This window comes from Pleurodeles waltl, chromosome 8 (assembly GCF_031143425.1).
Source record: "Pleurodeles waltl isolate 20211129_DDA chromosome 8, aPleWal1.hap1.20221129, whole genome shotgun sequence".
Classification (NCBI taxonomy): Eukaryota; Metazoa; Chordata; class Amphibia; order Caudata; family Salamandridae; genus Pleurodeles; species Pleurodeles waltl.
The window spans coordinates 1232226689-1232803404 of NC_090447.1; the positions used below are offsets into that span (position 1 = coordinate 1232226689).

Here is a 576716-nt window from a genome sequence, read left to right on the forward strand (position 1 = left end):
TAATAAGTACTGGACAAGGGCAAAGTAGATGGTTAAAAGATTCATATTTGTATTTACCGAGTCTGCAGTTTTCAATTTTCCTAAGAGACCATCATCTGAGATGAAATTTTTTATTTGAAGGGCCCATTAACCTGGCAAACAAGATTTGTTTTAAGCAGCCTTTATGAAGTGTACTTGACAAATAGGATTGTGGTCTTAGGGAGTCCAGTTGTGCACTGGAATTTGATAACTCCACAGCTTGCAGAATTCTCAAGTTTTTAAGCTTATCCATGCTGCTTGTCTTAGATAATGTTTTGGGTAGTTTTTTCAGGATGTGCTTGAGCAAGGGGCATGAAAGCTGTGGGTCGTTTAATACAGTTCGGTCAATTTGAAGGGTGTTGATTGAGTGCTGTAGATATTGAGACCATATATTCCCACTTTGGGTGAAATGGGCAGAAGGGCGGTATGCTCTTGTGGCATATAAGCTTTGTAAACGAACTATCCATTTGGCTTCAGAGACAAGGTTAACTCTTCTTGTTACAGGGCATGCTTTGTTTTTAAGATACCTTCACAGCTCAGCCAGTCCCGATGTGGCCATCAGCGAGTACACCTTCAGCCATTCTCCCTCTCTCTGTTCACACTTAACCAGTGACCAGACCATCTGCTTATGCTGTTTTTTGAGGGCTTGTAGTCTTGTGGCCAATTCTGCTTTAACTGTGGTTCTATGTGGAGCCTATTTACCCTCCATTTAAGGGGATTAATTGCTTTACGTAAAGCATTAGCAGAGTCAAAGTGAAAGTCTGAGTTATTACCAAATTCAGTGACCATTCCCAGTTAGCAAAGAGAGTTTCACCACTTAGGGTCTTTAAATGAAAGCCTCTCGTCCACTCCCAGACTTTAAGTTTGCGGATTAACTGGGCTCCATTTGATCCTTGTGATTAAATTGCATCGTTCTTTACCTGTAGAATCAGCCATTATCCTAAGGTTTTTACTGTTGGAACTGACTTTGAAGGAAGTGATGAATGCAAAGTGGTCACTGTCTGAGTGAGTCACAATGTCGAAACTTGCTGCCGCATCCAGGATCCTGTCTGTGGTGACCACATAGTCCAAGATATCTGTTCTCTTAAAAGATTTTTGGAAATTCAGCGCCAGCAATTTACTTTCAATTATATGCTGGCTGGAGCTCAGGCTGCGCTCTTGAAAGCCAGTGGCTCATAAACTGTCAGTTTCACTTTCCACAAGCAGGTTAGACAGGTCAGTACCCAGAGATCGCTGATTGAAATTGCCACAGATGATGACTGTTAGAAATGAGGTCTCTGGCTGGCAGTCAGTTTGCACTCTGTCCAAGCAGGGACCCTCATTCTAGTCACGGCAATGGAGATACACTCTTAAGATAACCCCTGCTCACCCCTTTGGTAGCTCGGCATTAGCAGTCAGGCTTATCTCAAAGGCAATGTGTAAAGCATTTGTACCAACACACACAGTAGTATTACAAAGTGGACACCACACCAGTTTAGACAAATAGCCAATATTTATCTAAATTAAACAAGACCAAAACAACAAAAATCCAACATACACAAGTAAAGTTATGATTTTTAAAAATAATAGAGTCTTACTCCATAAAAAATAATGGAAATGTGGTTGTCACACAAAGTACCTGGTGTGCATCAAAAACAAAGCCGCACGGGGAAGCGTGTATCGGAAAAGTCAGCGATGCGTCGATTCCTTAATCGAAAGTGAGGCCGTGTGTCATTTCTTCTCCGGTCAGGTAGGTAATACATTGTTTTTCTCCACTGCAAGAGAGCGATGCATCAATTTCCGGATAGGACACCTTGGATCTGCGCAGGTTCACATTGATTTTGACACCCAGTAATGATGTGTGAGAAATCCGGATGCATGGGGATGGAAAAATGCATTGTGTGGGGTTTGCATTGTTTTCAGCAGCCACAAGCAAGTGTTGTGTTGTTTCTCCAGCTGTGATGCAGGTAATGCGTTGATTTTCTTGGCTCGATACAGGTCTTTCATCAATTTCAGCCACGAGGCAGGTGGTGCATCAAATATTTCCCCACACGGCTCCTAAGCCTATGGGCTTCCACCTCAGTTCTACCAGCTTCTCTCTTTTGAGGGCCCAGGGACTGGATAGGGCACCACTTGGCAGGGCAGGAGTCTCAGCAGAGAGTCCAAATGCTGACAGGAAACATTTTGGATGACTCTGACACTTCAAAACAGGAGGCAGGCTCAGTTCAAGCCCTTAGAGACACTTCACATGCAGGAATATACCACAAAGTCCGGTCTTTGTTCCCTTTCAGGCAGAATCAGCAAATGCAAGCCAACCCCGCAAAGCACAGTCACTGGCAAAGGGGCAGTACTTATCCTTCATCTCTTCTCCTTGGCAGAGATTCCTCCTAATTCCAGAAGTAATTTAAAAATCTGTAGTTTTGGGTCCACTACTTATACCCTTATCTGCCATTGAAGTAGGCAAACTTCAAAGGAAAGTCTCTGTTGTTCCCAAGATCCTGCCTTGCTCAGGCCTGGCTCCTGACACACACCAGGGGGTTGGAGACTGCATTGTCTGAGGGCACGCACAGTCCATTCAGGTGTAAGTGACCACTCCTCTCTCCACTCTAGCCCAGATGGCCCATCAGGATATGCAGGCTACACCCTAACTCCCTTTGTGTCACTGTCTAGTAGAGATTCACAACCAGCCCAACTGTCAGTCTGACCTAGACAGGGAAAGCACAAGCAGGCAGAGTCACATAATATTTTAAGCAAGAAAATGCCCTCTTTCTAAAAGTGGCATTTTCAAAATGACAATTTAAAAAACAACTTTACCAAAAATCGCATTTTTAAATTGTAAGTTCAGGGATACCAAACTCCCCATCTCCATCTGCTCCCAAAGGGAAACTGCACTTAAAAGTTGATTGTAGGCAGATCCTATGAGAGAGATAGGCCTTGCAACAGTGAAAAACGAATTTGGCAGTATTTCACTGTTAGGACATGTAAAGCACTTTGGTACATGTTCCATACACTGCACCCTGCCCATGGGGCTAACTAGGGCCTACCTTAGAGGTGCCTTACATGTATAAAAAAGGACGGGTTGGGCCTGGCAAGTGGGTACAATTTGCTGTTTAAAACTGCACACATAGACACTACAGTGGCAGGTCTGAGCCATGTTTACAGAGCTACTCATGTGGGTGGCACAATCAGTGCTGCAGGCCCACTAGTAGCATTTAATTTACATGCCCTGGGCATCTCTAGTGCACTTTACTATGGACTTACTAGTAAATCAAATATGCCAATCAGGGAAAAGCCAATTACACATACAGTGTACACAGGGAGCATTTGCACTTTAGCACTGATCAGGAGTGGTAAAGTGCCCAGAGTAACAACACCACCAAAAACAGAGTCCAGCACACAGTCAAAACACAGAAAGCAGAGGCAAAAAAGATAGGGGAGACCAGACCAAGGATGCCAGGTCAAACAATTACTTCTTGCATTGTCTTTTCATACAGGATGGATTTGAGTAGGTCTCAGAGCTGAGTCAGCTTTACATCGGACCTGCTCCGAAACATCTAAAGTGTACATTAAAAAGCAGAATCTTCACATGCTGACTATTTAGCAAGGCACACATAAATTGCCAGTCCATTGGACGGTCTCTCAAATATGTTGTTATTTATGGCTGGCTGAAGGAATTAATGGTAGCCTAGGATTGTGATGGAGCTGGTTGCCCAGGTTTCTTGGAAACAGAGCAGGTCAGCAGACTGAATGAAATACAATGTGGTTGAAGACTTTAGTAACTTTGCTGGCCTGCTATGTTCCATGTTATGAGGCTTATGTTCAAATTTCTCTTGAACACAGACTGGGGAGAATAGCTGTCTGGGTTAGGAATATTTCTTGTATTATTCTGAAGCGTTGTAGATAGCCAGCCCCAGTTATATCTTTATTTTGAATTTTCAGTTTGATTTAGCGCTATTCTTCTTATTAGGCCGCCTTGGTTGCCAAAGGAGCACGATATCCTCAATAAATTGTGCGTCAAAGTGAGTTGTGAATTTCTGGCCCCCTATGGATACTGTGTGGCTGGATCACGGGCTTTAAATGCTTTTCTTCTACTTTTAGAGGATGCAGATATTTTGGGGCCACAGGTTCTTTAATTTATGACCCCCGTTCCTCAAACAATGCCTTTTTAGATAGAGGCCCTCATTATGACCTCGACGGTCTTTTCGCAAGTCTGCTGAGGTACCGCCGTGCTGAAGACCGCCAGTGGTGGCGGTCTTCCGCACCGCATATTATGACCACTGGCAGCCCTCCGTCCTTTTCCGTACGGAAAGCCGCCAGCAGCCATACTGGCGGTCGGCGGGAAAGTGGAGGCTGCTCAACCTCCACCGCCACGTCAACAGAGCACTGCCCACAGAATCACGTCCCATGATTCGGTGTGGCGGTGTTCTGGTGACAGTGTGCTGGTGGCCTAGCTGCCCCCATGGATCCTGTCCCCTCCCGGAGGGCCAACGGACAAGGTAAGTTGATCGTCCGTTAGGGGAGGGGGGTGATGTGTGTTGTGTGCGTGCATGGGGGTATGCGTGTGAGTGTGTAAAGGGGGTGTGTGAGTGTGTGTATGCATGCCGGGGGGGGTGCTGTGTGTATGGGAAATGTGTGCGGGTTGGTCGGTGTGCATGTCTGTTTGTATGTGTTGTCGTGATGTATGCGTGCGTGTAGGGGTGCATGTATATGCATGTTGGGGTAAGGGTGGGGAGGGGGGTTGTGCCACCTTTGGGAGGTGGCAGGGGGTTTGGGGGGAGGACTCGTGGGGGGTAGTGGGGTGGGGGAGACCCCTATCAGTGCCAGGGAAGGAATTCCCTGGCATTGATAGTGCGTACCGCCATGGATCTCATGGCGGTTCCCAATCACCCGAAATCCATGGCGGTATGCAGGGTCCTGATACCATTGGCGATCTAGTGACGGCCGCAGGGCTGGAGACCGAAATCTCCCACCCAGCGGTCATCACCGCCATGGCGGTCGGAATGGTGAAGTGGCGGATGACCGCGGCGGTCATAATTCCATTTTTTTTCCGCCGGCCTGTTTGCAGTCTTACCGCTGCTTTACCACCGACTGCCAGAGTCGTAATGAGGGCCAGAATCTCTGCAACTAGTGTGGAGGATTAAAATGTTACAACTGTTGATTCAGAACCGTTTGGGTTATATGTCAATGTTCTAAATATGACTGCCAAAATATCTTCTGTAGATATTCTTGCTAGGTGCGGGACGGTTTTGCGCGATCTCAGCAAGTTAGATCGATTTAGTGTATTGTGTTGATCCTCTGAAGGATATAGGGGTGTAAGGAACAGTTTTTATGGTGCTCGTTTAATTCTGTGCTCATTGGTGGAGCTATTACGACTCATGGGGCTGGCCTTGTACTTATCCCCAAGTTTCCCATCCCAGTGCTGGGGATACACAAGTTTGAGAGATGGTCACGTTCTCGGGGTATGGAATTTTAAATGACGTTGATAGTCTTTGTGGGATTTGTACTGGCTCTTGTCGAACATTTATTATTTTTTGGTTGAACCTTTGCTGGACATGAGACTAGAAGGGAGTATCTTGAGTGCCTTTTGGATCTGGCAGATTCCCAGAGTAGTCTGATGACGAACAGGGCAGTGGATGTTATTCCTCAGGCCGAATTGCATTGCACCCACTCGTCGTTTTCCTTAGAGGTGGAATTCCATGGAAGATAGGTTAAACATTGGGTGGCGTTTCATTTGATGAGTTTGTCCAAGTTTGGGCCTCCAGCCTTTGTGGTACTGTTTTTGCTGTTTTCTGACTTTGTTTGAGCCTTTTTCACCCTTTTCCTGGATCTTTTTGATAGTGATCTACTCTACAGGTTAGCCTCCTGCGGTGGTTCAATATAATTGTCACTGACAGTAGTTGTTGTGCTCCGTGGTTCACTGATAATTGCAGAGGTCATAGTGGATGAAGTAGCCAGGCAGGCCAGCTGGGCAGCTGCTGGTAGATTTGCACTTGATTGGTCTTCAATAGCAGTAGGGGTGATAGTGGCTGAAGTAGCTAAAGTAGCTGGGTTACCCCACTGAGTAGCTGTATTTTGATTTGAGCTCAGGTGTCCATCAGGGGTCACATAGTCCACAGTCACTGGGTTGCAGAGTTGAGTGGATGGATTTAACATATCACAGCTAGTACTTTTTGAGCGGGACACCAATGTTCTTGCTGGGCCCTTACTAAGTGCTGGAGCTACTATTTCAAAAGTAGGTGGAAATGGATTCTCATAGCCCAGTAGGTTGAGTTTCACCCCAGGAACCACAGGGCTGTTTTGCCTGGGGAAGATTGTGGGCTAGTTATATTTAGGCCCAAGTTGATTGTTCTGGCAGCCGGGATTTGCGGTGGGCATTGTATGTCTGTATTGATTGGCCCTTGAAATGTCTGTTTCCAGTCTGTTACCATCGTTGCTAAGACCTCTGGAAGGGTGCTTCATTTTTTTACTGTTGGATGACAGGAGCACGGGCTTGCCCTTTACTGGCTTTATTGTCAATTTGCACACCTGTGTCCTGGGCATCTAATTTGCACTACAACCTGGTTATAGATGCAGCTAGAGTACATATTAGGTCCATTTGAAATTTCAGTTCGTCTGACTGCCATGTCAAGGGAATTATGGTGGAGGCCAAGGAGGAATTAGTAGAGGCCAGTAAATTCCCCTTGTCTATGTTAGTGAGAAGAAGGGAATGACCTGAGCCCACACTACTGGCTTATATTTTTGTGTGTTTAAAGTTTGAAGTTCTGGGCCGGGGGGACCAATCCTCTTGCAATGTAGAGATTTGAATGTATTTGACAGAATTTGTCTTTGGAGTGGCTGCACTTTGTTGAAATCTAGTGCCCAGATATCTGCTATTATCAGAGGCTTCAGACTAGTCTTGCATGCTCCTCTCCAGGCATGTGGCTTCCTCTACAGAGCTCAATGATAAAAACTACACCCTGTTGTTCTCAAGAGTCCCTGAAGTTCCTTAGGCTAGTACCTTTGCTTGATTCTTTAAAGAAGTGATGGGCATGCAAACATACGGCTTAGAGATGCTGGAGAAAGTTGATTTCTAAGGGTGTTAGTGACATCCTGTAGATTGTATTGAGCCTTTGCGATAGGAGACAACCGTTTCCCTATTGTTGGTCTTGGGTCAAGTGATGCACTTAAAATGCTGTCAGATGACAGTTCAATGATGGAGTTGTTCCTGCACGTGGCAGGACTAGAAGAGATCCGTCCATGTGGCCCAGCATGGTTAGACACTATGGGTGAAACTGGGATTGGGTGGTCTGAATGTGCAGTGGGCACATGAACTGATGAATCCGGGGGTTCTGGAAATTCGTTTTGGGAACACTTGCCCTTGCACAAGACATATTCAATTGATTTTGCCTTACAGGGCAGGTGCAGGTGATTGTTGCCAGTGTTGCTTGGACTTCGGTGCAAAGCTGTCAGAGTAGGTCTTACAGTGAGCTTAAACCTCTTCAGGCAGTTCCCCGACCGCACTCCTTTTATGATGGCCTGCCTGCACACTACCGTATGAGAGCTTGAAGAAAATTAAGCAGTTGAAGTAGTTTGGAGGAGCTGGGTGGGTGCTACCAGTGAGGGTGGGACTGGGACTAAAACTATCATTTTTTGAGGTTTGCTTGACGCTGACCCCTTCTTTTTTACTATGGCACTTAAGCGTCTATAGAAGAAAAGCTTATGCAATAGTTTCTTACCTGATAAAAATGGGTTGTAAGGTCTGGCTTGTTTCCTGTGTGTGAATCGAGGCCCTGTGTCTCGGTGTAGGTTTGCAGATGACATCCAGTTGACATCAAATTGATCTCCCCTGGAGTTTTCTCATGCCTGATTTTGAACTTCTTCCTTCTGTTTGAACTTTCTTTTCTTTTGAACTTTCATTGGACTTTCGTTAGAATTGGCTAGGTCTTTAAGCCTAATGCTTGGAGTGGGTTTCGAACCTGCTGTAAGGATCTTGCTGAGCAATGCTGGACAGGGCTTGACAAGGAGGCTAGAGGGTTAGAAGAAAGTGCAGTCAGGAGAGGCAGGTGAGGCGGAGCTCACAGAGCATTGCAAGCCTCAGCGGGAATCCTAGCCCACCTGCTTCCACTCCAGAGCAGCTCTACCCTAGGCAGCGAGACTAGCACTGCCGCCACGCAGGCCTCAACCAATACCTGGACCAACACCACAGTGCATTTCACCTGGCCTCCAAAGGCCCTTGGATTGCCAACTTCACCCACTCAGGTTCACTTGTAGTATCACAGGAATGAGGAGTGGGAGAATGCAAGAGGTGGCATCCTGGATGGAGTTCATGAAAAACCAGGAGAAACTGCATAGCTGAACAGCTCAATCAATCAATCAAAAAAAATTATAGAGGTTGCTACTCACCCGTGAGGGTCTCAAGGCACTTGTGAGGGGATAAGGGGGGGCTACTGTTCGAACAACCATGTCTTGAGGTTTTTTCTGAAGAGTAGGAGGTCTTTGGTTTTGCGGAGGTTGGTGGGGAGGGAGTTCCAGGTTGTGGGGGCGAGGTAAGAGAAGGCCCTGCCTCCTGTGGTGGTTTGTTGGATGTCGGGGACTGTAGCTAGTGCGAGTTCGGCTGATCGGAGGTTGCGGGTGGGAGTGTGGAAGTTCACTCTTTAGTTGAGGTAGGTCGGGCCAGTGTTGTGGAGGGATTTGTGTGCGTGGATGAGGATCTTGAAAGTGATTCTCTTGTCTATGGGGAGCCAGTGAAGGGATTTGAATTGTGGTGAGATTCGTTTGTGGCGGGGGAGGCCAAGGACGAGGCATGCGGCTGTGTTCTGGATTCTCTGGAGTTTGCGTTTGAGTTTGAGTGTGGTGCCGGCGTAGAGGGTGTTACCGTAGTGTAGTCTGCTGCTGATGAGTGCATGGGTGACTGTCTTCCTGGTCTCTGGGGGAATCCATTTGATGGATTTTTTTAGAGTGCGGTGTGTGTGGAAGCAGGAGGATGTTAGTGCATTGATTTGCTGTATCATGGAGAGGGAGGGGTCCAGGATGATGCTGAGGTTGCGTGTGTGGTTTGTGGGGGTGGGTGCGGGGCCTAGGGCGGTGGGCTACCAGGAGTCGTCCAATATGGTTTTGTTGGGGCCGAAGATGATGATCTCAGTTTTGTTGGAGTTAAGCTTGAGGTGGTTAGTTGTCATCTAGTTGGCGCTGTCATGGAGAGCAGCGTGTAGGTTGGTTTTGGCAGTGGTGGGGTTGCGGGTGAGGGAGAGGATGAGTTGGGTGTCGTCTGCATAGGACAGGATAGTGATTCCGTGTGGTCGGAGGATGTTGGCTATCATGTAAATGTTGAAGAGTGTGGGGCTGAGGGAGGACCCTTGGGGGACTCCGCAGATGATCTTGGTAGCGGTGGAGTGGAAGGGTGGAAGGCGGACTCTTTGGGTCCGGTCAGTGAGGAAGGAGGTGAGCCAGTCTAAGGATTTGTCTTTGTGGTGAATTCCTGTGTTGTGGAGGCGTGTGCGGAGTGTGTGGTGGCAGACAGTGTCAAAGGCTGCAGAGAGGTCTAGGAGGATAAGTGTGACGGTCTCGCCTTTGTCGACTTTGGTCCTGAATCGTCAGTGCATGCGATGAGGGCGGTTTCCGTGCTGTGGTTCTTGCGGAACCTGGATTGAGATGGGTCAAGAGTGCTGTTCTCTTCGAGAAAGTGGGATAGGCGGGCGTTGACTAGTTTCTCGGCAACCTTGGTGGGGAAAGGGAGGAGGGAGATGGGGCGATAGTTGGAGAGGACCTCCGGGTTGGCTTTGTTTTTTTTTAGGAGAGCGGTGATTTCTGCGTGCTTCCAGGGGTCTGGGTAGGTGGTGGAGTCAAAAGAGGAGTTGATTATGTCGCCTCGTATGGGGGCGATGGTTGGGCTGGCTTTGTTGTAGATGCGATGAGGACAGGGGTCGGAGGGGGATCCGGAGTGGATGGAGTTCATGTTTTTTTTGGTTTCTTTGTGTGTGGTGGGGGCCCAGGTGGTGAGTGTGGTGGGGGGGTCATGAGAGGGGGTTGAATTGGGTGAGTGAGGGGTGTGTGTGGTGGGTGTGTGTGGAATGAAGCTGTTGTGGATGTCCAGGATTTTGTGGTGGAAGTGGTTGGAGAGGGCATCACATAGGGGCTGTGTGTGTGGGGGGTCTATGTTGCTGGCTTTGGGTTTGGCTAGCTCTTTAATGATGGTGAAGAGTTCTTTGCTGTTTTGGGATTTGCTGTCAAGGCGTGTCTTGTAGTGATCTCTTTTGGTGGTGCGTATGAGTTGGTGATGTGTGCGAATGGTAGTTTTGAGGGTGGAGAAGTTGGTTGTAGAGGTTTCTTGTTGCCATATTTTCTCCGCTTGGCGGCATTTGCTCTTGGAGTCTTGGAGTTCGGGGGTGAACCAGGGGGCGTTCTTGATGTTGCGGGTGGCAATGTGTTTTCTGAGGGGGGCTAGTGTGTCTGTGCAGGTAGTGATCCATTTAGAGAGGTTGTGTGCTCCTGCGTAGGGGTCGTTGGTGTGGGGGGATGTGAGCCAGTTGGGAGTTCAGGCGTTCTGTGGGGATCTTGTCCCACATGCGGTAGGGTGTGGTGTGTTGATGGTGGTGTGTGGGGGGTTTGGTGAAGGAGAAGTGGACGCAGGTGTGGTCAGTCCAGTGGAGTTCGGAGGTGTGGGTGTAGGCTATGTGTTGGCTTGAGGTGAAAACTGCGTCGAGCGTGTGTCCTGCTGAGTGGGTGGGTGCGGTGACCATTTGTTTGAGTCTGAGGTTGGTGAGGTTGTCTATGAGGGAGTTTGAGTTGTGGTCTTGAAGGTTCTCCAAGTGAAAGTTGAAATCACTGAGGAGCATGTAGTCTGTGGAGGTGAGGGCATGCGAGCTGATGGTGTCGGCGATGGTGTCGCATAAGGCGGGCTGTGGTCCTGGTGGTCTGTAGATTAGTGTACCTCTGAGGGTGGAGTTGTGTCAAAGCCCAGCTCACCTGAGTTCTTGTTCAGTTCTGATGGAGGTTGAAGACAATCCGACCCCACCCTGAAACTGCTTGTTCCAGCACACTAGTTTTTAAAACAGTGCACTAAGAACAGAAGCTCAAGGGAAGGGGGGAAGTGGATAAAATAAAAAAAAGAGAGACAACAGCGTTCTTGCGTTTCCACTGTTGAAGTGCTGCACAAATCTGCGGCCCTTTCTGACTTCTGTAGAAACTGGTGCCTAATGAAACATAAACAAAGAACAGATAAGTGAAACCTATTCCTAAATGGGTTCCTGACTATCCCTTTATTTATTAGAAATTCTCTTCTAAAAGTACCTCTTGGATCCTGGTCTCTAGTTTCCAGGTTTGGAATGTGTTACTGCTCTGGGATGTGTTTTCTATTACTGTAAAGCTTCTAAAACATTAAACAAATACCGTTATCAGAATTACCAATATCAAACATTCAACATAATATAACTAAAGCCTAAATTCCCAATAGCTGACTCACTTTTCCCATATTTCCAGAATCTTTTATAAAACAAATACTGTACTTTTACATCAAAATACAGCATGTAATTTGTGCAAGTCCTTGATTTACTGTTTGCCTTGCTGTCAATGGTTTCCACTGTTCGATTCCAAAAAGTTCCATGAAAAAAAACAATGTCCACGTCACAAAGTTTCGCAAAATACTCCTGCAACAAAGAGCCTGAATCACAATGCTCGTGGAAGGCACTTCGCCTCAAACTGTCTATACACGAATCCAGAAATTGCCGTCAAAGCTCCCTCAGGTAATAAAAAGTTTTGCACTTACTTGTTGCTGGCAAGAGATACTGATCAGTCTAACCTTGTCTTCTTTCTCTTTTGCAGGTTACTCATAGGAGAGAGGCTGAAGCAAGGAGGAACCGGAAACCGGAAGAAGGAAGAGCCAGCAGCTGCGCCCATTGAAGGCAATGAAAGTCTGTAAAGAGCAGGAGTGCCAGCGCCGAGGGATCTGTTCTCAGGTAAGCGGGAGGTAGACGAGCACAAGCACTGGGTGAGGCTCGGGGGATGCCTTTTATAGACAGGGCTGGGTGTGGTTCGAAGAGCTGGGTGTGGTTTGAAGGGCTGGGTGTGGTCCTCACATGCTGCACATGTTCTTGGAAGGTGTGCAGAGCTGGGTGTGGTTTGAAGAGCTGGGTGTGGTCCTCACATGCTGCACATGTTCTTGAAAGGTGTGCAGAGTTTCAGTTATTATGCAAATGAGTTGGATTAACACATGGCCTAGAGAGGAGTGTTTTAAAGAAGCCTTGGTAAAAGCAAGGCCCAATGTGTAAACAAAACAGCACATTAAACAACATACACAGAAGCCTAGGGGGGGGGGAAGGTGAGATAACAAGAAAGGCTTTCAATAGTAAGTTTAAAAGGGAGCTATTACAGAACCCACTAGTGCAGTGAGAGGGGACATGCTCTTTGCTGTGTACAAACCCTAACAGTTGCCCCCCTCAAAGGCCCTCCTACAGGACGGGGTTTTCCTGGATTTTTTAAATAAAACCGTCTAATCAGCTGTGGGGCATGTACATATGATGCTGGTTCCCATGAATTCTCAGATTCATCATATCCTTTCCATTCTACTAAATAAAACAGACGTCCACTAATTCTTTTTGAGTCTTTTATGCTTTTCACTTCATATTCCAGATTTCCCTTAATTGGTATGGGTGGAGGTGGTGGTTCAGGTCGGGTTTTTGAGTTGTACGGCTTAAGCAAGGACACATGGAATGTAGTATGTACTGGATATTCTTTTGGTAAATCTAATTTTACTGTTACCGGGTTTACTATGGCAGTTATACTAAAGGGTCCAATGAAACGTGGTTGCAGCTTTCGGGATCCCTCTATGTTTAGGTTCTTTGTGGAGAGCCATACCTTGTCACCAATTTTATACATTGGGGCCTCAGACCTGTGTTTGTCTGCTTGTCTTTTCATGCTTTCCTTGTACTTTAATAAATGTTTCCTGGCTTTGTCTTGTATGTCACCTAACCTCGTTAGTCTATCCGTTACTGTAGGCAACAGGGAATCTTCTAACAAAATGGGTATAGCTCTTGGATGATACCCCTGCAAGAAATAGAATGGTGAGCAAAGTAGAGCTGAATGCTCAGTATTATTATAAACAAACTCTGCTACGGGAAGAGCTTCCAACCATTCACTAGAATAATCAGCCAATAAACAACGTAGCGTTTGAAGTAAGGTTTGGTTCAGTCGTTCAGTCTGTCCATCTGTCTCTGGGTGGAAAGCAGTGGATAAGGCCACATCTATTTTCAGTTTTTCACATAATTTTTTCCAAAATCTGGAGTTGAACTGGCTCCCTCGGTCTGACACCACTTTGCTTGGCAAACCATGTAAACGCACAATTTCCCTTATAAAAATATCAGCAAATTCTGCTGCCGTGGGTAATTTCCGTAATGGTACAAAATGTGCCATTTTAGATAAAAAATCCACTATAACCAACACTGTTGTGAAGGATTTTACAGGTGGTAAACCTACAATAAAGTCTACGCTCACAGTGTGCCAAGGTTGTTTGGGTGTTGGCATTGGTATTAACAAGCCGTCAAGAGCCTTATGAGAAGATTTATGTCTTGCACAAATTGGACAGGTAGTGACAAATTGCTTAATGTCCTTTCTTATAGTGTCCCACCAAAAGTGTTTTTGCACATTTTCCAGGGTTTTTACCCAACCAGGATGACCTGCCAACGGTGAGGCGTGATGCCAAATTATCACCTGTGTTTGTAATTCAGAGGTGGGCACTAACAGCATGTTGTCGTGATACAATAAACCTCGTTGTATTGTGTTATGGGAATCCTTTAACCAATCCTGAGGTGCTATTTGCATGTGTGCATTATATAGATCTGTGATGAAATCCTTCTGTTGTACTGGTGCCAACAACTTTTGGGGAGGAATAATGGGTTCTCCTATTTTATCTTGTTTCATGTCTGAGGTATGTCCGTATCTAGATAACACATCAGATTGAATTTGTTGTGCACCTGGTCTATAGGTTATAACAAAGTCAAATGTGCTAAAAAAAATTAACCAGCGCATCTGACGTGGTGTTAGTGCTTTAAGTGATCAAAAAAACTGTAGGTTCTTATGGTCAGAAAAGATTGTAACTGGGTACTTGGCTCCCATTAAATGGTGCCTCCATTCTGAAAAGGCTACTTTGATAGCTAGTAGTTCCCTTTCAGCCACAGTGTAATTTTGTTCAGCTGGCAATAATTTTTCTGAATAGAAGGCTATAGGATGTAACTGGCCATCTACTGCATCTCGTTGAGAGAGAACTCCTCCTAAAGCTACTTGTGAAGCATCCGCTTCAACAAAAAAGGGCAAGTCAGGATCAGGATGTTTCAGAATTGGGGCTGAAGTGAACTTTTGTTTTAGGAGTTGAAAGGCGTGTGCCGCCTCATCAGTCCAAAGAAATCGTTGCCCTTTCCGCAACAAGGTAGTTATTGGGGCCGCAATGTCTGCAAAATGTGCAATAAACCTCCTATAAAAATTGGCGAAACCCAGAAATTTCTGAATATCTTTTACAGAGGATGGTTCTGGCCAATCAGCAATAGCACTGATTTTCTTTACATCCATAGTTATTCCTTGAGGTGACAGGCAGTATCCTAAAAAGTCCACCTTGTTGACATTAAAAGTACACTTTTCTAACTTAGCAAAAAGATGATTTTCTTTTAACTTTGATAATACTGCACGAACATGTTGGGTATGTTCTTCTGAGTTCTTAGAGTAAATGAGGATGTCGTCTATGTATACTATGACACAAACGTCCAGGAATTCGTGTAGGACCTCATTTATAAAGAACTGAAAGGCCGCAGGGGCATTACATAACCCAAAGGGCATTACTGTGTACTCAAATAAACCAAACTTTGTCTTGAAAGCTGTCTTCCACTCATCCCCCTCTTTTACTCGGACCAGGTGGTAAGCTCCCCGCAGATCTAGTTTAGTGTATACAGTAGAATGTCTTAATTGATCCAACAACACAGGTATTAGAGGAAGAGGATATTTATTCTTTATTGTAGCCTTATTTAGTCCTCTATAATCGATACACGCGCGCAGGGATTTATCCGGCTTCGGGATAAAAAAGAGTGGAGATGACACCGGAGATGTGGAATGACGGATGAACCCAGACTGTAGTAGGTCATCTAGGTAGGTTCTTAAGAATTTGGTTTCTTCGTCAGTCAAAGCATATACTCTGTTATTAGGTAAAGGGGCCCCTGGGATAAGATCTATACGGCAGTCATAAGACCGATGTGGGGGCAGCACACTAGCCTTTACTGGATCAAAGACGTCTTTAAAGTCAGAATATTCAGGAGGGAGACTTGGTTCATCTTGTGTAACACTAGCACAGTGTAATACTGTGCTCTGTTCTGTACCTGCTTCTTGATAGCAATTGGTTCTACAGAAAGAGGAATCCAAAGTAACAGTTCTATTCACCCAATCAATTTTTGGGTTATGAGTTGTTAACCAGGGTACCCCGAGAATCAAACCAAAATTAGGAGTATCTATCAGATCAAAGCTAATTACCTCTGTGTGCCCGTTCTGACAGACCATAACAAGTGGACTTGTTTGTTTTGTGATTAATCCAGAGGTCAATTCTGACCCATCCCCTGCACATACTGCTTCTGGACAAGGCTTTAGGCACATAGGAAGTCCTAAGATTTCAGCTAACTTATTATCCACAAAATTTCCTGTCGCGCCTGAGTCCAGTAGGACAGGGAGAGAATGCCTCACTTGGGTAGTAACAATTAAAACGACCTGAATTATGAAATGTCTAGGTATGTGCGGTACCCTGAAGGCTGCAGCATTAGAGGTTTGATTAAGAGGTTTTCTCGAACAAGTAACCTCTCCCCTTGTCGAGCTTAATCGTTTCCCGATTCAGTTGAGGAGGTGGAGGAAACAGCACCCTTTCGTGGAGTTTTAGGCTTTACTGGACATTCTCTGGCAAAGTGACCTGCCCTGCCACAATATAAACATAATTGAAATTTTCTCCTTCTTTCTTTTTCCTCTGATGTGAGTGGACCTCTGAGTGTCCCTATTTGCATAGGCTCAGGTTCAGGGAGTTTATTATCTGTGTCTTTCTTCTCGTGTCTAATAAAAGTTAACCGTGATTCCAGTTTGTATTTATCTCCCTTTCTTTCTCCTAGTCTATGTTCTAATTTCACAACTAAATCTACAAAGTCCAAATAGTCTTTTGGCAAATCAACGATATAAGCCAGCGCGTCTTTTAACTCGTCTCTCAAACCTTTATAAAAAAGGGAGACACGCTTTTCTTCTGGCCACTGTGTCTCGGTGAGTAAACGATTAAAACTAGTGAGATAGGTCAATAAATCCTTGTTACCTTGTTTAAGATTTAAAAGCTCATTATCACTTGCCTGCATGAAAGTGTGTTTTGCAAAAAGGCTGGTCATGGTCCGTTTAAATTGATTCCAATTATGGAGGATGGGATCATCTCTATCCAAGAAAGGAATTGACCAATTGGCTGCTGTGCCACCCAAATAAGACAAGACGAATGCCACTTTCGTATCATCAGTAGGGAACTGTTGTGGCTTACAAATGAAGTGTAATTGACATTGATTGATAAAAACATGGAATTTGTTACTATCTCCATGAAAACGTTCAGGTGCTGCTAAGGGCACAACATTAGGAACATTAACAGTAACCTCAACTGGGGGAGGCAAAGTTGTATGTTTTGATGGCGCCCCTGTCTCTGAGGAGGTTTTAAACAAAGGAGTAAAAGCTGTGTTCCACTGAGATCCCCTAAATTTATACCTGCTTAAATCCTGTTTTAAAGAGGTATTCTCCATCTTTAATCTCTCTATTTCCTCTTGCATATGTTGCAAGATGCCAGACACTGATTCATTATGAGCCAAGTCCTCATTTAGGGCCTGCGCCATATCCGTGACGTCAATGCCCTCTATTTCTTCCCCGGTATTCATCGTCCACCAGAACTGACATTTTTTAAGGCTTGTGCTTCTGTCAAAGCCCAGCTCACCTGAGTTCTTGTTCAGTTCTGATGGAGGTTGAAGACAATCCGACCCCACCCTGAAACTGCTTGTTCCAGCACGCTAGTTTTTAAAACAGTGCACTAAGAACAGAAGCTCAAGGGAAGGGGGGAAGTGGATAAAATAAAAAAAAGAGAGACAACACCGTTCTTGCGTTTCCACTGTTGAAGTGCTGCACAAATCTGCGGCCCTTTCTGACTTCTGTAGAAACTGGTGCCTAATGAAACATAAACAAAGAACAGATAAGTGAAACCTATTCCCAAATGGGTTCCTGACTATCCCTTTATTTATTAGAAATTCTCTTCTAAAAGTACCTCTTGGATCCTGGTCTCTAGTTTCCAGGTTTGGAATGTGTTACTGCTCTGGGATGTGTTTTCTATTACTGTAAAGCTTCTAAAACATTAAACAAATACCGTTATCAGAATTACCAATATCAAACATTCAACATAATATAACTAAAGCCTAAATTCCCAATAGCTGACTCACTTTTCCCATATTTCCAGAATCTTTTATAAAACAAATACTGTACTTTTACATCAAAATACAGCATGTAATTTGTGCAAGTCCTTGATTTACTGTTTGCCTTGCTGTCAATGGTTTCCACTGTTCGATTCCCAAAAGTTCCATGAAAAAAAACAATGTTCACTTCACAAAGTTCCGCAAAATACTCCTGCAACAAAGAGCCTGAATCACAATGCTCGTGGAAGGCACTTCGCCTCAAACTGTCTATACACGAATCCAGAAATTGCCGTCAAAGCTCCCTCAGGTAATAAAAAGTTTTGCACTTACTTGTTGCTGGCAAGAGATACTGATCAGTCTAACCTTGTCTTCTTTCTCTTTTGCAGGTTACTCATAGGAGAGAGGCTGAAGCAAGGAGGAACCGGAAACCGGAAGAAGGAAGAGCCAGCAGCTGCGCCCATTGAAGGCAATGAAAGTCTGTAAAGAGCAGGAGTGCCAGCGCCGAGGGATCTGTTCTCAGGTAAGCGGGAGGTAGACGAGCACAAGCACTGGGTGAGGCTCGGGGGATGCCTTTTATAGACAGGGCTGGGTGTGGTTCGAAGAGCTGGGTGTGGTTTGAAGGGCTGGGTGTGGTCCTCACATGCTGCACATGTTCTTGGAAGGTGTGCAGAGCTGGGTGTGGTTTGAAGAGCTGGGTGTGGTCCTCACATGCTGCACATGTTCTTGAAAGGTGTGCAGAGTTTCAGTTATTATGCAAATGAGTTGGATTAACACATGGCCTAGAGAGGAGTGTTTTAAAGAAGCCTTGGTAAAAGCAAGGCCCAATGTGTAAACAAAACAGCACATTAAACAACATACACAGAAGCCTAGGGGGGGGGAAGGTGAGATAACAAGAAAGGCTTTCAATAGTAAGTTTAAAAGGGAGCTATTACAGAACCCACTAGTGCAGTGAGAGGGGACATGCTCTTTGCTGTGTACAAACCCTAACAAGTTGTTGTTAATGTGGATTAGGAAGTGCATGTGTTCTGTGTTGTCGATAGTGTCTTGGGAGCTGGTGGTGACTTTGATGGTGTCCCTGTGTAGGATGGCGATGCCACCACCTGGCCTGTTGAGGCGGTCTTTGCGTTGGAGTTTGTATCCCTTGGGGTGGCGATGGCTATATCGGGTTCCGAGGAGGGGTTGGTCCAGGTTTCCTGAGGAAGGCGATGTCAGGTGAGTGTGATGTGATGAGGTCCCAGAGTTCCATGGCATGTTTGTGAAAGGAGCAGGTGTCGAGGAGCAGGCAGTTGAGGTGGTTGTGGTGGGTGGTGTTGGTGTGGTGCATGAGGGTGTTGTTGCGGGGTGTGTTCTGGTTGTGGGGTGGTGTGCGGCGGGGCTGGTTGCTGGGGTGGGGGCAGAGCAGGTGAGTATTGCATTGGGGGTGTTTGTTTTTGGGGGGGTCACTATGGTTAGTGTGTGGTGTGAGGGATGAGGAGTAGGAGAAATGACAGGTGTAGCAGGTGAAGGGGCCATGAGTGTGTGTGGGGCTGGAAAGGGTGCAGGTGGGGCGAGGGCCTGGGTTGAGTGAGTGGAGGGTGAGTAGATTTGTCTGAGGAGGCCTGGCACTGGGCGCGGACTTGGCGCGGATGGGCGCAGATGTGCTTGCCTTTGACACGCCTTCGGCGCGCAAGCGGCGCGTCCGTGCAGCAGCTGCCATAAATGGGGAGGAGGGAGGGAGTGGCAGCTGGGAGGAGGGAGGGCTGGGCGAATGGGAAGGTTGGGGGGGTAGGGGCGCAGGGATTAGCAGCGGCAGGAAAACCGGATGGAGAGGAGGTGGGGGAGGGGCCGTGGGGATGCAGCGGCAGGGGTTAAGGAAAAGAGAACGGACGGAGAGGAGGTGGAGGGTGGGGGGCGGGGCCGCAGGGACGCAGCGGCACAGGTTAAGGAAAAGAAAACGGATGGAGAGGAGGTGGGGGAGGGGGAGGGCGGAGGGACCGCGGGGACGCAGCCACAGGGGTTTTAGAAAAGAAAATGGATGGAGGCTGCGAAAGATACAACGGCAAAGTGGAGGCGGTGCAGGGTGGCGGCACGGCGGCGCGAGGAGCGACCTGCCTGCTGGAAGCTGGAACAGCTGTGGGGCAATGCCCCATATGGGCCCTTGCCCCCAGGGATCAGAACTCAATTCTCCACAGTCCCCTTATATGTTGAGGGTGGAAGCACTCTGAACTTCAACGCTGCTCTTCTTCTAACGTGACCTTCAAAGCCAAACAGCCAACCAGCAAAAAACAAAGAGCCCTCTCCCAAGAGCTGTGAAGAACCGTCTACCACCTGCCAACCTGCGGTGTTCTGCATTCCTCACTCGGTGTCTTCACATCTCCTCACAATGTCTCCTCTCTCCTGCTCCCTCCCTGTTCTCAGTGCCTGGGGACAGGGCTAGTGGCTTACGTCTGCGGCTCGAGCAAGGATTCGGGCTCCTTGGTTGCCTCATTTGCCAGTTTGGCAACTCTGCATGCTGTCTGACTTTCAGCTGTCAGCACCGTGATACGTCACATCTGCTTCCAGCGATGTCATATTCACAAACAAGATTAGGCCACCATACCTTTCTAAGACTTTGATGAGCACGCCTATACTTTCTGCTCAGGCCTTTAACTCTGGAGCGGGCCTTTAATGGCCAGTGTAGCCCGCTTTTGCATGCTATAAGACTATGAAAGAGACCCTTGTAGGTAACTGAGAGGTACAGGCTGCAGCCCAGGAAGGGTTTGCACAAAGCAGCTTCAGCAACAGGGTCATCTAAAGGAATATAAATAGCCATCAATTTCTCATCATGTGTGCAAATTAGAGGGTTGTTGTATCTTGATTTAGGTATTATGCATTCTCTCTCCCTAGATTCCCTGATACCTGATGATCAGCCAATGTGTCTGTGCTGTCACAGAATGTTTATGTATGCCTGGGAGATCATTTGGTGAGAGTGGGCTGAGCAGCAGGATGCTGCTCCTGCTAGGGCATTTATTTAGCATCTTTAACCTGTAACTAAGACTTAGGGCCTGATTACAACTTTGGAGGAGGTGTTAATCCGTCCCAAAAGTGACAGATATACCACCAGCCGTATTACGAGTCCATTATATCCTATGGAACTCGTAATACAGCTGGTGGTATATCTGTCACATTTGGGACGGATTAACACCTCCTCCAAAGTTGTAATCAGGCCCTTAATTCTTCAAATAAACTTCATCATAAAACCTATGTTTCCTGCCTCTTGAGGATGTATTTGATAGCAACAATGGCGGCGAGTGGAATCTAACCTACAAGTGAAGGGAGTGAGGCATGGTATGAGATGGAATACAGATAAAGCTGAAAAAAAACTAAAAGCAATGAGATGAGATGAAGATAACTGAACCTACAAGACAAAGTAAGAGAAGAGAGAGTTAAGCTTGTATAATAGAGAAACGGCCTGAAAGCCCCACAAGTGTGTTTTCTATCAGACAGGCTGTAATCAACAGAAGTTGGAGGGTGTGTGATCTGTTTAAATTCAAGGCATGCTGTTCAATCTATTGGTGTGCAGCTTGATTGTAGTGCATTTGCTCATGTTTGCTGGATGTTCCTCCAGAGAATTTACAGGCAGCAAGTGAGGATCGTACCAGCAGTGAATGTCATGGCGGTGGATGGGTTGGTATATTTGAAAGACCTGTTTTAGTGTGTGCCTCTCGCACTGAGATACATTTTGGAGGCCTGAATTTGTCCTCACCTCAGGTGGAACAGTGAAGGGGCCAGAGCATTTGGATTTAACTGTGTTGGAAGCAACCAGATGTGTGTCCTGTGTTTTTATTTAAAACACACACTCAATCAGCATGTGTAATGTGCCCTGAGGTGAGAGCGAGCAGTTGTACTATGTTATTATTCAAAATATACCAGATCATGTGTCTGAACTGGAGTGTCAGACCACTATTAGGTACCTTGCTACTATCAACGCAAGCAGGGGACCTAACCATGGGTTCAGCTTGACTGTACAGCCAGGAAGCAGGATTGCAAGCCGAACACTCATGCTGACGTCAAGCTGAGAGGAGGGGTGCTTACTTCAGTGTGACTTTCGTGTAAGACGCCTGTGACTTTGTGATGCCATCACACCAATGTGAGAGTGTCCTGTTTAAACAGGACACTGGCCATAGTATTTCATTACTTTATGTTAGCAGGAAGACAAGCTGTGTGCATGCTTGCAGAGCTGCTGGGTTCCCTGGTTGCAGTGACAGACGCGCCATAATTTTCAGCACTGTCATGACCTGCTTGAATTTGGCAGTGCACTCGTCGGAGTCTAGTATTTTCATATGTGTTCCACATCATTATGGAATCTCACTCATATTTGGGGATTCTTGCTGTGGTTAGTTGAACAAACTTTCAGAGGCAGAAAGAGAGTTTTCTTGTGACTCTTATACCAGTATTGGGTAAGCCTGTGCCTACAGTTAGTAAACTATTTTAATATCTGTTTGCAATAACCCTAAAGTTCGGCCCTATAGAGGGCCGAACTCACAGCCTTAGCTTTGTAAATCTGGAGTGCAGGGCATATTGGCTTAGTATATGAAAGATTAAAATCCTTTAATAAAACCCCTGCAGTTTGCTTTAGTTTTAACACCTGCTTTGCAACATATGACTTCCAAGACATTTTCTATGTTAATCTTAAGCCCAGGTAACTGAATGTGTTCACCTTTTCAAGTGGAGTACCTTTGAGCATAAACTTTCCTTTGAAGGATCTGTGAGGATTGAGCATCATTAATTTAGTTTTGGAAGCGTTGATTTAAAGATGCCGTGTGGAACAAAATTCCTCAAAGCACATAAGGAATTTTCGTAATCCGCTTGGGGTCTTAGATATCAAAAGTATATCATCAGCAAATAGTACCAGAATTTTGTGTGCTTAATGATGGTGTGTCAGCCTCCACTCTGAGTAAAGAGGAAACAATATAATTAATAATATATAAAGAAAACAAAGTGGGGGCAGGGACACACCCTTGACGTGCTCCCCTTGACACCTGGATTCTGTCAGTGAGCTGCCCCTTGTCATCCCACCTAACACGTGCATAGTTATCCTTGTGAAGCCGTATTAGTAATGCAAGAATATGCTAGGGGATTGCCACCAGAGAAAGAACTTCCCACAGCTTATTATAAGGCACTAGATCAAACGCGGATTTCAAGTCCACAGAGGCAACATTGGGGATAGTGGAATCCACCTCTAAACACCTCAGGGAGGTCTACGAAACATCATTTGCAGCACTAATAATATTTGGTCGGGCCAGAACTTTATTCCACTGCAGGTGACGTTTGTCATTAGTCAAACGAATTCCCTCGGGTGCTGTAGCTGGGGCATTAATTATAAACATATGGTTGCACTAAGCAGACATATGGACTGAGAGTGGGTTATGATCGGTCTCAGATCTCTCAATGAGCGTCATATCGACAACTAGAGCCCACAATCTTATGTCAACTAGGCAATAATCAACTCTGCTAGTGTGGTTGACTTTGTTATGGTATGAGAGCCCTTTGTGTCAGATTTGGCCCTGCAATTGAGTGCCTTGAGCCCAAATTCAATAGTCAAAGACTTTGCCTGAACAGCAAATTGCGACCACCTTTTGATGGGTCGAATGTCTAAGGCAGGAATAGACCATGCCCGATCCTCCTCATGAGCAAACCCAAGATCATCCCAATTGAGAGGTTCAAATGTGACATTGAAATCACCTGCCACAATGATTTTATAATGCCAGGGACAATTCTGCAGAAATGTCTCCAGGACACAAAGGTTTCGGAAGCCCAGCCCCCTGACCCCTCTAACGTAGATGTGAAAAATGATCACAACTGCGTTTGCCCCAAATTACAGTCGAAGACCTAATAAGTCAGGGTAATTAATAGAAAGCTGATATATGCATCAATTTAGTGATGTTCAGGCCCAAATAGTTAAGCCACCAGAAGGTCTAAAAAGTGGATCAATTGACCATGTCTACTGAAGGAGACATAGGTCATGTTCCTCAATAAAAGAAGTAAAGGTTGGGGGGTGGAGGACTGATCTCAAACCAGCCACGTTTCAAGAGACATATCGCACCCCAACACTTTGGGGAACAGCCCTAAAACAGATGTGATATTCACAGGATTGGCTACCGGATTTTGATTAGGCAGGTGGAATTGGTGGGGAGGAGGTGCATTCCTATCACAATTGCCCTGTAGGTCCTGGGTTGGCTGATGGAGTCTATCTAGGGGAGCTGACCTGACCATAGATGTAATGTTCTTACACTTAGCTGCCTTGACAGGTGTGATTCATGATGAAATGAGAGTACGATGTTATCACAGTTGAGCAATTGGTCCTGAGTAGACTGATGGGGCCTGTAAAAAATAGGAGTGTGAGTGCTTGTGGCGTCAAATGTTAGAAGAAGCAACCAGACAAGAGACAATTGTTTTGTGTGAGTCAGAGGTTAGTTCAACAAGAGTTTTGGGTGATTTTCTAAGTCAATCGTTATGATTCAGAACAGATAAGTTACCTGCTCAATAGTGGGTAAGCAGAGCCCCATGGTACGAGGGAAGCATAGAGTATTTGAACTGAATGCAAGATGGGCCCATGAACACTTGTCCTTGCATCTAAGGCAATCAAATTATCCACCAGGCTCCCATCTCTAAATGTCAGCTTTATCATATCATAAGGTATTTCAGGATCGGGTATTCTAACTACTCCAATTATATCTTCACATTTTACAGAATAGAAACCTCTCACATGGCAAATCCAACGGATCGTATTGTTTCTGACAGAATCTTCCCCTTACCTTTGGGCCAATGAATGTAATTTAGGGACATTACCCATAAGAAAATCGTCATTTGAAGGTTTTGAAATTTGACAACAGAGCCTTGATACCCTGCCTACACCTTAGCTGTTATGTGGGGAAGGATGATAAGAGTTCTCAATCTAGTCACCTGCTGGAGGTTGGCCAGCGCAAGATGCTGAGCCAACGGCAGCAGGACAGGAAACACAGATATGACTATTATTGCAACAGGTCACAGGCAATTTGGGCAACTTCACCGGGGGTAGCGGAAGAGTGTGCATAGGACTACAAATACGATTCATGATGGACATGGCATCTAAAGGGATTAACTGCTCGACTATTGAGATTAAATAATTTATCATAGATTGAAGCAATGACACTGCGCTCTTTAGATCTTGTATATATGAGACGTACTGAGCATTGGGTTGAGCTGGGTTCACGTTATTGTCAACTATCCCACCCACCATGGTACTTAAGTCAGGATTGTCGTGTGGGTCTGCAATATTGATTAGGGGGCTGAAGCGGTTAGTAAATTGAAGAGCGTCACTAACAGCGAGTGATGGCTCATTTGCTGATATTAAGGGAACGTGGGTGATGACATTTCTGCTCTCACCCTGCCCTGTAGTAGCTGAAACCTGTAGACCACATTTTTTAAACATATCTGGAATTTTCTTGTGACACACCCCCTGTAGGAAAGTACCATCTTGCCTGGCATGTTACCCCCATTTTTCACTGTATATATGTTGTTTTAGTTGTATGTGTCACTGGGACCCTGGTAACCCAGGGCCCCAGTGCTCATAAGTGTGCCTGTATGTGTTACCTGTGTAGTGACTAACTGTCTCACTGAGGCTCTGCTAATCAGAACCTCAGTGGTTATGCTCTCTCATTTCTTTCCAAAATTGTCACTGACAGGCTAGTGACCATTTTTACCAATTTACATTGGCTTACTGGAACACCCTTATAATCCCCTAGTATATGGTACTGAGGTACCCAGGGTATTGGGGTTCCAGGAGATCCCTATGGGCTGCAGCATTTCTTTTGCCACCCATAGGGAGCTCTGACAATTCTTACACAGGCCTGCCACTGCAGCCTGAGTGAAATAACGTCCACGTTATTTCACAGCCATTTTACACTGCACTTAAGTAACTTATAAGTCACCTATATGTCTAACCTTTACCTGGTAAAGGTTAGGTGCAAAGTTACTTAGTGTGAGGGCACCCTGGCACTAGCCAAGGTGCCCCCACATTGTTCAGAGCCAATTCACTGAACTTTGTGAGTGCGGGGACACCATTACACGCGTGCACTACATATAGGTCACTACCTATATGTAGCTTCACCATGGTAACTCCGAATATGGCCATGTAACATGTCTATGATCATGGAATTGCCCCCTCTATGCCATCCTGGCATTGTTGGTACAATTCCATGATCCCAGTGGTCTGTAGCACAGACCCTGGTACTGCCAGACTGCCCTTCCTGGGGTTTCTCTGCAGCTGCTGCTGCTGCCAACCCCTCAGACAGGCATCTGCCCTCCTGGGGTCCAGCCATGCCTGGCCCAGGATGGCAGAACAAAGAACTTCCTCTGAGAGAGGGTGTAACACCCTCTCCCTTTGGAAAATGGTGTGAAGGCAGGGGAGGAGTAGCCTCCCCCAGCCTCTGGAAATGCTTTGTTGGGCACAGAGGTGCCCAATTCTGCATAAGCCAGTTTACACCGGTTCAGGGACCCCTTAGCCCCTGCTCTGGCGCGAAACTGGACAAAGGAAAGGGGAGTGACCACTCCCCTGACCTGCACCTCCCCTGGGAGGTGTCCAGAGCCCCTCCAGTGTGCTCCAGACCTCTGCCATCTTGGAAACAGAGGTGCTGCTGGCACACTGGACTGCTCTGAGTGGCCAGTGCCACCAGGTGACGTCAGAGACTCCTTGTGATAGGCTCCTTCAGGTGTTAGTAGCCTTTCCTCTCTCCTAGGTAGCCAAACCCTCTTTTCTGGCTATTTAGGGTCTCTGCCTCTGGGGAAACTTTAGATAACGAATGCATGAGCTCAGCCGAGTTCCTCTGCATCTCCCTCTTCACCTTCTGATAAGGAATCGACCGCTGACCGCGCTGGAAGCCTGCAAACCTGCAACATAGTAGCAAAGACGACTACTGCAACTCTGTAACGCTGATCCTGCCGCCTTCTCGACTGTTTTCCTGCTTGTGCATGCTGTGGGGGTAGTCTGCCTCCTCTCTGCACCAGAAGCTCCGAAGAAATCTCCCGTGGGTCGACGGAATCTTCCCCCTGCAACCGCAGGCACCAAAAAGCTGCATCTCCGGTCCCTTGGGTCTCCTCTCAGCACGACGAGCGAGGTCCCTCGAATCCAGCGACACCGTCCAAGTGACCCCCACAGTCCAGTGACTCTTCAGCCCAAGTTTGGTGGAGGTAAGTCCTTGCCTCACCTCGCTGGGCTGCATTGCTGGGAACCGCGACTTTGCAAGCTTCTCCGGCCCCTGTGCACTTCCGGCGGAAATCCTCTGTGCACAGCCAAGCCTGGGTCCACGGCACTCTAACCTGCATTGCACGACTTTCTAAGTTGGTCTCCGGCGACGTGGGACTCCTTTGTGCAACTTCGGCGAGCACCGTTTCACGCATCCTCGTAGTGCCTGTTTCTGGCACTTTTCCGGGTGCTACCTGCTTCAGTGAGGGCTCTTTTTCTTGCTCGACATCCCCTCTCTCTGCAGGTCCAATTTGCGACCTCCTGGTCCCTCCTGGGCCCCAGCAGCGTCCAAAAACGCCAAACGCACGATTTGCGTGTAGCAAGGCTTGTTGGCGTCCATCCGGCGGGAAAACACTTCTGCACGACTCTCCAAGGCGTGGGGGATATATCCTCCAAAGGGGAAGTCTCTAGCCCTTGTCGTTCCTGCAGTATTCACAGTTCTTCAGCCTAGTAAGAGCTTCTTTGCACCAACCGCTGGCATTTCTTGGGCATCTGCCCATCTCCGAGCTGCTTGTGACTTTTGGACTTGGTCCCCTTGTTCCACAGGTACCTTCAGACAGGAATCCATCGTTGTTGCATTGCTGATTTGTGTTTTCCTTGCATTCTCCCTCTAACACGACTATTTTGTCCTTAGGGGAACTTTGGTGCACTTTGCACTCACTTTTCAGGGTCTTGGGGAGGGTTATTTTTCTAACTCTCACTATTTTCTAATAGTCCCAGCGACCCTCTACAAGGTCACATAGGTTTGGGGTCCATTCGTGGTTCGCATTCCACTTCTAGAGTATATGGTTTGTGTTGCCCCTATCCCTATGTTTCCCCATTGCATCCTATTGTAACTATACATTGTTTGCACTGTTTTCTAAGACTATACTGCATATTTTTGCTATTGTGTATATATATCTTGTGTATATTTCCTATCCTCTCACTGAGGGTACACTCTAAGATACTTTGGCATATTGTCATAAAAATAAAGTACCTTTATTTTTAGTATAACTGTGTATTGTGTTTTCTTATGATATTGTGCATATGACACTAAGTGGTACTGTAGTAGCTTCACACGTCTCCTAGTTCAGCCTAAGCTGCTCTGCTAAGCTACCATTATCTATCAGCCTAAGCTGCTAGACACCCTATACACTAATAAGGGATAACTGGGCCTGGTGCAAGGTGCAAGTACCCCTTGGTACTCACTACAAGCCAGTCCAGCCTCCTACATTGGTTGTGCAGTGGTGGGATAAGTGCTTTGAGACTACTTACCACTCTTGTCATTGTACTTTTCATAAGAGAAAAATATACAAAACAAGGTCAGTGTATATACACATAGCCAAAAAGTTTTGCATTTCCTCTTTTCACTCTTTTCTAAGTGCTGAAAAGTACTTCTAAAACTTTCAAAAAGTTCTTAAAAGTTTAAAAAGTTTTTTTCTGTCTTTCCAAAAAGTTCTGAAAACTTTTTTCCCTTTGTCTATCACTTTAACTCTCTCTAAAAAATGTCTGGCACAGGCCAAAAAGTTGAACTGTCCAAACTTGCATATGATCACCTTAGCTGGAAAGGAGCAAGGAGTCTCTGCATAGAGAGAGGTTTGAGTGTAGGGAAGAATCCTTCCTTAGAACTGTTAATTAATATGCTTAGAGTACAGGATAAGGCCATAAGTGCCCAATCTGTAGAAAAAGTAGCTAATGGTTCTCAATCTGATCCAGGGACTCCCCCAGGAAAAGGTTCAGGAAAGAAACTTCTCAGCCTGCCCATTACTAGACAGTCTAGCATAGTTGGTACAGAGGTTGAATCACATCATACTGATGATGTGCTCTCACATTATACTGGTAGCCAAGCTGTTAGGGTGCCCTCTGTAAGGGACAGGTCTCCTTCTGTTCATTCCCATCATACCTCTGTATCTAGAAATGTCCCTCCCACCCACCCTGATGACAGATTGTTGGAAAGGGAGCTCAATAGATTGAGAGTGGAGCAAACCAGACTGAAGCTCAAGAAGCAACAGCTGGATTTGGATAGACAGTCTTTAGAAATAGAGAGGGAAAGACAGAAAATGGGTTTAGATACCCATGGTGGCAGCAGCAGTATTCCCCATAGTCATCCTGCAAAAGAGCATGATTCCAGGAATCTGCATAAGATAGTTCCCCCTTACAAGGAGGGGGATGACATTAACAAGTGGTTTGCTGCACTTGAGAGGGCCTGTGCTGTACAGGATGTCCCTCAAAAGCAGTGGGCTGCTATCCTATGGCTATCATTTACTGGAAAAGGTAGGGATAGGCTCCTTACTGTAAAAGAAAATGATGCTAACAATTTCCAAGTTCTGAAGAATGCACTCCTGGATGGTTATGGCTTAACCACTGAACAGTACAGGATCAAGTTCAGAGATACCAAAAAGGAGTCTTCACAAGACTGGGTTGATTTCATTGACCAGGCAGTGAAGGCCTTGGAGGGGTGGTTACATGGCAGTAAAGTTACTGATTATGACAGCCTGTATAACTTAATCCTGAGAGAGCATATTCTTAATAATTGTGTGTCTGATTTGTTGCACCAGTACTTGGTGGACTCTGATCTGACCTCTCCCCAAGAATTGGGAAAGAAGGCAGACAAATGGGTCAGAACAAGAGTGAACAGAAAAGTTCATACAGGGGGTGACAAAGATGGCAACAAAAAGAAGGATGGTAAGTCTTCTGACAAGGGTGGGGACAAATCTAAAAATGAGTCTTCATCAGGCCCACAAAAACACTCTGGTGGGGGTGGTGGGCCCAAATCCTCCTTTAATCAGAACAAGGAAAAGAAACCATGGTGCTATTTATGTAAGATAAAAGGCCATTGGACAACAGATCCCAGTTGTCCAAAGAAAGGCACCACAGCTCCTACCACTACAACCCCTACTGCTACACCTAGTGTCCCTACTAATAGCAGTGGTGGTGGGAGCAAACCTACTAATAGCCAATCCAAGGGAGTAGCTGGGCTCACTTTTGGTAATTTAGTTGGGGTTGGTCTGATTAGGGAGACCACAGAGGCTACTTTAGTCTCTGAAGGGGCTATTGACTTAGCCACTTTGGTTGCTTGCCCCCATAACTTGGAGAAGTACAAGCAACTAACCCTAATAAATGGTGTTGAGGTCCAGGCCTACAGGGACACAGGTGCCAGTGTCACAATGGTGATTGAGAAACTGGTGCACCCTGAACAACACATACTTGGACACCAGTACCAAGTAACCGATGCTCACAACATAACACAAAGCCACCCCATGGCTGTTGTAAATCTCAACTGGGGGGGGGTATCTGGTCCAAAGAAAGTTGTGGTAGCTTCAGATTTACCTGTAGACTGTCTATTAGGGAACGATTTGGAGACATCAGCTTGGTCAGATGTGGAGTTGGAGGCCCATGCAGCAATGCTGGGCATCCCAGGGCATATTTTTGCTTTGACAAGGGCTCAGGCCAAAAAGCAAAAAGGACAGGGAAGCTTGGATCCTGGAACAATGGACCAAGTGCTCCCTAAAGCTAGGGCTAGTAGAAGCAAACCACTTCCTACTATCCTTCCCTCTACAGTGGATTCTACTTCTGAGGAAGAAGAATTCCCTCCCTGTGCAGAACCTACACCAGAGGAGCTGGAAGCAGACACTGCTGAGCTTTTGGGTGAAGGGGGGCCTGCCAGAGAGGAGCTGAGTGTGGCACAGCAAACCTGTCCCACATTAGAGGGTCTCAGACAGCAAGCTGTCAAACAGGCTAATGGGGATGTCAGTGACTCACACAGAGTTTACTGGGAGGACAACCTCTTGTACACTGAGCAAAGGGATCCTAAACCTGGAGCTGCCAGGAGATTAGTGATTCCTCAGGAGTACAGAAAGTTCCTCCTAACACTGGCACATGACATTCCCTTAGCTGGGCACCTGGGTCAAATGAAAACTTGGGACAGATTGGTACCACTGTTTCATTGGCCTAGGATGTCTGAGGACACAAAAGAATTTTGTAAGTCCTGTGAAACCTGTCAAGCCAGTGGCAAGACAGGTGGCACTCCAAAGGCACCCCTTATCCCACTGCCTGTGGTTGGGGTTCCCTTTGAAAGGGTAGGGGTTGACATAGTTGGCCCCCTTGACCCTCCTACTGCTTCAGGCAATAGGTTTATCTTGGTGGTAGTGGACCATGCCACAAGATATCCTGAAGCTATTCCTTTAAGGACCACTACAGCTCCTGCAGTGGCAAAGGCCCTCCTGGGAATATTTTCCAGGGTGGGCTTCCCAAAGGAAGTAGTATCAGACAGAGGAAGCAATTTCATGTCTGCATACTTAAAGGCCATGTGGAAGGAGTGTGGTGTAACTTACAAGTTCACAACACCCTATCATCCACAAACAAATGGACTGGTGGAGAGATTTAATAAAACTCTCAAAGGCATGATTATGGGACTCCCTGAAAAACTCCGCAGGAGATGGGATATCCTTCTACCATGCCTCCTTTTTGCCTACAGGGAGGTACCCCAGAAAGGAGTGGGCTTCAGCCCCTTTGAACTTCTTTTTGGACACCCTGTTAGGGGTCCACTCACACTTGTAAAGGAGGGTTGGGAACAACCTTTAAAAGCTCCTAAGCAGGATATTGTGGATTATGTACTTGGCCTCAGATCAAGGATGGCTGAGTACATGAAAAAGGCCAGTAAAAACCTTCAGGCCAGCCAAGAGCTCCAGAAGCAATGGCATGATCAGAAGGCTGTTTTGGTTCAGTACCAACCAGGGCAGAAAGTGTGGGTCTTGGAGCCTGTGGCCCCAAGAGCACTCCAAGATAAATGGAGTGGTCCACACACAATTGTTGAAAAGAAGGGTGAAGTCACCTACTTGGTTGACTTAGGCACTGCCAGGAGTCCCCTTAGGGTGCTCCATGTCAACCGCCTGAAACCCTACTATGACAGGGCTGATCTCACCCTGCTCATGGCAACAGATGAGGGACAGGAAGAAGACAGTGATCCTCTACCTGATCTCTTCTCTTCCACAGAACAAGATGCTCTTGTGGAAGGGGTAGTTTTGGCTGATTGTCTTACTGCTGAGCAGAAAGATAATTGCATAAATCTCCTAGGACAATTTTCAGAACTCTTCTCCATTGTGCCAGGCACCACTTCTTGGTGTGAGCACACTATAGATACTGGAGACAGTTTACCTGTCAAAAGTAAGATCTATAGGCAGCCTGACCATGTCAGGGACTGCATAAAGCAAGAAGTTCAGAAGATGTTGGAACTAGGAGTGGTTGAGCACTCTGACAGTCCATGGGCTTCTCCTGTGGTACTGGTACCAAAACCCAATTCTAAAGATGGAAAGAAGGAAATGAGGTTTTGTGTAGACTATAGAGGTCTCAACCTGGTAACCAAAACAGATGCTCACCCTATACCCAGGGCAGATGAGCTAATAGATACACTGGCATCTGCCAAGTATCTAAGCACTTTTGATTTGACTGCAGGGTATTGGCAGATCAAAATGTCAGAAGATGCTAAACCTAAGACTGCATTTTCTACCATTGGAGGACATTACCAGTTTACTGTAATGCCTTTTGGTTTGAAAAATGCACCTGCCACTTTTCAGAGGTTGGTGAACACAGTCCTGCAAGGGCTGGAAGCTTTCAGTGCAGCATATTTGGATGATATAGCTGTCTTTAGCTCCAGCTGGGATGATCACCTGGTCCACCTTTGGAAAGTTTTGGAGGCCCTGCAAAAGGCAGGCCTCACTATCAAGGCTTCAAAGTGCCAGATAGGGCAGGGTAAGGTGGTTTATCTGGGACACCTTGTTGGTGGGGAACAGATTGCACCACTTCAGGGGAAAATCCAAACTATTATTGATTGGATTCCCCCTACCACTCAGACTCAGGTGAGAGCCTTCCTAGGCCTCACTGGGTATTACAGGAGGTTCATTAAGAACTATGGCTCCATTGCAGCCCCTCTTAATGACCTCACATCCAAGAAAATGCCTAAAAAGGTATTATGGACAGCAAACTGTCAGAAAGCTTTTGAGGAGCTGAAGCAGGCCATGTGCTCTGCACCTGTCCTGAAAAGCCCTTGTTACTCTAAAAAATTCTATGTCCAAACTGATGCATCTGAATTAGGAGTAGGGGCAGTCCTATCACAACTTAATTCTGAGGGCCAGGATCAACCTGTTGCTTTTATTAGTAGAAGGTTGACCCCTAGAGAAAAGCGTTGGTCTGCCATTGAGAGGGAGGCCTTTGCTGTGGTCTGGGCTCTGAAGAAGTTGAGGCCATACCTGTTTGGCACTCACTTCATTGTTCAGACAGACCACAAACCTCTACTTTGGCTAAAACAAATGAAAGGTGAAAATCCTAAATTGTTGAGGTGGTCCATATCCCTACAGGGAATGGACTATACAGTGGAACATAGACCTGGGAGTAGCCACTCCAATGCAGATGGACTCTCCAGATATTTCCACTTAGACAATGAAGACTCATCAGGTAATGGCTAGTCTTATTGTCCTTCGTTTGGGGGGGGGTTGTGTAGGAAAGTACCATCTTGCCTGGCATGTTACCCCCATTTTTCACTGTATATATGTTGTTTTAGTTGTATGTGTCACTGGGACCCTGGTAACCCAGGGCCCCAGTGCTCATAAGTGTGCCTGTATGTGTTACCTGTGTAGTGACTAACTGTCTCACTGAGGCTCTGCTAATCAGAACCTCAGTGGTTATGCTCTCTCATTTCTTTCCAAAATTGTCACTGACAGGCTAGTGACCATTTTTTTTTACCAATTTACATTGGCTTACTGGAACACCCTTATAATCCCCTAGTATATGGTACTGAGGTACCCAGGGTATTGGGGTTCCAGGAGATCCCTATGGGCTGCAGCATTTCTTTTGCCACCCATAGGGAGCTCTGACAATTCTTACACAGGCCTGCCACTGCAGCCTGAGTGAAATAACGTCCACGTTATTTCACAGCCATTTTACACTGCACTTAAGTAACTTATAAGTCACCTATATGTCTAACCTTTACCTGGTAAAGGTTAGGTGCAAAGTTACTTAGTGTGAGGGCACCCTGGCACTAGCCAAGGTGCCCCCACATTGTTCAGAGCCAATTCACTGAACTTTGTGAGTGCGGGGACACCATTATACGCGTGCACTACATATAGGTCACTACCTATATGTAGCTTCACCATGGTAACTCCGAATATGGCCATGTAACATGTCTATGATCATGGAATTGCCCCCTCTATGCCATCCTGGCATTGTTGGTACAATTCCATGATCCCAGTGGTCTGTAGCACAGACCCTGGTACTGCCAGACTGCCCTTCCTGGGGTTTCTCTGCAGCTGCTGCTGCTGCCAACCCCTCAGACAGGCATCTGCCCTCCTGGGGTCCAGCCAGGCCTGGCCCAGGATGGCAGAACAAAGAACTTCCTCTGAGAGAGGGTGTAACACCCTCTCCCTTTGGAAAATGGTGTGAAGGCAGGGGAGGAGTAGCCTCCCCCAGCCTCTGGAAATGCTTTGTTGGGCACAGAGGTGCCCAATTCTGCATAAGCCAGTCTACACCGGTTCAGGGACCCCTTAGCCCCTGCTCTGGCGCGAAACTGGACAAAGGAAAGGGGAGTGACCACTCCCCTGACCTGCACTTCCCCTGGGAGGTGTCCAGAGCCCCTCCAGTGTGCTCCAGACCTCTGCCATCTTGGAAACAGAGGTGCTGCTGGCACACTGGACTGCTCTGAGTGGCCAGTGCCACCAGGTGACGTCAGAGACTCCTTGTGATAGGCTCCTTCAGGTGTTAGTAGCCTTTCCTCTCTCCTAGGTAGCCAAACCCTCTTTTCTGGCTATTTAGGGTCTCTGCCTCTGGGGAAACTTTAGATAACGAATGCATGAGCTCAGCCGAGTTCCTCTGCATCTCCCTCTTCACCTTCTGATAAGGAATCGACCGCTGACCGCGCTGGAAGCCTGCAAACCTGCAACATAGTAGCAAAGACGACTACTGCAACTCTGTAACGCTGATCCTGCCGCCTTCTCGACTGTTTTCCTGCTTGTGCATGCTGTGGGGGTAGTCTGCCTCCTCTCTGCACCAGAAGCTCCGAAGAAATCTCCCGTGGGTCGACGGAATCTTCCCCCTGCAACCGCAGGCACCAAAAAGCTGCATCTCCGGTCCCTTGGGTCTCCTCTCAGCACGACGAGCGAGGTCCCTCGAATCCAGCGACACTGTCCAAGTGACCCCCACAGTCCAGTGACTCTTCAGCCCAAGTTTGGTGGAGGTAAGTCCTTGCCTCACCTCGCTGGGCTGCATTGCTGGGAACCGCGACTTTGCAAGCTTCTCCGGCCCCTGTGCACTTCCGGCGGAAATCCTCTGTGCACAGCCAAGCCTGGGTCCACGGCACTCTAACCTGCATTGCACGACTTTCTAAGTTGGTCTCCGGCGACGTGGGACTCCTTTGTGCAACTTCGGCGAGCACCGTTTCACGCATCCTTGTAGTGCCTGTTTCTGGCACTTCTCCGGGTGCTACCTGCTTCAGTGAGGGCTCTTTTTCTTGCTCGACGTCCCTTCTCTCTGCAGGTCCAATTTGCGACCTCCTGGTCCCTCCTGGGCCCCAGCAGCGTCCAAAAACGCCAAACGCACGATTTGCGTGTAGCAAGGCTTGTTGGCGTCCATCCGGCGGGAAAACACTTCTGCACGACTCTCCAAGGCGTGGGGGATCCATCCTCCAAAGGGGAAGTCTCTAGCCCTTGTCGTTCCTGCAGTATTCACAGTTCTTCAGCCTAGTAAGAGCTTCTTTGCACCAACCGCTGGCATTTCTTGGGCATCTGCCCATCTCCGAGCTGCTTGTGACTTTTGGACTTGGTCCCCTTGTTCCACAGGTACCTTCAGACAGGAATCCATCGTTGTTGCATTGCTGATTTGTGTTTTCCTTGCATTCTCCCTCTAACACGACTATTTTGTCCTTAGGGGAACTTTGGTGCACTTTGCACTCACTTTTCAGGGTCTTGGGGAGGGTTATTTTTCTAACTCTCACTATTTTCTAATAGTCCCAGCGACCCTCTACAAGGTCACATAGGTTTGGGGTCCATTCGTGGTTCGCATTCCACTTCTAGAGTATATGGTTTGTGTTGCCCCTATCCCTATGTTTCCCCATTGCATCCTATTGTAACTATACATTGTTTGCACTGTTTTCTAAGACTATACTGCATATTTTTGCTATTGTGTATATATATCTTGTGTATATTTCCTATCCTCTCACTGAGGGTACACTCTAAGATACTTTGGCATATTGTCATAAAAATAAAGTACCTTTATTTTTAGTATAACTGTGTATTGTGTTTTCTTATGATATTGTGCATATGACACTAAGTGGTACTGTAGTAGCTTCACACGTCTCCTAGTTCAGCCTAAGCTGCTCTGCTAAGCTACCATTATCTATCAGCCTAAGCTGCTAGACACCCTATACACTAATAAGGGATAACTGGGCCTGGTGCAAGGTGCAAGTACCCCTTGGTACTCACTACAAGCCAGTCCAGCCTCCTACACCCCCTTCCTAACTTCCTAACCATCCAACAGATTATCAAATCTATCCATAACACAATTGCTAGTTGCATGCTTTTGCCTTTTCCGTTTTGTTTTTTAACACCACACCTACCCTACCCTCAATTGCGTTTCTTTTGCCCATCAAAAATACTTTGATCAATGAATAAGTACCAAATAGTCAGTTAGATCAATAGAGCAGCCTGCAGGAGGTGACAACAGTAAAGTAAAACACCAGCAAGGCCTACTTGATAGTAAATGTTAGGGGGGTGGCCCAGCCCAGTCTCCTTCGGGCTCTGATGGGCATGGGTGGGCTTGCCCTTGCACCAGGCTTTGCCCGGGTGCGTCCCGTGCTGCGGAGAACTCCCTAGCACTTTATAGCGCTCGTTTGTGTGGCAAGTCGGAGTAGCGTTGGCAGAAAATGGCCACCTCCTGGTGCCAAAGAGCAGTCTGGGATATGCAGTCCCCATCCTGGCTTTAGCTCGTTCCGCGCTGCCCAGAGCTCCCTAACGCTTTAAATCGCTCGTTGGTGTAGCAAGTGGGAGCAGCTGTTAAAGAAAATGGCCGCCTCCCGGGGCCAAATAGCAGTCTGGGATATGTAGTCCCCCTTCTGATTTAACGCGTACCACACTGCAGAGAGGTTCCTAAGGCTTTATAGCGCTCGTTGGTGTGGCAAGTTGGAGCAGCTGTTAAAGAAAATGGCTGCATCCTGGGGCTGAAGAGCATTCTGGGATATGTAGTCCCCCTCCTGGCTTTAGAGAGTCAATTATTTGTAGTATCCTGTTGTTCGGGAGGAGCAAGGATTAAAAGACACCCTTTGCATACTGGGGTTGAAAAATACCCATTTTGTTATTACAGTGAGGGTTGAAAGATACCCATTTCATTATTACAGCAAGGGTTGAAAGATACACATTTTGTTAATACAGTGAGGGTTGAAAGAGACCCATTTTCAAATTTATGTGCTATCTAGGTGTTCAGGATGAGCGAGGGTTGAAAGACACCCTTTGCCTACTGGGATTGAAAGATACCCAGTTAGTTATTACAGTAAGGGTTGAAAGAGACACACTTCCAAATATATGTAGTGTCCTGATGTTCAGGATGAGCGAGGTTTGGAAGACACCCTTTGCCTTCTGTTTGTGTGAGGGTTAAAATGTTGGAGTAAGGGTTGTAAGATACTAATTTTGCTGTGTGGAAGATGCCCTGTGTTAGGGATGAGTGCTAATTGGAGAGATTCAAGATTAATTTCTTATTTCCTTATATATTTCATTAATTGTAGTGTGTTTGTGATTTCCAAAGTGAAAAGATTTTCTTTCTTTCATTTCCTGAATTATTTTATTATTTCTATCTTATATCTACCCGCGTGTATTTTCTATTATTTTCTGCCGTGGAAATGTCTTGTATCTTGATTAAGATATTATGCATTCTCTCTCTTTAGTTTCCCCCAATTTGGCCCAATACAGAGGTATCGTATGCACCAACCACTCAGGGTCCTTGTTTTCTCTAGGCTGAAATCTGGACCTTTTTTGTTGCAGCATGATCTATAATATATGCTATATTTAAGTGGGCGGAAGGAGTGGCTCTGATCTTGTATTAATGCCATGGTTTGCCCAATTTTAATTTAGTGAGCAAAGGACGTTACCTGGCTCCATCCTTAGTGTCATTATAGAATCCAATAAAATGTGTTGTAAAAATACTGTTAGTAGTTACGTGAACCTATTGGCAAGGGTGCCGTATACTTTAAACAACAAATCCATGTTTATATCCTAACGCGCCTGAATGGGCTAGTATTCAGATTTACACCTAATTATTAAAATACGGTGGGCTTAAATAATATGAAAATGCAGCAGTGTTCTGCTCTATAAATAGATGGTTATTTAGCAGTAATGTGCACTCCTGTGTATGCTCTACAAGTAGATGGACATGATCAGCAATAAATATGTATTCCGGCAAGCACTTCAAGTATTTCTACTATTCACTAGGCTGTACCAAATAAGTAGTGTATTTACTGACACCATGTCTCATTACAAGTGGCTGGTGCAGAAGTGCCTGTGCCACTCTCAAATGAATTGTTTGCTCTAATGCAATATTGCTTGATGCCAAACCGGCCAATGATACCGTAGCACGGTGAAAAATATTCAGGGCTGATTTTAGTGTGGGGTGATTACACTCAGCAGAGAGTCAGTGGGAGGCTTGTTAAAGTCAGTGTTGTGGCAGAATTACATGATATGAGCAATCGACATAGTACTTTAAGGCCCTCATTATAAATGTACCAGTGATATGGGTCATAATTAATGCACTCGATAAAAACCGCATGGGATTTATATTGAGCGATAATTTTGGTTATTTAGAGTTTTGCTCCTGAAATGAGGCATAACGTGGATTTTAGTGCTTACAATACCAAACCCCTGCTTGATATTCCGTTGAAAAATATCGCCTTGTTCCACATGCTGAAATGTATCCAGGGAATGCAGGTTTAATGTACCCACTATGTGCCCGTTGCCATAAAAAACCCAAAGCTCAATATTAAGCTATGTCAGGAAACTGATGTTACCATGTATCTTTATTTTATCTGACCACTCATAATCAGAATTTTATGGCAAGACCGAAGGCTCCTATTATGTTAGTTTCTTTTCTTTATTTTAAACAGCAGCTGCAGTCAAGAAGAAAAAACTACAGATCTCATAAGGCGAACGACAGTAGCGAATGGGAAACAAAGAGTAGTTCAACATAATGCACCAATCACTGTCGAGCAGTCCCAATAATACCTATCTTGACTGAGAACAGCCCTCTTTTCTTGCTGCTCGCAGTCAAGATAAGTATTATTTTTTCTCTGCATTTATAAGTAATTAAATACTAACGTGGTGTTTTAAACGTGTTTTGTGCGCTTTGCACATTGCATGTTCATGCTTTTCAGTTGGCTTGTAGCCGCATTTCAGCCTCGTGCCCCCCCGGTCGCACGCTTTGCTTTTATCCTGCCGTTTTCCACTCAACGTGCGGTCGCCATATTTTACCGGTTGTTGAGGAGAAACGAGTTACCAATAGTTCTGCTGCGCACTATTACCTCTATTTTCCCTCGTTTTTGGAATATTTGCAGCATCCGGCATACTGCTTTGCTCCGTAGCTCCTTGTCTCCTTCTGGTGTGTTTTTCCCCGCCCCTAGGTGGAGCCTGGCCTTTCTCCTCACTTCTGTGAGGAGATTAACCCTTTCGTTACCTTTCCTGGCTTTCAGACTTCCCACACAGTATTGTGTTACCACCATGGACAGCTCCCCTGTATCCCAGCTCATTCATGAGGAGGAGGAAGAAGTCCTCAAAGATAATTTTAATGATTTTATTGAATTGTCAGTTGAGCAAGCTGTTTCAGCTTCAAGGGAAAAATGATCTAAGAATTTAGAAAATTCTGTTATCAAGTTGGTCTCAAAAACCATGCTGGCCCAGTCTGCGGGGGATAACAGAAAGCGTCCTGGCCCTTCAGAAAATTCTAAAACGATGCTGTTGGGAGGTAAGAATGTCCCACAAAGGTCAGAGGACGTGGCTCTTTAAAGGCCTCCTTTAAAGGAGGGGTTACTATTATCTAGACCCTCAAAAAAATGCATGGCCAAATCGAAACATATCTCTTCCCCTATTATTAGTTCTAAGATATTGGACACAGACGACGAGATGCATGACCGTCACTCGGATTCGGATAATTCTGATAAGGACAATGGAGATATTTTCTCCCCTCCTCCTCACAAAAAAAGCCAAATCTGGGAATCAAGAACTTTCAGGGTCATGCAAAATAATGGATGCACAAGGGGTTCCAATGTTTGATCCGAATGACATTCAACATCCGCACTCTACCGAGTGGTTTCCCGCTGACCATGTGGCAGAATATGTAACATCTAGGTTACGTACTCCTTTGGACAAACAGGTACGGGCGAAACTTAAGTCTGAATGTCCCCGTCCAGCCCTACCTTCAAAGATAACTACAACACCTACCATTGACTCGTCCCTAATAACTTTCTTTATGAAATTTGGCAAAGACCCTCTCAAAGGAGTCGATAAAGCTTGGTCTACCTGCCAAGACAAACTTTTGGACATTGTGGGGCCTTTAACCCGTATTTTTGCATGGCTAAATCAGCCTGGTTGGAACATGTCACGCTTGATCTTATGGAGCTATCTTTGTGGGCTCAGTGTGCCTTATGTTTACTTGGAAATGCGAATTCAGCCACTTACCCATGAACGCAGGAAGGGACTCCTGCTCAAGCTTGACCCCAAGTTTGTTAACCTAGCTGGCTCAGACCCTGGTATTAAGGCTGACGGTTTACTTTTTGGCGGCTCTTTCATTAAAGAGCTGAGTAAATACTTTGCAACATTTGCCTCTCTGGATAAGGCACAACAGTCTTTAAAAAAGATGTTTTCAGCACAGGTTTTCGCCAGGGTCCGCAGAGGCAGGAACCACTTTGCCGGCCGTACCTATCCCAACCAAGGTTCCTGCGGTTTCTACAATAATAACTCATACCAGGTGTACAGACCGCAATTCTATCCCCAAAGGAACAGGAGCTTCAGAAACAAAGGAATTCACAGTTCCAGGTTCTCTGCACAATCCAGTAAGTCAATTTTCTTATCTTCCTGTCGTAGGGGGTCGTATTTCTCTGTGCCTTCCAAAATGGCGAGATCTCACAGCAGATCCATGGGTCTTAAATACCGTTCAGGGTTATGTTATCGAGATCTACTCAGAGCCTTCTCAGTCAAATTTCTCCCATTCTCCTCAGTTATCTGTCCAAATAACAAACTTAGTCACTTTAGAAATTCAATCTCTTTGCAGAAACAGGCAATTGCCTCTTGTTCTCCAGACCCTTCGGGTTTCGTCAGCTCAGTCTTCCTAGTCCAGAAGAAGAACACAAAGATGCGTCCTGTTATTAATCTAAAACAATTCAACCAATTTGTCGTAAATTGCCACTTCAAGATGGAAACTATTCTGCATCTCAGGGATTCCTTGCTCCTAGGGGACTGGATGGTGAGATTAGATCTACAAGACGCGTATCTCACAGTTCCCATGCATCCAGATTCTCAGAAATTTCTTCAATTCTAATTGTCCAATCAGACATTTCACTTCACATCCCTACCTTTTGGCCTGTCGTCCACTCCATGGTGTTTCACAAAACTAATGAAACCGGTAGTGGCCTTTCTCAGAGCTCGAGGGATCAGACCAATCATTTACTTGGACGATATCCTAATCATGAATCAGAATCGTATGTCCCTTCTGTCCCACGTACATCTCACTTGCACTTTTCTCTCAGATCTCGGTTTTATTATCAACTACGAAAAGTCTTTCTTAGTTCCGGTTCAAAGAATCGAGTTTTTAGGTTTTCTAGTGGATTCTGTTTCAGCCACTCTTCTCCTTCCATCATCAAAGATAAAATCCATCAAATCAGAAATCCTTCTAATCTTATGCAGTTCTCTTCTATCCCTCAGACCGCTAGCAAGGATTGTAGGCCTCCTTTCTTCTTCGATTCAAGCCATTTTTCCAGGTCCGTTACATTATCGGGCACTGAAGAGACTGAAAATTTGTCACCTACAAAAAGGTCTCGCTTATTCAGATACCATTGTGCTAGACCAGGATTCTCGTTCGGAGCTCCAATGGTGGATAGACCGTTTACATGCCTGGAATGGTAGGACTATATTTGCATCAGCCCCAGATCTTGTATTAGAATCAGATGCAAGTCTGCTGGGTTGGGGAGCTTGTTGTGGTCCAATCTCGACTGGAGGCACATGGTCTCTAGTGGAGTCAAGGTTGCATCTCAACTGTTTAGAGATGCTTGTCGGCTCCTTTGCAATCAAAAGCCTGGCAAGAGACAGTTTGTTGTTCGGTACTCCTCAGAATGGACAACATTAACGCTGTTCGTTACATCAACTGTCTGGGAGGCACAAAATCCAAGCCGTTAGTGGAATTAGCTAAAGGGTTTTGGGAGTTTTGTCTTCAAAACAGAATCTCAGTTCAAGCAGAGTATCTGCCGGGCAATCTCAATTCGGTAGCAGATTGGCATTCTCGTCACTTCTAAGACTCCAGCGATTGGAAGCTCGACGCAGAAGTATTCAAGACCATACTCCACAAAGGGGGTCCTTTTAACATAAATCTTTTTGCGTCCCGTCTCAATACGCAACTTCCACAGTTTTCAGCTGGCACCTGGATCCATTAGCACTAGCCTTCGATGTGTTTTCTCAGGATTGGTAATCCTTCCTCAACTATGCCTTCCCTCCTTTCATCATAATTTCCAGAGTACTAGCTCAGGTCAGACGTCAACATGCCACTTTAGTTCTCATAGCTCCATTCTGGCATTCCCAGGTGTGGTTCCCCACTCTTCTGGAACTTTCAATAGACGCTCCTTTCCTAATTCCCTCATTTCCAGATCTCCTGATCAACCCCCTCGGCCTCCGCCACAGTCTGATACTTCAGAATGTCCTCTCCCTTTTGGCCTGGAAAATATCAGGGAATCTCAATATCTCCTACCTGTTTCGCAGAAGTTTCAAACTTCATCGATCTGGCCCGGGCTCCAGGAACGAAGAAAGCATATAGATAAGCTTGGTCTCTCTGGCATAGCTGGTGTGTGGGAAAACACGTTGATCCCTTTGCAACTGATATAACTTTGATTGTCAATTTCCTGGCGGCAGAAGCCAGTAAAGGTAAGTCGTTTCGTACTATCAACCAGTACAGATCTGCGATTTCATTTTCCCACTCTTACATCCAGGGAAAACCGGTTGGAGAACATCCGTTAGTTTGCTGTCTCTTAAAGGGAGTACATTTTTCGAATCCTCCGAAACCTAAATATAGTTCTCTGTGGGATGTAAATGCTGTATTAAACCTTTTTGTTTCCTGGCCAGACAATTCAGTGCTATCTTTAAAACAATTATCCGCTAAACTCATCATGCTTTTATGCCTTGTTTCTTTCAAACATTTATCTGATGTCAGAGCTTTAGATATCACAGCTCATCAATTTACACCATCAGGTGTTCTTTTTAATGTGTTTAGACATACTAAAATTAATCTTTCATCAGTTTTCTATCCCTTTTTTCCTGATCACCCTAAGTTATATGTAGGCCAATGTTTGAAAGTCTATGAACAACAGACAGCCGATTTGAGGAACACCTCTGCATCCCAACTCCTCATTTCCTTCAGAAAACCTTTTAATCCTGTGTCCTCTCCCACCTTGGCTCGTTGGGTCAATTGGATTATGTCCCTTGCTGGTATAGATACTTCCACCTTTGGTGCCCACTCAGCTGGAGGAGCTATGGCTTCCAAAGCTTTCTGGGCTGGTTCTCGCCTTGGGGACATTCTCAGATCGGCTGACTGGTCTAATGATACTGTTTTCAGAGTATTTTTATTGTAAGCCAATACAACATGCTTCATTAAATGTCATTTATGCACTTTAAAATAGCTTAATAGGAGCCTCGGGTCTTGCCATAAAATGTAGATTTTCCTAGTAATTTATGAAGGAAAGTCTTAATTTTATTAATGACACTGAGGCGAGTATTATCCCGCCTCTACAAATTCTGACGAATTTTGTTTTATTTCCCTCCCTACCCACATCTTCAACGACTCAACAGGCCTCTTCTTAGAGATCCTTTCTTCAATCCTCCACCTACAGGGATACCGACCTCACCTGCTCTCTGGAACACTCATCTTTCAGATCCACAGAGACTTCCGAAGTTGGTTTCTGGACTTTTATTCATTCTACAAGAGATTTTGGCCCTCATTACAACATTGGCGGTAAATCCCACTTACCGCCGTGCAGAAGACTGCCAACACACCGCCGTGGTCGCGGAATTCCGCCACAGCTATTATAACCCACAGTTCGGAATCCACCAAAATCTAGACACCCACACAAGTCCGCCACACCAAAGGTCATTGATAAACTGGCGATAACAAAACCGACACCGTCACGCCAACAGAAATACGCCCACACTATCACGACCCACGAATCCACACGGCGGTCTTTCAACCGAGGTATTCCATTGGCGGTACACACCGCCACGCTCAAAATACACACACATTTACAAAACACAGCCACATTGGACAGTTCCAAATACACACACCTGATACACATACACACACCACTCCCACACACCCAATACAATATAAAACACCCACCCACATCACCCACAAACCCTACGACAACAATTACGAACGAAAGCCAAAGAGAGACAGCACCAGCAAGAACACTAGCATCCACAGGGACACAACACCATCACCCACAGAACTTCCACGCACCTCACACAACACACCACTACATATCAGCACACTTATCACCCCACACCCCACCCCATACATCACCTACACCACCCCATGGCACAGCAAATACACCCCAGGTTCTCTGAGGAGGAGCTCAGGGTCATGGTGGAGGAAATCGTCCGGGTAGAGCCACAGCTATTCGGATCACAGGTGCAGCACACCTCCATTGCAAGGAAGATGGAGCTATGGCGAAGAATAGTGGAAAAGGTCAACACAGTGGGACAGCACCCAAGAAATCGGGAGGACATCAGGAAGAGGTGGAACGACCTACAGGGGAAGGTGCGTTCCGTGGTCTCAAGACACCACCTGGTGGTTCAGCGGACTGGCGGCGGACCCCCACCTCCTCCCCCACAACTAACAACATGGGAGGAGCAGGTCTTGGCGATTCTGCATCCTGAGGGCCTCGCAGGAGTAGGTGGAGGAATGGACTCTGGTAAGACAAATCTTAACTATGACATCCCCCACCCTACCTGCATGCCATCACATGCCCCCACCCTCACCCTCACCCCCAGCACTCCTACTCCTCACAAATGTCCCAACATCACAAACCACACATCCCAACACCAAGCCCTGCATGCAACAACAAACCATGGACACCCATCACTAAAGCATGACCACTGCACATACCCAAATACCCCCCTAAACCATCATCACACAAGCCCCCACACAGGAATGAAAGCACTGGGGTACACGGTCACTCACCCATTGCACACCATGACACACACAGATGTAATAACCATCCTTTTATACCCCTGCAGGACCCCTACCCAACGTCACTGGACAGGTGGGTCCACACATGTCCACACCACCAACAGAAGAGGCCCACAGTGATGACAGCACCTCTGTCCAATTGGATCTAGATGACCAGCCCGGCCCATCTGGGACCTCTGGACAGTCGGTTCCCCTTACCCAGTCACAGGCCACTACAGAGCTTCCCCCCTCTGGAAACACCAGCACAGCATCCACCCAGCGGGCCCATACCTCCGTCCCGAGGACACGTCAATCAGCTGTGTGTCCACCACTACAGGGAACCCAGGCTAACCCACCACCCCAACAACAACAGGGACCTGGGGGCAGTGGTAGTGGGCACACGGTCCAGTGACGGAGGCCCAGGACCACAGGGGAACTGGGAGGGCTGCTGTGCAACAGGGGGCGGACAGGCCCAGGGAACCCACTCTCCACGAGGCCCTCTCCTCCATCATGGGAGCCTACCACCACTCCCAGGAGACGATGGCAACGGTACTGGCCAAGTTTCAGGAGACCCAGCGCCTGCAGGAGGAACAGTATATGGGCTTCAGGGAAGAACTCAGAACCATCAACTCCACCCTGGGCACCATCGTAGGGGTGCTGAAGGAAGTCGTGAACACCAGGAGGGACACTGTGGCACTACAAGGGGCCCCTGACACTAGCCTGGACAATGAACTGCCCACCACCTCCACGGGCGCTAGTGGACAGGACGCCCCGCCACAGGACCACCACACCAGCACCCCACCCCCTGGAGAGGGAGAACCACCCCGCAAACGGTCCCTGAGATCCAGGAAGAAGACAGAGAATGATGCCAAGACCCCACCAAGAAATTATACCAGCCTGATTGTCATCCTACTGTCCCACTTTGTCACACTGTCCATACTTAAACTGCCCCAGCTCCACTTCCTATGCCCCTTTGAACAATGCACCTGTGAGACTAATAGACTGGACTCTGCCATGGACATTCCTCCACCATCACCCCTCACCATTTTACTACCCCCTCCAATATTGAGCACTTAAATAAACACCCTTAAAGCACAAAACAATCTGGAGTCTGTCTGCGATTTCAAAATAGTGTATTAGCAATTACAGTGGCAAAATGTTCATTCAAATGTAATGTCAACATACCTATGTCACACAGCTCTAGTCCATGAGGAATCAAAGCAGATGTCACACAGTGGGACCCACATCTGTGAAATCGTAATGGAAAGTGACAACTCAGTGACCATACACTGGGTGAAAACGACAGACAGTAGAGAGGCAGTAGTGTTTAAGTACATGTAGTAGGCAGGTCTGTACTCTTACCTGTGTCTCACTGGAAATATTGCTGGATCACTGAGTCCCTGTTGTTCATGTCTTCTTCCTCTGCTTCCTCGTCTTCACTGTCCACAGGCTCTACAGCTGCCACAACACCTCCATCTGGACCATCCTCCTGCAGAAAAGGCACCTGTCGTCGCAAAGCCAAGTTGTGAAGCATACAGCAGGCCACGATGATCTGGCACACCTTCTTTGGTGAGTAGAATAGGGATCCACCTGTCATGTGGAGGCACCGGAACCTGGCCTTCAGGAGGCCGAAGGTCCGTTCGATCACCCTCCTAGTTCGCCCATGGGCCTCATTGTAGCGTTCCTCTGCCCTTGTCCTGGGATTCCTCACTGGGGTCAATAGCCATGACAGGTTGGGGTAACCAGAGTCACCTGCAAACGGCGAGGGACAACTGTTAGACACACACTAACCTGGAGGGATATCCCCAGACCCAGACAACCATTCCCACTGAATAGCTTCCAGGTGCTCACCTAATAGCCACACACGGTGCCTCTGGAGTTGACCCATCACATAAGGGATGCTGCTATTCCGCAGGATGTAGGCGTCATGCACTGAGCCAGGGAACATGGCATTCACATGGGAGATGTACTGGTCTGCCAAACATACCATCTGTACAGTCATCGAATGATAACTCTTCCGGTTTCTGTACACCTGTTCACTCCTGTGGGGGGGACCAAAGCCACATGGGTCCCATCAATGGCACCTATGATGTTGGGGATATGGCCCAGGGCATAGAAATCACCTTTCACTGTAGGCAAATCCTCCACCTTAGGGAAAACGATGTAGCTCCGCATGTGTTTCAGAAGGGCAGACAACACTCTGGACAACACGTTGGAAAACATAGGCTGGGACATCCCTGATGCTATGGCCACTGTTGTTTGAAATGACCCACTTGCAAGGAAATGGAGCACTGACAGCACCTGCACTTGAGGGGTGATTCCTGTGGGATGGCGGATAGCTGACATCAGGTCTGGCTCCAACTTGGTACACAGTTCCTGGATTGTGGCACGGTCAAGCCTGTATGTGATAATCACATGTCTTTCCTCCATTGTCGACAGGTCCACCAACGGTCGGTACACCGGAGGATGCCGCCATCTCCTCACATGTCCCAGCGGACGGTGCCTATGAAGGACATCAGTGAGCACAGAGTCAAACAACTCAGAGGTACGTACCCACAGCTTACACAGAACACCTTTCATACTCAAAAAGTGGCCTGTTTGTGTGCTGAGTCTTGGCCTAGGTATGTGTGACGCAGTTGAAAATGAAGCCATGTGGGCCCCTGAAATGGCGGCTGCCTGACCTCTAAAGTGGGACAATGGGATGTGAGGTAACTGCGCTGGCATTGTACACCATCGCGTTAGGCGGTCGAAGACCGCGGCGCAATGCTGCATTGGTTAACATTGGACCCTATGGGTCCCATGAGCCAATGACGATGTACGCCGGCGGTGACGGTACGCACCGCCGAAGTGACTGCCATTTTCTATCTGTTCAATCACTCGATACCTGATCTTCGACAGGAGAGGACCTACACTGCAAGTGCTGCTGTGACCTCGGTCTGGAAGAGACAATGGCTCGAGTGTCTGGGGAAAGGGTCCCTGCCTTCACATCGGAGGAGTTGGAAAAACTCGTGGATGGGGTCCTCCCCCAGTACACGCTACTCTACGGTCCTTCAGACAAACAGGTAAGTACACTGGGAGCATGATGTATGGGCTATGCCTGTGTGGAGAGGGCTGGATGTAAGAAGGAAGGGGGGAGAGTGCGGCGTGCATTAAACGACGGTGAATGCATGTGCCACATGGCAAGGGTAGGGATTGGGGCCAATCACTTTGACGGTGCAGTTGGTAATTACTTTCTCTTCCCCCTGTACAATTCATGTACGTCAGCGCCCACCAGAAAAAATATATTTGGCATGCCATCGCCAAGGACGTCCGGACCCTGGGGGTCTACCACAGACGGAGCACCCACTGCCGGAAAAGATGGGAGGACATTCGCCGCTGGAGCAAGAAGACGGCGGAGGCTCAGCTGGGGATGGCCTCCCAACGTGGGAGGGGTGCCCGTCGCACCATGACCCCCCTGATGTTCAGGATCCTGGCAGTGGCCTACCCGGAGTTGGATGGGAGTTGGATGGGTGCTTGAGGGCATCACAGCAGACACAAGGGGGTGAGTACACTCTCATTCTGCTGACTTTGCGCGCAGTGGAGGAGTCTGGGTGGGGGAGGTGGGCTGTGGGTTTCCCTAGGCCAGGGCGAGTTCCATAGGCAAGGTCCCTCCATTAGGCAGGCCATGTGGCACCCCACCCCACCTCTGTAGAGTGCCAAGTACACCTAGTCATGCCCCTGTGTCACCTATGTGGGCAGATGTCATCCATAGCCTTGTAGGACATTTCCCAGGGATTGAAGAGTGGACCCCAAGTGCGCGGCGTAGTGCAGGGGGCTTCTGTGTCTGTCGTGTCCGCCAGCGGTAGCGGTAATGCATGCACTCAACATGTTTTTCTTCTGTCATCCCCCCCCCTTTTTGTGGTCTTCCTGTTCTTGTGTGCATTAGCATCATCAGGCGGAGGAGCAGTGGCACCGGAGCACCAGGGGGCTGCATCCCACATGGCCATGGAGGGCCACACTATGGACTCGGAGTTCACCAGTGGGACGGAGGGCTAGGGGAGCTCCACTGTGGGGACAGGAGCTGAGACCAGTGACACAGACTCGTCCTCTGATGGGAGCTCCCTTGTGGTGGAGGCCCCTTCTGTGCCCCCACACCTACAGGTACAGCCGCCACCCCCCATTCCAGCACCGCCCTCCCAGCAGCCCCTCAGCCTTCGCCCTGTGCCCGTTCACTCAGGAGGGTGGGCATCACCTTCGCCCCAGGCACCTCAGTCCCTGCCCCTGTCACCCCTGCTGCCCTCAGTGAGGAGGCCATTGACCTCCTCAGGTCCCTCACTGTTGGGCAGTCTACCATTTCGAATGCCATCCAGGGTGTCGAAAGGCAGTTGCAACAAACCAATGCATTCCTGGAGGGCATTCATTCTGGTCAGGCGGCCCTTCAGCGAGCTTTTCAGACTCTGGCCTCAGCACTGATGGCAGCCATTGTCCCTGTGTCTAGCCTCCACCCAGACCCAATCCCCTGTACCTCAGCCTATCCCAAGCACACCTACAGACCAGCATGCACACACGCCAACACACAAGGGAAGCTCAGGCAAACATAAGCACCACACATCCCACAGGCACTCACGCAAGCATCACACACATGCAGACAGACCAACATCCACTGCCTCCACTGTGTCCCCCTCCTCCTCGTCTCCCTCCGCCCTCCCTGTCTCGTCTACACTCACACCTGCATGCACTACCTCTACAGCCACTACGTCCCTCTCCAGCACACCCTCCACCACACCCCGCTCACGTGCAGTCACCACCCCCACTACCATTCACACGTCCCCTGTGTCCTCTCCCACTGTGTCTGTGACGCCACCTCCCAAGATACACAAACGCAGGCACACACCCACCCAACAGCCATCCACCTCACGACAGCCTCCAGCGCATGCACCTTCACCCAAAGTCAGCAAACGAACACCTCCTACAACCACCACCTATTCCTCCACTCCCAAACCCCCTCCAGCTACCCGTCCCAGTGTGTCAAAAAAACATTTCCTGTCCAACCTTGACCTCTTTCCTACACCTCCCCCACCCCGTCCGTCTCCTAGGTCCCGAACTAGCACCTCAGCCACAACATCTGCGGGACCAGTGGTGCCTGTAGTCACAGGAATCTGGAGTTTACCGGCCACCAGGGCAGCCAGTGTGGCACGGAGCCACAGCTCAGACAGTCCCCCACCTGTGAAGAATCAGAAGTTGGCCAGTGCCCGGCGGGAGAGGGGGAAGACTCCAGCCACCAAAGCCGCTCCCAGGGGTCCCGGTGGGAGTGTGGGGAGCTGTGACACCTTCCAAGGTGGGGAGGGGCCACAAGAAATCCGGCAAGTCTGGGAAGAGCAGCACGGCGGAGAAGACCGCCATCATCCCCGCTGGCCAGGAGACCACCGCCAGCACAAGGCCAGCTGCCCAGGAGGCCACCGCCAGCACCAGCCCAGCTGCCCAGGAGGCCAGCACCAGCCCAGCTGCCCAGGAGGCCACCACCAGCACAAGCCCCGCTGGGCCATGAAGGACCGCAAGCACAAGCCTCGCTGGGCCATGAAGGACCGCCAGCAAAATCCCCGCTGGGCCATGAAGGACCACCAGCAAAAGCCCCGCTGGGCCATGAAGGACCGCCAGCAAAAGCCTCGCTGGGCCATGAAGGACCGCCAGCAAAAGCCCCGCTGGGCCATGAAGGACCGCCAGCAGCTGAGTCCCTGCAATGGAGACCGCCGCCACAAGCACCGCTGAACAGGGCACCGCCGCCTCAAGCACCGCTGAACAGGGCACTGCCGTCTCAAGCACCGCTGAACAGGGCACCGCCGTCTCAAGCACCGCTGAACAGGGCACCGCCGCCTCAAGCACAGCTGAACAGGGCACCGCCGTCTCAAGCACCGCTGAACAGGGCACCGCCGTCTCAAGCACCGCTGAACAGGGCACCGCCGTCTCAAGCACCACTGGCCCATGAGCGGCAAGGGCACTGACGCTACTGAGTCCGTCACGGGGTGAATGAAGCACTCTGGCCACCATGCCCCCTCCAGAACCAGTGGAGAGATCCATCCACTACCTCTGTCCTTAGTAGGATGAAGCACTCTGGTCACCATGCCCCCTCCAGAACCAGGGGAGAGATCCATCCACTACCTCTGTCCTTAGCAGGATGAAGCACTCTGGGCACCATGCCCCCTCCAGAACCAGTGGAGAGATCCATACACTACCTCTGTCCTTAGCAGGATGAAGCACTCTGGGCACAAGGCCCCCTCCAGAACCAGTGGAGACTGTCATCCACTACCTCTGTCCTTAGCAGGATGAAGCACTCTGGGCACAAGGCCCCCTCCATAACCACTGGAGACTGTCATCCACTTGAGAGACTGTGGCTTTGCACTCCCCAGGATGGAACAGTGGGCAACCCACCCACTGTAGAGACTTGAGAGACTGTGGCTTTGCACTCCCGAGGATTGAACAGTGGGCAACCCACCCACTGTATAGACTTGAGAGACTGTGGCTTTGCACTCCCCAGGATGGAACAGTGGGCAACCCACCCACTGTAGAGACTTGAGAGACTGTGGCTTTGAACTCCCCAGGATGGAACAGTGGGCAACCCACCCACTGTAGAGACTTGAGAGACTGTGACTTTGCACTCCCCAGGATTGAACAGTGGGAAACCCACCCACTCTATAGACTTGAGAGACTGTGGCTTTGCACTCCCCAGGATGGAGCAGTGGGCAAACCACCCACGGTAGAGACTAGAGAGACTGTGGCTTTGCACTCCCCAGGATTGAAGAGTGAGAAACCCACCCACTGTACAGACTTGAGAGACTGTGGCTTTGCACTCCCCAGGATGGAACAGTGGGCAACCCACCCACTGTAGAGACTTGTGAGACTGTGGCTTTGCACTCCCGAGGATTGAACAGTGGGCAACCCACCCACTGTATAGACTTGAGAGACTGTGGCTTTGCACTCCCCAGGATGGAACAGTGGGCAACCCACCCACTGTAGAGACTTGAGAGACTGTGGCTTTGAACTCCCCAGGATGGAACAGTGGGCAACCCACCCACTGTAGAGACTTGAGAGACTGTGGCTTTGAACTCCCCAGGATGGAACAGTGGGCAACCCACCCACTGTAGAGACTTGAGAGACTGTGGCTTTGCACTCCCCAGGATTGAACAGTGGGCATGTGGCCCCCGCGTGGATGTGGCATCATGCACTCAAGCGGCTGAGATGCCCCCTCTTTCCCTCCCGCTGAGGTGCCTGTTTAGTTGCTCTCTGATGCCCCTGCAGTGTTCTCTCCGTCATGGTCGGGGATCTTGTGTGGGCCTCGCCCATACCGTGTGGTCCCAGTGTTCCACGGACTTAATTGGAGCACTACCTGGACTACTATGCTTGGTATATATTTTGAAAATGGTGTATATATATATTTCTGCCTACTTGATTTTAATATATTACAATGGTTACACTCATTTTCTATTGTCTTTGCATTCTTCAGGGGGACTTGGGGGGTGTAACTGTGATGTATTAATATGCATTAGTGTGTGTGTTGTAGTGGGTGGGGGTGTTGCGTGTTGCATGTGTGTGTCCCTGTTTTTTGCCTCCCCCCTCCTCTGTGTCGTAGGTGCAGTACTTACCGTGGTTTTCGCCGCCGGCGTTCGTGCTCCTGGGAGAGGAGCAGGAAGACTATCGCAGGTAGAATTTGGAGTTCCGGGTCCACGGTGTCCTCGTTCCTCGTGGGGTGTGTAGAGGTGAGCGTTTTTCCTTCAGAATTCCTGTTTCCACCGTTTTTTTTATCTGCGGTGAATCCGCCCCGGAAAAGGTGGCGGATTGGCCTGTCATAATAGTGTGGGCTGTACATTGTCCTCCGCCTGTCTGTTGGCAGTGATCGCCAAGCTGTTTGTTTGTACCGCCGTGGCGGTCGGAGTGTTAAAGTGGCTGTCTTTGTTGGCGGTTTCCGCCACGGTCGTAATTGCTAATTTTTTCCGCCGGCCTGTTGGCGGTCTTACTGCCGATTTATCACCATCCGCCAGGGTTGTAATTACCACCTTTATCTGTTTCCATGTTGATTTGTATTTGTTGTTCCATTATTCCATTATTTGTTACTTATTAATCTCGCACAAGAAAAGAGGGCTGTCCTCAGTCAGGATAGGTATTATTGGGACTGCTTGACAGTGATTGGTGCATTATGTTGAACTCCTCTTTGTTTCCCATTGGCTACTGTTGTTCGCCTTATGGGATCTGTAGTTTTTTCTTCTTGACTGCAGCTGCTGTTTAAAATAAAGAAAAGAAACTAGCATAATACTCGCCTCCATGTCTTTAATAAAATGAAGACTTTCCTTCATAAATTAATAGGAAAATCTACACTATAGTCAATATGATAGTTGTGGGGCCAGATCACAAAACATTTTTAATTGGTGTACTTACTTGTCCTTGATGTTCAGTAAGATGGCGGTTGGTTCTAACACCTTTTAGCACTCTATTATGAAAGCAGATTTTTGGAGGTAGTATTTATTTCAGGTGTTTTAGATAGTGTGAACATGACCTGTCAGGGTATCAGAGTGCTGTACATATAGCAGTCAAGTCACACATACAGGGAAACGTGCAAGAAGGAATAAGCAAGCGCAATTCAGAGTTAATATGGCAATCGGCCTGTAGATTCAAGGTCCGGAGGTGTCACAGAAAAATAGTCAAGCTGAGTGACTTTAGAGCTACAACTGAAGGAATCTATTAAAAAAAAGCATTTTTACTTCTTTCTTCAAGGAGGTAGTCGAGGGGTTTGTACTGGTTTCAAGAAGCAGTGTGTTCCATAGTGTTGGGGCTAGACCAGAGAAGGAGTGGTTGTAAGTTTTCTTTTTGTTTGACTTCTGGTTTCAACAGTAGAGAGTTACAGTATGTAGAAAGGTGAGTGGTGTCTCTGACTACTTCTCTTACTGACGGGGTTTGGATATTTTTTAGTCCGGAGTTTGTTTTTATGGCGCTTGTTTTTGAATAGTCACCTTATATTGGAACTGTGCTTAAGGTTTGGTTGTTAACACTGCTTTGATTTCATGTAAAGTTCCTTCATCTTTATTCTAATTTATTTTTTTGACTTAAACTGTATGCACGTCATGTAAATGTATACAACTTTTGAACTTTCATTTAACATTGACCCCAGTGTACATACTAAAAGGTTGATGGATTGGCTCTCTGCACTAGGCATTTATTTCATACATGCTAAATTTATATGATACCCTATTTGATGAATATGTTACACACCTCTTTAACATGCATGAAAGAGACAAATCCTCTTGTCCTCAGGGATCCCTGGCAGCACATGCTTAGGGACTGACCTGGGCTGTGACCATGGTACTGCATAACGCAGGAGCTTACCGGTGGGAGCCTAATCGCTTAGGCCGTAAGGTTTTTGCATCATGTTGCATTCTTATTTTCGCTTTGATCAATGCCAGTACTTGACAACTTTACATCTGTAACCTATGTCTTTGGGAGTACCTCGGTATATACTCCACTGGATGCTATCAGTCCGACTTTTCAGTGAGTAATCACTCAGGATTGGGGATAACATCCCTTTAAGGAGGATACCCTGCTGACACACCTACACCTTATAAGGTACTCAGCAACAATTTCTTAGATAATTACATGTCCTGCCTTGATAACCACACATATGCTGACACCCATAGTTTGCTGAAACACCCACCTACATACCAACATGAAACAAAACATTAACAATACTTAACAATGAACACCAACAGAATGCCCCATTTTATTCAAAAGAAAGTTACTCCACTATTTGCATACCAAATGGGTCGACATTGCATTTTTGCAGGAAACACATCTGTCACCTAAAGAATCCCAAAAGCCTAAATGGTGCTGGGTTGGAGCAGTCACTTATTATTAGCAATAGGTATTAGGAATAGGGGAATGTCTCCGGGAGCCACAATTATCATAAGATATGTGGGTAGTGATTCTGATCAATATATCTAACATCAAAAGGTACTCAAGAAATGGACAGACAGAGAGGGATGAATAACATTTGTTAAGGTAAAAATGGTAGACAGAACGCTGATTATCACATCAGTGTATGCACCAAATATACCAAAGCTTATTAGGCTGATGACAAATTTTGGCCGACATCCCACAATCAATAGAGTGACTGGAATGTTACCCTGACAAGATTCTGGATAGAAGTGGTCGTGCAGATGTCCACAGCAAAATTCCTAGGATACTCCTTATTCATCTTGTGAGTGATTGTAATTTAAGAGGTGTGGGACACTTCATGCATATCATTGAGAGAGCTTATACTTTCCATTCCTGCCCTCACAACTCTTTGTTGCAAACTGACTATTGAAATCCTAGAAGGTGGTCTAACAAACCCTTTGTCTGAATTCAGAGTTAGGGACCGACTGAAAGCCCCTGTCATCCCCTAGCTGCTTTACTAGTAAATTGTGTGTTAAGTATCACCAGACACAGCATCCAGGGGAAAACAAGGAACAGAGATAAGGGGGGAAATCAAGGACTGGAGCTCACTCCCCGAGACTTCTTCTGATTCAAGTAATTGCACTACTCGGTGGTGTGGTTAGATCTGACCAGCTGTATAACAGAGGACAGAGGGTCAGTATAGATACCAACAGGAATGAAACATTAAAATGATAAATGAAGCAAGGCTTACTGGTTTCAGCAGAAGATATGCTCTGATGAGCTCAGAGCTGACAATGAACCTGGCAAAGGCCCCAGGACACTGCTGGAAAAACACAGGTTAGATTTCACAAGATATAGGAGTTAAAAGACAGACAACCAAAAGGACCAAGGAAAGAAGGCACTAATAAAGAAACCGGGTAACTGAAAGGGGAAAAGATCAAACAGTGGGTGGGGGGCACCAAAATGGGTGCACACTATAACAATTGTCAGAAAGGCCAACGCACCAATTTAGCTTATTGCCAGGCACTGAGTTTTGGTCTCAGGAATTCTAAGTAAGTATCTACCCCTCTTGACTTAGAAAGAACCCTAACCCAGGTACTGGGTAAGCATGCTTCTCCTGGAGTTAGCACTCGGGTGCTTCCTCCTGTCTTAGCTTCTACAACCATTCTACAGTGCTTGAAGCCACTCCATACCTGTCATCTAACCTGTTTCCTGACATTGTTTTTTTGTGGAGTTAACATTAGACTTGGATTTGCTTGCTCCCCCTCTGAAGAGATTGAGTATAGGAATCTAAGCTTATTAGAAATCTAAGGGCAAATACTATCAGGACCTATTTAGATGAAAATGAAGGATATGTGACATCAGTCCGAACTTTATGGGCCGCAGGTAAAGCAAGTTGGAAAGGCCTCTTGATGAGAGACTGCCATCATCAAACACCAGCAGACACAGAAACAAGCAACCTTAGAATTCAAAGTTAAAAATATGAGTAGTAAATATGAGGCAACCTTTCCCACAAGAAAACAACTACTGATCTAAACTAATGAGCGACTGGATGCCATTTTACCAAAACTGTAGATTGGGCACTGATAATATTAAAACAAAGAAGATATGAACAGGGTGAAGATGTCATTAGAGCATTGGCAGTCTCACCTTGAACATATAATCACAGTTTACCATAGCTATTATAAGGGGCACAGAGAGACAGATTTACATACAGCTCACTCACTGAGATATTTTTCTAGAAAACCTTACATGAGTCTCATCACAGCGACAACCAACAGTAGAAAGACAGGTTCTTTCATTCTCTACATCTCCAGATACTATCCGTAGACAGAATGGCTGGAAGGGCCTTACTCAAAGGTGAAATTATGGAAAAGGAAATTGCAGATGTGATTTTTGCTATGCATTGTGAAAGTATCTTACAAAGATTAATTCCCAGGAGAGTTTTAAATACAGACACACATCTCATAGTACTAATATTGTACAGGGTGTTTAAGGAAGTGGAATTCTAGAGCTCACTAAGACCCCAGTCCAAAAAAAATACTATTACTTCACTTCTGAAGGAAGGCAAAGACCCATTGAATTGCATCAGTTACAGGCTGATAATGTCAATCAAAAATATTGGACACTCATTGATGAAGGTAATCTATCTATCTATCTATCTATCTATCTATCTATCTATCTATCTATCTATCTATCTATCTATCTATCTATCTATCTATCTATCTATCTATCTATCTAACTATCTATCTATCTATCTATCTATCTATCTATCTATCTATCTATCTATCTATCTATCTATCTATCTATCTATCTATCTATCTATCTGTCTGTCTGTCTGTCTGTCTGTCTGTCTGTCTGTCTATCTATCTATCTATCTATCTATCTATCTGTCTATCTATCTATCTATCTATCTATCTATCTATCTATCTATCTATTCACTCACACACACACACACATATATGTCAAATATATATTACCTAGTGGTGATTACCACTAGGTAGTTATAGTTAGGTCAGGCTACAGCAAAAACTGCACCTAAATCATCAGGAAGCTAGATCTTGGTCCACTGTTTGTACTTTTTGTGATTTGGTGTAAATCCGTTCAGTAGTTTTTGAGATACTAAGGGTATAAACATATAGGCCCTCATTACAACTTTGGCGGGCGGCGGAGGCCGCCCGCCAAAGTTGCGCATCGTGAATACCGCACCGCGGTCGGAAGACCGCAGCGGGTATTCAGAGTTTTCCCCTGGGCTGGCGGGCGGCCGCCGAAAGGCCGCCCGCCAGCCCAGGGGAAAACGACCTTCCCACCATGAAGCCGGCTCGTAATCGAGCCGGCGGAGTGGGAAGGTGCGACGGGTGCTACTGCACCCGTCGCGTATTTCACTGTCTGCTATGCAGACAGTGAAATACATTTTGGGGCCCTCTTACGGGGGCCCCTGCAGTGCCCATGCCGTTGGCATGGGCACTGCAGGGGCCCCCAGGGGCCCCGCGACTCCCCCTCCCGCCATCCGGTTCCCGGCGGGAGAACCGCCAGGAACTGGATGGCGGGAGGGGGAGTCGGAATCCCCAAGCCGGCGCAGCAAGCTGCGCCGGCTTGGAGGATTCCTTGGGGGCAGCGGGAAACTGGCGGGAGACCGCCGGTTTCCCTTCTCTGACCGCGGCTAAGCCGCCGCGGTCAGAATGCACCGCGGGGCACCGCCGGCCTGTCGGCGGTGCTCCCGCGTGCCGTGGCCCTGGCGGTTCTATACCGCCAGGGTCGTAATGAGGGCCATAGATATTTGGATGGTTGGGCTTGCGAGACTCTTGCGAGCATCCCGAAAGAGCTCAAAGTCACAAATGGAGCCCTGTGATTGGTCCAGAAGCCCATTTTTCCCATGAGCCTTCACACTTTTGCAGGAACGAGCAACAGCGAGTTCTCTGATTGGCTGGTTGTTGGAGTTTTAGAAATGAAATAGTTGCAATTGCTGTTTACTGTGAAAAAATTGCAAGGTGTTGTGGAAATTAATTAAAAAAAACTGTGCAAGGAGGCAGAAAGGCATCCTGTCCCCCTAGAGTTTGAGCAAAAACCTCTGAGGTGTTAGTACTGTGTTGAAAGTAAATTTATATTGTTTTAAAGAAAATTCGATCTTGCAGAATTGCAAATAGTAAAAAGGAGTAGGTGAGTTGTCAGAACACTCTACTAGGAAAAAGTAATATAGTGCACCTTATTATTGACAGAAGGTGTGAAAGACATATCACTGTGATGAATAGAATGTTAGTGTTTTTTTTAGAAAGCTTATAATCTCATCAGATTATGAAAAGTAGGAAGATGAAGGAGATTTTTTATACACTCTGGTATACACATTGTAGGAAGGAGTGTTAATGGAGATGGTGTTTAGCAGAACCAGATACTGACGCCCATCAGGTTGGGAAGAGTTCTGATCAGAGTTTAATCTCTCTCCACAACCTACTACTTACATCTGACATAAAATAGAGGTGCCTCAGCAGAGAGGCAAGTCTCTCTGCACCCCCTGCTACAGAAACCTGTCATATTAGAGAGAGATCTCAGTGGAGAGGGTAGACTCTTTATATACCCTAGTATGCACACCTGTTATCCAGGAGAGAGGACTGAAAGGAGAGGCCAATCCCTCACACTCACCCTACTGCTCACATCCATCATCTGAGAGAGAGGTCTGAAAGGAGAGGCCAGACCATGCACACACCCTACTGCGCATACCTGTCATTTGAAAGAGAGGTCTGAAGGGAGAGACCAGTCCATCCACACAAACTATAAGCACACCTGTTATCCAGGAGAGAGAACTGAAAGGAGAAGCCAGTCCCTCACACTCACCCTACTGCGCACATCCATCATCTGAGACAGTGGTCTCCAAACTTTTTAATGCCTCGCCCCCCATTTGCAAAATAAAAATCATTGGGTCCCCCTCAGAATTTTTCACAATTATTTTATAAAGATGACAATGTTTAAATATGTCTAGGCCTATTTAAACATTGCAGTTAAGTACAGTTACCGTTTTAAAAATGCAATAACATGCTTCTACTTAAAACAGAGGCCTGTTATCTGTATAATGCTTCTTTTTGGCCAGAGTCTGGCGCCCCCCCTGGGATCACTTGAGGCCCCCCTAGGGGGGCCCGCCCCCCAGTTTGAAGACCTCTGATCTGAGAGAGGTCTGAAAGGAGAGGCCAGACCATGCACACACCCTACTGTGCATACCTGTCATTTGAAAGAGAGGTCTGAAAGGAGAAACCAGACTACACGCTACAAATTCCTAGAAATTCACTGAAAAAAACAAAGGTTAAAGTAATGTCATAGTTAGATGTGATAAAAGGATCTATATAAAAAAAACTCAGAAACCACTGAAAAACAAAGGTTAAAGTAACATTATAGTTGGATGAATATGTCAGTGATAACATTAATGTGTTGAACTAAAAAAAAAAAACATAACTTCACCAGTTGTTGTTAGCAGCGCTAAGTATAACTTGCATGCCCGTCATGCAATGCTTTTAACTTCACATATGAAATCACTCATGAAATGTTATGTGACTAAATGTATGACATCACTGATGACATCAGTGATTACATCATCCAACAAGTGTGCTAGATAGTTTTATAGTTCACATAGTGGTGGGTAAGTACCATATTACTTGTCTACCTAATCTGAGTCCAGCTAATTGGTGTGAGTGTTTATAAAACACATCTGCTCCTAGTGCACCACAGGTGTGTAAAGGTATTGAACACACTAAAAATATTCGTATTTAAGAGAAACTCTGTGCGCAGCTGACAGTTGATGACTGGTGTTCATTATGTTCCACACAAGTTTTTTGGTTCTGCAGAAAACGTTTTCAACAGGAGTAAGATTCTCTGTAGCAGATACTAGCTTTTGTAGTAGCCATGATTTATTAGACAGAATCAAGTCAGCATGAACATTTCTAAATAACTAAGCCTGTGTGCACCTGCTACTGGTGTATATGCATGTGTGTGTTTTTCTTGAATAGATGGGCTATCTGTTATGTTTTCATGACAGTATAAGGGGTGCAGAGTGTAGTATGTTTAGCACCTTCAGATCTTAGTTATTGTTAGCAAATAGTGTTTTTAGAACTGTTGCACAGAGTGAACACTGTTCTTAGTAGATAATTTGTAATACTATGTGGTGTGTTTCTCATGAAAGTTTCACTGTTTGCGAACAGCGTAGTATAAAATAATCTTTCTCTATAGAGTAAGCCCTGTTTACCTTACCCACTTCTGCACAGATATCAACTTCATTTCTCAATGTAGGCTTGGTGAGTTTTAGGTGTCTGATAAAGATAACAGCTGTCAATAGTAGGTTATTTGTTTTGGAACTGAAATTCACTAGGTTTCGGAACTTGGCTTTCTCTGAACAGTTGTATAGCGGTTGAACACCACCCTCAATGAGGGCTTCCTATATATATGTGGTTGATTGTTAAATGTTACAGTGATAATATTAATGATGTCATAAAAGATGTCATGTGTGATGTAATATCTGAGGTAATTAGCAGTGCATGACTAGGGCACGAGCAATTAGTTACATTGGAGCATGGGTTATAGTTACTTGAAATATCTTTAATTATATAAACTGAATTTCTATGGCATTGTGTGTGTAAAATCTGAGCCTAACTATAACGTCTCTGCAACCTTTAGTTTTTTATTGAATTTCTAAGGTTTTTGTTTATTCTATTTCCTAACTATAACGTCTGTGTAACTTTTGTTTTTCCAGTAAATTTCTAGGTTTGTTTATATTAAATATGATGCCCATCACAATGCACAGTGGGGGGCCTAGGAGTTGTTGGCTGCAGGGCATGTCCTGGCATTGTGCTTCCCCCACTAAAGTTTGCTGCTCCTGACCTCCTCCTCCTTGCCATCCATTGTCCGAGTCCATGCCTCTTCTCCCCCATTACAGCCCTGTTTAGCCATTGTTTTGCCACTGCCCTTCCTGCCTGCCCCATCAATCTCCCCCCTACCCTCTGTTGTCTGAGTTCATGCACCAGCCCCCTCTCTCCTGCCCTGCATAGTCTGATGTGCTGTCAATGCCCTCCATTTAGCTTGATGTCCCTGCCCAGCCCTCCTTCCTTCTGTTGCCCAATTCTATGCCCCATCATTGCCCTCCTGCTTAGCCTCTGTGCTTAGATTGTTTTCCCAGCCTCTTTCCTCCTGCCCTCCTATGTCTGTGTGCATGCCCCTGTCCCCTCCTTTTTAGACCACCATGTTCCATGGACATACAACTGCCCATCCTATCTGCTCTGAGTGTTCTGTTTAACTGCCAACACCTCTCCCGCTGGCCTAGCATGATCAGGTGGCTGCTGCCTGTCCCTGTCACTTCCACCCTTCCTGTCTGAGTTCCATTCCCTATCCCCTCCCTTTCGTCCTCCATGGTCCATTTTGCTGCCACTCCCTGCTGCAGACCATGCTCTGCTGCAATTACTCTTCCTGCCTGCTCTGCATGGTCTGTTGTGAATCCGTTTCCACTGCCATCTCTTGTCTGCATTCTGCCCCTAACCCTCCCTTCTGTCCTCCATGGTCCTTTGTGTACGGATTTGCCCCTCTCCATTGCCCACCAAGGCTGTTATGCTACCACTAACCCTCCTGTTTGCCATGCATGGTCTTCTGTGCTGCCACAGTACCTCCCACCTAACCAGTGTGGTCAGCTTGCTGCCACTGTCCCCCTCCCATCTTCACTCCATTGTCTGTGTGTATGCTTCTAGTGCCCATGCCACCTGCCCTCCATTGTCAGTTTGCTCCAACTGCCCTGCCCCTTTGTCCCCTGCCCTCCGTTTTCCACGTACAGCCCCTAGTCACCTCCCTCCTGCCCTTCATGGTCTGTTATGCTGAAACTGTTCCTTCTGTCTGTCCAGTCTGGTCAGCTTGCTGCCCTTGCCCCTTTGCCCTCTGCTCTCTGTTGTCCATGTGCATGGCCGTTTGCTGTTGTGCAGCACTAATGTCCTGCTTGCCCTATGTGGTGTATTGTGCTGCTGCAACCTGTGACGCCTGCCCTGTAAGGTCAGTTTGGTGCACCTGCCTATCTCCCTTCTGCCCTCTGTTATCAGAATCCATGCCCCTACCCCATTCCTCCTGCCCTCGGGGATTCAATGTACCATTCTTGCTAACATTTTGAAGTTGGTAAGAGGGAGATTTTGTAAATATAGCATAGGGAATTTATTTTCCCCATTGACTTACATTGACAAAGAGGAGCTTTTAGGCAGGATACAGATAAAATAAAGCCTTTTTGGGCTTAAACACATCAGGAGTCTCCTGCCTGAATTGGGTCTGTTGGCATGTATGGTTGTACTGCCACTGCCTCTTCCTTCTACCCTCAATAGTCTGTTATATTGCCACCACTTCTCTTGCCTGTCCAACATGGTTGGTTTGTTGCCCCTGCCCCCCATTTCCCCTACCGTCCATTGGGCTGCCACTGTCCCTCCTACCTGCCCAGCAAAGCTAACTTATCCCCTCTGCACCCTCCTGCCTGCTGTCAATTATCCAAACCTGTCCCCCTGACATCTGCCTTTCCACAGTTTTCTAATAAACAACTAGATTGCTAACATTCTATATTTATTGTAAAAGTGTGACACACCTGATGTCATCTTGATGTATTCAAAACTGTAATACCTAAGGCAGTTCCTTTAAAAATTATAAAACTGAGAGGGTCTTATTCCCATAGAAATTATGGTTAGTGCTCTAAAAAACTAAAATAAGGTCATATTGTCTGTTTTCTCAAATAGTGACAAAGAACCTTAAAGTTATTTGCTATCTTAGGGGAGAGAATGTGGCATTATGGCCAGAGCTGCAGACTTTGCAACTGGGGAACCAGGTTCGAGTTTTGGAATCAGATCGACATCCTGTGATTCTGGGCAAATCACTTAATATTCCTATGCCTAAATCCAAAAAGAATGTGTCCTTATGTAATGTAACTGATGCTCATGTAGAGCACTTCAATACCTTTGGGTCAAGTCTGTGCTATATAAAACTGCAAAGAAAAAAACAATTAAATGTTTTGCACACTTCTATCAATGGGCAATTCTTGGGCTACATTTGTGTGATATTTGTCCAACATTTGGGTTCTTTATTCTCTCGTGACCATCTTTGGAGACTTATTTGTTTTGAAGCTCCCTAACATCCTCATTAAATGCAGAATCCTCAGTAGAAAATACTTTCAGTTTTTCAATTTAATTCCATCAAGATGGCATTTAAATGTGTGATACTTTTGGCATAATTTTAGAATGTTAGCACTTTGGTTGCTCATTAGAATATTGTAGTAAAGCTGCTGATTACCAGGAAGCTAACTTGTAGTCTGCTGCTGATGCTGAAAGTGCAAGTTTCAGTCTGCTTGTCAGAATGTTTTAATGAAATAGAAGAGGAAGATATTTGAGAACTCACTTAAAACGTGTCCTATTTTTTCTTTCTACAGCAGAACTATAATTTCTATAACAAAATGAACCACAACCATTTTGTTAATTTCTAAGTTAAATGTTTTAAATGTTATCAGCTTGATTCAATCAAGATAGCTTAAGGTGTGCCACACGTTTGTCATAAGTAAGACTGTTAATGCTCTAGTTGTTCTTTAGAACACTCTGGGAGGCTGCAGGTGAACACAAGGAAATCAACTGCTCCTTTTGGAAGTACAGAAAGCATGCCCTCATTTTAGCTTCTGGAGTACCTTCCATATGCCTTATATGAAAATAATGAAAAAACTAATTTCTCTCAAACATGATTCATGAAATCCCAGCAGAAGGTTAAAATCACCTTAGAACACACCACAATTCCCAAAATTAGTATGGTAACATCAACAAATGATTTATATTGTAACTAAAATTTGTTATCACCCTTTATATGTTCTTCTTTTGGTGACCCTCAAAACCTGCCATTCACTACATTGCATTTCAATAGGGACCATACCTCAGAGTCCTGTAAGTGCTGTCACAGCATGTTGCCCATGTAGTGGCCAGACAATAAAGGGGGGGATCTATTTGGGACTCTCATTTATGCCACTTGAATTTTGTTTAATTCATTTTCAGGACACAGGGACCAAGTCCTTAAATCTTATAATGACTTCCAAAACATATTGTTCAGGTTGACATCAACCAATCAGGATTGACTAGTCTCCTTTAAATTGGGAAATCCGAACATATCTGAACAGAATATTATTTTTCATTTGATATCTCAAAAAATACTGGACAGATTTACAACAAATAACAAAAAGTATGATCTGTGTACCAAGATCTAGCTTGCTGCCAAAAAAAGCAGTTTGGGCTGTAGTCATGTCTAAAAAACCTGTGGGAAAATACATGGGAACAATGTGTTTTGCGTGGGAACAATGCGTTTTGGGATCTGCCCTTTTTCTCTGCCCACTCTTGATGGATCACCTCAAAACTTTCAAGACAGCAGTTGAAGTGAGTGGCAAACTACTTTCCCCCGGGACATAGCTGTTTGATGTGGCTTGGCTGTGGCTCTTGTGGGGTAATTAGTAGTGCATGGCGGGGGCGCAAGTTATAGTTACCTTAGGCACAAGTTATAGTTACTTAAGACAACTCTAACTATAAATGGTGAATTTCTTTAGTTTGGTACATTTAAAATGTGAGCCTGGTTATAACTTCCCTGTAACCTTTGGTTGTTTTAAGTGAGAATATATATATATAGGGAACTGCGATGGGTACTTGCTTTATCCCCAGTTATGCAGGTTTATACCTTGGGTGGTGGAAGGAGCAAGTGGTCGGGAACATCGTTGATTATGAAGATCACGTAGTCCTCTGGGTGAGGTACATTGATGATATTTTCTGTATTTGGAAATGTAGTACAGACTCTGCGGTACAATTTGTGACTTTTTTTGAATGACGATTCCTTAAATTTGAAGTTTAGTGGTGAAATTCATTCCAATGAGATAGAATTTCTTCATGTAAAAATCAGTGTTTTGAATGGTAAATTGTAATGTGCCTTATTTAGGAAGGATACAGCTGGAAACAGCTTACTTCACGCTAAAAGTAATGATCCCAGGAACTTGGTTCAGAGTATCCCGTATGGAGAATTATTGTGTGCAAGGAGAAACTGCAGTTTGGATGCTGCTTTTGAGGAAGAAGTTACGGTTCTGATCAAACGTTTTAAAGAAAGAGGGTACTTGCCAAGTGCCCTTGAAAAAGCATTGACAAAAGTCAGACAAATGATTAGAGATGATTTACTGGTAACAAAATCAAGCAGTGATATGAAAAAGGATGAATCTATGAGATTCATCCCAACATTTCATAATAAGACAGGAGAAATAAAATGCATATTTACAAAGTTTTGGCCAGTGCTGAAAACTGAAGAGAATGTAGCTGAAGCACTAGAAGAGTACCCAAAATGTACTTTCAGAAGAAGTAGATCCCTGAAAGGTACATTAAGTAAATGTCTATTACCAAAGATAGAAACTAGTAAACCTATTAATGGTTTTTTCATCTGTCGCAAATGTAAGGCCTGTAAACATAGTGAGAACTGTAAGGAAATTATATTTCCAGGGGTCTCAAGATCTTTCTATAGTAGAGAACATGTGACATGTGACTCTGATTATTGTATCTATGCCTTGAAATGTCCCTGTAATAAAGTTTATGTAGGAAGTACCATCCATGTGGCTAAGAGAAGAATATTGGAGTATATGAGGGCCATTAAGAATGATGATAAATCATATCCAGTAGCAAGACATTTTAAACAATATCATGAGCAGAATATTAACAAATTAAAATGTGTTACTCTAGACAGGATTGTGTTAAATAAAAGAGGAGGAAATAAAATGCTGGAATTGAGAAAATTGGAATATAGTTTAATTATTGGTCTTAATACTATTCAGCCAGTAAGATTAAATAAGAATGAGGAATTAGCCATTCGTTTAATAAGTTAATAGCTGATTTTAGAGTGATATGAATAAAAGGTTGAAAAGCTAATAGTTGTTCTTGATACTGTACATGCTGTATATAATTGTAGTTTTATATTTTATATTTAATGTCTAACTGAATTTTCTATATAATATGCTTTTGTTTATGTTTTTTTAAGTGGATGTGAAAAATAAAAGTGATGGGCCTTGAGAAGCAAAGGAGCTGCCATATCTTGTATAACTCTCGGAGAGAGATGTAAAGTATTGGATAAAATATGATAGAACCTACTTAGGTTTTCGAGAGTTATATTTGATTATATATTACATATAAATTCATAGAATGTAGATAGGATTAATGATGTTGAAATAATCATAAGCAATTTAATGTGGTAGTTACACATTAATTTACACCTGCTGGGGATTAAATAGTGAAGGAATACACATAATGGCATAATGTAATTGAATTTTGGTAAAGTCAAATGTATGATACTTAAAAGGATGATTAGATTGTGAATATATGGGGGTGATCTGAATATGATTAATCAATACATTTTTGAATATATGTAAGGTATATATAAACCGTTTGATGAGGTGTAATCATGCTAACTTAAGAAGTTGCATTTGATGATTTAACATTTATATTAATATAAAGTTCTTAATGTGAAATAAAGTTGTGAAATATATGTAATATACATGCATAAAAACATGTTTAAAGATGGCCGCCACGATTACGTATGTAGAAGGTAGCTTGTGAGGCACATCATCTATGTTTATAGTTTTCTGCCTTCACGCATGTAAATATAAAGAAATGAAGGTATGGACAATGTAATACCCGTGAACAAGGGAACAACGGTTTCCGAAACGTGTTGGGTGGATGTTTATTTTGTGCGATAGCAAATAAAATAGAGTATATTCCATTACAATTGTGACTGAGGCGGTTTTTCTTGGATAAGAGGAACGGTGCATATATACATATTTAATATTTATTACACATATATATTGTACAAGGGTGGTTGTCGCTGCAAAGGTGTAGTTAGGAGGTAGGTCAGAATTTCTATAGGAAGGGAAATGTGTTTTTGCCAATGACTTTGTCACTGTTTGATAGATCTTCAAAATATTTTCAAAACAAAATCAACCACCTCAGCTCATTCCTGTAAAGTGTTGGGGTGGTCTGTCAAGTGGAGACCAAGCAAAGGGGGGATCCCTAAACACATTTGCCCCCATGCGTTTTCTCAAAGAAACTTAACACAATGCTAGTGCAAAAGTGGCTGAACAGAGTTACATCAAATTTGACAGAATGCTATATCTTTACTCAGAAAACATACTTAAGTCTGTTACATATAACTGGTCAATTGCAATTTTTTTTATTTTAAAATGGTATTTTTAAGATTCATGTGTAAGTCCACTTTAAACTTATTTTTCAGTGAATATATATATATGTGTATATAAATATATATGACTTACTGGCGATTGCCAGTAGGTAGTTATAATTAGGACCTAGTTTCTATAGAAAAAGTGTATTTTGACTTATCTATATCTTTGGCATTCTTTGACGAATCTTCATGAGATTTTCCCCCAAAAAGTGTCAAGTTGGGCTTTGTTGTTCATGGATTGTTTCAGGGTGATCCATCAAGTGGTGGCCGAGAAAAAGGGGTCTCAAAAACAATTTTGTGTAAATCTGTTCAGTAGTTTTGAAGATATGAAGGGAAAGCCAAATGTGTATATCTAGAAGAGCAAACACTTTGCAAATCCTCCCAATCTCCGCTATCTTGACCTGTATCCAAATTTCCCTCACTACCCACTTCTCAATTTAATTCTATCATCAATCGTCTATGCCAGCATAATCTTGCCAAAAAATGCCTAAACGCCATGTCCCGTGTATTAAGCCTCCAAAATGATCAAACCCCAAGCACTGCTCCTGCCACTCACCAGTGTTACTTGCATCTGTATTATATGCCGTGAGTACGTTGCATTCTTGTATCAGTACTGTAGTCAATTCTCAACTTGTCCCTAAATATGCTCTCTTGCATTAACATAAAAATAGGACTGGAGATCCCAACTCTCTCTAGGACCATTCTTGATCGTCCACGCTGCCTGTGTATCTTTCATCAATTTCCAGACTTATGTTCTGTTACCGCTGCCAAACTTTCAATTTCTAGAAAATTCTCCTGAAGTTCACAAATTACATTTTCATCCGTGTCACACGATATGAGCATGCTCCAGCTCCTAAATCTGCATCAAAATAGGACAACAATGCCCGATGTTTACAAACCAAAATCTCCCATTGACTGCCGCCCCGCCCAGGGCGAGCTCCTGCTGCCTCCTGAGGTGCCCACACCTTGGACAAAGCTGTTTGCTTTTGCTTGGTGGGAGCTCTGACAACTCCCACCAAGCAAAAGCAAACACTCTGGTTCTAGTGGGTAGGAGCTGTCAAAGTCCTCCCACCTGCAGGAAGCAGCGCTTTCATCTCTTTCCCTGCCAGCAGACATGCAGGCAGGGAAAGAGATGGAACAACTGCTCTTGCACTGAGTGAGCTGCATGTTTAGCAGCTCCCCGTGTGCAATAAGAATGTCAGCTCCTGCAGGAGGCAGGGAGCCGGCTGTAACTGCTGGGACCTTGAGGTTTCGCCCGCAGTCCCTATTGTGCACACTGGGTGCCCAGGGCACCCAGGTGACATGGCCGGGCCCGAGGGATTGGGTGCCTGGGGATGGGGTGCCGCATGGCCCCCCTCTCTTATTCAGTGAAGGACAGGCACTGGCGGATGGGTTCCCCAAGGCCGTTCTGGCCATGGTGCTCAACATAGCAGATGCCCCCACTGAAGCTCCAATTCTTTGTAGGAGAAATGATCCTATCTCCTGGACTTGGTGAAGGCAAAGCAAGTGTGTTTTCTCTGCAAATGATCTATTGGAGCACAATCTGTATGTGACTGTGACCAGTGGGTTCTTTGTTGTCCTGTCCTGGTGAGAGCACAGTCCATGGTTCTCCCTTTTAATTGCTAAGGGTGTCCAAATGTGGAAATTACTTGGATGTTTCCCTGTTTGGCTCCACCCACCTTAATATTATCTAAAGGTCTTCCTGCCTTTTGCCAGGATAATGGAGATCTTAGCAAGCAACCTCCCCATCGCATTACCAGCAGATTTTGGTGAGGAGTTCTTGATGCTGAGGAATATGAGAACATCTCCACCAAGCAAAGAAGCATTTCATACAGTAAAGAGGAAGTACCCTTGTTTCGTGGAGAATTACATCTTTGTAGTCTCATTGTCTTCTTTATGAAAGATTCATGTCATATTTTATTTCTGGATAAAAATGCACCTTGAACAATCATATTGCCAAAACTTGCACAAGGTCCCTGGTGACATTTCCTTGTGCTCCATTACATTGCTGTGGTGTAGAATACGTACCGGACATTTATCAAAGAAAGCAGAAAGAACTCCACTTGGGTAGACATTTTGTCCAAAACAGTAGACTCTTGTCGGATAAAATGGCAGGTGAGGTTCCTTTGTGGCCAAGACACTCACACAGCTACTGACACACCCACACAGACACTCACACACCAACTCACAGATGCACTCAGAGACTCATGTACTCACTCACAGACCCACTCAGGCACTCATTCACCAATAACAGACCTACTCAGGCTCATGCACCCCCTCACAGACTCACTCAGAGACTCATGCACTCACACACAGGCCCGCTCAGAAACTCATGCACTCACTCACTCACAAATGCACTCAGAGACTCGTGCACCCACTCACAGACCCACTTAGACACTCACACACCCAATCACAGACCCACTCAGAGACTCATGGACCCACTCACAGATCCACTCAGAGACTTACACACCCACTCACAGAGCCACTTAGACACTCATGCACCCACTCACAGACCCACTTAAACATTCACACGCACACTCACAGACCCACTCGGGCTCACACACCCACTCACACACCCACTCAGACACTCACGCCCGACTCACAGACCCACTTAGACACTCACGCACCCACTCACAGACTCATGCACCTGCTCACAGACCTACTCAAACACTCCCACTCCCACTGACAGACCCATTTAGACACTCACAGACCTCCTGAGACACTTATGCACTCTCTCAGACACTAACTGACAAAGGTTAGTGGATACAGTAAGGAAATAAAATTTAAAAACCCTAGAAATTCACTTACAAAACAAATGTTACTGGGATGTTATAGTTAGGAAATAAAATAAAAAACATAAAACTTCACTGAAAAAAACAAAGGCTACAGGGACAATATAGTTAGTCTCAAATTTCACTAGTGCAAACCAGTGAAATTCAGCAGTTATAATTACCTGAGCTACCTTACACCCCTGCAATGCACTGCTTATGACCTCACATATTATATCACTCATGACATGGTCAGTGACATCACTGATGAAAATCACTAATGACATCTGAAACTGTATAAAACATTTATTTGCCTTTACCTCTACCCTCCCTGAACCCTTTAAAACCTTTTATCTCCCTTTACCACTACTGGCCCGAACTGTTAACAAGAAATTTCCTTTTACCACTACCCACCACATGCCCAAAAAAAAACCTTATCACTCTTTACCACTACTACCTGAACCACAAAACCTTCCTTAAAACATTGACTACCCCATACCCTTACCCACCCTTGAACCCTAAAAGTCTTTTTACAACCCTTTCCACCCTGTATTTAATTGCATGCCTTAATAATAAAAACTCCTTTAAAATACTTACCATCCTGAACCTGTACCCATGTCATTACCCTTACTTCCTACCGTGTTTAAAATGACATAACAAGTAAACCATTTAAAAAATACTTACCTGTGTGGTAAAGTTAAAGGTTAGTGGTAAAGTAACAACAAAAAGGTGAGTAAGACTTACTTGACTAGAACAAACCTACCATCATAATGAAATGTAACCACATATACTGCAGAAGGATGCTTTCCTCCAGCCTGGAAGGAATCTATTGTGATTCCTCTTACTAAGAAATCGGGCGGTGAACCTAACGCTCTAAAAAATGTATGACCCATTTCTTTACTCCCTGCCATGGCTACAACTCTGGAGAAACACCTTAACATCAAATTAGCAGGTTTCCTTCAGGCCAGTGGGGGTCTGGACCCTTCTCAACATGGGTTCCGTAAAGATCATAGTACGGAATCCTCTCTGGTCTCCTCTGTGGATATAATTTGGCGAATAATAGATCAGGGTGAGGGTGCCATTCTTGTTTTTCTGGAACTCTCCGCAGCATTTGATACCACATCTCAGCATTTGTTGTTACAAAGTCTCTATCAAGCAGGTGTTAGAGATAAGGCCCTTGATATACTAAAATCTTTTTTGATGGATACATCGATCACGGTTAGTTGCGGGGATTAAAGGGCTTCCCCGATTCAACTTCCCTGTGGGGTTCCAAAAGGATCTTCACTTAGCCCCACCCTGTTTAATCTGTATGTCGTTCCATTAGCCAGGCTGGTTTGCTCATTTGGCTTCCGAGTGGTGTCCTGTGCAGATGACACCCATTTGATCATACCTGTCAACCAGAACTGGGAGGAGGTGGCAAATAGATTTCACACGTGTGTGAGTAAGATTAATAATTGGATGAGCAATAACTGGTTGAAATTGAATGGAGAGAAGATGGAAATTCTCCTCTTTGGCCTTGACACCAATATATGGAGTTCTCGCTGGTGGCCACAGTCTTGTAATGAATGTCCAGTTCTGAGTCTGTCAGCAAGAAACCTCTGAATTTTATTTGACAGGACCTCCTTTGAGCATCAAATCAACCGCACTGTCAAATGCTGCTACTGGTGTCTGAAAATGTTAAAGAAAATGTTCCCCTTTCTTTAGAAAGAACTCAAAATGTTGGTGACTTTATCACTAGTTATCTCTAAACTTGACTATTGCAACACGTTGATGCTTAACATCAAGAAGGTCTCTCTCAATAGACTACAGCTGATTTAGAATGCTGCGTCTCGCCTAGTTCTAGATCTTCCACGCTTTTCTTCGGCTGACAGTAGCCTAAGACAGTTGCATTGGTTACCGGTGTAAAAACAGATTACATTTAAGACACTTTGCCTCACTTACAAGGCTCTTCACGAGGATGCTGTAATTATATCAGCTCTGTCCTGCGGCTGTACCGGCCGGGTCGTCAGCTCAGATCCTCTGCTCTGGATCTCATATCAATCCCTCGCTGCCACAGGGCTAGATGGGGGGATAAAGCCTTCTCAGTGGTAGCGGCAAGACTCTGGAACTCACTTCCACTATCCAACAAGATGGAGGAAACGTATCTTCGTTTATGGAAGCAGCTTAAAAAGTGGTTATTTTCATACTAGGGTAGGCCCCCTCTCTCTTTTTCTCTATTTTGGCACTTTTTCTTTTTTAATAGAATAGACATCCGGCCTTTTTTTCTACTTCTGTAAGGCCTCCTCCGACTCACTGTTAGTCTTTAGCGCTTCAACACTACGGCCGGAATGCGCTCTATAAATGCTATACAATGCAGTACCCTAGAGCCAGAGTAGCTGTATCTCACATTTCAATTAATGTCAGGCTACTTCTCTGTGCACTTGCTAGAGGTTGAAAGTACAGGCATTTTGACAATCTCAAATATAAGCATCTACCACCATTGTATCCAAAACCCTAACCTCTCACAGTGTTCCCAACAATGCTAGTGATGATTTCACAGGTGGAGATATAGTGCGTATGAGAATGGATGGGTCTGAAAATCACCATTGGAAGTAGTCCATCTTTCACTATCTAAAGAATAAGAAGTTCACGTTTTTTGCAAAGAAATAAAATGTCACTTCATTTACCAAACAGACTCCAAAGGTATGTTTACTTATACAAACATTGTTGAAAACATGTTTTTAATCATGTTGCAGAACTTCAATATTCCTTTATTTAAGTTTTTGCTACTTCGCAAAGCTCAGATAGAAAAGAATATCTTATGGTGGATAATGTTGTTTTTGTCAAGCATTGCACGGTTTCATGAAAAGATAGCATTTAATTTTGTGTGTTGAAAACACAGTCATTCAATATTACCAACAACAGGAAAAACTGTGATATACTAAACAGTTCAATGAAACGACAACCAGCATTCCCTCATTCAGTTACAGTGAAGCTCTCACAACAGAAATTCCTCCATAATATTTGAACATCGGGATCTGTGACTACAAGACAAGACCTCTAAATAAATATAACATATTTTAACCTATGAAGTGGCAGTGGTATTGGTCTTGGAACTTCCTTAATACTAACATGTAAATTTAATTTTCTTGTACTCCACAGTGTTTTATGTCTTCAGTAAACTCCTGTTTCAGATTGCTTCACTTTGTACAAAGAGTAAAATAAACAGATTAACTGGTCTCTCATGACTATAGCAAATTATTTATGTATTTCCGTTCCTATATCTCACAGGGCTCACTAAGCATCCAGTTATCTGGATGGGCATTAATAAAAAACAAAACAGGGAATACTTCGAACAAGTGGAAAAGTGTTCTATATTTACATTCTTTTGTAACCGAAACTTCGAAAATTAATGTACAGAAACTTCAGAGTTTAGATACTTGCAACCAACGAAGGTTTTAAGAAAATCACCAAAACATCTCGGATAGAGAGTGTCTGGCAATTATGTGATCTAAGGAAATTTGTGGAAAACAAGTTACCTTACTTGGAACCTTTAAACTAACTGTACACATTCCCAAGCGTAAATATTACTCAAATGCGTAAGGCTTTTCGACAAAAATAGAGCAATGGGGAGTAGCATCTTAAATGTATGTGCCAACAAATGTTAGTTTTCCTATTGTATTGGCGTTGACTGTTTCCACATTTTGTTTAGCAATAATATATACAATAACTGCTCATTTACATATTTCTTATGTGCATATGTGTACACTTTCGTCCCTTTTTCCTCTTGTGAAATTGTGATTGTCATGATACTGTAAGTATTTTTGGAATGCACTGATTTTCTTAGAAATGTTCAAGTTAACAGCTGTTTGTGTTCCAGTAATAACTGGCTAAACATTTGTGCAAAGTGTGTAGACACCAGTTCGCCTCACGGAAAACAACGTCACATCTTCTCTCAATAAGTCAGGGAATGCGTAAGTATGTGTAGACTTTCTGCCAGAATCCAAGGCATCTGGCCGGCACTCGAACAGCATAGCAAACATGTTATTTCTAATTATCAAAAAAGGGACATGAACGCGTTATGTTTTCTTAAGCTTCATGGCAAAAACGGGAAGAAATGTTCCCTCTACTCATTAAATACTATATCCTTAAATGATTTATAGCAAAATAATAAAATTGGGTTCGGCATGGCTCCCTTGTGCTTGAAATAATTGAAGCACGGAAAAACTGTTTTTATTCTTTTGTAAAAGGAAATCAAATTAAAGGCGGCCTTGACAGGTTGGTAAGTGCTGCATAAAGATGTCACATTTACAAATTACTATGTCCAATGCAGTTTGTTTGAAATAAAAGACAAGGTGCATAGCCTTGAAAACATATCTTTAAATGTCCTAAAAATAATGCTGCTGCACATTCAACATTAAAAAAGTAATAATTGTTGAAAGTTTCAGATGTGAATTTACACATGAATTATTGTGAATTTGCATTTAGTCAATGGCGACGAAACTACACTAGACATGAGAGCAGACACTGTCGTGTTGTCACTGAAGAGGGCTATGCTAAGCCCGCTAAACATTCGTCATCCACGTATTCAAAAGATATAACATTCACTTTAGAGAGTTTCATCTTGTGTGCTGCTCCGTAGCTATAACTGAAGGAAGGTTCTATTTTCTGTTCCAGAAGATCAAACGGGTAGGTGTCAGCTTTGCTTCAAATATTTCTTAAGTACTGTACATCAGTAAAAATTGAGACTGTCTCTTAATTGATGAATGAAGATAAAAGAGCCGGCTAAGAATCCTTATTCATAATTAACAGCAATCGAAAGCAAATGTAACATGCAACACCTTTAGATACTTAAGTAGGAAGTCCCCTTCCAAATATATTCCATTTCATTTCTTTTCAAGCAGACAGGTTTGATAAGGTAGACCTTTGGGAAGAAATACTACAAACTTCTAAATTAGTAAAGGAACTCCCGGCTTCACTCGTGCATTCTGGGTAGGAGGAACTTGAAGAGATTATGTTTTTCAGTCTTTGAAGAGCAATGATTAATAGCAAGAGAAGGAAAGCCAAAAGGCTGAGAAAAATGGAGACATACACATAGACGTTTGAGAGGCGGCTGGATGAGGAGTTTGAATCCACTGATGTTGAAATAGATGTCGGGAATAGTTCCAAAAAAGTTCCATTTCCCATGGGTCCGATCGAGCCAGATGAGGGCCCAGGTTCTGCCATGTTTCATATGTAGATCAGGAACTGATGTTAACCAGTAACTCATCTACTTGAAGCTTTGAAACACATTCCTGCCAATCCTTTCCTTAGCCCAGGCGAAGTCTATTTCCACTCTGTAGTTAAAACAGAAAATGAAAAATAACATTAGAAACGTTATTTTAGTTCAGAGGAAAGTTCATCTTTTGAGGTAGTTAATAAAAAATGGGTCGTGTAACATGTCAGTTCAACTGAATTTTAATAGTTTTGATATTGCTTTTAAAAAGCCAACTCAGCAAAATACATCAATAAACAATACGTTTCTGGGAATAATACAAAAAATACCCTCTTCCACTACAATCAACAAAGAAATAATACACTACAAAAATAGAGTTGCAATGGCTAGTTGAACTGTGTCCTTACATACATTTCAGTCTCTCACGTACAGCTCTTGTGTTATGTTCATGCCATATGTTATAAAGATATCCTCTCTCATCAGAAGATACTGGACAGAAAAATCGCAAACCCGGGACACAGTTCTTATTAGATTAATATTCTAAAACATTTTAACACTTTTGAAAAAACTCATCATTGTAAAAATAAAATAATAGTATGTTAGTTGACAGTAGCGTGGTCTCCTCAATATGAAAGTGGAGTACACTAAAAAAACGGAACATTTCTAAGTACATACATTAAACTTTGCCTAATAGTCACATAAATAAATGCTCTGAGACAATGGTATAGGAACATCCCCCTATAGATGTTGTTACAGAAAAGCTGACAATGGAAGTTGCATGTTTCTTTTTGTCTTGTTCACTTTTTTGACCACTGCACCTTTCCTGTTCGTAAATTTTAAGAAAGCAAAGTTGCAGTGAGAATAGGAACAAGCAATGGCAAAGCCAAATAGTCCGAGACTTGGAAAGCTGTTGCAAAATTTAATTTTAGAGAAATTTTAATGCAAGCATATGCTTTAGAAAAAATGCATAAGAAAACATGATGCTGCCTAATGGTGACAGCCACGTGTTAAATAAAAAAAAGAAGAAAGTACATTTTAAGCATTGCACTTAATTTTAATAGAACAGTACGGGTGCTTCCTAGCAGGCCAGTGTACTTAGTGCAGGTAAAATATGTTTTAATTTTTTAAGTACATCGCAGGAAAATATGATTAATATTGGTGCATAGAAAAAGTGACTTTGCATTGCTGTAACCTAAAGAAGCAATCTAAACACACACAAAGACGAATAAAAAAAAAAAAGTGAATGCAATGAAAAAACTATTTTCAAAGCAAAGTGTTGTCCCTGAAGTGTACGCCTTTAGGTGAATGCGCAAGTACTCAAGGATTGCTGTGTGCAATTAAGGATAGCTCATGGTTTAAGTAGGTTGACCCACTGTCCCATGTGATATGATGTGGCAGTTCGAGGCAAAACAAGAATGACAACCAAAGAGATCAATGGATGAAGAGGGCTGACCTATAACCCCTTGATATATCTCCATATCTACGTCTGTCCATAGGCCAGACATAAAATTATCCAAAAGATCTAGGCAAGTTAGAATAAACAAATATTTTTTCTCTTTTGTGATTGCACCTGTGATCAGGCAGGTGAACCATGTAAGACATGTTTTCACATAAAAGTAAAACACACATCATTTGTAAGTGAAGTACAAACCTATTATCAAAGTTATATTAGTAATTCATCATGGCATCAGACTCCCATATGTGGAGGTATTCTATAAGAAAAGGCTCAAGTTTAAAGGATAAAGGACGTTGTTTGAATGAAAGAGACTGAGGCACATTCATCAGTATTTAAAATGTCAGATCTATCAAGTTCAAATTGATCGACAGAAAGGGAATGATGTGCCTTCAGCAAACAAAACAAGCAGTCTGTAATGATCCAATCAAGATACTTCATTGATTTGAATACTGCATGATGGCAAATGGTGATAAGTGAACTACTTTCCCTTATTACTTTGAGGTGGTTATTACAGAGTCCTAGGCCATTAAGAACAAGAAAGATGGATATTTTGTCAGAGGTGAGACAAACATTCAAATTTGAAGCTCAATAAATGCATGAAAAACATTTTAACAGGTCTGCCATGTAAAGAAGGTCACATTAAACTCTTTTGTTTGACTAGGTACGAAGGGATTTCAGAACAAGATTGGTCTTTATTGATTTTACATGGGAAATTTTCTCTCATGGAAGTTTTATCCAGAAGTGTGCGCTATATCCAGGGTTATAGGACTCCAAAGTATCTTCCTCTTTTTGAGCTTTTGAGTTAATATATGCCTAGGGTATTCAGAGAAACTATTTGGAAATTTGGAAAAATGTTTGGCATATTCTCAATTGTAATGATTTTTTGTCATGATATCAGTTGGGCACAAATCCAAACAACCATTGGCACTGCCAATAGGTTTGGCTTATAACTGAAAGTGCCACTTCAGTCACTGGTGAGTTAATTCACTCAGTAACTCATAATGTATGCACTCTGTCACTCGTCATTGCACTAATTCTCAATTCATACATTCACCCACTCATCCATTCAAATAAAACACACACAAACCCAATACAATATATAAAATAAATTGAGAAAAATGATTAAATGCTGCCTTCTATATATGGTGAGTTTATGCTTGCAATAGAAAGTTTGTAAAACACTAAAGGTAGCAGCTTGTAACCGTTTGAAATGAAATTGTAATTGTAATCCACCCTGACGGCCATTGGCTTTACATATATCTAGTAACTATGGTATTAGATATTATTTTGAACCAATTAGCCTTAATCAGTGGCATCAAGTCCTAACCAATTCCGACCATTTATGTGCAAGCAGGAGTTTGTCACAAAAAACCATCAGGCATTCATCCATACAATTAGACTTATGTACAAAATTATTCTAGGGGAAACAAAATAGAATACCTTTTATGGGGAAACAGCTAACAATGGATATCTCAGTGTAATAATAATCCACCCTTAAAGGACTACTGGTCTTTTACAAACGTTTTTTGAAATAAAAAGGTCATGCTTACTATTTTTGTTGTAACTTTCCAAAATAAACAGAACAGATATATGGCATCGGACATAACTTCTTCCATTGAACTAATAAGGTATATAATCTTCGTCACAGTAATCAACTTAAACCTACTGTATTGTGCATAGGTTTTCCCACACAGCAATCATAAGGCATACAGTGATAGATTTTCAAATATGTACACAATCATAGTTTGCAAACCAATGTACAATGTTAACAAGGATTCTCATAGTCCAAATTTTCTACTCCCAGGCTTTGTGGTACTCAACACTAAACCCCTTTGCTAGTTATGGAAATCTAGGAAATTCATTGTAAAGAAATACCCACCAACAGACTTTAACAGAGTGTAACAATAATCCACAACTAAAGGCCTATGTACTTAACATATGTTTTTTACAATAAATATGTCAAGTCTTCTACCTTTGAACCAAATGTTCAGATCAGCCTTGGTCAGCCTAGATCACTGGCCTGCCACCATAACCAACTCATGCCTACTGTATTGAGCATAGGATTCACCACGAGTCAAAATGGGTCATAAACACACTCTTTTTTCAGTGGAAGCACACACATTCAGCACAATCAAAAGCTTGTAGAATGAAAATCTACATGTGGGCGAACTTAAGTCCCTCTCCAAGAGTCGCTTATTAAGGCTGTTTTTCCAGGGACGACATACATTCAAGTGATAGCAATGCTGTCAAGACAGACCTAAAATTAGTGCTATCTGATAAAAAATTTGACAGGCACATCTATGCTAATCACAAGAGAACATGTGCAAAAACTTATGATAAGAGGTATAAATCATAGAAACATGGCAGTTTGTGTGCAAACAGAGATATGCTAACCATTTTTTTCCACAGGTGCACATTGTTCATTATATGGCTCCAGCTGAAAAGTCCAGTGCTCACAGTCTAATAGCAAAATAGACAGTATCAGGTCTTTTACCAACATCATGTTGTTGTCCGCAGACATGAAGTGCAAATAAACAAATGAATGAGTTAATTACTAAATAATTTAAAGCATTTATATCACACACAAACGGACAAACACTATTTATATCTCTTACAGCATGTGTGGGTCACATGGGGTAGCACTGCATCCCAAATTTGACTAGTGGTCTTCAAAACTGCATCCTTACTTTGCCCAGCTCTACTGGCTGTTTGCATCACAAACGGGTTTTGGATTGGCTGCAATGAATTTCAAATGCTACCATACAGATGCATTAAAACATCTAGGATTTATTAACTTCAATTTTATATACATTTTCATTTAACTCATTGCCATAATAAAACATGGCTGTTGGACCAACCTGCATGCTATGTTTTAATGACTAATGATCACTGTAGCACAACGTTCCATATGATTGCATTTCCGCTTTGTAAGAAGCTTTATGCTGGTCTCTCCTCCATTTTCACCATAGATGTCTATGGCCTCACTATCTCCATGGGGGACTCCCTCGCCTCCAAAAGGAATGCATATTCTGTAATTTCTTGGATGGTTTCTGGAAAGTAATGAATCCTTGCACTGCTTCTTTAGTTAATTAAGACCTGTTTTCTACTCAGATTCTGGGTTTCAACATTATTTCTGTTGTAGAACCCTACAGGGAACCTATTACTTGACCTCCATCTTAGTTCCACTGCCACATCTATTACGTTAGATATTTCTTAAGGCTGCAAGCAATATGTTTCTAGACAATTAACACCATCCATCAATACCATAATTATATGCACGCTTTGAAAGTAGCCACTTTCTTGACTCCAGATAAAAATGTATTCTAAACTGCTATTCTCATTGAAATGATTAACATTTAATCACAAGCTCCTAAAAATGTGCGGGCCACTATACTTACTGACCACCAATGAACAGCAAGATATAAATCTATTAATCTGGCCACCATAAATGTATCTGTGTGAAGCTCCCTCAAAAACAGTATAACATTTGGATATGATTATGAACTTAAGTCAATGAATGATCAAGTTATTAACACTGTGAAAACCTGTTACTGGCAATTAAAGACACTGGAAAGCATATTCCTGTTTGTTGAAGAGAACTTATACATCCCAGTGGTAAAGGGGCTTGAGGGAGGTGATTTTATAATTTAAAAAAAAACAATGCATTTAAAATAAATCACATGGAGGATTAACATGTATGCCTCATATGAAAAGCAAGTGCTTTAAACTTCAAAATAGAACATTTGTATGAAACAGCCACAGTTACAAATATTTAGTTTGAATTTCTGAAAGCTGCATTTATTTATTTATTTTTCACAACTGACCTAGTTCAAGAATGTGAAATAAAATTGTTCCTGGACTTCATGTAGGCATATGTTTCAGTAAAATGTATTAACATGAGTAAATGGCTGACGTGTGACCTTGCAAATGTTTCCAATTAAAAAATAAATATTGTAGAACTATGAATGGAGAACTTGTACATTATTGAGGTAATAAAGAAGCTTGAATACAAAATGCAAACCCCTGAAGCTAATAAATGGTGAGAACTAAACACAAAGTTATGCAAAGTAGTGAAGAAGAATGTTTATCTTTCTAACAGACAATAACAGCCTTTGGTAATATGAATAAGAATAGTTATTTAGTAGATTAGCTAATAGTGTTCTCATAGACAATATGTATCATGTTAAGTAGAAATTGAATCATATAATGTGATTGAAAGATGAACATGTTGCAAAAGTTTAACACTGCAATGTCTATAAACGTGTGTTCCACACTGCATTTACTCATTGGCACTCACCCTGACCGGAAGTCTGCTGACTTTCTCAAACCTTTCTTTAAGGGAAGTTCTGCTTTGATTGATTCTGATATTTGAACCTAAGCTTTGCTCATCACTTCTCCATAGAACTCTTTCTGTGATCTAACTAACACCTTTTCTTGATGCTCCATTCCCTTTTAACCACCCTTATTCTTTGAATAGGGACTCTTTCCTTTATAGAATGAGCTCTCTGAAGTGCTTATGAAATATTAATTATATACTCTGCTAATTGATTATTTAATTAAATGAATGCTGCCTAAATAAAGATGAAGGTATAAAGGAATTTAATAATAACGCTTTTGAACTCTCACCAAACTCTCATTATTGCTCAAGAAAGTGATGATTAATTAATTTATACACAGCTCCTGGCTAATCTTATTAATGTCAAAGATCCATGCTGCCTAGAGGCTGGGATGTGTTGCTAAGACTTTCTTGTAAACTGTTAATTGAGAGCCAGATGTCCCAGTGCTCCAGCAGGTTCTTCCAGATGAGGCTGGAGTATGACAACGCTATATATGCCTTCTATTCAAATAAACAACTTGTTTAGAATGAAGCAGTGCATCTTTGGACCAAGACCACTACAAAAGACCATATAACGGCAGTCCTTTGCAAATTATGCTGGTTACTAGTGAAACAGTGGATTTCTTTTAAATCTTTTGTGTTTATGGACAGGATCTTCTTGCCATCAAAGACCATTTGACATAGTATTAGTTAGAGGTTTCTTTGAACCTACATTGACATTTGGCACAGCTTACGCACACTGCAATTATCTAACATGCTTGCTTACACCTTTGGAGAAGAGCTTCCTAGATCATACAGATGACAGGAGAAAGGCGCTGAAGGAGAAGTTAGAAAAAGGCTTAGAGAAAAGGACTTACAGAAATGATTATGCTTATAGTGCAATTAAAACACAAGGGAAATTAGCTCTAGATGCGCAACATGTAGGAAAACTTCTGTTTTCTCCTTCTGGTATAGCGGGAGATATATTTGGAGCAATGATTCCTTCAGTGGGAGTTGTTCTGAATTCGATAAAGATTCGAAAGTTGTCTACTATTGTGGATTACATGCTGACAAAGTTTTCAGGTGCCATACTCCTGATAGATACTGAATTAGCTGCTAAAAGAGCTATGACTCTTCAGAATCGTCATGCTTGAGGTATTCTTTTAACGAAGGATGGCGGAGTTTGTAGAATGATTAATTCTAGGCATTGTTGTTCGTTCACTCCTAATAATAGTAAAGAAATTAGAGACTTCCTTACTAATCGGACGACTGAAAGTGCTGATTTGAAGGAATTAAAAGAACCAGGTATTTGGAAAAAGGTTGGCAAGGGTTTTGCTTCAGTGGGAAATTGGCTTAGCAACCTTAGAAAAGGGATTTTGTTGAAAATTATATTGGGGATGTTGATTATTGTGGTTTGCCTAATTGGAATATGGGGAATATGTAAATGCAAAAGGATTACATTGAAAAAGTCAAAGAAGGATCAGAGGAAAAGAGAAAAATGATTCCGGAGAAACTCAAAAAGGGAACAAAAATATAAAGGGATTGAAATGACAGAATTTTAGCTGAAGCAAAAATTTGTGAGTGATAGCTTAGTGTGATGACACATTTAGTCATCAGAGAAGGGATTGCTAGCGCAGGTGTTTTAGTAAAAATATTAATGAGTGTTCTTGTACTATGAGTAATTTATTTGTGTAGAAAATGTATTAACCTAGAGAAATAATGCACGCCTTTAAAAATGTGGTCACTTTGAGTGGCCGCTAATGTTCACGAAGTATACTTATTAATGATTTACTAATAGGAAATGTTGAGTATATGTTTGACTAATGTAGTAATATGTCATATTAAGAGTTATGCATCATGTATAAGCTTTATTAAATGTGGGCCTTAACTTAGCGGAGGTCCTGGCCTAGTTGCCCAGCCTCATGTCAAGTTGTATTTCTTGACGTTTAATAAATGGCTGTTCAGAGAATTAAACTGTGATTTTCATTTGTACTGCCTAAATGTGCTCGTAGCTAAAAGTCTTCCTCATGAGAACCGATTGCTAGAAGATGCTGTTCTTGCTAAAATTTAACATTGTGAGTGCAATGTGTGTAAGATTGACTTTCTCTGGAGGAGAACAATAGAGACACAGACTGGAGCAAAACTGCAACAATATTGTTATCTGACAAGCCGGATGATGAGGACATTACAGGAGGAGCCAATCTGCGACATGTGAACTGAGTAGTGGTAGAATTCATAGATTCAAAGTTTTAGTTTTATTGGACAAAGTGTGAACATGCGATCCCTTGACCAATAGGGACTTGGAACATAGTTTTAGGGAATTTAACTTAATGGGACTGCACTGAGAAGAAGCAGCCATTTAGCCCATTGCCCATTTTCTTGCTGGCCGAAAGGTCTATATTTTCTTGTGCGTCTTGACAGGAGACATGCTTAACTTTAATGCTTTAGGACTCTGCCTATTCTGAATTTTGATGCTGAATCCTGATGCCTTGCTGACTGAACTGATGTCCTGATGATGAAGACTATTTTAGCTTGCCGATTCAATTGAGGAAGGTATCCTTGTACCCATGTGTTTGTTATGCCTATTTGCCTTTTGTTTCTGGGTACCACCTGCACTGTTTTGATAGAGTCATAGTTAGATGTTTTCTAAATTTATGTTTACTAAATTGTTTTGCATAAAGCCCAACGTGCTGATGCTAATCTGGTTTTGGTTAAGGATTCTCACTAATGAAAGTCTGCTGATAGGGGATAACATTTGATGAATTTCTTTGCTGAATCGAAATGTATTTGATATCATTTGTGCAATTGTTCTTATTATTGATTTGCATTGTAACCTTAGAATGTGTAGTAGTTCAGGCTTTGATTAGATTGTGTTTCTTTCGCCGCTTTTGCCAGCCAATGTTGTTTCTGTATGTGTATCGTTTGATTTTGAGATTATCTTACGTGACATTAGCATTGTTAATATAGGGAAATAAATATTCTAACTTTTACTAAAGGTGTGATTATTCATGACTGAGGGGTCATGGTGTGTGACAATTACTGACTCCATTGATTATTAATGCTATTATCATTGATTGTTGATTATATTGATTAATTATGGACTATTGATATGCATGTACTGGAGTTATGGTGGGAACATCTTAATTGCAAGCCAAAAGGTTCATCGACCTATTTGCGTCCCCTTGTAAGTTTACTTAATAAGGTCTGACGCGCTAACACAGGATGGTGGGGGTCTTTGTACTAATGACTCTTGCCTTTATCATTCTGTTTCTTGCACTGTTCATTATCCTTATCATTGCAGACCATATAACTTATCACAGATAGCAGTTCTGTTCAAATAAAAGCTATTGAAACCTTACTGCATCTTCCTAATTGCCTGTGTTTGACTGAGACATATTGCTCATGTGAGAAAGGAGTAATCTCCGTTTCATCACAACACTCCCTGAGATGTCACACTCTTGAGTCCATGTGTAAAGGTTTCCACAAATCACCTTTTTCTGTTTGGGTTTCTGGTGAGTTGCTGCTTGTGAGCCGGAAGGTTTGGGACAACAGTTACGATTTGTTGTAGGATTGGCATTGTCGCCTACAAACATAACTACTGTCCTCCTTAAACCAGCAGTCTTGCCTAAAGCAAGCATCCAACTAGGACATGGTGCCAACAACAATGGTGTTTAGGCACTAATTTACGGATGCCCCGACTATCACTGTCTCACATACTTCAGATACCCACGTACCATTATACGGAGATGACCGTGGTCTTGGGGAAGATCCTTCTCAGCTGAACAGGGACTACCTAATTAGGCTGTAGGTTGTTTGAGCTCAAACTTATAAAAGAGATTTTCTACCCTTTTGGTGATCCATCTCTTTACCCATTTCACAACATGGCTAACGCCATAGAAATTCCTGAGAATGCTAGACAAGCACTAACTCTATACCTAGTAGCGCATGGCTTGTAGAAGAGGGCGGGGATGTTACATTCATAGTGGAAGCTAGTGAAGCTTACCAAACAGAAACATTTTATTCCTGGGTTCACTTTTCTAAGGAATACAACACTATATTCACATTCCACACATAGAGAATTGCAAATGTACCAATACGGTACCAAGCATCATGAAATACCGCTCACTTATCAGGAGCATCAGATCTGGTTCGAAGGTGCCCTACCACATGTAATACAACCCGTGAGATTAGGTCCCCTAGGTAATGATGGACCAACATGGCCTATGTTTGCCACATACACACCTCATCCAGGTATACAAAACATGCAGGCAGCAGACCTGCAAAATGTATACATTGAGCTAGTCACACTTTACAGATGACATTTTCAGTTCCTAATGCGAACTTTGAACACTTCATCAGCGCATCCAGCACCACCAGCACCTGCTGGATATCAATTGGCTACTGGGATTAATCTACAAACAGTATATACTATCATAGGTAAGGTACCCACAGAACAAGAGAAAATACTGTTCTGGATAGCCCAGAACACAAACCAGCTGGAAGCTGTATTTTTCCCATACGGGACCACAGGACAAAAATAGAATTCTCACAATGTGGTTTCCCTTTGGCATGGTTCCCTTGGTGGATGACTAGGGTACAGTCTTTGCTGCAATTTATACTACCACACATGGTACCCCGACACTTGCCAATTTACTGGGATTGTTAAAACAAATACAGAATGAGCACGGGGCTGCTCCAGCCCTGGATTTGGGGATGAAATTAGTGAATAACTTCATCACAGTCTCCTCAATCATACTCAGTAACATCAAAGGGGAAGCGGTAGCACTGGCTATACACCAGCGTCTCTGAGAGATTCCACATTTGGACCGGCAGAAAGAGCTACCGAAAATTATTTCTGATACCTATACAAGTATGGGACGGGATAGTAGGGGAGCCAAGCCGAAGAAGCTTGAATTACAGAATACCACCCCTAAGGAAGATACTAAACAAGCACAGGAGCTTGTTTAGTCAAGCTAAGAAGCTCTGGAATAAACAAAAACAATTTAAAGATAGACAAAATCAGAGAGCTGATTCTCCACACCCGGACAACTCCGACAGGAGATACACTCTCAGAAATAGAGAAAATCTAAAAGCTCCTGAAAGATATTCTGATTCAAGTCCCTCTTGTTCCTTTCAGGACGCACCGGATAGACGTAGCAAGAGAAGGGGTTGTCCTGATTGACGTCCTGAATACGTGAAACAGAAGAAAGACTCACCACAGTCTTCATACAAAAAAGAAGATAAGTCCCCACAACAAAAGCCACAGTTTAAAAATAAAAAGGTGGCAGCACTCTCAATTAAAAATGCCAGTACACTTGAGAACATTGCTGAAGAACAAGACGTGGGCAGTGACACTGTTATACAGCGCAGCAGAGGTCCCGATATGCTGCCAGAGTCTGAAATATCTTCTGGATGCGACAGCAACTAGCAATTCCTTTGTAGTTGAGACTACGGATGGGCGCGTACTCCCACCCGACAGGGTTTATGATTTAAATCTCCAAATTGAGGGAGACGTAGAGCGCACCATTGGTGTGATATTTTGGGGTGAACTTAGTTGTGATATCCTGTTGGTCGGAAGGAACTTGCCACCCGAGCACGTCCATAAACTCCCACATGGGGAGGATGTCATTTTGCCTTCTTTCTCTGGTCTTGTTCCGGAGGCGATAAAACAAGCCTATTCTGTCAATTGGCCTTTAACGCAGGCACCTGCCATGTATTACCTATCAGATCTACACCCGACCTCAGCCACAATATCCTGTTAAACACGAAGCAAAAGCTCCAGTGAGGGTGATCCTCACTCAGCTCGAGTACCAGGGAGTAATTGAGCCCTGTGTCTCTGCAATGAATAACCTGTTATTTCCAGTTGCAAAACCCAACCATTCTTATAGAATAGTCTTAGATTACAGACACTTTAACAGTTATACATGTACATACGCTAAACAAAATTCACATAGGACAGCACTAATTAACAATATAGTGCGTAAAAAATACAAAACAACATTGGATATTTCCAACAGGTTTTTCTGCCAGAACTTTTCACATGAAAGTCGGGACCTGAGTGCATTCAATCAATCAATCAAATAAATTTCTTAAGTGCACTACTCACCCAGTAGGGTCTCAAGGTGCTGGGGAGGAGGGGTTACTGCTCGAAAAGCCATGTTTTGAGGTGCTTTCTGAAGGTTAGGAGGTCCTGGGTCTGGCATAGGTTGGTGGGGAGGAAGTTCTAGGTTTTAGCGGCGAGGTGGGAGAAGGATCTGCTGCCGGAGGTGGTGCGTTGGATGCGGGGGACTGTAGCGAGGGTGAGGTCGGTGGGGCAGAGCTGTCGAGTTGGTATGTGGAAGTTGATCCGTTCGTTGAGGTAGGCCGGTCCGGTGTCTTGGAGGGCTTTGTGAGCGTGGACAAGGATTTTGAAAATGATCCTTTTGTTGATGGGCAGCCAGTGTAGGGATCTGAGATGGGTGGAGATGTGTTTGTGGCGAGGGAGGTTGAGGATGAGATGTGCGGCTGCGTTCTGGATTCGCTGGAGTTTTCTCTGAACCTTGGCTGTGGTCCCTAGTAGAGGGCGTTGGCGTAGTCCAGTCTGCTGCTTATGAGGGTGTGGGTGACTGTTCTTCTTGTTTCTAAAGGAATGCATTTGAAAGCCTTGCGTAGCATGCAAAGGGTGTTGAAGCAGGAGGATGATATGGCGTTGATTTGCTGAGTCATGGATAGAGATGAGTCCAGTATGATGCCTAGATTGCGTGCGTGGGTGGTGTTGGGGTAGTTCAAGGGTGGTGGGCCACCAAGAGTCGTTCCATGCTGTCTTGTTGGGACAAAAGATGATGATTTCTGTTTTGTCTGTGTTCAATTTGAGGTGGCTTGCTGTCATCCAGTTGGCGATGTCGAGGAGTCCGGCGTGCAGGTTATTCTTGGCGGTAGCTGGGTTCCTAGTGAAGGAGATGATGAGCTGGGTGTTGTCAGCATATGAAATCATGGTGAGGCCGAGGGGCGGAGGATGTTGGCGAGAGGAGCCATGTAGATGTTGAAAAGGGTAGGGCTGAGGGAGGATCCTTGGGGGACCCCACAGATGATCTTGGTGGCTGTAGACCGGAAAGGAGGGAGGCAAACTCTTTGGGTTCTTTTGGAGAGGAAGGAGGTGAGCCAGTCCAGGGCTTTGTGGGGAATTCTGGCATTGAAAAGGCACGTGCGGACGGTTTGGTGGCATACAGTGTCAAAAGCTGCAGAGAGGTCTAGGAGGATGAGGGCGACGGTTTCGCCCTTGTCCAATCTGGTCCTGATGTCGTCTGTGCAGGCGATGAGGGTGCTCTCGTTGCTGTGGTTTTTGCGGATTCCAGACTGGGAGACGTCGAGTATGTTGTTGTCTTCTAGGAAGCGAGACAGTTGTGCATTTACTATCTTCTCCACTACCTTTGCGGGGAAGGGGAGAAGAGAGATGGGTTTGTAGTTTGTGAGGTCTTCAGGGTCTGCTTTGGGTTTTTTGAGAAGAGCGTTGACTTCGGTGTGTTTTCAAATATTTGGGAAGGTTGCAGTGTCAAATGAACTGTTGATGATGGCCCGGAGCTGGGGAGCGATGATTTGGCTGGCCTTGTTGAAGATGTGGTGGGGGCAAGGGTCTGTTGGGGAGCCTGAGTGGATGGAGCTCATGGTTTTGCTTATTTCTTCACTGTTGGTGGGTGTGCAGGTGTTCAGTAGGTTGGTGCGGCAGGGTATTGTGGTGTTGGTTGTATCGGTGGTGGTGATGGTGAGTGCTGATGAGGTGAAGCTGTCGTGTATATCTGCGATTTTGCGGTTTAAGTAGCTGGAGAGGGAGTTGCAGAGGTCTAGGGAGTGGGGAGGGTCGATGGTGCAGGATTTGGGTTTGGTGAGTTCTTTGATGATGGCAAAACGTTTCTTGCTGTTGTGTGTGTTGTTGTCTATGCGTTCTTTGTAGAAGGACCGTTTGGTGGTCCGGATGAGTTGGTGGTGTTTGCACATGGCTGTTTTGAGGGCAAAGAAGTTGCTCATTGAGGGTTCTTGGCACCAGGCTTTCTTAATTTTTCGGCATTCTCGTTTGGAAGACTGAAGTTCTGTGGTGAACCAGGGGGCGGTCTTGATGGTGCAGGTGTTGTTGTTTGATTTTAAAGGGGCGAGGGAGTCTGCAAAAGTTTCTAGCCATCGTGTGAGGTTGAGGGCGGCGGTGTTGGGGTCATTAGTGTTGGGAGGTGGAGCTTGTGCGAGGTTGGAGATCAGGTGTTCTTTGGAGATCTTGTTCCACTTGCGGTAGGGTGTTGTTGGTGGTGGGTTTCAGGAAGGAGAAGTGGACGCAGTGGTGGTCAGTCCAGTGGAGTTCGGTGGTGTGAGTGAAGGTAATGTAGCTGCTGGAGGTGAAGATGCCTTCTAGCGTGTGTTCGGCTGAGTGGGTAGGTGAGGTGACCAGTTGCTTGAGGGCCGAGGTTTGCGAGGTTGTCCAGCACGGCCGTGGAGTTTCAGTCGAGGGTGCTGTCCAGGTGAAAGTTAAGGTCACCAAGGAGTATGTAATCTGTGGAGGTGAGGGTGTGGGAGCTGATAGTATCGGCGATGGTGTCACAGAATGGGGGCGGGGTCCTGGTGGTCTGTAGATGAGGGTTCCTCTTAGGGTGGTGTTGGCTTTAATGTGTACCTGAAAGTGTAGGTGTTCTGCATTGTCTAGGGTGTCGTTGGTGTTGGTGGAAGTTTTGATGGAGTTTCTGTGTATTATGGCAATACCTCCTCCTGGTTTGTTGGCGCGTTCTCTACAGGTGATTTTGTAACCTTCTGGGATGGCTAAGGCAATGTCGGGTTCTGATGAGGAGTTCATCCATGTTTCAGTTAGGAAGGCGATGTCGGGAGAGTTTGTGGTGAGCAGGTCCCAAAGCTCAATGGCATGCTTGTGGACAGAGCGGTTGTTAAGGAGGATGCAGTTGAGGTGATTGGGGGGTTTGGTGTTGTTGTGCATTCTCATTTGGCCCACAGAAATGCTTCTGCCGTTTGCCCCAAGGCAATAGGAACAGCCCAGGCCTGTTCTCAGCATGAGTAACATCAATATTGCATGATATTGATCCCGAGGCGTTGTCTTATGTGGATGACATCTCACAGATGAGGACCCCAACATTCATTTTACCAGGGTTGATCGGATCATTTTAGGATTTGCAGCCCTCGGCTACAGATTTAATTTTAGGAAAACAAAAATAGCCTTTCTCAGCGTATTGTTCTTGGGATACGAGCTATCAAACGAGGGGAAGAGCCTGGCCCGCACTTTCTAGAGAAATGTGATCAACTCCACCCACCTAACACTCTCAAGAAACTACAGTCTTTACTTGGTTTCTTTAATTTTGGCAGAACATACATTCCTGACTATGCACAATGTATCAAGCCACTCTATGACTTAATACGCCCTGATTTTTCTAGCAGACACTGGACAGTTGAATACACACGCATCCTTAGGGAATTGCAACAGGACATGCTAGAAGCAAAACACTTGCACACATGTGACAACAAACAAATTTGGTCATCAGAATAATTGCTGGTGCCATTGGGTTCACTTATGTCACCTTTAACGGAGGTTGCACAGTGCCCATAGCATATAAATCACATTTATACTCAAATGCAGAACAACATCTTGCACCCACAAACTTTTTTTTAATTGCAGCTCAGATGGCTGTCATTAAGGAGAGGCCACTTGCACAAGGGAAACGCATCCTTGTCGTTACCCCGGTGTCAGCCTTAGAGGCCATCACCAAAGCAAGCGTTCCTAACGCTAAAGCATTACATGCACGCTGGATTCAGTGGGCATCCTCCCTGACTGCCACCAATGTTGACTACATCTTTGATCCAAAACTTCAGACACAATAATTTTTCCAATACGAACAGGAGTACCCCGGTCCTCTAGTTATTTTGCCACTCGACAGATACCATAGTGTATTTTGCACTGATGGTTCAGCACAACCAGCTGTAGGTACGAAACATCAATACTCAGCCGCTTACGCAGCTGTGAGCGGAATGATGAAGGATGGAATCTTCCACCTTCACAATACCTACACATAGACCGTAGGGGACTGCACAGCTCAGCTGGCTGAACCAAAAGCCCTTATTTTACCAATAGAACACACAGAGCCATGATTCCTGACTTTAATTGTCTGTGAATCACACTATTGCGTCCAGTCTTACAATGATTATCGTAATCATTGGCGATTGAACAGGTTTAGAGATTCCAAAGGGAACACCATAAAACAGAACTCTGTGGGGGAGGGTGGCTGATCTCAAGGATTAGCTACCTTGTGTCCATGTAGTACATAAATTGGGCCACCATGTGTAGGGGTACACTTTATTGGCAACACTTTGGTTGATGAAGCAGCCAAATCTGCAGTAGCTACGGCTTCTGTGGCTGCAGTGACTCGTTCTCAGATGAGATTGGATAATGAAATTTTGACTGCCGTAAAAGCTTTGGCTGAAGGCAAGTCCCTTCCAAAAGCATACCCTAGAAAATACTCTTACCACATCAGTGCACAGAATGTTGCCTATGCAACAATTCCTGGGGTTGGAGATCGAGCGATCTCCAACCAAGACCAGAGATTAGATCTAATAAAAGCAGCACATTAGGGTGTCGGTTCAGCTCATGCTGGTATTTCAGCCACAGTAATACTCTGGTGGCCAGGTCTATACAAACAGACAAAACAGTTCATCCTTTGTTGTTACATTTGCCAGCAAATTAAGGGCTCAAACATCAAACGCCCACCGCAGACATCCCTCTTAGTATCCAGCAGGCCACTACAATTTGTGTACCTGGACCATTGCGGGCCACTCCAACCTGATGGTGCATACAAATACATCTTATTCGCTGTAGATTCTTGTTCTAGATTCCTTTGGGTACGGCCTCAGTGATCGGCTGAAGCTCGAACTGTTATAAAAGACTTGCTGATCTTTATCGGTATATATGCGGATGCAGCATTCCATTCGGACCAGGGCCCTGCATTTGCCTCTAAGGCATTCAAGGACACCATGAAGATGATGGGTGTTGAACTCCATTACTCCACATCATACCATCCCGAGGGAAATTCAGTCATGGAGAGACGGAACCATGATCTAAAGCAGTCCTTAGCAGCTAGAGTATTAGGCTCTGGCCGTAGTTGGCTCCATCACCTATACGAAGTCCAGAGAGCACTGAATAATCTGCCAAGATGGTCCTTGGGGGGATGCACTCCCTATGAGTTTTTTCTCTTTGGGATACCTATGTATCTTCCAGATCTTGATGGCCCTGGTTTAGTAGCAGCAGACACATCTTTTGACATAAATGAACATCTCACTGTTTTAAAGGAGCTTCAGCAATTTCATGATGATAAATCATCCGTCAGTGCTGCCACCTTAGGAATAAGGGATTTGCCAACAACTTCCACTGGCTTGATTCCTAAAGTTGGGGATCTGGTTCGTGAGAAGATCGCTGTGAAGAAGGAATTCAGTCCATCCTACAGAGAACCGGTCCCAGTCCTGGGAGTACAAGGTACCAGAACTGTTATCCTACCACCACCGCTATCTAGTTCCAAAGGAAACAGATTCAGTTCCATTGACGACATCAAATTACACCATGTGGCCGATCCTGCACAGTAGACTCAGAGGTCCCTTGGGTAGTTCCCGGTCCCCTCTCACTACCCAACAGGACATACCTCTTCAAGGTAGAAATAACAACACTACTTCGGACTACACAACAATGTCCAACGATGCTACAAATGCCTCCTCGACCATGGGGAGGGCGGAAAATTAGCTCTTGCTGATTCCAGTTAGCACTTCAATGACAACACCTGTCCAAGATTTCGCTGTTTTCTACACCAACACTACACAGAATGACAACACTGTCTACTATAAGCCTCCAAGAGAAGTGGATCCATCGACCGGTGATGCACCTGTTCCTGCATTTACAGAGACTGCTTCTGGTGACTTCATCGTCATTGATTACTTTTTTTCAGACTCTTCCACTCCAGTGATTGAAAATGTTTCAAAGACACATAAGCTGTACCAATGGCTTAAAAATAACTATGTAATATACCCATGGAACTATTTATGGTTCTGCTTGACATTTTTTGCATTGTTTTTATGGATTGGTTTCGTGACTGTTTTCCTTTTACTTATAAATGGTCATTACCTTCCTGAAGGCTCCTCAGTTGAGCTTGTAGATTAAGTCTTAACTCCTTATCATTCCTCACATAGGGTCTGAAGAGACTTGTCCCTTGTAAACATTTCAGCTCTACCAATTCCTGATGGGATTGTGTGGGACAACGTTCCATTTGATATATACGGGCTTACTGAGGTCATTCAAATTCCATATGTGTTAAATATTTCCAGGACAGATGTAATTACACCTGGTGTTGTACATGATGATTGGGATGCCCTGACAGTTGATTCTATTTTAACTGAAATGAAGGACTATTCAGTATTTGAAAGTGTTGATGTATAAAGACATACAATGAATTATGGTGAAATGTTCTGCTATAATAATTGGGGACATTACTACCTGCACCATGCCACTAGACACAGACCAATATTTAACTACGTACAGTGGGAACACTGTTCAACACCACCTCTGGGGAGCCCAAAACATTATTCAGATAAATTCACTTATTTTTCTGGGCATGACACAAAACATCCAGAGTCATACTATTTCAAGTTACCTCTTTCCAAAATTAGGAAAATTTTGCTAACTGATACAAAGCTGATTTATTCAGATTCCTTTGTTTCCCGTCTTGCAGTTGAAGGTTCTGAATACTGGAGGAACACTGTTGATTTAAAGAGTGTATAGGGAACACAAGATTGTCAAACACAGGGTAGGGAAACTTTATTTAGAGCATGCCTGGTTCCTGTGCAAATGATCTTTTTTAAATGACACCATTTAACAGACATCCTGCCTGGGGTTAGCAAAAATAAAAGAAATGAACACGCCCAGTATACCCACACCGGCAAAGTTTAATGATTGGTAATTCTTCCTGAATGTTACAGAGGAAGAGCTAGATGCAAGTATTCAGGCTGGTACCTATAACTCTTCACTTTCCAGACCCAGCTGGTGGTTAATTTTGGCCAATGGACACCAATGGATGTCAGGCATGTTTTGTGAATTCCTCAGGGGTTTTAAGATTAGCCGGCCTGGCCCTCGTTTTGTCTCAGGTTAACACACATGTATAGTTACAACATACAGTGTGGGTAAACTGTGCCAACAATGGGTACAGTCTAACACGTTAGCCACAGTCAAAGAACATCTTAACACTCTTTCTGAAGATGTAGACTTGCAGGACTTATGTTAGGTCTTAGGAAGCCATGCTCTAAAAGATTTGTCTATGCTATGTAAAATGAGATCTGGAAGCTTTCTCAGATAGAAGCTGCTGCGTGTTTAAGGCAAACAGATGTGGAAAACGTAGAAAATGCTTTAGCTGTTGTCGATAATGGCATGAACACTCTATCCATCAGGATTTATTCCTTGACAAACATAGTGGCATCTGCAATAGATAACATTCAGACAGACATGTCCCTTTTATATCATGGGCAAAGTCAGCTGCGTTACATCATGAGGTTAGGTTGGACATTACAGACTTTGAAAAATGGCCGAATTCCATGGAAGTACATTAACAATAGTGAATTGTTCACCGCCTTTAATTTATCCAGGTAACAGCAGACAATAGCTAAAAGGGAAGCAAGTTTTACCATGCTTCACATAGAGAAGTTAGAAAAGCTGCGTTCTACAGTTGTAGAAAGTCCTTCAAAATTATGGCTCCTATATGGCATCATAAATCTGCCCATTTCCACTCATTACGTGTTGTGGACAAGTTTCCCCCCCCACATGAGAGATAAGAGTATCAAACATGTGGCCTCACATTGATACTACTAATATAAATTATGACATGGTGAGCAGAATAAAGGCCCTACTGTTCCAAAAACAAGTTGCGTTCACATCAGATAGAGAGACATATGCTCTCCAGATTGCGAGAACATCAGCCGAGATACAATCCCTATTACATACCAACTTCCCCAAGCACTTTGGAGAGCTGGTATCCAGAATATTCAAAGCCTCAAGCAAAAGTGTGATTGTCCATTTCTTTAAGGCTATTGGATCTGGATTTGTGTCCATCTTCCAGACTGTCTTCGGAGCCATTCCGTCAAACATCCATTCACTCTTTTTAAGTGTGTTTGGTGGCTTTCCTATAATTTTGGCATTGATTGGCATAATACTGCTGCTACTTCTTCTGATTCGCAGTGGATGTGTCTTTCCAGCTACGCAAAGCAATTGAGCCACTGCAACCAGCTCAGCTGTGCTGTGAACGCATGGTTCAGGTCTTTGATGCTTCGTTGCTTGAGGAATTGGTGCTTGATTGGTCATTGTCACCCCAACCACTCCTATGGTGCATGCAACCAGTCTTTTGCTGTGTATGGTATCTTTTCAAACATTTGCCTACAGTGTGTCTTGCTGTTACGACAGTGCCTCCTGTGGACCAAGCACTGCTGATGTCCCTCATGAGTGATCATTCACGGTCATGGCCCTTGAGACTAAGGCTGATTTGCGAGGCCACTTATGAGCTGCCCTGGGTGAACGATCTGGCTCTTGTTGGCACTATGGAGGATGCCACTCCTGCAGGTGGACCTGCACAAGAAACTACTACACACTACTGCTCCATGGATCAGTCTGCCTATCCTGTGATCGATCTAACATCTGACGATGTGGCCTCTTTCCTGAGGTCCCTTCCATTAGATGGCTTTTAAGATGCTCTTCTACATCCTGACTATTGTTAGAAAATATGACGATTGGCTTATAATACCAAATTCAACATTTGCATTCCTTGCCCTTACTTTGCGCTGCTGTGCTTGTCATGGTCAACATTATGGCCCTCATTCTGACCCTGGCGGTCCTAAACCGCCAGGGCCACGGGCAACGGAAGCACCGCCAAGAGGCTGGCGGTGCTTCAGTGCCCATTCTGACCGCGGCGGTAAAGCCGCGGTCAGAAAAGGGGATCCGGCGGTTTCCCGCTGGATTTCCCCTGGGCCAGAGAATCCTCCATGGTGGCGCTGCTTGCAGCGCCGCCATGGGGATTCCGACCCCCTTCCCGCCATCCTGTTCCTCGCAGTAAAACCCGCCAGGAACAGGATGGCGGGAACGGGTGTCGTGGGGCCCCTGGGGGCCCCTGCAGTGCCCATGCCACTGGCATGGGCAGTGCAGGGGCCCCCTAACAGAGCCCCACAAAGATTTTTACTGTCTGCTATGCAGACAGTGAAAATCGCGACGGGTGCTACTGCACCCGTCGCACCCCTGCAACTCCGCCGGCTCCATTCGGAGCCGGCTTCCTCGTTGCAGGGGCTTTCCCGCTGGACCGGCGGGCGATCTTCTGGCGATCGCCCAACGGCCCAGCGGGAAAGTCCAAATGACCCCCGCGGTCTATTGACCGCGGTGCGGTCTTTCGGCGGTTTCCGCCCGCCGCCCGCCGGGCTCAGAATGAGCCCCTATGTCTCTACGTATGTTTTTTAACCATTTTGGGTCTTAACATGTTTTTAAATATGATTTTTACCTAGTTTTTATACTTTTAGCTTTTAGTCCAGAGCGCTTTTTAGTATTTTGGTTCATCCACCTTCGGTGGCGTCACAACTATGGCATCATACTTGTTACGGCAATGGGGAGGGTGTAGTGAAACCTAGTTTCTTTTAATGGGATTCAGGATTTAGCTTAGCCGTTGGCTTGCAGACTCATGCCCACTTCACTTAGTGACTTTTACCCTAGTTAGCTTGCTCTGTTTTAGTGCATTTATTTAACTAAATCTTTCAAGATGGCTGCCTTGTTTTCACTTAGGCCCATGTTTTAGTTTTACGTTTTCAGTGCCACTGTGCTAAGGTGTCAATATCATGAGACAGAGATAAACAAACTATAGGAGTTCACATTAGGTACTTTCCCTCTTCACGCCTTCAAGGGAATTGTTTATATAAATTACCGTCCCAAGCATGTCTTGTTCTCTATTTTATGGGAACAGACCTACGTCAAGGTTCCAAGCAGATCTGTATAAATACTCCTCACTTAAACAGCTAGTCAGAGAGATTCCAACCAGATGTCGTTGCTGCTATCGATGCTGCATGTCACCTTGACGCTGGCCCAGTCTTCGTGCCCCTACGGAGTCTATGCTAGAGACCTCATTCCAAGGTAACAAGGGTTGGGGGGGCTCTTCTCATGGACATGGCATTGGGACATTAGGTTTATCACACGTAGCTCTCTTTTAGGTTAGAGATTAGGTACATGACATTAGGGTATTAGGACATATTTCACATCTCATTTCATTCATGATATTGCAAGATGGTGGGAGTCTTTGTGTTAATGACTCTTTTCTTTACCATTCCATTTCTTAAACTGTTCATTATCCTAATCATTGCAGCCCAAACAACGTATCGCAAATTGCAGTTCTGTTGAAATAAAACCTATTGAAACCTTACTGCATCTTCTTCATTGTCTGAGTTTGATTGAGACATGTTGTTCATGTGAGAGAGGGGTAATTTCCGTTTAACCTCAACACTCCCTGAGATGTCACACTCTTGAGTCCATGCGTAAAGGCGGCCCGAAATCACCTTTTACTGTTTGGTTTTCAGGTGAGGTGCTGCTTGTGAGCCGGGAGGGTTGGGACAACAGTTGTGATTTGTTGTAGGAGTCGCCTACTGTTATCCTTAAACCAGCAGTCTTGCCTAGAGCAAGAGTCCAACTACGACACAGCCAGTCCCTACACCCAAACCCTTGTGGACAGTCATCCTACTGTGCATGGCATGAGGTTGGTAGCAAGGCCCGGTCTCTGAGCAGCCAACTCTATGCCATCCATGGCCTTCTTCCACACCAAAATATATAAAGTGACCATATTGGCTTTATCGAGGGGTGAGAATGTCAGTATATACAGTATAAAGCAGACCTATAATCTATCATCTATCTTTAAAAATCAAATGTATATTTCACTAATTCACATAAAGCAATGTTTGCAATTATTGCTATCTATAAAACTGTTTATAAAGTTTTGATAATAAACAGTTGTGACTCTTTTTATATAGCTTTTTGCATTGCATTTTGTGAATGAAAAGTGTCAAGATAAAGAGACATTGTTATTATTTTTTTAAATATACAAATGTTTGCCGGAGTTTCTTTAAACATTTTTCAACTCAACAAATGCAGTCATAAAAACAGATAGGTGTCTTTTAAAAATTATGGTAATTTTTCCTGGGCCTCCTGGGGTTATGGATTTAATGATCCAGAAGACTTACTGTTTTTTTCTAATATTGCTGGGGGTGGGTACAAAACTCCCAGCAGCCCCCTACAACAATAAACATTAAAATAATGTTTGGTAGTGCCCCTACCCCATCTAGGGACATCACCAAAAATGCAAGGCATTATGTGGCACTTCTTGAAGGGACAGTGAATAATAAATCTTGTAAGAGTCCCGTAAGCCTAATTTTAACAGATAAAGCCTTCTAATTGGCCCCGGGGACTTTTTTACCACAGGAAAATTTGCTCCCGTAGGAGTAGGACTCCTGCAGGAGAGTGCGCCCAGATTGGCTGCCAAGAACATAAAGAAAATGATGATGGCAGCCATTACAGGACTTGGGGACTTAGTCCCCTGCCTATGATGATTTAAAAATATATATATATAAGTAGGCAGAAAAGGCATCAGGGTTCCTGTGTGGAGGGTCCCAGAAGTGTACCAGAAATAAGATCGGAGCCCACCAGTTAAAAAAAAAAATATTTGGGGTGGTATGAGTGAATAGGCTTCCTACTGAACCCATTCTCAGGGACGATTGGTGTAAAAAAAGAGAGAGGGGACCTTGGGGCCACATTCCCAGGGCCAGCTCAATTATTCTGTCCTGGGGAGACCCCAGAACAGAGTAGTTTCCTTGCCTGCCTGGCAGGAGCATTTTAAATCTCAATCCAGGAGGGAGCAAACATGTCTTCCCTGCCTGCTGCAGCACTTAGTGGGATGGCGTGTTTGTTCCCAGCCAGCAGGAGTTTTAAACATAACCCTGCAAGATGGGAGCAGAATTCTGTTACCCTGCTTGCAGTCGTGTGGACAGGGAAACAGATATTGCTCTCGCCTGGAGGGAGCAAACATAAATAGCTGCTCCCTCTAGGAAGGAGGAGCAATGCCAGAACATGCACCATGCAGGAGCTGGCTGAGGTCGTGGGGCCTTGAGCCTCTCCCGCTGCCCATGATGTGCTGACTGGTGGGTGGCTGGGTCACTCACCTTTGGCCCAGGTAGCTGGGGTACCCGGGCCGGAGAAGGCTTGGGGAGGGGGCTGCACACAACTATCTCCCTAATAATGCAATTGGGCCCTGGGAGATGGGGTCTGAAGGGCCTTATGAGGGTTGAGGATGGCCGCCTTTTTGTCTCCCTCCCTTTTTTAATTGTATTTTACCCTAGATGCTGGGGTCCCTCTGGTCTATTGTAGCTCATAGAGGGGGGCTGTGCAGACCCCCCCCCTTTTAATTACATTTTGCCCCTAGTAATGAGGTCCCCTGGCCCTTTTGAGGCTTGGAGTGGGGTGCCACATGTCTTCGTCCTCTATAACTAAAATATGGTCCTGGATGATGGACTCCTCGGGGCCTCTTTGGGGTGGGGGTGGGGACCATGTGCCGCTCTCCCCAATCTTAAATTATTTGGTTACAGGGCTCTTTAGGGTTGCATGATTGCCATGATTCCTCTCCTCTGTTTTTAAAGCATGGTCCTGGGGGATGGTATCTCTGAGGCCCACTTGGACTGCGGGAGGGGCCCAAATGCTACCCTCTACCAATAATAATGTACTTGGTGCAGCAGGACCCACTCCCCTATTAATATATGCTTTTACCCGTTTGATGCGGTCCCCAGGGTAAATAGTTGCTTGGGTGTGGGCTGTATGCATTTGCTCTCCTTTTTAAAAACAAAGGACTCCTGTGTACCCCCACGGCAAATAGTTGCTTGGGTAGGGGGCTGTGGGACCCCTCCTCTGGCAGGCCGTACCATACAAATGACTCCTTTGGCCATGCATGGTGGGAAGTGGCTTTATGTACAGTAATAACATATTGGTTTACATTAAAAAAAGAGAAGAACCTTAGAGATTCACTGCAGAAACCACAGGTTAAAGTGACACTATAATTCGGTGATTATGCAAATTACAACATAACATTTTGACTTAAAAAAGAAACAAATTCACAAGTTACAGTTAGCAGAAAGATGTCATAAAAGATGTGATAGAGCATGTGATAAGTGATATAATATGTGAGATCATAAGCATTGCATGTGGGGGTGAAAGTTATAGATAAGTCAGCTAGATAGAACTGGTGACGCTTTATGGGCTTTTTGACCATAATGTTGGCACTGACATATTCACCTAACTATAAACCCATTTTAACTTTTGGTTTGTATATATATATATGTAGTTATAGTTAGGACCTAGTTCCCATAGAAAAATGTAATTTGACTTGCCTATATCTGGGGCACCGTTTGACGAATCTTCACAATTTTTTCCAAAATAGTGCCCTCTAGGGTCTTGTTGTGCATGGAAAGTTTTGGGATGATCTATCAAGTGAGAGCTGAGAAAATAGGGGGAGGGGGTCACAAAACGTGCATTTCCCATGCTAATTATCATAGACTCTTTAGACACGCCTGCAGCCCGAACTGCTCGGTGGAAATACACCATATTTGGCAGAAAGTTAGCATTTGGTCCGTAGATCACGCTTTTTGTTATTTGATGAAAATCCATTCAGTAGTTTTCGACATATTTAAAGAAAACCAAGGGGCATATTTACACTTGTTTTGCGCTGAATTTGCGTCATTTTTTCTTACGCAAATTCGATGCAAAACGAACTCCATATTTATACTTTGGCGCTAGACCAATCTAGCTTCAAATTTATGGAGTTAAAGTCATTTTTTGGTCGTGGAAACCTACTTTGCGTCAATGAGATGCAAAGTAAGTGTTCCTGTGCAAAAAATGACTCCATGGGCTTAGCCCCTTATTTATCCATCCCCCTGTGCTAAAATCATGCACGGGGAGGAGGGGTCAAATAATGGTGCAAAGCTTCCTTTGCACCATTATTTAATGTCTGGGTCAGGGCAGGCGTTAGGGGGCCTGTGGGCCTATTTCCATGGTAGAAAACCATGGAATAAGCCCACAGGTGCCCTCCCCAGGCCCCAGGGACCCACCCTCACCAGAGGGACAGCGGAGGATGGGGGACCCCATCCCAGGTAAGTATAGGTAAGTACAGGGAAGTATTTAGTTTTTTAAAGTGTCATTGGGGGCCCTGGAATGGGTCCCCCTACATGGCACTGGGTGCAATGGCCATGCCCAGAGGACCCTGGTCAACTGTACTGGCTATTGGGGTGGTGGCCATGAGTCCTGTCTTTTTTAAGACAGGAATCAAGTGGTATGGATGATTTTGCGTCAGAAAATGACGCTAGGCTGGTTAGAGTCATTTTCTTTTACTCTAACCTGCCTAATGTCATATTTTGGTGCGAAACCCCCTTCTTCCATACCGTCAGCCCCACCCAGCTAACGTAATTTTTTTTTTACGCTAGCCTACCCTTTGCACCGCCTTGCACAATTCCATAAATATGTTGCCCGGCTGGTGCTCAGAAATGTTGCAAGCCGGTGCTAAACTTTTTGGTGAAAAACTGTGTTAGTGCAGTTTTGCACCAAAAAGTGTAAATTAGGGCCCAAATGTATATATCTGGGTGTAGTCTAAGCACAGATCTCATTGTGAGATCTGATTGGCTGCCAGCACTTCAACCAGAAACTGATGGCAGCCATCGTGGGACCAGTATACATAATATTTCCCCATTGAAATGCATTGTAGTGAATGGCAGGTTTTGAGGGTCACAAAAAGGAGAACAGATAAAGGGGGATTTTAGGTACAGTATAAAACAATATAAATCATTTTTTTATGGTACCATACTGATCTTAGGAATTGTGGTGCGTTCTAAGATGATTTTACCCTGTCAAAAAGCCTTCTGCTGGGCTTTCATGAATCATGTTGGGAGATGATTCACATGATTTTCCCATAGATGTTCTAGAAGGTGATCCAGAAGTTAAAATGAGAGCATATTTCCTGTAAATTCATACTATCTTTCTCAGTCATATGAGAATGAAGTCTGTCACTCTCAGTAAAACATGTACTTCCAACAGGAGAAGCTTTTCGGGCAATTCCCCTGTGTTCTACTACAGCCTGCCACAGTATTCTAAAGTAACTAAAAGTCTTACTTATGACGAAAGTGGGGCACACCTCAAGCCATCTTGATTGAATCAAACTGGTAAAGCCTAAAACATTTAATTTAGGAAGGAACAGAACGGGGGCTTCATTTTGTCATAGAAATTATGGTTATTGCTGTAGAATGAAAAGTTAGGGCATGTTTTAAGTGAGTTCTCAAAAATCTCTCTCTTCTTTTTTCAATAACAAAATTCTGACATTCAGGCTGAAACATGCACTTTCAACACCAGGAGCAGACCTCCAATTAACTCCCTGGTGATCAGCAGCTTACAGTGTTCTAATGAGCAACTAGAGTGCTAACTTTCTGATTTCATGCCAAAAATGTGGCACATCTGAACACCATCTTGATGGAATGGAAGTGGAAAACCGAAAGTATTTTCTGCTGAGGAGACTGCAGTAAATAATGATATTAGGGAGCTTCATAACAAATAGGTCGACCAAGATGGCCATCAAGAAAAAAGAGGCCAAGTTTAGCACACATATCATCTAAATGTAGCCCGAATATAGTCCAATGAAGGAAGTGCAAAAAACACTTAATTTTGTTGCTTTTTTGGCAGTTTTATACGGCAGAGACTTGACCCTAAGATATTGGAGTGTTTTACATGAGCATCAGTAACATTGCTCAAGGACACATTAATTTTGGTGCATAAAGATAGCAAATAATTTGAAAGTGCTTTCTGGCCATTTGAGAACTCAAAGAATATGTCCTCATTTTAGTTTGTTAGAGCACTAACCATAGTTTCTTTGGGAATATGACCCTTTCATTTTTATAATTTCTAAAGGAACTGCTTTAGGTATTAACATTTTGATTACATCAAGATGACAGCAGGCATGCAAAGTTTTGTAATAAATATAGAATGTTAGCAATCTAGTTGTTCGTTAGAATATTGTGGGGAGCAGAGGTCAGGGTACACATTCTGTAGCACACATCAAAAGAAGAAAACATATCTCATGATTGTTTTTGTGCAGGAATGTGACCCTTCCTGCAAAAAAAGATCATCCCCGCAATGTTGCAAGGGTACCTGCTTTGGCACAAGGCAGCAATTTGTGCACCAGCGCAGGGGACAAGAACAGGAATGCACACTATCTTTTGTTTTGACGCAGGGCAGCACAGCAAAAAGGCTTGTGACGCTGCCCTCCACCAAAATTTTGTTGAGGGGGCCCTCAGTGATGTCATCAATGATGCCATTTGACATCTCATCCGTGATGTCATAAATAATGTCATAAATCATGTCATGAGTGATGTAATATGTGAGGTCATAAACAGTGAATGGCAGAAGCTCTTCTAAATATAACTGGTGAATTTCTGTGGTTTTCTGAGTTCAAAATGTTACGTTGGCACTGGAATCTTCATCTAACTATCACATCACCTTAACCTTTGTTTTTTTCAGTGAATTTCTAAGATTACTTTTTTAAAAATCAAATCTTATCACACTTAACAATAAAGTTTTTTCAAAATGTAAATTAAGATATGATTACAATTCCTAACTGTAACATCGCTTTAACCATTGTTTTTTTGCAGTGAATTTCCAGGTTTAAAAAAAAAAATAAAGTAATATTATATTACCATATGTAAAGCCAACGATCCACAAGTAGCAATCCCCCTGTCAGGGGTAGGGGGTCAGATGGCCCTCCTCTTAAAGCCACTATTGGCCCTAGTGACCCCATTCCTGGGGCCAATAACATTGATGTTTGGGGACAAGGGCACACTGCACTCTACCCTGAGCCCAAATGGGCCTTGTGGACCCATCCCCTGGGTGTCATATAGTAAATATAGGGGTAGGGGGGGTGCTTTGTGCATGTGGGGTGTAGCTCACATGCACAAACATGAACCCCAAACACCTTCTCACCCACTGGGAATTCCTCACCATGCACCATTCCTCACTATCTCCATCATGAACTCCATACACTCAGGAGCACCCACGTACCCTTGCCCCCACTATTTCTTCAACCTCAGAAACAAGTAAATCGTGATGAGTTTAGGAAGGTCCTGAATACCTCCATCACCGGAGGTCTGGAAGCATGCTTTAAGTGAGGCCCCTCCTGAAAAAAAACATCCACCTACCCAGCCAAATTGAAGCACTACTGGTCCATCTATCTGCTCCAATATCAACCAAAAGCCCTTGAGAAAGCAATCAACCGGCAACTCACCCAACACCTAGAAGACCACAACCTCCTTGATCCCCTCCAATGTGGAATTAGAGCTAACCACAGCACTGAGACAGCTGTGGTTGCAGCCACAGGCGACATCAGAGCCTTCCCAGACCGTGGGGAAACAGCAGCCTTCATACTCCTGGACCTGTCCACCGCATTTAAAACCATCTCCCACCACATCCTGATCAACAGACTTCACCAAATCAGGATTCACTGAAACACTCTCAAATGGATCACCTCGCACTTCATCAGCAGAATACAAAGGAATAGTATCCCACCATTCACTTTGGAGGCCAAGAAGATAATCTGTGCAGTCTCTCAAAGACCATCTTTCAGCCTAACACTCTTCAAAACCTACATAACGCCCCTGGCCGTCACCATCAGATCACATGGACTCAATATCATCTCTTACACTGACAACACACAGTTCATCCTTAAAAGTGGTTGCTTGTAGGAGTATGATGCATCATTTTTATTTCAGAATTTGTATGCATTAATTTTCAATAGAACATGCCATAAAACATGAACACATAGATTACTTTATAATTGTTGTCTGCATAATTTCTGAAAAAATAGTGTTTGTATTAGCAGTTCACCAATACTCAGGATTATAAATACCACTATGCCTAGACATAATTGGAGAATGTTGTTTAACTACAGCAAAGCAGCAATATAATGTAATGTAAATGTAATGTAATGTAATGTAAATTCGTACTTGTAAATATAGAGGATACATTTAACTAATTTACCTTTGTGCTGACAATTGTTTCACATAAATATTGAAGTATCGAAGTCTGTGGCATTATATAGTTTGATTGACCTTATAAGTTATTATGATAACAGTCAAATCACAATTCAAACTAAGTATAGAAACTAACCCCTAGTGTATTGAACATTCCCTGATGGTGCATTATTATTTTTGAATGAAGTGCACCCTGTGCCTTGTTCACCTCTGAGATAAGATAAGCAAAACCTAATTTGTCATTCTTATTCCACAAAGCATTCCAACGCAATGTTTCCATACCCTCAGATATGATGACCATACCTTGTAGCAAACGAACATAATGAGTTTCACTCCATACTGACTGGACAGTTTTGCTTCTAAAGATTTCAGCCTCAATAAGTGCACTGTCTATGCCACATCCACTGAGATAACATCCTGCATACTACAATTTTTGCCATGTGGAAAACGCCCATCATGGAATAAAGATCATCTAATTCTACTAGATTGCTCATACATATGTCAGTTACTGTACGGAAAACACCTTATCACAGAAAATTGGCAGGATAGGCTGGTCTTCAAGCTGACCATTCACATTTTGGATTTTATTTAGAGCTGTGTATACTGCTGCGTAGTTTGTGACTGGAGATGGTGTTACTGGTAAAAACCCAACCTTATTCAGTGGGATGGTATTCTGGGAGATCAGAGCATGATCTCCAGCACACGGAGGAACTGGCTATTCTTCATCCTTAGGTCCACACCAAATAAGCAGTATGATAACATAAGTTGAATCAACTTTGAGGATCCATGTCCTGAGGTACTTTGAGACTTTCTGGTATACTGAGACGTGTTGATGGCTTGTAGTGATTTTGCACGTTAGCAAGACAGTTGGGTTATAAGTTTGCAGCTTCATTTGTTTATGCCAACAGCTGATTCAGCTTGTTTTCCAGCAACTACTTAATTGGTACAGTATTGAAAAAGCACCATAGCAGTAGCATGTGTGCTGGATGTTCCTGACAAAGACGAGCTGTCTTCAAAAAAATTAATTTGTAACAGCTTTGCTTTGCTGATATTAAACAATCATGGTAAAAATGTTAAGACAACATCAGGCATTCTTGCTGACTCACATGATTTGCAGAGCTATGGGGCATCACAAGATGTGTTGTTAAGTCCAAACTCTAAATCTTTCAGGGTGTTTCTTAAAGTGATTCCTGCTGATTTTACTGCATCCTGTGATCTTATTTTGGCAGCAAGAACTTCAGAAGTCACATCAGCTGAGACCACTGTAAGTGGCTCATTCTTTTTGATAGACTGACAAAAACAATGTGTCATTGTACATTCTCACCAGAAAAATCTTAATTTCGTTATTATGGATCAATACAGCTTCATCAGTGTTGGCTATTATTTCTCTGATCTCACTGAGTGTGAACCCATAGCCAGCGCTCAAGAGTGGCTTTAAAACTTAATTTGCTTTTTCAAAGATTCCAAACTTAACTGAAGGCTGGTGGTTACGTTGCTGCTGGGAGCTCATTGTACATTCATACTTTTGAATGTATGCATGCATGCAGTTAGGGTGGGCATGCAAATCTGCTGCAAATATATTCACCTTGCTGTTTAGATCAGCTACTCGCCTAAAAACTTCAGCTTGGAAAAAACTAGCTGCAGATAAAAACATGTTTTCCCTCTGAGATTCACATAGTCTGTACTTTGCTCTTTTGTCAGTCTCTTTGACTCCTGTTCTGGCTACACCAAAGATAACACATTGAAAACCCTCTGCCTTCTGATCAGTTGCTGGAGGTGGACGAAGGGTAGCCATCAATCTTCTAAGTGGATGGGCATTGGGTTTGGTTGTCATTGCTTTCTCGGGAGACTCAGATTCTAGTTGTGATTCACTGGGGTTTGCTAATTTTTGATAATTTTTTTCCAGGCTTTTTTCCATTGTAGATTAATTGTAGCACTTATTATTACAATGATAAAATATTTGATCCTCTTCACCCATCAGTTTCAATCTTTTGTGAACTTCATCTTGCCATATTTCTGCAGCATTGCGTACTCTCTTCATTCCAGCCGCAGTTGATGTTAGCTACTCTTTTGGATTAGTTTGGCATATGACACACTTTTCTTTGTTGAAGGAGTTCTCAGAGTTTATAACTAGCAACACTCTGTTAGGATGTAAAGATCTGCTGCTACCACCTGCTTTGCTCATGGTTAAAAATTGGAATCAACGGAAAACTTGAAACAAAAGCAATATTAAAATAATAAATTACCAATGTGATGGCTAAAACACATCATTATAGAGCTGCCATTTTGGAAAATGACAGAAGGGGTTCTATGTGGAGTTATTTTCAGCCTCTATAACACTTCTTGACCCCCAAAATCTATGTTTTGACACCAAAATGAAGTATGTAGGTCTCATGGTTCCTGAAATATTACATCATCACTACAACACATCCACCATTTTTAAAAATGTCACCCAGAAAAATATTGGCCCAGATTAGCAATGTCCACCCAAGCTAAATTACTTTTCTAATGATACAAAAACACAAATAGTAAATCTCTGGACAGCAATTCTTTACAGAGGTATATTGAGGGGCCAGGACTAGGGAGGGTGAAGATATTCTGATTGATGCATGCCAAACTGACCAATCTACATTTTATGTTAGCTGCTATCTTAATTAGAAAAGATGGAAAGCTTTTGTGTTTGTATTTAATTTGGATAGGACTTTGTGAGAGCTGAATATTATTTGTAAAAAGGTAGTGTATTGTGTGGCAAAACAGCTCCTACTTCCATACTGTGTGCAAGGTACTCTATTGATGAAGTACCACACCAAGTACATACTGTTTTCCTTACCCTTTATTTCAACAGGATTTAGTGGGATAATTTCAATTTTTTGGATGTAGGAAAGCAAAATGATGTGTGAAATACATGACCTGCTAATGGAATGTTTGAAGGCACTATAGTGTTTACAGATTACACAGAAAGTCATGAGCCTAAACAATACAGCACTAGATTTAGCACATCCAGTCAGTAAGGGACGGCAGCAACCTGGCTGCTTAATTCATATGCCCAAGCATGCAACTACTCACTTAAAATGCCTTGTGAACAAGCGCAGGACATTCAGGAGTAATTTAAATCCAAGACAGGAGTAAGACTCAACTCCACATGAATAAGTTTTGTGAATCCCCTTTAGTTCAATACCCCTGAAGTCCATGCTTCTGACCGTCCTGTCTTTGTCCTTGGTAAGAATGCTGCTCATGATTGAACAATGTTGAATTAGGCTTAAAACAGGATGCGCTTCTCCATTGTACACTGATAGCCCCCAAATCCAATTACTCAGGCCCTGGACTGAATCAAGAATAGTTTGGATTAATGTTTTTTTTTCATAGTAGTCTGTTCAAAGAGAAGTTATCCTCTTTCATCAGGCAATGTTTCTTGATAGCCAGGCACCAGTCAGTGAGGGGAAGCAACTGTGAAAAATATGAAAGTGACAGGCTACCGTATGAAGCAAGATACTGAAGCTTAAGTTCTTCTGTTTGGTATTTAGTATTCTATAGATAGCCCTACATACATTTTGGGTAATTTAGTATGAAACCTGCTTTCAAAATCTATCTTTTGGCAGGCCTTGTTCAATATTTCTCCATGCACTGATACAAGTTCAGAGCAGAGATTTTCTAAGTGTTGCACTCCTGCAAGGTAGTTCTGGATTTTACCTTTAAGAAAAATACTATTTTTGTAGAAGTTGTTATATAAAGAATCAAGCCCTTCTTCAGAACATATTTTAGGGCAGTTTAACAAAACACGTTTTTCTTGCATTACAGTACCTAAAACCCATGAATCTCCTATCGGCCTTGTCCAATATTTTTTTTATTAAACATGAGCTTGTGTGTCGTTCACATTGTAACTCTTCCATTTCAACAATAGCAGCTGGTGACCTCTGAAAGTGGTGGGGTGTAATATCAGCCAGGAGTTCATCCATAAAAGTTTCCCTCAATCATACAGACTTCCTCTCACATTTGCTCTCCTCCCTCACTCACTCTAACTCACATGCTCTCATTTATACCCACTTCCACTCACTGGTACTCACACACAAATAAGCTCATACTCACTGGTTCTTATTTTCCCTTTCAAATGCATACACACTCACCCTTTCACACTGACTCACTTCCACACTGACTCACTTCCACTCTGTCTCATAATCTCACTCACATACTTTCACTCAATCCCATTCACTTTCAATTATACAAAAACACACTCACAAGGCCATATCTGCATAAACAGAGAAGCAACATTTTTAGGTTGGGCTTAGCAGCATAATACAGTGGATCACACACTAACGGTCAGTGTTTAGGCTGATCTGCACAGCTTTGAAACAAACCCTTTAATGGGAAGTTTTTTTTCTTGACAATCTATGCAGACAGGTAATATCCAGTGCTGACTCCCACAGCTGATGAACATTTTCATAGGTATTAATAACTTCCAAATAAGTATGAATGTTATATATCATTAGTAGAGTTTACTTCATAAATGTAGGGTGTATGGTATGCTAATGTTCTCAACACAGTGGAAATAGGACATGCGTCGTTGGTTCTCTGAGTAGAAGCCAATTAGGAATGATTAGATTGTTTCATCATATGTTAAACTATTGTTAGAGCAAAACTGTGTCCTATAATTATACTGCATAATCTCTTAGTCTTGCCTTGTGGAAAACATGCAGGCAGAAACTCCACCACCGCTCTTCTTGGAGTCGCCAGGTGAACTTTGGTTTAGTGGTGAGAGGAGAAAATATTTACTTCCTCATTTGTTAGGTTTTGAGGGCAAGGCTATCATGAAACACTTACCTGAAACATTTGAAGAGGAAGATAATGAGCTGGATGAATATCAAGAGATGGTAAGGAAACTCCAAACTAGATTTGATGTGCAACCAAGCTTGGTTGTAATTAGTCATAAATTCTGTAAAAGAACTGCGAACCTTCGGGAAGATGTGGACACATACATTATGATGCTTAGAAGGATGTTTGCTGATTGTCAATTTGAAACCTTTGCAGATCAGTTAGTAAGAGATCAATATATCTGCCACTGCAAAGATAAAGTGATAAAACAAAAGTTGTTGTCAATGGGCAATCCCACATTGGATGAAGCTATCAAGATGGCCTGGACTATTGAAACCTCCCAGTTGTCAGCCAAGGAACTGGAAGACAAAAACTCAGAACCTGTTGCCGTTGTTTAGGTGAGTGGAAGCAGAAATACTAAAGACTATAAACAAGGTGACAAATCCCATTCAGATGTCTAAGACAAATCTAACTTATTTTTTCACATTAGAATATATGTTTCTAGTGTGGAAATTGTGCACATATGAAAGGGGGCAAACAATGCCAGGCTAGATATGTAGCTTGTAGGTCATGTAACAGGCAAGGACATTTTGCAAAGGACAACAGTCCTCAGTCAACTGTTTCACTGATGCCTATATCCTGGAAGAAGAAGATGTTAGCATCGGCAAAGATTTAAGAGAAATGGTTGTAAAAGTGATATCGTGAAAACGGGTGACCCTCAAATGTGTGTAGACCCATATGTTGAGATCATGGTGGGTGGCAAAAGTTTGAGTTTGCTAGTAGATTCTTGGGCATACATCACCATTATTACTCAAGACCCATATGACAGTATATGGCCTACCAGACAATTGTTACTGCCTAACCTCAAAGTAGTGTCCTATGAGGGGCATAACATTGATTTGTGCGGGTATATTGAGGATATATTGTAATTCAAGGGAAGAAGAATAGTTGGGAACATTTATGTTGCCCACAGAGTTGAGCATTTGTGGGCGGTTCCATCAAGGATTGTTTGGCATGATTTTAAGACCAGGGTGAAAAAGCAGTTCCTAGTTGTTATAGACATTGTAGATCTAGAAAAGGTTATGAAAAAGTATCCACCTGTCTTTTCGGGGGAGCTGGGAAAGATCCAGAATTTCAAACACCAAATAATAGTGAAAGACAGAGCGAGACTGGTGAAGCATAAACGGAGAAATGTTCCTTTTAGAATACAACAGGATCTTGAGAAAGAATTAAACGCGTATGCAAGAGTAAACTCATTGATTCTTCACTGTGGTTGTCACCTTTGGTAGTGGCTTGTAAACCGAATGGGGAGCTGAGGGCTTGTGTGGACCTCCTGTGTCTTAACAAAAAGATCTGGGTAGATTTAACTCCATTGCCTAATATCAATGAGCGTTTAGCTGGGTTTGTAGAGCCCAAAGCTTTCTCAAAGTTAAATCTGGCTTCAGCGTACCATTAGCTTGAGTTGGAACTGAACTCAAAGAATTTGACAGCTTTTGTCTCCCCATTTGGTACATACCAGTACTATTTGGGTTGCCCTCTGCGACCTCGGTTTTCCAGAGGGTGATGACTAAGGGCCAGATGTACGAAGCTTTTTGCATGGCGCAAACAGCGCAAATGCGATGCTCATTCCCATTTTGCGAGTCTGTAACCTGGTTACCGACTCGCAAAATGGGAATGCGACTCGCAAATAGGAAGGGGTGTTCGCAGTTAGCACCCATTTCAAATGGGTGCTAACCCATTCGCAAAAGGGAAGGGGTCCCTATGGGACCCCTTCCCCTTTGTGAATGGCCCTGAAAATATTTTTTCAGAGCAGGCAGTGGTCCTATAGACCACTGCCTGCTCTGAAAAAAATGAAACACAGACGTTTCATTTTTTCGTTTGTGTTGCAACTCGTTTTCCTTGAAGGAAAACGGGCTGCAAGACAAAAAAAAACTGCTTTATTGAAAAGCAGTCACAGACATGGTGGTCTGCTGTCTCCAGCAGGCCACCATCCCTGTGAGTGTTGCGAATCGAAAGGGGGTCGCAAATTGCTATCCACCTCATTAATATTAATGAGGTGGGTCTTTGCAACCCCCTTGCGATTCGCAGATGGTGTCAGGGACACCATCCTGCATACGAGGTTTGCGATTCGCAATTTGCGAGTCGCTCAGACTCGCAATTTGCGAGTCGCAAACTCGGACTTTGCTACATCTGGCCCTAACATCCTAAAAGGCATTCAGAAGTTATGAATATTCCAAGATGATGTGTTACTATTTACTCCTGACAGACAAACACATGATGCTATTCTTGAGGCAGTACTAAAAGGAGTTCAGACAAATGGAGTTGTTTTAAGCAGAGATAAATGTGTGTTTCTCAGTAATGAAGTTGAGTATTGAGTCATTTAATTGCATTACACCCAAATCAAGTCTAGTTGACAGTATAATTCAGACTAAACAACCAGTAAACCACGCAGGGTTAAAATCATTTTTAAATTGCGTAAATTTTATTGACGCTTCAGACAAAATTTTGTTTCAAAATTGGGACTTTTGTCATCTATGTTAATGAAAGGTGCCACTTTTGGATGGAGTGATGAATGCCAAGAAGGTTTTGAGTGGGTGAAAGGACAATTGGGTTCACCGAAGATTTTGAAACATTGTGACCTTCAGTTACAGTGTGTTTTAATGGTTGATGTCAGCAATGTGGGGTTAGGAGCAGTTCTTAGCCAATATGATGGTGGGAATGTTAGACCAATTGGTTATGCTTCATGTGTGTTAATAGGTGCAGAAAAGCAGTACTCTGTCATTGAAAAAGGAATTGTTAGCTTGCCGGTGGGCAGTTATGAAATTTAGGAACTATGTTTGGGGAAAGAAGTTCACAATTCGGACAGATCACAAGCCATTCATTTTTATCCTGAATGGAAGAAATGTTAGGTGGTTTAATGCCACACATAGCCTGCCTAACATCGAAACTTACACTTTGATTTTGTCCTGGAATACATTCTACGCAACAAGAATGGTTATGCAGATTACCTGTCACATTCCTCTGAATGTGTAGAAGTAAACAGTGATGGTGGAGGTGATGATGATAAGGGATTGTATAGTGGCAGCAGTGGACTTAGCGGAAATGGATGCTTTGTTAGGACAAGAGTGGTGCAAGGCTGTCAAGGATGATTCATTCATGAATGTGGCCATAAAATATGTGGAGTCAGGTTGGCCTAGAGATAGAAATCTTGATTTGACTTGAAAACGTATGTAACAGTTGTTGAAGACCTGTCAGTAGAAGATGGGTTGTTGGTAGAGGCTGACCAGTTGGTGCCACCAGTTTCTTTGAGGAAATCCATTATAATCCGAGTTTATAAAGGTAATTTGGGAGATACTATGACAAGGCACGTGAGGTTGTCTTTTAGGTGGCCCTCCATGGACAGAGAGATTGACCAAGTAGTTAAGGAATCTGTCATATGTTCTAGCAGTGACAAAGCTATGAAGTTGCGTATGCCTTCATTGTGTCCCATAGACCTTTTTTTTGCTCCATGGGAAAAGGAGGGAATTGATATAGTGGGGCCATTTAATTCACTAGCCAGTTCCTTCAGGTTTTCATTAGAAATAATTGATTACTACACCAAGTTTCTGGAAGTGAAATTTGTAAATGAAGTTACAATAGGAGTGGTGGTGGAATTTCTTAAGGATGTATTTCTGAAAGGTTTTCCTGCCACATTGGTATCTGACAATGGTACTCAATTTGTGTCTGGTGAGGTGGAGTTTTATTTGCAAACAAGTGGTGTGAAACATTTAAAAGATCATTATATCATCATCAAACCAATGGATGAATCGAGAAGATGAACAAAGTAATAGGAGAATGCATTCAGTTGGCTGTTGCTAACAAGTGTGTGGTGGCAAATTTGGTTAAGGCCATTTTGTGGTTTTATGGCACTACTCCACATGCATCAGCTGGTGTCTCGCCGTTTGACTTGTTACTTTGGCGCAGAGCCAATACATGCTTCTGTCCAGGATGAATGAACAAATGGACTGATGAGAGTGTAAGAAAAAGTGTTGAAGAGGTTCAGAAGAAACAAAAGAAATATTTAAATAAGAAAAATATTGTTAAGATTTTCAAAGTTGAGTTGGTGAGTCAATACATGTAAAGAAACCTGTGCATGTGAAGAAAGGTGGGTCCAAGTTTGCTTCAACTGTCAATAATAGAAGTGAAAGGCAACTGTGTACAGACGGAGGGTAGTCAATGGTGGAATGTCAGTCAGGTAGTCAAGGTTAAGTCTGTGGAGGAAAGAACTGACAAGGTGGAAGAGTGTGAGAAAAATGTGGTAGAAAGCATGGAAGCAGTGAGAGTGAATGGAAAGTTAAGACAATGCAATAAGGTTAAGAATAAACCCCTGCATGTCAGAGTGTGATATAAGTTGTTCACAAGACAATTCGGGAGTTGCAACATCATCCTGTAATGGGGTGGTGTCCGCTATGGTTTTTTACTTCTGGTAAAATGTGCATATAATTTTCAAATGTTTTTATTACATAATTAATGTAGTCATTAGTTCTAGTGAAAGTTATAAATGCTATCTGTAAAATGTATACACATGAAAATGTATTTATTTAATAGGACTTGTAGGTTTATAGATGCTGTCTGTATTCTATTGTTTATGATTGTAAAATATTTTCTATTTATAAAAGGAGAAACCCATGTAGTGTCTTAAGGTAGAATATTGGGAACTGGTGGTTTTAAGTTCCCTTATGGAATGTTAGAAATGAATGTTGGCGTACGGTGCTGCATTGCATCATGACACCCTCTTGTGCGCCTCTAAACACCATTTTAATTCCCTGGGAACTTCTACCTGGTGGACACTTCTGGCCACCAAGCAGCTGTCAGTTGTCAGAAATGCTGACAGGCTGGGAAAGGTCACAAATCTGTCTACATTTTCAGAATGCATGTGGAAGAATGCCTTTCACGCACAAATGTTTTCGCTTGAAAAACGAGAATTATGTGAAGTAAAAACGGATTCCGTACTGACAAATACCATTTTACTTTTATATAAAGATTTCATATAGATCTACTTTTTAATATATTGTTTCTTGATTCTTTCAATGTGCCAATTTGGTATCAACCTGTACAAGAGTAAAAAATACATTTCACATTGAACAATGATGAAATAAAATGTCTAATTGCATGTTTTACGCATTATGAATTAAAGAAGCATTGGCAAAGCCAATACAGGCAATCCAAACAGGACCTCTAGAATGATGTAGCAATAGTTAACTGATTTGAACAGTATGATGATCTGTTTTAGTGTTATTTTGAAATAATGTCATGTTAACACACAGTAATATCCTAATCCAACGTTTCACATCATTAGTATCAGTTTAACATTACAATACATCAATCAGCAACTGAAAGGTGACCAGGTAACTTTTAAAAACGTCTGTTATTGTGTAAAACCATGTGGTGCATTTATTTAGTTCCATTTGTTCCATTTGAGGTGAAAAACATTGCTGGTGCAGAATTGCATAAGTCCACCATCCTGGTTATAAGCCACACTCATTGGTTTTGCCAGTGCTTGTTCACTAACACATGGTGGGAAGGGCACAAGGGGCACGTGACATCAGTGCATTCTCAGTACTGTCAGGTACAATAATTTAAACTCATTCATGCAGTCATAGCTTCAGAAGTAAAGAATAACACGTTCCCAAATCTTCCCTAGCAGCACACCAACAAGCAACGTTTAGGTGCTAAGGAAATATTAGCATACCTATCAAAACAGCACTGTAACCACAGGAGCCGTTTATGGTGTAACAGCACTGCGCTTTTTTTTGCAGTAAATGACAACCATATTAGGTTTGGACTTTTTCAACATAATTTGGTGTACAAGAAAGGAGTTTTTAATTTATCAGTGTACTCAAAAGACCAGAGCCATAATTCTTCCAATTTTAACCTATGCATTGCTAGTAACTGCATTCCAGCCTCTCTATTAAGATCCATGCTCTCTTCCACGAAGCCAAAACCCTATAAGTCTTCCATTTCAAGAGGCAGGGCCATGAAACACAGAATGTGTCGAAGGCAAATCTCCTTATGTGAGAGCTACCCTGCGTTATGACATTGATATGAAGGCCTACGTACAAAACATAATATCTCAGAGTCACTACTTTACATTTGCCATCAATTTAATGAATGAGAAATATTTAGAAATCTGTACTGCAACATGCCCTGTGACAGTCCCAAACTGTTAGAAATGGGGTCGTTGGTTGGCAGTCAGGTTACCCCCTGTCCAAGCAAGGACCCTCACTCTAGTCAGGGTAAGTCACACACAATCCAAATTATCCTGTGCCCACCCTCGGGTAGCTTGGCACTGAGCAGTCAGGCTTAACTTAGAAGGCAATGTGTAAAGTATTTGTGCAATAAATCATACAATAACACCATATAGCACCACAAAAATACACACAGTGTTTAGAAAAATATATAATATTTATCTGGATAAATGCAGGTCAAAACGATTAAAGATGCCATAAGTAAATGCTGAGATATCACTGAAAAGTGATATAAAGCGTCTTACGTCTTTTAAAAGCAAACAAAGGGCCAGATGTAGCAAAAATTAGTGAGTCGCAAATGGCCCGAATCGCAATTTGCGACCCCGCAAAATCGGAAATGGGATGCAAAAATCCCATTTCCAAAGCGCAAATTGCGACGTGAGCCATTACCGACTCACAAAATTTGCGACCCCATTGTGCTACCCGCAAATAGGTAGACACAATTTGCGAGTCGCAAACCATATGAAAAAGCCACTCGCAAATTGCGACTAGTCGCAAAAAGCCCATTTTGCACACCCAAATTACCACTAAGTCAGAGCAGGTGGTAACCATAACCAAAGTATAAAAGGAGACCCAGAAGGCATCTGGGTTACTCAAAATGGCTGAAATATATGTGATAGCAAGGAGGAGGAGAGTCCACGCCTCACAGCTGAGGAGGAGGAGGAGTCAGAGACAGGAGAGGAAATACAGAACCAGGCAGACACTTTTCCAACAAACTGAGGAGGAGATTTATGACAAATACAGACTCAGCAGTGCAGCAATTTTAGAATTAATTGATCTACTCAATCTGCAGCTTCAACGACAGACTGTGCGCGGCTGCACCATCCCCACACATGTGCAAGTGCTATGCTCACTGCACCTGTTGGCCTCGGGTAGCTATCAGGGGGTCATTGCAGTGGCAGGTGGGGTATCCCAAAGTGCACTCTCACGATTCTTCAGATGTTTCCTAGATGCCATACTCACACACATGTCCAGATACATATACCTACCCAGGAATGAGGCAGAAATCAACAGCACCAAGTTGGAATTCTACAGAATTGCCAACTTCCCACATGTAATAGGGTGTGTAGACGGGACACATATACAAATATGCCCTCCTGCAAATCTGGAATATCTGTTCCACAATCTGAAGTGTACCCACTCACTGAACATCCAGGTGGTATGTGACGCCCATTATGTCATCACTGACATGGTAGCCAAATTTCCAGGGAGTACACATGACTCGTACATTTTCAGGCACAGTGGGATACACCAACGCCTAGAACGTGGGGAGTTTGGAGATGGATATCTATTAGGTATTGCTGCAGACACCCTGAAGCCATACACACAGGTCACTGTAGAAACCATCCATGCCCTGCTAACATTGTTAAATTTTGCCACACAGGTGACAGTGCATATGCGCTACGACCATGGATACTTACCCCGTACCTAACACCGAGCAATGAGAATGAGAGGCGATATAACAGTGCACATAGACGGACCAGAAATGTCATAGAGAGGACCTTTGGACTGTTAAAGGCAAGATTCCGATGCCTCCACAGAAGTGGAAGTGCGCTCCAGAATGCCCCAATAACTGCTTTCAAGATAGTTGGCGCATGCGCTATACTGCACAACATTGCCACCAGACGTGGGCTACATCTCACCCCTGAAGACCCAGATTCGGAGGATGACAAGCAAGAGCTACCACATCGCCAGCCTGGGGATAGAAGCATTGCAAATCAAGGCAGACAGAGACGGGACCATATTGCAAACCATTACTTTGGAAGGTACCTGGTAACTGTTACCACACACACTAATGCACACACAAAGAGCCCAGTTGTGAAGTGGATCAAACAAAACATTTTAATAAGTTAACCTAATAACTATATAACTGAACTGTTGGTAAGGGGCTGCACATGTCCACCCTCAATGAGGACACATTAACTCCATGTGCCTCATGAGTCCTGCAGTGTTTGGGCCTAACACCTCCTCCTGGTACGCCCAGCATGGCTTGTGCAAGGTGGGTCAGCAGACCCCTGACGTGCACTGCCACTCGGGAAGACACGTGTGTCTGTGGCAGATGCGCTGCTGATGGTGGACCCCTTCTCACTGTCCTGAGGTGTCTCAGCCGTGCCCCTTGCCACCTGCCTGGCCTCCAGCATGTCCACAGCGTGGCTAATGAGGCCCAGTCCCCGAGCCACATCCCCTGCAAAGTGGCCCAGGTCCACCTGCAAGCTCATAGTACATTGTGACAGGCCTGTGGGGTTCACTGCAAGCCGGATAATGGATGCAGACATGTGGTCCAATCTCTGCACCAGTTGGCGCTCACGGCGCCTTGCACTTTGTCTCTCTGACACCAGTTCCATCACCAGTTGGTGTATGGATAGTGCTAGGTCACTGACATTGTCATTCAATCTTGTGAACTGTGTGTTCACTTCTGCCAGGCCATGTGTAAAATTGTGCTCCATCCTCTGCATTGCCCCAGAAATAATTCTCAACTGCCTTGTTTGCAGGCGCTGACCAGATAGGAGGGATGCCTCAACTGCAGACATGGATGCGTCACCTATATCCTCCTGGGACACTGTCTGGACATGGAGTCTGCGACTATGACGCAGTGGTGCTTCTGGCTCTTGCTGTCTCACACTGTGGCTGGGACCAGGTGTTGTGTCTCTTTCCTCCATGTCCACTTCTTCATCTGGAGGGAACTGTGGTGGTGTGGTGCTGGGCCCTGTAGTGGCTGCTGCAGCCTCCTGCCCTGCCTGTGGCCTGCTTTCTTCACCCTGGATGGTGTGGCTGGTGGGGGTGTCTTGTGGGAGACCTGTGGGACATAGGGAACACACTGTCAGTATCTAACATCTGTTGTATGCCTCCTAATAAACATTTGCCTATAAGCTGACTACTGTACTACATTGCCCATAATGCACCATTCTAGTGGTTACTAGTCTGGAATGGAGCTAGTCTGGTTGTGCATGCTGCTGTGTACTGGGTGAGTGCGGGTCTAGCATTTATAAGTGTACATGCATGTTTCATGGTTCTCACTTTTTGATGTTCCTTGCGCTGACGTGTCCAGTGCTCCCATTCCTGACACTGCCTCAGGCTCCAGGGTCTGTTCAACCAGTTCCTCCATGGCTGTGGGTGGTGGGATGGGTCTCCTCCTGTGCCCCTCATCTCCCTGAGGGGCTCTGCCACCCTCTCCTTTGTCCTGGAGCGCAGGTCATACCACAGTTTTTTAATTTCCTCGATGCTTATGTGGCTCACCCCTATGGCATTGATCCTCTCCTGGATGTCCTGCCAGATTCTCCTCTTTTCAGTGTCTGGGACACTCGGGGCTGCCTTTCCAAACAGCTGGTCATGGTGCTGGCAGCATTCCTCTGTCAGCACCTCAAGTTCCTTTTCAGAGAATTTCAATTTCCTCTTCCTGCCTGCACTGCCTGTGTCTTCCATTGTTGCAGCTGTTCCTCCAGGTAGTTGCTCAGCAGATAGAAAAGGGTGTGGTCCTCCCTCCTCCCAGGTGTACTTAATGTCTTCCTGGCTCTGATGTCATCAGCAAGAGCCAGGAAGTGTTTTTCCAACTGTTTTGCTGCACCTGCATGCAGTTTGCGGCACAGTCGCAATTTGCGATACCCGACTCGCAATTTGCGAGTTCGTTTTTAGCGAGGTCTGAGTTGGTAGAGGCAGAGGCCCTCTTTAAATACCCAAATGTGCCTTTGAAGTGGGGGAGAATTCAAAGAGTGGCTCAGAAGTGCACAAGGTCCCCTTTCAGTTCAATCCTGTCCGCCAGGGTCCCATAGGTGGCGTGGCAGTCCTTTGTGTGAGGCCAGGCTACAGTCCTATGACATGTAAGTGCCAGGCCCTCCCAGTCCAGGAAGACCCATTCAAAATGCAGATGTATGCAAGTGAGGCTCAGTATCCTGTGTTTGCGCTGTGTCTAAGTGAATGCACAAGGGAGCTGTCAACTAAACCCAGCCAGACGAGGGCAGCCCCAATGTTAGCCTATGAAGGGAGCAGGCCTCACAGCAGTGTAAAAACGAATTTAGGAGTTTTACACTACCAGGACATATAAACTACATAGGTACATGTCCTGCCTTTTGCCTACACAGCACCCTGCACTAGGGGTTACCCAGGGCACACCTAAGGGGTGACTTATTTGTAGAAAAAGAGGAGTTTTAGGCTTGGCAAGTACTTTTAAATTCTAAGTCGAATTGGCAGTGAAACTGCACACACAGGCCTTGCAATGGCAGGCCTGAGACAAGGTTAAGGAGCTACTTAAGTTGGTGGCACAACCAGTGCTGCAGGCTCACTAGTAGCATTTAATCTACAGGCCCTGGGCACATATAGTGCACTCTACTAGGTACTTATAAGTAAATTAAAAGGTCCAATTAGGTATGATACAATGTTACCATGTTTTAAGGCGGGAGCATATGCACTTTAGCACTGATTAGCAGTGGGAAAGTATGCAGAGTCCTAAACCCAGCAAAAATGAGGTCAGAAAAAGAGAAGGGGGAAGGCAAAAAGTCTGGGGATGACCCTGCAGAAAGGCCATTTCCAACACAAACTAAGATAAGCAGCCTATCAAAACTGTGCTGAAGGGGGCTCAGTCACAGAAGCTAATGGAAGAAGGAGGCTGAATCAAAGCCCCTCTTGGACATTGTGTGTTGCATTGACATAAGACCTGGCAGAGAGCTAATGCTTTCTGTAGCTCACTGCTGTTACAAGGGAGGTAAACCGGGGCTGTATGACCAGGGCCTGCTTTTAAGGGACCCACAGTGTCACTATTAAATGTGCTTATATAACACCTGCTTTTTTTACAGATTGTTATTCCTCAACTGTAAATGCACCTTCAGTCTGCTTAAATAGGTTTTAAGCAGGTGTATCATTAATTTCCAAGGAAACCATGAGAACGCGTCTTTTTGGTTAGGGAGTGCACTGTATCATGACGTAAGCAAATCCATGGAAATATGGTCCTAAATGTACGTGATGTACACGGCATTCCCACTGATGTAAGTTATTGTTATGTCATGTGTATGTATTTTATGGTTAAAAGCAAATACTGTGACCAGGAGCATATTCTTTTTTAGAAATATCACAATATTGATAATTACAAGATATCTTTCTAAATTCAAATGTTGGTAAGCAAATTGTACCCTGATAATCCTTTGTTCTGCCTATTTTCGGTGGGTAACTAGATGCGAAATATTTGTCAAATGTACATCAAACATCAGCGCGCTATTTTCTGAAAAGCATGAACGCTCTCGTTACAGTCACGCTTACGAAGAGTCGGTCATCTGGCTCTCCGATTTACAACGTGACACTGATATTAGTACATAGCAATGTACCAATTACTTGCTAAACAATCGCAAATGAAAATTCTTTCCATTTATCTCTTGTCTATTCACGGTGGCCTTCTTCAATTCCTCTGCCCTGGCACATTCTGCAAAAAAGCATCCACCAAACTATTTATTCAGATATAGCTATCCGAGTGCTGCAGTTGTGAGCCCGGGAGTAATTGCATATTCTTGAAGCCCTGTCTTCCGAAATAGATGACCCTGGGAAGGCTACGTGTATATTAAGTAGTCTCAGTAAAGCATGCATTCTCCACAAGAAATGTGAACACGGTTTCATTCTGGACTGCAAGAAGCAGTGCGCTAATATTTTCATCAAAAACACTGGCCACATCTTGGATACTGCAGTTTATTTACTCGGCTCCCCCATCAAGCACAATTGCTAATCAACTGCTGTGAGGCTTCAATGTACCTATTAATACAGAAATTAATACAGAAATCTGAGCTGCATCACAATGAACATCATAGTGGAATTTAATTTACTGAGTTTGACTCCAATGTATATCTAGATTTTTTTCGATCATTGTCAATCAAAGATTATGTATTTTATGCATTTATATTTCTGGATCTTCCTTACTTTAATTGACTTGCAGAACATTTAAATTAGTTACAAAACACATCTGTGTTTTTGTGATCGCATACGACATCCAATTTCCAAACCAATATATATGGCAGGGAGGGGGCGCATGGCTGAAGGCACTATGCAGTGGGGGTTTGCCACTCCATGAGGAAGTGGAGCACATGGCCTGTGCTCAACCCCTGCTGCTCATGGCCAAAGTACATGTGCAGCAGGGCTTGTCCACCCCGCGGTAGGTTGGGTGCATGCTCTGTGGCCAAACCCAGCTGTGGCCATGCACAGTAGAGGTTGGCTGTGCCACATAGGGTTGGGCGCAGGGAGTGGCTACATGCCATGCCCTATGGACAACCTGTGCTGCACACAGCTCACTGTTAGGGACAGGCATGGCAAATAACATAATTTATTTATTTATTTTGACCTATTTAAGTGGTTGTAAAAATAAGTGATTTTTAGTTTTTTTTTGTAACCATTCTTTTTTTGGGGAATAATCTAAAAATATTTGAAAAAAGGGAATCTGATCTTGGTAAGAAAGAGAAATCCCTTTTTATAAGTGGCCTGGCATGCTACTATCAGAATCTTACTAACAGTGGCACTCAGTTTACTGAAAGAGATATCTTTTCCGCAGTCCATATAAAAGATTCCAGCCCTGGCAAAGCAGGGATCACAGTCCACTAGTTGGTCTGCTAGATATGTGGTTGAGGTATGGTTCCATGGGCCACCAAGTGCTGGGTGGCAGTGCCAGATGTACTTCTTGCCCATTCCTTGGCTGAACTCCTTGTCACGGATCTTGCATGTGATCTAATTTGCAGACATCTTCTTCTTGCCTGGTGGAATTGAGAAAAACTCCCAAACAATATATGTGGGTAGGCTACTCTCTTCCTCCTGCTGATCTTCTGGGCATTGTGTTCAGAGTGGTCTACTCCTGGTGCCATTTTACAAATTAAGAGACAGACAGAGAAGTAAGTACAAGTTTTGCAATGTGAGACTCAAGTGATATCCAAATCACTAATGCGGTAAATGGGGCTGTAATTACTTCTGATTGGATAACTACAATCACCCCTACCAATCAGATGTGGTTTCTCTGGAAGCCATTTTTAGGTACCACATTACTGTGACACTTAACAAAGCAAAATGTTAATAAAACTGTAACATTTCTAAGTTATTTAGTCACGTTAAGAAACCCTAGGCTTAGCTTGAAAAAATGCCTATTCATAGTAACCTATTTTTTTTTTTTTTAAATGTCTGGGTTCTGCTGCACTATGGAGTGACCAAGAAAAGAAAGTAAAGGCCTTGTGTGAGTGACATGGCAGTATCTCTTTGGCTGTGTGAGTCTCACAGGTGACACCAAAACAAAAAATGAAAGCAGCCACCTGATTGGCCACTCAGGGAAACCTATTGAAAAAATAAGCCTAGAGCCTTCAGAAAAAATCCCAAAACAATGTCATAAACATTATTAGCACATTGGAGTTTTACAGATAAAGACTGCTGCCCAGAGAATCCAATGGAATCATGGGTTTCTGCACAAATTCCACAGCATCACGATTTGCTCCCTGCACTCTTGTGCCATTCACCAGGGATCCAAATCGTGGGACTTTCCAATGCTCTAATAAGCCTACAGACCTTTCCCTGCATGCATAGCCTGACTTCCAGTCGTTTGGACACTATTTGCAAACTACCATCCATTCCCAATCCATGCAGTGTTTTGTGGAAGCCATTCTGCTCATGCTTGGAACTCCATTACCTAGAATCCCCTGCTCACTGCTTCATCTCCACCCCTGCAGGCCAAGGATGGATGGAGGATTTCAGCTCACCTGTGTCTGGCTGCTGCTCGCCTGCTCACAACTGCTTCATGTGATTACTGTGACCCCTTTTAAGCCTCAGCAACTTTCAGTCTAGTGTTGGTCATTGTAGATGTGTTTCGGTGAGACTGACCCTTGTTTCCTGAAGTTTCTGAGCCATAGTTATTCCTTGTTCCTGTTCCTGAGCTGTAGTTATTCCTTCTTCCTGAGCTGTAGTTATTCCTTGTTCCTGCTCTTGAGCTGTAGCAATCCTTGTTCCTGTTCCTGAGCTATAGCAAATCCTTGTTCCTGAACTAGCACTCCCTGCAGTGCCACTTGACTCATGAGCCTCAGCTATTTCTTGTTCCTTGTACTTTTTCTACCTGCAGTGTTTCCTGGTTTCCTTGTCTCATTGATTCCTGCACCAGCACTCCCGTGCTCCCTTGAAGCCTCTCATTCTTTATTTTCCTTTTCCCAGTCCTTGCCTTTCTTTACATTTCTTTGTTCCAGTTTCTAGTTTGTTGTTTTCCTGCCGTCTTGTTTCTATTTTTCTTGTATGTTTGTTGCTTGCGTTCTACCAAGTGTGCCCTTTGCTTTCCCTTCTTTCCTGTTAAGCACTTCTCCTTGCTAGCTCCTTGTCTATCGTGGTTATATTTAGTTCTTCACCCTCGCTGTTACCGCCGTGCATGTTCCTATTTGATCACCAGGATCCGTGGGCTAAGCTGACAACCTAGGTGCTGTTTCTTGTCCACTGTGAGTATTGTCTTTCAGTTACTTGTATAACATCACCATAGGGGTCAGCTCCACAGACCCTGCCTTTGCATATATATTCAATAGGTGGGTATTAGCAGTCAGAATCTGTAACAGCAATTGTGGGTGAGGAACCTACTGAGCTTCAGGTTTACTGTATGGAGCTCCCAAGTGCCTTACCCCACATTCCCTTATATGTTTATACTGATATATATTCTATCCAAATATTGCTGCCTGTGCTAGCGTGAGGGGTACAAACCAATTGTGTAGATTGCTCCATTAAAAGAACACTGCTAATTGAAATCTCTGGGTGTGCAGCGTTATTCTCCTTTGTGAAATTATGTTTATATATATATATATCCCTTATGTTTATACTTACATATATACACATATATGTGCTCCACAAAGCCGAACCAGGCCAGTACTTCATGAGTATGACAGGATGTGGCCGCATTTGTTTGAATGAAAATGACAGCCAGGAAACAAAAATGGCAGATCAGACGTTGGCGATCTTGTCCAGACTCTGACTTATTCAATTGAAGTTTATGCAGCAGACCTATTTTACACCACTGCACCTGGAAAATTGATCAGTTTCCTCCCTGATGTGCCTTAGCTGTGGGTGAAGGGGTGTTCTTTCAAATGACGTGATCTTGTCCAGTAATGCAAAACTATTGGTCTGCCATATCTTATTCCCTCCACTTAAGGGTACTCCAAATAGCTATCAATTCATTCCTTAAGCTGCTACTGTTAGGAACAACGAAGTAAGCTGCCTTCCTGGGAAATGCAAAGACACTGATCAGGGTAGGTTTTCTAGCAGCTAAGTGAGACATGGCTAAGCATTGGCTCTCACCCATGGGCAGATGTACCATTATCGAAAAACCAATACAGCTCATAAGAGGGTGCCCCAATAATCATGGGAAAAGCTGGTATGTGTCAATGTCCTTTAATTTAGATGTATGAACAGTGTGTGGGGTATATTGAAATGACCATATTACTTGCTGCAATCAAATGATGCTTACTCAACTATGATAATGGAAATGGAGTAGTGATGTATATATATTCATGTCATATTGTTAGACTCTTACTATTGAAATGGCAATAAAAAAAAATAAAAAAAATCTGCTCTGGTGGTCTGTCAAAGTAAGCCTTTCAGGAGTTAGACTGAGCCTGATTGACAATTTTACCTAAATTCTTTGATGAAATATATTAGGAATTTGCACATTTCTAACTTTGCCAAGGTGTAGCATGGACCCAATAGAGAAAGTACTACATTGTGTTAGGGTGCCCGGAAGGCTATGTGTTGGCTCCAAACACCATTTAGTCTATTTATTAATAAAATACTCCAATAGTTGTCTGGGATCCAAGCAGGTGTTCTTGAATTGGGTGGAAAGCCTAAACCACTGTTGATCTTCACTGGTGATTCAGTCCTTTTTTTTAATTAAGAATGGGACTACAAAAGCCATTTTACTCCCATGAAGCATTTATCAAAATTAAGAGGATGGTGATTAATTTACCAAATGTATCATATGTAAAAATAAAAAGCAATCTCTACACTTTAAAATATCAGAATGGTGCCAGGCACAGTACATATATTTGTCACTTTGGGTGACTAGCATACCTCAAGAAATCCGCTTTCATCCTTTCACATAAAGCAGCTGTAATCCTAAAGTGCAGAACACCTTTGGAAGGCAGGCTGTCACACTGACTACTGAGACTTTAAGCAAACTGGCAACATCAGTCTCGTTATTTATCGCAGAAACCTGGGGTGACCAAAAATATCTGCAATCTTGCAGTAATAGAAAACGGTTTCTGCAAGGCTGTGGTTACTCTCCAGGATTTTTAACACGCATGAAGCATGTTGAAATGGAGGTAATATGATTCTAGAAGTGTCAATAATCTCTGAGACAATGCTCTCTGGGGATCACATCCAGAGTTGCAGGAAGTGGTCATGTTTCTCAGACTCCAAGATGCAAGCTTGCCTTAGGTCGGCATTAGATACTGTGATAGATGCCCACGTATTGCTAGTGAGGTGAAGAAGAGTGAAGTCACTGGGTTAAAGAGATCAGCGGTTTCAGGGCATTTCTGGGGCCAGATGGAAAGAGACAGACTATTCCAGAAGAACCGGAACATTCTGGAAAAGCCAGCACATTCTGGAAGGAGCTGGAAGGTTCTGGGCACAAACCTGGATGAATTTAAGCTCTAGTCACAGAACTAATCATTGCCAGGCCTAGTAGATGGGTTCTTTACTCAGGTTGCATAGTTTGAATTGTTTGCATTTCCTGCATCTTTTTTGTACTGATCTCTTTTGATTCCCTCAGGTGGTTGGGGCAGAGTAGAATAACCATTTAATTCACATATATGGAGGTTTGCTTGCTATCATTCTGGAATTCCTGCTCCAACTTCGAACTCTCCAACTCCTCAGGGCTCCGGCATCTCTTCTATCGGGGGAGGACATTTCTATTAGGTTTCTGAACTGTATTTGGTTGTTTAGGTAGTAGTCACAGCCTCTCCTTTTCTGTCCACTGGTAAACCATTCTACTGGGATTCACAAGACATTGTATTATCTTATGCACCAGTATACTTAGATTAATGGTACATTGTCATATAAGATTAGATTGGTTATGCATCCATCAATTGCAGCCCGAGGGTTCTTGTGGTACTCCTTTCACCAGCCATGCTCTTGAGGCCAGCAGGTCAAGACACAATGTTCCTTTTTTATACATCCCTTTCGTCTTTTCTATCTTTACAGTCACTTCAGGTTCTAGAATTACATTACAGGTCTTTTTTGACTGAAAGGGGAAGGAGTAGGGTTAGCATTGGAGTGCCTGGCTTGAAATCCTGTGAAATCCTGACACTCTGAGATTCTGTTTAAACGCCTCTAGTTTGGAATTCATCTCTGGTTAAGCCATGAGTTTGAACTTTACTCCTTTAGAGGGATTGTTAAGGATTTGTTGGCTCTATCAGGAATGGATAAAATGCCATTGCTTCAAAATGTTACAAAAATGCTAAAGGTTTAACATGTGGACATTTTTGGATATGTCTTGCAAATGCAATCAAAACTTTATTAATTGGATTGAAATTAAAGTATGAGGCGCAAGTTACACATACAGGATAGATTACAAGTGCAAGTAGTATTCTGATTAAAAATTATATCAATATGTTATTTTTAATAAGCAGACAGGAATGCCTAGATATAAGAATGGCATTTACCAACCAAACTGGATTACAATTGTATGACTCTCACATTAGCAGGAACACTGTGAATTGGCATCTATGGAAATTATTGTAAAACTGAACTAAACATTTTGTTATCATGCCCCCTGTATCTCAGACCTAGAAATGAGCAAAGCCATGTATATTTAATTGTAACATTTGTGGAATTAATGAAGCATTTGTTTTCCTCAGAACTACCCGTGCTTTCAGTTCTAAATTTGTTGGTGCCACCTGGATAATATGTACTAAATTTGTTCATAAACTGAAAAAACTGTTTCTTGTTATACGTCAGAAGTTGTTATCTTTGTACATTATCCTGTGCTTTTATTATTTTTGCAGTTGTTTTTTTTTTACTTAGAATTATTTCTGTTTACATGGGGACATTAGTATGGAGACTAATTATTACAGTATTCACATAATGGTTGTTATGTGAAAAACACCGATAATATATGAATGCATGAGTTTACTTTTCTTTGGAAGACTGATGTCCAAAACAAACAGCCTTGATTTGGATTGATTATGCAAAGAAATTCAAAGCTGAGATTGATGCTTCAGACAGAACAATTGGTCTTTTTTTATTAGATGTACAAATTATTAACAATGAGGGACATTTAATAATTTTCCTCTCTCAAATGTTTCCTGATTGCAAAATTATTTAGACAGTTACTTAGAAAGTGCTTCTTGGCATGACAGCTGCTTGTTCAGAAAGTAGAAATAATAATAATAATAATAAAAATTATAATAATAATAATAATAAGTTAATAAGTTAAGCGCATTGTCAATTTCAGCTTTGCAGAAAATAGAAAATGTAAAGTGTTATGTCAGTATCAATGTCATTGATGCCAAGAATGATTAACAATATATGAAGTTTGTGTTACCTGTATATCTTTTTTCTGGAAACGTCTGATACCTTATTTCAAGGTAATGCAGAGGTATCACATTCCTTGGGTGAATAACTATTGCAATGTTTCATTCAGACATAGGCACTGCTGGGGTTATTTACAAGGGGGCATCAGACACGAATAAAGTAATTGCAAGGCAATCTACATGCTGCTTCATGTGGCTGACAAAAAAAGTGTCGGCAAAAAAGGTCAAGATGGGGGTTAAGACCGGAACAGGAATACTCACTGTACCCTTAGCTGAACCCATGCCTTTTAATATCAGAACTGGCACATTAATTTAAGAGAGAAATAAGAGTTAATATATTTTTTCATAATTGAAAACTGATCTACATTAGAAAGCATGCTTAGTTTTAAAATCTACATCTTTGCTCATGTCTGCCAAGGTACTACAAGAAGAGGCTCTGTTCTGTTGTGTTATGATGTCTCTTTGGTTGCTAAGCACTGGACGTTTACGTTTACCCTGGAACTGGCAAAACATTCATTTTATGGACTACTCTCAATGCTCATATTAAATCAGATGTCTCCAACATCTGCACAAGCTAAGTCTTCTCATCATATATTCATCCGTCCTTTCTTGTAGCACTTGAACCATGGTTACTGATTTTGTTGTGGAATTTCTATTGTCTGAAGGATGTGTTATTATGATAAAATGGTCTCTTTCTAAGATGCCCAAATTCATAGCTGACATAGTAGATTCCATATGCACATCAAATATCACATTTTCATTTCTGGTACCTTTGTTCGTCATGGTGTACCATATAAGTTGACCACAGGTTGTTGCTTTCAAAACATCCCTGGCTTTGGAAGGATGTATGTTCTAGATTGGAAGTAGTGCACAATCTATCACCAGTTACCATCCTCAATCGCATAATCAGATGGAATGTTTAAATTGCAAATTAGAGCAATACATGTGATGTTTTGTGACAATCAGTCAATCTGACTGGAAACGTCCCTTCCATGTTGTTGAATATGATAACATGGTTGATCCTGCTACATGAATGTCTCCATTTTTCTGGCTAAATGCTTTACTGGCAAACGGTCTGTCTTGGAAACTAGAGAAATGCATATGCCAGAAAATATGTTTTTTATTAATTAATGTTTTTTATTTAGCTATGTATACAGTTTTACTAAGGTTAAAATGGAACAGGGGCACCAGATGGATCTGCAAGGAGGACAATAAACCATTAGAATGAAGCAGTATAAAAAAAACAGCAGGTTAGACATGATTCTACACAGCATGATGATTCAAAGAACCAAAAATTATGAGAAAAGTTTGGAGAAAGTCAAAGCAGTCTAGTCTATGTTCAAAACAAATGTACATAAGAAGTTCTTAACTTGTGGATAGGGCATATAAGCAATTGTAGTAATAAAGTACAACTTGGGAAAATGGAAAGAAACAATCAAATAGAGACGGAGAAGTGACAACTAATTAGCAAAGATTTCTTGTCTTTCAAAAGGTAGTGAGTACACAGTCAGTAGTGTTATGTTTCAGCAGAATGCACAAAGAAATACACATTCTTTCTAGAATAATTAGTAAATCGATGATTTATCATACTTCGAAAGGTAGGACAAAAACACTTAGGCCCTTATTACGAGTTTGGCAGTCCTAAGACTGCCACTTGTGGTGACAGTCTTACCTCTGTGGTCCCAGTGGTAAAGACCACAGCATTACGAGTTTGGTTGATGCCAAACCGTCAGAACGCCGCTAGTCCTGCCAGTGCGGTCGGACCGCCGCAGCCGGCGGTGAGCACCTCCAGGCTGGCGGCATACCGAAGACCTTTGGCTATAATAAGAGGCAGCAAACCGTCAGGCTTTTCACGGCGGTCGCCCCGCCATGAAAACCTTGGCAGTAACGTACCTGGCGGCAGGAATCCCCATTCCTGTCACCAGCACCCCCCCCCACACGTCCACTCACTTGCAGACACACCTCACGCACTTCCTGACACACACCCCACCCCACCCCACCGCACACATACATACAAACACCCCCACCCGACCGCACACATACATACAAACATCCCCTACCTGACTGCACGCATACATACAAACAACCCCATCTGACCGCACGCATACATAAAAAATCACCCCATCCAACTGCACGCATCCAGACATGCACCCCCTCCCCATTCATATACACACAGCCCCACTCCACATACAAACACACCCACTCACAAGCATGCACACACACCCCCTCCACATACGCATACAGACACACACACACGCACGCACGCACACCCATTCCAGCACACACACAAAAACATGCTCGCACACACGCATGTACACACCACACACATGCACCTACCACACACAACCACACACAGACACAGTCCACCTACCTGTCTGGGCCACACAGAAGCCCACGGCGAGGTGGTTATCCGGGGTTGGGTGGATGTCAGCGGGTCCACAACCAATGCCGCACCACCGTGCAAGGACGTCACGTAATATGGAAGGCAAAGTCCTTGCAGAGTGGTGGTGCTGGCAGTGGAATCGCCTCTCAACTGCAGTCAGTCAGGCTGACGGTGTCAGATTTCTGCCTGTTTATGGGTGGAAATCCGTTAGTGAGTCGTAATACAGTGGTCTTCGGATGGCCAACACTGGTGGTCTTTTGGTGCCTGCTTCGAAGGCCGGTTCTGGCAAAAGACCTCTAAAGTCAAAATGAGCACCTTAGTGTACATGGACAGGGAGTGCCTAGCCCCCCACACACTATCTAGCCCTGTGGTGATTAGTAATAGCAAGCGCAATGTGAAATGGGAAGTTCTCTTCAGATCAAAAGAGTCCACATGTGAAATATACAGAATTGTATCTGACAAACTCCGTCTTTGAGCACCAAGTGTTGACTCCTACTCAGATAATGACTGTGCATGAGAATCTTTTTAACAAGTTGGGCAATCCATTTGGGAAGGACTGAAAGAGTGGAAAGGGACCTCGGATAATGAGAACAAATGAGTGGTTCAATAAATCCTGTAAAAATGCTAAAAATGCTCTGGTAAATGGTCAAAAAAGCAAACAAACAACATTGATTGCTGTAGACAGATGGAAGCATACTAGGGCTATCAAAGCTAGCAAGGCCAGTGGGAGGCTGGCATATGGAATAATTTGTTAGATATGGTAAGGCTTAGGTAAAATAAGCGTTTTTGGCACTTTGTTCCAGGTAACGGGCGTAGAGATCCAGCTCATCCGGACTGCCATATTGTCCCTTAAGACTGGGTCAAACATTTTTCAGCTCTTTATGGTGATAAAAGCCCAGGTGATAGCAACATAGATCTTGCCAGCACCTTTTCCACACCCAATGGAAAAGAGGTACAGCCATTTACACTAGAGGAAACTACTGTTGCAATTCATGCACAGAAACATTTGTAAGCCCCAGGCCTTGACAGAATCCTCACTATTTTGTTGTTGTTGCGAACTCCAGTTCTGGGGCCGCTACCTAAACTCCTTCTCAAACACCTTGATAGCAGGAGCCCCAATCCCAAGCTCTTGAAAAGGAGCAGAAATAATCCTCATTTACAAGAAGGGAGATAAATCTAGCCCCAGGGGAATTATAGACCCATGAATCTAATTGATAATGTCCAAAAAGTGTAAAGCACACAAATTTTAACCAGATCATGGGACTGGATCTCTTACTGGTTACCCACTTAGAGGCAGGATTCAGACCTAATATTAGTACAATCAAGCAAATCATATGGTTTCTGTCTATTACGTGGAGGACGGTTGATATTGATAAGGGGCTGTTGTTTGTTGCCTTCGTGGACCTACGAGCTGCGTTTGAACATGTCCAGAGAGTTAAACTTTGGGAGGTCCTGCATAGGATTGGGGTCCCGGGGGGTTTATTGTCCCTAATATGGGCTTTGTATTCAGAAAATTTTGCAAGGGTTAGGTGGGGCCATAGAGGGGAGCTGACAGAGGACATCCTTATCAGGAGAGGCATTTGACAAGAGTGCATTTTGGCCCCTATGCTTTTTCCCCAGTACTGTACCTCCTAAATTGTGAAAATGATTCCCCTAAGGTGAAGGACCACAAAATACTGTGCCTACATTTCGCAGACGACACCTTGTTATTCTTGAAAACACTTTGGGGTTCATCCAGTCTTTCAGAAAATTTTGCCTTTTTGCAAAGAACATGGTTTAGAAATGAATAGTGACAAGACAAAATATTTGGCACCTGCAAAAAAATTAAGAAAAATATACTTTTTGAGAGTGAGGTATTGGACAGGGTTTGCATGTTCAATTCTTTGGGCACAAGAGTAGAGGATTCTCACAGATTAACAGTCCAGATTGAGAAAGTGCTATGACCTTAAAACAAAGAGCAGCGTCCATTTTATGATTTGCAAGTAGGGCATCCATTTCTGCCATCCCCAGGGAGATATATAAGATCCAAGCTGTTGGGGCTATCTTGGATGGGGGGAATCTGTGGGGGCATTGTGGCAGTTTTGAAAAAGCTGAAAATGCTTTTATAAAGGCATTCCTGAGACTCCCTGTTAGTGCTTCAATGCTTCCAATCTGACTTGAACAAAACCTTAGATCAGTCTCTGACACTGCTGTGTTGAACACTATCCAATATTGGATAAGACTTTGGTCTACTGAGGATTTAGAATCCTACAGGGATTGTTTCATAGTTATATTAGATGGACATTCTGCTGGCAAAATCCCCTACCTTGCCCGTATAAAAACTTGGTTATTTAAACTGGGTCTGAAGTACATTTGGTCATATCCCTCTGAGCTACCTTGAGATGCTCATGACAAACTAAAATGTCTTTTTTGAGTTTTGTTTTCGGTGCCAAAATCTCTGAAGCTACCTTAGGCAGTTTAGTGGATTACTTTCTGTTGTTTAAATGTGCACCAGATTTTGAGCAATATTTTAATATGGTTTCTAACCCCTTTGCACATGCACTTTATGTAAAATTTAGATTGAGGATGTTACCTCTGGCTTGTTGAACTTGTTCCTGGACTAAAAAGGGCGACACAACAAACCTGTGTCTGATGGGTTGCCAGACATTTGAAAATACAGAGCATGTTTTATTTTTGTGTAAGGCCTACAAAAAGCAACTCTCAGATTGGGTCAAACCCCTTTGCAGACTCCTTGGCTTTAGGGATTGTCATATAGATTTGAGAGTTTGTATAACAAATTTGAGAGATTCTATTGTGTTCTCAGTTGCAGGCTATTTGTTGGCAATATGGTACATCAGCTTAAAAACTCTTCAAAAGAAGTAAATGTCGTCATTGCATATTGGTGTCACTGTTAAGTTTTGAGGTACTTTATTAGGCCTCGGGATTTGGTCAGCTTCCTGCTTCATTTTTTAATTATTTAATTTCTACTTCTCATTCACCTTAATGGAATTAGAACTACAACAAGCTTTGTATTGTAATTTTAAAAATGAAATGTTATTTCATTTAGACACGTATCAATTTTTGAAAAATGTAATTGCTTGTTTTTATCAGATTTGTTATGAATGTTATATATTTGTACCTTTTATGGTTCAATTGAGCTCAAATAAAGGAATATGACAATGTAATTCCAATTTGAACTTCTTTAATTACTTTAAACTAATGTGCCAAATCTTATGGGAGGAAAAGATATTTTGTGCATTATTGAGAAGATTGAACCAATGGGAAGACAGCTACATGTAGTACACTTTTTAAATAGTAAAGCATCCAAACTACCCATCCATGATGGCAGTTTCAAGAGGGTATATAAGCGTTCATTAGGTGGGCTAGCTAATCTGTCAGCCAATGAGCTTATGTTTGTGTTAAATAGCATAGTACATACAGTCTTGGGGATTGCAGCTGGGGCACACGTACCAGATAAACACATTCATGATTTATTTACATTTTAAATTTTTACTTCAACTTCATTTCTCAACTCACTGCTGTCATCGTGGAGGAGAATAACAACATTCTTGAACCATCCATGTTGCAACGTTTCTGAGTTTAAAGTTTGATTTTGGAACAAGAGCAAAGTTGGAACTGAGAGGTAATATTTAACTTTTACCTTAACCATTCTTTTCAAGTAATTTGCTTCCATGTTTCTACCACTGTTGTTAGAAATTGGGATTCTGGTTGACAGAGGTATGCACCCTGATCAAGAAGGAACCACAATCCTAATCAGGGTAAGTCATCAACACACCCTAAGTTAACCTGTGCCTACCTCAGTAGCTTGGCACAGAGCAGGCAGGCCTCACTTAAAGGGCATATGTTAAGTATTTGTGCAACACTTTAAACAGTAAAATGGTGAAAAAACACACAAAAATATACCACCTGCTTGGCAAAATAGAGATTAATTTAATTAACAAAACAAGACCAAAATGACAAAAATCCAATAAATAGAAGTCGAGAAATGGATTTTAAAAATTAAAGTTAGTTGCAGTGTCAGTCAGTCAGTCAAAGTACTTTATTTCGATAAATAAATATCATAAAAAGGCATAAAAAAAGAAAAAAAGTTCAATCAAATATTACAGGCAATCAACAATTTATATTATCTACAATGTTCAAAAAAGGGGGGTCAGTAAAGTAAAACATCCTAAAAACATCATTTAACGTAAAACATTAATATTCTCCCAGATTCGCAGAAATTACATTTCCTATAAAAAGTTAATTAATCACTCAATTCATTACAATAAAATAATCGGATTGATGGCGAACTTCTTTTTCTTAACCCTAACAGCTCCCACTAAAAAACTAGCAACATGGAACATAATCCTAGGGGTCTGTAATAACTGTAAGAACAAGAGGGCAGGTTTGACCTGTATAAACCCCTCCTCCTTTAAAATTGGGAAAAAATATTTCTTTCTTAAGGCCGCGTAATGGTCACAGAATAACAGAAAATGCATTGTATTCTGGATCGAAAAATTATCACAATTACACGGCGTTCCTTTTTCCGGAGGAGACCAGGTTTGAAAATGGCCAAGAGTTAGATGGATCAGGTTAAACCGAAAGCGTGTGAGTAGAAACCGGTGAAAGGGTTGATTTACAATGGACAAATATAATTCAGGGCCCACATAAGTACTCAAAATGATACTGGCCCGCACCGATGGTTTCTCATATTCAACTTGTTCTCTTTCTAGACATAACAGATCTTTCATCATGCTTTTAATTAGTCCAATATCTTTAACAGTTATTGATTCCGGGGAATAAAAAAGATCCGCTCTCCCTAATCTAACAAAACAATTTTTGATATAAACTAGCCACGCTATTTTATTTACTTTATCCAGCTGCAGGCAATCTTTTAATATGGAGTGGTTGAGCGGAATTTCTTGATTCAGCCAGATCTTTAGCCAGGCTAGAACGGGGGCCAGTTTGATCAAGTCTGAAATGTAGCCCACACCCAATTCAGTATGGACAATGTGTGTGGAAGTAGACTGTGGGAGAGAGAGAACCGATCTTAGAAATGTATTTTCCGTGATCTGTATACTTTCCATAGAGCAATAGCCCCATATCACACTTCCATACGTTGCTATTGCAAGGCATTTTGCTTCATACATTTTTAGCAAACTAACAATTGGCCTCGCCCCGAGTTTGTTCATAAAACCCCGAAGAGCAGAGGACGACTTTGCAAGGGCAACATTTCAATTTTTTATCTGGGGGCCCCAGGAGCCTTTCTCATCGAAAGTGATCCCTAAGTATGGAAATATTGCTACTCTACACAATTCTTGCCTCCCACAAGTAAAAGTTTTGGGGAGTTTATTTTTATTACCCTTACCCATGATCATAATCTGGGACTTTTTAACGTTGATCTTTAAATCCAAGGAAGTCATAAAAACCTCAAAGGCGTCCAATAATCGTTGAAGACCAACACCAGTACGAGAAAGCAGGACAGCATCGTCCGCGTATAGGAGAACCGGAATACCGAGTTCTCCTATCCGTGGGGTGTCCTGGGTAGCATCTTCTAGTGTAGATTCCAAGGCATTTATATAAATAGTAAAAAGAAGGGGAGCCAGAATGCACCCCTGCCTGACTCCCCTTTCTGAGTTAAAGTGACTGGTGCATCGCCCCGCAGTAGTAACTCTAACAGAAGCTGTTAGGTCAGTATGTAAATCTACTAAGAGGTTAACAAGAGCCTTGTCCAGTCCCATGTCAAGTAAGATTTTCCATAATTTAGATCGATTTACAAGATCAAAGGCTGACGAGAGGTCCATGAACCCCAGATACATGGAACCCTCCTTTGCCTTCGTGTATTTCTCTATTAATAAATACAAATTCAAGCCTTGATCTATAGTACTCCTTTTAGGTCTAAAACCATACTGCACATCTGCTAGGACCCCTTTCTCTGTTAACCAATCGTTCAATTTATTTAAGATAACTCGACCTAAAATTTTCACTGAGGAATCAATCAATGAAATCGGCCTGTAACAAGATGGGTCTTGCCTATTACCCTTTTTAAACACTGGTATAATTATAGATTTCTTCCAGGAAGACGGAATTTTATCAAATGCAAGATTATTAAAAACCTTGCATAATACCTTAGACCAAAATTTTGGAAAACTTTTAAAAACGTCCCCAGGTACCCCATCTGGGCCCGGGGCTTTGTTTTTTGTGGTTAGGTCAATAGCCCTTTCAACATCTGCAACTGCAAAAATAACTGCATCCTTGTCAGGGGAGATTTCCCCAACTTCATCTGCTAAAATTCCACCAGGAGGACCAATATTAGAATATATCTGACTAAAGTGTTTTATCCAGCCCTCATCTGGGATGTTTGCCTCTAAAGGAGTATTAGTTTCATCAGAAAAAAAGGGCTGATTTATTATTTTCCAGAATAAACCACTGTTTTTTAGGGTTACTGGATCCAAGAGTTGAGCCAAGGCGTTATCTTTCAGAGTCCTTTTCCTCTCTAGAATAGTTTTTTTATACACTTTCCTAGCATTTACTATTTTTGATCGATCTTTAGGAATAGATTTTAGTGCCTTAAGTAGTACACCATGTGCTTTCGAGCATTCCTTATCAAACCATCTTTTGCCCTCTAGCGCCTTCTGGCTAGATTTAGCCTGGAGACTACGATTAATTTCTAAGCAAATCTGATCAAATGCTACTGTAACCTCCTTAGGGTCTGTATTTTCCGCTAGACATATAGAGATTTCATCCTCCACTTTGGATAAGGCCTCCTGAAAAAAAGTTTCAGGGACTATTTTTGTCCACTTCAACCTTCGATTCTGGTCTTTGACTTTAAGGTTCAAGCCCCCACTCTCTGCGACTAGTTTGAGAGAAATCAGTTCAGTGTTCTTCAATCAATCAATCAATCAATCAATCACATTTATAAAGCGCGCTACTCACCCATAAGGGTCTCAAGGCGCTGGGGGGGAGGGGGTCAGTGCTCGAAGAGCCAGGTCTTGAGCTGCCTTCTGAAGGGGAGGTGTTCGGGTATGGCGCGAAGGTGACTGGGCAGGGAGTTCCAGGTCTTCGCTGTCAGAAAAGAGAAGGATTTTCCTCCGGCGGTGGTTTTGCGGATGCGGGGAACGGCTGCCAAGGCCTGACCGGTGGAGCGCAGAGTGCGCGGAGGAGTGTAGAAGGAGACGCGGGAGTTGATGAGTTTGGGTCCGAGGTTGTAGAGGGCTTTGTGTGCGTGGGTGAGGAGTCTGAAGGTGATCCTCTTGTTGACCGGGAGCCAATGGAGTTTTCTCAGGTGTCCGGAGATGTGGTGGTGGCGAGGTATGTCCAGGATGAGTCGTGCTGCGGCGTTCTGGATCCGTTGAAGTTTCCTCTGCAGCTTGGTGGTGATGCCGGCGTACAGAGTGTTCCCGTAGTCCAGGCGGCTGGTGACGAGGGCGTGGGTGACGGTCTTCCTGGTGTCGATGGGGATCCAGCGGAAGATCTTGCGGAGCATGCGGAGGGTGTTGAAGCACGCTGAGGTCACCGAGTTGACCTGTCTGGTCATCGAGAGGGAGGAGTCCAGGATGAAGCCGAGGTTGCGTGCGTGGTTGGTCGGTTGGGGAGTGCTGCCTAGGGCGGGGGGCCACCAGGAGTCGTCCCATGCGGAGGTGGTAGGGCCGAGGATGAGGACCTCCGTTTTATCTGTGTTCAGTTTCAGTCGGCTGTCTGTCATCCAGGTCGCTACTTCCTTCATGCCGTCGTGCAGTCTGGTCCTTGCTGATGTGGGGTTGTTGGTGAGGGATAAGATGAGCTGGGTGTCGTCGGCGTAGGATATGATGTCGAGTCCGTGTTTGTCTGCGATGTTTGCCAGGGGGGTCATGTAGACGTTGAATAGGGTGGGGCTGAGGGAGGATCCTTGGGGTACGCCGCAGATGATCTCCGTGGCTGCGGATCTGAAGGGGGGGAGGCGGACTCTCTGGGTCCTTCCGGAGAGGAAGGAGATGACCCATTCCAGGGCCTTGCCTCTGATGCCGGCGCTGCAGAGGCGGTCTATCAGGGTGCGGTGGCAGACCGTGTCGAAGGCTGCAGAGAGATCCAGGAGAATGAGGGCCACGGTTTCACCCTTGTCGGTCAGGGCTCGGATGTTGTCCGTGGCTGCGATGAGGGCGGTTTCGGTGCTGTGGTTGGCCCTGAATCCGAACTGAGTGGAGTCGAGGGAGTCGGAGGTTTCCAGGGCGGCGGTGAGTTGAGCGTTGACGATTTTCTCAATCACTTTGGCGGGGAACGGTAGGAGGGAGATAGGCCGGAAGTTTTTGAGTTCGGTGGGGTCTGCTGTAGGTTTCTTTAAGAGGGCGTTGAGTTCTGCGTGTTTCCAGCTTTCAGGGAAGGTAGCAGTGGTGAGGGAGGCGTTGATGACGTCTCGGAGGTGGGGTGCGATGATGTTGTCGGCCTTGTTGTAAATGTGGTGAGGACAGGGGTCGGAGGGTGATCCCGAGTGGATCGAGTTCATGACGCGGGTGGTTTCCTCGGTGGTGGTAGGGTTCCAGGCGAGGATGGTGGAGATGTCGTTTGCGGCTTCCGGGGGCGGGTTCATGTTGGTGGTCGTGAAGCTGTTGTAGATGTCGGCGATCTTACGGTGGAAGAAGGTCGCGAGGGAGTCGCAGAGGTCCTGTGAGGGAGGGATGGGGTTGGTTTCTGCGTCCGGGTTGGAGAGCTCTTTCACGATGCCAAATAGTTCCTTGCTGTTGTGGGCGTTGTTGTCAAGTCTGTTCTGGTAGGCTGTTTTTCGTGCGGTGCGGAGGCGTTGGTGGTGTTGGCGGGTGGTGTCCTTGAGAGCTGTCAGGTTTTCCTCTGTCGGGTTGAGGCGCCATGTCTTCTCGCAGAGGCGGCATTCTTTCTTGGAGTTTTGGAGTTCGGTGGTGAACCAGGAGTTTTTCTTGTGGTTGTTGGTGTTGGTTTGGGTCTTCAGAGGGGCCAGGAGGTTGGCGCAGTCGGAGATCCAGTTGGTGAGGTTGTTGGCGGCCTCGTTGGGGTTGCTGGTGCTGGTGGGTTGGTTCAGGGAGAGCGTTGCTGCGAGTTGTTCTGTGGTGATTCGGTTCCAGTGTCTTTTTGGTGGTTGCCGGGTATGGTGATGCACAGTGGTTTTCTTGAAGCTGAAGTGGACGCAGCTGTGGTCCGACCATGTGAGTTCGGTGGTGTGGCTGAAGGTGATGTGTTTGCTTGAGGAGAAGATGGGGTCGAGCGTGTGTCCGGCGTAGTGGGTGGGGGTGTGGACCAGTTGTTTCAGTCCCAGGTTGGCGAGGTTGTCTAGAACGGCGGTGGTGTTGTTGTCGGTGTGGTTCTCTAGGTGAAAGATGAGGTCTCCTAGGAGGATGTAGTCGGTGGATGAGAGTGCGTGGGGGTTGACGAAGTCTGCGATGTCTTCGCTGAACTTGGTGCGGGGTCCTGGTGGTCTGTACATGAGGGTGCCTCTTAGGGTTGTCTTGGGGTCGATGTGGATCGCGAAGTGGAGGTGTTCGGCGTCAGGAAGTGAGTTGTCGGTGTGGGTCGAGATGCGATGGAGCTTTTGTGTGCGATGGCGATGCCTCCTCCGGTGCGGTTGAAGCGGTCTCTCCGGATGATTTTGTAGCCGTCGGGGATGGCTATGGCAATGTCGGGTGCCGAGGAGAGGTTCATCCAGGTCTCGGTGAGGAAGGCGATGTCTGGGTTCGTTGAGTTGATGAGGTTCCACAGTTCGATAGCGTGCCTGTGGACGGAGCGGGTGTTGACCAGGATGCATTCGAGGTTGCTTCCGGGGGCGTCGTTCTTGGTGGTGGCGGTGTGGGTCCGTAGGCAGGTGAAGCGGCAGTTGCTGCAGGTGAAGGGTCCGTGGGTTCGTTTGGGGGTGGCGCGGTAGCAGCCCGGCGCGCGGCCGGGGTTGAGGTTGGCGAGGGTGGCGGAGTCATAGGTCAAGCGGGGGTCGCGGGGGCCAGGGGTTCGGGCGCTGGGCGCGGTCCAGGCGCAGACGGGCGCAGACGGGCTTGCCTTAGGCGCGCCCGCTGCGCACGTCCGCTGCGCGGCCTCGCAGCAGCCGCCATTTAAGGGGTAGGTGGGGAGGCGGGGTCAGCTGGGAGGCGGGAGGTGGGCGGGCAGGGGAGCTGGAAGCGGGAAAAAAGAGCGTCAAAAAAGAGCGGCAAAAAACGGCGGGAAAAGCGCGGTAGGAGCGGCGGGAAAAAGCGGCAAGACGGCGAAAAGGGAACAAGAGCCTACTAAAATCTACTAAAAAGGAGGGGCTGAGAGGGGAGGACGGCGCACGGCACTCGGGGGCACACGCACGGGATACAAGGAGAGAAAAGGGAATTTCAGTCACTCGGGGGCACACGCACGGGATACAAGGAGAGAAAAGGGATTTTTAGTCAGCACCAGCACAAGCACAAGCACTCGGGGTGCACGGGCAAGAAGGGGGGAGCACACTCACAGGAGAGGAAGGCAGTCAGGGACTGGAGGCGCTGCGTGAGCAGGGGAGCGACCTACCCGAGGGTAGAACAGGATTATGATCACTAAAAACTGACACCTCAGTACAATAATTTAAAACACTATTTAACAAAAAAGAAGACAAATAAATATAATCTATAATAGTACCATTTCTTTGCCCTTAAACGTAGGGGACCTGCTATTCCCGTCTCCACAGCCAGACTCATATAAATTCCATTTAGCAAGGAAAAGCTCAAGATAATCCCCCTGCCTAGTATGTTCTGGATGAGCAGTTGAGGAAAAGGGAGGGCCTTCCTCATCCCTCCTAATACATGGTAGGGTACATGGATGTATGTTAAAGTCCCCTAGTAATATTAACTCAAAAGTATTAACATTTATACTATAGACTGACAAAAATGTATCCAAGTCATCCAGATTTTGACTGGTGCAATCATTAGCATGCGAATTATAAAAATTTATAAAAAGGATCTTACCCTTATCCTGGGTGGAAAGCTCAACAATTAGACAATTTACTGAGCCCGAGGGGCATTGAGTTAAGGTACCTTTCATATCCAGTTTGAAAAGACTTAATAGTCCCCCCTTAGGTCTTCCTGCCACACTGTTTGTAGCTGGAATGCAAAAATGACAAAAGCCATCTAAGGAAAAGCTATTCGTTTGATCCCAAGTCTCTTGTAAAGCAATGACGTCAAAAGATTTTAGAGTCCTTTCCCATTCGGCTATCCCAGACTTGCTCTTTAAACCAGCAATGTTCCATGTAGCAATCTTGATGGACGATGCTGAAGACTGGGAAGAATTTCCCAAGGCATTTGGCAGTCAATCATTTTCCTCCATAGAAGATAAGGCAGCATACCGATTGTGAAGAGGTAAAGTGTTAACGGTCTGCCTATAAGACAACTGATGACGACTTGGCTCCCCCCTAATTTGAGACCGGGACATAGTCACAAATACATTCGGGGTACAGACATCCATACCTCTTCCGTTCTCATTTGAACATTGCCCTTGCACATACGACGAGCGACATTGTGTATTGGTCCCATGATTATAAAAGAAGCCAAGAGGTCTAGCAGGAACCGCATTTTCTAGAGTTGGCAAAATTGCAGCTCTCAGAAGCACTGTTGCCACGTGTTGCGGGTGTTTAAAATTTATAATAATGCAGTCTCCACCACTATTTTTAGGGCCATTGCCAATCCAGCTAACTCTGTGGGTAAATAAAATGTCATTTGCAAGGGCACAAGGAAATCCACAGTTCTTATTCAGCCAAGCAAGCGTCTTGTTTTTAAGAGCAGGATACGTTTCTACCCCAGAACCATTCAGGCACAAGTCAACCTCTGGGACATTTGTTAGAACCACAGTATATGGTGCACATTCTGGCGGGAGATTAATAGAATTATGTTGCCTAGTTATACTTCTTCTATCAATGACTGTCCCTCTTATAGTGTCCTGAGTACTCCTTTGTATTGATCGTGGTTGACTAAATGTGTTTTGTACACTAGCCGACCCTACTGGCAACGTAGACAAGGATGAGGCGGTCGGCACACTTACAGTTGGTGGGGCCTGAACAGTAGCCCCCAAGCCTTCCACCCTATTACTGACTATAGAGTGTGTAACTGAGCCCACTGGGCGGTTATCCATAGAGCCTATTGAGTCTAAGTGGGTACTCAGTGGAACAGTGGACCGAGTCAAACAAGATTCTACAAGGCCTTCCAGTCTAGTAACCCTAAGAAGCACTAATTCTACCTTGGCCACCAGGGGACTGATCAGTACTTCCAGTTTAGATTCAAGAATTGTGACCAAAAGATCAATTTGACTTGAGTGCAGACTAGCCCCCTCAATAATATTGGTGGGCTCAGGGACATTTCCCCTATTGGTAGCTGTTGGGCCAGCTTTTTTTGGCTTCCGACCCCCTGCTTTCTTGACAGGCCCCTTCCTACAAGCACGTACCACTCTCCTAATGGGAGATTGAATAAGAGGAGACCTTGTTGGTAATGTCCAATCCTGTACTTGAATAGGTTCGGAACAACAAACCTGCTCTACCACAGAAACATCAATATTTAAATCGTTCTCATTGTTGGAAATAGTTGAGACACTCTGAGACAGTGATATAGAGGGTAAGCACTGCCTTATGGGAGATGTTTCTGGACTAACCCTACTTAATGATGATCTCCTATCTTCGTTAATTTTACTAACTACTTTAAAAAGATAGTTATCCAGGGTCCTTGAGTCATTATTTGTAGCCATTTTAGAGGACCTCAGTTTGGACATGATGGGAACAGCGGAGTCGTCGATTATCTGAGTTTGCACGTACTCCTTCCAGTTCACCCTACAAATGTAAGGCTCCTTCCAATACTATATTGTTTACACAATCTTCCCGTGAAACGCCCGCTAGTGTTCAGACAACACTGGATAGGGTCAGTGGTGTGTCAGTGGTGTGTCAGGGTCACAGGGTTCCGACACTGCGCAGGACTCGAGTCCGGCTCCCGTCTCCCCTTCCACAGTCTGCAGCTCTGACCTCGCCTCTTCCCGTGGTCTCACCTCGTGTCCGCTTCCCCCGGGGTCTCAGGAGCCGCTTGTGCCGGTTGTGCCGGAGCCGGAGCCTGGAGCCTGGCAGTAGAGGCACAAGCTGCGGCTCTCCGCGGCGGCGTGTGCTGCTCGTTGGCCGGCTAGGTGCTAGCGCTCCCCCCTGGCGCGCTTTAGTTGTCCCGTGTTTAGTAGCTCCTGAGATGTTCTTGCTCTTGATATCCCAACAGAAGCTGGAGGCGAGTCCCGAAGTTCCCAAAAAGACACTGCTGGCCGGGTCAGGAAGGACGATGGTTCTCCGTTCCAGTAAGTATTTCGCTTTTCTTTTGTGAGCTGGGGTCCTCAGAGAGCAAGTGAAAGGGGGGGGGCCCAGCCCAGCCTCTTCCGGGCAATGACGGGCAAGGACGGGCCCGCCCTTGGCCCGGGCTTTGCCCGGGCGCCGCCCGCACGCGTCCCGCGCGGCGGGAGCGCGAGTTAAATTTAAAGGGCTCCTGCCCTTTCACAGCAGCAGCAGCAGAGTGGTTCCCCCGGTCTCTGGAGGCAAAAGCGCTTCCCGCGACGGCGGGAGCGCGAGTTAAATTTAAAGGGCTCCTGCCCTTTCACAGCAGCAGCAGCAGAGTGGTTCCCCCGGTCTCTGGCGGCAAAAGCGCTTCCCGCGACGGCGGGAGCGCGAGTTAAATTTAAAGGGCTCCTGCCCTTTCACAGCAGCAGCAGCAGAGTGGTTCCCCCGGTCTCTGGCGGCAAAAGCGCTTCGCTTAGTTGCAGTGCTTAAAAGCATAAAGCGCCAACAGGGGATACCTGGTCGTGCTAGACTGGGTCAAATATGAAAAGTGAGGCTGGCCACGATGGAGCATAGGTCAGATATAGGGACCAGCCCCAGTCCTCTGAAACAGTATCTTGGTTTGGAGTCGCATCAACGTCGAGAACAAAATACAAGAAGCAAAGGCGGCAATGGGCTGCCGTCGATCCCGAAGATGTAGGCAATGCGTCGGCTCCGAACTGCTCAAAATTGGAGATGCTGCTGGAATGGAGGTGGTGCAACCTGAATTCGGCAATTCAGTGTTCCTGATCTTCGCAGCAACAACAATGTGTAAGCTTCGACGGCGACTCAGTATCCTCAATCCTCGCAGCAGCTGCGATGCATTGGTGTCCCGGGAGATGTGCTGGTCTTAAGTGTTGCAAGGGCCTCGGTGCATGGACTTTGGAATGGTGCAGCACTTTATTCCCACTTCCAAGGGCCCAGCACTCGATTGGCACAACTTGGCAGGGCAAGACTTGCAGCGAGCAAAGTCCAGGTGCTGGAGGTGATGATTTGGAAGTATTTGTCTCCCTGAGACTTCAGAAGAACATGAGGCAAGCCAGCAAGCCTTTGAAGTCACTCTGGTTCTGGGTTCAAGAGTTGTGGGTCCAGTCCTTCTCACCCAGGCAAGGAGGGCAGTAGGCCAGCACAGAAAGAAATCAGTTCCTCCAGAGCAGCAGTCCAGCAGAGTAGCAGTCCTTGTAGAACAGCAAAGCAGTCCTTCTTCCTGGCAGGCCAGATCTAGAAGTGTAATGGACTGGTTGTGTTTGAGGTCCAGTATTTATACTTTGGTGCCCTGGATCTGGACGGTAGGACAAGCTTCTAGACAGTGGCTTTGAAGTTCTGGTAATCCCCTTCCTCCTCTGCCCTGGCTCCAAGCTGGCTGAAGTGACAATACAGGGTCATTAGGCCTATTGTGTATGGACAGGCCACAGTCCATTCAGGTGTACGTGCAAGGCTATACCTAGCTCTGCCCTGCCCCCCTTAACAACAGTTTTTGGCTCATCGGAGCCCATCAAGTCACACCTAAGCTCCCATTGTGGGTGGCTGTCTAGAGGGAATGCACAAGCCCAGCTCTCATCCTACCCCAGATATGTATTGGAGACAGACTGCAGGCACACAAGGTTAAGAGGAGGAAGATACCAGCTTTCTAAAAGTGGCATTTTTAAACTTGTAATGATAAATTTGACTTTACCATTAAAGAGAGTTTATCATTACAAGTCCCTAGATACCAATCATGACATTTCAACCTCCTCTCATTTAGGAATTACAGCTTGATAAATGTAATAAGAAATCCCCAATCCTATGGGAGGGGTAGGTCTCACAATAGTGACAAACAAATTTGGGAGTTTTTCACTCCTAAGGCATGTAAAACTTAAAAGTACATGTCCTACCTTTTAATTACACAGCACTCTGTCCAAAGGACTGCCTCTAGACTACTTCAGGGGTGCCTTGCATATAACAAAAGGGGAGTTTAAAGCTTTGCAAGGGGTTTTAAATGCCACGTCGACATGGCAATGTGACACTGCATTCAGGCTGTAATGGCAGGCCTGGGATAAGTTTTGGAGGGCTACTTAAGTGAGTGGCACAATAAGTGCTGCAGGCCCACTGGTAGCATTTAATTTAGAGGCCCTTGGTATATGGCATACCACTCTATAATGGACCTACAAGTAAATTAACTATGCCTAATTGGTATAAAGCAATTAAGACACATTTTAAGGAGAGAATACAAGCACTTTAGCACTCAATACCAGTAGTAAAGTGCATAGAGTACTAAGGCCAGCAAAAGCAAAAATCTTTTACAAATAGGAAGAGGAAGGCAAAAGGTTTGGCTGTGACCTTGCAGAGAGGGCAATTTCCAACCATTGCAGTATTACCTATTTGTTCTTTATGAATCAGTAAACCAACACTGATCTATCATCCATGTCATTCCAGGTCTTCTTCACTGCAGTACCCTCCCAAAGTCTCTTTCCCTCATCTAACAACCATTCCGAACATCTGTTTACTACAACTTTAGGATTGGTGCGCCTTTGGGGACACTGCTTCTGAGGAATTGGGGTCTGACACATTGGAAGAAAACCAGACTTCTCTCTCATCCAAACATCCATACTAGTTGAGGACTGATATGCACTCATTATTATCAAAGATATATATGAAGTATACTCTGCACGTAGACAAATGTTGAGTTAATGTTCCTTTAAGACATTGATTTTTGAAGCAATGTAGTTTACATGGATAGACACAAAACTTGCCAAGCACCCTTTAAGGTGTCCTTCTCCTTAAAACATGGCTTCATATAAGACATTATGATTATCTAATACAGCATACTCTAAGTGCCATTTTTCCTAAACACCAATTACTTAATGGGGAGGAAGTACATTGCTTAAATTACAAGGGCCTAATTTAGAGTTTGGTGGGAGAAGTACAACCGATTAAGGTGATGGAGGACATTACCTCCACCACCCAATGGACTAATGCCAGCCAAATGTAGAGATGACTGCAAATCTAAACGATTAGTGGATGACCACCATCAGTTTTGACAGCAGTTCACCAAACAATTAGCTTTCTTTGTTTTTTAAAATCAAACTCTCAAAATTCGAGTTTGTTTTAAAAAGCACAAAATAACAAATAACCCAGGTTGTAGGGATCAATATGTTTTTTTGTCATGTTCCTCCTGGATAGGACAAAAGACAGTACAGTGTCCACCCTAAATAATAAGTGGTGTTTAATGTCATTTCCCTGGTGGCCTCTAGTTCACTGAGACTTTCAAGGAAGTATTCCATCACCCTTCAGTTGATGACATTGGCGTCTCTGCAGAAATACTAGTTGTGTCCCCTTGTATCTGAGGGAATGAGGAAATCTTATAGTGTCTAATGGCTGTGTGTATCCCCTAATATATAAGGTGTGAGCTGTGGAGTCAGTCTTTCATTTGGGAAATTGCACAGAAGCCCAAATGCTGCATAAGGCACATAAGGCAGTACCCCTTATCTGTGATGGTAGTGAATAGTGGAGAAGGCTCTTGAGGAAGAAAAGTGTGGGTGATAGTGAGTGATGGGGAAGGTGTGAAGATGCAAATCTAGGCCAGGCAGGACAGAAATGGCTAACTGCCCAAACGTTTAACTTCAAGAGGGTTATAAAGTTACCTAAAGGTGAGAACTGTATGTCCTGAAACGCAGTCACAGCCACCAGGACAGTTTGTCTACTGTCACAAGCTGGCTCGGGAGATGTCAAGGATGTGGTGGCAGTAGGGTTAAACACTTTGGGTCCACACAGAGTGGATGCATACCCATTTGTCTACCATCCAGCTCCAAGTAGTGCTCAGATGTCTGAGAGGAAAGGGCACAACATTCTATCCAATCCAAGCTGCCTCTGGTTCTGTAAAAGAAAGAAAGTAGTTGCCCACTATGATTTTGAGTTTCAAAGGGAAGATGACTGAATATTTGACACACGTCTCTATGTTTCCTCTTAATGCTGAAAAAGAAGCATGTTGGTGCTGGACAGCCAGAGTGTAATTTGGAATTTCAAACACTAGGTGCTTAAACAGGTGCGTCGATTAGAGGGTCTTGTCTTGTCTATCTCCTTATAATATATAATAGCCAAGCTATGAATTGTCTTTGGAGGAACCGGGCGGGAGGGGAGTCCGCATGAGATTAACTTGTTTAGGTGAGAAAAAAAGGTGTTAGGTTTTGAATCGGAGTGAATGTTTTAATCCATTGTCCAAAGATTTCCGCTGGGTTCTTTGCATGTTGGACCCCCTATGTACCTGTGTTTTTGGGTTCAGTGCTGGGAAGCCCCAATGCGGAGGCAGCTATGGACAATACAAGCTCTTTTTCTTTTCTTCCCCACTGCCCTTTCTGGGAGGCCAACCACCCTCAGATTATTCTGCCTTGAGCAGCCTCAGCATTCTCCCCCCGCCATCCAGAATTCTTGTTTGCTGCATTAAGCAATGGTGTTGGTGAGGATGATCTTGGGTGGTCGGTGATATCTTAAATTTTTTCTGTGTGTGTGAATTCTGCGCTCATTTCTTCTGGTATGTTGGTAGGAAGGAATCCAACCTCAGTCTCTATTGCATTTACCTTGGTCTGGGCTCCCACTGAGTAGAGCATAAACTCATCTTTGAGACTTTATAGGCTTTGGGGCAAGTGTTGTGTGTTGCAGGGCTCACAGACCGGGACAGAGGAATCAGAATCCCCCAGGCAGGAAGGCCCCAGGTGCTTAATGTTGGCTTACCCATATCCCCCCGGCACAAGACAGACATCACATGCAGAGCAGTTGTACTTTCACAACTGCCGGTCTGTAGCTCTGCTTGAATGAAGCTGGATTCAGCAGAGGAGAACTACTGATTACTGGGTGTCAGGTAACAGTGATATTAGATCACATCCACCATATTGGCCCTTTAGCCATACCCCCACCACCCTCCTACCATCATATGCAAGCCTTGCCAACTGTATTTTAGCTAAACCTAATCTGCCAAATATACTCTGTGTTTAACTACGGCTCTTAATAGGATTTAGGGCACTGTTGGTGTTTCTATATTGTGCAAAGAGTTCTTGGCTGAGGACTATACACTGTCTGTGGGACTCAGATACATCAAGGAAGACCCATAGCCATCAGCTGAAGCCCATATTTATTGCACATACAAGATATACGCTGAGCAAAGGCTGGGGCCTGCCTTCCGCGGAGTAGTACTCAGACATGCCAAACTTAAACTAAAGGCTTTAACCGTAGACCATCTTCACTGCAGTCAGTTAGAGTGCATGATCTACAGGCATGCATTGTTTTTGCCACACCAATTCTTACACGATTTGCTGCTTTTGGTGGCAGTCCCATGGCATTAAAAGTACCCTGATGTATACATAGTCCCGTGTGTTGTATGCGGTTATCTCAAAGAGAAGACAATTGTTGAGGGTGACTTCTTTACTCATCAGCGTTACACTCTTAATCCCTTCGCTGCCAGGCCTTTCCCCCTCAGGTGCCTGGGCTTTTTTTGGCTATTTGGGGCACTTCGCTCTTAGACCCTCATAACTTTTTGTCCACATAAGCTACCCACACCAAATTTGCGTCCTTTTTTTCCAACATCCTAGGGATTCCCCCAAGTCTCCCGATAAAAATGGTACCTCACTTGTGTGGGTAGGCCAAGTACCCACGAAAGGAAATGCCCCAAAACACAATGTGGACACATCAAAATTATCAAATGCAAAACTACATGTTTTTGCTGGGGGGTGGGCACCTGCGCCTTTGATCATGGGCTCAGCAGCCATATAGGGAAACCTACCAAACCCAAACATTTCTGAAAACTAGACACCCTAGGGAATCCAGGGAGGTGTGACTTGCGTTGATGCCCCAGTGTTTTCGTACCCAAAATACACAGCAAACCGCGAATTTTGCTAAAAAATCACATTTGTCCCACATTTCTGTGTGGGATCACCTCAGCAGGACATATTTCCTACCACCCAACGTTCCCTTCAGTCTCCCGGTAAAAATGATACCTCACTTGTGCAGGTGGGCCAAGTGCCTGTTACAGGGAAGAGCCAAAAACATGTTGAAATTGAGGGGGTCCAAAAGGGTAGTTTGAAAAAAAAAGTTTTTAGGCTGACAAGTGGGGCAGAATTTTTTGGATTCCTGCAGATTCCGGAAGGTTCCATCACAAAAATGTGGGAAAAATGTGTGATTACCAGCAAAGTTGGAGGTTTACAGGGCATTGTGGGTAAGAAAATGGTGCGGGTGCATGTGAAGCACACCACCCTGGACTCACCCAGATGTTTAGTTTTCACATGTGTCTATGTCTTGTAGATTTTTGTACATGGCAGCATCCCAATGTCCAAAAAGTGCAGCCCTCACCATTCCAAGTGGGACGATTTTGAAAGTTAGACAAGCTCTTATTGCCCAAATGTAAAACCAAAACACTCAAATGTCCTCTTGCTTGCCGTGGGATAAGATGTTTTAGTGTTTGGAAAAAGAGGTGAAAAGTTGTTACCCTCTGCAGTTGGGGTGAGGGCATAACCATGCCCATACTGTCTGGTAAACACCACCCCACTTTTTTTTTAATTCCCTGGCATCTAGTAGGCTTTCTGCCCCCCCTGGGGATTGGATCAGGGGTAGTTGCCTCATCTGCCACCGGAGGGCAGAACAACTTTGTCCCCATTTATTTGGGGTGGGGGTATAGCCGTAACCCCAGCCTCTTTTTTTGGTCTCTGGTGGACTTTCTTGTAAAAATAGGCCAATCTGCCCCCAATGGGGGCAGATATGGCCAACAGTAATATGCCCCCATGGGGAGCGACTCTTGCCCAAGGGGCTACCCCCCCAAACAAAACACATACCAAACCCTGGTGCCTAACTGGTTTCTGCACCCATGGGGGCAGATTGACCTAATAGAAATAGGCCGATCTTCCCCCAGGGGGGGCAGAAATGTCCTAAAATAAATGTACCCCCCAGGGAAGCGACCCTTGCCTATGGGGTCCCTCTCCTTGTGTGAAATTGGCGCAAAAAAAAACCTGGTGCGTAGTGGTCTCTGCCCCCCTTGGGGGCGGATCAGCATAAGAACAGTAGGCTGATCTGCCCCCAAGGGAAATGGTCTAAAATAAATTTGCCCCCCAGGGAAAGACCCTTGCCTAAGGGGTCACTCCCCTTGCCTGAAATTGACGCAAACAAATAAAAACTCTTGGTGTCTGGTGGTTTCTGACCCCTTGGGGATAGATTGGCCCAATAAAAATAGGCTGATCTGCCCCCAATGGGGGCAGAAATGGCCTAAAATAAAATTGCCCCCAGGAGAACGACCCTTGCCTAAGGGGTTGCTCCCCATCTGTAAAAATATAAAAAATTAAAAATTCCTGGTGCTTAGAGGTTTCTGCCCCCCTTAGTGTCAGATCGGCCTAATTTAAATAGGCCTATCTGCCCCCAAGGGGAGCAGAAATGGCCTAAAATAAATTTGCCCCCCCAGGGGAGCGACCCTTGCCTAAGAGGCCGCTCCCCTTACATGAAACTGAGCTAAAAAAAATCCCTGGTGTCTAGTTGTTTCTGTCCCCCTTGGGGTCAGATTCGCCTAATAAAAATAGGCCAATCGGCCCCCAAATGGCCTAAAGATAATTTTCCTCCCAGGGGAGCGACCTTGCCTAAGGGGTCGCTTCCCACCTGTAAAAAAGTAAAAGAAAAAAATTATATCCCTGCTGTCTAGAGGTTTCTGCCCCCCCCCCCGGGGGCAGATCGGCTTATTTAGATTAGTCTGATCTGCTCCCGGGGTGGGGGGGCTAGAAATGGCCTTAATATAATTTGCCCCCATTGCCTAAAGATTCGCTCCACTCATGACAATGACAAAAAAAAAACTCCCAGTGTCTAGTGGGCATTTCTGCTGCCCAATCGCGAAATGCTCAGAGAGGCATCAAAGGAAAGGCCTTTTCTTTAATGTCGCTCCCGCCCCAGGCAGCCTCTGATGAGGTCAGCACGCGATCGTGTGCTGACATCATTAGACGTCATGGGTGGTGGGTGGGATCAGGGGGGCGAGGGTGGAAGGGGAAGCAATTTCCCTTCCAACCCTGCCCAAGGGAGGGGGGTACTTGGCCATCGGGGCCCATAGCAGGACGTAACGGTTAAGTCCTAGGTACCCGAGCAGTGCAAACGAGGACGTAACCATTACGTCCTGGGCACCCAAGGGGTTAACGGGCAGTGTGCTTAATCAAATATTCTGGTGGGGGTGGGAATGAGAAATGTAAGTACTGGGAATCCTACTATCACTTTTCTACCCGATTGATCAATCAGCACCAGTATTTCCAGGGTCAATCTGATGTGCACATATACATTTTTGAAAGATTTCAAGCAGATGCTACAAAAGGATGAAAACTATTAATGATCTAGAAAAGTGACATTTAAATTTTGAGTGCAACAACCTTATGACTACTGAGTCATAATTACTAATTCAGTCATACACACAAGGTGTATTATGCTACATATTACCTCCATAGAGAGAAGGGATTTACTTTGACTTTTGAGTGCGTCATGATGAGCCCGTCGTCTCAGGAATCGAATCTGGAACACAAGTCGAGAAAGTAGGATACAATCACATTAAATATGTTCAAATGCCTTGAAATGTTAGGTGAGTTGTTTTCATTTGTAAAGTCATTGTACCATGGAATCTTGGAGTAAGTAGGCACAGTTTCTCCCTTGGGTTTGGGTATTCTGTCTTGGTGTAGGCAGAATTTCTCTTATGACTGGAGTAATCAGAGTAATTTCAGTAGTTCCAATCAATCAATCAATCAGAAATTTGTAAAGTGCACTACTCACCCGTGAGGGTCTCAAGGCGCTGAGGTTGGGGGAATAGAAGGGGCGGGTGCTGCTACTGCTCGAACAGCCAGGTCTTGAGAAGTTTCCTGAAGGTAAGGAGGTCTTTGGTCTGATGCAGGTGGGTTGAAAGAGTGTTACATGTCTTGGCAGTGAGGTGCGAGAATGATCTGCTGCCGGCTGCAGTTCTGCGGACGTATGGGACGGTTGCGAGGGTGAGGGCGGTGGAGTGGAGATGCTGGGTCGGGGTGTAGAAGGAAAGCAGTCTGTTGAGGTATTCTGGTCCGGTGTTGTACAGTGCTTGTGAGCGTGGTTGAGGAGTTTGAAGGTGATTCTCTTGTTGATTGGAAGCCAGTGCAGGTCTCTCAGATGGCCTGTGATGTGGCAGTGGCGGGGGATGTCCAGGATGAGGTGTGCAGAGGCGTTCTGGATGCGTTGCAGCCTCTTCTGGAGTTTGGCCGTGGTTCCTGTGTAGAGGGCATTGCCGTAGTCCAGTTTGCTGCTTACGAGGGCTTGGGTGACTGTTCTTCTGGTTTCGGTGGGGATTCATTTGTAGATCTTTGGGAGCATGCGGAGGGTGTTGAAGGAGGAGGAGGAGATCGCGTTGAATTGCTGGGTCATGGATAATGAGGAATCCAAGATGAATCCTAGGTTGCGTGCGTGGTCGGTGGGAGTCCATGTTACTCTTTGATACAGAAATACCAATAAAAACATGACCCTGCCCGCTCAAGTAATTAAAAGCAATTTGGGGGAAATAAATCCTATTGCAAGAGCAAATTTAGCAAGCATGAGTGGCTGTTTGCGCTGCTGTTTATATTTGTTGCATTTAGCTCTATTTTCTTAGCCCAAATACACCCTTGGGTCCATTTTGGATTAGGCTTAAGAAATTAGAGCTAACTGCTGAGAGTACGTTGTGGGAAATTCCTACCCTAAGTGCAAATGCAATGCGCACAAGCAGCTGCTCACAGTCACTATTCATATTCTGTTGCATTTAGTGCTATATCTTAATGCAAAATGCATCCTCGTGTCCATTGATTGAAAGAAAAACAATTGTGATTGGGAAGTGATGGTTCTTTACACCGGTTCTAAGTAAACTGTGTTATAAACACCAAAATTCCACTTCCCATACCTGTATTTCCCTGTATATTTTGTTTATTATAATACTGAGACTATACTTCAGCTAAATCGCGCAAACATACTTGCAGTGGCAATGAATTTTACATATCACTTATAATATCAGTATTGCTTAAATAAAATAACAATGTATTAGGAAAAGTTAAAGCCTCCTCAAAACAGTGTCTCATTCTGCATAACTAGAGTCTACTAAATCTTACTTGGGCAAAGAAACTCGTTTACAGAAAAACGTAACTGCCAAGTAAGATAACACAATTCTCATTTTCTCCGAAAGAAAGCAGACTTAGAGTTTAGGTAATTGAATGACTCATCATTTTTATTGTATTTAGGTGACAGTCACAGGACAGGCTGGAGCCTTGCTCTGAAAAAATCTTTTATATAGTAAGACCCATCCAAATGATACTTATAGCAAAGAAAGGATGCGGCAGCGTCATTAATTCACTGCCATTGTCAAAGGATTTAGTAAAAAGAGCAACTCATTTTGGCATTTAACCTATGCGGCCGAAGTTGGAAGTACTGGCCCGTACTTGCTGTCCTCGAATGAACCAAGTGAGTGAGTGAGACTGACTTCCTCCAGGATGGATCGGGGCAAAATGGCGCAATGTACAACACATTATTCACGTAGGTGGCTAATGATGCAGAGGTTCTGAATGAAATAGTCCAATTCATCTAAGGCATGCCTTGAAAGTTTTACCCACCTCAGGGTTCTTGGTGCTTACATTCTGAGAAACAGTTTATCACAGCAGCTTTTTCCTAAAATTAGACTAAAGTAAAAATACTTAAAAAAACTTGGGTATGCATTGCCAGCAACTTTCTTCACGTCAATATTCCACCCTTTTACTTTCAGATATAATCTCAGACCTAAGATGACTGAACTTCTACCTGGGAGAAACAGGCTAAAATATAAAAAAGTAATACAAGCCATTCATTATCAAGCTAGATAAATCGTAAACACTCGTACAGTAATGCTACTGGTTAATGAAAATAGATTACAGGATCAGATAGGTTGCTTAACTGGCACCTTACTCCAGGTCAGACTGGCAGTCCTTCTCTGATGTGGGAGTGTCAACACTGCGACCTTCACACAGAAGCAATCAATTGACTGGCTCATTGGAGCCCTCCAGATCCCCGTCCTTTAATGCTGAAGCGCAGACTCTGCCAGAGCCACATAAATGAAAACAAATGACTCCCAGTCTGCTAACATTGTTTTAATTTCAGAAGCTAGAAGATGCTGAGTACAAATTCTCCTTGTACATATGCTGAATCGATTGGGTGGTTGGGCACAGCCTGAGTACTCCAATGCGCCAGCTGCTGATCTATAAACGTGGACTCAGTAACATCAATTCTCATTAGATTGTTTAATAACATTTTATGACACATTTTCATGAGATTAGATGTGCCGCCTTTTTTTTATTGGCATCTTGCATTGTTGACCGTCCTTGTTTTAGTTTTCCGCATTTGCTTATTCCCATTCCTGATCATGTAGAAACCCTTTCACCCTCCAATGTACCTGGCTGTACCCACCCATCCCAGCTCTTTCTTTACTGTGTCAGAATGCGTCACCTTCTTGAAGCCCCAGTGCAGGACCCCAAAGCTGATTTGCCATGTTGCACCATGCCTCAAAAGGGACTAGTGCCTAAAGGAAGTGTCGTGCTCATCGATTTGGACTTGGTACACCCTTCATGTCTATGAACCCCCATTCTCTCTCAAGGGCAAATCCACTTGCCAGTGCTGAGTATGCTTCACTACGTCAGGCATATCTAATTCCCTTAGGTGGGTGCCTATTAAACCAGCTGTACGTCACTGATTGCTAAAACATTTAGGCCCATATTTATACTTTTTTAGCGCCGCATTTGCGTCGTTTTTTGACGCAAAATCTGCGCAAACGTACAAAATACGATTGTAATTGTAATACAATTGTATTTTGTAAGTTTGCGCCGATTTTGCGTACAATTGTATTTTGTACGTTTGCGCTGATTTTGCGTAAAAAAAAACAAGCAAATGCAGCGCTAAAAAAGTATAAATATGGTTAGATCCTGAACCATGGCAATCTATTGTTATTCAATTTATTAAATACATTCTCTATTCTGAATGACGTACCACGACATAGGTAATTGCTAATACTTTTACTAAACTGGCTGATTTTATGCCCAGCAATTAGCTCTAGTGTATTATTAGTTAAAGAGTAAGTGTCAGGGCTTACATTTTTGCTCTGAAACCCGTGGCCGGTGCTAAAGAATATTAGTGTGCCGATTACCAAGGCTCGTTAGTTTTGATTTCACCTCATGCCTTTTAAATCCATCACCAGACAATGCCTGCCTTTTTATGTTATTCTAGTTTGTTATCATCCCTTTTTCTCTCTTTATCATGGTTTTTCCAACATTCTCTTCTTCATTTTCCCCCCTTGTGTGTTTTCTTTCTTTTTCTTTGGCTCAAAATTTGATAAGAAAATAGGATTAAGGGTCGCCAAAAATGAGGGCTTGTGAACCACACTTCTAATCATTGGCTCGATTTAAGCACTGTGGTATTTACTTAGCACTACAAGTAGGGGGCGGCTCCTTCGCAATGGCAAAGGAGCATTTCCCCCCTGGCTAAGCCAGGAGCTGAGAGATAAAAGAATATTTCATTATCGTTTTATCTTTCAGCTGCTGCTGGCTCAGCCATCAGCAGTGAGGGGTGGGACTGGGCCACAGGAGGGTGGAGAGGGAAGTGGAATCTGTGCACTAAGTGTGCATGTGTTGTTTGGACGACTATCTCAGGCCTGCCAAATACACATGTGCACTTAGGTTTCTCCAACTTGGCCGTGCTACACAGCCGGGCTGGAGAAACTCGACAAACTCCCACACAGTGTCTGAGCAGCAGAACAAACCACTCATGCCAATCTGGGTGCTGCTTTCATGCTAGGTTTAGCATGAGAAAAGTGCCAGGATTGCTGAGGAGCCTATGGTGGTGTTGCAGTGATTGCTCTGACACCAGAAGAAGAGCAGAGGAGCAACGCAGCAGGCGACGGTGACGGGAACAGGTACTTTTTTTTATTTTTATGTATTTCTCCCCACCTGTTCCTCCTCCTGTCTGTCCCTCCTCTTCAGATTTGCGGCAGCTGCTCCTAACTACAAGTATTTGTTAGATTCTTTAGTCCTTGAATCACATAACATTAAATTTAGAAAAAAAGAAACTACACTAAAATGACCCCTAACTTGGGAAACCAATTCAATATGCTTTACTATGCACCTTGGGCCATATTTATACTTTTTTAGCACCACATTTGTGCCACTTTTTGATGCAAAAACAGCACAAACTTACAAAATACAATTGTATTTTGCAAGTTCGCACCGCTTTTGCATAAAAAATGACGCAAATGCGTGCTAAAAAAGTATAAATATGGCCCCTTGTGTTTTACGGTCTGCTTACAAGCATTGAACCAGAATGGTAAGCTAATTCTTCAACTTTGGGTTGACCATGACACACCCCTGGTTATGTCAAAGTTACTGAAAAAACCATATATCAGCAGCACCAAAATGGCCTATTACCGAGTTCTTCAGTTGTGCAGATTAAGACTGCATGGATTAAGTCAATGGTGTCCATCAGATGTTACCAAGTGAGTCGGTTTTCTTACTTGGTCCTAGCCAGAGTTTCAAATGGATATATTTTCGAAGGGGAGGTAACCATTATCAGAAGGTACCTGATGGCTGCTGAGTTGTGACGCTACTCCATTGTAAGAGTTTTTATGCTTTTTGAGAAGTGTTGGGCCTCTCCCTTACAAATTAAAATAACTGCAGAATCGCAGAACCTCACAGTACCTGTCTACTTAAGCACTAGTCCTAGCGGACTCCCTTAAGAGCCCTTCTTTTGAGCATCAAGGAGCCAGAAGGTTGATCTAAGCTGATCCACTCTTGCCCAGGTATCTTCATAAAAACGGAATCACCCAAGCACTGCAGAATGAGAGATGTTATGGCAACAGCTACTAGCAGAATCTGCCGTTGAAGGGGTATATGCAGGATGGCTGAAGCCACAGGCTATTCCCGACTTCAAAGGCGTATTTTACAGTTTCTATCAATCTATTGTGACTTGTTCCATTTGGGAATTTGGAGAAATTACTCGGAAGTATCTGCTCCTGTAAAATGCTTAGAAGTACACATGACGAAATAATTAAGTTTGATTACAGTAGATGGAAAAACTACACCACCAGCAAAACACAACATACATGGTTGCCTAGGGGAACAAATACTGTACCAAAGGTCCTGAATGCTAGAAAGCATTATTTAAGGCAATCACACCCTCGAAAGATGTTTCTGTAACAAAAGATGAAGCACTCTGTGTTACGGGGTGAGAGTTTGTCTAAACAGACGGAATCACTGCATTCTAATCTCCCCTGCAAAATATTGTTGTCGTGTTTCTGGTGAGCTGGTTCAAGGACCAACTATATTTATTCATAGATACAAGTGTAAAATTATTAATAGTGTTTCCATTGAGTGCATTCACCATAAGTTACTGACAAGCACCACTTAAAGCAGAAAGTAGTCCTAGCACACCGAGGGAAGGCGAGGCATTGACGGGGCTGCTCCTCTCAAGGTGAAAGAACTAATGTGCTTGTTTGCTGAGAATGGTTTCCACGCAGAAGGTGAAAGAGCCTGTGCCGTAGTTGACTGGTCAGCTTATGCATATTTAATTTCTGTTTTGCTGCCCGACTTTAATTGGTTTAGCTGGCAATAAAGTTCAATTGAGTAATAAAACTCAGAGCTGCAAAGAATGATATTTTTATTCAGTTTAATTTAGACTAGTTTATTTTATGGTTGCAAGTTAAACATGAAGGGCCATATTTACAAGGCCCAATGCACAGGGCGGCGCAGCAAGTGGCTTGATGCGCTGCCCTGCGCCATCAGGAAAGGGCAGAATTGCACCATATCCTCAAGATACGGCACATTTCTGTCCTCCCCCCTGAGCTGGCACACAAATTGCTTCCATGCACCAATTCCGGCATCCTTGCACCATGGTGCAAGGGTGCCTGTGTTGTGGGGGTGATTGTTTTGTGAAGGAGGTGGGTGGTTGTTTTTGTGCAGGAAGGACCACCTTCCACCTTCCTGCACAAAAACAATCAATTGAGGCGATTTCCTCTACAAAGAGGAAAAAACGGTCAGAAATAAAGATATTTCTTCTCGTTACGCCACTCTTACACCACCCTTGTGCTGGTGTAGGCTTTTGACGCATTCCCAGGTTTACAAAACCTTGTAAATCTAGGAATGTGTCAAAATCTAGGGATGTTTTGTGGGAACCCCCCCACAACACCCATTGAAATGCCTCCTTGATGCAAAGTAAGGCAATGCAGCGACTGCCTTACTCCATATTTACAAGGCCACATAAAGCCATGCAAAGTGGCCTTTGCGCAGCCTTGTAGATATGGGTGTGCAGCCGGCGCCTCCGGTGCCTCACCATATGTGACGCACCAGCGGTACAGGCCACTTGTAAATATGTGCTGAAGTGTTTTGGAGAGAAGAAAGTGGCCGTGGCACTACCTGTGCTTGTGAATTATTTAATGGACCAAGCACCACCTTTGTGACATGGAGTAGTGTGTGCGTTCTCACGCTTCCTATAACGAAGTGCAATAGGTCAAATGCTTGTTTCCATTCCCAGTGGCGACGGAAAAGCAAATCATTCATCAGACACATTTGAAACTTCAAAATGAAAGTATCAGTGTGTTTCCTGGCATGTGTCAATGCGGATGAGAAGAATGCTGGTGCCCGGTAGATTTAAAGAAGTGTGACAAAATGTAAAGAACTCTATAAACTGTGACATGGCAGTGGAGGGAAAGAAAGAGCGGAGGAAGCAACGCTTGTGTGTAATATCGAAATATAAAGAACCTTGGTATGCATTTCTCGGGGCACTGGATATGATGCTATGTGTTTGAAACAGCTAGATTTTTTAGGACGTACCAAAAAATAGAGAGCAACTGCTATGGCATGACTGACTGAAACTATCTACTTTTCATTATTAAATTCGTCAAAAATTATATTCTTGTTGAATTGCAAACCTTTCTACAAGCCTAAGCGGTACTTGGAAGCAAAATAAAACAAAATATGATCGTAAATTCGAAGGTTTGATTTATTTTACCCCAAAAGCGCATTTAGGGTTTGGGGAAGAGATACGAGTATTTCAAGGTGAGGCCCATGTCGGGGCATGTGAACACATACAAATATATTGATTTTGAGGTATTCACATACTTCCTGCAAGGAGTAATTCACCTTGGAAACCGATGCACATGAACTCCTGTGAAAGTCAGGACTTGGTGACTGATCTAGATGGGTGACTCCAGTAGTTAATATATAACAAAATAGGACCAACGTTTTGCTCAGAAGCCCAGGGCTTGCAATACTGAATGTCAGCTTGCTGACTACCAAACTGCGTTGTCTTAATTCCACCTTATGCCTCCTCGGTCCATCACGAGAGACTGCCTGGCAATGTCTCTCACTCTTGCAGGGTTCCTGCTTTCTCCTTTTGTCACAATTGTTCTGTCTTTCTCTGACCCCTTCATTCCACCTTGTGTGTTTTTCACTCTCTTACTCTGGGTCAAAATCTCATGAGGAAAAGTAAGTAAAAATGCGTGTTGCAACCACTGGCTCAAATCAAGTACAGGTACCCCCAGTCTCCCACGTTAATGGAAGCCTTTGTGTCTACCTCATGGCTATGGACCACTAGTTATCTTTACAATTCCCCACCTGTAAAGTGGTGATCTCTGGTTGAAAGTGCATCAGCTGATGCACGGATGAACTTTCATCACAGCTGAATGCCAGGCGGGCCTTCATGTTGATGCAGCTCACTCAGCATTCTCTTTTGCTTTTCAACCAATCATGCTGTTGCTGAAAAGAAAAAAAATATCCATGGCATGTAGGAGGTTCCTTCCGTGTGTATCAGGGACATTCTTACATTTTCTTGCTGAGGCAGCCATGCCTTGCATGGTGGTTTCAGGCAGGCAGGCAGGATTGGTGGCAGTGGCCCAGACTAAATAACGCAGTGCTACCTCCAGTCTATCCTCTTGTCCCTATAGCGGATGAGTTGCTGGATAAAGCGTTTCTACTGGTGGAACTGGCTGAGGTTTCACTGGCAGAATAGCAGTGGTTCGCCTGCCTCTAAGTAGATCAGGAGAACTGCAGGTTTGGTGTGGGTGAGAGCACGGACACGTTATGGTAGTGCTCCCTACTTTCTTAACCACATAGCCCCATAGATGCCTTTCAAAGCTGCTAAAGGAAAGGATGCACATCAATTTTTTAAAGGGTGGTTGGAAATAGGTTTCACCACTGGAAAATATTGTCTCTGTAGAGAAGAGAAAAAACATCGACAAGCCAATAGGTATGAATTTGTCGCAGACTTAAGAAGACAACACTACAGGCATATGTTGAGAACATACATTTAGACACTCGAGTCCATATAAAGGCATGCATGCTTTTCTTTTATTTATTTAAAGTAGTTTTAGAGCACACCATTACCAAAAGGTGTCCTGGCACACAATTAGGATAATTTGCCTAACCTGAAGCTGCACCCTAATATTAGTTTAAAGCTTGAAAAGCCAAGTGAACAGTTCTTTCCTGAAAACGAAATCATTGATAGAGACCCTGATGTCTAAGGACAGAGCATTCCAATCCATACAGACTTTATAACTGAAGGCACAACCACCTTATTGTGACTTCCTAATCTTCAGAACGAGCAAAAAGTGATGCTGAAGCAGATTGTAAGGAGCTCATAGGTCGGGATAAAAAAAACATTTGCCAAATGAAATCTCTGCCCTAAGCACAGTCGCAGCTCGCGCTGATGGAAAGTGGTGGGGCGGTGTGCGCACGTGCGTGGGAAGATAATTAAATTATGCGGTGCACAGTGCAAGATGGACATGATCCAGGATTACTTGCAAGTTAGTAAGGTAAAAAGTCTCTGGTGCAAAAGCCAGAATTTTCCTCAATACTTTAAGAGAGAAAAAACAGGAAGCTTACACTTCAGACACTTGTGATCTTAAAAAGCTCCTTATCAAATACAGTGCCCAAATTTCTCACCGTTTTAGCAGGCAAATGGTATTTAACTAAAACGCCCCACCAACCAAATGTTCACACATAAAGTGGGCCACCTACCACTAGCACTTGATTTTTTCCAGACAGTTTCCTTACAATCTGTCTGTCACTTCATTAAGGCAAAAATGGAAGGGCTGGAGGGTCGCTTTCTTCTTCCACTTGAGCCAGGGAATAAACTCTCCCCCATAGGTGTAACAAATACATAACATAATGAATGAAATCCTAGTGTCTACCAAGGCACCACCAATAAGTTAAAAAGTGTAGGTCTTCAGGAGAAGCCCCTTGGAACTCCACAAAAAAAGTGATAAGGTGGAGACCTAAAATGTGGCAAGCACACTTGCTTAAGAAAATACTCCATTCTTGAGCAATATTTCTGATCCCAAAGTTTTCCAGCCATTCCAACCATGAGGAGTGGCACACAGTGTTAAATGCCATAAAGAGGCCAAGTAAAATCAGTGCTGCTACATATCCCTGAGATAAAATAAGATATTAGTAATTAAGAAGAGGAACCAACCCCACATTTGTTCTGTGGAATGGCCAAATCCTGCCTGAAAAGAAGTTAGGAGAATATTGACCTTGATAAACCCTTAAGTTTGAGCATTAACTTTTTTTTCTGTCAACTTTGCCAAATAAAGGAGAACTGTAATTTGTTGATAGGTTGTTCGGTAAATGCTTCCTAAGAAGAGCTTCATGAGAATGAAGGGCCCCGTGGAGAGCAGAGACTCAGCCTAGTTTCCCCACAGGATCATTTGAGACACAGAAGGTGTCACAGGGAAGGGATTGGTGGAAGGGAAGCAGGGGAGTGAGCTAGGGGAGGGATATATAGCTAGATCAGGGGAGGGATCGACCTCTTCCATGCATAGCCGATCGTGCTGCAGGAAGTTGCCACCCGCCCACACTACATAGGCTGTATGAGTTGGGGAGGAGTTCCTGGGGGTGCTTGTTTGGGTTTGGGTGCAGGTTTGCCAGTTTAGGGCGGGTTGCTGAAAGCAGGCAGTAGATGGGGAGGTTGGAGAGTCAGATTCGGGCCTGGCCACCCTACCAAGGAGGGAAGAAGAAGCAGGTGAAGGATGACAGCATGGGGGATGTCTGAATGAGGCAGGGGATAAAAAGAGAAGGTGGATAGTAGGTGAATGAAAGTGGAGGTTGGGTGAAGAAAGCAAAGGTGGGGGAATGAAGTGGAAACTGAAAGATGGGGGGGCGTTTAAAAAAGGGGCGGTACGGGAAAATTGATCAAGTTGAAGATTATAAAAGTTATGCAAATGTAATGATATAATAGCAATCCTGTCCTAATAAATGGCCTTTTACATTATACAGGAGTATGATGATGATTGCGTCGCGAGAGGAGTCTTTGAAGATTTTTCCATTTTAAATTGCTCAACGCATAGGAATCAAAGAATTCACTACAATACAGAATCTATGCGGCAAAGTGGAAAATAATAGCTGAATTATCTGGTTAGAAAGATCATCTGGTGAGCTGTATTTGAAAGTTGTCATTATCCTTAATGTGCACTCAGGAATTGGAGTTCTAAGTCCTGAAAAAGGGAAGGTGGTTCATAGGAGTCACATAGCTCATGAGCCTCTGTCACTTTAGATTCAGACAAAAGAAATATGCACCAAGGGACATACGCTCAACAAGACAACACTATAGCCTCAAGTGATCACATATGAAGTATTGCCAAACAATTTCTTTTGTGTTATGTACTTCACTGATAAACTAAGGAAAATAATGTAAACTAAATTGCACATGATAGTTCATCCATCCTATTCACTTGTAATACAGGGACAGTGGTTCAGTAAAAAGAAAGAAAAGGGGGCACATTTGAGGGATACACTACACTCTACTCCATCTTAAATTGGAACAAGCTAAGTAGCTGCAAATAAAATCACCAGCCTTAAATTAGCTTATAATATCAGCATTTACTATGTTATGCAACATAAAACTGGTTCCCTAATTTCATTTCCTCATTGTTTTTAGACTGAGAAAACTGCTAAAATAAATCACTGGGTTATTGAATTCCCAATGAAATATCTATACACCTTGTACAGAAAAGGTGTGAATCTCACCACCCTAAACTGATTCCCTCCAAGAGGGGTAACAATAACATTTCTTTTGCATAGTGCTATGAAGCCACAGTACCATGGAGGCAAGTAAACTAGTTGTTGCTAGGCTGAAATTAGGAGGTCAGATTTATGCTTCTTGATGTAAATTGTATGTCTCTTTATATGTTGTGTGAAGAGAATCTCTGTGATTTTACTCACAAAGACACACATCACCACAAAGTCTGACCTTGCTGTCTATAAACAGCTACTCTTTTAGCTCCCTAACGATTAAAGGTGTTAATAAGGGGGTCTCTGTTTGGCAGAGGTATACACCTTTTCCAAGTAGGGACCACAATCCTAGTCAGGGCAAGTCACAACACAACCCAAATTATCCTGTGCTCACCCTTGGGTAGCTTGGCACAGAGCAAGCAGGCTTAACTCAGAAGGCAATGGGTAAAGTATTTTTGCAATAACTCATACAGTAACACAATGAAGACACCATAAAAATACAGCACACAGGTTTAGAAAAATAGATAATATTTATCTGAATAAAATGAGCTAAAAATGACAAAAACCCAATGCACACAAGCAAAGTTATGAATTTTTAAAGATTAAATCCCACTAAAGCACTTAGAAACACAATAGCTCCAACTTGGGCTATCACGGCATCGTTGACAGAGTTGTTCCCAATATTGTGACACCACAGGTGCCGGTCACAGAGTCGCATGGACCCCCAGGCACAGTACTTTTGAAAACTAAGAAACAAAGACGTTGCACGGAGTTGTGGAGTTGATGTGGTGCTGGAACCGGTGCAGCGTCAGTCCCTTACGGCATCTGGGGAGGTGGGGCACTGGTTCCACACTGCAGGGGAGGGGAGGCGCCAGTTCTGTCCTGTTGCAGGGGAAACTGGTGCGGAATCGGTGGCCAGATGTCAGTTCCTTGTGACCCACAGGGGTCCATGGATCCAGTCGGTCAAGACTTCACAGTGTCGTGATCACACTGCAGGATGTCAGTGGCATCGCGGTGATGTCCGACTTGCATTGCAGGCCGCAGTCGTTGCATGCAGCGAGTACCATGGAGCCGGTGCAGGCAGCTATGTGGTGTTGGGCAGCGGCGGCGGTGCTGGAGTAGCTGAAGTCGGTACAGGAGTCGCTCAAGTCTATGAACTAGCTAGAAGCTAGTAGGTACGTAGCTAGTAGGTACTAGCTTAGTAGTAAGCTAGTCTCTTGTTGGCACTGAGACTTCATAACAGGAGGCAAGCTCAATCCAAGCCCTTGGAGAGCACTTGTGGGGAAGGCAGAGTCCTTCCAGCAAAGTCAGAGACCAGCAGGAAATAGGGCAACAAGCAGGGCAGCAGTCCTTCGGCAGCCAGGCAGTTCCTCAGACTGAGTTCAGGTGTAGATCCAGAAGTGTTGGATTTGGTGGGGTCAGGGACCCAGTGTATATACCCAAAAGTGCATTTGAAGTGGGGAAACCTCAAAGGGTGGTTTTGAAGTGCACAAGTTCTCCTTTTGGCCCAGTCCTGTCTGCCAGGATCGCTGTGAGGGGGTATCAGTCCTCTGTGTTAGGGCAGGCCACTGGCCTTGGACGTGTAAGAGAGAGCCCCTCTACCCTTCCTTCCCAGGGAGATCCATTCAATATGCAGATGAATGCAGATGTGACTGGGTATCCTGTGTTTATGGCTGTCTGGGTGTGCTGCACAAGGGGAGTTGTCAACCACACAGACCAGATGCGGATTGGAGACAGGCTGTAAGGCACAAATGGCATTTCTAAAATAGTAATATTAAATCCAACTTCACCAGTAAGCAGGACTTTCTATTATTATTCTGGCAATACTAAACATGACAGGGCTACTCCTTCCAGATCAGAATCCACCACTTAAAAGTATATGAGGGCAGTTCTAATACTAATCTATGGGAGGAGCAGGCCTCACAGTAGTGGACAATGAATTTGTGAGTGTTTCACTACCAGGACATGTAAATCACATAAGTACAAGTCCTGCCTTTTACTTTCAAAGCACCCTGCCCTGTGGGTTACATAGGGCCTACCTTAAGGGTGACTTGTATGTAGAAAAGGGGGAGTTTTAGGCTTGGCAAGCAGTTTTAAATGCCAAGTCGAAGTGACAGTGAAACTGCACACACAGGCCTTGCAATGGCAGACCTGAGGCTTGGTTAAGGGGCTACTTATGCGGGTGGTACAATCAGTGCTGCAGGCCCACTAGTAGCATTTCATTTACAGGCCCTGGGCCCATGTACTGGAATTTACTAGGGACTTACAAGTAAATTAAATATGCCAATTGGGTATGAGCCAATGTTACCATGTGATTAAGGAGAGAGCACATACACTTTAGCACTGGTTAGCAGTGGTAAAGTGTCCAGAGTTCAAAAGCCAACACAAATGTGGTCAGAAAAAGAGGAGGAGGAAGGCAAAATGTTTGGGGTGACCCTTCACAGAGGGCCATTTTCCAACAAATGGTAAACCAGATTAGCCAAATCCATCACAAACATCCTCTTATGGAGATGGAAGGAGAATCAGATCAGTAACTGCTTTGTGCAAGTTTGTTTAATAAGTTTTAGTTATAGGGTAGGCATTTGACTACATAATTTTACCTCTCTCGGTGTAGTATGCTAGTGTGGATAAGCACTTGAGCAGTCGAAAAGGAGGTAGTAAGTGCTATACAAAGACTACTATGTAATAGGCTGTCCCACATGGAATTAATGTTGTTTCTTTAAACTGTTTTACATCGTCAGATTACATGCTACGTCAAAAAAAACTCCTTCAAATTCCTAAAACCATGCATGAAACACTGACCTTGACCTAAACCAAGCAAATATTCTCACCTTTCTTTCTGTCAAATGACCATCGCATTACCCTGCATCCTATGCTTGTCTTCCTCTCTGAATGTAGCCTACCATAAGCCAAATGCAACTCATAGATCATAACCTTCTTCAAATCCATATCCCTATATCCTAACAATACCTAAAGTCCTCTCGCCCAGGCATTCTTCACACCAACCCTCAGCATGAACTCACATGCCTTCACTAATGGTCACATCTAACACTTATTCACTTAATCTACCACAAAGAAACCAGAGTAAATTCATGTAACAGTTTCCCTGACAACATAAAAATAACTAATTAATAATCAACAATAACCAATAAACTGAATTAACCACTAACGTTTGGCTCCCGAGGGTTACATGTCAAAAGCACTTCAAGCCCTCAACAGGGATAATACGTGCTTTATAAATGCATTTGCAGTACAATACATATTACAATTTCGAGTTAAATCAGAGTCCTCTACCAAATTAAAATAGCTGAACACGCATAATTGTCAAACTACACCAAATTAAGTGTATCAAAACACCAGTCCTTTACAACTGAGAGCCATCTAACATCTTTGTAATAATTGAGAGTATAGATTTTAAACTTACAATGAAAGCCAACACTTCGTATTTTCTTCAAGCAATGCAAATAAAAGGTGTTCTTTTATACAACTTATTTAGTGTTACTCAGTTTCTCAGCCTGAAAAGATGGAAAGCAGCTGTGGTTTACTGAGGACTTAAACTCATGCCCTGTAGACTACACCAGGTCAATGGGAAGTGACTAATTTGCAGAGCTGTGATGTCAGCCATAACAAACAAATGCTTTATGGCTTTGGAAAGACACCACAGCTCCCGTATTCCTGCTAAAGGCATGAAGTTCAATTGATTGTTTGTTTGATTAATTAAAAAGAACATCAACAATACATGTCTCAACATACAGGACAGTTTTAAAATGTTATCAAGCAATATTGTATAATGACATCTATCCAAAAAGCCTACTTAAAAGTACCCAGGTACACCAGTTTGAAAAAGAAGAAACTAAAAACAGTGGTAGTATTCAAGTTCATAGGTGTGAGACCTAGCATCTTTGGCATCGTTTCCCCTAACTTTTTGCATTCAGCCCTCCTGTTTTGGCTGACTTTGGGCCAGATGTCTGAACCTTTTTTGCATTTGCAAACGGTGCGAATCGTGAAAATCAGCCGTTTGTGAACGCAAAAACGTGGTCTGCAATGCATGAAAGGCATTCGCAGACCAAAAATAAGAAATCAGAAAAATTGCGATTTTTTGCGTTGCAACCTGGCTTTGCGAGTCGCATTTTGTGATTCGGTATTTCCAGTAGGAAATTGCGAGGCGCAAAACGCAATTCGCAAAATCCAAGTTGCAATTGGATGCATCAAAAAATCGCAAATTGCGATTTTTCACAGAATGGCAATTTGCACATGCAGAATACTACTAAGTGAAACCAGGTGGTAACCAGGTGCAACCTATATAAAGAGGCCCAGAATGCCTCAGACTCTTTTCCACAATGGCTGCACTCTACGTCATGGCGAGGAGAATGAGGATCCTGGCAGGTTTGAGGAGAGGGAGGAGGAGACAGGAGCGTATTTTCAGAGTGCGCATTACACTTTTTAACCAGACAGAGGAGGAAATATTTGAGAGGTATAGGTTGAACTCAGCAATGATACTTGATCTGATAGCTGAGCTACAACCCATACTGTAGCGTAGAACACATAGGACTCATAGTATCCCCACCCATGTGCAGGTATTATGCTCCCTCCACCTACTCGCCTCAGGGGGCTATCAAGGGGTCATAGAAGCAGCTGGAGGAGACTCACAGAGTGCCCTCTCTAGATTTTTCAATGAATTTATTAACGCCATGCTGAGCAGGATACACCAGTACATCAGATTCCCCCACACCCCACAGGATATACAGCAGACAAAAAATTATTTTTACCAGATAGCACAGTTCCCCCACGTCCTAGGTGCCATAGGTGTACAGCCACAGAGTATGTGTACCGCAACCGTAAATACCAACATTCAATGAATATACAGGTGATATGCAATGCCTCATACATCATTACTGATCTCTTGGCCAGGTACCCAGGGAGCACACATGATTCGTACATATTTCGCCATAGCGGCATTCACACAAGACTGTTAGCTGGGGAGTTTGGAGAAGGATATCTACTAGGTATTGTCCCTCTGAATAGTGGCTCATTGATGGAGTTGCTGATGTCAGATGGCTCACTTACTCATCATACCCTCTGTCCCTTCCAGGAGACAGTGCCTACGCAGTGCGCACCTACATGATGACGCCCTATCTAAGTCCTGCAACACAAGCAGAACGGAGATACAATGCAGCACACAGGGCGACCCACAACGTGGTGGAGCGCACCTTTGGACTGCTGAAGAGTCGCTTCCGGTGCCTCCACAAAAGTGGACGGGCACTACAGTACAACCCAGAGACGACATGTAGAATAGTGGCAACTTGTGCAATCTTGCACAATACAGTATAGCTATCACCAGGGGCATACCTGTAGAAATATGTGATACTGAATCTGATGAGGATGATGATCCCATACCACTCCTACAGCCAGCAGACAGGACCAGTGCAGCAAAGGGAAGGCAAAGGCGTGCTGACATCACACACAACCATTTTAGATGTAAGTATGAATAACACAAATGCACTGACAAATGTACCTGTAGTGAAGTAAATTTGTTACCTTAATGTCAGGTAATGTTAGTCCAACGAATAGCAAAAAATAGTGAGTTTAAAAATAGAAACAATAGAAGTTCAGAGTAAAGCACTATTACTTCATAGTGTACTCATTACCCCTCTGGCCGCTACAGTTACTACTTGCGGCCACTCACACCACTCGGGTGCCCAGTTGCCTCACTGGCACCTCGATTGTCTGCTTCAGTGGCAGTGCTGTGCCTGGCACTGTGCCGTCTGGTGTCCATTGCGGGTACAGCTAGGCTGCTAAGGCTGGAAGTGTCCTCCGTGTCCCCCAGTCCAAGCTCACTAGGAGTGGCTGACCTATGTCCCATGATGTTGTCAATCACATTTGTGATTTGGACAAGTCCGTGAGCCACATCCCTGCTGCTGTGTGCTGCCTCCACCTGTGCAGCCACTGCACGACGTGAAATCTGTGAGGTTGAATTAGCTAGCCTAGTGACAGAGCGACAGAATCCCCCGAACATGTTCATGAAGCGTCGCTCCTGCCTGCAGGTGCTCACCCTGTCATAGCGCAGCTCCTGGCATAGTTCCCGCACAGCAGAAGTGAGCTCCCTTGTGTCCTGCGATGCCTGGACCTGTCCCTCATGCAGCTGTTCTATATTTGCATTCAGGCACTCCAGCTGGCGATGCAGGCCCCCCATGTTGGCATTATGTTGCTGCATCTGTTTTTGTAAAGCTGTGATCTTTTTATTCTGCAGGCGCTGCTGCTGCAATATAGCCGCTTCCAGGCCACCAAAGAAGGAGGTTCCCTCACCTGCCTCATAAGCCTGTGCACCTGCACTTGTAGTCATCCTGCGGGGTGCTGTGGTCTGCTGTGAACTGGCCTCCTGCATCTGGGTGCATCTGCCAGTTGGGGATGGTGTATGTGGCCCTTCCTGCTGCTCATCGGAGTCCTGACTGAGCTCTGGCAGTGGCAGTGCCCTGGGCCTGCATCGGAGTGGCGCAATGGTCAGAGACCCACTCGTGTTGGAGTCTGAGGCAGGATGGGTGTCAGTCTCCCCTAAGCTGGCACTTGCTGTGGCTGCTAGGCCTGGCCCACCTGCAACGACAATATGCAGCATGTCAGTTATGTTTGTTACAAGTAAGGGCACACAATGGTAATAAAGGTACAGGTACTTCTTTTTACTATGTTGTGGGTGTTGTGTTCTTCTGGGTGTCACTCTACTTAATTACATTGTATGTGCTACTCTCATCTCTGGGTTGTGGACTGCCACTCCCATAATGCAGTGTTGTGCTGCTTCTAAGATGTGGAATGGACTACTTCTCACAATGTTTTACATTACTTGCTAGTTCCTAAGGGGCTTTTGTGCATACACATATGGGGTTACAATTTAATATTGCACTTACCTTTGCCGGTACTTGGTGTGCCAGAGGTGTCTATCTCTGTGACCCCACTCACTGCTTCAGGGAGGTGTGTGGACTCCACTAGGTCCTCTAAAGGGGTGGATGGTGACTCTGTGGGTGAACCGCCTCCTGTGCTCCTGGCCTCCTGCAGTCTTCTTGCCACCCTCTCCTTGGCACGGGACCGCAGGTTGTACCACCTCTTCTTAATTTCTTCGACCCAGCTTGTTTGGATGTCTGCCCAGAGTCTCCTTTTCTACCTCTCCAGCACCTGGAGTGAGCTTTTGCCAAAAAGCCAGTCATGGCTCCTGACCACCTCCTCTGTCAGCACCTCCAGCTCTTGCTCGCTAAATGGGAGGTTCCGCTTTCTTTGTCCCTTCTCCTTTCCTTGGGCTGAGGTGTCCATGGTTGTTCAGGTGTGCTGCCTCCTTCAGAGTGTTGCTCAGTGTGCCTGGGATGACTCACTTCTTGCTTGTGATGGCATCAGGCTCCTCCAGGTGTGCTTTCTCGCAATTTCTCGCAATTTGCAATTTTCAATTACCGAATCGCAATTTGTGAAAATTCAAATTGCGATTCAGTAATTGGGCCTTGCAAACCACAAATCACGATTTTTAAGAAATCGCTAATTCCGAATCTCAATTATGGTACATGGCCTATTGCAACTCGGAAATAGTGATTTCTTAAAAATCGCTATTTGCGATTCGCAATGCCATTTCTTCATACATCTGGCCCTTTGTTTTTGTTGACCTTAGGTTTCTGCACACTTTACCACTGCTAACCGGTGCTAAAGTGGTTGTGCTTTTCACCTGAAACGTGGTAACATTGGCTTATCCCCAATTAGCATATTTGATTTACTTACAAATTCCTAGTAGAGTGCACTACATGTGCCTAGGACCTGTAAATGAAATGCTACTAATGGGACTTCAGCACTGATTGTGCAACCCACTTAAGTATCCGTCTCACGCCTGTCACTACAGAGCCTGTGTATGCAGTGTTAAACTGTCATGTCAACTTGGCAAGGTAAACCTATTGCAAGGCCCAAGCCTTCCTTTTTAATACATTTGTCACCCCTATGGTGGGCCCTAGACAGCTCCAAGGGCAGGGTGCAGTGTATCTAAGCAACTGGACATGTACCTTTATGTTTTACATGTCCTGGTAGTAAAAAAGTCTTAAATTTGTTTTTCAGTTTTTCACTACTGCAAGGCCCATGTCTCCCATTGGTTAACATTAGTATTACCCCATTACATCTTATAAGTGTAATTCACAATCTGGAAGGGACAGACTTTTTGAGTTTGGTTTTCCCGGAATCAAAATTTGAAATCAAAACTTATGGTAAAGTCAGATTTTAAATTGCAACACTGAAAATGCAACTTTTAGAAAGTTGGCATTTTTGTGTATGAGGCATTTGGTGCCTACTGCCTGACTTTGATCACATGTCTATGGTGGGGTGACAGGTGGGCTTTTTGTATTCCTCGTAGACAGCAGTACACAATGGGAACTTAATTGTGATCTAATGGGCCTTGATGAGCCATCCTGGGCAGGGTGGGAGGGAGGAGCTGGGCACATCCTCACACACCTGAATAGGCAGTGTCCTGTCCACACAGAAAGGGCTGCACAGCCCCCAGAAGTGAGTCTAGAGCTAGGGCTGGAAGGGCAGGGACTCTGTGCACTTCAAAGGCATGTCTTTAAAGTCTCCCCCACTTCAAACACTCAACTTGCTATGAGTACTCACCCTGTGGCATCACCACTTGGAACTGTGGATTCTCTGCCAGGACGAAGGACTGCTGTGCTGCTAAGGCCTGCCACTCTGTCGGACTGCTCTTTACTGGACTCCTGCTCTGCTGTACTGACCTGTACCTGCTGCCCTCTTGCCTGGAAGTGAGAAGGACTGGACCTGAATCTCTCCAACCGAGAGTGCTTCAAGGGCTAGTTAGCTGGCTTCCTGATTTGAAGTTTTAGGGACATAAGAGACTTCTAACCACCCTGTTCCTGCACCTGGACTCTGCCATCTGTGAGTCTGTCCTTCCAAGTGGTGCCACCCCAGTCCAGGGTCCTTGGAAGTAGTTGTAAGGTGTTGGCTTCAGCAAAACTGAAGCATCCTCTGCTGCGGGGGCAGAACCAATACATAGCCGCTGTTGCATGGGAAAAAATGACACATCGCTGATGTTGTGTGGAACAGAACTGGCAAGTTGCCTTCAGAACGGACACTGCAGCGCTTCCTCTGGCACGAGGTCCCAGCATCCCCATTGATGAAAGTCTCGACGACGCCAACACTCTGCATCTCAGCCTCTGTAACCATTGGAATCAACACATCGCCTCAACGCTGATGCAGGCAGAACCTGCCCCCTTACTCTGTTGCATCTCTGCACTGATGCATCTGCATCACTGCGCGGGGAACTTTGATGCATCTCCTCGACTGTGTGGGGAGAACGGGCGCATGTACTCACTGGCATGGGTCAGACTCAACACAATGCTCCGCAACCAATATTTAAGGTACTTTAGTTCAGTTGGGCCAACTAGATCCTTGTAGCCGGCCCGTGCACCAGTGCAGTCAGCCTGAACTTTTGACGTTGTCCCAGTCCAGTGTGGTCAGATATCCCTGGCTGTCGATTTTGGGTTCTAAGTGCTATTTCATAGTTTATTCTTTAAAAATTATGAACTCAAGTTCTACTTTTTGGATTTTTGTAATTTTGATCTTGTTTTGTTTATTAAATTAAGTTATACTTTTCTAACCTGGTTGGGGGATCCTTTTTGTGTGATATTTTTGCTGTTTTACTGTTTGAAGTGTTGCTTACATATTTTACACATTGGCTTCAAGTTAATCCTGACTGCTCTGTGTCAAGCTACCATAGGGTTTGCTTGTACCTTGCCATGACTAGAACTGTGGTTGCTGCTTGACCAGAGATCACACTCCAGTCAACCAACAACCCAATTTCTCACAATAGGCTTATACAAATACCTGGATGCTTGAGTTCAAACAAACAGCTAAACGATAGTTCACACATGCACACTCATCATCTGAAAAGCTGTCCAGTGACAATACTTGAAATTGGAGGATAGTATGAATGACTAAAAAGATACTTCAAACATTCTCATTTGCCATGAGAGTAACTACAGTTGTTTATGCCCGGGATTTGCATTTGATCATTGTATGTTGTACATCAAGAGCTATAAAACATTATGATTGTGTTAATTTCAAGTCCAAAGGCTCTTACTGCTGTCCTTTACAGAGAAGTGAGCTCTGAGCCGAACACTCTGCTTCAACCTGGGGCAAACTACCTTGTACCTATGAGTTGCCCACTGTGTAGTTGCTAGCATGACTTTGAATTATACCTTTTCCAGCTTTCCAAGTGCTACATCATTAAATGTAACCACTCTACAGATCAGCTGTGAGTCTTGACCCCTAATGAAAGCAGAGGTCACATCCCCAGTTGTCCAGATACTGAGCCACAAGAAACAAGTCCTTAATATATTCACCCTTAATCTCAAGAGGTCGGGGACACACATAAAGTATGCAGTAACAATTCACTCTTGTAGCTGCATTCTCTGCAGCATTTACATGATTTCCCACATTGAGAACCCCAATTTACACAGCGCTAAGAGTTGAAAGCTCAGACTTATGAATTCAAACATAATCTTGGATTTATGATTTGTTGAGACATAGCTCTGGGCCAAGGGGGAAGTAAAAGTTGATAGCAGGAGTTCCCTTCTTTTTAGCGTGGAAAGGTCAGTTAGGTTCTCCATAAATTATACTGAGAAGATTATTTTGCTATTTTTTAAAATAAACTATATCCCAGTAGCCCTTAAGGCTCAGGTTAACTACATTTCAAATAAGTTCTTAAAGCTACTGACTAAGAATGCATATATTTTGGCATTTATAAAGTGCATTTAGGCCACCAGGAATCAAAGCACCAGAAGGCATTGGGCAAAGGGGAGCAGTACCATCAAACCTGAAAATAACCATACCTCATACTGACCCCTCTGCTGGAGAAAAATTGTGAAAAGAGCCATGTTTTCACTTTCTTCTGAAAGGTAGATGTGAACTCAGACACCTAGAAGAGAATTCCACAATCCACAATCTAGCTGCTGATACAGAAAAAACCCGATCTCCTCATCTCGCTTTCCTGCACCATGGCACCTTCACCTTAAACTGTCCTGCTGATCTCAAGGTCCTGGTGGGAACATACCAATTCAGGGTTGATCTGAGATGTTGAGTCCTTTGCAAATAAAGGGCTTTATAAGTCAAACAAACTGCTTTGAAAGCAATCCACTTTTTAACTGGCAGATAGTGCAAAGATTCTAGACCATCCTTCACAGAACTGTGTCTGGGAAGTTTCAGGACTAGCAAGCAGCCATATTCTGTATATTTAGGAGCTTATATAGAGATAGTTGGTTGATATTAAGATACAGGGTGTTGCAGTAATCTAAGTGAGAGGTCATAAGAGCAATGCCCACTGCCACCCTGAGCTCTTTTGGGAGATAGTGCAGTATTTTCTTTAAAACTTTTATTAACCAGAAACAGGAACTCACTGATCTATTAACCTGGGTGTCAAATGACAATATATTTTCAAACATCACACCCAGATTTTTAGCTGTCCTCACTGGGACAGGTAATTCACCACAATTTTCTGGACATCAGCAATTATTTCAGCTGGAGCCGTCTATTCAGAACAGCATGCTCTCTGTTTTCTCTCCATTCATTTTCAACCAACTCCCTCTCATCCATCTGCAAACCTCTCCCATACACCTCTTAAACCTGTCTACTACCGCCTACCAGTCCTTTGTGATGGACACAATGATCTGAGTATCATCTGCATAGGATGATACTTGAAAACAGAAGGCTTATATCAATTTTGGCAGAGGGGCCACATACAGACTAAATAAGGTGGGGCTTAAAGATGACCCTTGAGTGACACCACACAGAAGCTGAAAAGTGGCTGCTCTAAAATCACCACAATTCACTTTGATGGTCCAGTCACCTAAAAAAGGCTCCATCCGCTTAAGGGCTCTCTCCTTCAGCCCGGTCTGCTGAAGCCTAAGTTCCAATACCAATGGGGGAATGGTATTGAAGGCTGCAGACAGGTCCAACAGGACCATAACATCTGACCCTCCCTGATCAATAAAGCTACAAATAAAATCTGTAGTGGAAATCAGGGCAGATTCCATACTTTGGTTCTCCTGGAACCCGTTCTGCGATGGATCCAGCAGCTCCAAATCATGAAGATATTCTACCAATTCCCTATTAATATGCTTCTCCAGGATCTCAGGAGGGGTCGGTTACAATGAAATAGGGTGAAGGATTTTCAGATCACTAAGATCCCCACCTAATTTCTTCTTCAAAGGGATGACCACTGCCTTCTTCCATTCTTTTGGGTACACCCCTGACTCAAGAACCTCAGCACAGAGCTTCTCTAAGGCCTCCGTTATAAGGTCCGGGACCAGTTGCAGAACCCTAGGAGGACATGGGTCATCCAGAGAACTTGAAGTAATGCCAAATAATAGGGTCTTAATCTTGGGAGCAGGCAGCAGGGAGAATCTATCTAAGCACCTGGAATTCCGTTTAACTAGACCCCCTCAATTTTCTCTCTGATGATTGTAATGTATCTACATCGGAACCATCAGTTGGGTCCACAAAGTCAGCATGTATTTTCAAAATCTTTTCTATGAAAACCTTTGCTGCTTTGTCACAAAAAGTCTGAGAGTTCTTGACCTCCTGTAACATCAGAGGCATCCTAATGGTAGTCATTGTATTAAATAGCTATTTGCAGACATTGATGGCTGACCATATCCTCTGGCTAAAAAAAGCAGATTTAGCTGATGAAATTTCATATCTATGTTTACAAGTGAGATTCCTCAGTTTTGATTTCTCTACCTGATTAGGATACAATTTCCATTTCTGCTCCTGCCTCCTACGCTGCCTTTGGGGCTCCTAGAGCCCCTTGGAAAACCACAGTGCAGATGGTTTCTTTCTGTCCTTCAGATTCAATCTCCTTAAAGGGGCAACCTCTTCCACTAAACTGACCCAATTATTGAAGTCCTCTACCAGAGTGCCTTTACCTAGAGGGTCCTTCTCTTTATAATTTTCCAGGGCACAGAAAAACTCATCCGCTTTAATTTGTGAATTTCCTGATTGGTACAAAGCTCTTTCCAGAGCACGCCCTTAAGCGAGCCTGATGCTGCATTTTTTAACCTAAAGCAGGACTTGATGAAAAGCAAATCAACCGTCTTGGTGCAGTTGGTGAGCCCAGATTCTAATTTTAGCTGCTAGACCAGGGGTACATTTTGGAAGGCTAAAGAAGGTTCTGATAGCAGAAGACAAAATAGACTCTAGGTCCGCTTGCACTTTCTTGCTGTATGTGGAAGAACTGTGTTGAATTCCCAGCAAGAACTGAGAGCTAAACAATTCCAGTATAGAATCTTCGGGGGAGCTGCAGAAAGAGCGTTTGGCAGAGATGCTATTACAAATAGCTTGTTCTATATAGCATAGCCTTAAACTATGTTCTCTGGCACACACTTCTGTCTTGTAAAACCCCCAAGTACTGGTATTCCATGAATTCTTCAATGCAATCACTGTCAGTTATCCATTTGTACTGGTGTTTGGGTACACCAAAGGAGATGATTTCAGTCTTCGATATATTAAGCTTTAGATTGTTATCCATAATTGTTAGACCTGACAGCCTTAACGTTGTCTTCCATTAGACATTTTGCCTTTTACCTACTGTTTTACCTGTAGCTTTTTGTTAGCCTTAGGACTCTGAGCACTGTTTTACCACTGCTGACCACTGCTAATGTGCACATGCTTCTCCTCTAAACATGGTCACATTGGTGTATCCACAGTTGGCATATTTAATTTACATATCAGTCCGTAAAGTGGTATATCATATTATCAGGGCCTGTAAAGTTAATGCTACTAGAGGGTCTGCAGCACTGATTGTGCCACCCACTTATGTAAACATGTCTCAGGCCTGCCACTGCAGAGCCTGTGCAAGCAGTTTCACTGCCACTTCGACTTGGCACTTAAAACCTCTTGCCAAGCCATAAACTTCCCTTTAATTACATATAAGACATCCCTACTGTAGGCCCTAGGTAGCCTATAGGGCAGGGTGCTATGTAAATAAAAGAATGGCATGTACTTTTAAGTTTTATATGTCCTGGTACTGAAAAACTGCCAAAGTAATTTTTCATTACTGTGAGGCCTACTCCTGTAATAGGCTAGCATTAGGAATTACTTAATGCATTTTTAAGCTGTAATTCCTGACCAGAAAGGAGTAGATACATGTTTCGCATCATTAGAATGGTAATGATAAATCCTCCTTACAGGTAAAGTCGGAATTAACATTACTTTTTTAGGAATGCACTTTTAGAACATGGATATCTCTCTGCTTTTACTGCTGTATGTGCCTTACAGCCTGTTTCCAGTACACGCCTGGGCTAGGTGACAGTTGCACTTTGTTCATTCCCTCTAGACAGCCAAAAACACAGGAAGGGTGGGTGTGACAAAGGGCTCAGTTGCATTCATCTGAATTTTTATGGGTCTTCCTAGGCAGGAACAGTGGAGGGGATCTGAAACTTACACTTCAATAGGTAAGTGCCTGTACCCACATAAAGGGTTGACTACCCGCTACTGGTAGTCTAGAGCCAGGGCTAGGAAGAAAGGATATCTGTGCACTTCAAGGAGCTGCTTTGAAGCCACCCCCCACTTCTAAGGTATATTTGGGTAAAACTACCAGGTGTTTGACCCTACTAAATCAGATCACTATTGGACATGAGAAGAATTCTGCTAGAGCAAAGACTGCTGAGCTGTAAGGTTTGCCATTTTGCCTGGATTGACTGTTTGAAGCAATTGCTTCTGTGCTTTGCTGAGCTGCCTGTTGTCTGCTGATTTCTGCCCTGCTGAGGACAAGAGCTAGACCCATCTCACTTGAACTCCAAGGGTTTGCTGACTTGCCCCCTGTTCTTCTGCAGTCAACTCATGGACATTCTCTAGTCTCTGCTGGTGCTGCTGGACTCTGCCATCTGTGAGTCCTATCCTTGCCTGAGGTTCCCCCTCCCATCCTGGGTCTCAGAAGTGGGGTTTGCAGCTGCTTTCCACTAAAATCTGATGCATCACCATCACTGTGCCAGTCAGAACTGAAGCATCGCCCCTTCACTGCAACTGCAGAGGCTGTTCGATGACAGTGGATTCACAGTCTGTACGTCCCAACGACGACGTTGGAAAATATCACTGCATTGCCTTCGCATTTGCTCCTTGACATCGACACTTGACCCATTCAAGGTATTTTGTCAGCGGACCCTGCGTGGGTTCTGTTGTCTACTCTCCATTGTGGTCGGCCTAAACTTTTAATTTGCACCAGTCCCTTGCAACCTCAAGTAATCTTTTAACTGCTAGTGACTTCTAAGCACTATTTTTAGTTTAATCTTTAAAAATGAATATCTCAACTTTTACTGATTGTTTTTTTTATTATTTTGGTCTTCTTTTACTCAGAGACTTATTCTCTATTTTCCTAAACCTATGAGGAGTCTTTTTGTGGTGTTTTTATTGTGTTACTTTGTGTGTGTGTGTTGCACAAATACTTTACACATTGGGGGCGTGGCCAGCAACATGGCAGCGTAAGTTGCACTCTCTGAGAGCTCGGGCCAGAGCTGCGTAATACACCTGGAATCCTGGCATTTTAGGGAACAATCACTACACCCTTAGTGACATGCATGGGTGCAATACCCCAGAGTGATCATCCAGCAAACTCTCACCTGCAAACCCACAGAGAAGAAGATGGGAGCCGCAAGTCCGGGTCGACTGGAAGCATACATAATGGTGGTCTGCACTGGTTGAGCATCCCCTGGGCCCACTTGCAGCCATCCCGCTGTGGAGGCTTAGGAGATCACCGAATGGTCAAAGAATACTGTGGCAACCCCTGCAGGCTGTCCGGCTGGGGAGACTTCAGGAAGGGACAACTTCACCACTGTGCTATGCATGGCTGAGTTTGGGACTGTCTTTATAGGAGACGAAGGTCAGAGGAAATGATGGCCTTCATATGTGAGTAGTAGGACTGAAGGGCACATATGCAGCAGCGATGACGACCCTGGACTAGGCCTGGTTGCAGGGCCAGTGGTTCTAGAGCCAGGAACCCAGCAAATAAAGCAGTAGTTACTGGGCAGCGGCCCACACCCACAAGAATAGATTGACATTGCTAGGGAAAACCTCAACCAACTAACCCCCAGAGGATACATTCTGAAGCAGATGAGTGGCCTAAGTTAGACCCCAGACGCTAGACACTGACACGAAGGGTAGTGTGTTCGACTGAGGCATGGTGGGGGGGGGTAGCGGCACCAGCTTCCACACTGGGTGAAAGAATTGTGTACTGGCAAGCATCATTTGCGGGATGACACATGGTACGAGATGGGGGATGTGCAGAAATTTGGAGGACAGACTGGGCCGACAGTGCTAGATGTGATGACTGGCTACAGGATATAAAACGGTGGACAGACTGCTCCCAAACAAACTTTCATCCTGACACTGTATTGTCACAGCATTTACTGTAGGTCCACAGGGGTAGACTCCCTCTGCCTCTTGTGCTGCGCTACCTTCCCCACACTGGCGGTACCTCAGTGTGGGATACACACTAGATACAGTGCGGTTGAAGTTGTGTGAACAGTAGTGGAGAAAGTGGCATACATTTTAACACAACTTTAATCAATGGAATTTTCAGCATCCTCACTATAGTCGAACAGCAGGAATAGCGATTGAGGAGTGATACGACTGTGGTGTTGATGGCAGATGGGGTAGTGGCACCTCTGTCCTTCCCCCTCCCTCTCCCACATCAGGCCCTTGTGGCCATTCCGCTCTTGCCTTCCCCGTTCTTTTCAATGGCTCGGCAACAGTCCAAGAGGAGACACTAAGCTGACATCCCGCTAACAACTCCAGTGTTTATCAACCAATAGCATGGCAAAAGATAAAGACACTAAACACCATCAACAGGGAAAGATATACCAAAGTTGTGGTCCCCCAAGCAGACACTAAAGGGGGCACACAGGCCCTGTCAAATAATGCCAAATTACTACAAGCAATAACATCATTGTGAAAGGCGATAGAGGGTAAGATAGGGGAGGTGTGCTCAGAGGTGGTACTGCTGCGCCAGGTCCTACGCATTGTCTCAGAAAGAGTAACAGAATCGGAGGTGGAAGCCGTGGTGTGGGACCTCCAGAACAGAGAGCAAGAGCTTTGCAGCACCAATAAAGATGTTCTATAGTGCCTGGACGATGCAGAAAATCGAGCGCATAGAAACAATCTCCATTTTGTGGGCTTTCTGGAGAACGCAGAGGGGACCAACATACTGGTATTTTTGACAAATTGACTGAAGGACACTCCCCCACCTGAGCAACTATCTACTCGCTTTGTAATAGGGAGGGCATATAGGGCACTGAGTGCTAAACCACCCCCAGGGTCATCACCTAGACCCATTATTGCTAAGTTCCTCAAATTCTTGGATCGGGATATGATCCTACGTGAGGTGCGCCGCAAAGGCGAGATTACGTATGAAACTTCCAAAATTATGCCATTCTCGGACTATATCCGTGAAGTACAACATCAGCGAAGGATGTTTAACTCAGTAAAAGTGAAACTAAGTGCCCTCCAAATGCAATATATGTTGTTGTTTCCAGCAAAACTGAAAGTCATATACCAGGGCAAGGTGCACTTCTTTCAATCGCCAGAAGAGGCTTGGGCATGGATAGAGGAGTGGTCAATACTACGCCCATTGAGAGAACCAAGTTCATAACAGTGGCTATCTCAGAGCATGGGATCAGTTATAAATATGGCATGCAGAGGAAACAGGAGAGTGGTCACAGACTGCAACACAGAGGTGGGGGAAGCCCCTACATGCAGAGGAGGATGAGTCAAGGAAGGGGACTCTCTACAACCACAGCGAGAGACCATAATCATTCAAAAAAGTGCCACAGATACGATACGAGTGTAGGCCACCCACTCAGGAGAAAATGAGCAATCCTCGGAGGCCGAGAGCGTGCATCCCCTTGCTGCTGAAATCTCTACTTTAGAACAAGATGCAGGGACAGGACAACAGTTGCTACAGGTACAAACACAAGATCTAGAACATTTAGACTTATGAACTGGCATCAATATATCAGCTATTAGAGATCTAGACATGCAACTGATGCTCCAGACACTTCCTTTAGGGACTAAGTTAGTGCTGAGACCCTTCTCAGTCGGATTCTGCCTTTTGTTCATTTTAATGTTGAAAGGGTTAGTTCTTAAAACTGAGTATTACTGGGGGTGGGCGACAGACCTCTCCTTCTCTTGCACACAGCTCTTCTATGATGAAGTGGTTAAGGGATGAGGGAAGGTTGTGCGTGGTGAGGAGGGGGGTTGGTTGGAGGGAGGGAGGTTAGTTGTTCTTTCTATTTTGGTGGTCACAGATTTATGGAGGACAGATACACTCAAGGCAACACAAGGGCTTCATGAGCTCTCTACATATCACTAGGAAATTTAGCGAATGCACACCATGGACACACAAGCTCCAGCAGTGACCCCTACCTTTACGGTAATGACATGGAATGTCAATAGATTAGGTAATAATATTAAATGGGGACTGGTGGCACAGTATATTAAACGCATGCACCCTGACTTAGTACTGCTTCAAGAGAATCACTTACAAGGCACTCAATGTGGATTCCTTGGTGGGGGACATACACTTTCATTAGCTCATGCGGGATATACTTCTAGGTCCCGGGGAGTAGCAATTCTAATCAAAATGTCCCCCCATTTAAAGTTACGCGTAGATGGACGGACCCTTTGGGGCGCTATGTGGGAGTCACAAGGATGTGGGGCACACGTGAGATCACTGTGATATGTATATACTCCACCTAGACTGCAGGCCTCTACCCTGACCAAGGTGGTGGACATTCTTCTGGAGATGTCCTCACCTCTCCACGTGGCAGGGGGTGCTTTTAACAATGCAATGCACACATTACTATACAATTCTGAAACTCGAGGAGCCCCAACATTCACTACCTCGTTGACATGTTTTGCTAGTACACTTGGAACTCATGTATGGCACCAGCAACACCCACACAGCTGACAACGGGCCAGATGTAGGTATGTCCTTCAGGATGCAGGATGGTGTCCCTGACACCATCTGCGACTCGCGAGGGGGTCGCAAAGGCCAACCTCATTAATATTAATTAGGTGGGTCGCAATTTGCGACCCCCTTGCGACTCGCAGCACTCACAGGGATGGTGGCTTGCTGGAGACAGCAGACCACCATGTATGTGACTGCTTTTAAATAAAGCAGTTTTTTTTGTAATGCAGCCCGTTTTCCTTAAAGGAAAACGAGATGCATTACAAAATAAAACCTTTCAGTTTCATTTTTTAAGAGCAGGCAGTGGTCCACAGGACCACTGCCTGCTCTGAAAAAATGTTTTGCAGGCCATTCACAAAGGGGAAGGGGTCCTCTGGGGACCCCTTCCCTTTTGTGAATGGGTTACCACCAGTGTGACACCGGTGGTAACTGCGATTGCTTTGCGACTGCGTTCGCAGTCACAAAGCAATGCAGCATCGGGCTGCGACTTGCAAATAGGAAGGGGAACACCCCTTCCTATTTGCGACCCGCAGTCCCGTTTTGCGAGTCGGTAACCAGGTTACCGACTCGCAAAACAGGAATTGGGCATCGCGATATGGGTTTTGCACGTCGCAAACAGCAAAATTCGCTGTTTGCGACGTTCAAAACCTTTGCTACATCTGGCCCAATATTTCTATTTCTCTGTGGCACATAGAATATATTCCAGACTAGACTATATATTCATAGCAGTGGGTGAGATGGACGAGATAGGACAGGTGGACTCCCCAATCACTCCCCACTCCTGGTGCGATTGGGACCGAGATTCACTGGTCTAAATGGGTGGAGGCTAAATGTCTGGGACTTGTGGAATGACAAGGTTCTAAAGGGTATTGAGACTGATGCAGACATTTTCTTCTCAGAAAATAAGCACACAGTCTCCTCCGGTGCTATATAGTGGGAGGCCTCTAAGACAGTGCTGAACAATAAGGCTTAAAATCGAAATGCCTGGAAAAAGTAGAAGAACAATTAGAGCAACACATACTCTACTTAGAGGGGTGGGCCATTGCCAATCCAGACCCCTTAGTTACTCGACAATTAGATTCACTGAGATTAGAATATGGCAACCTGTACATGACAATGCCAGGAAGCACAGATTGGTGACTCTACACCAACTATATAAAGTCAGAGACAAGACCAGGAAACTCCTTGCATGGCTTAGACAGAAATGGAGGGTAGATGAGTGCGGGCTATTGCTGATGAAGAATTAATTCACACCACGGAGGAACAAATCACAGAGGTATTTGCAGACTACTACAGAGTATTTTATGAGGCGTGTCCACTCAGTAGTTACTTGGAAATTGACGACTAGCTGGTGGTCATTCAGACCACAGTGCTGGGGAAGAGGAGGCAAAGGGGTTAGAGGAAGACCTAACTTTAACAGAAGTACAAGAGACGGTCTCTAAACTGCACCACACAAACGTTATACCCGCCGAATTCTTTAAATGTTGCATTGATCTTCTGGACTCTCACTTATTGTGTCTTTACCAAGGCGCATACAAATATGACCTCTGGACAGCAACAATCACTGTTAAACTGAAAGATGGCAAACCTGAAGATAGATGTGATTCATATCGTCTCATCTCCTTATTAAACACTGAAGTAAAGGTATTAGCTACAATCCTTGCCGCACACCTACTGAAGCATATAACACCCCTTATCCACAACGAGCAGTCAAGGTTTAAGCCAGGCCGTGCTACCTGGTTGAATCTCTGCAGAACACATAATTGGCTTGTGAGAAATGGGGTCTCTAGTTGGCAGAGGTATACATCCTTGTCCAAATAGGGAGCACAATCCTAGTGAGGGTAAGTCACACACAATCCAAATTATCCTGTGCCCATCATCTGGTAGCTTGGCACTGAGCGGTCAGGCTTAACTTAAAAGGCAAAGTGTGAAGTGTTTGTGCAATAACTCACATAGTAACACAGTGAAAACACCACAAAAATACACCACACAGGTTTAGAAAAATATGTGATATTTATCTGGTTAAATTAAGGTCAAAATGATAAAGATCCAATAAGCACAAGTTGAGATATCACTTTTGCAAATTTAAAAAAGAATCTTAAATCATAAAAATCAACAGTTGTCTCTTGATTAACATAGTACCCGGTCTGCATAAAAAATTACACGCATGGAGACCACAGAGGAGGAGATGCGTGGAACATTCAGGTGCGCATAGGATTTTATGACGTGGCACAGACGATGTATTGTTTCTTTCCACGCTGCAAAGGGCTTTGTGTCATTTTTCAACACGTAGTCTTGGTTCCTCACTGCGATGCGGGGATCTTTTTGGCACTCATGGACGATGCAGGAAAATCCTGGGCGTGCAGGAAGAAGTCACAGACATTGCGTCAATCCGGTATGGAGATGCATCAAATTTTCTGTTGCACAGCAGGCGCTGTGTCAATTTTCCACTTGGTGAATCAGCTGCGTCATTCCGGTTCAGCTGTGCGTCTGTCCCGTAGGGTTGTGGGTCGAATTTGCGGTCACAAGGCAGGTACTGCGTCAAATCTTCACTCAGGAAGTTGGGCTGTGTCGTTCTGGCTCGGCTGTGTGGCGATTTCTCGTTTGCAAAAGGCTGTGCGTCGGGTGCAGCCAGCTGTGCATCGATTTTCAAAGCACAAGGAGTTTCCTGAAGAGATGAACTCTTTTTGGCCCTGAGACTTTAGATAACATGAGGCAAGCTCAATCCAAGCCCTTAGAGCACTTCTTAGCAAAAGTTGGAGGGCAGCAGGGCAACAGCAGGGCAGCAGTCCTTCTCAGCAAAGCAGTCTAGATGAGTCCTTTGGGCAGCCAGACAGTTTCTTTTGACAGGTTGCAGGTTCAGGGCCAGATGTGTCTGAGTTGGAGGGGTCAGAGACCTAGTTTATATACCCAAAAATGCCTTTGAAGTGGGGCAGACTTCAAAGAGTGGTTTTGAAGTGTACAAGTTCCCCTTTCAGTACCGGTCAGTCTGCCAGGTTCCCAGTAGGGGGTTTGGCAGTCCATTGTGTAAGGGCAGACACCTTTGAAATGTAAGAGCCAGGCCCTCTACTCTTCCAGCCCAGGAAGACCCATTCAGTATGCAGATAAGTGCAGGTGTGACTGAGTGCCCTGTGTTTGTGGTTGTCTGGGTGAAACACACCAAGAAGCTGTCAATATGACCTGGTTACACCTTTCTGATCATAATCTACCATTCAAACAGTATGTGAGGGTAGCCCTAATGCTATCCTATGAAAGGAGCAGGCCTCACAGTAATGGAAACAAATTTGGGAGCTCTACACTACCAGGACATATAAAACACACATGTGCATGTCCTGCATTTTACCTATATAGCACCCTTCCCTAAGGGCTCCTCCTTCCAGATCAGAATCTACCACTTAAAAGTATATGAGGGCAGTTCTAATACTAGTCTATGAGAGGAGCAGGCCTCAAAGTAGTGGACAATGAATTTGTGAGTGTTTCACTACCAGGAGATGTAAATCACATAAGTACAAGTCCTGCCTTTTACTTTCATAGCACCCTGCCCCATGGGTTACATAGGGCCTACTTTAGGGGTGTCTTATATGTAGAAAAAGGGGAGTTTAAGCCTTGGCAAGTACTTTTAAATGCCAAGTCGAAGTGGCAGTGAAACTGCACACACAGGCCTTGCAGAGGCAGGCATGAGGCATTGCTAAGGGGCTACCTATGCGGGTGGCATAATAAGTGATGTAGGCCCAGCAGTAGCACTCACTTTTCAGGCCCTGGGCACATGTAGTGCACTTTACTAAAAAAGTACTTGTCAAGCCTAAAACTCCCCTTTTTCCACATATAAGTCACCTCTAATGTGTGCCCTAGGTAACCCCTAGAGCAGGGTGCTGTGTGGGTAAAAGGCAGGACATGCACCTGTGTAGTTTACATGTCCTGGTAGTGTAAAACTCCTAAATTCGTTTTTACACTACTGTGGGGCCTGCTCCCTTCCTAGGCTAACATTGGGGCTGCCCTCATATATTGTTGAAGTGGTAGCTGCTGATCTGAAAGGAGTTAGTATGGCCAGAATGGTAATACAAAATCCTGCTGACTAGTGAAGTTGGATTTAATGTTACTATTCTAGAAATGCCACTTTTAGAAAGTGAGCATTTCTCTGCACTTAAATCTTTCTGTGCCTTACAATCCACGTCTGGCTGGGTTTAGTTGACAGCTCCTTGTGCATTCACTCAGACACCCCCCAAAAACAGTGTACTAAGCCTCACTTGCATACATCTGCATTTTGAGTGGGTCTTCCTGGGCTGGGAGGGTGGAGGGCCTGCTCTCACACAAAGGACTGCCACACCCCCTACTGGGACCCTGGCAGACAGGATTTAACTTAAAGGGGACCTAGTGCACTTCTAAGCCACTCTTTGAAGTCTCCCCCACTTCAAAGGCACATTTGGGTATAAAACAGGGCCTCTGCCCTACCACCTCAGACACTTCCTGGAGAAGAAACCTGAACCAGAACCTGCACCCTGACAAGAAGAACTGCCTGGCCGCCTAAAGGACTCACCTGACTGCTTTCTACAGAGGACTGCTGCCTTGCTGTTGCCCTGCTGTCTTGCTGCTCTCTTGTTTTGCTGTAGAAGTGCTCCCCAAGGGCTTGGATAGAGTTTGCCTCCTGTTCCCTGAAGTCTCAGGACAAAAAAGACTTCTCTCTTGCAACTGGACTTCTTGTGCGGTGAAAAATTTGATGTACAGCTTGTTCCGCAGTGAAAACTTCACCGCACACCGAACCGGAAAGACGCTGCTCGACTTCGCGAGGAAAAGATTGACGTGGCGCCTGCGGTGCTACCGGAACTTTGACGCACAGCCCGCCTGGACAAGGCCGCCCGACTTCCAGAGGGGAAATCGACAGAGCGCCTGCCGTGAGGGAGAAAATTCCACGCATGGCCCACCGGAACGATGCGCAGCCGGTCAACAAGCCCCGGATTCCACGCACATACCCCGGGGCGTCTGAAAACCCTGCAACTGGAAGAGGAGACCCATCCGCGCACCAGAAATCGACGCAACGTCTTCCCCGCATGAAAAATAACAATTCAAGTCCACCATTTTTTTCACGCATCTCCTCCTCTGCGCCCCTTTGCAGAGATTTTTCACTCCAACCAGGTACTTTGTGCTTTAAAGAGACTTTGTTTACTTTTAAAAAAGATTTAAGACACTTTATATCACTTTCCAGTGATATCTTTCATTTTCTTATTGCACCTGTGATCGTTCTGACCTGCAAATATCCAGATAAATATTATATAATTTTCTAAACACTGTGGGGGTAATTCCAACCCTGGCGGTAAAAGCCGCTTACCGCTGTCAGAAGACTGCCAACATACCGCCGCGGTAAACCGCCACGGTCATTCTGACCCACAACAGGCAAACCGCCAAAATACAGACATCCACAAAAGTCCGCCACACCAAAGAGCAGCGAGAAACTGGCGATGATCAAACCTCCACCATCACGCCAGCAGAAATACGCCCACACTATCACGACACACGAATCCACGTGGCGGTCTTTCACCGCGGTATTCCATTGGCGTTACACACCGCTGCGCTCAAAATACACACACATATACAAAACACATCCACAATGGACAATTCAAAATACACACACCTGATACACATACACACACCACTCCCACACACCCAACACAATATAAAACACACACCCACATCCCCCACACCCCCCCACTTCTACCGAATCGGAACCACGCACTGAGAAAAAGAGAACTGAGCACCCAGACGCGCATTTTACTTTTACCCAGCAATATTTCCACGCACTTCACACAACACACCAATACACATCACCACACAATCCACCCCACACATCACCCACACCACCCCATGGCACCGCAAACACACCCCAGGTTCTCCGAGGATGAACTCAGGGTCATGGTGGAGGAAATTGTAAGGGTAGAGCCACAGCTCTTCGGGACACAGGTGCAGCACACCACCATTGCCAGGAAGATGGAGCTATGGAGCAGAATAGTCGATAGGGTCAACGCTGTGGGACAGCACCCAAGAAATAGGGACGACATCAGGAAGCGGTGGAACGACCTACGGGGGAAGGTGCGTTCAATGGTATCCAGGCACAACATCGCGGTGCAGCGGACTGGCGGTGGACCACCACCTCCTCCCCCAGAATTTACAACATGGGAGGAGCAAGTCTTGGCGATCCTGCATCCTGAGGGCCTCGCAGGAGTAGGAGGAGGAATGGACTCTGGTAAGTCTCATCTTCACTACTTCATACCCCCAACCCCACCAGCATGCCAACTCATACCCCCACCCTCACCCTCACCCCCATCACATCCTGCACCTTGCAAATGTCTCACCATCACAGCCCACCCATCCCAACACCAAGCCCTGCATGCGACCACAAAGCATGGACACCCATCACCAAAGCATGCCCACTGCACATACCCATCCCCCACCAAATCACCGCCACAAAACCCCCCACACGGGAATGCCAGCACTGGGGTACAAGGGCACCTACCCATTACACGCTATGGCACACACAAATGCAATAACCATACTTTTATACCCCTGCAGGACCCGAACGTCACGTCACCGCGCAGGAGGGTCCACAAATGTCCACTCCACCCCCAGAAGAGGCCCACAGTGAGGACAGCACCTCTGTCCACCTGGATCTAGATGACCAGCCAGGCCCATCGGGGACCTCGGGACAGTCGGTTCCCCTCAGAAAGCCACAGCCCATAGCAGACCTTCCCCCCTCTGGGAAAACCAGCACAGCACCCACCCAGCGGGCCCATCCCTCAGTCCCCAGGACACATCAATCAGCGGTGTGTCCACCACTACAGGGCACCCAGGTTAACCCCCCACCCCAACAACAACAGGGACCTGGGGGCAGTGGTAGTGGGCACACGGTCCAGGGGACAGAGGCACAGGGAAACAGGGGAACTGGGAGGGCTGCTGTGCAACGGGGGGGGACAGGCCCAGGGAACCCACTCTCCACGAGGCCCTCTCCTCCATCATGGGAGCCTACCACCACTCCCAGGAGACGATGGCGACGGTCCTGGCCAGGTTTCAGGAGATCCAGCTTCTGCAGGAGGAACAGTATTTGGGGTTCAGGGAGGAACTACGAAACATCAGTTCCGCCATGGGCACCATTGTAGGGGCTCTGAATCAGGTAGTCACCACATTGCGGGACACTGTGCCAGGACAAAGGGCCCCTGACACTAGCATGGACCTAGAACTGCCTACCACCTCCGCCGGCACTAGTGGACAGGAGGCCCCGCCACAGGACCAACAGGCCACCAGCACCCCACCCCCTGCAGAAGGAGAACCACCCCGCAAGCGGGCCCTGAGATCCAGGAAGAAGACAGAGTAAGATGCCAAGACCCCGCCAGGAAAGGATACCTCCCTGATTGTCATCCCACTGTCCCACATTGACACCCTGTCCATTCTTATACTGCCCATGCTCCACTTTCCACAGGCATTTGGACATTGCACCTGTGATACTTATAGTCTGGACTCTGCCATGGACAATCCTCCACCATCACCCCTCACCGACTTGCAACCACCCACCAATATAGATCACTGAAATAAACAGTTATACGACCAAACAATCAGGAGTCTGGCTGTGATTTTGTTCTAATGTATTAGACATTACCGTCCCAAAATGCATATTTACATTGTGATGCCAACATACCACTGTCACACAGCTGTAGTCCATGGGGAAACAAAGCAGATGTCACGCAGTATGGCCCACATCTCTGAAATTGGAAGGGAAAGTCACAACTCAGTTACCATAGACAGGGGGAAAAGGTCAGACAGTAGAGAGGTATTAGGGGTTAAGTATATGTAATATGACGGGTTGGACTCTTACCTGTGGGTCATTGAAAATACTGCTGTATTACTGTGTTCCTGTTGTCTATGTCATCCTCTTCGGCTTCCTCTTCTTCACTGTCCACAGGCTCCACAGCTGCCACAACACCGTCATCTGGACCATCCTCCTGCAGAAAAGGCACCTGGCGTCGCAAAGCCAGGTTGTGAAGCATACAGCAGGCCACGATGATCTGGCACACCTTCTTTGGTGAGTACACTAGGGATCCACCTGTCATATGGAGGCAGCGGAACCTGGCCTTCAGAAGGCCGAAGGTCCGCTCGATCACCCTCCTAGTTCGCCCATGGGCCTCATTGTACCGTTCCTCTGCCCTTGTCCGGGGATTCCTCACTGGGGTCAGTAGCCATGACAGGTTGGGGTAACCAGAGTCACCAATTAGCCACACACGGTGCCTCTGGAGTTGACCCATCATGTAAGGAATGCTGCTATTCCGCATGATGTAGGCGTCATGCACAGAGCCAGGGAACTTGGCATTAACATGGGAGATGTACTGGTCTGCCAAACACACCATCTGTACATTCATCGAATGATAACTCTTTCTGTTTCTGTACACTTGTTCACTCCTGCTGGGGGGTACTAAAGCCACATGGGTCCCATCAATGGCACCTATGATGTTGGGGATATGTCCAAGGGCATAGAAATCACCTTTCACTGTAGGCAAATCCTCCACCTCAGGGAAAACAATGTAGCTCCGCATGTATTTCAGAAGGGCAGACAACACTCGGGACAACACCTTGGAAAACATAGGCTGGGACATCCCTGATGCTATGGCCACTGTTGTTTGAAATGACCCACTTGCAAAGAAATGGAGTACTGACAGCAGCTGCACTAGAGGGGGATCCCTGTGGGTTGGCGGATGGGTGAAATCAGGTCTGGCTCCAGCTGGGCACACAGTTCCTGAATAGTGGCTCGGTCAAGCCTGTATGTCAGTATGACATGTCTTTCCTCCATTGTCGACAGGTCTACCAGCGGTCTGTACACGGGAAGATTCCTCCATCTCCTCGCATGTCCCAGCGGACGGTGCCTATGAAGGACAACAGCAAGCACAGAGTCAATCAGCCCACAGGTACGTAACCACAGTTTGCACAAAACACGATTCCCAATGCATTGAATGGTTTGTATGAGTGTTGATGCAAGGCCTAGGTATGTGTGACGCAGTTAAAAGTAAGCCATGTGGGCCCTTGAAATGGCGGCTGCCTGACCTGTGAAGTGTGACAATGGGATGTGAGGTCAATGCGCTGGCGTGGCACACCGTGGCGGTAGGCGGTCGAAGACCGCGGCGCAAAGCAGCATTGGTTAACATTGAACCCTATGGGTCTCAGGAGCCAATGACGATGTGCGCGGGCGTGACCGCCATTTTCTATCTGCTTAATCACTCTATACCTGATCTTCGACAGGAGAGGACCTACACTGCAAGTGCTGCTGTGACCTCAGTCTGGAAGAGACAATGGCTCATGCGACTGGGGAAAGGGCCCCTGCCTTCACTGCTCAGGAATTGGAGAAACTCGTGGATGGGGTCCTCCCCCAGTATGCGCTACTCTACGGTCCTCCAGACCAACAGATAAGTACACTGGGACCATGCTTTGGGGGCAATGCCTGTGTTGAGTCGGGTGGATGAAAGATGGTGGGGAGGGGAGCGAATGAGGCATGCATCAAACGACGGATGACAGGATGTGCCACATGGCAAGGGTAGGGATGGGGGGCCACTCACATTGAGGGTGCAGAAGGTGATGACTCTTTTTCTCCCCCTGTACATTTCACATAGGTCAGCGCCCACCAGAAGATCGACATTTGGCGTGCCATCGCCAAGGTCGTCCGGGCCCTGGGGGTCCACCAGAGACGGGGCACCCACTGCCGGAAGAGATGGGAGGACATCCGACGCTGGAGCAGGAAAACGGCGGAGGCTCAGCTGGGGATGGCCTCCCAACGTGGGAGGGGTGCCAGTCGGACTTTGACCCCCCTGATGTCCCGGGTCCTGGCGGTGGCCTACCCCGATTTGGATGGGCGCGTGAGGACATCACAGCAGACACAAGGGGGTGAGTACAACCTCATTCTGCTGACTTTGCACGCAGTGGAGGTGTCTGGGTGGGGGAGGAGGACTGTGGGTATCCCTAGGCCAGGGCGATTTCTGTAGGCTAGGCCCCTCCGTAAGGCATGGCCCTGTGCCCCCGCCGCCCACCTCTGTAGGGTGCCAAGTACAGTTATCCATGGCCCTGTGTCATCTATGTGTGCAGTTGTCATCCATAGGCTTGTAGGCCATGTCCCACGGATTGAGTAGTGGACCCCAAGTGCGCGGCGTAGTGCAGGGGGCTTCTGTGTCTGTCCTCTCCGCCAACGGTGTCGCCAATGCATGCACTCAACATGTCTTTATTTTATTTCCCCCCCCCCCTTTCTTGTGGTCTTCCTGTTCATGTGTGCATTAGCATCATCAGGCGGAGGAGAAGTGGCATCGGAGCACAAGGGAGCTGCATCCCACATGGCCCTGGAGGGCCATGCAACGGATTCCGAATACACCAGTGGGACGGAGGGCGAAGGGAACTCCACAGCGGGGACTCGTGCAGACATTAGTGACACGGACTCGTCCTCTGAAGGGAGCTCCCTTGTGGTGGCGGCAACATCCGTGCCCCCCGCAACAACAGGTACAGCCGCCACCCAGCGCACCAGCACCGCCCTCCCAGCAGCCCCTCAGCGTTTGGTCCGTGCCCGCTCACCCAAGAAGGTGGGCATCTCCTTCGCCCCAGGCACCTCAGGCCCTGCCCCTGTCACCCCTGCTGCCCTCAGTGAGGAGGTCATTGACCTCCTGAGGGCGCTCATTGTTGGGCAGTCTACCCTTTTGAATGCCATCCAGGGTGTAGAAAGGGAGGTGCACCAGAGTAATGCATACCTAGAGGGCATTCATTCTGGTCAGGCTGCCCATCAGCGATCGTTCCAGAATCTGGCCTCAGCACTGATGGCAGCCATTGTTCCTGTCTCTAGCCTCCCCCCTCCAACTTCCTCCGCCCAGACCCTATCACCTGTACCTCTGCCTATCCCAGACACACCATCAGATCAGCCTGCACATACCTCAACACCCAAGGGAAGCTCATCCAGACATAAGCAACACACATCACACAAGCATTCACACAAGCAACATCCACATACAGACATACCAACACCCACTGCCTCCACTGTGTCCCCCTCCTCCTCGTCTCCCTCCTCCCTCCCTGTCACGTCTCCACTCACACTTGCATGCACAACATCTTCAGCCTCTACGTCCATTACCAGCACACCCACCAGAACCCCCGCACACGTGCAGTCACCACCCCACTACCATTTACACGTCCCCTGTGTCCTCTCCCAGTGTGTCTGTCTCCCCCTCTTCCAAGATACACAAACGCAGGCAGCCACCCACCCAACAGCCATCCACCTCACGACAGCCTCCAGCCCATGCACCTGCACCCAAAGACACCAGACTTAAAACTCCTACAACCACAACCTCTTCCTCCAGTCCCATACCCACTACTCCTAAATTGCTATTCCTGTCCAAACTTGACCTCTTTCCTACAACTCCCCCACCCCGTCCATCTCATAGGACTCCAGTCAGCACCTCAGCCACCACAAAACCGGGCCCTGGGATGACAGTCTGCCATGGACTGTGGAGTCCCCCACCCTCAAGGGCAGCCAGTTCAGTACGGAGCCAAGGCACGGGCAGCCCCCCCCCAGAGAAACACCCGAAGATAGTCAGCGGCCGGCGCGAGAGGGTGAAAACGCCAGGCACTAAAATCCCTACCATGGCTCCGGCACGAAGTGTGGAGGGGGGGAAGGGCCACAGGCGAACAGGGAAGGCTGGGAAGGGCAGCACGCCCGAGGAGACCGCCATCAGCCCAGCTGGCCAGGAGGGCCCCGCCAGCCCCATCTCAGGTGGGCAGGAGGACACCAACAGGCCCTGTACTGCAGACCAGGAAGGCCCCGCCAGCCACCCGACAGATGGGCAGGAAGGCCTCGCCTGCCACAGGACAGGTGGCAAATGACCTGCACGCCATGGCCAGATCCGTTGAACTGGGCCCTTTCACTCAAGCACCGCTGAACTGGGCACCGCCGTCTCAAGCACCGCTGAACTGGGCCCCGCCGTCTCAAGCACCGCTGAACTGGGCCCTTTCACTCAAGCACTGCTGAACTGGGCACCGCCGTCTCAAGCACCGCTGAACTGGGCACCGCCGTCTCAAGCACCGCTGAACTGGGCACCGCCGTCTCAAGCACCGCTGAACTGGGCACCGCCGTCTCAAGCACCGCTGAACTGGGCCCTTTCACTCAAGCACCGCTGAACTGGGCCCTTTCACTCAAGCACCGCTGAACTGGGCACCGCCGTCTCAAGCACCGCTGAACTGGGCACCGCCGTCTCAAGCACCGCTGAACTGGGCCCTTTCACTCAAGCACCGCGGAACTGGGCACCGCCGTCTCAAGCACCGCTGAACTGGGCACCGCCGTCTCAAGCACCGCTGAACTGGGCCCTTTCACTCAAGCACCGCTGAACTGGGCACCGCCGTCTCAAGCACCGCTGAACTGGGCACCGCCGTCTCAAGCACCGCTGAACTGGGCACCGCCGTCTCAAGCACAGCTGAACTGGGCACCGCCGTCTCAAGCACTGCTGAACTGGGCCCTTTCACTCAAGCACCGCTGAACTGGGCACCGCCGTCTCAAGCACCGCTGAACTGGGCCCTTTTATTCAAGCACCGCTGAACTGGGCACCGCCGTCTCAAGCACCGCTGGCCCATTCGCGGCTGGGGCAGGCCCGCATCTGTGTCGGGCAGGGCTGCACGAAGCACTCTGGGCACCAGTCCCCCTCCAGAACCAGTGGAGACTGTCATCCACTTGAGAGACTGTGGCTTTGCACTCCCCAGGATGTTACATTGGGCAACCCACCCACTGTAGAGACTTGTGAGACTGTGGCTTTGCACTCCCCAGGATATGGCAGTGGGCAGCCCACCCACTGTAGAGACTTGAGAGACTGTGGCTTTGCATTACCCAGGATTGAACAGTGGGCAAGCCACCCACTGTAGAGACTTGAGAGACTGTGGCTTTGCACTCCCCAGGATTGAACAGTGGCCATGGAGGCCCCTCGTGGATCTGGCGTCGTGCACTCATCTGGCTGAGGTGCCCCCCCTTCCCTTCCCCCTGAGGTGCCTGTAGTTTTCCTATCTGATGCCCCTGCAGTGTTCTCTCCGTTGGAGTCAGGTGTCCTGTGTGGGCTTTGCCCATGTGATTTGGGCCCAGTGGTCCACGGACAATGCCTGCTACAATGCTCGGACTTGTACATATATGTTTATAAGTGTTTTTGATGTGTAGAAATATATATATATAATTCAGCCAGTATTACAATATATTCCAATGTTTAGAATCATTTTCTTTTGTCTTTGCTTTCTTCCGGGGGGTTGGGGGGGGGGGGGGGGGGAACTGTGATGTATTTCTATGCATTGATGTGTGTGTTGTAGTGGGTGAGGGTGGGGGTGGGTGTGTCGCGTATGTGTGTGCCCGTAATATTTTCTCCTCCCCGTCCCCTGTGTCGTAGGTGCAGTACTCAGCGTTGTCTTCTGCGCCGGGGTTCGTGCTCCTGGTAGAGGAGCAGGAAGACAATCGCTGGGAGGATGTGGAGTTCGGGTTCCATGCTGTCCTGATTCCTCGTGGGGTGTATGGAGGTGAGCGTTTTCCGTTTGAAATGGCTGTTTCTGCCGTGTTTTTATCGGCGGGGCTACCGCCCCGGAAAAGGTGGCGGATTGGTGTGTTGTGATAGGGTTGGTTGTACATTGTCTCCCGCCTGTCTGTTGGCGGTGACCACCGCGCTGTTTGCTTGTCCCGCCGTGGCGGGCGGTGTGTTGATGTGGCGGTCTCTGTTGGCGGTTTCGCCAGGGTCGGAATTCCATTTTTTTTACCGCCTGCCTGTTGGCGGTTTAGCCGCATCTTTAACACCGACCGCCAGGGTTGGAATGACCCCCTGTGTGGTGTATTTTTGTGGTGCTATATTGTGTTATTGTATGATTTATTGCACAAATACTTTACACATTGCCTTCTAAGTTAAGCCTGACTGCTCAGTGCCAAGGTACCAGAGGTTGGGCACAGGATAATTTGGATTGTGTGTGACTTACCCTGACTAGAGTGAGGGTCCTTGCTTGGACAGGGGGTAACCTGACTGCCAACCAAAGACCCCATTTCTAACAGCCACCCTAGGGCTGTCAGGTCTAACATGGCTGATGAGCGTTAAGCACCGTGATGCCCTGCATGTCTTCTTATCGCTGGGCACAGACAAAGCATTTGATGTTGTGCTTTGGCCATTCCTGGGCGGTACGCTAGCTAAATTGTGGTATGAGCTGAAATTTCAGAGATGGGTTGCGCTATTATACAACACACCAATAGCGAGCGGTAAGGGTAAATGGCATGTTGTCATCGGGCTCCCTCTTTGACTGTGGGACTAGGCAGGGGTGTCCTCTGTCCCCACTCCTCCTTGCGCTCACAGTGGAACCCAAAAACAACAGATGATGGTCAGAATGCAGAACAAATCAAACATTCACCCACAGTCACGGAACTAGGTTTCATCCATCAATTTTTTGCCATGCCATGCCAGTTTGGACCCAGCTATATGCAAATCAGTCTTGATCCTGTTTCCCGTGGGAGCAGTCAAGCTCAAACTGCCAGGCTAGGTCCTCCCTAGACCAGAAACAAGCATCCTGGGACCAGTTTTGGGGTATCACCCCTCATCAGCCAGGCTAGTTTGAATCTGGTGGCATAGCAAGCACAGGACCCACATCAGAGCATACCCTTACCACTTAGAGTGACAAAGGCAAAAACAACAGATGATGGACAGAATGCAAAACAAATCAAACATTCATCCCCAGTCATAGATCTGGGTTTAACCCATCAGTTTTTTTGCTTGTTATGCTATTCCAGTTTTGACCCAGCTATATGCAAATCCATCTTGACCCTGTTCCCCGTGGGAACAGTCCAGCCCGAATTGCCAGGCCAGGTCCTTCCTGGACCAGAAACAAGCAACCTGTGACCGGTTTCGTGGTACCACCCCTCATCAGCCAGGCTAGCTTGAATCTGGTTGCATAGCAAGCATTGGACCCATGTCTTGGCATACCCTTCCCACCTAGGGCAACAAATGCAAAAACAACAGATGATGCACAGATGGCAGAACAAGTCAAACATTCACCCCAGTCACAGATCTGAGTTAAATCCATCAGTTCTTTTGCTTGCGACGCCATTCCAGTTTGGACCCAGCCATATGCAAGTTAGTATTAGTCTTGACCCTGTTTCCTATGGGAACAGTCCAGCCCATAATAGCAGGGCAGGTCCTCCCTGGACCACAAACAAGCCTCCTGGAACCAGTTTCAGGGTATCACACCTCATCAGCCAGACTAGCTTGATTCTGGTGGTATAGCAAGCAAGGTACCCACAACTGGGCATACCCTTCCAACTTAGGGCAACAAATGCAAAAAACAAGAGATGATGGACGGAATGCAGAACAAATCAAACATTTACCCCCAGTCACAGATCTGGGTTTAATCCATTGTTGTTTTTGCTTCCCATGCCATTCCAGTTTGGCCCCAGCCATATGCAAATCACTCTTGACCGTGTTCCTTGGCATCCTTGGCATGCACTATCTGAATGCATCCTGAGGTCCAGGGTTTTAGAATTACTCCCAATGATGACGTGGAGGAGAAGATTTCCCTCTACACAGATGACTTTCTCTTATACATGACGGAGCCCATGACAACTATACCCATTCTCTTCCACATTATAGAGGAGTTCGGAAGACACTCTGGATATAAGATTATTTGGAATAAGTCCATAGTGTATTGCCCCAAACATACTCTGAATTGGACTCCCTTACCCAGGGATTTAAAGGTGGTTACTGAGGGATTCAACTATTTTTGGGGCCTGGGATAGGATAGGAATTGCAGTGATAGGTGACATCATCAATAAAGATGAACTCAAATCCCTGCCTACTTTCTGTACTTAATATAGACTCTGCAGGTCCGAATTCAATAAGTATGCACAGCTACACCATGCATGGTTAGCGGAGGGGATACTGTGTGTGGAGCTTCCAGAATATGCACCGCTAGAGGGGAGGTTTTTACAGGAGGAGCCAATGAGCAAAGCAGTGTCCCTCACGTGTAAGACAATAAATAACAATATGCCGCATACTCTTGGTTAACTCCGATAAAAGTGGGAAAGAGAAGTGGATGACATGGAAGACGTTGATTGGGAGTCAGCCCTAATGCATTCCAGAGAGGTAGTTATTAAAGTCAGGTTGCACCTCATTCAATACACAATCTTGCATAGGACATTTTATGATAGGGGCAGATTGTATATGATGGGAAGGGCAGAGTCTCCAAACTGTCCAAACTGTCTTAGATGTCAGAAAGTCAGGGGAGATTTTCTGCCCATCATACAGACTTAGTGGAAGGCAATTATTAAGGAGTAAAGTGTGGTTGTTGAGGTCTCTCTCCCGGCAGACCCCAAATTTGTCCTTTGGGGTATCCCAAATGATGTAGATGTTACTCGATCCCAGATACTCCTTAGCGCCCTGTGCCTAGTTGTGGCTAAGTGTGACGTAGCCAGAAGATGGGGTGCAGCCGAGATCCTTACAATCCAGGACTGGATAAGGGTAATGGATCTCTATATAGCTGAAGAGAGGGTCACCTATGGGAGCAGGGGCTGCCCTCCGAAATTCAGGTGTGGTGTGGTTGGATGAGCGAGCATTGGCTGGACCTACTGGATGATTCCCAAGAACACCCAATAGATATCACATCCCGAGGCAAGATGGCTGATTATTCTGAATGTAAAATATCATGGTTGTAATTCTGAATGTGTATTGCTAAGGGAAACACTGTGCCTTTCAATTGTTCTACTGTCTTTACGTGGACTCATTGATGCCGCTGTTACAATGTCCTTTGTAAATGACCTGTATGCAACATTTGTTATTGCTGTGATAACTATGGGGGTCATTACGACCTCAGTGGTCTTTTCGCAAGACCGCCGAAGTACCGCCGTGCTGAAGATCGCCAGTGGTGGCGGTCTACCGCGCCGCGTATTATGACCGCTGGCAGGCCGCCGTCCTTTTTTGTACGAAAAGCCACTAGCAGCCATACTGGCGGATGGCGGGAAAGTGGAGGTTGCTCAACCTCCACCGCCACGTCAACAGAACACCGCCACACTGAATCACGTCCCATGATTCAGTGTGGCGGTGTTCTGGTGATGGTGTTCTGGTGGCGGAGCTGCCCCCATGGATCCTGTCCCCTCCCGGAGGATCAACGGACAAGGTAAGTTGATCGTCCGTTAGGGAAGGGGGTGGGGGGTGTTGTGTGTTGTGTGCGTGCATGAGGGTGTGCGTGTGAGAGTGTAGAGGGGGTGAGTGAATGAGTGAGTGTATGCGTGCGGGGGATGCTGTGTGTATGGGAAATGTGTGCGGGTCAGACGGTGTGCATGTCTGTTTGTATGTGTGCGGTATGTGTTGTCAGGGTGTATGTGCGTGTGTAGGGGTGTGTATATGTGCATGTTCGGGGTGTGTGCGTGTAGGAGTGTGTATATGTGCATGTTCAGGGTCGGGGTGGGGAGGGGTTTGTGCCACATTTGGGGGGTGGTAGGGGGATTGGGGTGTGGGGGGATGATTCGTGGGGGCTTGCCGTGCTGGGGGAGACCCCTATCAATGCCAGGAAAGAAATTCCATGGCTCTGATAGTGCCTACCGCCATGGATCTCATTGCTGTTGCCAACCACCCGAGATCCATGGCGGTATGCAGGGTCCTGATACCGTCGGCGGTCTAGTGACGACCGCCGGGCTGGAGACCGCAATCTCCAGCCCAGCGGTCTTCACCACCATGACGGTCGGAATGGTGAAGTGGCGGATTTTTTTTCCGCCGGCCTGTTTGCGGTCTTAACGCCGCTTTACCACCGACCGCCAGGGTCGTAATGACCCCCTATGTGTTTGTTATGTATACAGAAAATAAATCAAAAAGATATAAAAAAAAAAAAATACTTTACACATTTCCTCTTAAATTAAGCCTGTCTGCTTTGTGCCAAGCTACCAGAGGGCGAGCACAGGTTAATTTAAAGTGTGTATCTGGTTTACCCTGCCTGCGATTGTGATCCCTACTTGGAAAGGGTGCATACCTCAGCCAACTAGAGACCCATTTTCTGATAATAATGTATATGCGCAGGCACACACCCGGGTGTGCTAAAAGTCAATTGGGGAGTGGTAAAGGAGAGCCGCGTCATCTGCATATTGCCAGGGGAGCAACATACTCGGAGACCAACGTATGGAAGAAGACCCTTGCTTCGATCATTTCAGGGACTAAGGGGGTCATTCCGACCCTGGCGGTCGGTGATAAAGCGGCGGCCAACCCGCCAACAGGCAGGCGGTCAAAAAAATGGAATTCTGACCCTGGCGGGAACCGCCAACACAGCCCGCCACTTTAACACTCCGACCGCCACGGCGGGACAGACAAACAGCGCGGCGGTCACCGCCAACAGGCAGACGGCAGACAATGTACCGCCCACCCTATCACAACTCACCAATCCGCCACCTTTTCCGGGGCGGGAGCCCCGCCGATAAAAACACGGCGGAAACAGACTACGAACGGGAAAACGCTCACCTCTACACACTCCACGAGGAAGGAGGACAGCCTGGAACCCGAATTAAACATCCTACCAGCTATTGTCTACCTGCTCATCTACCAGGAGTACGAACGCCGGCGCAGACGACAACGGTGAGTACTGCACCTACGACACAGGGGAGGGGGGAGGAGGAAAGCTTACGGGCACACACATACGCCATACACCCACCACCCCACCCTAAATACCTACACCCCAATGCAGAGCAACAAGTCAGAGTGACACCCCCCAAACCCACCGGAATAATGCAAAGACACAATTAAAATGATCTATAAAATATATGTATAAATAGCTCCATTGAAGTTATGGGAAATATGCAATATGAAAGATACAAAATAAGGAATGAACATAGTTAAAAATATTTACATAGGCAAAAAGTCCTGGCCATTCTGTCAAAGTTCCATTGTCTGTGGGCCAATGTGCACAAACACATGGGCAAAGCCCACACAGGAGACCAGATACCACTGGAGAGAACACTGCTGGGGCATCAGATGATAAAACTACAGGCACCTCAGGGGGAAGGGAAGGGGGGGCACCTCAGCCACATGAGTCCACGACGCCAGATCCACGAGGGGCCTCCATGCCCACTGTCCCATCCTGGGGAGTGCAAAGCCACAGTCTCACAAGTCTCTACAGTGGGTGGCTTGCCCACTGTTACATCCTGGGGAGTGCAAAGCCACAGTCTCACAAGTCTCTACAGTGGGTGGCTTGCCCACTGTGCCATCCTGGGGAGTGCAAAGCCACAGTCTCACAAGTCTCTACAGTGGGTGGCTTGCCCACTGTGCCATCCTGGGGAGTGCAAAGCCACAGTCTCTCAAGTCTCTACACTGGGTGGCTTGCCCACTGTTCCATCCTGGGAAGTGCCAAGCCACAGTCCATCAGATGGATTACCGACTCCACTGTTAATGGAGGAGGCATGGTGCCCAGAGTGCTTCGTGAAGCCCTGCTCGACACAGAACCGGCACTGTCAATGGGCCAGCGGTGCTTGAGACGGCGTTGCCCAGCGGAGCGGTGCTTGAGATGAAGGTCCCAGCGGAGCGGTGCTTGAGATGAAGGGCCCAGCGGAGCGGTGCTTGAGCCGGCGTTGCCCAGCGGAGCGGTGCTTGACAGGAAGGGCCCAGCGGAGCGGTGCTTGAGATGAAGTGCCCAGCGGAGCGGTGCTTGAGATGAAGGGCCCAGCGGAGCGGTGCTTGAGATGAAGGGCCCAGCGGAGCGGGGCTTGACAGGAAGGGCCCAGCGGAGCGGTGCTTGAGACGGCGGTGCCCAGCGGAGCGGTGCTTGAGATGAAGGGCCCAGCGGAGCGGGGCTTGACAGAAAGGGCCCAGCGGAGCAGGCCTTGACAGGAAGGGCCCAGCGGAGCGGTGCTTGAGACGGCGTTGCCCAGCGGAGCGGTGCTTGACAGGAAGGGCCCAGCGGGGTGGTGCTTGAGATGAAGGGCCCAGCGGAGCGGTGCTTGAGATGAAGGGCCCAGCGGAGCGATGCTTGAGACGGCGTTGCCCAGCGGAGCGGTGCTTGAGATGAAGGGCCCAGCGGAGCGGTGCTTGAGATGAAGGGCCCAGCGGAGCGGGGCTTGACAGGAAGGGCCCAGCGGAGCGGGCCTTGACAGGAAGGGCCCAGCAGAGCAGTTCTTGTCACGGCGGGCCCCTGTTCAGCGGTGCCTCTCACGGCGGGCCCCTGTTCAGCGGTTCTTGTCACGGCGGACCCCTGTTCAGCGGTGCTTCTCACGGCGGGCCCCTGTTCACCGGTTCTTGTCACGGCGGACCCCTGTTCAGCGGTGCTTCTCACAGCGGGCCCCTGTTCAGCGGTTCTTCTCACGGCGGGCCCCTGTTCAGCGGTGCCTCTCACGGCGGGCCCCTGTTCAGCGGTGCTTCTCACGGCGGGCCCCTGTTCAGCGGTGCTTCTCACCGCGGGCCCCTGTTCAGCGGTTCTTGTCACGGCAGGCCCCTGTTCAGCAGTTCTTCTCACGGCGGGCCCCTGTTCAGCGGTTCTTGTCACGGCGGGCCCTGTTCAGCGGTGCTTCTCACGGCGGGCCCCTGTTCAGTGGTTCTTCTCACGGTGGGCCCCTGTTCAGCGGTTCTAGTCACGGCGGGCCCCTGTTCAGCTGTTCTTCTCACGGCAGGCCCTTGTTCAGCGGTTCTTGTCACAGCAGGCCCCTGTTCAGTGGTTCTTGTCACGAAGGGCCCCTGTTCAGCGGTTCTTGTCACGGCGGGCCCCTGTTCAGCGGTGCTTCTCACGGCGGGGCCCTGTTCAGCGGTGCTTGTCCTGTGTTTCTAGGGAGCCAGACCTGGTCAAGACTTCCCCCTCAGTCGCCATCCGACCTTGCGGTCGCGGGGCCCTCCTGTGATGGAGTCCTGGGCCCGTGGGTGTCGTCCGTCACAACCGGAATGGGGCTGGTGGGGCCCTCCTGGGCAGCTCGCCTGCTGCCTGACTTCTCCGCCCTGCTGCCCTTGCCCTCCTTCGCTGAAGCTTTGTGGCCCTTGCCTCCCTTAGATGATGTGGCAGGTGACAGGGCAAGGGTACTGTCCTTGGTGGCAGCCGTCTCAGGCTTGTTGCGCCGGCCCTTAGTTTTTTTTGTCCTCTTCCCAGGGGGTGGGCTGGCTGTCCCCTTGCTGCTGGCCGATGTTCCTGCCCTAGGAGCTGGTGGACTCCAATAGCCCTGCACTATGGTCATAGTAGATGCAGGGCTGGTGGTGGCTGAGGTGCTTTTTTGACTCTTATCAGATGGAGGGGGTGGGTCAGTGATTGGAACGAGCTCAAGGTTGGAAAGGAAAAGCACTTGGGAAGGACAGGGACGGGTAGGTGTAATGGGTATGGGAGTGGAGGAAGAGGATGTGGTTGTAGGAGAGTCAAGTGTGCTGTCTTTGGGTGCAGGGGCTTGTGACGGAGGCTGTCGTGAGGTGGATGGCTGTTGGGTGGGTGGCTGCCTGCGTTTGTGTGTTTTGGAAGAGGGGGTGACAGACACACTGGGAGAGGACACAGGGGACGTGTAAATGGCAGTAGGGGTGGTGACTGCACGTGTGCGGACTGTAATGGAGGGTGTGCTGGTGATGGAAGTACTGGCTGATGGTGGTGTGCATGCAGGTGTGAGTGGAGACGTAACAGGGAGGGAGGAGGGAGATGAGGAGGTGGGGGACACAGATGTGGTAGTGACTGTTGGCATGTCTGCATCTGGATGTTGCTTGGGTGAATGCTTGTGGGATCTGTAGTGCTTATGTCTGGATGAGCTGCCCTTGGGTGTAGAGGTGTGTGCAGGCTGGTCTGATGGTGTGGATGGGATAGGCAGAGGAACAGGAGACTGGGACTGGGTGGAGGGAGTCAGAAGAGGGAGGGTGGAGACAGGGACAATGGCTGCCGTCAGTGCTGAGGCCAGAGCGTTGAATGATCGCTGATGGGCAGCCTGACCCGAATGAATGCCCTCTAGGTATGCATTGCTCCGATGCACCTCCCTTTCTACACCCTGGATGGCATTCAAAAGGGTAGACTGCCCAACAATGAGCGTCCGCAGGAGGTCAATGACCTCCTCTCTGAGGGCAGCAGGGGTAACTGGGGCAGGGCCTGAGGTGCCTGGGGCGAAGGAGATGCCCGCCTTCCTGGCCGAGCAGGCACGGGGCGAACGCAGAGGGGCTGCTGGGAGGGCGGGGCTGGTGCGTTGGGTGGCGGCTGTACCTGTTGTGGCGGTGGGCACGGATGTTGCCGCCACCGCAAGGAAGCTCCCTTCCGAGGACGTGTTGGTGTCGCTGACGTCTCCACGGGTCCCCGTTGTGGAGCTCCACTCGCCCTCCGTCTCACTGGTGTACTCGAAGTCTGTTGCATGGCCCTCCGGGGCCATGTGAGATGCAGCTCCCTCGTGCGCTGATGCCACTTCTCCTCCGCCTAATGATGCTATTGCACACATGAACAGGAAGACAAATAAAATGGGGTGGGGGAGAAATGAAGACAGGTTGAGTGCATGCATTGGCAACACCGTTGTCGGAGAGGACAGACACAGAAGCCCCCTGCACTAGGCCACGCAATCGGGGTACACTACTCAGTTATTGTGACTAGGCCTACAGGTCTATGGACGACAAATGCACACATGGGTGAGGCCGGACCATGGATAGCTGTACTTGGCACCCTACAGAGGTGGGGGGCGGGGGCACAGGGCCATGCCTAACGGAGGGGCCTAGCCTACAGAATGCACCCTGGCCTAGAGATAGCCACAGCCCTCCTCCCCCACCCAGACACCTTCACTGCGCGCAAAGATAGCAGAATGTGCTGATATTCACCCCCTTGTGTCTGCTGTGATGTCCTCACGCGCCCATCCAAATCGGGGTAGGCCACCGCCAGGATCCGGGACATCAGGGGGGTCAATTGGCGGCGGCCATCCCCAGCAGAGACTCAGCGGTCTTTCTGGTCCCAGGCCGGATGTCCTCCCACCTCTTTCGGCAGTGGGTGCCCCGTCTGTTGTGGACCCCCAGGGCCCAGACGTCCTTGGCGATGGCACGTCAAATGTCGATCTTCTGATGGGCGCTGACCTATGTGACATGTAGAGGGTGGTAAAGGAAATCTCATCACTTTTCTGCCTGGTCAATGTGAGTGGCCCCCCCCTCCCCAACCTTGCCATGTGGCACATGCTCTCATCTTTCGTGCGTTGCACTCCTCATTCGCTCCCCTCCCCACCATCTCACATACACCCCACTCAACACAGGCATAGCCCATTCAACGTGCACCCTGTGTACTATCCTGTTGGTCTGGAGGACCGTAGAGTAGCGCATACTGGGGGAGGACCCCATCCACAAGTTTCTCTAATTCTTCAGAAGTGAAGGCAGGGGCCCTTTCCCCAGTCGCAGCAGCCATTGTATCTCCCAGACCGAGGTCACAGCAGCACTTGCAGTATCGGTCCTCTCCTGTGGATGATCAGGTCTCGAGTGATTAATCAGATAGAAAATTGCGGTCACGCCCGCGGCGGTGCGTACCGCCGCGGTGCGTCCCGCGACCGCAGGCGCACATCCTTATTGGCTACTGAAACCCATAGGGTGCAATGTTAACCAATGCGGCCTAGCACCGGGGTCTTCGACCGCCTACCGCCATGGTGTGCCACGCCAGCGCATTGACCTCACATCCCACTGTCACACTTCACAGGTCAGGCAGCCGCCATTTCAAGGGCCCACATGGCTGAATTTCTACTGCGTCACACAGGCCTAGGCCTTGCATTGCCACTCATTCAAGCCTTTCAATGCATAGCGATTCGTGTACTGTGCAAGCTGTGTGAATGAACCTGTGGGTTGCTTGACTCTGTGCTCCATGTTGTCCTTCCTAGGCACCGTCCGCTGGGACTTGCGAGGAGAAGGATGAATCTTCCCGTGTACCGACCGCTGGTGGACCTGTCGACAATGGAAGAACGACATATCATACTTACATACAGGCTTGACAGAGCAACTATACATGAACTATGTGCCCAGCTGGAGCCAGACCTGATGTCCCCCATCCGCCAACCCACAGGGATTCCCCCTCTGGTGCAGGTTCTGTCAGTACTCCATTTTTTGGCAAGTGGGTCTTTTCAGACAACAGTGGCCATATCATCTGGGATGTCTCAGCCTATGTTTTCTAAGGTTTTGTCCAGAGTGTTGTCTGCCCTGATGAAATACATGAGGAGCTACATTATTTTCCCTGAGGTGGGCGATTTGGCTACAGTGAAGGGTGATTTCTATGCCCTTGGACATATCCCCAACATCATTGGTGCCATTGATGGGACCCATGTGGCTTTGGTTCCCCCCAAAGAAAGTGAGCAGGTGTACAGAAACAGAAAAAGTTATCATTCGATGAATGTCTAGGTGTTCTGCTTGGCTGACCAGTACATCTCCCATGTAAATGCCAAGTTCCCTGGGTCAGTGCATGACGCGTATGTCATGCGAAATAGCAGCATCCCTTATGTGATGGAACAGCTACAGAGACACCGTGTGTGGCTAATTGGTGACTCTGGTTACCTCAACCTGTCGTGGCTACTGACCCCAGTGAGGAATCCCCGGACCAGGGCAGAGGAACGGTACAATGAGGCCCATGGGCGAACTAGGAGGATCATAGAAAGGACCTTCGGGGTCCTGAAGGCCAGGTTTAGGTGCCTGCATATGACAGGGGGATCCCTAATGTACTCACCAAAGAAGGTGTGCCATATCATCGTGACCTGCTGTATGCTTCACAATCTTGCTTTGCGACGCCAGGTGCCTTTTCTGCAGGAGGATGGTCCAGATGGTGGTGTTGTAGCAGCTGTGGAGCCTGTGGAGAGTGAAGAGGAGGAAGACGACGGGGACGACACGGACAACAGGGATACAGTCATACGACAATATTTTCAGTAGCACACAGGTAAGAATCACCCACGCCATTTTACATTTACTTAAGGGCTCATGCGTCTCCACTGTCTGTGTTTCCCCCCAGTTCCTGTTAACTGATTTGTAACTTTCCCTTCCCTTTTCAGAGCTGTATGACCCACTGCGTGACTTCTGCTTTGTTTGCCCATGGACTAAAGCTTATTGAAATTGGTATGTTGTCATCACAAAGTAACTGGACATTATTGCACCGTTATGTGTAATACATTTGTTAAGAATACAAGCAGACTCCTGTTATTTTAAGTGCAATAAGTGATTTATTTTAAGTGCTACATATAGGTACATGATTGTAAAACGGTGATGGGTGGGGGTGGAGTAATGTCCATGGCAGAGTCCAGTTCTCAGTCGCACAGGTGCATTGTCCATATGCCTGTGGAAGGATGGAGCAGGGGCAGTTCAAGGTTGGACAGGGTGACAATGTGGGACAGTGGGATGACATCAGGGGGTATCTTATGCTGGCGGGGGTCTTGCAATCCTACTCTGTCTTCTTGTGAGATCTCAGGTTCCGCTTGCGGGGTGGTTCTTCTTCTGCAGGAGGTGGGGTTCTGGTGGCCTGTTGTTGTGTGGGGGCCTCCTGTCCACTAGCACCGGCGGAGGTGGTAGGCTGTTCCTGGCCTGGGCTAGTGAAAGGGGCCCTTTGGGGTGCCACATGGTCCCGCAATGTGGTGACTATCTGGTTAAGGGCCACGACGATGGTCCCCATTGCGGAACCGATGTTCCTCAGTTCCTCTCTGAACCACATGTACCGTTCCTCCTGAAGTGCCTGGATCTCCTGGAACCTGGCCAGTACCGTCGCCATCATCTCCTGGGAGTGGTGGTAAGCTCCCATGATGGAGGAGAGGGCCTCTTGGAGAGTCGGTTCCCTGGGCCTGTCCCCCCCCTGTCGCACAGCAGCCCTCCCAGTTCCCCTGTGTTCCTGGGCCTCTGTCCCCTGGACGGTGTGCCCACTACCACTGCCCCCAGGTCTCTGTTGTTGTTGGGGTGGTGGGTCAACCTGGGTGCCCTGTAGTGGTGGACACACCGCTGATTGACGTGTCCTGGAGACAGAGGCATGGGCCCGCTGGGTGGGAGCTGTGCTGGTGTTCCCAGAGGGGTTTGGGTCTGGTGTAGCCTGTGGCTGTCTGTGGGGAACCGACTGTCCAGAGGTCCCCGATGGGCCGGGCTGGTCATCTGGGTCCAGGGAGACAGAGCTGCTGTCATCGCTGGGGGCCTCTTCTGGGGGTGGGATGGACATCTCTGGACCCTCCGTGGCTGTGTGGTGGCGTTCGGGTCCTGCAGGGGTATAAAGGTATGGTTATTGCTTCTGTGTGTGGCATTTCGTGTGATGGGTGGGTGTCCGTGTACCCAAGTGCAGGCATTCCCTTGTGGGGGCTTTTGTGAGGGTGGCTTGTGGGGGTGATGTGTGTGTGCAGTGGGCATGCTTTGGTGATGGGTGTCCATGCTTTGTGGTCGCATGCAGGGCTTGGTGTTGGGATGGGCGGGTTGTGATGGTGAGCCATTTGCAAGGAGTTGGTGTGATGGGGGTGGGGGTGAGGGTGGGGGTATGATTTGGCATGCAGGTGGGGTGGGGGTGGGAAGCAGTAGTGAAGATTTGACTTACCAGAGTCCATTCCTCCGCCTACTCCTGCGAGGCCCTCAGGATGCAGGATGTGCAAGACTTCCTCCTCCCATGCTGTAAATTCTGGGGGAGTAGGTGGGGGTCCGCCGCCAGTCTTCTGCACCGCAATGTTGTGCCTTGATACCATGGAACGCACCTTCCCCCGTAGGTCGTTCCAGCGCTTCCTTATGTCATCCCGATTGCGTGGTTGCTGTCCCACCGCATTGACCCTGTCCACTATCCTTTGCCATAGCTCCATCTTCCTGGCAATTGTGGTGTGCTGCACCTGTGTCCCGAAGAGCTGGGGCTCTACACAGACTATTTCATCCACCATGACCCTGAGTTCTGCGTCAGTGAACCTGGGGTGTCTTTGGGTGTGCCATGGGGTGGTGTGGATGAGGTGTGGGGTGGCTTTTGTGGTGATGAGTGTGGTGCGTGTGGTGGTGTGTGGTGTTTGGTGCGTGGATTCTGTGTGGGTGATGGTGTTGTGTGCCTCTGTGTTGTGGGATTGTCTAATCTGTGCTCTCTCTCTAGCCTTCGTCAATAATTTTGGGTCGTAGGGGTTTGTGGGTGATGTGGGTGTGTGTCTTATATTGTGTTGGGTGTGTGGGAGTGGTGTTAGTATGTGTATCAGGTGTGTGTGTTTCAAACTGACCAATGTGGCTGAGTTTTCTATGTGTGTGTGTATTTTGACCGCAGCGGTGTGTACCACCAATGGAATACCGCGTTTGAAAGAGCGCCGCGTGGATTTGTGGGTCGGAATGGTATGGGCATATTTCTGTAGGCGTGACGGTGGAGGTTTGGTCATCGCCATTTTTTCGCTGACCTTTGGTGTGGCGGACTTTTGTGGATGTCGGGTTTTTGGCGGTTTCCAAGTTGCGGGTCAGAATGACTGTGGCGGTTTACCGCGGCCATGGCGGTGTTATGGCAGTCTTCTGACCGGCGGTAAGCGCCTTTTACCGCCGAGGTCAGAATGACCCCCTAAGTCAGCTGTATAAAGCTTATAAAGTAGCTCTGCCAATACACAGCCCTGTTTTAAGCCAAGAGCAGTGGTGGGTCTTCCTAAAGACTGTGGACACTGGAGCTATCTCCTAGTTTTACAAATGGCATTCTATAATGTTTCTTAAACACCTCCATTTTTTAGTTAGCCCCAAAGTACTGCTCTTTTCACTGTATCAAAGGTTGTACTGAAATCGAAATAGCATGCATAAAGGCAAATGCTGCAGTGGATTGCTTTTTGTGCCATTAGATTGAAATGCAAAACACTATCCTGGGTTTCACCCGTTCAGAAACCCAATTTTTTCAATGGCAAGAGTAGAGTACATGCAAAAACTTTTGCCTCATAATCAAGGAGGGCAATAGTTCTAGTTTTCGTATTTTGAAAACTACCCTTCTTATGCAGGGGATGTGGAATGGAACCATTCCAGGTAGCTGGTATCGTTTGAGCTTTCAAAAACAAGTGTTCCTGCTAAGTCATGTGTAGTTGTTGAAGATGGATATCACTTCCCACTTGTCTACTACTGCCAAATTTGTTAAAGATCAGATGCCATAAAATGCATTTAAATTATAATGCTGCTGCATAAATATTTTGCTACATAACATTAAGAACGTCTTCAATCCACTCCACTTTCAAACATTATAGTGCAGTTGCTATCCTGTAAGCAATGCAACCAATTACAATGTAAATCAGAAAAGTTGAAATAATGTGTTTTGGATGCCAATTTATAAAAAGTAAAAGCATGGTAGTCATTCCTATTCCTTTCGAATTGCGGCCCTTATGCTTAACATTTGTTCAGTGAATCACCAAATACATGTACAACAAGAATTAATCAATCCCCCCAATGTTGCAGAAATGAAATGGATATATGCCTAAAGACCAATGCAAAATTCCAAGTCATGAACAAAGAATCAATCAACCAATGGCTGCTGAATGTCATCAATGACAATTACAACATGTGAATGATGGGTGCTAATATATAAAAACACGGAACACTAAATATTGAAATTAGTGTGCTCTCACAGCGAAAATAACATAAAAGCTTGACACTTTGAATGCCTGTGACATTCAGCTAATAGACCTAGATGGGCTTAAAACCTTTATTTTCCACCTTCACTTAGGAAAGGGCTAGAAAATACTTCAAAGTTGTTCACTGCTTAGTAAATTTGACTTAATCGGGAAATCAATATTTTAATAACTTAAGCAGTAAAGTACCTTTGTAAGAATGTACTTTCGGCTTAAAAACCAGCTCTGAAACCATCACCTCCAGAACTGGAACACATTCTTGGCTGGGAAACCTAATGACCCTGGCTCAGAGAGCAATGACTTGCCTCTAATCCCAGGAAAGGCAATTTACCATGGATTGGAAATATACATTCAGACAGGAGCAGTATGAACAACAAAGAACAGCTTTAGAACTACCTCTTTTGACTTGGAGATGCCAAGTAAGGTAGTACAACTGACATGTTTGGTGTGGTATTCCCTCAAATGTTTTGTTTCACCCCTTGTATTTTGCTGAATTCGTTTTTGTTGGCTTTGTGACTCTATGCACTTTATCTCTGCTAACCAATGCTGAAGTGATTGTGCTCTCTCCTTCAAATATGGTACAACGGGCCTACAGATAACTGGTAAATTTAATGTACAGGTAAGTCACTAGTAAATTGTACTCCATGGGTCTAGGGCCTATAAATGAAATGCTACCAGTGGGTCTGCAGCACTCATTGTGCCACCGACTTAAAAGTGCCACTTTAAAACATGTCTCATGTCTGCCACTGCAGCCTATAGTGCGGTTTTAAACTGTCATTTCAACCTGGCAAAATTAACCTTTTGCTTTAATATTTATAAGTCACCCCTAACATAGGCTCCAAAGGCTCCTAGGAGAGGGTGGTCTGTATTTTAAAAGTAGGACATGAGTCCTTAATTTTTACATGCTCTTTCAGTGAAAGAACTTATACAGTCATTTTTCACTGTTGGAAGGCCTATCTCTCCCTTTGACTAATACTAAATTACCTTATTACATTGAATAAAGGCTAATTTTGGATTGGGAACACATACAGATTTGCTGTTTGCACTCGAACAAACTGTAATTTAAACTGTAATTTAAACTCTTAAATGGCATAGTTTGCATTTTAAGTTACAATTCTGAAAATGTAACTTTTAGAAAGTTAGACTTTTCTTATTCCAAATATTTCTGCCTTCTGCCAATGTCCTGGCTCACATGATTGAGTCTGAGGTTTGTGTATTGCTTCTAGAAAGTAACACAAGGTGGCTTAGGTGTGGACAGGATGGGCCAAACTCACAGGGTGATGGTAGAGAGGCTGTACCTAGCCCCACTTACACTTCAAAGGGCTTTGTCTCTTGCACACCTGAGGAACCTGACACCACGCCTCCCCTGCATTTTGTCATCCCTGGCAGTTTGGAGCCTTGGCAGATGAAGGGGACAAGATTTCCAGTAACAGATGTGGGTGTAGGACAGGAAGTACCCCAAGATAAAAGATGACATCAGGTATAAATATTGGACCTCCAAAGCCACTCATGGGAACACTCTGGCCCCATGGAGGTTACAGAAAAATGACTACCCTGCTGCTTGAATGACTGATTTGCTGTCTGAGAAGGAAGACTGGACCTGCTTACCTTCGCCCAGGCTAACTAGAGTGATTTCAAGGGTCAGACATACTCTGTGAGCTACAGGGACATAATAAGCTTCAGAGTTCTCCCTGAAACTGCCAGCTCACCTGCTTCAACTGGACCTTCCTGGATCTGGAACTGGGCCTGCCTGAATCTTGCTGGTGGCAACTACTGGAGTGAATTCCTGATTCCCAAGAGGGGTCTTTCAGATCCTGGACCCTTGCTGGCATCAGAGTGTACTCCTCCTGAAGAAAATGTGGAAATCCTGAAGTTTAGGCTCTTAGCAATTTCAAAAGTCCTTTTCGCACTAAGAATCTGCTGCCTGCAACAACCACCAATGCAAAGATCTGGTAAGACCTATTCTTCACTTCAACAGTGACAGCCATCAGCATCAGGCAAAGCGAGAACTGCATTTTGTGCTAATGCAACAACAGCCTGTCACGACCGCTAATATGAAGCTACAGCAATGACCGTCTGAGACGTCCGACTGGCTCTTTGTGTTACAGAAATCATCGTCCCCGACACTCACGACCCCAAGACTCTATTGTGGTACTCGAGACACCTACAATGCATATTGAATTTACATATTACAGCACTGCCCAACCCAGGAATAAATACTTTAATTATATTCCCTGTCAGTTATGATATGCAAGGTTGTGACACTGCTCACTATGCCACTGCTTTTGTAAACCCTGAAACTTCATGTCCTGTTTCAGCACATGCTGGCACTGCCTTGAATGACACTGCTTAATATGTAGCTGAATGTATTTTTAAAATGTGTTCAGCAACTAATATGCATCACTAAACCTACAAGCAACCTGTTTTATCCCATCATACCTGCTGCCTTAACTATACACGAGAAGGGGATTAGCCTTTTCTGATACTCGTTATAATTAATTATCTTTTCAAACTGTAACAGCTATCTCTTTATTTCCAAACCATTGCACTTCTTGCAGACACAAGGAGATGACAGCGAACAGATTTACTGCAAAAGAGGTAGACAGGTCGTAGTTTGAACTTTCACAATGGTTAACAAGTGCTGCTTCATTTAATTTCTGGAAAAAGTAAAGGGGTGTAAAGGTGGAAGTATTTAGACCTGATAGACACATTTCCAATTAAGAACTTACATCTTTTTATAATGAAAAATGTAAGGCTTAGAAAATCCTAAATACTGCTCTTCTGCTGTGAGTCCTCCTTCATAACACTACTCCATTAAAATACGAAAGCAGTACAGGAGAAATCTGAAGATGGCTAATTTGATGCCAGCACATTGAAAAATCATCTCATTTCAGTAGGAAGTACTAAACAAATTTGAGAATCTATCACTGATATTTTTCCACCACATTATCCCTGTGGTGGAGGAAATTCCTCCGGTGGATTGTCCCTTCGAGGTATCTGTTCCTACAGACATCAATGATTTTGCAATGCCACCAAGGCCTAAATCAGGTCCTAGGTGTCACTTCTAAATGAGGATCCGGGGTACCTTAAAAAAGTATTCAATTCTTATGAGGCTATGTAAATATATGAATAGCCTGGATGTGACTTAGAAGTAGATTATGGAAGATGTGCATGTTTACAGTTCTGACATTTGAATATGTGAGCTGTACAGAGAGTTTCTAATGATATCTCCTTGACCTCCAAGATAATTCTGCTTCTCCTATAAAACTAAATGTGAGGGAAGGACCACAATCGGCGACTAAAGTCAGCTATTGTGAAATACAAGTTTGTCTATGGAATGAGATTCACAGAAACAACACTCCAGAAGTGGTAGTCTCCTAGATTACATAACAATTGGCCAATAGTGTGTTGTACCACATGTCCTTCACCCTCCTGTGGTTCAAAAGATAGGATCAATGAGATCAAGTAATACAGTCACTCCTTTAAAACAAACGTTATTAAGTTTAATTACCTTTATCCAGCAACTGTAGAATTAAGAATCTTTGCAAAACTCAGAACAAGCATTGGCAGCGACAGTAAACCAGCGAGTCTGGCTTCAGCATGATAAACATGAAAAGAGCAATACAATTATTGACATTTGCAAATTCCATTATTGCACACAAACAGAATAGAAAGAACAATGTATTAGAGATAAAAGTGAGAAATTAAAACAGGAGAAAAACAACAGGAAGTAAACATAAGTAGAAAGTCCGTAGAAAAGACAATAGGGAAGACAGGTATGTAAAACATGCATACAAGCCCAGACTAAAACATTAAACCTCCTGCAGTGAAAAAATAAAAAATGCTTCTGTTTAAACCCATTTATGAGATCCGTAATTCAATGTGTGAAGATTCAGTGTATGTCTGTCAGGTAAAAGGTCCCTTATGCGTTGCAATGCAAAAACTCCATGGAAGGTAGAATGCTACATTAAACAGCCAATAGTATGAGGTAAGAGGAGTCTATCCTTCTGGCAGCAAGACAAGCAGACAGCTGCCCTTCCAAGAGAAACTTCAAAATGCAACCTTTTCTAGTTTACCTTGATTTGACCTACAGGAGATGCCTCTGTTATTATGTCAACTTCAGTTTTATTGCAGATATGATAGCTTTGTTACTGATGAAAGAGCTGCTTTAGACCACTGTGTGGTTTTTATTTACTGGGTTTGGTTCTCCCTTGTTGGCTAACACACAGAAGTTCTCATCAGGTACATGCCAGTAGTGCTGACAATTAAAAAATTTCAAAATTGTCAAATACAAGCATGCTATTTAGGCTATTCTATTGTAAAGAGAGCAAATGTTCGTGTTGTGATTTAAAAGAGGCTAAGCCTAGCCCTTCATCTTATCTTGAGCAATCAAAGTGCATTGTTGGTTTTTAAGTGCACAATACACTTCAGCTCATGCAAAAACCAGAGGGAGGCCAAGTAAGCACCACTTTAAAGACCGTTCCACCAAAGGTAATAAAATATTTAAAAGTTTAAGTAGCTGGAAAATTGATCCTTCCTTGGAGATAGGGTTGCAGTGTGATCAACACTTTGAGGTTTGTACTTTTCCAGGGAGTGTACTGGTAACTGTAAAAGGAACACTTTTCCACAGGGTAGCATTGGCATTTAATTGTATTTTTAAGTGTGGCATTAGCCAAGACCTTTTTTTAAAAATAAAATATATGTACAATATATGCATTTAAAGGGGATTCCATCCATTGATCTGTTGTGTCATTCACATTTTGCTTCTGACTTCTACAGCATTGGGCAGAGGGTCAGCCAGCCACTGAATAACGTCACTTTGAGTGACTTCCTTTTTTCTCTTTCACAACAAGCACATCCACACCTTAGGTAGTTCTCTTCAGTGCCAGTGTTTTTGTTTTCACTTCATTACTTTGGTGTTGCCTTTTTAAAAAAAATCTGATATGATAGCAGGAAGCATTCTACCAGTAGTTCATGCTGAGCACAAGGCATATTCCAGCTTTATTAGTTCCTCTTGCCTGCTAATGGTGTTGTAAATTCCTTTTGAAGTGGCCTTTATCTGACTGCTGCTACTTCACAGCATACCACATTGTGTCCATCAGAAACTGTTAATTAGAACGTTGTCATTTATAGGTTTCACCTGCACAGTGTTTGTGCTGTGCTTGTAAAATCTATCTTATTTAATATAAATCTTAAAAGAGGATTACATCCCGCTCCTTACTTTCTTTGCTTTTCACTGGTTCCTGCTTACCACTCTTGCATTTACCAATGCTTGTTCCATGTGTGTTTGCTCTCATCAGTGTGCAGAGGCCTAAGTACTCTGCTCATCCACTTTGGTTTCAACATTTATTTTCCTATTTGATTTGCTACTTTACAGAGCGCTTTAATGGTAAGAAGATATTAAGTGACTGGCACTCACCAGTCCCACCAGGGCAAAGTGCACTTACCAGTCCTCCTGGGGCCAAATCAGGCACCCACTTTAGTGCTCCCTTTTGTTGCAGAGGCCGGCGCTTGTTATCAAAAATTATGTCTCTCAGAGTTGTCATACTCTCTCAGTGGCTTGACTCAGTTAATGCAGAAGACTGCATGCAGCACTGGGGGGGTGTACCACTATGTTGAGAAATAGATACCTATGTTAATTTATTGCACTAAAAGGATAATATAGATTTGAGCGCTGGTGGTAAATGCAATTTCTGTTTAGCATTAGCTCCCATTTAGATTTGAATGGAAATTACACTCACTCCTGTGTGTCCACAGGCACTTAGTCAATTGCCTCTTTAAAGCACTGTGTAGTGAAGCTAACTCCCATGAAATTGATTTTCTTCACTTTCTTCCTACTTGGTGTGGAATGTGGTCCAATTTCCTCAATGCAATGACAAGACATAGGATATCACAGACTATAGCGCCTTGTTTTATAAAGTGATCTAATAAATTGTGAGAACACTTTTCTGCCTATTTACAATCATGAATAGATTTTGAGTGCAAACACTTGGCAGCACTGATGTAATTTGCTCAAGGGCTTTGATGCAATTTGAACCTGATTTTAACCAGATTGAATAAATAAAGATTGTCGTGCATACATAGTAAGATGTGGGTGCAGGGCAAGAGGAGCCTCCTCGTTTCATCAGCCAGGCATCCATGCCAATGAAGGAATCAGTCCTTGAGAGGGAGCTTAATCCATAGTACAGAAGGGGCAGAACAATAACAATATGTGACCTCATCTACAGTGCCAAGTTGCAAAAAACATACACAACTGCTCAGTGGACCCTCTCCCTTTCAGCTTCTGTTATAGAGCACCTAATGGTACATTCTTATCCACACTGTCTGTACCCATCTCTTTATTTATGCAGTTGCTCAAGTGGGCACAAACAACATTGCCCCTCCTTCTTGGCACTGGGGCCCATATCATAGATGAACCCAAAATCTTGTTGTTAGGCCTTCAGACAAACTATAACTATTCCAGTCATCCTAAATCTGCATATATTGCAGACCTTGGTACCTGGGGACAGCTAGCAGCCCCAAGGTGCTGCTTCCAGAAATTGTGTTTGGGGATGAGGAAAACTCAGTCGCATAACACAAAGAGATGAGACTCCCACATTCCCCAATAAACCCCCACCCTGTCATCTCAAAGCAGTGTAGACAGTGGTATCTCAGTGCCAGCTGGTCCCATGGCATGCAGTGTGTTCAGCATATCTGTCTCACTCTGCCTTCCACTGCAGACGGCACTATTGTAGCTGATCCGCAGCAAAAACCGAGGCACGGTGTGCAGTGCACACCTGGCACAATCCAGGCATCGTGTCTCAGCTGGTACCAATGCATGCAGCATGCAGGGTACATCTAACACAGCCCTGGCAGCTTGCCTCACTCGTGTCAATGTGTGCAGCATACAGGGAACATCTGGCACAGCCCTGGCAGTGTGCCTAGGCTGGTATCAACATGTGCAGGGAACACCTGGCACAGTCCTGGCAGAGTGTCTCATGTGTTCCCAATGTGTGCAGTTAACACTTGGCACAGCCCTAAAGCATGTTTCCAGTGGTACCAGTCCATGTAGTATGAAGTAAACACATGGCATAGCCCTAAACCATGTCTCAGCTGGTACCAACTTGTGCAGTGAACACATGGCGCAGCCTTGGCAGCATGTCTCAGCTGTCACCAATGCGTGCAGCGTGCAGTGAGCACATGGCACAGCCCTGACAGTCTGTCTCTGCTGGCACCAAAGCATGCAACGTGCAGTGAACACATGGCACAGCCCTGACAGCCTCTCTCAGCTGGCACCAATGTGTGCAGTGAAAACATGGCACAGCCCTGACAGCCTGTTTCAGCGAGTACCAATACATGCAGCATGCAGGAACACATTGCGCAGCCCTAAAGCATGTCTCAGCTGGTACCAATCTGTGCAGCGTTCAGTGATCATATGGTACTGCCTTGACAGTCTGTCTCAGCTGGTACCAACACATGCAGGTAAGGCAGCACATGACACGCCCAGCCCTGGCAGCATATCTCAACTCGTCCCAATATGTACAGCATCCAGGCAATACCTGGCTGGCCCTACCCTAGCAGGCACACATCTTTCTCCATTGAACCTTGCTGTCATGTGCCCTGCTACATGTTGATGGGAAGACGATACAAAGCTGTAGCTTCAATACCCAGGCTTGTGGTATCTGTGAGAAGACTGGGGCTGCACTGGTTCAGCAGGATTCATTGGGACTCATGCATGGGTCAGATAGGTGAGAAGTTGACAGGTTTCCTATTAGCGAACTTGGTTATTTTCCCCAGCCCTACCAGCCTTCCTGAGACACAAATCTGACTGCGGCCTGGCTCTATCAGCCTGCAGTAATTCTCAGTGTCTTGGTGATACTGTCCTTTTAGGAGCACCAACTCCCCACAGCCATTCTTCAGGCCCAAGCAATCCAACCAGCCTTCCATCATTAGAGGCCACAGCCCCATAGGGAAAATGCATGGGCAGTCCTGCCATGACACTAATGCCACCCTTGCAATAACACCAGCCTGAGTGACCCTGGTGACAGCAGAAGACTGTGATAGCTATGACATTGGTAAGGCCAAAATGGCTTTTCTGCAGCTTTTTCTCATTGAAAACTGACTCAACTTAATGTGGGAATTCATTTATCCTAAATTCTTTATAAACTAGAGGACTCAAGTTTCCTAGAGGCCAGATGTACAAAGCCATTTAGTGGCCTGCCGTCTCCCCATTGCTTACCCCACCAATTCCTCCATTGCCGTCACAACCACTATTTTTTAAACTAATATTTTATATTACTTATTTATTTATTTTTGATGGGGTGGGGAGATCAGAGTTCAAAGTGCTGCCGACCCCTCCACCTTAAAATTAAAAAAATGGGTTTGCCATACTTTTTCATTTTTTTGTCGTTTTGTAGTTGTGCATGCATAATGACACAGCTGCATCATTGCACTTTTTTTCTCCCCTTGGCCATGCTCCACTGCAAACTGGTGATGCTGTACAGCACAGCACAGGCCAGATTGTGGCAAAGCCAAATAGCTCCTATTGGCAAAACCTATTGGCTTTGCCAATGCTTGTTTAAGTATGTGCACAATGGAGGGCATTTATATTTGCACCCCGGTATGTCATGCTGCTAAGTATTTTAATTGAGGATTACAGTTATATTTGAAAACCTGTTTAGTTTGTATGTCCTGCTTGTATGGTTTCTAGTTTGCTCTCAGTACTCCTGTATGTCCTGCTTATATAGACTTTTACCTATTATATATCTGCAGTTTATCTATCTACCAATCGTATGTCAAGAGGACAGAAGTGTGGCCCAACTCCTTTTATATATGGAGATGATTTTGCTCAAACAAATTCTAACAGGACCCACAATTAAAGCATGTCAGACCCTGTGCCCAATTTTTACAAACTCCTCTAAAGAAAGATGTGACCCCCCACTAACCATTACATGGTCAAACAACTAAATGATTAAGTTCCTCATTTCCTGCAAAAAATCACCACTCAAGCCCAGGTTAGGGGCTAGTAGTGTTAGATACCAATGGAAGGCGGTCTCACCTGACTTCTTTGCCTACTACAATTACTCCGCAAAGTGACATTAACATGACATTAGCTGCATATCTCTCGTGGGCTTCCCATGAGGTTGCACATTTTTAAAAGCTGACATCTTTTTCCACCATAGACTATGCTCCCTGGTACTCCGATTACCTGTGTCAGGAGAAGTCCAACTGCAAACACCTTGAACATAGGTGGCATGCTACTAAATCTCCCCTGGAAAGGGAAGCCAACAGGCTGTCACGCAGCAGCTACCACAAAATTATCAAAACAGCTAGTAAACTATACTTAATACAAATGATCAATCATGCAGGAAACTCTACTAAAGAACTCGAAAGTATAGTATAGTATAGTATAGTATAGTATAGTATAGTATAGTATAGTATATAAAACCCTGAATAATTTTGTGAATCCTTGAGATTGTAATTGTGACACTCTTGCAACTCTGTGGCTAATTGACAAGATAGATACTATATACCTCAACTTCTCAGTCAACCAAGATCAGCTGGTGGATGTAGCTGATTTTAACAAACCTCCCCTGAATGTCACTAATGTTCTGGAAAGGTTGGAGCCATGCTTTCTGGAACAGGTTTAGGATATGCAGGTTTGTGTGAAATCCAGATGTCCAGAGGACTTATGTCCCCCAGTATTACTTCCTGCCTAACCCATTCTATTGCCCCAACAATAATGGCTCTTTATAACACATTGTTAGCCTCTGCCAAACTTCCAGAAGAATGGAAGCCTGCCCAAGTGCCTGCTATTTTAGAAAAAACCTGCTGCCAACCCAGAAATCCTCTCTAGCTACTGTCCGATTTCCCTGCCTCTCATGTTGGGAAAAGCAATTGAAAGCCACATAAATATAGAAATGGCTGTGTTTTGGAGGGCCACAAGATCTTGGATCCCTTACAATAGGGTTCCAAGGCAATGCACGGCAGGGAGATGGCAGTAGTGGCAGTCATTGATACCATCAGACTGTCACTAGATGCAGGTACATCAGTTATGTTGGAATTATTACATCTATCTGCAGCTTTCAATAAGGTCTCTCATTCGATCTTAAAAACATACAGATATATGACAGTATGCTACACTGCCTCAGGGACTTCCTCAATTATCAAACCTAAACCGTCTTTTTAGACTCGTTTAAATCTCACACCTTGACAGTCAATAAAGGAGTTCCACAGGATTCCTCTCTGAGCCCGACATTGTTCAATATCTATGCAGCCCCCCCAGGCATTAATCATAAGAGCTTGTCATTTTGAGACCCCATCATACACAAATGACACCCAACTTCTCATCTCCTGTGGGCAAGACTTGGAACTAGTTAAGTCTTTGTTTGCGAGATGTATGAGAGCAATTATTGACTGGATTACCAAAAACTGCCTCCAAATGAACATCGAGAAAACCAAGATAGTACTGTTTGACAAAGTGCAGGAGCTCTGGTCGGTAGACTGGTGGCCGTGGAATTAGGCTCTGCCACCATTTCTAAAAAGGTTGTAAGAAACCTGGCTATCAAGTTTGATCAAACCATTTCTATGAAAGATTGGGTTAGCATTACCTGTGGTGACTGCTTTGCTACTATCCATCTCCTAAAAAAGTTTTCCCTGGCTTCCTTCGACTTCTAGAAAGACTTTGGTTTGAGGTACTTGCCTCTTACCACTTGCCTTGACTATGAAAATGCTTTGCTTGTGGCAGCCAACTCTCTGCTGCCCAAATTGCAGGTAGTGGAGAATACAACAGCATGCCTGATCTGCAACCTTCCCTCACGTCTTCTTCAGCATCTGTCTTAAACGCCTTACATAGGTTGCCCATCAGAAAATGCGTTAGGCGTTCACTGCCCACCTATCTTTATAACAAACTTATCTATTACCAACTCAGGTCCATTAACAAGGAACCTCTAAGGACCCTGCACATTTGGACTGCCAGATTTGGGGGTTGATCCTTCTCATACCTCATCCCTTTCCACTGAAACACACTTCCCCTGTATATTCGCACCTGTTCTGACCACCCCAAATTTAAAAAACTTGGTTGTTCTAATTTCTCTTATAACGTTATTCTATCTATCTATCTATCTATCTATCTATCTATCTATCTATCTATCTATCTATCTATCTATCTATCTATCTATCTATCTATCTATCTTTACAACACCATCTTTGCAACACTATCTTTGTAACACGTTCTTTCCGATAGTACCTATCTTTGCAAAGCTATGTATTTAATTCTCATTATCAATCTGTCTATGCAAGTCTCTATTTATCTTTCTTTTCAAGCCTCTCCAGCAAACCTCTATATCTGTAAGAACATTTTACAAAATATTACATAAAAACATTAGCAAAGGCAGGAGGCTGGCAGCCAATGCATGAGCAATTGGCTTTTTTAGGTCTGATGTTAGCCAAGATTACTACAATTATGTGTGTAACATAATTAATTATAGGTGTTTTCTGCCAGACTTCACCCATTAGTCTATTGCTGTTTCATTTGCATTTTAATTCCAGCCACTAAAGCGTGCATCATGGGGCAGGGGGTCAGTATTTACTACGAAAAAGCAAGATCTTCCCCAAATGAATTCCTCAAAACAAATGATAACCCACACTCTAAGTTGTCTGAATATCATCTAGCAAAATGTATCCCAGCCATGGCTACTCTTTTTCACTTCCTAGAGTCCAGCTTCAGGCACAAAATTCCTTGCATCTTTCCCAGCATACCTTCTTCATACTATAATCTTGTAAAAGTAGCCCACTGTTCTGCGTGGCCTCAACACTTAGGCCCTCATTATGAACACAGAGGTCTGGGCCGCCATGCCGGCAGTGGCGATGATTACCGCCACTGGCATGGCGGCCCAGACCACCATATAATATTCATGGCAGAACTGCTACTTGTGTAACTCTGCCACTGCCAGGCTTCCGCCGCCAGAAAGCCTGGCGATGGTGGAGTTACATATCCGACAGAGCAGCGCTTCAAGCAACGCTGCCTGCCAGATAATATACCTGATTCCATCAAAAATCACTAATGGGGTGCAATAATAAGGGGAGAAAAAGGCGCTCAGGATAAGAACCAGCCACAATAAACTAGTGAGGTGCCCTCACAAGGGAAAACACCCATCCCTTTACATGTTTACAAAGTAAACCACAACCTGTAGAAAACGATGTGAGGCACTCAAACAATTTTAAATACAAAGTATATTCCCACATCGTTATAGTAAATATAGTATAAAAGACTTAGGGGGTTATTACAACTTTGGAGGAGGTGTTAATCCGTCCCAAAAGTGACGGTAAAGTGACGGATATACCACCAGCCGTATTACGAGTTCCATAGGATATAATGGACTCGTAATAGGGCTGGTGGTATATCCGTCACATTACCGTCACTTTTGGGACGGATTAACACCTCCTCCAAAGTTGTAATAACCCCCTTAGTAATCAAAGTTCGAACAATTCTAAAAATGTGTAGTCCAATCCACGTCATTTATTGAATCCAATCTTCCAACAGCTTGAGTCCCAACAGTCCATTCATCGGAAAAAGAGTGCCTCACATCGTTTTCTACCTGATTCCATCAGCCTTTCCCTGGCTGTTACCCTGCCAGGGAAAGGCCTGCAGAATGAGTGCCTCGGGGCTCCCCAATGGGGCCCCTGCACTGCCCATGCACTTGGCATGGGCAGTGCAGGGGGCCTGTGCACAGCCCCGTCGCGCATGACTCTGCCCGATTTACAGGCAGTGACATGTGCGACGGCTGCTGCCGCACCCTCCTCATTGCTACATTTCCGCCGGCTCTATGTGGAGCCGTTGTCAATGTACAGGCCTGCATTCTGCTGGGCCAGCTGGCAGAAACACTGTTTCCGCCCGCCGGCCCCAGTGAATGTACATAATGTGGCTGGCAGGATTCTCCGCGCACTGGCGCTCTTTTGTTGACCACCAGCGCTGAACACAGCGTGTTTTCCCGCCAAGTTCATAATGAGGGCCTTAATCTGGTGAGCCAAAGATATCTATGTAAATTGGAATGTCAGAAGCATAGTAAACCTTAGAGTCTCACATGTAATAGGCAAATCCAATCAGTATACAGGTCTTACCCAGAGAATGTTTTTTTGTTATGAAACATTTGCACCGCGGACAATAAGTGATTTTAGTCACATGATCACGTCCTCGTGAACTTCACTCTCTACAGAAGAGTTGGCACTAAACCCAGCACATCTATTTCAAGAGCATGGGTCACTGAGAAAGAAATCTAAAGGGTGCAAGTAAGGTTATTTAAAAAAATCACATAGCACCTACATTGGATATTTCGTCATCAGAGTTGCCGGTCCTCATTAAGATAATGTGTTCGGCCCTCCAGCTGGTGATCCCTTATTACACCGGATTTGTAAAAAAAAAAAAATGGTTTGTAGGAATTGCTTCTACACAATTGTGCTGGAGGTAATCAGTAATCCCTATCCAAGGATGAAACAGAGTAACACAGTTAGAAATTAAGGCCCTGATTTATACTTTATGTCGCAAACCTGCGTTAGCGCAGGATTGTGGCACAACAGTATAGCGCTAGTTAGCGCCATTCCTAGATGCCAGCCGGACGTTATATTTAAGAAATTATGCTAGCCGGCGCAAAGGGTGGGCTAGTGTAAATAATTCTGATGCTACCCGGGTGGGGATGGCAGTATGAGAGATGGGGGTTAGCACCAAAAAGTGCTAGGCTGGTTAGAGTAAAAAGAAAAAACGACTCTAACCAGATTATCACCATTTCATGGCGCTAAACCTACCATGCCACATGACTCCTGCCTTAGAAAAGGCAGGAGTCATGCCCACCACCCCAATTACCAGCACAGGGGACAAGGGTCCCCTGGGCATGGCCATTGCACCCTGTGCCATGAATGGGGACCCATTTCAGGGCCCCCCATGGCACTTTAAAAAATACAATTAAATACCTACCTGTACTTACCTGTACTTACCTGGAATGGGGACCCCCATCCTCCGCAGTCCCTCTGGTGTGGTTGGGGGTGTCCCTGGGTCCAGGGAAGGGAGGGCACCTGTGGGCTGTTTCCATGGCCTTTGACCATGGAAAATGGCCCACAGGTCCCCTAGCGGCTGCCTGACCCAGGCGCTAAATAATGGCGCTAAACAGGGTTAGCGCCATTACTTAAGGCCCTCCTCCTCCCGTGCATGATTTTTGCATGGGAGGATAAATAAGGTGCAACAGCCTTAGAGTCATTTTTTGCCCGGGAAGGCCTACCTTGCATCTCATTGATGCAAGGTAGTTTTCCGCACCCCAAAAAATGATGGTAACTCCAATGACGGGCATAGCGTCAAAATATAAATACAGAGCTAAGTTTGCGTAAACAAAAATGAAGCTAATCCGGCGCAAACAAAGTATAAATATGCCCCTAAAGGTCTTAGTTAAAGTTTCGATGGTGGGGTACTCTGTTAACGCTGTAGATATCCCACCTGCCATAAAGAAGTGCCATAGGCTACAATGCGCTTCCAGTATGGAGGACACAACATTCATTATATTTTCACATTCGTGACACAGTATCCCATGCATCAGACTCTAAATATGGCACTAAAAGTCCTCAGATTGAAAATATTACACTTCAAATCTAACTTCTCTGAGACAAACTTCAAACTGCTCGCAAAGATAACAGGCTATCTGAACTAAGTGAGTAATTCAGTCAAGATGCATGTGCAATTCATTTGATTATAGGTAACTACATTTTTACCATCTCTGGGGTTATATCATTAAAATACTCAACAGAGTGCATTGCTCCTAGTTAGAATTTCAAAATGAAGAATGACAATGAGGGGTCTGTGCTGGAAATGCCACAGCATCGTTTTCTTATGCAATTTGGTCCTCTCCTAACAGGAACTAGGATGAATATACGGTACTCACATCTTCAATGTTCGTCATTCACAGTTAAAAATGACAAAGAAGTTACAAAGAACAAAAGAACATGTTTCCCAAGAAGTGACTTGATATCAAAGAAACAAACCCAAAGATGTCACACAACTCCCATGCGATTGTAAGCTCTCGACTGGATTAATGACATACTAGATATTTCCAATATAGAGCGGGCCATCCACCAAGCCAGGAAATAGCATACTCTTATCAGTGAAGTTTGTGTACCTCTTTTAAACCATTTAAAGTAGGTTTATCCCTCACTTTTTACTATAAACTCCTTTTTCCTTCTTTTTTGGTTTTATAGTGAATTTCATGCATGTATTTCAGTGGTGGATACTGAAATTGGTCTGCCATCTCACATCAAAAAGATTTTGCTATTTTATGGACTTTAACAATTTTGACAATGATGACTTTTTCTGCAATGAATGATGATTGTATATTTTCAACCAATAAATAAATAAATTAAAATAAACAATGAATATATAGCATGAGCAGGTGACTAGCTTTTCAAGGCTCATTAGAGATATGTACATGCAGCTGAATCATATCATATTTCCTATGCTTGTATGAGCTTGTAGTTCAGAATGTTCAAAACTTCAGAAAGTTAGTAGGGAATACCAGTTACTACAATGCCATAGCTGACGTATACAGAACCAAACTATCAAGGAGGCAAGGACATATATACGAAATATATTAACTACTAGTGGTCGCCAGTAGGTAGTTATAGTTAGGTTTTGCATTTTTTGATTTGCTCATAACTTTGACCCTGTTTGATGAATCTTCATGAAACATTCCAAAAATAAAGTTCATCAACCCCAGCTCCTTTATGGAACGTTTTGGGGCGATCCATCAAGTGCGGGCTGAGAAAAAAGATGGGTAAATAAACATAACATCCATATGTATGTTCCGTAGACGTTTTTAAACAAAGCTAAAGCAAAAATTGCTGAACAGAACTACACCAAATTCAGCAGGAGGCTAGATCCTGGTCTGCACGTTGTGCTTTTTGTGATGTGGTGAAAATCCATTCAGTAGTTTTTGAGAAATTAAGGTTAAAAAATAATTGTATACTTTTTGGCAGTTGGGTTTACGAGAGATCTGTAAGCCTTCCGTGAGAGCGCAAAATAAAAAATGGAGCCCTGTGGTTGGTCAAGAGGCCCGTTTTCCCTGTTTACCTTCACGTGGTAGCAAGATCCGTTGGGAAGGCCTGTGAGTGCTTTGAATGGCTGACTGTTGGAATGTTGAAAATGAAATGGCACCCATTAAGGTTTACTATGGAAATTGGAGATGCTGTAGAAATGAAGTAAAAAAGCTATATAAAGTGGCAGCAGAAAGGCATGCTGTCCTAAGTTTAGAGAGGAGGTGTCTAAGGGACAACTACAGTGAAGAAAATAAATGTATATTGCTTTAAACTAGTTTTTACAATCTCACAGGACTCTTGTGGGATCAAGAACAGTAAAACAGAATGGATGAGTACTCCTTACACTCCATTAGTAGGAACACATATTGTGGTTCTTGTTTTTGAGAGGAAAGGTGTGAGAGATAAGCACTGTGATGAGGAAATGCTTAATTCTTATTTTCAAAATAAGTTATGATCTTGCAAGGCTCTTGAGGTATTGTGAAAAGTACAGAGAAGTAGTGATCTTTGAATACACTGTAGTATGCAAACTTGCTACTGTGGCAAGTATTGTTACTTTAGATGGTGTTTACCAGAGTCTTCCATTTGTGCCCATTGGCTTTGAAAGAGTTGTGAGTAGAATATAGTCTCTTCCCACACCCTACTGTGCACACCCATTATCAGAGAGAGGCTGTTAGCACGTAGGACAGTTCTTTGACAGAGTATTTTATGAACAAAAGTAATCCAAGAGAGGTCTGAATGGAGGGGCCAAACTCTCCGACACAGCCTTCTACACAAATCCATCATCTGATAGAGAGGTCTGATAGAAGAGGCTAGTCCATGTACACACTCTAATACATACACTTGACATCTTAAAGAGAGAATTTAGTGGAGAGGCCAGTCTTTCTCCATACACCCTACTACACAAACCTGTCCTTTGAGAGTGGTCTGGAAGGGGAGGGTAGTCCATGCACATACCTTTCTACATACACCCATCATTTGAGAGAGAGGACAGACAGAAGAGGCCAGTCCATGTACACATTCTAATACGCACATCCATCATCTGAGAGAGATATCTCAGTAGAGAGAGTAGTCTTTCTTAGCACACCTTACTATGCACACCTGTCAAGTGAGAGAGAGGTCATAAAGGAGAGGCCAGTCTATGTGCACATCCTTGCTTTATATCTTCTATAGAACAGTACATAATTCATTTTTCTACCTGTGTAATGTTCTGTTTTGTTCACAATTACACACTAAAACACTATAATTAACTTAATTCTAAATGTATGATCTCGAAAGTGGTTCCTGAGAGTGGAACAGGAAGTAGAGTCCCCTCAGAGTCCACACAGGGGATTGTGCATCTGGCTCTTGTGAGAGGCTTGCAGAAGTCATCAATTAAAAAAATATATATATATATCCAACCATGTTTTATTCACTACTCTATTACAGATTAGCATTAAGTTAATTAAGTTACAAAAAAAACAGATATTCACTGAAAAAACAAAGCTTAAAGTAACATTCTAGTTGGGTTGATGACATCATTAGTGGCATCACTGATTACATCACTGTCAAATCGTTTTCAGTGGATGTATATATATATATATATATAGAATGTTATACATGTTATGGATTAAGAGTATATGAGAGAGCAAAACTGTATGTCTCGCAAATGTGAAACATTTGCTTTAATCACATTTGATATAGTTAGACTCTTAATTAGGACTTTATTTTCACCTAACATTTTATGATTTCCAGGGGTATTTGCATTGCATCTTGGTACGGTGGTATGCAAGTTGTAAAAATAAATATCTGATGAGATCTGTTGATGAGATCCTTGGATCCTTACTTCCAAAAGATAACGATCTGTTCCCAAAAAGATATAATAACACTGAACATGGGTTGTAATTGAAGAAAAATAGGAATAGGTACTTTACCAATAAATAAATTTGTATTCAACTATGTTCAACATGAGGTGAAAAATGACATATTTTGGTTAAACTTTTATAGCAGGATATGGTAGTTGAGGTATTAATTGGAATGATTTTTTTACCATCATCTGATGTCTCAGGGTATCTAATGATGTAGAAAAGGAATATTGGGTACCTTACCTGTTTTTAGAAATGGTTAGAATTAGAAACAGAGACATGGATAAGAACAAATAAAACTTACTGGAAATTGTTATATTGTTTTAAATACTGCACCCTTACTATAATAAAAGAAATAAAGAAGGAAAGACTACAAGTAAAAAAATAAATGAGAGACAATAATATAATGAAAGAGTTAGCGATTAAAGTAAGAAATGGATTTTAATTGGTGCATGGTGGGTGGTCACATGATTTAAATACACTCTTGTTGCACGTAACTCTATGGCCAGTTGAAGGCTCAGGCCGAAACGCGTTGCCATTGATTCTGGAATCGCACTTAGCACTTTATACTTTATGTAGTAAACGAAGAATACTTTTGGACTTGGATTGGTGGTGCCGGTGTGATACATGCAACGAGAATCCGAGGAAGATTGGTTCCCGTTTGTTCGTGGTGTGACTTTATGTAATATATATATATATATATATATATATATATATATATATATATATATATATATATATATATATATATATATATTTGCGTATATATGTATGCGAGCCAAAGGTTACAGGGACATTATAGTTAGGTTCTGAATTTACTCACACAAAACCATAGTAATTCAGCAGGTATAGATAGAGTTATTTTAAGTAACTATAACTCGCTCCCTAAGGTAACTATAACTTGCGCCCCGCCATGCACAGTGTTTTCTTCATTAATTGACTGCTAATGTTTCATTGATATTTTTATTGACATTATAAAAGTTGTCATGAATGCTGTAATATCTGGGGTAATTAGCAGTGTATGGCATGGCACACGACCCCCTTCCCTGGGCCAATTTTAGCCCTGGGGACCCCATCCCCAGGGGCACGTCCATGGGAATCCAGTGTGCAATAGGATCAGGGGGAAGCCTCAAGGTCCCCATGATCCCGGCCAGCTTCCTGCCTACTGAGGTAGCCGGCATTGCTCTTGCACACAGGGAGTTGCTGAACATACAGCACCCTGTGTGCAAGAGCAATAGTTTAATTTCTTTCCGTGCCCACATTTCTTGGAAAGAGATGAAACCTCGGCTTTCAGCAGGCAAGAGCACTTTACAGCTCTCGCCTGCCTGCTGGAACTGGAGTGTTTGCTCTGACTTGGTGGGAGTTGTCAAACCTAATGCCAAGTCAGAGAAAACAGCTATGTCCCAGGGGTGGGCACCCCTGTACATAGCAGGAGCCGGCCCTTGGGAGTGGAAGTCCCCATGGCTACTTTTGGCTCCACGAAGGAGGACATGCAGCCCCCTCCAACATTTAGCTTAATCCCAGGGAGGTGGTGGTGTCCAGGGCCGGGGGTCCGCAACGGACGCCCTATCCTATTTTATTTCAGCCCTGCTGAGATGGCAGTCCCCGAGGCTGTAGGGTGGCCACAAAGCCCCCCCTTATTTTGAATGAATTACCCCAGAGAGGTGGGGGTCCCTGGAGCTGCGAAGAAAGCCGTATGGACCTCCCCCATTAAAAAAAAATGTTTTGCCCTGGGGAGATGGTGGCATTTTCTATCCACTGATTTTTCAGAGAATTGTTTTTTAAAGGCATTTTGCCCTGGCGTGGTCCTTTGGGGACCCCTGCACCAAGGCTAGAGGGTCACAGTGTCCCTACCCTGACCCCTTTTCTTTTAGCTTTGTTTTGAGGACTTGACTGAAACCAAGTCTCAAGATAGCTGCCAACACTTCCTTGTTGAAGTGTTGGCAGCCAATCAATTATCAGCACAGGGACAGTTGGATTTGCCATGGATCCACGTCCTTAGATATTTATATTTTTTAACCTTTATATCTCCAAAACTACTGAACAGATTTACACCAAATCACAAAAATGCACAATCTGCAGAATAGGATTTAGCTTCCTGACAAATTTGGTGTAATTCCGTTTGGGCTGTAGGTGTGTCTAAAGACCCTACGGAAAAATGAATGGGAAAAATGCATTTTGGGATCTCCCTTTTTCTTGTTCCCCGCTTGACAGATCACACCAAAACTCTCAAGACAGCAGCTGGACTGACGAAATTATAAGTTTTGAAAATTTTTTGAAGATTTGTCGCGGTCCCAAAAGTTATAGGCAAAACGAAAAATGCATTTTGGGATCTCCCTTTTTCTTGTTCCCCGCTTGACAGATCACACCAAAACTCTCAAGACAGCAACTGGACTGACGAAATTATAAGTTTTGAGAGAGAGAGCGAGAGAGAGATAGATATATATATAGATTTAAAGATATAGATGTCTTCAACATTTTGCTACAATTCTTTGTTTTAGAAAACCCAAGTTTTTCCATCTCAATATTTCATACCTCGACCCTCGTATGAGGTAATTTGATCTTCTTGCAGAGGGTGGAATTGAATGGAACATGCCTTCCCTTTTTTAGAGAGGGCAGGAAAGAGGGGAAAGAGGAAAAAGAAAAAGATAGGAAAACAGTGACAAAGGGTGAAACCAAAAATGAAAAAGAACCTGCAAGAGTGAAGTAACGCAACGTAATGATTAGGATGGAGGAAGAGACAGCATTACATGGAATCAAAAATATTGGCAGGCTTTTGGATTGTCTCTCCAAAGTGTTCTCATCACAGCAGCAGTTCGTTTTCAGCTCTTCCCATAAGGCCTCTAGCTTATTTGCTTCTTGGATGAGGCAAATAAATATTCTTAAAAGCCTTCAACAATTATGCATTACAGAGCCACTCTGTCCATAATTAATGCATATTGAACTCTTTAATTTGTCTACATTTTTCAAGGACACCAACATATTAAAATGCAATTTTAGCTGAAGTCTGCATGTTTTATTATCTGCAAATTGCATACAATTGGCTCACGAGAAACATTGAGCTACCCGTTGCAGTAGGCACGGATCAGAAGATCTGCAAGAACCAACATGTATATTTCCCAGCTTTATTATCAATGCTTTCACTGGGATTTTAGGATTGATTGTACAATAGTGCTTGATGCATAATATCAGCTGAATGTTATCTGATCTATTCAAAAATCTGTCATCGCATAAGTATGCAAGAATCAGGCTATACATTTCCTGACCAGGTTTTGGGAAGTCTCTTATCTTCTGTTCATTTCTTTAAATGATTTCTAGAAATGGCCAGTCTGTGACTGACTGAGAAGATTGCAAGTAATTATGTTTGACAGGAGTATAGTAAATGGAAATAAGTGCAACTGTTTTCTAAGCCAAACCCTTTTTTCAGCATAGGAACACTGAAATAGCTCAGGACAGTGTAAAAAATAAACCTAAAACACTCCAAACCTTCAACATCTCAAAGAGGAACTTTACATTTTATTTCACTTGCACTTTCAGACAAGGCACATTGTTTTTCGTGGCTTGCACCTATGCTAATATTATTATCGGCTTGGGTTTTAAAACGTAATTATACCAAATACAACACAATAGGGCAATCCAATAATCCCACGGGAGACTGGATATATACATATACAACACAAAGGGGGTCATTCCGACCCTGGCGGTCATGGACCGCCAGGGCCGGGGACCGCGGATGCACCGCCAACAGGCTGGCGGTGCATCCAGGCCAATTCTGACCGCGGCGGTAAAGCCGCAGTCAGAAAAGGGAAACCAGCGGTTTCCCGCCGGTTTTCCCCTGGCCTGAGGAATCCTCCATGGCGGCGTTGCAGGCAGCGCCGCCATGGGGATTCCGACCCCCTTACCGCCAGCCTGGTTCTGGCGGTTTTGACCGCCAGAACCTGGCTGGCGGTAACGGGTGTCGTGGGGCCCCTGGGGGCCCCTGCAGTGCCCATGCCAATGGCATGGGCACTGCAGGGGCCCCCTAACAGGGCCCCACCAAGATTTTCAGTGTCTGCATAGCAGACACTGAAAATTGCGACGGGTGCAACTGCACCCGTCGCACCCTTTCCACTACGCCGGCTCCATTCGGAGCCGGCATCCTCGTGGAAGGGGGTTTCCCGCTAGGCGGGCGGGCGGCCTTCTGGCGGTCCCCCGCCCGCCCAGCGGGAAACTCAGAATTACCACGGCGGTCTTTTGACCGCGCAGCGGTATTCTGACGGCGGGCGCCCGCCAAAGTCAGAATGACCCCCAAAATGTTTCCTAAATGAGAAAGTTCAAAAGTAGTATCTTAGTTAGGTGGATGCGGTCTGAATGACACTATACTGTGTGTTAGGTAACAAACACCAATGGATTGTGCAAAACACAGTAATAGTTACAGAAAGTGTACTTCTTTGTATAACAACACAAATTGGAATTGGTTTAATCACAAGAAAATAATGTAGTTAGGGTCAAAACATATGACACTATCCCACTGTCATACGGGAATGTCGATGGATTGACCACCACAAATGCTAAACTTGAAGTACTTACAAGCTTTTCCTCAGGAAAATACCCTTAAAAACAGGGAGAGGCAGAAAGTTTGAGTGGTCCCCGACCTGTCTCGGATCATTACTGGGACTATAACTATACTTTGGTGATCCAGGTTGAACAGCGGGTTAGTCAGGATTGCTACTCTGCAATGGAAGAGGAGGGGTTGCCTCCCTGGCTAAGAGCCAGGAGATGAAAAATAAAACAATATTTTAATATTGTTTTATTTTCCATCCGCTGGCTCAGCCATCAGTACAGGGAAGGGAGGAGCTAGGCCACGGGAGGTGGGAAGGCGGGGGAGGGGAGAGTGCACCTAAGTGCGCATGTGTGTTTGGCCGGCCATCTCAGGCTGGCCAAACACACATGTGCACTTAGGTTTCTCAAGCCCGGCTGTGTTTAACAGCGAGGCTGGAGAAAGTAAACAGACTCCAGGGCTGTGTCTGAGCAGCAGTCACTGCCGCTCAGACCAATCCTAATGCTGCCTTCATACCAGTGCTTAATTTGTAAATAAAAAGGTGCCAGTGCTCAAAGCTCTCCTCTTAAACACGCGGTTGCTGAAATTAAAAGTGTGAGCACATAATACTGAGGCAGCGTAATCCTGAAGCCACCTTGGGCCTCTTCAGTCCATTTATAGCCACTCCCTGTCCCTTCAGCTAACTCTGTCAGCTTCCTGCTTTTCCCCTTTCTGACGCGTTTTCGTTTTTCTCTTCCTCCGTCTTCCCCACGTGTTATTTACTCGCAGTAAATGCTTGAGACAGAAAACCAAGCGCCGGCCCTCAGAAATAAGTGCTGATGCTCTCCCCCGGAAACAACAAGGACAAATTAAGCACTGCTTCATACTAGGTTTACCATGAAATCAGCGGCAGGATTGCTGGGGACACCAGAAGAGGAGTGACGAGCGAGGCGGAAGGAGACAGCGGGCGGCGGCGACAAAACCATAAATATTTTATTTAATTTTTTCCCTGTTTCCCGCGTCGTCCCCCTGCCCCCTTGACATTTGCAGCAGATGGCGCTGTGGATAGTGCATTTTGTTTTGATCCTAGCTACATGATTTTACCGTGACTATGGTTGTATCTCCCGCCTCCCTTTCTCTTCTAAATTGCTGATAAAAGCGTTGAACTCCCAGCTGGAGGATTATCTCAAAGCTATAAGTTACTAGACTCACTTCAGTCCAACTTTCGTCTTCAGCACAGGAAAAAGACTGTCATGCTTTCAATAGTAAATTACATCAGACTAATCTTAGATCAGCAAGGATCTAGAGTGTTCGTCCTTTTCAACCTTACAGCAGCCTTGAATACCATCTTACATTCTTTTCTCATGTCCACTTTCCACCATACTGGCATTTGTGACTCAGCTCTCAAATGGCTGAATTCTGTTATATTTTCTATATCTTATCCATTCCACCTTTCTACTCTGCCAGCATTCCAATCAAGTGTGCAGTACCATTAGCCCTCTGTTTTTAAACTGCTATGTTGCATCCTTAGTTCCTAGTTTTGAATCTGATATTATGACGTATGCTGGTGACACTGAGGTCATCATATTCTTTCAGGACAATATCTCACTAACTCAGAATAATTTTGAATCAATCATGTACCAAGTTACAAACCGGATAAGAAAAAAAGCTGCCTCAAATTAAAAGGCAACAAAACTGAGGCAAGAACCCTTCCATTTGGTCTTCTGCATGGTGGCCACCGGCAATGGGTAACACTGCTCTTCCTGGCTTGAAAAAACCTGTGGTTTCTGTCAGGTTTGCCAAGTGGCATCTGTGTGTTTTTCTGAGATTAAAATATCAGGAAGATAGTCTTCTTTTCTGCATGACTCATCTCGTAAAATCATACATCAAGCTGTCATTACATTTCAACTTGACTATGACAATTCCCTCTTTCTGGGAATCTCCAATTCCCAAGTTCAAAAACTCCAGAGACAGTTCCAAACTTGGCAGCTCTGCTTTTTTTGAAGGTTGATTGTGCCAACTACTGTATTCTTTTAAGGTTGCCCTGTGGATGTTACTTTAATGTTTGGCATACACTCATGGCAATTTCTGTAATTTTTTGTTTACGTATGTCAGGGGGTTATAGAGCTATTTTGGTTGGACCACCACCTCTCAAGCATGCTCATAGCACACAATCAAGCTGTGATTACTTGGCTGTTTGTCAGCATAGTGTAAAGGCACATCTGGTTGGGCCACCATATTGAAAGCATGATACTGTATTACAGTATGCATGTATGTGACACTGATCATGTTGAAGCATGGTGAAGCATTGGGAAAGAGTGACCAAGAGAAATCCCCAGATATTTTTTTTTACTGCAGTGGTTAGTTTTTTTGCAGGAATTTAGAGCATGGAAAACACACACATAGTGCTCACTAATTGCATGTTGGATATATTGACTTTGGGCATGCCCTCCTGCGCTTCTGTTTTTAATCAGCTCACGTATGTTCACCAGCTTACGTTCCCAAATGTTTTCATATGTTTTAGGTGTATTCTTTGACTTTCTTTGTCCTAAAGAGGCCGTAACGAGTATAGGCCGAAACGCATCGACAGCTTTGGAAGAAGGCCAATGTTAGACTTTTCATCCTTGGCGTGGTCTCCCTTAACTTTTTGCCTCTGTTCCCCAGGTTGTTGATGTGTGCTGGACTCTGATTTTACTGTTTTTGTTACTCTGGGCACTTTACCGCTGCTAACCAGTGCTAAAGTGCAAGTGCTCCTGTTTAAAATGTGTACGTAATTGGTTCTCCATGATTGGCATATTTGCTTTACTGTTAAGTCCCTAGTAAAGTGCACTAGAGGTGCCCAGGGCCTGTAAATCAAATGTTACTAGTGGGCCTGCAGCACTGGTTGTGCCACCCACACAAGTAACCCTGTAATCATGTCTCAGGCCTGCCACTGCAGCGTCTGTAAGTGTATTTTTACACTGTAAATTCGACTTGGCAAGTGTACCCACTTGCCAGGCCTAAACCTTCCCTTTTCTTACATGTAAGGCACACCTAAGGTAGGCCCTAGGTAGCCCCAAGGGCAGGGTGCAGTGTATGGATAAGGTAGGACATATAGTAGTGTGGTTTATATGTGAAATACTGCCAATTTAGTTTTTCACTGTTGCAAGGCCTGTCTCTCTCATAGGATAATATGGGGGCTACCTTTAAATATGATTAAAGTGTAGATTCCCCTAGAGATTAGATGGACATGTGGAGTTTGGGGTCCCTGAACTCACAATTTAAAAATACATCTTTTAGTAAAGTTGATTTTGAGATTGTGCGTTTGAAAATGCCACTTTTAGAAAGTGATCATTTTCTTGCTTAAACCATTCTGTGACTCTGCCGTGTTTGTGGATTCCCTGTCTGGGTCAGTTTGACAGTTGGGTTGTTTTTCACCTCACACCAGACAGTGCCTCAAAGGGAGCTGGGGTGTAACCTGCATTTCCTGATTAGCCATCTCTGCTAGGAGGGAGGGGTGGAGTGGTCACTCTCATCTGAAAGGACTGTGCCTGCCTCTGAGAATGCCGGCTCCAACCCCCTGGTGTGTGTCTGAGGCCTTGCCTGGGCAAGGCAGGATTTCACAAGTAGGTGTGAGTCCGCTTTAAAGAAAGGTGACTTCAAAGACTAAAATGGGTATAAGAAGGGCACCCAAATCTACAGACTTTATAAACACTTCTGGAACCCAGCGGTACCTCTGCCTGGAGAAGAGCTGATAGCTGAGGAAGAAGTGCTGCCCTGCCTGTGACTGTGCTTTGTGGAGCTTTCCTGCAGTGCTGCTTCTGCCAGAGTAAGAGGGCAAAGACTGGACTTTGTGTGCCTTCCATCTTGTGAAGAAATCTCCAAGCTTACCTCTTGTTGTTTGAAGTCTCAGGGACAGCAAAGACTTCTCTCTGCCAGCACCTGGAGTCTCTGGAGAGACTCCTGCCCCGACAAGTGGTGCCCTATCCAGTCCCTGGGCCCTTGAAAGGAAAGCTGGGAGAATCCAAGGAAATCGACTTCGGACGACTTCGGACCGACGCCGCTGCTGAATCCGGCAACGCCGCCTGCACCTGACGCCGTGACCCTCGCTGGAACGCGACGCTCTTCGCAGGCCCGACGCCGCAGCAGCCCCGACGCCGCAGCAGCCCCGCTGAAGTCCGCGACTCCGTGGAAGTCGCCGCACCACGTCGTGACCGACGCCGCTCGAAGTGCAAGGATTCAACGTTTCGCACAGACGCCGCGATTCCCGACTTCGCGCATCGGCTTGTTTTCACTCTTCACCAAAGGTACTGTACTTGGGGATCTACCCGACTCCGTGTCCGGCGCTGCTGGTGTCGGCTTGTTGAGAAACGACTCCGTCACGACGCCCTGTTAACATCTCATCAAAGCATTTTTGTTTCTAAGCGCTATTTTTGAGTTTAATCTTTAAAAATTCCTAACTTGACTTGTGTATGTTGGATTTTTGTCTTTTTTGTGTTGTTTTGTTTAGATAAATATTCCCTATTTTTCTAAACTGGTGTTGTGTCATTTTGTAGTGTTTTCATTGAGTTACTGTGTGTGTTGGTACAAATACTTTACACCTAACGCTCTGAGGTTAAGCCTACTGCTCTGCCAAGCCACCAAGGGGGTAAGCAGGGGTTAGCTGAGGGTGATTCTCTTTTACCCTGACTAGAGTGAGGGTCCTTGCTTGAACGGAGTGAAACCTAACTGTCAACCAAAGACCCCATTTCTAACACCATCCAAATGATTTTGGAGACTCATCACAGACAGGGGGTAACCTGACTGTCAACCAAAGACCCCATTTCTAACAGCCAATAAAATGGATTAGTATAGATTAGGGCTTAGTCAGGAACATTACGAGGCCTTCTTTGCTCTGTTTCCTCTGTATGTGATGGACTACCTTCCGGTAGATTCAGCACTAAAAGGCTTGGCATAACCACATTTGATACAAACTCTGGAAGCTACAAGGAATCTGATTAACCACAATATATTTTGACTATTTTGTTTTCCTTTTCTTGTATGTAAAACATTTTTGGGATTTTATGGGGGTTGTGTTGTATTGTAACTAATAATTCTGTACAATAAGTATACATAGATATGTTGAACTAATGAGTATCCAGTGACAATTCATGGTGTCATTGTCGATAAGTAAACAGCAGTAACCAATCGCCTCTATCTCCAGAATTTATTGGTTGTTGTAAACCCACTAGTAGCATTTAATAACAGGCCTTGGCGCAAGTGGTGCACTTGACTAGGGTTGTGTAAGTAAATTAAATATGCATATTGTGGATAAGTCACTGTTACTATGGGAAAATGCACAGGCACTTTAGCACACTAGTCAGCAGTGGTAAAGTGCCCAAAATGCTAAGGCCAGCAAAAATGAAGTCAGCAAAATAGGTAAGGAGGAAGCAAAATGTTTGGAAATGACACTGTAGAAAGGGCCAAGTCCAACACACTGCCATTTAAATCCTAGTTCTGCATCAAGGAGAGGTAATGTAAGATTTTGTTGAGTGCAAACACCGGAGCAGGTGTCATACATTTTACAGGATCTTAGAACCTTACTGAGCTTTATGTAACCAGACAAGTCAAATTTATCAAGCTGTAATCCTTAGACGTTGTTGTAACAGGCCATTAAAGATACAGGCACTTAGAAGGTTGAGCACGATTAACAATAAAGTATAGAGGAGTGAGATTGCGGTAATACAAAATGTACACTTTGTTAGTTTTACACTTGTACACTTCAATAGTTTTATTAATCTTAAAACACACCATTACAACCCTGCAAACAGAAAGCCTGCCCCTCCCTTTATCTTCTCCATTCCACTGGGTCCATTTATTGGACAGATCTTATTGCTTATTAATGATAATAAAGCAAACCATTTCAGAGATCGGCGCTCAGGAGCTACAATGCTTTGTCAAAGCCTATTCTGATGACAGCTTAACCTCACACAAACAAACACACCTCTAACATGTGATGCAATACAAGAAGCAATGCTTCCATTAGGTCAGTGGTTCCCAACCTTTTGACATCTGTGGACCCCCACTTTATCTTTACTGGAGCCCGGGGACCCCACTGAATCTTTATTGGAATCTGGGGACCCCCCACTGAGTCATTACTGCAAGCTGAGGACCTAATCTGTTAATATTATTTAATTTTCTAAGCAGTTGCGGACCCCCTGAGGAGGCTTTGCGGACCACCAGGGGTCCCCAGACCACAGGTTGGGAACCACTGAATTAGGTCAATATTGGGACACCACGGCTTAATCAACAATCTTCTAGTTGCAAATTAGTGAACTCTCCATTAATTGTTTTTGGACACATTCGTCAAATGATTACATTTTACAGAGCTGCATTACCTGTGCTTGTTTACAAAGCATGCCAGCGAGGCAGAACATTGCCTTCTTTGTAACTACTGCTCTGCTCTGCTCTGTTCATACCAGAGGTTAGTTTGAGTGGCTCCTAATGAGGAACTTCATGATCTTGTTTTATTTTTCTGAAGAGGACAGTTCAGGAACTCACACTTCAGAACACATGAAATGGTAAAAATAAACCGAAAGGGAAATCCAAAAAGGACAATGGGACCACAGAAAATAAAGAACGGGCCATTTTCACAAACTCAGGCAGATATGCAATAGCCATCAGCGGAGATGCAATGGCAAGGGATTCTCACAAAAAAAGGAAAGATGTGAAGAGAGGAACCATTCTCCAAAGGTGGGAGGACCATGCTCCATGCAAGCAATCTGAAGTTATAACACAATCCAACCCAAACTACTCAGTGGGCTGCATCTGATACCAGACAAATATGCATACACAATAAAAAGCACGCCCCATTTTAAGAGCTTAGACAATCTATGAAAATGAAATAATATGAACAATGCAATCACACACCAAGTAGAAAACCTATGAAAATAAATAAAATAAATACCACCAAGGCATCAATTTAGATTTGTTGGTTCGCTCTTGTTTTCTAAAGTCCTGTTACCATCACAGTTGCACATGCATCAATGTTTATCAATGCAATGTATTTATATTTTCTTGTTTTTTAGAGTCGAGCTAGCTTATATGAAACTATTTTACTTTTCATTTTCAGTTTATGTGGCAAGAAAATCCACGTAGGAGTTTACAACCTAATAGCTCTAACTCGAGCAAATGTGAGACCCATTGCATTGCAAATGCTTGTTAATAGTTGTGATGTGAGTGAGAGTATGATACATTTGTAAAATGTATATTTATAAATGTATTTGCATTAAAAAAATTAAATTAACGTAAGCTGGTGAGAAAACGTCTGCTTCTCCGTTTAAGAATACTGCTTCTCCTGTTCATTTTCCTTTTCTACTTCCTTTTCCTACTTCTCTCTGTCAGTGCCTTTTCCTAATTTTTCACATTCTCCTACAATACTGGCGAACTGACAGTTAAATGTAACTCCAGTTCATGAAACAGGCTTGTCATAAACATAGCCTTCCATGCTAGAATACATTAAACTATAATTATGCCATGGCCAGGATAAGTAGTATGGGAGTTGAATTACTGTGGGCAGTTCTGATCCAGACCATTATCAGTGGGCTGGTGTTTTTGCACCCAAATTTACCAGGTGTGGAAATAGTAAAATTACTTTTGGAAAGGATGGCATTGCAGCCCGGGCTCGCATCCTGCCACCTATCTTATCCCCCAAGAGAGGCACAGGCAGACCTTAATTTATGCCAGTGTTTTCTGGTGCTTGGCAGTGGTTTTTAATTTTAATTGTCAACACCGGCACTTAAGACAGTCTGCCACATGGTTGTGCTGTCTGTCTATTTAGAGACGAGCATTGCAGTTCTTTCTTAAATTAATATACATTCAAAACAACTAATAACTTCTACCCAAGGTATTCCTATAGCTTCGTGGGCAAGAAATAGTCTGAATTATCACACTTGTAGGATTGTGATGATCAGTAGTTGTACCAGCATGACATTGGCAGCACTGGTAGGGACAATGGGGGGAGGGGTGCACGCTGCAATGGCCTCCTGACGAGAGACCTGCCGCTTATTTCTTCACAAATTAAGCACTGAAGGGGAATGCGCGATCCTGTCCCCGGTCAAACCACATTGCCCCTTGCCCTCCCCTACTCTTTCCACCTCCTCCCCCTACCCTCTACACAAAGGTCCTGTAGGTATTTACTTGCTGCTACTTACCAGGAGGTGGTAGTTATCTGCATTAAATCCCCCCAGAATAGGGAGTTCCATGCACAATTCTGCCCAGTTATTCTTTGTCCGTGCTTTTATTCCCTATTCCAAAGGGTTTAACTTGTAATAGTTGGAATTGTATAAGACGCCTAAATGGCCATACTATATACTGAATGCAATCCCCATGGTAACTGTGTATACATTTGTAATATTGTAACATTAAGAAAAGCAGTTGTTAAAATATGAATGTTAATATTGGAACACATAACCTCAATTACACAAAATTGAGGAACATAATACAAAAGTATGAAATTAAAACAAATGTTGCATGAACTCACAAAAAGAACCTAAACTGGGACCTGACTTGGGTATTAGTAACACCTACAATTTACATTCATATGAAGATAGGCTAGCAAGAAAAGATGCCAAGACCAGGAAGAGCCAAACACTTCAGTCACTTTACCAAGATGTAGGGTAGAACGCTCAGGATAAAAAATTATTGACAAGGTTTTACATGGATTTTAGTAGTGTGCCTCTTGGGGAAGAAGACATTTTATTCATTTTTATGTGGTTGGAATCATTGCCTGTGATATGGTTCTGGGTTGGTAGAAGGTTGGCATGCATTTGCCTGAGTAGTGGAAAGACAGCAACCTGTGACAGAACATAAGCTTCTATGATTGTTTCTAGATTCTAGTCGCAGTCTAATTACTGGATCGCAAGCATCTGTTCCATTCCTAGCACCCTGTCGTTAGGCTCAATAACCTGGCACAGCACCAAAACTGCAAAGATTGCCTCCTAAGTTGCTTTAGTCACTTAATAAACCATTATAGGAAATCAGATCTTGAAAATGCAGAACACTCTAAAACACTTAATACCCAGGATAATAAAGTGTTTTACAGACACTCTTGTCTTGATCGAGAGAGTGTCCTTCCATTGTTATGGGTTCCACCTTTCCTCAGAGATGACTATGGGGCCTGACAGAAACCCATGCTTATTTGGAATGTGGAGTTTGCCATGGATCACCCTTGTCCTTAATCTGGTCGAAGATCTTCATCCTGTCTTGAGTGCCCAGCCCTTAGTCTGCAGGGAAGCATTTTGCAGCTTTCCACTGATGAGGAGAGGTATGGGTGCCTCACTTGATAGGACAACATCTTATTAAAGTGTGAGTTAATGAATCTTTATTATATAAAAATGCCTAGAAATATAACATATTCCTTCTGTCCTATTGTATCTATCTTAAGGATTTTTTTATGCATAAACCTGGTCAGTTCAGGCGTTGCAGTGTAGTAGCAAAAGAATTCTCAGGCCTCCAGTTGGCATCTATTTAGAAGTCGATTGTACAGATAAGGTACAGATTTAAAAGAAAGTAGCGCATCGGTCCCTGTGCGCCACTTTTCTTGCATTTCCCTAAATCCACCTAATGACACCATGTTGTGCCGTATTTATAATATGGTGCACCATTGTGGTCATTAGTACAATAGCATCAACATTTTTGACGCTGTTGTGGTGCTTTGCTGCACTAGCCTAAAAAATGTTGACGCTAGTGCAGCAAAGCACAGGGAGGCCCATACGTTAATTTGGGTGCGTCATGTTAAGGCCTGCTCTGAGCAGCCCTTAAAATGATGGAAAAAAGGGACCAGTGAAATCCCGCCTGGCATATATTTTTCCTGACGCAGGCATAATGTGATGCAAGAGTTTACAAAGTGGTGTAATGCATGCAAATGTAAATATGGCGCAGGAGAAAAGACTCCTTAACTCCACCTAAGTGTAAAAATAAATTATGCTAGGGTTGCGCTAAGGGGCATGTAAATATGTCCCTAAGGGTTGGCCCATCCTTAATTATGATACACTGTTCAGTTATATGGTAGTGTCTTAAAATAAATCCATTAACGAGACAGTGAAGCTGTTGACTATTCATCTTTTGGTCCCTATACAGACAGTTTGGCTGCCTGTCAAACTTCATATCACCAATACGAAAAACATATACACTCTGGATCATCTCTCATCTCCCTTTTTTGGTTTGATATAGACAATTTCAGCCTTTTTTCAAGGAACCATTATTCACATTTTGGGCCAGTCAACAGGAATAATAATACGTCTCACTCTAAACAAATGGCTCTAAGGTTTGTTAATCTGTTAGCAAAAAGAGTGCTTCTAATTCCTGTGCATGGACAGTGAAGGAAAGCACCAATACTCTGAAAGGAAGGCCCATTTCTGCTCCTAAAGGCCTGATTAGGAGTTAGCCAGTTTATTCCAAACCATGCATTAACTCCTGTTTATGCACAGATCGGAATTATGAATTTGACTGTATTTAATGCATCCAATAATTATAGCTCAGCTGTCGTCAAATTTTGTCAGGTCAAACTTGCCGAAATGTTACAGGGGCAACTGTACCATACTTACTGTACCATGCAGGTTTTGGTGCGTTAAGTACCAAAATCCAGATTTTATTCCCCACAAAATTGTGATAGGTGCTATTTATTGCACACAATATGTAACACACCTGTGGTATTGTTATTTAGCATGCGATAAATTACACCTAAACTCATAATCATGCCCTAACTATTTCTATACCTCAATGGTAATTTTTCACCATTGCTCCTAAATGTGACTTTTACTTATTAAAGTCATAGTCCTGCTGCTGTTGCACTTAGGGTGTGTTAGAAATGGGGGCTTTGGTTGCCAGTCAGGTTACCCCCTCTCCAAGCAAGGACCCTCACTCTAGGCAGGGTAATCGAGAATCACCCTCAGCTAACCCCTGCTTACCCCCTTGGTAGCTTGGCACAAGCAGTAGGCTTAACTTCAGAGTGCTAGGTGTAAAGTATTTGTACCAACACACACAGTAACTAGATGAAAACACTACAAAATGACACAGCACAGGTTTTGAAAAATAGAAATATTTATCTAAACAAAACAAGACCAAAACGACAAAAATCCACAATACACAAGTCAAGTTATCACTAAAAATGCAAAAAGAATCTTCATGTAATTTTAAACACAAAGCTAACGCTGTTAGAGCGAAAATGTACCTTGGGTGAACAAAAAATTACCCTGCACGGGCAGGTGTGCGTCAAAAAGGGCTTGCGATGAGTCCATTTCACTTATGAGCGAGACTTGGGTCATTTCTCCTTTAGTCGGGTTGGCGTGCGTCGTTTCTTCTCTCCGCAGGAGAGCAATGTCTCGATCCAGTCAGCACTCTCGGGTCCGGACAGGCCTTGCATTGTTTTCACATGCCCAGCGGTGTTTGCATCGAAAATCCAGCTGCACGATAATCCGAAAACCATGCAGCGTGGGTTGCGATCTCACCAGCCTCCGTCAGCAATGCTGTGCGTTGTTTCTCCAGCCTCAGGCATCGATCTTCAGGTCGATTGCAGGCGAGTGTCAATTTTCACCGTCAAAGCCGGCAGCGCAACGATTTTTCAGCTGCAGATTGGAGTTACGTCGATCTTTTCCATGCACAGCAGTCTGTGCATGGATTTCTCACTCTTGGCCTGCCAGCTTCCCCTTTCAGGGCCCCAGGAACTGGATGGGCACCACTTGGCAGAGTAGGAGTCTCTCCAGAAGATCCAGGTGCTGGCAGAGAGAAGCCTTTGCTGTCCCTGAGACTTCAACCAACAGGAGGCAAGCTCTAAATCAAGCCCTTGGAGATCTTCACAAGAAGTAAGGCAACACAAAATCCAGTCTTTGTCCTCTAGCACAGGCACAAGCAGCAACTGCAGGATAACTCAACAAAGCACAGTCACAGGCACGGCAGCTCTTCTTGCTCAGCTCTTCAGCTCTCCTCCAGGCAGAGGTTCCTCTTGTTTCCAGAAGTGTTCTAAGTCTGTGGTTTTGGGTGCCCCTCTCATACCCATGTTCCCCTTTGAAGTAGGACTACTTCAAAGCAAAGTATATCTTGTTGGTGAAATCCTGCCTTGCCCAGGCCAGGCCCCAGACACACACCAGGGGGTTGGAGACTGCATTGTGGGAGGGCAGGCACAGCCCTGTCAGGTGTGAGTGACCACTCATCCCCTCCCTCCTAGAACAGATGGCTCATCAGGAAATGCAGACTACACCACAGCTCCCTTTGTGTCATTGTCTAGTGAGAGATGCAACCAGCCCAACTGTCAAACTGACCCAAACAGGGAATCCACAAACAGGCAGAGTCACAGAAATGGTTTAAGCAAGAAAATGCTCACTTTCTAAAAGTGGCATATTCAAACACACAATCTTAAAATCAACTTTACTAAAAGAAGTATTTTTAAATTGTGAGCTCAGAGATCCTAGACTCCACATGTCCATCCGCTCCCAAAGGGTATAAACCTTTTAATCAGATTTAAAGGTAGCACACATGTTAACCTACGATAGGGAAAGGCCTTGCAACAGTGAAAAACTAATTTAGCAATATTTCACTGGCAGGACATATAAAACACATTACTATATGTCCTACCTTAGCCATACACCGTACCCTGCCCGTGGGGCTACCTAGGGCCTACATTAGGGGTGTCTTACATGTAAGAAAAGGGAAGGTTTAGGCCTGGCAAGTGCGTACACTTGCCAAGTCGAATTCACAGTTTAAAACTGCACACACAGACACTGCAGTGGCAGGTCTGAGCCATGTTTACAGAGCAGTTAATGTGGGTGGCACAACCAGTGCTGCAGGCCCACTAGTAGCATTTGATTTACAAGCCCAGGGCACCTCTAGTGCACAGTACTAGGGACTTACTAGCAAATCAAATATGCCAATCATAGATGAACCAATTACATACACATTTTGTAAAGGAGCACTTGCACTTTAGCAATGGTTAGCAGTGGTAAAGTGCCCAGTGTAACAAAAACAGTAAAATCAGAGTCCAGCACACATCAACAACCTGGGGAACAGAGGCAAAAAAGTTAAGGGAGACCACACCAAGGATGAAAAGTCTAACAGGGTGAATTTCCACCTTTATGTAATTTTACTTCTGAGACCCTTATTATAAATTGTATGAAACTTATGGGGTGCAAACTCTACACCTGTAAATACACCACTAGTATTGTATATTACAAATTGAAGTGGGGAATAATTGTGTGGCACTGGTTTTGCGTGCATGAAGTCTGCATGTCTGGTAAATGTCTACACAAGCCCTGTTTGCGACGAAGGGGCAAGGAGCAGTAGATGGTGATTTTTTTTTTTTTTTAACCTGAATGTGATTTGCGCTCTTAATTGTGTTGTACATGCATCCTGATATTGCATCAAGGATGATTTTGCATGCTAGTATTCCATTGCCAAAAAATATAATACTATGCACACCTACTACAACTAATGTGACAACATAATATGAAACCTTATCTCTGTACTGAGTGATTGTGCATCTTAATGTGATAGCACAGTCCTGCTGACTTTTCACCATGGCTGACGATACTGAAATATGTTTGTGCGTTTGCATGTTAGTTCAGCTACTACCTATGGTTTTGAGTCTAATAGTGTCTCTACACTCACACTCCTGTTTATGTTTCACCAAGGGTGATTTGCATACATGTGCTTTTTGCACTTAAATTATTTTGCGCCTAAAGTGTTTTCTCCTGCCTGCTAATGCTGCACTTAATGTTATTTTTGCTTCTGCAAGTGTGTTCAATCCCTTGTTTATGTTGCACCATGGTGATTTTGCACCTTAATGTGCACTTCCATATAAATGTAATTTTTGCTCTTTGAAATTTTATATACTTAAGCTCATGTTTCACCAAAGTTGGTTTTGCACTTCATGGTGCCATCAATTGAATGTGATATCATACTCATGCACAAAGTCTCCACCTAATGTTCCATGATAATATTAATTTCTGTCTTCACTTCATTGATTTCCTCCTAAATGTGATACCAAGCTGTTGCTGACTTTGCACTAATGGTTATTTTACAGCTTATTATGACTTTTGCACATAAATATGTTTTCCGCACCCAAAATTGTCTCCACATTCCCGGTAATTTTGCATCAAGGGTAATTTTGCACCTTGGTATGATTTTGCAACTAAATGTATTTTTGCTCTTAAATGGTTTTCCACACACCTGCTAAAGTCTGACAGAGGATAACTTTGCATGTAAAGTTGATTCTGTACCCAAAGGTGATTTTGCACCTAAATGAGTTTTTGCAACTAAATATGATTTTTTCTCCTAATGTGTTTTCACATTCCTGTTGATTCTTCACCACATGGTATTTTCCTCCTATGTGTATTTTTTCACCTAAATGAGCATCAGCGCACGTGTCATTAACTGACTCCTCCTGGCTGAGTTTATCAACTGACTCCTCCTGGTTGCGGCCACTTGATCACAGCACTGATCCACTACACCCGCAATGGCAGGTAAACATACGAACTCCCCCATCCATCCTGTTCGACCCTAGTCCTCCAGTCCTGAGTGTATGGACCAATTACGTCACTGGTAAACACTACACCAGGGAATACCTAATAAGTTCATACATTAGGAACTAAACCTGATTACCCTAAACTGATACTACTCCATTTTTCATTCCTCGACTGATTATATTGTGGGATGGATTGGAAATAAGTTGTACAAGTTACAGAAAGGTAAATACAGACAAAACATGCCTTTTTGTAAACGACAATAAATACACATAAAGGGAATACATTGTTTTATGACCCATTAGTTGGAGCTGCGGCATTTAAATCTGCCATTATAAGATTTATTAAAACACCACCAATAAAAGCACATACAAAAATGTGGCATCAAAACCATATTGAGCCGTTTATGGTAATCTTAAGAAATGAGGGCATTCCGTCACAATTTTTGGCTGCTTCTCAGGCTTGTCGCTTATAAAAAATTCACACAGGTGAGATGTGGTCATGCCCTTACCCATGATGTTGTGGGAAGGTGGCGTGCGCACACACACACACATATATATGTACATATATATATATATACATTTAATTGCAGGGGCTTGGATGTTCTCAGGTTTAAGCCTCTGGGAGTGTCTGAAAAAAAGGATGTGATTCATAATATAGACATTTTTATAAATCCTGTTGGTCAGTCAGTTTGAAGGTCTGCTGTTTCCTCCATTTTAATGAATTATTTATGGAATCAAGCATATTTTATGGTTTATATGCTTTTTAAACCTCAATGCACACTTATCCTGAGTAATAAGCTCTCCTTCTGGAAATAATCACTTGTCAACAAAAATAAAACCATTACTGCCAAACATGAAATTAATAGTTGTTAATCACAGACTACCTAAATCTTATCTTCAAACGTAGAGTTACTTTTCATGGTGCTTTTACTGATGGCAATCCCCGTTACTTCAAAATATTTTCTTTTTAAGTTATGTTTTATTTCTTTGTGAGAGCCCTCCGAGTGTGAACACCTTTACTGCCGATTTCACCGCTTTAGCTGTACAAATCCAAAAGCACCATGAAAACGAACTCTACGTTTGAAGATAAGGCACTGTCTTTGATGTCCTGAAGGGGCCAGAAATTGAATGGCCGAAACGCATCGACAATGTTCATGAGGATTGTTTTCTGGAATTATGGAACAATGAGACAATGAAAATGGGACGACTGTATCGCATATAAGTACCAGGAACAAAGAACCCAGGAAAAGGGATACAAAACAACATTACCTCAAAGTATAATACTGCTTGCCGTAAAGGTTTAGCAGCTTATGAATTGAAAGATTTCAGTGCAAGATACTTTTTTGAATATTGTTTTAGAATATTGTATGTTAAATGTTACATGTTTAATGATTAAGTGTGTTTTTATTGTGTATGGATAATTGCCTGTATATATTGTTTGTGATTTAGTCATGTGTGTAGTTTTGTAATGTTTAATATAACTGGTGAGAGCAAGACAAAGAGAGACAAAAAATTAATAAATAATTGGAATGGTAAAGACAGTAAATGCTTTCCAGTGATTCATAGATTTTTTTCACTTAGGCTATATACAAATATACATTTATTCCCTCTGTACATTTATAAGTTGGATTGATATTTGGCCCTGATACAGTGGGGTTAAAAGGGCTTTCCCCAAATAGTATAGACATAACACGCATTAGGCCATGTAGATTGAACAAGTGAGTTGGAATGCTAGATGCATCAGTGTAATTTACAGCGTCCCTGAACGTAGGTGGTCTCTTTCTATAAGGAGATACATACGGTTTTGGTAGTGGTGATATTAGCATGCAGTATATTTCATCTGGGCAGAGCCGTGCTTAATTTATGCTGCTTCTTTCCGGTGCTTCAAACCAGCACCTAATTTTTAACACCAGCACTTGTATAAGGCAGTCCACCACATGGGGGTACTGTCTGACTATTGTTAAACACAGGACATGCACACAGCGTTTATCAATTCAATACCAGTGCATTTAGGTTACCTTTATGTGACCTGGAATAGTCCAAATTGTCACATTGTGTAGGAATGTGATGACATTCGACAGGGCTGGCAGGGGAACTGGTAGCTGCAAACTGCATTGACTTTCTGTAAAATGCCCTGGGCCCTGGAACTTATGTTTCTACAAATTAAGTGTTGGGACAGAGAAAAGGTATCTTCCAAGATCTGATAAATGAAATCTGGCTTTTTATTAAGGGAGGGTCAAAACTGACCAGCATATTTGGGGGTGACCACCGGCCCACACTAGTATGCAGAACAGCAAGTGCAGCTTCCCAATGCAACTCTTATTATGGTGGATTGGTATGTTGTTAAATAGGTGTAAGAATGAAGGCACCACAACAACTTTGACTCTAATCATTCTGCCAGCTATTGGCAGAGTCAGTGTGCCACAGTGTTCAATCTGATGTGTAGTTAAATCAACAGCGGGCCATAGTTATTGCTTATATGTAAATGCCAAGACAGCATTCTGAGGCTGTCCACCAATGTAGCGGATACTCCATTTGCAATTGTGGTGCACTAGGAGTAAATGGAAGCATCCCTGGCTAAGCCCAGTTCATTTAAATGCCTGAGAATTTTTGGAATGGATGGTCTCCCCTAGGAGCAAGTTGTAGGCTAAGTCTTTGATGAAGAGCATGGTACGGTCAGCAAACATCATAAATGTATAAGCAGAGAACACAATACACGTAGGCGAATAGTGCTTCCTCAGCTGACATGCTAGAGGTTTCATTCTATTGGTAAAAGGGAGAGTAGCCAGTCACATCCCTGCCATGTACCACTATTGATTTCAAATAGACAATTATTGACCTTGATCCTGACTGCTGTTGAAGAGTACAGCAGAGTGGCGCCTAAACCCAGCCTTCATGGTATAGTAAACGGGCATGGCCTTTCCAGTGAATCAAATGCCTTTTCTGCATACAACAGGACAGGAAGGTCAATAATTTCATTGTGAATGTCGCTTAGATATTGTGTACCTACAGACTATAAAACTAGACTTACCTGGGAGCACAAATTTGTCCATGGAGGGTAGGAATTTAGTACAGTTATTTTCACAAGGATTTGTGATCCATGTTTCGTACTGACAGAGTTCAACAAGATGTGCATGTTGTTGGATCATTAACTGGTTTGAGAAGGCTCACTAGCACAGCTCACTTTGTGGATTCTGACACAGGTTGTCTAAAGCCTCCTAAAATGTGGGCAGTAGTTGCGGGGCTTCAGTTTCTTTATATGCTTTATAAAACTCAGGTTATTCAAGCCTGCTTTATCATTAGCTAGTTTGTTAATATGATTTACTATTTCCACTTCAATATGCAGTTTAAGTAGTGGGGCCCTGTGTTCCTGGTTTATCCAGGGGAACACTAATTTCTATAGGTAAGCTTTCAGATGTGCAGTGTCTCTTGTTTCTCATTAAGCTTTAAGATCGTCCAAGAAATTGATGAGCATGTATATTATGTCTATCCTGCTGGCTGCATTTTTCATTTTTGTTTAGCATAGTAGAAGCATTGATGTTAATGGTAGTTTCCCAAGAAATATTACCTCCCTGCCAGCCACTTCTCTAAACAGTAGTACGTGTTTGTTCATATTTGTTAACAAATACCCCAAGGGCCAGATGTGTGTAGTTTGTTTTAGGTCACAAACCGTCCGATTCACAGAATCAGTCCTTTTACGACTGCAAAAAAAATAAATCTTATATACAGGCCCTATTTTGCAAATCAATAACCTATTACCGAATCGCAAAATGGGTTTGTTGTTCAGTTTTAGGAAGGGGCATGTTAAGGGTGTCCCTTTCTAATAGCGACTCGCAGGGGGATGTAAGAATGGTTTGCAACCAAAATGCGGTAGCAAAACAGTCACAGTTTACCACCAACTCCAAGTTAGTGGTAACCCATTCACAAATGGGAAAGGGTCCCAAAGGGACCCCTTTCTCTTACTGAATGTGGGTGCAAACATTTTTTTAAGAGCAGGCTGTGATCCCAGTGACCTCTGCTTACTCTTAAAAAATGAAAAGAAAACTTCACTTTTCTATTTGAAACTAATCCCATTTTTCCCAGCAGGCCAGCATCCCTGTGATTTGTGGCCATTCCCAATGGGTCGCAAATTGCAACCTACCTCATGAATATTGATGAGGAAGCTCCATTTGCAACCCACTCGGAATCGCTCAGTGTGTCTGAGGCACATAAGAACATCACTGTTTGCAATTTTCTAATTGTGAATTGCAAAAATTCACAATTAGGAAATCGCAAATACAATGCTACGTACATCTTGGCCCAAATGCTGCTTAGTGCATTGTATCTGACAGACTTTCAATGTATGTTGTAGTTTGTGTTCTAGTTTCTGCAGCTGTATCCTTATCGGGAAATGCCCTGAAGGCCAACTCCGGAACAACGAGGCCATGGACACCGAAAGCGGAACTACGCTTTCCTTAACCACGACTTCGTTGTTTTGTACCTTAACCATGCATGTGCTGAACAACGCACATGCGTGGTTAAGGCACAAACAAGGGAGTCGGCTGAGGAGGACGACGCAATGAGTCAGGTAAGTGGGGCGGAGTTGGGGGGTTGTGTTTTTTTTATTTTTAGGGGAGTGGGGGGTCGGGGTATTTTTAGTTTTAGGGGCGGGGTGGGGGGGTTGGGGTTTTAGTTTTAGGGCCAGGGGTGAAGGGTGAGGGGTCAGGTCAGGTAAGAGGGGCGGGGGTGGGGGTCGGGGTATTTTTAGTTTTAAGGGCAGGGGTTGGGGTTTTAGTTTTAGGGGCAGGGGTGGGGGGTCGGGTCAGATAAGAGGGGCGGGGTGGGGAGGTTGGGGTATTTTTAGTTTTAGGGGCGGGGTCTTAGTTTTAGGGGCGGGGTGGGGCAGGGTGGGTGGTCGGGGTATTTTTTGTTTGCTGGCCTGGAGAGAGCCTCCGCAGGCTCCCAGTCTGCCCGGGAGTGCCCTGGCTGGGCTCCCCCAGCCAATCCTGTTTATTTTGTTTTTTATTTTATTAAATTTGAGATCCCCCGACCACCATCCCACCTTCCCTGCGCTGCACCCTTCCCACTCTTTATAAGAAAAGCAAGCCGTTACTACATAGACATTTAACATAGTACAATCGACTCCATATCTGCACACCCGTAGACAACCCAGTTGATCCTAAAGTATTTTATGTAGATTGAAATATATTGATTTCTTGGTTAAAGTACTCAGACTTGTGAGTAGGAGCTGAATGAAGAGAAACATTTAAAGTCACCCATATAAAGACAAAGGGCAGTGTAGCTTTAGGATGTAGATACATCTCTCATTAGAGACTAACATCCACCTGGTGTTTGGTCACCTAAACATAAATCAGACTCTATGTTTGTTAAGCATGTCCTCAAAATTCCATACTAATAACTTTGTAAATATAATTGTCATGGCCTGCCTGGTCATCATATAGAATGTCGTAAATCAGAATTGCTATCCACTCAGGTAGCTCTTGCAATATACACAGGAATTTAACTTTGCTGCATCTTATTCCTTCAAAGAAGTCATTCAGATTAAACTAATGAAATAGATAGTTTATTATTTGTGTCTAAACTGTGTTTAGGGCTTTGATTAATTCGTCCAATCAACTGGTGTTTTGCACTGATTGATAGTATAGTTTTCCTTGAAGACAAGTAAAATGGCTTTAAGCCATTAAACATTTTGGAACAATAGTGATAATTTCCTTATGCGTGTCAAGGGCTCTTCTATGGTCTTTGTTAATGTCTAGTGCTTGAGAAAACTGAAGTTGAGACACTGGTCACAGTGTTTAGAAATGTACAAGTACGCTATATCTAAAGGAACAACTCAGTTCCCCTTGAATGAAAATAATACTCTCATTCAAATTCCACATGAGCAGGAACAGAGGTCATATTTTCTCCACAGAAGAGGCACGTCAGCGTCAGTCACTGAAAACTGCTCTGTGCTAGTTTTTGTTTTGTACTTACAAACGTTCGTTGTTCCCCACAGCCTAAGGTTCAGATACCAAATCTTTTCTAAACAAAACAGTTTCATCACCTATGAATTCCTGCTCATATCATTTGGATGTCTTTAAGGTTGCTATGTCTGTCTTGCATGTTTAATGCTGTGTTCCTATGTGATCACTGAGTACCATACCTTTGTAAGGCTCATGATCAGTCGCTGAGTTTCCAGTACTTGGCAGGCACGCAATCACACTATTCCAAAGACACGTAGGTTAAGTTTTTTTCAGGAAGGGTACAGCTGGTAGTAGCTTCAGAATGTCAGTGACACCCAGAGAAAGCCCTCACTTCTCTGGAGGAATCATGACACCCCTGAACGACACCTGAAAACAAATTACTTTTCCCATGAATCCACTGAACTCTTATGTTGTCTAGAAATTGCTGCAGTCATTTGGAAGTTGCTTGGGGAATGTTTCCTTATGTTTTAAAAAAAGAAATTTCCTGCAAACTGAAAACTTACTTGCGTTCTGCATTTCCCCCAACATGTCTATGTTGGATTTCTGGTTTTATTTACTTCTTTACTAGCCAAACCATTTCCTAGCTTTCATCATGGGTCGTTTACCACTTCTACAGGCCATGCATTCTATTTCATTCAGTATGTGTGCACTCTCTTAGGCACAGGTGCAAAGCAAAAGTTTGCCATTTCATCACGTACATAATTTCTTGCTAAGTAATAGATGATAACTAGGTCATACCACTTATATTTTTTTCTGTAAATATAATCCACCACAAAATAATCTTTCGAAATAACCACAGCAAATACAATCTTCCACCCATTCCACAGGCAATGGTTATACATCTGTAAGGGTCTCTCAAAAAGAGTAAGATGTTTTCATGTTGTCTGTGAGCCACCAGCTACTTTTGAACGTGGGATCAGCAGATGGTAATCTTTCTTGCTTTACTTAATGCTGCAGGTTTCCCCAGAGTTTGAGGGTGTCTGAAACAGTCGTGGCTTGCTTTATTAATGAGGAGGGAGTGGAGCAGCTCGCGGAGGATTTGAGGTGAGGGAGCGGTTCTAAAAATTAATTTAAAAAAAAACTTACCTCGCTCCTAGCGGCGCCGCTCCTCTGTTCCATCTCGCTGGTGCTGCAGGCACAGGCTCCCGGGCTGCCCTGAGCCAATCCTGATGCTGCACAGAACAGCATCAGAATTGGCTGGGAGCGCCCTGGCTGGGAGCTACCAGGCAGACTGGGAGCCTGTGCAAGCTCTCTCTGGAAAGAGCCTATAGCGCATGTGTGTTTGGCCGGCCCGAGGCGACCAGCCAAACACACGTACACTCAGAAGGGAGAGCAAAGTGCACTTCCCTCGGTCCATGTCACCTCGTGGCCCTGCCCCTTCCACCACAAAGGGATAATAAACATGTTTTTTTATCCCTTCGTAGTGAAAGGTTTGCAGCTCCTGCTGCTGGTGGGGGGTGACACTACTCCGCCCTAGTGAAGAAGCCGTCCCTGGTCTGACAGCCACCACAAAGGTAGATGCAATCCCACACTTCATCAAATCAAATCAAAAATAATTTATAAAGCGCGCTACTCACCCGTGAGAGTCTCAAGGCGCTTGGGGAGGGGCAGGAGGGTCACTGTTCGAACAGCCATGTTTTGAGGTTCTTTCTGAAGAGCAGGAGGTCTTTGGTTTTGCGGAGGTTGGTGTGGAGGGAGTTCCAGGTTTTGGGGGCGAGCTAGGAGAAGGACCTGCCTCCTGTGGTGGTGCGTTGGATGCAGGGGACTGTGGCTAGGGCGAGGTTGGCTGATCAGAGGTTGCGGGTGGGAGTGTGGAAGTCCACTCTTTCGTTGAGGTATGTCGGGCTGGTGTTGTGGAGGGATTTTTGTGCGTGGATGAGGATCTCAAATGTGATTCTCTTGTTTATGGGGAGCCAGTGAAGGGTTTTGAGGTGTGGTGAGATTCGTTCGTGGTGGGGAGGCCAAGGACGAGGCTTGCGGTTGTGTTCTGGATTCTCTGGAGTTTGTGTGTGAGTTTGAGTGTGGTGCCGGCGTAGAGGGCGTTACCGTAGTCTAGTCTGCTGCTGATGAGTGCATGGGTGACTGTCTTTCTGGTCTCTGGGGGAATCCATTTGAAGGATTTTTTTAGAGTGCGGAGTGTGCGGAGGCAGGAGGAAGTTAGAGCATTGATTTGCTGTGTTATGGAGAGGGAGGGGTCCAGGATGATGCTGAGGTTGCGTGCGTGGTTTGCGGGGGTGAGTGCGGGTCCTAGGGTGGTGGGCCACCAGGAGTTGTCCCATACGGTTTTGTTGAGGCCAAAGATGAGGATCTCGGTTTTGGTGGAGTTAAGCTTGAGGTGGTTAGTTGTCATCCAGTTGGCGGTGTTGAGGAGAGCTGCGTTTAGGTTGGTTTTGGCGGTGGTGGGGTTGCGGGTGAGGGAGAGGATGACTTGGGTGTCATCTGCGTAGGAGAGGATAGTGATCCTGTGTGATCGGAGGATGTTGGCTAGGGGGATAATGTAAATGTTGAAGAGTGTGGGGCTGAGTGAGGACCTTTGGGGGACCCCGCAGATGATCTTGGTGGTGGTGGAGTGGAAAGGTGGGAGGCGGACTCTCTGGGTCCGGTCAGTGAGGAAGGAGGTGAGCCAGTCTAAGGCTTTGTGGTGAATTCCTATGTTGTGGAGGCGTGTGTGGTGGCAGACAGTGTCAAAGGCTGCGGAGAGGTCCAGGAGGATGAGTGTGACGGTCTCGCCTTTGTCAACGTTGGTCCTAATGTCGTCAGTGCATGCGATGAGGGCGGTTTCTGTGCTGTGGTTCTTGCGGAACCCGGATTGAGAGGGGTCAAGAGTGTTGTTTTCTTTGAGGTAGTGGGATACAAGTGTGTTGACTAGTTTCTCTGTGACCTTGGAGGGGAAAGGGAGGAGGGAGATGGGGCGATAGTTGGAGAGGATCTCTGGGTCTTCATCTAACAGCCTCTAACCCGTCAGACCTCACTCAAAGGTTTGGGGATGGATTCACAAGTAAAAACACGAGCTGGATAGAAAAGGCCACAGAGAAGACAATGGCACACATGGCCTTACTTTGTAAGCCAAATCCCTTCTACACCATGATCGTGGGCAGACGGCGACTAGCTCTGCTCAAGCCTTCCACCCCCCAGGAGGCATAAAAGCCCACCCTCATGGGTGGAGAACATTCTGCAAATCTCAAGGGAAATTATTAAATGTGTCATGATTCAGAACTACAAACATTGTAATTATGGTATAGAGAAAGTACTATCAACTCTTCAATATATTTTATCAGGTTTGTCTGTCTCCTTCAGTGTCATGTGTGTCATTCATCTGCTGACCTTCAATGGATATATAGGAAGTGCAGGAGCACTACGTAGAACTATTAGCTTAGTGATTGCTAGAATTGAATGCTTCTGAATGTTTCTGAAGTGGGACTTAGTTATTTGGCTATCTAATGTTTTTGGTGGGGCACAAGTACAAAGTCACTCACTTTTCACAGAAGCCATTTGAGTCAAGCAATGCTTTCCTCAAATATCAAGCGTTCCAGTGAGTCTCTTCTCTCTTCCACTTTCCATTACATGAATTCTTTGCACAGAACCAATCAGATGTGAACGCTGACCATGAACATGTTTCAGTAGAAAAATAAATAAAGAAAATTAGTGAAATTGTTGCCTAAGGCACGTTTTATTTAGAAAGCAGCACAAACAAATCATTTTGTAGCAACATACTCTAAGGAACTCAAAATTGTTAACATGGAGGAGATTTTTCTTTTTAATGTTGGGCCATCTGCTCATGAGCATGGCTACCACTTGTTGCATGAAATATGTGTCGCATTCTCCGACTTGAAGGTTTGTTTTGGGATTTAGGTGCCTGATTTAGAACTTGGCGGAGGGTTACTCCGTCACAACGGTGATGAATATTCCGTCCGCCCACATCTAAATTCCCTTGTATATAATGGAGTGGATGGGATATCCATCACTGTTGTGAGGAGGTAACCCCTCTGCCGAGTTTTAAATTAGGCCCTTAATCTGGTCTCAATATTTTTTCATTGCTGAATAGTATTTATACCCAAGCTTTTCTCCACTTGGAAAAACTACAAATTCATGACAAAAAAAGAAAAGCTATGGTGTGAGCCTCATGCTTGTCAAGGGATACCCTGAGAATGTTTTGATACACTCCTGCACCCACTCTCCAGTCATGGAACATGATCCCATTTTATATCACCCTGTGCCTTCTGCTGCATATGACCCTGTGCCCTCAAAATGCAGGCATCCTCATGCCTCTGAACTGCACATCATCCTGTGCTACTCTGACGCTTTTGTCAAATTTTTACAAGATTGAACATTATAGATCATAAAACTTCTACAGAAAATATAGCCCTGCTGGCATTTCCTTTATGACTTACTTACTTCTTATCTAATCTGCATTTAAAAGCATGATAACTTGTATTGAACAGTGACCTGTGGAATACTCCACAATGCTGTCATGTCAAAATGGTGTAAGACAAGCAGACAGAGAACATTGCGACAAGGCTGGCCAGAGGGGCCCCTGTACTGTCCATGCCAAGTGCATGAGCAGTGCAGGCCCTCCCTGGGGCACCCTGTACCCCACCTCCAACAGCTGTTTCATGTCAGTGCTACCACCATGAAACAGCTGGTGGAGAAGGGAGTCCTAATCTCCTGGGCAGTGCTGATTGCAGCGCTGCCCTGGGGGATAGGACCACCAGCACCGCCACACCATCGTGTCGATGAAAAGTGGCAGTGCTGGTTGTCCAACCAAGGCACTACTGCTGCTGTCGTAATGTGGCAGTCAGACCGCAGCATTGGCGGTGGTCCGACCACCACTGCGACCCTGGCGGTCATTGAACCGCCAGGGTCGTAATAAGGCCCTAAATGTCTAAACAAAGAGCAACTCACTGAAAATATATAAGAGTAAAAGACAGTTCATGACTTCTGGTCAGCCTACCTTTCCAGGAGTCCGGGTTGTTGATGTTGTTGAGGGAATATCTCTTGAGCAAGTCAAAAGATTTAAATATTTAAGAATTATATTCAACGTGGAACATAAATTGAGAGCATATATTGTAGCAAACAAACACACAGCTCATGACACTAAGTATTCTATGATTATTGCATTTCACATTTGGTGTTTATTCCACTAAATCATAATAGATGCGAATCATTCAAAACTAATTTCAATTTCAAAGTATGGTGACGTGGTCTGGCTTTCAACTTTAAGAAAATTGATTAAGTAGAGTGCCCACTACTTTAAAAATATTTGGAGACATTGTAATAGTATGAACATTAGGAATAATATGACACAAGGTTGGATAGTTGCATTGTGTCTTACTCTTATGAATCAGTTTACCATTAATAGCGTCATTCTTATTTACTTGAGGTGTTCCATCTATAAAGAGATACTAACTGCGGTATGATGCCGCTCTAAATTGTATTTAAGATTTTGGTTGTTTCAAAACTAACTCCCGAATTCTATGACCTAAATGGCACAAAACTGATTTGCAAATGGAAACTAGAGGAGGTAATGAAAAGATTGTCAGAGATGCTATGATGGCTTATTTTGGTCAGTACCCATTCTAAGATCTTACAGCATGTATAGGTGTCTCACATTTTACACAATGTGATATTATAAAATGTCTGGTTAAAAGCCAAACATTATTGTACTTAGGATTAAATAATCTTTCAGTGCTTTATGTAACCAGATAATGGGTTTGTCTTTTCCAGAGTCAAGGCCTTTGCAGACTATGTATTATGGACATTAACAGACTGATTTAGAGTGTGGTGGTCAGAATACCGTTTGTTAGGTTTTCAAAGGACATAACCTCCACCAATACGACGGACCACCACCCACCAAATTTAGAGATGACTGCTTGCCCAAAGGTCACCTCTATACTTTGAAGGAAACCCCCATCACTGCAGTTCCATTCAATGTACTAAAAGCTTGGTGGACAGCTGCTGTTGGTTCTGACAGCTACTCACCAACATTTAAATTTTCTTTGTTTTCCAAAAAACGAAGTTTGTTATTAGAAAAATAAAACATTAATGACCCCTAAATCCTTCGAATTTTCCCCTATGATATGGTTGTCAATATATTTTTTTCTTGCCCTTCAGAAACAGGTTTTTATTGGTAGTGACGGTTAGGTCGAAAAAGACATTACAGAATCCACCCTAAACAAGGCTGGTGGTGTAAATGCCCTTTCTCAGACAGCTAATACTCCTTTGGGCCACTAGAGGAAGTATTTCATCAGCAAAGTCAACATGGGCTCAGTAGATAAAACACTCATGATCTGTCCTTCTCCAAATGAGGCTGGCGGACAGAGGGTTTGGCCAGAAGGGTTCTCTGTTGTGTTTGTGATGGAGTACCCTGCCCACCAAGCTCTAAGAAAGTTCCTAAATCTCTAGAACATTAACTGTGTTCTTTTAGATTTCTTGAGTTCTGCAGTTGAATGTTTAAGATCTTTTTACGTGATTTCAAAGAACAAAATCAAGTGGGTGCTTACTTTGAAAGGACATAGTACACTTCTGAGCTCTGACATGCTTGGATGTTTTCAATAGAAAAGGTTTGAAACTATAGAAGATTAATTCAAGCAGATTCAGGGTTAATTATATGGACTGCAGATATGCGCTATGATGGACCTGAGTGAAAATAAAATATATTTTTGGGTAAAAGTGTTTAAGTGGTTTCCCACTATTGCATCTCTCACATGCACTGATTTGGGGTTTATGCATGCTTGTCATGGAAGCGCAGGTAGTGAAACCCTGTTTTGAAGTTTCTTTTTAGGTGTTTCTGTGCCAAGTATTTGTACTGAATTGAAAAATGTAAGTTATTGAATTCAAATAAGATGTTTTTGAAATGTTTGATTAATAATTTCTACGTAGAAGTTCATTTTAGATTCCAGATATGTTTTGTGTATGTTTATGTCTGGTTTTGTAAATTGAAAACAAACACAAATATGAAATATACTACACCTAGGTGCCAATTCATAAAGGAATTAATGAGTTCATGAAGCTATCGTCCTGTAGTACTCCTTCATTACTGATAAATGTTTTTGTGAATTGGCTTTTATCTTTAGGTTAACACTAAATTATGGTTTTATTGTAGAGACTTCCTCGTTTAATGATCACACTTTGTCACACATGAGAGCCATTTTTCATACTTGCCATATTCCAAAGTATGAGGCCAAGTCATAAAGGTATTTATAAGTATCTGCAGAACTGCTACTTCATCTACCCATTCATGTCTTTTTGAATTGCCCACCCCAGTGTTCATGTCTGGTACACCACCTAGTGCTCCATTTATGGGATACATGCAGTGATGTAATTCAAAGTACCTAACGTTGATATGAGACACATTTCTGGAGTTGCATAAAAGGTGCTCCATTGGTGCATCTCATCCATTCCTTCCCTACTGCAAATCATCTTGTTCACCCTTAGTGATTTCCAGCCTGAGCCCTGTGGTGCACCTCAACTTGTGCTCCCTACTGCAGATTACTTTATGCACTCTGCAGCACGCTACTGTGCTTAGCTAATACAAATGACCCTCTTCCCCTGCTCCATACGTATGCCATTGGTCTGTATGCTCGAAATTTTGTAGTGCATGATGTGTGCCCGTAAGTTCTGTCCCTCGTCGAGCTTGTATTACAGGTAACCAGACGTATTGCATTTCCCAGTGCATGTTCTTTTTGTCTACTATCAGTGTTTGATAAAATGAAACCACTAATGTGCCCGCTTTAGTGAATCAGGCCATGGGCAGTTAGTATGGGTTTGTTGGTGAGTGTGTTTGCTGCCTGGTGAAGAGTAATGTAATGTATTTTTCTCATTGTCTCAATGTGCCCTTTTCTCTATGCAACCTACTAAGCAAAAAAGTGTGCAGCTTGAAACTACAATATTTGCAATGGTGCAAATGATGTTTGAATTTAGGTAAATCTATTGCACTTTTGCTCTACAATCGACCCTTGAATAACTATTGAATTATCATGAGCATTGTACATGTGATCTTTATTCTGTCTATTTGGAAACCTGTTTTTGTGCATTTCTTGACAAAATGATTTGATTTTCACAGTTTATGACATCTAAATTTATTTTGACGGGGACATATATTGTGAAAATATTGGAGTATGGCAAGATAAGTTTACCATACATTTTCGATTAGCCTCAAATGTCATCACTTGGGTGCAGATATATCTGCAACAGTATTTGAATGGCTATGCTACAAAATGTACTTACATTGAGCGATTTTTCAGCAACGTAACGCGAGATCTAAATCACTTTTCTGTGATTCAATACAGGAAATTAAATTAATTGCCTGCTGCTTGCAATGCATGAGATTGCTTTTCCACCACATACACTTTGTTCTTTGAAACGTTGTATTCTGTTATTCTGTACATAATTTCACAACAAACCCACCCATTCAGAAAGTAGATTTTAAGTGAGTGGGAGCCCAGTTGTTTTTTAAGATCTCTCTTACAGATTTTTACACCATCTCAAAAGAAACAAAAGAGGTTTATGAATAAATGAGTTTCCGACCACCAGCCATGAAAGTAAATTTAAGGAGCCATTTTTACAATGTACTGCAGTGTATGCTGTTACAATCAAGACACCTATACTGCTGCTCCAATATACAATTTTACTGCTTTGCTCTCATCCCTACATGGGCAACTTACCTTATGGTGCTGCATGGTAAGCCGTGAAGTGACTTACAAGTGTGCAGTGGCATGCACAAGGGAATATTGGAATACATTGATGCAATTCACATGAGCAAAATAATTACGTTTTATTAAAAGTTCAATATTAGAAGGTCCCAGTGAAAAACATACAACAGACAAAGCCTGCATATATTGCCACAATGTAAATATGTGATGTTGTGTTATGTTATGAGGACGTATAGAGTGCATGGCTATCCAAAAGCCTCCAAGCGCTGAACGGAAATCTTCAAAACACAAGCTGAGGGCAAAGATCAAAACAACTAAGTTTTAAGCATGCGACAAAAGGACAACTCGTGGCTGGTTTGTCATAGGCCCATTGGCAGAGAATTACCACAACTTAGCACCAAGATAGGCCATGGAGCTTCCACTCCATTTAGACTTTTTTATTAAAGGGAATACGGCAAGAGCCGCCAAAGAAGACCTGAGATGTCTAGCAGGATTTTGTTGAAGGAGGCAAGGGTTCTCAAAAGCAGGGGACCTTTGTTATAAAGAGCTCTGATTTGGGCAATTTGTGTCTAGGTATATTGAAGAGAAGGTGGGCGGCAGTGTTTTGCACCACCTGTAGTTTCTTTTTAACATATTTCGGAGCACTGAGGTACAAGGCATTACCATAATCCAGGCGAGAGATAATGAGTGCCTGGATGATGAGCCTCTTTGCAATAGGTGGAAGTATTTTAAACACCTTTCTGAGGAGTCTTAACGTACCAAAGCAGGTGGAAGAAATTTTCTTAGCCTGATGATCCATGGTCAGCCATGGGTCAAGCCATACTCCTAAATTCTTGATGTATTCCTTAGGAGGGGGCAGAAGTGAAGCACAGGAGAAATAGGATAGATGGCCTAGGATCACGACCTCGGTCTTATATCCATTTAGCTTGAGTTTACATTCAGACATCCATTCGGACACTGCCCTTAGGCAGGGGGCTAGAGCCGTCTCCGATGACTTCTGCTCAGTTGAGAAGGAGACTACCAGCTGGGTGTCATCCGCATATGAAACTAATGAGAGACCATATGGCTCCACTATCTTTAGCCAGGGGTGACATGTAGATGTTAAATAAAGTAGGGCTAGGTGAAGAGCCTTGTGGCACTCCACGGCTGTTATTAAACCAACTGGAGAGAAACGAACAATCTAGTACCTGAAATGATCTTGTCTCGAGAAAAGAGGAGAGCCAGCTCAGAGCCTTGCCTGTAACTCCAGTCTCCCTCATTCTTTGGAGTAGAATGCTGTGATCCACAGAGTCAAAAGCGGCACTGAGATCAAGAAGAATAATCAGTGGCACCAACCCCCGATCAAGGCGCTTCCCGACCTCTTCAGTTTCTCCAATCAACATTGATTCCGTGCTGTGTAGAGGTCTGAAGCCCGTCTGGGAAGGATGAAGAATATTATTTTCCTCAAGAAAATTGGAGAGATGAGTGTTCACATGTTTTTCCAGTCTCTTGGAGAGAGCTGGCAGCAAGGAAATGGGTCTGTAATTATTAAGCACGGACGCATCTAAGTTAGGTTTCTTAAGCAAAGGTTTCACTATAGCATGTTTCCCTTGATAGGGAATGATACTGCTAGACAATGACAGATTCAACATGTCAGTCAAAATAGGAACTATAACGGATGACCCCAGCGCTAAGATTGTGGGGGGTGCTGGGTCCAGGGGGGAACCAAATTTGGGGGAATCTAATAATGTTGAAAACAGTTCCAGAGAGAGAGGCGGAAACTGCATGAGCACTGCTGTGCAGTTTGTACATTCCTCCCTAAGAGCATGGGAGCTGTGAGTGCCCATAGGGAAGGCCGAATAAATGTTTAAGATTTTTTGCTGGAAGAATGATCCCTGGTTGTTACTGTGTTTATGAGACACTTCCTCAGAATCAATATTAGAATGCGAGTGGGCAATTTCTCATAATAGCTGAAAGATCTCTTCATGAGAGTTAGAGCTCTGTTCTATTTTGGTGGCATAGTAAGTGCTTTGCGCTGATTTAATTTCCACATGAAACAATCTAATGGCCTTCCTGTATTCATCTTTCAGAGAGGTATGATAAGTTTTTCTCCATCTTCTTTCCTAACATCTGCAGCCGCTCTTTAATAGACGTAGGTGGGGGAAGAACCAAGGAGCACCTTTTTTTCAAACGTAAATACCTCAGATATTATGTGTTTTCCTTGGTTGAAGCTGTGATGAAGGAGACAGAACTAACAGTGGATGGGGTTTTTCTTCCTACTGTACTGAGTTTAACTGAGGAGTCCTGTGTCACATTAAAGTAACATTTCTAATCACTAGTCTAAGCTCTCTTTTTTACCAAATTCACAATTTCTTTATCAGTTTCTTCTGCGCAGTAAGGTAACAATGTCAATAGGAGCTTACATAAGTGGCTGAATTGGTGTGGTTGATCCAGTCAACCTGCCCTAGCAGTTGATCTGCAAGCAAGCAGAGGTTAATAGGATTATGTGCACCAGGATCTGAAAACATGGCAGTCCCCTCACCAATGCAGGCTCACTAGGAGACCGTGCAGGACGGGTATAACGGATGAGCATCAGCAGCTCATCAAGTCCAGCAGGACCTGCCCAGATGGACTAAATCAAATCAACAAGATGCCAAAAACCTTTCAAGGTAGACCCTAGCTGTGCTCTTTTAGATTGCTTGATGTTCTGCAATTGCCCACAACTAGAGAGGTTGGTTTACCATTGAATCCAGACAATGTAACGGGAAAATGGCTCCAGGGCAAGAGCGTATTGAATATCCAATTATCTTAAAAGCAGGACTTAAAAAACAGTTGTCTTTTTCTCTGGGGCTTTCAGCATAACCAGTTTTTTAATTTCTAAAAATATGTGTTTTTTACAGAAGAAGAACACTATGTTCATTTGTTGGAAAACAAACTGATATCTGAGTTGTTTAAGAGCTTCAGTCTAGTGGCCAATAATTATTCTAAAGATTAAGACTATGGGGAGGGTACCTTCCATAGAGACGTTTACACAGATATGTGCACTTTTTTTCCTGGTGCACACAGCAGGATTGATTCTCTGCATCTGAAGTTTAGCAACTGACATCCTTCTTTTCCCACCAACCACCCACAGTCTACAAGCAAAGAAAAAAAGCTTTCATCGAACTCCTGGATCTCGCGCTCTCCACTTCTCTACTCCAAAGGCCACAAAAAAGCATCCCTGTGCGAGTATCCTTTGGATTTTACTAAATCAATATAATACATTCACTATGGCCCTGGTAAAAAAAAAAAAAAAGCTTACCATTCTCCAAATCTCACTGACTTAAAATAGGCATTTTTTGCACCTCTTACAGCAGTTTTCCTTCTTTTTTTGATGCATCATTTTAACATTATTCTTTCATTTCTAATCATCAAAGGTATGTCCGATTATGTCAGTAACAAAATTCATACATATACACCTTATTATTCAACTTCAACTAGTGAATTACGACCTGATGTGATTAGCTCAGCTATACATAATTCATTTTTCAAAAGTTAACTCTGTAGGTTATGTGGTTGTTCTTAACTGTGACTATTTCAAAAACTTGCTTTGCATTAATTCTAAGCAGTGCTTGCTTTAGTTATATTCTCAATTGGGAACAACTGCATAAAATGTCACCAGCTGATGAACAACATAATCAATACATCTGCATCAAACCCAGCAAAAGGCCAGCACACAAACGGGTGAACAGGTAAATAAATGAAGGAAATACAACTGTATAAGTGTAAATGCAGGTGTGCAAGTCAAGTAATGCACCGTGACAGTTTTCATGGTGCAGTCCCTGTTCTGATAGTAAAAACTCAGAGTCAACAAACGATCTGAGATCCCTAAACTCCTGAGAGGGTTTAGGACAGTGCTTTGTGAAGCTGGGACAAAGACAGTTGTCCCAGTTCATTGCGGCATATTCGGTCAGCAGTTTGTTCATTTTTGAGAGGTTGAGGTTTAAGAAATTGTTCCTCCTTCGCCAGTGCAGTGCCGGATTATACCCTGTGGGGGACCCTAGGCAGCTGAAATTTTGGGTCCCCCCCTCGCAAATTATCTCCTAATAAGTTTTAATTTTACCAATCAACAATTTTAACAAACCAATTTTATTACGCAAAACTAAGTATGTGGTTTGCATGGATTTTTTTGCAAACTGGCAGCTGACAAAAAGATGAGTTTTTAAGAGACAAAGGCCCTCACTTGATCTTTGGGGGTAAAAACCGCCTACCGTCGCAGTGACGGCCGCCAAAAGACCAGCACTGCGGCCACCAGCCATCTGCCCTATTATGACCACAGCCGGATTTCTGCCACAAGATTGGCAGAAATCCAGCTGTGCCCATGCCGGTGGATGGTGGTAAGGTGGCGCTGCTACCACCAGCAGCGCCCTGTCCCGTCTCCTGCCGGAGGACCTCCTGGATCCATGTGAATTGCGTCCCCGACAGAGGAGGGGGTGGGGGGGTATTTGAATGTATGTGTCTGCGTGAATGCGGGTGTGTGTTGAGTGTTGAATGTGTGTGTGCATGTATGGAAGTGTGAGTGCATGTATGTTGTGAATTGTGAATGTGTGTCTGCATGTATGTTGGGACGTGTGTGTGGATGTGTGTGTGATTGGATGTATGCATGCATGTATGTATGTGTGAATTAGTGTGTGCATGCATGTGTGTGTGTGTGTGTGTAGGGAGGGGTGTGGATGCAGGTGGGTAACTGGAGTTTGGGGGTTGGGGGGAGACCCCTATCAATGAGAGGGAAGGAATTCCCTGCCTGTCACTGATATGGCCTACCGCCATGGTGTTCATGGCGTTACGAACGTCACAAAAACCATGGCTGTAGGCGCGGTCATAATCCTGCAGGTGGAACAATAGAGGCCGCCAGGCTGGAAATGTGTATTTCCAGCCCGGAGGCTGTTACCACTGTGGCGGTCCCAGTAGTACATTGGCTGTTGGCAGTACTTACCGCCACATTATCGCCGACTGCCGGGGTCTTAATGACCCCCAAAGTTTTATGTAAATCTGATGTCTATGGTTTATGTACTTTAAGTGTTAGTGGGTGTATTACATTAGAGTACTCTATACTCTTTAATGGAAGTTTTCCTTTCTTTGAGCTGTTTCATTTTTTTCTCTCTTGTGGAAACAATTTAAGATTAAATCAATCTTATTTTGATCCGTTGTCGAGGGGGGCCCTAAAAGGAGTGGGGCCCATTGGCTAGTGCCTACTTTTCCTATTTGGTAATCGGGCACTGCTCTAGTGAATTGACTCAAGTGCCTAAAAAAATCATGAAGACGTACTCTGGTTCTGACCCCTGTTGTTTAACAAGATCTGTGTGTTGTCTGCATAAAATTAGGACAGAATTCCAAGCACATATAACAACTCAGGAACTAACTGTTTTGTTAAAAGTAAATTCAAGTGGTTTTCCGGTAAAATATTTCTTCAACAGGTGGCAAGTAAATGTTAATTCTTAAAATTCCCTTCAAGTGAACAAATTATGAGCTGGAACCTTTGTGAAAAGAAATGGAATGTCATTGAGCAGGTGTTCCTAATAAAAGCTAAGATAATTTACAACTAAAACACAGTTTCATGTGTGAAATAGGCATAAACATTTCAGATTCAGTTCAACAGAATACCAGTTTCCTCCAGAGGTAACATACATTCCTCAGGTCCAAGTGAGTGAAACCTGCCAGCCCCCTGGAGGCAGAATGCCAGTTACCAGTGCATCTGAATGTGATGCAGTTGAGAAATAGGGGAATATATTATAAACCATTTGCCAATGCCCGATCTCTTCGGGCACCGGCAAGCTCCAAAATGAGGCAGCCTGGTTCTTAGCTATGGGTCCATCATTAAAATGCACCTGACCTCACTAGTGATATAACACACATATTGGATGTGAGTGGGTGGGATCCGTTAGCTCCCAACCAGGTCCATCCAATGATAAAATTGGCTGGTGAGGCTATAAGAAGGGCTATGGAAAGCTACTACTGCCCTGAGTTCCTCCTTTGTCTTGCCCGCCAGCTCAATCAACTTTTCTTGTTGGTGGAAGGGGAGTTTGGGAGAGAGGGCAAACAAAGTAGCCCATCCTCTCCCCCTTCCTCCTGCAGTGCCTCTCACTTCACCAGCAGAAGAAACAGCCAATAGGTGGAGATTTGAAGGGAATGGACCAGGATTGTTCATACTACCTCTCCTTCCAGTCCCACCTCCTAATTTCGTTCCTTACAGCTCCAACATTTCCCAATGCTTCTCTGTCCCAGAAAATTATTATGAAAAATGTGAGTGGAAGTAGTTGTGTATCTATTACTTAGTAAAGAGTTAGACTCTGTTTGAGATTTTTTTTCCCTGAGAAAAAGTTCAAAGTGTCTCACTCCTTTCTAGGATACTGAGACAGGGTTCTGTTCCCCACAAAAGAACCAGACACTGTGGGCCCAAATCATGAAGGTACTTACGTGTAGTAAAGTTAAAATTGTGGAGTCTCCACATTTCAGGCAGAATCTCTGCAAAGCAGCTGTTAGGGCAGAGACTCCTCTCCAAGTGTGAAGACAAGTACAGACACTCCACAGTTTTAACTTTACTACACATCATGAATTAGCGACTGTTTGTTTTTTCTCAGCTGGGCAGGCATACTCCACAACAAGAAACCAGATACCTTTGGATCTTAGCCTAGGAAAAAAACAAACAGTGTCTGCTTCTCTCTGGGGTATAGAAGTACAAGTCTGTGCCTCAACAAGGAGCTGAACACTCTTTGAATACTTTTTAGGTTAATAAAAAAATTTAAACAGCTTTCGGGAACAAATGTTTGTGTCCTATTGAGGAGCAAGATCCTATTTGAATTTTACCTTAGCCTTGATAAAATCCAAAGAGCTGCCGAGTCCTTGTTGAAAAGCTGACATGAACATCTGTGCCCCAGTAAGGAGGTACACAATGTTTGGATTTTTCCTTAGCTTGAGAAAAAATCCACAAAAATGGTTCCCTCGGGTTAACTAAATGAGAAATGAAATAGCTGTGGGGAAAAGGCAGAATGTGCTAATCCAAGAAAAGACATAAACAGAGTATTTTTCCAACAAGTAGAACTTGTATTGAGTACAAATCATGAGTATGCCTTAAACAAGATACGCAAAAATTCAGAATCTAGGTGCTCCGTTGATGGCACAGCGCAAGTGATCACTGAAAAAAGTGTGAATGTGAATGCTGGGAAAATGTAGGAAAAACACTAACAGTCTTGTCTGTACATAACACGTTTTAGGTTGAAACTTATACACTAAAAGTTCAGCCAACATAGTAGCTACGTCAACATTTCAACCCCAATTGTTAATGAGTTATAGGGTCTCACTATTCTGGTCTTCAAAATGATTGTAGCATCTACTATATATGATATCAAATAACTTGAAAATATTCAGAGTTGATTTCCAGAAAAGCAATACTAGGTTGTTTTGAAACAAATCTGTTATTGTGTGTCAAAAAAGCAATGCTTTTTTTTTTGGCAAGACACCGACGGCATCTTGCGGGTAAAATGCAGCACGTTTAAAAACTGTGAGCTCATAAAAAAAGCAACACATTTTTGAGCCTCAATAATGGACGGGATGATGTGCAGATTAAATTTCTTCGGAAACCACACATATATTTGATATTGTCGAAATATTGCACACTTCTAATTATAACTTCAAGCTACAATAGCTACAACGAGAGACTGATACAGGGCACATGTCAGTACAAACCCCAATGTCTGCCAAAAACATATAGGCCTTCATTATGACATCGGCGGTCTTTCCCCAAGACCGCCGATGCCATGGGTGCCAGAAGACTGCCAGTGCTGGTGGTCTTCCGTCCACCATAACATGGACACTTCCGATTTTCCACCACAATTAAGGCGGAAATCCGGCAGTAGCCATGCTAGCGGGCGAGGCACCTGGGCGGTGCTACCACCTGCACCTCCCCGCCAGAAGAACGCCGCCAGCCGTATTATAGCCATTCATATGGCCTGCCAGTTTCCTGCTGGTGGTAGCAGCGCCTCTTCCCTGCTGGACAACCTCCTCGAAGAAGGTACATCGGGTATCCATCAAGGAAAGGGGTGGAGGGTGGGGAATGTGGTGTGTGAGTGTGGGGTGTCTGCGTGTGTGTATGAATGTGTGTGCATGTGTTTAAGCATCTGTGAGTGTTGTGGCGAATGCGTGGTTCTATGCATGTTAGTGAATGAGTATATGAATGTTACAGTGAGTGTCTGCATGTCAGTGTGTATGCTTGTGAGCATGTGTGAATGAATGCCTGTATGGATGAGTGTGAGTGAATGCGTGTGTATGGAAGTGTGGTGCAGGGGTACGTGCATTGTGCGTGTGTGTGTGCATGATTGTGGGTTGGGGTAGGGGGCTGGGGGCTAGGGGTGGGGCGGTTGGAGGGGTGCTGTGATTCTAGGGGGGTGGGGTGGTTAGGTGATTTCTGAGGGGCTGGGGGGCCTTTTACTGGTGACAGGGAAGGAATTTCCTGTCACCGGTAGCCCTACCGCCATGGTTTCCGTGGTGGTGGCTCATTATACCGCTGGCGGTCATATGTGGACTGCCGGGTCGGAGATGCACATCTCCGGCCCGGTGGTTCATACCTCCATGGTGGTATGAGTGGTGATGTGACGGGTTGGCTGCGGCCAACCTGCCACACTAATAATGTGGTGGTATACACCGCCAGCCTGTTGGCGGTGATATCGCCACATTAACCTTGGTGGTCAAAAGACTGCCAGGGTTAAAATGAGGGCCACAGACTAAATGGGTGCACAAAGAAGCATACATGCTTAAATATGCTAATGCCAAGCTAATGCTGAACTTCTTTGGAAAATGCTGCATTACAGGGGTGTAGAAACTCCACAACAGAGAAAGGGATACAACGCCATATAGGGACTGTGTCTTTTTAGCAAACCTAGGAACCCAGCCACATCCAAACCAGTGGATGAAAAATTCCCACTCTGCCCACGCTGAGACATGCAGTTTCACTATTGCCATTCTCAGCACCATGGCAGATTTTACAGACTGGCTGACGTCATAGTCATGAGAGAGAGGTGGGTGCATCTAAGCAATCATGTCTTTTGTGGAGATTGTACATACCTCATTGCACAAGCGATTAACCATTTGCAATGCCCCATACTCATGCTATATTGTGCACCAAATATCCTGATTGCAGACTTGCTTGGATTTCATTTAACAATTATCTCTCACCTAACTAAGCAAGGTAGCCAGAAAGTGTTTTAAGTGTTTTCTCAGGCGAGTATGATATGAAACGTGGAACAAATTCATAAGCATACCAAGGGTGTCCCTCCGGAGAACTAAATCAGAAGTTTAGGGAGTTGTTAGGGGTACCGCATACTAAGAAAACATTTAAACACATTGGACAAATAATAAAATGGTGGGGATCAAATAGATTCACAGATAATGTATGTCCCCAAACTTTTTGCCTTTGGTCCTTCTGTTTTTGCTGACTTCATTTTTGCTGGCCTTATGAGTCTGTGCACTTTAACACTGCTAGCCAGTACTAAATTGCTTGTGCGTTCTCCCTAAAATATGATAGCATAGACTTACACCCAATTGGCTAATTTAATGTACTTATAAGACCCTAGTAAAGTGGCAGTACAAGGGCCTGTAAATTAAATGCTACTAGTGGGCCTGCAGCACATATTGTGGCACCCACATAAGTAGCCCTTTGAAATATGTCTCTATCCAGCCATTGTAGTCTGCATGTACAATTTAAAACTGGCAAAATAAACCTTATGCTGGGTTGAAAGTTTCCTTTTTAATACATGCAAGTCATGCCTGGAATAGGTCCTACACAGCCCAAACGGCAGGGTGCAGTGTATTAAAAAAGTTGGATATGTACTTTTAAGTTTTACATGTCCTTGTAGTAAAAAAAACTGTTATATTTTTTTCCTTACTGCAAGGCCTACATTTCCCATAGGATAACATTGGGTTAACTTATTATTACATTTTATAAGTGATAACTTTAAACTTGGAGCAAGTAGGAATTTCAAGTTTAGTGTCTGGAAAACCTGACTTAAGCCTGGCTTGGATTGTGATTGCTCCTTGAGTAGCATTTCCCCCTTCAACCAGTAACCCAACTTTTTACATCTTTAGAGTACTTATTTGAGGACAACTCCCATGTTCGCTGATTGTAGGTCACACTGAAAACCCACACATTCCAGATGATGTACAGCATGCCGTCGAGGCAGCAAAGCAAATTGACCATAAGGCAACATGCTACAAATAAACTTGTTAATACAAGAATATTGGTTGTTCAGTCATCATGAAAATTTGAGAGTTTATTTGTAGAACAATTCTTTCACAGTTGTATGAAATGTAATTGAATGAAATATATTTATATTAGCTGCATTTCTTCACCCTCCCTGCATTTTAATACATTCATTACCATAAGAAATGCAGACTTATCAATTCAATCTCCGAGCGCCACACTTTCTCATTGAGCACAGGAATGTTCATAATATTTGCCAAAGCTTTCAGCAACAGCAACAAGTATTAGCAATGCAAACAGGTCTTGCTTATGAATGAAAATGCATTTCATGTCATTGATGGTTTAGACAATCAAAACGTCATATATGTAACTCATCTTTGCAGTCATGCATCAATTCACCCATCCACTGACTCATTCTTACATTCACACTCTGACCCATCCACAATAAAACACATACAAACACAACTGCACACGCAGCAAAATTTAAAAGAATGCGAATAGAAAAAAATAATACGTCATCTAAACACAGTGGGAATATGCTTGCAATGACTAAAATAAACATGGTACCAGGTGTTCATCTTCCAGCCTATCACTGATTTAAAGTTCCAATATGGCAATTTCGATTAGAACTAATGTGTTGGTCATCTTAGAATGGCAAAACATTGATGCTTCATGGACATCAGCATTTATAATGGTTGCCTAGTTGAGAGGACCTGACCATGTCTGATGCGTTGACCTGCAGATGAAATGAGTGGCAATCAACCAGCCCATCAGCATTCTCTTACAAACTTTAATATCCATTTAAGGGAAGCAGTGTGTAAATGACACCCAGATAGACGAGGGATGACCCAAAGGCATCTATATATTTCTATGGCTACATATTTATATCCAGGGATGTATGTATTATTTAATTATTTTTTATCAGAAAATCCAAGCAGACAGCGAAACTCTTCCGACCTGAAGAGATTCTAGAAAGACAAATTAGATTACCAATCTTTTACAACTAAAGCTTATGAAAGAGGGTAACCAAGGTAATCTGTTAGATGTGATGTAACACAATATCTGATTGCAAGCTTTAACTAGGATCAAAAACAACCTACCCTTAAAAGCCTTTTGACTTTAATATTTGGGATAGAAAACAAAAAAGTCAGACGTTTGTGGTAACCTTTCTTTATAAACAGCTCTGACTGATGGCATCTGAAATACCTTTTTCTAGTGGAGACTCTGTACCTTTATTTTGCCTTATTGAAATTATTGTACACATCTCTGTGGGTGACCTGTGTAAATGGCTCTGAAAATCTCTGGGGTCTGGTTTGCTCTATAAGAGACTGCTAAAATAAAATAAGTAAAACCATTCAGGCGTATAACTGCTATCTATGGCTTGTCACAATAACCAATGTGGGCCTAATTTGTAGGTCATAAGCTTTCCCACAAAGCAACCATCACATATGCCGTAGTAAAATTACAAATACGTACACAATTACAGTGGTCAAAACAATATAAAATCCCCCAAGAGGGTGTAACGAGGATTCTCACAGTGAAAATCACCTAGCCCCACAATTTATCAGAGGAGGTAACCAAAACCAAAATCCTTGAATACTACAGTAATCTATTAGATTCCATGTAAAAAGTACTTATCTGTAGGGTTTAATACAGAGTAATAACAATCCACATTTAGATGCCTATTGACTTTAACATATGCTTCTCACAAAAAAATATGACAGGCTTACTGCCTTTTCATGGTAACTTTTCATAACAAACAATTAGGCATCAGACCTTTACCAATGGCTTGTCAACGTAATCATCTCAGACCTACTGTGTTGGGCATAGGCTTTTCCACAAAGCAACCATCAGGTATGCTGTAATACTAATAAAATATGTACAAAAATAATAGTTTTCAAAACAATATAAAATCCCTCCTAAGAGAGCCGAATAAGGATTATAGTGGAGCACATCTTCTATCTCCAGGGTTTATTCGACTGATTCACTTCACTAAAACCCTTGCTTACTACAGTAATCTGTAATATTCGATGTAAAATAATACCTTCCCGCAGTCAGTAGCAGACTTCTATCTTAATAACAATCTGTCCTTAAAATTCTATTACCTCTAATACATGCTTTGGCTTGGACATAATGTTTCATAATAAACAGATCAAACCTATGGAGTCTGTATAATGTTTCCCAAAGGACCAAAAGGCCTATAATCTTTGTCGCTGACTAGACACCATTACCAACACAAGTGCACAAAAAGTGGCAACCATCAAGCACGTAATTGTGAATTAAAAATATTTAGAAACAATACTGTTTGCAAAGCAATATGCACCTCTCAATAGGGCCTAACAAGAATAATCAGAGTGGTGTTGTTAAGAAGATATCTGCAAGAGGACGGAGGTGTATTTTTAAAATTGTGTGATTGTGTGAGCTTGGTATGGATGTGAGAAATGATTGGGGTTTGTTTTTTGTGGGTTGATGAAATTGTTATGATGAAATATTGTGTTTTTTTCCAAAAAATTGTATATAATAAAATAAAATGAAAATATGGTGGGTTAGTAGTGATGAGGTTTTATTCCTTGTAAGAATTACACATGCCAGTGGGATTTATTTGTGATGTTTGACATATTTTCTAGCTTTAGAGTTTGTTTGTATCAGCAGTGTAAGTTTACATTGTTGACTCACTTTTAACCTTGAGATATTGTTTGCATTTTCCATCAGAAAGTGAGATTTCAATAATGTGCAACTCGTGTAAGCAACATCCAAACTGACTGGTCATCTTTCTGTTGCTCCCACATATAACAAGGCGTCTGCAAGTTAAGGGTATGAAATCAATACCAATCCTTCATTGACTCTGTGATGCCCTCACCTTCATTATTTTTTTCTATATTTCTTCTACTGTAATTTGTGAATCAAGAAGTGTTTATTTTGTAAAGAAATAGGAATCAGCACCCAAAAATGTGCTTAGAACCCTGCAAGGGAGCTAATGATTGCTAGTGTGTTGAATACCAAGGCACCTAAGAACACCCACAATGAAGCACTAATCATATCATTGGTGATGTCCTATATGATTTAATTGGTAATAATATATGTAACATCAAACTATTCTCTTCACTCCTGATGTTCAGTAAGAAACTATAGACACACTTCTTGAAGGACTACCTTAAACGTACTGTAAGTAGGGGGAACAAGGCTACTCCACCACTTCCAAAATTAGCAAGCTGGAGTTCAGAAGCTGCATGAGACTTTACAATTTGTTGTAGCTTGTCACACATGCTGAACCTTCAAAAACAGAGGCCAAATGTCAGGATATGTCTTATGACAAATGTACTGCCCATTCTTCTAATATGGAGATTTGTGTAAACTTTTCTTTCTCTGACTGCAAAGTTAAAGCATTTTGGAAAGTAAACTATCTGACAATGTTGCTGAGGTAGCAGGAGTGTGAAAGAAAAAGTGTATGATGTCAGTTTTCTTAACACACATCATTTAAATACTTGTACATTAACTGTACAAATATCTTAAATTCTATCAGCCGGGCACAAATGAAAAATATTTGAGTAATTCTGCAATTTAATGGAAAAAATATTTTATAATGCTCAAAACGAACCAAGACGCATTACTCGGTGATGTGTGGTGCAGCTGAGATTTGACAGTTACCTTTTGTGCCACAATAATGTTACTTGGCAAGTGTCGCATAATAATGTGTGATGCTCTAACAAATTAATTGTGAAGTGGTGCACTGAAAGCTCATATTAAAGGCATTCACTGTAGGCTAATAATTTAATATATGTGGTATAGCCCCCTTAATATGAGTATAATTATTACATTTGATTCCATGTCTTTCTTAATGTTGTCAAGAAATAGTTTCACTGAAACTATAATAATGTTCTTAATAACAATGTTTTAAATGTTGTATGCTAATGTTGAACATTGTAGTTCCTCATTATAGTTACTGAAATGTATTAACACGTTAATTCACTTTGCAATTTACTGTAGCATCAATATTGAAAAAGCATATTAATGATACAGTTACGATTGCAACATTTATATGTTATTTACTTAACAAGAATAAACTGTTCAATTTTAATTGTATTCTGCTTTATTTTAGCCATATTGATTTGCTAGGCCTCAGACTTTCGGAACGTGAGCAAGCTGTTTTCTTTTGCTAAAGTGTAATTCCTTAACAGATGTCCGCATAAAATGCTAGTTTGGAAATAGATCTCCTCTTGTTTTATGCAGAGAGCTTGAGAAAGTAACCTTGAAGTTGGTATACTAAGAGACTCAGAACATGGACATAGTAAACTGTTTCAAAGTCATACAGGAAAGCAAAGATGCCTTCCCAAAATGGTCCTGGAAACCGTTCCTAATGTTGCAGATGCCTGCATTATCATGTGCAACTGTTCTCCACTTGGAGTAGCAGCAGACCACATTTGGACTTTGCATTTGTCTCTTTCCTTGGACTTTAAGAGCTACAACCTCTCTGCCCTTGCCCCTCACCTTCCTAATGCTTGCTGAAAGAAGACTTAGGGCTTCAATATGAGTTTGGCAGTCTTCAGAATGCCAAACTCACAGTAGCAGTTGGACTGCTGCACTCTTGGTGGTCATACCGCCATATTACAACCCTGGTGGTCAGACTGCCAGGAGACTGCCCCAACTGCCGGGATCACAGATCCCAACGGGGTGGCAGCAGTGTAGGTCGTGGTCTGCCACGGCAGGGCCCATGGCAGCACCGCCATATTGATCACGACTTCACTTTCGGCCAGACTTTCCATGGCAGTTTCACTGCCATGGAAAGGTTGGAGGAAAGCCAATGCTGGGGGCACAGTGGGGACCCTGCACCACCCACAACCATGTCATGGGCAGTGCAGGGACCCCTCTGCCAGCACCCTCAGAATGAGTACTGTCTACTCTGCAGACACTGCGCATTCCGCGGGCACTGGTGTGTGAAGGCACTGGCCTCAGTTTCCTTAATGGAACCGAGGCCAATGCCGTCGCACTGTTTCTGCCGGACTGACAAGCGAAATTGATGTTTCCATCAGTCAGCCTGAAACATGGTAGAAGGACGGGGGTGAGGCTGCCGGATTGACAGCGGCCTCATCCCCGTGGTTTTGGCAGTCTGTTGGTCGGACCACCAAAGTCGTAACAAGGCCCTTAAATTATTTCCTGATACAATGAGAAGATGATTAAATTCTGAAATGCTGACACCTTCCCTTTTTACCTGCTTTTTGCCAAATTTAGTTAGTTTCATCCTGCCCCAGATGACGTTTTTCCAAATATTTGTTGTCCCTTATTTTCTTTTTACTTTTTCTCCCCATGTTTTGTAGCCCAGCCTAAGAGAAATTGGAAACTTTGTACCTCCAAGGGATTCCACTTATATAGAGAAACTAATTAGATGACTGGGATTTATGCAAATGCTTAGAAGAAATAGTCAACTTTTATTTTCCGAGCATTAAGTTCTGGTGCTTACGTTCTGTATCACACTATGAGAATGTATAGTCTGTTCGATGTTAATTAAGCTTCAGTTGTTCCAATGTCTTGGACATCCAATGGTAATGTTGTTCCTTTGTAGTCTTGTCTTGAGAATCGTCTACATTAACCTGAACCTGAGCCTTTAACTTTGTTTTGTACTTGGGTTTTCCTTGTGTGGCCAAATTGGTCATACTTTTAAATTAAATGTTGACTGTGATGTTGATTTTCTCCTACCCCTAAGCTAAGGCAAAAAGATCTGTCAACCTCGTTTAGAGCATACCTGAAATGCTCCATCATGTGCAAATGATACATATTTGCAGAAACCTATTTTCAACACATTGTCATTGGTGTGCTGTATAGGTTTATCAATAAAACTGCTTCTCAGAGCGACTTTTGTGGCAACTGTAATGGAAAATTTGTGGCCTGTAAATGACACTAAGCTATTACACTGTGCCTTAGCACATTTGCGACAATGAGCTCCAAAATGCACCAGTGACAAAAATACCACACCCTTACAAATCTCCGGCAGAATTGCAATGACTCATGTGCCACCCTTTATCTTATGTGATGCTTGGATTTGTTACAATCCATATGACTGACGTTATGTAACATTGATGGAAACACTCCCAGTCTGAAAATGGTTGCATCGCCACTGGGCCACTTCAATGATAATAGATAAGAACCGTTTTCGCTCCCCTAGTCAATCTACACAAACCTAACTCGACTCCCCTCTACACCTCTACTGTTATTTTTGATCTTGAATCATTGTCTCTCTTTTACTCATCATAATTCCCATTTCTTCCATACTGCTATTTACAGTGCTAGATTGCTCCCAAGCTGCTTTTGTGTGAACCAAGGCAGATCTATCACAACATGAACTATATTATCACTGATTTGATAAATTATGTTACTTGTGATGTCATCTGTGATACCTTGTGTGAAGTCACCAACCAGTGCACTGTGGATGATTTGAGACAGCAAAGATTAGCCTATGTGGCAAATGTCTGGATTGTGGTGGTTTCAGATTATAATTGTGAAGTACCCTCAATTGGCTTTTAGTGAACTTTAATGTCTCATAATCTATTGCTCCAGGCCCCTTCACTATATTCGAAAGACATTATCCAATATTTTGTTATTGTAAAGAGCATATTGTTCACCATGAGATAGTCAATAATATGTGCACTGTGCCTTCAGAGTGTTTTTCCAATGTAAAGGATCTGCAATATCAGCATAGGTAACTGGTGCACTGCCTTTGAACAGCACCCAGTACGTTTACACAAGGTAGCAGCAGAGCTACCAATTTCTAGAAGCAGAATCCAGCCTAAGTCTAGAATTTGTTTTCGAATATCTAGGGGTCTGTGTACAGCAGATGAGTCCTTCAGCAAATGTAAAATGAGAACAGCTGCAAACTCGTGCTTTATAGATGTCACTGGCAGTTTTACAAAAACAGCCCATCAAGGTTTATTTTTCGGCTGCATGGCTCGAGAATAAAACATTCTTGAGTCTGAGGACTATCGATTGGTTTTGAGACTTTGGTGTAATATAGTGTTTAGCTTTCAGGAGCTCGTTTGTTGTTACCAAGCAGTGTCAGCATAGAAATGCAGTATTAAGCATAATGAAGAAAAATATGGTCGCTTGTGACAGACTGCAGGGAGCGTTTGCATGTTGAATAACCCCTTGTGATAAACAACAGGCAAAGGGGAAACACATTAAAAAAACAGCGCCAACACTTATCATATCTAAAAATCCCAATTGCTGCAGAAAGCCCATAGCGCCATCAAGCTTTAAATCTGTTTAAATTCGGCTCAGTGTATAAGCCTGTCATTGAAATTATATTTTTGTTGTATGTATGCTCCCAAATGACTTCACTGTAATTATCAGCTTGTGATATTAGTTTCTTTCATTGGTGAGTGCATATGTTTTTTTTTTTTTGCTTTTTTACATGGACGTCAACTAGCAGCTGCCAACGGTAGGCGCATCTAGCTTGCCTTTTGCTGCCCATTGGACCGTCCTTGCTTTCATTATGAAAGCCCCAGCAGGTAAGTAAACAGGGTGCTTGCGCTTTTTGCTGATTCGACTCCAATGTTTTTGGAGGAGCAGGTGCATGTTTAACCCAGATTCATTAAAAATTATGTAGACACTCACGTGGTGGTAACCTGCAGACAGCGTTACAAAGCGACCAACATGGCAGTTTAAATCAACTTTTTCCAGCATTTAGTGTTTTTAACACAGCGCCAAAGAGGCTTTGCGATATTACAAGCCAGCCCCTGTGACGATATCCAAAGGGGGCAGTCCTCGGACAGATCAGTTAAAACGCAGAGTTTTATTGAAAAGCCTGATCAAGTAAGATGTCAGCACCTGGCTTTAGTTTTCATCAAAACCTAACATGGAGTGAACCAGGAGATAATGAAAGAGCAGGAAGTCATTCACAACAGTAATATGTGCAGAATGTGGCAGGATGCAGGAAACACATCTTCCATGCTTATCCCTTCTGCAGTCAGCTATGGATAGGAATTAGCGACTCACAATCAGTAAGGGGTGACCCGAGGGCGCCTCTCCCCAATTGCGAGTCGCAGTGGTTTGTATGATTGTTTTGTGACCATGAATGTGATTGTAAAACAATCACATTTGAAAACGAGAAGGGGCCCCCATTGGAGCCCTTCCCCTTTTGTGAATGCATGCCAAAATATTTTTTCTGGACAGTCAGTGGGACCACTGCCTACTTCGAAAAAGTTAAAGAAAGCTTTTCATTTCTTTTTTTTTTTATGAATCCCGTTTAGCTAACTTTAAGGAAAACGGGATGCATTTAAAAAAATTAAAAAACAACTTCTTTATTGAAAACGAGTCACAGACATGGTGGTCTGCTGAGCCCAGCAGGCCACCATCCCTGTGAGTGCCGCCATTCCCAATGGGATCGCAAATTGCAACCTACCTCATGAATATTAATGAGGTAGGTAATTTGCGACCCCCCTTGGGAATCGCTAAATGTTTCTAAGACACATTTGTACATTTCATTTTGTGAGTCTCTATTTGCGATTTGCGAAGAATCACAGTTAGATACTCGCAAAATGAAATGGTGGTATATCTGGCCCTTTGTTCCTCACCCTGCATGTGCAGATCACTAGTCTGGTTGCCATTTAACCTATACGCCAACTTGTGCTTGGCTGGCTTGCTGGCTTGTGGTCATCTGCCTTTGTGAGCATATAGGATTTCGAGAGGGCTTGATCAAAATTTTAGCTTTCTTTAGCCTAGCAAAAGAAGATGGAACCTGTGCCTTTCTATGTAGTTTCTACTCATGTTGCCGGCCTTAACGCTTCTTTCACTATTTTCCTCGTTAATGGGGTGTATTTGTTCAGCCATAGGCAGAGTCCTTGCCTTAAAAAAGAGCATGGCTACTGCTCATGTCACCAATTCCAATTCTAACTCCTTGACCTTCTTTTATTCATTCAACACCAACACTACTTGGAGCTCATTGCCACCTTGAACACTGGGTCACCTCAGATTTACCCCTTTTTTTGCTACGCATACACTAAGCATCCCACTGTCATTGTGGCCAGACTGGTACTGTATAGCTGCCTCTATGTTTTAGTCCTTATTACAGCTATAATTTGCACATTTATCTATCTCTCATATTCTCTCACCCATTACATTACCAGGAGATAAGTCCCTACCACAAAAACTGCACCTCTGTGGTCCCCATGGACAATATGAAACACCAAATCCGCTCTAAATTCTTTCTCAGGGTATGTTGAATGCTATTTGATCATGTAAAGTCTCCTGGCTGCTCCACTCAATGTTTCGATAAACAATTGCTCCCAATTCTGGATCCTTCAGTCAACAATTTTGTAGTGTGAATGTCGATATCTTCTGGCCTTTCATACATCACTATGAGATTGTTCAGTTGCATTCATGGGACAGTATTGATTCACATCTGGAATTGTGTGTCATTCTTCCATATTGGAGGAACCAGACATCAATGCCTCTAAATGCTGATCTCATTGATACATTGCCCCATACATAACAGGATAAGGTGCCCACTGCATATTTTCGTTTCCCTGGTCTTTATACTTTATCCATGCAGTGAGTGATGTGTTAGAGTGTGGTGTTACACTCAGGTCTAACTAAATACTGGAACAGCACAGTTTGCCTTGCCTTTGTTTACAGAGAAAGAGCTTCTGTACAATTGATAGCAGCCAGTAAGAAAAAGGATACCTCACCCTTGGCCTCAAGGTCACAGTCCATGTTTTGTATGCGTCATAGGGAGAAAAATATGTAAATAAGTTGTTTTCCTCTGCTTTCTTGATCTTGGCCAGATAACATTATTGAGGATCCTGTGAATGCTTCTTTGTATCACAGGACAATTTAGGCTGACAGAGGTTGGACTAGCAGAAGCTGGTTGACGTTCCATTAATCCCACATCATCTTTTCAGACAGAAGGGAACTAGATATGTTCCCTCTCAGTCACTCCACTTGTCTCTCCAGCTTTCACTTGACCACGTAGGCTTTGATTTAGGCCCTGGATATCTAATGAAGAGGGTTGAATACAGACTTAAGGAAAGGAAATGGGAGGTGCAGATTTAGCAAACACACAAAGCTCTATTTTTGGCTGCTTGATGTGTCTGTGTTTTTTAAATAGACATGCTGCACAGGCTCAACACTTTGTTGCATTGGGGAGGGTTGGGAGGCTTTCTCTTCTGGTCAAAGATGAGAATTGGTAATTAACCATAAAGAGTTGTTACTGTTGAAATGCTGTTTTTTTCCTTCTACTCCACAATATGCCACTGGTTAATACTGGCTGCTTCCTTACATAGAGGTGGGTAGCCTGTGAGGCTCTTTTCTTTAAAGAATGGGGTAGTCATTTTAATAATATGGCCTTATAGATTATGTGCTTTCCGTGGGGATTCATAAATACACTGTTCATCTTGTGGGACTAGATTTTTCCCATCATCAAGTGCTTTCAAGGACATTTTCCATCCACACAAATTCTTCTGTGCAGTGTAAACTCTGCCCTCAATTAGCTTTGAGCATAGAGAATATTGTGCTTGTGCATTTGTGCATTTAAATGCTCTCATGGGAGTATTCAATTAATCTTTTGCCCTGTGACAAATGTAGGCAGCATATGTGGTATCCAATCTCTTTTTGTTATAAAAATGTGTTGTGAGCTTCACGGTGCACTAAAAACCCCAAATTTAGTTTGTTTATTCAGATATTCTAGGAATGAGTATTCCTACTCAAATGTACAACAATCATCCACATTCTCTACCTGTAGGGCAATACTTAGCAGTGCCATGGTGAAGTTAGTTGCCAGCACCTCCCAACACTCCTGATTTGTGTTCTGAAAACCATAACCTGTTGACATCAACGTGGATGCCATGAATACGCAGGGTGTCCAGCTTCGGGCCCAGCAGATTTTCTGCAGTGTGTGCTTGCTTTGAAAGGTGGACTAAACTCAGAGAAAGAGGGACAGGGTTGGGTTGAGAAGGTGCATAAAGGGATTAGGGCAGTGGGAATTTGATACAGCAGGCTTGCTTGAGACAATATATTAGAGAGAGCTGTCCACTGAGCATCAGACCTTGTTTCTGTATTAAATATGTTGTGTGTTTGTGGGAATTCGCAAAACTCCACTCCGTAGATTGAAGAGTCAAACAGTTGAGAAGCACACAGTGCAATACTGTACAGTGGAGTGGTGTACAGTAGAGTGGCAGAGAGTGGAGTGGCATGCATAGAGTGTAGTTGCTTACTGTGAAATAGCATACTGTGGCAAGGCCTAAGGTGAAGTTTTATAGAGAGGAGTAGCGTACTGTGGAATAACTTAGAGTGGAGTGCCATACAGTGTAATAGTGTAGTGTGGTATGGTATCGTGGACTGGCATAGAGTAGAGTGAGGTAGAGTGCCATAAAATGGAGTGATGTATATTGTAATAGCATACAGCGGACTGTTGTAGAGTGGAGTGGCGAACAGTGGAGTGGATGTGGATTAAAGTATCGTGGTGTACAGAGGAATAGAATACAGTGCAGTGATGTACACTGAAGTGGTATACAGTGGAGTTGGGTACAGTAGAAGTCTATACAGTGGAGCAGGGGAGAGTGGAAAGGTGTACAGTGTATTGGCATGCACTGGAGTGTCATAAAATGCAGGAGAGTACAGTGTAATAGCATACAGTGTTTGGTGTATAGTGGAGTGGGTTAGAGTGGAGAGGCATACATTTGCTTGGTAAGCATTGAGCGGAATGGTGTATAGTGTAGTGACATAGAGTGTAGTAGTATGAATTTTAATAGCATAGAGTAGAGTGGCATAGAGTGTAGTGGAGTACACTGGAGTACAGTAATTGATAATGATGTAACGTGAAAGTGTCTTAACAAATGTAGATGTAATGTTGCAGGAAATATATTCTTCAGTGTAAATTGTAATTTTTGGTAGTATGTGTGAATAGTGTCAGTGGTTATAGTTTCTAAATATATTGTGCCGAAGTATACCATGGTAAGTTTGGAGTATACCACAGTACATGCTCATGATGAGGCAGTATGTGATTGGATAATAGCTGTGTTTACCAAAAGTAAAAGGCAACAGTGTCATCTTGAGCACATTTTGGGGTCATTACAACCCTGGCAGACGGTGTTAAAGGTGCGGTAATACCGCAAACAGGCCGGCGGAGAAAAAAAGGGAATCATTACCCTGACGGAAACCGTCAACAAAGACAGCCACTTTAACACACCGCCCGCCACGGCGGTACAGACAAGCAGCGCGGCGGTCACCGCCAACAGACAGGCGGAAGACAATGTACCGCCCATAGTATCACAACCCGCCAATCCGCCACCTTTTCCGGGGCGGATTCACCGTGGATAAAAACACGGCGGAAACAGTTTCTGCAATGGGAAAACGCTCACCTGAACACATCCTATGAGGAAGGAGGACACCATGGAGCCAGAATTACAAATCCTACCGGCCCTTGTATTCCTACTCATCTACGAAGACCAACGCCGGCGCCGGCGAAGACAACGGTGAGTACTGCACCTACGACATAGGGGAGGGGGGAGGCAAAAGTCATGGACACACACACGCAACACCCCACCCCCACCCTCGCATATTACAACACACACACCAATGCATTTAGAAACATCACAGTAACAACCCACAACCTCCCCGGAAGAATGCGAAGACAAAACGAAATCAGTTCAAACATTGTAATGTATCAATATACATGTCTCAAATATATACAGATATATTATGAAATCATTCAAAAGTATATACATTACGAGAAGTAGTGCAGATATGCACATATCAATGTCCGTGCACCACTAGTCCAAAAATGCATGGGCGAGGCCCACACAAGATACCTGTCCACAAACGGAGAGAACACTGCTTGGGCATCAGATCGAAATACAACAGGCACCTCAGGGGGAAGAGAAGTGGGGGCACCTCAGCCGGATGAGTGCAAAGCCAGATCCACGACGGGGCTCCATGCCCATTGATGTATCCTGGGGAGTGCAAAGCCACAGTCTCTCAAGTCTCTACAGTGGGTGGTTTGCCCACTGGACCATCTTGGGGAGTGCAAAGCCACAGTCTCTCAAGTCTCTACAGTGGGAAGTTTGCCCACTGGACCATCCTGGGGAGTGCAAAGCCACAGTCTCTCAAGTATCTACAGTGGGTGGTTTGCCCACTGGACCATCCTGGGGAGTGCAAAGCCACAGTCTCTCAAGTCTCTACAGTGGGTGGGTTGCCCACTGGACCATCCTGGGGAGTGCAAAGCCACAGTCTCTCAAGTAGATAACAGCCTCCACTGGTTCTGGAGGGGGACTGGTGCCCAGAGTGCTTCATCCTGTGAAGGACAGACAGAGTGGATGGATCTCTCCACTGGTTCTGGAGGGGGACTGGTGCCCAGACTGGATTAGTCTCCCCGTGACAGTTCCTGTCCCGTCACTGTCCCAGCTGCACATGGGATAACGATGCTTGATGAGGCGGTCTTTTCCTTCTTCAGCGGTGAATGCCCTGTTCAGCGGTGCTTGCCCTGTTCAGCGGTGCATGCCATGTTCAGCAGTGCTTTGCCATGGCGGTTCTGGACTGTTCAGCGGTGCTTTGCCATGGCGGTTCTGGACTGTTCAGCGGTGCTTTGCCATGGCGGTCTCTGGACTGTTCAGCGATGCTTTGCCATGGCGGTCTCTGGACTGTTCAGCGGTGCTTTGCCATGGCGGTTCTAGACTGTTCAGCGGTGCTTTGCCATAGCGGTTCTGGACTGTTCAGCGGTGCTTTGCCAGGGCGGTCTCTGGACTGTTCAGCGGTGCTTTGCCATGGCGGTTCTGGACTGTTCAGCGGTGCTTTGCCATGGCGGTTCTGGACTGTTCAGCGGTGCTTTACCATGGCGGTTCTGGACTGTTCAGCTGTGCTTTGCCATGGCGGTTCTGGACTGTTCAGCGGTGCTCTACCATGGCGGTTCTGGACTGTTCAGCGGTGCTTTGCCATGGGGGTCTCTGGACTGTTCAGCGGTGCTTTGCCATGGCGGTCTCTGGACTGGGCATTGGTGTGTGGCATGATGTTCTCTGGACTGGGCATTGGTGTCTGGCATGACGGTCCCTCATTGCCCAGCGGGGCTGTGGCTGCCGGGGCCCTCCTGGGCAATGACTCTGGCTGTGGTCTCCTGACCAGTGACGATACTTGGGCCCTCCTGGGCACTGACTCCGGCGGTGGCGGTGGTCTCCTGACCAGTGACGATACTTGGGCCCTCCTGGGCACTGACTCCGGCGGTGGTCTCCTGCTCACACCAGGCTGTGCAGACTTCTTCTGGCCCTTCCCCACCTTTGGAGGAGTCACAGCTGACTCTGCAATCCCCCTGGGACCCTTGTGAGTTGTTTTGCCTCCAGGAGCCTTCGCACGGTCCCGTCGGCCACTTTTCAACTTCAGAGCCTTTACAGGGGGTGGACTGGCAGTGCCTTGGCTCCGTGTCACACTGCCTGCCCTGGTGGCCGGTGCACTCCACACACCTTGAACACGCACCACTGGTACTGGAGGCTTTTTGGCTGAGGCGCTATGATGGGACTGATGAATTGGAGGGGTGGGGGTGGGGGCAAAAAGGTAAACTTTGCAGAGGGACAGTTTCTGACGAACACTGGGATGGGTAGCTGGAGGGGGTCTGGGAGTGGAGGAAGAGGAGGTGGTTGTAGGAGGTGTCACTTTAGGTGTTTTGGGTGCAGGTGCAGGTACTGGAGGCTGTCATGAGATGGATGGATGTTGGGTGTGTGGGTGCCCGCGTTTGTGTACTTTGGGAGGGGGCATCACAGACACACTGGGAGAGGACACAGGGGACGTGTAAATGGGAGTGGAGGTGGTGAGTGCAGGTGAGCGGGGTGTGGTGCTGGGTGTTCTGGTGCGAGTCCTGGTGCCTGTAGATGTAGTGCATGCAGGTGAGAGTGTAGACGACACTGGGAGGGAGGAGGGAGACAATGAGGAGGGGGACACAGTGGAGGCAGTGGATGTTGCTGTGTCTGTATGTGTGTGATGCTTGTGTGAGTGCCTGTGGGATGTGTGGTGTCTATGTTTGCCTGAGCTACTTTTGTGTGTTGAGGTGTGTGCATGCTGGTCTGATGGTGTGCTTGGGATGGGCTGGGGTACAGGGGATTGGGTCTGGGTGGAGGAGGTTGGAGGGGGGAGGCTAGACACAGGGACAATGGCTGCCATCAGTGCTGAGGCCAGAGATTGCAGGGTTCGCTGAAGGACAGCCTGACCAGAATGAATGCCCTCCAGGAATGCATTACTGTGTTGCAACTCCCTTTCTACACCCTGAATGGCATTCACAATGGTAGACTGCCCAACAGTGAGTGACCTGAGGAGGTCAATGGTCTCCTCACTGAGGGCAGCAGGGGTGACTGGGGCAGGGCCTGAGGTGCCTGGGGCGAAGGTGATGCCCACCCTCCTGGGTGAGCGGGCACGGGGTGAACGCTGAGGGGCTGCTGGGAGGGCGGTGCTGGTAGGGGAGGTGGTGGCTGTACCTGTAGAAGTGGGGCGCACAGATGGTGCCACCACCACAAGGGAGCTCCCATCGGCGGACGGGTGGGTGTGCATGTACCCCAGTGCAAGCATTCCTGTGTGGGGGCTTGTGTGATGATGGTTAGGGGTTGTTATGGGTATGTGCAGTGAGCATGCTTTAGTGATGGGTGTCCATGCTTAGTTGTGTCATGCAGGGCTTGGTGTTGGGATGTGTGGTTTGTGTTCTTAGTACATTAGTGAGGAGTTTGGGTGATAGGGGAGGGGGTGAGGGTGGGGGGGTGTGATAGCATGCAGGTAGGGTGGGGGATCTGATAGTTAAGATTTGACTTACCAGTGTCCATTCCTCCACCGACTCCTCCGAGGCCCTCTGGATGCATGATGGTCAAAACTTGCTCCTCCCATGTTGTTAGTTGTGGGGGAGGAGGTGGGGTTCCGCCGCCAGTCCGCTGAACCGCGATGTTGTGCCTGGAGACCGCTGAACGCACCTTCCCCCGTAGGTCGTTCCACCTCTTCCTGATGTCCTCCCGATTTCTTGGATGCTGTCCCATAGCGTTGACCCTGTCCACGATTCTGCGCCATAGCTCCATCTTCCTGGCTATGGATGTGTGCTGCACCTGTGAGCCAAATAGCTGTGGCTCTACCCGTAGGATTTCCTCCACCATGACCCGGATCCCCTCCTCGGAAAAGCGGGGGTGTCTTTGGCGTGACATGGGGTGGTGTGTGTGATGTGTGGGGCGGTGTCAGTGTTGATGTGTGTGGTGATGTGTAGTGGTGTGTGGTGTTTTGTGCGTGGATGTTGTGTGGGTGATGGTGTTGTGTGCCTCTGTGTGGTGGGATTGTCTATACTGTGCTGTCTCTCTGGCCTTCGTGACAAATTTTTGGTCGTAGGTGTTTGTGGGTGATGTGGGTGTGTGTTTTATATTGTGTTGGGTGTGTGGGAGTGGTGTTTGTATGTGTATCAGGTGTGTGTATTTGGAATTGTCCAATGTGGCGGTGTTTTGGAGATGTGTGTGTATTTTGAGCGCGGCAGTGTGTACCGCCAATGGAATACCGCGGTTGAAAGACCGCGGTGTGGATTCGTGGGTCGTAATAGCATGGGCGTGTTTCTGTTGGCGTGGAGGTTTTGTTTTCGCCAGTTTAACACTGACCTTTGGTGTGGCGGAGTTGTGTGGGTGTCTGGATTTCAGCGGATTCCGAGATGTGTGTCATAATAGCTGTGGCAGAATTCCGCGGCGGTGTATTGGCGGTCTTCTGCACGGCGGTAAGCGGCTTTTACCGCCAATGTTGTAATAACCCCCAATGTCTGTATTTGGCATTCTGCGTTTCACTGTGTTCTGGGTTAGAGTCTTAGATGTAGGTAAGTAGTAGGTTTTATTGTTGTTTCATTGGTATCACCACTGTACTCAAGTGTTAATAGGTAGTGAAATGTAGTTATATTTTTCCATATATTTTATAGCAGTTTAGGGAGAACTGTGCTTTTTATACAAAAAAAATATAGGAGTGCAGTAAATTGTAGGTATTACCGCTGTACACCGTAGACTTTTTAACTGAAGATTTAAATATGTTAAAAATGGAAAATACAATGTAGTACGCTATATTTGTAAATTATAGTGTACAACAGCGTGTTTTTATTTTTTTAAATATTCATTTTTATAAATTTATTTTTGGTACCACTGTCTTCCTGAGGCAGTAATGGGGTAATCCATATATTCTATGAAAATATATTGAAATTTATATTTTCCCTACCTATTACCACTTTAGCAAAGTGGTAATAGGTAGGAAAAATACCAAACCAAAAACTTATCAACATTTAAGGGCAAAATGCAGAACACATGCACCTAAAAACAGAATAGTTGCTTTCAATTTTTGTAAAGGTAGTCATTAGCAAACCACATAATGACTTGTCATTGATATATGCTAAGGTACTTCTGCAAAATACTATGAAATTCTCTAAAAAATACTGTGGCCACAGATATCACTAAGAATACATGCCTCATAACTTTAAAATGTTTACTCTACTCACCTGTAGTTCCCAAAAGGATCATCAGTGCACCATCATATCTATTCCTGCCAAATTTCACTTAAATTTGTTTCACCCATTTTACGCTACATGAGATACAAAAGCCTATGAAAAATACATTGGTGGAAAACTGTGTTTTTTGGATCCCCCTTTGTACCTTTGCACCCCCTTGACCAATCACCATGAACCTTTGTATAATCTGCCATTGTAGGAAGAAGAATAGGTCTGCAAAGTTATTAGCGACCAAAATTCAGAGGAATTCCAATGCCTGGGAATCCTAACGATAACTAAAGTAGCAACCACCACTTTGTCATAAATATTTGTGTGTGTGTGTTGGTGTATCTGTGTCACACCTCAGATTAGAGTACAACATGATAATTCACAGAAGAAGCTTTGGAATATGTAGAAATTCAGGACTAATTCCCACATACACCTCTAGTAAAACATAGCTACTCATAGAAAATGCTTTGCAAATGAGGGCCTGGAAATTCAAGAGTAATTGACATCGAAGATAGGGATAAGTCACAATTATTCACAGAAAAAATGTTGTGAATCAGGACATCCAAGTTCAGATAAAGGGTATGTAGTCAAAGGAAAGAAGCAGCCACCACTTGTGCACTACACTAACCTAATCATGCATTGACAATCCCTCAGTCATTAAACAAGTGTGCAATTCCCAAACAGTAGATCTAGATTAAGAAAAGAAAATAGTCTTGTATACTTACAGAGACACGCTTAACAAAGTATATTTTTATTTGAATAGATATGTTATGCAAATATTAATTAGGTATGTAAAGATCACTGTCTTTACCATACTTTGGTTCAACAACTATCATATATGTCAAATAGATGACATCTTCACCCATCTATCTTTGATGGCAACTAGCATTAAGAGAGGGTCTCAAGCACTAACAATATTCCTTATGGATGTTAGTAAAGTTGGTACCAATTGTCATTTTCATTGTGACGTCTGCCAGGTTTTATTTGCTTACAAAAAACATCTATCAATTAGAGGAAGGATGCTTGTGCAGAAACACATAATCAAAAAAATTTTAAGAAATCCTTTAGGAAAACAAATCTGTAAAAAGAGAAAAGGATAAATGAGAGCAGTGAAAATAAGCAAAAGTTCACAAAAGTAATACGCATAATTTAAAAATAAAGGGGCAGATATAGAAAGGATTTTTGCAGTTGGAAATGGCCGATTCACAGAATCGTCCCGTTTCCAACCGCTTAAATGTTTTTTTATATGTACAAAGGACAAATTGCCATTCAGTAACATGTTACCACATTTCAAATTGTGTTTAGCGATTCGGTATTGGGAAGAGGCATGTTTAGAGCCCAGATTACAGAATCACAGTGCTAGGTATGAAAGTTTTCCGACCGAATTACAGTCGCAAAACTTTCATTTTTTACTGGCACCTCAAAGAAGGTGATAACCATCTGCAAACCAGAACGGAACCCCAAGAGAGCCCTTCTTCTTTGTGAATGTTGAAGTGAATATTTTTTAAGAGCCTTCTCTTAAAAAATGAAATTTAAACATTTCATTTTATATTTTGAAATGCATCCATTTTCCTTTAAGGAAAATGGGCTGCATTAATAAAAAGATTGCTTTAATAAAAAGCAATCACAGACATGGCTTTCTGCTGACAACAGAAGGCAACCATCCCTGTGATGGCTAATAAGTCGTAAACCGTGACCCACCCAGTGCTTAATTTGAGCTGGTATTTGGCAGTGGGGGGCATCGGCACTTTTTTTTAGAGGACTGGCACTTATTTTTTTTCATCACACAATTACTGTGAGCAAAAGATACAGATAGGAAAGAAGGAGGAAAGAAAGACGGAAAAGTGTCACATAGAGAGAAGCTGCAAGAGTGAGCTGAAAGGGCAGGGAGTGGCTGTAAATGGATTATAGAGGCCTGAGATGGCTTTAGATTATGCTGCCTCAGTATTCTATGCTTGCATATTTAAATGCAGCAGCTGCGTGTTTCAGAGGAAAGCTTTGGGCACCAACACCTTTTTATTTACAGATGAATCACTGGGCCCACCTCATTAATATTCACGAGGAAGGTCAATCTGCGACCCGCTATGAACTGCTATTTGAGAGGTTTATGTTTTCTACATTAGGAATTGCAAATTTCATAATTGCGATTCAGTGAGAATTGCAATTATGAAATCCCAATCCCTACATTTTGTGCATGTGGCCCAAAATTCTTTGCTTCTTCTTGTGGCAAAAGTAACTTGAAGATCTATCTTGACATATTGACCAATCAAGCAAAAATGAATGGCCTTTAAAAATCTTGGTCACCATTATAAGTGCACATATTTGCCTTTTTAATGTCAGTGGCCCATGTGTTCCCGCATGTAAATGCAAGGAGTGCAGCAGATGGAGTTGAGCCTTTCTTGGCTTAGGCACTTCCTGTGACAGTGCAGAAAGCTGCATCGATCTCACAGTTCATATATTCAGATATATGCAGAGATATGCATAAGATTCCAGCCCTTTGTAACCTGACCAAGGGTAGTTAAAATGAGAATCAATAGGAACACAGTTAACTATTTGTCAATAACTGTTGAGTCTCAAAGTCTTCTCCAATGGTAAAATAAAGGCATGACCTTACTTTGTATTTCAATAGCTACTGTATTTTGTATATCTGATTGAATTTGAAAGTACAACATCCTTGATATACAGGATGCTGACCAAAAAGGATAGGCTTAAACCTTTCATCAGCAAACCCTTATGATAGAATAGTCTGTACCATGATCATTATTCAAACTACATTGAGATTGTGTTCAGAAACAATGTGGTCGTACCCGTGACCTCAAGTCAGATATAAGGCATCAATCTAGATGACATAGATAGCAGCAATTCAGTTTTACACCTACATATACATCATACTTTCCTACATAACACATAGGACATAATGTTAACATCTAATGAGAGGGACCAGTATATCCTTGGAACATGTCCCTCCGTATCATGCATTAAGTGGCGGTTTGGGGCATATATACAAAAGTTATTTGCTGTTGGAAATGGTCTGATTCATGCAATTGGCCCATTTGTGACCACAACAAAAATCAATTCCTAGTGTGCATTTACTAAATTGTGATTCAGTAACTTGTTACTGAGTCACAGTTTGGTTTAGCAATTCAGTATTTGGAAGGGATGTATTTAGGGTGTGCCTTCCAAATACTGAATCGCTGTGGTATGTATGAACGTTTTAGTGACCAAATTCTATTGCAAATCATTAATCTTTTACTGACACCTCGGAGAAGGTGGTAACTCATTCACAAATGGTAAGGGGTCCCCAAGGAGCACCTTCCACTTTGAGAATTGAAAAAATATATATGTTTTAAGAACAGGCAGTGGTCCTAAGAACGACTGCTTGTGCTCAAAAAATGAAATTTCAAAGTTTCATTTTTTCTTTTTTAAATGAATCCTGTTGTCCTTCAATAAGAATGGGCTATAAAAAATCAATCACAGACATGGTGGTCTGCTGAACTCGCTGGGTCACCATCCCTGGGATGGCTGCAATTCTTAATGGGTCACAAATTGTGACCTACCTCATTGATATTCATGAGATAGGTACATTTGCAACCCACTAGGAATGACTATTTAAAATATGTATGTTTTCATAGATCAGGAATTCTGATTTCCTAATTGATATTTGGTAAGAATCGCAATTAGAGAGTCATATTTCTTAACTTTTTTTTTTACATCTGCTCCCTTGTGAGTAGTCCTACCAGCAGCCTTTTGGCATACCTTTTTTGATGATCTCGTCAGCTGGTTAAACCTTTTCTTCAGTTGTGGCACAAAAGTCCATCCCTCTGGTCCGTTCGCCCTTTATGGAGACAAAATTTACATCCCCAGTGTTTGGCAATATCTCTTTTAAAAATCAACAAAACTATGCAAAAAACTGTTCTACTGCACCATGGGCCATCCCATTAATTCGCAATTCCCAATGGTATCATTTTCATTATAATATAAGCTTTATACCCACCAGCTCCACCTCACTATTTTGGACAATTAGAAATCACATGGAAATAAGTCCTTAATGCTGTCTGTTTTTCACAAGCACAGCAGGTAGTAAAAATAAATCTTAGGAAAAATGTAAATTGAATCAGACTGAGGCAGGAAGATATTACTAGGGTCCTCACTGCCGTTTTGGTTTCTATCTTCTCATCATTATCTATGTAGCCTATAACAACTTCCAATTTTTCTTTCAAGGCCAACATGGGATCTGGAGAATTAACCACTAGGGAGGGACTCATCTCGATATGCCTTTTTCGCCCAGCTGCTGCATCACCAATTTGGCTTCTAAAGGGTTACTCTCTGGCTTCATCACTAGCTTATCTTCATACCGGTCCAGAGCATGTCTTAAAAGTAGGTAGTGGTAATACTGAGATCAAGTATTCATTAGCCTGGTCTTCATATGTTTTTATATGATTTCGTGATCAGACATTGCCAAAGTGTGTTATATCAATTAGGTCCCATGTATGATCCCCCTGTGATTTTGTCATCAGAGCTAACCACATGTCCTTCCGCAAGAGGGTAGCCAGTGTCACAACATCATGCCACTTCACATTCCTCGTGCAAACAAAATATTGGAATTCTAGTAAATTAGGGCAAGGTGTGACGCACCACCCCACCATACAACAGGAACACCATATCATAGCGCTCTAGGGTGTCAAATTCTAAGCTCAGTACCGAATCCTGCCCGTCCTCATTCTGCCATTCATTAATCAGGATCAAGTGTGGTGCACAGTAATGCAGCCTAATAACTGCTTAACGTAAGCCACCATCATACATTCCCTGCTGGCATTTGGAAAATGAGACCCGTGGGATTTTATTATCCATTGAAAGGCCATACTTATGGATTGGAGATTCCAAAGAAAGTGGGTGAGAACACAAAGGAATGGTTCTGCAGTGTCTACAGAAGTGTATACAGAAGCCATTAAAACTCCTCTGACTGCACATCTACCCTAACCACTCAATCCCAAGGAGTTCCACCACCAGAGCAAACAAAAACGGTGACAGTGGGCTCCCCTGAAGTGTGTCTCTTTCTACTAGGAATGGAGATGATAGGGCTCCACCTACTCTCACTTGAGCCCATGGGGCCATGTAGAGTGTGTCCACGAGTTGTAGGAAATGAGGACCAACATTCATTCTTTTGAGCACTTTGATCATAATCCACCAGTGAACTGTGTCAAAAGCCATTTATAAATTTCACAGAATGAGACCACCCTCTCTGGACAGTTCCCACGCACAAGACAAAACCATGTTAAGGCATCTCAGGCAGCTTCTAATACTAGTTATTAGTTACAAAACCCTTTGGTGATCTTGTACCAGTGTATAGGTCACTCTGGCTACCCTTGTTGACATGACCTTGACTAGAATATTAATCCCAATGTTGATCAAGGAGATGGGGTGATATTCCCACAATGCCGGTCTGTTGGGATTCAACTGACTGTAATTGTGGCAAGCTGGGAAACCTTGAGGGCTTCCTCAAATACTTCTCAAAGAGGGGTAACCAAGAGGGAGGAATATCTTTTAAAATCCATCACAGGCATACCATTAGATTTCAATTATTTTGTTTACCTGTATAGACTGGATCATCCATTTTGCTCCTGCCAAAATCCAACAGTGCAACAATTGGGCAAACTCTTTCTGACATTAGGGGTTTGCACCATGCATACAGGTGCTTATAACATTTTGCCTTCTCATCGGCAATCACCTCAGCTGTATATATCTATTGATCTTCAGTATTTCTAATGGAGGGAATTATTATGGCTGACTGTTCCTTATTAGCAAGCCAGTAGAGCAGTGTGTCTGACTTGCCCTCTTTTTCATAGATGTTCCTGAGGGTGCTCATCTTGGCCTCCCTGAATGCTCCCAGCAGTTTCTCCCTCAACCATACTCTATGCAGGTACATTCTCCTCTGCACCTCTGGAACATTATTACTTATTGCTTCCATGTCTATATTAAGGATATTATCTTCAGTGGCCAATGTCTCCTTCTCTCTCTCTCTTGTCTTCCCAAGGGTATAGATCATCATCCCACCTGTGCCAACCATTTTGAATGCCTCTCATAAGGATAGCTTGGAATCCACTTGTCCATCCAACCATCACACATTTTAGTGACACATGACCCCTTCGGCTCTACCCTGATGGTGCATCACTAGCTCTTTCAGGAAGTGGTGTGATAGTCCTTGGATGTAGTATCTGCGCCCAATCCACTGATTTTAATCAGTCGTCTAGAAATCACTGCGGAGCCATGTCTTCTATTCCCTCAGGGAAGCTCACCAGGAATATGTTATTCTAGTGTGATATTCTCTCTACAGCTTCAAGTTCAGACCCCCAGGTTTAGCAGGTCACTCAAGTTTGAGTACTGGGCAATATTGTGGCAGGCTTGGACCCATAGCCACATCTAGTTCACAAAAGCTGCAATGATCTCATCAGTTGGCCTCTCTCATGTCTACCATGTCTACCATGTTAGTTCAGGAGCTTGAGGTGCTGCTGGCCAGGGTTCATCCACATCCGCCGCCATCAGAGCCGCCCACCCAATGCACAGAGGGGCATCACCTGACTGTGTCTCTGCTTGGTCTTTCTGGGCCCTCCGCTCAAGGCTATTGGGTGCTTCCATGCCCGGGGCAGAAGTCCAAGTCTGCTAATTCACCTTCTCTTACGGTCTGGGTGTCTCATCTTGTGACTGACTCAAGCAACAGCAGGTCAACACCACCACCTAAGTCTGCTTCATACTGCCACAGCACACAGTCAATGGTTGCAACACAGGAGGCACACTGCTCAAAACAGCTCAAATGCTTCGTGCTCACTTGTCAATGCAGCAGCAGAGGAATATCCCCCACCCGTTACTGCTTTCATATATTCTTGTTTAAGGCAGGATTGTGTCAGAGACGATTACAAGTTGCATCCACTATGTAGGGCTGTTGGTAATGCCCCTGAAAATTTTCTTTTTAGATTACTGACATATGAAAAGTGTTGTTTTCTACCCATCTGAAGGGTAAAAAATTGTACAGGCATCAATGTAATCTAGTGCTTTCAATGGGGTAGTAGTGTGGATTGTAGGAGGGAATATTGAATCCCAAATATTTAAGGGGCAGAAGAAAGTTACCACAATATCAAGGGACAAAATATAGCAAGGTGAGGGCACATGGGAGGTAAAGATGTACTATTCTTCACTCCACATCTACATATCTTAAAGATCTATATTTGACCAGTGTATGTACATGTTGAGTTAGGTAGAGAAAATGTATACAAAGTTAACTTTTGATATTTTGTCCCTCGATATTGTGGTAACAATATTCTGTCATGTCTATAGTTGGAATTCGATATTCCCAAACTACACCCATAGTTTCATGTACAGAGTATCTGCACCTCTTTCACTTGAAAGGAAGAGCGCCTACACTTCTCAGCACAGGTGCAATCCTTATATTTGGAGAGCACCAGCACCTCTTGGTAGCAAGCAAATACTCAGATTGGGGGTGGGGTCATTACTAATCCCCCACTCCCTAGAATTAGCAATATGTGAGGGATTGTTAACTAAGGAAAGAGGTAAAACTATGATATTTTGCAAAATAATAAACAGGAATCTTTGTTTTGCTTCAAATCAGGCATATTGTTGACCAGTATTTCAACTGGAGACTTCACATGCTTGGGACAGGTGAAGTAACAGGATGAAACATTCCTGAGCCTGGAGTTAACATGAATCTCATCATTATCTTGATGGAACTGGTATTTAACATTACCAGCCGATTGTGGATATAGTGAGTATTAGAAATGGGGTCTTTGGTTGGCAGTCAGGTTACCCCCTGTCCAAGCAAGGACCCTCTCTCTAGTCAGGGTAAAGGAGAATCACCCTCAGTTAACCCCCGCTCACCCCCTTGGTAGCTTGGCACAAACAGGCCGTCTTAACTTCAGAGTCTAGGTGTAAAGTATTTGTGCCAACACACACAGTAATCCAGTGAAAACACTACAAAATGACACAATACAGGTTTAGAAAAATATGAAATATTTATTTAAACCAAACAAGACCAAAACAACAAAAATCCAACATACACAAGTCAAGTTATTAATTTTAAACGCAAAAGAGTCTTAAATCCTTGAGAAAACAGTAAAAACACTGTTAGCGTTGAAAAGTACCTGGGTAGTGTCAAAATAACACACATGGGTGAGTGTGCGTCGGAAAAGGCTAGCGATGCGTTGATTTCTCAACTGCAAGCGAGACCGTGCGTTGTTTCTCCTCCTCCGGTCGCATCAGCGTGCGTCGTTTCTTTTCTCCACAGGAGAGTAGTGCGTCATTTTTCCACGCCCAGCGATGTTGCGTCAAAAATCTGGCCACACAGTATCAGGAAACCGTGCTGTGCGGGTTGCAACATTATTAGCCTCCGTCAGCGGGTGTTGCTCGTCGTTTTTTCAGCTGCGTGCATTGATTTTCCAGCCCTGATGCTTGTGGAGCGTCGATTTTCAGCCGCGAAGCCGTTGGCATGTCATTTCTCAGCCATGTCTCAGAAGGTGCGTCAAAATTTTCCCCGCATGGCAGTCTGTGCATGGATTTTCAGTCTTGGTCTGCCAACTTCAGCTTCCAAGGCCCCAGGTTCCAAGGCCCCAGGAACTGGATAGGGCACCACTTGGCAGGGCAGGAGTCTCAGCAAAGAGTCCAGGTGCTGGCAGGAGAAGTCTTTGATGGCCGGAGGCTTCATCAATAGGAGGGAAGCTCAGGACAAGCCCTTGGAGATTTTTTCACAAGCAGAAATGCACAACAAAGTCCAGTCTTTGTCCCCTTGCACAGGCAGAAGCAGCAACTGCATGATAGCTCCACAAAGCACAGTCACAGGCAGGGCAACACTTCTCCTCGGATCTTCAGCTCTTCTCCAGGCAGAGGTTCCTCTTGGTGTCCAGAAATGATCTAATTTTTCAGGGGTTTGGGTGCTCTTCTTATACCCATTTTGGCCTTTGAAGTAGGCCTACTTCAAAGGAAAGTTTCTTTTGTTTGTGGGATCCTGCCTCGCCCAGGCCAGGCCCCAGACACACACCAGGGGGTTAGAAACTGCATTGTGTGAGGGCAGGCACAGCCCTTTCAGGTGTAAGTGACCACTCCTCCTCTCCCTCCTAGCACAGATGGCTCATCAGGATACGCAGCCTACACCTCAGCTCCCTTTGTGTCACTGTCTAGAGAGAGGTGCAAACAGCCCAACTGTCAAACTAACCCAGACAGGGAATCCACAAACAGGCAGAGTCACAGAATGGTTTAAGCAAAAAAAGGCCCACTTTCTAAAAGTGGCATTTTCAAACACACACTCTCAAAACCAACTTTACTAAAAGATGTATTTTTAAATTCTGAGTTCAGAGACCGTAAACTCCACATGTCTATCTGCTCCCAAAGGGAATCTACGCTTTAATCATTTTTAAAGGCAGCCCCCATGTTAACCAATGAGAGTGAAAAACGAATTTGGCAGTATTTCGCTGTCAGGGCATATCAAACACATCAGCATGTGTCCTACCTTAAACATACACTGCACCCTGCCCATTGGGCTACCTAGGACCTACCTTGGGGGTGTCTTACATGTAAGAAAATGGGTGGTTTAGCCTGGCAAGTGGGTCCCCCTTCCAAGTCGAATTTGCAGTTTAGAACTGCACACACAGACACTGCAGTGGCAGGTCTGAGCCATGTTTACAGGTCTACTAATGTGGGTGGCATTTGATTTACAGGCCCTGTGCACCTCTAGTGCACTTTATTAGGGACTTACTAGTAAATCAAATATGGCAATCATGGAAATCCAATTACACGTACATTTTACATAGGAGCACTTGCACTTTAGCACTGGATAGCAGTGGTAAAGTGCCCAGAGTAACTACAAAACAGCAAAAAGTGAGTCCAGCACACATCAACAACCTGGGAAACAGAGGCACAAAAGTTAGGGGAGACCACGCCAAGGATGCCAAGTCTAACAGTTAGTGTTAGAATTAGTCTGCAGGCAGGGAAATCATCAGATTTGAATGGCCTACTCCTTTCTGTGTAGCTTGGCGAGGGCTTTATCAATCATTGAAGGTCATCTCTTCGTGATAGGTCCGAGCCTCAGGCGTTGGCCTGTAATGAGAGAGAGGTATCACAATGACCAGTGTAGCTCAAGCTAGACGGTCTATATGGCTATTAGAACATTTTACCTACTAACAGTAGAATGTTCTAAATCAAGCAAAATTTAATTTTAGGGCTGGTAGGTCTGATCAGCGGTACCATCGCTCCCCACGCACAGCTCCACCTGTTGCTGCTGTTGCCCATAAAACACGAAAAGAGAGTACTGGGAGTGTTGCTATCCCACACCACCTCCCAAGAGAAATCTATATAACCACTAAGGGTGTGGGGTAGTAGGGGTTGAGGGTGGAACTGAGTCAGTGTTCCCTCAAAAGGCGGTATCACTTGGGTCACCTTGAGATACGGAATAGAGAAAGTGTGGGTGGAGAGTGTCCCGGAGGGTGGAAGGCTGTGTTGTTCTACAGGGGAGGGGGGGAGTTCCCTTACGGACTAGGTGGTCGCACACACATAATAGTGTCTTGCTTCATCATTTGACCACCTAGCCCCACCCAAGTAAGATGATACTACTTGGGCGGACTCAACCTCTTGGTTAAAAGAACCAGAGGGAGTGCTGAAATTAAACTGACTGGATAAATTACAGGGATCCAGATGAAGTGGAGATAAAATGACCATAGTCACCAGTTGCTACTAGCTAAATTTTAATGGGGGTGCATGTTGGTAAGGTTAAGAACAGGGGAGGAGGCTCATTAGAGAGTAATGTCTCTTAGAGTCTAAAAAGGAATATGTATGACCAACATGTTTCTGCCCTCTCAAAGTGCTGGTGGGTCAGGGGCATTCGTCAGGGTCTAGGATCCCGAAGCACTAACAATAAGTGAAGTGCTCAAAGTGAATATTGAAGGGCCTACCTGAACAGGTGGTTCATGGTGTGGTAGGTCTGTAATGGCCCGGGGTCGGGGGCGGATGGCCTCTGGTCTAGCTTGTGCCGGGGGAGGGGTATTCCCTTGTAGTCACACTCACTCCAAAGGGGTTACCGAGGGGAGTACCTACGTGCCGGTGCCAGGCCGCTCTGGCGGTCTATATGGCTATTAGAACATTTTACCTACTAACAGCAGAATGTTCTAAATCAAGCACAATTGAATTTTAGGGCTGGTAGGTCTGGTCAGCGGTACCATCGCTCCCCACGCACAGCTCCACCTGTTGCTGCTGTTGCCCTTCACCCTCTGAACCTGCCTGGCTTGTTGTGTTCGAGGCCCTCCTCCACCCACAGTCTCTTGCCTGCGCCTCATCTCTGGTGGCCTAGTGGCTGCCTTCTGTCTCTCTCTCTCTCTCTGCCACATTCTGCCTCTTTCTGTGCCCTTTTTCTGCCTCTTTGCTCTCTTCCCTTTCTTTCTGTTTTAACTCTTTTTTGCCTTTTTTGTCTTTTTTCTCTTCCATTCTCCGATCCCCCTGTTACCCCTGCTACTGCTGCCTCCCCGCCCCCTTCCAGCTCTGTGTTTCCCACCCTCCCGCCTCATAGCTGAGTAACCTCTCCCAACTCCCTCCCCTTCTTACTGGCAGCCAATGCACGGTGATAGGAGCAACTTCACTCACCTCTGGTCAGCGTTTGCATTGCTCCCCTGTGCAGTTCCACCTGTTACTGCTACACCCCTTCGCCCTTTGAGCTACCATGACTGGACTGCCAGTGCCACGGACTCTTGTTCCTGTGCCATCCACTGATATGACTCCAGCACTCTGCATGCCCTCAACACCAGAGGCTCTACCTCCTGCCACCATGCCTCGCCAAAGGACACCCAAGGCCTGTTCTCCTGCCGCAACTGCACCTTCACTTGTCCTTGCACCATAAACCCCAGTCTGCTGGACCTCCCAGACACCTCAGATGTATCCTACTCAACACTCGCCCCCTCATCAATCATGCAATAGAAGTTTGGGGCCTCCTTGACTCTGTCACCCCCAATGTCGCCTTTTTCATGGAGACCTGGATCACCACATCCTCAGCTCCGGACATCGCCACTGCCCGGCGGCTGCAAGATCATAAATCAAGACCGCGTCAACTGACCAGGAGGAGGTGTCACCATCATCGACAAAAATCACTCCACCTCACCACCAGTGTCGCTATCCTGAACCCCATTGCCGAACATCTTGACTTTTAGATCCAGACTAAACACCACCCTCCATAGAACTCTCATCTACAGACCCCTTGACCCTGTCCACCCTACAGCGAACCACAGGCCGACTTCATAGCTACCCATTTCCTCACCCCAACAGACTATATACTGCTTGGCGACCTCAACTTTCACCTCAATAACCACAGTGATCTGAACACCTCTTCCCTCATGAAGAACCTCACCACACTCAAACTCAGGCATCTGGTCAACCGCCCCATGCACCCAGCAGGACACACCCTCAACCCTGTTTTCTCTGCCGGACACCACATCTTTGTCTCACAAACCTCCATTGGACCGACCACCACTGTGTCCACTTCTCCTTCACTAAGACAGTTAAACAGCACCACGCCCACTGCCTCAAGGTCACGGAACCCCAGCTCACCACCGCACTCCGTCACTCCCCTCCACCAGACTCTGCGGATGCCAACGCCTCAGCCCACAGCCTCCACAAATGGATCACTGACTCTGCTAACACCTTAGCCCACTAAGGAAACCCGCCGGAAATCATCACCACAGGACACCCGGCTGGTTCTCCCCAAACCTCCAATAATCGAAGAGCACATACAGATGACTCAAGAGAAAGTGGAAAAGCAGTAAGAGCTGAAGAAACCACAAAGCCTTCAAAGATCCCATCACAGCACAACACCGGCTCATCAGATTGACTAGGAAATCCGCCATTCAGGAGAGAATCAACACTAACGAGTACAACAGCAAGGAACTTTTTATAATAGTCAAGGAATTCACAAAATCTGACACAGGCACCACAGACAAGCCACCCTCCCCAGACCTCTGTGACAGCCTTGACACCTTCTTCCAGTTGAAAATGCAGGACCTCTATGAAGGATTCATAAGCAAAGGGCCACCCACTGCCCACCTATAGTACCACGGACACTTAGCACCAACCTACTGTAGAGCACTGGACCCTAAAAACCTCCTGAAGAAACCTTCCCCAGACCCAACGGAGCTGAAAAACTACAGACCAGTTTCACTGCTCCTTTTTCCAGCCAATGTAATTGAAAAAACAATCAACGAATAGCTCACGGAGTTCATCAAAGCCAACCACATCCTCAACCCTCCCAATCCGGATTCAGTAGCAACCACAGGACCGAAACCGCACTCCTAGCAGCCACAGATGACATCCGCCCCCTACTGGACTGTGGCGAGACAGCTGCCCTCATCCTCCTTGACCTCTCTGCCCCCTTTGACACCGACTCTCACACCACCCTGTGCACCAGACTACACAATGCCAGCATCCGCTACAAAGACCTGGAGTGGATCCTATCCTTCCTCACCAGCCTAACCAAGAGGCTCAGACTCCCACCTTTTACCTCAAAGCCAACGGAAACCAGACGCGGAGTTCCCCAGGGCTCCCCCACTCACTGAGATTGTCAGACACCACGGGCTCAACATCATCTCATACACTGATGACACACAGCTACTTCTGTCCCTCACCGGAAAACCATCAACAGCCAAAAACAACATTCACAATGGAATGAAGTCAGATGCCGAATGCATGAGGGACAGCTGCCTCCAGCTCAACTGGGACAAGACGGAGATCCTCATCCTGGAACCTGCCACTTCTGCCTGGGATGACTCTTGGTGGCCCAGTAGTCTCGGAACCGCCCCACCTCAGACTGACCACGCCCGCAACCTCACCATCATTCTTGACTCATCCCTGTCAAAGGCCTGCCAAATCAATGCCATCTTCTCATCATGCTTCCACACCCTTTGCCTTTTCCAGAAGATCTTCAAGTGGATCCCCATTGACACAAGAAGAAAAGTCACTCAGGCACTCGTCAGCAGTAAACTTGACTACGGCAATGCACCCTATGCCGGAATCAACAAAAAACTCCAAGCAAAACTCTAGTGAATACAGAATGCTGCGGCCATACTGATCCTGGACATCCCCTGCCACAGCCACATCTTTGCCCACCTGAGAGACCTACACTGGCTCCCCATCAACAAAACAAATCACCTTCAAACTCCTGACTCAAGCATACAAGGCCCTGCACAATGTCGGACCTGCCTACCTCAACCACCATCTCTCCTTCTACACTCCCTCCAGGCAACTCCGCTCAGCACAACTGGCCCTCTCCACCATCACCCGAATCCAGACGAGCATGGCTGGAGGAAGATCCTTCTCCTACCTCACAGCACAGACCTGGAACACAATGCCACTCCACCTCAGGAAGTCCCCATCTCTGACTCAGTTCAGGAAGGACCTCAAGACCTGGCTCTTTGACTGACCCGCATCCCCAAGCTAGCGCCTTGAGACCCCCTGTGTGATAAACCAAGCTTCACAAATGTTGATTGATTGATTGATTGATTCATACTTGACTCTCTGCTGCTCCATTCTCTTCAATGCAACTCCCAATATTTTATCAATGGTTTAACTACAAAGTGGTCAAGTAAATACATTAGAAGTAGCTGAGGTAGTGCTACCAGTACTTATAACAATACTTTCTGCAATATAAACTCGGATCAATATAATGTACAAAATTACCAATCTCCCAGTAATTACTGGGTATTTCCATTTAACTTCCCCTTGGAAAACAGGAATGTGAGCACTGGTGAGAATCAGACAGGAAAAAAACATCCTGCACAGTCAAAAGAAGGTTTAAAATGTGTGGCTAAATATGAGGTGCTAGTGAGTGTATCTGTGTGTTTTATAAGTCACAGGTAGTATGAAGCAATTTTAAGTCAAGATAAAGGAACATATGTCACAAGAAAACTTACAGGGGAGAGCTGAGAGGAACCTCACTCAGTTGTTTCCTATGAAAAGTGTTCATGAGCTTATTCATTTATGTAATTTGTTTGTAATATACCAACTTATGGCAATATATACCCACTTTGGAGTATTGTAGGCGTAGACTGTTGCAAACTCTGAAGCCCCTGGCCCCTTCTTGTAATCTGAGAAATAGTATCTTTGAGATCTTGATGATCGTGTGTGGGGGTTACGATTAAGGAATCCAGTGGGTTCAAACATAACTCAGTGGGCCTCTGTCCCTTTTTGGAGTAGCTCGTGGTAGTCCCACCTATGTTGAGGAAGAAGGGCCTCTCTGAGGACTACTGTTTTCAGTTCTTTCTAGTCATTAAGTCTGAGTGCAGTCCATTCAAGAGCAGTGGTCTACCTTGCAGAGGGACCTAACTCCACATTTTTTACATTATCAGATTCACCTAGCTTCACCCAGAGAATTTGGCTGCTGAAAGTAACAGTAGTTTACAGGTAGAATTCTGAGGGAAAATGAGGAATTACCTGAAAACTCGCATCTGAATTACCAATTTCACTGATTTTAATCCCTCATTTATAGGGGAATCCAGGGTTCCACCTGTAATCCACAGTAACTCCAACCCTGAGGGTGTCAGTACTTCTGTTATGGTTTACACGTACCAGGGAGAACCTGAGGCCAATCAGAGTAAGAGTCACGATGGAATAAACAGATAGAGTGACAAATTGAGCAGTCTTTGCATTTTGGAAGTTAGTAAAAAGTGCAGGCAGGGACAATCAGTACAGGAATTCTCACCATCTGTTGCAAGCTACAGGTCCTTTCAAAGCCTATGAGGGAATAATGTTTATAAGGAGCTTTCAGGCTGCATTGAATCAGTGATAGTTAAACACAGTAGTTCCCTTCTCGGAAAGACTGTAATGCCAACAGAACAGTGCATGTGTCAAGCCTGGGTAAAACTGGATCAGGTTATATGATTTTTTACAACATCTGACATCACACACACAGTGCTACAGTCTGTTTCAGTGATGTAACGAAACTTGAGTGGTCCCTCCCTGCAACGTGAATGGGCCCACCCCTTCCCCACCCACTCAGGAGTTCTCAGGCCAGGTGCCCATGCACAGAGGGGTCCCCCGGAGCTTCGGCCCCCTACGCACCGTGGGGCTGCGGTTGCCTTTGTTACAACATCGGTCTGTTTTGAAATGGGACAAAATCAAACTGTGCGTGAGGGAAACATAAAGATCACGCAAAGCCTTTCAGATTCTGTGTGTCAAATATGTTGAATGCGACTCAGATCCAATCTCTTGTGAGCTTACCACAAGCACCGATCAATCATGCACACTGGGAGAGGCAGCCCATCAATTATCCTTTGCCATTAGGATCTTTTATTATTAATGCTCAGTGCACAAACTGACTTTTTTTTATATAATTTTCAACATCATTTACAGGCTTTAACTACATTAAAACTGAGCTAGAACTAACACGATATTGCAATATTAAATATTAAAAGCACACTACTTAGGTGTTCATTGCAAAATAAATTATTACAGAAGCTATGAACACTTTTTAAACCCTTACAAGGAACAAAAAACTGCCATAAAATAATGTTCTCATTGCTGTAACGTTTTTTTTTTCAAACTGTAAACAGATGTTTCCCCTAGCTGCTGCAAAAACAATTCTGAATGCAGACGTACTGGAGGGTTACTGCAGATTTTCATTTTCCAGCTCAAAAGGTTATGAAAAAGGATATGTAAGTAGATAGCTTTAAATGTATTTCATGTAATTTGAAAACTTCTGCTAACCTGATAGCATTCTATTAAGGCATGAAGGTCCGCTGCTGTTGTCTGTGGGAGATTCTTTATTTATGCATTTGCTTTGAACATCTTGATATCAAAATGTTTTCTATGATAAGGAAAGAAAATCTCAAAAGATGATAACTGTGACAAAATGCCCCTTTTTACGTGGTCTTTCCTAATTTTTGCTGAATGTTATTCTTGATTTTTTCCCTCTGCACACATTGGCACTGCTGTTTATTATCCAGTGTGTGTGTTCTGGCCCCTAAAACATGTAACAAATGGCAAATACCCGATTGACATATCTAACTTTCCTATGAGGCCAAAAAATATGGTGGAGAAATACATCCATTGCATGGAAAGACTACAGCACTTGTACCATCAATTAGAGTATACAAAACAGGGCAACCTGACTGCTGCAGTTTAAAGCTACAGCCAGACCTGTCAAACAACACTTTTGACTGGAGAAAAACCTTCCTTTCAAATATTGCAGTCCACAGGGTAGGAAGCATGGTATTTAAAAGTGGAACATGTGGAGATGTAATGTTGCCTGTCCCTGCAGTGACACAACTCTAAAGCAAAAAGCAATTTTCTTTGTGGAAAGTTATGGCTGTCCTATTAGGAGAAGAAATAAAACTACCTTAGTGGACTTGTTGAGGTTACCCCCAGTGAAAGACCAGATCCAAGCCAAAGCTTCCCACTGACTCCCATCACCTGTTCCACCTTGTTGCACAACATCCTAAGACCTAAGGTATAAAATGCTACAGACAGGACAGGTCTAAAAGGAAAATAATTTTTGATCCTCAATCTGTTTCTGTGCTCTGGCAATGGCGAAAAACTGGATTGGAAGTCAGATAGTAAATTGTTGGCCTCAAAATAATCTTACAGTTGATCAGTGGCACTTGATTTGTTATTTTTGCATGGGATGGAATGACAGATATATGTATAATGCTGTACAATTGTTTCCTAAGCCTGAAAAAAGGCACCTTCTATATTATGTGGATCGTAGCAAAGCTCAAAGATATCAGCCTCTTCCGTATACAGGATCAGGGCAAACCCCATCAAACACATATCCTTCTACAACATGCAGACCAGGGAACACTGAACCATCACCTTCTACAACATGCAGGACCAGGGCATATATTAAAAAATATAACACTCAGCAGTTCCCACGACCAGAGAAAAGAGCATGTAGGAACAAGAGAAACCTGAAGCACATCACCCTCTACTGCATGAATGACCAGGGCACCTCATATATACTACACTAAGCTTTGTAACACCCAAGAATAAGCTCATCTCTGGCTTTTTGCTGACATGTCATAACCCAAAGAGCGCATTGATCTTTATCTTCAAAAACAAAGACATGAAGGCCTAAATTTATGAAGGGCTTCAAGCCAACTATCGTTACATTAGAGTCATTTTTTTTAATGCTAATGTGCCGATAGTGTGGCGAAAATGCAGCACCATATTTACAAAGTGGCACAATGCTTGTATTGCGCCGTTTTGTAAATCCTTGCACCACATTATGCCCGCACCAAGCATAAAGTATGCAAGGGGGTATTCCCCCGCTAGGGGGCCCGCAAAAATGGTGCAGTGGAATCTAAGAGATTCCTTTGTACCATTTTAAGCGGGTTTTTTGATGCCTGCACAGAGCAGGCATTAAAAAGAGGCACACCGTTTAGCAATAATTTATGAAACTTGCGATTTTAAAGCACCTGCTGAAACGTTCTTTTGCGTCCAGCTTTCAGGAAACAATTAAAATGTCAAGGTAACTCCTGTGACTGATGTTCTTGCTAGAGGGAGAGATCGGCGTTTTATTCAGTAGCAGTTTTGACTCGCCATAACGTAGCACAGAGGGTTAATATGCCTGCTGCAAAGAACAGATCCCTGCTTTATGTGGATAGCTGAGTGGATTAGCAAAGCCAACCTTTACCAGGGCTTTAAAACATTTGAAATGTACATAAGAGGACTATGGAGAGATGAGGGGCACTTTCGCCGGATAGTAGCGAGGGAATCTGAGGAGGTGGTCATGGGTTGAGTGGCACCAAAAAAGATCTTTGCACCAGGCGCCACTAAAGCCCGCCCTGATGATTATATATGTAGGCAGAACAGAAAAGGATTTTATTTAGTACGTGAATAATGTTTTCAAGACACATATTTCCTTGTACTGACAAAGCCTTCACACACTTATAGTAGAGGATACTTATAAATGAGAGCATAGCACATTTATTTTAAGCATAACATGACTGATGTAGCGAATGTCACATTATGTTTTATAAGAACACGGCACATTTAGTCCTTAATTAATTACAAATCACAGATGACAAATCTAGTGAATGTCACATTATTTTTTATAGACCTAACACGACTTAAATGTAATTTTCTCCATATAGACTTTTCATATGAGTGAAAGTGATCGTATTCTCTCGAGTTCAACAAATGAGCAAAGGATTTCTTTTACAAAATGGATGCGGGAGCGCTAGATTAAATCATTCATCTCCAGTTCTACCAACTTACTACGACTGCGAGCCTGGAACACAAGAAGGACCCACAAACGAAGAAACGAATGACGACGTGGTTCTGCATGCCACCCACATTAGTAGAGTTCATCTGCCACATCATGTCCACAAATGAAATGTCACTGGATGCAGCCAAACTAGGACCACTACACACTCTACTGTATCCGATACTAACTCCCAAGCATGTGACACAATTGAGCACATAATGGGAATTCCAAAGTTCCAGTGTGTGTGTGTGCAGGGTGTGACATTACCCCTTTAATTGTCTTCCCTGTTACAGTACTAACAGTCTGAGGGAGGTCCTGTCACTCAATACAGGTACCCTACCTAAATATGGAATCCAAAGGAGACCCTTTTAATTTTCTATTCAGACTCACTGTCCCTCCCCATAACCTTCTCCTCTTATCCCCAGGATTTTCCGCTTAGTTCTGTCCCTCAGAGACGCCACGTTCGGGAAAGCTACCCTGGGCAAGTTAAGATCAGGAAGGTGAAAAAAATCTTGCCAGTGCATCACTTCAAGATAATGAACGATTTATCGTGGTGCTGGAAGTTTAGCAGATGGATGGACGTACCATGGCAAGACCCATATGTAGGGCTAGGCCGGTCCTGGCAAACGGGCTAAGGAATGTGTGAACAGAGTCACAGGCACGCACCACAATTGCTACAGAAGATTTCCAAATATTAGGGGAGGGGAATCTATTTATGTAGTAACTGACTGTAAATAGAAACTTTTGCAGTCTAGCAGTCTTTAGTTGTGACCTACCACTGAGCCAAGCAAGTCCACAAGAAGCACCACCAAGCTGAGAATGGGTCTGGAGAGTTAGACTCAGAGATAATTTCTATCTTTTGGAGTGATTTAAAATAATTGGTGGCTCAAGCTGGTTCTTCAGCTTTTAAGGAACCAGCAGCTAAGAAACAGGTGCCTGATGATGATGATGACCAGGCTATGACCCCTAAAGGGGCACAAATTCAGGACCACAGTATCTGCAATTGATGGACCACATTACATAGGTATTGGGGTGTGGACTTATAACCCAACCTTCGGTAGAGCATTTATATGCTCAATGTAATAAACGAACTGCAGAACATATACAATTCCATGATGCTTTGAAAAATAGTTTTACTAACGAGAAGAAAGATGCCGACAAAGCAACATCCCACGATTCGTAAGCAAAAGATATGTGCTGTGGGATTTTTAGGAAGAATTCCCTCAAATACCCAAAGTAAATATAATTTTGTCAATCAGGGTCTGTCCTTAGTCTTTGGCTTTGGACGAGGCATTATTATCTGACCCAACATATTTGAAAATAGAAAGCTTCTTAAGACATTCTTGTGTGCCTCACAATTTGCAGTCCGTATCACGTCCTATGACAGGCTATACAGTCCAAACCTTACTTAAAGAATTTCAATCCCTTTGAGGGATGAAGGGAGGGAAGCCAACTTAAATATCAAGAAATATGACATTATTGGCAAAGCTTTTGTCAGTTTCGACTTTCAATTGTATGTGGCCTTCTGCCACAGAAGCAGGTGCATCCATAGCAGCCAGGATGCTGTGATGGTTAAACATCTGGAAACTAGATGCAGCACAGCTTTCTTTAATTTTTGCACTTCCATTTTTGGGACCTAAGTTGTTTGGGCTGCAATTGAACAATTTAGTTCAAAACACTTGGAAAGACAAGAAAATGTTTGACAAAGAAATCCTTTGCGACAAAACACTTGACAAAGGACGTTAAGGACTTTAGGTATTCCTTTCTTGACTAGGCCCATGGCCAGGGAGCTGCGCTGCAGGACAGATCTAAGTCCCAGACATGCCAGCAGCAACAGCCAAACCTAAAGTCATGTATATTGAGCTGTAATGGCAGAAGCAGAATTATGAAATTCTAAAAAGAATGGTCGCATACTAAAGCACATATGGATCCTCTCAATCGTCTGAAGTGGTTAGCCTTTACAGCTCAAAAATTACCCCCAAATCCATATTATTGGCAAACTTCAGTTCCACTCAATCACGTAAAGTGGCAGGCATTCCTAGAGGAAATTAATTATTTATTGGACAAGAGAGAAAGGACAGAGGATCCTTTTCCAAAGGGATGTTAAGGAGTTTACTTACACCAATGGTTCCCAACCTGTGGTCCGGGGACCCCTGGGGGTCCGCGAAGCCTTCTCAGGGGGTCCGCAGCTGCTCAGAAAATACACTAAAATTAACAGATTAGGTCCCCAGTTTTCAGTAATGGCTTAGTATGGGGTCCCCGGATTCCAATAATGATTCAGTGGGGTTCCCCGGGTTCCAGTAATGATAAAGTGGGGGTCCACAGATGTGAAAAGGTTGGGAACCACTGGTTTACACTATTTTATTTCTACTTTCAAAGGTAGGCAGCAGATTTCGATGTCTTAAATTGTAAAGTCGATACAAACAACAAATATCTTTCAAGATGTCGGCAATCCAGACAAGATTTCCCATCATGCCCAGAGCAGATTTCCTTGGTACCCTTAATCTCCACGGTGCTTATTTTCATGTAGCAATACATCATAAATCTCAGCCCTCACCGTTGTTTTTCTCTGGAAGCAGAACACTTCCAGTTCACTGCTGTACCGTTCAGGCTCTCGTCAGTTCCAAGAGGCTTCACAAATGTACTAGACCCAGTTGTAGTTATTGTGCACCTGGCAGGTAGAACCATTTTCCTTTACCTGGAAGACTGGCTTATCTCTGCCCCTTTTTTCATCGATGTGGAAGTCAGCCTCAGAAGAGTGTCAGAATGTGTAGAAAACTTGGTTTTCCTCCTGAAGTTCGAAATTCGATGCTGGTACCATCACAACAAAGAGTGTTTATAGGGACATAGTTCAACATGCAGAAGGCATCTGCTCTTTTCCCAGAACGAAGAATAGCTCTGCAGGAATCACACTGCCATATCTTCCACAGGCATCAGCCAGACTCTCATTGAAGAACAGGGACTGATGCCATGAACAAAAGTAATAGTGCCTTGGGCACAATACCATCTGAGATTCCTTCTTCGTCATCTTTTGACTCACTGGTCTCTGAAGTCAAAGAAATGCGCGGAAGTGGAGTCAATTACACAAGATATTAGTAATATTCTTCATAGCTTGATATGTCATGCTTCAAAGCTTTGATAAATCATTCTTAGCATATCTGATTCAAACCAAAGACTGATTTATAAGTAATTTTCGAGTACTGCTGCGTATATGGTAAAGAGTCAGAGGTGTGAAACGGTGACATGTAATATGGCAAGTACACCTTGGGATTCGTATCTCAAATTGCCCCTATGTATTTACATTAAGGTTTAGAAAGTGTAGACAAGGGGCCAGATCTACAAAGGGTGTTTGCTGCCGCATACCCTGCAATTTGAAATGCAGGGCTTGTAACTGCAAATCCCCTTTTTAACATGTACTAACCCCATTTTGCATTAGGAAAAGATTTTGCAAACCTCAAAGTAGAGTTTCTGGCGCATACTGAATCACAATTTGAAAGGACGTGTAAGTGGTGTATCTTCCAAATTGTGAGGCAGTATGGTATGCATCAACAACTTGCAACTGCAATTCACGGCTGTAAAGCATTGGTCAGTTACTGACTCCCAAGTTGTGGTGGAAATTGATCTGCAAAAGGGGAGGGATCGCTTTTTTGACCCCTGCCTCTTTGGAAATTGGGGAAGAATCATTGGGGAGTAAGCAGTGGTCCAGGACACAACTACCTGCTCTCACTGAGGTTTTCCAAAACAGAAAACCTTTCTTTGTAAAATTCGGGCTCCTTAAAAAAAATTGTATGTTTTGAAGTGAAATCATAGAGATTGGAGTCTGCTATTCTGTGCATGCCACCTTCCTTGTGATTGTAGCCAATCTCCAGGAGTTGAAAGTTGCAATCTATCCAATGAATAATAATGAATGCTGAGAAACGGCCTACACATACATAGGTTGGTTCACAAAATGAGATAGAGCTAGTGCAAAAAGCAGACAAATCAAAAACATATTTGATTGTATACTCTGATCTAGTTCAGTAAGTCCAGGCCTGGCACCACATGATCAGAGGATTGCAGTCAACAACGCACTAGGTACAGCATATTGAACATTCTGCAGTTAAGAAATGATGGGCTAAATTAAACTGAGCCCCTATAATCGATCCAAAATTAGAGAAAGGCACAGATTGCATAAAACTTAAATGAACACTTTCATACAGTAATTAACACCTATGATATCTTAACACACATGGCACAAAAAACTCAGTCATAGTACGTAGCCTGTGGTAGAGGAAACTTGAATTTGAGGAGGTAGAAACAGAAGGGGCAAAGTGTTGAATTCCAGTGAGGCGATCCAGTAAGGGGAAAAGTGTCCCTTATTTTGCATGACTACATTTCAGATGATGTAACACATCCAATCTGCCAGCTGTAAATACTGAGCTCCCCTCGATTAGTACTCCTCCACTGATTCTAAAGAATAAGAACCAGCAAAGTATTGTCTTCATACATAAGCAATGAATGCCATTTCCATCAGACAAGATGGCTACTCTTTCAAAAAAATAATTAAAGGGTAAAGTTGGTATTGCCAAAACAATGTCACCTTCCTCATAGTCAGGGCAATTGCTAAACAGAAAAGTGTTATTATAGGAAAGTAATCTTTTTTACCCTGATTATCCCCATGTTTTTGACTTATGCTGGTGGTTACTGACTCTGAAAATACACTGGGCTCTGCTAACCAGGCCCAGGGCCAGTGCTCTAAAGGTATATGGTAATTGGTATAATTCTAATTGGCCAATATAACCTAACTGTCAGCCCCTATTATATGGAAGGGCATGTACGTTTAGGGACCCCAGTGGACTTAGTGCATGTAAGTGTGCACTGCTGTGGTGTCAGGTGTCCTTTTAAAGCTAGACCTGCCGTGCAGGCTATTGTTTTTAAGGAAAGGTATGTCCACATTTGACTTTGGAATGAAAAAAACTTCCAAAGTGGAATACCATCTTTTTATGACTTAAATATCCCCCCTAAGGTCTCCCCTAAGGGAAGGATGCATTGTTACAAAAAACAGAGACGATATAAAATATGTTTTGCATGCCCTGCTAAAGAAAAACAACCAAAGTCATTTATCCTTACTGTAGAGCTACTAACACCATAGGCTAAAAGTGGAATGCTTTATTAAACTTAATAAAGTATAAGTTTTGATTGGAGCTAACTAGAGATATTCAAAGTATCAAAATAATGGTTATAATAAATCCAACAACTTGCCAGGGTTGAATGTATTGTAACTATTACAGGAAAGTAGTTTTAGAACCTATTATCTTAAAGTTACTTAATGCATCCCTCTAGCAGCCTCTTCTGATTGGTCAGCATTTACAGCATGACCCAATCTGCTCCCTGAGTTGGTGTGAGGAGGCCTGGGGCTAAAAAATACAGCCATTTGGTGGGAGGAGATTGACTTCATGTATTAGCCAGGGAGAGGAATGAGGTTGTGGAGATAAACTGAACTTCAAAGGCAGGAGAACAGATGTCATAGCACCCAGGTCGCCATCCCTTCCTTGATACCCAGCCAGATGACAGTGCCCCTGATTAGATTAGGAGAGGGGCTGGGAGGGGAGTGTAGTCATTTGTTAGCTGCAAATCTGGGTTACACAGACACACACACCAAGGAGATAATTTCTCTAATTAGTTTTTTGGGAGGATAGTTCATTCTTGGTAAATATCTGCCACACTTCGCAGGAACTGGTCATAGCAGCAGGAGGTGGCTTTACCCCTATGGTTGGGGCATCACCCTCCTGCCAACCCAGAATGGAAGATAAATATGAGAGAGCTGCAGGAGCGCCTCAGATCGCTACCTGGAACATGAGAAGAAGAAGGACTGCCCTGCTGGTCCCTTGAACTGTACAGCAGAAGGACTGCACTTTGAAGGACTGCACTTAATGCACTCTCAATGCTCCATTAAAAAAAAGACTGTGCCTGACTCAAAGGAAAAGAAGTGGGCTCCATAAATAGCAGTGGGTATAAAGTGCTGGAAGAAGTCAGCTGCAGCAAATCCAGCAAATCCAGTTGTAGCTGGTCAGCCAGCAACAATGCTGCCACCACTTTCCCGCTGGGCAGGCAGGTGGAAACCTTGGTGTCCGCCCATCAGCATAGCGAAAAAGTCATAATGGGTCTGTTGGGATGTAGCCAGTATGGCAGCAACTTCCACTTCGGAAGTTCGGCGGACGAGTCATCCCATCTGCCGAACTCCTAATCAGGCTCTTTGTCTTGTAATTATTTTTAAACTGATTCACAATAAATTGAGTTTATTAAAGAAAGGACAGTTCTTTAATCTTAAAATTGGAGTTGGTAAACATTTTAAAGTTTGGAAGAAAATCTGTAAGATGGCATTTGTACATGTGTCCTGTGATGGGGCAAAATTCTATTTGCGCCACTTTGGAAAATCACAAACATTTTCAATACATTTCAATACATTTCTCAGATATTCTGTACTTCGAAACTTACATACAAATAAAATTGTATTAAAGTTCCAATATTTGTTTAATCTATCATTAATGAGAAAGGCTCTTTTCACTCTTATTTTTTAAGGTAAGACATTTGAAAAATAATTTCATGTGAAGAAAAAAGGGACAAAATCCTGTACAAATTCACATTTTTCTAACCCAGAGTCAGATATTTGTGATACTGTGGAATATCCACTGATTCATGATTAAGGCAAACATGCATACACATAGAAATTGGGGAATAATGTTTATTTGGCTGGCTCACGGCTGCAACATTAATGAATAGGGTAGGGATCGTCTCAAATCTACAAATATTATTATAGGACTAATGCTGTGACAAATGGGTCTAATCAATGATAGTTAATTGGGAATCTGTGGAAGTTTCATATTACTTATTTAGACTCTTCTAATTATATCCTTTTCAGGAGCGATTAAAATGATAGATTTTTGGTTAGCTGTAATATCACAGTCTTGTATGTAATACATTCAAAGAGGAACAGATATGTTCAACATGTCTAAAAAAATAAACAAGGATGGGTTTTGACTCTTTCCTTTCAAAGGAACTGTAATGACATAGCTGTATTGTGTATTTTTCTATTCCAGCTTCTTGTGCATGCTTCATTCAATGGCATCACCGAATCTACTGATGGCTAATGTTTTTACGATTATGGGAACTCAGGGCCTCATCTACAAGTGGCCTGCACAGCCGGTATGACACTTTTTTTCAAGCACTGGCTGCACAACTCCAGCACCCTATCTACAAGGTTCCACAAAGCCAATTTGCATGGCTTTACATGGTCTTGTAGATATGGCTCCCTTTCACGCATTACTCCATGTGAAAGGGGCATTCCATGGGTGTTGATGCGGGTTCTCCCACACATCACCAATGGAATCTGAGGCATTCCCAGATTTACAAGCTTTTGTAAACCTTGGAATGCATAATTTTCCTATGCCACCCCAGGGGTGGCGAAAAGGTGTCACAACAGGGGGAAATAACGTTTTTTCTCCCTGCTTTTTTTCTTCTTCTATGTGTGCTGCATTCTGCAGCACACACGGAGGAAAACGCCTCTTGTGATTGTTTTTCTGCTGGAAGGTGTCCCTTCCTGCACAAAAACAATCATTCCTGCATGGTGCAACGGTGCCTTTGTTGGCGCATGGCAGCGATTTGTGCATCAGCACAAGGGACAAGGACAGGAATCTGCCCTATCTTGAAGATACAGTGCATTCCTGCACTTTTACTTTGATGCAGGGCAGTCCTCAAAAAGGCTTGCGATTATGCCATTTGCCAAACCTTTGTAAGTGAGGCCCCAGAGTTTAATTGCACTTTATCAAGGATATCCTCTAGTCTCAGAGGGCTGATTGTTGCCCCGTGCACACCATACTCAAGTAATGAGGAGGAGGTTTTTGGGTTATAGTCCACTAGATTTCCTAGCTCGAGTTGATAAATTGGCTAAGCCTCCACTTTCCCTGACAGCTTAAGGTTTCTAAAAGCTGGGGTGTATTTGCATCTAATGCTGTAAAAACATATTATTAGGAGGCAAATTAGCTGAAGGGGAGAATTTATGCATATTGAAATAATCCCACTGAATTCATTCCACTCCAATGTGAACCTGCAACTGAGCATTATTGTAATTTACAGAGTCCCCGAGCAGGCAGCTGGGTATTTTCACTTTGTTTCCTATTTCTCTATCTCCAACCAGATTCAAATATGCATTCAATAACTTTCTACATTTTAGATTCTGATAAGGCAGGAAAGAGGCATAGCTCATATCACTCCCGTTTCAATTTTACTAATGGTATCTTTATCCTTGTATTGTTGAAGTATATATAATCCACTCTGTTGTATTCACAGCACATTGATACTCTCAGACAGAGTGTGCATTAGAAAATTGAATACATATATACATAAATAAACAATATACAATGCTTCTAACATGTATGGCCATGATGTCACAAACAACATGAATAACAACTGGTTTAGAGTGTAGAAAGGTAAATAACTAGCCAACAGCAGAATACTAAACCATCATTTTCACATTTACCTAGAAAACGTTTCTTTTTTAAATGTGCTGTATTTGTAAAATCTATGCTATTTTTCTTTGATATCCATCAGCAACTCTGTCTTTCACAGGGTCTCTTCGGGGAACCAGTTGGAAATCTCCCTGTGTCTTTGAGCACTTGATCTCCAGGCAGGTTAAAACATGCATTTAATAATATTTTAGAATGTGCGTAATAATGATGTAGGAAAGCAACTTATAACACACACACACACACACACACCTTAAGGAAAAACAATTCTTGTAATAATTACATTATTATTGAAGAGACAAGATAATTACACAGTCACTTACCCTCCTAGAAAAACGAGCATACATTCAGAAGATGCTGACATTAAAGGACTTGCTGCCTTTGTTTCTAATTAGAACAGTTTACAATCTTCCCAAACATTACTTATTGTTACCAGGAAATAGGCCACCGTCAGACTGGATATATAGAGACATAAAGCTCTAGATTCAACTTGCCCAGCGTTAGTGCTGCAAATGCAAAGAAAGGAGACACAAAGTCTCTTGAGAATGCAGAAAAAGGAGTGATCGATCATGCAGTTGTAAGGTATCTGGTCCATCAATATTACTTTACTTCACAAGCTCCTTCATTATTAATGCTCAGTGCACAGCACGGTGTTTATTTCACTTAACTTTGTAGAACACACATGGCTATCAGCTGTGTTGAAAGTGCAGTGCATTGACAAAGGAAGGCCATATAACACAAATTTAAGGGCCATGTGTCCAAAACATTTTTGAAAGTCGCAAACAGCCTGATTCCAAGAATTGGACCATTTGTGACGGCAAAAAGCATGCAAAAGTCAAATTGCGATTTGGTAACTAGTTACTGAATCGCACTTTGGCTCGGTGAATCAGTTTTTGGAACGGATGTGTTTAGGGCATCCCTTCCAAATACCAATTTGCAGCAGTATGTATTAATGTTTTGAAACCACTTTCGGGTCGCAAAACATTAATATTTTACTGGCACCTTAAAGGAGGTGGTAACCCATTTGCAAATAGGAAGGAGTCCCCAAGGGACACCTTTCCCATTTAAGAATATGAAAAATATATATTTAGGAGCAGGCAGTGGTCCCATGGAGCAATGCTTACTCTTAACAAATTAAAATTCAAAGTTTCATTTTCTTTTTTTTATAATGCATCCTGTTTTCCTTTAAGGAAAACCGTCTGCATCAAAAAACACGCTTACAGGGAATCACAGACATGGTGGTCTGCTGACCCCAGCAGGCCACCATCCCTGATTCAGCAGAGATTCCTAGTGGGTCACTAATTGTGACCTAAATCATTGATATTCACGGTGAAGGTCAATTTGCAACTCCAATAGGAATCGCTAGGTTTAAATGTATTCTTTAGTACTTTAGGTGTTTTTGATTTCGTAATTGCTATTCAGTAAAAATCACAAATTAGAAATTGCAATTCCTAATTTTTGCACATGTGGTCTTAAATAACACTGTGGCACTGATGGCTATATAAAGTACAACATATGTGATCATTGGAAGTACTAACACATGGATCACATATGTTCTAATTTTAATCCATCTTCAGAATGTATAACTAGATTTCTAGCCACACTAGGGAGTCAGTGTACCCATTACTAAATACTACTGTAAAGAATGTGTCATCAGATTTTGGCATCAAGGAATGGCAAGGATTGTTCTCCTTTAGACCAAGATTCATTCTGGAGTCTTTAAAATTCAAATTTTTACCATGTACAAATAATAGTCTTTCTTGCAAGGTCATCAACTGAGGGTGTAACATTTGTTGAAGTAACATCCCTTGCTTTTCTATATTTCCATAGTTTTTTCAATAGCACAAACACAGTCCACATGGACTTCTCAGCTCTTTATGGGAGTGACAAATCACTTTATACAATACCAAAATAGATGGATAAGTGTGTACACCCAAGATTTAGATCAGGTATTTGACCCAACAGTTACAGCAGATGATATTTATGCACACTGACATCAGAGAAGTTTTAGGTTTGTTTACCGAGTCGAAGTGCCATTCTCAATTATAAAAAGTAGTAGAGAAAGAGAGAGAGGAATTCAAAAAGATTGTAGAGGAGAAGGAGGGAGCATGTTAGTCTTCCAAGGATGTGGACAGATAGCGGTATGAAGCAAAAAGATCATAAGTATGTTTCAAATACACATAGGGGGTGATTCCAACTCTGGCGGGTAGGCCGCCACACGGCCAAAATTCCGCGGCCCCCATTCTGACATTCCCGCTGGGCTGGCGGGCGCTAACCAAGTTAGCGCCCGCAGGCCCAGCGGGAATGAGGCCGCAACACAGGAGCCGGCTCGGAATGGAGCCGGCGGTGTTGCGGCAGTGCGACGGGTGTAGTTGCACCCGTCGCGCTTTTCACTGTCTGCCATGCACAGTGAATAGCAGGCCGGGCCCCTGTTAGGGGGCCCCTGCACTGCCCATGCCAGTGGCATGGGTAGTGCAGGGGCCCCCAGGGGCCCCAGGACACCCGTTACCACCAGCCTCTTCCTGGCGGTGAAAACCGCCAGAAACAGGCTGGCGGTACGGGGGTCAGAATCCCCAGGGCAGCGCTGCTTGCAGTGCTGCCCTGGCGGATTCTTCCAGCCGGGGCAAAAACGGCAGATGACAGCTGGCCCCGGCAATACCGCGGCTTTACCGCCGCGGTCGGAATGGGGATTGAAGCACCGCCAGCCTGTTGGCGGTGCTTCCGTCATTCGTGGCCCTGGCGGTCCAAGACCGCCAGGGTCAGAATGACCCCCATAATCCCTGAACCGTTTGATAGGGATATATTTACAGATACTTCCGAAACAAGTGCTCCTTTAGTCTGTTTTGCAAGGAAGTGAATGACGGGCTTAGTAGTGTATTGTGAGATGTTATCCCATATTGTGGGTGTAAATTCTGAAAACAGTGTTTTATGGTGGACCTTTTCACATATGATGATGGTCTCAGGTATTGTGAGTGAACTCTTTATCCTGTCTCTGTCTGCGGCTTTGAATTTCAGAATAGAAATATGTATTCATATTTCCTGGTGCCAAATAGAAACTTGCTTCACACATTTAGATGACAAGTGTGCAGAAGGCTCAGTACAAGAGATAATTAGGCCAGTTAGAAAAGTTATTCCTAAATGTACACCAGATGTGCAAATAGCATGGGCAGTTGGTTCGGGATTTCTCTTAGGGATGAAGGCTTTGATTGAACGCAGTTTCAAATAGTGTTACTTTGCCAGTGGCTATGAGGCATGAAACTAGATTAAGCTCGTTGCTCTTAAGGACTAAAGATTTGCCTCAGCTGATTAGTTCAATGTGGTCAGCAAATCTGTGAAGACTCTATTGATTGTATTGTCAAGAGGTTGATAGGCAGGCGGTGAGGAGTTCATTTGTTTGAGGTTGAATTTCAGTTTTCTCAGAGTCATTCATTTTGTATTTGGGAAGCATTCCATAATCTATTTGATCAAGCATTGCCAAGAGGTGCACCTACTCCAAAGGTCATCCTTTCTGGTACATTAAGTCAACATCACATTATATAAACATAGAGGCATATTTATGAGTGGCTTGCATTGACCTTGTGTCATGTAATGTGATTAAAGGTCAGTGGAAGCAGTAAGTCATATTTAAAAAATGATGCATCTGCAAAAATGCATCATTTTTTAAGCTTTGTGTGGGGCTGAAGCTGTGCTGAATCCAGCTGCATCCCCACACAAAATCCCATGCAACCATAATGCAATGCTATTTATTAGTTTAGTAATGCTTCATGCATTGTGGATTAGGGCAAAGCAAATCTAGAAATGTGTGAGAATTGCTGTGCATCAGCAAGCTATGCATAGGAAATGACACAATGGCTGCAGTAGAAGTACTCCACCATCACCATACAGTACACTCTGTCAAGCTCAACTATGCCATGGAGGTCATCATACTGCAACTGGGAGTAGCTAGGAGCACACAACATTTGCAAAGAAAGAGAAAGGAGTGTGTTTTCCAGCAGTACATATCCCTCATTGACCTTAGGGAGGAGGAGGAGGTCATATAGTTCTACAGACACAAGAGGGAGTCCATCATAGAATTGCTGGAGATAATAGGGCCAAGTCTCCAGCCAGCACATGCCAGGACTAATAACATCCCAGCACATATAAAATTGATGGCCGTGCCCCACATGTTGACATCCGGATCCTTTCAAGTCACAACAGCTAGCTTTGTTGAGATTTTACAGGGGGTATTTTCTGCCTTACTCTCATCTGTTTTGGATACTATCATAAAACTCACACCTCAGTACCTTCTCTTCCACAAAACTACCCAACAACAAATTGATACCAAGCAAGGCTTCTGCACCAATGCTGGATTCCCTAATGTGCTTGGTGCAATTGATTACACACATGTGCAATTGGTGTCCCCTGCTGCAACATCCCACCTGTACAGAAACTGCATGCACGCTTATGCCCTCAATGCTCAGTCCATAGTGGGCCATCAGGCAATGTTCATCAGGGTTCTGGCATAATTTCCAGGAAGTGCACATCATGCATACATCTCCCGCCAGAGTACCATCAACTAATGGTTTCAGAATGGCAGATGTGGGAATGGCCTAACCATTGATAAGGAAAGCAGAAATCTACATTATACCAGCAAGAAGTTGTAACGTATGATATGGTAGTGTTTGTGTATGTATCTTGTCTCATGTGCACAACTGGAAATAACGTGATCCAACACGTAGTCAAGGATGTCCCATTGTGTCACTCCCTCACCAATCCTGAAATGGAAGTGGGAAAAGCCCCAAAAGGAAGAGTATTGAGGTTTCGCACACTGTTTGAGAGGTACAGAACCATATTTTCTGCACTGTTGGGCAAAGCAACCCACAAATCATGTGGTCTACAAATATATTCAATGAGTTGAACGGATACATATTAGCTAAAGTTGGGATGTGTGTATGTGCAATGGTGTTTCAAGTCTGGATTATTACTTAAAGTTTAATTGAAATAATACGTATTGACCAAATCATGGGTTCCTAAGTATATGTGTCACACGTGGCAGCAAGTCTGTAGGCTGACCAAAGTATCAGGAGCGCAAAAGGAAAAAATTACTTTTAAATTCCATATCTGTCATGTGCTGAAAGTGAAGCATCATATTGTGTAAATATCAACTCTAGATACATATGTGATCCCAAAAGTAAAAAGTTCACCTATTTTTGCCAGACATTCCAACATTATAGGTCCTATTATACACAGAGAAAATAAGCTACATTGACATACTTCATAAATTTTATACAGTAACAATTTAGTGGCTCAAGGTGTTCACATTTCATGCATCTCAGTCCATCAATTTAAAACTGACACTGTCCATAAATATGCTGTGAAATATGTCATGCAGTAGGAAATAGCATAGATGAAATGCAACTAAGACAAATTATCACAGTGTACCCGTTATCCAAATCTGAATCCTCATGTGCTAAATCAATGATGTCAGAATCAAGGCATATAATTAGAGAATTGCCTATAAGGCAAAATCACTTACATACATGTGAGTACAGATAGTGTTGTGTACAGGTGTGTAGAATACATTTAGTTATGTACATCATGTTGTCATGTGGGTTATTAGTAAGGACAGGTAGGTACCTACACTTAGCAGTAGGCCATAATCCCTCACTAGGTCTAGTCATGGTCTCAATAAATATTCCTTGCTCACCCCTTGGTAGCTTGGCCCAAAAACAGTTAGGCATAACTTAGGAGACAGGTGTGTAAAGCATTTAATATCAACAAAGCAGTGAACAAGTAAACCACAACACATAATAAAAGTCTGACACCAATTTATAAAAATAGGAAATATTGTTATCTTTAAAATGACTCCAAAACAACAGATATCCAATGTAGGAAAGCAGACATGAACCTTTAACGAGTACATGTAAAACTATTGCTTAGAAGTGAGTAGAGCTCAAAGGGTTAAAAAAAAGGTCGCACTGGACAGGGATAAAGTCCAAAGTTCAGGCCACCCATGATGTAACACTGTTATACTTCCTTTCAGAAGTGTTTCGTGATTCAGAAAAGTGGTCCACAGCACCAGCCAAGGGTTCAGAGGCTCTGACCTGCCTTTTGGGGTCTGGGACTACAAATCCCACAATGCCCTCTTCAACTTATGAATCCTTTTACAACAGTTGCTCCAGACATCTCCAAACTTCTGTATCTTCTTCCAGAAGTTCTTTTTGGGTCCTTGAAGTGTCCACAAACTTGATCCAAGGTTCTAGAAGCTCACAGTTATTCCTTGGAAGTTGGGACGGCAGTTCCCAGAATGCAGCAGGCCAGGATCCTCAAATGGCCACTGGATGCTGGTCAGCTGGGCTTTTCTTGCAGGACTTGAAGTAGGGTACTCTGATTAGCTCCTTTGTACCTGCAACTTATAGGGAGTCCACTCCTGGAGTTGCAGAATCAAGGCAAAGTCCTTTTCTTGGTGATGCCCAAAGTGCGCTGCTGGTGCAGTTCTTGTGAGTGCTGCACTTTAGGAGCAGACCAGGGGTTCAGCAGGTTAGTCCTTCTTCTCCAGTATCGTTTTCCAGCACGGATCTGAATTGTGGGGTAGCTCTGCCATATTTATCCTGGCTCCTGCGGTGGGAAGGGGGGATGCTCCTGTCCAGTGGGGTGCATGCCACCTCCCTCTTGGGTGACCACTTCCTGTGAAGTGTGGTGAAAGTCTATCACAGAAAGCAACATTCTCCAAAAATCCAAGCTGGCAAAAATGCATCCTTTGAGGTTAGATCTGGCTGAGTTCACCCACTGGTGCGGCTAAGTCTCCCTTAACACACCCCTTCCAGTCCCTCTCCTAATCTAATCAGTGGGGCTTCCACCTGACTGGGGGAGCAGGAAATGGGGGCGGTCCAGTTTCTGTCCCAAGTGGCTTTCCCTCCTTTGAAGACCAGTTTGGCTACTCTGACCCCATCCTGCTCTGCCATCTGCTGCAACAGTTCTCCACCTACCACGCCACTTCACTCCTCTTTAAGGTAGCCTGGCTCAGGCTGCAAGAGGCTGACCATTCAGGAAAGGGCACTAGAGAGCTGAATTTGGTAACTTTTAAAAAGAGTTCTAAACATCTTTCCTTGTGTTATTTATATTAAGTTCAACATTGGAAAGCTGTTGGCTTCATTATAACATTTAATGTGGTGCCAAACCTGCCATATGTAACTAATCTCTATTGGAAATAGGACTTTATTTTTTTTAAATAAAGTCTCCCATTGTTAACCTATGGAGCCCATTGACTACAATCGGGAAAAATGACTTTGGCTGATTTTACCTCACCAGGGCATATAAAACATCTTTTATGAGGTCCCTGCTTATATTTACACTGTACCCAACCCTGGAGGCGTCTAGGGCAGACCTTATGGGTGACATATGCAAAAATAAGGTAGTTGGGGACTTTGGAAGTACTTTTAATTTCTAAGTTGAATTTGGGGTTGATCTTAACTTATAAGCAGCCAGCAAGACAGGCCTTCCTTTACAATGACACCAGGGACCACAGCAGTGCACCCAGGACCTACATGCCCTACCATATACTATAGATTTATAGGTAGGTTGTTAGAGCCAATTATAATTAGACCAAATTTGCATACACCATTTTAAACAGCGCACTGGCCCTGGGACTGGCTAGCAGTGCCCAGTGCACAGTTAGAGTCAGAAAACACCAGTATCAGCTAAATATGCGGGCAAAAGGTCAGGGGGCTTCTGGAATCAGCCCCGTTTTCCCACATGTCCCATATGAAAAAAGGCCTACATTGCCACACCTATGTTTCAATGTAAGTTAAACACAACAACTTGCCATGCAAAAAGCATTAGCTGATGTATGAATAATTCCAAATTTAGATACCTACGTCGCATGATGAAAATTGGTTATATTTACTAAGCAAATAGCCATGCTAAACTAAGTAAACAAAGGCTGTACAATGTCATGTAGGCAAGCAAGGACATCAGGTGAGAAAAGACAAATGTATGTGTGAGTATCAAACCTGTTGGCTCTGTCACAATCTATATAGGTCTTAATATTTGCAAGATAATTTGATCATAAGTTTGAAGCTTTGCAGATGTATTGAGTGCAAATCACAAATAGCTGTTACAATCATTCGGAAGTACTTATCCTAGCAATCATCTGCCTAAACATGAATGTCACCATGTATATATGTTCTATGATTCATTCCACGGACAATCTGTACAATGACACATAGAAGTTGAACATACTTGTTGAAAGCAATATAGGAAATATGCATGGATTTGTCCTACCTACATAACACACATAGTTAGTTATGTCTAAATTACAATGTACTAAATCATTGACTGTTGATATTTTCAACTTTTCAGGTGACCAAGGATATGGGCTGCTGCCATGGCTCGCAACCATGTTCCACAATCCAGGAGGAGGTTGAAAAAAAAATCAGCTCTGCTCTTACAAGAGCAAAGAATCTAATTGAGAGAATGTTTGGGGTCCTAAAGTCCCTATCCCTATTACGCTGCCTCAATAAATTAGGTGGAAGCCCCCTCTACTTGCCTCCTATGGTGAGCAAAATCATCCCTGTGTGTACAATATTGCATAATATCTGTTTAAAAAACAATGTGCCGTGGACTATGAGCCAAAAATCCTACATGAAATAGAAGAGGATGTAGAGAATGATGCAGACATAGAGCATATTATAGCAGGCCAGCTGACACAGGACCAAATAGTGGCAAATTTGTTTGAATAATGAATTGAAAATGATGGAGATACTGGCAGAAAATATGCCATGATATCATCCAATAAATCTTTTTTTAACTCATCCATTGTGGTGTGTTTGTGTGAATGGCAAGATAAATATCAAGTCACTCACTTCTTCTCAACTAGATGTAGGACTCAACATGTATGAATCTTGAATTCTGAACTGTTGATAAACATGGGGGCATATCACCAACTTAGAACAAGTCAATGCAGCAAGCCAATGAGATGCAGTGTTCTGCATGAAAGGGAGAGGACAGAATTGCCTCATATCTACATAGAAATAGGACATTCCCATCCTCCATCCCTAAAGCAGTGCAGTGCTGCAAGCTGCCTTGCCGTGATCTGCTGCATCAAAGTGTGTTCAATGTGGCACTCAGTGTTTGGTGGATCACAATCCTCCCAAGAAGTCAGTCTTTGGGGCAATCTTCTAATTGTAGTGCATTTCTCTTACGTACTAGCATGTAGAATGCCAGCACTTTGTTTGAGCACATGTTGCTGCAGATACCATCAGAGATGATGAAAGACAGCTGTCATAGTCAAAGGCTTAGTCTCAGGGCCAGGTGTCAAACTTACATTTGTAAAAAATGTATCCATGCATGTGTGGGAAACCACAAAACAGCACACATGCAACACATGCAACACCTTTTCCTGGCTGATTGATGTGAAGGCTACATTTGCTCACACTTGTTACAATACACATTTACCATGCTTTGCAGAACAATGTAAGGAGACTAGAAGGCCCATAATAAACGATACTAAAATGTTTAAGTAGCAATGTGTGATATTTTTTGGAAAAATGAGGCAAAGGAGGTGTTTGCCAAACATCACATCACTTCAGTAATACGGAGGTGTGTAATGTGTGAAGCATGTATGTTATAATGCAAGCACAAATGGTTGTGGACATACACAGGTATATGAACTACGGTGAAATGGTGGATGCTGGTTTTGAAAATTTCCATACATGGTAAGAGTTGTATACCCCTACTGTGAATGCCCAACGGTATTGTCCAGATCACGAATACTGCTATACTTCCATAGAGAACAAGGAATATGCATTTGTGCCATGACATAGGCATATATCATGGATTGCATTCTTGTTGGACCGGGGGATGCACCAAGGAGCTACCCTCATAGTTGTGGTATGCTACTGCCTTTGCCAGGAGCAAAACAGCACAAATGTGGTGGCAGCAGCATGCTGTGTAGTAATAAGTAGTAGTGAACATGACCATTCTACCTTGGGTTACTAGAGTGAGGCCTACTTGTTCACTCACCTCTTCTAAAGTTCTGCTGCTGTGTGTTATACTTACCTCTGCCCAATGTAAGGTTGATCTGGAAGTATGTGTGTGATAATATCATGTGCTGAATGTATATGCCAATGCAACACATTCACAACACAGAGTGAAATGTGGGACAGTGTACACATGGTAAATGTGTGTGTGCTGGCAGTGTGAATTCTAAGTGACACACCCTAGTACAGTAGAAAGGGAGTTTCATACTGAACAGTGTGTGCCGACTGAGTGTGTGTGCTACATATCAGAATGTTGGTGATAGCACAAAACATGTGGATTGCAGTACTAGGCACTGAATTTGCTGTGACTGAACACTTAGTGCAGAAATGCCTGTACGTCTACATAAGAGTGAGGACCTTGTGCTCCTTTTTGGATAAGGTCATGGCTGCCTGGGGAAACATGAGGAGTAGAGAAATACCACCAAACTAAGTTTAATAGTCCAACAAAGCTGCAAGCTCGGTGTGGCATACACAGGAGAATGTGGGAGTCAGCCTGTCTCTCTGCTTCCCTAAGTGTTTGATACATAAGTGACGAAGGAAAATCGGTGAGGTAGGATTGTGATGAGTCATAAACACGGTTAGTAGCAAAATTATATCATGGTACAGAATTAAAGCAACTACCAGTGAAATATGCATTCATAACATATAGAGTAACCGGACATCAATATACCTTTTCATGAGAAGATATTTAAAGACAATTATTTAAGGCAATGGCTCATTTGGGGTGTGTTGCAGATCGATGTTATCCACACCTCTCATATGTGCAATCTAGTTCAACTATGACTTGAAGGAAGAAGAAGCAGTGTTTTCCAATTGGTAAGGATGGACCTGCAGGCGGCCATTAGTAGAATATTTAGAAGTAATGCATCACTGGGGGAACTCAGTTGTTGGTCTAAAAACCCCATATAATGGAATGAAACTCATGATCAATCAATCAAGTCATATTTATATGGTGCGGCTAATCACCCCAGAGGTATCTAAGTGCTGTGTTGTAGGTATCAGTTGAAGAGCCATGTCTTGAGTCCTTTCCTGCAATAGTTCAGTGAGGGTGCAGTGCGGAGGTGAAGGGTGTTTGAGGCTTTGGAGGCGATGTGGGCGAAGTAGCATTCTTCGAAGTGACTACTGAGATGCACAGTGTCTAAGCAAGGGCAAGGTGTAAGGAACAGAGGTTTCTGGACGGTAGGAGAAAAGTCAGGCGATTGTTCAGGTAGGCTGGTCCTTGTTTGTGGAGGGCTTTTTAGGTGTGGATGAAGAGCTTGAAATGGCATCATTCCTAGACATAGAGCCAGTGGAGATCTTTTGAATGCTGGGTGATGGGTGTTCTCTTGGGCAGGTTCAGGTTCAGTCTGGCTGCTGCGTTCTGGGTTGTCTGGTGTCTTTGCATGAGTTTAGTGATGGTGCTGGTGTAGTGTCTGTTGCTGTAGTCAAGCCGTTTGGTGACGAGGGCCTGCGTCACTGTGTTCCTACTGCTGATGGGGAGCCATCTGAAGATCTTGTGGAGCATTCGGATGTTGTGGAAGCAGGCTCAGTAGATGGCGTTGACCACTGTTTCATGGAGAGTTGGCTGTCCAGGATGATTTTGCGGGTGTGGTCTTTTGGTGTGGGGGTCGGTCCGAGCTGTGCTGGTCACCAGGAGTTGTTCCAGCAGTGGGGAAAGGTGTCTGCTGAAGATCAGAACTTCCACTTTGTCTGTGTTGAGCTTCAAGCAGTTGTCTTTCATCCATGTTGTAACGTTTGTCATGCAGTTGTGGAAGTTGGTCTTTGCTGATGTGGAGTCCTCTGAGAGAGAGAGAATGAGCTGTGTGTTGTCAGAGTAGGAGATAATATTGATGTAGTTGAATCTGAGAATGTCTGCGAATGATGTCATGTAGATAATGAATAGAGTTGGGATGAGAGATGAGCCTTTGAGAATCCCACAGATGGTGTGCTTGGGTTGTGAGGTGAAGTGGGGGAGGTAGACTCTTTGGGAGAGTGCATCCTTGGTGATTTCAATCAGGCGTAGTTGATTGATGAGGGTGTGGTGGGATATGGTGTCAAAGGTGACAAAGAGGTCCAGGAGGGTGAGGGTGGCTGATTCTTCTCTGCATGGTAGGGCTCGGATATCATCCGGGCTGTCTCAGTGTTGTGATTGGTTCTGAAACCCAAATGGGATGGGTCCAGCATTTTATTTCTTTCCAGATGGTTGGCTAGTTGAAAGTAGATGGCCTTCTCTAGAACCTTGGTGAGGAAAGGGAGATGGGCCTGTAGTTCTGGACGTCGCATGGGTTAGCCGAAGGTTTCTGGTGGAGGGGCCTCACTTCTACATGTTTCCTTGCACTGGCAAAGATGACTGTAGTTTTGGAGGCATTGAGGATAGTGGTGAGGAGGTGGTTGATCTTGGTGCTTCTGAGGTTGAAGAGTCGATGAGGGCATGGGTCGGTGGGTGCTCCAGAGTGGATGGAGTTCTTCAGAGTGGTTGTTGTTGGTGTGCTTAGTTGTTCCCATGAGGTGAGCAGGTGATTGGTGGTGGTGGTTGATGGGTTGTTGAGGAGGTCCAAGGGTTAGGGATCGAAGTTTCTGTAGATGGTTGTTATTTTGTTGTGGAAGTGGTCAGCCAGGAAGTCGCAGAGTTCCTGTGAGGAAGGGATTGAGTTCTGTGTGGCTGACCAGCAGGTAAATCCTCTGACAATGGAGGAGAGTTCTTTGGTTTGGTTGGAGCTGTTCTCAATCCGGTGTGTCTAAGCTTCCTTCTTTGGGGCTTTGAGCAGGCACTGGTAGTCCTTGAGGGATGCTTTGTAGATGGCTCAGTTGGTGTCATTTCTGCTGGTTCGATAACTTCTTTCCCGTTGTTTACACTTGCATTTTGATGCTCTGAGTTCCAGTGTGTTCCAGGTGGCTTGTTTGGTGGGTCTGTGTGTCTTGGGTGGTTTGGTGGGGGCGACTTGGTTGGCTGCGTTAGTGATCCAGGTGTTGAAAGCCAAATAGCATTGAGAGCAATTTGAATATTCTGTCTCAAAATGCAGTAACAGTGACGCAATAGAAGATCAAGAGCTAGATGTAGCAACAAAGCAAATTGCGACTTGCAATTTGCGAGTCCGTGCGACTCGCAAATTGAAAGTCGCAATTTGCTATGCAGAAAGGTGTCTCAGACACCTTCTGCAACTCGCAATGGGGTCGCAAAGACCCACCTCATTAATATTAATGAGGTGGGTCGCAGTTTGTGACCCCATTGCGAGTATGGGCACTCACGGGGATGGTGGCCTGCTGTAGTCAGCAGACCACCATGTCTGTGACTGCTTTTTAATAAAGCAGTTTTTTTTTTCCATCTGCAGCCCGTTTTCCTTAAAGGAAAACGAGCTGCACTTGGAAAAAAAAAAAAAAAAAACGTAAGTTTCGTTTTTTTCCCATTCACAAATGGGAATGGGTCCCATGGCCCCATTTTTGGGGCTGCAAATGTTTTGTAAAAAATTGTGGTAAAGCTGTTGGGATGTGGGGCTTTATGTGAATTGAGCAATTTAATTGCTAGCTGTATTTCGTCTTCGTAATGCACAAGGTTAAGTCTGTTTATATTTTATGAACAGTTGTGGTAAGTTCAGTTTACCTAGGTAGGGTTTACAGGCAATTGGCGAGATTTGGCAGTAATTAAGGATAGCTGCCTCTATGCGTGATCTGGAAAAGTCATCTTTTATCGATTCATCATCAAAGCAGCATATTTTGTTTTTGGGTTTAATATTAGTCCCTAGGATTGACAATGATATGCATGAATGGTTAGATATTAGTCAAAGAAGAATGCCCATTTGGTCAATGATGTGGGAATACAAATTTGATTGGAGAAGATAGTCAATTCTTGAGTAAGAGGAAGATGGAAATGAGAAAAAAGTATAAACCTTGGTGTCAGGGTGTTGTAATCTCCAGCAATCCTTCAAATTAAATCTAATATAAAAATATTCAGCAAGGCCTTATGAGACTTTGATGAGAGGAGAGAGGATTTAAATTGTCTGTCTAGCGTTAAGTCAAGGGGGAGATTGAAATCTCTACCCACTATTGTCAGTTCATCTCCAGGAATGTTTTTTAGGGTTTCACTTAAGGAATCCCAAAATTTGGGGGCATCAGTATTTGAACCAAATAGGTTAATGAGGTGAACATGTTTCCAACTCTGACATAGTTTTGAGGTTGCAAGCTACCTTCATCATCAGCGAAGTAAGATATTAGACTGAACTTAGATTTGTTTGAGATTACCATTTTGACCCCATTCTTTTCATTCACAGCTGGGGAACAGATAACTTCACTTGTTCATCTGTTGTTTAGAAAGGCAGATTCTGGTGGATGCTAAAATGGAACATAAGTGGTGTGTACTGGCAGATAAGTGGGCATGAAATGAGTCATAAGTCAATGTTCACACAATCCTTAGTGCTCTAAGGAAAAATTAAAAAACAAATGCAATGAACAAACATGAGGTAAGAGAAGTATAAAAATCCATCTAAAAAGACCCCTGCCCCCTCCTCACTCCCACCCATGACAGGTAAATTGGAGGAGACAACAGAGGGACATCAACCAAGTGCTGCGAGACTGATAAATAAGTAAAAAGTATTAAGATGATCAAGGTGAAAATCTTAAGTAAAAAGTGATCTATATGTAAACAGTGCTCGTAAAAATGAGCATGGGTGTAAGGCACTGTGGATAAACTGAGGGATACGTTTATAGCAATAATTTCCGATCTAACAGAAGGAAAGATTCGGCAAGCAACTGCCAGATGCCATATGCTTATTGTGAGGTATAATGGTGTTAAGTAAAATACATTTGAGAACATAATAGTATAGGTGCAAGGTGTACGATTGTTAACTAGTTGTAAACATGTTCAGGTTGCAACAGAGGTTACAGCTTAACATCATCCTAAATATGCATTAGGATGTAACAGTGGGACAAATTATCAGGTATAAGCAGACAGAGTTGATAATTACTACCATTATCAACCAATAAAAAGATTACAAAAACAGATATGCAAAACAGTTTGGTTACTTATCTGTAAACAAACAGGGAAACAGGTATAAGTGGAGCAGAGCCATCAGTCACTTAAGTATGAGTTGTATACTGGAATTTTTGAAGTGCTAGTGTTTTCTTTTGTTAGAATTGGAATATTGTGCTTCCATTTCGTGGTCTTCTTGCTCATTCAGGGAAGTTGTCAGGTCTTTAGCATCAATAAAATATGGTGTTTGTCATCTAATAGAACTCTGAATCTTTTCTGGACTAGAAAATGAGAACTGTAAATTCAGTTTTTTGAGTCGGGGACAAAGAACCAAGAAACCTTTTTCCCCTGTCAACTGTAATTTTTCAGTAGTCCTGCAAAATAAACATGTTTTGGCCATTCTACAGGATATAATTATGCTTGCACATATACTTGAGAATCAGCTCAGTGTGTTAGAAGTGGAAAAGTTCCTAGAATTATTTGCAGGATTGAATGAGGGTATGCGATGCCCACATTCGGGTTTAAAGACTTTGGCAAAGGATATGCCAGTGGCTTGTGGTAGCCATTTTTCCAAGGTGATGGATGAGTCTGCAGTGTATTCTGATCCCTCTGGGATATCAAATATTCACAAATTACCTCTTCTTTTCTAACCTCTAAGTCGGATACTTCATTGTAAAGGATTTTCATAGGTGATTGAGAGTTCTTAGTTCTTATTCTGCTTTGGTTGAAAGGTCTTCCACAAAGCTGATCTGTTGCTCTGCATCAGAAAGCTTGTCACTAATGTTGCTGATGTCCACTCTTATGGCACTCAGTTCTAGCTGCATTGTGTCTGTCTTGCTTTTGGTTGATTTCGCGAAATCGTTTCCATAGTAGCATTAATGTCAATTTTCCCTTTGATTCAGGGCTTTGCTCAGGTTTGGGGGATGATATCTTCCTAGGGGAACCTGAAGGGCAGAATTAGAGCTTAACACACTGTGCTCTCATATAGCCTAGGTAGGAATTAGTCTGTTGACTCTAGTGACACTATGGTAGCATTAGTTTTATGTTTCACTCCCCTTGTCACAATTTTAATCTGGTCATGTTGTATCATCCTGGTTATTGAAGTTCACGCTTTGCATATCTAAGATGCAGTCGCTTTATTAAAGTATTATTAAAATAAATACTGCCTCTGTTTGTCATTGTGTATGTGAGACTAATGTAACTGAGAGAAACAGATAAGACCTGAGTGACCACGGCTTCCCTGAGAAACCAGTTTTGTCATGCGCTCGGCTGCCCAATCATCCCTGCCCTGGGGTACAGATGAGGCATTGCTAGTTAGCTGGAGCAGAACCCGGATTGGAGCGACAGGAGTCACCTGTAGTGGGTTAGACTCAGTCTCCCACATCGCAGGCGATTCTGCCACTCGAAATCCAGTAGTCTCATTAGAATAACGAGAGCCTATGTTACAGGTTCAAGCACCAGCAGTTCATGTGTGTGGAAAAGTTTCCAAGATGTCCAATCAAAGGTTTGAAGGCCAAATAATAATGTCAGGAGATCAAGGGTGAGTAAAGTGGACAACAGGTAAGATGACCTGATATCTTAGGATCACTTTGGTATGACTGAGTTGGCATAGTGAAATTTTCACTGCACTCTCTCACCTAATAAAAGTAATAAGATATCCTCTGGGTACCCTGCATGTCAGATTGGTCTGTCAGAATGTAAGTGCAGTTTGAAGTTAAGCACAGTTTTTGATGTGCGTAGTCAATACTCCACAGATCTGCAATCTTAGATAGGTTATAGATGCAGGTTATATAGGATATGAAAGAGTTGCACTGGTGCTAGTACTCGCTTGGTAGGCATGGGGCAAGCTGTCAGGGACAGGAGCTAGGTGGCCATACTGGCAGGCCCTCACTAAGTGGTAATCATTCAGGGAGTAAGGTAATTGGAGCACAATAGAGGAATCGCAGTGGACTAGATCCTAGCACTGCAGTGGTACACACTCAAATCGAGCAAGTTCAAAAGGTGTCCAGTTTATTTAGTGCTGACTCCTGATCCCTCATGCTGATATCTGAGGAGCCAGGGGTTGTACTTGCTTTGGTAAGGTTAGATCAGGCCCAAGTGTCTTTAGGCTGTCATGCTCCCCAGTTTAGGGTTAGGATTGTGTATTTTCATCATTGCAGTAGCATTGGGTAAAAAGACACAATACAGGTGGGCAGAAAGTGGGAAGTGGATTACAACAAGGGTGGAAAAAGCGGCGACCTGATTTTGGCTTGAAGTGCCATAAGAAACATTCCTCAGCTGTTGCCGGGGATCGGACCTGAGAATGGGGCAGCTGCCATTTTGTCTCCTTTCTGAAGTTTGTAGAAAACCCAGAGGCCCTCAATAAGTGTGACTTATTAGGCCTATGGAGCATCACTGTGATCTAACTGTCATATGGTCTCATGTAGTCACTTCTGACCATTTTGGCACTGTAAAAGATGTTGTAATTGCTTGTTTTTGGTCTGCATGTTGGGCGTGGCAGGATCACGCTGCCATTTGTCCAAGCCATACCTCAGGATAAACTTTTTAATGCACATAGTCTGTGACTGACAGCCAGGTGTATACACTGTTAGCTCATATGAACTCTGATGTGGGAGCAATCAGCTTTGGAGTCCTGTCTTTCTGTGCAACCCTGCTGCCTGCTGCTCCCATGTCTGGTTGACTAGGACTGGACCTACATCCCTTGAACCCAGATACTTCAAGGGCAAACTGGGTGGCCTCCTAAAATGAATTCTCAGAGACATAAATGACTTTCAACCACCCTGCTTCTGCACCTGGAGTCTTCCATCTCTCAGTCTGCCCTGCCAAGTGGTACCACCACTGTCCTGGACACTTGGAAGTGGGCCTAAGGTGTTTGCTCCAGCAGAAGCCACGTCTCTTCTGCAGAACGGGTGCATCACCTCTGTTGCATAGGTCAGAGCCAGTGCATTGTTTCTAATGCATGGGTTGGAACTAGTGCATCGCCTCTGTTGAATGGGTCAGAACTAGCGCATTGCCGCCATTGTGTTGCTGCCTACGTACAACTGCACAACAAATGTTGAGAAGGTGCCTGTCACACCCAGGAAATGAAGCAATAGTGTGGCTGGCTAGATACTATGCAGTGTAAATGTTACTTTCGGTTTCTGTTACGGTCTGTTGGTTGGTGCTTGTGGTTTTTTGAGTGCTTGGAGAGTTTGGAGGAGTTTGTTTGGCTGTTTGTGGAGTAATCTGTGTGTGGTTTGCCCCTGTCAAACGTATTTTATGTAGTTTTATTGTTTTGTTATATGTGTTTGTGCATTTAGGAGTAATAGTTAATTGGGTATAGTTGGTGGTTTATGGAACAATTTTTTTGTTTATAGGGGTAAAGTTCTATAGGGATTGTGCATTTGTGGCCATGTTGGGGAGAGGTAAGAGCTTCAGGGACAGAGAGGTTGGGTGTCTCATCCAGCTCGTGAAGCACTTCCTGCCGTTGGTGGTGGCTGCAGGGGGAAGGGGTACCGACCAAGAGATCAGAAGGATCGGTGGGAGCAGGTGTGATGGTACGTGAGCAAGGTGCCCAAGGAGGATTGTAACATCTCCCAAATCAAACATCGCTGGGCGGAGGTTATAGCCTGTAAAGCAGATGTTGTGGACTATCTGGGATTGGAGACTAGAGGGCCCATAAGTATGTAGCAATATACCATATGCATGTGGTAATGTAGATGACTTTGTCAAGGTACATAATAATCTCAAAGTTAATATGCAATGTGTAGATGCCTTGTGACACACAAGGCAAAACAGTGTGACTCCAGATGGCAGATGTTTCAAACAGTCACACAAAGCAGCACAACTTGAATAAATGCAGTGTTACCTTACAGGGAGCTACCACTTTTGATGCTAAGTAATGCTAATCAGCCCTTTGTCCAGAAGAGGGTTATCATTTAGCAATATCCTATACTGAAAAAAGTTTGGGCTTGTAAATGTATTTGGATTAAACATTTATTGCTGTTTTTCCTCACTCACATGATGCAAACACTTTGCAATACTTGGTTATATCCACTCCTGTGGCTAGATTCTCAATGTAGATCATTATCCACAATGCACAAGGTGTTGGGTATCTCTGTGTGGCAAGGTTAGCATGTACGTACCACAGAACACATCTATCATATCTTCACACAGCAACGCACAGCAAGACACCTTGCTGCGCTGTATGAGAGGGCAAGAATGTGTTGTATTCAACAGTTTACAGTGCATTCCTGCCCTTTCCCAGCACTGTCACACTTTTGGCTGCCTAGTGCCAATGCTTGCTCCTTCTGTGATGGTGCAAGGGAGCTTGTGATGAAGCTGACCAGCAGTTTTTAGAACATCACATGCATGGGGTTTGATTTTAACACATGATGTAAAACATTTCTGACCTTTTCCCTCCTTTAATATCAGCCCTGCAAGGTGACTAGCTGCATTCCATGGCCTGACAAATTATACATATGTGTGCAAGGATAAACTGATAATGGGGTGAGAAAGCTAGGGAAAACAAGGCGCTCGAGTTACAAAAGGACCACGGATCTCAAGAAAAGAGGATGCCTGCACGAGGGTAATCACCCAACCCTCAAATTGGTTCCAAAGGAACCATAAAACTAATCATGAAAAGTGCGGTACCTCTTATGACAATCTGTAAACAATTTAGTTTATGTAAATAACAGATACGTATTATAACTTTTTATAAATCAAACACTCAATTCCTTGTAATTCATCTACCAAATCCCATCATTAAATGTTGGACATAGTATCATACATCGTTATATTTTTACAAAAGTCAGGCCAAATTGTAACAATCAATTTATTGCAGTTTGTCCATATTGTATATGTGATCAAGCCATGATTCAAATCAGCCAACACGTGTTTCGTCACGGGACAATGTTTCCTTATATCCCCAACGACTTCTTCAGGGCTGAAAAGATTTTTAAATATATATTGATACATGAAACCAAAATGCTCCAACTTGAGATTGAAAAAAGCGTCATAAAAGGTCCCAAATAAAAAGATATTTACATAGTCTAGTATAATCAAGAAGGACCACCTTATATTCCAAAAGGATAGATAAGACAAGTGAAAAGAAGGCAAAAAATGTATGTCAACGGGGCATTCCCAACCACAAAACAACTATAAAGTATCCCTAAAAAAGGGAGAATTTTTACTGACGTCATGCATTATCTTTCACCGTGATATAAAATACCCAATAAACACCTCCGTGTAAAAAGTGCAAATCCCTTAGTATCTAAATTTCACCTCTGTGTAGCATGCCATTCACTAAATGAATCCACTCGAATGACCCAATTAACCAATACTACTGGTGCCTTGATTTAAACACAAGAGACAGATTTAGTTTCATCTGTCTTAAAAATACATGAGGTAACTCACCACTCGTCTTTATCAATATGATTCTATTACAAAAACGAGAATAAACAAATCCCAGTGAAATAACAACCTCTTATACTCCAATCCTTGGTAAAATAATAGCACAAAGAATATACAATACCTACATTGAGTCCTCCAATCAAAAAAAGAAATCCATCACAGCTTAAACATGGAATACTCCAGTGTTATTCTAAATGTAAAATAAATAACCATTAGTTGTCATCCAAGGTACCAGTAGTTACTAAAATTGATCTGTCCTAACTTAGTCGCTCACCTGACTAGTGCACGTGAATAAATAAAATTAGTTAGTTGGGTCATTCGAGTGGATTCATTTAGTGAATGGCATGCTACACAGAGGTGAAATTTAGATACTAAGGGATCTGCACTTTTTACACGGAGGTGTTTATTGGGTATTTTATATCACGGTGAAAGATAATGCATGACGTCAGTAAAAATTCTCCCTTTTTTAGGGATACTTTATAGTTGTTTTGTGGTTGGGAATGCCCCGTTGACATACATTTTTTGCCTTCTTTTCACTTGTCTTATCTATCCTTTTGGAATATAAGGTGGTCCTTCTTGATTATACTAGACTATGTAAATATCTTTTTATTTGGGACCTTTTATGATGCTTTTTTCAATCTCAAGTTGGAGCATTTTGGTTTCATGTATCAATATATATTTAAAAATCTTTTCAGCCCTGAAGAAGTCGTTGGGGATATAAGGAAACATTGTCCCGTGACGAAACACGTGTTGGCTGATTTGAATCATGGCTTGATCACATATACAATATGGACAAACTACAATAAATTGATTGTTACAATTTGGCCTGACTTTTGTAAAAATATAACGATGTATGATACTATGTACAACATTTAATGATGGGATTTGGTAGATGAATTACAAGGAATTGAGTGTTTGATTTATAAAAAGTTATAATACGTATCTGTTATTTACATAAACTAAATTGTTTACAGATTGTCATAAGAGGTACCGCACTTTTCATGATATGTGTGCAAGGATGTCTAAACATGACACTGAAATGTCATAGTGGTTAGTTAAGATTTGGAAGAGTGTGCAGTTGCTCTACATTTAATGCAATGTCCCCATTGGTGTTTTGCAGGTGGACATCACCCATTTAACCAAGGCAAGGTTGGCAGCTTTGAGGATATCAGTGTGGCAAGTAAGTGTTTGGATTACATGGCTGTAGCTCTGTGGCGTGTGTGATCCAAGACAGTTGTAAGAGTGGGGTGTATATAGGGTGGTATACATCACCTGCCAATGTGCCAGTAACATTCCAACTTTGGGTGCATCCTGGAACAATCCATTAAAAGGCACAAATTACATTTCAACATGTGTTGCCACAGGGGTGAGAGTCACTTGTATGACATATAAACATTTACTCAGTATTGACACTTATGTGAGGTATAGCTGTTGTTATTTTGTCTCAGGGGTGACTGAGGTTCCATCAGAGGTGTCCATGTCAGAACTATATAGAATGGAGTGACAGTGGCCCCACTACATTGATGTCCTGGGGGCTGTGTGTAGATGAAGGGCATTGATCTATCCAAGGTCTGGTTCATCACAATAGCTATCATCCTGTCTAATGCATATTGTGAGGGTAGATGTGCACATGGCAGGGATCTTGCTCTGTGCCCTAACAGTTGTAGTGAGGATGGCAGCCTGCATATCTAAGTAATTTATGTATCTGTTGACCAAAGAGTGACAATAGCGTTGTTGTAATACCTATGCGGCCCAAGTAGGCCTTACAGCGTGTATACATAGTAATTTGCCTAAGTTTGGACAGGAGGACATATGCTCTAGATTTAACATATATTGGCATTTCAGTGCTACGCTCATGGCCAATGTCTAACCTATGTGGCATTTATGTCAAACTGTCATGGAGTAGAATGTGGCAAGCCACCTTGCTGAACTGCATGAAAGAAATAGGGCATGACTGAACAGTGATATGATGATACAGCGCATACTCTTCCTTTCATACTGGTGGAAAACTTTTGCCTGCCAAGTACCAATGCAGGCACCCTTGCATTATGCTACAATTGGGCCTGCGTTGCAGACAAAATTGTTTTGGGGCAGTTAAGGACAGTTGCCTGCATAAACACACTTCGGAGAGGCTTTTTGGTATTTATTGTGTGCTGCAGATTGCAGCACAGGGAGAATGAGGTAACAGAAACGTGAAATCTGACTGTTTCTCCCAGTTTAAGTTCACCTTAGACTGGATGTTTCCAGGTATAGCACTGATGCTAAATCTGTGATTGTGTCAAAATGAGGGTGTTGCTAGAGTGAGACACCCACCCTCCATCTATGGAATGGCTCCCTACCACAGAGTACAACGAGTCAGCAATGTGTGCTGTCTTACGTTAATAAAAATTATTTAAGACATGCAGAGCCTCACAAGCTGCCATGGCTTACCTTATCAGTTAGGATTTGTCTTGACCTTGCCCCCCTTGCAAAATGGAAGTCCAACAGCAAAAGGGTTCTCATCCAGCCCATGGGTATTATTTACCATTGACACATCAGATCAAGTGGGGATCACTGTATGAGAGAAATGCAAGGTTCTACACTGTGCCTAAAAAGATGTTTCATACATCTAGAATGACCTAACTTGGGTTACTTTGGCATTTTGTACTTGGAGTAGTCATTGCAATTAAGGTATATTGTACATTTCTATTCACTTTTGTGTAGCTATTTTAGCCATGTTTTAGACACATTATTTTAGCAAACTAGGCCTGCCATTGTGCACTTTAGCCTAATTACATTTTATTCAGCACTGCTTTATTTTTCTAGCATTAGCCACATTTGCAGTGTCGTTTTATTTTCTCTATCTGGTAGTTCTTTCATCTAGGAAAGGATTACGTTATAGGCATAGCATTCATTTTACTTTGTGCTTACCTCAAGGCTGCATCAGAGAGGGCTGCAGGCAAACGTGTATGCTGTGTCTCTGACATCTACAGAAACATGCATATCCTTTTATGGGGACCTTTTCCTAGAACATCAACTGTTTTTTTATAAAAACACTTCGCTGTCCTATATGCGTTAGAGGGAGATTCCAGCCACATGACCACGTATGCGTGCAGACCGCTGAGTGTCTTCACTACAGCTGCTTGCTTAGACTGCTGACTCCCTAGCCTACATGGGGACGGTATCTTTTTAGACAACAGGTTTCCTTGCTCATGTATGGGTGATGCTGTCTGCCCGGGGGGGGGAACCTGATCGGGGGATTCGGGCTTATCACGCTGTGCTCTAACATAGCTTAGGTAGAAAGCAAATATATTATTCTTAGTGACAGTATGGTGGGACTGTTTTTGTGGTTCACTCTCTTTGTCACAACTTTGCTTCTAGTGTTTTTTTATCATCCTAGTTTTTGCAATACATGCTATTTTATCTAAAATGCAGTTAGTTCAATAAACCTTCTTTAACCATACTCTGCTTCTGTTTGTCTTTGCCTGTGTGAGACTAATGTAACTGAGAGAAAGGGATGAGATCTGATGGATCACGATTCCCCAGAGTAGCCCTCTCTGTCATGCGCCCGGTTGCCACAATCATCCCCGTTCTTGGGTGGAGATGAGGTACTGCTAGTTGACCAGAAAACCTTGATTAGGCCGACAGGTGTCACATGGTGTGGGATTGTACTGAGTACCCCACAGTTCAGGTGATTTTACCGCCCAAATCCAGTCGTCTCATTAGGATAATGAGAACCTACACGACATGGCGCCACCAACGTTTGGTCAGGCACTAATTTTCAGATCCTTCTAAGTATCTCTGTCTAACTATGTGCTAAAGGCACCTCAATAATATATACCTGAGACGTCTGTGGTATTGAGGATTTCCTCCTCAGTTAAGTGAATAGTACCTAACTGACATAGTATGTTGTTCAAGCTTGAACCTTAAAAGGATCCATGCTCATTTGGTGTCCTTATCTCGGAACAAGTACCTTTACCATTACCCTGGCAAACCCAAAGTGGGTAGTAATTGCAGCAAACGTGTGAGCACCCCTCACTGCACAATTATTGACAAATGGCCTCACAGGCCATGGGGATCCAGTTACATTTGTTGTTGAGGCTCATCTGGCCTACAGAACAGAAACATTTTATTCTTGGGTCACTTTTCCAGCAGCTGATGAGAACACTAATACATTTCATTACTACACACCTGCTAACATACCTGAACAATACAGAGCTTATGCATATTTAGAGATGCCTCTATCTTATCAAGACCATATTAATTGGCTTGATGGCACCCTATCACATACAATATTACACGTTAGGTCCGGTCCTCTGAGCAATGATGGTCCTACCTGCCCTTTACTGGCCACATACACACCGCACCCTGATGCAGCACCTTTGCGGTAGCTGAGGTTCGCTGCTCATATACAGAGCTCACTGCAATATACATACTGTCAGTACAGTTTGTAATCCAAACATTAAATGCTAACCCAGCATACGCTGCCCCAGGGCAACCACATGCATTCACGCCAGGCAATAATCCTGTGACTGTACATTAAATTATGGGTAAAGTACCCGCCAAATGGGAGGAGATTCCGTTTTGGCTAGCTCAAAAAATTAATGCACTGGAAGCAGTTTTTCCCCATACGGGTCCTCAGGATGAACATAGAATACTCACTATATGCTTGTCATTTGGGATGCTTCCCACAGTTGGTAACTGTAATACTTGGGGCATGGCATTTGCCACGATTTATGCTACAGCACACGTTACACCAACACTTGCCAATCTTCCGGAGGTGTTAAAACAAATTCAAGACGAATATGGGGCTGCCCCTTGATTTGGGGATGCAATTGATGGGCAATTTTGCCACAGTATCCTCAATGGTATTGAGTAATCTCAAAGGGAAGGCAGTAGCACTAGTAGTGCATGTGCAGCTCCAGGACATTCCTTCACAGGCTCAAGAACGTGAGCTGCCAAAGATTATCGCCGAGACCTACTCTAGTATTGGTAGAGTTAGTCTAGGGGCCAGACCCATTAAACCACAATTACAAGGTAGATCTAATAAAGATTCTACCTAGCAGGCACCTGAAGGTCCTAAAAAACGCGGGGATAAAAAAACAACAAACACTTAAAAAAGAAAGGGAACAATCTCCGCATTCGGAGATCCCTTTAAACCACTATAATCTTAGAAGTAGAGATAGTATAAAAATGCCTGACAGATATCAATATACTGATAAACGCCAATCTCATTCCTTTCAGGATTCACCGGAAAAACGCAGTGAGAGAGGTGGGCTGTCAGAGCAGCAAACAGAGTACCTGAAACTGAGAAAGGACTCACAGCGCTCGTCTGAAGTTTCTGTTAAGAAAGAAGAGAAACTTCCCCAACAAAAACCCCAATTCAAAAAAGAAAAAAGTGGCACCAGTTGCAGTACAACATGTCACTCAGGAAGAGGGCTTTGCTGAAACAGGAAGTGGCCACTAGCACTGCTAGACAGTGCAGCAGAGGTTACAATAGTTCTTCGAGAAAGCAACTGATGACTTCTTACATGTTGAGACTGGGGTCATGTGTGTCTCCACACCCGATAGGGTGTATAAAGTAACTATAGTTAGAAGGAAACATTGAACGCACAATCAACGCCATCTTTTGGGATTGCATCGTTACTATTTATGATATTTTGCTAGCCGAAAAGGATTGGCCACCAGAATTTGTCCGTAATCTCCCCTATTGAGAAGAGATTATTGAACAGTCTTTTTCACCCCTTGTTTCCAGAAAGCTCATAGAAATTTACGCCATTGATTGGGCAGTGATATATCCCAACTACACAGGATGGGATAAAAATTCGGCCTATCATGTAATTCCCATTACATCCCAAACCCAGCCTCAACCCCAATATCCAATAAAGCATGAAGCTAAAGCACCTGTGAGGGAAATCCTCACACAGATAGAGTACCAGGGCGTAATTGAACCCCGTGTCTCACCAATGAACAATCCATTGTTCCCCGTAGCTATTCCAGAGCATTCATACAGAATATTCTTAGACTATGGACATTTAAACAGTCATATATGCACATTTGCTACACAAAATGCACACAGCACAGCACTTATGAACAATATAGTGCGGAAGAAATATAAACCAACCTTGGATATTTCCAACTGATTTTTCTGCCAAAATATAGCGATGAAAATAGGGACATAACAGGTTTCAGTGCTTAAGGCTCTCAGAATAATGTTGCCGACTCTCACGAGGGTACAAGAACAGTCCAGGACTATTTTCAGCTCATGTCACATCTATTTTAGACAACATTGACCCTGAGGCATTGTCCTATGTAGATTACATCTACCTTACGGATGACGACCTCATGCAACATATAAGACGGGTAGGCCATATTGTTGTGGGATTTACCAATTTAGGCTACAAATTCAATTTAAAAAAAACAAAAGTAGCCTTCCTTAGTGTCCTGTTTTTGGGATACAAATTATCAGATGAAGGCAAAAGCCTAGCACCCTAATTTTTAGAAAAATGCGTACAACCAAAACCTCCAAATACCATCAAAAAGCTCCAGTCTTTGTTGGGCTTTTTAAAGTTTGGCACAACATACATTCCAGATTATGCAAGATGCGTTAAACCTTTATATGACTTGATATGTCCTGACTTTTCCAGTAAATACTGGACAGTTGAACACACACACATTCTAAGAGCATTACAAGACATGCTTGCAGCTAAACACTTACACACAAGAGACAACAAAGAACACATGGTCATCAGAGTAATTGCTGGTGTCACTGGTTTCACCTATGTAATGTTCAATGAGGGTGAGACCTCCCCGATTGCATACAAATCACATTTGTACTCTAGAGCAGAACAACACTTTGCTCCCACTGAGAAAATTCGCACTGCTGTTCAGATGGCTGTCATCAAAGAGAGACCTCTGGCCCTGGGGAAATGTATCATTGTCGTATCTCCAATCCCGGCCCTTGAGGTTGTTACTAAAGCTAGTGTGCCCAACGCTAAAGCGCTACATCCACGTTAGATTAAATGGGCAATGTCTTTGATGGGCACTGATATGGACTATATTTTTGACTCAAAATTACAAACTGAAGAATTTTTGCAATACGAACTTGAATACCCAGTTCCAGCAAACACCTTGCCTATTGAACAATATCCAACAATTATGTACACTGATGGTTCAGCCCAACCGGTTATAGGCACAAAACATCAATATTCCACTGCTTGCGCAGTTGTGAGTGGCTACATGAAGGATGGTGAGTTCCATTCACAGCATGCATATACACAGACCTTAGGGGACTGCACTGCACAATTGGCAGAGCTTAAAGCTCTGGTGATGGAACTGGACCACACGGATCCTGAACAGCTGATGCTGATTGTCTATGATTCGTACTATTGTGCCCAGTCCTTCAATGAATATCGGCATTACTATCTCCAGAATGGGTTCACAGATTCATAACAAACAGACTTCTGTGGGAAAAGTAGTGAATCTGAAGGAAACGCTACCTCGTGTCCATGTTGTAAATACACTAGGACACCAGCATGTTGGAATACACTTTGCTGGCAATACCTTGGCTGATGAAGCAGCCAAATCAGCAGTAGCTACGGCTTCTGTTGCTGCAGTAACTCATTCTAGAATGAAATTGGATGATGAAACACTGGCTGCTGAGAAAAGCTTTGGCTGATGGCACGCCCTTGCCATAGGCATATCCTGCCAAATATTCCTACCACATATGCCTCAATACTGCCCTACTTGTAACACCAGGGGTGGATAATCGTGTGATTCCCAATAGAGATCAAAGATCAGAATTGATCAAAGCAATGCACGAGGGAGTTGCTTCTGCCCATGCTGGTGTGGCAGCTTCAGTATCATTGTTACAAGCATTTTACTGGTGACCTGGTCAATATAATCAGGCCAAGCAGTATGTCCTTGGTTGTGACATCTGTCAACAAATAAAAGGGTCCACCATCAAACGCCCACCGGAGACACCCCTCTTAATTTCTAACAAACCGTTACCATGTGTGTACATGGACCATTGTGGTCCCATAACACCTGACACCACATACAAATACAGTTTAGATGCTGTTGACTCATGCTCCAGATTTCTATGGGTTTGGCCACAATGCTCTGCTGACGCTCAAACTGGTATTAAAGATTTTCAAGTCTTTATCGGCACATATGCTGTTGCGGCTTTCCACTCAGACCAGGGCCCTGCTTTCCCCCCACGAGCTTTCAGGGACACCATGGCTTTTTAGGGGTCCAACTGCAATATTCGTCTCCATTTCATCCAGAGTGAAATCTCATTGTGGAGCGGAGAAACCAGGACTTATAACAATCCTTAACAGCTAGAGTATTAGGCAAGGGTTGTAGTTGGCTTACTCACCTGTATGGAGTCTAGAGAGCACTTAATAATCTGACCAGAAGGTCCATTGGGGGGCGTACCTCATACGAATGCCTGTTCGGAACATAAATGTATTTTCCTGATCTTGATGGTCCTGGCGCAGAGGTGGCAGATACACCTTTTGACATAAACAAACGTGTCACTGTCCTGCAGGACTTACAACAGTTTTGTGACTACAACGCATCTGCCATTGCCACCTCCTTGGGAATAAGGGATGTACCAATAACGTATACCAGCTGGATTCCAAATGTTGTGGATCTAGTGTGTGAACAGATTGCTGTGAAAAAGGTATTTGGTCCTTCTTATCGTGCACTGGTTCCAGTCCTGGAAATACACACTGCCAGAACTGTCATTTTACCACCTCTGCCTGGTTCTAATGAACATCACTTTGTCTCCATTGACAATGTCAAGCTACACCATATGGCCGATCCTGCACAGCAGACTTAGAGGACTCCTAGGTAGTACCCAAATCCCTCTTACTACAGACAAAGATGTTCCTCTACAGGTTTTAAGCAGCAACACTGATACCTTTCCGAACTTGGGGATGGTGGAAAATGATCTTTCATTAATAGATCTAGTTCTATTAACATTGTCTGCGACAAGCAACATCAACAACATTGAGCGATTCTACTCAAATTCAACACAAATGGATGGTAGAGTCTACTATGAACCACCGAGAGAGACTTCTGCTAGCTTTCCTCTTCCAAACCTGGCTCTTGTTTTTGCCCAAACTGCTTCTGGATATCGTGAAGACATCAATGACGCTTTCACCAACTCATCTGCCTCTACTGCAACAGGACTGTCAAGATCACATAAGATGATAATTTGGCTCAAAATTAACTATTTTATTCTTCCATGGAATTAACTATGGCTTTTATTAACTGTACTTGCCTTCTTCCTTTGGATTGGGTTTGTCATTGTTTTCTTTTTACTGATACATGGTCTTTACCTTCCTGAACGCTCTACAGTTGAACTGGTGAATGAGGTCCTAAAACCACATTTTTCTACTCACAAAGTCTGCAGAGACTTGTCCCTAGTGAACATTTCCACCATATACCAGTTCCTGATGGGATTGCTTGGGATAAAGTATCATTTGATATATTTGGCCTGACAGAGGTTGTTCAAATTCCGAATGTATTTAAACTTTCCATGAACGATGCTATAACAGCTGGAGTCGTTTTTGATGATTGGGATGTGAAAACAGTTGATTCCATGATGTCTGATTTGCAATATTTTTTTCTAGATTTGAAGGTGAGGATGTTTACCAATCCAAAGAAAATGATGGAGATATATCCTGTTACAATTATTATGGACATAATTTCATTCACAGACCAGTACCTCAAAGAACGTTTTAAATTATAAGCAGTGGGAACACTGTCCGACTATGCCAGTGAGGAGTTCCAAAAGGTATTCTGAAAAGTTTGCATATTTCTCTGGGCACAATGTTAAAAATGTTGAATCGTCTTATTTTAAATTGCCAGTAATGGAAAGTCAACACATTTTATACACTGATACAAAATTGATTTATTCTGATTCCTTTGTTTCCCGGTTAGCTATAGAAGGCTATGAATATTGGTCCATAGACTTAAAAAGTTTGTGGGAACTAAAAATTGGCAAATAAGGGGAAAGGGAGCTTTATTTGGAACATGCCTGATAACAGTTCAAATGATATTTGTTAATGAAACTGTACAACAGACAAGTTGTTTAGGCTTGGCAAAAATTAAGGATTTGAATGTGCCCAGTATTCGTGCCCCTGCAAAATTTTACAATTGGCAAAAGTATATAAATGCAATTAAAGGTCAACTCGATGAGTGGGTCCTGCATTTAAGACATCACTTTCACATCCAGGTGAGTGGTTATTGTGGCCTAGAGACACCAATGGGTACCATACACGTTCTGTAAACTCTACTGGGAATTTTAGAGCAAATAAGCCAGACCCTCGATATGTGTCACTGGAACACTTGGGTATAATGACAACATATAGTGTAGGGAAATTATGCCAGCAATGGTTGAAAAGTTCCTCACTTGATGCTGTTAAAGAACACCGCAGTCTCCTGTCTAATGATATATATTTGCAGGATTTCCTGGTAGGCCCCAGAAGAAAACTCAGGAACCATTATACAGTTAGGCTGGACTCTACAAACATTGAAAGCAGGTCGTGCTCTCTGGCAACACGTTAGCACAAGGGATATATTTTCAACATTCAATTTAATGCAGCAACAACAAATAATGGCTAAAAAGGAAGCAACTTATGTCATGCTAAACATTGAGAAGTTATAAAAATTGCCTTTGACTGTGGCCGAAATACCATCTGTTGAATGGTGAATACACAGGGTTATTAATCTGCCTATTTCAACACTTCGGTTCACATCTTGCATGAGACACATTCCAGTAGGCAGAAATGAAAGGCTGGGAGATAGTTATATACATGAGGTGAGGGAGCTTCCCTTTTCATACAAATGTTTCAATGGCACGAAAGAGGTCTTTCCTAGCGGCAGTGAATGCAAGACTTCTGTGAGCCATTCAATGGTTTGTAAGCACCTGTCCTTGCATGGGGCAATTAATGCCTCAGCAGCAAACTTGGCTTGCTATCTGAAAGGAGTTCCAGTCCCCTTGATTAGACCTGTATTCCAGGTGCTCTCAAATGGAAGCTATGTGCTCCTTAATAGTGAGAGTTGTTGCGTAACGCGAGCCGGTATAGCTTATGTCATTTCAGTCTCCCAAATTGTCACCTGTTGCGGAATTGTCCATTTTCCTCTACACAACAAAGGGAAGTAGCAGAGATCTTGCCTCATATTGCTCCTTCAGATGTGAATTTTGACACGTTGAGCAGACTCCAGGCTTTATTGTTTCTAAAACACGTGGCACTTACATCTGCGCGCGAGACCTATGCGCTTCAAGTTGCGAGATCATCTGCAGAGATTCAGTCCCTTTTAAGTACAAACTTTCCAAGACACTTTGGTGAACTTGTGATATTGAATAGTGTATAACAATTCTAAGTGTAATTTTGTAAGTTAATGGTAAAAGTAAAACATATATTCTAAACATATCTGTATTAGCATTTATTTGTTTGTGAAATTTGACTTTTTAAAATTCACAACTTGTAAATCCGTCCCTGTGACCCTGAGTGTCACCATGTAGAATTTACAACCTATATTAGTGGTCTGTGAAATGAAAAAAGCAAACTTATCCTCTAGACAAAAGGTCTTTAAATTTTCTAATTTTGAACCTCACCTAAGCAAAATGTTTTGGACTGTGCCATCCTCTGACTTTGTCTAAGGGATTAAGGGGGTTATTACAACTTTGGAGGAGGTGTTAATCCGTCCCAAAAGTGACGGTAAAGTGACGGATATACCACCAGCCGTATTACGAGTCCATTATATCCTATGGAACTCGTAATACGGCTGGTGGTATATCCGTCACTTTACCGTCACTTTTGGGATGGATTAACACCTCTTCCAAAGTTGTAATAACCCCCTAAGTGTTGGAGAAAGTAGATGTTAGTAAGAAAGTGAAATATTAAGTGGAGTGGATGGTAGTCCACCAAAAGTAATAATGTCACTAAGCTGTCAGGTCCAGTGAAAGGTTTCAGTAATTTAAACTTGAGTTCCACTCCTGATAGATATGTCACAGAGCAGACAGCTTATCTTAAAGAAAATGTGCAATGCAGGTATGAAACAGTTTTAATTTCCAATCAAAACACAATAAAAATCCCTATAAAATTAATTGAAAAGAATGATACGAAAATGAACAAAATTCAGTTAGGGAAACCTGAGGTAAACATTTTTAAAGATTTATGGAAACAATAGTGCTAAAAAAACACTTAGCAACAATGGTAAATTATAGTCACAGTTTGTCTAGAACCAGGTGAGATTTCAGATCAAAGGTGACAGATCATGGGTCGTATACGTCAACTAGGTTTGTACCAGTCAGAGATTTCCAGTGTGGGAAGGTCGTAGGTAGGCCAGGCTGACAATTTCACTTCGCTTGTGTAACTGGTGGATTTTGGTGACTCCGTGTTACTCTTTTAATGTAGAAGTTGGTCTTCCGGGAGTCTCAAGTAAAGCAAGCTGGCCAGAGCAAGTGAGATCTGGCGTCCCCTAGCATGATTTCCAGTCACAAGGAGGACTTCCAGCAAGATTTCTTAACGCAGGTAGTCACGAGCAGTCGTAGTCAGAGGGCTGCTTCTCAAGTAGATTTTGTACTCAAGTGGCAGCAAATACAGCTCAAATGGCTGCATGCTCTTTAGCACCAAGTGGTGCTGTTTGCACTATTTTTTTTCAGGGTGGATTGCACAACCACTGCTAAATCACAGTGTGAGCAGCGCAACACACATGTTGGTGGAACTTTATGGAATCTCGCAGAGTTTTTATGTAACTCCACGGAATTCCCCAGAGTGAAATTCCATGAGTTCTGCCCACCTTTTGTTGTAGGATGTATCTGAGGAAGGCCTCTCAAAGTGGAAGAGGTCCCGCTGATGCCATTGTTTTTTTCAGGGAAATATATGAGCGGGAAAATTCAAATTTTATGTCCAGATAAGTCCCAAAATTGATTGGATACTTATGCCACAATCCTCTGGTCAAGATTTCTACCTTTGGACCTAGGCTCTTTTTTTAACCCCAGAATCCTCCAGCAGGATAAAGATGCAGGCTGTATCCAAAGGAGTTCCATAAGGCCAGACTCCGTTATGTTAAGGGCCAACTGGAATAGATTTGATGCTTCTGAGAAGCTCCAATTGGGAGTAGCCTGCTTCTTCAGCCAAGAAAAGACACTTCTTGGGTGGATTGGCATCGGTGGTCGACCCTGATCCTTTGGAGGTTTGGAAGTCCAAAAATCTTCTAAGTCCCAACTTTTCCTGAGTTTTTAGGAGACGTCCAGTTAGACACATCCAAAGATCTGAGGAACTCAGGAACAGCACTTGGGTGTCCAGATTCACTGAAGCACAGGCCACCAGCACAGCTCAGTCCAGGTCCAGTTGCTATTAGCTATTTGGGCACACAACAGGGAAAGTTCTCTTGCACCTCGTTGGGTCCCTGTAGCCAAACAGGAGGTTAGCAAATTGACCTTTGGTGTCCACTGCTTTGTCTAAATGATAAGAGGGAGCAGATCCAGCCCAGAAGTAATAGTAGTGATTCCTGGCATATTCGGCGAATCCATGGCTTGGGCTGGTGATAAATGGGCAAACAAAGCAGCTCGATCCATAGTTTACAACACTACATGTGAGTAATTGCAAATTGGTGTTTGGACAAGTAAACTGAAATTTCTTAAAAACATATTTAAAACAATTAAAAGCTGTTATTTTAAGATAAAATTGTTTTTTTTCATAAAAAAGTAAGTTTTCATTGAGGTGGTGGTTGGTTTGTTTTACCTTTGGCAAAATAAAAGTCTTGTATTTTTTTAGAAATGGGTTCTTTGGTTGTCAGTCAGGTTACCCCCTGTCCAAGCAAGGACCCTCACTCTAGTCAGGGTAAGTCACACACAATCCCAATTATCCTGTGCCCACCCTCCGGTAGCTTGGCACTGAGCTTTCACGCTTAACTTAGGAGGCAATGTGTAAAGTATTTGTGCAATAAATCATACAATAACACAATATAACACCACAAAAATACACCACACAGTGTTTAGAAAAATATATATTATTCATCTGAGTATTTGCAGGTCACAACGATAAAAGATGCAATAAGAAATTGTAGAGATATCACTGAAAGTGATATGAAGTGGCTTAAGTCTTTAAAAAGCAAACAAAGTCTCTCTCAAGCACAAAGTACCTGGTTTGGAGTGGAAAATCTCTGCAAAGGGCCGCAGAGGAGGAGATGCGTGGAAAAATGTTGTGTGCGTCGGTTTCGCCCCTTCACACACGGACTTGCGTCGTTATTTTTCACGCGGGGAAGACGTGCAGCACTTTCTGGCGCACGGACAGGTTTCCTCTGTGGGTCGCGGGAGTCCCAGATGTCCCGGGGTCTCTGCGTGGAATCCTGGGCTTGTTATCCAGCTGCGCGTCGTTTCGGTGAGCTGTGAGTGCAGGCATCGCGTCAATTTCCTCTCTGGAAGTCGGGCAGCGTTGTCCAGGCAGGCCGTGCGTCAAAGTTCCGGTCGCACTGCAGGCGTCGCGTCGATCTTTTCCCTGCGGGGTCGAGCGGCGTCGTTCCGGATCGGCGTGCGGCGAATTTTTCACCGCGGAGCAAGCTGTGCATCTAATTTTTCACCGCACAAGGAGTCCAGTTGAAAGAAAAAAGTATTTTTGGTCCTGAGACTTCAGGGAACAGGAGGCAAGCTCTTTCCAAGCCCTTGGAGAGCACTTCTGCAGCAAGGCAAGAGTTCAGCAAGGCAGCAGGCCAACAGCAAGGCAGCAGTCCTTTGTAGAAAGCAGTCAGGTGAGTCCTTTGAGCAGCCAGGCAGTTCTTCTTGGCAGGATGCAGGTTCTGGTTCAGGTTTCTTCTCCAGCAAGTGTCTGAGGTGGTAGGGCAGAGGCCCTGTTTTATACTAAAATGTGCCTTTGAAGTGGGGGAGACTTCAAAGAGGGGCCTAGAAGTGCACCAGGTCCCCTTTCAGTTCAATCCTGTCTGCCAGGGTCCTAGTAGGGGGTGTGGCAGTCCTTTGTGTGAGGGAAGGCCCTGCACCCTCCCAGCCCAGGAAGACCCATTCAAAATGCAGATGTATGCAAGTGAGGCTGAGTACCCTGTGTTTGGGGTGTGTCTGAGTGAATGCACAAGGAGCTGTCAACTAAACCTAGCCAGACGGGGATTGTAAGGCACGGAAAGATTTAAGTGCAAAGAAATGCTCACTTTCTAAAAGTGGCATTTATAGAATAGTAATATTAAATCCAACTTCACCAGTCAGCAGGATTTTGTATTACCATTCTGGCCATACTAAATATGACCTTCCTGCTCCTTTCAGATCAGCAGCTACCACTTCAATAATGTATGAGGACAGCCCCAATGTTAGCCTATGAAGGGAGCAGGCCTCACAGTAGTGTAAAAACGAATTTAGGAGTTTTACACTACCAGGACATATAAACTACACAGGTACATGCCCTGCCTTTTACCCACACAGCACCCTGCTCTAGGGGTTACCTAGGGCACACATTAGGGGTGACTTATATGTAGAAAAAGGGGAGGTTTAGGCTTGGCAAGTACTTTTAAATGCCAAGTCGAAGTGGCAGTGAAACTGCACACACAGGCCTTGCAATGGCAGGCCTGAGACAAGGTAAAGGGGCTACTTAAGTGGGTGGCACAACCAGTGCTGCAGGCCCACTGGTAGCATTTAATCTACAGGCCTTAGGCACATATAGTGCACTCTACTAGGGTCTTACAAGTAAATCCAATAGCCAATCATGGATAAATCAATCACAGTACAATTTACACAGAGAGCATATGCACTTTAGCACTGGTTAGCAGTGGTAAAGTGTCCAGAGTTCAAAAGCCAAAAACAACAGGTCAGAAAAAATAGGAGGAAGGAGGCAATAAGTTTGGGGATGACCCTGTAAAAAAGCCAGGTCCAGCATATTTGATAGGAAACTAGTGTATTTTTATAACTGGAAAAGCTAATGCCGGGAGACAAAATTATTGCATTTGCACATGTATGTTTAAAGCTAATTTTTTAAACATAATCACCACAGCTGTCTGAGATCCTAAGCTGTAAGACTAGTGTGACCATCCTGGTGCTTGAACTTGTACAGTCTCCATGTCCTTGGCAGTAAGTAAGCTGTTTGAAAACCTTTGATTTGTATAATTTTGCTATTCATTACCTAAGATTGTGGGATCGGTGTCTTATTTTCTTTTTTCACCATACCTCTTCCAATAATTTTTAAGTCATATCACGGCTGAGACTATACTTGGAAGGTGTTGGATGAAAAAGGAAAGGAAGTAAAATGTAGAAGTGAACATAGATGCTATGAAAATGACAGCCATCGGACATTGCATTTTCAGAACCACATGTATCACTTATGCATTTTTGTACATTTTTAGGAAAATGTGCTGAATAATACAGCTTTTTGCCAAAACCTTTTCATGTATTCCTGTGGGTGGGATCATCTTTGAAACTCATGAGCAGACACAAGATTTGGAGACATACATTCAAAGTATTAGAATATTTCATCTTCCCTTTGAAATTCTATGACAGCAACTTATTGTGAAAATTGTGGCCGTAGAATGAGCTACTTACACCTTTCAGCCCTCATCATCCTTTGGAATTGGTAGCCCTGGAAGAGGAGGAAGTCACATGTGTACCCTTTGTTTGCTGACTTTTTCTCCCTATCTGAAATTAAAGGTGTGTATTTCCACCCATCACTTCCAAAGATCACTAGCTGCCTTCGGTTTCAACTTGTCTCCCAGTAATCAGAGTATCTTGATCAGTGTTTTAAAAGACTAAAAAATCTGTTTATTAAAACAAAACAATATACACTATGGGGCATATTTATGAGATTGTCATGCAGTGCAGCAGAGCAAGTAACCTTGCTGCCCTGTACTGCGTGACAGGGAAAGGGAAGGGATGGGTTGTATTTAAGTAAATATGGTGCATTCCTGCCTTTTCCCCTGTTCTGAAGCTCTTTTGGCAGCCTAATGCCAATGCATGCACCATTGCAATGGTGCCTCCGTTGCATGCAGGATTGCTTTCTTCCAGGAAGGAGCACCTTCCTGCACACAGACAACACCCTGAGACTTTTTCCTTTTTCTATGTGTCCTGCAGAATGGCACATTCCCAGGTCTCCCACTTCATGAAAATCCAACAATGCGTCAAAATCCATGGATGTTGTGTGGAACCAGTGCAACCAATGCAACTAGTGCACCAATGCAACGCCCATGGAAACTCCTCCCTGGCACAAAGTAATGAAACAGCAATTTGCACTGTGTTGCATAACTTGAGATTTATGAAGCCACTCAGGGCCACAGAAGGTGGCCTTGCTTGGCTTCCTAAATCTCATTTTTCAGTTGCATCGTTCTTGCACCAGTGATGCAAAATGGCTAGTAAATATGCCCCTATCTATAGCCTTTAGGTAGCAAAGATAATTGTGGGTCCCCGGAATTCTTGTTTGTTGGTGAGGCCAAAACAGGATCCGGCTGCATTTCCAGATACCTATTTAAAAATAGGAGACTGCAGACAGGACATAATCTCTCTAGGTTGTCAGTTTATGACGCTTTCCTGAATGTGTAATCAAGCATTACACTCCTACCGATAAGTTCCCCCCTCGTAAGTTCTATGAAAACAACGTTTTAGTTTTTTCTAAATGAAGAAGTCACAATATTTCTGTACAGGTAACTGTCATACATAGACCAATAGAAAAATCCAGTGGAGCAAGGAATTGTTGCAGCGAATCAAAACGTTGTTGAGGTTATTGATGCAGAGGGGTGCTAGAGGTAAGGTAGATGGGGACGTTAGCAGCCTCTTATGGTGTTATGAGTCAGCACACTTTGCAAAATGATCATCTTGCATTCAATTCTGAACTTCCTGAAAGTTCAACAGGTGTACTTTCATCATTATAAATGAATGAGTGCACATTTTGAAGGGTGGCGCCACTGCAGGTTTGGGGGAATCAGGTTCAGATTCGGGGAAATATTCACATCTTTTCCAAATAGTAATTATAGCTGCTGGGAGATAGGCCGCCCTTTGAACGGAAATGTGAGAAATATGAATCTCAAGGGTGAAACTGTCTAGACTCAGTGCTGCGATGGAGAGGAGAGACATAAAGCAGGTCTCTCGTACAGGAACAGAGGCGATCGATCGTGTAGACGGTAAGGGATCTGGACCATCAATAATCCTTTGCTTCACAAGCTCCTTTATTATTAATGCTCAGAATATAAACTGTGGTGATTTCACACAGCTTTGCAGACCGCTCAAACTATCAACTGCACAGAAAGTGCTCCACAGTGGCAAGCATGGGGGGCATGACACTATCTCAAATATAATTTTAAATATGGCAGCGACACCATTATGATGCAAATGATCACACAAACTAATAGTATATGTTTCATCTGCCTAAGAATAAAAGAAAAAAACGACAAAAAAAAGTAAAATTACATTGTACGTGTGTTAGTTTTAAGTCATGGAACTAATGAACATATAGCTCCTGCTAAACAAGGGAGCAGTGAAACTCTGCTTTAGAATTTAACACCAAGCAATACAAATGTTTACTTATTGAACTTGGGAGAATACTGTATTAATAATCCTTTTTATAAGGACATCACTAATGTGGACCTTGCTTGTTTTTTGTGGCACTTCATACTCGCTTTTGCTGCGAGTTCAGTTTAAATGCAAACAGTTTACCGACCATGAAATCATGAGATATGCTCAGTGTGAGCACGTGTTAATCCAAGATAGTTTGTAATTACGCAACTGTGTTAATTTGGCTATACTTTTGTTTCAGTAACCTCTCATTAAGATTGAGATGGATATAGAAATTGTTTTGCTTTTTCTTTGGCCATTGATTCAAACTATAATTGATCATGGTCAACGTGGTACAATAGTAGTTGTTTTATATTTGTATACAATTTCTATATGTATTTACAAGAAGGGGTCGACGATAATTTTCCAATCAACTATTTAGCCTCTGAAGATACTAAAACACTGTATTTTCCAGTGCTTTCCAAAGCATTATAATTTTTTTATATTTTATTTGGAATACTTATGTGGCCCAGAGTAAACCAGAAAAAATCTAGGATCCTTTAGAATTCGCGAAGGAGGTAAAGGTTTTCCAAAACAGATGAAGCAGCATCGCAAAAACTAATAAATGATGGCAGGTTCGATCACATGTACAACTAGATATCACGATTACATGTACAACTAGACCTAATTCTACTTCATTCCGCTTCAGGAATAATCAGAGCTACAGGAACGCTGCAACACAAGAAGAGCAATCTAATACTCAACAGACGTAACTCCAAATCACGTTCGTCGTAGGCCATGCTCACAGACCACACACAGCATAAGGGTCAAGCCTCCTGTCCCTCCTACCTCTTTGCTCCATTCCTTGCTTAAGCAAGGTGATATGACAGGGTGCTAGCAGGACACTTTTTTTTTATCACGAATTACATCAAAACATTCTCCACATAGGTCAAGGTACCAGTCAACATTCTTGCAACCAAGCACTTCCCACATCGTAGCATGCTTCCTTTCATCTAATGCATTTCAGTGCCTCACTAGCGGATATGATGTACTTTATAAATACCTCTAAAGTACAAAACTGTAGCTCTGATGTTGCCCACCAGGGCATCATAGCATTTTTACAAACCAAATGAGGAAGGTCTACCAGAGAGGCAAGGGTCTATATAACTATGACATGTGGGAGCAACTGTGGTGCTGATTATTTTGCCGCATGCAGGGCTGTGTAAAAGGTACATAGAGGGTAGCTCATATCATGGAGCTAGTGAGTTGTAAGATTATTTCCTCGGTTGTAGAATGAGTATGTGGGGTTAGATGTGTTGCAGTGTAACAGATCACCAGTGAAGGTGGGGAGACCCCCGTAAAATCACATGTACATTCAAGGAGAACTATCATGAAGAATGGTGAATCAATGTGTACCTTTTTTAGTTAGGAGATATGGTGCAATATTAATACTCTATTCAATATAGAAGAGCAATGAAAACGCTGGGAAAAAATGTACCGAAATGCCTGTCCTCCAGAACAATGTCCCTCATGGTGCTTCTGTATATGTCTAGAAAGGAATTTTAAGTAAGTTATGCAGTGCACACTGTCTTTTTCTAGTTGACTCAAGTTTAGGATTATTAGATCCTTCTAATTTCATGGTGGCACATAGGTAAAATCTCGTAAAATACGGCAGCTGTTTTTCAGTTGTTAATAAAGGAAGTCACCTCCTGTTCTACAAAGACTTGACCATTTTGAGTGCAAGATAATACAAGAACATATGCGGCATTCTTAACTCGCCAAAGCTTGGGGATTGTTGGGAAATGGGTTACTGGTTCAGGGCGGTGACACTATACTCAAGTAACAACCACAATTCCTGTCAGGGATAGTCAGCAGAAATCCCCAAAATAACCTGTGCTTAACCTTCTGGGAGCTTGGCACAAAGCAGTCAGGCTTAACTTAGAAAAAATGTGAACAGCGTTTTTGCAGCTTTTCAAACAATAATAAAGTGAAAACTTGACACAAGAAAAATCCCACACCAATTTGGAAAAATAAAGTAAATGTACTAAATGTACAAAATTATTTGCCACCAAAATAACAAAAATCCAATGTAAGTATGCAATGTTAAAGATTTAAGAGAAAATAGTGCCAAAAAGCACAAACCTCCAACTGTGGTTATCTAGTCGCACTGGCCCGGGACAAAGACACTAGTTCAGCATGAGCGAGCATGAGCCAGCTGAGCCAGCTAAGAGGCCATGTTAGGCCCACTGAAAAAAGTACCTTGAATCCTGGTTGCACAGCACTGAGAGAACTTGCGTCAAGGATGTGTCGCACGGTCGAGGCAATGTGAGGTCCTGATGTAGAGATGTGTTGCACAGCAAACAGATCCAGGAAGCTAGGAGGCTGCTATATGAGGTCCTGAATGAGCATTGAGGATTCCCCTGATGAGGGACTTGTGATGCAAAGTCCTGTGTCAAACATGCATTGTGCACTACTGACTGGTTCTGAAGTAGTTGCGGGCTTATGATCCGGAGTCCTGCGTCGTTGTCAAGGACATTGTCAACAAGGGATTTGGGATGCGAGCTCGTGTTTCGAGGATGTGTTGCACAGCAACAGTTCTAAGGTGCCCGCGGGTTGCAGTGTGAAATCCTGCACCACATATGTGTTCCAATGAAAAGTCTTGGAAGGTGATGCTTTGCGGCTTAGATGCAGAGCTTTGGGAGGCAAAGCATTACACTGTGTCAGTTCTGCTGGAACCACAGAGCACCTTCAGGCCCACTTCGACGGTTCAGGCCTGGAGTGGCACCACTTGGGAAGCCAGGACTCACAGCTAGCAGAGTCCTGGTGCTGGGCACAAGATGGCTGGAGCCTGTCCTGTTCCTCAGACACTGATCAGGAGGCCAGCCAATTGGCCCTTGGAGTCACTCTAGTGGTCCTGATTTCAAGATGCAGGTCGAGTCCCTTTCACTCAGGCAGGAGAGTAACAAGGCAGTAATGTAGCACAACAGGCCAACACAGCAGGCCTACACCTACACCTACATTTCCTGATCCATTCCGCTCACAACTCCTCCCTGCATGGCACCCCAGTCTACAGACCACCCCACCCCACCCCCCCTCAGCCTTCATCGACGTCAATGTGGACATCGCCACCCCCCAATGCCCTGACGTCCACAGACTACCTTCTCCTGGGTGACTTGAATTTCCACCTTGAGGACCACAACAACTGAAACACCACTTCCCTACCCAACATTTTTGCCACTTTCGGCCTCAGACAACTGATCACTGCACCCATGCACGCCGCAGGACACACACTAGACCCCATTCTCACCTCAAGCAACAGGATTACCAACAAGAATATCTCCACCTCAGACTAGACCAACCATCACTGCCCACACTTTGCTTTCTCTCTGCACCCAACAGCCGCCTCCACGTCCCCAGGGCCCCCCACAGGAAATTGAATGAAGTCACTGATGAGCAACTCACTACGACCCTTGCCAAATCACCCCGCCCTCCACTGATGATGCCAACACTGCAGCACGCAACCTCAACTCCTGGATCACCGAATGCGCCAACTCCTCAGCACCCCTCCAATCAACTTCAGTCAAGCGCATCCCTAAAAAAGCCAGCTGGTTCACCACCGAACTCCAAGAATTCAAACACACCTGCAGGTGCCTAGAGAAGAAATGGAGAAATAGCAAAACCAGCGAAGCCCTCGCCTCCTTCAGAGCCGCCAGTGCCACCCATCACCACCCATCACCAATGCATCAAGAACACAAAAAAAGCCACACTCTGTGAATGCATCAACACCTCCCCACACAACACAAGAGAGCTCTTCACTGTAATCAACGAATTCACCAATCCTCCCTCCGAAGCCACTAACACCCCCCCGTCGGAAGACCTCTGCAACAAATTGGACACTTTCTTCCACCACTATATTAAGGACATCTATGACATCTTTCTCCCGCAGAACTCTCCCAGCATCAGAACCTACAATCGACCCAGCCCCCCAGAACCCACCCAAGCCATCCACAGTTGGTCCACTCTCACCACAGAAGAGACTGAAATCACTGAAATCATTAGGAACAGCATTCACTTCGTAGCTCCCACAGACCTCTGTCCTCACCACATCTACAACAGAACCAGTGCATCCATCGCCCCCAGACTCCGCAAGACGTTGAACTGTACTATCAAAATATCCGCCTTCCCCGAAGAGTGGAATCACGCCGAAGTCTGCCCCCTCCTGAAGAAACCCAAAGCCGACACATCAGAGCTCAGAAATTTCTGCCCCATCTCGCTGCTACCCTACCCAGCCAAAGTCCTGGAAAAAGCCATAAACTCACAGCTGCCACAATTCCTTGAGGACAACGACTCTCTGGATACCTCTCAGTCTGGCTTCAGTTGTAACTACAGCACAGAGACAGCTCTTCTTGCAGCCACCAATGACATCCGCACACTCCTCGACTGCGGCCACACCGCAGCACTCATACTCCTCGACCTCTCAGCAGCCTTCGACAAGGTCTACACAGCACCTTATGCACCAGACTCCACGACGCAGGAATCCACAGAAAAGCCTTGCAATGGATTCACTCCTTCCTCACCAGAAGAACACAGAGAATCAGGCTCCCACCCTTCATATCCAAACCAACTGAAGTCATCTGCGGAGTCCCTCAGGGATCCTCCCTGAGCCCAACACTCCAACATCTACACGGCCTCACTTGCAACCATCGTCAGAGATCACGGAATAAACAGTTTGTCATACACTGATGACACACAACTCATCATATCCCTCATTGAAGACCCGGACAAAGCTAAGAGGAACTTTAACACCGGAATGAGAGCCGTTGCTGCCTAGATGAGGAAGAGCTGCCTCAAGCTCAACTCAGACAAGACCGAACCCATCATCTTCGGAAACTCCACTTCAGCCTGGGATGACTCCTGGTGGCCTACATCGCTCAGTGCACCGCCTACTCTGACTGACCACACCAGCAACCTAGAAATCATCCTCAACTCCTCCCTATCAATAACCCGACAGGTAAACGCAGTCATCTATTCCTGCTGGCACACCCCCCAACTCTGCAAAATCTTCAAATGGATCCCGGTCGACTGCCGCAAGATAATCACCCAGGCCCTAGTCACAAGCAAGCTTGACTATGGCAACACACTCTACGCCAGTACCACAACAAAGAACATCAGGAAACTACAACTCATCCAAAACATGGCCGCCAGACTTGTCCTGAACCTCCCCCGCAAGGAACACATCTCCCAAAACCTGAGGGCCCTCCATTGGCTCCCAGTGGAGAAGCGATTCAACTTCAAACTACTCACCCGCACCTACAAGGCTCTTCACAACATCGGACCGGCCTACCTGAAACATTGTATCTCATTCCATAACCCCGCTAAGCCCCTCCATTCTGTCCAGCAGGCACTAGCCATCATCCCACGCATCCCGAAACCCACCTCCGGAGGAAGATCTTTCACCTACCTCACAGTTAAGAGCTGGAACAACCTGCCCAAGCACCTCAGACAAAGACCATCACTCACCATATTCAGGAATAACATCAAGACATGGCTCTTGGAATGAGGCCCAGGCCCACCACCAGCACCTTGAGACCCTCACGGGTGAGTAGTTGTGTTTTACAAAAACTGATTGATTGATTGACTGAGCAGGCCAGCAGTTTGGCAGTTCATCTTGCAGAAAAGCAGCACAGCAGTCCTTCTTCTGAGTCTTCTACAGGTCCAGATGTGTACTCAAGAGTTGACATCTGAAGGTCCAATATTTACATCTAGTGCCCACTTTGAAGCAGTAGATGTTTTAGGATGCTTCTGATGCCCAGAGGGGTTTGGAATTTCCTGCCTCTCTGCTTTGGGACCTCAGATTGTCTGGGGTCACAACAGCCTGTTGTCAAACCCTGTGTGAGTATGCTCAGGCAGAGCCTTTGTAATGTGCAAGTCTGCTAGGTAGCAGCTCCTCTCCCTCAGAAAGTCAGAGATGGCACACCCTGCCAATACTTATGGCTCTTTGTTTCACTAAGTGGTAGCAATAATGGAAGACCAGCTACACCTAGTCATGTCTACTTTCTAAAAGTGGCATTTTCAGAATTGTGACCTAAATATAACGTTAGCATTAAAAAGGGCGTTACATTATAATTCTTTAGACACCAAACCTGATATTCCTACCTGCTTCCAATTTAAAGTTATGACTTATTGAAAGTAAGAAGTTAACCCAATGTTATTTGACTAGAAAGGTAAGCCTTGTAGTAGTAAAAAACAAATGTAAGATATTTTCACTACCAGCACATGTAAAAGTTAAAAGTACCTGCCCAGCATTTTAAATACACTGTACCCTACCATGTACGATGTTGAGGGCCTACCCTAAATGTGAGTAATATGTATTAAAGAAGAAGGTTTAGACTTGGCAAAGGGTTTGTATTGCCAGTTCAAAATGGCAAACTGCATACACAGGCTGCAATGGCAGGCTCAGGCATGTTTAAAATGCTAACCTATGTGGGAGTGCTGTAGATCCATTAGTAGCATAAACAGGACCTAGGCACATGTAGTGCCGGTTTACCAGGGATTTACAAGTAAATTAACTGTGTCAATTGGGTGTAAGCCAATTGTATCATGTTTAAAGGAGAAAGCACACACACTTTAGCACTGGTTAGCAGTGCTAAAGTGCACAGAGTCCTGGGGCCAATAAAAACAAGATTAGGAAAAATGGAGGAGAAAGGCAAAATGTTTGCAGGATGACCACCCTAAGGCTGTAAGGTCTAACAAGGATGCATACAGTCTTAACAATTTAAGGCTTAATCTCTTCTCTCCTCCTCCTCTGTATCAATGTCTTGTAGAGAGTACCCACAATATGCACACCTCACATATCAAGCATGGAAGGGCCTGAAATAACGTTTGCCAGATGGGATGCTTTGTCACAAATGTGCCAAAATCCTTTCTACTGTATTACAAGTCCCATAGGATATAATACACTTGTAATCCAGCAGACAGGATATCCATTACATTTGTGAGGAAGTATCCTGTCCTCCAAACTGTAAATCAAGCCCATTGTCTAGGTGTCACATTTTTTTTACATTTTGAACTCTCTCCCACAGTGACAATTAAATCAAAAAAGGTGCACCATAATAAGATAATGAGAGGAGCTCAGAATATAAAGGTAAATGTTTGAATGTGACCTATTACAGCAGTCAAAGTCCCTTCTAGTAGTGTGCACAAGAGGTGATCTCACACCACTTCATAACAAAACATGATTAATGATTATTTAGTTCCTGCATTTCTGCTAGTGCATACCCATACAGATCTGATTCTGCAGTGACACACGGCAGGGAAAAGCACCTTTGCCATTTAGGAAAAGCCCATATTGTACATTCATGTCACTTCTAAATGTGATGTGGCACCATACCCAATGGAGTATGGTGCTAAAATATATAAATAGGCCCATTACATATCGGAGTAGTATGCTAGTCTAGTATAATTAAACCCAAAAAGCATAACCGGGGCTGGCTTAAATATAGTTGGACCCTATCTGTCGTGGCATAGTGAGCAAAAATCAGTTTCTTAGGACCACCGTACTCATAATTAGGCCCGAAGTTTAAGTGAAAATCTGTCATGGGAGCATAGGAACAGTGTAAATGAATTAAACAGGAGCTGCTGTTGCTTGCGTAACATGCACTATGTGCTACTACTTCGAATGAAATGCAAAAAGTTTGGATGTAAGGGACGAGACCTTTTCATGTAATTTCACAATATTTGGCATACATTTAAGGAATTGTACAAAATGTTTGCAAGGGCAATTATGTAAGTTTTGTCCCAGCCAAATACAAATGTATTTTAGGCTACCTAAGCCAGGACCTCCTTAAAACAGGTTTTGCCATTTATCAAATCCCCAGAGCTGGAATGCACTTCGTTGGCTGGGTGAGTAAATGACTTGGTTTAGATGCATATACTTGTAGCAAACTGCAAGTATTTTTAACTGAATTAACAACTCCCTGGACCAGATCATTTTGGTGAAGGCGTATAATGGTGTAGAGCAAAGTAAAAAATCTCATTGGCCTTCTCATTTGATAGCGCTCAAGAAGAAGTGATATAATGAAACTAACAAGCTTGAGTATTGAGACGAAGTCAGGCCCTACCACACTAAAGTCAGAGCCGCACAAGCTCTTATTACACCATAAAAATTGAGAAGGCCTCCAAGTCACCCAGAGAATGTTTTCAAATTTTGAAGTCACTTATCAAGGTAAAAACAGACTGTCCTCCACCACAACTGACAGTTGCTCACTACAACCAACTGGCTTCCTTCTTTTGTAAGAAAATCAAAGATACTTCCTTCCCTGTCAAGATAAAGGTCATTGAGCTCCCCACAGGCAGACATTCCCTGGGCTGCCCAGAACAAGGCCTTTTAGACTTTTCTGCTATCACCCACAATCAGCTTTCAGCTTTATTTAAACCAGTCAAGTTAGGCTCCCCCTTGACCCAGCCACCATAACAATTTAGAGCAAGGTTCTGAGAACATATTTACTGTACTGCTAGAACAGCATCATCTGTTTCAGTTCAGCTCCCCAACAATGGAAGTAGGTAGTGGTAAAGCCACTTATGAAAAAGTTAAGCCTAGACCCTTCATGACTGGGAAACTATAAGCCTATCTCCCTACTGCAGGAAGTGTCTAAGCTCCTGGAGAAAGATGTTGGTAAATACCTCACCCTTTTTCTGGAATCTAAGAAACTCCTCAACCCCACTCAAATAGGGTTCAGACTGCAGCACAGTACTGAAACTGCACTGCTGGCCATGACAGAAGATCTCAGGCAACTTTTAGACTGAGAAGGCTCTGTGGCAATCATCCTTCTGGATCTCAGTGCTGCATTCGATAAGGTGGACCATGCAACACTTGTCGAGAGGCTCTCAGATGTAGGGATATGCAACTGCACACTCAAATAGCTGATGTCCTTCCTCAAGGGTGGATCTTTCCAAGTACTGGACCAAACATGCTACTAAGACATTTTTTCTCTGAAATGTTGAGTACCGCAGGACTCTACATTAGGTCCTTCCCTCTTCAACCTTTACATGTGCCCTTTAGCAGAGCTAGCGCAAAAGTTTGGATTGACTATGGTCTTCTATGCTGATGACACTCAATTAGTCATCTCTATTTCCTTGGAACCCTGCTCCATCTGTAAGCAACCTGTCCCCTGTATAAAGGAAGTGGCCAACTGGATGATCAGTTGCTGCCTCAAGTTAAATGGGGAATGGGGACAAGATAGAGCTTATGTTCTTAGGCAACAGCAAAGTTAATTGGGTGCCTCTCCCTTGGCCGGAGTGCTTTGGGATTACACCAAGCCCAAAAAAAGCAAATAGGATTGAGTGTATGGCTGCAGGACACACTAACCATGGAGCCTCAGGCCAATAAACTAGCTGCAAAATGGTATGGAATATTTATGTCCTGATTTAGATATTGGCGGTGTTACTATCAAGCTGTGTCGTCGGCGGACTCAAGAAGACCACCAAGTCAATGGTGTTACAGCTCCGCAAGCAGACGATTGGCGACAGATTTCTGGTGGAGGGAGACAGCAGTGGATTAAATGGACTTCATACAATGGCAGGGGCTATGGAATAGAGGTAAGTGACACACACACAAATACCTTAGCCACATGGGTCCTCCTGTACTACACACTATACAACACACTACATACACTCCATCATTCTTTACAATTACAACACAACACAACCCGTACATGCCAAAAATGCACATTGACATACATCCATGACACAACATAGACACACCATTGACACAGCACCCAAACATGACACAACCACAACAACCAACACAACTACACATTAAGCTACACAAACTCACACACAAGCACAACTACACACATTATGACAATGTCCGCTACACAACAACCCTCACCTGAATGTATCACCCAGCAACACAACATACACAACAACATCGATCTTACATGCAAGTGACAAACATACTGACACAACCACAGCACGCACTCCAACTCCCTCCACCTGTACCAGCCAATCCTGACAAACACATATACACATACTGACTCACATACACAACAGATAGTACAGACCTATCAGTACAGGTCCCCTTGCAATGCACACACATGGACACCGTTGTCAAGTGTGAGTCAACTATCTTTGTGGTGCCAGCATTCATTTGGCAATGAATGATGACATCACAATGACAATTGTGTATGAGTGTCATATGTGTATTGTGCCAGTACGCGCTCAGGCATATGTGACACAATTGTTTACCTGACATATGCATGTCACAGTGACTTAAAAAAGTTACTGTGACATGTATATGCCTGCTGTGGTCCCTACTTCCCGTGCAATACCCACTCAACGCAATCTGGCAATACAACTTCCCTACCTGCAAGTTCAGCGACGGGTGGTTGTGTTCTCTTCATACTACGGTGGCAGTAGTGACCACAGATGTTTCCCAATTGTCTCCAGTTGTAGGCAGAGGTGGAATGGGGAAAAAAGGGGAGTTTTCACTCCCTTTTTTCCCCATCCGCAACTCAGAAGTGGAGATCGGACCGCCACTGTTTGCTTGGTGGTACGGCATGTCCAAATCTGCATGGCGGGAAGGGTGGGTGGGGTCCCGCTCGCTTCCACTTTTCCCTGTCCTGCCGTCAATGCAGGCAGTGTTTCTTGGCAGAGGCAGTGGCTTGAATGTGGGCTTTCGGCTACGATGCCGCCAAAATCTAAATAGGGCAGGTGGACCGTCACGGCGGAAGACGAGTTTCTAGTCAAAAAGTCAATGGCAAGACAGTTAACCAACATCTAAATCAGGTCCTTAGACTGCTACGGAAAGTTTTAGACCCCCTTCCTTTCAAGAGGACTCATTGTACAGGGCTTGATCGTCTCCTGGCTAGATTACGGGAACTCCTTATATCTAGGTCCCCACACTATGTTAAAAGAAGACTATAGATAATCCAAAATGCAGCTGCCCAGCCCCTTCTCAAAATTCCAAGTCACTTGTCCACAAGCAGGCCTTGGCTGACCCCCACCGGCTCCTCATTGAGTAGCAAGTGCAGATTAAAGTTCTCTGCATCACGCATAGGGCCTTCCATAGCAAAGGACCCCATATACTATGCGCTTTCATTGAAGTATATAATCCTGGAAAGTCCCTGAGATCTGCAAGTTCTCTCCTTGCAATGTCACCAAAAATGTCCAGATCTAGATGGGGTGGCCTCTCCTTCAAGCATTTTGGTGCCCAAGCTATGGAATTTCTTGCCACTCAAACTGTGTCAAATAGAATCCAAATCCTCTTTTAGAAAATCCATGAAGACCTGACTAGGGAGGTTGGTTTCTTGGGTGATCTGGTTAGGGGAACACTGGGATGCCTCCAGGTAGCCATGCATTTTACAAATCCCCTAGATTAGATTAGATTTAATAGCCTTCCTCTGAGTCCAAGTAGAGCAACTGGATGTTAAAAGGGAACTACTTAGCCGAGGAAACACATGAAGAAGTGGATAGTAAGAGATGGAAGAACAAAGGGCATCATTTGATTTGCAGATGCTTGAAAGGACTTCTATTCATTCCTAGGACCCTCAATGGCAGCCTCACGCCAGTCACAGAAAGGGAAATAACTAGTGTGCCCTGTCAGGAGGGAGAAGATGTGAACTGGGGACATGGACAAGGAGCTTCAAACAGGCCTGCTTGGATTTCAACATGATCTGTCATATTGCAACAGAGGTTTTCATGTAATTTCACAGCAAAGCAAGGAGAAAATGCTGCAAAAGGAGATGGGGACAATGCACATGTAGCTAAAATTGGGTGGCATCATTTCTTCAAATGCTGGTTAATGCAGTGGATAAATCTGGCACCTCAACTACCACCTCCCCAGAAAATTCATGGATCTAGGAAGACTCCTCCTGAAGAAGACACCTGATAAGCCCTGCTGGAAGAATAAGACTCACTCAAGAACTCCTGAATCCTCCTGGCACCCAAGAACCGAAGCTGCCCTGCAAGGTCAAGTGGTTGGTCTCCTGTTTACCTCCTTCAGGGGCACAAAAAGCAGAAGGACTCCTGCCTCCAGATGGGCACAAATGGCCACAGAGGACTGGGCCCCACAGAAGATCTGGTTGGAGAGATACCTGGTACCCAGAAACCTGGTCTGCAGAGATAGGGGCTGAAAGAGTGACCAGAGGGAATATTTCCACCAGTTGGAGGCTAAGGGTCCTTTTTTAAGCTCGGCAGATGAAATAATCCATCAAAAGCACCCGTCTACCATATTGCAAATACCATATGATATAAAGCTCTTGCAATTCGACAGATGACAGTCATGTTTGAATAAAGTCTTTGGCCAGAATTACCTGCATGTTGTATCTGATCACTCTATTAGGATCAGCCTGAAATTACACATGGGTGTGGTCAACCACAAACTGTTGCTTTTCAAATGTGCTTTTCTTTTTCTAGGATCTTTTTGCCTTAAAATGTCAAAAATAATATCTCTGGTTCTCCTGAACATATTATAGTGATCTTGGTGTGTTTCTGCTCATTAATTGTTTCTCTATTTTTCAAATTGCGGTTTTAATTTTTTTGAATCTAGAGATTACCTGCTGCTTGTGCTACCAAAGGTTGAGCAGAGATTCACTCTGGACTATGTTTTGTCCTTGTAATATCAGGTCCTAAACTGCTTCACAGCCATGGACATTTACCTACAACAGCTGTGGGTAGCTCTGAGTGTGAGTACTAGTACCAGCTAAAGATTCCTGCAGTTTGAAGGAGAGCTGTTAAGTGTTGCAGGTGAAATATTTGCATTCATCATGGGGAAACAGTCTGCCTGTAGTATACCCAGGGCCACAGGAGGTATGTGTTTCTCTGACTGAGGTGTTTTTTTGCATAATTATGGAGTTAGCGCATTGGCCATATAATCCACTGTTTGATACACAGTTTGCTGACTTTAACAAAAAAAAAAATTCCATCTCAAACGGATCAAAAGTTACTAAAAATATGTCACTCTTTGTTGCTGTGCAGCTGAAGCCACTTCACAAAGGTTGATTATTCAACTTTAAAAGTTACTAAAAATATGTCACTCTTTGTTGCTGTGCAGCTGAAGCCACTTCACAAAGGTTAATTATTCAACTTTAAGGTGCATATTGCTATATTTGTGTGTGAAACTAGTACCAATAAGGTGAAACCTTTATCCAGGAAGTGTTAACATGTGTAAAAATGACAAAATAATGAACTGATCCTATCACAAAATGTACCACATTATGCCTCGTAATTTGCATTTTCTTGGACCATAATTTAGGGAAGTGGAAATCATGCCTGAAGCCATCATGAAGAAAATTACCTTCAAACGTTCCTGGATGGAGACAAAATTGATTGCCAAGTCTTTGGAAATCAAATTTACAATACTGGATATGACCTCTTGCCAAATCGTCTTAACTCCACTGACAAGCGGATCGATGCATAACATTACGAAATTGAATCATGGCATATGGAACCTTCACAAAAAGGTTACCAACCTAGAGAAAAAGTCAAGGAAAGATAGTGTGTAATTTTATGGCATTCCAGAAGGCCTTGAGAAACAAAGCATGGAGGGATTACTATAATACTTGTTGTAGACGTCTCTTTTACCATGGAATTTCAGGAGGCCCATCCCTTCAGACTATGTGACAACACCAAATCATCTTGTCCAAAGCAAATAATTGCTTGTATTCTGCATCACTGATAAGCTAGGCAAGTTATCCAGCCTCATAGAAATAGAGACAATTCCACAATACCTGCACCAGAAATTTCATCAACTACCGGGATGTTTGCAGTCCCTCACTAGATCTTTGACATAAGCTTTATTCCTGCACTGATGTTGCTAATAGATGAAATTTCAACATTCACTGCTTACAAAATTACCTGGAATATATGTAATGCCCTCTCCTGAGTCACATGACTGCCAGTGCTGCAGTGAAAGGATATGATTTCAAGTGGCTATGATGCAATCTCTAATATCTTGCAGTCTTGGTCAATACTGGACTCAGGAACACAGTATCTCACCACCTGAACCTCTTAGGTTTTCAAATACATGATTTCAGTATATGATCTGACCTCTGAATTTCTTCTAGGGTAGACTGCAAGTCACCAAAATTGTTGTGGCACTACACATTAATTGTGTTTCGGATATGCTACTCATAACAAACTGACACAACTTACTACTACGCAACCAAGCCGTAAAGAAATTTTAATGGAAGGGAGATAGTCCACAGCTAGTACCTGTGCATTTATAAGCTCACACACAATTAGGAGGTTTCGGGTTCCCCCATTGTGAGTTCTTTATTTGGTCTATTAGCTCTCCCACATAATTTTCCAACACAAAATGGTGAAACATATCCCACTGTAGCAAAGGACTGAACATAGCTTCCAGACCTATATAGAGCAGAAGCCTTCTGTGGGTTCATGATGTCTCAAGTTCGACTACTAAACCTAATGTTTGCATCAGCACTCAGGGCATTACACTCGGTACACAGGAAGATAGTAATATATACACTGGTGCACTCACTGGTGCTGTGCTGAAAAAAACAACACAGATTTGCAAATGGAGTGTAAATGAATCACTCCCTGGCTTGATCTTTCCAGGCATTAGATAGGGTGGATGGGTTGATATCTGGAGAAACCATTGACTTTTTGGAGGTACTTTGAATAGACCATGGCCTGAGAATAAATCAGATTTAGAGATACATGCAACTTAAACACTTACTGGAGAGAAGAATTAGCCTGGCCTTGCCAGCTCTTCCCAACTCATCTATCCTTATGTACATAAGGAGAAGGGGAGCACATAAAGGAGTAGTCTTTGGCCTATACAATTGCATCACTCCTGAATTGTTTTCCAAGGTGAACTCATCCAACATAATAAAAGAGTTGGCAAAATATTCTTAACTACATACATAGATTGGACTAATCAGAACTGATGGAGATGGAACAGTTACAGTAAAAGAGCATTAGAGAGATTAGACTGAAATTGAACTACTACAAGGTGTTGTATGACTCGCCATAGACACCTAAAAATCTTTTCAGAGCAGACATGAATAGGAACTTTACTTGTTGGAGATGTAGAGGCTTACTCAAAGATCCTTCACAAAAACTATTGCCCTGAACACCAATGTCACTTTATTGATGAGGTATAAGACACACGCTGAAAGATGGAGGTTTACTACCTATAAAGCGCTAGATGCGAGTTGCATTCATTCACAATACACTAGACTTTAAAGGTATCACTTCACATTGGGGGAGATAGGTATCAACATTGCTGGTGGTTGTTAAAATTTGTGTCATTCACCACTGAGAATTAAATACAATGCAGAGCCATGTTGAATAGCTAGCTGAAGTTTACAGTACAGCATCCTATAAAAACTGAGTTAAAGGATCTTGGAGAACATGGAGGACTATTCTTGGATCGGGCACCCATTATACAGTAGTTACTTGAATGAAGAGGGAAAGAAAGGACCAGAACATTGGTAGACCATCGTACAGTTGCATGCCAATATATGTTTTGGGTATTATGTAAGATGAAAGGCAAGTACTCCTCACATTGACACCTAAGCCTGCAGCCATATAGTATATCTGACTCACTCTGAATAACAATGCCTGTTTTCTACCACTTTTGTTTTTTTTGCATGATGATCGGCCGTTGTTCTTCTCCAGGCCTTTGGCTCTCTTCTGAGAGTGAGCACCCATTGTCTCACATTATATAGGTATTAGACTCATTCCACTGCCACCCAACCCTTCCCACCCTCCACCACAACTGAATGTTGATTTGGGCATGAAATGTGGTGTTACACCTGCCACTGAATTAATGTCGCCCCACAAATTGGAGGGCACGGAGAGGAAGGGTAGGCTCTGCAGGGTGAAGCCCTCAACAGGCTACCTAACCGGGAGCGTTTATTTACTAGTATTTATTTATATATAACCCTGTTTGTTTTCTTGTGCCACCCATTTCTGTTGGAAACATACTAGCAACAGTTAAGTATCCGTTCTGTTGATAAGTTGGACTTTAGATGGGATAGTGTTATCCCTAGTGGGGCTGTATTTTTCCTTTTCCTAATTTGATCTCCCAGGCATATTTACTCCTTGAGATGTGCATAATGTCTTTGCTGTTCTAATTCTATCACATTCAACGCACACCATGTTGTGTTTGAAAACTAACGAAGAATTGTTAGCAAAAGAAGTGCAAATAAGTGTAGGAAAACAATTACAAATTTTTATCACGACCTAGAAAGTTATGCCTGTGTGGGTGTTAACTTCTTTTACACCATACTTCCCTGAAATCTCCTGAGTCACCCCCTGGAAAACAGGCATGTACTTATCTAAGCGCAACTAATGACTGCAGTAGCTTTACAAACATTGCACAACTTCCACACTGATTAATATAAACAGCCGTTTACTGCACTTGATTGTTTCTGGATTTGTGAATCGTGTCGAGGTTTGAAACTTGAATTTAAGGCTTTTTAAATGCATAGTGTAAGGGGCCAAACACATTTCAGTCTCCAAATATGACCAATATTTTATTTGAACACGTGATACGAAATGGTAACCTAAATTACCTCTCCTGCAATATAAATCTGCAGCTGTTTCACTCCCACCGACATCGCCTATGCCATCAGGAACTAATTTGTGCTAAACAAACATATATGAACAGATAAAATCACCAGGCACATTTGATCCTCTTGAATTTCTCTCATCAGAGAACTACAATTTGGTGCATGAAGTGTTGGCATTACATCTAAACAGGTACTTTAATAATCCAATTTATAGATTCAATGGCTGCCGTAAAACTGGGTACGAAGCAAATTTTGCTCATGCTGTACTTAGTACGGAATACTGTGCCCCTAAGATAACTCACTTGTAAAGGATTTGAGCTATACGGCTTTTGCTAGTTATGCTCTAATCACTCGTGTTGTATGCAAACATATTTACTGTAGTCTTCCCTGCTTCGTCTTAAAATACATAACGTTTGAGTTAGAGTGTGGAAGACAGGTTACTTTATCACAAATGTAGCGGATATCCCCACTACCTTACTGCATGTGCATTATATATATCCTATGGTGGATGGGATATCAATGACCCATCTGCCAAACTCTAAATGAGGCCCATGTCAGAGGCATAGACTAAGGGCCATGCATCCCATTTGACAAATTTCAAGTGCCTTATAACCTCTAACATTTGTTTATTTGTCAATGTTTTGACAGAGTCTCCTGTCAACCAAACTATAAATCAGACCCTAAGGCCTCATACCCCAAATCTAGGTTGGTCCGCCTCATTTAGAGATGGGCAAATAATAAGCTTCCTGTTGATGGAGTCTCAGTTGGCTCCGTTGATGGTAAGCTTCCTCTGATAACCCGCCAGATTAAAGGCCATCTCAGAAAGGGGCATTACACAGCCGTGTGGATGGTGTAAGGTACTTTTTTCTGTCTTTCACCACCAGATATGGTGAGAGATATAAATAAAAAATATCGGTGGCTTTCTGTTTTTGAGAAACAAACTCAAAATTTGGAAGTTTGTTTCTGAAAAATAAAAAAATGCTTAAAACTATTTTGAACGGCTGTCAAAACCGATACCTATTATCCACCAAAATTATTGTACCTCAAAGGGAACCCTCATGGTGGGTTTCCGTTCAAGATACATAGATGAACGTTGGGCTGGTGGTTATCTATAGATATGGTGGATGAAGGTCCATTAGGGTGGTGGAGGATATGTCCTCCTCTACAATGACAGATGGATTTCTGCTGGGCAAAGCCTAAATCAGGAAATAAGTTGTTTGCCACCATTAGAGTGCAATCAAAAGATGCATTAAATAGTATTTTTGAGTGTACATTTAAATAAATAAGAAAATAACACATTGCAGATTATTCTGAACTTGAGTAATCAAACAGTGGGATGCATTTTCGAGGCCTCAAGTAGCTACCAGAGGTTGTGATGAAGCTGGGAGGGCTAAAATATCTCCACCATTTCAGAAGTATCTCTGAAGTCCAACAGCATTTAATGTGCAACCTCGTTTGGCAACACCTGCTTTTAACATAGATATTGAACGTCACTGTAGTGTGTGAAAAGTTAATGTCTGAAAGTAAACGATGAACATATCTTTTTGTCGAAATTTCTTGGGCAAAGTATTCATCAGTGTTATGTAAGATGCTGCAGCTCTATTGCAATTATGTATGTTATATTTATTGTAAAAAGTGCAGCATAGAGCATAGTTAGAGGACTTTTGTCTGGACATTTAGTTCACTTGAAATATTTGGCTCGCTTGCAGTGTTTTACATGTCAAACATGTGTTCTGATACATTGAACAAAACTGACAAATAACAGTGTCTATCTACTTCTTTTTAGAAGGAATGCCTTTATGCTCTTCTTCAATTATAGCATGCTAACTGGATCCCTATTTTACATAACTGCGCAAACATATGATGCCATATTGTCGTAGTATGGCTCAATATAAAAAAGTGTGAAGACCACCGATCTACATGATTGTGTGAATCACGTGTGTAAATGTAACATATCTGAAAAGTACATCAATTACAACGACAATGCTTTCCCACTTGTTAAGTGTTTATCAAGCTGGTCATAAATGAAGATGGGACTCTGTGCAAGCTCAGTAATTGGTTTCACTACTGAGTCTGACAAATTTGATGCCAATTTACCACAACAGACATTTTGTATACACACCAAAAAGGCACCAAATGTTGGAGGCCTTTTTGTAGCTGAGGATATGGATCGAATATGGACTCGCGATCCTAAGATTAAAGGATCTCTGACTCGGTTTCAGACTATTCAAACATCTACCATTAATCATCTTCAGAGTTACCACTTCTTTTGATGATCTACTTCAGTAAAAGACCCAGTGTAAAGATGTTTGTACAGCACAATTTACCAGAAGTGCACAAAAGGAAAAATAAATATACAACTATAAAACAGGAAATATTGGTTAAACATAACTAAGTAGTTAAGCATAAACTGGGTGAATTTGGTCAGGCAAATGGAGAACTAGTAAATATACTGCGGCTCAGATAAAATGTTTTGGATTAGTTTCTCTCTGTCCTGATTAATTGGAAACTTTGTTCAGATGAAACGCTAGAATTTAATTAATTTGATATTGCCAAAACCTCCACGACATTACCAATTACATCAAATAAGAATACTATTTTCAGCCTCACAATATAATATAGAAAGTTGTACACCAAATCAGCCCGGAGGCAATAAAATACTTTTTTATGATTCGACAGAGGTGTTTAGCTGCCTCTGTGTGTACTTACTTTTAAAAATGGTCACGTTAGGCAGATGGAGCAGTGATAGGCGAAAGAGATTATACGACCTGCCAAGCTTGCTCCTAGCACTCTCAAAATGCCTTTTAAGAACCATCTATATGGCATTAGTCAGAGAACGTAAATATCCGGTGATATGGCGAAAAAAATAGGATACATAATTATGAAAGTGACATCGTATGAACAGCTTTCTAAACTACACACAGTGTTCTAAATTCTATGTATCCTTGTATTGGCAGTCATCCCAGCTAAGTACGATATCCAGAAATGTGCTCAAACGTCCTATGACCACAGAGAAAACTGTGACCTCAATTTTTATAAAATGTAAATTTTGCACTTGTATAGCGCACTACTCACCCGTTAGGATCTCAAGGCGCTGTACTCATACCACTATGGAACCCCTCCTGGCTTTTCCCTGTGAGGTGCCCACTGCTGGGCACCCCCAGGGTGAAGCCAGGCATCCAAGCACTGTTGGGGCCATTGTGGAGATTAAGCAAGCTATTGCCCAGAGTTGCAGAGTGGGACCCATTAATTAGATTAGGCACCGAGGCGAGAATTATCTGGTCCAAGGGAATTGAGCCCAAGACCTGCTGAAGCGGGACTTGAACCCTGGTCTTGAGCCAGATCTCTGCTTCATGGTCTGCCGCTCTAACCATTGTGCCACACTTCTCCATATATACTGCATCATCTTCACATTTTTGGAGAGGGAATCAGGTAAACTGTGGCAAAGTAAAAAACCTTGAAGTTTGAATTAGCAGGGGCAATGTTGTAAAACTCAGAAAGAGACCATGATCTGAAAAACTGCACAGTTGAAAATGAGCAGCTTTTACATCTGCAAGTACCCAATTGTTACAGCATACCTTAGAATCAAATTAGACTCCAAAATTTCCTGCCAATTAAAGATCTGACAGGTCTATTTCCAGTGTTGAATGCCAGGCAAACCTCAATGAAAAGGGATAATCTGTACCTAACAAAAGGATCTCCATTTTAATAGCATTTACAGACAGATAGAAGTTATCCAGATTTTCACATCCAGTTGACAAGATGTAATACAGCAGTTGTTGGTTGCAGACTCACTTAAATCTACCAAGACTTGGGTATCTTAAGTGTGCAACTGAAAACAAAGACAACGGGTTGCGAACAATTGTGCCAGAGGTATCATACAAGTATTGAACAACAAGGAGGATGAGGCAGATCCCTTGTGGATGTCACATATTAAATTCTGGGGAAGGAAGAAAAATCACCCAGCTGGATTTGTTGAGTGCACCCTCCCAAAGAAAGATCAAACCCAACCTAACATTATTAGCCTTATCATCAACACATGGTCCAGGTGACCGCACACCTCAAGCGTCTGTGGTATCAAGTGTTGCTGAGAAATCTAAAAGAATAAGAGCCATTGGACGTTTTTGACCCTGAAACCAAAAAAGCTCTTCCTGTATGTTCAAAACAGATGCATCTGTGCTTCTCCAGGGGAAAATGAAATGAAGAGCTGAGAATAAAGTACTGGACTCAGTGCTTTTGCAATTGAGCACTAGCAAGTTATTCTGTAATCTTTGCAAGAACTGGAATGGAAATTAAATGAAAAATCACTGTAGAGTAGGCCCATAAACCAATCTTCTTCAATAAACCTAGCAACACGTCACTCTCCAATCAAAGGATTATAATATTCTTTGAAGGAAAACGTTTAAAATGATGCATGAGATGTGCTAGGATGGAGCAGTATTTTTCTTCACCACAGATTAAAGCAAAACATTTGTCTTGTTAACTGAAAAGATGTATCTTACTTGCTGCTTTTACAACATACAAAATGGTCATAAGATCAAAACATTTGAATGATCATATGCCTTCTAAAACTGGATTAAAACCCTCCTAGCCAACGCAGTAACCAAAGGATCAGATCATGTTATTTCTCTCAAGCCATTCATTTGTTGATGAAAGAAATGCTCCCAGAGTCTCAAAAAGTTCCTGAGACTTTGAGTTTTTTCCATTAACATTAGGTTGTGGAAAGGGTAATTATTTATATATTTTTAAAAACTCTTGAAGGGAATTACCAGATGTATTAATGTGATTTTGATAAAAAAAAATGTTTTATGTCAGGGATGGTTTTTCAAGGCACATTTATCAAAGTCTGATGTTGCTTTAAGCCAGTTCTCTTCAATTGTATATCATTTTGTTTTAAAAGCAAAATGTCTTTGGGAAATTAGGGGTTGCGTAGCCTACAATTTACACATAACCTCTTCCATTCACCAACATCTTTTTACATTTTTGGTGAAGTGATAAAGTATGATTGATGGATTACCAAAAAAGTCAAGTCAGATTTCTTGGTCTGAGTATATCTAATATAACATAGTTTTTGTGAAAGCCTTGCAATTCCTAGTTGTTATAGGTTTTTTTATAGCATTGTGAGTGTTTCATATTAGACAGGGGCATATTAATATGAAACCGATTAGTATATGATCAGACCAAACTAGGAGCCTTTGGTTGATTTCTGGGTTGTAAATTAAAATCTAGTACCAAATTTATTAGAGAGTCATCTTTGTGAGTGCAACCATGAATACACTACCAGAACCCGATAGTGTTCAAGAAACCTACATATTCAGTTTACAGTGAATACGCTACATTTGGCCACACATTAATACCCCCTAATATTAAAAAAAGGTGTTCCTTAGATTGTTGGGTTGATACAAAAATCTTGAAATAAATATCGAAATGAACTGCTATATTGGGGTGGCAATAAATAACAGCAGTGTCACTAGCAAAATCAACTCCTATATAACACTTGACAGTAAAATGTTCAAATGAAGATGAGGGAGATAGGATCACCTCTGATTGCAGGAAAGATGAATTGACTGTAATATTTCCACAGCATTAACTCTTTTATTAGGACAGAGTGCAACAGAGATATTTGGTGCCACTCATGCTTTCTTACCCTGGACTGAAGAGGAAAGTGCATGAATATCACTTCACACACAGACATCAGCCATAAATGTATAGACTGCATGCTGCTTTTGGCTGTGTAGCTTAAAAATCGGTATCACTTTGTCAAATCCATTTTATGTGAACAGTATGACTTGAATGTATCTTCTTATTTGTTAGTTAAGCTGCTGCTTTCACTGTAATTGCATTTTTCTTTCTCGACTTGCTAGTATTCATTGGCAATGTGCTAGAGACTGGCACCATAATAAACTTCTATTGCAAGTGTTATTGTATTACAGTTGGTTGACTTGGACAATGTTGTCTGTTACTTAAGGCTTATTTAGAGTTTGGCAGACAGGATACTCTGTCAAAAAAGAGACGGATATTCCATCCACCATATTACAAGTGACGTAGACTATACCGCACTTGTAATAAAGTGAATGGGACATCTGCTACATTTGTGATGGCACACCCCATCTGCCAAACTCGAAATATGGCATCAGTCTTCACAGTAGAAAATGATATACTTCAGAACTACTGCTGTATGCTCAGGGTTTTAACAGTAGCTAGCACACACTGTTAATTCAATATATAAAGTTTCAACTTTTCTAGATCTGTCTAAATAATTAGTATATTACTGTTATTGTTCGTTATACTATAATTTTGTATATTTCGATTATATGTGATGTACACTACAGCCCACAACACAATGTTCACACTATACAAATATCATTATTAAATAACATCATTTGATTAACACCTGCTAAAGACCAATAGCACCTATGCAATAATGTTGTTAGAACTTCGAGCTCTAACGCTTCCCTTGCTATAGCTTTCTATAGAAATTCCTATACATACATGCAAACACACGCACATATCCTCACACATAATCTCCCACAACACAAACAGAACATATCTGAATACGCAGATGCTTTGCACTTTCACAGAACATAGTATGAAGACAAACAACAGTAATTGATGCAAATATTGTACAATGACATTCTGTATGTAACCAATGCACACATCGTAGTGTTTTCTCAAAACATCTATTGTAATGGTCAGTGGTTGTTTGCACTGCAGGTTGTATCAGTGAGTACAATATTCTCTGGCACAGAAAAGAAGTACATACTGAACTAAAGGTCTGAGAATAGGAATACAATCATTATGGCATACTATTCAGTTAGAACCTAAATGGAGACCGCTAAACACAATATGAACCTACAATCCTGAACAATCAGACAATCTCCATTCAATTTGCGGACAAATAGACATCATCCCTTTAATCTTTATTTACAATGTTAATATCAATCCAGTATTTTAGGAACTAAACAAAAACCTCACGTTTTCTCTACAGGATCACATTGATTCTTATTGTATATATCATATTATTATATTATATTAATAGTTTTGCTAAAATACTCTTTGCCCTTTATTAGCCCTCTTGTTTTTTTTTTTAGCTAAGCGCTCTCAACAACAGCCGAGAACAACACACAGTAATTAATATGTTGACTCTTACTTGCTTTCACTAAAGCCTGATTTTCCATTCAGGGTCTGCAAAAACCAAATTGAATTAATGTAACAAAAATGAATTGATATTCGTTCTATTTTGACTTTTATCAAATATGTGATTATAGTTCATACATTGTAATATGTAATTCGATTGTATTTCCTTTCAAAGAAATATCCGCTTCAGGTGTACTGTACCAAACTGTTTGTCATCACTGTAAGACTCTGTTCTTTTTAAGAAACAAAGCATCCTTTAATATCTAATAGCACTCTGTGACCTTGACACACTGCATTGTATTATATTATGGTATTTACACCGAGCTTCATACCCCTGAAATGGTCTTAAACCACTCTGATTTGTAGTAGGCTCTAGATGTGCTCTAAAACAGTGTGGTAGTATTACTACACTTAAAACAATAGTAGCAGATTCACAAAAGCATTTACAAGTACAGGAAGCAATACTACAGGAGTCCTCTTTTGCATCCTCTTCTATGTCTTTGTGAATCGGTCCTGCAACGTCCAACACCACATTGGTAAAAGTGCCAAGAATACACATTCTATTTAATTTGTACTAAGCGTGAATGAATATTCCCTTACTATCCCCATTGTATTCCCATTTGAGATGTTTTGGGCTATTTCACAAAGGCAGGTAAGAGTATGCAAAGTAATAAAACAGAAGTACTACTTTAGATTCTCCAAAACGCTTTGTGAATAGGAATAAGTGTTAGGAATAGTGTGAGAATGCCTAATTGCTCATGCAGATAGCTACCACTGGATTAATAACAACATAGTAGTTGTAAATGTGTCAAGCACCACGTTTTTACAGCTTTTCTGAGTTGAAGATGGTTTCAAATTTCTCTTATTCTTCCCAGTAGAGCGTTCTAAATTTCACTATTTGAAATGAGAACATATTAAAATGAGGGTTGCAGACTATGAGAGTGTCCTAAACTGTTGTAGGTCCACAGGCCAAATGTACGTAAATCTGATCACAAAATACTGGTCACAATTTGCAACCATTATTTGTGTGACCATTGTGGTAATTTGCAAAGCAACCTCTTTACGAATAGGCCGATTTGCAAATTACCACTTCATTGTGGGCTAGTGTAAGAAATTGGATTGTTGGTTGGGTGTTGGGTGAACTCTGGTCAAGCAACAATCATAATCCTAGTCAGATAAGACACAAGCAAAGTCCAAATTAACCTATGTTCAACCCCTGGCAGCTTGGCAGAGAGCAGTCAGGCTTAACCTAGAGGCAATGTGTAAAGTATTTGTGCAAAACTTCAAACAATAACACAGTTAAAACACACCAAAAAGGAATCTACAGCAGAGTTAGAAACATAGAGTAGATTTTAATAAATAAAACAAGACCAAACTGACAAAAATCGATTTAGTAGAACTGGAGAATTTGAATTTTAAAAGCTTAAGTAAAAATAACTCCAAAATGCACAAAGCGGTATTGGGGATATCTGGTTGTGCTAGATTGAGATAAAGTCACAAGTTCACGCCGACCATGCTAGAGCGCAGGCTGGTAACAAGTGCCAGTTTGGGCCGCTGATCAAAGTACCTTAAATCCTGGTTGCAAAGCATTGCGGGGATCTGCGTCAAAGACGGATCACTCAGCCGCAGCAATGCATCGGTTCTGGGATACAGTGAGGCTGCGGTGTGAGGTCCTGTTCCGTCAATGCAAATCCTGGTGTCAGGGATGTGATGTGCATTTGAGGCAATGACCCAATTTTGAAGAGCAGTGAAGCTGTGATGCGGAAGTTAAATGTTGTTGCCATGTTGTCATGCGTCAGACCCAAGATGCAGGATTTGGTGGCGATCTGATTCTTTTGCTAAGGGGTCCAATCCATGGAGCAGCAGCCATGCATTGGTTTCACCCAGGAATGAACCGCTCAGCTGAAGAAATGCATTGGTTCTGCTTTGGGATGCGTCGCTTAACAGATAGAATATATCAGTTCCACTAGCAAGCACCTTTGGTCCCAGGACAGGGATGACACCACTTGGCAGGGGTGACTCGTGGGTGGCAGAGTCCAAGTGAAGAAGCTGGGTTGTTGGAAGTCTGTTATGTCCCTGAGATTTCAGATAAGGAGGCAAGCCAAATAGTCCTTTGAGTCATGCTAGGTCCTGGGTTCAAGAGTTGCAGGTCCAGTCTTTCTCACCTAGGCATGAGGGCAACGGGGAGCAGGTCAGCAGAGAAAAGCAGGAATTTAGTAAAGTGTGGCAGTCCTTCAGCAGTACAGCAGTCCTTCTTTCTGGTAGACTATACACAGGTTCAGAATTGTACTGAAGGGGTGGTGTCTGAGGTCCAGTATTTATACGTTGGTTCTGGAAGGTGAAAGAAACTTCTAAACAGTGGCTTTGAAGTGCAAAGAATTCCCTGCCTCCCTTGCCCTGATTCCAAGCTGGCTGGAGAGACAATACATGGTTTTTAAGTCCTTTATGTGTAGACAAGAAATAGCCTATTCAGGTGTAAGTGAGGGCCAGTTTAGTGTTCTCAGCTCATTCCTCCCGTCCTGCCCTAGATGGCCCATCAAGTCACACCTAAGCTCATTTTGTGTGTGGCTGTCTAGAAGGAAAATTGGCAGCTCTGCACTCCTTCATTTTCACAACACAGGGATGCGCTGTATTCAATGGAATACGGCGCACCCCTGTGTTGTCCCCTGCTCTGGTGCTAAATTTAGCTGCCAACACATTGTACAAGGATGTCTGTGTTAAGGGATGTGATTGTTTATGTGTGGGAAGGAGTTCCTTCCTCCACATAAACAATCATTAATGGTGATTTGGCACTTCTGTCTGTGCAGCATACACAGAAGTGCCAAAGCGTCATTTTCAAATGATTGTTTATGTGCAGGAAGGGACACCTTCCCGCACATAAACAATCATGTCTGGCATTTTGCTCTTTCTATGCCTGCTGCAGAATGTAGCACACATAGAAAAAGCAAAAAACCAGGAGGATTAAAAGTATTCTTTCTCGTTGCGCCTTGCTAACGCCACCCCTGGGGTGGGGTTAGATTTTGGTGCTGCCTCAGGTTAATGAAAAACTGGTAATCTGAGGCATCGTCAAAATGCAAAATGCATGTTCCTGTGGCACGCCCACAGTAACCCCATTGCACGCCCCTTCCACGCAAAGGGCTGTGTGTGAAAGGGTCAGATTTACAAGATGGGGTTAAACCACAAAAAGTGGCTTAATGTCACCTTGTAAATACAGCGCAGGGCATAGCGCCACCGAAGCGTCACAAAAAGTGACGCTCCGGTGGATCTAGGGGCTCATAAGTATTCCCCCAAGTGACTAAGATGAGAAAAATGCCAACTTCCTAAAAGCAGCATTTTCAAAATAGCAATTAAAAATCTGAATTCGCAACAAGTTAGGATTTAAATTGTGATTCAAGAAACACCAGACTCAAAGAAGTTATCTCTTCCATTTATCAAATGCAATAAGGCAACTCAGATAGGAGAGGGATTTTCTTAAAAGTACATGTCCTACTTTTTTTAATACATTGCACCCTGCTCTCTGGGCTCTCCAAACCCTGCCCTAAGGATGACTTATATATATTAAAAAGGAAGACTGGGGCCTGGCAAGAGGTTTGTTTTGTAAGGTGAAAGTGGTAGTTTAAATTGCACACACAAGCTCTGCGGTGACGGTGGCAGGCCTGAGACATTTTTAAAGGGCTAATTAAGTGGGTGGCACAATCAGTGCTGCAGGCTCATTAGTAGCATTTAATGACAGGCCCTGGATGTATATAGAACCACTTTACTATGGACTCATAAGTAAATTAAATGTGCTAATTCAGTATATACCAATTCTATCATGTTTTAAGGAGAAAGCACAAGCCCTTTAGCACGGGTCAGCGGTGCTAAAGTGCACCGAGTCCTAAAGCCAACAGAAATGAATACAGCAAAAATTAGATGGAGGAAGGCAAAAAAGTCTGGGATTGATTCTGCAGAAAGGGCTAGGTCCAAAAAATACTAATGAGGTAGGTCATAAAATTATGACCCACTTGGAATCACAGCCATCACAATGATAGTGGCCATTAAGTCAGCAGACCACCATGCATGTGATTATTTTTAAATAAAGTAACTTTTGTTTCGTTCAATGCAACCCACTTCCTTGAAAAAAAACACGGGATGAATGTAAAAATAAAATATATATTAATAATTTAAGCATAATTAGAGTTCATTAGATCACTGCCTACTCTTAAAAAATAGTTTTAATCAACATTTGCTGAGGGGACCACTTCCTGTTTGTGAATGGCTTACCATCAACTTTGAGGAGATAATAAGATATATATGCTGCTTCACAAGTGATATGTTAAGGTATGGGGAGCCAGTGTGGAGGTGATGCATGGACTTAAATTGATTTTGATGAATTGGCTTGCAGCTTCATTTTTTTTTGCATTTTTGCAGGGTGTAGCTCACATGGCTGAATGCTCTTAGAGACAGCAGGTACTGCTGTCAAAATATAGATGGGAGAGTACTTCACTCACCAATGTTGGTTTAAATATTGGTTTAATCTCTGGTGGACACCTAAGGGAGGAAGGATTTGATTTATTAATCTCATCATGTAAAGTATACTGATGTAACTTGGTAACTGGGGGTGATCAAGGAGCAGTTCAAGTCTGTGTTCACACCAAGGTTCAACAGTTGTGGCAATGCATTTGAAGCTGGACTAAGCTCATTAGGCCAATTGGCAGAAGGGTGTAAATGTCTGGCAGCTGGGTTTTATGTGGACCACTGCATTCAGGCTAGCATCTTTCTTTTGATATTTTTAGTCTGAGTTCATTTGTTTCCATCAGAGACATTTTAAGGTATTAGGAAAGGAGGTATTTGCCATGGGCCCTCATCTCACGAGTGTCTCCATGGACATGTCATTTTTTTTCACTCTATATTACCTCTACATCTGAATCTCAACTTCTTTCCCACTCTGCCTACCTTTGACTCAGACTCTGTCTCTCTCTACACAATGCCATCTGTTGGACTTTTTTGCTTATGCAGGGTCATCCCCAATCTTTTTGCCTCCTATTTTTTCTGACCAGTTACTTTTGGCTTTTGAACTCTGAGCACTTTACCACTGCTAACCAGTGCTAAAGTGCATATGCTCTCTATGTAAATTGTATGTAATTGGTCTATCCATGATTGGCATATTTGATTTACTAGTAAGTCCCTAGTAAAGTGCACTAGAGGTGCCAGGGCCTGTAAATCAAATGCTACTAGTGGGCCTGCAGCACTGGTAGTGCCACCCACATAAGTAGCTCTGTAATCATGTCTCAGACCTGACACTGCAGTGTCTGTGTGCAGTTTTAACTGTAAATTCCACTTGGCAAGTGTACCCACTTGCCAGGCCCAAACCTTCCCTTTTCTTACATGTAAGGCACACCTAAGGTAGGCCCTAGGTAGCCCCAAGGGCAAGGTGCAGTGTTTGATTAAGGTAGGACCTATAGTAATGTGTTTTATATGTCCTGACAGTGAAATATTACTAAATTCGTTTTTCACTGTTGCAAGGCCTGTCCTTCTCATAGGTTACCATGGGGGCTACCTTTAAATCTGATTAAAGTGTAGAGTCCCTTTGGGAGCGGATGGACAAGTGGAGTTTGGGGTCTCTGAGCTCACAATTTAAAACTACATCTTTTAGTAAAGTTGATTTTGAGATTGTGTGTTTGAAAATGCCACTTTTAGAAAGTGAGCATTTTCTTGCTTATACCATTTCTGTGACTCTGTCTGTTTGTGGATTCCCTGTCTGGGTCAGTTTGACAGTTAGGCTTGTTGCACCTTGCAACTAGACAGTGACACAAAAGGAGCTGGGGTGTAGTCTGCATTTCCTAATGAGCCATCTGTGCTATGAGGGAGGTGAGGAGTGGTCACTTACACCTGAAAGGGCTGTGCCTGTCCTCACACAATGCAGTCTCCGACCCCCTGGTGAGTGTCTGGGGCCTGGCCTGGGCAAGGCAGGATTTCACATTCAAAAGAGACTTTACTTTGAAGTAGGCCTACTTCAAAGGAGAAATTGGTTATAAGAAGGGCACCCAAAACCACAGACTTTAGAACACTTCTGAAAACAAGGGGAACCTCTGCCTGGAGAAGAGCTGAGGACGAAGAGTTGCCCTGCCTGTGACTGTGCTTTGTGGAGCTATCCTGCAGTTGCTGCTTCTGCCAGAGTAAGAGGGCAAAGACTGGACTTTGCGTGCCTTCCATCTTGTGAAGAAATCTCTAAGGGCTTGATTTAGAGCTTGCATCCTGTTGTTTCAAGTCTCAGGGACAGCAAAGACTTCTCTCTGCCAGCACCTGGAGTCTCTGGAGAGACTCCTGCTCTGAAAAGTGGTGCCCTATCCAGTCCCTGGGCCCTTGAAAGGAAAGCTGGTGGAAATCCAAGGAAATCGACTTCGGACGACTTTGGACCGACGACGCTGCTGAATCCGGTGACGCCACCTCCAACCGACTCCGTGATCTTCGCTGGAACGAGACGACCTATGCAGGCCTGACGCCGCTGCAGCCCCGCTGAAATCCACGACTCTGTGGAAGTCGCCGCACCACATTGTGACCGACGCCACTCGAAGTGGGCGGATTCAAAGTTTTGCACATACGCCGCGATCCCCGACTTCGGGCATCAACTTGTTTTCACTCTTCACCATAGGTACTGTACTTGGGGGTCTGCGCGACTCCGTGTCCGGCGCCGCTGGTGTAGGCTGGCTGGGAACGACTCCGTCACATCGCCGTGTTAACACCTCATAGAAGCATTTTGTGTTTCTGAGTGCTATTTTGGAGTTTAATCTTTAAAAATTCATAACTTGACTTGTGTATGTCGGATGTTTGTCGTTTTGGTCTTGTTTTCTTTAGATAAATATTTCCTATTTTTCTAAACTTGTGTTGTGTCATTATGTAGTGTTTTCATTGAGTTACTCTGTGTGTTGGTACAAATATTTTACACCTAGCACTCTGAAGTTAAGCCTACTGCTCTGCCAAGCTACCAAGCGGGTAAGCAGGGGTTAGCCGAGGATGATTCTCTTTTACCCTGACTAGAGTGAGGGTCCTTGCTTGAACGGAGTGTAACCTAACTGTCAACCAAAGACCCCATTTCTAACACCATCCAAATGATTTTGGAGACTCATCACAGACATATTTTGGCTGGTTTTTTGTGATACCTTTTTGGAAAATGTAATCTATGGTCAATTCGGTTTGACACAGTACAATTACTAGAAAATGGGGAATAAAATTCAAAATAGTTGTGAACAGAAGATCTTTAAAAAACTGCCTTGTTTGGGATTCTTGAGATGACACTGGCTTGCATCCAGTGGTATATCGCTATGAGACAGTGATTTATGGCATATGGATCTAGATCGGTTGTGCAACAAAGGTTTAGCATGTTTAAGTGTGCTGGCGCGCCTGACCTTGGTAAGTAAACTTACAAGGGGATGCAAATAGATTGATGAACCTTTTGACTCACTTTAAGATGTTCCCATCATAAATCCAGTACATACATAACAATAAACAATGACAATCAATAATCAGTAATCAATAGGAGTCAGTACTTAGCACACACCATGACCTTGCAGCCATGAATAACCACACCTTTAGTAAAAGTTAGAATATTTATTTCCCTATATTAACAATGCTGAAGTAACATAAATTCATCTTAAAATCCAATGCTAAACATACAGAAACAACACTGGATTACCAAATCTACAGAAGAAACACAATCTAATCAAGGATTGAATTATTACGCATTCTAAAGTCACTGTGAAAATTAATAATAAGAACAACTGTGCAAACGATATCACTTACATTTAGAATCAGCAAAGGAAAGACATCAATTGTTACTTCAAATATTGATTTTCATAAGTGAAAGTTCTATCTAACCCCGAATTAGAATTAGCATGTTGGGCTTCATGCTAAAGAATTTAGTCAACACGAATCTGGAAAAACTTCTAACTATGGCTCTATCAAATAACGTGGTTGGTACTTAGAAAGAAAATTCAAATAGACATAGAGAATACAATTTTTGTTAATACCTATCCTCAGATTGGATCAGCAAGCTGTGACAGTCTTCGTCCTCAGGACATCAGTCTGGTCAGCAGGGCATCAGGATTTAGCATCAGAGTTCAGGTAAATGGAAAAGTCTTAAGTATCAAAGTTAAGCATGTCTTCTCAAGACAGAAAATGGGCATGAATGAAGTGTCTTCTCTTTGTGCAGTCTGACTAAGTTAGATTCTCTAAAACTACTTCCCCATTACCTATGGGCAAGGGATTGCATGTTCCTACTTTGTTCGATAAAGCTAAAACTTCAAATCTGCAGTTTCTGCTAGTTCACGGTTCACCTGTCGACGATTGATCCTTTTAGTAATGTCCTTATCATCCTTCTCGTCAGTGTCTCCATTGTCTCAAGCCTGAGAAAGTCAGTTTAACACATTACATTTACAATGTTGCATCTAACAGGAACAGCATCATCTAGTAAGCAGTTCTCATGGAAAAATACTTTAAGTTATGAATGCATTACGTTAGCACAATGGAAAATCACAATTCAGCTCACTAAGCAGTTTAGACATACAGCTTGACATGAGGCCGTGCAGCTAGGCCAAGACCTCCACTAAGCTAATACATAAAGCATAACCCTCAATATGATGTATTACTACATTTTTAAACATAAGCTCAACATTTCATATTAATAAGGCTTTAATAAGTACACTTCGTGAACATTGGCAACCGCTCACCTGGGCACATTTTCAAATGTGTGCATTATTTTTCTCTAGGTTATTACATTTTCTATGAAAATCCATTACTAAAGATATATGAATATTCATTAATATTTTCTGTTAAATTCCTGCTCTAACAATCCCTCTCTGATGACTAAATATGTCATCACACCAACCTTTACACAAGTTTTCATCAATTATAATTCTAACGTTTCAATCCCTTCAGTTTCTTATTCCCTTTTTTAATCCTTCCTAAACATTTTTTCCCTTTTCTTTTCTTGCGTTCGCTGATTATTTTTTGACCTCTTTAATATAATTCTTTTCCACAATTTGCATATTCCCTATATGCCAATTAGGCAAACCACAACAATTAATATCCCTTGTAATATTTTAATAGGATCCCTTTCCCAATGTCCTGAGCCAATTTCCCACAGAAGCATATCCTTTGCCAACCTTTTCTCAAACACCTGGTTCCTTTAAACGTTTCGAATCAGCACTTTTATTAGTCGTGTTAGTAAGTAAGCTTCTAATTTCTTAACTGTTATCAGGAATGAATGAACAACAATACCTAGAGTTAATCATTTTAAAAACTCTGCCATCCTTTGCTAAGATAATGTCTAATGCAAGGCGGTTCTGAAGCATCACAGCTCTTTCAGGAGTTAATTCAGTATCTATCAGGAGTATGGCTCCTGAAAAATGTATCAGCATGTTATCCACAATAGTAGACAACTTTCGAATCTTTATCGAATTCAGAACAACTCCCACTGAAGGAATTATTGCTTCAAGTATATCACCCATAATACCAGAAGGAAACTCCCTCCTCTGTCTAGTTTGATGTAACTCTGTCACTTTCAGAAATTTCTTGAGGTAATGAAGTTGAAAGATTTTGGGGAAAACTATTCCCAAATAGCAAGTACCATACCATCCCTGTGGAAGGCGGTAATAAGCATTAGGACCACAGATGTAATAAATCCCAGGAATCGCTGGATACTGTCCATTCAACCTAAACATCCATCTACTCCAAGACAAAAACATATGCCTGCATTCACTCGTTCCCACAAGTAAAGTGTCAGTGAGAGATTTAGACCTAAATACACAAAGCTTCCCTACGTGTTGCGCATCTAAAGCTAATTGTCCTTGTTTTGTTAATGCACTGTAAGCATAATCATTTGCAGGAATCCCTTTCTTTAAGCCTTTTCCTAATTTTTCCTTTAATGCCTTTCTCCTGTCATCTGTGTGATCTAAGAAGCTCTTTTCTAATGGTATACGCAAACATATCAAGTTATTTCTATGAGCATAAGCTGTGCCAAAAGTTAATGTAGGCTCAAAGAAACCTCTAACTAATACTATGTCATTTTCCCTAGCTATCTCACTCAAGTACCTTATTGTAGGGACAAACAAAAACACCACAACTCTATTTGAATAAAAGTACTGGATGTACTCCTGGTTATAGAGCCTTGTTAGTAGCAGACTACAACTTATTCCATATGTTAGTGGCAAACTATGATTAATAACTCCTTCCTTGATTGATGAAGGAATCTGCGTACACACAAAACAATTCTTTGCATCCATTGTCTAAACATACTCACTCAGTAAGTAATAGAAGACATTAGAAGAAAGCTCCCCTTATTCATTAGCACCCTCATGTAAGTATTTCTCATCTAACCTGAACCTCTCTATAGCTGTTAATGCAGTAGTTGTCTCCTAAGCTGGAGCATTGTTAGTTTAACCCTTGCCAGGAACAGTCATACCTACAATCAATATCACAAACAATGTCATACATACAATTCCCAAAACAATGCTCAGGTATTTACAGCATCTATTTTTCCTACCTTGCTTGCTAATGTTACTCATGATCTGTAAAGAATCAGAAAGCAGAAGAGGAAATTTGGAAAATTTGCAGCACAAATCAAAAACGAAAAATGTTCAATCTTCTTTCAGCAGCTCTTTACAGCTCTCAGTTTCACTTCCAGGATCCTTTGTCAAAATCGGTTTAGCAGCTTGTCAAAATCAGATTTCAAAAGTCAAATCAGGTTATCAAAAGTATTTTCTGGTTACTTTCAACAGCCTCTTTCTCTTTGTAATTTCTCAAACATTTTCCCAACAGTTCAGTTCATTGGCTCCCTTCAAGTGCCAAAATATTGACCTGGAATGTCTCAATCAAAATATAAAGATAGAAATTCTTTCTGCCATTCACTTGTAGTTGCATACGCCCATTCAGAACCTGCATATCTTCGACTTGTTATTCTCTTTCTTTTTAACATTCGATCCCCATTCGATTCTCTGTCACTTACATCTTCTTTCCTTGTTGTATCTACTTCTTCCTCGATTGTTGAGTCAACAACTACTTCTTTTCTCTTTGCTTGTACCTCTGGCCACCCATCTCCTCTCAGTGGACCTTTGGTCAATGTTATTTTCAGTGTGGTACTTGTAGCTTCTCCCTGCTCAGTGGTGTTTTCTCTTGACGGACCGGCAACTGGCTCACGAGGAGTCAGATCACAATGACTTTGATCCACCTCCGTTCCTCCTCCTTCAGAGGCTGGCAACTGCTCTGCTCATCTTTCACATATGTCTGCTTCTAGGAAAGCCCTAATCTGACAAGACTCTCCTGGTGCCTCAACTGAGATAGACTCACTATCACCTTCCTGGAGTTCTTCTCCTTCGTCTCCCACAGGAGGGACTGAACCATCCTCAACAGGCTCAGATCCAGTCTCAGTTACCCCTTGTTCTCCTTCAGGCCCTGAGACTGATCTTTTTGTTGCTGGTATTCTCAACAACTCTGCTTCTTCATCTTCCATAGAGCACACCACTTTCATTGTGTGACTGGCATGAATCCAGTTCGGGATTCCTGTGCACTTCACAGCTGTGGCGGTTGTAAGTACCACCTGGTATGGACCCTTCCAACAAGGTTCCAAACATGTTCTCCTCACGTGTTTCCGGACTACAACCCAGTCACCGGCTCTCAAACTGTGCCCTGGGTCAGGGATCGGTAGCAGTGAGACTGCCTCCACCTGCCAAGAAAAAGAGTGTACCACATCAGCCAGATCTTTGCAGTGGTCCAACACCATTTCATCTGCAGTGTTTACAAGTGCATTTGCAGGCACGGCTGGCAACGTCATGGCTCGACCCATAAGGATCTCATGTGAAGACAATCCTGTCTTCCTGTCAGGTGTGTTTCTCATTGTCATCAGAACTAAAGTCAATAAAGTCAATGCATTGGGCCATTTTCGATGTGTAGACACAGAACTGTTGGCTTCAGGTACCATTCATCTGCTCCACTAGTCCTGATGCTTCTGGGAGGTAACTACAATGCAACTTCTGCTCAATGTTCAATGCTGCACACAGAAATTTAATTACTTCATTGTTGAAGGGACTTCCCCTATCTGATTCTAAAGAGATCGGAAACCCAAAAGGTGGTATCAGTTCCCTAAGCAGTAGTTATGTTACTGTGAGACTGTAATTTCTTCGTGTAGGGTATGCTTCTATCCAATGACTAAAGATGCACACAACCACCAGCATGTATCTCAAACCTCCACACACAGGCATCTCAATAAAATCCATTTGCATTCTTCTGAATAGACCTCCTGCTTTTCCAATGTGGCTCAAATTAACCACTGTCCCTTTCCCCATGTTTGTTTTCTGGCAAATGACGCAACAATGGCAAACTGCTTAAGCAACCTGTCTAAACTTTGGATTGAACCAGTCATGATTAAACAAACAAATCATTGCATCCCTCCCAACATGTGCTTGTCCATGATGATACCTAGCCATTTGAGACAACAGACTATTAGGCAAGACCAGTAGACCCTCTTCTGAAACCCAAAATTCACCTTCTCTTTGTACACATTTCATTTTGCTCCATGAACGGTTTTCCTCCCTGTCAACATTATTCTGCAACATTTTCAATTCTTCCAATGTATTTACTTTCAATGCCTAACTTGGACATGTTTTATCTTCTTCAGGCAACAGTTACCATTTATCTTTGAACGATGTACAGTTCTATGCACAAACCTTGCGACTCGATCAGCATATCCATTTCCCATTGATACATAGGGGTCATTATGACCCTGGCGGCCGGCGGTAAGGTGGCGGTAACACCGCCAACAGGCTGGCGGTGTTCCGCCAGCAATTATGACCGTGGCAGAATTGCCACGGCCATACTGCCGGCCCCTCCAATATCCCACCAGGATTCCGCCTGGCGGTCTGAATCCCCAGGGCAGCGGTGCAAGCACCGCTGCCCTGGGCATTATGAGTCCCCGACCGCCAGCCTGTCTGTGGCGGTAAACACCGCCATTGAAAGGCTGGCGGAAAGGGGACTTGGGGTGTCCCTGGGGGACCCTGCACTGCCCATGCACTTGGCATGGGCAGTGCAGGGGCCCCCAGGCATAGCCCCGTCGTGCATTTCACTGCCCGAATTTCAGGCAGTGAAATGCGCGACGGGTGCTACTGCACCCGCTGCACATCAGCATTGCCGCTGGCTCTATTACGAGCCAGCAGCAATGTTGATGTGACATTTCCGCTGGGCCAGCGGACGGTAACTCTGTTACCATCCGCTGGCCCAGCGGAAATGTCATAATAGGGAGCCAGGAATACCGCCGGCAATGGCGGTATTCTGTCTCCCGCAGCCTCAGCGGTCTTTTTGCAAGACCGCTGAGGTCGTAATGACCCCCATAGTCTTGTGACTTCAGATGTGCACTGCATTTCACCATGGCAATCTTTTCAGGGATTTGGATAGCATGCAACAGCTCTTTAATTATCTAACCATTTCTCACTGGTGAACCAGAAGAGGTCAGGAAACCTCTCTGTGACCACAACTGGCCAAAATCATGGACTATCCCAAATCCATACCGGCTATCTGTATAGATTATAACTTTCAATTGAGCAGAAACATGGCACGCTCTAGTAAGGGCTGCCAGTTCCGCTACTTGTGCAGAATACACTCCTCGAAGCCAAAACACTTCCAGGATACCAGAAATTGTGCACAAGGCATATCCTGCTCTCAGTGTCCCTGTGTTGTCTCTTAGACAAGAACCATCAACAAAGAAAATTTGATCATTCTCTTCCAATCGAGTGTGTCTAATGTCAGGTCTTAGTTTTATGCACAAATCAGTTACTTCAAGACAATCATGCTCGAAATCCTCTAATTTCTCAATTTCAACATTTTCACTCGGGAGTAAAGTTGCCGGGTTCAGCACTGTACATCTTTTCAATGACACATGAGGTGATCCTAGGACATTCATCTCATATATGGTCAATCTTGCACCTGTTACGTATTGGGTCTTCGTCTTTGTGAGTGGATCTCAATAGAGTGAGGGACCATGATAATTGAGGGATGTCCCATTACTATACTTTCACACTGAGTGAGGCTATTTCCAACTGCTGCAACTGCTCGCAGACAACCTGGTAAGGCTGCTGCGACCGGGTCCAAAGTAGCTGAAAAATATGCTACTGGGCGGTTTACACCTCCATGGACCTGCGTCAAGACAGACAAGGAACATGCATCATGCTCATGACAGAACAATGTGAAAGGTTTCATGTAGTCAGGCATACCCAAAGCCGGAGCTTTGCTCAGACGTTCTAGTGACCCAAGCACTTCACTTCTTTCTGACAGTACTGCAATTTCAGTGGAGACACCTTATGACCATTCTTTCCCAAATGGTTCAGTAAGGCAATTGTGTCAAATTTGCATTCATCCCTTGGACTGGACACAATCAACAAATCATCAATGTACTGCACTAATGTTGATTGGAAAGGCAATTCCAATTACTCCAAATAATTTTTCAAGATCTGATTGAACATTAAAGGTGACTCTGAAAACCCTTGAGGAATTCTGCACCAACAATAAACTTGGTCCAGGAATTTGAAACAAAAGAGAAATTGGCTGTGCTCATGAAGAGGCACAGAAAAGAAGGCTTACGACAAATCAATAATAGTGAACCATTCACCATCGCATGGAATTTGAAACATGGCTGGATTTGGCACCACGGGGCAACATTTAACCATGATGTCATTTATTTTTCAATCCTGAACAATTCAAACTTTCCCACAGGGCTTTTTCAATCCCATTATCAGTGAATTACATGGGCTGCTCAACACTTCTTTTAACACCCATTGTTCCACAAAGTTTGCAATTATATGGGCAACTTTCAAAAGAACATCTTGCAGCATATTGTACTGAGGAATTTGAAGAAAAATCCCATTTGGCTTTATAGTAACTTTAACTCTCTCAACTCCTTTTATTAATCCTATCTCTTTCCCTATCAGGTCCCACACTTTCTCTTTAACTATTCCCTGTAAGCCAGGATGAAGCTCTTTTACAGTGAACATTGGAAAGAAATCAATCAGAGGGTATTCCTCGTTTGTGGTTTCATACTCGGGTTCTGGAACCTGATCATCCTCATCATCACTATTTGCCTGAATCTCGATTCCATCATTCGAGCAGGTAATCGATCACCTGGCTTTACACAGCAAAGTCTCTTCCCAGTAGGGATACTGGACTTGAATCGCAGACTACGAATTTGTGCAATCCCTTGAAGTTACCAATCTTAACCTGAACTGGATCGGTAATTGGGTTGGTCAAATACTGATGTGCTACTCCTACAATCTGTACTGTCTTTCCTGAAAGGGGTAAAAGCAGGATTTCAGCAGATCTCACTATAGAGCACGTAGCTCCGGTGTCAACCAAGAATGAAACTCGTGACCCATGACTTTTCCCTTCACATAGGAACCTCTCTGATCTACTTCCAAAGAAGCTGCAAGCACACATGCTTCTTCATCTGAACATTCACTCATCCAATCATCGTTTATTCCATTCTCACTATGTAACGGGAATTGGTGAACTGTGTTATTACTTTGGCCGGAACTCTGACCTCTGACCTGCTGAAGAAGCATCACCTGCTGCTGTTCCATTGGGGCTTGAGGTATTTGGATTTGCTGTCTAGGTACCATGGGAACCTGCTGTTTCATTGGCTGCAACTGTGTCATTTGCTCACTTGGCATTTGCACCTGCTGCATGGACTGAAAATTCTGCATTTGACTCACATTATTCTGACAATTTGAACTAGGACCTCTCATTCTCAGTCCTCTTATGTTTTGAAATGAATTGACATCATTAGTTTGCTGAACAACACCCTCCTGCACCATCATCGGACATTCCCGTGTCCGAAGGCCCCGCAAAGATGACAAGGTAACAATTTCTTCATTCCCTGCACATCATCCCGAACCACTACAGTATTCATGTCTGGACCCCAATTCATATTACCTCCGCGACCTCTACCTCTCATCTGATTTTAGAATACCATATTTCCCTGCTGCAGCTGCTGCTGTGGAACATTTCCCTGCATGCCTGTCTGTGCATCTTCAGTTTGCATCACCATCGCTATCTCTTTCAACTTCCTCTGCTTCAATTCAATCTCATCACTATAGTATTTGCATACTGCAACAACTCATCAATCGGCTTTGCTTGCAAGCAAATCAAATGATTCTTAATCATCTGACTAATGTCAGGTCTCAATCCTTCCACAAACCTGAACACAAAATTAATCATATCTTTCGGCTCAATTGTCTTTGTAGCACTTAATGCTTGAACGCCTGCAACAATCTCTCATAGTATACATGTATCGACTCTTTTGCTTCCTGAGCTATCCTGTCAATTCTCTGCCAGTCAATGTTTTTGGGTAAAATCTTGTTTTCAAAAATTCAATCACCTTGTAGTAATATTTCATTACCTCAGGAGACGATGCACCTGTAATCTTATCCCTCTATGGTTCTCTTGTCGGACAATCTACACTCCTCTTACACTCCAACTACAGATTGGCTAGAACCACTATCTCAAGTAGAGTATTCAAGTCCTCCCACAGGCACTTCACAAGTTTCACAAACCTGTCTATTTGCTGGTACAATTCCACTGGCTTCTCTCTCAATCTAGGATAATCGTTAGTAAATGACAGAATGTCACATTTGCTCCAAAGCACATGGACAAAATTCCCTCCTGGAACCTCTCTCATTGGTAACATTTTTACTGGATCCCTGTCCTGCTGCTCAATTTTCTTCCCACTTGTCTAATGCTCCCCAAGTCTGGGCACTTTGAAGTATCTCTTTAGGGTGTGCCTTCATTCCTGCAGATCTCATGTGTTCAAAATCTTTAGTTTCAGAATTTAACCTGTAACTCCTTTTCAAATGCTTTGTTTTCTCAATTTCTCTGCAGTATTTCCCTGCCAGGTCTGCTAGTTTCTGATGTACATTGCTCACCTCCCTCGTGATCTTTGAGCACAGGTATTTCAATTCTGCTTCTGTGAAGGACTCTAACCTATTCACACCCATAGTTCCCTCAATGAGCTCACTTGCTTCCATGCCTAATCTAGCGTAATTCAAGTACTCCTCTCCCTTCGTAGCACTCTGCTGGGTATTCAGTTTGTCCAACCATTCGGTCAGCTGTTGAGCATTTAAACCTTGCAATAAAATATTGCTGGGTTGGACAAGTGGCACCTGTTGCACAACTGTATTCGAGGTCTGCAGTGTCAATCATTTCAGGCTTTGACTAATGTTCGATCCAATAGTAGTATCTGCTGGAAATCCAAGTGGACTAAAATCTAGAAATGATCTCAACCCGTCAAAGGTCTGTCCCACAGGAGAGGCAACTCGGACATTTTCATTTAGTCCTCCCCTTGGTAAGTTCCGATTCAGGATTCCCTGTACCCCTGCACTGGGTTTCTCTTGTGTGAACAATCGCACAATTGGACCAATAGTAACGGGTGCAGATACAGCATCTGGGTTTGGTCTGATACACAGGTTCTGTGGTTGCACTGCTCCCACATTTTGACCCATCAATACAGACATATCTGTCTGGGTCTCTGTTATAGAAGAATACCTTGGCATTACCTGTAGTTGCACTTGTGGCAACAAAAGTGGAGTCAGCTATGTCTAAACCAAGTTCAGTCTCTGGAAAACCTGTCCTGTGGATACAATTAGATTTATGGTACCCTCCACAATAGGCATATCAGGATAAATCCTCTGAACATTTGGCTGTGGCACCTGGGTCAGAACTACTGGAGTAGTAGGTGCATTGAGATTACCCGGCATCGGACTCTGTGTTGGGACAGGATTAACCTGCTCAGACTCGCTGTCCCTTTAACCTGTGTCGGAGCTGAAGGATCAGCACTGGTACCTGGACCACTCTCATATGCGCATATGGTGGAGGACAATTTTTCAATAACTTTGTAAGAAACTCATCATCATCTGAATCTTCCTCATATGTCGAGGACTTTCTGGCTTTCCTACTCTCAGAAGGGCTCTTATTAGTCTCTTTAGTAGCTTTTCTTCCTTCCTTCTCATCATCTTGTGTGATTGCGGGGAACAACTTAATCCCCTGCAAAGTCTTGTTTCTCCCAAGCCTCTGCACACTGTCCCACCTAGCCTCTGTCTGTGTCTGTTCTGCTTTTCTCATTCTCCTCTCGAATTTCTGTTGCTGTTGCTGTCTGGCTACTAGCTCCCAGATCGCTAATGCCTCAAACTGTGTTGGTCTCAGAAGGGGCTTCAAATCTTACAGCACCATCCTTAAGTGCTCTAAAACCCTCAAATTTAATGTTCAATTTGTAGGAAATGCTAAATTCCCATCTTTTTCTGTCATTTTGCACCATTGCTTTAGCCAAAGACATCGGGCGACACCCTTCTCTTATGTTACGATGTAAGCTGGTGTACCTTCTGGCAGTGTAACCTCCCCTATACTCATTGTAATGTACATATCTCCCCTCAAGGCACTCTTTAAAGCCTTAAAAAATGTTATCTTTTCCACCTTTATTTTGTTCAAAATTAAATCAGGAAGTGACTTTTAATTCCAGAATTCCCTTTACCCTACTTTCTCAACCAATTGTGCCACAAGGATGGCTGCTAATCCATGTGCGACCCTTCTCACTAACCAACCTATCCCAACGCAGCTCTAATGCCATCACACTTAAAAAAAATTATCTTTTCCACCTTTATTTTGTTCAAAATTAAATCAGGAAGTGACTTTTAATTCCAGAATTCCCTTTACCCTACTTTCTCAACCAATTGTGCCACAAGGATGGCTGCTAATCCATGTGCGACCCTTCTCACTAACCAACCTATCCCAACGCAGCTCTAATGCCATCACACTCACAGGTACTGCGGCTGACAAAGTCTTGCGGCTTGTCCTCCTAAACTCAGATCCTTCACAAAATGAATGTAAAATATTGTGAGCACTAACCAAAATCAAAACCCAATTTTCCGGTTTACTACACGAAAGGTAACACAATTGCTTCAGAAACATTGCAGATTTTTCACTAAAGGCTCTTTTTTGGAGTACACAAACTCTTTAAACCCTAACAAATGTCACAATTCACCTGCGATTTGCATAACCTGTGGAAGCGCAAAAACCCTAATTCATTCCCTCTATCACTAGAACACCAAGAACATCCTCAAACAACCATTAGCAGGCTCCAAGATTCTGGGAGAGTCATTTCAGGAGTTAGGGACACATTTTCTCTCCAACTTGTATCATTGAAAAAATAAATCCAAATCTCAGTAATAATGAACTTTGAAAAGACAAGCTCATCAAGCTACTAACATCTCCATTGATCTCTATGTTTTTCTGCTATTGTCTCTGTGAACACCCCTACAAGCCTGTACCGGGCATCTATGATGCACTCCTAAGGAGACTAACCATCAGTCTGCTACCATAACTGCTGGCGTGCCTGACCTTGGTAATTAAACTTATAAGGGGACACGAATAGGTCGATGAACCTTTTGACTTGCTTTAAGATGTTCCCACCATAAATCCAGGACATACATAACAATAAACAATGACAATCAATAATAAATAATCAGTAATCAATAGGAGTCAGTAATTAGCACACACCAAGACCTTGCAGTCATGAATAACCACACCTTTAGTAAAAGTTGGAATCTTTATTTCCCTCTATTAACAATCCTAAAGTATGTAAATTAATCTTAAAATCAATTGGTAAACATACAGAAACAACACTTGCTGACCAAATCTACGGAAGAAACGCAATCTAACCACGGCTTGAATTATTATGCATTCTAAAGTCACTGTGCAAATTAAATAATAAAAACAGCTGTGTAAACGATATCACATACATTTAGATTCAGCAAAGGAAAGACATCAATTGTTACTTCAAATATTGATTTTCATTAGTGAAAGTTCTATCTAACCCTAGATTAGAATTAGCATGTTGGGCTTCATGTAAAAGAATTTAGTCAACATGAATCTGGAAAAACATCTATGGCTCTATCAAAATAACATGGTTGGTACCTAGAAAGAAAATTCAAACAGACATAGCAAATAACATGTTTGTTAATACCTATCCTCAGATTGGATCAGCAAGCTGTGACAGTCTTCGTCGTTAGGACATCAGTCTGGTCGGCAAGGCATCAGGATTTAGCATCAGAGTTCAGGTAAATGACAAAGGGGGTTATTCCTACCCTGGCGGTCCGAGACCGCCAGGGTAGGGGACCGCGGATGCACCGCCAACAGGCTGGCGGTGCATCCAGGCCCATTCTGACCGCGGCGGTAAAGCCGCGGTCAGAAAAGGGAAACCGGCGGTTTCCCGCCGGTTTTCCCCTGGGCTGCTGAATCCTCCATGGAGGCGCTGCAGGCAGCGCCGCCATGGGGATTCTGACCCCCTTCCCGCCAGCCTGGTTCTGGCGGTTTTGACCGCCAGCCTGGTTCTGGCGGTTTTGACCGCCAGAACCAGGCAGGTGGGAACGGGTGTCGTGGGGCCCCTGGGGGCCCCTGCAGGCCCCCTAACAGGGCCCAACATTGATTTCCAGTGTCTGCATAGCAGACACTGGAAATCGCGACGGGTGCAACTGCACCCGTCGCACAAAAGCAACTCCGCCGGCTCCATTCGGAGCCGGCTTCATCGTTGCTGTGGCTTTCCCGCTGGGCGGGCGGGCGGCCTTTTGGCGGTCGCCCGCCCGCCCAGCGGGAAAGCCAGAATGACCGCCGCGGTCTTTTGACCGCGGTACGGTCTTCTGGCGGGACCGCCGCCCGCTAAACTAGGAATCAGCCCCAAAGACCTTTAAGTATCAAAGTTAAGCACGTCTTCTCAAGACAGAAAATGGGCATGAATGAAGGGTCTTCTCTCTATGCAGTCTGACTAAGTTAGATTCCCTAAAACTACTTCCCCATTCCCTATTGATCAAGGGATTGCATGTTCCTACTTTGTCCAATAAAACTAAAACTTCAAATCTGCAGTTTCTGCTAGTTCACGGTTCACATGTCAAGGCTTGGTCCTTTTAGTAATGTCCTCATTATCCGGCCCATCAGGTAACAATATTGTTGCAGCTTATACTCCAGTCAGTGCCTCCGTTGTCTCAAGCCTGAGAAAGTCAGTAGGCCTACTTCAAAGGCCAAAATGGGTATAAGAAGAGCACCCAAAACCACAGACTTCTGCCTGTGCAAGGGGACAAAGACTGGACTTTGTTGTGCATTCCTGCTTGTGAAGAAATCTCCAAGGGCTTCTCCTGAGCTTGTCTCCTGTTGTTGAAGTCTCAGGGATATCAAAGACTTCTCCTGCCAGCACCTGGACTCTCTGCTGAGACTTCTGCCCTGCCAAGTGGTGTCCTATCCAGTTCTTGGAGCCTTCACAGGTGAAGCTGGCAGACCAAGATTGAAAATCCACGCACAGACCGCTCTGTGGGGAAAATATCGACGCACCTACCGAGATGCGGCTGAAAAACGACGCGCCGCCGACTTCGTGGCAGAAATCGATGCTCTACCGGCATCGCTGCTGGAAGATCGACACATGCAGTTGGAGAAACGACACGCAACACCCGCTGACGGAGGCTGATAACGTCACAGCCCACATAGCGCGGTTTTGCTGATACTGTGCTGCTAGATCTTCTATGCAAACCTTGCTGGGCACAGAAAAACGATGCAAAGTCTGCCCGGACCCGAATGCTTGCCCAGATCGACGCATCGCTCTCCTGCAGAGAGAAGAAATGACGCACACCAACCCGACCGGAGGAGGAGAACGATGCATGGTCTCGCTTGCTGGTGAGAAATCAACGCATCGCTAGCCTTTTCCGACGCACATTCGCCCGTGTGTGTTATTTTGACCCTACCCAGGTACTTCTCAATGCTAACAGCGTTTTTACTGTTTTCTCAAGGACTTAAGACTCTTTTGCTTTTAAAATTAATAACTTGACTTGTGTATGTTGGATTTTTGTCGTTTTGGTCTTGTTTTGTTTAGCTAAATATTTTCTATTTTTAAAACCTATGTTGTGTCATCTTGTAGTATTTTCACTGAGTTTCTGTGTGTGTTGGTACAAATACTTTACACCTAGACTCTGAAGTTAAGCCTGCCTGCTTGTGCCAAGCTACTAAGGGGGTGAGCGGGGGTTAACTGAGGGTGATTCTCCTTTACCCTGACTAGAGCGAGGGTCCTTGCTTCAGCAGGGGGTAACCTGCTTGCCAGCAAAAGACCCAATTTTTAACAGGCAACATTTTTAATGAAGCTTTCATAGTAATCTATGGGCTTGCTTGCACTTTCCTGCACTAGCGTCAAAATTTTTGATGCTAATATAGCAAAGCACCACAATAGCCTCAAAGTTTTGACGCTATTGTGCTAACGACCTCCATGGTGCACTGTATTATAAATACGGCGCAACCATGGTGTTGTTAGGTGCTGGTGGGGGGGGCGCAAGAAAAGTGAACGAGCAGCTGCTGGCTACTGCTGTTCGTGTTCTGTAGCATTTTGTGCTCGTTTTTTTTTTAGCACAAAGGGCATTCTGTGGCCCATTTCAGATGCAAGGAACAAAACAGCGCTAAATGTTGGATTACACTTCTCACACAATTATGTGTACTTACGAGCAATTTTGCAATAATTACAAGTAAATAAACTAGACACAATTACACTGGTAGGACCACCCCTAGTTCAAACCTTAAAGACCTTGAGAGCCAGTAACCGTAAAATAAGTTGCACATACAAATTTTGCCCAGTGAATTCAGGAGGTATTTTTATGATCTTTCTAAGTGATACAAGAGTTGTCCTCTACGCCTGCAGGGGTTTGTTAAGAGTTTAACGCACATAGTTCATGTCAGTATCGTATTGTGATTGAGGTACACTACCTGTCAGGCGAACACTCTGCATACTACTGAAGTATTTTATTATTGGATTGAACTAGACACAGCTGATGCTGCAGGACTGTTAGCAATGTAAGCAAGGTTTGATCTTCCATGAACGTTGCCAGGACAGACTTGGCCAGTGGTAGCTTCATATATTCCACAACCCAGATAGGATTATAGGTGTATGAGTTACAACACTGAGGTTCTGACGTAGACAGTAATACTCAGAAGCCTATACAAAAACCAGCTGCAATCATTAATCCACAAACTATAAATGCTATAATGAGCTGTTGTTCATCTAAATTAAATGAAATGCTGTTTTTGTCAGCTATGAAAACTTGTCAGGCAGAAGTGTGGATTTCTTATTCAATGCCTCAGGGTAAGCACAAATCTACAACATTGTCAACCATGGAGAAGCATATTTATTACCATGTATACAACTACATATGACGTACTTTCAGTTGCAATACTGTTAAAGTTTTAAAAGTGAAATATAAAAAATATGGATCTTCACTTGCAGTAGATTTAGCAATTAAGTTTATAGTTAATATAGGCACAGTAGCTCAGATTGTTTTTGGTAACAAAAGACTGATCAGAAACAAGTAGAGGTACCCATCAACCCAAGACCGGATTGGGGATAACTCTATCAACTGTGAGGCGGGAATACTGGAGAGGTAGGACCACCAAGGTACCTTTTGAGAAGAGGGTAGCCATAGAAAGATGGCAGGATGATCACAGAAAGAGAAGAAGCCTTTTTTTAGAGCAGCGAATGGGTGGTTTCTGTGCTGAGCAATCGAGATGAAGTCCACCAGCAATTGTGAAAGAGACCAACGACTATATACGTTGAACCACATGGGCACTTAAATGAACCAGATCTAGTTTATATAGCTTGGATCCCAATTGAAGTGGTTGTAAAGCAAACAATCACAATGATTTTCTGGACTCAGATGACTCATTTCCATGATATAAACCTTGCCAAATATGGTTACTATTAAGGCCCCTTTAGGGGAGGAACTCATAATAGAAGTAGGTTCTTCATTGGTTTCCAAATACTAGGACTGTTATGCAGTTAATTGGGTGTAATAAGTGACACCAGCACTATGTACAAATGAAGCGGGTTGGGATGAAGATGAAAAACCACAAATAATTCCTTTGCAAGATGAACTGCAGGTTCAAAAATCAATATCTAATTAATCTGGAGGCTCAAAGAGCCCTCAATTGAATCAAAAATGAAACACAGTCTTAGAGAATTAATACCTGATTAACTTGCTTTTAAACCACCTACAACAGGGAGAGTAGTCCTATTATCACAATGCGAGCCAATATTGTAAAACCAATGCTGTGCTAAATTCACATAGTATTGGATTATGATGCAAATGATGCACAAAAAGCACAAAAACATAATAGGCATAAGATATATTTTATTCAATCATAATATAGTCCCTGAATAATCTTCTTTGACTTCCTGCACAATCTGGAGAGCTGAATTCAGCCTTGCAAGACTGTCACTCATATATTTAGCAGAGCTAATTGAGTTTCAGTAAGGTATTTTTAATATAGTCTCCTCTGTTGATGGCAAATACATCTATGATGGTGATTTGCATGCATGCTTGCAGCATGTAAACATAATAGTAACGATGCTTGCAGAAGAATATTATCAATAGAATTTAGTAAGTCCAAAATATGTGTTTTAAATTAAATTTTCCTAGAATATGAGTACCTTGTGTGAAAAATTATCTGAAGAAACAAAAAGCATTGATAGGAATCCTTAATGTATCGAAACCATTATACAAATTGTTCACTCCTACATCCACAAAGAAAAACTGGAAGGAAAAACACAATCAAATCCTTAGAGGCTTGCAGTGAGATAGATGAGTACAGCTGTACATTTGTGCACAGCAGAAAATACATTCTAAATAGTGATTAAGAGTGTTCTCAATAAAACACAATTTACTTATTCTGTACCATGAATCACACACTATACCGTTTGTATATTATGCTAATATTCTTCAGGTGAGGAGTGTTTCACATCAGAAAGAAAAAATATTCACTGCAGTGAAAAACTCTGTAAATGACACAGGGTAAGAAATTGTAATAACACGTATTCCTTAACTAGAAACAGCTACTATTATTGCCTAAAATGTATTATTCTCACTTTCTAAACTGGAGGTGGGAAAGAACTTAAGGTGATGATGAAGAACAAATGTTTCAGGCAAATTGAACATTTAAAAATGATTCCTTTGAATCAGAAACGGCATGTTTGCGATGTACAAATAAATGAATGAACCGATAATTTTGGTAAAGGCATAGCAGGAACACAAGCAAACAGGGTGACATGCGGATACCTATGGCATAGGGAAAAAATGCCAAAATTAGATTAATGGTTATTCATTGACCGTTTTAGCACTGCATGAAGATACATTACACAAAAATGTGAAATTTAATACTTTTCCTAAGTGTCCAACGCCGATAAAAATAGGCAACTGAGATTTAACTCCATTGACTGTAGCTGCTACTCCAAGTAAATCTCCTACAGAAGCAACAAAAAAAATAAAGAAATAGATACTGAAAATGTTAAGGAAATTTCAAAGGCAAAAGAATGATTACAAAAAAACTGTGTCTTGGAGAAGCCCTTCAGTGCTTTTAAAGTTGTGAAAACCCCATTGAATAGCAAAAACCATGAACAAGAACAATAGAAAGCTATATTTCAACTACAATTTTCTTTACATAATAAAGAAGAAGCTATTTTTGTTTGAATTTTGTCTTTTTGTGAGAGGGGAGCAGGGGGTGAGATATACGTGAATGGTTGATATGGGAGATGGTGGAGTTGGTTAGTTAAGGTACAGCAGAAAAACAACTGAAAAATAATAGATAAGTAATTAATGTGATTACTTCAAGAAAAGAAAAAATAATTTGTTGGGGGAAAGAAGTCAGGGGTTTTAGAAACTCAAGGAGGTTTAAAAGTAGCAGGATCTGAAGCAGTATGTATGATTGATGGAGCACTAACTGTGTTTAGATATGATGTGAGAGATTGCCATATAGGTTCTTTGTTATGGAGTCCAAGTGTGAAAATTGTATAATCTCTATCAAGGCGATGATGATAGCAGACAACATAAACCATGCCGTAATGGATATAATTGATGCGTGTTTTCAATTTGCAGTGATTGGTTGATAGGTGATAGCAATTAAAAGATCAAGCAATTTTTCATTATGTTGAGAAAGGTGACAACCTTCTTCTAAGGCGCATAAAAAGATTGAGATCTAATCGAATGGAATTGAGGTATGAAAGATACTGTTAATTCTTCTCCATACCTCATGTCAAAAACGTAAATTTGCAGTGCATGAAAATATCATGTGCTTAAGATCGCTATGCAAACTGGGACATGACCAGCATGGGGCATTGGAGGAATGGGATTGTTGCTGTTCTTGACTCTGGATCAGTTGATGCTGCACTATAGGGGACAACCAGACACTGTTAGAGAAAAGGGCAGTGTTCATTTCATACTGAGTTATTAATACCTTTGTCTTTTAATCCGTCTTTTTTAGTGGAGCTGTGAGCGGATCTGCAATGCTTTTTTGAGTTAGTGTGACAATCAATATGTCTGGGTAGAAGGAGCTAATTCCCAAGGCCAAATAGAATGTTAGTTAGGGCTTCTTTTGTTAAACGTTCTGATGTCACTGAGGTCATCTACATGCTAGGTCTATTACTACTCGATTCGAAGACTATTCCCTCTTGATGCTCTGTTGTATGTAAATGTTGATTTTACCCGTAATTGATTACTATTCATATTTGAATTCATTTGCTCTTGTAAAGCGCTCTAAAGCACTCGGGCACCATTCGAGGTAAAGAAAACTACAACATAAATATATTATGTTTTTTCTCTTGTATAAACTGACCAACGCGTTTCTAACTCCGCCTACTGTAGAGCACACCTCTCAGTCCCACAGGGAAGGAAAAACACCGAAAAACCATGCAGATCGTCTACCCTGCACCACACCGTGCTCCCTTTCGCCAAACCCTAGTGGCAATTTCTACAGTCACAAAGGCAACTACTGCCATTTTCGTTTCATCCATACATTTCACCGGAGATTTTAAGGCATGTCGTTTTAAATTAGCATGGCTGTGATTACAATAACTTTCTGGTAGGAGCCATTGTTATCTAAGATAAAAACACAGTTTTCAAACAAATATTCAACACGCAATGTGGTGTACCAAACTATAAAGACGACACACTGAGGAAAATAACTGTGTCTGATATAGATAACCTGCATTTTAAACGTTGATTTTTAAGTGTTTTTAAACAAATTGTGTTTAACTATTGTTTACTTTCTGTTCAAACGCCATACTAAAATTCAGCTCAGCACTTACTTTGACATTTTAGATTCTCACTGCACCTTACAGTATGTGCTTCAAATATACTTCAGACTGGTGCTCTCTGTATTTACATATCAGGACTTTGGAAGGAAGCGTTCAAAGTAGGCATGATTTGTGTGCAGTCGGACAGTTCTTCTTGCCTGGCACGGAAGAGAATCAAGAAGTCTAGTTGTCAATCTGGTGAAGTCCCCCCCCCCCACCCCACCCTCCGACCGACCAAGTGTGGTTTGTAACCGTGGCCTCCTCTGAGACATAATCGTCTTTCATTTCTAGTCTGGAGCTCAATATTATTCCATCAATATGCGGGTCAATTGGTTGAGAATCAAAGACCTAAAATCCGTATGGAGGAGCAAACAGCAGCAGAGTTAAAATCGAAATTCAAGTAATCCGGGCCACTAATTAAAGTAAAGTAGCCATGCACTGTTTCAATCCTCAGCTTTCTTCACTAATACAGGCAACCTCCAAAGTTCTGCCATCACAGTTTTTCTGATCGATGCCTGCCTCAGCCCTATGCCAGACACCATCAAATCCTGCAACCTCTCTTACTAAAATGAGACTAATAAGCCTTAGCTACAAACATCTTTAGAACTAGGCTTTTCAACACTATACCCTTAACTGTTAGCAATGGATAAGTAGATTGAACAAAAGCAGTGATCTCCATCCATGAAAACTGCTTTAGGTACCACCCAAGTTCTAATTAGCACTTCGAAGTAGGACTTCCCTTGACCAGGATCAGAAGGTGAGAAACCCTTTGGTGACCTCTCTCTTTTATCCTGGGTAATACAAATTACCAAGGAGTACATCAACGGGCTGAGGAACTGGTGAGACATCTCATTGTCTGCTTTCCCCACAAGATAGAGGCCACCCTTGCTTTAGTTCTCCTCTGCCTACAATATATTAAAGGACCAATGCTTTGGTGCCTTAATATTTGACTTAGGATGCTACCAACATACTGAATTTCACATTTAGTGCAACAAAAATGTATAGCAATGATACTGACTGCCAAAATACAAAATATCATGAAGGTAAGAATAAATAGGTAAGTTTAGATTTACTCTCTTGACTCCACACATATGTACATTGATCACAGATAGATGGATAGGAAGATAGATAGATAGATAGATAGATAGATAGATAGATAGATAGATAGATAGATAGATAGATAGATAGATAGATAGATAGATACTGTCAGTTTGTGAGGCAGGTGTTGGGGTACCTCCAAGAACCCCTACAATTGCGGGACAGGAGAAATTTGGCCCTGGATATATCACTGACCTCATTAAAGTAAGGCCTTTATTATGTTGGCTCTCGATAAAGTGTCAGAGGGAGACCGAACTTAATAGACTCATAGTCAAAGACTGCCTCTCTCTGGACAATGCCAAAGCAGTTCCCTGGTTGAGTTATATAACGTGTGAATTAGTAGCCTTGGGGTTGTCCTAACTTTTTCATCCACCCAGAATATATTGTTAAGAATGACTTGTCATGGGTTAAACAGAATTTCCTTCAGTGTCATTTTACTGTTAGAGAGAGTGTTGAGATACAGAAACCAGCTGTCTTGGCATATTATTTGACTAAATCAGTTCAATTTGACCATATTTGACCTAGATTACTAATGTTCACCGCTTAGAGCTCCAAACCAGATTTGGGATGAACGCCTTCCTCCAACTAGTCAGCTTTCCTAAAGGCTGGGCTGTTGATGTCTCCTTAGGTCCAGGTATGCGCAAAAACGTTTCATCTCAGACTATCGCCCATGTAGTATCGTTCTGTACTTTATACTCTACACCAGGCGAGTTTCTGGTTCCTGTATTACAGGCAGACCACTTTATGCAGCTAAAGCCCACAATCTTGTTTCTTTTTATGTTAGGGGGAGCTTCGTCACTGTGTACACATGGGCCATTTTTTAAGTGTGTACACATGGGCCATTTTTTAAGTTGCATTGTCAAGTTGTGAGGGGATGGACCATAACCCCCACCCATGAAGGTTGAGTGAATCCTGCTTGTATCTAGTTTGTAATTAGTTTATGGCCATGACTATATTCTGGCATTTTAACAGTTTACAAAGTGTATTTGTCTTAAAGTGCCTTATGCCTGGTGCTGTATGTTTTTGTGCTTTTTTTATGAGTTTAACTCTTTCATAGGTATGTTTTTTTTTTAATTGAATAAAGAAGCAAACTACTACTGTCAAACTAGGTAAAGGTGGAGTTAAGAATAGTAAATCTATACTTACCTACATATGCACCTTCACAATATTTTGGTAATCGACATTCTGACCCCGATATAATTGTAGCACAATATTCCTGTACTCGATATTCTTTCACACACCCTCTGTATTATGCACACTACAGCATATTCAGAATACCATTGACAGAATTGTACTTAACTTTCAAAGCCATAACTATTGCACGCCTACCTATCAAGCTCTCCGAAGGATCCCATGAACAGGGCATATCTAGATCACGGCCCTTGCCCTTGTGCATTGAGTAGTTCATGATGCTGGGCCATTGGTCTTACAACACAAGTTCCACACTCACCATCAGGAAAAAAATCCTCCGATCAAGACTATCACCACTTTTGACAATGCCTATGTTCAGAAAGTACTGCATTGGTGGGGCCTTCTTTGAGGTGCAGATTACAAAGCCCTAGAATTTTTTCCCAGCAAGAATAGGAAATATCCTTATCAGTACAAGTAGAATGGATGTATCCCTTTTGTTCTTATACTAATAACAAGTTGTTCGTTTTGTGCGGATTTAGAAAGGCATATAGCAGTACATGAGTACTGCTGCGGTACTCCTTCCCGTCCCAATAAATGCTTTTGCAAATCACCTCTGTAAAAATTGGAACATTCAAGAACTATCTCTACACAATTAATACAAATAGAAAGAGCTGTGCCCTCATTGCACTTGTTCTAACAGTGAGTTAGACTCTTCGAACATAATTCATAAAGGCATCTAAGGGTATGTACAAGAGTACTGCTGTAGCATTACTTCTGTACTCATGAATAATTTGGTGAATCATACACTAAATTCTAGCTTTAAGTGAGAGCTGCGATTGCAGAGGAGCTCAAATTTCAAAGATAAATTGGAACAAACCAGAGTATTTTTAAGGTCATGTGCAGCAGCCTCGGCCTCCTTTGTTAACGATATTACTAGCCATGCTTCCTTTGCGAGTAAGAGAGCGACCTGAGACCTGTGGCCTCAGAGGGCACGGGCTCAAATAGAATGCATGAAATGGGGGGTGGTAGGAAGGTCACGTCACTTCAATCACATCTCTCAGAGCTGCTCTCCGCTGGGTCCTTTGATGAGATGCCTGAAATAGAATGGTCAGATATCAGCGGTACAGGAGTTCATTGGTTTCATCCTCAAACAGGCTTCCGCTGCAGTGCTCTCGGGCAGACACTTCCTGTCAGAAAGGACCAGCGCTGGCACTGTAAGCCGGGTTTTATAGTATGAGACAAAGCGCACCTGCACTTCTCGCCTTCCTCATTTGAAGCGCCGTCTGATTGAAGCCAATGCAATCAGTGTGAAGGTGATAACACATCAGGGAAACACTCCTGTGTGCTCAGTCATTGTGATTGGTGTGGTGAAGTTCCACTGTCTCCGGGATCGATGAAGGGCAGCCAGATAACAGAGCGCACACACTCATCTCCTCTGCACAGGGACAGTCTGAGCTGCTGTGTTTGTCTGCTGCAGTGAGCAGCAAACCACCTCACCGGGGTAGCAGGAGGCAGCAATAAATCACGCCGAGGAGGTACACCCTGGCTGCAGCCAAAAACTGCTGTGTACCATTCCCAGGGTAACCGAACACATCATCTGCTTCAGCAATACACACACCGGGGTTGTAACCCGGATTACGTGGCACCATCTTTTAGCCTGGAGCAAACATTCATTTAATGTCTTCCCAAGATTCAATTTTGTACCAATATAAAAACGCTGGTTTTATTTTAAATTTCATACACACTGGATATGGGTCAATACATGTGTAATAGAATATAATCACACATTTGTATAAAGACCTTGTTACCACTGTTGTGCAGCTGTGTGCACAAGGAGCATCCCTATTACTCAGCTAAATGGTCCTCATTTAACTAACACCACAATGGTAAAAGGCTGAGTCAAGGTCCCAAAACCCATCCCACGAACCGCATGAACTATGCCACTGACATACATTCTGTTGTACCTTTCAACAATCACATCCTCAATACAGTCCATGGGGTATTCTGAAAGAAGCAAACATTGATTAACTTTAAACAACAACCTCTCATGCGATATTCATTGTATGATCTATAGCACAGCCAACATGAAGAAGAATTTGCATTTATTTTACAAAGATTCAGTTTCATTTGTGCTGAGAACTTAGTTGGCATTTCGAGTTCCCTCTAGTGCTGTAAAAGATCTGGAGCCTTTTCAATGAACATTGATGAGAACAGTCTATGGAAATGTTTCAGCAATGAATCTAAAGCACCCAAAGCACACAAGCATCTTATATACCGAATAAACAGGGGGCGGTTCTAAAAATGGTGAATCTAACGTGTATGCCATTACACCCCCCAAAAAACGCACAAGCAGTGAAAGTAAAGTTGACGTCCCAATTAGCAAAAAAATGTATAATGTACACACTTAACTGTCATTCAGTCCATTTCTAAACATGCCATTTTTTCTCAGATAAGAAAACGAAAAGACTTAAGGAATAATTCTGCCCAAGATCCCATAAGGTTGCCAAGTGGGATTGCTAGGGTTTGTGTGCAGGTTTTTTGGCGCCATGGTTGTCTATTTAACCATTTTATCACATATCCACTAGTAAAAACAATCATGAGGACAAAATCAGGATACACGACATGGTTTTTCAGTCTTGGAATAATTGCTCCTATATAGACATTAAGCCAGGGAGAACAAAAACGACATTTGGAACTAATAATGTACATAGTGTGCATTCTTCTAGGATGATATTACAACTCCACTTCTAGTGTGAGTCCCACAAAGTCCAGGTGGTGGGGTGATCCCGCAAATCTCCAACTATGGTTGGAGAGTATGAGGTACCAATGTGCCACGCAATTTACTGTTAGACTTGGGTCCATATTAGTTTTTGACAGGCCAGGTTTACCTCTGAGTGCAATTACAGGGGGCGCTTGGCTCTCTTGGCGAGGGAAACTCATGGCCCCTATAGTCAGTGCTCTTTCATGCCTAAAATTACTGTGACGTTTCTCTAGTATCCCAAATCGCCATAATTTGAAGAATGAAAATCCTTGTCACGTGGCTAGTACCGGTAGGAACCTTCTCGCCCCCTATTTCCCAAGTGCCTCTTCTGATGAGGCCACACTACATTTTTAGACAGAAAGCGTGTGTTTTTCAGCGGGCACCTTATTTATTGTGGGACAAGGAAGACGTCAGCATACTGTCCAACATTCTAAAACACACAGATATTCTCACTGTTTTATTTCTATGGAGCAACGAAATAATGCATGACAGACTATACCAATGGTTTGAAGTTGTGTTGGTGTTATCGGAAAAATACAGACCGTGCTGACAAAGCACTGTAATAATAACAGTCACCAAAGTATACGGTGTTCCTTGGCAAACGAATATAATATTCGGTGTCCACCTCAGGAGGGACTGCATTATAGGTTCTTTGCTCTGGGAGTGAAAGTTAGTCTCTCCTTTATTTCTACTCTCCCCACAATAGCAAACGATAATCTATTCCTCCCCAGATGAAGACAACCTTCAGGCTTATTTCAGGAGCGCTGTGGTGAATGTTCTGATCCACCAGTGGTCCTCGTTGCACTAAATCCTACCCTTCCTCCCACTTTTTAGCAGTAAGATCGCAGGGAGGCAGAACTAAATAAGAGCCGCTGCCACATGTGGATAATAGATTCAATGCAAACACAACTGTATGAGAAAACCTGACAGGAAATTAATAAGAGACGTGGACTAGGAATGCGCAGGGGAGACGGCAGTGAAGGAAACTGGCAACCCAGGCACCGAACACCCTCAGCAGGATAGAGGCAGCTCAGCACCAGAAGGAGGCAAAAGGAGTGTGAAAGGAGAACGGTGAAGCGTATCTTGAACCTAGAATGATTCGACAGACATACCAGAGAAATCAATGTTGGCAAAGTGCTCACTGGAAGGTCCAGGTGTTAACAATGCACCGCATTAGTTTCAGAAAGTCATCGCCTGTGCACTCTGCTCTTTTCAATGAAGCAACCTCAAAATAATGCAATGACTACTTAAAAGAGTCTGTCTTTGACAACTGCACAGAACACAAATTCCAACCTCTGAGCAATGTCACCCTGCCAGTTTTAAACACGCAGCTTTGGAACCGAATCCCAACAATTCCTGAGAAGCAACCTCTGAGCAGTGCACCCAGCACCTCAAGAGACACAACACTTTAAAGTGCACCCCAGGCCCTCCAGACAAGCAACCTCTGAGCAGTGCACCCAACACCTCAAGTGACACAACACTTTAAAGTGCACCCCAGGCCCTCCAGAGAAGCAACCTTTGAGCAGTGCACATAGCACGTCAATAAACGCAACACAACACAAACGCTTTAGCTGTGTCCCACACCCTCCAGAGAAGCAACCTCTGAGCAGTGCACACAGCACCTCAAGAAACACAACACAAACGCTTTAGCTGTGTCCCAGACCCTCCAGAGAAGCAACCTCTGAGCAGTGCACACAGCACCTCAAGAAACACAACACAACACAAACGCTTTAGCGGCGTCCCACACTCTCCAGAGAAGCAACCTCTGAGCAGTGCACACACTTCAAGAGACAACAAATGTAAAGGTGTGCCCACGCCCTCCAGAGAAGCAACATCTGAGCAGTGCACACAACACTTCAAAAGACACAACACTTTAAAGTGCACCCCAGGCCCTCCAGACAAGCAACCTCTGAGCAGTGCACATAGCACGTCAATAAACGCAACACAACACAAACGCTTTAGCTGTGTCACACACCCTCCAGAGAAGCAACCTCTGAGCAGTGCACACAGCACCTCAAGAAACACAACACAAACGCTTTAGCGGCATCCCACACTCTCCAGAGAAGCAACCTCTGAGCAGTGCACACACTTCAAGAGACAAAAAATGTAAAGGTGTGCCCACGCCCTCCAGAGAAGCAACATCTGAGCAGTGCACACAACACTTCAAAAGACACAACACTTTAAGTGCTTCTTACGCCCTCCAGAGAAGCAGCCTCTGAGCACTGCAAACAACACTTCAAGAGACACAACTTTTGGACAATGCATCCCACACTTTCCAGAGAAGCAGCATCTAGAGGATGCACATACACTCATTGTTTTAAAACCAGCTTTGAGCAGTGCTCGCCATCACTTCCACAGAACATTCCTTGAAAACTACACCCATCACGTCCAGAAAACAACCTGAATAATCAATAGTGTACACACTACCGCTAACATTTTCAGAAATTGAAACTGCCCGCAGTGCAAGTCCATAAAATCAACCCCCGAAGAGTCCATACCACCAATTTAAAAAAAACTCAAACTCTGGAATGTGCACCACGTCCATACAAATGCAACCTCTGCACCCTTATCACGTCGTCCAGAGATGCAACCTCTGCCCACTGCACCTCACTATTCACTCCCGCGCGTGCGACCACGGAGACACAACAGAGGTAGCCTCGGGATATCAAACTCATCATTACTACACTCCATTGCTCGTAGGTGCAACTTCCGAAAAGTGCACAACAATTCGCCCAGCAAAGCGACTGTTGCAAAGTGCAGCCGGCGACCGAAGTTAACAGCAGCCAATGTTAAGGCAGGTGAAAGCGTGCAGCGCGGACTCACGGCGTCAGCCTGTGGCTTTTGTTGTGACAGAGAGGGAAACAATAGGATCATTAACCGCAGGGATGTGGCACTGGGGAGTCAGCCCTGTGCCGCAGTATTACAATAAATACAGTCTTGTACATCTAAGAACACCAGGATAAATTGACCACCATCACTCGGGAGCGGCAGCGTGGAAGATCTGCAAAGGAAGAGCAGGTATATCTGCACTGTACCTGAGTCTGGCTAGCTGCAGTCCGTGCGCACGGTCTCCCTCTGCCGACTGCCGGCAACGCGGCTTCTCCCGGGCTCCCTGCTACCCCTCAGATGCAGCCCACAACTACCAAGGCAGGGGAGGATCGCAGCTTCCCAGAGCCGGAGACACGGGAGGAGTAAGAGGGCGGAGGAAGGAGAGAGAGCAGGCGGCCTCTCCGCAGCGCCCCCTGCCGCCCACGCTGCTCCTGGCTCACTGTATCACGGACCCGGGATGCACCTGTCTCGCCTGTACTCACCGCCCCTAGCGAGGAACGAAGCTTAAAAACGGGGGATGCGGTCCACGAGCATCTGCAGACAGGATGCTCGCAGCCCTGTGGACACGTGCCATCCAGCTAGACTATCCATAGTGGGTACCTTAGAGCAGCCGGCGTAAAACTCACCTTCCCCGGTACCTTGCAATCCCAGAGGGAAGAAGCGAGTCAGGGTCAGTCTGCTGCCTGAGGCTTGGGATGGCATCCTCTCTCACTTTTCTCTCTGGAAAATAGTCTGGTTTTATCGAGAATTTCAGCATCTGCTAGATTTTCGGTGATATATATATATATATAATAATAAGTAATAATAAACCAACAATTTCATTTTTCTTTGTTTAACAATTGCGTGGGCTTGTTTGGTCATCTGACAAAAATGCAAATGTGTTATTTTGCAGTAGCTTTTCTGCACTAAAGCACGAACTTTTCCTCTCTAGAGCCCGAATTTAATTTTTTAGAATAGTTACCACAGTCGCCACGTTTCACTGGTGTCATTATTCTGATTCGCGACACACACAGAAGCAATATATTTCCAGTTTATTTTCCCCGGCTCAGACATGATCACCATTTAATTGTTTTTTTTAACGAATTTTCAGTAATTATCCCCTGAATTAGATAGGAGTTTCCTCAACCCTGCAGCATTACGCGAAAGCAAATCCCCTCAGTTGGTTTATGGCTGACGACAAACAATAAAGCTGGTTTGCTATCCTTGTGCGCTGGGGCTGAGTCAACCAACCTGCTGCCAGCGTAGTATGATTAAAAACAGAGAACCATGACAGAACGGGGATATTTTCTGTGCATTTAGGTTGCTGAAAACGTGGTTAGCATTTAATCGCATGGCGAGGTATTTGTAAGGTGTACAATGACGCAGATTGACGCCGACGAGTGCGAGTGTGGGTCGTATGTTCGTCACATATGTCGCCAAGGCACACTGGTGACTGTGGGTAGTGCAAACCGCTGCAGCACGCCACTGAAACGAGTTCGCGAGTGCTAAAATCCACGGGTTAGGAGGCACAAATTACTTGCCTTGCCCCGGGTGCTGACAACCCACGCTAAGCCACTGCCATGGACACAGCCATGTTGGGAGCAAGAGGCCACTTTATCAGAACAAGTTGCAGGTGAACTTCATATACAATACAATAATATTGTAGGAGTATGGAGAGTTCTGATTGGTATAAGACACTCTGCACCTCTTGACCACCAGAGGGAATCATGGGAGCTGGTATAGCTATAAGTAAGCTGCAATTTCTAAATCAAAACAGTTAGAAATAAGCTTTTAGAATTTACCTTAATTCAGAGTTAGTAATGAGAGTTGTTTTTCATTTTTTAAGGTTTATTTTGCTCATTAGTTTTCAAGCTTTATTTTCAATCAAATTTGTACAACATTGTTTGAAAAAAGTTCCATATATTCTTATACTCCAAATCAACAAAGTAATATTTTTTTAGCTGTTTAGTCAGAAAGTTATCAGCACGCATGAAGAATCCTGTAATGGAAAGAGTCTAGGCAGAAAACAACTGAATATATCAAGAGCTCACGTCATCTGAGTCTGAGCTACAGTGCTAGCTGTCCTGAGTCTCTCACCTCCTGTCTGCTAATTATATCACTGTGAGGGCTGTGTGTGTGAGTGTGTTCCTTTACTGCAACACTTTTATACATTGCAATAAACATATACACACTAACAATTATGGAGCGCAAAAATTAGCTCATGACCGATTAGCTGGTTAGTATACTTCATATGAAAGACTCATCTTCAGTTTGCGATAGCAGGCGAACAATAGCTTCATAATAACGTTTCACAATTTGTTTGTTTGTTAAATGTCTATTATGACTACACCAGAGTGTGTCCTCGCTCATTTCACTCTCGAGAAAACAAGAAACTTGTCTGAAGTTCTAATGCATTCCAAGTTTATCACTTTCCTTCCCATGCATTTCCACACTATAAGCTTATTCATAAACAAGCAAGTTTTGTTAATTTAGAAAGTTTAGCATTCTAATGGCAGATGAGTTTGATAGGAAAGCAGTAAAAGATGTAGCTCTCTTTGTTTTAGAAGGAAATAAACATCATGCAATGGTCATACTAAGGTTATAACACAAGCATTTCTCTTCCAGAAACATGCTGGAATTTGTTAATGTTAGCAGTTCAAATAAGTCAGGCCATACAGTGGTCATGCAAAGTTTAGAAAGAAATGCTCTTTTAAAAAGTGGCTTCTGGTTAGGCCTACCTTTCACTTGTATAGATTATTAATTAATTAAATCTGACATTAATAAACCACCACATCAGTTTCCCCTTTTAATGGTTTGAAATCATCACAACCCATTCACAAATTTATTTTATCACATTTCACTCTTGTCTTCTTTTTCTTCAATGTTATGTCTTTTCCTTTTCAAATGTTTTCTTTTATTCAGTCTCTCATATTCTTTATTCATTCGATCACTCAAATCTAAATCTCTTTTCACCCTTCTTTTCATGTCTCTAGTGTTCCTTTTTAACTAATATCAATTTTAACGTCTTGTATAGAGCTAGAGTATATGAGAAGCAAGCCACTACTTTTAACACAGGAACTAATATTATTTTGAGTATTCCTCTTTGTTAGAAATTGGGCCTCTAGTTGGCAGAGGTCTGCCCCTGTCTAAGTAGGGACCACTAGCCTAGTCAGGGTAAGTCACAACACAACCTAAATGATCCTGTGCTCTCCTTCCTGTAGCTTGACACAGAGCATGCAGGCTTAACTTGAAACGGGAATGTGAAAAATATTTGTGCAATAACTCATACAGTAAAGCAGCTAAAAAAACATAAAAAGTAGTTTAGGAAAATAGATAATATTTATCTGAATAAAATCTAATATGCACAAGTCAAGATATCACTTTTTAAATGTTCAGAAGAGTTTCAATCCCTAAGAATCAGTGGTTGTATCCTTTTAACACACAGTAACTGGGATGCATCAAAAATAACGACGCAGAGGACTGCAGTGGAGGAGATGCATCAGAAAGTAAAGTGATGCTTTGGGTTTTTCCGTCACAGTGAAGATGATTCATCATGTCTTTCCACGTGACAAGGTGATGCATCGATTTTTAGGCACGCAGCCTTGGTTCCCCACTACAATGTGGGGATATTTTGATGCCCACGGATGATGTGTGGAAAATCCAAAATGCGATGTGAAGAGGCAACAGGTACTCCGTTGATCCGGCAGGTGATGCAGTGATTTTTCAGCTGTGAAAGAGGTGCTGTGCCAATTCAGCAGGCATTGCATGGAATTTTGCAGGTGTTGCATTGGCTTTTCCAGCACTGTGGATTTTCTCTTTCAGATGAAGTATTTTATGGCCCTGAGACTTCAGAACAGGGAGAAAGCTCAGTCCAAGCCCTTAGAGATCACTTGTAGGAGAAGGCAAAGTACCTCCAGCAGACCCAGGGAACAGTAGGCAGCAAGGCAAAAAACAAGAGAGCAGTCCTTTCAGAAAAAGCAACCCAGATGAGTACTTTGACCAGCATGGCAGTCCCTCTGAAAAAGTCCAGTTCTAGGTCCAGAGGTGCCTTGTCTTAGGGAATCACAGACCCATAATATACACCCAAATGTGCCTCTCAAGGTTGCTCTTGGCCTTTTCCCAGAAGTGGTGCATCAGGCTTCAGACGGCCAACAAGTAGCTGATAACATCCTGGGGGGCTTTCCTGGGAGCTTTTTCCTACCTCTCATTGACGATGCTCAGGGGTCCTCTGACAGGGTGGCCATAGAGGAGTTTGAAGCGACTGGACCCTACTCCTTTCTCTGCCACCACCCTGTAGGCCAAAGTGAAGGCATATCAGAAGCATGTCTCACTTACAGCTCATTGCCTTGGGTAGGCCTGCAATCATGCCCTTCAAAGTCTTGTTGAACCTTTCAACTTAAGCATTGAATTGGGGGTGGTAGGGGGTGATAAACTTATATGTTACACCACATGCACCCCACATGGACTTCATGTATGCAGGCATGGAGTTAGAGCCTCTTTCAGACACTGTCTTTTTGGGGAACACCACATGGGTAAAGATCCCCATCAAAGGAATTGCCTCTGGGTAGCGTGTGGCATGGTCCAACAAGACCAGGATGAACCTGTTGCCTAAGGCTGTCTTGAGGTCCAATGGATCAATGACGTCAATGTCCACTCTTTCAAAGGGGGTACCAATTATGGGAAATGGTGTGGGGGAGATTTCAGCCTTTTCCCTGCCTTCCCACTGGTCTGGCAGGTGAGACAGGACCTGCAGAATGTATCTGAGGCTGTCTTAACGCTGGGCCATTAAAAGTGGGCGGCAAGTCTGGAGAAGGTCTTATCTTGCCTAAATGTTTTGCCACGGTATGTCATGAGCCAAACCCAGTCGGAAGGCCTGGTAACACTGGGGGGGGACCAGCACATGTACTGACCCATGACCCCTAGCCTTAGGCTCACTGTAGAGGAGATAATTCTCCCAGCAGATGAGGTGATCTCCAGAGGCTTCACCTGCTGCATGGGCTGAGGCCTGTCACCTCAACCGCTCAAGAGTGGGACACTCTTTCCGCACTTTGGGAAATTCCTCCCTGGTGGACCTACCCTCAAATTGCCATCCAGCAAGCTCAGGTAGGCCACCTAGGACGACTGTGTTCACTCTGGTTGGCTCAGTGGCCTCCTCTTCAGGGACCCTGTTAACCTCCACTGTGGGAACTTCAGGGAACGGTTTCCAGAGCCCTTTGCTCCTCTCTTTGGCAGCTGTCTGTGCCATTATTCCAGTCTACATATGCCTTTGACTCCCTTCCCAGGCAGCCATGGGCGATATAGTCCTACAGACCTATTCAGGCAATCCCATCATCTCCAAATGAGGCCTGTGCTCTACCTCCCTCCAGGTAGTGTGCTCCAGGTCATTGCTTAACAGACAATCTACAGGCATGGGAGGGCTCACAGCAACTTTCAGAGTACAAGAAACCCCCCACTCAAAGGGAACCAAAGCCACTAGAAGATGGCTCTCACAATTGTTGGCAACTATGACTTGGTGGAATGTATTCAGTAGGACCTGCTCTGCTGACACCAGCTGACACTTGACAGTTGTCATGATGGCTCATGTATCACGCAGATCATCCACCAGTTGCCCATTAATGGTGACCCACTGCCTATACTTGAAAGTATTGGTAGGCATGTGAGCTTCTGCCATAATATCTTTATCTCCTAGGGATACCAGGGTTACTTCTATTTGTTGCCCAAAACTAGCTGGAACTATCTCCTCCTTAAGCGCTTCACTGGCCAACCTAGGTGCCTGTGCCTCTTGGGACATTTGGAGTCACCCTTAAAGTTACCATACATGGAGCATTTTGCATTGGAGTATAAACCTCTCTGGCTCATGGTCATAGAACCCTTTCTTTTTAGGATCAGACTGCAACTGGTTACCAATACTGCCTAGGGAATTATTTTGGGGGCTTTAGAGAACTCCTTATTTTTAAGTTTTTCTCCCCCCTCTTTCTTCTGTGTGAACCCTGACCACCTTTGTGGGTGCCCCCCACAGATACCTTTTTGGACACTCTGGTGCTATCCCAGAGGTCTGCCTCCTCAGCAAGCTTCCTGGGATCAGTCAGCTTACTGTCAACTAGGTGATGGTGCAACTCTGTAAAACAAGTACTGAGCATGTGACCCCTCAAGATTAAATTGTTCAACCCAACATAATCATTGATCTTAGTGCCCCACACCCAGCCATTTTAGCACCTTACTAGAGTAATCAATGAAATCTACCCAAGATTGGTTGGGGAGCTTCTGACTGTGACTGCATTTTTGTTTTGGGAATACTTTCCAGGAGTCAGTCCAAATTTTGTTGTAAAAATGGCATTCATTGGAGTGTACTTGATCTGGTCCCCAACCTCTAACTTAGAAGTGTGTTCCTCCCAAGTTTTTGCATGTGTTTCCACAGACCCACCCCCAGTGCTCTTCAGGAACCCCATGTACCCTCAGTGCAACTTCATAATCAGAAAAACACGTAACAGTGTCATCTCCCACCACATACCTGAGCACCAAATCTTTGGGTATATGACCCTTCTTGTCATTAGTGCTGGAATCTGCATGCATGGTATTGACCTCTAGCTCTTTTAAACTTAGTTCATGGGCAAGAACTAGTGCCTTTTTCTGCTAAGGCTCTTTCAGCTTCCCTGTCAGCATTCTCAGCTTACCTTTCAGCTGCCCTTTCAGCTCCTTTAGCTAACGCTCGCTTGGCTTTCCTGTCAGCCTCCATTTTTAATTTTGCCAATTGCAGCAGGAATTCTGTCTCCTCTCCTTTTCTCTGCAGTCAGGCCATGACCCAAGACACTACTTCCCGCCCTCACAGGTACCACACATCCAGGGGTGTTCCCCCTCAACTGCTGCAGGTGGATCCTTGAGAGTGCCTTTCACATGCTCCCTCAACTCATCATCCTCTTGGGATGGGTCTTTGTCCAGGTCCCCAGTGCCATTTGAAACTCCACCTTCTTGGTGGCTCATCAGGCAGCTCTGCAGCTTCCTCTGCAGAAGCTTTTCAACTGGTTAACGTTGTAATCCTCCAGTTTAGCCAGCTCTACTTGTAGAACCAGCCAAAGACATGATGTATAGGATGTATTAAAAATGCAAAGCAGGGAAAATTGCACAAAAAGAAAAAAAAACGAAATGGCCTTTAAATTTAAATGTGGGTAGGTGGTGTACATGTAGCTATTGTATGGCATAGCACAAACAGAAGCTTATCCTCACCGGTTATCACCAATGTTAGAAATTATATCTCTAGTTGGCAGAGGTCTGCCCCCTGTCCAAGTAGGGACCACAATCCTAGTCAGGGTAAGTCATACACAACCTAAATTATCCTGTGCTCACACTCCAGTAGCTTGCACTAGAGCAAACAGGGTTAACATAGAAGGCAATGTGTAAAGTATTTGTGCAATAACTCATAAACTCATAACATGGTGAAAACACCAGAAAAATACCCAAAACCATTGTAGGAGCATAGACAATATTTATCTGAATAAAATAAGACCAAAATGACAAAAATCCAAAGTGCACAAGTCAAGATATCACTTTTAAAAGGCTTGGATGCGTCTCAAGACATAAGAATCAGTAGTTGTATCCTTTTAACACACAGTACCTGGGATGTGTCAAAAATAACGCCGCAGAGGGCTGCAGAGGAGGAGATGTGTCACAAAGTAAAGTGATGCATTGGTTTTTCCAATGCAACGAAGGTGATGCATTATTTCTTTCCACGCGGCAAAGTGATGCACCTATTTTCGGGCATGCTGCTTTAGTTCCTCATTATGATGCAGGGATATTTTGATGCTCAGGGACTATGTGGGAAAAATCCAAAATGCATTGTGCAGAGGCAACAGGCACTGTATCGAGCTGGCAGGTGATGCAGCAATTATCCAGCCATGAGACAAGCGATGCGACGTTTCAGCAGGCGTTGCATCAAATTTAGCAGACGTTGCTTCAGTTTTTCTGTTGCTGTGGATTTTCTCCTTCAGATGAAGTCTTTGATGGTCCTGAGACTTCAAAATAGAGAGAAAGCTCAGTCCAAGCCCTCAGAGATCACTTGTTGGGGAAGGCAAAGTCCTTCCAGCAGACCCAGGGAGCAGTAGGCAGCAGGGCAACAAGCAGGAGAGCTATCCTTCCAGAAAATCAGCCCAGATGAGTACTTTGGGTAGCATGGCAGTCCCTTTGACAGCGTCCAGCTGTAGGTCCAGACGTCTCTGATATTAGGGTGTCACAGATCCAGTATACATACCCAAATGTGCCTTTGAAGTTGAGGAACATTTCAAAGAGTGGTTTTAAAGTGCACAATTTCCCCTATCAACCCAGTCCTGTCTGCCAGTAGATCTGTGGGGGGGGCTATTAATTCCTTTGTGTGGGGGCAGGCCTCTAGCCTTTGAAGTGTAAGTGAGAACCCTTCCACCCTTCCACCCTTCCACTCTTCCTTTCCAGGGAGACCCATCAATATGCAGTCCAGTGTTTATGACTGTCTGGGTGGAATGCACAAGAGGAGCTGTTAACCAGCACAAACCAGATATGGATTGGAAACAGGCTGCAAGGCACAGAGAGCAGTCAGTGCAGAGAAATGCCTACTCTCTAAAAGTGGCATTTAACATAGTAATGTTAAATCCAAATTCACCTACAAGCAGGATTTCTCACTACCATTCTAACCGTACCAAACATGACATTGCCACTCCTCTCAGATCAGAAATTACCACTTAAAAGTATATAAGGGAATTCCCAATGCTGGCCTATAAGAGGAAAAGGCTTCACAGTAGTGAAACGACTTTGGGTGTTTTTCACTACCAAGACATGTAAAACGTAAATGTATATGACATTCCTTTTACTTACATAGCACACTGCCCATGTGGGCTATCTAGGGACTACTTTAGGGATGAATTATATGTAATAAAAGGAGACTCTAAGGCATGACACATAGTTTTAAATGCCATGTCGAAGTGTCGAAATTGGGGGTGGTAGGGTGTGATAAACTTAAAAGTTATGCCACATGCACCCCACATGGACTTTATGTATGCAGACATGACGTTAGTGCCTCTGTCAGGCACTATCTCTTTGGGGAACACCACACGGGTAAAGATCCCCATCAAAGGGATTACATCTGGGTAGCGTGTGGCCTGGTCTATCAAGACCAGGATGAACCTGTTGTCACCTCAAGCCCTTAAGAGTTTAACACTCTTTCTGCACTTTGCAAAATTCCTCCCTGGTGGGCCCACCCTCAACTTGCTAGCTAGCAGGCTCAGGTAGGCCATCTAGTGCGGCTATGTCCTCTCTGGTGGGCTCAGTGGTCTCCTCCTCAGGAACCCCGTCAACCTCACCCACGGGAACTTCAGGGACTGGTTTCCAGAGCCCTTTGATCCCTTCCTTGGCAGCTGTCTGGGCCATTATTGCAGGCCACATATGCCCTTGACTCCCTTCACAGGCAGCCATGGACCGTATAGTCATACAGTCTCATTCAGGCAGTCCCATCATCTCCCAGTGAGGCCTGTGCTCTACCTCCCTCCAGGTAGTGTGCTCCAAGTCATTGCTTAACATACAATGTACAGTCATGGGTGGGCTCACAGCAACTTTCAGAGTACTAGAAGACCCCCCCACTCAAAGGGAACCAGAGCTACCGGTAGATGACCCTCACGATTGTCTGCAACTACGACTTGGTGGAATATGTTCAGTAGGACCTGCTCTGCTGACACCAGCTGACACTGGACTGTTGTCATGCTGGGTCCTGTATCAAGCAGGGCCTCCCCCCATTGCCCATTAATGGTGACCCACTGTCTGTACTTGGAAGTATTGGTAAGCATGTGGACTTCTGGCATAATATCTGTATCCCCCAGGGACACCGGGGCTACTTCTATCGGTTGGCCAAAACTAGCCGGCACTATCTCCTCCTCAAGCGCTACACTGGCCAACCCATGGTGTCAGCCCATCAGTGAGGGGCTCTGCCTTCTTGGAACATTTGGAGTGACTCTTCAAGTGACCATACATGGAGCACTCTGTGCATTGGGGTACAAACCTCCTTGGCTTATGGTCATAGAACCCTTTCTTTTTAGGATCACACTGCGACTGGTTACCCCTACTCCCTTGGGAATTATTTTGGGGGCCTTTAGTGAACTCCTTATTTTTACATTTTTATCCCCCCTCTTTCTTCTACTGTGAACCCTGACCACCTTTGTGGGTGCCCCTCAAAGATAGCTTTTTGGGTACTATAGTACTATTCTAGAGGTCTGCCTCCTCAGCAAGCTTCCTGGGATCAGTCAACTTACTGTCAGTTAGTTAATGGTGCAACTCTGTAAAACAAGTACTGAGCATGTACTCTCTCAAGATTAAATTGTACAACCCAACATAATCATAGATTTTTTGCCCCTCACCCAGCCATTCAGTGCCTTACTAGAATAATCAATTAAATCTACCAGGGATTGGTTGGGGTGCTTCTGACTATCACTGACTCGTTGGCAATACTTCTCAGGGGTCAGTCCAATTTGGGAGTCAAAAAGGCTTTCATGGGAGTGTACTTAATCTGGTCCCCAACCTCTTATTTAGAAGTGTGTCCCTCCCAAATGTTGGCATGTTTTTCTACAGACCCGCCCCCCCAGTGCTCTTCTGGAACCCCATGTACCCTCAGTGCAACTTCATAAGCAAAAACACTCTTTTAAACTCAGTTCATGAGCCAGAACTAGAGGCTTTTATGCTAAGGCTATTTCAGCTTCCCTTTCAGCTCTCTCAGCTTCCCTTTCAGCTCGTTCAGCTTCAGCTCACTTGGCTTTCCTGTCAGCCTCCATTTTGCCAGCTGCAGCTGGAATTGTCTCTTCTCTCTCCTTTTCTCTGCAGTCATGCCATAAATCGAAACATTGCTTCCTGCCCTCACAAGTACCGCACATCCAGGAGTGTGCCACTCAACTGCTGCAGGGTTCCCCCACAACTGCTGCAGGTAGCTCCTCCGGAGTTCCCGTCACATGCTCCCCCAACTCACCATCCCCTTGGGAGCGGGCCTCTGCTCAGGCCCCCAGTGCCATTTAAAACTCCACCTTCTTGGTGGCTCCTCAGCCAGGTACCCCTATCCCTTTGCAGAAGTTTTTCAACTGGTTAACTTTGTAATCCTCCAGCTTTGCCAGCTCAGACTCCATGGCTCAACTTGTAAAACCAGCCAAAGACATGATTTATAGGATGTATTAAAAATGCAAAGCAGGGAACATTTCACAAAAAAAAAGAAAAACGAAATGGTCTTTAAATTTAAATGTGGATAGGTGGTGTACACGTAGCTATTGTATGCATTTCACAAACACAAGCCCTATCCTCACCACTGATCACCAATGATAGAAATTGGATCTTTGGTTGGCAGAGGTAAGTCACACACAACCTAAATTAACCTGTGCTCACACTTCAGTAGCTTGGAAAGGAGCAAGCAGGGTTAACTTAGAGAGCAATGTGTAAAGTCTTTGTGGTATAATTCATACAGTAACAAAGTGAAAACACCAGAAAAATATTCCATATCACTGTAGGAACATAGATAATATTTATCTGAAAAAAATATGATAAAAATGACAAAAATCAAATATGCACAAGTCAAAATATCACTTTTTGAAGGCTTGGATGAGTCTCAATTTTTAAGAATCAATAGTTGTATCCTTTTAACACCCAGTACCTGGAATGCATCGAAATAATGCTGCAGAGGGCCGCAGAGGAGGAGATGCATCAGAAAGTAAAGCGATGCAATGATTTTTCCAGCACAGCGGAGGTGATGCATTGCTTCTTTCCATGCGGCAATTTGGTGCATCGATTTTTGGACGTGCAGCTTTGATTCCTCACTGTGAGGTGGGGATATTTTGATGCCCATGGACGATGGAGAGAAAATCCAAAATGCTTTGTGAAGAGGCAACAGACACTGTGTCGATCTGGCAGGTAATGAGTCAATTTTTCTGCCACGAGACAGGCGATGCGTCAATTCAGCAGACGTTGATTAAATTTTGCCGGCCTTGCGTCAGTTTTTCTGTTGCTGTGGATTTTCTCCTTCACATAATGTCTTTATTAACCCTGAGGCTTCAGAAACAGGGGGCAAGCTCAGTCCAAGCCTTAGGACATCACTTGTGGGGGAAAGCAAAATCCTTCCAGCGGAGTTAGTGAGCAGCAAGCAGCTGGGCAACAAGTAGGAAAGAAGTCCAGATGAGTCCTTTGGGCAACATGGCAGGCCCTCTGACAGGGCCCAGTTGTCGGTTCAGAAGCATCTGATTTTAGAGGGTACAGACCCAGTACATATATCCCAATATGTGCCTTTGAAGTAGCAGAAAACATCAAAGAGTGGTTTTGAAGTGCACCAGTTCCCCTTTCAACCCAGGCATGTCTGCCAGAAGATCTGTGGGGGGTTGTCAGTCCTTTGTGTGAGGCCTCTAGTCTTTGAAGTGCATGAGAGAGTCCTTCCACCCTTCCTGCCCAGGAAGACCCATGGATTGGAGACAGGCTGTAAGGCACAGAATGCAGTAAGTGCAGAGAAATGCCTACTCTCTAAAAGTGGCATTTCTAAAATATTAATGTTAAATCCAAATTCACCAACAAGCAGGATTTCTCATAACCATACCAAACATGACAATGCCACTCCTCTCAGATTAGAAATGACCACTTAAAGGTATAGAAGAGAATTCCCAATGCTGGTATATGAGAGGAACAGGCTTCATAGTAGTGAAAAATGACTCTGGGTGTTTTTCACTACCAGGACATGTAAAACGTAAAAGTACATGGGCTGCCTTTTACTTACTTAGCACCCTGCCCTATGGCCTACCTAGGGCCTATTTTAGAGGTGACTTATACGTTATAAAAGGGTAGTGTAAGGCTTGACAAGTAGTTTTAAATGCCAAGTCGAAGTGGCAGTGAGTACACACAGACCTTTGCAATATGAGGCCTGAGACAGGGTTAAGGGGCTATGTATGTGGGTGGCATCATCAGTGCTGCAGACCCACTAGCATTTAATTTACAGTCCGTGGGCATGTGTAGTGCACTTTACTGTGGAATTATAAGCAAATTCAGTATGCCAATTGGGTATGGGTCAATGTTACAATTTTTAGCACGGATCAGCAGTGGCAAAGTGTGTAGTGTCCTCGAACCAGCAAAAATTAGATCAGAGAAATGGAGTGAGGCAGACAAAAATTTGGGGGAAGACCACCCTAAGGCTGTAAGATTTAACACTCTTCCAATTGTCATAAGCCAACTAGCTAGTAGTGAATCCCATAGTGAAGCTTTTTACTATATGAAGGGTTTCTAAAGGTTCAAGATCTATACATAAATCTGATATGTTGTTTACACAGCCTACGATCTTTCTGTCCTCATCAGGTATGTATTTGCAACAATTTTCAATCTTTAACATCTTGCAGACTCCACATTTCTGAGCTAATAAGAGATAAAAAGGATAGTAGTTCTGTAAAACCATAGACATACCCACTAGAAGCTCAGTGTTTTCTACTAATAAAACTCCAGAAGTACTAGTTATCAACCTATCAACTACTGATTTTTTTTTTTTTTGGGATCCACATTAACCTTCTAAATTTCCCTCACATGACCGGGGGGGTAGAGGGGGGAGAGCAGCCAAAGTTCTCACACAACTGCTCACCACCCACCTCCGACCTCATCGCCCCTGTCTGGGAAAAAGTTTCCACCCAAGATCCAGTGTGGAAAGCAGAGGAGAGAGTATAATCATAGGATCATATCCTACCTATTCATACCTCACCAATTCCCAACCATTGCTTCAGCGGATTCCAAAATCTGATCCTCTTACTAAATTTATGACAGTCTAACTTAAGATGGTAAATTAGAGAGTTTTTCCATTCGACAAAAGCAGGGGGAACAGGGCTGATCCATTTCCTACAGATCATCGTCCTTGACACAAGCATCATATAAAACAACAATTTAGCTCCATCTCTACCCATCTTCTGTGCCTCATATGAATAGCCAAACATCACTATCAAAGGTCTTACCTTCGGGCTTGTGGGAAGAATCTCCTTAATTGCATCACCCACCTCTTGCCAAAACCTACGGAGTAGAGGGCAAACAACAAACATATGTAGATCTTCAGCTGATGCAGAACCACAATTCTTACACCTCACCACGTTATCCTGTCTCAGTCTGAACAATTTTTTGAGAGTCCAAAAGGCTCTGTGAATAGAAAATAGATGATTTCTTCTTAACACAGCAGGTTTAACAGTATTATAAAGAAGTGTAGTGGATACATGCCAAAGGTCTTATGTTAGAAATGGGGTCTTTGGTTGACAGTCAGGTTACCCCCTGTTCAAGCAAGGACCCTCACTCTAGTCAGGGTAAAAGAGAATCACCCTCAGCTAACCCCTGCTTACCCCTTGGTAGCTTGGCAGAGCAGCAGGCTTAACTTCAGAGCGCTAGGTGTAAAGCATTTGTACCAACACACACAGCAACTTAATGAAAACACTACCAAATGACACAACACCAGTTTAGAAAAATAGGAAATATTTATCTAAACAAAACAAGACCAAAACGACAAAAATCCGACATACACAAGTCAAGTTATGAATTTTTAAAGATTAAACTCAAAAATAGCGCTTAGAAACAAAAATGCTTCGATGAGATGTTAACACGGCGTCGTGACGGAGTCGTTCCCAACAAGCCGACACCAGGGGCGCCGGGCACGGAGTCGTGTAGACCCCCAAGTACAGTACCTTTGGTGAAGAGTGAAAACAAGCCGATGCGCGAAGGCGGGGATCTCGGCGTCTGTGCGAAACGTTGAATCCGTGCACTTCGAGCGGCGTCGGTCACGACGTGGTGCAGCGACTTCCACGGAGTCGCGGACTTCAGCGGGGCTGCGGCGGTGTCGGGCCTGCGAAGAGCGTCGCGTTCCAGCGAAGGTCACGGCGTCAGGTGCAGGCGGCGTTACCGGATTCAGCAGCGGCGTCGGTCCGAAGTCGTCCGAAGTCGATTTCCTTGGATTCCACCAGCTTTCCTTTCAAGGGCCCAGGGACTGGATAGGGCACCACTTGTCGGGGCAGGAGTCTCTCCAGAGACTCCAGGTGCTGGCAGAGAGAAGTCTTTGCTGTCCCTGAGACTTCAAACAACAGGAGGCAAGCTCTAACTCAAGCCCTTGGAGATTTCTTCACAAGATGGAAGGTACACGAGGTCTAGTCTTTGCCCTCTTACTCTGGCAGAAGCAGCACTGCAGGAAAGCTCCACAAAGCACAGTCACAGGCAGGGCAGCACTTCTTCCCCAGCTATCAGCTCTTCTCCAGGCAGAGGTTCCTCTTGGTTCCAGAAGTGTTTCTATAGTCTGTAGATTTGGGTGCCCTTCTTATACCCATTTTAGCCTTTGAAGTCACCTTTCTTCAAAGTGGACTCACACCTACTTGTGAAATCCTGCCTTGCCCAGGCAAGGCATCAGACACACAGCAGGGGGTTGGAGCAGGCATTGTCAGAGGCAGGCACAGTCCTTTCAGATGAGAGTGACCACTCCACCCCTCCCTCCTAGCAGAGATGGCTAATCAGGAAATGCAGGTTACACCCCAGCTCCCTTTGTGTCACTGTCTAGTGCGAGGTGAAAAACAACCCAACTGTCAAACTGACCCAGGCAGGGAATCCACAAACAAGGCAGAGTCACAGAATGGTTTAAGCAAGAAAATGCTCACTTTCTAAAAGTGGCATTTTCAAACGCACAATCTTAAAATCAACTTTACTAAAAGATGTATTTTTAAATTGTGAGTTCAGGGACCCCAAACTCCACATGTCCATCTACTCTCTAGGGGAATCTACACTTTAATCATATTTAAAGGTAGCCCCCATGTTATCCTATGAGAGAGACAGGCCTTGCAACAGTGAAAAACGAAATTGGCAGTATTTCACTGTCAGGATATATAAACCACATTACTATATATCCCACCTTATCCATACACTGCACCCTGCCCTTGGGGCTACCTAGGGCCTACCTTAGGGGTGCCTTACATGTCAGAAAAGGGAAGGTTTAGGCCTGGCAAGTGGGTACACTTGCCAAGTCGAATTTACAGTGTAAAAATACATACACTTACAGACACTGCAGTGGCAGGTCTGAGACATGATTACAGGGTTACTTGTGTGGGTGGCACAACCAGTGCTGCTGGCCCACTAGTAACATTTGATTTACAGGCCCTGGGCACCTCTAGTGCACTTTACTAGGGACTTAACAGTAAAACAAATATGCCAATCATGGAGAACCAATTACATACACATTTTACACGGAGAGCATAGGCACTTTAGCACTGGTTAGCAGTGGTAAAGTGCTCAGAGTTGAAAAGCCAACAGCAACAGGTCAGAAAAAAATAGGAGGCAGGAGGCAAAAAGACTGGGGATGACCCTGCATAAGCAAAAGTCCAACACGACCCCCTACCAGCCTAAAGCCAGGGGAGAACAATCAATACCTTGATGTACTTCCCTGATTGGGGCGATAGAACAAGGACCCAGGCCCACAACAGCAGGGGCATGTTCCAGTTCTGCGCCTTCCTGACTCCAGTTGGATCCCTCTGTTCATACTCTCAGGGCCCACTAAGCTAACCCATGGGGAACCCTTCTCCACATCTGCAGACACCATCTGTGCAGCACCTAACTTTACTTTGCTCACAGATGTATTGCAATGGGCAGATAGTACCACCAGGGCCAACACAGTGGTGTTGCCCACTCCACCCCTGGGGTGTGACTCTCGTCCCACACCCAGGGGCAACTCTGTCCACCAGGACAGCAAGCCACAGTGACCCCTGATGACTGTCAGGGATGAGAGCCTGACCTCAGGCCTCTCCACCCACTGTGACTGTGGAGAGTGGGGGGCGGTAGCCCCAGGTGCCTGACACCCTTTGAACACTCTCCCTTCCACCAGGTCAGAGAAGATAACCTGACCCTAGTCCTCCCCTCTGGGGCTCTGTACCCTCCCTCCAGGAGCGGCACCCCCAGAGTAATAAATTGTCAGGGTGCTTGTAGAAGCAGTCCTGCACAATTCTTCCACCAGTGCAGGGATGTTAACCTGCAACTGATCCTCCAACCTGGGGTCTGTACCTTCAGGTTGGACCAGGGCCAGGGGTGAGGCTTCCCTCCCCCTGCCCTCTCTTCTGGGGTCCTGAACCACCCAGCTAGGAGTGGCCCCCCCAGATGACAACATGGTAGGGGCACTGTTAGCAGTAGCCCCTTCCTCCAGGTCAGGGGGGACACCCTGAACCTGGCCTTCCAATCTAGGGTCTGAACCCTTAGATTGCTCTGGGATCAGGGGTGAGTCTTTCTCTCCCCTTCCCCTACTCTCAGGGTTCTGCACCCACCCCTCAGGGAGAGTACCCCTTGAAATCACACCAGGGGGGGGTGATTGGGCAAACAGCCCCCCCCCTCAGGTCAGGGTTTATCCCCTGCACCTGATCCTCCAGTCCAGGGTCTGTACCCACAGACTGGACCACTGCCTGGCAACCCAGGAATTCCTGGGGGGCATACCTACCCCCCACCAGGTCAGAGTTTACCCTCTGAATCTTGTCATCCAACCCAGGGTCACCACCCTGCGGTTGAACCACTGCCTGGCGCACCAGGACTTCCTTGGGAGCACCCTTACCCCCCACCAGGTCAGAGTTTACCTCCTGATGCTGATCATTCAACCCAGAGTCACCACCCTGCGGTTGAACCACTGCCTGGCACACCAGGACTTCCAGGGGGGCACACTTACCCCCCTCAAGGGACACACTGTCCCCAAGGGCCACACAAGAGTCTGGCTGGTGCAGGTCTCCTGACCTCTGCCCATCTGACAGAGTCTGGATTCCCCCCAACCCAGAAATGGTCTTACCAAGGTCATTCCTTGGGTGCTCTGCTCTCAGAGCTGACCCCTGACCCTCCAGGTTCTCCACTGGGGTCCGCAACCCCCTCTCAACCCTCTGTCTGGACTTCTGCACCCCCTCACTAGGAGTGGTACTGCCAGACACCAGAACTGGTGGGAGGCTGGCTACAGCCGCCCCCCCCAAGTTCTCCTGACACTGTGGGATCTCCCTCAACAGATGGCCCTATGGTACAGGCTAGGCTCCCCTCCTGGTGTTCCCTCATGGAACCCTCCAGGACCTGGGACCGGATCTCGGGCACCTTGGACCTCAGCCCACCCCCATTCCCTCTCCTCAGAGACTGGACATGGGGTTCCTCACCCATCTCACTACACTGGGACCTACCTGGGACACTACAATCCTTCCCTACCTCACCTGGTTTGGAAATACCTAGACCACTCCTCTCAGGAGCCCCCCCAAATGCCTCTTCAGACTCTCTGGTACTCACCAAGAGGTCTGCCTCCATTGTAAGCTCCCTGGGGTCAGAGAACTCACACTCCACCTGGTGCTGGCGAAGCTCTGGAAAATAAGGACTAGACATATGCTCTCCAGCATTTACATGACTCAGCCCTTTACATGAATTAACCAAAGTACCCTTCACCCAACCATCCAGTGACTCTGCTTTGAAAAAGCACCCCACATCACCCTCCTGAGACTGGTGAGACAGTACCTGACTGTCCCTGACACTCAACCCACACTCTTCTGGGATGTCTTCACACTCCATAACCAGGACTTCTACCTGGGGGGAACCCCTCACCCTGTCAATCTCAGCTAGAGTCAGTAGAGTGTCCCTCCCACCAGTAGGAATATGACTCCCCATGCCAGTTCCCCAATCCACCTCAGGGACCCTGTGCATCACTAGAGCTACCTCATACCCCTGAACCTCCTGGTGTGTGTTAACTCCCTCCTTCAAGTAGGGCACCACATCTCTGGGCATGTGCACTTCTTCAGCAGTACTGGATACAAGATTTTTGCTGCCACCATCTGAACTGGACTCAGCCCTCATGGCCTCCAGCTTCAGCTCTTCACAGCTCAGCTCTTGAGCTGTAATCCTTTCTTTTTCCAGGACTAAGGCTCTCTTCTCTTCAGCCCTGTCAAGCTCTGCATCTAGCTCTTCCAGACTCCGGATTCGAGCTAGGAGCCAATCATCTCTTTCTGTTCCCTCCTCAGGGCCACTGCCCTCCTCCTCAGAGTAGTCCTCCTCCTCAGAGTAGTTATCCTCCTCAGACTCATTTGGTGGTGTTGCCTGACAACGTTTCAATTCATACTGAAACAGGGCTGACTCAAGATCCTCCCTTCTGCATTTCTTGTTCACAGCCAGTCCCCTTTCCATGCAGAATGCTTTAAGCTGCCACTTTTTATACATAAATAGATGCCAGAAATTGACTTCCATTCTGCAAAGGCTTCACAACCAAAAACCAAAGTCCAAAAATATTAGCAATACTTTCAGGAGGACATCAGAGAACAAAAAGCAGAATCACAAGACAAGTAGTAGTAAAAATCCGACATACACAAGTCAAGTTATGAATTTTTAAAGATTAAACTCAAAAATAGCGCTTAGAAACAAAAATGCTTCGATGAGATGTTAACACGGCATCGTGACGGAGTTGTTCCCAACAAGCCGACACCAGCGGCGCCGGACACGGAGTCGTGTAGACCCCCAAGTACAGTACCTTTGGTGAAGAGTGAAAACAAGCCGATGCGCGAAGTCGGGGATCGCGGCGTCTGTGCGAAACGTTGAATCCGTGCACTTCGAGCGGCGTCGGTCACGACGTGGTGCGGCGACTTCCAAGGAGTCGCGGACTTCAGCGGGGCTGCGGCGGCATCGGGCCTGCGAAGAGCGTCGCGTTCCAGCGAAGGTCACGGCGTCAGGTGCAGGCGGCGTTACCGGATTCAGCAGCGGCGTCGGTCCGAAGTCGTCCGAATTCGATTTCCTTGGATTCCACCAGCTTTCCTTTCAAGGGCCCAGGGACTGGATAGGGCACCATTTGTCGGGGCAGGAATCTCTCCAGAGACTCCAGGTGCTGGCAGAGAGAAGTCTTTGCTGTCCCTGAGACTTCAAACAACAGGAGGCAAGCTCTAACTCAAGCCCTTGGAGATTTCTTCACAAGATGGAAGGCAGACAAAGTCCAGTCTTGGCCCTCTTACTCTGGCAGAAGCAGCACTGCAGGAAAGCTCCACAAAGCACAGTCACAGGCAGGGCAGCACTTCTTCCTCAGCTATCAGCTCTTCTCCAGGCAGAGGTTCCTCTTGGTTCCAGAAGTGTTTCTAAAGTCTGTAGATTTGGGTGCCCTTCTTATACCCATTTTAGTCTTTGAAGTCACCTTTCTTCAAAGGTGACTCACACCTACTTGTGAAATCCTGCCTTGCCCAGGCAATGCATCAGACACACAGCAGGGGGTTGGAGCCGGCATTGTCAGAGGCAGGCACAGTCCTTTCAGATGAGAGTGACCACTCCACCCCTCCCTCCTAGCAGAGATGGCTAATCAGGAAATGCAGGTTACACCCCAGCCCCCTTTGTGTCACTGTCTAGTTCGAGGTGAAAAACAACCCAACTGTCAAACTGACCCAGGCAGGGAATCCACAAACAAGGCAGAGTCACAGAATGGTTTAAGCAAGAAAATGCTCACTTTCTAAAAGTGGTATTTTCAAACGCACAATCTTAAAATCAACTTTACTAAAAGATGTATTTTTAAATTGTGAGTTCAGGGACCCCAAACTCCACATGTCCATCTACTCTCTAGGGGAATCTACACTTTAATCATATTTAAAGGTAGCCCCCATGTTATCCTATGAGAGAGACAGGCCTTGCAACAGTAAAAAATGAAATTGGCAGTATTTCACTGTCAGGACATATAAACCACATTACTATATGTGCAACCTTATCCATACACTGCACCCTGCCCTTGGGGCTACCTAGGGCCTATCTTAGGGGTGCCTTACATGTAAGAAAAGGGAAGGTTTAGGCCTGGCAAGTGGGTACACTTGCCAAGTCGAATTTACAGTGTAAAAATACACTTACAGACACTGCAGTGGCAGGTCTGAGACATGATTACAGGGTTACTTGTGTGGGTGGCACAACCAGTGCTGCAGGCCCACTAGTAACATTTGATTTACAGGCCCTGGGCACCTCTAGTGCACTTTACTAGGGACTTAACAGTAAAACAAATATGCCAATCATGGAGAACCAATTACGTACACATTTTACACGGAGAGCATAGGCACTTTAGCACTGGTTAGCAGTGGTAAAGTGCTCAGAGTTGAAAAGCCAACAGCAACAGGTCAGAAACAAATAGGAGGCAGGAGGCAAAAAGACTGGGGATGACCCTGCATAAGCAAAAGTCCAACAGTCTTTATGCTGTGGCTCCGGCAAGCACTCCCTCCAGATTTCTTCCGGGAGGTTTAATTCACCATCCACAATGTCCATCATCAGCCAGTGCCACCTAGCCACTGCTTTCTTCAGCAGAATATCCAGGTGCATCTGGTCCTCAAGTCTGTTAGTACTTCCCATTTCCTCTGTCACATTCACTACCCAAGTCTTTATCTGAAGGTATTTAAACTTAGACAGCCTTCCTCCTACCTCCATGTTAAGGTTGTCAAACTCCCTGACTTCACCATTATAACACAGATGTCTCCATTGCAGAAAACCTGCCTCTTTCAGAGGAATGGCCAGGGCGTCTTTATTCCACTCCGGGGAGCCAGGAGAATCCCAGATCTGCACATACTCACTACAATATGACAGCCTCGTGATCTTCCTCACCTCATACCACAACACTGCCCAATCATGTAATACCTTAAATCAGATTTTTTTAAAGAACTTAGGATCCCCAAACTTATACAAAAAACTTCTCTGGACCTCCTGACCTTCCATCAGAGCAATTAACACCTGCCCCAGCTCTGAATGATCTAGCGCATTAAAACTCTGTCTTACATTGTTTAACAGAGAAGCCCATGCATAGTACTGCATATCAGGGGCCGCAGACCACCTTTTTCTTTCTTCCTCCTGAGCTTTTTCCATGATATACGAACACCTTTATATGCCCCAAAAAAACTGCTATTTTTCCCCTGCAATTTTTTTAAAGCAGCCTTGTTAAACATTAATGGCAATGCATTGAAAATAAAAGTTAATTTGGGAACAATCTCTATTTTTACAACATTAATCCAACCTATTGTAGTTAGTGGAAGATTAAGCCTTTTTCTCCATAAAACGTCCACCTCCCTCATGACCCGAGCAAGATTTGTTTCCGCCATTTTACATAAATCATGTCTTACAGTGATCCCCAAATATTTAACTTCTTTCTTTACATTAACTAAATCATTTACATCCATATTCCATGCCATAATTTTGGTCTTTTGATTATTAACAGCATAACCAGAAATTCCCTCAAAATCCTTGATTAACTCTTGTAGAACTGGTTTGGCCTGACTTAAATTTGCTGTATAAATCATTAAATCATCTGCACATAAAGAAACCTTCCTGACCAGATCTCCACACCGGAAAGGAAGTATTCTCTTATCTCTCCTAATTCTACTAGCTAATGGTTCGATATAAAGGTTGAATAATAATGGGGATAGTGGGCACCCCTGTCTCGTCCCTCTTTCTATTTTTACCAGAGGAGTGAGCATACCATTAACCAAAATTCTTGCACTTGGGTCATGATAGATTTTTTGTAATGTTCTAATAAATTGGCCTCCAATTTTCTATGATTCACATACCGTTATCAAATAACTCCAATTAACCCTGTCAAATGCTTTTGTTGCATCCACCATTATCACCGCCAAAGGCATATGCATAGAAGTGGCTAAATCGATTGACCCTACCAATCCCGGTGTTAATTCATGCATATGCCTACCCTTCAAAAACCCTTTCTGGTCTGTGTGTATGAGTTTCCCTATAACAATCCCTCATCTATCAGCCAGGAGTTTAGCAAAGATTTTATAATCACAATTTAACAGTGATATTGGACAGTATGAATCACACTTCCTGGGGTCTTTACCAGGTTTTAAGATTAACATAATAATTGCCTTTTTCCAAGAAGGAGGAAGATTCTCACCCCCCTATAATATTAGCACATAATTGTTTAGGAACTTTAGAAGTACTACTACCCAGAACTCGATAAACCTCCAGGGGTAACCCATCTGGTCCTGATGTCTTCCCCAATTTGCCAGCTAAAATGACCCGTTCTACCTCACTCTGCTGAAACAGATCATTAACCCCACTTCTCTCCTCTTCATTCAGAGTGGATAAATCTAATTCCCCAAGCCACCCCTTCAATACATTCAAAGGTGGCTTCAAATCTTCTGTATATAAGTCCTTAAAAAAATTGAAAAAGCCTTCTTCCACCCGCTCGCCACCTTTTCTAATCTCACCCGAGTCTTCATCTCGAATTTCTGTCACCCGATTTCTAACCCTATCTGATTTTAACTTCCAAGCCAACAATTTACTGCTGTTCTCACTATACTCAAAATATGTCACCCTATTAGCTCCACATCTCAATCTAATCCTGCAGTCCAAAAGAGCTGCCAACTCCAAACTAGCTGTCTGACCTTGCTTATATAACTTGTCAAATTCTTCACCCTGCTCCTTACTTAACATTCCCTGCTTGAATTGTCGTATTTGACTCTCCAACCTGCTTATTTCTTCATTATATAATGTCCTCCTGTGTGCAGCTATCCTAATCAGACACCCCCTCAAAAAGGCCTTAAATGTATCCCAAACTATTGCTAAGGGAGCTGAACCCAAATTTATCCTAAAAAATTCCTCTGAATCCGCCCGCAAATTCTGTAACCACCTCATCTTCCAAAAGCAGACTTCTGTCTAAAGTCCACCTTTTTCCCCTCCTTTTCATTGGCAACCTAAGATCTAAACTGACCGCCGAGTGATCTGATAAATAAGCTCCAGTATGTACTACTGACTCAACAAAGTCCCTCAAAACAGTATCCAAAAGGAAAAAATTGATTCTGGACTGATGCCGATACTTCTTATTATTATAATAATAACCTCTCTCCGACCCCCTCTTATCCCTTCAAATATCATATAACCCCCATTGGGACATCATTACCCGAATCTGACCCTGCATTTTCTCGTTTATTTTGGACCTACTACCCGATGATCTATCTAATTCATAGTTCAATACAACATTAAAATCTCCTGCCCATAATATTGGATCTAAATATTGCAAAAGAAGATCTGAAAGTTCCCTTAATGGGCCTACATCATCCCTATTAGGACCAAGTATCCTACCAAGGTAAAGACATATTCAAAAGCAGACACCCTATTAACTACTGTTGAAAGCTTTCTAATTTTTTCATCATTCAAAATCACTCCTAATGCAAGTATGATTGTTCCAAATATGTTTCCAACTAATAGCGTTCTCTCATTTACACTAGATGAATATCTTTTGTTTGCTGGTGTCTTTGTGAATGTATCTAAACTTTCTATATGATACATCTTTGGAAATAGTAACTCTAAATAACAAATACCCTCCCAAAAAGCAGGCAACTATAAATATGCATTTTCTCCAAATATGAAGTAGACTCCAGGTATTGTAGGATTATCTGCTTGCAAGATTTGCCATGATCCTCCATAGTATTCAAACATATGCTCACAATTACTATTTCCCACTGGTGTTTTTCTCCCAAGTATTCTCCTTTTAAACACACATAATTTTCCTTTGTGTCTTTTGTCTAATTTCAGTTTAGGCACATACATTTTCTTTTTTAGTTCATCCTCTTCTGCCCCCACCATTCTGCCGAACATCCTCTCTTTTATATGAATGCTTTGCAAATTGTTCATTCCTTTCTTCTAATATCAAAGTAAAATCTGTTTCTTGTGAATTCATTAGGCATGTTAAGTTCTTTGAACAAGCTTTGTCAGTGTTAACAGGAAGAAATGGTCGAAAGTAATGCCATGTAGTCTCCATTTCCTTAGTTTGTGGCTGTAAATTACTGCTTTTCAATTATGGTACTTTAGAGAGCATCAAATCAAAATTCAAGTAATAATAAAAATGTAATTGTCTATATACTAAACTAAGGCGAATACTACAAGAAATCGATTATAAAGTAGAATCTGATAGTAAGAAACCCGTTCAGTAGCAGATGATGGCCTATGTGTGCATACATAACAGTCCTTAATTTCTAAAGCTTTGGTATATTCTTGTGCTAATCTAGAGTAAACATTCATTGAATAATCTTCATTCATGTAATCTACAAATGAGGAGGCATATTTACAAGCCCCTTGTGTCACTGGTGCGTCATTTTATTTTGATGCTACAGTGGCACAGAGTGCAGACCCATATCCACGAGGCCGCTGAAAGCCACTTTGTGTTGCCTTACACTGCATCAATGATGTGCTCCATGGGTGTTGCTGTGAGTTTTCCCACTCAGCACCAATTGGTTTTAATTCATTCCCAGATTTACAAGGCAATGTAAGTCTGGGAGTGCATCAAAACCTTACGCCTCCCCAGGGTAGGCGCACCGAGGAAAAATATCATAATTTCTCCTTGTTTCCTCTTTCTAGGTGTGCTGCATTGTGCAGCACACCTAGAAAGAGGAAACAACTCCATGGATTGTTTTTGTGCTGGAAGGTGACCTTCCCTCAAAAAAACGAATCTGCATGCAACACAGACACCCTTGCAGCATGGTGCAAGGGTGCCTTCCTTGGTGCTAGGCAGCAAATTGTGCATCAGACCAAGGGGAAAGGACAGAAATGTGATGTATTTTGTAACAATAATAGATCAAAATAATGCTTCAATCGTGTTGAGTTTTTCTTGATTTTCTTAATTTCCCGTAACAGTATTTTCATACCATGAACATTTAAGGAGGCTCTTGCTGTTCTTTGCTCCAATCAAGTAAAACAGAAATTTGGACATTGAGCTCACATAATATGTCCATTCAGGTGACAAGTATTTTCAACATGGTACTCTAGTTCTTTTTGATGTCCTTGAGTATGTTTGATTCTTCTTCTGTATCACTGATAGCACAGGACTCTGTTTCTTCTCTGATTGTCGGTGGTATTGATTCAGCTGACACACTCAATATTTTTCTCTTTCTACTGTAAGCCTTTGGTCATATTTTTGTTGTGGGTATCAGCTCTTGTCTCTATTCCAGAACTTGTTTCTTCATCTGAATCAGCAAAGTACTCTGTTCTTTCTGAAGCAGATTCAGAAGTCTACTTTACCAGGCCTTCTCCAGTGTCACTTTGTGAGATTTCTGGCAATTGGACCTCTTCACCTGTCAGATATTCTTCACCCCTTTCATCTTCTTGCTGTCTTTGATCACAATCTCTCTCCTTAGTTTCTTATTGTACAACGTGTGGTGGTACGTTCACTAGTGCTCTTTGTTCGTGGTCATAGAAAACAATTTCTTCATAAGGATCTCTCATTCTCTGAGTGTGTGAGGTGGCCACCCAATAAGGGATCTCAGCACATTTAACTGCAGTGTTCATGATCAGAATCACCTGATGGGGGCCTTTCCAGCATGCATCTAGACAGGACTTCCTCATGTGTTTTTTAATCAGGACCTAGTCACCAGGACTGAGGTCAGGGCACTGCTCCTGGTTTGGATTTGTGGAAGCAGTTTCATCCTGTTGAGAAACAAAATGCACCACATCAGCCAATCTCCTACAGTAATCGAGTATCATGTCATCTGGAATATTCACAATAGTCATTCTCATTTTTGCTGTCAATCTGCAATCTCTATTAAGGGTAATTCATTCTACAGCTTGTGATGAGGAAACTCCATGAAGCCATGATGCTTCTATCACTTCATGAATTGTGCAGCCTGCATAAGCTGCTCTCAAGCAACCTTAGTTTGTTCTTATGCATAAACCATCCACAAATAGGATATAATCAGGAGAAATTAAAGGCACATCTTTTATGTCTGGTTTAGGTTTGGTGCTTAAGTCAATGACGTTCAGGCCATCATGTTCAAAATGGTCAGATTCTTCTCCTTCGAGGATGGTTAACAGTGTTTCAGGATTCAATACCTGACATCTTTTCAGCACAATATTGCTTCCCACTAGTATTTGCTGCTCATAACATGTTAATCTAGTGTTAGTGAAATGCAGTGTCTTAGCCCTAGTAAGCAATACCTCTACAGAATGAGGGACAATAACAGTTAAAGGATATCCCCTCCCAACGTTTTCACATTTTTCAAGACTCACACTTATTGCAGCTACTGTTTCATGACAGCCAGGCAAAGTGGCTACAACTGGATCAAGAGTGACTGAGAAAATACGCCACGGGCTTTTTGGTGTCTCCATGCATTTGAGTTAACACTGAGAGAGCTCAGCTCTCCTTCTCACTGCAGAACAGTAAAAAATCATTGGTGTCTTCTGGCATTCCCAGTGCTGGGATGCTACAGAGATTTTCTCTCAGCTCTAGGAATGCTTTCATGTATTGTTTGTCCCATGGAATCAGATCTGGTACATCCTTGTGTGTCAGTTTTAGCAAAGGTTTTGCCACTAGGGAAAAGTTAGTTATCCACTGTCTACAGTATCCAACCATTCCCTAAAATATCCTGACATCTCTCTTTTGACATCTGTGTTTTAGGCAGACTAATTTTTAAGATTCTTTCAACTCTCTCTCTCAATACTTTTCTTGTTCCCTTTTCAATGGCAATGTCCCAAATACTGGACTTCTTTTTGGCAATATTGTGATTTATTTGGTAACACTTTATACCCTTTCTCTGCCAAATGATTCAGTGGTGCAGTGGTATCAATTTTGCAAGATTCTTTTATCCTGGATGTAATCAACAGATCATCAGTGTATTGGACCAAAACTAAACTTCAGGATTATCTCAATGATTCCAAATGATTCCACATTCCATTTTCAAAATGTGATTAAAATGGAGGTACTCCTAGTGTACCTCTGTGGGACAGGACACCATGCCAATACTTTCTCTCAGTACACAAAAGAGAACAGATACTGACTGTCTTCCTGCAAAGGAATCTAGAAAAAATCCTGGCAGAGATTAATCACTGGAAACCATTCAGCTGTACATGGAATCCAATAAAGTACGGTGGCTGTTTTCAGTACCACAGGACAACATGGGATTGCAATGTCATTCACCTTTCTTAAATCCTGAACTATTGTAAATTTACCATTTGGTTTCCATAATCCCATAATTGGTGAGTTTCACAGACTCCCAATTATTTCCCTCCAGATGCCTTTTTTTAACATATCATTGATTAAGGGTTTTATCCCTTCTATCATTGCTGGCGTCATGTGATAAAGTGATGTTCTGGGGAAAACTGCACCTGGTCTTATATTTATGTTTTAAGGTTTAACTCCTTTTATTAAGCCAACATATTTTCCAGTGAAACCCCATAGTTCTAGGTTAACTCTTTCAATTAAATCTGAAGGTAAGTCTTTTGTTGTCTATGAGGGGTAGATCCCTACAGCTTCCTGCTGAACAACTTTAAAAGATGTGTCTTCATGATGGGTTTAGAATTCAACTACATGCAGTGTGCAATACATTGTACAATTTAACTTGCACAACAAATCTTTCCCGAACAGATTTACAGGACTTGAATCACACACTACAAACTGATGATTCTTCTCAAAGGATCCTAATGTATCAGGAATGTCTTTGGAAATTGGGTTTGTCATCTATTTGTGACTCCTACAACCTGGATCTGTTTTCATGAGAGGGGTAGGTCTAGTACTTCCACTGTTCTCTCAATAGAAATGGTAGCTCCTTTGTCAATAAGAAATGACACTTAGTGGCCATTTACCTCACCTTCTACAAATGGTCCACACTGGTCTGCCTTCAAGACTGTTCCAAGCACTCAATCTGCCGCCCCTCTCAGGCACCGTCATTGTGAAATACTTTAATTTAACTTTTTGAGATCATCAGACATACGGAACTGTTTAACTGAATCTTGATTTTGAACCTGCATTATAGTCTGCTTCATTTTAGGCAACTGATTCTGATTTACTCTAGCATTGTTTATATTTTGTTGAACCATGGGTGCTTGTGGTACAGGTAACATTTTAACTTGATTTTGCATCAGCATTTGTACTTGTCTCATTCCTGCATTTGACATTTTCATCTGATTCATTCCCTCCATTTTATTATTGACAATCCTATCTGGATTCAACCTATGCTCACATTTCCAATGCCCAACCTTATTGCACACATGACAAAGTGTCATCTTCTTCAACATCAAAACATCAACACCTGTACTAGGATCAATTGGAGCACCTCTTCCCCTACCTTAAGTCACCATCATTCCTCCCTGTACACCCTGCATACCTGCTTGAAAACCACTCTCTTATATTCCATTCATCTCTTGAACTGCAGCACTATTTCCAACAAATGACTGATTTGAAAAACGACATTGTGCAAATTTAGACTGTGCAATCATAAACATCTCCTTAAGCTTTCTGTGCTTCATTTCCTACTCATCACTGGAATACTGTGCATATTTCAAAATAGCATCCAAAGACTTTGCCAACAGATCACATTCTAATGTATACCCTGACAAATCTCAGGTCTCGACCGAGCACAAACTGCAAAACAAAAAAAACATATCTGTTGAATTGAGTCTGTTCTTTATGCTGCTGAAACGCCTTAATTAACCTTTCACAATACTCATGCACTTCCCCAATTACATTCACTGGGTACACGTTGGTTTTGTGAAAACAAATCACAGTCTTTCTCCTAATAGGGTGGTGTCCATATCACAATCAATTAATTCTGTGATGTCAGGATAACCCCGTTTACAGCACTATTCCTAGTTACTGAATTACTGTAGTCAGGATAATCTACGCAGTTATTGTTTGCAGTGTAACCAATCCAGTAGCCTGTGCTGCTGTAACCATAGTAACTGGAGCATCTGCTGGATGTATAGTCTGAACTATACTCACTTGTACTGGAGCACTGGCGGCTGCTTGCTGTGATGCAGGCTGTGTAATAAAAGGCTGTGTAATGATTGGGAGAGTTACTACTGGCTGTGGTACACTTGTCTGAGTAAAAATGGGTTTTACATTTACTAGTTGCATAGCTTGCAGCTGACTAGTAATTTGTGAAGCACCTACATCAATTGAAGCTGTCACTAAAGTTTCACTATTTGTTAACTGAGCTTCATTATTTGGCATAGGACCCACATATGGTGGCAGAGTAGTAGCTAATAATTTTTCTAATAAATCATCATCCAAATCAGAATCTGAAGTATATTTAGCTACAGCTTTTGTTTTAGTATCTCCTTTATTTTTATTTTCCTTACAGGCTTTGCAGAATCTTTATTTTAACATTTTCTTGATTTGTAAGTATGGCATTTCACCTAGTACCTTCCACTATACCTTTCCTCAACACTTGTGCTCTTTGATCCAATACCAAAACTGCACAGTTTCTCATTGCTTTTTTTGTTTGACTTTGAAATCTTTCTCTATCTTTCTGCTACTATTTCCCATGCACTAAGCACCTCAAATTGTGTAGGTCTAGGAAGTGGCTTCATTTTATGTAATACTTCCTCTAATTCAACTATTATCCATAAATTAAATGTTCTTCATCTAGGAAAACTCAATGACCCTTCTTTTTCAGTGATCTTGTACCACTGACAAAGCCAAACACATGTATCTAACCCTTCTTCAACCATCATTTGATAAGCAGGTGTATCCTCTGGAGGTGCTTTTTGACATTCTCTGACTGGGACTGGTATTTCTCTTCTCATTAGACCCCACAAAGTCTTGAAAAACTCAATTATTTCAGATTTAATTTACCAAATTTTAAATCAAAATCACAGTGTCTTATATGTTTTGAATCAGTTCCGTGTATGTCAGGACACAGAACCATTTTGTCAGAACACAGTGCAGTTTAGAAATACATTCAACCAATTTCTTTGCGTCTTTGCCGAAATTCAACCTATCACAGTATGGCTTCAAACCAACTGACCAATACCAGCACAACACAATATTATGTCACAACCTGCTCTTTGACGTATTCACCCTCCTTTACAATTTTCCTTTCTGACAACAAACCAAGACACATCTAATAACAAAAACAACACAAAAGACATTGATATTTGTCTTCTTCTACTTAAGAATAACCAAAAACACAATTCAACCACCAGAATAATATTTTTACCCTTTCCATTCCACAATCAAAAAGAAATCACCTTTTCTAATCATAAGTTTTCGACAAGCAGGTAATTACTCAATCAGTGCTTTGTCATCTTTGCGCATCAGGTTTCACAACACCAATTAATATTAGTACAATCACAACAATTGTATTATATCCCTATCTTTCTTTGTGTAAAGTTGACGTCATCTCACGATGTACACTTCTTCAAGCAGACAAGACTACCTTGTTTTCTCTGTATCTGTGTTAGAATCTTAGACTACTTCTTAGTCTGATAACCTCTTTATTTTTTCAACAAATCACATATAACATAAAAGTAATAATTGAAAACCAATTCAACATAAAACTATGTCAATCCATATTACAAATCACTATATGTATTTTCCAGTGCATTAACCATATTGATTATTGATGCCCGTCGAATTATGACCAACTCAGTTCGCAACCACCTCAGAAACTGCACCTCATCAGTCTTTGCCTTCACATTTAGGGCTCTCAATCTTTTGAGCTAACTACTGGGCTCTTTTTAACTACTTGCAGCTTATTGTCCTAAACACCCTAACCTTAGCTCTGCCACCATTTTTTTGAAGGAGCACAAAGAGTTCTAATTAGTGTAAGATACTCCGCACCTCCTGCCCCCCAAAAGGAATCCTAGGATCAGGTATAGGTATAAGTAAGCTGCATTTTCTCCACAGTTAGAAATAAACATTCAGAATTTATTTTAGTTCAGAGTCAATAATGAGAGTTGATTCTAGTTTTAAAAGTCTATTTTTCTCATTAGTTCTCAAACTTTATTTTCAATCAAAATTACAGAACATTGCTTGAAGCATTTCCCAAATATCTATCCCTGTTCAAATATTCTAAATCAACAAAGTAATATTTCTGAGCAGACTAGTCAGAAAGTTATCAACACTCATGAAGAATACTGTAAAAGAAAGAGCCTAGGCAGAAAACAATTGAACGTATCAAGAGCTCAAGTCATCTGAGTCTGACAGAGTGGAAGCTGTTGTGAGTCTCTTGAGTTCTTTTCTGCTAACAATATCACTACAAGGGCACTGTAATGAACATTTACATAATAAACATCATGGAAAACAAAGATAAGCTCAGGACTGATCAACTGTTGAGTACACTTCATGTGAAAGGCATCTTCAGCTTGCGATAGTAGGTGAACAATGGTTTCATAATAAAGTTTCACAATTTGTATCTTAAATGTCTATTATGAATACACTAAGTATTTTCTTACTCGCTTCGCTCTCTAAGAAGCAAGACACTTGTATGATGCATTTCAAGTTCATCACTTACCTTCCCATGCATTTTCACATTATAAGCTTATTCATAAAGAAACAAGTTTTGTTAATTTAGGAAATTCAGCATTCCAGTGGTCAAGTGTGGGGTGTTACACCCCACCAAAAATGTATTCTGTGGTAAATAGTTGGGCACAAGTGTTTTCAGTCGGTTATGGGGAGGTGCCTGTCAAATTACACCTGATATTTTTACATACACAAAACCACACACAAAAAAACATACCCTGTCTATCGTCTGTTTTGAAGGTCTTAAAAAATGCTGGATAGTTTGAAAAATATTGTGGCTAACAATACACACTGCCCCATAAGCCCCCCTCATGCGCTGCTGAATTGTCAGGAAATCTGAGATCCACATCCCCCCCATCTAACTGACCAAGCTAAGTCCCTGCCAATGCTGGATTAGTTTGAAAGGAAAGAAGTAAAAATGTAGCTCTCTTTGTTTTATCAGGAAATAAGCATCATGCAACATACATGCTAAGGTTATGATAGAAACATTTATTTTCCGTCGGAACATGCTGGAATTTGTTAACGTTTGCAGTTCAATCAAGTCAAGCAATACACGGGTCAATCAAAGTTTGGGATGAAATACTCTTTGAAAATGAGCTTCAGGTTAAGCCTAGCTTTCACTTGCATAGATTATTAATTAATTGAATCTGACTTTAAGAAATCATCACATTAACAGCCCCACCTCACTAACACAATGAAACAACCTCACTCCCTACCCTTAAACCTCCCCCCAATATATACAAAATATCACCCGTGATCCTGACATTCACCCTTTTCTCCCTTCTATTCCAGTCACCATCCTTTCACACATGACCCCCTCTTTACTCTCTTGGCCTCCCTCCCCATCAGGACCGCAACCCTTCCGATCTAGTGTGTCAACCCTATGCTGAACTGCAACCTGTCCTCAGCAACAACCAAAGCCGACTTTGAAATTTGCGCCAAAAAAGTGAGTCTCAGCCAAAATGCTGTAATGGCAGTGAAAGTAGGGGAGGGAGGAAATAGAGTAAACCTAACCTGCATGTCTCAGGACCACACTATGGCTAATTGACCTAGTAAGCCCTAGAATAACCCCACTGTTCCTACGTTCCTCCCACCACTCCAAACCTACCAATGCCAGGCCACGTGCATGTGGTCCTGTCCAGCCACCCCGATAATGCAAGGGGAGCACCTCCTTTCAGAAGGTCCCCTCCAGCTTCCCATCAGACAAAATAAACCAGAGACACAGTCATATTGGAAGCAAAAGGCTGTTTTATTAGGACAGGTTGCAGTTGAACTTTATATACAATACAATAACATAAACCTTCCCAGCTCACTAATACAATGAATCAACCTAACCGTACCACCTATAAATCTCCCCCCAACATATACAAAATCTCCCCCATGATCTCAATATTCACCCTGTTCCCCCTTCCATTTTAATCACCGCCCTTTCACAACTGACGCAAGCTTTGCTCTCCTGGCCTCCTTCTACCAAGGACAAGATCCCAACCCTTCCGACCTAGTTTGCAAGCCCTCCACTTGACTTCCACTGACCCTGAACAGGCTTTATTTCCCATTCCCCTCTCCAATTCGGTCCAACATGTGATGGCAGGAAAAAAGGGAGGTAGGAACCCTGTCTCTCCAACTGTTGTGTCTCTTAAACATTCTTACTGTCACCGGCTGTCACTTAACATCCGTCACCGATGTTTTGCACTTAACTACTCTGCACTACGTCTAGCACCATCCACTTACCACTAATTTCTTGGCCAACTCTTCTTGGATTTCAAATAAGTACATTTCTTTTCTCAAAAAGGATAGTTGTACTCAAACCGGATGACAAAGTGCAAAGTCTTCTTTGTTTATGTCTCCATGATCTAATATGCCTATTCTTGGTTTCCTTGTTTCCTTGATTCCTTCACCAGTACTCCTTGTACTCTCTTGAGGCCTCTCCTTCTGTATTTTCCTTTTCCCAGTCCTTGTCTTTCATTCCATTTCTTTGTTCCAGTTCCAAGTTTGCTGTTTTCTTGCTTTCTTTCTGCTTTTTCTTCAAGTTTCCTCATATGTTTGTTACTTACTTTCTGCCAAGTGTGCCCTTTGTTTTCCCTTCTTTTCTGCTAAGCAGTCCTCCTTGCTAGCTCCTTATCTTTTGTGGTTGTATTTAGCTCTACACTCTTGATGTTTCTTCCTTGCTTGATCCTGCTTGATCACCAGGATCGGTGAGCTCAGCTGACAACAAAGGTGGTATTTCTTGTTTGCTGTGAGTATTATTTTTCAGTTCATTTTTATAACATCACCATAGGGGTCAGCTCCACTGACCTTGCCTTTGCATTTATATCCAATGTATGGGTATTAGCAGTCAGAATCTGTAACAGCAACTGTGGGTGAGAAGCTTACTGAACTTACTGAGCTTCAGTCCTACAGTGTGGAGTGCTTTACCCCACATTCCCTTCATTGTTTTATATATATATATATATATATATATATATATATATATATATATATATATATATATATATATATATATATATATATATATATGTATATGTTGCACGTTCGTCCTGAGTACCACATTGCCTCTTGAATGCCTGTTCTTTCTAAGCCTTATCTCTATTAGTTCCTTGAACAGAGCTTCCTGTTTGTATCCCTTCTCTCCTCTCACTCTTTGTGTGCTCTTGAGCCGCTCTGTTCCAGTATTCTGCCTCCTCTGTCTTCTCTGCCACCAGTCTAGCCAGCATCCCCAACAGTTCCTGACAGATTCTTCCCAAAAGGATGACTTTCATCCTGCTTCATCACCCACTTGACAAAGGAATGCCCCACTATCCAGATGGAGAAATGTGTCATATTAGGGCCCCCAAAACAACCGGAAACAGGGAGACCATCATGCCAGTGCACTTTATTGACTGTTATCTGTTAGCTTAATGTAATGAAAGCAACAGTCAGATGACCAATGTCTTAGTTGCATGATCTGTTTAAGAGAAAAATCCAGTTTGTTAGCTTCAGAAGCTACACCTGTTCTAAAAGAGTGCGTGCTAAAGCATTCTGCTTTTTATCCTGTTGTGTCAGAATGTTCCTCATTATCCTTAAGCTTGTGTGGCCTTCAAAGGTATGCCATACTGATGACAAAATAATCTGCACCTGAATCTTCTTTTGTCGACATGAAATTACTCCAAGATGTTACTGGGCATAATTTACTACCTATAGAATTCATCACAATTTTGCCACCTTTACCCATCTGCTCCAACTTAGATTTATGCAAAGAGCCCAACAAAGTACTACCATCTTTGGTATCCGTTCTAGCTTTATTTACAAAATCCAATATCTCTGAGATCCTAAAAGCCTGAGTGCTGTGTGACTAAAGTGTTTTTGCATAAGCTTTGCATGTCTCCTAGATACGTTTTGGCTGCTCATCCACAGCTACCTCTAGAGAGCCCTGGCTTCCTAGACACTGCCTACCCCTCACTAATGAGGGATACCTGGACCTGGTATAAGGTGCCAACATCAAAGTTGCTCACCACACACCAGGCCCTCTTCCTACTGGTATGGTAATGGGTTTCATTCACTTATGTTGCTTCTGCTTCTCTTTAATCCAGTATTGTAACATTCTCCTCCACCATTTCACCAGGGCTGGGTTCATGGCCCCAAAAGAATTTGTTGTAAAAGGCAATTCCTGACAATTTACCTGCTATATTATTGGCTGGCCTTCCTTTCTCAATATTAGGCATAAGAAAATGCGCAACATTTTCCCTTCTCTCTTCCATGCTCTTCACATCTGTATCTCTCTTTTTCGCACCACAGTTTAGAAACTCCTCCAAGCTTGCCTGTATGCTGACCTGGTATTCTGCGAAATGGGATTATCTACCAGACCTAAAAGCATTAATCCCTCAGTTCCCAAATTTCTGCTGGTACCTGAGTCTTCACTGAATCTGCTCTGAGTGCCAAATCATGGAATCTAAGCCACTATGAGTAAGACAATGTGTCTGCGATGTTATTATTCACACCTGGGATGTGTTTTGCCATAAACACAATGTTAAACATGAGACAGTCTAGCATGAAGCACTGTGGCAGCTTTAGGAACTTCTTATCTTTTGCCTTCTGGCCATTTACCAACGCTACTAATGTTCGATTGTCAATGTTAAAAGTCACTGTTTTGTTTGCCAATTTTTTGCCCCATAATGTAAGGGCCACCAGCAGGGGGACAGCTCTAGGAAAGCAATGCTCCTCCACTCCTTTAACCTTACAATAGGCACCAATGCACTTCCCAGAACAGGCTAAAACCATTTGCTCCTGATGCATCTGAAAAGATTTGAGGAAGCCAAAAGAAAGCAAAGTCCTAATACCACATTGTCACACCTTTGAAATTCTTTAGAAAAACTGACAAAACTTCAAAGTCTGCTCTCACGGCGGGAGTAACACTTATCCTGTGGTGTCGGTATGTGACCCTGCCGTGATAAAACCTAAACGTCTTGTGAAAGACCTACCGGCTCCTGACACTTTACATGGCCAATCTGAATAATAAAAACTCAAATATAACATGTCCTTTTTAGTTCACAAACTAACAGTAATAACTAAGGTATGGTAATGGCTTCCATTCTCTTACGTTGCCTCTTGTTAGAAATTGGGTCTCTGGCTGGCAGATGTATGCACACTGTCCTAGTAGGGACCACACTTCTAGTCAGAGTAATTCACAACACAACGTAAATTATCCTGTACTCTCCCTCTGGTAGCTTGGCACAGAGCAGGCAGGCTAACCTAGAAGGTAATGTGTAAATTATTAGTACTATAACTCATACAGTAACACAGTAAAAAAACACAAAGAATACTGCACACCAGTTTAGGAAAATAGATAATACTTATCTGACCAAAATAAGACCAAAATTATAAAAATCTAATATGTACAAGTTAAAATATAATTTTTTAGAGGTTTAAGCAAGTCTTAATCCCTAGGACTCAATTAATGTATCTCTCTAACACAAAGTACTTGGGATGTGTAAAAAATAAAGATGCAGAGAGCTGCATAGGAGGTGATGAGTCGATTCTTTACTTGCAGACAAGATGGTGCATCGATTTCCGGGAGCGCAGCCATAGTTACTTACTCTGGTGGCGGGATATTTTGATGCCAAAGGACAATGTGAAAATCCAAAACATGCTGCGATGATGAAACAGGCACTGTGTCGATTCGGTAGGTGCTGCTGTAATTTTTCAGCTGCAACACAGGCGCTGCATTGATTTTGCAGGCATTGCATCAATTTTTCCAGACTTCTTAACAGGTGGCAAGCTCAGTCCAAGCCCTTTGAGATCACTTGTGGGGGAAAGCACGTCTTTCTAGCAGAGTCAGGGAACAGCAGGCAACAGGGCAACAAGCAGGAGAGTGGTCCCTCTAGAAAAGCAGCCAAGTTGAGTCCTTTGTGAAGCACGGCAGACAGAATCCAGTGGTAGGTCCATAAGGGTCTGATTATAGGGGCTCTCAGACCGAGTATATATATATATATATATATATATATATATATATATATGGTTTTGAAATGCACCAGTTCCCCTTTCAACCCAGTCCTGTCTGTCAGGAGATCGGTGGGGGTTATCAGTCCTTTGTGTGGGGACAGGCCACTAGCCTTTGAAGTATAAGGGAGAGCCCCTCCAACCTTCCTGCCCAGGAAGACCCATCAGTATGCAGATGAATGTAGATGCACCTGAGTGTCCTGTGTTTATGGCTGTCTGGGTAGAATGCACAAGGAGAGCTGTCAACTGACACAGACTGTTCGAAATGGGGTCTTTGGTTGGCAGTCAGGTTTCCCCGTGTCCAAGCAAGAACCCTCACTCTAGTCAGGGTAAAAGAGAATCACCCTCAGCTAACCCCTGCTTACCCCCGTGGTAGCTTGGTACGATCAGTAGGCTTAACTTCAGAGTGCTAGGTGTAAAGTATTTGTACCAACAAACGTACAGTAAGTTTGCAGTAACTTAATGAAAACACTACAAAATGACACAACACAGGTTTAGAAAAATAGAAAATATTTATCTAAACAAAACAAGACCAAAAACGACAAAAATCCACAATACACAAGTCAAGTTATCACTAAAAATGAAAAAAGAGTCTTCATGTAATTTTAAACACACACTAACACTGTTAGCGTGAAAGTGTACCTTGGGTGCGTCAAAAATAACCCTGCACGGGCGAGTGTGCATCAAAAAGGGCTTGCTATGCGTCAATATCACTCATGAGCGAGAACTTGCATTGTTTCTCCTTTAGTCAGGTCGGTGTGCGTCGTTTCTTCTCTCCACAGGAGAGCGATGCGTCGATCCGGTCAGCAATCTCGGGTCCGGGCAGGCCTTGTGTCGTTTTTACACGCCCAGCAGTATTTGTGTGGGAAATCCAGCTGCACGATGATCCAAAAACCACACAGCGTGGCTTGCGATCTCACCAGCCTCCGTCAGCGATGCTGTGCGTTTTTTCTCCAGCCCCAGGCATCGATCTTCGGGTCGCGTTGCAGGCGAGCATCGATTTTTAGCTGCAAAGCCAGTGGCGCATACATTTTTCAGCCGCAGATCGGAGTTGCGTCGATCTTTTCTCCACACTGCGTTCTGTGCGTGCATATCTCAATCTTGGGCTGCCAGCTTCTCCTTTCAGGGTCCCATGAACTGGATGGGTACCATTTGGCAGGGTAGGAGTCTCTCCAGGGACTCCAGGTGCTGGCAGAGAGAAGTCTTTCCTGTCCCTGATACTTCAAACAACAGAAGGTACGCTCTAAATCAAGCCCTTGAAGGTCTTCACAAGATGAAAGTCACACAAAGTCCAGTCTTTGTCCTCTAGCACAGGCAGAAGCAGAAACTGCAGGATAGCTCCACAAAGCACAGTCACAGGCAGGGCAGCTCTTCTTCCTCAGCTCTTCTCCAGGCAGAGGTTCCTCTTGGTTTCCAGAGGTGTTCTAAAGTCTGTGGTTTTGGGTGCCCTTCTTATACCCATTTTCTCCTTTGAAGTAGGCCTACTTCAAAGCAGAGTCTCTCTTGATTGTGAAATCCTGCCTTGCCCAGGCCAGGCCCCAGACACACACCAGGGGATTGGAGACTGCATTGTGTGAGGGCAGTCACAGCTCTTTCAGGTGTGAGTGACCACTCCTCCCCACCCTCCTAGCACAGATGGCTCATCCGGAAATGCAGACTACACCCCAGCCCTCTTTGTGTCACTGTCTAATGTGAGGTGCAACCAGCCCAAGTGTCAAACTGACACAGACAGGGAATCCACAAACAGCAGAGTCACAGAAATGGTTTAATCAAGAAAATGCTCACTTTCTAAAAGTGGCATTTTCAAAAATACAATCTTAAAATCAACTTTAATAAAATATGTATTTTTAAATTGTGAGCTCAGAGACCCCAAACTCCAAATGTCTATCTGCTCCAAAAGGGAATCTACACCTTAATCATATTTAAAGGTAGTCCCCATGTTAACCTATGAGAGGGACAGGCCTTACAACAGTTTAGCAATGTTTCACTGTCAGGACATATAAAACACATTACTATACGTTCTACCTTAACCATCCACTGCACCCTGCCCTTGGGGCTACCTAGGGCCTACCTTAGGGGTGTCTTACATGTAAGAAAAGGAAAGGTTTAGGCCTGGCAAGTGGGTACACTTGCCAAGTCAAATTTACAGTTAAAAATGCACACACAGACACTGCAGTGGCAGGTCTGAGTCATGATTACAGAGCTACTTAGGTGGGTGGCACAACCAGTGCTGCAGGCCTACTAGTAGCATTTGTCTTACAGGCCCTGGGCACCTTTAGTGCACTGTACTAAGGACTTACTAGTAAATCAAATATGCTAATCATGGATGAACCAATTACATATACATTTTGTATAGGAGCACTTGCACTTTAGCACTGGTTAGCAGCGGCAAAGTGCCCAGAGTAACAAAAACAGCATAAACTAAGTCCAGCACACATCACCAACCTGGGAAACAGAGGCAAAAAGTTAAGGGAGACCACGCAAAGGAGGAAAAGTCTAACACAGACCAGATGTGGATTGGAGACAGGCTGTAAGGCACAGAGAGCAGAAAGTGAAGAGAAATGCCTACTTTCTGAAAGTGGCATTTCTAAAATAGTAATGTTAAATCCAACTTCACCAGTAAGCAGGATTTTTCACTACCATCCCAACCATACTAAACATGACAATGTCACTCCTTTCAGATCAGAAATTGCTACTTCAGAAGTATCTAAGGGAATTTCCAATGCTGACCTATGAGAGGAGTACGCTTCACAGTAGTGAAAAACGACTTTGGGATTTTTTCACTACCAGGACAGGAAAAACATAAAGGTACATGTCCTGCTTTTTACTTACATAGCATCCTACCCCACAGGCTACCTAGGAACTACCTTTGAGATGATTTATATGTAATAAAAGGGGAGTTTAAGGGGCACTGAAACTGCACACAAAGGCCTTGCATTGGCAGGCCTGAGAAACAGTTAAGGTGTTATGTATGTGGATGGCACAATCAGTGGTGCAGGCCAACTAGTTGCATTTATTTTGGAGGACCTGAGCACACCAAGGCCCTCATTACAAGCCTGGTGGTAAATCCCGCTTACCGCCGTGCAGAAAACCGCCAACATACCGCTACGGCCGCGGAATTCCGCTACGGGTATTACGACCCAGAGCTCTGAATCCACCACAATACAGATACCCATACAAGTCCGCCTCACCAAAAGTCAGTGATAAACTGTCGATAACAAAACCGACACCGTCACGCCAACAAGAATACACCCACACTATCACGACCCACGAATCCACGCGTCGGTCTTTCAACCGCGGTAAACTATTGGCGGTACACACCGTCGTGCTCAAAATACACACACATATACAAAAAACAACCACATTGGACAATTTGAAATACACACACCTGATACACATACACACACCACACCCATACACCCAATCCAATATAAAACACACACCCACATCAACCACAAACCCCCACTACCAGAAATTTGAAAGCAGGCCAGAGAGAGACACTACCTTAAACAACACCAGCATCCACAGACACACAACACCATCTCTTACACAACATCCATGCACCTCAAACAACAAGCACCAACACATCCCCTCACAGCTCACAACACACACCATCTCACACATCACCCACACCACATCATGGCACCTCAATGACACCCCAGGTTCTCTGAGGAGGAGCTCAGGGTCATGGTGGAGGAAATCGACCGGGTAGAGCCACAGCTATTCGGAGCACAGGTGCAGCACACTTCCATTGCAAGGAAGATGGAGCTATGGCGGAGAATTGTCAACAGGGTTAACGCAGTGGGACGGCATCCAAGAACACAGGAAGACATCAGGAAGAGGTGGAACGACCTACGGGGGAAGGTGCATTCTGTGGTCTCCAGACACCAGATTGCAGTACAGAGGACTGGCTGTGGACCCCCACCTCCTCCCCCACAACTGACAACATGGGAGGAGCAAGTCTTGGCAATACTGCATCCTGAGGGCCTCGCTGGAGTAGCAGGAGGACTGGACTCTGGTAAGGCAAATCTTTACTACTTTATCCCCCATCCTACCTGCATGCCATCACATACCCCACCCTTACCCTCACACCCATCACCCCAACAACCCACAGATACCCTACCAACACAACCCACACACTCCAAGAACAAGCCCTGCATGTAACACCTATGCATGGACACCCATCACCAAAGCATGTCCAGTACAGATACCCACACAGACCCCAAACCAACTATCACACAAGGACCAAGCCAAGAATGCAAGCACTGGAGTACAGGGTCACTCACCCATTGCACACAATGGCACTCACAGATGCAATAATGATGCTTTTACACCCCTATTGGACCCAACATCACTGGACAGGAGGTGCCAGACATATCCAGTTCCCCCACAGAAGAGACCCACAGTGATGACAGCAGCTATGCACAACTGGATCAAGATGACCAGCCCGGCCCATCAGGGAACTCAGGACAGTCGGTTCCCCTGACACAGTCACAAGCCACCACATACCCTCCCCCCTCAGGAAAAAACAGCACAGCACCCACCCAGCGGGCCCATCCCCCTGTCCCCAGGACAGGTCAATCAGCAGTGTGTCCATCACTACAGGGAACCCAGGCAACCCCACTAACACACAACGATCAGGGACCTGGGGGCAGTGGGCACACAGTTCAGGGGACAGAGGAACAGGACAACAGGGAAGCGGGGAGGACTGCTGTGCGTCAGAGGTAGGACAGGCCCAGGGAACCCACTCTCCATGAGGCCCTCTCCAACATCATGGGAGCTTACCATCATTCCCAGGAGACGATGGCAACGGTACTGGCCAAGCTTCAGGAGACCCAGCGGCTGCAGGAGGAACACTACCTTGGGATCAGGGAGGACTTGAAGTCTATTAACAACACCCTGGTCACCATTGCAGGGGTGCTGGCAGACCTTGTCAACACCAGGAGGGACACAGTGGCACAACAAGGGGCCCCTGACACTAGCCTGGATGATGAACAGCCCTCCACCTCCGTCGGCGCTAGTGGACAGGAGGCACCGCCACAGGAACACGACACCAGCACGCCACCCCCTGCAGATGGAGAACCACCCCGCAAACAGTCCCTGAGATCCAGGAACAAGACAGAGAACATTGCCAAGACCCCCGCCAGGAAATGAGACCCCTAGAATGTCACCCTTCTGTCCCACTTTTTCACCCTGTCCATCCTTAAACTGCCATTGCTCCACTTCCTATGCCCCTTTGGACAATGCACCTGTGAAACAAATAGACTGTACTCTGCTATGGACATTCCTCCACCATCCCCCAAGCCCATTTTACAACCCCCTCCACTTATTAGCACAGAAATAAACACACTTCAATTACAAAACAATCTGGGGTCAGTCTATGCTTTCACAAATGTGTAATTGCAATAACCATGGAATTTAGCAATGTCAATTTACTTGTGCACATACCGATCTAACCCAGCTGTAAGCCAGGAGGAAATATAGCAGAGGGCACAAAGTGGGACCCACATCTGTGAAATGGAAAGGCAAAGTGACAAGTCAGGGTCAATACAGTGAGTGAAAATGACAGACTTATGCTAGCTCCAACAATAGCATGAGATGTGGGAGGCAGTGACATCTTCTTACCTGTGTCTCACTGGAAGTATTGCATGATTATGTTGTTTCGGTTGTCGATATCCTCTTCTTCTGCCTCCTCTTCTTCACTGTCCACAGGCTCCACAGCTGCCACAAGACCACCAGCTGGCCCATCCTCCTGCAGAAAAGGCCCCTGCCGTCGAAAAGCCAGGTTGTGCAGCATACAGCAGGCCACGATGATCTGGCACACCTTCTTTGGTGAGTAGTATAGGGAACCACCTGTCATATGGAGGCACCGGAATCTGGCCTTCAGGAGGCCGAAGGTGCGTTCGATCACCCTCCTAGTTCACCCATGTGCCTCATTTTAGCCTTCCTCTGCCCTTGTCCTGGGATTCCTCACTGGGGTCAGTAGCCATGACAGGTTGGGGTAACCAGAGTCACCTGCAAATATCGAAGGACAACTGTTAGACACACACTAACCCTTAGGGACAACCCCATACCCAGACACCTATTCACACTGTATTGGGTCCTTGGCCTCACCTATTAGCCACACACGGTGCCTCTGGAGTTGCCCCATCACATAATGGATGCTGCTATTCCTCAAAATGTAAGCGTCATGCACTGAGCCAGGAAACTTGGCATTCACATGGGAGATGTACTGGTCTGCCAAAAACACCATCTGCACATTCATCGAATGGTAGCTCTTCCGGTTTCTATGCACCTGTTCACTCCTGCGTGGGGGTACTAATGCCACATGTGTCCCATCAATGGCACCAGTGATGTTGGGTATATGTCCCAGGGCATAGAAGTCACCTTTCACTGTGGGCAAATCCTCCACCTGAGGGAACACGATGTAGCTGCGCATGTGTTTCAGCAGGGCAGACAACACTCTGGACAACACGTTAGAGAACACTGGCTGGGACATTCCTGATGCAATGGCCACTGTTGTTTGAAAGGATCCACTTGCCAGGAAATGGATTACTGACAGGACCTGCACTAGACGGGGTATCCCTGAGAGTAGGAGGCTGGACTGGCTTGTAGTGAGTACCAAGGGGTACTTGCACCTTGCACCAGGCCCAGTTATCCCTTATTAGTGTATAGGGTGTCTAGCAGCTTAGGCTGATAGATAATGGTAGCTTAGCAGAGCAGCTTAGGCTGAACTAGGAGACGTGTGAAGCTACTACAGTACCACTTAGTGTCATATGCACAATATCATAAGAAAACACAATACACAGTTATACTAAAAATAAAGGTACTTTATTTTTATGACAATATGCCAAAGTATCTTAGAGTGTACCCTCAGTGAGAGGATAGGAAATATACACAAGATATATATACACAATAGCAAAAATATGCAGTATAGTCTTAGAAAACAGTGCAAACAATGTATAGTTACAATAGGATGCAATGGGGAAACATAGGGATAGGGGCAACACAAACCATATACTCCAAAAGTGGAATGCGAACCACGAATGGACCCCAAACCTATGTGACCTTGTAGAGGGTCGCTGGGACTATTAGAAAATAGTGAGAGTTAGAAAAATAACCCTCCCCAAGACCCTGAAAAGTGAGTGCAAAGTGCACTAAAGTTCCCCTAAGGACAAAGAAGTCGTGTTAGAGAAATAATGCAGGAAAGACACAAACCAGCAATGCAACAACTGTGGATTTCCAATCTAGGGTACCTGTGGAACAAGGGGACCAAGTCCAAAAGTCACAATCAAGTCGGAGATGGGCAGATGCCCAGGAAATGCCAGCTGCGGGTGCAAAGAAGCTTCTACTGGACAGAAGAAGCTGAGGTTTCTGCAGGAACGAAAAGGGCTAGAGACTTCCCCTTTAGTGGACGGATCCCACTCGCCGTGGAAAGTCATGCAGAAGTGTTTTCCCGCCAAAAGAATGCCAACAAGCCTTGCTAGCTGCAAATCGTGCGGTTAGCGTTTTTGGATGCTGCTGAGGCCCAGGAGGGACCAGGAGGTCGCAAATTGGACCAGCAGAGAGAGGGGACGTCGAGCAAGAAAAGGAGCCCTCTCTGAAGCAGGTAGCACCCGGAAAAGTGCCAGAAACAGGCACTACGAGGATGTGTGAAACGGTGCTCACCGAAGTTGCACAAAGGAGTCCCACGTCGCCGGAGACCAACTTAGAAAGTCGTGCAATGCAGGTTAGAGTGCCGTGGACCCAGGCTTGGCTGTGCACAAAGGATTTCCGCCGGAAGTGCACAGGGGCCGGAGTAGCTGCAAAGTCGCGGTTCCCAGCAATGCAGCCCAGCGAGGTGAGGCAAGGACTTACCTCTACCAAACTTGGGCTGAAGAGTCACTGGACTGTGGGGGTCACTTAGACAGAGTCGCTGGATTCGAGGGACCTCGCTCGTCGTGCTGAGAGGAGAACCAAGGGACCAGTAATGCAGCTTTTTGGTGCCTGCGGTTGCAGGGGGAAGATTCCGTCGACCCACGGGAGATTTCTTCGGAGCTTCTGGTGCAGAGAGGAGGCAGGCTACCCCCACAGCATGCACAAGCAGGAAAACAGTCGAGAAGGCGGCAGGATCAGCGTTACAGAGTTGCAGTAGTCGTCTTTGCTACTATGTTGCAGGTTTGCAGGCTTCCAGCGCGGTCAGCAGTCGATTCCTTATCAGAAGGTGAAGAGAGAGATGCAGAGGAACTCGGATGAGCTCTTGCATTCGTTATCTGAAGTTTCCCCAGAGACAGAGACCCTAAATAGCCAGAAAAGAGGGTTTGGCTACCTAGGAGAGAGGATAGGCTACTAACACCTGAAGGAGCCTATCAGCAGGAGTCTCTGACGTCACCTGGTGGCACTGGCCACTCAGAGCAGTCCAGTGTGCCAGCAGCACCTCTGTTTCCAAGATGGCAGAGGTCTGGAGCACAGTGGAGGAGCTCTGGACACCTCCCAGGGGAGGTGCAGGTCAGGGGAGTGGTCACTCCCCTTTCCTTTGTCCAGTTTCACGCCAGAGCAGGGGCTAAGGGGTCCCTGAACCGGTGTAGACTGGCTTATGCAGAATTGGGCACCTCTGTGCCCAACAAAGCATTTCCAGAGGCTGGGGGAGGCTACTCCTCCCCTGCCTTCACACCATTTTCCAAAGGGAGAGGGTGTCACACCCTCTCTCAGAGGAAGTTCTTTGTTCTGCCATCCTGGGCCAGGCCTGGCTGGACCCCAGGAGGGCAGATGCCTGTCTGAGGGGTTGGCAGCAGCAGCTGCAGTGAAACCCCAGGAAGGGCAGTTTGGCAGTGCCAGGGTCTGTGCTACAGACCACTGGGATCATGGAATTGTACCAACAATGCCAGGATGGCATAGAGGGGGCAATTCCATGATCATAGACATGTTACATGGCCATATTCGGAGTTACCATTGTGAAGCTACATATAGGTAGTGACCTATATGTAGTGCACGCGTGTAATGGTGTCCCCGCACTCACAAAGTTCAGGGAATTGGCTCTGAACAATGTGGGGGCACCTTGGCTAGTGCCAGGGTGCCCTCACACTAAGTAACTTTGCACCTAACCTTCACCAGGTAAAGGTTAGACATATAGGTGACTTATAAGTTACTTAAGTGCAGTGTAAAATGGCTGTGAAATAACGTGGACGTTATTTCACTCAGGCTGCAGTGGCAGGCCTGTGTAAGAATTGTCAGAGCTCCCTATGGGTGGCAAAAGAAATGCTGCAGCCCATAGGGATCTCCTGGAACCCCAATACCCTGGGTACCTCAGTACCATATACTAGGGAATTATAAGGGTGTTCCAGTAAGCCAATGTAAATTGGTAAAAATGGTCACTAGCCTGTTAGTGACAATTTGGAAAGAAATGAGAGAGCATAACCACTGAGGTTCTGATTAGCAGAGCCTCAGTGAGACAGTTAGTCACTACACAGGTAACACATTCAGGCACACTTATGAGCACTGGGGCCCTGGGTTACCAGGGTCCCAGTGACACATACAACTAAAACAACATATATACAGTGAAAAATGGGGGTAACATGCCAGGCAAGATGGTACTTTCCTACACTGAGGGATGGCGGATAGCTGACATCAGGTCTGGCTCCAACTGGGCACACAGTTCCTGGATTTTTGCACGATCAAGTCTGTATGTGACTATGATGTGTCTCTCTTCCATAGTCGACAGGTCCACCAGGGGTCTGTACACCGGAGGATTCCTCCATCTCATTACCTGCCCCAGCAGACGTGCCCTATGGAGGAGAACAGCGACCAGAGAGTCAGCCAACACTGAGGTATCACAAAATGTAATTTGCAGAAATGTATAAATCTGCAATGTGCCTGTAACTGTGTGTACTCCAGGCCTAGATAGGTGTGACGCAGTTATTATTAATGCCATGTGGCCCCTGAAATGGCGGCTGCCTGACCTGTAAGGTGGGATAAGGGGATATGAGGTAACTGCGCTGGTGTTCTACACTGTCGCGGTGGGCGGTCGAAGACCGCGGCGCAATTCAGCTTTGGTTAACATTGGGCCCTATGGGTCCGAGGAGCCAATGACGATGTACGCCGGCGGTGATGGTACGCACCGCCGCGGACGTGACCGCCATTTTCTATCTGTTTACTCACTTGATACCTGACCTTCAACAGGAGAGGACCTACACTTCAAGTGCTGCTGTGACCTGTGTCTGGAAGCAAAGATGGCTACAGTGTCTGGGGAAAGGGCCCCTGCCTTCACTTCGGAGGAGTTGGAGAAACTAGTGGAAGGGGTCCTCCCCCAGTATACGCAACTGTACGGTCCTCCAGACAAACAGGTGAGTACACTGTGAGCATGCTGAATGGGCAATGCCTGCTTTGAGTGATGTGGCTGGAAGATACATGGGGGGGCTGAGGCCTACATGTGTGGATGGTGAGTGTATATGCATCATGGCATGGTGGGAACTGGTGAGCAATGAGTATGACAGTCCGGCCGTGTGAGTAATGTCCTTTCACCCTCTGCCATTCCTCTAGGTCAGCGCCCACCAGAAGAAGGCTATTTGGCGTGCCATCGCCAAGGATGTCCGGACCCTGGGGGTCTCCAACAGACAGAGCACCCACTGTCGTAAAAGATGGGAGGACCTGCACCACTGGAGCAAGAAGACGGCGGAGGCCCAGCTGGGGATGGCCTCCCAACGTAGGAGCGGTGCCCGTCGCACCATGACCCCCCCTGATGTTCTGGATCCTGGCGGTGGCCTATCCGGAGTTGGATGGGCGCTTAAGGGCATCCCAGCAGCCACAAGGGGGTGAGTACACTCTGATTCAGCTGACTCTGCACGCATTATGAGGTGTCTGGGTGGGGGAGGTGGGCAGTGGGTTCCCCTAGGCCAGGGCAATCTTGGTAGACAAGGTCTCTTGTGAGGCAGGCTATATGGCACCCCAACCCCACTAGTGGTAACAGCCATCTGCACCTAGTCAGGCTCCTGTGACTTCCAGGTGTACAGCAATTGGGCTTAGGCCTCGTACCCCATGGGCATGTGAAAAATCTAAGAACTATGAGTGTATGGCATAGTGCAGAGGGCTGCTCACTGTCTGTTGTGTCCGCCAACGGTAGTGGTGTTGCATGCACTGAACATGTCTTTCTTCTGTCTTCCCCCTCTCCTTTTTGTGGTCTCCCTGTTGTGTGCAATAGCATCATCAGGCGGAGGAGCATTGGCACCGGAGCAGGAGGGAGCTGCATCCCACTTGGCCCTGAAGCCACCAGTGGGACGGAGGGCAAGGGGAGCTCCACGGTGGGGACAGGAGCAGAGACCAGCAACAGCGACTCCTCCTCTGATGGGAGCTCCCTTGCGGTGGCGGGCCCCTCTGTGCCCACCGCATCAACAGATACAGCCGCCACCCCCCCTACCAGCACCGCCCTCCCAGCAGCTACTCAGCGTCTGTCCGGTGCCTGCTAACCCAGGAGGGTGGGCATCTCCTTCGCCCCAGGCACCTCAGGCCCTGCCCCAGTCAGCCCTGCTGCCCTCGGTGAGGAGGCTATCGGCCTCCTGAGATCCCTCACTGTTGGGCAGTCTACCATTCTGAATGCCATCCAGGGTGCACTGATGGCAACCATTGTCCTTGTGTCCAGCCTCCCCCCTCCAACCTCCTCCACCCAGACCCAATCCCCTGTACCTCTGCCTATCCCAAGCACACCATCAGACCAGCATGGACACACATCAACACACAAGAGTGGATCATGCACCCACACAAGCAACATGCCCATGCACACATACCAACATCCACTTCCTGCACTGTGTCCCCCTCCTCCACGTCTCCCTCCTCCCTCCCAGTCTCATCTCCACTCACACCTGCATGCACTACATCCTCAGCCACTACCTCCATTACCAGCACGCCCATCACCACACACCGCACACGTGCAATCACCACCCCCACTACCATTCACACATCCCCAGTGTCCTCTACCAGTGTGTCTGTGAGCCCTCCTCCCAAAGTACACAAACGCAGGCACACACCCACCCAACAGCCATCCACCTCACAACAGCCTCCAACGCATGCACCTTCACCCAAATTCAGCAGACGTACACCTCCTACAACCACTACCTCTTCCTCCACTCCCAAATCCCCTCCATCTACCTGTCCCAGTGTGTCTAAAAATCTTTTCCTGGCAAACATTGACCTCTTCCCTACACCTCCCCCGTCATTCCCCTAGGGCCAGGCTTTCCAGGTCCCAGCCCAGCAACTCAGCCACCACATCCCCAGGCACAGTGGTGCCAGCAACTGCGGGGTCATGGAGTGCGCCAACCGTCAGGGCTGCCAGTGTGCCGCGTAGCGAGGGCAAGGACGTTCTGCAACCTGCCAAGGTGAAAAAGGTGCCCACATCCCGGAGGGAGAAGCCGAAACCACCAGCCACCAAGGGGTCAGTGAAAACAAAAGGGGATAGTGACAAGACAACTGCACCACCATCCAAGGTGGGGAAGGGCCAAAAACAGAAGGGCAGGTCAGGAGAGGGCATGGTGGCACAGACTGAGGGACCAGTGTCACACCTTCTGTCCACGTCCACGCCAACCTGTATAGCGGCGAACACAGCCACCTGCACCGCCATCTGCCCCGCCACCTGCACCGCCTCCGGCACATCTACAGCCGCTGCGACAGTCCCCAGCCTCTTCCCTGGTGGGCAGCCGTCCGAGGCTGCAGGAGACATCCTGCTTTCTCCCTCAGAAGGTGCTGACACATGCCCCGCCGCCACAGACCCCGCCGCCAGCTCCGCCACACAGACCCGACCGCCAGCACTGCCACCACAGCTACCACAGACACCGCTGCCAGCACCGCCATCACAGACACCGCCGCAAGCACCGCCAGTGGCCCCGCGATGTCCTCGGACAGTGGCCCCACCGCTGACATGCCTACCATCCCCAGTGGTCAGTCGTCCGAGGCTGGTGGTGAGTTCCAGGACCCTGGGCAGCTTCCATGAAGCATTACTGACATCACTGTTGGCACCTGCAGGTGGAATGCAAAGCAGCAGCAGTGTGGGGTATGTCGCTGTCTCCATGGCGTATCATGCTACCTGTACCTCACCAATGTCGTGCCACGCACACCCAGGTGAGTGAATTGTACAGGCCACACTGCACGTGGAGCACTCTGGGCACCAGGCCCCCTCCAGAACCAGTGGAGAGATACATCCAGTACCTCAGTCCTTGGCAAGATGAAGCACTCTGGGAACCAGGCCCCCTCCAGAACCAGTGGAGGGATGCATCCACTACCTCAGTCCTTGGCAGGATGAAGCACTCTGGGCACCAGGCCCCCTCCAGAACCAGTGGAGAATTACATCCACTACCTCAGTCCTTGGCAGGTTGAAGCACTCTGGGCACCAGGCCCCCTCCAGATCCAGTGGAGAGATACATCCACTACCTCAGTCCTTGGCAAGGATGAAACACTCTGGGCACCAGGCCCCCTCCAGAACCAGTGGAGAGATACATCCACTACCTCAGTCCTTGGCAGGATGAAGCACTCTGGGCACCAGGCCCCCTCCAGAACCAGTGGAGAAAAGTATCCACTTCCCCAGTCCTTGGCAGGATGAAGCACTATGGGCACCAGGCCCCCTCCAGAACCAGTGGAGAATGACATTCACTTCCTCAGTCCTTGGCAGGATGATGCACTCTGGGCACCAGGCCCCCTCAAGACCCAGTGGAGAAAACCATCCACTTCCCCAGTCCTTGGCAGGATGAAGCACTCTGGGCACCAGGCCCCCTCCAGAACCAGTGGAGAGATACATCCACTACCTCAGTCCTTGGCAGGATGAAGCACTCTGGGCACCAGGCCTCCTCCAGAACCAGTGGAGAGATACATCCACTACCTCAGTCCTTGGCAGGATGAAGCACTCTGGGCACCAGGCCCCCACCAGAACCAGTGGAGAAAAGCATCCACTTCCCCCGTCCTTGGCAGGATGAAGCACTCTGGGCACCAGGCCCCCTCCAGAACCAGTGGAGAGATACATCCACTACCTCAGTCCTTGGCAGGATGAAGCACTCTGGGCACCAGGCCCCCTCCAGAACCAGTGGAGAGATACATCCACTACCTCAGTCCTTGGCAGGATGAAGCACTCTGGGCACCAGGCCCCCTCAAGAACCAGTGGAGAAAAGCATGCACTTCCCCAGTCCTTGGCAGGATGAAGCACTCTGGGCACCAGGCCCCCTCCAGAACCAGTGGAGAAAAGCATCCACTTCCCCAGTCCTTGGCAGGATGAAGCACTCTGGGCACCAGGCCCCGTCCAGAACCAGTGGAGACTGTTATCCACTTGAGAGACTATGGTTTTGCACTCCCCATGATAAAGCAGTGGGCAAACCACCCACTGGAGAGACTTGAGAGACTGTGGCTTTGCACTCCCCAGGATAAATCAGTGGGCAAACCACCCACTGGAGAGACTTGAGAGACTGTGGCTTTGCACTCCCCAGGATAAAGCAGTGGGCAACCCACCCACTGGAGAAACTTGAGAGATTGTGACTTTGCACTCCCCAGGATAAAGCAGTGGGCATGGAGCCCATGCATTTTGGGCCCAGTGGTCCACGGACAATGATTGGTGCACTATCCGGACTTGTGTAGTTGGTGTACATAATTGTATTTACTGGATTTTGACCTTTGATAATGAGATTTCACATGATTACATTCATTCAAATCATTTCCTTTTGTCCGTGCGTTCTTCCAGGGGGTGAGGGGTGTATGTGTAATGTTGCTGCATGTATTTGTGTGTATGCTGTTGTGGGTGAGGGTGGGGGTGTTGCGTGTGTGTTTCACTCTCTTTTCCCTCCCCCCTCCCCTGTGTTGTAGGTGCAGTAGTCACCGTGGTCATAGCCGCCATCTTTGGTGCTCCTATTAGAAGAGAAGGAAGATCAGCATCAGCAGTATCTGCAATTCGGGCTCCATGGCGTCCTGGTTGCTCGTGGGGTGTGGAGAGGTGAGTGTTTTCCCTTCTGTGTACTGTTTCTGCCGTGCTTTTGTTCGCGTTGGTTCCGCCCCGGTAAAGGTGGTGGGTAGGCCTCTTGTGATACGGTGGGTGGTACATTGTCTTCCGCCTGTCTGTTGGCGGTTACCGCTGCGGTGTTTGTTTCTACCGTCGTGGCGGTCGGAGTGTTAAAGTGGCTGTCTATGTTGGCAGTTTCGGCCATGGTCATGATTTTATTTATTTTTCCACTGGACTGTTTGCGGTATTACCGCTGCTTTAACACCGACAGCCAAGGTTGTAATGAGGGCCCAAGTGTACTTGACTAGGGACTTGCAAGTAAATTAAATATGATAATTGGGTATGAGCCAATGTTACCATGTTTTAGGCAGAGAGCATGTGTACTTTAGAACTGGTTAGCAGTAGTAAAGTGTCCAGAGTCCTAAGGCCAGCAAAAACAAGGTCAGAAAAAAAGAAGAGGAAGCAAAAAGGTTTGGAGTGACTTTCAGAGAGGGCTGTTTTCCAACACTTCTGCTGTTCTTTAGTGCAGCCCTGTAGCAGTCTCCTCCTCATTTCCACAGGGATGGATTCACAGGCAGAAAATATTTTTCAGTAAAAAACGATGCCTGGCATTTACCTGCTATCATAATGGCTGACTTTCTTTTCTCAATATCGGACATAATAAAGCAAGTGACATATTTCCTTCTCTCTTCCATGCTATTTGCATCTGTATCTTTCTTTTTCGCAAAATTCAGGTGACGTAGCAAATGCTGAACTTGGTGTAATGATAGCAGTCATTTTGACATGAATTTCTTCAAACTCCTTTGCATTTCTGACCTATGCCGCACTCCCAACAGGGAACACACCTTCCCCCTCATCCACCACAGCTCGCTCACCTCTCAACTTGGAGGTATTCAATGGTGGCGAGTAAGACAAAATGGCTGCTGCCATGCCACTCGCTGCTTCTCTGCACAGCCTCTCCAAGCCAAGCCACAACTGGCTTAGGACGCTGGTTTTATTAAATCATCCTGCCCTGCAGCACAAATCATCCTCCATGCTTCCGTGACTGCTGCACTGTCCTCTGCCATCGTAAAAACAATAACGAGGCTTTATATACAACCTCGTCACAAATGTGCCATCTCCCTAAACACGTAAATTCATAGAGACAATTTCTACTCTGAAGAGAATTATTATACCTGACACGCTGTGGTAGTAATTCACAGACCTTTTTTATTTTTTCTAGGAGGCTTTGCGGATTCTCTCTGCGTGGCCTACAGGCCCTGAGCACTTTCACACTGTAAAGTACAGTGTGAAAGTGCACATGCCCTTCCAACATCCACTAGGTAGTGGCACTAGCCAATATGAGCATACTAGCACAATGGTGTTTTCATGTATACTGAGTCTGGCACAACCTGCCTGGGTGTGCACACTTGCACACTAGTGTTTCATACATACTGAGCATATCACAGCAGGCCTGTATGATCACACTTGAAACTTTCTGTAGATCCTAAACTTGTGTCAAGACTGCTCCTGCAGGCTTGTGCGTGCGGTATGACATATGTGCCCAGGAAGGGCAGAATACTCATGTGTGTTCTCACTGCCCATGAGAGGTGCTCTGCCCATAGGTTAACATGGGAGGAATTTTATAATTAATCCTGGCTGCAATAGTGGATTGCAGTGGAGCAGCCCCCTGATGTTTACTATCATTGGGTTCACAATGACAAACCCCTTCTCAAGGTAAAGGTGGTTTTGTCAATAATACCCTGACAAATGCCACTTCTAGAAAGTGGGCATTTTTATGTCCTAAAAACTATATTTGTGTGTCTTTTAAATAATTCATCTTCATTCCACTGGAAGCAGGGGAAAGCATGTCTGTGCATTCCCCAGTGGCAGCTATAAAATGTAGGCAACTTTAGCAACAGACCTCTGCCATTTGAGGGCCAGGCTGGATATATTGGAGGGAGAGATTTTGGCACTTGGTCTCTTGGAGCCAGATCATGGCACCACTAAAGGTAAATATCTGTGTTACACCTAGCATCCTTGGTGTGGTTTCCACTGTCTTTTTGCCTATGCTTCCTGTGTTTTTGACTGTGCGATAGACTTTGTTTTTGCTGGCTTTTAGTACTCTCTGCACTTTACCACTGCTGACCAGTGCTAAAGTGCATGTGCTGCCTGTGTAAATTGTGATTATGATTGGTTATCCCTGATTGGCATATTTGATTTACTTGTAAGTCCCTAATAAAGTGCACTACAGGTGCCCAGGACCTGTAAATTAAATGCTACTAGTGGGCCTGCAGCACTGATTGTGCCACCCACGTGAGTAGCTCTTCAAATGCGCTCAAGTTTCAATTTCATCGACTTGTCTAACTTTCTTACGGGGTTAGTCCTTCTACTATTTTTGAGGCTCCAGTTACTATTTTAATAACAGGAGTCTGGGCGTTACCAGAACTGCCTCAAACTTCTCGCACTCTGAACAAGTGCACTCGGCACGGTTCCATCAGGTAAGATACTGCTTGCCTTCACTACGGTCCAACTGCTATATCGCATTTGCACACATTTGCATTAACTATTAATACAACAGATTTGCTCAATTACCTTATGGATTGAGTCCTTCTTTTCACTTTGTGGCCCCATGTACCATTGAGCATCACGAAGTCCGGGCGGTACCATTACTACCTCGAACTTTGTGGAATCCGAACAAGTGCATTCGGCACGGTTTCACTAGATGAGAAACTGTTCGCCCCTATTGCGGTCAAACCGTTTTATTGCTTCTGGGCACAATTACATACACATTTTACATAGGAGCACTTGCACTTTAGCACTGGATAGCAGTGGTAAAGTGTCCAGAGTATCAAAAACAAGGAAAACAGAATCCAGCACACATCAACGACCTGGGAAACAGCTAGGGGAGAGCATGCCAAGGATGCCAAGTCTGACATGTGTCCCCCCAGCTGAAAGTGCGGAGCAACTACTCAACCTCATGGGAGTTCTCATCACTAAGGCGGAAGAATTTGGGCAGACCCTCAGCATTGGTGTGTTCTGTGCCAGGGCGGTGTTCCACCATAAAGTCCATCCTCTGTAGGGAAATGGACCACCTCAACAGTTTTGGATTCTCAACCCTCATCTGCATTAACCATCTGAGGTGCCTGTGGTCAGTCTGAACCCGGAAATGAGTCGCAAACAAGTAGGGCCTTAGCTTCTTTAGCAGCCAGACCACAGTGGAAACTTCATGTTCTATGGTACTCCACCTACGTTCCCTAGGAAGTAACCTCCTGCTAATGAAGGCTACAGGTTGATCTATTCCCTCTTCATTAAGCTGTGAGAGTACTGCTCCAATACCATGCTCTGAGCTGTCTGTTGCTCAAACAAACTCTTTGGAGTAGTCAGGCGCCTTCAGCACAGGTACTGTGCACATGGCAGCCTTCAGGGCATCAAAAGCGGTCTGGCAAGCCTCTGTCCAGATCAACTTTTTTGGTTGCTTCTAAGAAGTCAACTCAATCAGTGGGGTAACAATGGTGCTATACCCCTTGACAAACCTTGTGTAGTAGCCAGTGAGTCCTAAAAAGGCACTCACCTCAGTCTGGGTCTTGGGAGGTTTCCAAGCCAGAATGGTGTCAATTTTTGGCTGTAGTGGTGCCACCTGGCCACTCTCCACCCGAAGTCCCAAGTACACCTCAGAACCCTGCCCTATTTGGCACTTGCTTGCCTTAATAGTGAGGCCTGCCTTTTGCAGGGCCACCAACAATCTGCAGAGGTGTTGCAAATGTTCCTCCCATGTGGCACTAAAGACAGCAATGTTATCCAGATATGCGGCACTGAACTCATCCAGCCCAGCCAAAACCTGGTCCACGCAGAACTGGAGTTCTGGGGTGGCTCCAGGTGCAGCAGCCTTTGGGACCAAAACCACAGGGCTGGCCCAAGGACTGCTGAAATGCTCAATAACCTGTAAGGTTAACATCTGCAGAGTGAATGTAAGGGAGTGAGTGCAGGTGATTGATATAACAACATGATGGTGTTGCCGAACACATTATTTCGTGCCAGAGGCATCTCACAGTTTATGTTGAGTTTTACTTGTGTGGCCCAGGCAGCAGAGTTAATTATGAGTGCTGGGAGACTTACTATGTACATCTTACTGTGAACTGGGGTGCACCCTGTGTGAGAACGTAGCCTCTTTCTAGCCTTGTTACCCCCACTTTTGGCCTGTTTTTGAGTATATGTCAGGGTGTTTTCACTGTCTCACTGGGATCCTGCTAGCCAGGATCCAGTGCTCATAGTGAAAACCCTATGTTGTCAGTATATTTGTTATGTGTCACTGGGACCCTGCTAGCCAGGACCCCAGTGCTCATACGTTGGTGGCCTATATGTATGTGTTCCCTGTGTGATGCCTAACTGTCTCACTGAGGCTCTGCTAACCAGAAACTCAGTGGTTATGCTCTTTCTGCTTTGCAAATTGTCACTAACAGGCTAGTGACCAATTTCACCAATTCACATTGGCATACTGGAACACCCTTATAATCCCCTAGTATATGGTACTGAGGTACCACAGGGTATTGGGGTTCCAGGAGATCCCTATGGGCTGCAGCATTTCTTTTGCCACCCATAGGGAGATCTGACTATTCTTACACAGGCCTGCCAGTGCAGCCTGAGTGAAATAACGTCCACGTTATTTCACAGCCATTTACCACTGCACATAAGTAACTTATAAGTCACCTATATGTCTAACCTTCACCTGGTGAAGGTTGGGTGCAAAGTTACTTAGTGTGTGGGCACCCTGGCACTAGCCAAGGTGCCCCCACATTGTTCAGGGCAAATTCCCCGGACTTTGTGAGTGCGGGGACACCATTACACGCGTGCACTATACATAGGTCACTACCTATGTATAGCGTCACAATGGTAACTCCGAACATGGCCATGTAACATGTCTAAGATCATGGAATTGTCACCCCAATGCCATTCTGGCATTGGAGAGACAATTCCATGATCCCCCGGATCTCTAGCACAGAACCCGGGTACTGCCAAACTGCCTTTTCAGGGTTTGAACTGCAGCTGCTGCTGCTGCCAACCGCTCAGACAGGTTTCTGCCCTCCTGGGGTCCAGGGAGCCCTGGCCCAGGAAGGCAGAACAAAGGATTTCCTCTGAGAGAGAGTGTAACACCCTCTCCCTTTGGAAATAGGTGTGAAGGCTGGGGAGGAGTAGCCTCCCCCAGCCTCTGGAAATGCTTTGATGGGCACAGATGGTGCCCATCTCTGCATAAGCCAGTCTACACCGGTTCAGGGATCCCCCAGCCCTGCTCTGGCGCGAAACTGGACAAAGGAAAGGGGAGTGACCACTCCCCTGACCTGCACCTCCCCTGGGAGGTGCCCAGAGCTCCTCCAGCGTGCCCCAGACCTCTGCCATCTTGGATTCAGAGGTGTACTGGCACACTGGACTGCTCTGAGTGGCCAGGGCCAGCAGGTGACCTCAGCGACTCCTTCTGATAGGCTCTTACCTGTGTTACTAGCCTATCCTCCTTCCTAGGTAGCCAAACCTCCTTTTCTGGCTATTTAGGGTCTCTGCTTTGGGGAATTTTTCAGATACCGAATGCAAGAGCTCACCAGAGTTCCTCTGCAGCTCCCTCTTCACCTTCTGCCAAGGGATCGACCGCTGACTGCTCAGGACGCCTGCAAAACCGCAACAAAGTAGCAAAGACGACTACTGCAACCTTGTATCGCTTCATCCTGCTGGCTTTCTCGACTGTTTCCTGGTGATGCATGCTCTGGGGGTAGCCTGCCTCCTTCTTGCACCAGGAGCTCTGAAGAAATCTCCCGTGGGTCGACGGAATCTTCCCCCTGCAACCGCAGGCAACAAAAGACTGCATCACCGGTCCTCTGGGTCCCCTCTCAGTACTATGAGCGTGTTCCCTGGAACTCAGCAACTCTGTCCAAGTAGCTCCCACAGTCCAGTGACTCTACAGTCCAAGTTTGGTGGAGGTAAGTCCTTGCCTCCCCACGCTAGACTGAATTGCTGGCTACCGTGTGATTTGCAGCTGCTCCGGCTCCTGTGCACTCTTCCAGGATTTCCTTTGTGCACAGCCAAGCCTGGGTCCCGACACTCAAACCTGCAGTGCACAACCTTCTGAGTTGTCCTCCGACGTCGTGGGACTCCCTTTTCTGACTGCGGATGGACTCCAGTTCACTCCTCTTCTAAGTGCCTGTTCCGGTACTTCTGCGGGTGCTGCCTGCTCATGTGAGGGCTCCCTGACTTGCTGGGCGCCCCCTCTGTCTCCTCATCCAAGTGGTGACATCCTGGTCCCTCCTGGGCCACAGCAGCATCCAAAAACCCTAACCGCGACCCTTGCAGCTAGCAAGGCTTGTTTACAGTCTTTCTGCGTGAGAACACCTCTGCAAGCTTCTTCACAACGTGGGACATCCATCCTCCAAAGGGGAAGTTCCTAGACCTCTTCGTTCTTGCAGAACACAAAGCTTCTTCCATCCAGTGGCAGCTTCCTTGCACCCTCAGCTGGCATTTCCTGGTCATCTGCCCACTCTCGAAAATGTCGCGACTCTTGGACTTGGTCCCCTTGTCTTACAGGTACTCAGGTCTGGAAATCCACTGTTGTTGCATTGCTGGTGTTGGTCTTCCTTGCAGAATCCCCCTATCACGACTTCTGTGCTCTCTGGGGGTTGTAGGTGCACTTTACACCTACCTTACAGGGTCTTGGGGTGGGCTATTTTTCTAACCCTCACTGTTTTCTTACAGTCCCAGCAACCCTCTACAAGCTCACATAGGTTTGGGGTCCATTCGTGGTTCGCATTCCACTTTTGGAGTATATGGTTTGTGTTGCCCCTATACCTATGTGCTCCTATTGCAATCTATTGTAACTTTACACTGCTTGCATTACTTCCTTTTGCTATTACTGCATATTTTTGGTAGTGTGTACATATATCTTGTGTATATATGGCATCCTCATACTGAGGGTACTCACTGAGATACTTTTGGCATATTGTCATAAAAATAAAGTGCCTTTATTTGTAGTATATCTGTGTATTGTGTTTTCTTATGATATTGTGCATATGACACCAGTGGTATAGTAGGAGCTTTGCATGTCTCCTAGTTCAGCCTAAGCTGCTCTGCTATAGCTACCTTCTATCAGCCTAAGCTGCTAGAAACACCTCTTCTACACTAATAAGGGATAACTTGACCTGGTACAGAGTGCAAGTACCCCTTGATACCCACTACAAGCCAGGTCAGCCTCCTACATTGGTTGTGCAGCGGTGGGATAAGACCTTGCAACTACTTACCACTTTGTCATTTTGTACTTTTCATAAGAGAATAATATACAAAACAAGTTCAGTGTATGTACACCTAACCAAAAAGTATTGCTTTTCTTCTCTTACACTATCTGCTAAATGCTGAAAAGTACTCCTAAACTTTCAAAAAGTTTCAAAAAGTTGAAAAAGTTTTTTTTTCTGTTCTTTAAAAAGTCCTGAAACTTTTTCTATCTTTTATCTGTCTCTAAACCTTCTTCTATCATGTCTGGTGTAGGAACTCCTCTTAATTTGGTCAATACGACTTATGACAATCTTAACTTTAAGAGCCTAAGGAGTCTCTGCATTGATAGAGGTTTAGTGGTAGGAAAGAACCCTACTAGAGAATTTCTGTCTAGAAGGAGGCAGAAACTAGGGATTCCCCCCAACAACATGTAGAAGATCTGGCTAGTTTTTTTCTGGATAAAATCCAGAATATTTACCTAGCCTTTCCTAATTTCCCTAATAAAGGGCAGAAGAGAATAAGCCAAGAGGTTGGGAAGGCAACCCTTTTCACTAACTTTACTCCTATCAGTTTGGACAGAGTTACCAATCTATTGAGGTCAACAAAATCGGGCTCCCCACTAGACCCTGCCCCCCCCCCAAATTCTATCCTTGGGAATCTCAGTATTAGGGCCGATAATAAAGAATCTTATTAATACCTCTCTGAGTGACGGCACAGTGCCGGACCATTGGAAACAAGCCATTGTCAAGCCTCACTTGAAGAAAACCAGCCTAGATCCCAAGATCCTGAGCAACTATAGACCAATCTCATTACTGCCCCTAATTGCCAAACTGGCGGAGAAACATGTACACGCTCAGTTATCCACATTCCTGGAAGAAAAGAATCTTATACATCCTACCCAGATGGGTTTTAGACCTAAACATAGTACAGAAACTGCTTTGATCACCATAACAGAAGAGGCAAGGAAGAGGATGGATATAGGTATGGAAACCGCGATTATCCTCCTTGACCTAAGTGCGGCCTTTGATACAGTTGACTTAAAAATCCTCATAGAAAGGGTACAAGGATGTGGAATTGCCGGTTCCGCGCTAGACTGGATTGGCTCCTTTTTATATGGGAGGTCATTTCAGGTACTTGATAGAGAGTATATCTCTAGGAGCACCTTCAGTAGTTGTGGTGTTCCTCAGGGCTCGGCCTTAAGTCCATTACTTTTCAACATCTACATGAGGCCATTAGCAGGCATAGTTGAGCCTTTCGGACTGAACTTAGTTTCATATGCAGATGATACGCAGCTGATAGTCTCCTTTTCTAATTCCCACCCAGATATGGGCTCAGCTCTAGGTCCATGTATGAAAGCAGTTGCAAGCTGGATGGCTGATAGTAAACTAAAGCTCAACGATGACAAAACGGAGGTTATGTTTTTTGGAAATAAAATTCCTCCTTTAAACTCCAGCCTATTGAGAGGAGTATCGACCCTCCCCCCCCCCTAAAGGCCTCATTAAAAGCTTAGGGGTATGGCTGTACCCCCTTCTCTCAATGGCCCAACATGCGAATAGAATAGCAGGAACTGCTTTTGCTCTGCTAAGGACCCTGAGGAAGGTTCTAACTATTTTACCTTTCCCAGCTAGAAGAGTGGTTGTCCAGGCACTGATTGGTGCTCGGATTGACTATGGTAATGCTTTGTTTATTGGCTCCCCGAAATATGTAATTCAGAGATTGCAAAGAGTACAAAATGCAGCGGCTCGTCTGTTATTGAATATTCCTAAACAATATTCAATACGGCCAGGAATTGTTTCCCTACACTGGCTCCCGGTAGCTGAAAGGATTCAGTTCAATACCCTGTGCCATTTTCATAGATCCATATTTGATAAGGGACCTGAAATGCTGAAAACTTTGGCTCAGGCTTATATTCCAGCAAGGCCACTTAGATCCTCCTCAGCTAACCTGGCTATAATTCCAACCACGAGGCAAGCCAGATGGGGAGGAAGATCGGTACCATATCAAGGCGCTTTGCTTTGGAATAACCTTCCTCTCAGGATGAGAGCAAACCCTCAAGAGATGTCGTTCAGAAAGGAACTGAAGACTTGGCTATTTAAAACCTAAATCCCTTGAATAAATTTAAACAGTATGTTGCCGTTATGGCTGTTTAAGCGCTACGAGGCCGTTGGCAGTTAGGCGCTATATAAACCTTTATAACATAACATAACATAACATAACATAGCCACCCTAACTCTTGGGCTTGGCAAAGATAAAGCAAGGCGGTGCGCTCAGAGATCCCATAGCAGAAAAAGATCTAGAATCCTTCCTGGAGGTGAACTGATGATGTACTGGAGCGTAATCCGTATCTGACTGCGACGCGCGGTTTCTATCTTCCTCTGCTGGAGACACAGAGTAGAAGGTTCGCCCTTTATAAAGCACCTGTAAGCTCCGCCCGCTGAGCCACACCCGTCCACCCTCGAAGTAGGTAAAGGAATTCCCGCCTTTTTACTAGGATGATGGACAGCTTTCCAAAACGACCCCAATGCGTTTGCCGCCGATTCCGGTGGTGCGTTGTGGATGCTCAGAAGCACGAGGACATCTCCACAAAGACGCACTAGTAACAATCACATTGCCAAAGGAACACAAGGTTGCTGGAGACGTTTACCCCGTGGCCCATCACGTACCCTTAGTGTACAATATAAACGGGGCGTATAAAACATGCTAGGTTACGCTTACTGACATACTCGTAGAAAATACTCCGGTTGGGTAGGCCACGATGCTCATTTTACAGAAACTAAACCTCAAAGGAAGCACTTACAAATATAATCGTAGCAGGTGCCGCAGTTGAAGCTCAGCTTCTGGAAAGGACAAGCCACCCTAACTCTTGGGCTTGGCAAAGATAAAGTAAGGCTGTGCGCTCAGAGATCCCATAGCAGAAAAAGATCTAGAATCCATACTGGAGGTGAACTGATGATGTACTGGAGCGTAATCTGTATCTGACTGTGACGCGCAGGTTCTATCTTCCTCTGCTGGAGACACAGAGTAGAAGGTTCTCCCTTTATAAAGCACCTGTAAGCTCCGCCCGCTGAGCCACGCCCCGTCCACCCTCGAAGTAGGTAAAGGAATTCCCGCCTTTTTACCAGGATGATGGACAGCTTTCCAAAACGACCCCACTGCGTTTACCGCCGATTCCGGTGGTGCGTTGTTGATGCTCAGAAGCACGAGGACATCTCCACAAAGACGCACTAGTAACAATCACATTGCCAAAGGAACACAAGGTTGCTGGAGATGTTTACTTCCGTGGCCCATCACGTACCCTTAGTGTACAATATAAACGTAGCAGGTGCCACAGTTGAAGCTCAGCTTCTGGAAAGGACAAGCCACCCTAACTCTTGGGCTTTGCAAAGATAAAGCACGGCTGTGCGCTCAGAGATCCCATAGCAGAAAAGATCTAGAATCCTTCCTGAAGGTGAACTGATGATGTACTGGAGCGTAATCTGTATCTGACTGTGACGCGCGGTTTCTATCTTCCTCTCCTGGAGACACACAGTAGAAGGTTCTCCCTTCATAAAGCACCTGTAAGCTCTGCCCGCTGAGCCACGCCCCGTCCACCCTCGAAGTAGGTAAAGGAATTCCCGCCTTTTACCAGGATGATGGACAACTTTCCAAAACGACCCCACTGCGTTTACCGCCGATTCACGTGGTGCGTTGTTGATGCGCAGAAGCACGAGGACATCTCCACAAAGACGCACTAGTAACAATAACATTGCCAAAGGCACACAAGGCTGCTGGAGACATTTTTACCCCGTGGCCCATCACGTACCCCTAGTGTACAATATAAACATAGCAGGTGCCGCAATTGAAGCTCAGCTTCTGGAAAGGACAAGCCACCCTAACTCTTGGGCTTGGCAAAGATAAAGCAAGGCTATGCGCTCAGAGATCCCATAGCAGGAAAAGATCTAGAATCCTTCCTGGAGGTGAACTGATGATGTACTGGAGCGTAATCTGTATCTGACTGTGACGCGCGGTTTCTATCTTCCTCTCCTGGAGACACAGAATAGAAGGTTTCTCCCTTCATAAAGCACCTGTTAGCTCCGCCCGCTGAGCCACGCCCCGTCCACCCTCGAAGTAGGTAAAGGAATTCCCGCCTTTTACCAGGATGATGGACAGCTTTCCAAAACGACCCCACTGCGTTTTTACCGCCGATTCAGGTGGTGCGTTATTGATGCGCAGAAGCACGAGGACATCTCCACAAAGACGCACTAGTAACAATAACATTGCAAAAGGCACACAAGGTTGCTGGAGACGTTTACCCCGTGGCCCATCACGTACCCCTAGTGCACAATATAAACAGGGCGTATAAAACATTATAGGTAACGCTTACTGACATACTCGTAGAAAATACTCCGGTTGGGTAGACCACGATGCTCATTTTACAGAAACTAAACCTCAACAGGAAGCACTTAGAAATATAAACGTAGCAGGTGCCGCAGTTGAAGCTCAGCTTCTGGAAAGGACAAGCCACCCTAACTCTTGGGCTTGGCAAAGATAAAGCAAGGCTGTGCGCTCAGAGATCCCATAGCAGAAAAAGATCTAGAATCCATCCTGGAGGTGAACTGATGATGTACTGGAGCGTAATCTGTATCTGACTGAGACGCGCGGTTTCTATCTTCCTCTGCTGGAGACACAGAGTAGAAGGTTCTCCCTTTATAAAGCACCTGTAAGCTCTGCCCGCTGAGCCACGCCCCGTCCACCCTCGAAGTAGGTAAAGGAATTCCCGCCTTTTACCAGGATGATGGACAGCTTTCCAAAACGACCCCAATGCGTTTTACCGCCGATTCCGGTGGTGCGTTGTTGATGCTCAGAAGCACGAGGACATCTCCACAAAGACGCACTAGTAACAATTATATTGCCAAAGGAACACAAGGTTACTGGAGACGTTTACCCCGTGGCCCATCACGTACCCTTAGTGTACAATATAAACGGGGCGTATAAAACATGCTAGGTTACGCTAACTGACATACTCGTAGAAAATACTCCGGTTGGGTAGGCCACGATGCTAATTTTACAGAAACTAAACCTCAAAGGAAGCACTTACAAATATAAACGTAGCAGGTGCCGCAGTTGAAGCTCAGCTTCTGGAAAGGACAAGCCACCCTAACTCTTGGGCTTGGCAAAGATAAAGCAAGGCTGTGCGCTCAGAGATCCCATAGCAGAAAAAGATCTAGAATCCATCCTGGAGGTGAACTGATGATGTACTGGAGCGTAATCTGTATCTGACTGAGACGCGCGGTTTCTATCTTCCTCTGCTGGAGACACAGAGTAGAAGGTTCTCCCTTTATAAAGCACCTGTAAGCTCTGCCCGCTGAGCCACGCCCCGTCCACCCTCGAAGTAGGTAAAGGAATTCCCGCCTTTTACCAGGATGATGGACAGCTTTCCAAAACGACCCCAATGCGTTTTACCGCCGATTCCGGTGGTGCGTTGTTGATGCTCAGAAGCACGAGGACATCTCCACAAAGACGCACTAGTAACAATCACATTGCCAAAGGCACACAAGGTTGCTGGAGACGTTTACCCCGTGGCCCATCACGTACCCTTAGTGTACAATATAAACGGGGCGTATAAAACATGCTAGGTCATGCTTACTGACATACTCGTAGAAAATACTCCGGTTGGGTAGGCCACGATGCTCATTTTACAGAAACTAAACCTCAAAGGAAGCACTTACAAAATATAATCGTAGCAGGTGCCGCAGTTAAAGCTCAGCTTCTGGAAAGGACAAGCCACCCTAACTCTTGGGCTTGGCAAAGATAAAGCAAGGCTGTGCGCTCAGAGATCCCATAGCAGAAAAAGATCTAGAATCCATCCTGGAGGTGAACTGATGATGTACTGGAGCGTAATCTGTATCTGACTGAGACACGCGGGTTCTATCTTCCTCTGCTGGAGACACAGAGTAGAAGGTTCTCCCTTTATAAAGCACCTGTAAGCTCTGCCCGCTGAGCCACGCCCCGTCCACCTCGAAGTAGGTAAAGGAATTCCCGCTTTTTACCAGGATGATGGACAGCTTTCCAAAACGACCCCAATGTGTTTTACCGCCGATTCCGGTGGTGCGTTGTTGATGCTCAGAAGCACAATGACATCTCCACAAAGACGCACTAGTAACAATCACATTGCCAAAGGCACACAAGGTTGCTGGAGACGTTTACCCCGTGGCCCATCACGTACCCTTAGTGTACAATATAAACGGGGCGTATAAAACATGCTAGGTCACGCTTACTGACATACTCGTAGAAAATACTCCGGTTGGGTAGGCCACGATGCTCATTTTACAGAAACTAAACCTCAAAGGAAGCACTTACAAAATATAATCGTAGCAGGTGCCGCAGTTAAAGCTCAGCTTCTGGAAAGGACAAGCCACCCTAACTCTTGGGCTTGGCAAAGATAAAGCAAGGCTGTGCGCTCAGAGATCCCATAGCAGAAAAAGATCTAGAATCCATCCTGGAGGTGAACTGATGATGTACTGGAGCGTAATCTGTATCTGACTGAGACGCGCGGTTTCTATCTTCCTCTGCTGGAGACACAGAGTAGAAGGTTCTCCCTTTATAAAGCACCTGTAAGCTCTGCCCGCTGAGCCACGCCCCGTCCACCCTCGAAGTAGGTAAAGGAATTCCCGCCTTTTACCAGGATGATGGACAGCTTTCCAAAACGACCCCAATGCGTTTTACCGCCGATTCCGGTGGTGCGTTGTTGATGCTCAGAAGCACGAGGACATCTCCACAAAGACGCACTAGTAACAATTATATTGCCAAAGGAACACAAGGTTGCTGGAGACGTTTACCCCGTGGCCCATCACGTACCCTTAGTGTACAATATATACGGGGCGTATAAAACATGCTAGGTAACGCTTACTGACATACTCGTAGAAAATACTCCGGTTGGGTAGGCCACGATGCTCATTTTACAGAAACTAAACCAATAACAATAAAATACACACACACTCTTTTAAACCTGTCTGACTAAGTATTTTTTACCCATGATTCTAATTATGTATTCTATGTGCATATGTGTGTGTATTCATGTGTGTGTGTGTACAAGTATATATATATATGTGTATGTATGTGTATATGTTGTTTCTGTGCCTGGCATGTTTGTGGATCATTGCATGGCTCCTGGTTTTTTGGGTTGTTATACTAGATATCTACGAATTTCTGTTCTCTTTTTATCACACTTATCTTCTCATCAGTCTTATGTCATGTCTCTATCAAACTATCCTCCATTCTCACTCGGACTCATCCCAAATCCCTTCGACCACTTTCATCTCCTAAATATCTCTGCCTAAGCTCTTCCCTCCACCTCCACATCTAACTCACCAAACCTCACTCTACCTCTGTGACCTCCCACACAACCCTACTAAATTCTCCTGCATTCATCTCACCCTGCTACTATGCTCTCCCTAACCCTTCCACATCCTCTTTCCCCTCCGCTCCCCTTTTATTCATCTCAAGCCTTTGGATTGAGTAAATGAAGGATAAACTCCCAATTAACACTTCTGGATTTCTTTCCTCCTCCACCCCTCCATTACTCCAGTCAATCTAACTAACAAACTCTCATATCCGCAACTCCAATTAACTCATAATAATACTAAAACTGTACTCCTTATTAAATTATACTAATCCATCACTAATTCTTGTTGGGTACCGGAGAAGCGTGCTACTCATCGAAAAGCGCTCCGACGCCTCGTCAGGGGTAGTAAGCGCTATATAAATACGATTACAATTACAATTACAATTACAATTACAATTACATATGCTTATTGAGAATGATAAGGCCCAGGGTGGCACCTCAACTGAAAAGTTGATAGATAGCTCACACTCTGACTCAGGGGAGCCCCTTGAGAGAGTGGTACAGGGTTCTCCTCCTAATCCGCCCCTTAGCAGACCACCTAGCAATGCTGGTAGTAATAGAAGCTCCCATCATAGTAGGGATGTTTTGGTTCCTGAAGGCCAGGTTGTTAGAGTGCAAGCTGTTAGAGGCAGGTCTGCCTCTGCTGAATCCAATATTTCTTCTGTGTCAAACCATTCCCAACCCACAGACCTTCAAGACAAATTGTTAGAAAGGGAACTCAATAAGTTGAGAGTGGAAGAGACCAGGCTGAAGCTTAAACAGCAACAGCTGGCTCTAGACAGGGAATCCCTAGACTTAGAGAAGGAGAGACAGAGGTTGGGGTTTGGACCCCATGGTGGCAGCAGCAGTATTCCTGATAGTAATCCTGTTATAGAGCATGATTCCAGGAATCTGCACAAGATAGTTCCCCCTTACAAGGAGGGGGATGACATAAACAAGTGGTTTGCTGCACTTGAGAGGGCATGTATGGTACAGGGGGTCCCTCAAAGGCAGTGGGCTGCTATCCTATGGCTATCTTTCAATGGAAAGGGTAGGGATAGGCTCCTTACTGTGAGAGAAAGTGATGCCAATAATTTTGCAGTTTTGAAGGATGCACTCTTGGATGGATTTGGCTTAACCACTGAACAATACAGGATTAAGTTATGAGACACCAGAAAAGAGTCCTCACAAGACTGGATAGACTTTGTTGACTGTTCAGTGAAGGCCTTGGAGGGGTGGTTACATGGCAGTAAAGTTTCTGACTATGAAAGCCTTTATAATCTTATTCTGAGAGAGCATATTCTGAATAACTGTGTGTCTGACTTGTTACATCAATATCTAGTGGACTCCGATCTGACCTCTCCCCAAGAATTGGGAAAGAAGGCAGACAAATGGGTCAGAACAAGGGTGAACAGAAAAGTTCATACAGGGGGTGACAAGGATGGAAAGAAGAAAGATGGTGAGAAATCTCAGGATAAGCATGGGAATAAGGGTAAAACCAAAGATCCTTCTTCAAATCCTAAACACTCTTCAAGGGGTGGGGATAAGTCAAATACTTCCTCTTCTTCACAACATACACACATTAAAAAGCCTTGGCGCTTTGTGTGTAAAAATAAAGGCCATAGGCCAGGGGATAATTCCTGTCCAGGTAAACCCCCTGAGCCTACCACCACTAATACATCAAACTCTAGTGCCCCTACCAGTAGTGGTAATAGTGGTGGGACTGCTGGCAACAGTCAAGCTAAGGGTGTAGTTGGGTTCACTTATGGGTCCATCATAGAAACTGGGGTAGTCAGTCCCAAGACAGTTTCTGACACACCTAGTGGCATTGGCCTTGCCACACTGGCTGCTTGTCCCCTTACAATGGATAAGTACAGGCAGACAGTTTCAATAAATGGTGTTGAGGCCCAGGCCTACACGGACACAGGTGCCAGTATCACTTTGGTGACTGAAAACCTAGTGGCTCCTGAACAACACATCATTGGACAACAGTACAAGATGATTGATGTCCATAACTCCACTAAGTTTTTTCCCTTAGCTATAGTTCAGCTTAGTTGGGGTGGAGTTACTGGCACTAAGCAGTTGGTAGTGTCACCTAGCTTACCTGTAGACCGTCTCTTAGGTAATGACCTAGAGACCTCAGGTTGGGCTGAGGTAGAGTTTTATACCCATGCAGCCATGCTGGGTATCCCTGAGGAATTGTTCCCTCTCATTTCCACTGAAATGAAAAAGCAAAGGAGAGAAAAAGGCCTGAAAACTCAGGATCTCTCTCCAACAACAGGTAAAAATGGTATCACAGTATCCCCTAACCACCCTGCCATTCAGGATACCATTCCTGTGGTGGGAGAAACCTCTCCTGGGGTGGCACCTGTACCAAGGGAATCATCAGCTAGCATAGCTGTACTCCCTGAGGTGGAAGTACCTCTCTGTGGGATAACTAATATTGGTGAGAAAAAGAGCACCATTTCAGTTAACATGGAGCATCCCTAAAACCCTCCCAGAGAAACTTTAGTGCAGAAACCCTGCACTGCCTCACAACACTTAGGACAACAGCCCAGCCCAAGTGTGGAGCTCATAGGACAGCATCCCTGCCCTGCTCCAACTCAAGAGAAACAGCATCCCTGTTCTCTCTTACAGCCATATGGACAAAGGTTTTGCCCAGCTATGGCTTTACTGAGACAGCATCCCTGTCTGGCATTTTCATCACTAGAAATAGGTCCACTAGACAATTCCCACTGTTCTAAACTAAAACGTACTAATAGGAACTCTGAAAATATATCTTCACATTGTTGGCTAGCTAAAAAAACTTCAAACAGGGTGGTTTACATCCCCACAGGGAAGTAACCATATAGTGGATTGTAAAGGGAGTAACCAGTCTATTGCAGAGCTACTCTCCACTTATCACCACTTAGACAATAAAGTCTCAACTGGCTAAGGTTAGCCTTATTGTACTTCGTTTGGGGGGGTTGTGTGAGAAAGTAGCCTCTTTCTAGCCTTGTTACCCCCACCTTAGGCCTGTTTGTGAGTATATGTCAGGGTGTTTTCACTGTCTCACTTGGATCCTGCTGTCCAGGGCCCAGTGCTCATAGTGAAAACCCTATGTTGTCAGTATGTTTGTTATGTGTCACTGGGACCCTGCTAGCCAGGACCCCAGTGCTCATAAGTTTGTGGCCTATATGTATGTGTTCCCTGTGTGATGCCTAACTGTCTCACTGAGGCTCTGCTAACCAGAACCTCAGTGGTTATGCTCTCTCTGCTTTGCAAATTGTCACTAACAGGCTAGTGACCAATTTCACCAATTCACATTGGCATACTGGAACACCCTTATAATCCCCTCGTATATGGTACTGAGGTACCCAGGGTATTGGGGTTCCAGGAGATCCCTATGGGCTGCAGCATTTCTGTTGCCACCCATAGGGAGATCTGACTATTCTTACACAGGCCTGCCAGTGCAGCCTGAGTGAAATAACATCCACGTTATTTCACAGCCATTTACCACTGCACATAAGTAACTTATAAGTCACCTATATGTCTAACCTGCACCTGGTGAAGGTTGGGTGCAAAGTTACTTAGTGTGTGGGCACCCTGGCACTAGCCAAGGTGCCCCCACATTGTTCAGGGCAAATTCCCCGGACTTTGTGAGTGCAGGGACACCATTACACGCGTGCACTATACATAGGTCACTGCCTATGTATAGTGTCACAATGGTAACTCCGAACATGGCCATGTAACATGTCTAAGATCATGGAGGGAGACAATTCCATGATCCCCCGGATCTCTAGCACAGAACCCGGGATTGCCAAACTGCCTTTTCAGGGTTTGCACTGCAGCTGCTGCTGCTGCTAACCCCTCAGACAGGTTTCTGCCCTCCTGGGGTCCAGGCAGCCCTGGCCCAGGAAGGCAGAACAAAGGATTTCCTCTGAGAGAGGGTGTAACACCCTCTCCCTTTGGAAATAGGTGTGAATGCTGGGGAGGAGTAGCCTCCCCCAGTCTCTGGAAATGCTTTGATGGGCACAGATGGTGCCCATCTCTGCGTAAGCCAGTCTACACCGGTTCAGGGATCCCCCAGCCATGCTCTGGAGCGAAACTGAACAAAGGAAAGGGGAGTGACCACTCCCCTGACCTGCACCTCCCAGGGGAGGTGCCCAAAGCTCCTCCAGCGTGCCCCAGACCTCTGCCATCTTGGATTCAGAGGTGTGCTGGCACACTGGACTGCTCTGAGTGGCCAGGGCCAGCAGGTGACGTCAGAGACTCCTTCTGATAGGCTCTTACCTGTGTTACTAGCCTATCCTCCTTACTAGGTAGCCAAACCTCCTTTTCTGGCTATTTAGGGTCTCTGCTTTGGGGAATTCTTCAGATACCGAATGCAAGAGCTCACCAGAGTTCCTCTGCATCTCCCTCTTCACCTTCTGCCAAAGGATCGACCGCTGACTGCTCAGGATGCCTGCAAAACCGCAACAAAGTAGCAAAGACGACTACTGCAACCTTGTATCGCTTCATCCTGCCGGCTTTCTCGACTGTTTCCTGGTGGTGCATACTCTGGGGGTAGCCTGCCTCCTTCTTGGACCAGGAGCTCTGAAGAAATCTCCTGTGGGTCGACGGAATCTTCCCCCTGCAACGCAGGCAACAAAAGACTGTATCACCGGTCCTCTGGGTCCCCTCTCAGCACGACGAGCGTGGTCCCTGGAACTCAGCAACTCTGTCCAAGTGGCTCCCACAGTCCAGTGACTCTTCAGTCCAAGTTTGGTGGAGGTAAGTCCTTGCCACCCCACGCTAGACTGCATTGCTGGGTACCGCATGATCTGCAGCTGCTCCTGCTCCTGTGCACTCTTCCAGGATTTCCTTTGTGCACAGCCAAGCCTGGGTCCCGACACTCTAACCTGCAGTGCACAACCTTCTGAGTTGTCCTCCGGCGTCGTGGGACTCCCTTTTCTGACTGCGGATGGACTCCAGTTCACTCCTCTTCTAAGTGCCTGTTCCGGTACTTCTGCGGGTGCTGCCTGCTCATGTGAGGGCTCCCTGACTTGCTGGGCGCCCCCTCTGTCTCCTCATCCAAGTGGTGACATCCTGGTCCCTCCTGGGCCACAGCAGCATCCAAAAACCCTAACCGCGACCCTTGCAGCTAGCAAGGCTTGTTTACAGTCTTTCTGCGTGAGAACACGTCTGCAAGCTTCTTCACAACGTGGGACATCCATCCTCCAAAGGGGAAGTTCCTAGACCTCTTCGTTCTTGCAGAACACAAAGCTTCTTCCATCCAGTGGCAGCTTCCTTGCACCCTCAGCTGGCATTTCCTGGTCATCTGCCCACTCTCGACAATGTCGCGACTCTTGGATTTGGTCCCCTTGTCTTACAGGTACTCAGGTCTGGAAATCCACTGTTGTTGCATTGCTGGTGTTGGTCTTCCTTGCAGAATCCCCCTATCACGACTTATGTGCTCTCTAGGGGTTGTAGGTGCCCTTACACCTTCCTTACAGGGTCTTGGGGTGGGCTATTTTTCTAACCCTCACTGTTTTCTTACAGTCCCAGCAACCCTCTACAAGCTCACATAGGTTTGGGGTTCATTCGTGGTTCGCATTCCACTTTTGGAGTATATGGTTTGTGTTGCCCCTATACCTATGTGCTCCTATTGCAATCTATTGTAACTTTACACTGCTTGCATTACTTCCTTTTGCTATTACTGCATATTTTTGGTAGTGTGTACATATATCTTGTGTATATATGGCATCCTCATACTGAGGGTACTCACTGAGATACTTTTGGCATATTGTCATAAAAATAAAGTGCCTTTATTTGTAGTATATCTGTGTATTGTGTTTTCTTATGATATTGTGCATATGACACCAGTGGTATAGTAGGAGCTTTGCATGTCTCCTAGTTCAGCCTAAGCTGCTCTGCTATAGCTACCTTCTATCAGCCTAAGCTGCTAGAAACACCTCTTCTACACTAATAAGGGATAACTGGACCTGGTACAGAGTGTAAGTACCCCTTGATACCCACTACAAGCCAGGCCAGCCTCCTCCATTGGTTGTGCAGCGGTGGGATAAGAACTTGCAATTACTTACCACTTTGTCATTTTGTACTTTTCATAAGAGAATAATATACAAAACAAGTTCAGTGTATGTACACCTAACCAAAAAGTATTGCTTTTCTTCTCTTACACTATCTGCTAAATGCTGAAAAGTACTCCTAAACTTTCAAAAAGTTTCAAAAAGTTGAAAAAGTTTTTTTTTCTGTTCTTTAAAAAGTCCTGAAACTTTTTCTATCTTTTATCTGTCTCTAAACCTTCTTCTATCATGTCTGGTGTAGGAACTCCTCTTAATTTGGTCAATACGACTTATGACAATCTTAACTTTAAGAGCCTAAGGAGTCTCTGCATTGATAGAGGTTTAGTGGTAGGAAAGAACCCTACTAGAGAATTTCTGTCTAGAAGGAGGCAGAAACTAGGGATTCCCCCAACAACATGTAGAAGATCTGGCTAGTTTTTTTCTGGATAAAATCCAGAATATTTACCTAGCCTTTCCTAATTTCCCTAATAAAGGGCAGAAGAGAATAAGCCAAGAGGTTGGGAAGGCAACCCTTTTCACTAACTTTACTCCTATCAGTTTGGACAGAGTTACCAATCTATTGAGGTCAACAAAATCGGGCTCCCCACTAGACCCTGTCCCCCCCCAAATTCTATCCTTGGGAATCTCAGTATTAGGGCCGATAATAAAGAATCTTATTAATACCTCTCTGAGTGACGGCACAGTGCCGGACCATTGGAAACAAGCCATTGTCAAGCCTCTCTTGAAGAAAACCAGCCTAGATCCCAAGATCCTGAGCAACTATAGACCAATCTCATTACTGCCCCTAATTGCCAAACTGGCAGAGAAACATGTACACGCTCAGTTATCCACATTCCTGGAAGAAAAGAATCTTATACATCCTACCCAGATGGGTTTTAGACCTAAACATAGTACAGAAACTGCTTTGATCACCATAACAGAAGAGGCAAGGAACAGGATGGATATAGGTATGGAAACCGCGATTATCCTCCTTGACCTAAGTGCGGCCTTTGATACAGTTGACTTAAAAATCTTCATAGAAAGGGTACAAGGATGTGGAATTGCCGGTTCCCGGCTAGACTGGATTGACTCCTTTTTATATGAGAGGTCATTTCAGGTACTTGATAGAGAGTATATCTCTAGGAGCACCTTCAGTAGTTGTGGTGTTCCTCAGGGCTCGGCCTTAAGTCCATTACTTTTCAACATCTACATGAGGCCATTAGCAGGCATAGTTGAGCCTTTCGGACTGAACTTAGTTTCATATGCAGATGATACGCAGCTGATAGTCTCCTTTTCTAATTCCCACCCAGATATGGGCTCAGCTCTAGGTCCATGTATGAAAGCAGTTGCAAGCTGGATGGCTGATAGTAAACTAAAGCTCAACGATGACAAAACGGAGGTTATGTTTTTTGGAAATAAAATTCCTCTTTTAAACTCCAGCCTATTGAGAGGAGTATCGACCCTCCCCCCCCCTAAAGGCCTCATTAAAAGCTTAGGGGTATGGCTGGACCCCCTTCTCTCAATGGTCCAACATGCGAATAGAATAGCAGGAACTGCTTTTGCTCTGCTAAGGACCCTGAGGAAGGTTCTAACTATTTTACCTTTCCCAGCTAGAAGAGTGGTTGTCCAGGCACTGATTGGTGCTCGGATTGACTATGGTAATGCTTTGTTTATTGGCTCCCCGAAATATGTAATTCAGAGATTGCAAAGGGTACAAAATGCAGCGGCTCGTCTGTTATTGAATATTCCTAAACAATATTCAATACGGCCAGGAATTGTTTCCCTACACTGGCTCCCGGTAGCTGAAAGGATTCAGTTCAATACCCTGTGCCATTTTCATAGATCCATATTTGAAAAGGGACCTGAAATGCTGAAAACTTTGGCTCAGGCTTATATTCCAGCAAGGCCACTTATATCCTCCTCAGCTAACCTGGCTATAATTCCAACCACGAGGAAAGCCAGATGGGGAGGAAGATCAGTAGCATATCAAGGCGCTTTGCTTTGGAATAACCTTCCTCTCAGGATGAGAGCAAACCCTCAAGAGATGTCGTTCAGAAAGGAACTGAAGACTTGGCTATTTAAAACCTAAATCCCTTGAATAAATTTAAACAGTATGTCGCCGTTATGGCTGTTTAAGCGCTACGAGGCCGTTGGCAGTTAGGCGCTATATAAACCTTTATAACATAACATAACATATGCTTATTGAGAATGATAAGGCCCAGGGTGGCACCTCAACTGAAAAGTTGATAGATAGCTCACACTCTGACTCAGGGGAGCCCCTTGAGAGAGTGGTACAGGGTTCTCCTCCTAATCCGCCCCTTAGCAGACCACCTAGCAATGCTGGTAGTAATAGAAGCTCCCATCATAGTAGGGATGTTTTGGTTCCTGAAGGCCAGGTTGTTAGAGTGCAAGCTGTTAGAGGCAGGTCTGCCTCTGTTGAATCCAATATTTCTTCTGTGTCAAAGCATTCCCAACCCACAGACCTTCAAGACAAATTGTTAGAAAGGGAACTCAATATGTTGAGAGTGGAAGAGACCAGGCTGAAGCTTAAACAGCAACAGCTGGCTCTAGACAGGGAATCCCTAGACTTAGAGAAGGAGAGACAGAGGTTGGGGTTTGGACCCCATGGTGGCAGCAGCAGTATTCCTGATAGCAATCCTGTTATAGAGCATGATTCCAGGAATCTGCACAAGATAGTTCCCCCTTACAAGGAGGGGGATGACATAAACAAGTGGTTTGCTGCACTTGAGAGGGCATGTATGGTACAGGGGGTCCCTCAAAGGCAGTGGGCTGCTATCCTATGGCTATCTTTCAATGGAAAGGGTAGGGATAGGCTCCTTACTGTGAGAGAAAGTGATGCCAATAATTTTGCAGTTTTGAAGGATGCACTCTTGGATGGATTTGGCTTAACCACTGAACAATACAGGATTAAGTTATGAGACACCAGAAAAGAGTCCTCACAAGACTGGATAGACTTTGTTGACTGTTCAGTGAAGGCCTTGGAGGGGTGGTTACATGGCAGTAAAGTTTCTGACTATGAAAGCCTTTATAATCTTATTCTGAGAGAGCATATTCTGAATAACTGTGTGTCTGACTTGTTACACCAATATCTAGTGGACTCCGATCTGACCTCTCCCCAAGAATTGGGAAAGAAGGCAGACAAATGGGTCAGAACAAGGGTGAACAGAAAAGTTCATACAGGGGGTGACAAGGATGGAAAGAAGAAAGATGGTGAGAAATCTCAGGATAAGCATGGGGATAAGGGTAAAACCAAAGATCCTTCTTCAAATCCTAAACACTCTTCAGGGGGTGGGGATAAGTCAAATTCTTCCTCTTCTTCACAACATACACACATTAAAAAGCCTTGGTGCTTTGTGTGTAAAAATAAAGGCCATAGGCCAGGGGATAATTCCTGTCTAGGTAAACCCCCTGAGCCTACCACCACTAATACATCAAACTCTAGTGCCCCTACCAGTAGTGGTAATAGTGGTGGGACTGCTGGCAACAGTCAAGCTAAGGGTGTAGTTGGGTTCACTTATGGGTCCATCATAGAAACTGGGGTAGTCAGTCCCAAGACAGTTTCTGACACACCTAGTGGCATTGGCCTTGCCACACTGGCTGCTTCTCCCCTTACAATGGATAAGTACAGGCAGACAGTTTCAATAAATGGTGTTGAGGCCCAGGCCTACAGGGACACAGGTGCCAGTATCACTTAGGTGACTGAAAACCTAGTGGCTCCTGAACAACACATCATTGGACAATAGTACAAGATGATTGATGTCCATAACTCCACTAAGTTTTTTCCCTTAGCTATAGTTCAGCTTAGTTGGGGTGGAGTTACTGGCACTAAGCAGTTGGTAGTGTCACCTAGCTTTCCTGTAGACTGTCTCTGAGGTAATGACCTAGAGACCTCAGGTTGGACTGAGGTAGAGTTTTATACCCATGCAGCCATGCTGGGTATCCCTGTGGAATTGTTCCCTCTCATTTCCACTGAAATGAAAAAGCAAAGGAGAGAAAAAGGCCTGAAAACTCAGGATCCTTCTCCAACAACAGGAAAAAAGGGTATCACAGTATCCCCTAACCACCCTGCCATTCAGGATACCATTCCTGTGGTGGGAGAAACCTCTCCTGGGGTGGCACCTGTACCAAGGGAATCATCAGCTAGCATAGCTGTACTCCCTGAGGTGGAAGTACCTCTCTGTGGGATAACTAATATTGGTGAGAAAAAGAGCACCATTTCAGTTAACATGGAGCATCCCTCCAACCCTCCCAGAGAAACTTTAGTGCAGAAACCCTGCACTGCCTCACAACACTTAGGACAACAGCCCTGCCCAAGTGTGGAGCTCATAGGACAGCATCCCTGCCCTGCTCCAACTCAAGATAAACAGCATCCCTGTTCTCTCTTACAGCCATATGAACAAAGGTTTTGCCCAGCTATGGCTTTACTGAGACAGCATCCCTGTCTGGCATTCTCATCACTAGAAATAGGTCCACTAGACAATTCCCACTGTTCTAAACTAAAACGTACTAATAGGAACTCTGAAAATATATCTTCACATTGTTGGCTAGCTAAAAAAACTTCAAACAGGGTGGTTTACATCCCCACAGGGAAGTAACCATATAGTGGATTGTAAAGGGAGTAACCAGTCTATTGCAGAGCTACTCTCCACTTATCACCACTTAGACAATAAAGTCTCAACTGGCTAAGGTTAGCCTTATTGTACTTCGTTTGGGGGGGTTGTGTGAGAAAGTAACCTCTTTCTAGCCTTGTTACCCCCACTTTTGGCCTGTTTGTGAGTATCTGTCAGGGTGTTTTCACTGTCTCACTTGGATGCTGCTAGCCAGGGCCCAGTGCTCATAGTGAAAACCCTATGTTGTCAGTATGTTTGTTATGTGTCACTGGGACCCTGCTAGCCAGGACCCCAGTGCTCATAAGTTTGTGGCCTATATGTATGTGTTCCCTGTGTGATGCCTAACTGTCTCACTGAGGCTCTGCTAACCAGAACCTCAGTGGTTATGCTCTCTCTGCTTTGCAAATTGTCACTAACAGGCTAGTGGCCAATTTCACCAATTCACATTGGCATACTGGAACACCCTTATAATCCCCTAGTATATGGTACTGAGGTACCCAGGGTATTGGGGTTCCAGGACATCCCTATGGGCTGCAGCATTTCTGTTGCCACCCATAGGGAGATCTGACTATTCTTACACAGGCCTGCCAGTGCAGCCTGAGTGAAATAACGTCCACGTTATTTCACAGCCATTTACCACTGCACATAAGTAACTTATAAGTCACCTATATGTCTAACCTTCACCTGGTGAAGGTTGGGTGCAAAGTTACTTAGTGTTTGGGCACCCTGGCACTAGCCAAGGTGCCCCCACATTGTTCAGGGTAAATTCCCCGGACTTTGTGGGTGCGGGGAAACCATTACACGCGTGCACTATACATAGGTCACTGCCTATGTATAGTGTCACAATGGTAACTCCGAACATGGCCATGTAACATGTCTAAGATCATGGAGGGAGACAATTCCATGATCCCCCGGATCTCTAGCACAGAACCCGGGTACTGCCAAACTGCCTTTTCAGGGTTTGCACTGCAGCTGCTGCTGCTGCTAACCCCTCAGACAGGTTTCTGCCCTCCTGGGGTCCAGGCAGCCCTGGCCCAGGAAGGCAGAACAAAGGATTTCCTCTGAGAGAGGGTGTAACACCCTCTCCCTTTGGAAATAGGTGTGAAGGCTGGGGAGGAGTAGCCTCCCCCAGCCTCTGGAAATGCTTTGATGGGCACAGATGGTGCCCATCTCTGCATAAGCCAGTCTACACCGGTTCAGGGATCCCCCAGCCCTGCTCTGGAGCGAAACTGGACAAAGGAAAGGGGAGTGACCACTCCCCTGACCTGCACCTCCCAGGAGAGGTGCCCAGAGCTCCTCCAGCGTGCCCCAGACCTCTGCCATCTTGGATTCAGAGGTGTGCTGGCACACTGGACTGCTCTGAGTGGGCAGGGCCAGCAGGTGACGTCAGAGACTCCTTCTGATAGGCTCTTACCTGTGTTACTAGCCTATCCTCCTTACTAGGTAGCCAAACCTCCTTTTCTGGCTATTTAGGGTCTCTGCTTTGGGGAATTCTTCAGATACCGAATGCAAGAGCTCACCAGAGTTCCTCTGCATCTCCCTCTTCACCTTCTGGCAAAGGATCGACCGCTGACTGCTCAGGATGCCTGCAAAACCGTAACAAAGTAGCAAAGACGACTACTGCAACCTTGTATCGCTTCATCCTGCCGGCTTTATCAACTGTTTCCTGGTGGTGCATACTCTGGGGGTAGCCTGCCTCCTTCTTGCACCAGGAGCTCTGAAGAAATCTCCCGTGGGTCGACGGAATCTTCCCCCTGCAACGCATGCAACAAAAGACTGCATCACCTGTCCTCTGGGTCCCCTCTCAGCACGACGAGCGTGGTCCCTGGAACTCAGCAACTCTGTCCAAGTGGCTCCCACAGTCCAGTGACTCTTCAGTCCAAGTTTGGTGGAGGTAAGTCCTTGCCACCCCACGCTAGACTGCATTGCTGGGTACCGCGTGATTTGCAGCTGCTCCTGCTCCTGTGCACTCTTCCAGGATTTCCTTTGTGCACAGCCAAGCCTGGGTCCCCGACACTCTAACCTGCAGTGCACAACCTTCTGAGTTGTCCTCCGGCGTCGTGGGACTCCCTTTTCTGACTGCGGGTGGACTCCAGTTCACTCCTCTTCTAAGTGCCTGTTCTGGTACTTCTGCGGGTGCTGCCTGCTCCTGTGAGGGCTCCCTGACTTGCTGGGCGCCCCCTCTGTCTCCTCATCCAAGTGGTGACATCCTGGTCCCTCCTGGGCCACAGCAGCATCCAAAAATCCTAACCACAACCCTTGCAGCTAGCAAGGCTTTTTTGCAGTCTTTCTGCGTGGGAACACATCTGCAAGCTTCTTCACGACGTGGGACATCCATCCTCCAAAGGGAAAGTTCCTAGTCCTCTTCGTTCTTGCAGAACACAAAGCTTCTTCCATCCGGTGGCAGCTTCCTTGCACCCTCAGCTGGCATTCCCTGGGCATCTGCCCACTCTCGACAGTGTCGCGACTCTTGGACTTCGTCCCCTTGTCTTACAGGTACTCAGGTCCGGAAATCCACTGTTGTTGCATTGCTGGTGTTGGTCTTCCTTGCAGAATCCCCCTATCACGACTTCTGTGCTCTCTGGGGGTTGTAGGTGCACTTTACACCCATCTTAGAGGGTCTTGGGGTGGGCTATTTTTCTAACCCTCACTGTTTTCTTACAGTCCCAGCGACCCTCTACAAGCTCACACAGGTTTGGGGTCCATTCGTGGTTCGCATTTCACTTTTGGAGTATATGGTTTGTGTTGCCCCTATACCTATGTGCTCCTATTGCAATCTATTGTAACTTTACACTGCTTGCATTACTTCCTTTTGCTATTACTGCATATTTTTGGTATTGTGTACATATGTCTTCTGTATATTTGGCATCCTCATACTGAGGGTACTCACTGAGATACTTTTGGCATATTGTCATAAAAATAAAGTACCTTTATTTGTAGTATATCTGTGTATTGTGTTTTCTTATGATATTGTGCATATGACACCAGTGGTATAGTAGGAGCTTTGCATGTCTCTAAGTTCAGCCTAAGCTGCTCTGCTATAGCTACCTTCTATCAGCCTAAGCTGCTAGAAACATCTCTTCTACGCTAATAAGGGATAACTGGACCTGGTACAGAGTGTAAGTACCCCTTGGTACCCACTACAAGCCAGACCAGCCTCCTACATTGGTTGTGCAGCGGTGGGATAAGTACTTGCAAATACTTACCACTTTGTCATTTTGTACTTTTCATAAGAGAATAATATACAAAACAAGTTCAGTGTATGTACACCTAACAAAAAAGTTTTGCTTTTCTTCTCTTACACTATCTGCTAAGTGCTGAAAAGTACTCCTAAACTTTCTAAAAGTTTCAAAAAGTTGAAAAAGTTTTTTTTTCTGTTCTTTAAAAAGTCCTGAAACTTTTTCTATCTTTTATCTGTCTCTAAACCTTCTTCTATCATGTCTGGTGTAGGAACTCCTCTTAATTTGGTCAATACAACTTATGACAATCTTAACTTTAAGAGCCTAAGGAGTCTCTGCATTGATAGAGGTTTAGTGGTAGGAAAGAACCCTACAAGAGAGTTTCTGTCTAATATGCTTATTGAGAATGATAAGGCCCAGGGTGGCACCTCATCTGAAAAGTTGATAGATAGCTCACACTCTGACTCAGGGGAGCCCCTTGAGAGAGTGGTACAGGGTTCTCCTCCTAATCTGCCCCTTTGCAGACCACCTAGCAATGCTGGTAGTAATAGAAGCTCCCATCATAGTAGGGATGTTTTGGTTCCTGAAGGCCAGGTTGTTAGAGTGCAAGCTATTAGAGGCAGGTCTCCCTCTGTTGAATCCAATATTTCTTCTGTGTCAAAGCATTCCCAACCCACAGACCTTCAAGACAAATTGTTAGAAAGGGAACTCAATAAGTTGAGAGTGGAAGAGACCAGGCTGAAGCTTAAACAGCAACAGCTGGCTCTAGACAGGGAATCCCTAGACTTAGAGAAGGAGAGACAGAGGTTGGGGTTTGGACCCCATGGTGGCAGCAGCAGTATTCCTGATAGTAATCCTGTTATAGAGCATGATTCCAGGAATCTGCACAAGATAGTTCCCCCTTACAAGGAGGGGGATGACATAAACAAGTGGTTTGCTGCACTTGAGAGGGCATGTATGGTACAGGGGGTCCCTCAAAGGCAGTGGGCTGCTATCCTATGGCTATCTTTCAATGGAAAGGGTAGGGATAGGCTCCTTACTGTGAGAGAAAGTGATGCCAATAATTTTGCAGTTTTGAAGGATGCACTCTTGGATGGATTTGGCTTAACCACTGAACAATACAGGATTAAGTTATGAGACACCAGAAAAGAGTCCTCACAAGACTGGATAGACTTTGTTGACTGTTCAGTGAAGGCCTTGGAGGGGTGGTTACATGGCAGTAAAGTTTCTGACTATGAAAGCCTGTATAATCTTATTCTGAGAGAGCATATTCTGAGTAACTGTGTGTCTGACTTGTTACACCAATATCTAGTGGACTCCGATCTGACCTCTCCCCAAGAATTGGGAAAGAAGGCAGACAAATGGGTCAGAACAAGGGTGAACAGAAAAGTTCATACACGGGGTGACAAGGATGGCAAGAAGAAAGATGGTGAGAAATCTCAGGATAAGCATGGGGATAAGGGTAAAACCAAAAATCCTTCTTCAAATCCTAAACACTCTTCAGGGGGTGGGGATAAGTCAAATTCTTCCTCTTCTTCACAACATACACACATTAAAAAGCCTTGGTGCTTTGTGTGTAAAAATAAAGGCCATAGGCCAGGGGATAAGTCCTGTCCAGGTAAACCCCCTGATTCTACCACCACTAATACATCAAACTCTAGTGCCCCTAGCAGTAGTGGTAATAGTGGTGGGACTGCTGGCAACAGTCAAGCTAAGGGTGTAGTTGGGTTCACTTATGGGTCCATCATAGAAACTGGGGTAGTCAGTCCCAAGACAGTTTCTGTCACACCTAGTGGCATTGGCCTTGCCACACTGGCTGCTTGTCCCCTTACAATGGATAAGTACAGACAGACAGTTTCAATAAATGGTGTTGAGGCCCAGGCCTACAGGGACACAGGTGCCAGTATCACTTTGATGACTGAAAACCTAGTGGCTCCTGAACAACACATCATTGGACAACAGTACAAGATTATTGATTTCCATAACTCCACTAAGTTTCTTCCCTTAGCTGTAGTACAGCTTAGTTGGGGTGGAGTTACTGGCACTAAGCAGTTGGTAGTGTCACCTAGCTTACCTATAGACTGTCTCTTAGGAAATGACCTAGAGACCTCAGGTTGGGCTGAGGTAAAGTTTTATACCCATGCAGCCATGCTGGGTATCCCTGAGGAATTGTTCCCTCTCATTTCCACTGAAATGAAAAAGCAAAGGAGAGAAAAAGGCCTGAAAACTCAGGATCCCTCTCCAACAACAGGTAAAAAGGGTATCACAGTATCCCCTAACCACCCTGCCATTCAGGATACCATTCCTGTGGTGGGAGAAACCTCTCCTGGGGGGGCACCTGTACCAAGGGAATCATCAGCTAGCATAGCTGTACTCCCTGAGTTGGAAGTACCTCTCTGTGGGATAACTAATATTGGTGAGAAAAAGAGCACCATTTCAGTTAACATGGAGCATCCCTCCAACCCTCCCAGAGAAACTTTAGTGCAGAAACCCTGCACTGCCTCACAACACTTAGGACAGCAGCCCTGCCCTAGTGTGGAGCTCATAGGACAGCATCCCTGCCCTGCTCCAACTCAAGAGAAACAGCATCCCTGTTCTCTCTTACAGCCATATGGACAAAGTTTTTGCCCAGCTATGGCTTTACTGAGACAGCATCCCTGTCTGGCATTCTCATCACTAGAAGTAGGTCCACTAGACAATTCCCACTGTTCTAAACTAAAACTTACTAATAGGAACTCTGAAAATATATCTTCACATTGTTGGCTAGCTAAAAAACTTCAAACAGGGTGGTTTACATCCCCACAGGGAAGTAACCATATAGTGGATGATAAAGGGAGTAACCAGTCTATTGCAGAGCTACTCTCCACTTATCACCACTTAGACAATAAAGTCTCAACTGGCCAAGGTTAGCCTTATTGTCCTTCATTTGGGGGGGGGGGGTTGTGTGAGAAAGTAGCCTCTTTCTAGCCTTGTTACCCCCACTTTTGGCCTGTTTGTGAGTATATGTCAGGGTGTTTTCACTGTCTCACTGGGATCCTGCTAGCCAGGGCCCAGTGCTCATAGTGAAAACCCTATGTTGTCAGTATGTTTGTTATGTGTCACTGGGACCCTGCTAGCCAGGACCCCAGTGCTCATAAGTTTGTGGCCTATATGTATGTGTTCCCTCTGTGATGCCTACCTATCTCACTGAGGCTCTGCTAACCAGAACCTCAGTGGTTATGCTCTCTCTGCTTTGCAAATTGTCACTAACAGGCTAGTGACCAATTTCACCAATTCACATTGGCATACTGGAACACCCTTATAATCCCCTAGTATATGGTACTGAGGTACCCAGGGTATTGGGGTTCCAGGACATCCCTATGGGCTGAAGCATTTCTTTTGCCACCCATAGGGAGATCTGACTATTCTTACACAGGCCTGCCAGTGCAGCCTGAGTGAAATAACGTCCACGTTATTTCACAGCCATTTACCACTGCGCATAAGTAACTTATAAGTCACCTATATGTCTAACCTTCACCTGGTGAAGGTTGGGTGCAAAGTTACTTAGTGTGTGGGCACCCTGGCACTATCCAAGGTGCCCCCACATTGTTCAGGGTAAATTCCCCGGACTTTGTGAGTGCGGGGACACCATTACACACGTGCACTATACATAGGTCACTGCCTATGTATAGTGTCACAATGGTAACTCCGAATATGGCCATGTAACATGTCTAACATCATGGAGGGAGACAATTCCATGATCCCCCGGATCTCTAGCACAGAACCCGGGTACTGCCAAACTGCCTTTTCAGGGTTTGCACTGCAGCTGCTGCTGCTGCCAACCCCTCAGACAGGTTTCTGCCCTCCTGGGGTCCAGGCAGCCCTGGCCCAGGAAGGCAGAACAAAGGATTTCCTCTGAGAGAGGGTGTAACACCCTCTCCCTTTGGAAACAGGTGTGAAGGCTGGGGAGGAGTAGCCTCCCCCAGCCTCTGGAAATGCTTTGATGGGCACAGATGGTGCCCATCTCTGCATAAGCCAGTCTACACCGGTTCAGGGACCCCCCAGCCCTGCTCTGGCGCGAAACTGGACAAAGGAAAGGGGAGTGACCACTCCCCTGACCTGCACCTCCCAGGGGAGGTGCCCAGAGCTCCTCCAGCGTGCCCCAGACCTCTGCCATCTTGGATTCAGAGGTGTGCTGGCACACTGGACTGCTCTGAGTGGCCAGGGCCAGCAGGTGACGTCAGAGACTCCTTCTGATAGGCTCTTACCTGTGTTACTAGCCTATCCTCCTTCCTAGGTAGCCAAACCTCCTTTTCTGGCTATTTAGGGTCTTTGCTTTGGGGAATTCTTCAGATACCGAATGCAAGAGCTCACCAGAGTTCCTCTGCATCTCCCTCTTCATCTTCTGCCAAAGGATCGACCGCTGACTGCTCAGGACGCCTGTAAAACCGCAACAAAGTAGCAAAGACGACTACTGCAACCTTGTATCGCTTCATCCTGCCGGCTTTCTCAACTGTTTCCTGGTGGTGCATGCTCTGGGGGTAGCCTGCCTCCTTCTTGCACCGGGAGCTCTGAAGAAATCTCCCGTTGGTCGATGGAATCTTTCCCCTGCAACCGCAGGCAACAAAAGACTGCATCACCTGTCCTCTGGGTCCCCTCTCAGCACGACGAGCGTGGTCCCTGGAACTCAGCAACTCTGTCCAAGTGGCTCCCACAGTCCAGTGACTCTTCAGTCCAAGTTTGGTGGAAATAAGTCCTTGCCTCCCCACGCTAGACTGCATTGCTGAGTACCGCGTGATTTGCAGCTGCTCCGGCTCCTGTGCACTCTTCCAGGATTTCCTTTGTGCACAGCCAAGCCTGGGTCCCCGACACTCTAACCAGTAGTGCACAACCTTCTGAGTTGTCCTCCGGCGTCGTGGGACTCCCTTTTCTGACTGCGGGTGGACTCCGGTTCACTCCTCTTCTCAGTGCCTGTTCCGGTACTTCTGCGGGTGCTGCCTGCTCCTGTGAGGGCTCCCTGACTTGCTGGGCGCCCCCTCTGTCTCCTCATCCAAGTGGTGACATCCTGGTCCCTCCTGGGCCACAGCAGCATTCAAAAACCCTAACCGCGACCCTTGCAGCTAGCAAGGCTTGTTTGCAGTCTTTCTGCGTGGGAACATCTCTGCAAGCTTCTTCACGACGTGGGACATCCATCCTCCACAGGGGAAGTTCCTAGTCCTCTTCGTTCTTGCAGAACACAAAGCTTCTTCTATCCGGTGGCAGCTTCCTTGCACCCTCAGCTGGCATTTCCTGGGCATCTGCCCACTCTCGACACTGTCGCGACTCTTGGACTTGGTCCCCGTGTCTTACAGGTACTCAGGTCTGAAATCCACTGTTGTTGCATTGCTGGTGTTGGTCTTCCTTGCAGAATCCCCCTATCACGACTTCTGTGCTCTCTGGGGTTGTAGGTGCACTTAACACCTACCTTACAGGGTCTTGGGGTGGGCTATTTTTCTAACCCTCACTGTTTTCTTACAGTCCCAGCGACCCTCTACAAGCTCACATAGGTTTGGGGTCCATTCGTGGTTCGCATTCCACTTTTGGAGTATATGGTTTGTGTTGCCCCTATACCTATGTGCTCCTATTGCAATCTATTGTAACTTTACTCTGCTTGCATTACTTCCTTTTGCTATTACTGCATATTTTTGGTATTGTGTACATATATCTTGTGTATATTTGGCATCCTCATACTGAGGGTACTCACTGAGATACTTTTGGCATATTGTCATAAAAATAAGGTACCTTTATTCATAGTATATCTGTGTATTGTGTTTTCTTATGATATTGTGCATATGACACCAGTGGTATAGTAGGAGCTTTGCATGTCTCCTAGTTCAGCCTAAGCTGCTCTGGTATAGCTACCTTCTATCAGCCTAAGCTGCTAGAAACACCTCTTCTACACTAATAAGGGATAACTGGGCCTGGTACAGAGTGTAAGTACCCCTTGGTACCCACTACAAGCCAGGCCAGCCTCCTACACCCTGCAACAGTGTGGTATTGAGTTGGGGTAATCTCTAGGTTGGTTCTCATGCGGGGAACATCCTTTTTTACGACTTTTTTTTTCCGAAAGTCGTGGTTAATGAAAGCGCAACAACGCTTTTTTTAACCACGACTCCGGTTTTTTGTGCCTTAACTACGTATGTTCTGAACAACGAACATGCGTGGTTAAGGTACAAAGAAGTGAGTTGGCGAAGGTAAGTGGTGGGTTTAGGTTTTGGGGAGGGTTTGGGGGATCAGGGGGTTTTAGGTTTTGGGGTGGGGTTGGGGGGTGGGGCGTTTTTGGTTTTGGGGAGTGGGTGGGGGGTCAGGGGTTTTTAGGGTGGGGGTGGGGGGGTGGGGCGTTTTTGGTTTTGGGGAGTGGGTGGGGGGTCAGGGGGTTTTAGGTTTTAGGGTGGGGTTGGGGGGGTGGGACGTTTTTGGTTTTGGGGAGTGGGTGGGGGGTCAGGGGGTTTTAGGTTTTGGGGTGGGGTTGGGGGGGTGGGGGCGTTTTTGGTTTTGGGGAGTGGGTGGGGGTCAGGGGGTTTTAGGTTTTGGGGTGGGGTTGGGGGGGTGAGGCGGTTTTAGTTTTGGGGAGTGGGTGGGGGGTCAGAGGGTTTTAGGTTTTGGGGTGGGGTTGGGGGGGGTGGGGTGAGGGATGTAGGGTGAATGGTGCCTATTGCTAATGATTTTATCAGGAATGCCTTTACAACGAAATATCGTTGTTAAGGCATTCGTGGTAAAATCATTAGTAGTAGCAACGAGGTCGGGGTTCCGACCTCGTTGTTAAGACAGAAGTTGTTTTTGAAGTCGTTGTTTCGTCGTACAGTCGTCTCATGCTGATAACATTTGGCACTGCATGAGGGTGCTGGGAGGTAAAGTATTATTTTTGTCATGGGTACATACTGTTAATGGTGTTAACAGAGTTGGACCTAGTACTGCGAGTAATAAGTCTAAATGTGCTTTATGCCCAGATTTACATGATGGTCATGCTGTTTTAGTAATGTGTGTGTTTTGAAAGCAAATTGTATTTACAAATACCTTGTGTGAAGTCTCATTTGTGACGCTCAGTGTAATTGTTGTGTGGAAGTGCACATTGCCCCTGTGATACTCCTGACTGCTCTGTGCCAAGCTACCCAAGGGTGAGCATGGGTTATACAGTGAGTGTGATCACCCACCCCTGATGGGAGTAATAGGTTCTGCCTTGCTAAGGCCTCACCTCAGTCAACCAGAACTGACGCCGCCCACATGCTCAGCAATTTCTGATGCAGGCCTTATTAGCAGCACGTGCACAAGGCATTCCAGAACCCAAGCAGCGTTGGAGCCACAAGAGTTTTCTCAGCCCTTTGCCAATGGGAGCCTAGCCCACTGGCCCAGCCTTTTGGCCCACAAGCCTGCATGACAAAGAACCTCAGTGGGGAAAGGCTCCCTGCACCTCTCCTGTCATTGAACTGTTCCTTCCCACCTGGGGTGTGGATAGATGATTTTGTTTTTCAAATGTCAGGCAGCAGATGTTGATACAGCAGCATATTATATAGTCTGGTATGTGGCTCCTAGACCTTTGGGTATCTGAGGCCCTAGGTGACCTGTGATTGTATTGCCCCACAGCCACCCACCCCAGATTTGATGCCTACACCAAATATCCTGCTACTCCAGCTCCCTAGCCCCACCATGTCAGTGAAGCCCCAAAGACAGTGGCATCCATCCCGGCTTTGAAGCCCTTTGTGGTGACAGGCCTGGAACCAACTCAGGCTGCTAGGTGGAAGGTGTGGGTCAAATGCCTAGAGACCTGTTTTCTGGTGGGAGGCATAGCAGATCAGACGAAACACCCGCTGCTTCTCCACCTGGGAGTGGCAGATGTGCATATGTTCTCCACATCCATTGTGGACACTGGTTTACCCCACATGTACATGACACTCAAAATTGCCTCCCCTGCCCATATTGAACATTCTCAAACCTGAATTAGAGACATTTCCTCCTATGGCAGGCATTCCAGTACCCCAATGAATAAATGGATTTTCTCTCCATCAGGCTAAAGGAACTGGCTAGCATGTGTACCCTGCCTAACGAGAATGACAAAATTTGGTCGCAATTCATACAAGGTTGGACCTCAGTAATGCTGCAAGAGCACATCCTGCTAGTGGCCAACATGATGAGGGACATTCTTTTCCTAGGGCGATCCAAAGAGCTATCCAAAGCATATACAGCAGACGTGGATGCTGTTGCAACAACCTATCAAGATAGAGCCGGGTAATGCTGTCAGCAAGGAGCCTCGCAGTTCACAGTCTAAGGTGCCCACATCCAGGCCGGCCAGCCAATTTGGCAGGTGGTGTGGAAGTATATCCTCTCCCATCAGGATGACTGCTCCGCATGAGGGAAAAGTGTAGTGCTTGTGGCAAACTAAATCAATTTTCAAAAGTCTGTCGGTCGACCTGAATGACATCCAGTTCCAGAGCCGCACAAAAAATATGAACTGTTGACAATCACTCCAAGATAGCAGAGAGGAGTGACATGGAGTATGGTGAGGAAGAAACCATTAATGTGGTGCACACAATAGAACCTCATGGGTTTTTGGCTCACACCTCTTACAAATGCAACATCAAAATCCAACGCCATTCAACAACTACTCTGATTGACACAGGAGCCTCTATCAATCTCATGACAGCCGACCTACCTCATAAAGGCAGGTTCTACGTGTTTGGCAATCAAACACCTCTTAGTCATGCAGGAGTTTTCCTAACCACCATCACCCACCATGACACCATTAGGAGAGCCAAAGTAGACGTGCCCAGTGAGGAAACTGGTTTCCTGATAAGCTGTCGAACAGCTCAAGAACTTGGTCTAGTACCTTTCGCATTCCTCACCCATGCCAGTGAAATTGCAGTCTATTGCAAGAGTTTGCCATGCTATTCGAAGGCACTGGATGCCTAAAAGGCCCTGCTGTCAAGCTTCAAATTGCCAAGTCAATTGAACCTGTGGTGCTCAACCACTGGTGGATGACATTCCTCCTCTGTCCCAGGGTGAAATAAGAACTGTGACACCTGGGAGATGGTGGCATAATAGAAAGAGTCACCGGCCCCACTCCAATGGTCTCCCTGATTGTAGTCACAAAGAAGCCTAAGCAACCCGATACAGTGCAAACCTGCATAGACATGAGAGTGCCAAATGCGGCCATCATGCACGAAAGTCACCTCACGTCCATGACAAACGATATCATTGTGGAGCTGGAAGGGTAGCAGTGGTTTTCCAAGACAGACCTAAGGTCAGGATGCTCCACCCAGACTCATACCCCATTTTGACTTTCTGGACCCATTTTGGCCTTCAGCAGTACACCAGGCTGAATTTCAGCACCTCAAGTGCTGCTGGAATTTTCCAGAACATCATAAGAAACGTTCTTGCTGGTTGTGGTGTACTAAATTGGAATAACAATATTGTGATGCATGCATCGACCCTGGACAGCCATCTCCCACTTCTCTGTGCAGTGTTTCAGAGACTCTGAGGCAAAGGTCTGACACTACTTTGAGAAAATGTGAATTTCTGCAATGCAACATCAGTTTCTTTTGGCTACTTGTTTTCAGGGAAGGGCATCGGGCCAGACCCAGGAAATATGCAAGACATTCAGGATGCGCCTACTGCCACTTCAATGTCCGAAGTCCGCAGCTTCTTGGGCATGGTGACATATTGAAGCTGCTTTATGCAGAACCGGTCTGACCTCATCAGGCCCCTAAGTGAGTTCACCAAAGCATCCAGCCCCTGGGTGTGGGGTAAGGAGCACAAACTGGTTTTCAAAAACACAAAAGATGCTCTGTCCTCCAACACAACACCGGCTTACTTCAACCCCAAAAAAGTCAGACCTGGCAGTGGATGTGAGTCCCACAGGGGTGGGAGCTGTGCTGTCGCAACTTCAGAGCTGCAGAAAATGGGCCCCTGTCTCCTATGTGAGCTAGACCCTGACACCCACTGAGCAGCGATACTCAAAAACAGAGAGGGAGATATCACGATCCCCTGGGGTGTCACCATTTCTCTGTCTATGTCTATGGACATCTTTTCATGGTCTACACAGACCACAAACCATTGATCTCACTCTTTAAAGGATCGGTGTCCAAGCCACCCCCATGGATTGGGAAATGGATCCTGCAACTGCAAGAATTCAACTTCATTGTGATGCACAGACCAGTCACCCGAAACCCATCTGATTTTCTGTCACGGCATGCCAGGCCAACCACTCTGTCAGAAACCAGTGATGTCCAAGACATGGAGCAATACGCTGAGTTGGTGGTTGAGAGTTCTAAGCCATTATCTGTGTCCCTGGCAGATGTAGTAACCACCACAGAGTGGGATAACTGCCTCCAGCTTCCAATCACTGCAGTACGACACCTGTGTTGTTTGTTGGGGGCTGCGTTGACTTCTTTGCACACAATCCAGATGAGCTTCAAAGAAGGAAGGGCTCCTACACACTCACGCTTTTTAAGCGCAGGACTCGCCTGTGAGATGTGCCCGAGCACATGCCTGGGCAAAGATCTGGGCAAAAGCATACCTGTATTCACTGGTTATTGCCCGGAAGAGGCTGGACCATCCCTCTTTAACATTCATTTCATGTTCACAGGTGGTCTTTTAAGGTTTTGATTAATTAGGTTTCTTTTTCCTTGCTACTTTGTAAGTACCCACTTACGGTATTGTCTAGCTTATCTGAATGGGGAAACGCAAGCCCACCACACATTCGCCAAAACTCAGACAGATGGGTACCTTCGGTGAGCAGTAGGTGTCATCAGTAAGAAAATTGAACTCGTTGAGCGCTGTATGTCTCTTACTCTGTCAGTGCACTCTCACTGTCAAACAGCTAAGGCTCTTGCACTTGGGGATTCTTCCACTATTACTACGGAGCTGGAGCTCCTTCATCCCCAGTGCATTCTTAGTAGGCCTGGGCAGAGTTCACGGAGTCTGACTCCGTGGAATTCTGCAGAGTTGATTAAAAACTCTGTGGAATTCTGTGGAGGCAGAGTTCAGTGACCCGCGGAGCCCTGAATGCGCACTATCTCAGGAGGGCTTCCTGCTTAGCGCTTCCGAGATCAGGTGCATTCAGGAGAGTGTCGTAGACAGTGAAAGCTGCCGTTTCAGGCCTCTTCTGCACCAGCCTGTCCCGCGTGCACTGCACACGGGACAGGCCAGTGCACAAGAGGCCTGAAATGGCAGCTTTCACTGCCTACAGCCCTGGCCTCAATTCAGGCAGTGAAAGCTACTGTTTCAGTCCTTGTTTGTACACCAGTGTGCACAAACAATGAAAAAAAAAGAAAATAGGAGGCAAGGACTTACCTGGGTCCTCGTAGTCCTTCCCCCAGTGTCCTGGCTCTCTCTCTGCCTCCCTGTGCCCCCTGCCCAGCTGCCTGGCACTCCCATTCCATTGCCTGTGTGCACTGCACACAGTTATGGGCTACACAGTGCAAGCGTGGACTGTCTGCGCTTGTGCTGTATAGCCCATAACTGGGCTGCTGTGTGCCCTGAGTGAACTCCGCTCAACTGGCAGGGCTAGTGGAGTTTTTGGTGAACTCCAGTGCCAAAAACTCTGTTAGCTCCGCCAGTGGAGCAAAGCTGCCTGCCCACACCTAATTCTGAGCCACTACTAAATGTATCCAGTTCCACAGGTAATGGCCCACCAGCAAAAAGGAAACTTGTTTATTCACATGCCACATCTAACACTATCTGCTCATCAACTGCTAGCTCAAAAAAATACTGCGTTGGCCCATGGTGAACCACTTACTGCTGAGGCACTGATGGTCTTCTGTAGCAAAATATCGTTCATTCATAAGGGTCAGATTAAAGCCAATTTATGAACGTTTGGTGGCAATTGAGGCAGAACTTTATAAGTTAAACCTAGCCACGATGACACAGATCCCTAGGTAGTCTTCCCCAGCCATGTCTGATGCAGCTGCTAATCCTTCCTCCAATTGTTTGGCTTATAATGATGAAAATACTGGGCAGGTGTTAAACTGTCTCCCTGTTGGTTTAGGGTCCAGGACACAGATCCCAGCCAACTTTGTTTCCTCAGGTGGAGAGTAAAATAGACTCTGTGCCAGAGGGAGCCAAAGAGGGGGAAGTGCAGCCAGCTGGGGGAATGGAATGCCCCAAATCTTTTGTTTTATTTAAAAAAGAATGTACTTCACTGGTTTCATACCATTGTTAATCTTCTGTATTTAGTAGCATCAGACACATGATTGTGTAATTGTTCATTTTAGGCACCATACCATTGTGTAGAAATTTCTGACTGATTGCCGTTTCTTTTTGTGCACCAATTTACTATCACTCTTCTCCTGCTGGGCTACTTCTATTGTCCCTTGCAGCGAGTACCTGTGACTTTTGCTTATCAACCCAGACTCTTTCCTTTTAGTAGTCTAGCTCCCAGCAGTCAATTGAAACCATCTATTTTAACTGATGTTGATTGACTGTAGTTATATGATAATGAGAGACCTCCACCTGTCTCCTTGCACTCCAACGTGCTGCATTTCACTACCAGGGTCTCCAACCCCAGCTTCTGACACAGATTATGCCCATCTGGTTGGAGTTCACTTTCCTCCATTCCCCACGCTTACTCTAGTGTGCCCTTCTAATGCCCTTGTTGTTTTGCAACTACCACTTGTCATCCCGCATCCACCCAATGTATACCAGGCCCATACTTTGTTGTCTGCTCAGCAGTTCCCAGCTACTCTTTTTAATCCCTTTCCTCCCTCATCCTTGGCATGAAACACTACAGCTGTTATTAGCTGGAATATAGCTGGGATAAATTCGAAATTAGAAGATCTAGAGTGAGGCCAACTTATGGATCATCCTAGGATTTGCCTTTTTTCACCAAACTTGGGAGACTGAGAATGCCTTCAGAAGAGGTTTTAAGAGCTATTGTGTTCCAGCAACTAGGGCCCCAGCTGTACGTCCCCTTGCTAGGTTGCTTATTTGGGTGAGTAGTATGTTGACTTGTTCTGTAGTAGTAGAGCTACCCATTGAGTCATTTTATATGCAAGGGTTAATCGTTATCTTCAGTAATACAACCCCTCTCCTACTGCTTAATACTTATAATTGAAACTCCGGCAATCAGAAGGAATCTCCAATTCTTTACCTACTGGACAAACCCATAGTTTTGTATTCTAAGTCCCATCATGTCAATGTAGTAGGTGATCTGAACCTAACTTATGAACTGCATGGTATCATTCTAGTCCTGTGCCACAGTGAAGATCTATAACTTGGTATTCCTCTCTTAACAACTCCAGTGAAGCGTCACTTTACTAGGGCTGCCCTCCAAATGTAAAATCTCACTCTAGCACATCTTGAGGGCCTGTAACAGCCTTTTCTGTTGGATGACTCTCCTATGCTTACTTTAAAAAGAGGGTCTTATTCTAACCACATTGACTATATCATCTTAGATGTTAGGATATGGTGGCTGATGGAGGATATGAAGTTGTAAGAGAGGGAGAAGAGTGACCACAACCGGTTGGCCTTAACTGTGAAGGACTTGATTCCTTTTGAATCATCACCACTATCTCAGCCCCATGGCCAACTTTTGGAGGATACTAATAACCGTAGGAATGTGAAGTGGGAAACTGTGCCCCAGACGTGCTTGGAAGCATGTACACCACTGTTACTTCCCAAATGGTGGTTGTTAGACTTTTCATCCTTGGCGTGGTCTCCCTTAACTTTTTGCCTCTGTTCCCCAGGTTGTTGATGTGTGCTGGACTCTGATTTTACTGTTTTTGTTACTCTGGGCACTTTACCACTGCTAACCAGTGCTAAAGTGCAAGTGCTCCTGTTTAAAATGTGTACGTAATTGGTTCACCATGACTGGCATATTTATTTTACTGTTAAGTCCCTAGTAAAGTGCACTAGAGGTGCCCAGGGCCTGTAAATCAAATGTTACTAGTGGGCCAGCAGCACTGGTTGTGCCACCCACACAAGTAACCCTGTAATCATGTCTCAGACCTGCCACTGCAGTGTCCCTGTGTGTATTTTTACACTGTAAATTCGACTTGGCAAGTGTACCCACTTGCCAGGCCTAAACCTTCCCTTTTCTTACATGTAAGGCACCCCTAAGGTAGGCCCTAGGTAGCCCCAAGGGCAGGGTGCAGTGTATGGATAAGGTTGCACATATAGTAATGTGGTTTATATGTCCTGACAGTGAAATACTGCCAATTTCATTTTTCACTGTTGCAAGGCCTGTCTCTCTCATAGGATAATATGGGGGCTACCTTTCAATATGATTAAAGTGTAGATTCCCCTAGAGAGTAGATAGACATGTGGAGTTTGGGGTCCCTGAACTCACAATTAAAAAATACGTCTTTTAGTAAAGTTGATTTTAAGATTGTGCGTTTGAAAATGCCACTTTTAGAAAGTGAGCATTTTCTTGCTTAAACCATTCTGTGACTCTGCCTTGTTTGTGGATTCCCTGTCTGGGTCAGTTTGACAGTTGGGTTGTTTTTCACCTCACACTAGACAGTGACACAAAGGGGGCTGGGGTGTAACCTGCATTTCCTGATTAGCCATCTCTGCTAGGAGGGAAGGGTGGAGTGGTCACTCTCATCTGAAAGGACTGTGACTGCCTCTGACAATGCCAGCTCCAACCCCCTGCTGTGTGTCTGAGGCCTTGCCTGGGCAAGGCAGGATTTCACAAGTAGGTGTGAGTCCCCATTGAAGAAAGGGGACTTCAAAGACTAAAATGGGTATAAGAAGGGCACCCAAACCTACAGACTTTAGAAAACACCTCTGGAACCAAGAGGAACCTCTGCCTGGAGAAGAGCTGATAGCTGAGGAAGAAGTGCTGCCCTGCCTGTGACTGTGCTTTGTGGAGCTTTCCTGCAGTACTGCTTCTGCCAGAGTAAGAGGGCAAAGACTGGACTTTGTGTGCCTTCCATCTTGTGAAGAAATCTCCAAGGGCTTGAGTTAGAGCTTGCCTCCTGTTGTTTGAAGTCTCAGGGACAGCAAAGACTTCCCTCTGCCAGCACCTGGAGTCTCTGGAGAGACCCCTGCCCCGACAAGTGGTGCTCTATCCAGTCCCTGGGCCCTTGAAAGGAAAGCTGGTGGAATCCAAGGAAATCGACTTCGGACGACTTCGGACCGACGCCGCTGCTGAATCCGGTAACGCCGCCTGCACCTGACGCCGTGACCCTCGCTGGAACACAACGTTCTTTGCAGGCCCGACGCCGCATCAGCCCCGCTGAAGTCCGCGACTCCGTGGAAGTCGCCGCACCACGTCGTGATCGACACCGCTCGAAGTGCACGGATTCAACGTTTCGCACAGACGCCGCGATCTCCGACTTCGCGCATCAGCTTGTTACCATTTTTCACCAAAGGTACTGTACTTGGGGGTCTACACGACTCCGTGTCCGGCGCCGCTGGTGTCGGCTTGTTGGGAACGACTCCGTCACGACTCCGTGTTAACATCTCATCAAAGCATTTTTGTTTCTAAGCGCTATTTTTGAGTTTAATCTTTAAAAATTCATAACTTGACTTGTGTATGTTGGATTTTTGTCATTTTGGTCTTGTTTCGTTTAGATAAATATTTCCTATTTTTCTAAACCGGTGATGTGTCATTTTGTAGTGTTTTCATTAAGTTACTGTGTGTGTTGGTACAAATACTTTACACCTAGCGCTCTGAAGTTAAGCCTACTGCTCTGCCAAGCTACCAAGGGGGTAAGCAGGGGTTAGCTGAGGGTGATTCTCTTTTACCCTGACTAGAGTGAGGGTCCTTGCTTGAACAGGGGGTAACCTGACTGTCAACCACAGACCCCATTTCTAACATTGGTGGCAGTGGTGGGATTTGGACTTGTATTTGTACTTGACATACAGTAATTAAGTGTACACTACTGTTTGAGTTCAGACCACTACGTGACCACATACTGCTTGTCTTGAGATTTTTGCTTTTTCTCTTTTTGTGGATTTTTCCCTACGTCCACTTTGGTTTTTTTCGCTGATCCTTGATTGACTTTGAACTTCATTTGGGAACTTGTTTCTGCATTTGGAACTTTGCACTCTTTTTCCCTTTCATCATGTCTCTACTTGGAGATGCATCAGTTGGAGCTGACTTTGACCTTGAGAAATTGGAGAGTTATACCAAAGCTCAGTTGAAGCAGTTCTGTAAACATTTGGGGAATAATGATTTGATTGGCACTTAGCGTGTTAGATTATTTTCTGGACTTCAAAACATTTTTCTTTAAGAATTTCAGGAAGGTCCCTTAGAAGGATAATATGTTTGGATGGTTTTCCCTACAGTGCAGAGTGGCAAAAATCAGCCTCTAAAAGCAGTAAAAAAGGGCCAAGCCAGGAGAGGTTTAAAATGATCTGCAATAAGGTGAGCTAAACCATAGCAGGAAAGTAATTAATGGAATGATCTCCTAAATGCTTCTGCCATCAATGACTCAAGAAAATTCTAGCAGTTAGTCAGTTAAGGTGCTGGGAACGTAGTCAAATAGGCAGAGACATCAGCCAGTTAAGTGGGTTGCCCATTTCAGGAACCTTTATTACCATCCACAGGGAATTGCCCTGATCTCCATTGGTAATGAGGGTGACTCTGTTTATTCTTTTGAAATCCCTTTTACACCTATGGTTTTCACTTTAGGCAAGACAGTGGCATTGGTCTCCACCCAGATGTGCGCCAAGTATCTGGATTGGATAAGATCTCAGTGGATCTCTTTAAATCTGACCAAAGTATTTGGGTCCCTTATATTAATGCAGTCCCTAATGCAGTTTCTGAGGGTATGGCAATAGCAGCCTCGTGGAAAGGGGCATAGATCTTTCCTGTTTTTAAGAAAGGAAGTCCAAATATCTTGTCCAGTTACTACCCAATTAGCCTCCTTGACAGCCTTCAAAAGTTTTTTTGTAAGCAGGTCGTGGGAATTTATTTAGAATGGATTGATGATTATTGAATCCTTTCTCACCTCCAGGCAGGATTTAAGTCCAAAACCAGCTCCATTGACCAGGTCTTCTTCTTTTTGATGACCAAGTGGAAGAATGTGGATATTGGTGGAGGAGGCTTTTTTGTTGCTTTCATAATTTTACAAGCCACTTTTTATTTGGTTTTAGGGTAAATCTTTGGAAGATACTTTTGGAACTGGGTATACTGTGTAATTCGCCTAAAATGATTGTGCACTTGCATAAGGGGAATTTTGCCAGGGTCCACTGTGGCATGAATGGTGAATTAATCCAGGAAATTGCCATTGATAAGGGTGTCCGTCAGGGCTGCATCTTGGCTCTGACCTTCTTCCTTGTGTACATTAACAGTTGTGCTAAGTTCTTGACTAACTGTATTATTGATTCTCTCATACAAGTAGGCAAGAAAATTCCTACCCTCTATTTTGCAGATGACACACTTTTGGGTTACAAAATAGTGCTCAAAGATTTAGAATGTTTTGAGGGTAACATGGGCTTGAAATTACAGATGTCTTATTTCAAGTGAAAGAGGTAGAGGGGAACTATTAGCCTAGAAAAGGAAGTGTTGGAAAGGGTCAAGGAATTAGAATACCTGGGAAGTCATTTGGCTGACTATGTATGGTGCAGAGCTATGGTGCTATTGTCCCACTGATTCTCTGGGGACAAGTGAAAACAATTTTATAAGAGCACTCACAGGCATGGGGGGAGGCACAACCCTGATTCCGCTGAAATTGAAACTCGGCCTCAGACCTGTCTCTGCATTTGGTTTCATTAAGGCTGCTACTTTATTTTGTACTTTATTGGGTTTCCATATGGGATTTTGAGGAATTAAACTTTTATAGGGAGGGTGTTGTTAAAATTTGTAACCTACACAGCTCCAACAAGATCAAGTGGCTATACAAAGTTAAAAAAATCACTTTATGATCTGGGTTTAGCAAGCCTTTGGCAATAGCCTTCTTCCATCACATCTACTGTGGTTACTGACATAGAAGCTGTATATTGGGAGAAAGCTATAGCACATATTGAATTGTCTAATACCACAGGCAGTCAATGTTAGAAATTGGGTCTCTAGTTGGCAGTGGTATGTATCCTGTCCAAGTAGAGACCACAGTCCTAATCAGGGTAAGTCAGTTACACTCCCTAAATTAACCTGTGCTCACCCCCTGGTAGCTTGGCACATAGCAGTCAGGCTTAACTTTATAGGCAACGTGTAAGGTATTTCTGCAACACTTAATTACAGTAGCACAGTGAAAGACACCACAATAAGACTCAACACCAGTTTAGAAAAGAGATAATATTTATCTGATTAAAACAAGACCGAAACAACACAAATTCCAAGAAGTACATCCCGAGATTTGAAATTTCAATGATTTAGGTGAAAATAGCACAAAGAAGCACAAAGGACCAACACTGGTTATCTGGGCATGCTGGACCGGTATAAAGTCACAAGTTCATTCTGTCCACAGTGGAGCTCGGACAGACTAAAGGGACTACTCGAGCCCACTGAACACAGTACCCTAAAACCTAGTGCGCAGCTTTGTTTCATGAGGCTTCATGTCCGGCGTCGTTTCTGAGAAACTGTGCAGTGGGATTTTGCGAGCTTTAGTGTCGCTTTGCATTGATCCCGGTGAGCTGTGTAGCAAGGCTTTGCAGGACTTGGCTTTGCTTCTCTACTATAACAGCAGCAGTAGGCCATCACAGCAATGCAGTTGCAGTGTGGCAGTCCCTCCTGACAGCACAGCAGTTCTTAACCCTGGCAGAGTATTGAGTCCAATAGAATCTGATTTGGTGGGGTTCAGTGTTAATTATTTATGCTTTGGTGCCTTGGTTGTGGAAGGTGGGAGAAGCTTTCAGAGGCAGGCCTTTGAAATGTACAGATGCGCTGCCTCCCCTGTCCTGGTTTCAAGCTGGCTGGAGTGAAAATACAGAGTTGTTAGGCCTTATTGTGGGTGGACAGGACAAGTCTATTCAGATGTAAGTGAGGCAGTACTAGGTTCCACCCCCCAACAAGCCAGTTAATGGTCCATTAAGGCCCATTAAGGCCCATCAGGTCACAACTAATACGCCATTATGTGTGGCTATCTAGAGGGATTGCACAGAGTCCAGCTGTCATAAATAGCAATTGTTATTCCTTTAGCAAAGAAATCAGGAACTGAGCCCTTCACTCTTTCAATTATCAACCTATTTCACTTCTTCCTTTTATGGCAAAAATTCCAGATACAATCGTAAATAGGCAATGGACAAACTTCTTGGAAAGTAACAATCTTTTGGACCCATAACAGTCTGGCTTTCGAGCCAACAATAGTACAGATTCAACACTGTTAGCAGTTTTGGATGAAATTAGGCTCATGGGTGACCAGAGACAGGACACAGTTTTGATCCTATTGGACTTATCTGTGGCGTTCCACACAGTTTCACATAACCTGCTGATCAAGAAACTCTGCAATATTGGCATATATTCTAAGGCCCTCAAATGGCTGGGATCCTTTTTTGGAGAAGAGATAATTTTCTGTCCAACTTTTCATCTTTAGATCTCAATCCTATAACTCTGAATGTGGCATGCCTCGGGTATCGTTGTTGAGCCCTACGCTCTTTAATGTTTATGTTGCCACATTAGCAAAAATCATACAGTCATGGGGCTTTAATGCCCTCTTATATGCGGACGACACTCCGTTGATTGTCTACTTGAGTGAGAACTTGGATGTAACCTGATGTAAACTGCATGATTGCCTTACCGAGGTGGCTGGTTGGATGTCAAGTCAGTGCTTAAAGTTAAACAATGACAAGCCTGAGATACTGCTATTCGGGAGGGGTCATGCCATGTGGGATGCCTCCTAGTGGCCGAGCACCCTGGGGGTTATGCCTACTCCTAAGAAACAGGTTAAGAACTGGATTTGGGGCCCAGGTGCCGTTGCATGGCAAACATATATATTGTTTTGGGGTCGCTACATAGACGACTGTTTAATGATTTGGACAGGAGGGGAGGAGAAACTTATTGAATTTTGTAGTTTCTTAAACTCTAATTATATGAAGGTCAGATTCACCTATCAATTTAGTGCTGTCAAGATTGAATTTTTGGACGTAGAACTTTTTATTACTGATGATAAAATTCATAGTAGACTTTTTTGTAAGGCGACTGCCAGCAATTCTATTCTGCATGCCAAAAGTGCTCACCCCAGACATTAGGTGGCATCAATTCCCTTTGGAGAATTTATGAGGGCACTACAGAATTGTAGCATAGATGATGAATTTGTTGCCCAAATGAATGACATGGAAAGGAGGTTTGCAGCACGTGGTTACTCTAATAAGATCTTTAAAAAAGCACGTTATAAAGCTAGGTATTTAGATATAATTGAAACTTTGAAACTCAAAGTGCATAAAGAGACCAAGGAGGCATCCAACTTGGTAAGGTTCATAACAGATTACAATGATGCTTCCTTGATCTTGAAGAAATACATGAGCAAACACTGGAATTTACTAATGCAGGAAGAATCATTTAAGGATGTGGTGGCTGGAGGAATAGTCACATCATTTGGTAAAGGTAGAACCCTTAGAAGTATATTGAGCCCTAGCTTCACCACCTTCTCCCCAAATAAAACTTGGTTATCTCAAAGAAGGGCGGGTTTTTTCAAATGTGGTTTCTGTTCCACTATGGATTGTAATTCTAATTTTGTTTTATATATAATACGCTGTAAATGTACTAGAATTTATGTGGGAAGTACTATACGACCACTCAGAATTAGAATAGGAGAACATGTTCGGGTACTCAAGAATGTTGATATGAGATATCCCTTAGTGGCACATATGGTATCTTGCGATGCACAACCAACCCAGAATAGTTTAGAATTCTTTGGACTGGAGCATGTCCCCCGGGACCCTAGAGGGGGCAATAGGGAACTACGTTTACGCAGACAAGAAGCACTATGGATCATGAGATTAAGAGCTGTGGAATCAGGATTGAATTCCGATAGAGAATTGGAATTCTTTTTGGGGGACTAAGTTATGGCTCTCTGTGGTTTATAGCATGTTCTCATTGATTACACTGATATTGTTTTATTTGCAAATGTGTATGAAAACGTTGTGTCTTTAGTTTACTACTGTTGCATTGTGTCATGATACATGTGCACTCACGAGTTAACAACCAAGATTCTCAAACGTCATAGCTTTTAAGTAACATGGGGGCTTCATTTGTATTCATGTTTATTCATCTTGGTTAATATCCCTTTATTTTCCTCATATGGGGTTATTGGGTTGGTATTAGCTTAGATTTGCTTGTTAGTATTTATAGTGCTAGTGCAGTTAAGACTTTTTTCCTGATTTTTACTTAATCGGGTGTTTTACTTTTAAATTTTGACAATCAGAGGGGTTTTTGTGTTCTCTTCATAACGTTTATTGGCTTGTTATAGGAGTGTTTAGTTCATTCATCTTTTTTCATTTACAGCATTTATTATAAAGATTAGCTTGGATTAGCCTATTATTATTTCCTTTGGTATATTTCGCATTTGAGTGGCATACGTTTATCCATAGAGCGCATATTCCTTAATGTGGTAACAGGCTTATTATACGATACACGTTTATTTCAGTGCTGGGCTCATTATGTGTCCGTTCTTTATGTTGTTGCCCTTGGACTTAATCGGGGAACCTGGAAGTATATTTAACTTCCGGGTTCATGTGCGTGCGTTCAGCGCACTCGCTAGGCGTCCTAACTCGGAGACGCCGCTTTTTGAAATACTGATGTGATGATCTTGAATATCGGGGTGAGTTTGATTGACGATTGCGGGATACTGGTTGGGACTTGACTATTATGTCATGTTTAGACTATACTAAGTCGACATATTGCTTGGCAAAGGCTTACATTTTTTACTGTGGTTGTAGAAAAACGAGTCACTTCTCTGTTGCAGTATTAGAATCTCTTGAAATCTTTTATGGGATATTGTTTATGCCTGGTAGGGCATGTAATGCTTACTTATTATTCATAATTTGTAAAATATTAGCTCTTTGAGATGTATTGATTTTGTATTTTCTTGACAGTAGATCGGAATTTCCATTTGGATATTATATACGTTTGGAAGCACATTTGGATTCGGGTTAACTTTTATTACCGCTTGATTCTGAACAGTGGTGGACAAATAAGGTATTTTGATATAAAAATATTTGTATTTTGGATACTTTGATGCACTATGGGTTGCATGTGGTTGTTTATTGGGCTTGCACTGAAGATGGTCTATCACTTATGTAGAGCATGCTGTAGGCTTTTATTTACTTATTGGTTACGGGTGTTTGATTGTATATCTTTTAGTAGGTGTGGACTTTGAACTCACTTTCCTCTCACTTAGTTCAGGTGGTTTTATTGTTTATATTACACCTCCCTTGGGCTTTGTCACACACTTATCACATACTTGACGGCTGAGCATATTGGTCTTAACTCGTTCATTTTGTTTATGATTTCTAGTCCTGAAGAAGTCCTAAGGGATTTAAACATTTCCCAAGACGAAACACGTGTTGGCTGGAAGTACAAATTTCTTTGGATCTCAGATTGTCTAATGTGAAATCACATTCTGAATAAACTTTGGATTCATCAATTGACTTTATCGGTTGACTCTAGGACCTGTTTGGTGTGATATGGACTGATGTATGAAATTATTTTCCATGTCAACTGTGTATTTAAATTCCCTTTTTTACAAGAGGGGACCCTCATTGTGCATTGTCCAGGTTAAGAACTTAGGAGTCATGGTGGATGATGCTTTCTCCATGCGACAACAGTTTCATGTAACCTGTGACAAGTGCTTTGGTATTATTAAGCTTCTTAGACAGCTATTTAAGCGGATACTGATTGCTTGGCGCAAAACCATACTCCAGTCCCTGATAGTCACCTAGACTATGGTAATGCCCCTTTTGTGGACCTGACGGATTATCTTTTTACTAAACTTCAAAAGATTCAAAATGCCATGCCAAGCTAATCTGTAACGTGGATAGATTTGGCACTGCCTCAGCTTGCCTGACATCTCTCCACTGGCTTTCTATGTGGAAACAAGCCAGTTTTAAACTTTTATGTTGTGCACATAAGGCACTGTACAATACTGTGCCTGAAAGTTTAAGTATAAGAGTCAAATTTTACAAACCCTCGCGATTCAGCAATCTAACCCTAACTAAGACCATACTTATTAGGAAATCCAGAGCAGGTGGAAGCTCCTTTTAGCACTTGGGGGCTGTTCAGTGGAAACTTTTACCCTTATCTCTTCGCCTTACCGACGACCACCTGTTATTTAGGAAGAAACTAAAAGCGTTGTTGTTTGCAGCACTGTCTGGTAATACTTGAGTGAGCTTTCTAGTGCCATGATGTCCCCTAGGGGATGAGTGTTGCACTTTATAAGTACAGTGCAAGTATAAGGCAGGCAGGGGCACAGAATGGTTAAAGTAAGAAAATGCCAACTTTCTAAAGTTTCTAAACTTTTTAAACGTGGCATTTTCAGACTTACAATTTACCACAAGTTGTGATCTTAAACTTAAATTGTGAGTCTAGGGGCACCAACCTCCACATTTCTATCTTTAACCAATTGGGAGTTACATTTAAAAGATGTTTTAAGGTTTTCCCATGGGAGAGATAGGCCTTGCAATAGTGAACATCTAATTTAGTGTTTTTTTCACTACCTGGACATGTTAAACAAAAAAGTACATGCCCAACTTTTTAAATACCCTCCACCATGCCCTAGGGGCTAAATAAGGCCTACCTTAGGGGTGACGTACATGTAATAAAAAGGAAGGTTTTGGCCTGGCAAGTAGTTGCACTTGCCAGGTCGAAATGGCAGTTTAAAGTTGCACACACAGGCTCTGCAGTGGCAGGCCTGAAACTTGTTTAAAATGCTCCAGTAGTAGACGACACAGCTAGCATTTCATATACAGGCCCTAGGCCCCTATAATGCACTTTACTAGGGACTTAAAAGTGAATTAAATATGCCAATTGTTGATAAGCCAATATTACCATGTTTTAAGCAGAGAGCACATGTGCCTTAGCGCCTGTTAGCTGTAGTACCCAAAGTCATAGAGCCAACAAAAGTGAATTCAGCAAAAAGTCTGGGGATGACTCGGCAGGAAAGGCCCATTTCCAACAGTTGCACAAGGGTTTTGTTTTATTTTGTAAGAGTGCTTAAGGCAGAGGAATTTTTACACTTTTTCCAACCAGCACGTGATCGCACGCTGTTGGACCTGACCCTTTTTGCAGGGCCATCCCCAAATTGTATGCTACCTTCCTACTATTTTTTTCTGACCAGGTTTTATTGGCTTTAGGACTCTGGGCACTTTACCACTGCTAACCAGTGCTAAAGTACATATGCTCTCTGTGTAAATTGTATTGTTGATTGGTTTATCCATGATTGGCATATTTGATTTACTAGTAAGTCCCTAGAAAAGTGCACTAAAGGTGCCTAGGGCCTGGAAATCAATTGCTACTATTGGGCCTGCAGCACTGGTTGTGCTACCCACATGAGTAGCTCTGTAAACCTGTCTCAGACCTGCCACTGCAGTGTCTGTGTGTGCAGCTTTAAACTGCCAATTCACCTTGGCAAGTGTACCCACTTGTCAGGCCTAAACCTTCTCTTTTTATGGGCAGGGTGCAGTGTATGTTAAAGGTAAGACATGCACTGATTTTCACTGGTGCAAGGCCTATCTCTCATAGTTTAACATGGGGGCGCCTTTAAATATTCTTAATGTGAAATTTCCCTTTGAGAGCAGATAGGAATGTGGAGTTTTGTGTTCCTAAACTCACAACTTAAAAATAGATCTTTTAGTGAAGGTGGTTTTTAGATTGTTAGTTTGAAAATGCCACTTTTAGATGGTGAGCATTTTCTCGCTTAAGCCATTATATGACTCTGCCTGCACATTCGACATCCGGGTCAACCCGCGAGTTGGGCTGTTGTGTATTCCCTCTAGACAGTGACACAAAGAGAGCTGGGGTGTAGCCTGCATAGCTTGATGAGCCACCTGGGCTAGAGTAGAGGGAGGAGTGGTCACTTACTCCTGAATGGGCTGTGCCTGCCCTCACATAATGCAGTCTCCAACCCCCTGGTGTGTGTCTGGGGCAAGGCCTGGGCAAGGCAGAATCTTGTGAAAAACAAAGACTTTCCTTTGAAGTTTATCTGCTTCACAGTCAGAAAGAAGTTGAAGTAGTAGACCCAAAACCCCAGACTTTAGATTTCTTCAAGATCACTTTTGAAACCAAGAGGAACCTCTGCCAAGGAGAAGAGCTGAAGAGCTGAGGAGAAGTGCTGTCCGTGACTGTGCTTTGTAGGGCTATCCTGCAGTTGGTGCTTCTGCCTTTGAAAGGGGAGAAAGACTGGACTTTGTTGTGCATTCCTGCTTGAGAAGAATCTCTAAGGGCTTGGGCTGAGCTTGTCTCCTGTTTTGAAGTCTCAGGGCCTCAAGTCTTAAAGGCTTCCTCTGCCAACATCTGGACTCTCTGCTGAGATTCCTGCCTTCCAAATGGTGCCCTATCCAGTCTCTGGACCTTCGAAAGGTGAAGTTGGTAGAACAAGGACTAAAATCCACACACAGAACACCGTGCAGGCAAGTTTTCGATGCACTACCTACAATGCGGCTGAAAAACGATGCTCCACCCACTTCGTGGCTGAAACCGATGCCCCACCTGCATTGCAGCTAGGAAATCTATGTATCAGGGCTCGAAAAATGACACAACACCCACTTGGGGCTGCTGATAACATTGCAAACCCCAGGCAGCGCAGTTTTCTAACACTGTGTGACCGGAGTTCTCACACATCGTCACTGGGTGTCAAAGTCATTGTGAACCTGTGAAGATCGGGTGCCCAGTCTGGAAATCGACGCATTGCTCTCTTGCGAAGGAGCACAACAGTGCATTGCCTACCCAACCAGAGAAGAAACAATGCACGGCCTCACTTGTTAGTAAGGAATTGATGCATTGCTGACTTTTCCGATGTACACTCGCTCGTGCGGCTTTATTTTTGATGCAAACCAGGTACTTTGCGTAAAATCACTGTTTCTATTGTTTTCAATGGAGTTAAGACTCTTATTCTTTTAAAAATTAATATCTTGACTTGTATATGTTGGATTTTTGTCATTTAGGTCTTGTTTGATTTAGATAAATATTTTTCTAAACTGGTGTGGTGTCCATTTTTTTGTGTTTTCACTATATTACTGTGTGTATTGGTACAAATACTTTACATATTGCTTCTGAAGTTAAGCCTGCCTGCTCGTGCCAAGCTACCAAGGGGGTGAGCGGGGGTTAACTGAGTGTAATTCTCCTTTACCCTGACTAGAGTGAGGGTCCTTGCTTGGACAGGGGACATTCTGACTGCCAACCCATTTCTAACATTGGTGATCAGCGGTGAGGATTTGAACTTGCATTTGTACTTGACATACAGTGATTAAGGGCCAGATGTAGCAAAGGATTTGCGCGTCGCAAACTGCGAAAATCGCCGTTTGCGAGGTGGAAATGCCTCTTTGCCATGCAGAAATGCATATTGCGAGTCGGGACCGACTCGCAATATGCATTTCAGAATCGCAAATAGGAAGGGGTGTTCCCTTCCTATTTGCGATTCAGAGTGGTATGCAATACCATTTGCGACCGCATATGCGGTCGCAAATGGTGTAGCAGTTACCATCCACTTCAAGTGGATGGTAACCCACTCGCAAATTGGAAGGAGTCTCCATGGGACCCCTTCCAGTTTGTGAATGGACCCAAAACAATTTTATCAAGGCAGGTAGTGGTCCAAGGGACCACTGCCTGCCCTTAAAAAATACCGAAACTAAAGGTTTCGTTTTTTTTTTTAAGTGCAGCTCGTTTTCCTTTAAGGAAAACGGGCTACACTTAAAAAAAAAAACAACTGCTTTATTTACAAGCAGTCACGAACATGGAGGTCTGCTGACTACAGCAGGCCTCCATGTTTGCGAGTGCCTAGACTCGCTATGGGGCCGCAATTTGCGACCCACCTCATGAATATTAATGAGGTGGGTCATTGCGACCCCATAGCGAGTCGCAGACGGTGTCTGAGACACCGTTCTGCATTGCAAATTGCAAGTCGCAATTTGCAATTTTCCTGCATCTGGCCCTAAGTGTACACTACTGTTTCCAGTGCAGACCATTACGTGACCACATATGACTTGTTTTGGTTTCGCTCTTTTTGGACTTTGTTTTCCTACTTCCCTATTTTTGGAGATCTTTTTATTGACTCTTGAACTTCTTTGTGAAACTCCTTTTCTGCCGTGGAACTTTGCACTTGTTTGCCATTATGTCTCAATCTGGAGATGCACCAGCTGGAGCTGTTTTTGAGTTGGACAGTTATTAGAGGCGCCGCCATGTAGGAGGAGCTGCAAAAGGCACTGAGGGCCTGGGTGACAGCCAAGGAGGCTGAGGGGCACACATAGGAGAAGAATGAGGATTTGGGAGTGCAGATCATATACAATGAGGTAGTGGATGTACCTGTTATGCCTGGGGGGAGTGTCTCCTGGGCAGGTAGCAGTGTGTCATCCAAGGGTCTGACCACTGAGGAGTTACAGGACAGACAGGCAGAGAGGAGTCACCAGATGGAATTAGAGAAGCTCAAAATGGAGATGGAAGGGAGGAGACTGGCCATTGAAGAGAAAAAGTTACTGCTGGCTCATGAGCTCAGCTTGAGGGAGCTAGATCAGAGGAGCCAGTCCAGTGGAGATGGTGACAGTAATATCACAGTGCAGCCTGAGAGGAGGGTGCACATTCCTAAAGCTGTAGTGAAAGACTACAAAAGGGAGAACTACATATACTTGTGCTTCAAGAGGTATGAGTCTGCCCTACACATGAACCTGGTCCCTGAAGCACACTGGGGGGCTGGTCTGTGGAAGCACTTTGAGCTAGAGGGGAGGGACACCTTGAAATCCTTAGGGGATCCTCAGGGACTCACCTACACCATCATGAAAGACGCCCTACTCACAAGATATTGTCTGACCCCTGAGCATTATAAGGCCAATTTTAGGTCCTACAAAAAAAATGAGTCCCAAACTTGGTTGGAGTGGGTAGATTCCTTTTGCAGGTCACTGGATGGTTGGGTGAAGGGTAATAAGGTGACAACATATGAGGGGCTTTACATTTCAATTGCTTGGAAGCACTTGTTCAGTCTTTGTTTTCCAGAGCTGCACCAGCACCTGATTGACAGCAAGCAGACTGACCCCAGGAAGTTGGGACCATTGGGAGAGAACCAGGGTCCAGAAGAGGTATGGGGGAGACCATCCCAAGGATGGGCAGGCTCCCCCTCAGAAGAAAGAGGAGGGTAAGGGTAAATAGGTGGAGTTCTCTAAAGGGCCTCAACCTACTTCCCAGGGTAAGGGTTCCCAGCCCCCCTAGTGAGAAGAAACCATGGTTCTCCAAAGGGAAACCTGCAGAGGGGGTCCCTGCAAGTGCTTTGCATGCAACCATGTGGGTCATGTGAGGAGGGACCTCAAATGCACCAAGGGTACACCAGCACCCACTAGTTCTCAGTCACAGGGTTTAGTTAGTGTAGCGCTTGGGGAGGAGTTGGTTCTAGGTGGGTGGGAACCAGCTGACATGGCCCTTGTCTCACTATGGGACAGTGAGATGGTCCAGAGAACCCTTGTGCCTGAAACCACTGGGAAATACAGGCAGTGGTTGACCATTAATGGACACAGCTTGGAGGCTTTCCGAGACACAGGAGCCAGTGTGACTACAGTGAGGAGTCACCTGGTGTCTGAAGAGCAGATGTACTTCACCAATTAGTTGCAGTGGACAACTCAGAGTGCCTGTGCAGAGTGGCACAGGTTCCCTTTGAATGGGGGGTCTCAGGTTTCTTGAAGGTAGCTGTGAGTCCAACCATGCCTGTGGATTGTTTGTTTGGCAATGACCTGAAGGACTCCCCTTGGAAAGAGGTGGAACATAGGTCACACTTGGAGATGTTGGGTCTGCCTGGGTGGGTATGTGTATCTACCTGGTCAATGGTAGCCCGCCAGGGTGGTCAGAAGCCCCTGGAGCCTGAAACAGTGGCTCAAGGATCCACCAGAAAGAGGAAAGCAAGGGGTGTGGGAAATCAGCCCCAGAATTTCCCATGGTCCAGATGGAGGCTGAAGCTGAGGGTGATACCCCGGAGCCTACAGGGGAACAGGTGGCTGAGTTGGGGGAGGCCCCTGAGCTGTCACAGTGGAAGCAGGAAGGGGGACCCACCAGGGAGGCCTTCTGTGAAGCACAGAAAGTATGCCCTACTCTGCAGGGTTTGTGGCAGCAGGCTGCAGACCAGGCGGCAGGTAAGGAGCCAAGATCTCTCCTGATGTATTGGGAGGAAGGCCTCCTGTATAGTGAGCCTAAGGTTGCTGAACCTGCGTCAGCCTGTGTGCTGGTGGTAACACAGTGTTTCTGAGCCTTCCTACTGTGTCTGGCTCATGATATGCCTTTAGCTGGACATCTGCGGAAAGACAAGACCTTTGACAGGCTTGTCACACACGTTCAATGGCCGCAGATGCACGGGCACTCACATGTACATTGCAGGTCTTACCAGACTTGTCAGGCAAGTGGCAAGAGTGGGGGGAAGTGCAAGGCTCCCCTCCAACCTTTTCCTGTGTTAGTACCCCCTTTGAAAGGGTTGGTATTGACATTGTGGGGCCTCTGGATCCCAAGACAGCCATGGGCAACAGGTTTATCGTGGTCTTGGTTGACCATGCCACCCGGTACCCAGAAGCCATTCGGCTGAAGGCAATCACCTCCCCTGTGGTGGAACATGCATTGATAGGGGTTGTTACCCGCATGGGGTTCCCCAATGAAGTGGTATCTGATAGGGGTAACAACTTCATATCTACCTATATGAAGTCTCTGTGGCATGAGTGTGGGGTAACGTAGAAGTTTACCACTCCTTACCACCCCCAAAGCAATGTCCTGGTTGAAAGGTTCAACCACACCTTGAAAGTCATGATTATGGGCCTGTAAGAGCCCTTGAGATGTAAGTGGGATGTCCTCTTGCCAAGCTTTCTCCTCAGCTACCGAGAGGTGCCTCAAAAAGGGCATGGCTTTGGTCCTTTCGAGTTACTCTATGGCCACCCTGTCAGGGGACCTTTGAGTCTGGTGAAGGAGGGTTTAAAGAAAGCCTTCAGTAAACCTCCCCAGGATGTATTCAGTTACATGCTGGCTTTTAAAAACCAGACTGCCCGCGTCAGACCTCTCACACAAGGGAACCTAGAAGCAAGCCAAGAAGGCATGAAACGGTGGTATGACCAGAATGCCACTCTGCTCAAGTTTCAACCTGGACAAAAAGTGTGAATGAAGGTGCCATTGGAGCCTAGGGCACTCCAGGACAAGTGGACTAGGCCATATGAGGTGATGGAGTGCAAGAGCGAAGTCATCTACCTGGTGGACTTGCAGACTCCCAGGAACCCTTTGAGGGTCCTGCATGTAGCCCTCCTCAAACACACTTTGAATGGACTGAATTGTCCATGCTCATAGCAACAGATGATGGGGGGAGGGAAGAGAGTGATCCTCTTCCTGACCTCATGTCTGCTGGAGAGAAGGATGGGTCTGTGGAGGGAGTGAGCCTCTCACCCTCCCTGACCTCAGAACAACATAGGGACTGTCACCAGGTATTGGGTCAGTTTGCCTCCCTGTTCTCCTTGATCCTAGGGGTCACACACTTGTGTACACAGAAGGTTTACAGGGTGACTGATAAGGTCAGGGCTAGCATCAAAGATGAAGTATCAAAGATATTAACCCTAGGGGTAATTGAGTTTTCTAGTAATCATTGGGCCAGCCCTGTGGTCTTGGTCCCAAAGGCTTCTTCTCCTGGTGCCACACTAGTACTCTGGTTCTGTGTGGACTATGGGGTCTCAATGCGGTCACTAAAACTGACACGCACCCATCCACCGAGCTGATGAGCTCATCGATCGGTTGTGAGCTGCCAAATGCCTTAGCACCTTTGCATTAACGTCTGGGTATTGGCAGATTGCCTTATCTGAGGGGGCAAAGGAGAGGTCAGAATTTTCTACCCCAGATGGGCACTTCCACTTTAAAGTGATGCCATTTGGGATAAAAATTGCCCCTGCCACCTTTCAGAGGTTGGCCAACCAGGTGTTGTCTGGGCTGGATGATTTCAGTGCAGCCTACCTGGACAACATTGCAGTATTTAGTTCCACTTAGGAGGAACAATTGCAGCACCTCCGCAGAGTGTTAGAGGCACTGCAAAATCAGGCTTCACTATTAAGGCCAGTAAGTGCCGGATAGGGCAGGGTTCAGTGGTGTATTTGGGACACCAAGTAGGGAGTGAAATTTAGTTAAACGGGGTGCAAAATGAGGATATATGGCGCTCAGGATGTAAAAATACCCTAAGTATTATGTCAGGGACACCACACAAGGGAAACACCAAACCCTTGGAGGTAAACACAACCTCAAAACTAAAACAATACACAGTGAGGGTCCCCTCTTGTAGAAGCCTTCAAAAGTGTCAATTCAAGAGATACATCATGATGAACACAGTATCATAAAGGTCCATGTCACACAGTCCACACAGGTTTCTGAGTCCACCGATGAATCCAAAATTAATTGTGAAAAAATATTTATTTTTAGGAAAAAATGCCAAAACATCAACAGTAGATTGTACTTCCAGCCAACACGTGTTTCGTCTTGGGAAATGTTTGCATCCCTTACGACTTCTTCAGGGCTAGAAATCATAAAGATAACACACGAGTTAAGACCAATATGCTCAACCGCCAAGCTCACACCAATGTGTACCAAAAAACCAAAGGGAGAAATAAATTACCCAGCTACCACCTAATGAAATTGAAAAGAAAGAAGTTCACAGATCAAAACCTACTAATGAACAACTGCTATAATACCAATATACAATGAGAACACATAAACTACAGTCTTCTAAAGCATGAGTGAAAAGGCAAAATTCGCGAACACCAAAGATAACCACATGCAGCCCATAGTGTGTAAAGGTATGTACAATGCAACTAATTCTGGTCCAATACCTTATGTATCCACTACAATTCAGAAGTAATAGTCAACGAATATTTCCAAATCAAAATTATGCTTCAAGCGTGAATGCTATCCATTAATGCTTTCAATCTAGTATGAAGAGAACAAGGGGAAAAGGGGACGGGGGCACCCCTATAGCCCACAATTTACACCATTCTGGCTTGGGAGCCTCCCAGAACCCACACTGAGGTAAGGGCCTTTTTGGGCCTCATTGGCTATTACAGATGTTTTGTCAATGGGGTTGGCACCAATGATGCCCCATTGAATGAGTTAACTTTCAAGAATCAACCAAGGAAGGTGATCTGGACAGAGTCTTGCCAGACAGCGTTTGCTGCCCTGATGACAGCCATGTGCACAGCACCTGTGCTGAAAGCACCTGAATTCTCTGAGGAGTTTGTTGTACAATCTGATGCCTCAGAGCATGGTATAGGAGCGGTGTTATCACAGCTAAATGAAGAGGGCCTAGATCATCCAGTAGTCTTCATTAGCAGGAGGGTATTTCCCAGGAGACATAGGTGGAGTGCAATGGAGCATGAAGATTTTGCTGTGGTCTAGGCACCGAAGAAGCTAAGACCCTAGTTGTTTGGGACTCACTACCGGTTTAGACCGGCCAAAGGCCCCTCAGATGGTTAATGCAGATGAGGGGTGAAAATCCAAAACTGCTGAGGTGGTCCATTTCCCTACAGGGGATGGACTTTGTGGTGGATCACTGCCCTGTCACAGAACACGCCAATGCTGATGGTCTGTCCAGATTCTTCTGCCTTAGTGATGAGAACCTCCATACGGATGGGTAGTTGCTCCCTACTTTCATCTCGGGGGACACACGTGTTAGACTTTGCATCCTTGGCGTGGTCTTCCCTCACTTTTTGCCTCTGTTTCCCAGGTTGCTGATCTGTGCTGGACTCTGTTTTTGCTGATTTTTATTCTCTGGGCACTTTACCACTGCTAACCAGTGCTAAAGTGCATGTGCTCCTGTGCAAAATGTATTTATAATTGGCTATCCATGATTGACATATTTGATTTACTAGTAAGCCCCTAGTAGAGTGCACTAGAGGTGCCCAGGGCTTATAATTCATATGCTGCTAGTGGGCCTGCAGCACTGGTTGTGCCACCCACATTAGTAGCCCTGTAAACATGGCTCAGATCTGCCATTGCAGTGTCTGTGTTTGAAGTTTTAAACTGCCAATTCGACGTGGCAAGGGTACCCACTTGTCAGGCCTAAACTTTCCCTTTTTATACATGTAAAGCACCCCTTAGGTAGGCCCTAGGTAGCCCCATGGGCAGCGTGCAGTTTATCTTAAAGATGGGACATGTACTGATATGTTTTACATGTCATGACAGTGAAATACTGCCAAATTCAGTTTTCACTGTTGCAAGGCCTATCTTTCCCATAGGTTAACATGAGGGCTGCCTTTAAATATTATTAAATTGGAGATTCCCTTTGAGAGCAAATAGAAATTTAGAGTTTGGGGTCTCTGAGCTCACAATTTAAAAATACACCTTTTAGTGAAGTTGATTTTTGGATTGCGAGTTTGAAAATGCCACTTTTAGAAAGTATGCATTTTCTTGCTTAAACCATTCTGTGACACTGCCTGTTTGTGGATTCCCTGTCTGGGTCAGGTTGACAGTTGGTCTGTTGCACCTCTCCTCTAGACAATGGCAGAAAGGGAGGTGGGATGTAGCCTACATATCCTGATGAGCCATATGTACTAGGAGGGAGGAGTGGTCACTCACACCTGAAAGGGCTTTGCCTGCCTTCACATAATGCAGTCTGTGACCTCCTGGTGTGTGTCTGGGGCCTGGACTTGGCAAGCCATGATCTTGTGAACAGTAGAGACTTTCCTTTGAAATTGGCCAACTTCAAAGGCAGAAAGGGGTATAAGTACTGGACCCAAAACCGCATACTTTAGATTTCTTTAAGATCACTTCTGGATTCAAGAGGAACTTCTGCCAAGGAGAACAGCTGAAGAGCTGAGGAGAAGTGCTGCCCCTGCCTATGACTGTGTTTTGTCGGGCTGTCCTGAAGTTGCTGCTTTTGCCTGTGAAAGGGGACAAAGACTGGACTGTGGTGTATTCCTGCTTGTGAAGAGCCTCCAAGCGCTTGAACTGAGCTTGGCTCCTGTTTTGAAGTCTCAGGGCCATCAAAGACCTCCTCTGATAACATCTGGACTCTCTGCTGAGACCCCTACCATGCCAAGTGGTGTCCTATCCAGTCCCTGGGCCCTTGAAAGGTGAAGTTGTCAGAACAAGGACTGAAATCAACGCACAGTACACTGTGCAGGGAAATATTTGACTCACCACTAGCAAGGCGGCTGAAAAATGACGCGCCACCCACTTCGCGGCTGAAACAGATGCCCCACCTGCATCACGGCTTAGAAATCGATGCATCGCAGCTGGAGACACAGCGTAACACCCCTTCTGGCTGCTGGTAATGACACAACCCCACGCAGCGTGGTTTTCTAACACAATGTGACTTTATTTATCACGCATCGTCCCTGGGCGTTAAAGTCATAGTGAACCTGCGTGGATCCGAGGTGACCCGTTGTAGGAAAGTAGCTTCTTTCTAGCTTGGCTACCCCCACTTTTGGCCTGTTTGTCAGTGTGTTTGACTGTGTCTACTGGGATCCTGCTGACGAGGGCCCCAGTAGTTATCCTCTCTCCCTTCAATTATGGTTGTTTCATACTGGTAACCCAGTATTTTACTCAAAATTGGCATATTGGTGCCCCCTTTTAATTCCCTAGTATATGGTACTTAGGTACCCAGGGCATTGGGGTTCCAGGGAATCCCTATGGGCGGCAGTGTATCTTTTTCCACCTATAGGGAGCCCATGCAAAGGCTTTTACAGGACTGCTATTGCAGCCTGTGTGAAAAGGTGCATGCACCCTTTCACTGCCATTTACACTGCACCAGGTCACTTATAAGTCACCTCTACAGCAGGCCCTCCCACCCTGAGGGCAGGGTGCAAAGTACCTGTGTGTGAGGGCACCCCTGCACTAGCAGAGGTGCCCCCACAACCTTCAGGACCAAATTCCCTGTCTTTGTGCGTGTGGGAACAGCATTTTATGCATGTACTGGACATAGGTCACTACCTATGTCCAGTTACATAATGGTAACTCCAAACAAAGGCATGTTTGGTATCAAACATGTTGGAATCATATGCCAAGGCTTTTGCAAGCATTGGTTATATGATTCCATGCACTCTGAGGGCTCCTTAGAGGACCCCCAGAATTGCCATTCCAGCCTTCTGTGGTTTTCTAGGCAGCCTCAGCTACTGCCACCTCTCAGGCAGATTTCCGCCCTCCTGTTGCTTGAGCAGCTCAAGCTCAGGAAGGCAGAACAAAGGATTTCCTTTGGTAGAGGGGTGTTACACACTCTCCCTTTGGAAATAGGTGTTACAGGCTTGAGAGAGGTAGCCTCCCCAAGCCACTGGAAATGATCTGAAGGGCACATTTGGTGCCCTTCGTGCATAATCCAGTCTAAACCAGTTGAGGGACCCCCAGTCCCTGCTCTTGCACAAAACTGGACAAAGGAAAGGGGAGTGACCACCCCCCTGTCCATCACCACCCCAGTGGAGGTGCTCAGAGTTCCTCCAGAGGGTCCCTGGGTCTTGCCATCTTGGATTCCAAGTTGGCAGGGAACTCTGGAATCATCTGAGTGGCCAGTGCCAGCAGGCGACGTCAGAGCCCTCCTCTGATAGGTGCTTACCTGTTTAGCTGACCAATCCCCCTTTCAGGGCAATGTAGGGTCTCTCTCTTTGGTGGTTCTTCAGATTCAGATTGCAAGTCTCCAGCAGGAATTCTCTGTATCCTTTACTTCACCTTCTCATCGAAGAAACTGCATCTGGATTCTCCAGGAACTCTACAAATGCAACAAAGAAACAAAGATGACTTCTGCAACATTGTATGTTTAGCTCTTGCCAGCAACTGCTTCCCGGTCTTGCATCCTCGGAGGACAGCCTGTCTTCAGCCTGCACCAGAAGAATGAAGGAATCTCCCTTGGAGTGAAGGAATCAGTCCTGTGCTTCAGCAGGCACCTTGCTGCATCGAAGACCGGCAGCTTGGATCCCCTCTCCTTATGAGTTACGTGGATCCTGCATCACAGGTGATGGACTGAAGTGGTCTCGATGATCCTGACGTCCTTCTGTCCAACTTTGGTGGAGGTAAGAGCTTGCCTCCCCACTTAAGATTGCAAACCCATTCACCTTTTGTTTTGCAGTTGCCAAGGCTTGTTAGCATCCTTCTTTCAAGTTCTTCACGAATTGTGCAGCTCCAGCCCCCAGAACTCTATCCTGTGATGCACAGCTTCCTGAGTGGTTCTCCGGCAGCGTGGGATCTTTTGTTGTAGTGCTGCATGGGCCTCCTTTTTCACCTTCTTTCTCCCCATGCTGTGAGAGTCCTGTATGCACTGCCTGGTCTTCTGTGGGCTCTCCCAGTTGCTGAGAGCTCCCTCTGACTCCCCTCCTGGGTAGAGTCCACCAGGTCCTTCCTGGTCCTGGGCAGCGCCATTTTCCGCTAACCTCGAGCTCTGCGTGTGCCAAGGCTTGTTGGTAGAATCTAGTGACGCAAACCAGACCACAATCTTCCACCCAGCATGAGACATCATCTGTACCAACCAGGAACCAGCATCCACCTTCTTGGGTGCAGTACTGACTGTTGTTCCTCACTGGTGGTTCTCCTTTTGCACCTTCACCCGGGTTATGAGGGGTCCTGTTCTCCCTGGACCCTTCTGTGCTTCTTGGACTTGGTTCTTTTCTTCCACAGGTCTTCAGGTCCAGGAATCCACTGTTGGTGTCTTGCAATCTCTTCTGGTTATTGCATACTCGTCTTTCTTGTGTTTCTGTGTGTTCCAGGAAAGTTACTGTACTTTATTCCTACTTTATGGGGCTCTGGGGTGGGTTCTAGTACTTACCTTTGGTGTTTTCTAGTACTCCCAACAACCCTCTTTACAGCACACTTGCCTAGGTGGGAAACTGCCATTGCATTCGACTTTCTTAGTGTAAGGTTTGTGTTCCCCAGGGCCATTTCTAACTATTGTGAATTTCACTATTTGCACTGTTTTCTAACTGTTTTTACACCTGATTTTGCATACTAGTGTATATAACTTGTGTATTACTTACCTTCTAAGGGAGGATAGTCTCTATGGCATTTTTGGCATTTGTGTCACCAAAATAAAGTATCTTTATTTTTGTAACACTGAGTATTTTCTTTCATGTGTGGGAGTACTGTGTGACTAAAGTGGTATTGCATGACCTTTGCATGTCTTCTAGGTAAGCTTTGTCTGCTCAGCTACAGCTACCCCTAGAGAGCCTGGCTACTAGACACTGCCTACATTTCACAAGTAAGGGATAACTGGACCTGGTATAAGGTGTAAGTACCTTAGGTACCCACTAAAAAACAGGCCAGCCTCATACACCCGTCCAGAAATCGACGCATCGCTCTATTGCGAGGGAGAAAAATGACACATTGCCTACCTGACCAGAGAAGAAAAGACGCACGGCCTCACTTGCGAGTAAGGAATCGATGTATCGCTGACTTTTCCGACAAACTATAAACCGTCTTGACGCAAGATAGGTAGTTTGTTTAAAATCAATGTTTCCATTGTTTTCTATGGAGTGAGACTCTTATTCTTTTAAAAATTCAGATCTTGACTTGTGTATGTTGGATTTTTGTTGTTTTTGTCTTGTTTGATTTAGATAAATATTGCCTATTTTTCTAAACTGGTGTAGTGTCCATTTTGTAGTGTTTCGCTGTATTACTGTGTGTGTTGGTACAAATACTTTACATATTGCTTCTGGGTTAAGCCTTTCTGCTCATGCCAAGCTACCAAGGGGGTGGGCGGGGGTTAACCAGGTGTGTTTCTCCTTTGTCCTGACTATAGTGAGGGTCTTTGCTTGGACAGGGGCTAACCAAAGACCCCATTTCTAACACACGCTACATAAGCAGTTTAGGTATGGCATCTTACTAACATCTATCTTTACATCAGTATGGGGTTTACCAGAGGCAAAATCTATCTCATGCCAGTCATGTATGCTTTTTAGTGAGACTGAGGAACATCTGCTATTTTGCTGCCCAAACTATCCTGGATCATGAGCCAGATGGATGCTGCCCTTATGAGGCCTATTGGGGATGTCAGACTACACTAATGCTTTTAGAATTTGTGGAAGTAACTCTACTAGTGTGGTAGTGACTGCAGTCTCTAAATTTCATTTTGCTGCATGGTTTATTTTACATAACCAATAACGATAACCTCATTTAAGGGATGTAAGAAATTGAGTTGTTGGTTGACTGTGATGTGTGTCCTGGTTAAGCAGCAACCACAATCCATATCATAGTAAAGCACAAGTAAACCCCAAATTAACCTATGCTTAACCCCCTAATGGCTTGGAGCAGAGCAATCAGGCTTAACATAGAGGAAATGTGTAAAGTATTTGTGCAACACTTCAAACAGTAAAATAGTGAAAATACCACTCAAAAATAGATATTTATTTTTAAAGTGTTTAGAGAATACCGCGCCGAAAGGAGTAAAGCACTAACTGTGGGAATCTGGTTGTGCCATACCAGGACCAAGTCACAAGTTCAGGTCAACCATTATAGAGCATGAAACAACTACAGGGACCTATTTAAGCCAGCTGAACAAAAGTACCTTTATCTTGGGTTGAGGAATGGTGTGTGGATCTGTGTTGGTTCTGCTGAATTCTCAGGCTGACAGAACACCTTAGGCCCACTTCAAGGGACAGAACTGGGATGACACCACTTGGTAGGGTAGACTCACAGGTGACAGAGTCCATGTGCAGGAACAAGGTTGTGGGAAACTTGTTATGTCCCTGAGGCTTCAGATCAGGAGGTCAACCAACTAGCCCATGAAGTAACTCTGAGTTCTTGGTTCAAGAGGTGCAGATTTAGTCCTTCTCACCCAGGCAGGGGGGCAGCAGGTCGGCACAGCAAAGCAGGAGTCCAGAAGAGTGCAGTCCAGCAGAATGGCAGTCCTTCAGCAGCACAACTGTCCTTCCTGGTAGAGTATCCACAGGTCCAGAAGTGTAATTTAAAAAGTGTGTTCAGCCCCACTGTAGGCATGTCTTACCACCCACAAACCACCCCCAGTGCTCTTCTGGCATCTTGAGAAGCCTCCGGGCTAACTATCAATGTAATCTCCCACCACATAATTGGACACCAAGTCCTTGGGGATACAGACCTGTTTGCGTCCTTCCAACACTGCAGGTATGCTGCCACCATCACTGCTGGATTCAACCTGTCTGGCCTTGAGAACCAGCTCTTTCAAACTCACTTCAGGAGCCAATAGTAACTTTTTCTCCTCTGAGGCCCTCTCAGCTTCAGCCTTCTTTAGTTCCACCTCCATGGCCAGGTTTTTCTCTTCCATCCTTAGTCTGGCCATTTCCAGCTTGAACTTTCTCTCCTCCCTCCTCTCTGTCAGATCCTCTGGGTTACAGGATGAGGGAAGAAACACTGCTTCCTGCCCTGGCATGGAGTTCCAAATTAAGGGTCAAGTTATTTCACTCATCAGGCTGATAACACTCAGGACCGAATTCAAAATCCTCTCCTTGGTTGTCCATCTCGTCATCGCCTTCAATTGCTGTAGCAAGTGACTAGTGGACTTCCACGCAAACCCTCAGCACCTTTTGCAATCCCACATTCCTGAAATCCCCTCTCTTTACACAACCCTCTCAGCTGGGCCACAGTGTAGGACTCTATGTTTGCCAGTTCAATCTCCAGGCATGAAGAGATGGATTTGGGCACAACAGAGAGAGAAAGAGAGAATTAAAAAAGAAAAATAATTTAGGGAGAATTTACTCAAATTGGTTGTAGATATGTTTTGTGGGATGAAAGTGTAACACAAAATTACTGCATGGTACTGCATAAAAGTCCAATCCTTATTAGTGAACACCAGTATAAGAAATTGGGTTGTTGATTGACTGGGGTGTGAGCCCTGGTCAAGCAGCAATGATAATCCTTGCCATGATAGAGCACAAGCAAACCCCAAATTAACCTGAGCTCAACTCCCCGATAGCTTGCCACAGAAAAGGCATGCTTAACTTCGAGCAAACGCAGTTTTGCGTCAAAAAGTTTAGTGCTGGCTAGCACCATTTTTTAATGCCACCTGGGTGTCATATTGATACTATGATGCTGGATGGCGCTAAAAACTGGTTAGAGTAAAAATATTTGATGTTAACCATTACGCCTTGTCATAAGGCAAAATGACGCTAACGCCAGAAAAATTACTCGAACCTCTTTTATGACACGTAAACAAGTTGCAAAACAGATATGCACCATTTTTACCTACATTAGCATCAAATTCAGACGCTAATGCAGAAAACAGTGCAAAGGAGAGGCAAAATGGAGCCAGAAGGCCAGGAGAGACCCCAGATTGACCCCAGACAACCAGGAACTAGCCAGGAGGACACACACAAGTCCTAGGGCAGGGAGAAGAAAAAGCACAAGTGTTGTTTTGGTGCAGAGGAACATGAAATTCTTGTGAGAGAGGTGATGGAACACCAGCAACAACTAGTTGTCACCTCCTAATTGCCAATTGGCAGGAGAGATTCAATCTGGCAGCAGATAGTTGACAAGATCAACAGTGTGGCAGAGGTGGGGAGAACTGTAAATGAGTGCAAGAAACGCTGGCAAGATTGCAAGAGAAGGACAAAGGAGAAGATGGCAAGGAACAGGAAGGCAGCACTGCAAACTGGAGGTGGAGGTCCAGCACCACAAGAGGACCTGGACGAGATGGTTGCTGCGGTCATCCCGTGAGGAACTGGTCACTAGTATCACAGGACAGCGCAAACTACCAGGAAACACCACAAATGCAGGGTAAGTTGCATGGGGGAAAATGATGCAAAATTGTCAAGTGCAAAAAGGGGGAGGCACATAGAACACACTCAATGCATGTCAAAGGAGCACAGACGGAGACCTTGCACATGGAGCAAGTTTCGCCATTCAAACATAAGCAACATATGTACATACGCCTTGGTAGTGCCATGCACTACAACACATACACAATGTGGACTTATGTTAACCACCAGGGATAAATACCTACATGTACATATGCACCACATAGGCTGGAAGGCATGTGTAATGACTGTGCCCCTGGTTGTGTCATCACAACATCCCTTACATATAGTCAAACAAACCCCACCAACACGACCAAGACATCAGAGACAAGGAATCAGTCAATACCATTCCTGGGGTTACGTCATGGTGGTACCCCTTGCAAAAACACCTTGCAACGGCCTTGTCTCATTGCCAAAGCACAATACATTGAAATCTTTCCCAACAGTACCCAGAAATGTGCCAGAAGTACCAACACTCCACACATAAACAACGCATCACCATAAGGCAGCCACTACTACATCATGCATTAAGGGTGCCCCTCTGGGTGCAGGGAAATTTAATCTGGGCAAGCGCTGTGGAAATAGCAGGGTGGTCCTGTATCACAGGAAACATGCCACTACCCAGTGTAACTAAACTGGTGTAGTGGGGAGCCACAAAATATGTACTAAAGACTGCAATCTGTAAGTGACAACAAATACAGGCTTACCCCACAACTACTCTGACACAACCATGTGAGACACATAGGAACAGGAAAATAACTGCACAAATACAACACATGCTGTTCGTCTGTGAACATAATGGTGTACAATATCAAGTTGATGGATGGGGGATGGTGCATGGGCCAGTCTGTTGTTGGTAAGACTGCTAGTGCAGTGTATTTTTTGCGGTTGGCAGTATGAGTAACACACTGGGATGGCAGGGGGGAATCTATAGCCTCATGGTAGCTCTGTGAGGCAGTTACCACTACATTGTTGATGGACCAAAATGAGTCAGTGCCTGTCTTGTGGTGCATAGGGTGTGACAGGACATGCTGCTCTTAGCTCTGCAAATCACGCAGTGGAAAGCACAAAGTGCCTGGGCATGGGGTCCCCTGCACTGCCCATGCCAGGTGCATGGGCTGTGCAGGTGCACACCACACCACATCACCACCAACCTTTGCATGGGGGTTGCATGCAAAGTCTGGTGAAAACTCAGGAACATACCTCCAGTAGCAAGTCAGTGATGTGGCATGTCAACTTCCACAACATTGAAAGATTGATTTTACTCCATATCATTGCAGAGGATGATGGCTCCCCTGCTGATCTACCTGTCCTGGAGTTCCCTGTTGACCTGGATGACCAGCTGACAACCATCAGCCAAGAGACCCTCCAAGAAGTCCTGGTATCCCTTCAGACACTACCTCCAGTTGCAAGGAGGACAAATAATGAAGCAATCATTCCATATGCCCCACCCAACACCCAATAGTACAACCTGCCAGCACCCACACAGCTCAGGACTCGGAGGACACAGAGACCACCTTTGAGAGGACAATGGCAGAAGTCCAGCGGGAACTGGCCAAGCAGGTGTGGGTGGGGATGGAGACTGTGGCAGCCATCCTTGAGGGATTGCGCATGTGCCTCGTGACAGCCAATGAACATAAAGCAGCCAAACGAGGCAAACACTCCCCACTGCATGGAATCCAGCAGTGTCTGAGGGACATAGCTGCTGTCATGAGGAAGAGGCCACAACAACTGCCCTCCCAAACTGGCAGCAGCGTGCTTGAGAACAAGATGGACCCCATGCAGCGGGAACTGGCCTCCCTCAGGGCAGACATGCCTGTCTACCACTGGGATGTTGCTGTTTTCCTGAAGGAAGAATCAGCAGCACCTCCTTGCTGAGTGATGCCATATGTTGTTCCACAAATGGCAGCTGCCAGGAATTGGGATTCCACATATTCAACCACTGAAGTGTGTGTCCCACTGTACCTCCCCACCACCACCATCAAGAGCAGAGGAGACACCACACACATTGGAGGATGAAGATGTGGAACAGATCACCTTCACTCGGAAGACACTGATAACACCAGCCTATGCTACATGGGCAGTGTTCTCCTTTGTCCTGTGCTTAAGATCATACCAGTGTTAACACAGTTAGATATGTGCACTCTTCACTCACACACTGTTGGCCTATCTGCTATGGACTGTCATTGTCTCTTACATATCAGTTGGCAATTATTGTTCCTCCACACTTAACAACACTTCACCCAAGCATGTTCCATGACATGCCCCTCAACCCTGGACTTGTGTTGTGTCATGATTGTATGGATTTCACAAATGGGGTCACTGACCTGGACATTGTAAATATTGCATTACGACACTTGTAAGTAAACAACTCCTACACAAACAGCATGTCTTTACGTATTGTGATCCATCTATTACGCTTAGTAATTGTGATGTGTGTAACTATGTCATTAGTCATAGTGTCAGTACAAGAGTGCAGGACTGTGGGGGGACATACCTACACACAATGTCCCAATATGACAAATGTTAATGCTGGTCTCATCCCCTACAAGCAATTCACTGAGTATGTCACAAATGAAGAACACATGTATGCTTCACTCACTACATACAGCAGGAATGGCTGTGAAACAGTTCTAGTGACGAGTACCAGCAGAAGACATTGGTGTGGTACAGAGGCACCTAACCTTATTAGTGATTGCCAACAGTCAGTTTTGCAGGATAGAGTTCAAATTTAGGCTGTTGCCAGATGTGCCACAGTTTCCAACATTTCTACACAGGACCCTTACACTGACAGCTGAAGTACCACACTTACCTGTCCACTACAAAATAAACATAGTCACCTTGAGTGGTGGGTACACTGGGTGGCTGATGCATGGACAAGTAGATGTGTTGTTGCTGCCAATGTGACAGCTCAGTTGTCCATAGGTGATGAACATGTCAAGAGAGGTATTCAGAGGCAGGACTGAATCCCTAGGCCAACACACAATTTGCACTGTGCACTAATGGGAAGACCCTGAGACACAAGTATATAACACAAAAAGAATAGGAGTATGCACAAATGTTTATTAAAAATGTAACTAAACTAAAAACATTAATAAAACCTACTCTATCTTAAACTAACCTATTCTAATTGTAGTTAACCAACCACCAAAGCTAACTACCCTATGCTAAACTTAACTAACACATTTAACACCACACTCCAAACATTGGCCCCCCCAACCCCATTAAATTACAAGACACATGCAGGACAACATATACTGATACTACACATATACTAACTACATCTAAACAAATATAGATTTTTTTGTAATTTAAAAAAAATATATTGTTTAAATTTTTTATTATAGAAAACACATAGATACCCCAACATGACCGCCACCCACCCACCGATTAACACGTAACAAGTAAATAACCCCCCAAATCTCCTTATCCTATCTAAACTACATACCTACACTAACCTAACAATAACCCCCTAAAATCCACAATAAAACATAAATTAAAAAAGAGAACTTGAAGGTGGCAGTTCAGAGAGTACTCAAAGTTTAGCATTCTTTTGTTTTTTTCTTTCTGAATTTTAGCCTCTTGGTGTTAACTGTCACCTCCTCCTCCAAGCTGTCCAAATGTTTTAGGACCAGGCAAACGTCCCTCTGCAGATCCTGCAGTAATTGTGTGTCCATGGTAGCAGGTAGTATGGGCTGTTGCACTTATGTTGTTGCAGTTGCAGCCGATGTTGTGGGTGTGGTGCCAGCTGTGCCCCCCTGCACTGCTGAGGAGCTAGGTGTCTGCTGTGCCTTTTTAGCCGGTATGGGGACCCCTTCTGGGAATATCCACCATTCCCCTGTTGCCCTCTCTGCACGGTAGCGCCAGGCCATTTTTCGGAATGCAGACAACACTGCCAGGATATGGCGGTACCTCACTGCCCTTTTCGGAAACGCGCGCAGCTCATCATTGGTCATGTTGGCAGCTGTTAAATAGAGACAGGCAACCATCAGTGTCAGCATTGTGTGGAGTCTGTACTGAGTAGTAGCATACAATGCTAAATAGATTTACACATGCATTCCAACTCACATTCCAGAAAAGACAATGGCCCTGATAAATGTAATGACAACCCTGCCTGAGCATTATATTTAACACACTAAAGCGACGCAAACCGAGAAAATGAACCAACCATTTGGAAGTGTGCATTGGTTTTGCATAAAAAAGAATAATGCAAAGGCAGCACTGACTTTACATAGATCTGGCCCAAACTTCCTCATCATCTGTGTCTATTTCCAACCAATATCACCAGTAACGTAGACATGTTATTGGGAGGATGGGTTGCTGTTGGTAAACATGAGGGGTCAGAGCTGATAGGTACACATGCAAGCCTGATCAATATGACTGTCACCTACACTGTGAGCATTTACCTACAAATTTGGTATTCCTCTCCCCCTGAGCCTAAAGGAGGATGGCCATGCAATCCATCATCTCAACTGTCCTGGTCATCCACCAATGCCTCCCCACTCATAGATGGAGTCAAGGAGTGGATCATATGTTAGGAGGGCTGACAACTAGGAAGCTGGTATCCATAGGTCTATCACATCTACATTCATGTATCCAGGTGTAGACAGCCATCAATACCAGATCTGCCACTACTATTCCTTTCACACCCATTTCCATGCCACCACACATTTGGCCTGGACCTGCGTGCAAGCCAATCACATTCCACATAAGTGTAACATACATGGAATGCAAAAGACGGAGTGCCATGCTGGGGGACAATTGCCAGCCCAGTCCTCCATCTTCATGACAATACACAGATGCACCAAATTGGGTTCAATCTGGTGCATCCCTGTGTTGTGAGAATGATGGAGTGTCCCACTGCCAATATTCTCACAGAGTTGCACTTTGTCATTCTTAGTCACATATGGCCCTACATGTGGCTTGTCTCCACCTATGTACACGATGTTGGCTTTTGTGCACCACAAGCATCACAAGATGTGACCCTCTGGTGGTGCATGGGGATCCTTTACATGAGCCATAATGTCAGCATCCAGCCTACTTTGATATACGATCATTGGACAGCTTATCACATCTGGCATTGTATTCAACACACATGAATCTCTCACACTAACCCTTAGATTACTTCCCAGGACACACATTATCACACTTACTGGATACATCTGGATCATCTAATCGCACCACTTCGACAGTTGTGTAGGGTGCAGGTCCACCTTTAACACATGAATGGTAAACCATGCTTAGTGTCAAATCATAGTCACTCAGAGTGGACAACAGATTTCAGTGTGAACTAGTTGAGAAGTGTCAGCTAGTTATCCTAGAGGAAAATAGTGCAACAGACACACCACTACGATCACACAATGATGCAGACACTCAGGTGGATTAGAGCCACACATCTGAACACTAACATTGGGCCAGAGACTCATGAAGTGTTACACCCTGCAACATCCATATGTGGGCCATCTATAGACAATAGAACAACATGGTATGGGGGAGTTGTGTAAAAAACATGACACTAGCCTGGCGCTTGCAAGATTTATAACTCAGGTACTCAAACATGTCCTGCAAGGCACCCAGAGGTGATTTGTGATGGACATGCAGCTCAATTTTAAGTCTGCAATGATTATGCGTTGATTAATCCATGACTGATGTGGCTAAGTTGTCTAATGGTATCAAATGCCAAATAGTCATGGCCCCCTAAGGCGGGTAAACCCCTTTTGCTAACATAATGGCTGGGGCAGGGGTCATGTGCGTGAAATGTTTCCAAAGTTGCGCTAGGCTTGCAGTGCGCCACTTTGTTGACACAATCCATGGAAAATATGGTAGGTTGGCAGTGCCTTAGCATTTCATACATGACACTATTCCGGGGCACAGGTGTCGCTATGGCCTCTGAAATGTATGCCTTCATGATGGTAGTGCAGGACTCATCAGACATCTGACCTGCATTGGTATCATTGTTGGACATGTGAACTCCAGGCATAGGCTGGTGCAGATATACTTAATTCTGGTTCCATACAACCTGTCCACAAGCATTGCATGCAGCACTCCAACTCATCTGCTACTGTCATTCAAGAGCAGTGAACAGTCAATAATATGCCAATGGGAGACTCATAAATAGGGCCGTTGATCTCAATCCCAAGGTGTGTTCGAGCAGATCCTGCTCCTTGGCCACCAGATCTACCCAGCGATGCTTTAGCTGGTGCTCATTTCTGCCAGTCCTGTATACTCACTTCAGTTGATGGAGCACCTTGCCCCACCGTAGCTGCCTGGCCTCGGTACGGTATCCAAGGATGAACCGGCCACCCATCTCAAGCATCATGGGCAGGTAGTGGGATACCAGCCACACAAATCCACCAAGCTGTGTCGAATTTGGTTAAAGTTGACCCCAAATGTAAAGAAAGAAAAATTAAACAGAAATTTAACCCCACTAACAACCCTGGGCAGACACCCCACAGTACAAATACAAATCTAGACAAAAACCACACAAAACCACAACTACTGTTACAAAATGCACACAATATATAACAGGACACGACAGGAGGGACACCACAAACTTTAAGACACAACCAAGACTCAACCACCAGCTCAAAAAAACACAACCACACAGTCACAAAGGCACAGACTGGAAATAGAAAGTAAAACTACATCCACTGTACCATGTTTGTAGACAGGATTTTACATCACTTCCTGTCCCCATGCGTCACGTTTTTCAGTTATGCGTGTATTAATTTGACACATTTGAAACTTGTGTACATTTTTTTAGATGCATAACGCACGTGCGTCCTTTACATTGACGCATGGCGGTTATGCGTCGATTCCACAGAAGGCAGTATTGGAAGGAGTGCGAAGGTGGAATTCACGCATTTTAAACACATTTGCATCATATTTGTTTACTCATTTTCTGATTGCGTGGTTTTTTGCACTGTCCTTAGATGCACTCTGAATCAACATACACATGACATGGGCTGTGATGCAGTGTGGCATATTGGATATGGCCACAAGTGGTAGTCCATGCAACAGTGTGGTAAGGGTGTGATTGGTCTGTACCACCAATGTGTGTGCTACAGAGTCACCAGCATGCAAATTGTTGCATATATATGAAAGTGTGACAACAGTGTATCCATATATGTTTGGCATTCAGTACAATGCCATAGTTCTGATTTGTGACTGTGTATAGTGTTTTTGTATGTGATGTTGTCATACACAGCATTATATTATAAACTATACAGGTCAGGCATTGTTGATTATTGCTACCTAGGAAATATTACTCAACAACTGTCTCCGGATGTGGATTTGGAGTTTATTGAGACTTGTTTGAAGCCTGCATATTTGTCTGACATGTGTACATCTTTGGTACATAGGCCCTCATTACAGCTTCGGCGGTCTTTGTAAAAGACCGCGAAGCTGCGGGCGCCAGTATACCGCCAGTGCTGGCGGTATATCTGGTTCCCTATTTTGACTTTTCCGCTGGGCCAGCGGACGGTAACAGTGTTACTGTCTGCTGACCCAGCGGAAAAGTCACATCAACATTGCAGCCGGCTTGTAATAGAGCCGGCAGCAATGCTGATGTGCAGCGGGTGCAGTAGCACCCGTTGCGCATTTCACTTCCCGAAATTCAGGCAGTCAAATGCACGATGGGGCTGTGCCTGGGGTTCCCTGCACTGCCCATGCCAAGTGCACGGGCAGTGCAGGGTCCCCCAGGGGAACCCCGAGTCCCCCTTACCGCCAGCCTTTCCATGGTGGTGTTTACCGCCATGGCCAGGCTGGCGTTTGGGGACTCATAATCCCCAGGGCAGTGGTGCTTGCACCACTGCCCTGGGATATTATGACCGCCAGGCGGAAGCCTGGTGGTATGTTGGAGGGGCCGGCAGTATGGCCACAGTCATAATAGCTGGCAGAGCACCGCCAGCCTGTTAGTGGTGTAATTGCCAGCTTACCGCCGGCCGCCAGGGTCGTAATGAGGCCCATAGTGTGTATGATACACTCTGCCTACATTTCATCCAGAATGTGTTTTGATCACAAAAGTTTGATTAAACTCGTTTCATTTACCAATGGTTGTTGGTGTTGTGTGGTGGATCTGCAGCCCTAGCTGCATATGTTCTCATGCATACTGATGTGCATTCCACAGACGTGTCCATGCAATTTGTGAGGTCACGTGTACCCTGTGTCAGGATTGTGCCCCATGGCAGTGGCAGGACAGATTACCATGGATAGACAGCTCAGGCCTGCTTCATCCGCACACATATGTTGTGCAGGATAGCACGTCAGGATGATTTTGCACACAATGTGTGGGGCATATAGGAGGCTGCCTCCTGTCAGGTCCAGGCACCTGAATCTTGATTTCAGTATGCCAAATGTCCTTTCTATGATATTGCGTGTCTTACGGTGTCCCTCATTGTATGCAGGCTCTGCTGCTGTGCTTGGGTTTGCAAATGGGGTCATCATCCATATCTGTATGCCATAACCCTGATCCGCTGCAAAAGATGAAAAGTGTAAGTTGTTGTTCAGGCTTTTAACAGGCTTGTTATAAAGCATGGCAATTGTTTTTTTGAGTTGGTTGTGACTCAATAATGTTTGTGGAATGGTGTGAGTTCCTGGCCTTGTGCAAAGTTTTATTAGCACTGTGTTGTTGAACATGACACTCTTTGGTATTGGCTCAAGGCCCTAGAACATATAATTTGGAATCCTAATTGATGCTCAGTATGTATGTACCATGTGTTGTGGAGTGCACCTTTGTATCAGTGTGCTTTCACTTGTGGGGACATGACACATCCTCACCACACAATGGGGTCAGATGTGGTGATAACGTGGTAGCCCTACAGAGCTTGGACATCCCTGCCATTTTAACATGTGTCACTACAGATGAAGTGCAACACTTAGGCCCATTTTAATACTTAAGTGGCAATGCACAACACAGCTCCAACATTGGTAGCACTGTGCTGCAACCTTCTCACTATGCAGGAATGCACCATGTGTGACATGTTACTAGGCAACTCTTTGTTGTCCCCTGCGCCGGCACCTAATATGCAGCCGTGCACCAACACTGCCAACCTTGCACCAGGGTGCTTGGCTAGCTGCCCTGTGGAGGTGGATGTATCTGTGCAGGAAGGGACACCTTCCTATACGTATACTGCTTTGATGGACAATTGGCTTTTTCTGTGCATGCAGCAGTATGCAGCATGCATAGGCCGCACATTCATATGAGGTCATAGTCTATTTCCTAATTACAACCTGCAAACTGCACCCCTGAGTGGTGTTTGTTGCTGGCACTGCCTCAGGTTTTAGGTGACACCTACATCAGAGTCCGCATCATCATGGTGTGTATCTTGTGGTGACGGACCTGCAGCAACCCACATTGAACGCCCCTTCCACACTAAGTGCTTCATGGTAGGGTGGCCGATTTACAATGTGGCTTCAAGTCACAAAAGAGTGGTCATCCTCCAATTTGCACATACAGTGTAGTCCATGACAATGGCACTGCGGGCTCTTACATAGGTCCCTTAGTGATCCTGAGTGGCAGCTGATGTTTGTGCCAGCCATCAGGTGTCTAGGGGTGCGTATTCCATTGTTTCAGGATGATCAACATTACTACCAGTGTCTCTCCTATCTTCTGAAACATGAATCCGCATTTATACAGTCAACACATGTGCAGTGCAGGTTGAGGGGATGGAGCTCAGGTACTTAGCAAATGCATCCCTTAACACAGTGCATGTAAGGTCAGTGATGTCCTAAGTACTCCTACAGGGTCCCACTATGGCATCCATGATCTTCATTGTCTAAAAGTGACTCTGCCCCATGGTGGGCCAATTATTGTTTACGGTACAGACATGGTGTTGTTGTGGGTCAGTAAGTGGTGCATGTGAGGTGGCATTACAGTAGGTGTGGTGCCACTTCTCACAAATCTGACACATGGTATGTGATGGCCGTTAATGTTGTATTCCTATGTGTGTTACCCAATGCATCAGGCAGATGTGTGTGCACACTACTGGTACGTCAGGCATGTGTTGATGAGATGTAGTTGGTATTGGCACCTGTTGTCTGGCATTTGATGTTTGTTCTGGCAGAGACTTGCATGGCATGATTTGAGGGCCTATGTGTGACTTATGCTACGGTGTATGCCATTGACATTGCTGTGCTATTCTTTGGTGTATTGTGTGTATGAAGTGTACATAGTAGGTTTTAGAAATGAGGTATTTATTTGGAAGTCAGGCTACCCCGTGTCCACGCAAGGACCCTTACTCTAGTCAGGGTAAGTCACACACAATCCAAATTATCCTGTGCCTACCCTCTGGTAGCTTGGCACTGAGCAGTCAGGCTTAACTTAGAAGGCAATGTGTAAAGTATTTGTGAAAGAAATCATGCACTAACACAGTATAGCACCACAGAAATACACCACGCAGTGTTTAGAAAAATATATAATATTTATCTGATAAGATGCAGGTCAAAATATTTAAAATCCAATACATATATCTTGAGATATCACTGTAAAAGTGATAAAAAGTGTCTTTAGTCTTTAAAAAGCAATAAATGTCTCTTTCAAGCACAAAATACCGGGATCACGTGCAAAATTTCTGCAAAAGAACCGCAGAAGAGGAGATGCATGGAAACAAAGGGCGTGTGAGTCGACTTCTCGGGCCGCACATGGCGATGCGTCATTTAGTTTTCACGCAGGGACAGATGTGCGTTGATTTCCAGTGCTCGGTTGTTGATCCTCTTCGGGTTGCAGGAGCTGTGTGATCCGGTGGGCGTTACGTGGAAATGTCTACTGCACGGCAGGCTCTGCGTCGATTCCTCTCAGGAAGTCGGGCTGCGTCATTCCGGCTCAGCTGTGCGCCAATCCAGTGGGCCGTCTGTCGAATTTCCAGTTGGTAAGCTGGCGCTGCATCTATTTTCTCGTTGCAAAGTCAGGCTGCGTTGTTTCGGTTCGGTGCAGGCTGTGCGTTGTTTCTGGCAGGCTGTGTGTTGATTTGCGCCGCACAAGGAGTCCTTCTTGTAGAGATGAAGTCTTTTTGGTCCTGAGACTTCAGGGAACAGGAGGCAAGCTCTATCCATGCCCTTGGAAAGCACTTCCTCACTACAGCCAGAGAGCGACAAGGCAGCAGGGCAAAAGCAAGGAGCAGTCCTTCACAGAAAGCAGACAGGTGAGTCCTTTGGGCAGCCAGGCAATTCTTCTTGGCAGGATGCAGTTTCTGGTTCAGGTTTCTTCTCCAGGAAGTGTCTGACTTGGTAGGGGCAGAGGCCCTGTTTAAATACCCAAATGTGCCATTGAAGTGGGGGGATACTTCATAGAGTGGCTTAGAAGTACACAAGGTCCTCTTTCAGTTCAATCCTGTCTGCCAGGGTCCCGGTAGGGTGTGTGGCAGTCCTTTGTGTGAGGGCAGGATACTGCCCTTTGACATGCAAGTGTCAGGCCCTCCAACCTCCCAGCCCAGGAAGACGCATTCAAAATGCAGATGTATGCAAGTGAGGCTGAGTATCCTGTGTTTGGGGTGTGTCTGAGTGAATGCACAAGGGAGCTGTCAACTAAACCCAGCCAGACGTGGATTGTAAGGCACAGAAGGATTTAAGTGCACAGACATTCTCACTTTCTAAAAGTGGCATTTCTAAAATATTAAATTCAACTTCACCAGTCAGCAGGATTTTGTATCACCACTCTGGCCATACTAAATATGACCTTCCCACTCCTTTCAGATCAGCAGCTACCATTCAAACAGTATATGAGGGTAGCCCCAATGTAAGCCTATGAAAGGAGCAGGCCTCATAGCAGTGTTAAAACACATTTAGGAGTTGTACACTTCCAGGACATGTAAACTACATAGGTACATGTCATGCCATTTGCCTACACAGAACCCTGACTATGGGTTACCTAGGGCGTACCTTAGGGGTGGCTTATATGTAGAAAAAGGAGAGTTTGAGGATTGGCAAGTACTTTTAAATGCCAAGTCGAATTGGCAGTGAAACCACAGACACAGGCCTTGCAATGGCAGCCCTCAGTCAAGGTTAAGGAGCTACTTAAGTGGGTGGCACAATCAGTGCTGCAGGCCCACTAGTAGCATTTGATCTACAGGCCCTGGGCACACATAGCGCACTTTACTAGGGACTTAAAAACAAATTAAATAATCCAATTGGGTATGATCCAATGTTACCATGTTTAAAGGGAGAGAGCATATGCACTTTAGCACTGGTTAGCAGTGGTAAAGTGTGCAGAGTCTTAAAACCAGCAAAAACAGTATCTAAAAAGTGGAGGGAGGCAGGCAAAATATTAGAGGTGACCACCCTAAGGCTGTCAGATCTAACATGTGTCCCCCCCAGCTGAAAGTGGGGAGAGATACCCAACCTCCTGGGAGCTCTTACCGCTAAGGCAGAAGTATCTGGAGAGACCATCAACGTTGGCGTGGTCAATCCCGGGGTGATGATCCACCGTAAAAGTCCATCCTCTGTAGGGAAATGGACCACCTTAAGAGTTTAGGATTCTCACCCCTCATCTGCATGAGCCATCCGAGGGGCCTGTGGTCTGTCTGAACCGGGAAGTGAGTCCCAAACAGGTATGGTCTCAGCTTCTTCAGTGCCCAGACTCAGCAAATGCTTCTCTTTCAATAGCACTCCACCTTTGTTCCCGTGGTAATAGTCTTCTGCTAATAAAGACTACTGTTTTGTCTAGGCCCTCCTCATTTAGATATGCTAGAACAACCCCTATGCCATGGTCTGAAGCGTCCGTCTGCACAATAAATTCCTGGTAGTATTAAGGGGCCTTGGGCATGGGGGCCGTGCGCATGGCTTCCTTCAGCGAGTCAATGGCTTTCTGACAGGCCTCTGTCCAGTTTACCAACCTAGGTTGCTTTTTGGAAGTAAGTTCTGTCAAGGGTGTCACAATGGATCCATAGCCCTTGACGAACCTACGGTAGAATCCAGTGAGGCCTAAGACGGCTCTCACTTCTGTCTGTGTTCTAGGTGTTTGGCAGGCCTTGATAGTTTCAATCTTGGGCTGGAGTGGCTGCACCTTGTCACCACGTACCAGGTGTCCCAAGTACACCATGGAACCCTGCCCAATCTGGCACTTATTAGCCTTGGTGGTCAGGCCTGCCTGTTGCAGAGACTGAAGCACCTCCTTGAGATAGAGCAGGTGTTCCTCCCAGCTGGAACTATAGACCGCCATGTCGTCAAGGTAGGCTGCGCAGAAGGCATCCTTGCCAGCTAGGACCCCATTAACCAACCATTGGAAGGTAGTGGAGGCATTTTTCAACCCAAAGGGCATCACCTGGAACTGGTAATGGCCATTAGGTGTGGAAAGTGCAGATATCTCTTTAGCCCCCTCTGTCAAGGCGATCTGCCAGTACCCTGATGTGAGATCAAAAGTACTGAGGAATTTGGCAACGCCTAGCCTGTCTACGAGCTCATCAGATCAGGGGATGGGGTGAGCGTCAGTCCGTGTGACTGAGCTGAGACCCCGGTAGTCCACACAGAACCGGAGTCCTGGCTTGGCACTGGGTGCAGCAGCCTTGAGTACTAGCACCGCAAGGCTGGCCCAGTGACTGCTGGACTTCTCAATAATCCCTAGGGCCAACATCTTGGAATCGTCCTCCTTGATGCTGGCCTTCACCTTATCTGAAAACCTATAAATGTTGTTCTTTGCAGGGGGACTGTCTCCTGTGTCAATATCGTGGACACACAGGTGGGTGAGTCAAGGAGTAAGGGAAAACAGGGAAGAGAACTGCTCCAACAACTCATAGCAGTCTCCTGTCTGATTTAGAGTAAGGGAGTCAGAGAGATTGACACCCTCACTGACCAATCACCTTCTTTGACAGAGAGAAGGTCGGGGAGAGGTTCACTCTCCTATTCCATGCCCTCATCTGTCACAAGGAGCATACTGACCTCAGACCTCTCAAATTGAGGCTTGAGTCGGTTATGCTGGAGAACCCTCAGGGGGTGTCTAGGGATTTTGAGGTCAACTAGGTAAGTGGCCTCCCTCTTCTGCTCCTTGATTTCAAATGGGCCAGACAAGTGGTCCTGGAGAGCTCTAGGCTCTACTGGCTCTGTTACCCAAATCTTGTCTCCAGGTGAGAACTCGACCAGAGTGGCCTTTCTGTCATACCATTCCTTTATCACCTCTTGACTGGCCTCAATGTTACTCTTGGCCTGCTTCCAGAAGCGTTAGGTTTGGTTGAGGAGGGCCATCCTGGTGAGGTGTCTTGGAAACTTTCTCCCAGCCCTCTTTCACTATGCTGAGCAGCCCCCTTACAGGGTGAACATAGAGAAGCTCAAAGGGACTGAACCCCACCCCTTTATGGGGTACCTCCCTATACGCAAAGAACAGGCATTGCAAGAGGACGTCCCACTTATGCCTCATGGCCTCAGGTAGGCCAGTGATCATGCCTTTGAGGGTATTGTTGAATCTCTCAACAAGCCCATTGGATTGAGGATGATAATGGGTGGTAAACCGGTAGGTCACCCCAAACTCATCCCACATGGACTTCATGTATGCAGACATGAAGTTTTGCCGCTGTCAGACACAACTTCTTTAGGGAATCCCACATGGGTAAATATTACCATCAGGGCTCTGGTCACCACCGTTACAGTCACTGTTCTCAGAGCGTTTGCCTCTGGGTAGCGGATTGCATGGTCCACCAAAACCAGGATAAACCTGTTGCCCAAGAAAGTTTTGGGGTCCAAGGGACCAATGACATTGATGCCCTCCCTTTCAAAGAGGATGCCAAATACGGGGAGTGGGATCAGGGGGGCCTCACGCCTTTTCCCTGTCTTCCCACCAGCCTGGCAGGTGGGGCAGTCCCTGCAGAAATTATCTGAGGCTACCAGCATTCTAGGCCAATGGAAGTGGGTGACACGCTTGGCAAAGGTCTTGTCTTGTCTTGGCCCAAATGTCCTGCCAGGGGATTGTCGTGAGCCAGGCCCAGTAGGAAGGTGCGGTTACACTGGGACCACCAGCACATGCGCTGCCCCAATGGCCGGAGCCTTAGGCTCACTGTAAAGGAGATCATTCTCCCAGTAGATACGGTGATCGCTAGAGGCTTCACCAGCTGCTTGGGCTGCGGCCTGCTGCCTCAGACCCTCAAAGGTGGGGCATTCCTTCTGCACTTTGCAGAATTCTGCCTGATTAGCCCACTCTTTACTTGCCAGCCAGCAAGTTCAGACAGGTTGCCCATGTCAGCAATGTCCTCTCCGGTTGGCTCAGGGGCCTCCTCCTCAGGGACCCCGTCCACCACCGTGGGAACATCTGAGACGGGTTTCCCACACCTCTTGCCCTTCCTCTTCGCAACTGTCTGGGCCATTGTTCCAGGCTCCCGACGCCCTTGACTCCCTTCCCAGGCAGCCAGGGACCTTGTGGTCATGCATACCCACTCAGGCAAACCTAACATCTCCAGGTGGGATATTAGCTCTACCCCCTTCCAGGCAGTATGCTCAAGATCATTGCCTAACAGACAATCTACAGGCATGGCAGGACTCACAGCTACTTTCAGAGTACTAGAGACCCCCCCCACTCAAAAGAACCAGAGCCACCGGTAGGTGACTCTCATGATTGACTACGACCTGATGGAATGTATTAAGGACTATCTGCTCTGCTGACACCAGCTGTCTCTTGACAGTAGTCATACTGGCTCCTGTGGCATGCAGAGCCTCCACCCTTTGCCCATCAATGGTGACCCACTGCCTATACTTGGAAGTATTGGCAGGCATGTGGGATTTAGACACCATCTCCTTATCTTCCAGGGATACTAGGGACACCTCTGTCTGCCCCCCAAAGCTAACTGGAACCGTCTCCCCCCGAGCGCTACACTAGCCAACCCAGGTGTCTGCCCTCCAGTGGTGGGCTGTGCTCTTTTGGAACACTGGTAGTCACCCTAAGAGTGTCCATGCTGGTAGCACTCTAAGCAGCTGGAGATGAACTTCCCTATCTTCTTATAGAAGTACCCTGGTTTCTTCCCAAACTTAGAAGAGGAATGGTTACTCCCCCCCTTGGGAATTGTATTGGGGCCCTTTTGAGAGTTCCTTATCTTTAAGGTTTTCTCTCCCTCTTTCTTCTGTTGGGAAGCCTGACCACCTTTGTGGGTGTCCCCCCCAGATACCTTTTTGGACACTCTGGTACTAACCCAGAGGTCCGCCTCCTCAGCAAGCTTCCTGGGATCAGTCAGCTTACTGTCTACTATGTGCTGGTGATACTCTGTAAAAGAAATACTAAGCATATGCTCTCTCAGAATCAAATATTATAACCCTTTGTAATCATTTACTTTGCTGCCCAACACCCATCCATTCAGTGCCTTATTGGAGAAATCAAAACAGTCTACCCAAATCTGTGTGGAAAGTTTGGCGCTGTCCCTAAACCTCTGATGGTATTTTTCAGGGGTCAGCCCAAACTTGGCCAGTAAAGTGCCTTTAATGGGTGCATAGACATTCTGATCATGTGGGTCTAGTGTAAGGAGCGTGTCCCTCCCCACTACTGGTACATAAAACCACAAGGCTGCCCCCCATTGCTCCTCAGAGGTCCCATGAGTCCTTAGGGCAACTTCATAGGCAGCCAACCACTTATCAATGTCATCTCCCACCACATAACTTGGCACCACAATCTTGGATATACAAGCCTTTTTTTCCCCAACAGGTCCTGCATGTATGCTGCCACCATCACTGCTGGACTCAGACTGTCTCGCCTTGATCTCCAGCTCCTTGAGACTCAGTTCATGAGCCAACAAAAGCTTCTTCTCAGCCAAGGCTCTCTCAGCTGCTTTTGCTTCTCTCTCTGCCCTATTGAGATTCAATTTTTAACCTTGCCATTTGCAATTGAAATTCCCTATCCTCTCTCCTTTCCTCTGCGGTCAGGCCCTGATTAGAGACACTGCTCTCTGGTTTGGCAGTGGGCACAATTGCAGTGGCAATATAATCCACTAACAGCAAAAAATCATTTGAGGGGCCATCCTCTGGACTCTCCTTCTCAGCATCCTCCTCTGAATGGACTCCTGCCAAAGGCCCTCAACACCATTTGATTTCCTCCTTTCTGGAGGCACCTTGGGTGGGTACCCCCATATCCCTGCAGAACCCTTTCAGCTGTTTGACAGTATATGTCTCCAGCACGGCTAGGTCAAAATCTTCATTTCCAGCTTGAGACCCAGCCAGAGATATGTTGAGTGAGGATTTTAGTTAAAGAATTGTCAGGTAGAAAAACAACAATGCAGAAAAGGATGAAAAATCAAGTTGATCTTCAACTGTGGGTAGGTGGGACGGGTCTAGCATCAAAGCATAAATCTGGAGTTAAGTTTGTGCTGAATTAGCGTAAAAAAAATCGACGCTCATTCAGCGCTAAGGTGGTACAAATATGGACCCAAGTCTGATAGGTCTAACAGGGGGGCTAGCCACATATGTGTTTTAGTGAAAGGAGTGTTATAGCCTATTTTAAATGAATTGGGAAGTGGGAGGGCAGTGTTTCCTTCATTTTCTGTAATTTTGAAATGATGTTTTTACTGGTCTATATTAATGTTACTCTCATAGGACATTTATCCCGTTTAATTCATCTTTGTATTCACTTTTATCTAATCTATTTTTGTTTTTTGGTTTTTACCTCTTTGATGACAAACTAAGATGTGAAAACTGTCAATAAAACTTGACTTGGCTTATTATATTAGCATTATAAATATCAAACACAACACATAAACACACAAAATAATATGTCAATACAGAATAAAAAGTAAATATCCAGAAATAGATAACAATTACAGCAGCAAACAAAAGTGCCAATTTTAATAAGTTTTCCATATATGATATGCATCAAAAATATTAATAAATATGTAAGACTTTAACCAATGAAATTCAACTGCAAAACCGTTGACAATAACTGAAGTAATTTTAAAAAGTATATTCACAGAACTCAGAAAATAGAAAACTGCTGCAAGGCTAGCCCAGAACAAAGATCATCAATCGGGCTGAGTGCACACACTCCAGCATCTTTGAACCTCATGCTATATGAGTAAAGTGACTGCTTCCAGAAATAAAGTTTACTATGTACAAAACTCCTCTCAGCAACCATAAATAATTAAAAGCATTTTAGTATTTTTAAACATGCAAGAAAGCATTAAAAAATATTGAATACCAAATAAAAAAGTAAAAAGCAAATTGTTAAGGAGTGCACAAACCACAATCATATCAGAAAATAAGAACACAGAATGTAAGTATCAAATCTAACATGTGCTAAATTGTCTACTTTACATTGTAATAACCCTCTGAAAAATAATCATTTAAATAAATTAAAATGATAGTTTTCACATCTATATCAATCACAGATTCCAAAATGTCTAATGCAGTTTTCTCAATGCCTTCACAGAAGGGTAGAGCCCTACTAACATATATGATTAACTTACACTTAGGAGAGCACTGCTAACAAAAGAACCCAGTGGAAGACTAGGAAATATTATTCAAAGGACCCTTATGATCATACAACTACCATAAATGCCACAAATGAGAATGTGAAAAAACAAAGGTATACACCTAACACAGCTGAAATACAAATTTGTACTATAATGCAAGCCTTGAAAGAAAGAAAGCACCAGCTCATCAGTACAACAACAGGAACAATCCCACAAAACTCTCCAAAAGACTCTGGGTCAGAGTCACAAAAGGCATTTTCCTTTAAGTATAGTAGTACTCTAGTAACACTATTTCATGTAGTACGAAATTCAGTTCACTCAGTCAGTCATTAAACTGTATTCAGTTTTGATAAATCATAAAGCCATGGTATTTGTACACAAACGTATTGGAACAACAGTTGCTAAAATTCTAATGGATTAAAAGATCCAGAACCAATTGTGAGTCATATGCAACTTAAATAATCCTAAAAAGTTCACTATTTGTAAATTTTAAAAAAAGATAAATTGTGAATTGTTACAAAAAACAATCACAGCACCACATCAGTTAATTACTTCGTCAATCTCAGATGTATTGGCTCTCAGTATAATGATCAGACTGCTGGATTCGACCGACAGCACCACCAGATAGTGGGGAACTGACAAAACTGACAGCCTAACCCTTTTTGCCAGCAGCAGTACCTCACCAGTACCCAAGAATAGAGGTGATTTGTGCCAGCTATGCGCATGACATTCTGATTTCTCAGGGAAATCGTGGTGGAACAGATTTTACCCTTTTCTCTCAGTTACATTCGTCTCACACATGCAAAGATGAACAGAAGCAGGAATTGGTTCAATTAATTTTATTGAATCAACTGCATCCTAGCTAAAAAGGCATTTAGTGCAATAATAAGGATAATGAAACATGATAATAGCAGTGCAGTGACAAAGAAAGTAAATCATAAGAAAAGTCCTACCATAGTGTCACAATGCTAAGTGTGAGAATTCCTACCTACACCACTAAGGTTCTATACTAGAGCACAGCAGTGTTAGCCCTAATCTGCCCTTCAGGACCTGCATTCCTGAATATGGTAGTAGCAATGAGGGCTATTGGTCTACCGAGAGTCTTCTCCCCCTATTGGTAGAAAAGATGTTTAGTCTCAGCAGATGCAAGTAAGTTAATGGTCAATGCAAGGGGGAAGTAACCTAGACTTCCACGGTAATCCAATCACTAAAAGATTCTAAGTATACAACCAATGTAACATCAATAGTAATTTATTGCATTATGCATCTTTTTGGCATGTTATTGTGGACACAGAGTTATATTTGTCTAAATAGGTGCTCCAAATAAAAACAGTGAAAGTGAAAGTTGTGCAGCAAAGTGAAGGTGATATATACAATATGTACAACAGGTGGTTTAAGAATATTATGGACTTCTAGTGGCTCCGTTAGTCCAGGAAGCCCTGAAGTCACATACGATTTCTTTATGATTATATATTCCACACTCAAACATATTGTCGATGTTTCGACCCAATTGCAGAAACAAATCAAAGGTGGGTCATCATCAGGACTGGGAAAATTCAGGTCGGTAGCACCTATGGATAGTATAAATACCTAAAGTGAATAAAGGTCTGTGTTATCTGTTTTAAAGATTAACAATTGGGAGGGACTAAGGCACTCACCTAAGATCCCGTGTTGAAATATGATCTGATGGACTGGGACATCTTCCTAATTGGAAAATGAACTACAGCATGGTACTCTGTTTATATATTAGAGTTTAAAAGCAATTCAGTGGGTAATCGGTGACTACTTACGTGTTGAGTAGTTCACTGTAGCCCAAGGACATGGTGTACTCCAGTCTGGGGGTCAATAGGAATGGTCTGTTGTTCGGTGTAGTGTCTTCAGGATCAAACAAGCACTGAAAGCCTTTCACAATTGCAGGCTGGGGCTCATGATATCTAATAAACAATAATGCACTCCAGTTCCTCAAGAAGTGGTGCTCCGAAATACTGCATCATGTGTTAATGACACAGTTGTGCTGGTGGAATTGCCGTCAGTCCTCCTTGGTGAGAGAGGGGCAGCCATTGCGAATAAAAAACTGCACCAGCAAAATGCTACCAATTAAGGCCAAACTAATTGAGAATCCTATGAAAAGGCTAGAAAATATTGAGTGTATTGCTGAAGGTATTATACCAAATGTATACGAAAAAGTACAGACAAACCCAGAACCAACAGCCTTAATGAAATGTACAATACTGGCAGTAATGGACGCATTAAAAATCCATCCCATGAGTTGGCCAAAGTAAAAGAGACTGTATCTCTGCAGATGACCTCGCTACTTGGAGCTTATAGATCTCGTAGGCAGATGTCAGTGCTATAGAGCTTTTAGTCTGCTTAGCGTGTCATAGTAGCAATATGAGGCCAAATGTCTGCTACTTAAATCTGTGGCGTGGGGGAGAAGCACGTTACTGTAACAAGTAACAATTTTGGAGACCAAAACTGCATAGGCAATTCCATCTCACATTCCACAACAGCCCTCACTGTTTAGAAGCACATAACTTCCATTTGAGAGCACCTGGAATGCTGGTTGAATCAAGGGGACAGGAACTTCCTTCAGATAACAAGCCAAATTTGCTGCAGAAGCACTGCATGCTCCGTGCAAGGACAGCTGTTTCCAAACCATTCAATGGCTCACAGAGGTCTCATATTCGCTGCCACTGAGAAAGACCACTTTCATGCCATTGAAACATTGTGCGAGAAGGGTTGCTCCCAAACCTCTTGAATGCAGCTATATCTTAGCCCTTCATATCTGCCCATGGGAATGTGTTTCAAGCAAAATGTAAACTGTAGTGTTGAAGTAGGCAGATTGATAACCCCTTGAATTAACCATACCGCAGATGGATTTTCTGCCACAATAAAAGGCAACTTTTCCACGTTCAACATAACATAAGTCACTTCTTCCTTAGCCATTATTTGTTGCTGTTGCATCAAATTAAAAGCGGCAAACATGTCTTTTTGTCTAATGTATTGCCCGGGAACATGACCACTTACTATCCAACCTAACTGTATGATGGACATAAGTTGACTCTGCCCATGTTGCAAAGATGACATGTCAGTTTGCATAATGTAAATTGCAGAAGAAATGATGTTGTTAAGAATATATTTGCAGTCAGACAAGGTGTTAATCCCATTATCTACAATGGCCAATGTGTTCTGTAGGTTTTCCTGATCTATTTACCTTAACCACGCAGCAGCTTCTTGTTGTGAAAGTTTCAAAATGTCATTATAAATTGCATATAAGAAGCACTTTTTACATTGTCTTCCAGGGCCTAACAGGAAATCTTGTAAATTTGTGTTGTTTGACAGGAGAATGAGATGTCCTTTTACAGCATCTAATGAGGAACGTTTTAACCATTGCTGTCATGATTGTCCTACACTATAAGTTGTCACAATACCTGAATGTTCTGACACATGGCAAGAATCTGGCAACACAGCAAGATGATGGACTGAGTGCTATACCTTTTCAAATACTCACCTCTCTCATAGATCTGTGTTAAATCCATTGTTTCTTTGCTCACCATGCCACCCCAGTTTGGATCCAGCCAATGCAATAAAGTCTTGACCCTGTTCCCGTGGGAACTGTTCAGCCCAAACTGCCAGGTCAGGTCCTCCCTAAACTGGAAATAAGCATCATGCTAGCTTGAATCCAGGGGCATGGTAAGCAAGGGTCCCACGTCTGGGCGTACCCTTGCCACTTAGGGCGAACATAGCAACACAACAAGATGGACGGAATGCTGAATCTTTTCAAACACTCACTCCCAGTCACAGATCTGGGTTAATTCCTGCTCTGGTCTGCTCACTCTAAAACTCCTTGTGGAGTTTACAAAATGCTTATGACAACCATTTGTGTCCACAATAAGCACCCGCAAGGACATGAAAGTGTTTTGTTAAATGGTCCATCCTGGACCAACCCATCAAGCTGTTCTTCAGTTGCATTTACATATTTTTCCCATTTGCCAAATTTTGACGGAGTGGGGATACTGGACACATTCAATTCCTGAATGTTTGCCAAGCCTAGACAACTTGTCTGCTGCACTGAGTCATTTAAAAATATAATTTGTAAATGTGTCAGGCATGCTCTAAATAAAGCTCCCCTATTCTGTATTTGCAAATTTCGAGTTCCCCAAACACTCTTTAAGTCAATCAGCTTCAGCCAATACCCATAACTTTCTATAGCCAACCGAGAAACAAAGGAATCAGAATACATCAATTTCATGTCCATTAACAGTACATTGTGCATTTCCGTTAGAGACAGTATTTTAACAGTATTTTCAACATTAATCTCAGAATAATATGTAAACCTTTCCATATATGTTTTAGAACTCCTGACTGGTGGAATAGGACAATATTCCCACTGTGTATACTTAAAAACAGCTTGCAGGTGCTTGATCTAGGAATGAAGTGATGTCCATAATAATTATAAGAGAACATATCTCCATCATTTTATTTTGTTTATTAAATATCTTCACTTTTGAAAAAAGTAAAATACTCTAGCTCAAAAAACATAGAACTAACTGTTTTCACATCCCAGTCATCAGAAACAACCCCAGGTGTTATCACATTTCTCAATGAAATTTGAAAAGGTATAGAATTTGAAGAACCTCTGTCGGGCCAAATATATCAAAAGATATTTTATCCCGAGAATCACATCAGGATTTTGTATAGGTGAAATGCTCACTAGGGACAAGTCTTGACAGACCTCATGTGAGGAAAGATGCGGTTTTAGGAAAGTCATCTACCAGTTTGACTGCAAAGCATTCAGGAAGGAAATGATCATGTATGAGTAAGAAAAAGATGATGACAAACCCAGAGCAAAGGAGAAAGGCAAGTACAGTTAGTAAGAGCCACAGATGGGTCCATGGATGAATAAAATATTAAATTTTGAACCAATTTATCAGCTTATGTGCTCCCGACAATGGTGTCACAGGAGAGTTAGATGAGTCGGTGAAAGAGTCATTGATGTCGGCAAAATATCTAGAAGCAGTTCATGCAAAAGCTGAAGCCATGTGAGGAAGTGGAGAACTGGCAGAAGTCTCCCTTGGCGGATCCTAGTAAACGATTCCATCAGTTTGAGTAGTATTGCTCATTGTTTTGGTTATTTCTTGTCGTGGATAAAGATAGTGGTACTAATGAAAGATCATTTTCCACCCTCCCCAAGTTTGGGGAAGTGTCCGCATTGCTGCTCAAAACCTGTAGAGGAACTTCCTGGTCCATAGTGAGAGGGATTTTGGAACTACCCAGGAGTCCTCTAGGTCTACTTAGTAGGATGGGCCACATGGTGTAACTTAACATTATTAATGGAGAGAAATCAGTTTTATTTTGAACCAGGCAGCAGTGGTAGAGCAACAGTTCTGGTGCCATGTATTCCCAGGACTGGAACCGGTGCACGATATGAAGGACCAAATTCCTTTTTTACACCAATCTTTTCTCGCACTGGATCCCCAACTTTTAGAATCTAGCAAGTAGATGTTATTGGTGCAACCCTTATTCCCAAGGAGGCGGCACAGGCAGAAGTGTTTCCATCATGGACTCGATGTAATTCCTGCAAGACAATGACATGTTAATTTATGTCAAAAGGTGTGTCTGCCGCCTCCTCGCAAGAGCCATCAAGGTCTAAAACATACATTTGTGTTCCAAATAGCACCTCACATGAGTGTGCCCTCCCAGGGACCTTCTTGGCAGATTATTAAATGCTCTCTGGACTCCATACAGGTGATTAAGCTAACTACGCCCCATGCCTAATACTCTTGCTGTTAACGATTGCTACAAGTCTCGGTTCTTCTGTTCCATTACACTATTACCCCAGGATAGTAGGGGGAAAAGAAATGGAGTTGGACCCCTAACAAATTCATGGTGTCCCTGAATAACCTTGAGGAAAATGCAGGACCCTGGTCGGAGTGGAATGCAGCAGCTGCATATGTTCTGATAAAGACTCGCAAATCTTTAATACCTGTTCAAGTGTCAGCTGATCATTGTGGCCATACCCATAGAAATCTGGAGCAAAAGAAGGGGTGTCTGAGGTGGGCGTTTGATGGTAGGCCCTTTTATTTCCTGACAGATGTCACAGCAAAGGACATATTGTTTTGTCTGTTTGTGCAGACCTGGCTACCAATATTATTTTTTTAGTAAGGAAATAGTAGCAGCCACACCTATATGGGCAGAAGCAACTCCCCCATGTGCCTCTTTAGCAGCTCAGATCTTTGGCCATGATTGGAAATCACACAATCACCCACTCCTGATATTTCTATTAAGGCAGTATTCAGGCTAGTTCTGCGGCAGGAATATTTAGCAGGATATGCCTTTGGTAATGGTTTGCCATCAGCCAAAGCTTTCACAGCAGTCAGGGTTTCATCATCCAGCCTTGTTTGTGAACGAGTAATTGCAGCAACAGAAGACTTTATACTGCTGACTTGACCACTTCATCAGCCAAGGTATTGCCTGTGACGTGTATTCCTACACGTTGATGTACCAGTGTATGAACTACATGGGCACTGGGTAGCATTTCTTTCTATCCGCTGCTTTCCCCCAGAGTAACTTGTGTTTGATCCTGTTGCCTTTTGAGTCTCTGCACCCATTCTGGCACCAGTAATGCAGGTATTCATTAAAGGATTGGAAACAGTAATATGAATCAAGGACTGTTACTGTTAGTTTTTTTGGATTCGTGTGTTTCAGTGCCATCACCAGAGCCTGGAGCTCTGCTAGTTGTGCAGTGCAGTCCCCTAAGGTCTGCGTGTAAGTATTTTGTAGATGGAATTCACCATCTTTCATGTCCAATCAGAGCTGTGAAAGTGGCGGAGTATTGGTGTTTAGTGCCTACAGCTGGTTGGGCTGAACCATCAGTGTAAATAATTGTTTGATATTGATCAATAGGCAAAGTGTTTGTTGGCATTAGATATTCCATTTTGTATTGAAGGAATTCTTGAGTTTGTAATTTTGTGTCAAAAGTGTAATCTACACCAGTGGCACTCAGAGACGTTTGTCCATTGGATAGAGCATGGATGTAGTGATTTTGCATTTAGAACCGTGACCTTTGTGCCAGCCTCAAGGGCTGGAATCGGACACAGGACAATGATGCATTTCCCCTGAGCCAGAGGTCTCTCTTTAATGACAGCCATCTGAACAGCAGTCAGTGTGGAATACATGTGTGCTTTGTATACAATAGGGATGGCATCACCCTCATGAAATGAGATGAACTCAACGGCACCAGTAATTACTCTGATGACCAAATGTGTTTTGTTGTCTCGTGTACGTATTTTGCTGCAAGCATGTCTTCTTGCAATGCTCTGAGAATGGGTGTGTGTTCAACTGACCAAAAGTTGCTTGAAAAGTCAGGCTTATTCAATCATATAATGGTTTAATGCATTGTGCATAATCTGGGATGTAAGTCCTGCCAAAGTTTCAAAAGCACAATGAGGACTAGAGCTTTTTTGTGGCATTTGGTCATTCCAATTGTGCACATGTTTCTAGAAGTGTGGATCTAGACTCTTTCCTTCATCTGATAACTCACATCCCAAATATGGACACTAAGAAAGATGATTTTTGTTTTCTTAAAATTGAATTTGTAGCTGAATTTGGCAAATCCCATAACAGAACTGGCCACCCTCCTTAGATGCTGAACAAGATCATCATCCAGAAGGTAGATGTCATCTACGTACAACAACGCCTCAGTGTCAATGTTGTCTAAAATGGATGTTACACTTGCTGAGATCAACCACAACTGTTCTTACACCCATGTGGGAGGTGGGAGCCTACACATTTTTTTCTGTCAGCCTAAAGTGCTAAATGCGGGTAAGATCTCTACTTTCAGGTACAGCATTTTGGCAGAAGAAGCAATTGGAAATATCCAACATTGTTTTGTATTTTTTAAGCACTATATTGTTAAAGAGTGCGGTGCTATGTGCATTTTGGATAGCAAATGTGTATGTATGACTGTTAAAATGTCTGTAATTAAAACTATTCTATATGAATGGTCCGGCTTAGCAATGGTAAATAGGGGATTATTCACTGGTGAGGCACAGGGCTCAATCACACCCTGGTACTCTAACTTTGTGAAAATCTCTCACAGGCGTTTTAGCCTCATTTGTAATAGGATACTGAGGTTGAGGCTTTGGTTGGGACCAATTTGGTATTATGTGGTAGGGAGGATCTCCATCTCACCCCACATGATTGTGATACAGTGAGGAGGCTTGTGCCAATACCCAATCAAATGTGTAAGCCTCTCTTAACTCTACAGGAACCAGGTGTGAGGAAAAAGGCTTAGTGGTCTCTTGCCCTGTGGGACATCATAGACAAATTCTGGCAGCCAATCTTTTTCGGCCTATAAAATGTCATAAATGGTAGTCAGTCATTTCCAGAATATAATATCAATTGTGCACTCAATGTCTCCCTCTAATTGTATTTGTAGTTTATACATCCTATTGGGAAGGAAGACACGCAGGTCCTCAGTTTCGACTTCTGAAAAAGGGTTGGTTGATTTCACCTCTGGATGCTCTTGAAGATTCCAGCCAACTATTGAGACCTCTGCTGCATTGTCTAGCAGAGCCAGTGCTCAGTTCCTGTTCTCCAGTGAAACTCTCATCTTGCGTGGCATTTCTTGCAGAAATAGCTGACATTTTCTTCTTTTTAAATGGTGGTTTTTGTTGTCGAAGTTTCTCATGTTTATTAATTGAAACTTATGAGGAGCATTGTAAATCTTTTTTTCAGTTTCACATGTTTGTTGTTCTGATCTCCTACCTCTCTCACTATGTTTATCCGGTGAGTCCTGAAACGAGGTTGGCACGAATCAGAATAGTGATATCTATCAGAAGTTTTTATATTATGCCTTTTTCTTAAATTGTAGCATTTCTCAGTGTCTCCAAATGTAGAGATTCTCCCCTGTTTTTTTCAGATGTTTGTTTTCCTTTATCCCATCGTTTGTTAGAACCCTCGGCTGCATGTTGATAGAATCCTTATAAGATTTACCTTGTAATTGTGGTTTACTAGGTCTGGCTCCCAAACTATCTTAACCTATACCTGAATAGGTTTCAGCAATAAGGTTGCTCACGTTCTTGATCCTGTAGAGGAACATCCCGGACCTGTATGTGTACTGCCAGTGCTAATGCTTCCCCTTTAAGGTTACTTAATATTATTGAGGACAATGTAGCAAAATTGCCCATTAATTGCATCCCCAAATGCAGGGTTTGGGCAGCCCCATATTAATCTTGAATTTGTTTTAACACTTCCGGAAGATTGGCAAGTGTTGTTGTGCCCTGTGCTGTAGTGTAGAGCACGGCAAATACCGTGCCCCAGGTGGTGCAGTTATTCACAAAGGGAACCATCCCAAATGGCAAGTAATTAGTGAGAATTCAGTGTTTATCTTGGGGTTCGGTATGGAGAAACACTGTGTCCAGGGCATGTATTTTGTCATCTAACCAAAACAGAATTTCTTCATGTTTTGCGGGTACCTTACCCATAATTGAATGCCTTGCAGCAGGGTTAATACCTGGTGTGACCACATGGAGTTGTGCTGGATCAGCCGGTGCTGTGTTGGTATTTAATGTTTGCATTACAAATTGTACTAGGAGTCTATATATTGCTACAATCTCAATGTGTAAGCAATGAACCTCAGCTACCGCCAAGGCAGCTGTATCAGGATGTGGTTTGTATATGGCCAATTGAGGCCAGGTAGGGCCTTCATTGCTCAAAGAACCTAGCCTAGCATGAAGTGTTGTATGTCGTAGGGTGCCATCAAGCCAGTTCTTGTGGCCTTGAAATGATAAAGGTATTTCCATGTATGCGTATGTTCTGTATTGTGCAGATGCATTCGCATGTTTATAATGATGAAATGTATTGCTGTTCCCATCAACTGCTGGAAAATTAACCCAAGAGTAAACTTGTATTTTCAATAAGCCGGATATGCCTCAACCACGAATGTAATAGCACCCCCTGGACTGCGAGACCAATATTTAATAAATGATTAGTGAGGGGGCCTCATGTTTAAGTCCATTACCATCGTTGTGGATTCAATATATTGAATGCACTTGTTCAGAGACAAGGGGCCAGATGTAGCAAATTCCGAATTTGCAAATCCGGATGCAGGATGTTGTCCCTGACACTATCTGCGAATCGCAAGGGGGTCGCAAAGACCCACTTCATTAATATTAATGAGGTGGGTCGCAATTTGCAACCCCCTTGCGATTCGCAGCACTCACAGGGATGGTGGCCTACTGGAGACAGCAGACCACCATGTCTGTGACTGCTTTTAAATAAAGCAGTTTTTTTTTTTTTTATTGCAGCCCGTTTTCCTTAAAGGAAAACGAGTTGCAATACAAATGAAAAAATGAAACGTTTCTGTTTCATTTTTTCAGAGCAGGCAGTGGTCCACAGGACCACTGCCTGCTCTGAAAAAATGATTTCAGGGCCATTCACAAAGGGGAAGGGGTCCCATGGGACCCCTTCCCTTTTGCAAATGGGTTACCACCAGTGTGACAATGGTGGTAACTGTGAATTGCTTTGCGACCGCGTTCGCGGTCACAAAGCAATTCTGCATCGCGATGCAAATCGCAAATAGGAAGGGGAACACCCCTTCCTATTTGCGACTCGCATTCCCATTTTGCGAGTCGGTAACAAGGTTACCGACTTGCAAAATGGGAATGAGTATCGCAATGTGCTTTTTGCATGTCGCAAACAGCGAAATTCGCTGTTTGTGCCATGCAAAAAGTTTCGTACATCTGTCCAAGGACACCAATTGGGGATTAATCCTTTAAAGGTTCAAGCTTGAACAACCTACAGTCTTAAATAGGTGCTACCTATCCAGCTGAGGAAGAAATCCTGAATACCATAGATGTCTCCGTATATATATTGGGGTGCCTTTAGCATGTAGTGAGGCAGAGATATTCAGGGAGATCAGTAATTTAGTGCCTGACCAAATGTTGGTGGCGCCATGATGTGTTGGCTCTCATTAGAACAATGAGACTGCTGGATTTGGGCGACAGCACTACCGAATTGTTGGGTACTAAGTCCAATCCCTCACACTGTGGCAACTGTCAGCCTAATCCTTTTGGCCAGCTAGCAGTACCTCACCAGTACCCAAGAGTAGAGGTGATTTGTGGCAGCTGTGTGCATGACATTCTGATTTCTCAGGGAACTCGTGGTGGAAAAGATCTTTCCCTTTTCTCTCAGTTACATTTGTCTTACACATGCAAAGACAAACAAAATCAAGAATTGGTTCAATGAGTTTTATTGAATCAACTGAGTCCTAGATAAAAAGGCACGTACTGCAATAATAAGGGTAATGAAACAGTAGTAGCAGTGCAGTGCCAAAGAAAATGAAACATAAGAAAAGTCTCACCATAGTGTCAGAATTCCTACCTACACCATTAAGGTTCTATACTAGAGCACAGCAATGCTAGCCCTAATCTGCCCTCCAAGAACCCCGGGAAGACACCATCCCCTATACCTGAATATGATTGTAGCGAGGAAGGCTGTTGGCCTACCAAGTTTTCTCCCATGTAGGTAGAAAAGATGTTTAGTCTCAGCAGACAGCTGCAATGAAGGGAACACCATGCAGTGGCAATTTCTGCTGGAATTTCCCTCTAACGTATGGGGGCAGAGACATTTTTTATAATAAAACATCTGATGTTCTAAGAAAACTGTCCTAACGTAAAAATGTTTCCATGTAATCACAGAGAATATGATGTTCTACTTTGTACCAACAACCTTATAGTGTACAGCCTTGAGCAAGCTCAGAGAGATGTTGTGCTAAGAAATGAAAACAATTCTTAAGCAGAGCAAACAAAAGATCAAAGAATTAAAACATCACCACAAGATGAAGCTTCTGCTAAAATAATAAAATGAATTATTTTCTAGGCTAAAGGGCACAAGCTGGAGGCCTACGGCTAAAACAACCGTGCTCATAAAATACTGCTAAAATAACCTCATGACACAGCACAACAATTAACAATAGCATTTCCTGATATGAAGAGCCCCTCCTTATAAAGATACGAACTGCATAGCACATTTCACGTGATTCCAATCATTACAAAAGTCTAAGACAATCTTGATATCAACTAGGCCTAAATGACCTCAAAAAGTAAAAAAGTAAAAAGAGTAAAAAAGTTGTTCTCAGGGAAAGATAAAATGCACAAAAGAATATAAGGTTGCAGTAGATTGTTTCAATATATTATCACAGCGGCATGGAGGAAAAAATTCCAACCATCTTACTTGGATGGCAGGTACCACTAAAAATGCACAGCACTCAGACAAAATGTGGTCAAACAAAATCTATGCTACGGACTTAAAACAAGCGACAGATAAAATTGCATCACTGGAATGGGAGGGGCATCAGTAATATTATTGAAATAGTACTGCTGGGAAGATAATCACCGGTGAGGGCTGCAGTTTCCTTTTGCCCATAATCTTAATTCATCTTTTAGGTTCAACAAGAATAATACAAACTGACAAATGGGCTTTAGCTGTAGTTCAAATTTCCCCTTTAGTTTATTACCCTAGACTTACCTACAGTGCATATTGCTGAATCAGGAGAAAAAGGGGTGGCCCAGCCCAGCCTTGTCTGGCCGAAGATGGGCACAGATGGGAAACAACATTCACAACGCAGCCCAAATCACGCATACTCTTACATCACAAGTGTTACAACAAATGTGTTTTAAGCCGCATTCCTTTACCACGCATATATTTCTAATGACATGCCTGAGGGAAAGCTCGTTGGACTTCAAAGTCCAACGCTTTCCCTACTGATGGGCAGAATGGAGTATAAAATAGTAAAAAAAAAAATTCCAAAGTCAAACGGATTTACTAATGCATGTCCTTGTAACGATATGTGTGATAAAGAAATGCCTGGTAAAGATGCATTTGTTGTAATGCCCACAATGTAACAGCATGCTTGGTAAAGTTTTGCATTATACCAACATACAACCGGCGCAGATGGGCCCGTTCTAGGCCCGGTAGTGGCACAGGCATGACTTTGGTCATATCCGGCCCTACGGGAGCAGAGACGCTTGTTATAGAGAGGAAACCACTCCAGGTGCAATAAGTTGAGAGAGCCGCCTCGAGGGCCTGATGATAATTGCATTCCTCTCATTGATCATGGCACAAACTGGCAAACAGCAACCCACACTGTGAGAACAAGTGATGTGCTTTATAGCGCTAAACCCACTCCCGATTTCTTCCACCATCACCCGCAACTCTTCATCAGTAAACCAGGGTTTCTTTTGTGGGGACATGCCTATTCTGTAGTGGGTGTAGAGTGTGTGTTGTACAGCAGGTGTTAGGGGTTGAGGTATGGTGTGTAGAGTGTGATGCGTGACAGGTGTATAGGTGGCTGTGGTTTGTGCGTACAGTTCTAGAGATGTTTGAGCTGGCAAGGTGTAGCTAGATTTTCAAGTTTGCAAAGAATTGGAGGTTGTGTGGGGAGGTGTTTTATAGTGCCATTGGTGGGCGTGTACAGTGTGTATATATGTGTCAGGTGTGCCTTTTCCAGTCTGGCCAATGTTGGCTTCTGTTGTGGTGGAGTGGCCAATTATACCGCGGCGGTCTGCACTGCCATTGGTTGACCGTCATTAAGTGTCCACTGTCGTGATTTGTGATTCATAATTAGGAGGGTGGTGTGTTGCAGGCGTAGCGAGGAGGATGGTGGGACCGACAGTTCTTCGCCTCCGGTGGGTCTGGCAGAATTGTTGTTGTGGCTAGTTTCTGTCAGTTTTGTGTTTGTGTGCCATAATCTGGCAGGCGGATTACCCCCTCTGCGGTGGTCTGTTAGCGGACATCACCACATCGGTCTTCCGTAAAGACCATCAATGTCATAATGAGGGCCATTATATTTAAACTTATTTACACAGTTTAATACAAAGTCAATATAAGGAGGTAACCCACTGTTTAATTTTATTTAACTACTCCTAGTTTAGTATTATGTTTAAATCATTTTATATTTTTACTTAATGTTAAATTTATTGTTATGGGTTTTTAAAATAATAAATACATTATATTATACATTAAATACATTATATCATATTTTTCTATATGGAGAAATCCCTGGTTGTGGTGGAATTCTCCACAAACAGGTGGAAACTTACTAACAGTAAATTCACAATTCTAAATTCAGTCATACGAGTCTCCATCACATCATTTGAGGGAGAGAAGACTCTTAAGTCTTCACTTAGGTGTCTCCAATCAAAAATGTTGAATGAAAAAAGTTGAAGAGTCATACCTTGGGGTATGCCAAATTCATGTAAGTTACATTTGCGTAAATAAGTGAAATTTCAGCAAAATTATGTTATTTATGAGAAATGCTAATTTATCATTTAGTACTATATTTTAGGTTGAGAGGCATCTTGGTGTGAATTTCTGATGTCAGGATGCAATATCACTCTAAAAAGTGCACAAAAACATAATCACCACAAGCAACAGCAGTTAATGTTATATTGTTCTTCTGCAGTATATTTTTACTGGAAATGGAGCATTCTTGGTACATTTTAACTGTGAATTCCACATAGTTAGGAGAAGTCAGCTGTTGAGACTCGTAAGGTTCTGCCTATCTTATCACTCTCACTTTAGGCCACTCCCTTCGTTGTTGTTTTGGATAATGTACCATCTTTGGGATCATGAAAGAAAATCATGACCAATTAAAAAAAAAAAGTTTTTCCCTGGGTCAGTTCTCAGTAATGGGTGGTTCTCAATTCTCTGATGAAATCAACATGGTTAAACAGGTTTCATGGGTCGGGAATGGTTTAAAACCCTACTCTAAATTATGTGAATGGCCAAAATGTTTAGTAGTTTCATGTCACAAAGGTAATGCAATATTGTCAAAATAACTCGGATTACTCAGTTGTAATTAACATTTCACCCAGGCCTAATTGTGTTGTGGTACATTTTAGACAGATTTCTGCAATTCACATTTTTTATCTTTGCTTTCTAATTTATTTACCAGTTTTATCAAAGAGGGATAAAAGTATTTACTGTTCTTACATAAGGTAAGTTTGCACCTCTGGATTCAATGGGTAATGATGACTTTCCCCTACTAATCTAGACATTAACAACATTACTGCAGTTGTGCATAAATAATGGATTGCTCAGATTAATCAGTTTGTCAGTATTAGCTGTTCAAGATGTGAAGCCTGTGCAAGTAATAGGTCCACAATTGTCTTCTTATTGCGAACCAAGTACTCAATTATAGCACTTGACTCTCTCACGGTAGTGAAGCAGAGCAATCCAAGGCCTACTCAGGAGAGGTGGTATGGGCTAGTAATCTCAATCAGCTGGAACACAACAACATCACTGAATAAATAATTGTCCAGTCAGTGCTTTTTCTTTGAAAAAAGAGAAGGACATTTATTACATGCACACTACTAAATACTATGCATTAATTTACAAATATATATAGAAGATAGATGGGAATGCCTTATGTGACATTCTGAAATCACATTTGACCCCTTGCGAGTCATGACACCCCCATCTATACTAGATGCAATATCACCATAAAAGAGAGTCTCATTGGAAGTAAAATAGACCCATTGGCTTTGTCACAGGGCTGTCACATTATTGCATAAGAAAACCTATTGACATCGTCAATGATACCTAACATTAAAACATAAGGCAAGTCTATTGGATTTGACAAGGAGTCAGAACATCCAAATAAATGGAGTAATCCAAAAATCAATCACGGTGTTCACATGCATTAACAATCATTAAACATTACATTATTCATCAATAAATGTTGTCAACAAAGCATTTGTATTTAAAACAACATTGAACATGTGTTAGAGTCTTTCTTTCACTACTTCAGACTACATTGTACAGCCACAGGACAATCAATAGAGGTCACTGCATTCTTGAGCTGAAAAACATCAAGTCCCAGCTACATGAATGCTTGCCATATGATGTAAAGTATTCCAATGTCAAGCATGCTATGTTCTGGAAGACATAGGGTTAACTTCACAAATCCACCCTAGAGGGGGATACTGCACTCCTTGCAACCCCGTAACACTTAGAATTTATGTTATATTCCTGCTCCTCCTTGTGGTACCACATGGAAGAAAACTGTATGCAAATGAAGCCCCTAAGGGTACTATGGACCAATTTCAGCTGGATTGGTGAATATTCTATCAATGGTGTTGCCTGCTGTTCTGGATTTGAGCTGTTTCTTTTCTTTGTTTTTCGTGGGTGGTACCCTGGTCTCACTGGGAGCACCCAGATGCGCTTATTGACAGTGAGGGCCACAGAGGAGTCCCAAGGCCCCACAACCCTGGCTGGCTTCCTTGTGCCTAGTGAATTTCAACAGCCAGTGTGGGAGCCAAATATTCTTCTTTGTCCTTGTCTCCATGGAGAAGGGCAAGGTACAGGCTGTTCAGTGCTGGAACAGTCAAAAGGTTAGTAAGTATTTAATTTCAACTGAAACACATTAGGCAAAGTAAATGGTTTAGCCCATTGAAACTTACTGTTGACATTGAATACCTTTTGTGACAAGGTAGACGTTTTGGCATGCAGCAATACTTAAAGTAGCTTTAAGACAGGAAGCATGGGCTAAACAGAAAACAGCTACTTCCCTAAGGGTTAGCAGCTCATTCTGGTAGGTAATTAACTCCCCTAGTTTTAGCAATACCGCCATACCATCCATGTAGGTGTTAATTCAGGCTGATGTTTGGATTACCCATTTCAGTAAACTATACTATGACCCTACCCCTGAGCTGGAATTTAACTCTATTAGTGATTTGCCACATACTCCCCAACTGTGCTAATTCTTCAGGAGATTATTGATGCTACCAATGAAAGATCTGGGGAAGGCTCCATGACCTGATGGCTAGCTGTGGATCCATTTAAAAATAATCCTGCATTTGGGCACTGATCATTACTAATGTTGTAAACATCAGTTCCAACTTCCCATTGTCATGGTCACAATAAACAATAAAGCCTAATTCTTGAATGTCAAAAAAAGTGACTCTAGTTGTTATGAACAGATTTTGCAGATAGATTCAGTAGTTAAAGTATCTGGTAAAAGCCTTATAGATAGACTTGCACTGTGGGAAAATTAAAACAATATAATTTCTCATATCCAATTTGGTTTCAGAACAATGTCTCATCTTGCATCTCCTGATTAATTATTTTACCATTGTAATGCAAGGGTCTACACTCTTAGCTTTCATTGATTTAAACTCAGCTTTTGATTGTCTTAATAGATCAAAGCGTTGTTTAATTAACTTCTCTCTGAAGGTTGAAGTCTCTAGTGATAATGTTTTGGGATACAAATGCAAGTCAGTCTGCTTAGATAAAATACGTGGCTTTAGGGGTGAAGGGACTGAATCCTTTATTGTAGGCAGGACACTCCACCAGGATTATGTTCTGGCACCTTTCTTTTCATTTGTGTTCATATGTTGTGAGAAAGTGCCTCTTTTTGCTTGGTCACCCCCTTTTTATTTGGACTGATGCTGCTAGTTTATATGTTTATGTGCTGTGACCCCCTAAAACATGGTAAGATTATCTAACTCCTAAATGGGATGTTTAACCTCTCAATAAGGCAATTTCTATTTTGAATATTTAACTTCCCAATAAGGCCATAATATATGGTGCAAGAAATAAATGAGATGGAAAAGTTAAAAGTCATCTGTGGGTCACAGATTCTGTCATCCACTACGCTCACACAGGAACATGGCTAACTTGTATAGTCTGACTCCTGCAGTCTTTAAACCAATGGACAAACCTGCCAAAATAACCTTAATAGACAGGAAAAAATAATATTTGTAAAGATTCAATGTCACACCTAGGTAGTCCCTATAGCTCACAAAGCAGGGAGCCCAGTATTTATAGGTGGTACATGCAAAACTTTAATTCTGGCATGCACCTATAGTGAGAAACCCCCCCAAAATCTATTTGAACTATATTGGGGTAGTAGCTATACTATGAAAAAAATTGGAGTTCAGAATAAAGACATAACCTTGCTATCTCCGGTTTGAGACCATCTATGGGAATAATTCAAACACTGTTAATAATGTTTACTAAAATTGCAATTCAGTGGTTAAGTCCAATTTTTAACAAATATTTAAGAAAAGTGATGCTCAATAAATCACATTTTATCTGCCTGAGGCAGCTGCTAACAGATGGCTATACAAGTGCTTCTCTTTACTGAGGTGGGGAAACTGTTCCCAGAGCAGGAACAATAGCTCATGCCTTTTCACTGGATGGACTGGGTGTGAGTATGTGATATATATCAGCTCAGGAGAGATAGTGAACAGCTCAGGAAGGATAGTGAAGGAGGGTCCAGGAACTTTGTCAACATGGGAAGCACCAGGGTGAGGCCTGTCCATTTATAGCTAATTGTAAAGGGAGAACTGGGGAAAAGAAGCCTTTTGTTCTGCATGCCCTCTGCAGCCAACATCAGTGGACACGAGAACCAGTTTTGTGAAGTTGAGAAGAAGGAGGCTGCTTATTAACCTAAACACACCCATTTCTGGCACACAAGCTAACTTCAAGGGCAGAAAGATTCTGCTAGGTTGGATTTGCCTCATATTAGTACACTGCAGAATAGTTTCCATTAAGGGAAATAAGATGTTTCAGAAAAGTGGGAAGGTTTGCCTTTTTAACCTTACTAGTCATTAGTCAGGGAGTGTCCAGGAGTCACTCCCACCCACTGGTTAGTAATTCCTACAAAAGTATTACATCACCCACAGCTCATCAGAATACTCTTTGGACATGAGAAAGAACAGAAAGAAGAGAAGAGGACTGGGCCTGCTGTGTGAGACCTGTGTGGTGACCTGCAGGGCTGGTTGTGCTCTCACTTTTACCCAGGACTAAGAAGTACACCACAAGGGGTCAGTTTGCTAACCTCCTGTGTGGCTACAGGGACACCACACCCTACAAGAGGCCTTTTGTCTTAAATGTCCCCCTGACTAGTAGTAACTGGAAATGGACTAGACCTCACTGGTGGCCCCTGATGTAGATAGTCCAAGTCCAAATGTGCTGTCCCCTTGGTCCTGGGAGTCTTAGAAGTGATCAAGAGGAGTTGCTTAATAAATTCTGAAAACTTAAGACTTTGAAAACATTTAAGGCCTAATTATGAGTTTGGCGATCTGAGGACCGCCAAATTGGTGGTGGCAGTCAAACCGCTGCACTCCTGGTAGTCAGACTGACAGATTACGACCCCGGCCGTCAGACCTCTGCCACCGTCAGGATCATAAATCCCAATGGGGTGGCAGCGGTCCGAGCCGTGGTGAGCTACGGTGGTGCTGAGTTCAGTGCCACCGTGCTGACCACAAGTCATCTTTCCACCAGCCTTTTCATGGCAGGGTCTCATCAGGGTCTCAGTCATTAAAAGGCTGGGCAAAAGCCAGTGCTGGGGTTCACAGGGGGGGCCCTGCACTGCCTATGCCCATGGGCAGTGCAAGGGCTTTCCTGCCAGCACCGTAAGAGTGCACACTGTAAGCTGTGCAGACAGCATTCCAATGGGTGCTGTTGTGCAGTCTGACTGGCAGAAATTTTATAATACGATGTTCCTGCTGGTCAGCCTGGAAAAAACATCATAATACAACTGGGGCAGCCTTCTCCCCATGGCTTTGAGCCGAGTCATAATCAGGCCCTTAGACTTTCAAGACCTCTTGAGCTTCAGCAAGCTCTCATTGCAACAGTGATCAATTTCGAGGGGACTTTGTCGGATACACCTCCAGTCTTGCTCTACTAATGGATTTTCAGAGCCATAAAAAATCAAGTCCTAAGGGAGATATCTTGACTGAACAAAGATGCAAAATGTATCCACTCAATGAGAGGATTTTGGTGGCTATGAAATTAGAATTTCTCCCACTCAAAGATTTTCCCACCAAAATCAAATGC

At 44.4% G+C, this 576716-nt stretch overlaps 1 protein-coding gene across 1 annotated transcript; it reads right to left on the bottom strand.

Annotated features, from left to right (window-relative positions):
• Nucleotides 1-73219: 73219 nt before the first annotated feature.
• Nucleotides 73220-417020, bottom strand: SERTM1 (serine rich and transmembrane domain containing 1). The gene is made up of 2 exons (XM_069205520.1): nt 416919-417020; nt 73220-75805 (listed from the first exon to the last, which is right to left on the bottom strand). The coding sequence occupies exon 2, from the start codon at nt 75693-75695 to the stop codon at nt 75366-75368; it is 330 nt and encodes a 109-aa protein (XP_069061621.1). The 5' UTR covers nt 75696-75805; nt 416919-417020; the 3' UTR covers nt 73220-75365.
• Between the last annotated feature and the right edge of the window lie 159696 nt (nt 417021-576716).

What these genes read in the sequence shown, in the direction of transcription:
- SERTM1 (XM_069205520.1), bottom strand. Translation starts at nt 75,695, where the DNA reads ATGGCAGAACCTGGGCCCTCATCTGGCTCGATCGGACCCATGGGAAAT.